The sequence below is a fragment of the Pseudorca crassidens genome, chromosome 3 (assembly GCF_039906515.1).
Source record: "Pseudorca crassidens isolate mPseCra1 chromosome 3, mPseCra1.hap1, whole genome shotgun sequence".
Lineage (NCBI taxonomy): Eukaryota > Metazoa > Chordata > Mammalia > Artiodactyla > Delphinidae > Pseudorca > Pseudorca crassidens.
The window spans coordinates 66,900,352-67,477,067 of NC_090298.1; the positions used below are offsets into that span (position 1 = coordinate 66,900,352).

At 36.0% G+C, this 576,716-nt stretch overlaps 1 protein-coding gene and 1 long non-coding RNA gene across 3 annotated transcripts; one reads left to right on the forward strand and one right to left on the reverse strand.

Annotated features, from left to right (window-relative positions):
* Nucleotides 1-29,533: 29,533 nt before the first annotated feature.
* On the reverse strand, nt 29,534-455,586 carry EDIL3 (EGF like repeats and discoidin domains 3). Of its 2 annotated transcripts, XM_067731176.1 has the most exons (11): nt 455,047-455,586; nt 331,844-331,972; nt 305,794-305,820; nt 253,524-253,652; nt 218,538-218,651; nt 185,053-185,234; nt 159,464-159,619; nt 157,893-158,037; nt 153,336-153,520; nt 74,636-74,791; nt 29,534-32,640 (listed from the first exon to the last, which is right to left on the reverse strand). In XM_067731176.1, exons 1-11 carry the CDS (start codon nt 455,111-455,113, stop codon nt 32,491-32,493), a joined length of 1,440 nt encoding a protein of 479 aa, XP_067587277.1. In that variant the 5' UTR covers nt 455,114-455,586; the 3' UTR covers nt 29,534-32,490. The 2 variants fall into 2 exon arrangements, with proteins under 2 accessions (XP_067587277.1, XP_067587278.1); XM_067731177.1 differs by lacking the exon at nt 305,794-305,820 and having other exon boundaries at nt 455,047-455,583.
* Nucleotides 264,764-281,163, forward strand: LOC137220732 (uncharacterized). The gene is made up of 3 exons (XR_010941766.1): nt 264,764-265,032; nt 265,114-265,284; nt 281,036-281,163. It is a non-coding gene; the product is annotated as an uncharacterized lncRNA (long non-coding RNA).
* Nucleotides 455,587-576,716: the final 121,130 nt, after the last annotated feature.

Genomic DNA, 576,716 nt, shown 5'->3' on the forward strand with positions numbered 1-576,716 from the left:
TGGGTTTCTATCCTATTCCATTGATTTATGTGTCTGTTTTTGTGCCAGTACCATACTGTTTTGATTACTGTACCTTTGTAATATAGTCTGAAGCCAGGGAGTGTGATTCCTCCAGCTCTGTTCTTCCTTCTCAAGATTGTTTTTGTATTCGGGGTCTTTTGTGTTTTCATACAAATTTTAAAATGTTTTGTTTTACTTCTGTGAAAAATGCCATTGGTATTTTGATAGAGATCACACTGAATCTGTAGATTGCCTTAGGTAGTATGGTCATTTTAACAATATTGATTCTTCCAATCCAAGAACGTGGTATGTCTTTCCATCTGTTTGTGTCATCTTCAGTTTCTTTCATCAATGTTTTATGACTTTCAGAGTATAGGTTTTTGTCTCCTTAGGTAGGTTTACTCCTAGGTATTTTATTCTTTTTGATGCCATGGTAAATGAGAATGTTTCTTTACTTTCTCTTTCTGATATTTCATTGTTAGTGTATAGAAATGGAACAGATTTCTGTATACTATTTTTGTATCCTGCAAATTTGCTGAATTCATTGATGAGCTCTAGTAGTTTTCTTGTGGCATTTTTAGGATTTTCTATGTATAGTATCATGTCTTCTGCAAACAGTGACAGTTTTACTTCTTCCTTTCCAATGTGGATTTCTTCTATTTCGTTTTCTTCTCTGACTGCAGTGGCAAAGTCTTGCAAAACTATATTGAATAAAAATGGCGAAAGTGGGCATCCTTTTCTTATTCCTGATCTTAGAGGAAATGCTTTCAATTTTTCACCATTGAGTATGATGTTATCTGTGGGTTTTTCATATATGGACTTTATTATGTTGAGAAATGTTCCTTCTGTGCCCACATACTGGGAAGTTTTTATCATTAATGGATGTTGAACTTTATCAAAGGCTTCTTCTGCATCTATTTAGATGATCATAGGGTTTTTATTCTTCAGTTTGTTAATGTGGTGTTCACATTGATTGATTTATGGATTTTGAAAAATCCTTGCATCCCAAGGCAGGGGTCTCTTGATCACTGCTCTGTCCACCATCCAAAATATTGCCCAGGCAGTCAATACATACTTGTTTAATTAGTGAATTGTAATTTTTCAGAGGAATAATCATTTGGTAAATGAAAATCTATGTACAAAGTTTATGACAGGATTAGTCAAACCTGCTAAATATTTAAAGTTTGGATTTGATAATGATTGACAGTCATTGATAGAGGGATGGTCATAGAGAGAGGAGTGGTAGAGACAGAGCCCAGTTTAATATTGATGTAGGACTCAGTTGAGAAATAGATATATGTGTATATCTTTCAAAGAATTTGGTAATAAAAGTTCTTTCTATCTCTCTATCTCTGTCTCTGTCTCTCTCACACACACACAAATGTCTTTTCAGTTTACAGTGCCAAGAATTTTAAGATCAGGAGAGAGGAAAAATAAAGAAAAGGAGTGATAGAGGGACAAAGAGGAATGCAGGTGAGTTTGATGTCTATATGTTTAGAACAGAGAAGGAAGGGCTGGTTTCGGCCAATAGCAGTGCTGCTTCTGAGAGTGAAAGGGAGGGAGGCTGCCGTGTGCTGGGCTCAGATGGAGCTGGGTGAGGGAGCTGTCATAACCTTGATCTTCTCTGTTCTGAGTGAGGGGCCCTTGATGGGGCTGAAGGACAGAGGAAAGTGATAATGGTTTAGATTTAGATCACTACTGTGGGGCACAGGAAAGGGAGCTGGCCAATGAGAGGCAAAGAGATTACTGTACAACACCACGTTATGAGTCCACAGGGAATTGGAGATGGAGAATTTGTCATAGCAGCAAACTGTGTAGCACTGTCACATCCCTCTGGGGTGACGTCAATCCATATACAGGCTCTGAAGAGGAAATGTTTGGGCTTGGTTGAAGGTTAGATACTTGCAGGATCAGTATGCTGGAAGCATGTGGTAAAACAGGAGGAAAGAATAATTTTTCAGTCTTATTTCTATCTACTACGTGCCAGGCACTCAATAAATATTTGTTTTGGGAGTCAAGAATGCTGGGCAGGTAAGATCTAGATTAGTGAGGATGAACCCCCTCAGTATAGGGAAGGAAGGTTTGAAAGAGAATAGACAGCAATTGTAGGAGAGTGAGGCGGTAAGAGATCCTGACAAGTGGGAGATTGTGGTGAGAGAGCAAGATTTTAAAGCTTAAAATATCTTGTTGCTGACAGGTCTTGAAAATTGAGGAGCTATCTTTAATGACGTGAAGGAAATAGACAAGAGGAATTCAAAGAACAGTGAGGTTAGAAATTATATTTGCTCCATCCTCCTGGACCTTCAATCTGCCTGACATAAAGATAAGGTGACTGCTATGGACTAAATATTTGTGTCACCTCAGAATTCATACGTTGACATCCTAACTACTAATACGATGGTATTAGGAGTTGGGGCCTGTGAGAAGTAGGTAATAAGGTCATGAGAATGGAGCCCTCATGAATGGGATGCGTGCCCTCATAAGAAGAGACCCAAGGGAATGTGTTCCCTCCGTCTCTGCTCTCGGTTGTATGAGGATACGAGAGACATCTGCAATGTCTGTTGAGGACCCTCTTCCTCACCAGACACTACAAGTGCCAGCATCTTCATCTTGGACTTTCTGGCCTCCAGAACTGTGAGAAATGTTTATTGTTTAAGGTACCCAGTGTATGGTATATTTGTTATAGCAGCCTTAGCTGACTAAGACTGTGACATTAGGGTAAGCCTTTAAGGATGAGTAGGATGCTTCCTGATTAAAAAAAAAAAAAAATTGAGGAAGGATATACTAGTCATAGGGGACAGATTCAATAGAAAATCAGAGATACGAAAGCCTTTTGAGCCAAACTAGCCCAGCTATTGCTTAAAAATAGTGGCAACAGGAACTGTTCACACAGGGATGAGAGGCATTAAGCTCTACACGAGGCAGAAGTCCTCCCTGAGTGTCAGCTTCTCAATATATTTAGTAATATTTGATGTTTGAATAAGATCAACTTCTGTTTGCGATGTCAAAATAACTTAATTGTGAATGTCAACACATTGGTTATAAAAATGCACACTAAGTGTGTGAAAAGTTATGTGAAAGTGTATAAGCCCTTTAATATAACTATGTTCTAAATTCTGATGTTCATGCACACATAGAGGGCGAAAGAAATCCTGACTTCTGGTCAAATAACATTAACAGTGAAACACGAATGAACGTGCTTAATTGAGATCTTAGGAACCATCAGATGAAGGTTGTGCTTTCCTCTCTATCCACCCAAGAACGTGAACAACGGGCTTTAGCAGTTCATAATCCACAGTGTGTTGTACCGTCAGTTTGAAAAATAACAGTTCGGCTCGAATCACTCTGTAGAGCGAAGCGCCCCGAAGGCAATGTGCATGGAAATCCTACCACTAATTACTGCCCCGGTTCAACCTGCTCATCAAGCAAGCCCGAGCCCCACATGCTGCTCTAGACTCAGGAGGGCACCGTGATACTGAGCACAGAGGACAGCCAGTGGGCTCCCGGTGACCAAAGAGAACGTCAGTTACCATGGGATCACAAAAGAGGATTTGCCTGAAGTGGCTGCTGCTCAGTGGAGCAATTCAGTAAAGCAGACAGAAGCCGTGCTTTTGGCAACACTGGCCTTGATCCTGGATATGCCAGCTGCTGAGTCTCTGATGTCTGGCCTGCATCGTTGTCTTCCTCGTCGCTGTTTCTACCGTCACTGCTTTAATTAAATTCATCAGCCCACATCTACACTGTGTGATGTTCTTCTAATGGATCTCCTCCTGCCCTCCAGACACTCAACTCACTTTTTAAAAGGATGTTTCTCAAACACAGTTTCAATCATTTCATTCTTTGTAAGGTGAGGTTGCTATTTAGCTGAAGAATCCATTTCCCTGCTTCCCTGGTGGTTAGGTCCAGCCATGTGACTAGATTCTGTCCAAGGGGACATGGATTGATGGGTGAAAGTTCCAGTTTATGGACTCAAAAAGGAAAGGATTATGTCCTCTTCTGCCCCTTTCTCCTTTCCCTGCTGGGATGCAGATGTGACCATGGGGGCTGGATCAAGCATTTTAGGATACCTGTTCAGGATGTCAGTGCAACAGGATACAAGAGGTCTGGAATTCCCAAAGCATGATGCTACTCTATCAGCACTGGGTTCCTTATGCTTGGAACTCTGTTTAAGAGAGAAATAAGCTTTCGTATTACTTAAGACACTATTATTTTGGCCTTAATTGTGGCAGTAAAACCTATATTCTCAGACACTTTGTTTAAAAGTCTTCATTGGCTCTCCATGGCTTGAAGATAAGTCCAGATCTGTAAGGAGGGCATTTAGGATTCTTTCAAATCTAGGTTCAGTCCACCTTTGCAACTTAATTCCCTGTCACTTGCCCTATGTCACACTCCTCTAGCCAAATTAGTCCTCCCTTTCTACCAAACATGCCTTCACTTGGTGATTTAACATATGCTGTTCCCTCTTCTCCCCATTTAGAAAAAAACTTCCCATTCACCCTTCAAGGTCTGAAGGTCTGGCTCTGATGTCACCACCTCTGTTCTGCTTTCCTGGACTTGCAACAATGTTCCCTGTCAGACTTAATTTCTCTTCCTCAGGTCTTCTAGAGTACTGGGTGGTATATGTGTGTTTGTGTGTGTAAGAAAAAGAGGTACACTCACATTCATTTCCTATAGTTTCTTGCATTATTTGTATTTATCTCCCTCATTAGGGATTATTCCATTACAATGTTATTGGCCAGAAGCAGACCACACTGCAGCCCTGCACCTTTAGTCTTGTCCCAGGCAAAGTAAACAGTGAGTAATCAGGATGGACACAAAACTGAGGAATCTGTCTTTCATGAGGAGTGGAACCATGAATGAAATTGACATTCTGTTTGCAAAGAGAAATGGAATGAAGGTTTGAAGGTACTTTGTTTTTTTTTTTCTACTGGTATGCCTTTGATGATGGTAAGGAGACTGGGAAATCAAACAGCATGGGTCAGATGCCTTTGATTACTGGATTCAAGCTGGAAAAACAGTCCCTGACGGGCTACGGTCATTACTGTGTATTTCTGGAACTTTGAAAGATAAGGCGGAAATCTGCAGAGTAGCCCCATAAGGGATAGGAAGGGAATTGGGCCATTGTGGTCCCTGAAAACAGGCTTGTCTTATTTCACTGGATGTGGAGATGTCTTCCTTTGCATCTGACATCAACAGCTGCCCTTTGACACTGCTGTTCTGGCATGTCTGACTATGACAGTCCCACTTGGTGTGGAGTGCAAGAAATCACAGCCAATGCATTTGGTTTAATCTGCTTTATCCCATGCTCAGCCTTAAACAAAGAACTGTTTCATCTCCTCAGTCTTCAACGTTTGTCAATGAAGAATCTGTACCTCTTGGCGTCTTTAATTTCCATGGAAAACACTCCGCTCTCAGGTGTACCCCAGGTATCTAAGCCCTGTGAGAAGGGTCTGTGGACTAGACTTTAATGAAATTTAGTTATATGAAAGCAGGAGATATTGGGGAAAATAATGCACGCATCTAAAGTTACAAACTGATTTTGAAAATAAACTTTGAAATGAAAACCAATGATATAATTTTTGTTCCTGTCTTTTTTCCCCCAACGTCTGAATAAGCTTAGTAGAGTAGAAGAAGCAGAATATTGAAAGAATGAATGGAAGATTGTCACTTAAACATAATGGTTGAGAACATGAGCTCTGAGGTCAGAGTGAATGGATGGATGGCCTGGTTTCATTCTACAATAGCAGAGGCTACTTCAACCTGCTGTACTTTAGCTTCCTCATATTTGACCTGGAGATGATGTTACTGTCACCTCACAGGCCTCCTTTAAGAAATAAATGAGTTAAATATAAGATCTTCCTTTAGTGCTGGCACATAAAAAGTACAATAAATGTTAGAGCTATCCATGCCTATTTTATGTAACATTCATTTGTCAATTAATATTCCTTTTCCTTGACCTCCTAACGGACTGTTTCAAAAATCATATCCTATTGCCGGCACTGGGGACCTTATAAAAAGAGAATGTCAAGAAATCAATATCTTCGGGACTTCCTGGTGGCACAGTGGTTAAGAATCCGCCTGCCAACGCAGGGGACACAGGTTCAAGCCTGGTCTGGGAAGATCCCACATGCCGTGGAATAACTAAGCCCGTGAGCCACAACTACTGAGCCCACGAGCCGCAACTACTGAGCCCACGTGCCTCAACTACTGAAGCCCACACGCCTGGAGCCTGTGCTCTGCAACAAGAGAAGCCACCGCAGTAAGAAGCCCGCGCACTGCAACGCAGAGTAGCCCCCGCTCGCCGCAACTAGAGAAAGCCCGTGCTCAGCAACAAAGACCCAATGTAGCCAAAAATAAATAACTTATTTAAAAAAGAATTCAATATCTTCTTTTGTAGCATGCTAACACATGAGTTGGTAGAATGTAAGCTGATGTCTCAGTAATGGCTCCAGGTTGGATTTAGAAAAAGAGAGGTTCTGTGATGTTGGTTCTTGTGAAAGTGTGGATTGGACTCCCTATGATGGAATTTTGTAGGTAGATTTTTGAAGGTGGTAGTGGATAGATGTCAAATATAGTGGAGGAGAAGGGCTCTTAAAATTAACCCACACAGCATTTTTGGCACAGGTCTTTCTGTTGGCCACCCCTGAGACAGTGCGAGGGTTTGAAGTGGATTTATGCCCAAATTCTTCACTGCATAATTTAAAAGATTTTAAGCAAAATGTGCTGCCACAAAGAACACACACTCTGTGCTTTATGAATGGCCTGTTTATTGCTGTGGTTCTGTACAACTAGAACGAACTGGTCTAAACTAGTCAAATTCATGCAGAGTCACGGGGTTGTGCTTTAAATCGATCCCTCACATTTAAATCCACTTTCAGCTACTGTAATGTATAGATATTGCAATGAAATATACTGGCTTGTGCACCTTTTGAACGACTCCGTGTCTGTCACTATTTAACGTGGCGCCTAAAGGAATTTCTGATTCCCAGGCTTCAGTGTGTTCTTCCAGCCTGTGTGGGTCTGGCTGCAGGAAATAGCAGCTCAATCTTTGAAGCAAAGACTCTTCCTCTGCGTCTCAGAGTAAATAACCCAAGAGAGTGTCCTCACTCCAAGGAAGTCGAGATAAGTGCATGATAGGAAGGGAGAAGGCTATCTTTGTGTCTGTCAGAATGGCACCCGAAGGAAGGCAGCTGGCTCTGCTGAGTGATAAGGTTAAGGTTACACAGGCAGAGATAAAAAGCCCGCTTGGTCAAAATGCATTACAAACCAAAAGATTACCAACAGGAGTTTTGAGCATTCCACCCCCCAGCCTTCCTCTGAACAAAATGACGGTCTGTTCAGATTTTTTTTCTGAGGGGATTTAAGAAGTATCCTTCACTAAGCGGAACGAATGTAGGACACCACCCCCACCTCCCCGCCCAGGCAGACGCACATGCACACGCACAGAGTACTTGTTTTACTAGCTGTAGGCGGCTGACTCCTTCCCCAGTGGAACACTTTAAGAGGAGAAATCACTGCAAAGGACTAGAATAGACAGGACAGAGGATTTTATTACTTGAAGCAGGAACTTCTACTGCAGGCGCTGGTGCTGGTGGTGCAGGTAGTAGAATTAGAAGTCAGGGAGTTCCAGGAATAAAACACCTACACGTAAGAGCTGTGGAAAACCTCACTAACTCAATACCGTAGTTGGTGTGTCTCAAACATTTTAAGCTCTCCTCGGAGTTGGATAACCATGCACTTCTCAGGGACACCCTTTCCCTCCTCATGTTGGGGTATTTCCCTCCCCTTCACAGCTCCCTCTGTGCCACCCCCAATAGTGTCTGCACAGTGAGGATTTTATGGGGGCTTATTTTCCTCAGTTTCTTACCCCCCCCAGATTAGTTTCCCCTACCTGCATAATAAGAAATTATATTGTCTTGGTGACCTGGCTCCTTTCATACTGTGTGGAGAACAGTGCCTCATACCCCACGGATGGGGTTACCACCCTTCTTCACCCACATGTATTCTCTGAACCTTTTCCTAAAAAATTTTTTAAGACTTACAAGCTTCTTGACAGAATCCCCCAAACTAAAGCACTGGAATAACTAGTGAAATGACTAACCGTGCCTAAAAGAGACTTGACAAAATATGTGTTATAATACAGGGGTCTTAAAGGGAAATACTACTTTCAATTTTTAACAAGCAGATAGACCTTCTCTCTCTTGCTGGTTTCTTTGAGATGTTATTTCAACCTCTATGTTTTTTCCATGCCTCCAAGCAACAAGCTATAGTGGAGCAAGAATTCCTGAATAAGAGCTTGTACTTTGTTTACCCACTGCAAAGTCAGATCTGTCTTACTGAGCAAGGTCGTCAGGGGGAGCTCTTTGAGTGAGCTTCTGTGAGGTCTGGGAGAAAGACAAGGTAAGACTTGTACAAGGTAGTAGAGTTGCAGGTCAAATACTTTCTGCATGCAGGGACCACAGAGACCACCTTCCCTCCAAGTTTGCCAGGTAGGAAAAGAAGTGGCCCAACAGAAGTAAGGAACGGGTCAACGTTTAAAAGGAGATGAGTATAGGGGCAATGCTTGATGGTTAGATGGGGAGATCTTTGAGTACCGAATAGTTGGCATTCCTGTTATCTCCAGGCATACTTTTTAGGAATCTAGACCTATGAACATGGATGAGAGAGCCCCAGCAAAGACAGTAGCCTCATGGGTGGAGTCAGCACCCAGTGGCAGCCTACTGATGGAGTAGGTAAGGGAGGTGATTAAGAAGCAAAGGATCTTTGTGTTGACTCCAGTACAGGGTTCGTTGGGTCAGAGTCAAAAAGCAGCTGCAATGATACTACTGTAGAAGACCAGGTTAACTGGTTTTCAGAATGATGGAGGAAGTGGCAGATGCCACAAGATGATAGAAAAGCAAAAAAAAAAAAAGCATACATGAGCCCTTCCATAGACCTCCGTAAGCCAGAAAGCAGAGATCTAAAGAGACCAGAGGCTCCAGAGATTTTGCTCACAGTGAGTGAGTCAGATTTACTGTTCTGATGCTGGATTAAAATCCGATCATCTAGGATGACTTGGGAAAGTGTATTAAATATTTTGTTTGCACACACACCCATGTAATGGTATCTATCCATCCCTTCACAAAGACATTTAGAGCTTCAAATATAACTTTCCATTTCCAAGTTGTGTCCAAATTATGATTCCCCGCCGTCCCCCAACATAAACCGTGTTTTCTTTAGTAAAACAAGAGTGAGAGAACAGGAGAAAAATACAAGGTGTAGCTTTTTTTCCCTCTCAGATTCTGGGGAGAGAATTCCACCACAAATGCCATCACATTTACCTGTCACTGCACTATAGTAACACTGTCTACAGTCTCCCATGAAAAATGGTTTCTTGAGAACCTTTCCATGAGGCTAAGGTGGTGGCCTATAAAAATGACAATCATTTGTTTTGGTGAATATAAAAAGCTTCTCACAGCTTTTGCTTGCAGAAAATAATGACTAAGAATTTTCATATATATTTTGAACTGCTTAATCTTACATATAGCTACTAAATATAGGATTCCTGCCAATTTCATTTAAAGTCTTCAAATAAAGGAAGGGGAATACATATTGTCATAATTCATTGTGCTTTAATTTAATAAAGCTTCCTGAGTGTGAGAGCTTTACCTGTCTGCAAGTTACTCAGCTTCTTCATTTTACTGATACGGAGACTGAAGTCAGAGAGGTTTAATATATTTTTGTTTATGCACGTGGCTGAGTGATATAGAAAGTATTAACTGATGTGTCCCTTCCTCAGAGGCCTTCATACCTTCAATCATTGTCTTCTCCCAATTCTTTAATTTCAAGTAAAAGCAGAAAAGTCAGAGTCCAAGTGTCACACACAAACATTTTGGGGACAGCCCCTGCTGAATGCATTACTTCCCCTACACCTGAGACTCGCCAAGCCCCTCCAAGCTTGGGAGGGAGGGAGCGGATGGAAGAATGGTCCTGCATTGGAGCAGGGCTTGCAGGATCTGTCTCCCCCTGAGGTAGTGTGATCAGGAGTAGAAGGGACCTGTGACTCCCTGTCACTCCGGAATTCTGGGAGTTGGTGGCCTCACAGATGTGCTTATGCCACACTGTCTTAGGTGCCTAGAGTAGAGGCAGCTGAGTCAGGGTGCGGGGCTGCTTTGAGGGCAGCTCCATGTCTTCCTCTCTAAAGAGAACCTCAGGAGAAGTATTATTCATTCATTCATTCAACAAATTTCTACAGAGAATAGAAGTCTGTGTAAGACTGAGATTCAGCAGCATGAAAAAGCCCTCATGGAGCCTGTATTCTAGTGAATCATCTCAGTCACCCTAAGAAGGGCCCCGTGTCAGCTCAGACAGAGAACAGTGGTTTGAGAGGTCATGGTAAAGAGCTTCTGATGGCAAGATGGAGCAGCAAGTGGACCAGTGGAGAATGGCCACCCCCATGGATGGCAACAGAGATGCCATCAACAAGATAGGATGATTCTGTATATCCCACCAGGTGCCAGATAAAAAGGAGACCTGGGTGTCTCCTGTCCCACTCATTCACATGGCCTTCTGAATACCCTGAAGCTTAGGCTTCACTTCAGGTTGAAAGACTAGCAGGAGAAAATTAGTGAATTTGTGGAGAAATTAGTAAATTCATAAAATAACTTAGAAATCACTGAAGTAACTGAGTTTTCTTGGAAATGACTAACTTACTTTTTTTTTGTTTTTTTTGGAGGGGGAGGCATTAGATGAAATGCAAAAAATAACATTTTTGTACACCTGAGTTTTGTGATGTGTGAAACGTAAGCCTGCCACAGTGACAAAAACAAAAGTCACATCAAAACCCTGAAATTTACTGAGCAACTATATGATATATATATATATTTCCAGAGGAAAAAACTTTCCAGAGGAAAAACTCCTAGAAAGCTGCCCAGAGAGGATTTGATATTTGAACTCAGGGCTGTCTGATTCCCAAACTTGAGATTTCTGTTTTTTGGTAGGGGAAAACTTAGGTTCATTAACTGACAATACTAATGATACTAATTATTTGCATACATAGGTACCTTGGGTTTATCAATCTGAAGAAGGTATAGCCACCAAATGGAAGAATCTAGCACTCGTCAACAGATGCTGCAGAATCTGTAGGATGTCTGGTGCACTCCCTAGGGATAGATTGGAAGATTTAGGTTTGTAAATAGAATTTACAATTTAAAACACCAAACTTACAGTGTGCTAATGATGTTAAAGTGTGTATATTTGTATTCTTTGAATAATGTCAATGTTTGAGCCTGTGATTAACTTTTTTTTTGGAAATGAAATAGGTAGCAGAGGTAAGAATAGAACTCTTAAGTAGATTAGTATTTTTATTAAAAGTTAACTCATAAAACTGAAACCATTCCTTTGGAATGAATCTATTCTGATAAATGTTCTCTAAAGTAAATTTCTGCTGAACCAGATTTATTATTTCAGGGCTTGATTTTGTGATAGGGGTCAATTACTTTTTTACTTAGGCAGTGTTACATAAATTCTGAAAACACCAAAGGATTTGCCAATAGAAAGGAATATGACTTGTATAGGGAAACCATTGCTTTTATTTTCCTGTTATTGTGAGGAGTAAGTTTACTTAAACCAGAAGCTAACTTACGAGACATGTGTTTTTAGTATTTTAAGAATCCCTTTAGAATATAAATCAGTGACTCTCATCCCCTATTAATTATGGAAGTTTTCTAAGGAAAGTTTTCAGGGAATCACCTAGCAATTCAAGTTTGCAAAAACACAACACTTTGCCTTTCATTCCATGTTTCTCTGTAATATGCAATGTAGACCATAAACTGTAATACAAATGTATAAATATTCAGTTTCATTTGCATTCTCAAATAAATTTTTGATTAAGATATTCCAATAAACATGCTTTGAAGGAAAAAGTAACTGAAATATTTTGTAGGTAGGATGACAAGGTAAATCTTGGAAGATTCAACATTTTACCAGCTACAAATGTATTCTCCATGAAGGGTCAGTAATAAAGGTCTCAGGCACTTAATCAAAGGTGTCAATGCAGTAAAAGAGCTTTTTCATATGGGGGGATGCAATTAACATCAGTTCTTTATTCTGCCTTTGGTGCCCCAAATTATACCATCATTATTAGCAAGCTCTCTCAGTTCAGGTAGAATGTCAACTTGGTTATATGGGTCTTCAAGTCCAAGACACACTGAGTAGACACTTAACAGTAACTTTATTGAATCAATGAAGAAGATTCTAGAATTTTTGTTTTCATTTTTCTGTCCAATATGACTCACCTGATACATCCATCCTTATTGTAACTATTCTAGCCTTTATTTTTAGTATATTTATTTTATTGAAGTGCAGTTGATTTACAATGTTGTGTTAGTTTCAGGTGTATAGAAAAGTTATTCATATACATATACAGTGGTCCTTGTTGGTTATCTGTTTTATATATAGTAGTATGTATATGTTACTCCCAAACTCCTAATTTATCCCTCCTGCTTTTTCCCTTTGGTAACCATAATTTTGTTTTCTATGTCTGTGAGTCTATTTCTGTTTTGTAAATAAGTTCATTTGTATCATTTTTTAAGATTCCACATATAAGTGATACCATATATGTGTCTTTCTCTGCCTGACTGACTTCACTTACTTAGTCGTGATAAGCTCTAGGTCCATCCATGTTGCCTCAAATGGCATTATTTCATTCTTTTTTATGGCTGAGTAATATTGCATTATATATGTGATATATATATATATCACATCTTCTTTATCCATTCATCGGTCAATGGACATTTAGGTTGCTTCCATGTCTTAGCTATTGTAAATAGCTGCTGTGAACCCTGGATTGCATGTATCTTTTTGATACATGCCCAGGATATATGCCCAGGGATTGCTGGATCATATGGTAACTATTTTTAGTTTTTTAAGGAACCTTCATACTGTTCTCCATAGTGGCTGTACCAATTTGCATTCCCACCAACAGTGTAGAGGGGTTCCCTTTTCTCCACACCCTCTCCAGCATTTATTATTTGTAGAGTTTCTGATGATGGTCATTCTAACTGGTGTGCGGTGGTGCCTCATTGTAGTTTTGATTTGCATTTCTCTAATAATTAGCGATGTGGAGCATATTTTCATGTGCCTATTAGCCATCTTTATGTCTTCTTTGGAGAAATGTCTATTTAGGTCGTCTGCCCATTTTTTTTGGAGGGGGGGTGTGATTTGTTTTTTTGATACTGAGCTGTAAGAGCTGTTTGTATATTTTGGAAATTAACCCCTTCTTGGTTGTATCATTTTCAAATATTTTCTCCCATTCCATAGGTTGTATTTTCATTTTGTTTATGGCTTCCTTTGCTGTGCAAAAGCTTTTAAGTTTAATTAGGTCTCATTTGTTTATTTTTCCATTTATTTCCATTACTCTAGGAAAGGGCTCCAAAAAACTATTGCTGTAATTTATGTCAAAGAGTGTTCTGCCCATGTTTTTCTCTAGGAATTTTATAGTATCTTATCTTACATTTAGGTCTTTAATCCATTTTGAGTTCACTTTTATAGATGGTTTTAGAGAATGTTCTAATTTTATTCATTTACATGTAGCTGCCTGCTTTCCCCAGTACCACTTATTGAAGAGACTGTCCTTTCTCCATTGTATATTATTCCCTCCTTTGTTGTAGATTAATTGGCCATAATTGACCACAAGTGTGTGGTTTATTTCTGGGCTTTCTGTCCTGCTCCATTGATCTATGTTTTTTTGTTTTGTTTTGTTTGTTTGTTTTTACCAGTATCATATTTTTTGATCACTGTAGCTTTATAGTATAGTCTGAACTCAGTGAGTCTGATTCCTCCAGCTCCGTTTTTCTTTCTCCGTGTTGCTTTAGCTATTCAGGGTCTTTTGTGTTTTCATACAAATTTTAAAATTTTATGTTCTAGCTCTGTGAAAAATGCCATCAGTAATTTCATAGGGATTGCATTGAATGTATAGATTGCCTTGGGTAGTATAGTCATTTTGACAATATTGATTCTTCCAATCCAAGAACATGATATCTTTCCATCTGTTTGTGTCTTCTTTGATTTCTTTCATCAGTGTCTATACTTTTCAGAGTACAGGTCTTTTACCTCCTTAGGTAGGTTTATTCCTAGATATTTTATTCTTTTTGATGCAATGGTAAGTGGGATTTTTTAAAATTTCTCTGTTTGCTATTTCGTTGTTAGTGTATAGAAATGCAACAGGTTTCTGTATATTAATTTTGTATCCTACAACTTTACTGAATTCATTAATGAGCTCTAGTAGTCTTCTTGTGACATCTTTAGGATTTTCTATGTATAGTATGTCATCTGCAAACATTGATACTTTTACTTCTTCCTTTCCAATTTGGATTTCTTTTATTTCTTTTTCTTCTCTGATTGCCATGGTTAGGACTTCCAAAACTATGTTGAATAAAAGTGGCAAGAGTAGGCATCAGCTTTTCACCATTGAGTATGATGTTAGCTGTGGGTTTGTCATATATGGCCTTTATTATGTTCTCTCTGTGCCCACTTTCTGGAGAGTTTTTATCATAAATGTATGGTGCATTTTATCAAAAGCTTTTTCTGCATCTATTGAGATGATCATATGGTTTTTATTCTTCAATTTGTTAGTGTGATATATCACACTGATTGATTTGTGGATATTGTAAATCCTTGCATCCCTGGGATAAATTTCACTTGATCATGGTGTATGAGCCTTTTAGTGTATTGTTAGATTCAGTTTGCTAGTACTTTGTTGAGAATTTTTACGTCTATATTTATCAGTCATATTGGCCTGTAATTTTCTTTTTTTGTGTTATGCTTCCTCTGGTTTTAGTATCAGGGTGATGGTGGCCTCATAGAATGAGTTTGGAAGTGTTCTTTTCTCTGTAATTTGTTGGAATAGTTTGAGAAGGATAGGTGTTAACTCTTCTCCAAGTGTTTGGTAGGATTCATCTGTGAAGCCATCTGGTCCTGGACTTCTGCTTCTTGGGAATTTTTTTTTTTTTTTTTGGGAGTTTTTAAATTACTGATTCAATGTCAGTACTGATAATTGGTCTTTTCATATTTTCTATTTTTTCCTGGTTCAGTCTTGGGAGACTGTACCTTTCTAATAATTTCTTCTAGGTTGTCCATTTTATTGGTGTATAGTTGTTAATAGTACTCTCTTATGATCCTTTTATTTCTGTGGTGTTGGTTGTAACTTCTCCTTTTTAAGTTCTGATTTTATTAGTTTGGGTCTTCTCCCTTTTTTTCTTGATGAGTTTGGCTAAATGTTTATCAAATTTGTTTATTTTTTCAAAGAACCAGCTTTTAGTTTTATTGATCTTTTCTAGTGTTTTTTTTTTTTTTTTTTTTTTTTTTTTTTAGGCTCTATTTCACTTATTTCTGCTCTGATCTTTATGATTCCTTTCCTTCTACTAACTTTGGGTTGTGTTTGTTCTTCTTTCTCTAGTTGCTTTAGATGTAAGTTTAGGTTGTTTGTGTTTTTCTTGTTTCATGAGGTAAGCTTGTATTGCCATAAATTTCCCTCTCAGAACTGATTTTGTTGCCTCCCATACATTTTGGATCATTGGGTTTTCGTGTTCATTTGTCTCTAGTTATTTTTTGATTTCCTCTTCAATTTCTTCAGTGATCAACTTGTTGTTTAGTAGCATATTGTTTAGCCTCCACGTGTTTGTGTTTTTTTTGCAGTTTTTTTTTTTTTTTTTTTGTGGTACGCGGGCCTCTCACTGTTGTGGCCTCTTCTGTTGTGGAGCACAGGCTCTGGACGTGCAGGCTCAGCAGCCATGGCTCACGGGCCCAGCCGCTCCGTGGCATGTGGGATCTTCCCAGACTGGGGCATGAACCCGTGTCCCCTGCATCAGCAGGCGGACTCTCAACCACTGCGCCACCAGGGAAGCCCTCTTGTAGTTGATTTCTAATCTCATAGCATTGTGGTCGGAAAAGAGGCTTGATATGATTTCACATTTCTTAAACTCACTGAGGCATGTTTTGTGGCCTAGCATGTGATTTATCCTGGAGAATGTTCCATGTGCATTTGAGAAGAATGTGTATTCTGCAGCTTTTGAATGGCATGCTCTTTAAATATCAATTAAGTCCATCTGGTCTAATGTGTCATTTAAGGCCTGTGTTTCCTTATTGATTTTCTCTCTGGATAATCTGTCCATTGATGTAAGTGGGGTGTTAAAAGTCCCCCACTGTTATTGTGTTACTATTGATTTTCCTTTTATGGCTGTTCATATTTGCCTTATATATTGAGGTGCTTCTATGTTGGGTGCATATATATTTACAATTGCCACATCTTTTTCTGGGATTGATCCCTTGATCATTATGTAGTGTCTTTTGTCTCTTGTAACCTTCTTTATTTTAAAGTCTATTTGTCTGATATAAGTATTGCTACTCCAGCTTTCTTTTGATTTCCATTTGTATGAGATACCTTTTTCTCTCTCCTCACTTTCAGTCTGTATGTGTCTCTAGATCTGAACTGAGTCTCTTGTGGGAAGTTTAGATACAGGTCTTGTTTTCATAACCAGTCAGCCTCTGTGTGTCTTTTGGTTGGAGCATTTCGTCCATTTCCATTTAGGTAATTATTGATATATATGTTCTTATTGCCATTTTGTTAATCGTTGTGGATTGGTTTTTGTAGGTCTTTTCTTCCCCCTTTCTTCTTTTGTTCTCTTCTCTTGTGATTTGATGACTATCAGTGTTATGTTTGGATTCCTTTTTCTTTTTTTTTGTGTGTATAGCTATTATAGATTTTTGGTTTGCAGTTATCATGAGGTATTTGTATAGCTCTCTATACATATACGTGATTTTTTTAAGTTGCTGATCTCTTAATTTAAATTGCATTTTAAAACACTGCATTTGTATTTTCTTTTCTCACAATTACTGTGGGGTTTTTTTTGGTTGTTTTTGTTTCTTTGTTTGTTTGTTTTGACCATGACGAGTGGCATGCAGGATCTTAGTTCCCCAACCAGGGATTGATCCCATGCCCCTTGCTTTGGGAGCGCAGTCTTAACCACTGGACCGCCAGGGAAGTCCCACGATTACTGTTTTTGATATCATAATTTACATCTGAATGTTTTGTGTACCCCTTAAGCGCTTATTTTGGTTACAGAAGATTTTACTACTTTTGTCTTTAAACCTCCCTACTGGCTTTGTCTGTGGATGATTTCTTACCTTTGATGTATGTTTGCCTTTACCAGTGAGCTTTTTCATTTTGTAATTTTCCTGTTTCTAGTTTCAGTCTTTTCTTTCTCCTAGAGAATTTCCTTTGACAATTGTAAAGCTGGTTTGGTGGTGCTGAATTCTTTTAGCTTTTGCTTGTCTGTAAAGCTTTTGATTTCTCCATCAAATCTGAATGAGAGCCTTGGTGGGTACAGCATTCTTTGTTGTAGGTTTTTCCCTTTCATCACTTTAAATATATGGTGCCACTCCCTTCTGGCCTACAGAGTTTCTGTTGGAAAATCAGCTGATAGGCTTATGGGAGTTCCCTTGTTTGTTATTTGTTGCTTTTCCTTTGCTGCTTTTAATATTCTTTCTTTAATTTTTGTCATTTTGATTACCGTGTGTCTTGGTGTGTTCCCCTTTGGGTTAATCCTGCATGGGTCTCTCTGTGCTTCCTGGACTTGGGTGACTGTTTCCTTTTCCATACTGGGGAGGTTTTCAACTATTATCTCTTTAAATATCTTCTCAGGCTCTTTCTCTCTATTGTCTCCTTCTGGGATCCCTATAATGTGAATATTATAGTGTGCTTGATGTTTTCACAGAGGTCTCTTAAATTGTTTTCATTTCATTCTTTTTTCTGTTCAGTGGCAGTGATTTCCACTACTCTGTCTTCCAGCTCACTGATGCGTTCTTCTGAATCACTTAGTCTACTATTGATTCCTCTAGTGTATTTTTCATTTCGATTATTGTATTCTTCATCTCTGGTGGTTATATTTTCTAATACTTTGTTAAAAACGTCTAACTTCTTGCTCTGTGCATCCATTCTCCAGAGTTCTTTGATCATCTTTATGATCATTACTTTGAACTCTTTCTTGGGTACACTGCCTATCTCCACGTCAGTTAATTGTTCCAGGGTTTTATCTTGTTCCGTTATCTGAAATATTTTCCTCTGCTGCCTCATTTTATCTAAGTTGCTATTTGTATTTTTATGTGGTAGTTTAGTTATATTTCTCAACTTTGGAGAAGTGGCCTTGTGTAGGAGATGTCCTATGCATCCCAGCAGTTCACTCCCCTTACTCCCCAAGCAGTATACTCTAGGGGTTCCCCCTAAGAGGGTTGCATGGGTCCTTCTGATGTGATGGGCTGACCATGTGGGTGGTCTGGTAGGTTTGGTTGGTTCCTAGTCCAGTTGGTTGCCAGGCCCTACCTTGTATGGATGCTGCTGCCTGCTGTTTAGTGTGTCCTGGTCATGAGATAGCTGGTTGCAGAACCCTACAGGGCTCTGGGGCTAGTGCTGGCTCACTGGTGGGTGGTAAGAGTTCCTAAGACTCTGGGGCTATTGCCCACCCACTGACAGATGAAGGTAGATCCTGGGGATTTTGCCAGACTCCTGGCAGGCAGAGCTGGTACCTGGAGTCTGGCTGCAGGGCCCACGGATCTCAGAGCTCATTTCAGATTGTTGGTTGAGGGGGAGGTTCTTCACACAGTTGGCTTTGGGTTCTGGGGTGTCCAGAAGGTTTTGTTGGCCTGCTGGTGGGGAGGGCCAGGGCCCAGTTGGTCCCAGGATAGGGTCTGGCAGGCTGTGGGATCATAATTTTTATGCTTCTGGTGTCTGCCCCCTGGAGGATGATGTTGGTCTATTGGCCTGTGCAGGTTTCCTGTTGGGAAGGGCTGGTGCCTGCTCATTGGAGAGTGGAGCTGGGCCTTGGCCCTGTCTGGTGGGCAGGACCGTGTCTAGGGGCATGTCGTCTTTAGGAAGCCTGTCTGCTTCCTATTTGGCCTGAGGCATCCCAGCACAGGTTGTTGGGTGGGGTCACATCTTGGTCTGATGAGCCAAGATGGCAGCTGCCAATAGCCGTGTTCATGTGTTTGAATGTTCCCCAATATGTCTGCCACCATTGTATAAGTACCTAGGGCGAGCCACAGCTGCCTCAACCCCCCAACCCCCATCTCACCAGGAGACTCTCCTAGATCAGCAGGTAGGTCTGGCCCAGGCTCCTATCAAATTGCTGCTTTTTCGCTGGGATCTGGTGCATGTGGATTTTGCATGTACCCTTTAAGAGTGAAGTCTCTCTTTTCCCCAGTCCAATGAGGCTCCTTCAGTTAAGCCCCACTAGCCTTCAAAGCTGAATGTTCTGGAGGCTTGTCTTCCCTGTGCTGGGCCCCTGGGCTGGGGATCCTGATATGGGGCTCAGAACTCTCACTCCTGTGGGAGAACCTCTGCAATATAATTATTCTCCAGTTTGTGGGTCACCCACCGGGAGGGTATGGCATTTGATTATATCACAAGTCTGTCCCTCCTACCCATCTCCTTGTAGTTCCTTCTTTATGTCTTTAGTTGTAGAAAATCTTTTCTGGTAGTTTCTAGTCTTTTTCATCAATGTTTGTTCTGCAGATAGTTGCAATTTTCATTTGCTCATGAAAGGAGGTGAATTCAGGGTCTTTCTACTCTGCCATTGTGGCCACTCCCCTATTCTAGCCATTTTTAAAGGCAGGAGTAAGGGGTGGAAAAAGAGGACCTCCATACCCATTTTAGGTGCAACTTGTAATCTGTAGTACCATCAGTGGAGGGGAGATTGAAGCAAAACCTTGAATTTTCATTTTTATGCTTAAGGTTATAGTAGGGTAGGAAATATTTAGAATATGCTAAATATATTACAAAAATGTAAAATAATAATAGTCTCCTATACTGGAAGATTGGCTTAATAAAATTGGTAGTTGGGCATTGAAACTAATCAAGCCTCTATCCCCAGAATATAAGATGCTAATTAAAATTAGCGAAAGTGCCTCTTGTGGGAATATGATACACACAAAGTCACTTTCTGTGGACAGATCTTCCTCAGGGTTTGAGCTTGCCAAATGGAAAAGAGGCTAGACTTCAGGCTTCACTCACATCCCTTGGCCTGTCTCCCTTGTGCATGGCACATCTATTTGACCGTACACAGATGCCATGGACATAAATTTCACCCTTGATATTTTCATGAGTCTTTTTGTTTTGCCTTTAGTAGACTCAAATTATTTCTTAGATGAGAGAGTGCCTGCAGCACAGGTTTCAAATCATTATTTACCGTGAAAATGTTTTTTAAAAAAGAAATAGGAATGCATATATGACAATGTGCTTAATAAGGAAAAGAATATTGGCCCAAACCAAGACCTAGAATAAGTTAATGTGCAGAAATGCATTAGAGATAAATCAGGTACTCATATTAGACTACAGACTGAACATCTTTCAAGCTTATAGGTGCTACTGTAAAATAAGCCTACTAAAAAGATAAACAAGATAAGGATCATAAATGATCTTTTCACTGTATTCAATGTGCCTTATCCAGTTTGAGGCCTTATATTTTCAGAAGATTATCTAAAATATTGAGTAGATTTAAAAAACACTAACGAGAACTGAGAGGGCAAAAACAGAGTAATCACAAAAAGACCATAACTACCAGTTTTCTGATTTTAGTGAAATATATGATTTCAGCTTTAGCAAGGATATAATTCAAATATTAGGGGTAAGATTCATTGGTCATTAGAAATACTAAAGACTTACTTAGGTTATACTACCTTTTCTTGAACACATTTAGATATTGGATGAATGCAACCTAGGGAATTAAACATTTAAACAAATGCATCCCAGAGTTGATGGTCCCTTAATTCTAGTTGTCTAAGATTCTTTCAGCTTATTCTGGTTCACTGATGAATCATTGACAGAGAATTGACTATTTAAATCAAGCTATAGAAATTTCATTTACTGATTTCATGAGGTTGCACAGGGTTATTAGTCACTGGTTAAGCTCCTAATTCTACTAATTGAAAAGTCACCAGGGGATGAAAAAGATAATGCCAACTATTTATTGTTAAGAAGTTGATTCCTTAAATTGTGTTAGTACACATGCTTGATTTCCTAAGATATTGTGCACTACTCAGCTACTCTTCTAGTCAAGAGTATGTTAACTCATAAATATGGGGTACTAGAACTCAGGAAGAGGTGGTTTTATGTTTTTGGTTTTTTTGTGTGTTACTTGGAATCCTTTTTAAAAAATTGAAGATACCTGTGGTTTCTCTTATCTATTGAATGCTATTCTCAAAATTTTCTTAAGTATAAATGTTTTGATTATTACATTAACCTTCTCATGCTGTACACATGGGGATAGGCTATTTACTGTGTCTTGGGATAGTAGATACTTTGACATTTGGGGTTTATTATTCTCCTTTTAAAAAATCGATGCTATGAAATATCTCACAGTAGTCATTAGCTGTTCATCATTTGAGGATCTTTCCTCATATATTCGTGTGATGAGCAACACCTCACCCAGTAATGAGTTATTTCAGAAACTACGTTAGGGCTTCACTGGTGGCGCAGTGGTTTTGAGTCCGCCTGCTGATGCAGGGCACACGGGTTCGTGCCCCGATCCGGGAAGATCCTACATGCCGCGGAGCGGCTAGGCCTGTGAGCCATGGCCGCTGAGCCTGCGCGTCCGGAGCCTGTGTTCCGCAACGGGAGAGGTCACAACAGTTAGAGGCCCGCGTACCACACACACAAAAAAAAAAAAAAAAAAAAAAGAAAGGTACTGGTATATTCAGTTATTTAGGATAATATGCAAAGTTGCAAAATAAACAATAACTGCTCGTTTGGAGGCAAATCATTCCTGTTAAGTACCAGTATGTAACGAAACACATTTTCAGCAGCCTTTGACTTAAAAAAAGGAAAAGGGTATTGCAGTAGGATATCATCAGATCTAGGTACAGATCAGCACCCTATATCTTGGGCAAATGTCCTAACCTCTTTTAGCTTTTCTTTCTCCTCTTCCAAAGAGGAAATGTTAATCAGTTTTTCCTAGAGTTGTCATGAATAGTAAATTGGAGGTTTCAGGGGTCACGAGTATTAATTTAGACAGTTTTGATGTCATTTCAGATGTCCCCTCCCCCAGGGTGCTTTGCCTGACCTACTTCATTTACTGGTGTGAGTCCTTGTGTTCTCTTTGCACTTTGAGCATATTTTTGTCACAGCACCCAATATGATTGTTGGCTTCCTTGTCTCCCCCCACCCCCACTCCCACCCTCCAGACTGTGAGCTCCTGAAGGTCAGAGTCTTTGCATCTTTGTATTTCCAGAACCTTGCATAGTTCTTAAATTTTCCTCAAAGAAGGATTTTTTTCCCCCATGGAACTTGCTATTACAAGATTTTATTCAAATAGATAGTTTAGAAGGATTTAGCTATGTTAAACACAATTTATATCGAAATTTCAATGTCTCCAATTCAGAACAGTTAAAACACCAAACAAGTAAATAAAACACAAATGACTTCAGCTTCCAGGGAATATATATATATATTTTAGGATGTGCAGGAAATTTCCCTTAAGTAATGTTTTATTCCTATTCTTATTGATGGGTTTTAACTATTACCTTCAAAAATAGTGCTGCTGAATAAAAGGCAGAAACAATGTATTATGAATTAATTGATTTTTTCCCCATTTTACACTATTTATTTATTTAAAAATTTTTATTGGGGTATAGTTGATTTACAATGTTGTGTTAGTTTCAGGTGTACACCAAAGTTAATCAGTTATACAGATATGTATATCCACTCTTTTTTTAGATTCTTTTCCCATATAGGCCATTACAGATTATTGAGTAGAGTTCCCTGTGCTATACAGTAGGTTCTTATTAGTTAGCTATTTTATATATAGAAGTGTGTATATTTCAATTCCAATCTCCCAATTTATCCCTGCCTCCCCTTATCCCCTGGTAACCATAAGTTTGTTTTCTACATCTGTGACTCTATTTCTGTTTTGTAACTAAGTTCATTTATACACTTTTTTTTAGATTCCACATATAAGCAATATCAGATGATATTTGTCTTTCTGTGTCTGACTTACTTCACTCAGTATGACCATCTCTAGGTCTACCCATTATTTCATTCTTTTTTATGGCTGAGTAATATTCCATTGTATATATGTACCACATCTTCTTTATCCATTCATCTGTTGATGGACATTAAGGTTGCTTCCACATTCTGGCTATTGTAAATAGTGCATTGGGGTGCATGTATCTCTTTGAATTATGGTTTTCTCCAGGTATATGTCTATGAGTGGGATTGTTGGGTCATATGGTAATTCTATTTTTAGTTTATTAAGGAACCTCCATACTGTTCTCCATAGTGGCTGTACCACTTTACATTCCCATCAACAGTGTAGGAGGGTTCCCTTTTCTCCACACCATCTCCAGCACTTATTGCTTGTAGAGTTTTTGATGATGGCCATTCTGACCGGTGTGAGGTGATGCCTCATTATAGTTTTGATTTGCATTTCTCTGATAATTAGTGATGTTGAGCATCTTTTCATGTGATTTTTAGACATCTGTATATCTTCTTTGGAAAAATGTCTATTTAGATCTTCCACCCATGGTTTGATTGGGTTGTTTATTTTTTGATATTGAGCTTTATGAGCTGTTTGTATATTTTGGAGATTAATCCCTTGTCAGTTGCATTGTTTGCAAATATTTTCTCCCATTCTGGGGGGTGTCTTATTGCTTTGTTTATGGTTTCCTTTTCTGTGCCAAAGCTTTTAAGTTTAATTAGATCCCATTTGTTTATTTTTATTTTCATTACTCTAGGAGGTGGATGAAAAAAGATCTTGCTGTGATTTATGTCCGAGTGTTCTGCCTACGTTTTTCTCTAAGAGTTTTACAGTGTCTGGCCTTACATTTAGGTCTTTAACCCATTTTGAATTTATTTTTGTGTATGACGTTAGGGAGTGTTTTAATTTCATATTTTTTTACATGTAGCTGTCCAGTATTCCCAGCACCACTTACTGAAGAGGCTCTCTTTTCTCCATTGTATATTCTTGCCTCCTTTGTAATAGATTAGGTGACCATAGTTGTGTGGGTTTATCTCTGGACTTTCTATCCTGTTCCACTGCTGTGTATTTCTGTTTTTGTGCCAGTACCATAGTGTCTTGATGACTGTAGCTTTGTAGTATAGTTTATAGTCAGGGTGCCTGATTCCTCCAGCTTCGTTTTTCTTTCTCAAGATTGATTTGGCTATTCAGGGTCTTTTGTGTTTCATACAAGTTGTAAAATTTTTTTGTTCTAATTCTGTGAAAAATGCTGTTGGTAATTTGAAAGGGATTGCACTGAATCCATAGATTGCTTTGGATAGTATAGTCATTTTGACAATATTTATTCTTCCAATCCAAGAACATGGTATATCTCTCCATCTGTCTGCATCACCATTGATTTCTTGCATCAGTGTCTTATAGTTTCCTGAGTACAGGTCTTTTGCCTCCTTATGTAGGTTTATTCCTAGGTATTTTATTCTTTTTGATGCAATGGTAAATGGGAGTGTTTCCTTAATTTCTCTTTCTGATCTTTCATTGTTGGTTTATGGGAATGCAACAGGTTTCTGTATATTAACTTTGTATCCTCCAACTTTACTAAATTCATTCATTAGCTCTAGTAGTTTTCTGGTGGCATCTTTAGGATTTTCTATGTATAGTATCATGTCATCTGCAAACAGTGGCAGTTTTACTTCTTCTTTTCCACGTTGTATTCCTTTTATTTCTTTTTCTTCTCTGATTGCCATGGTTAGGACTTCCAAAACTATGTTGAATAAAAGTGGTGAGAGTGGACATCCTTTTCTTCTTCTTGATCTTCAAGGAAATGCTTTCAGTTTTCCCCCCCGAGTATGATGTTAGCTGTGGATTTTTCATATATGACCTTTATTATATTGAGGTAGGTTCCCTCTGTGCCCACTTTCTGGAGAGTTTTTATCATAAATGCATATTCAATTTTGTCAAAAGCTTTTTCTGCATCTATTTAGATGATCATATGGTTTTTATTCTTCCGTTTGTTAATGTGGTGTATCACTTTTGTGTATATTGAAGAATCCTTGCATCCCTGGGGTAAATCCCACTTGGTCATGGTGTATAATCCTTTTAATGTGTTGTTGGATTCTGTTTGCTAGTATTTTGTTGAGGACTTTTGCATCTATGTTCATCACTGATATTTGCCTGTAATTTTCTTTTTCTGGTGATATCTTTGTCTGGTTTTGGTATCAGGGTGATGGTGGCCTCGTAGAATGGGTTTGGGAGTGGTCCTGCCTCTGTTATTTTTTGGAGGAGTTTAAGAAGGATAGGTGTTAGATCTTCTCTAAATGTTTGAATTCACCTGTGAAGCCATCTGGTCCTGGACTTTCATTTGTTGGAAGATTTTAATCAGTTTCAATTTCATTACTTGTGATTGGTCTGTTCATATTTTCTTTCTTCCTGGTTCAGTCTTGAGGGACTGTACCTTTCTGAGAATTTGTCCATTTTTTCCAGGTTGTCCATTTTATTGGCATAGAGTTGCTTGTAGTAGTCTCTTATGATTCTTTGTATTTCTATGGTGTCAGTTATAACAGCTCCTTTTTCATTTCTAATTTTATTGATTTGAGTCCTCTCCCATTTTTTCTTGATGAGTCTGGCTAAAGGTTTATCAACTTTGTTTATCTTCTCAAAGAACTAGCTAATAGTTTTATTGATGTTTTCTATTGTTTTCTTTGTCTCTATTTCATTGATTTCTGCTCTGATCTTTATGGTTTCTTTCCTTCTACTAACTTTGGGTTTCATTTATTCTTCTTTCTCTGATTGCTTTAGGTGTAGGTTAGGTTGTTTATTTGAGATTTTTCTTGTTTCTTGAGGTATGATTGTATTCAAAGAAGGATTTTTAAAAGAGGTTGGTTAATCTTAATCTTCTCTTAATATTAATTCAGTAGTTTCTACAGTGTTATTTATGAAAGAATTTAGCTTTTATATCTCCAGTGAAAGGGAAAACATTTCAATATTTTACAGGTCATGAAATACAGTCTAATGCTATCATTTGGAGTTACAGGTATTTGTGATATTAGGTTTAGGTAGGAAAACTCAAGCATGGAATTAGTAGTATGAGTTTCTGAAAGGCTTAAAAGTTTAGATTCATGGTGTGGTGGGAATCAGATTATGGACTTCTAAACTAGAAGTGACTGTAGAAAAATCCATTAAAAAAAAAGCATCAATGTCTATTCAAAAGAACAAACCAATATATAAATCTGCAGTTTATTTAATCCCCCAAGTGCCAGGTCCCCACAGGCAGCCTCTGCTCATGCTACAAACCCACCTTCGGGCTGTATTCAACACCTGGGTGCATCTTCCCTAACAATGAAATGGAAGAGGAAAAAACTTATTTTATTAGAATATTTTAAGGGGAAAAGGACAAAGGGCTTTTCCCACCACAAAGAAAAACTTCACACAATTCTCTGTATAGTATCTTTATTTGTTTTCTTAAAGTCTCTTAGACCTCCAACACCACATGCCTCCTCTGTCCCTATCCAGCCTCTAAAAGCCTCCTATTAACAGGATCCCTCCAATTCTGGCTCTAAACTCACATTAGGCCACCAGCATACCTGTCAGCCAAGAGGTACCATATGTTTAGAAAACTGTTCAGGGACCCTACTGCAGTGGCTTTCAAACTTTTAATGGCTGTTTCAGAGTAAGAACAATAATTAGCATGGTGATCAAGAATACATATATACACAGGAATATAAGTGAAATAAAAATGTTTCGTGAAAGAACCTTTACAGTGGACTTATTCCTCCCTTCCCTTCCCCTCTGCTCTTCTCCTTGCCTAATGTATTTAATTAAACAAAGAAATATTAGTCCTTACCCACCAATTTCTCTCCACTGGAAATTTGAAAAACATTTTACTATTGTTTATAGGTCCACATCCCGAGCAACTTATCAAGGTATTTATACCACTAAAAACAGATTCCTTTCTGAGATGTGTCTTAGTCTATTAGGGCTGCTATTACTAAATACTATAGGCAGGCTAACTTATAAACAACAGAAACTCATGGCTCACAGTTCTCGAAGCTGTGAAGTCGAAGTTCAAGATACCAGCATGGTTGCTTTCTGGTGAGGGTCAGCTTGCAGGTTCATAGCTAATGTTTTACTGGGTAGAAGGGGATGAGGAGCTCTAAGGGGGCTCTGTTATGAGAGCACTAATTCCATTCATGAGGGTTCCACTCTCACGAACTAATCCCCTACACCATAGTCCCAACCTACTATACCATCACATTTGGGGGTTAGGATTTCAACATATGAATTTGTGGGAGGACATAACTTTAGATCATAGCAGGATGCTTCTATTGTTAAAAAAATAAAAAATCCCTATCATTACCTAAAACTTGAGAACTGAGGAAGTTAAACTCTTGAAGTTGATTATTTAGTGCTTCCTTTGTGATATACTGTTTAATTCTTTCCCAGGTCCAGGTGGAAAATGCCATTGGCCTTGAGAAGTGCTGTACTAATTATCTCTTCCAGAGCTGCTGGCCCACTATGGTTCTCTTCCTGAAAGGCAAGTCCTTTTCATTATTTTTTTCTTTACATTTATAAAAGCGGGAATATTATAAAATATGTGTAAATCTATGTTTAATTTGTCATTTAAGTCATTTATCGCTGAAAATATTCCTTCTGTGTCATATGCATGAAGCCTACTCCCAGTAGTCTTCTGGTTAATCTTCTACAGTGTTTTGGCCTGATGCCTAGGGAAGTTCTCTCAAAGCTGTTTCCACACTGGTCGTGGGGGATGTATTGTTTGAATGCACCATCAGTCTCACTACCACTACTTCTTTCCCAGGTGGCAGCAGGTTGAGCTTATGTCACCATTCATCATCATTATTAACATATTTTTATGTGGGCATATGAATGGTACTATGGGGATTTTACATAAATATGGAAAATATGGAAGAGTGTGGTTCATGCCCTTGAGGATGTTAAAATTAAATTAGAGGCAGTCACCTATGCAATGCTTAATCATGTCATGTGATGACCATTTGTTGATGCTCCTATGCCATATTTCCACAGCATTAGTGTTTTCAAAATGGCTCAGTCAACTCCTGCCAAGATATGCAAAAACAACTAAATGAGGTTTTTTCCAAAAATTTTTTCCTATTTCTGCTACCAAATTCATCTAACAGAAATAAGTCTTTGAGTAAGTGCCATTTGCCTACTGTGGAAAATACTTTATTTGGTGGCAATGTTGAAATATCCAATAGGGATCATAGCTACTTACTGCAGTAGAATCAAGGAATCCTGTTTGTTTCCCCCTTCAAAACCAATGGAAAAGTTGCTACTTACCCTAGGTATTCTTTCTTTGTAAGGACAATGACAATGCATTCTCTTTCAGGGTAGTTCAGATATTTCTCCATCAGCAAAGTGGTTTAATCCTCCACTTTAACTGCTCAGGTGAGAGGGTCCTTTTGCATCTCAAAGAAACCTTTGTGGCAATATTTTTCACAAATAAGTAACACACTAACTCTATTGTTAATATTGTTTTAAACTAGTCTTTGGGAAGAGAGAGAGCAAGGCGCTTCTAACAGTAAAAATTAATGTTTATTTATCAAAATCTCCACTTAAAATCATGTACTCAAAGCTGAAGTGCTGTATGTTTTAAAATTTTCGGTTATAGAGAGAATATTTTCCATTCATGAAGTTACCTTTAGTAGATTTTTAAAGAAGTCCAACTTCCACAGGATCAGACTTTCCTCCTTGGAAATGTTCTTGAACCAGTAATTTTACAAGTCTCATAGTTGAAAATTTTCTGTTGAATAATTATTCTGTTATCACAATGACTTTTTATCCTATATAGATGTTGTCATAATTCTTTATTGGCCTTATTGAAAAAAGATATATATAATTGCTTGTATTTAATATAAACAAACACATTTGTGTGTGCTTGTGTGTGAAAATTAGGCAAACAATGGAACCCTGTTGAACGATTCACATTAAAATGCAGTTAAATAGGAACATGTATGAATACATAAACATATGTTAATATGAGAACTATCAGAGATTCACTGAAGCACAACTGAGTCAACATTTAATATCTCATTTTTTTCCCTAAATGTTTTGAATCTTAAGAAAATATCTTAAAAGTAGGAAGTACTCAGACTCAGTATTTTACCAGTGACTTTCAGAGAGGCTGAAACAGGGTTTATGAAGAAGCCAAGTGTTATGATTGATTGTCTTTAAGCAGCAGCTAAAGTTACATGGATAAATATACTATTAGTGTTTGTGTTATTGCTTACTATTGACTAGGTCTCTTCATTATACTCCTGAGAATCATGTACTTAAACAATAGAAATAACAGCAATAGCATCTGTTTACCAATAGGCAGATCAATCCTGGAGCACAAGACTTTAAATATGCATGAGACAAAAAAATGACTGACTGGGTTATTAGTATTCCAATAAAATGTCCACAGCTAAAAGCAGGAGAAATGCACACATTTTAATAAGTTTTGAAAGGCCAATTTGGCTGATATCAATGTATATTTGAAGGCTATTGTGAGTTCCTTTTTTTTTTTTTTTCTGTGCTTGTTTGTTTGTTTCATTTTTCTGTATAAAGAAAAAGTAAACCAGCATGTAGTTAAGAGGAGTAGTGGGTATTGACATTCAGACAATTTGTGTGTTCTTACAAATGTGTTTGATTACAACTGCTTCAAAAGTAAAGTATCCCAGATTTTCAAAAGTTTATTTTAACTTTGAAGACTAGACAAGGTCATACTGATTTTACAACATCCTACATGATTTAAGTATATATACAAAGAAAAAAACCAACATTAGAGTATTACACAGCTTGAAAGTTTGCAAAGGTTGTGTCTTTGTTATTTCTGTACTTACTGACACATCAGATGCCAGCAGTGAATATTATATTTCATAATTTGTTGACTAGTACCTTAAGTCTTCAAAATTCACATAAACCCTTATGAAGCCATTCAGAAAGAGAAAGTCAACCCTAAAATTAGAATTAGTGATTATGATAAATGCTTTTAATAAGACATAGATAAACTGGATATGTTTAAAATTGTAATTTCATAGATTATAAAATTAGCATATTATAGTTACTTAATATGGTGAAGGCTAGGTGATTCTTCTGTGCCTTGTTCTTATGAGAGTTTCCTTGTTTTACTGTGAATTTAAATAAATTTGCTTCACTTTGTCATTGATACAAATGACACAAAAGCTACATACTATTTCACAATAATTATTAACATTTCCACATGTGGGAATCCCTTTGTTGTCATTAATTTGGGGCATCATGGGATAAAGAGATATCCCACGATATGTCATGTTGGTGAAAAACATATAGAGCAGAGAGAAAATGCACAAGCAACAGAAAGCCATTTGTATGTATTTCTAAAAGGTAACAAAATTTTAACAAACTCCCTTTGAAAAATTTTTTTTAAAAAAACTACCAGTAAAATAAAATTAAAACAAACATCATAAGAATCCATGAATAATTTTGAGAAAGTAAATCATTACAAAAAATTACTCATAATTTTAAGGACTCTGAAAAGAATCAAGAATTGTGCATAACCTGCAAGAGAAAATGGCTAGAAATTTGGTGGGACAGTAAATCTTTAAAGAAATAAGGGCCATTGGCTACATAGTGAGTGTGTGTATAGCTTGGGACCTAAGCAATTATTTGTAACATGACCTTAAAATTTAGCAAATTAAAAATACTTAAATTCCTAATTTAAAGTTATCTTAAAAAGATGATATTGATGGCATGGCAATTTTGTTTTTGAAAGAAAGATGCTAAAAACTGATCACCATTTCAGATGCTTCAAATCAACAATTTTATAATAAGAGCCTGAAGTAGAAAGCATGTGGGCATAGGACAAATACGTGGCCAGCCAGTCCTAATTTTGCTCTTATTAAAAATGCCATTATGATTGATTGACTTTCTCTTTAAATTCACTATGATTGAAGACCACTCCATATATACATCATCAAGAAATGCTGTTAACACATGGACAGACAAGACAGTAACAACATTCTAGTGGCTTCTGTTATGCAGCACAAATAATGAGGAAAAAAGAACTTAGCAGTGTTGCACAGGACGTCAATGTTTTGTACACATACCATACTTTCTTTTTCAGGACACAATTTAAAACCCCAGTAATTCTGTGTCTAAGCCTTATAAAACAAATACTTGTAAAGCTTATAAATTAGATGTTGAGGACTTTCACGGAGGCAGTGTGAGCCTTAATTTGAGAGAATGGCAATGAAACCTCATTATCAATAACAAATCATTATGATAACTGCTTATTATTTTTTCAGGACCTTTGAAGCAAAATAGACAGAAATCAATTTTCACCCTGAAAATGGTTTTTGTCATTAGTAAACACTTCTCTTCTCACAAATGTCTATGCACTGTGCTTTCCTGGGAAACCACCACTAATTTCAAACCTCAATGAAATTCTAGTTTCACAGGAAGTACAGAGATGAACAAAGAAATGATGAATATGCTTGGCCAAGTTATGCAGCACTATGTCAATATTTGCTAAAAAAAAAAGTAGACAAACAATTTTTCTATTATTTTAAAGTAAAGGCTATGGAAATACCATCAAAACAAAGATTTAAATTTTGTCTTAAAGAAACATAATGTGATTTTGTTGTTAATTTTGCAAAATGGTAGTATTGAGGTCTTTATAAAGGAAATATTTGGAGATTACATAGTTATAGCTTCCTTCAAAAACAAGAGAATTGCAGATTCAATCTACTGATACTAAATATGCTCAATCTACTGATAATCATGTTTCATATATATGTGTATATATATGTGCGTGTGTATATACACACACACACACACACACACAAACATGATACTTCTTTTAGGCAAGTAATAGGACAAAAGTCAATTGGGAAAAGTATGGACTTATTCAGGCAATATATAATATATAGAATAGCACTAAGAGAAAGATCACATAATCTCTGATTAGAGAAGTAAGATGAGAATTATAATTTCAGTTAGTATTGCATGTTACAGATTCTTCTTCAAATTTTGGTTATAAACTCTGACAGTGTTTGTCAGGCACAGGGAAATAATTAGGATAATATAGATTCATTACAGAAGGGAAAAAAAACTTATTGCTAACATTGCAGTATTCTTTTTATAAGAATAAGTTGAGTATTGATTATGAAAGCTCTAACAACTCTTGCTTTTATTTGATAACTATGAGATTTTTTTACCCTTGCTATCAAGAGTGCTACTTTCTTTGCCTAATATATTTCAACCAGTATGAAGAAGTCAGAAAACAATGCGAAAAGTAATTCACAGCTAATGTGATGTTGCTTAAGAAATTTAAATGATAAAAATCAAATTAAACCTTTGAAAAGGCAGGCTTAGACCTCCTTAAGAAGACAGTTAATGGCCTACCGTAATTTCATGAAAAATTCCATTCAGTTTCCGATAGACTTTGCAGAGTTCATTCCGTGGAGATACTTTTAGGGAAATAGGGAGGAGGGTTGTGGGCTGTGGGATCTCCTCACTCCTCCTCTGTGCAGCCCAGCAGCTCAGACCGCAGCGTGATCCTCCCATACCAGGACCAAGGAAGGATCCTTATGTGCCGTGCATAGATAGGAGGGTCGATGACGTTTTTTCTGTGGGTATCATTGTCAAAATTGCCCTGGAAAACCTAGTAAAGATGAACAGACTATCAATCATATGGCCTTTTTTGGGGGAATTATTTTTATTATTTTCTTGTTTGGATCATTTTTCTCATACGTGAGATGTGATAACTAATCATGTTATATTTTTCGAGACATAATGCAGCTTCTTTTTAATGATCATTTTTAAATTGACTAGCCAATGAATGTTTAAAGACTTAAATAAGTTGAAAATGTATTTCAACTGCCTGAGGCAGGAATACATAGATTTATCATTTTTATGGGTTTTTTTTAAAAGGTCAGGTTTTTTCTTTTTTTAATGCAACAGATATTTATTTTTTGCTTCTGTCACAGGCTGCTGTTGGTTAGCTTGCTGAAGGTTGTCTCTTCTAAGGAGTGATTCAGAGATCCAGGCTGTTGCAAATTACCACCAGTATCTGAAAAACGTGGCATCCACATTCACAAGGGGCAACGAGAGAGAAAGCTGTTAGATTACACAGGATGTTTGAAAAAACAGGTATGGAAGCAGCTTCAATCATTTCTGGATACATCTCATTGACCTTAACTAATTATATGACCTCAGCCCAACTGCAAAGGAGGCTGGGAAATGGAGAGGAGCATAACGGTCTCTATCACAATGTCTTTGGCTTACTTCTCACATAGAGAACAAAATTAACCCATTATCAAGAGAGACAACCACAATCAATGCTAGTAACTACTTTTTTCTTGCCTTGTCTATTAATTCCTGGATCCATACAATACTCTTGTGACCATTGTGACCTATAATATTCTGACATGTTGGCATCCCATGACTTCTTCATACTTCTTTTGTTTCAATGCTTTTTTGAGGTGTTTATGTCCATTTTTCTCCCAAGAGGCTTTTACAGTAAACTTTGAGAAGTGCTTGCTTTAGAAAAAAATAAAACAAAATCGGCAGTTGGCTGTTGGCACAGTGTGGAGTAGTGGCGCGTGGTCTGAATGACTGAGTTTTTCATATGTGCTTACTTTTGCTGTGAGCACTTGGACTGCACCTAGACCCAGACTAAAAGGTACACCATCTCCCCTCCTTCAAAGAATCATCATCCAAGGACCTACCAGAGACCACAAGAAAACATGGGGAGAAGCTATCAGCATACATTTGACAAAAATTGAAGTTAATAAGGATGGAGAGAGACAAGATGGCAGAGTAGAAGGATGTGAGCTCACCTCTTCTTATGAAAACACCAAAATCACAGCTAACTAAACAACAACTGACAAAAAACAAACAAACAAAAAACCTGCTGGAACCTACCAAAATGGATATTCTACATCCAAAGACAAAGAAGAAGCCACAATGTGAGGAGGAGCCTGTGAGAATCTGGTTTTGAAGGCCAGCAGGATTTGACTGCAGGAGGAATTCCATAGGACTGGGAGAAACAGAAACTCCACTCTTGGAGGATGCACACGAGGTCTCGTGCACACAAGGACTCGGGAGAAAGGAGTGACCTCCAAAGAGACTGGGCCAGACCTACCTGCTAGTATTGGAGGGTCTCCTGTGGAGGCAGAGGGCAACTGTGGCTCATTGCCAGGACAAAGACACTGGCAGTGGCAGCTCTGATGAGTACTCATTGTGTGAGCCCTCCTGGAGGCTGCCATTTCCTCCTCACACCTAGCCTTACCCAACAGCCTGTAGGCTCCAGTGCTGGGTCTCCTCAGGCCAAACAACCACCAGGGTGGAAACACAGCTCCACCCATCAGCAGACAGTTTGCTTAAAGTCTTCCTGAGCACAGCCCTGCCCACCCACCAGTGGTCAGGATCCAGTCCCTCACACCAGGAAGCCTGCACAAGCCTCTTAGACAGCCTCATCCACCAGGGAGCAGAGAGCAGAAGCAAGAAGAATTACAACCTTGCAGCCTGCAGAATGGAAAATGCAATCAAAGGAAATTAGACAAAATGAGATGGCAGAGGGATATGTCCCAGATGAAGGAACAAGATAAAACCCCAGAAGAACAACTAAGTGAAATGCAGATAGGCAATCTACCCAAAAAAGAATTCAGAGAAATGATAGTAAAGATGATCCAAGATGTTGGAAAAAGAATGGAGGTACAGATAAAAAAGATGCAAGAAATGTTTAACAAAGACCTAGAAACAAACAGAGATGAATAATAGAATAACTGAAATGAAGAATATACTAGAAGGAATCAATAGCAGAATAACTGAAGCAGAAGAATGGATAAGTGAGCTGATAGGCAGAATGGTGGAAATCACTGCTGCAGAACAGAATAAAGAAAAAAGAATGAAAAGAAATGAAACAGCCTGAGAGACCTCTGGGACAACATAAACACACCAACATTCACATTATAAGGGTCCTAGAAGGAGAAGAGAGAGAGAAAGGACCTGAGAAAATATTTGAAGAGATAATAGCTGAAAAATTCCCTGACATGGGAAAGGAAATAGTCACCCAAGTCCAGGAAGCACAGAGCGTCCCAGGCAGGCTACACCTAAGGAGGAACACACCGACACATAGTAATCAAATTGACAAAAATTAAAGACAAAGAAAAAAAATAATGAAAGCAACAAGGGAAAAGCAACAGATAACACAAGAGAATTCTCGTAAGGTAATCAGCTGATCTCTCAGCAAAAACTCTACAAGCTAGAAGGGAGTGGCACTATATATATAAAGTGAGGAAAGGGAAGAACCTACAACCAAGAATACTCTAACCAGCAGGGCTCTCATTCAGGTTCAACAGAGAAGTCAAAAGCTTTACAGACAAGCAAAGCTAAGATTTTTTAGCACCACCAGACCAGCTTTGCAACAAATGCTAAAGGAACTTCTCTAGGTGGAAAAGAAAAGGCCACAACTACAAATGAGAAAATTATAAATGGAAAAGCTCAGAGGTAAAGGCAAACATACAGTAGAAGTAGGAAATCATCCACACACAAATATATCAAAGCCAGCAATCGTGAGGAGAGTACAAATGCAGGATACTGGAAATGTACTTGAAATGAAAAGACCAGCAACTTAAAACAATCTTGTTTGTTTATATACAGACTGCCTTTATCAAAACCTCATGGTCACTGCAAACTGAAAATTCACAATAGGTACACACACACAAAAGAAAAATGAATCTAAACACAACACTAAAGTCAGTCATCAGATGACAAAGGAAGAGAACAAGCGAGGAAGGGAAGAAAAAAGACCTACAAAAAGAAATCTAAAACAATTGACCAAATGGCAGTAAGAACATACATATCAATAATTACCTTAAGCATAAACAGATCAAATGCTCCAACTAAAAGACATAGACTGGCTGAATGGATATAAAAGCAAGACCCATATATATGCTGTCTAAAAGAGACCCACTTCAGATCTAGGGACACATACAGACTGACAGGAGATGGAAAAAGGTATTCCATGCAAATGGCAATCAAACGAAAGATGGAGCAGCAATACTCGTATCAGACAAAATAGACTTTAAAATAAAGACTGTTACAAGTGACAAAGAAGGACACTACATAATGATCAAGGAATCCAAGAAGAAGATATAATAATTGTAAATACATGTGCCCCAAACATAGGAGCACCTCAATATATTCAATATATAAGGCAAATGGTAAAATCTATAAAAGGAGATTTAACACCCCACTTTCATCAATGGACAGATCATCCAGATAGAAAAATCAATAAGGAAACAGAAGCCTTAAGTGACACATTAGAACAGATAGACTTAATTATAGGACATTCCATCTGAAAGCAGCAGAATACACTTTCTTCTCAAATGTACATGGAACATTCTCCAGGATAGATCACATACTGAGAAACAAATAAAGCATTGGTAGATTTAAGAAAATTGAAATCATATCAAGCATCTTTTCCAACTACAAAGCTATGAGATTAGAAATCAATTACAGGAAAAAAACACGAACACCTGGAGGTTAAATTTGGTAAAGTTACAGGATACAAAATTAATACACAGAAATCTGTTGTATTTCTGTACACTAACAATGAAAGATCAGAAACAAGAATTAAGGAAATAATACCATTTACTATTGCTTCAAAAAGAATAAAATACCTAGGAATAAACCTACCTAAGGAGGCAAGAGACCTGTATTCCAAAAACAATAAGATGCTGATGAAAGAAACAGAAGATGACAGAAACAGATGGAAAGATATACCATGTTCTAGGATTGGAAGAATCAATATTGTGAATATGACTACACTACCCAAGGCAATCTATAGATTCACTGCAGTCCCTATCAAATTCCTAATGGTATTTTTCACAGAACTAGAACAAACAATTAAAAAATATGTATGGAAACATAAAAGACCCTGAATAGGCAAAGCAATTTTGAGAAAGAAAAACAGAGCTGGAGGAATGAGGCTCCCTAACTTCAGACTATACTACGAAGGTACAGTTATCAAAGCAATATGGTACTGGCATAAAAAACAGAAATATAGTCAATGGAATAGAATAGAAAGCCCAGAAATAAACCCATGCACCTATGGTCAATTAATCTATGACAAAGTAGGCAAGAATATACAGTGCAGTGGAGAAAAGACAGTCTCTTCAATAAATGGTGCTGGGATAAATGGACAGCTACAAGTAAAAAAATGAAATTAGAACATTCTTTAACACCATGCATAAAAATAAACTCAAAATGGATTAAGGACCTAAATGTAAGACTGAATACTATAGTACTCTTAGGGGAGAACCTAGGCAGAACACACCTTGACATAAATTGCAGCAGTATCTTTTTTAATCCATCTCCTAGCATAATGAAAATAAAAACAAAAATAAACAACTGGGACCTAATTAATTTTAAAAGCTTTTGCGCAGCAAAGGAAACCATAAACAAAATGAAAATATAACCCACGGAATGGGAAAAAATATTTGCAAATGCTGTGACAGAAAAGGGATTAATCTCCAAAATTTACAAAGAGCTCATGTAGCTCAATGTCAAAAAAACAATCGGAAGATGGCGGAAGAGTAAGACGCAGAGATCACCTTCCTCCCCACGGATACATCAGAAATACATCTACATGTGGAACAACTCCTACAGAACACCTACTGAACGCTGGCAGAAGACCTCAGACCTCCCAAAAGGCAAGAAAGTCCCCACGTACCTGGGTAGGGCAAAAGAAAAAAAGAATAAACAGAGACAAAAGAATCGGGACGGAACCTGCACCAGTGGGAGGGAGCTGTGAAGGAGGAACGGTTTCCACACACAAGGAAGCCCCTTCGCGGGCAGAGACTGCATGTGGCGGAGGGGGGAAGCTTCGGAGCTGAGGAGGACAGCGCAGCAACAAGGGTGCGGAGGGCAAAGCGGAGAGATTCCCGCACAGAGGATCAGTGCCGACTGGCATTCACCAGCCCGAGAGGCTTGTCTGCTCACCCGCCAGGGCCGGCGTGGGTGGGAGTGCAGGGAGAGGCATGGCAGCATGAACACAGCCTGCAGGGGGTTAGTGCACCATGGCTAGCCGGGAAGGAGTCCAGGGAAAAGTCTAGACCTGCCGAAGAGGCAAGAGACTTTTTCTTACCTCTTTGTTTCCTGGTGCGCAAGGAGAGGGGATTAAGAGTGCTGCTTAAAGGAGCTCCAGAGATGGGCGCGAGCCGCGGCTAAAAGCGCGGACCCCAGAGACGGGCATGAGATGCTAAGGCTGCTACTGCCACCACCAAGAAGCCTATGTGCCAGCACAGGTCACTCTCCACACCTCCCTTCTGGGAAGCCTGTGCAGCCCGCCACTGCCAGGGTCCCGGAATCCAGGGACAACGTCCCAGAGAGAACGCACGGCGCGCCTCAGGCTGATGCAATGTCCCACTGGCCTCTGCCACTGCAGGCTTGCCCTGCATCGTGCCCCTCCCTACCCCAGGCCTGAGTGAGCCAGAGCCCCCGAATCAGCGGCTCCTTTAACCCCGTCCTGTCTGAGCGAAGAACAGACGCCCTCCAGTGACCTACATGGAGAGGTGGGGCCAAATCCAAAGCTGAGCCCTGGGAGCTGTGCGAACAAAGAAGAGAAAGGGAAATCTCTCCCAGCAGCCTCAGGAGCAGCGGATTAAATCTCCACAATCAACTTGATGTACCCTGCATCTGTGGAATACCTGAATAGATAACGAATCATCCCAAATTGAGGAGGTGGACTTTGAGAGCAAGATTTATTATATTTTCCCCTTTTCCTCTTTTTGTGAGTGTGTATGTGTATGCTTCTGTGTGAGATTTTGTCTGTATAGCTTTGCTTTCACCATTTGTCCCAGGGTTCTATCCGTCCTTTTTTTCCTTAATAAATAACTTTATTTTATTTTATCTTACTTTATTTTCTTTTCTTTTATCCTCTATTTCTTTCTACTTTTTCTCCCTTTTATTCTGTGCCACATGGATGAAGCTCTTGGTGCTGCAGCCAGGAGTCAGTGCTGTGCCTCTGAGGTGGGAGAGCCAACTTCAGGACACTGGTCCACAAGAGACCTCCCAGCTCCACGTAATATCAAATGGCGAAACTCTCCCAGAGATCTCCATCTCAACACCAACACCCAGCTTCACTCAACGACCAGCAAGCTACAGTGCTGGACACCCTATGCCAAACAACTAGCAAGACAGTAACACAACCCCACCCATTAGCAGAGAGGCTGCCTAAAATCATCAGTCCACAGACACCCCAAAACACACCACCAGACGTGGACCTGGCCACCAGAAAGACAAGATCCAGCCTAATCCACCAGAACACAGGCACTAGTCCCCTCCACCAGGAAGCCTACAAAACCCACTGAAACAACTTTAGCCACTAGGGACAGACACCAAAAACAACGGGAACTACGAACCCGCAGCCTGCAAAAAGACGCCAAACACAGTAATATAAGCAAAATGAGAAGACAGAAAAACACACAGCAGATGAAGGAACAAGGTAAAAACCCACCAGACCTAAGAAATGAAGAGGAAATAGGCAGTTTACCTGAAAAAGAATTCAGAATAATGATAGTAAAGGTGATCCAAAATCTTGGAAATAGAATAGACAAAATGCAAGAAACATTTAACAAGGACCTAGAAGAACTAAAGATGAAACAGGCAATAATGATCAATATGATAAATGAAATTAAAAATACTGTAGAAGGGATCAATAGCAGAAAAACTGAGGCAGAAGAACAGATAAGTGACCTGGAAGATAAACTAGTGGAAATAACTACTGCAGAGCAGAATAAAGAAAAAAGAATGAAAAGAACTGAGGACAGTCTCAGAGACCTCTGGGACAACATTAAACACACCAACATTCGAATTATAGGGGTTCCAGAAGAAGAAGAGAAAAAGAAAGGGGCTGAGAAAATATTTGAAGAGATTATAGTTGAAAACTTCCCTAATATGGGAAAGGAAATAGTTAATCAAGTCCAGGAAGCACAGAGAGTCCCATACAGGATAAATCCAAGGAGAAACACGCCAAGACACATATTAATCAAACTGTCAAAAATTTAATACAAAGAAAACATATTAAAAGCAGCAAGGAAAAAACAACAAATAACACACAAGGGAATCCCCATAAGGTTAACAGCTGATCTTTCAGCAGAAACTCTGCAAGCCAGAAGGGACTGGCAGGACATATTTAAAGTGATGAAAGGGAAAAACCTACAACCAAGATTACTCTACCAAGCAAGGATCTCATTCAGATTTGATGGAGAAATTAAAACCTTTACAGACAAGCAAAAGCTGAGAGAGTTCAGCACCGCCAAACCAGCTTTACAACAAATGCTAAAGGATCTTCTCTAGGCAAGAAACACAAGAGAAGGAAAAGACCTATAATAACAAACCAAAACAATTAAGAAAATGGGAATAGGAACATACATATTGATAATTACCTTAAATGTAAATGGATTAAATGCTCCTACTAAAAGATACAGACTGGCTGAATGGATTCAAAAACAAGACCCATATATATGCTGTCTACAAGAGACTCACCTCAGACCTAGAGACACATACAGACTGAAAGTAAGGGGATGGAAAAAGATATTCCATGCAAACGGAAACCAAAAGAAAGCTGGAGTAGCAATTCTCATATCAGACAAAATAGACATTAAAATAAAGACTGTTACAAGAGATAAGGAGGGACAGTACATAATGATGAAAGGATCAATCCATGAAGAAGATATAACAATTATCAATGTTTATGCACCCAACACCGGAGCACCTCAATACATAAGGCAAGTGCTAACAACCATGAAAGGAGAAATCGACAGTAACACATTCATAGTAGGGGACTTTAACACCCCACTTTCACCAATGGACAGATCATCCAAAATGAAAATAAATAAGAAAACACAAGCTTTAAATTATACATTAAACAAGATGGACTTAATTGATATTTAGAGGACATTCCATCCAAAAACAACAGAATACGCATTTTTCTCAAGTGCTCATGGAACATTCTCCAGGATACATCATATGTTGGGTCACAAATCAAGCCTTGGTAAACTTAAGAAAATTGAAATTGTATCAAGTATCTTTTCCACAACAATGCTATGAGACTAGATATCAATTACAGGAAAAGATCTATAAAAAAATACAAACACATGGAGGCTAAACAATTCACTACTCAGTAACGAAGTAGTCACTGAAGAAATCAAAGAGTAATCAAAAAATACCTAGAAACAAATGACAATGGAGACACGACGACCCAAAACCTATGGGATGCAGCAAAAGCAGTTCTAAGAGGGAAGTTTATAGCACTACAATCCTACCTTAAGAAACAGGAAACATCTCGAATAAACAACCTAACCTTGCACCTAAAGCAATTAGAGAAATAACAAAAACACCCCAAAGTTAGCAGACAGAAAGAAATCATAAAGATCAGATCAGAAATAAATGAAAAGTAAATGAAGGAAATGATAGCAAAGATCACTAAAACTAAAAGCTGGTTCTTTGAGACGATAAACAAAATTGATAAACCATTAGCCAGACTCATCAAGAAAAAAAGGGAGAAGACTCAAATCAATAGAATTAGAAATGAAAAAGGAGAAGTAACAACTGACACTGCAGAAATACAAAAGATCATGAGAGATTACTACAAGCAACTCTATGCCAATAAAATGGACAACCTGGAAGAAATGGGCAAATTCTTAGTAATGCACAACCTGCTAAGACTGAATCAGGAAGAAATAGAAAATATGAACAGACCAATCACAAGCACTGAAATTGAAACTGTGATTAAAAATTAAAAATCTTCCAACAAACAAAAGCCCAGGACCAGATGGCTTCACAGGCGAATTCTATCAAACATTTAGAGAAGAGCTAACACCTATCCTTCTCAAACTCTTCCAAAATATAGCAGAGGGAGGAACACTCCCAAACTCATTCTACGAGGCCACCATCACCCTGATACCAAAACCAGACTAAAATGTCACAAAGAAAGAAAACTACATGCCAATTATCACTGATGCATATAGATGCAGAAATCCTCAACAAAATACTAGCAAACAGAAAGCAACAGCACATTAAAAGGATCATACACCATGATCAAGTGGAGTTTATCCCAGGAATGCAAGGATTCTTCAATATACGCAAATCAATCAATGTGATACACCATATTAACAAAATGAAGGAGAAAAGCCATATGGTCATCTCAACAGAAGCAGAGAAAGCTTTTGACAAAATTCAACACCCATTTATGATAAAAACCCTCCAGAAAGTAGGCATAGAGGGAACTTTCCTCCACATAATAAAGGCCATATATGACAAACCCACAGCCAACATCATCCTCAATGGTGAAAACCTGAAAGCATTTCCACTAAGATCAGGAACAAGACAAGGTTGCCCACTCTCACCACTCTTATTCAACATAATTTTGGAAGTTTTAGCAACAGCAATCTGAGAAGAAAAGGAAATAAAAGGAATCCAAATCAGAAAAGAAGTAAAGCTGTCACTCTTTGCAGATGACATGATACTATACATAGAGAATCCTAAAGATTCTACCAGAAAACTACTAGAGCTAATCAATAAATTTGGTAAAGTAGCAGGATACAAAATTAATGCACAGAAATTTCTGGCATTCCTATACACTAATGATGAAAAATCTGAAAGTGAAGTGAAGAAAACACTCCCATTTACCACTGCAACAAAAAGAATAAAATATCTAGGAATAAACCTACCTAAGGAGACAAAAGACCTGTATGCAGAAAATTATAAGATACTGATAAAAGAAATTAAAGATGATACAAATAGATGGAGAGATATACCATGTTCTTGGATTGGAAGAATCAACATTGTGAAAATGACTCCACTACCCAAAGCAATCTACAGATTCAATGCAATCCCTATCAAACTACCCTTGGCATTTTTCACAGACATAGAACAAAAAATTTCACAATTTGTATGGAAACAGAAAAGATCCCGATTAGCCAAAGCAATCTTAAGAACGAAAAATGGAGCTGCAGGAATCAGGCTCTGTGACTTCAGACTATACTACAGAGCTACAGTAATCAAGACAGTATGGTACTGGCACAAAAACAGAAATATAGATCAAGGGAACAGGATAGAAAGCCCAGTGATAAACCCACACACATATGGTCACCTTATCTTTGATAAAGGAGGCAGGAATGTACAGTGGAGAAAGGACAGCCTCTTCAATAAGTGGTGCTGGGAAAACTGGACAGCTACATGAAAAAGTATGAGACTAGATCACTCCCTAAAACCATACACAAAAATAAGCTCAAAATGGATTAAAGACCTAAATGGAAGGCCAGAAACTATCAAACTCTTAGAGGAAAACATAGGCAGAACACTCTATGACATAAATCACATCAAGATCCTTTTTCCCCCACCTCCTAGAGAAATGGAAATAAAAGCAAAAATAAACAAATGGGACCTAATGAAACTTAAAAGCTTTTGCACAGCAAAGGAAACCATAAACAAGACGAAAAGACAACCCTCTGAATGGGGGAAAATATTTGCAAATGAAGCAACTGACAAAGGATTCATCTCCAAAATTTACAAGCAGCTTATGCAGCTCAATAACAAAACAACAAATAACCCAATCCAAAAATGGGCAGATGACCTAAATAGACATTTTTCTAAAGAAGATATACAGACTGCCAACAAACACATGAAAGAATGCTCAACATCATTAATCATTAGAGAAATGCAAATCAAAACTACAATGAGATATCATCTCACACCAGTCAGAATGGCCATCATCAAAAAAATCTACAAACAATAAATGTTGGAGAGGTTGTGGAGAAAAGGGAACACTCTTGCACTGCTGGTGGGAATGTGAATTGGTACAGCCACTATGGAGAACAGTATGGAGGTTCCTTAAAAAACTCCAAATACAACTACCATATAATCCCACAATCCCACTACTGGGCATATACCCTGAGAAAACCATAATTCAAAAAGGGTCATGTACCAAAATGTTCATTGCAGCTCTATTTACAATAGCCAGGTGATGGAAACAATCTAAGTGTCCATCATCAGATGAATGGATAAAGATGATGTGGCACATATATACAATGGAATATTACTCAGCCATAGAAAGAAATGGAGTTATTTGTAGTGAGGTGGATGGACCTAGAGTCTGTCATACAGAGTGAAGTAAGTCAGAAAGAGAAAGACAAATACTGTATGCTAACACACATATGTGGAATCTAAGAAAAAAAAATGTCATGAAGAACCTAGGGGTAAGACAGGAATAAAGACACAGACCTACTAGAGAATATACTTGAGGATATGGCGAGGGGGAAGAGTAAGCTGTGACAAAGTGAGAGAGTGGCATGGACCTATACACACTACCAAACGTAAAATAGATAGCTAGTCGGAAGCAGCCGCATAGCACAGGGAGATCAGCTCGGTGCTTTGTGACTACCTAGAGGGGTGGGATAGGGAGCGTGGGAGCTAGGGAAACGCAAGAGGGAAGAGATATGGGAACATATGTATATGTATAACTGATTCACTTTTTTATAAAGCAGAAAGTAACATCATTGTAAAGCAATTATACTCCAATAAATATGTAACAACAACAACAACAACAACAAACAACCTATTCAAAAAATGGGCAGAAGGCTTAAACAGACATTTCTCCAAAGAAGGCATACAGGTGACCAAGAGGCACATGAAAAGATGCTCAACATCACTAAGTATTAGAGAAATGCCAATCAAATCTACAATGAGATATCACCTCACACCAGTCAGAATGGCCATCATCAATGTCTGCAAACAATAAATGCTGGAGAGGGTGTGGAGAAAAGGGAACCCTCCTACACTGCTGGTGGGAATGTAAACTGTCACAGCCACTACAGAGAACAGTATGGAGGTTCCTTAGAAAAACTAAAAATAGAGCTACCACGTGATCCAGCAATCTCACTCCTGGGCTTATATCCAGAGAAAACCGTGGTTTGAAAGGATACGTGCACCCCAATATTCACTGCAGCACTGTTTACAATCACCACAACATGGAAGCAACCTAAATGTCCATTGACAAGGAATGGAACAAGAAGCTGTGGTACATATATACAATGGAATATTACTTAGCTATGAAAAAGAATGAAATAATGCCATTTGCAGCAACGTAGATGGACCTGGAGATTATCATAGTAAGTGAAGTAAGTCAGACAGAGAAAGACAAATATCATATGATATTACTTATATATTACTTATATATGGAATCTAAAATAAAATGTTACAAATGAACTTATTTACAACACACAGACTCACAGACTTAGAGAATGAACTTACTTATGGTTACCAGGGGGAAGGGATAAATTGGGAGTTTGGGATTGACATATACACATGGCTATATTTTAAATAGATAATCAACAAGGACCTACTGTATAGCACTGGAAACTTTGCTCATTATTCTGTAATAACCTAAATGGGAAAAGAACTTGAAGAAGAATAAATACATGTATATGTGTAACTAAATCACTTTGCTGTACACCTGAAACTAACACAACATTGTATACTCCAATATAAAATTAAAAAACTGAAGCTAGTAAATGTAAGCATATAAGGTATGGTAAAAAGGAAGAAAAAAAAAAGAAACAAAACCAGAACACTGGGATCCTGATAGGAATGGCATTAAATTTTAAATTACTTTAAGAGAAATTAATGTATTTATAATATTTAAACTTGAACATTTTACCATTTTTAGCCTATAGATTCTAAACATTTATTATTCTATTTTATATTTATATTTTTTCTTTGTTCAACTAGTATAGTGAAAATTTCTTCAAAGTTTTCTCTTTTAACTTTATGAGGCATCTTACAATTGGAAGATAATTTTTAGCTTGCTTGAGATCGAAACATGCCTACATAGTCAAAGAGAAACCTGAAAATTAAATTCCCCAAAGGGGAAAAAAGAAAAGAAACTCCATTATCTCATGACAGAATATTTAACCCATATCATTGAACATTCTGAAATTAAGGGGAATGTTTTAAAAATGGCCTTCTTCAGTTGGTTCAGTCTCATATGATCACAAAAAGTCCCCTGGAAAGACAAAAATAAAGATATTCTTCTCTAAAGTTCTAGAGAGTAAGAGAGTATGACACATTAACAGACACAACAGACAAGAATGCGGTAATCTTTCTGCTGGTTCCATGGAAAGATTATGAGCCATTGAGGGTGAATGCAAAGTGCCATCCCCATCTTGTGGGGGAATAATTTTTCAACTTGACACAAAATATATCTCAAAGGCTGTTTCTGAATAAATATTTGAAGGAGGGAATACTGAACTGTGCCAAGTCTAGAATTCATCATCCTGGCATAACTGAATCTATGTTCTTTTAATACGAATTTTACCGTCAGCAATGTTCTGGCTTGCACTGACCAAAAAGGAACTAGTTTTGGACTGAAATGTGTTAGTAAATAACAATGTCTCTGTTAGCAAAAGCTCACATGTATAGGATATACCATGCAAACACTCACCAAAAATCTTGAGAGATGTTGTCATTGCAACAGCAGAAAATGAGAGTACATTGTATGGTTTCCAGACAATCTCTCTGACGTATGGGTTCAAATGCTTCACTGAGACTGGTGTTAACAACTTAATAGAGAATCTAAAATCCAATTTCATAGCCCGGCTAGAAAACTTAATGTATATGTTTGGCATAATAGAGTTTAAATTCATTAACTTTCATTGCAAATCTGCAACAGTTCAAAATATAGTGTTTTACCACTTTTGGGGAAGGAAATACAGGAAGAAATAATTTTCTTTTAAATCACTGGTCTTCAGCACAAGTTTCAATACGGAACTATCAATCCCCAAAGCAGTAGTTGAATTATTAGTTATACCTATCTCTTTACACATAATGGAGAATACACAGAGGGAAAGAACAGCAGCTCTGAAACTACATACAGCTATGGCATTTCTGATTTAATGTGTGAAAGTTATAGATATTTGAGTGCTCATTAGAAAAATTAAATGAAGTTTCATAAAACAGGATAATTAAAAAACCAAAAATACCCATAGAAGAACAGCCTAAATCTGTATTGGAATCAACCAAACTAGGCTCTAAAAGTACTAAAACTATACTTTCATTTTTGGAGGTCTCTCAGTGATGATACAGCAGAGAACACAAGGCACACATTTGCAAATTCTAGCATGACATCTTGTGCTCGCTGTGCAAACATGTGGCACATGTGCTGTTTCTTGTCTTCAACACTAGGAAGATCCTGCTAAAGTATGCTATTTCAATGCTTTACCTGGCAAAGGAATGCAAACTCAGTATTTTTAGTTAACTTTATATAAAATCTATAAAAATTCTGGAAAAGTGCTTTCACATACACATTTTAGAGATTTAAGCACCTAGATTGAATTCAAAGTCTGAAAAGACTGATGGAGAACATTAAATCTCCATATAGAAGGGAAAACAGTGAACCTGAGAAAGAGTTGGGGAGTCTTTAGAAAGAGTATACCCCTGTTTACAATAGCAAAGACATGGAAGCAACCTAAATGTCCACTGACAGAGGAATGGATAAAGAAGATGTGGTACATGTATACAATGGAATAGTACCCAGCCATAAAAAGAATGAAATAATGCCATTTGCATCAACATGGATGGACCTGGTGATTATCATACTAAGAGAAGTAAGTCAGAGAAAGACAAATATCATATGATATCGCTTATATGCAGAATCTAAAAAAAAAGATATAAATGAACTTATTTACAAAACAGAAACAGACTCACAGACACAGGAAGCAAACTTATGGTTAGCAAAGGGGAAAGGAGGAGGGAAGAGGGATAAATTAGGCATTTTGTATTAACATATACATACTACTATATATAAAATAGATAACCAACAAGGACCTACCATATAGCAGAAGAAACTATACTCAATATCTTGTAATAATCTATAAGGGAAAAGAATCTGAAAAAAAGTTTTATATATATGTATGACTGAATCACTTTGCTGTACACCAGAAACTAACACAACATTATAACTCAACTATATTTCAATTAAAAAAAAAAGAGTATGCATAAGTTTCAGTTTTAGGAGGAGGCTTAGCTAATTAGCTGGTAACAAGTTTGCTCAGATACTCAAACATGATATGCTTAGGAGTCTCTCAGGTTTTTCCCAACACATGGGACCTGGACAAAAAGGAACTCAAGGTACTTTGGAGAGGCTTCTATAGTTACAAACCAGGAGAAAAGAGAGAATAATGAAACTGCTTCAATGTGATTGAGATCTTGGATTTGGTTTTCTTATGTCAACTCTCCTGTGATACTAGATAAAATTCAAATCAGATTGTAGTGAGGATTCAGATCTCAACACAGAGAGACTGTCAGATAAAATAAAACAACTAAACGTTGCTAGAAGCAATATTTTTTGTAAGTTGAAGCTCGTCATTCTTTGGTAGGGACAATGGTCTGTTCAGGCCAGAGTAGCCATCATCAGTAGCAAGCTCCCAAGCATCACGGAGGAAGTCAAGGTTATCCTCCATGACTCAGTCAGTCAGCGGGCTGGGGCACATCCCCCGTTCTTTTAGCAGTCATGTGCTATGACTCTGCCTTTCACAAGTACTGAGAAATCCTTCGGGGATTTCTTGCACATACTACTTATTTACTAAGTCATCAGGTTTGTAAAGATGTACTTCTTTCTAATATTTGTCTTAAACTTAACTCATTAAAATCTTTTTAAAATTTAATTTATTTATTTTTGGCTGCATTGGGTCTTCGTTGCTGCATGCGGGCTTTCTCTAGTTGTGGCGAGAAGGGGTTACTATTCATTGTGGTGCACGGGCTTCTCATTGCGGTGGTTTCTCTTGTTGCGGGGTACGGGCTCTAGGCACGTGGGCTCAGTAGTTGTGGCTTGCAGGCTCTGGAGTACAGGCTCAGTAGTTGTGGCACACAGGCTTTGTTGCTTCGTGGCATGTGGAATCTTTCTGGACCAGGGCTCGAACCCGTGTCCCCTGAATTGGCAGGCGGATTCTTAACCACCATGCCACCAGGGAAGCCCCTCATTAAAAATTTTAAAGAGATTCACATTGTTCTAACCTTTTGGATTTTATGTTCACATCATCCAAATAGCCAAGTGGTTTTAAGCATTTTTTTATAGTCTCCCTGAGCTCTTCAAGGCTAACAGGTCATTATTTTAGCAAGGTGACATCGCTTTATCCCTGTGGCCTTCTGGTTGTCCCCTTCTAGATTTCATTATTTCCCTTCTGATATGTAGAGACTAGAACCATATTTGGGATTCCAGATATTGTGGAAATAAAAGGGTTGAATCAAGCTATCTCAAGTTTCCTCTATTACTTGCATTTGCATTGTTAATGGTGTCAAACATAGCACTGGCTTTATTGAGTATACCTGTACACAGACCTGAGGTCCTTAACAGAGAAAGGACAGAGATTAAAAACCCATTTCCCTAGGGCAACATGTGTGTGTGTACTGGGAGGGGGTGCAAAAGCTAAGAATTCTTTACTTAGCATATATAATTTCAATTATTTGTCCTTTCATCCAGAGTGCATATAAAGAAGTTCGGAAAAAAAGTCTTTTCTAGCTCTCATCCGTGAAACACTTTTTATGGAATTCTGTCCATACAATGGAAGAATCTGAGACTTGGAAGAGAAGGCATAGATCTGCTAGTGCCAACTTCCCTCGCTAACATTTCTGACATGGAACTTTCAGCTTATCTGTGGCAAGCCTCAGTATAACAAAGCAGGTATGTATTTAGACACTTTGAAATTCTGCCTTCTTATTAGGCTGAAATATGCCTCTTTCTAACGTCCATCTATCAATCTAGAGCTTTATTCTCAACAAGCATAGAAGTCTAGCTATCAAAAGAAAAACACCACTGACATATTGAACAATAAGACAAACCTTTCAAACTCAAATTCAATGCTTTAGGCTAATCATTCACGGCTCCTTAAAAAAGTCCACAAGTTAGGTGATTTTCAGACTTATCTTGATTTCATTCCATTGGATACCCTCTGGTTTAACTGTGGTTCTATTAAAGTGTGGTATTTGCTTGGACATAGTACCTAGTTATTATACCAATGGCTCAAAAAATAAAGCATACCTTTGCTGTAGGTACAATGCTTCTATCAAAACAGTCTAAGATTTAAAACTATTATATTACATTTTGGGTCATGGTGGATTGATTTATGGTCAAATAAACTCTGAATTTTTTCATAACATTTTTCTAAAGCCAGAATTTCCCAAATTTCTTGCTTGTAAAATGGATTTATAGGGCATGTAGAAATTTACATTTATCCCAAATTCATGTAATTGAATTCATGGCATTTTAAAATTAGCAATTCCTAGTTAAAATTATGATCTATTTTAAAAATAGTAGAAATTTGGTAGATATTAGGATTTCATAAAGTAACCATTTATATATTATGTGAGCATGAAATCTGATTTTTGTGGGTGACATAAAGGACTTATACTTACTAGTTTATGGTTCTGCATCATAAAACTCATTTTTATATACTTCAACATTACTTGAAGTTTTTGGACTGTTAAAAATTTCAGAGTTACAACTTGAATCAATGTGCTGATTTAAAGTCTTATGAAAAATTTCACAGAATTAATATGCACAAATGACGTTAAACATATATTTATCCATATGAATAGTGTTTATAAGAGGCTTCATTTGCTTCTGATGCTATGACTAGATTACTAATATGCTTTAGGCTAAGCTGCATTTTAAGTTATATCCTGCTTTGCCTTATATTGGAGCATTCCAAAAATCAAAACTTTTCATTAAAAAAGCAAAATAAAAATTGTTTTAAAATGTATAGAAAATTGCTTTGTAAAAGTTTCAGTGAGTGGTGTAAATCTGCATCACGTTTAAAAAAATCTTATTGGAAGTTTTGCACTTTGTGAAACTTCTGTTAGTGACTGGATATAAAAAGTTTGAACAAAGTTTGATTCTTTTATCTGACATAGACTCTAGCTATTATTCAGTGAATTCAATTTTCTAGGAAAATTTACCAGTACCCTGAAACCATTTCATGATTGAATGGCTGGTATATCATTCTTGATGGTTTTCTCTGCGATCAATTCCACTAAACCAATGAAAATCTGTAACAAAATTAGCCTAAATATAAGTACATTCTTTCAGATGTAATAAGGAAACAAGAAACAAGTATCCAGGTAAATTCCAATATTCTGGGAAACGTTCCTTGGAAAATAGTGTATATTGAGAATCACTTTCTAAAAAGTACACCAAAGCGGGGGGAAAGGCTTTTGTTGGAAAGAGTAGATTGTTAACAAGAGTCTACATTGATTATCAGTCTGCAGAAGAATAAGCTGGGGGATGAGTCCTCACTATAGTACATCCCAACAGTGCGGCAGCAAAAATCCTCATTGGCAGAAAGGAATAGGAAGCTGTCAAAATGTCTTCTAACCCAAAGCATCTTGAATAAAACGATTGCCCTCCAAAAGTGCAGATGAGGTAAGGCCATAGCCAACAGAAACAGTTTGTCAGCAGGCAAATATTCTGTGTAGTTCAGGATTGTTGAATCTAGTATAGTCACAGTGTTTGCACATACGCATCATTCCAGTAAGGGTTGTACAGTTCATACAACTTTGTGTAATATAAGTGTGCAGTGAAAGATTAACTTTATCCAAGGTGGCGGGGTGGGGGGTGGGGGTTTAATCTTTGCCCTCAACTCCTGGGATGATAATCTCTATAAATCCTTGGAAAATCCTGCATGATAAGAGTGTCTTTGTGTACATGGGGGTCTTGGGTCACACAAGATAGCCCATGATAACAATGTGATGTATGGTGGGGGCTATAAGCCACCCTGACCCACTGGAGGGCTGGAGACTAAACTTAGCCTTGCAGGTGGTCAACCATGTCTATATGATTAAGCGTCAATAAAAACTCTGACCATCAAGGCTGAGGTGAGCTTCCCTGGTTGGCGATACATGATTGCTGAGAGGAGTTACCACTGTCCAAGCCTCCACCGAGAGAGCAACTGAAAGCTCATGTTTGGAATTCTCCTGGATTTTGCCCCAAATGCCTCTTCTCTTGGCTGACTTTTATCTGTATCCTTTCACTGCCATAAACTTAACTACGAATATAATAGCTTTAAGTGAATTCGGTGAGTCTGTATAGTGAATTATCACATCGGAGGTGGTCTTGGAGATCTCCCAACTCTCAACTGATGTCAGGAGCGAGGGTGGATTGGAAACTCGCAACTTTGCACTGAGTAATTGATGTTGAAATGTTGTAGGTTCCACAGGGCTTTTTGATATTTGCAACATTCGTTTGTCTGAAACAATTGTGTCCAACACTTCCTCTACATCATATGCCAGGCCTGCGACAGATACTCAGGCTTCAAAATTAATTGTGAACTTTTTTTTCTGATTCTTTGAATAAATCCTGACATAACAAGCTATTAAAATGTATTTATCGTGGTCCTGCGTACACTTTCTAAATCCTCCACTCTTAGTTTCTACTCTCTATTTTACTCACTTTTCTTAATTTCTAGATGATATTTAATTCTTATGGACATAATATTATAAATACAGCAAACAACTGCATTTCTTTAATATTGTTTCTCCAAAGGTTTATACGTTCTTTGGAGAACATTACTTTGGCCTTCTATGGGGATTAATTTGAAATCCCCTGAGAAACTACAGTCCAGTTTTCTGAAAGCTACAGAGCATGGTGACATATATAATTCTGTACCATATTTCATACTGGCTACTAATTTTTATCTCTTTCAAAATATTGTTTTGTTCCATAAGCCCTTTTAAAAATCTGGTTTGAGATTTCTTTGCTTCCTAAAGTCCTCAATGAAATTATGTGAGGCTTTCAAACTGCCTAACTAAAGAATTGACTTTAAAGGTCCAATTATAGAACACTTTTGTTTGATATGGGGGAAGTGAAAAGAAAAACGGGGGGACAAGTTCCATGTCTTTCTTCCACCAGTGCATGAATCATTTTAAACCATTAAAATGAATATATGCATTCTCTGAGAAAATTATTTCCACCCCATGGTTGCTCTCAGGAGATTTCCTGTGGCTCTGAAGCTTGCTCTCTTTTGTAATTATGTTCTAGTAGGTCTTTGGCTTCAAGGAATGCTACATTCCACTGAACCAATCCTGCTTTGCTTCATGCTCCTGGTATATGTAGCTCTCTGATTATATCCCAAGAAATTATTTACTAAACCACTTAGAATTTGATGTTCACTTAGAATGCTTGCTGCATTATTTGCCATCTATTGTTCTTTCTGTTAGGCATTTTTTTCAAAATGCACCAATGTGAGATTCTAATAATAATTGCCTCAAAATGCAAGTATGTTGTCTTTTTTCCCCCTACCCTGGCAGTAAAGGGCCTTTTATTTCTTTTCAAATTGTTATACATTCTCCTTCACTTTTCTGTAATTGATGTGAATTCTGGTTGGCTGATATTTAATTTTTGATTGGGAAAGAGAGCTGTGATATCTTTCTAAAATTCCTTGTTTCCTGCGTACTCTGGGGGTTGCAAGTGTTGGGAAAGAAGAGGAAATGGCACAACTTTGGGAGTATTTTTGAGAACATTTAACTGCTGGCCTGTCATAGATGCACTCAAATGACCCAAATTGGCATGAGATTAAGGGATGTAACACTCCACTGTACCATCAACCTCTCTATAACTGACAAGCAAGCATAGGTTATCCTGTGATTCCCTAGTCCACTATGAGAATGACAAGTTGAGCTAAAGAACTGCTTAGAAAATAAACAAATGGGACCGAACCAAATTCAAAAGCTTTTGCACAGCAAAGGAAACCATAAACAAAATGAAAAGACAACCTATGGAATGGGAGCAAATATTTGCAAGTGATGCCACCAACAAGGGATTAATTTTCAAAATATACAAACAGCTCATACAGCTCAATATCAAAAACCCCCCAAACAACCCAATAAAAAATGGGCAGAAGACCTATATTTAGGACATTTCTCCAAAGAAGACATACAGATGGCCAACAGGCACATGAAAAGATGCTCAACATTGCTACTTATTAGAGAAAACAAATCAAAACTACAATGAGGTACCACCTCACATCGGTCAGAATGGCCATCACCAAAAGTCTACAAACAATGGTTGACAGAGTATGGAGAAAAGGCAACACTCCTATGCTGTTGGTGGGAATATAAATTAGTGCAGCCACTATGGAGGACAGTATGGAGGCTCCTTAAAAAACTAAAAATACAGCTGCCATATGACCCATCAATCCCACTCCTGGGCATATACCCAGAGAAAACCCTAATTCAAAAAGATACATGCACCTCAATGTTCATAGCAGCACTATTTACAATAGCCAAGACATGGAAGCAACCTAAATGTCCATCAACAGAGGAATGGATAAAAAAGATGTGATGTATATATACAATGGAATATTAGCCATAAAAAAGAATGAAATAATGCCATTCACAGCAACATGGATGGACCTAGAGATTATCATACTAAGTGAAGTAAGTCACACAGAGAAAGGCAAATATCATATGATATCACTTATATGTGGAATCTAAAAAACTGATACAAATGAACTTAGTTACAAAACAGAAACAGACTCACAGACATAGAAAACAAATTGATGGTTACCAAAGGAGGGAGGTGGGGGAGGGATAAATTAGGAGTTTGGGTACACACTACTATATACAAAATAGATAACCAACAAGATCCTACTGTATACCACAGGGAGCCATACTCAATATCTTGTAATTAACTATAAAGGAAAAGAAAAAGGAGCTGCTAAGATTCAACCCAACCAGAGGAGAGGGGGAAGGGGACTGGGGACCGAGTTCCACCTCCATTCCTTCTGTGGTTTTCTAGCATAACCTTTGCACCAAGTAGCTGGAGACCTGGCAGCTTGAAAAGAGCCAGAAGAACTCCTCTGAGAAATTCATATGACTTTTGTTAATAGGTCTTGACCCTGGAAAAAGCCCCAGAGAAAAATCAAAGCAAAAGTTTCAAACTCTGTCGACTGGTATCTTCCTTCCCTGCAACTTGCTGGTATTTTGTATGCTCACTCTAAAAGTCAGTAGGTAGGACACACTACCATATTTAAATTCTTTTATGATGAAAGTCTCCTTCAGTAACAAGAATATCCTAGGAAATATATCACATAGGATGATTGTCTATAAAGATTTATGAAACATAAAATATGCCATTCTAAACTGTGGCTATATATTTAAACTATCTGCTTTCTAGCCACTCAGATCTTGACTGCCATAAGAAGTATTCCCACAGAATAAATAGAACTGGAAAAAAATCTCTGCTTTTCAAAGATATCTCCAGGAGGTATTACCAAGAGCAGTCAGAGAGTAAGGCCATCTAATTTTTTTTATTCTAACATCAGAAATGTGGAAATGTCTTTCCCTTTTTCTATAGAAGTACAGAACATTCTCCTTCTCTATTGAAGCTCAATGCTCATCTTTTAGAATTTCCTAAATCATACCAGGCATTTTGCATTTTATCAGAACAATATGTGGTGTGACTTTAACCCCTTTATAGTAGCCATCTAAATGACGTGGCAGTAGAGAAACTGGTATCTGATAATTTCCACCCCACATTAGGAACCTCTTCATCACTGTGTCTCTTTGAAAAACTTCACCCTATCTTGGTCAGAAATGACTTAGTACAGAGCTATATGTATGAGCACAGCAGTGATTTAAGCATTCAGCCACGTGTCTTCTAAGATAAAATGGTACTGAGGAGAAAGGAGTGTTAGGGAGTGGGAGAAGATAATCCTGGAGATGCATGATGAGGTGGCAGAGGGGAAACTCAGAGCCGAAGCAGTGTGTGTGTGTGTGTGTGTGTGTGTGTGTGTGTGTGTGTGTGTGTGTGTGTGTGTGTGTGTGTGTGTGTGTGTGTGTGTGTGTGTGTGTGTGTGTGTGTGTCTAGGCACAGAAATAAGGCATTTTCCTTTCTTCTCTTCCCTGTGCATTCTCAGGAGACCAGCTGATCCAGCTGGGAAATTGGGGAGATCTTTAATGGAGATAGGGCTGTAAGATATAAGGTATGGGATATACATATACTAAAACAATTCACTGTTCATCTGAAATTCTAATTAACAGGTGTCCTATATTTTATATGCTAAATCTGGCAACCCTATGTGAAGAGCACAGGGAATCCTGGCCCTGAGCTGAGCAGGTGCAAACTCTGCTTTGGTCTGAGCTGAATCCTGAGTCTTGTTGTCTCAATGAGCTAAGGGTATACTGATTATTAAAATACACTTGATATCAGGAGGGAAAAGTCAACTTTGCTCTTACTTATAGATATTGATGAACTACCAAAAAGAAGAAGAAGAAAAAAATACAATATTGTATGTAAGGGCTTCCCTGGTGGCGCAGTGGTTGAGAGTCCACCTGCTGATGCAGGGGACACGGGTTCGTGCCCCAGTCCGGGAAGATCCCACATGCCGCGGAGTGGCTAGGCCCATGAGCCATGGCCGCTGAGCCTGCACGTCCGGAGCCTGTGCTCAGCAACAGGAGGAGCCACAGCAGTGAGAGGCCCGCGTACCGCAAAAAAAACCCCCAAAAAAACCCTCCCAAAACCAAAAAACAATTGTATGTAAAAGTAACATTTTCACTCACTCAGGAGGAATGCCTCCCTTTATTATTAATGTTTCATTTATCTGTACAAAATTAATTTTGTTTCTAGTTTTATTGGAAAGTAGGAAATTAATTTCTATGTTCGGTCTTCTGGGGTTTGGTAATCTGTTCACAGTTGCAGAAAAACTGTGAGGAATGCCCTTTCATGCAGGTATAATTTCTGTATTCATCTTTTATTTTTTAAAGTTATCTTTTAATCAGCTTTGTGTTTCAAATTACACCAGAAGCTTTATAATGATGAGAAATGCGTTGCCTCTTTAATAAGGGCCCCTAGAGGATTTTGTACAGATGTGTGTCTCAAGAGTGCACCATACATATTAATATGTTTTTTCTCTGAGTTCTAACAAAAGGAAGTACATGAGAATCACTGCCAAATGGGTCATTTTATAGGGTGGGACAGATTCAGAAATCCTTTTATGGTTTCCAGTAAACATGGAACTGTGACAGGTATCTTTTGTTCTTTTTCAGATTTAAACTATGAAAGAGTAGATATGAATGTTAATTCTTTTTTTTAATTAAAGTGAGTCTTTATTATCTCCTTAAAGGAAAAAAACATGCATATGTGTGTATAAAATCTCAATAGAGAATATACTTAAAAAGATATCACTTTGGCTGAAGTTAATGAGGGCAAATATCTTTCCTTGTTTTAAAACTTTGGTATTTTACTCTTTCATTTTAAAAGTATTAAACTAAAGACTTAATTGCTCACGTATTGCAGCTGATAGTGTGATGGTGGATAGGAAAATTGGCACGTGTACCATGGATGATGTCCTTGAGGAGTTTTTTACCTTCAAAATATATTAAACAGTCAAAATATATTAAACAAAACATTTATTGCTTTGTAATTATTTAGAAATGAAATGGATTCATATTTTTTGCTGTATTCTAGCCAGAAGTCAGTGCATAGTTCCAACAACCAAAATAATGACATGGTTTCTGTCTTAGACTGATTAAGTACTCATTTTCATAGTAGGAATGATAACTACCAGATTCACATTAAATAATACTTTGTAATTCTTCTAGTAAAAATAATAAAAATTTTTCTCAGCTAAGTTCTCCTGCTTTAATCAGCTTCATCACTGCCTTTTAATGAATAATAACATATTTGAATTTTCAACAACTTATTAAAGTTCGATAGCCTTGACCATTCTACTGGGGGCCTATCACCATTCAATATATATATATTTTTACTTTTGTGGAAACTTTTGTAAATTCACAGCACTCAAAAGTTGGCCTTTTGCCTCTCCTCCAAACAATACTTTTTATATCTTATAAATAACAGTGAAAACACAGCCATACAAAATCTACAGGGTGCAGCAAAAGCAGTTTCTTAGAGGGCAGTTTACAGAAATACAGGCCTTCCTCAAAAAACAAGAAAAATCTCAAATAAACAACCTAATATACCACCTAAAAAAATTAGAAAAAGAACAAACAAAATCTAAAGTCAGCAGAAAGAAGGAAATAATAAAGATCAGAGAGGAAATAAACAAAATAAATATTTAAAAAACAATAGAAAAAAATCAATAAAACCAAGAGCCGGTTCCTTGAAAGGGTAAACAAAATTGACAAACCTCTGGTCAGGCTCACCAAGAAGAAACAAGAGGACCCAGATAAACAAAATAAGAAATGAAAAAGGAGAAATAACAACTGATACCACAGAAATGCAAAAAAAAAAAAAAAAAAAAAAAAAAACCAAAAGAATACAATGAACAATTTATATGCCAACAAATTCCACAACCTAGAAGAAATAGACAAGTTTCTAGAAACATACAGCCCATCAAAATTGAATCAAGAAGAAATAGATAATTTGAACAGACTGATAACTAGAAGTAAAATAGAATCTGTAATTAAACATCTTCCTACAAAAAAAAGTTCAGGACCAGATGGCTTCACAGGCAAATTCTACCAAACATACAAATAAGAACTTATACTGATCCTTCTCAAAAGTCTTCCAAAAGACCGAAGAGAAGGGAACACTCCCAAAGACATTCTATGAAGCCACCATCGCTCTGATACCAAAACCAGACAAAGACACTACCAAAAAAGAAAATTACATGCCAATACCTTTCTTTAATGAATATAGATGCAAAAATTCTCAACAAAATATTAGCAAACTGAATCCAACAACACATGAAAAGATCATACACCATGACCAAGTTGGATTGATCCCAGGTTCACAAGGATGGTTCAACATATACAAATCAATTAATGTGATATACCACATCAACAAAAGAAAAAACAAAAAACACATGATCATCCCAATAGACACAGAAAAAGCATTTGATAAAATTCAACATCCATTCATTATAAAAACTCATACCAGAGTGGGTATAGAGGGAACATATCTCATAATAAAAGCTATTTATGACAAGCCCATGGCCAATATAATACTCAACAGTGAAAAGCTGAAAGCCTTCCTGCTAAAATCTTGAACAGGACAGGGATGCTCACTCTCACCACTTCTATTCAACATAGTATTGGAAGTCCTAGCCACAGCAATCAGGCAAGAAAAAGAAATAAAGGATCTAAATTGGAAGGGAAGAGGTAAAAGTGTCACTATATGCAGATGACATGATACTACATATAGAAAACCCTAAAAACTCCACACAAAAACTACTAGAATTGATAAATGAACTCAGCAAGGGAGGAGGATACAAGATTAACATACAGCAATCAGTTGCATTTCTTTACACTAATGAGAAAGGGTATGTAGAAAAACAATCCCTTTTAAAAATCATATGCAAAAAAATAAAATCCTTAGGAATAAACCTGACCAAGGAGGCGAAAGACTTATATGCCGAGAAATATAAAACATTAATAAAGGAAACTGAAGATGATTCAAAGAAATGGAAAGATATGCTATGCTCTTGAATTGGAAGAATTAATTTTGTTAAAATGGCTGTACTATCCAAAACTATCTACAAATTTAATGTGATCCCTATAAAATTACCCATGACATTTTTCACAGAACTAGTACAAACAATCCTAAAATATATATGGAACCAATAAAAGACCCAGAATTGCCAAAGCAATCCTGAGGAAACAGAACAAAGCAGGAGGCATAAAACCCTCCCAGACTTCAGACAATACTCAATGCTACAGTAATCAAAACAGCATGGTGTTGACACAAAAACTAACATATGGGTCAATGGAACAGAATAGAGAGCCCAGAATTAAACCCACACACCCTCTTCAACAAAGGAGGCAATAATATACAGTAGAGAAAAGACATGTCTTCAGCAAGTGGTTTTGGGAAAGTTGGATAGCCGCATGTAAATCAATGAAGTTAGAACAGACCCTCACACCGTACACAAAAATAAACTCGAAGTGACTTAAAGACTTAAATATAAGACATGAAACCAGAAAACTCCTAGCAGAGAATATAGGCAAAAAATTCTCTGATGCAGATCGTACCAATGTTTTTCTTAGGTCAGTCTTCCAAGGCAATAGAGATAAAAACAAAAATAAACAAATGGGACCTAATCAAACTTAAAAGCTTTTGCACAGAAAGGAAACCATAAACAAAATGAAAAGACAACCTATGGACTGGGAGAAAATATTTACAAATGATGTGACCAACAAGGGATTAATTTCCAAAATACACAAATAACCCATATAACTCAATAACAAAAAACCAAACAACCCAATCAAAAAATGGGTAGAAGACCTAAATAGACATTTTTCTGAAGAAGACATACATATGGCCAGCAGGCACATGAAAAGATGTTCAACATCACTAATTATTAGAGAGATGCAAATCAAAACTATAATGAGGTACTACCTCACACTGGTCAGAATGGCCATCATTAAAATGTCTACAAATAACAAATGCTAGAGAGGGTGTGGAGAAAAGGGAACCCTCCTATGCTGTTGGTGGGAATGTAAGTTGGTGCAGCCACTATGGAGGACACTATGGAGATTCCTCAAAAAACTAAAAATAGAGTTGCGATATCCAACAATCCCACTCCTGGGCATATATCTGGACAAAACTATAATTCAAAATGTTACATGCACCCCTATGTTTATAAAAACACTATTCACAATAGCCAAGACATGGAAACAACCTAAGTATCCATCAACAGATGAATGGATAAAGAAGATGTGGTATATATACACACACACACACACACACACACACACACACACACACACACAATGGAATACTACTCAGCCATAAAAAAAGAAATAATGCCATTTGCAGTAACATGGATGGACCTAGAGATTATCATACTAAGTGAAGTAAGTCAGAAAGAAAAAGACAAATACCATATGATATCACATATATGTGGAATCTAAAATATGACACAAATGAACCTATGTATAAGACAGAAACAGAGTCATAGACATAGAGAACAGACTTGTGGTTGCCAAGGGGGAGGGGGCTGAAGGAGGGGTGGATTGGGAGTTTGGTATTAGCAGATGCAAACATCATATCAATATGTAGAATGGATAAACAACAAGGTCCTACTGTATAGCATAGGGAACTATATTCAATATCCTGTGATAGACCATAATGGAAAAGAATATTAAAAAGAATGTGTGTGTGTGTGTGTGTGTGTGTATATATATATATATATATATATATATACGTAAAAAATTTTTTTAAATAAGATACAAAGATATATTGTACAGCACAGGGAATACAGCCAATATTTTTAATTTCTTTAAATGGAGTATAATCTACAAAAATATCAAATCACTATGTTGTACACCTAAAGCTAAAAAATATATATATTTTTATGTTTTAATATTTTTAATTGATGCATAGGGTCATAGTTGGTTTGACCCTTGATAGTCTTCACAGTAGTAATACAAGCATGAACTAAAGAAATTCTTTTCCACTGAGGAATATTCTCATTATGCAACTGTGTCTCAAAGTATGGAAGTCAAACATAAACATTAGATATCCAGAATTTTCAGTAAGGAAATTTTTATTAATTTTTGATGAGTGATGGTGGTTTAGAAAGGTAAAAATTAGGAAACTTTAAGGTTTCTGGTATTTGAATATTGGAAAAAGGCCATAAAGCAGGCAATAATAAAAAAAATATTTTTTATTTATGAACATTTCACTTGAATAACTAATATATTCCTTGTGTTTTTCACATATATTTTTTCATTCATGCAGAAACATCTGTTAACTAGAAAGACTATATTGTTTCAAATTTTAAGGTAGTTTATCAAATTTTTTGAAAATAAAGAAGTTGAGTTTTCAAGACATATATAATTAACACAAAGAAAAAACATATATTCGTTCCTCATTACTGCACTTCTCTGTATTGTTTTCTCTTTTCTGCATAAACTTTGATCTTATTGAGAATGATGTTTCATAGCATCTGTGCTGGATGTTATCTGTCACTAAATATGAGTCATAGTGGCAGGGATGTTTTTCTTCCTCCAACCCACCCCCAAATTGGTGAGTTTTATGGATTTTGTGCCTGATGTTTGATTTTTCTTTTTACTGCCTGATGATATGTCCTTAGACAAGCACGCTGCTTTTGCTTTTTGTTTTAAATAAAGATTAAAAAATCCAAATTCCTTCTAAGAAATGTAAATGCTTCATTGGCCAGAATTAACCATATATTTTACATTGCTAGTTTTAATATTACAGAATGTGAACTGACATACAAAAGAATTTTCTTTGCAACTTCAAAATTGATCCTTGAAGAAAGGCAACTAGGTTTCTAATTCTGTCTCCAAATAAACCTAATGTCTTTTTAAAATTAATGAGCTCCTTCAGATACATTGGCTTCTGATGGTTCCTGTGGCTAGTCTGTCACTCTAGCTTGTCTTTTATTTCTAAGCATGCAGATAGTTACTTGATTCTACACTTGTAGTTCTTTAAGTTAAATACTAACCCTCTCCCTGCTCAACTCCATCCCATAAGCTCCATTTCCTGTTCCTCTTCCTTTCCTGCTCTTAAACCCTTCTTCACCCTAGGTTCAAGAACAAACATCTTTGGGTAGGAAGGCTATTTGGAGGTCATGTTAAACATGGAAATGGAAATACAGGTCTCCTTATAGTTGATCCAGCCCTGTTTGCCTCTAGATTTGCATCCAGTCTTCTGCCTTGTTCCCAACCCAAAGCCCCCACTTCACAACTGACTCTGAGTTCCCATTATGTTCTTTGTGCACCTTACCAACTGCTTTCACAGTACTCACTGGTGACAATATGCTGCTTTCCGAATTTAAATTTGTTCAATGTGCCTTCTCTTTCCTGATCCAGCAGGCAGATCTAGGTCTGCAAACAACATTTGATGAATCAATTCTTCTCTGCTGGAATATTTCTTTGGATGCAGCCTTCTTGGTCAGAGGCCTTAGCAAAATTTACAGGGATCCCATTCTATTTTTGGCAAGATCATGCATTATGAAAGCTATGTAAGGAATTACAGTATTTCCTTGAATTTTGCAGTTGGTGTATATATTGAAATAACTGAACTTATTTTCTTTTAATCCCTGAATTCCATGCAGTTTTTATTGCATTAAAAATAGAATTGTGACGTTAACTATTTACCTCTGTCTATCTACTCCTGGGCAGAGCTATTTCATACAATTTAAAATTTAAAAGGATGAGCTCACCATTGAACTTTATATTCTGCCAAAATGGAAATATTTTCAGGTGGTGTCCTAAATTCCAAAATCCAGTAACACCCACATTTATGTGAACATAGGCAATTTTGTATTCTTTACACCAACTGTATCCTAGTCAGGTCCCGTAATATTGAATTACGACAAGGAAGAAAGCAGATAAAATTGTAAATAACAGTTGATACCAGATGGCGTTTTTTAAAATAACACAGTCCTTATTTTTAGACAACGCTGAAACTATATCCTTGTTTCTTTAACTTCCAATTAAGCCACTCACCAGATCCCTAAGTAAGTACACTACTGTGACTACATTACAAATCTCTAGCAAATAGAGGCACAACTCACTTGCTATTTTTGAATTTGAGTGTTTTGTGTAAAGTCAATTAGTTCTTGGAAATTGCTTTTAGAAAAGCAGTTCCTTTTCTTTCCCTCCCTGCTTTACTGGAAAACAGCAAGAGGACTCTGACTGGATGAGACTAAGGGTCTCCATGCAAGATTGAGAGATCTGTCCTTGATCTTGCTATTCAGAAACATGTGGCTGGTCCTCCTTGAAAGACTAATTCACCCCCTTTCATTTTCCCCTCCTAGCATCCTCCTCACCAATTGCCACTGAGGATCCCATTTATTTACTTCCTAGAGCATTCTTCAGGTTCTAAATTTCTGATCCAGATCAAATTTCAAAAGAACAGCATGGGTATTGACTACTGACTGGACTGATGTCTGCTTCACTGATAAGCTGGACTTTTAAGGCTTTAAAAATTCAAATTTAATTTCAGCTACCTGATAGTGCTAGCATCAGCAGGAAGGACAGCATGCCCTGTGGCATCTGTAATTACTCTTGGATTTGAATATATCCTCCAGTACAGATTTGGAGGCTTTATTAATGAGGGTTGTTATGCTGCTGTTTCTCTTTTTCACACTGATGTTGAGAAAAAAAAGAAGAGAAGGACCAGGAATTATTTTTTTTCTATTGGAGAGTCACGAACTTTTTGAAATGGACATCTATGTGCGACTTCTTTCCTAGAGTTGTTTTATCAAATGATACATTGGGTAGATGATATTTTGATTCTTCAAAACAAGCTGACTGAATCAGTTTTTCCACCTTTCCTGAGCTCCTTATTAGACTGGGAGTTCTTTGAGCCACTATGTCATATTCAGACTCCCCACTGCCCCTGCCCCATACATCTAGCATAGAGTAGACAGCAACTGCTGGACACACATGTCACATTCTCCTAGATGCTTTCCCACATAATCTGTGTTCCTAACTACTTAAATCTATTTAAATTTAAAATTTGTTTAAAGCTAATACCTGTTTACTTTCTGATGTTCATAAGAGAATTGGCAAACATATTAAAATCTAAACTTACTTTTGCAAACACTGATTCATATATTGACTTCCACTGACAAATTAGAGGCCAACCAAAGTCCTGAAGAATTATAATATAATAAATTCCACTCACACTAGAAAAATACAAAACTACCTTTAGTTTCAAAAGCTTAATTTGAGTTTTGCTATCAATTAGAATCATCTTTCCCACACTTACTTATTATTTAAATTAGCTGGGATTTCTATAAATATTTAAATTCCCAGTTCCTCCCCAGAGAGTCTGAAGCAGGGCCCAGAAATCTATATTTCTTTCTTTCTTTTTCTTTAAATATTTATTTATTTATTTGGCTGCATTGGGTCTTAGTTGAAGCATGCAGGATCTTTCACTGCAGCACATGGGCTTAGTTGCCCTGCAGCATGTGGGATCTTAGTTCCCCAACCAGGGATCAAACCTGTGTTCCCTGCATTGGAAGGCAGATTCTCAACCACTGGACCACCAGGAAAGTCCCTGTATTTCTTAACTAGCTCCCCCATGAGTCTGTTACGATCAGACAATTTTGGTAACCACTGAATTAGAGAGTTCCAAGATGTTGCAGAATAGTTCTTGATGAATATGTGGAATTCATCTTTTTAAGAACCAATAAGAAACAGGGTTTGGGATTTTCTTTTACAGAAAACCCAGAGTAAAGTTGTAATTTTTTGACTTATGCTTTTAAAAAACCTGGGTAATTTCAGGGGGAGAGACAAAATAGACTATTACCAGCATTTTTTCTCTTTTCCCAAAGAAGAAAGCTCCCATGGTGTAAACTCAGGTTTACTTAAACACCATGACATTATGACTAATATACTGGTTAAGAAAACCTATTTTCATTTCTAATTTTTCCATATAAGTACTTTTCCTGAAATTTATTATTGTTTTACTTTGGCTTCTAACCTTAAAAAGTAAATGCAGAAAGTGTCTGTCAAATTTTGCAATTTTCCTGCTAACTACAGTGAAACAGCTTGAAGAGTATAAAATGTCACTTTCATGAGAGCAAAGGAACATTTGGCTTTTAAATAAAAGTGTACCTGAATCCATGTTGTAGAGAAATATAAAAGTTAGTTAAATGTTAGAAAATATTGTAGACTAGAAAGAGAAAAATAAGAATGCAGGGATTGTATTCAGACAGTATCATCACATGCTCAATAACAAAATAATTAATGTGGAATTTTGTCCAAAAATAGAATACTAAAGTAAATTACAATTCTTATGAAAGCTTGGAGAGAGTAATGAGAAAGTGACATCTCAATGAAGAGAACAAGGCACCTTTTTTTCTGCAAGTAACTTCTGGTGTGTATGTACACATACACACACACATATGTACATGTGCATTCATACATATGTTTAGATACTCCTATGTATGTATATAATTTTTCCCTGTCATTGCTTTCTTGACATTAACCTTGTTTCTGGATCTATTGATACATTAGACTTCCACATCCATAACCCCAAAATCAATTAAAACAATTAAAGCAGTCAATAAATACAGAAAGGCATAAAAAAGCAGTTAGAAAACTCTGTGAGAGGGCAGACAGCAGAAGCAAGAAGAACTACAATTTTGCAGCCTGTGGAACGAAAACCACATTCACAGAAAGTGAGACAAAATGAAAAGGCAGAGGACTATGTACCAGATGAAGGAACAAGATAAAACCCCAGAAAAACAACTAAATGAAGTGGAGATAGGCAACCTTCCAGAAAAAGAATTCAGAATAATGAAAATGAAGATGATCCAGGACCTCAGAAAAAGAATGGAGACAAAGATCAAGAAGATGCAAGAAATGTTTAACAAAGAGCTAGAAGAATTAAAGAACAAACACCTAGAAGAATTAAAGAACAAACAAACAGAGATGAACAATACAATAACTGAAATGAAAAATACACTAGAAGGAATCAATAGCAGAATAACAGAGGCAGAAGAACGGATAAGAGAACTAGAAGACAGAATGGTGGAATTCACTGCCGTGGAACAGAATAAAGAAAAAAGAATGAAAAGAAATGAATACAGCCAAAGAGACCTCTGGCACAACATTAAATGCAACAATATTCACATTATAGGGGTCCCAGAAGGAGAAGAGAGAGAGAAAGGACCCAAGAAAATATTTGAAGAGATTATAGTCAAAAATTTCCCTAACATGGAAAGGAAAATTGCCACCCAAGTCCAGGAAGCTCAGAGAGTCCTGGGCAGGATAAACCCAAGGAGAAACATGCCAAGACACACAGTAATCAAATTGACAAAAATTAAAGACAAAGAAAAATTATTAAAAGCAACAAGGGAAAAACGACAAATAACATATAAGGGAACTCCCATAAGGTTAACAGCTGATTTCTCAGCAGAAACTCTACAAGCCAGAAGGGAGTGGTATGATATATTTAAAGTGTTGAAGGGGAAGAACGTACAACCAAGATTACTCTACCTGGCAAGGATCTCATTCACATTTGACAGAGAAATCAAAAGCTTTACAGACAAGCAAAACCTACGAGAATTTAGCACCAGCTCTACAACAAATGCTAAATGAGCTTCTCTAGGAAACACAAGAGAAGAAAAGGACCTACAAAAACAAACCCGAAACAATTAAGAAAATGGTAATAGGAACATACATATCTATAATTACCATAAATTTGAATGGATTAAATGCTCCAACCAAAAGAAACAGGCTTGCTGAATGGCTACAAAAACAAGACCCATCTATATGCTGTCTACAAGAGACCCACTTCAGATCCAGGGAAACATACAGACTGAAAGTGAGGGGATGGAAAAAGATATTCCAGGCAAATGGAAATCAAAAGAAAGATGGAGTAACAATACTCATATCAGACAAAATAGACTTTAAGATAAAGACTGTTACAAGAGACAAGGAAGGACACAACATAGGGATCAAGGGATCAATCCAAGAAGAAGATATAACAATTATGAATATATATGTACTCAACATAGGAGCACCTCAATACGTAAGGCAAATGCTAACAGCTATAAAAGAGGAAATTGACAGTAACACAATAATAGTGAGGGACTTTAACCTCTCACTTACGCCGATGGACAGATCACCCAGACAGAAAATTAATAAGGAAACACAAGCTTTAAATGACACAATAGACCAGGTAGATTTAATTGATATTTATAAGACATTCCATTCGAAAACAACAGATTACACTTTCTTCTCAAGTGTACGTGGAACATTCTCCAGGACAGATCACATCTTGGGTCCCAAATCAAGCCTCAGAAAATTTAAGAAAATTGAAATCATATCAAGCATCTTTTCTGACCACAAAGCTATGAGATTAGAAATCAATTACAGGAAAAAAAAAAACCGTAAAAAACACAAACACATGGAAGCTAAACAATACATTACTAAATAACCAAGAGATCACTGAAGAAATCAAAGAGGAAATCAAAAACAACTTAGAGAAAAATGACAATGAAAACACGATGATCCAAAACCTATGGGATGCAGCAAAAGCAGTTCTAAGAGGGAAGTTTATAGCAGTACAACCATACCTCAAGAAACAAGAAAAATTTCAAATAACAATCTAACCTTACACCTAAAGCAATTAAAGAAGAACAAAAAACCCCCAAAGTTAGCAGAAGGAAAGAAATCATAAAGTTCAGATCAGAAATAAATGAAAAAGAAATGAAGGAAACAATAGCAATGATCAATGAAACTAAAAGCTGGTTATTTGAGAAGATAAAATTGATAAACCATTAGGCAGACTCATCAAGAAATCAACATAAATCAGAATTAGAAATGAAAAGGAGAAGTTACAATGGACACTGCAGAAATACAAAGGATCATAAGAGACTACTACAAGCAACTATATGCCAATAAAATGGACAACCTGGAAGAAACGGACAAATTCTTAGAAACGTATAACCTTACAAGACTGAACCAGGAAGAAATAGAAAATATGAACAGACCAATCACAAGTAACGAAAATGAAACTGTGATTAAAAATCTTCCAACAAACAAAAGTCCAGGACCAGATGGCTTCACAGGTGAATTCTATCAAACATATAGAGAAGAGCTAACACCTATCCTTCTCAAACTCTTCCAAAACCTGCAGAGGAAGGAACAATCCCAAGCTCATTCTATGAGGCCACCATCACCCTGATACCAGAACCAGACAGAGATACTACAAAAAAAATTACAGGCCAATAACACTGATGAATATAGATGCAAAAATCCTCAACAAAATACTAGCAAACAGAATCCAACAACACATTAAAAGGATCATACATCATGATCAAGTGGGATTTATCCCAGGGATGCAAGGATTCTTCAATACACGCAAATCAATCAATGTGATACACCATATCAACACATTGAAGAAGAAAAAATTATGATTTTCTCAATAGATGAAGAAAAAGCTTTTGACAAAATTCAACAGCCATTTATGATAAAAACTCTCCAGAAAGTGGGCATAGAGGGAACCTACCTCAACATAATAAAGGCCATATACGACAAACCCACAGCAAACATCATTCTCAATGGTGAAAAACTGAAAGCATTCCCTTGAAGATCAGGAACAAGACAAGGATGTCCACTCTCACCACTATTATTCAACATAGTTTTGGAAGTCCTAGCCATGGCAATCAGAGAAGAAAAAGAAATAAAACGAATACAAATTGGAAAAGAAGAAGTAAAACTGTCAGCGTTTGCAGATGACATGATACTATACATAGAGAATCCTAAAGATGCCACCAGAAAACTACTAGAGCTAATCAATGAATCTGGTAAAGTTGCAGGATACAAAATGAATGCACGGAAATCTCTTGCATTCCTATACACTAACAATGAAAGATTACAAAGAGAAATTAAGGAAACAATCCCATTCACCATTGCAACAAAAAGAATAAAATACCTAGGAATAAACCTACCTAAGGAGGTAAAAGACCTGTACTCAGAAAACTATAAGACACTGATGAAAGAAATCAAAGATGACACAGATGGAGGGATATATCATGTTCTTGGATTGGAAAATATTGTGAAATATTACTATACTACCCAAAGCAATCAGATTGCAGATTCAATGCAATCCCTATCAAATTACCAATGGCAGCTTTTATAGAACTAGAAGCAAAAAATTTAAAGTTTGTATGGAGACACAAAAGACCCCAAATAGCCAAAGCAATCTTGAGGGAAAAAAACAGAGCTGGAGGAATCAGACTCCCCGACTTCAGACTATACTACAAAGCTACAGTCATCAAGACAATATGGTACTGGCACATAAACAGAAATATAGATCAATGCAACAGGAAAGAAAGCCCAGAGATAAACCCACACATCTATGGTCAACTAATCTATGACAAAGGAAGCAAGGACATACAATGGAGAAAAGACAGCATCTTCAGTAAGTGGTGCTGGGAAAACTGGACAGCTACATGTAAAAGAATGAAATTAGAACACTCCCTAACACCATACACAAAAATAAACTCAAAATGGATTACAGACCTAAATGTAAGACCCGACACCATAAAACTCTTAGAGGAAAACATAGGAAGAACACTCTATGACATAAATCACAGCAAGATCTTTTTTGATCCAACTCCTAGAGTAATGGAAATAAAAACAAAAATAAACAAATGGGACCTAATGAAACTTCAAAGCTTTTGCACAGCAAAGGAGACGATAAACAAGACAAAAAGACAACCCTCAGAATGCGAGAAAATATTTGCAAACAAATCACTGGGCAAAGGATTAATCCCCAAATATATAAACAGCTCATGCAGCTCAATATTAAACAGACAAAAAACCCAATCAAAAAATGGGGAGAAGACCTAAATAGACATTTCACCAAGGAAGACATACAGATGGTCAAGAGGCACATGAAAAGCTGCTCAACATCACTAATTATTAGAGAAATGCAAATCAAAACTGCAATGACATAACACCTCACAGCAGTTAGAATGGGCATCACCAAAAAAATCTACAAACAATAAATGCTGGAGAGGGTGTGGAGAAAAGGGAACCCTCTTGCACTGTTGGTGGGAATGTAAATTGATACAGCCACTATGGAGAACAGTATGGACATTCCTTAAAAAACTAAAAATAGAATTACCATATGACCCAGCAATCCCACTACTGGGCATATACCCAGAGAAAACCATAATTCCAAATGACACATGCACACCTATGTTCACTGCAGCACTATTTACAATAGCCAGGTCGTGGAAACAACCAAAATGCCCATCGACAGACAAATGGATAAAGAAGGCGTGGTACATATATACAATGGAATATTACTCGGCCATAAAAAGGAACGAAATTGGGTCATTTGTAGAGAGGTGGATGGAGACTGTCATACAGAGTGAAGTAAGTCAGAAAGAGAAAAACAAATGTATGTTAACGCATATATGTGGAATCTAGAAGAATAATACAGATGAACCAGTTTGCAAGGCAGAAATGGAGACGCAGTTGTAGAGGACAAATATATGGGCACCAAGGGGGAAAGTGGTGGGGGGTGGGGGTTGTGGTGGGATGCACTGGACATATATACACTAATTATGTATAAATAGATAACTAATAAGAGCCTGCTGTATAAAAAATAAATAAAATAAAATTCAGAGAAAAAAAAAAATCATGAGGAAACAGATGAAACCACGCTGTGAGACCTGTGCAAGACATCTGGCCTAGACTCTTAAAAATGTCCATGCTTTGGAAGAAAAAAATGACAAGAGAATTACTCTAAAGGAGACTAAAGAGATATGATAAATACATCACGTGAATCTTAACTGGATGCTCAATCAAAAACAGAAAGCTCCAAAGGGCATTTGGAGGACATTGGGTGTTTAAAAAAAAAATGAAAGAAAAGAAAACTTTGTAAATATTTCATTTTGAAATTTGCATATATGAAACATCTCACAGGCATACATTTTGCCCTGAAACACTCAATTCATTTATTATATTTATTTCCATGAAAGCTTGTAGTTGAATTACACTTTTAAATATTGAAGACTTTTTTTCCCTTGTGGAAAGCAACCATGGAAAACAAGACACAAATGATACTAAGAATGAATAGAAGATGGCTTATTCAACTTTAGAAAAATTAATCAATGAGTTGTGTAGGACTTCTCGAAAGAAGAGCACTTCTATAAAGAATATATGAAATTATACCTAAATTCCTAGTAATAATAGTAATAACAACAAAGCACAATAATTACTTGTGCATATTTATAAACATATATTTTGATTGGGATATATATGTGTATATACGTGTGTGTGTGTGTGTGTGTGTATGTGTGCGTGTAAAATGCCTGTATTTCCAACTGCTGAAAGAACTCATGGAATCCATTTTCTCATTTATTTTATAAAATTCCCTTCTCTGTAGGAATGGAGATGTTTATGTCCTGCATTTCCTTCAAAGTATTTCTTTATTATAATAGCAACTGCAGCATTCTATGTATTGTTTATTGGTGTTAGTTGTTTCCTTTGGTAATAAATAGTAAACTTATTAAGGCTTTTCTTCAATGTACCAAACTAATTATAATATTAAAAACAGACTGGCTAAATTTAATTTTAAAACTACCAGTTATATTGACTGAGTTTAGCCAACTGTCATATTTATAATTCTAAAATGGTTTATTTTTTCAGAAATTTTACATTGGATAGATGACATGACTTACTGTCTCACATGAGGAATCTGGCTTACATCCTTTACACTGAACGTGTCAGTTTACTCTCATGACTTTCCAACTTGCCTAGTGGGAGTTTTTTTCTTTCTTTACAATAAGACTTATTTCGGGAATGGCAAAATCATGTGTTATAGTAAGTGTGGCTCTTAAGTACATGGATTTATAACTATAATCTATTTTGCTTGTGCTTATGGAGGTATGTTTCTGGGGCTCTACATTAATTTGAAGGTAGACTCGATAAGTTTAAAATGTATATTATAAAACCTAAAGCAGTGACTAAAATAACAAAAAAAAGTTATAGCAAGTAAGTCAACAAATGAAGCACAATGGAATAACTAAAAAATTCAATTAATTCAAAAGAAGGCTGAAAATAGGAAAAAATGAAAGGAAAGGTGAGACATATAGCAAATAAATAGCAAGATGATAGATTTATACCCAATTACTTCAATACTCATATAAATATAAATGGTCTAAGTGCTCCAGTTAAAAGCAGAGATAGTTGAATTGGAAAAAAGGAAACAACTATATGCTGCATAGAAAAAGTGCATTTTAAATATAAAGTAGAAATAGTTAGAAGTAAAAGGATGGAGAAAACATATACCAATGTAGTATTAATCAAAAGAAATCTAGAGTACCTCTATGAATAGCAGCAAAGTAGGTTTCAGAGCAAAACTACCACCAGGAATAAAGAAGGTCATTTTCTAATGATAAAAGAGTTTTTTGATTAAGAGGACATTACAACCCTAATCATTCATATGTCTTTCAACAGACTTTCAAAATACATGAAGCAAATACCAATAACTGCCAGGAGAAATAGAGAAATCAATGGTTAGAGTTGGAGATTTCCACATTGCTCTCTCTGGAATTTTTAGTACAAGTAACTGGAAAATCAGGGAGGATATAGAAAACCTGAACAACACTATCTAATCACTTGGCCAACTTGACACAAAGGTTTTATGTACATTTCAGACTGAGATAATGAAATAAAATGCATAAATAACAATGTCCAGTCTATCAATTAGGGAAATTTTAAAAATGATTCACAAATAATCATTAAATCATATGCTTAATATAAATGGAGACAAGAAGTATTTCACCAGCACAATGGTTTACACTTCTTCCCTAAATCAACTTATATAAGGATTTAAATATTACAAATGTGCTTTTCAGTGAATATTGTACATGGATTATAGATGAGAATACTTATCTTAAAATTAATTTCAAGAACTGTATAATTTATGAAGTTTAGAAAATTTCATCTTATGGAATATATTTGCATTCTTTACACATCAAAATGCCTACTGTAAAAGGTGAAAACAAGAACTGAAATAGTTATTTGCTATAAATCATAGCAGATACTTGTCTACAGCTAAAAAAATTTGAAGACATTGTTACAAAATACCCAATATTCATTCAATCTAAGAAGCCACTGATTATAAAACATGCCATTATTTTACATTCTTCTAGAAAATAGTAAGGGCTATTAGATTGTGACATTGAGATACACCAGTTTCTGAGATGTTAAAACGCAAAATGTGTGTGTGTTCTGAGATGTTAAGTGAATATGTCTGTCCTGAGATGCTAAATGGGCATATTCTGAGACATTAAAAGTTAAAGAGTTGTGGTTTTGTAATCTTAACCTAAAACACATCTCCCCTAAAATAAATTTTGTGTGAACTGAAATCATACTTTATAGTCTCATTGAAATAGTCACTCCAGTCTCGGTATTTCTGGGAAAATTAAATTCTCTACCTTGCATACTTGAAGAAAGAAAGATATTCCCAACCTTTCTATTGGTTAATAATACAACAACAGTAAGGAAATAAAGGCATTACATAAAATGGAAAAATCATTATTAACTCAGAAATGCTTAACATGTATGAAGGTGTATTATATTTTCCCCCAAATCACTGAAATAAGAGATTACGTTTCTACTGATGTCTTCAGAAAGGTACAGTTCTTTGCATAGAGTCTAAGCAACAAATTCAATTTCATTAATCTAAGGCCATATTTTAACATCTGATCCAATTAGTTATTGATATTACCCTTGAACACTTTCATTCTCCAGAATCCCACAGACATTCAGACCAGTAGCTACCAGTAGATACAAAGATGTTCAACATAGTAAGAACTTTTAGGAAAACAATTAGAGATCGTATGGTGTAGAAGGTTAAGTGCATCAATATATACTGATCATTATAATATTAAAACAGAGATTTTACAGGTCAAATTCATTAATCCATGAATTGAAACACAATCAAGGAAACTGAGCTAAGAAACATCCCTATTTTAATTTCAATGAACTAATATAATCACCAAATCTGTTCACTTCTATAATTATAATTCTACAATTCCTAATTATCAAAATAATCAAGGAATAAAAAATGTTAAACAATTTGATCCTCTACTTCTGTATGTCATCAAACCACCAGAATGACTTACCTTATCTTTTCTTTGCTTTTCATCCTGGTATACTCTCCAGTGTTCCCCATCATTGCTGTAAGCTAGTTTGTAGGAGCCTACAAACTGCACATGACCAAAATCTTTAGCTCCTTGTGTAATAATGCCAGTCACTTTGGTAGGGACCAGAAGATCCACCTACAAAAAGGAAAAGATATAATTCAAATGCCACGATAGAGTCCATTATAAATTTGCAATTCTTTTGAACTCAGGAGATTAAGAAATACATATGCTAAAGCCAAAAACCCACTTGATTATTTGTATTTTGAAATAGAAGACTGAGTCTATTATTGGCTTGTGATTTTGATTATGCCACTGGGCAAACCTGGCTGAAAATCTGAACAACCATTTTGAGCATTTTAAAATAAAGTGGCGGTCTTTTCAGTCTACCAATCAATTTTATATTAAACTGACTCATCTAGCATGTGGTTTTTGTGTAATTGAGATAGTACAGAACTGGCAAGGCTGATCTTCTTGAGACTGATCATCATCTCCCAGAGTCTGTGCTTATAAATTAATTTTCTGACTTTATTGGTCAATTTTATAGTAATAAAAATTATAGCTGTGTACATATCAGGAACAAAAAAATTTGATGTTTCCTAATTAAGCATTAAAAAGTCAACCCTGTTTCCATGAATTTTAATCAGTTCATTTATATATAATTGAGTAATAGTAATCATTGGCCAATGAAAATCATCTTTCAGAAAACTACAACCCTAAAACTGTTGAGGAGGAAGTCAAGTATTCTTTAAAAATGAGAGAGAATTAAAATATGCATCCATGACTTGTGGGATCTGTGCTCACAATGTGCTCATTGTTGCAATATACACATTAAAGGGCGTAAGACCCACAGTGATTTAGTAAGCATTAAATTCATCAACTGCAACACTGAAATGCAAAATATAGGAATGATTTTCATCAAAGAAGAATACATAACATTGAATAGTTTAGTATTTCCCCTCTTTGTTCTCTAACTCATGCATCTTTTCTTATATCTTATGATGCTAATTAAAAGAAAAATTATAGGAAACTTTGTTTTCCATGTGGACAGTTCTTATTAAGACCTTTACCATTTGTTGTACTAATGTTCCTTGATCTATAGCTTCCTCTCTCCTCCCACAATAGCCACCTACTTCTTCCTACTTCCTATGACTAAGTGCACTGCTACATCCTTGATCTTATCATCTTCAACTGTCATGATCTCATGTGTGACCTTAGTGGCTTTCAACCACTATGACCTTTTGTTTCTATTTCAGGTTCTCCATCCTGAGAGATGTTTGTAGCTACAAATAGACAGTCATGGGTCAGATGCAGGCCATCAATGAGAAGAGGGGTCTAGGGAGACTGCATTGAATAGACCATATTAAGTGACAAAGATGCTCATCAATAAAGATATGAAAAAGTTCCCAATGTTTCATGGCATAGGATTATATTTCTTAAAAAATTCACATGGGCTTTTTGCCCTCTTTTTGTAACATTCATCAAAGACATTAGGCTCAAGCTGGACAATGGATTAAGACAGAAAACCACCCTTAATGCTTTATTAAAACATTGTAGAAAGTTTATAAAAAATTATAAAAATATAGTGTTGTTACTACTTTCCAAACACGTATTATGTCACTTAAAATATCTTGCGTGTCCAGTGGCAATGCAGGATGGCAAAATTATGATATCCTGGGAAGGAAACTGTTGCTGCCTCACATAATGCTAAATGCTTTGTGGTATGTCTTCAGTGACTCCTCTTAATACTCTTTTCTGGTAGGATATCATCTCCACTTTAGAGGGAACAGTTGCTAGGGAGGTAACATAACATGACATGTAACACAAAGATCAATAGTCAGTAAAGGGAGGATCCCAGATTCAAATCCATGTCTTTCTGATTCAAAGTTCCGCATATAGATTCTCACTCAATGATTTCTTCCCATTCTTTGTGACTATTTCAGAAATTTCTGAAGAATCTCAAAGCTTTCTCACCACACTCATCAAATGTATAGCCACTGTAAGCTCCAAACAAAAGCAATCCAGGCTTTACAGTATTATGAGAGCCCTGTCTTTAAACATGAATTTCCTCTCTGTTCTTTAGCTGTCTGGGCTTAAAAATATGGATTGCTGTTGCTGTACTAAATCCAAGTCTAATTGTGCAGAAACGTCTAGGCCTAGCCACTGGTCTTCAAAGTGCTCTTAATGTTGCTGACACTCAATAAATGGAAAAAAAGTCTTACAGTACTCTGAGTCACTGTGTTGTCATCAAGGCTGTAAACATACAGGCACTCAAACTGACACCAAGAATACCTCCAGTGGATTCTTCAGTGCCTAAACGTCTATGAGTCCTAAGCTAAGATGATGCAGTGAGGAGCCTTGGAGCATCTCTCTTTCAGTGGCATTTCTTAAAGTCAGGGTTTCCTGCTGGGTGGAGATGTTTTCTCCTTAAGTTGTGTGTCTTGGCTCTTTCTAACAGATCTGTTTTTCTCCCACTTTAACAGCTCCCATTCTCCAGCTTTTTTTTTTGATCCAGAAATGTTTTTCTTTTTTGTTCCAGTTAAGTCAACTCCTTGATTTAAATAGTCAGCAATCTGTTTCAAGCTGGATTTGGTCCTAAAATTTGCTACATTATAAACTTAGAACACCAGGCCTAAGCAAGCCTTCTTTCAGTATAAAAATAATCAGCATCCCACACTTAACATGAGGTTGTTACAACAGGGATGTACAGATCTCACTCTGCAACACACTGGAAGGACACATCACTGTCATGTTCATCATGCAGGATGATCCCAGAAAAGCCCACTCTTCTGGACCTATGCCTACCCCTGGCCCAGGACCACTCTGTCCTCTTGCAGATTTTCTGAGTTAAAGTTATACTGCAAATATGATTCTGCTATTTTAGACCCTCACATCCCAAGGTTTGGCTCAGATAGAGCAGGTTATTTAGGGCACTAAGCTGGGACATGGGTAGACATTTGGCTTAATGCACTGCACTTCATGTCAGGATCTGTATTAAAAGTACCCAACATGTAACTGCCCTCAATAAAGGTTTTTCTGGATTAAGCTGGAGCTACTTCCGAAGTATGTTCTGCAGACAAAACCAACCCGTGGCTAAGGATGCTGCAGTGTATCACAGCAGAAAATGCTAGCTGCTTTCCTCTTGTTTTTCTACGTGGCATTACTGGTTAAGGAAACATCATCATAGTTGTACCAACAATTTTTATTGGGAAGGCAACTAGTTAAAAATCCTCTCCAATCTTCAGGAATGTGATTGTGAAAGCCAGCCTATTCTAGTAGAGCTGAATGGTCTGGGTTCACAAACTGGCTTTACCCTTACTAGCTATATGCCTTTGGGCAAGCTACTTTACCTCTCTACAGCTCAATATCCTCATTTGAAAAAATAAGAATAGTCCCTTTATTAGGATTTTAAGGATATTATGAGGATAAGATGAGTTAATATATAAGTGTGTAAAACAATATATAGGAGTATTAAAACTCTGTTAACAATAAAACAATAAATAAATCTGGGGGAAGAATCTAATATTGGTCTCAGAGTATCTTTTAGAAACATAAATATGGAAACAGGGAAATCGGGTGGCCAGATTGTCCTAGAAGCAACTTCTTGATCATAGCATATTTTGGCCACCTTCTCAGGATGTATACAAAGTCAGTCATTTCATCTTTACTGAAAGTAGAGAAAATATTGAGTAAAATTCACATTTATGCATGAAATGGTTAATTAAGAATATAATTAATTTTATGGAATGTTGTGCATCTCTATTTAAATATTAAGATTATATTACAAGAGGGAAATGGTCTCACTCTTTGCAGATGACATGATAGTATACATGGAAAATCCTAAAGATGCTATCAGAAAACTACTAGAGCCCATCAATGAACTAAGTAAAGTTGCAGGATACAAAAGTAATACACAGAAATTTGTTGCATTTCTATATACTAACAACCAAAGATCAGAAAGAGAAATTAAGGAAACAATCCCATTTACCATCACATCAAAAAGAATAAAATACTTAGGAATAAACCTACTTAAGGAGGTAAAAGACCTGTACTCTGAAAACTATAAGATGCTGATGAAAGAAATTGAAGATGACACAAACAGATGAAAAGATATACCATGTTCTTGGATTGGAAGAATCAATATTGTGAAAATGACTCTACTCCCCAATAAAATCTACATATGCAATGCAATCCCTATCAAATTACCAATGGCATCTTTCACAGACTTAGACCAAAAAATTTTGTGTGGAAACAGAAAAGAGCCCATATAGCCAAAGCAATCCTAAGAAAGAAAAATGGAGCTGGAGTAATCAGGCTCCCTGACTTCAGACTATACTACAAAGCTACAGTCATCAAAACAGTGTGGTACTGGCAGAGAAAGAGAAATATAGATCAATGGAACAGGATAGAAGGCCCAGAAATAAACCCAGGCACCTATGGTCAATTAATCTACAACAAAGGAGGCAAGAATATACAATGGAGCAGAGACAGTCTCTTCAATAAGTGGTGCTGGGGAAACTGGACAGCTACATGTAAAAGAATGAAATTAGAATATTCTCTAACACCTTACACAAAAATAAACTCAAAATGGATTAAAGACCTAAATGTAAAAGTGGATACTACAAAATTCTTAGAGGAAAACACAGGCAGAACACTCTTTGAAATAAATTGCAGCAATATCTTCTTTGATCCGTTTCCTAGAGTATGAAAATAAAAACAAAAATAAACAAATGGGACCTAATTAAACTTAAAAGCTTTTGCACACCAAAGGAAACCATAAACAAAATGAAAGGACAACCCACAGAATGGGAGAAAATATTTGCAAATGATGCGACCAAAAAGTGCTTAATCTCCAAAATATATAAACAGCTCATGCAGTTCAATATCAAAACAACAAACACCAAGTCAAAACAATGGGCAGAAGAGCTAAATAGACATTTCTCCAAAGAAGACATACAGATGGCCAAAAAGCACATGAAAAGACGCTCAACATCGCTAATTGTCAGAGAGATGTGAATCAAAAATACAATGAGGTATCACCTCACATTGGTCAGAATGCCCATCATCAAAATGTCTTCAAATAATAAATGCTGGACAGGGTTTGGAGAAAAAGGAAACATCCTACACTGTTGGTGGGAATGTAAATTGGTACAGTCACTATGGAGAACAGTATTGAGTGTTCCTTAAAAAACTGAAAATAGAGTTACCATATGATCCATCAATCCCACTCCTGGGTATATCTGGAGAAAACTCCAATTTGAAAAGATACATGCACCCCAATGTTCAGGGCAGCATTATTTAAAATAGCCAAGACATGGAAGCAACATAAATGTCCACTGATAGAGAAATGAATAAAGATGTGGTACATATATACAATGGAATATTACTCAACCATAAAAAAGAGTGAAATAATGCCATTTGCAGTAACATGGATGGACCTGGAGATTATCATACTAAATGGAGTAAGTCAGACAAAGACAAATATCTTATGATATCACTTATATGTGAAATCCAAAAGAAATGATACAAAGGAACTTATTTATGAAACAAACAGACTCACAGACTTCAAAACAAACTTATGGTTATCAAAGCAGAAAGGTGGGGGGAGGGATAAAGTAGGAGTTTGGGATTAACATATACACACTACTATATATAAAATAGATAATCAGCAAGGACCTACTATATAGCACAGGGAACTCTACTCAATATTCTGTAAAAACCTATATAGGCAACGAATCTGGGAAAGAATGGATATATGTATATTTATAACTGAATCACTTTGTGGTACACCTGAAACTAACACACCATTGTAAATCAACTATACTACAATATAAAATAAAAATTAAATTAAAAAATATTAAGAGAAAATTAGACTCCAAATTATAGTGGGTGATTTGTTTTCCTTTAATTGTAAGAGTGAAAAAAGAAGGATCTATATAGAAAGAGGCTTAAATGATATATAAGTAAAGAAAAAAGTATTACATGAGTGTTATGTAGGAATATACCTTTATTTTGTTGTAAAACATCCTACAATGTTTTAGCAAAGCATACATATTTTTAGAGTGTCTAGCTTAGAAAAACAGTGTAGAAAAACTAAGAGCATTTGTTTGAAAAAGGTCAAGATGAACTACATTTCAGATTATCTGCATAACACCCTGACAGATGGCTCCCTGGGAGGAGACAAGGCAGACCAAGGAAAGTCTGCTGATTTTCATGGAGATGTTCTTAAAAGGGTGAAATAAATGAAAAGTGAAATAAATAGGTTTTTAAAAAAAGTGAACAAAAAGACCAAAGAGATTTATCACAGAAATATGGTGCTCTGCTGCATCTACAATGCTCTAGTTTTTGCTTTTATGTTATATCAGTTATTTTGGATTATATATTTTATAACTTCAAGGAGCTTTGTAAAATTAACTCATTAAGCGGAAATAACTTTGAAGCTAATATAATTATCTATATTTAATAATTAAATTATAGGCAAAATATTTAGACTTTTTGGTTTCAATATAGAAGTTTTTACCTTAACATTACATGAAAAAAATTCTATATAATCGTAACTACATTTAAAGCACATAAAGGCATACTTTGTTTTATTGCATTTCCCAAATATTGCGTTTCTTATGTACTGAAGGTTTGTGGTAACCCTGTGTTGAGCAAGTCTATCGCACCATTTCTCCAACGGCACTTGCTCACTTTGTGTTTCTGTGTCACATTTTGGTACTTGCAATATTTCAAACTTTTCATTGTTATATTTGTTATGGTGATCTGTGATCAGTGATCTTTGATGTTACTATTATGACTCACTAAAGTCTCAGAAGATGAGTATTTTTTAGTAATATTTTTTAACTAAGGTATGTCATGTTATATTTTTAGACATAATGCCATCACACGCTTAATAGACTACAGTATATAAACATAACTTTTATATGCACTGGAAAACAGAAAAATTCACGTGACTTGCTTTATTGCACAGGTCTGGAATTGATCCCACAATATCTCCAAGGTATGCCTGTAATTAACTATACTTGACATTTGGACAACATTTATGGTTATCAGATACTGGTAACACTTTTACTCCATATTTGCAGGCTAACTAGTCAATGTGATCAACTTATGATGAAATATTATCCAGTCCTTGTATCTCATACAATTTAGTAGCTCTAAGGTTATGGTTTTAGAATCCTTAAAATACTATCGAGGCCTCATAATACACTCATTCCAGCACCCATGATTGCATTCCTCCTCTTACTAAAAACAGTTTTAGTTTCCAATAATATTTAAAAAAACATTTAATAAAGCAATTGCTTTTCCCATATTGCATTTTAAAATTATAAACACTAGTACAAAAAATATATACTATAAAATAACCTTTCAAAGAGAGAGGGAATGTTCTGTTTTATTGATGTTTTCTAGTGTGCCTTTTACATGTAAAACCAAGCATGATACATGTTTGATGCCATGAACAAACTTTTTATGCTCAGGAGCGTGTTTTGCAGCATATCAGACATATTGTAGACATTCCAAATATCCAGGAATCATCTGCCCTGGATTCAAAATTGAGATCATTCCATATTTAACAATTATCTACAATTATAACATAAACAACTGCATATGTCAATCTGAGCTGCACCCCATGATTGCTGTCAGCTCATGACTATGAACTTTTTAAAAGAGTTTGTTTAGAGTCATGCAGGTAGTTCAACTGCTTATCTTAACTAAGGATGGGATGCAGCATAATTATGAATATTTTATATTTAATATTGTTATTTTAATAATCTTTCTCAATATAAAATACATGCTAAGAATAAAAATTGAGAAATACAGAGAATATTAAAAAACAGCTCTGTCTTACCATCAGATACAATCAATGATTTTCATACCCCTTAAATGTGGATATTTTAGACAAATTTGTTATATTTGGCATTTGAACAATATTATTGGTTACCAGGTGTTGGTTGCACTTTAGTCCACATTTGCAGGTCAATTTATTCCTTTTTTTTCTTAATATTTCACTAGTAATTCTCTAAGTCAATAAACTATTTTTAAGACTTTTTTTTTATCCTAACAAGTCATTTCAAGAGTTTATCACAATCATTTATTTACTGTAAAACATTTGTTCCTCCCTGTATCCTTAAATTTTAATTAAAATTAAAACTTTCATAAAATCCTAGTCCTTTCATTTGGCCACATAATCTCATTTATTGGGTTGGGCAAAAAGTTCGTTTGGGTTTTTCCATAACATCTTATGGAAAAATCCAAATGAACTTTTTGGCTAACCCAATACATAGGATAAATTAATAGAATTTGGTCAGAGAATATGGAAAATAGGTTTATTGCCTAAACATAAAAGTAATAAACAGCTGTGATTATTTCAGATGGCATGAAGAGATATAAGAAATCCAGATAAAATAACCAAAACTCTATTATCTAGAGTTAATTCTTGTTGACCTCTTAATATTCATATTTGCAGACATTTCCTATTCCCATATATCTATCTTCATGAAAATAAGCTCACAGTATGAATGTGGTTTTATAATTTGCATGTGTATATTTTTATATCTAAATAATAATACTTTGTAATGGCTGTGTAACAGTCTCACAGATACAGGGAAGTGTGCTCAAAGGTTTTCTGGTCTTATATTTTAAAATGTTGCTTCTGCTTCTTTTAGTGTCTCCCACTAGAAGGTCAATTATCCAAAGACTAGCTCTTTACTTCTAATTTTTCCTATTTATAATATTTTCTCACTCATCATTTAAAAATATTATTCTCCTTTGTATTTTCAGAGTTTCTTCACTTTATCCTCAATATTATGGATTTAAAAAAAATAAATTTATTTATTTATTTTTGGCTGCATTGGGTCTTCATTGCTGCACATGGTTTCCTCTAGTTGCAGTGAGCGGGGGCTACTGTTTGTTGCAATGCATTGGCTTCTCATTGCTGTGGCTTCTCTTGCTGCTGAGCTCAGGCTCTAGGCACACGGGCTCAGTAGTTGTGGCTCACAGGCTCTAGAGTGCAGGCTCAGTAGTTGTGGCGCATGGGCTTAGTTGCTCCGCGACATGTGGGATCTTCCTGGACCAGGGCTTGAACCCGTGTCCCCTTCATTGGCAGGCGGATTCTTAACCACTGCACCACCGGGGAAGCCCTGCATTTTATTTTATTTTTCTTTGTGGTACACGGGCCTCTCACTGTTGCGGCCTCTCCCGTTGCAGAGCACAGGCTCCGGACGCACAGGCTCAGCGGCCATGGCTCACGGGCCCAGCCGCTCCGCAGCATGTGGGATCTTCCCGGACCGGGGCACAAACCCGTGTCCCCTGCATCGGCAGGCGGACTCTCGACCACTGCGCCACCAGGGAAGCCCTGCATTTTATTTTTGATAATGGAATTTCCACTGCTAATTTTTTTAATTTCCTTGAAATACATAATTTAAGATCCCTCCCTCATCATCTCAACTTTGGTCTCATTCTATTACTCAAGGAAAAAATATCTTTATATATATTCTACTAATAATTTGTTTCTGTAAAAAATTTTCTACTTTTACAGTTTTCATCATAGCTTTTGAGTAATTTCTATCCTTTTCTTGTTCTGCATATTAAAAAATAAGCCCGATATAATCTTGTATTATTTTCCCTTACTTGAACAGAGACAGAATAGTCCTGGTGTTTGGCAGCACACTGGTCATAAGCATTCCCCATTGTCTCTCACCATATATCAGGCTGTTTTATGAATTCTTACTGACCTTCAGATATAAACACTGCCAAAGGTCTTATTAACAAGGTCTAGCAGACATTTAGGCAGTATAGCTTAGCTGGTCTGCAGGATGAACCTCTCCTACTCTTGCTGTTTATCCTCTACATACAGGAAGGATAACCTATTTTCCTGATAATACAAAATCCAAAGCATTCTCCTATCACAAGTAAAATCACAGTGGCAGGCAACTTTGTCTCTGTTGTTCACTGTGCACCTGGCATACACAAGGTATTTCAATAAGTATATAATGAATGAATGGCTTCATATTTTAGGATTCAGTGAGCTAACATGTAGCCAACATGTACTCTATTCCACTTTTCCAGGTTTGCATTATGGGGTAAATGGGTGTGATGGGACATTGGGAAGTAGAGTGCTGACCACAGCTTGCAGTCTCTGGCTGTGGTAAAGTGACCTCAGGTCCCTCGGTCGACAGGGCAGCCTCTGGGTCTTGGCCACCCCTGTTCTGATTCAGATGTTGGAATCCTCACACTGTAGTTACAGGAAACTCTGCCCAGAGCCTGGAAAGTCACCGACTGGCTTATATTTGTATGCATACTGTATGGATGATGGTAAGGGAATCAAAGGTTGTGGCAGTCAAAATTGAGAAGTTGAATGTAATAAAATAATGTAAGTGATTTCCTCGTAAGCTCAACATAGGAACATTTAAAATCAGGTCTGCTTTTGCAGCTCTAGAGGAACCTTTCAAATGTAGTTCTCACAAAAAGGTTTGAGAAAATTCATTCAGGCTTCACTAAAACTCTCTATGTAAAAATAGTTCTAAATGAAAGTCCAACTATGATGATTTTCTCACTAAATCTCAAAGAAATTTAAAAGATAAAAACAAAGAAATTGAAGACCACACAAACAGGTTTAAAGATATACCATGTTCTTGATTGGAAGAATCAATATTGCCAAAATGACCATAGTACCCAAGGCAATCTACAAATTTAATGTAATCTCTATCAAATTACCAACTGCATTTTTCACAGAACTAGAACAAATAATTTTAAAAGTTGTATGGAAACACAAATGACCCCAAATAGCCAAAACAATCTTGAGAAGGAAGAACAGAGCTGGAGGAATTATGCACCCTGATTTCAGATTATACTACAAAGCTACAGTGATCAAAACAGTATGGTACTGGCACAAAAACAGACACATAGATCAATAGAACAGGATAGAGAGCCCAGAAATAAACCCATGCACTTATGATCAATTGTGGTCAATTAACCTATGACAAAGGAGGCAAGAATATACAATGGAGAAAGGACAGTCTCTTCAATAAGCAGTCTGGGAAAACTGGACAGCTACTTGTAAAAGAATGAAATTAGAACATTCTCTAAAATCCCATGCAAAAATCAACTCAAAATGGACTAAAGACCTACATGTAAGACTGGATACTATTAAACTCCTAGAGGAAAACATAGGAAGAACAGTCTTTGACATAAATCACAGCAACAGTTTCTTGGATCCCTCTCCTAGAGTAAAGGAAATAAAAGCAAAAATAAGCAAAAGGGACCTAATTAAACTTGAAAGCTTTTGCACAGAAAAAGAAACCACAAATAAAACAAAAAGACAACCTACGGAATGGGAGAAAAATACTTGCAAACGATGCACCCAACAAGGGATTAATTTCGAAAATATACAAACAGCTCATACAGCTCAATATCAAAAACCAAGTAACCCAATCAACAAATGGGCAGAGCAACTAAACAGACATTTTTCCAAAGAAGACATACAGATGGCCAACAGGCACATGAGAAGATGCTCAACATCGCTAATTGTTAGAGAAATATGAATCAAAACTACAATGAAGTACCACCTCATAACAGTCAGAATGGCCATCATCAAGAAGTCTACAAATAATAAATACCAGAGAGGGTATGGAGAAAAGGGAACACTCCCACACCATTGATGGGAGTGTAAGTTGGTGGTGAACAGTATGGAAGTTCCTTAAAAAACTAGAGTTACCATATGATCCAGCAATCCCACTTCTGGGCATATATCTGAAAAAGATAAAAACTCTAATTTGAAAAGATACATGCACTCCAATGTTCATAGTGGCACTATTTACAATAGTGAAGACATGGAAGCAACCTAAATGTCCACTGACAGATGAATGGATAAAGAAGATGTGGTGTATATATAGAATGGAATATTATTCAGCCATAAAAAAGAATGAAATAATGCCATTTGCAGCAACATGGATGGACCTAGAGATTATCATACTAAGTGAAGTTATTCAGAGACAAATGTCATATGATATCACTTATATGTGGAGTCTAAAAAAAATGATACAAATGAACTTATTTATAAAACAGAAACAGACTCACACACAGAAAACAAACTTATGGTTACCAAAGGGAAAAGGGAGGGGGGTGGGATAAATTGGGAATTTGGGATTAACATATACACACTACTGTATATAAATAGATAAACAACAAGGGCCTACTATATAGCACAGGGAATTATATTCAATATCTTATAATAACTTATAATGGAAAAGAATCTGAAAAAGCATATATACCTATATATGTAAATATATATATATATATAAAACTGAATCAACTTACTGTACACCTGAAACACTGTAAATCAACTATACTTAAATTAAAAAAATATAAAAACAACCAAAATTATAAACATTTAGAGTTAATAAAATACTATTATAAGGATTTAATCAAATGCCCTTATATTTACTTAAATCATGATATATAAAGAGAAATTAAAATAACTTGATTTTCTGCTTTTTAATGAGCAGATTTTTGTAATATTCTATACAAATTTTGTTTTGAAAAAATATTCTCAAACAATTATAGTTACAAGTAACTAAAACTGACATCAAATTAACAGGTAAGCTATTACCCAATTTCTCCAAAACCTATATCAGAAACACTAAAACATATGTGAAGAAAAATATGAAACTCAGAAAATTTTTAGGGAAAAGAATCATACTTTTCTCATTAGGCTACTAAAAGTGATTTTCTGCTGAGTTCATCAAAAATAAGATCACCCTGAGAAAGTAGAACTAACATATCTTCTTTATTTACCTTTCAAGCCTGATTTTGATTAGGCTGGGAACTTTGATTTATTCCACAAACAATAATTCAGGGTGGTGACTAATTGAATTAGTCTGTAATTGATAGAGTAATTATTAATAGGTTAATGGAGACTTAATACAAGTCTTTGATCAAACAGCATGATAATATCCAATAAATGTTATTTAGGTACTTTATTATAGCAGTGACAAAGCCCAAATGAAGTAGAAAACAAAGAAAATTACTGGTAAATTTATGCATATAATTTAGAAAATAATAATACAACTTTTAAGTAGGAATTGAAATAGTTTTTTATTTAGTGGTTTTGAAAGCACAGTGAGAGGAGAGCCTACGTAGAAACTGTCAGCATCTCTCTGTAAAGCTAAAGATTCATTGAACTGGCATGCACTTCAGTAGCCAGAATTTGATTGGTTGTTGACTTGAAAGAGCTGTTGACAACTACTTCACTGAATAATAAGTTTATCAAAAGCATCTGTGTTTTGTATAACCATTATATATCTTATAGACTGACATTTACAAGCACAAAACATCTATACACAAATATGTATGTCAATATGCATATTTACATAAATCTTGTTCTGTGACAAATAAATGAAAATCATGAGAACTCTCAAAAGAAAACATCCATAGCATACAGTATGCTGCAACGGCAAATCACATTGCATATCTTAAATATTCAGAGGCCCATGAAAGGTAGGAAAGTTGACAAGAACGCACAACATATTTTTATGTACCATGCTTGCTTGAAGGAGCTGTGCATTTTATGTTGATATAAAGCTTTGCAATTCCCACAATTTGTAAATCATCTGTAGAGTCCTGTACATTTTTGTTTCATCAGATCATGCAAGCCTTAATTCTAGATTTTTCAGTCTTAACTGGACCTGTGCACGTTTTATCGTGATTGATTTTTAGGCTAAAACAACAATGTAAAGAAACCTAGATGTAATTTTTCTACCCTTGTCCTTGCAAAAGAAAGTAGAAAGGGGCATGGCCTCTCAGGAATCAGGATGGTTTGGGAAAATGGACCATCAATGTCAACAGTTGAAAAACAGCCCATTAGCACATTGCTCTGAAGTGACTGGAAAGGAAAGGGTGGGACATGGCTCATGAGGAAGAGAACTGACTGCAGATTACAGGGTTAAGAGCCATTGACACAGAAAGTGGACTGCCTTAAAGGGCTACTTATTAAAAAAATCTTTTGTCCAGAGTGTACATAGTATGGATAACAAGGATACAAATTATTTTCATTCAAATACATAGTAACACTGTCAGCATTTTATTTGTATAAGAAGGACAAGCCCGACTCTGGTGGAAATGGCAGGCAGGGCTATCTAGCTCATCAAAACTCCAGTCACCACAAATTTTAACTGTCATCTTTGAGAGCCTCATTAGAAGCCACAGTTAGAGCCCCTCATTGAATATGCATAAAGCCAACATGTTTTATTTCTTTATATTTATTTATGGTAAAATGTCTTATCTATATTCCTCACCGTTATTGACATTAATTTCCATTTGTTTTGCTCCCAAGTGGAAATAAGGAACAGCTTATTTGAAATAAGCTGAACTTGAAATCCCAGTCTCATCAAGATTTTCCTTTAGGTCCCAATATTAATCTCCTATTTATTCTCCTTAACACCGTATCCAAGGTCTTTTGAGCTTATTACGTGGAAAAATATAAAACTGGGTGCTGAATGCTGATAAAATCTGAATAGTATCTGATGAACATATTTTAATTAAGCCCCACAGTACAATATGGCCTGGATATATCTTTAATGAAGGCCCCAATAGGTATATGCCTAACAGTTATAATGATATGGTTCAAGTATAGGGTATACAACTTTCAAAAAATATGTTTTTTTTGAATTTTATTTTATTCATATTTTTATACAGCAGGTTCTTATTAGTTATCCATTTTCTACATATTAGTGTATATATGTCAACCCAATCTCCCAATTCATCACACAAAAAATATGTTCTTCTTGATTGCATGTGAACAAGATGCTCACGCTCTCCTTCTTTCTAGAAGTGGCACTTTATTTAAGGGACTCTCGTACATATTCCTGTCTCAGAACAAGGGTTCATTTCTTTGTGCAGTCAGCTCCAAACAATCTCATATTTTTAAAATCACATTCTTTAACTCTAAAACTATTCATGCACTATATTTTCTATTCCTGTAAAATAGCTTATAAACCCAGTGTTAAATTAGGTATGGAATTAATAAATCACTTGAAACAAACTCATTTTATTAAACGTACTTATTTTTTTTGCATATGTGTTCAAGATTTTTAAAACTCTCCAAGTTATACCTCACTTCACTGAAGGCCCAGTTATAGATTTAAGTGAAGAATTTCATGAGACATCCCCCAATGGCTGAACATCTTTGCAATAACTATCTTTGATATCCCATCTGAGACTTCAGGTGCAAAGCTTCTGACATTTTAAACAAAATTTGAAAAAAAAAAGTGAAAAACAAAAAATTGAGGTATAACTCCCTTTTATTTGATATAAGTGCTTAAGGATCCTGAAATCCAAAGATATTTTAATGAAATTCAAACACTGATTTAAAGAAAAGAGGTATCATGTAGAAATTATTAGATAGAATAACACTAAATGTATAATTTTAGAAAGTTATTTACAGTGGAACCAGTCAGCAGGGACGTATAAAAACAAAAGTTAAAAAAAGGTTCATCCTCAACCAGCTCACAAGATTTGTCTCTTATCTTGTGGCTTGTCATACCTAAACAGCTTATTTTGACATGTTTTTCCCATCACGGAAAAATCTGGTACATTTCAAGAAATGCTGAAATACCTGTTAGTTTATAAATCAGAAAATAAGCTTTGACACATCTATATGGTAAACAGAATCACTATTCACCCAACACAAATGACTTCTCCAAGTCTCCCTTTAGGGGACACTTAGGACAGAGCCCACAAATATAATCTACTACCTTTTAAATGGTTCTAGGTACTTTTGCCATAAGTATCTTTGCTGTAGACATCTTTGCTGCAGACATTTCTACCACATAACTAATTGGCTGTAAGGCAATTTTGCCATAAAAGATAAAAATAACTAAAAAGAGGGACATTAAAAAGGACATAAAAATAAAACAATAAAAAAATAAAAAGGATATAAACTATGCATAAAAATGAGTAACAAAATTAAAAAGACTTTATTATGAAATAGAAAATATTTGAACACATTTAAAATGTGTGTAGTTTCATAGCAATACTGTGCAAGTAACAGATTTTTTTTGTGGGTTGTACCTACGCACTTATCTTCCAAGTTTTTCATTCATAGTTATCTTTTTTTTTCTTGCTTGTTGATTTGTGTCTTTATTGGGCATCACACTTGTTTCTTTTTTGCTAAAACTTCTTCCTTCATTAAGAGAAGTATCTGTTTCCAAATACTAGGATGCATATTTGTATCTGACCTTTGTATCCTATTGTGAAAGCCTCTATACTGTTGTTGGTTCTTGACATACTGTTATATGTCCATTGATAGATGTTCCAAAGTCCTGTGGGAAATGTGGTCAGTCAACTCTGTACCTTCCAGGCCCTTGGCCTAGGCCTCCTCCTACTCCAATGCAAAGTGTTTCAAAATAAGGAAACAACTCCTGGGGCAAATCATCCTCATCTGTCAGCTTGATAAAGCCACCCACAACGTCACTGCCTGGAAGAAACACTAACGCATTTCGACCAGTTGAAACCAAACTGTCAAACCCAAAACTGTCAACCAGTTATTTTATCTTTCATAGCAAATTGTCTCACGGCTAATTATTTATGCTGTGAAAATGTGGCAAAAATGCTTATAGCAAAGATGTTTAGGACAAAAAAACTAATGGCAAACATACCAGATATGCTTTTTAATACCCTGTATTCTGAAAAAGTGTGGCCTTATAATGCATTGTCTCCAACCCCTTTGTAGAGAAACACTTTCTTTAACAAGTTACAGCAAGTGACAAAAACGATCAGGTAGAGAGTATGCTTTAGGAGCAACACACATCACTATTGTTGGGGAGACTGAAAGTTAAATTGTGAAGAAGCATTCTGAAATAACATATTCTCTTGAAAACTTTCAGGTCACAACAACATCATGTATTTTCAAGATGGATTCACTTTGTTATATAGCAGAAACTAACACACCATAAAGCAGTTATACTCCAATAAAGATGTTAAACGAAACAAAACAAAACAGTATGGCTGACTTAAAAATTGCTTCAAAATTTAAAAGGCTAGATCTCATGTTAAGTGCTCTTACCATAATAAAATTTTAAAAATTTAAAGTAAAAAAAAAAGAAGTAACCCAACAATAAAAATTCAGACATTAAAAGAATGTGTCTAACATTTCTGCACTGAGAATGCTTTTTGATATTGTTTTTTAAAGAGATATTTTATTAGATTAAGGACTTTCCCATCTATTGTTTGTTTCTGAATTTAAAAATTATGAACAGGTGTTGAATATTATTAAATTATATGTCTATTCATATGGAGATGATTATACAGATTTCTCCTTTAATTAATTAATATATACTGAACAGCCGCAAACCCAAGCAACCCAAGCACTATAAACTGCCAATACCTATGTGGGTGTCTTCCACTGTCTTTCTGCTTCTCTGAACCAAGGTTATTCAGTCTTACATTTCCCATTACTTCCTTGCTTTTTCAAGCACAGTTTTATTAGATATGAAAGGACCTCTAAATAATATTTAGTTTTCAGTGTTTATAAAATTCATAAAAAATGACATATAGTAATCTTTTGGGACTTGCCTTTTTCATTCAATATTATATTACTAAGATTTATCTATATGTTTATAAAGCATATTTATTTTAACAACTGTGTAATTTTCCATGTGCACATATAAGACAATATATTTACCTATTCTACTGATATGAGTATTTGATTATTTCCAGTTTTATCTTTTAAAATCAATGTTATGAGACTCACAGATATAGAGAACAGACTAGTGGTTACCAGTGGGGAGAGAGAGGGGAGGGGAAATACAGGGGTGGGGGAGTGGCAGGTACAATCTATTGGGTGTAAAATAGGCTACAAAGGGCTTCCCTGGTGGCGCAGTGGTTGAGAGTCCGCCTGCCGATGCAGGGGACACGGGTTTGTGCCCTGGTCTGGGAAGATCCCACATGCCACGCAGCGGCTAGGCCGGTGAGCAATGGCTGCTGAGCCTGCATGTCTGGAGCCTGTGCTCCACAACGGGAGAGACCACAACAGTGAGAGGCCCACGTACCGCAAAAAAATAAAAAAGTAGGTTACAAGGATGTATTGTACAACATGGGCATTATAGCCTACATTTTGTAATAAGTGTAAATGAAGTATAAATGTTAAAAGTTGTATAAGGGCTTCCCTGGTAGCACAGTGGTTGAGAATCTGCCTGCCAATGCAGGGGACATGGGTTCGAGCCCTGGTCTGGGAAGATCCCACATGCCCCAGAGCAACTAGGCCAGTGAGCCACAACTACTGAGCCTGCGCGTCTGGAGCCTGTGCTCCACAACAAGAGAGGCCACGACAGTGAGAGGCCCCCGCACCGCGATGAAGAGTGGCCCCCACTTGCAGCAACTAGAGAAAGCCCTCGCACAGAAATGAAGACCCAACACAGCCAAAAATAAATATAAAAATAAATAAATAAAATTTTAAAAAAGATCTAAAGAAGAAATACATGGTGAATATCTTTCTTAAAAAAAAAGTTGTATAAAAATAGAAAATTAGAAAAAAATCAATGCTATGAACCTTCTTGTACTTGTCTCCTGGTATACATACACAGTACTCAGAAATTTTGTGATCATGTACCTATAAGTAGAATTTTTTGGTTGTAGAGTACATGAATGTGCAATTTTATAAATAAGCTGAACAATTTCCAAAATGATTTAATCAATTTACATTCCTACCAGCAAGATATATATATTCTTCACATTTAATTTTCTATCTTGGGGATAACATTAGTAGATTTTTTTGAGTGTTTTCTTTTTTTAAATTTGATCCTTTTATACATTCCTGGGATGAATTCTTCTTTATTAGTAAACATATTTAAACCTTGATGGATTCCATTTAGTAATGTTCTATTTAAGACTCTTCCATTTTACAAGTGAGATTCTAAATCATTTTCTTTCTTGTACTTTCATTCAGTTTTAGTAACAGGAAACCATGATGTCACAAAAGAATTTGGGAAGCTTTTTTCTCTCTTTTTTTTTTTGTGGAATATTTCATGAAACACAGAGGGTACATGTTTTTTGAAAGCTGTAAAGTCTGACTCAATGTCTTTAACAATGGTAAGTCTATTGAGGGATTCTTTTACTTTCTTCCTCACTCTCTTTTTTGTGTATGATTTTTCTTGATCATACAGGTTCCCAGTTTTCTTTGAGTAAATACATTTTGGTAATGTACCTGTCACTATAAATAGGTGTTTATTACATGTATAAACATGTAATATATATATACGAAGTAAATATAGCATGATGTTAACTTTTGTTAAATTTGGATATTATATTGTCTTCGTATTTGTTTTCACTTCTTAAGAAGTATGTGGAGGTGAGGGCTGGGTAGATTTTCTCCAGTAATATTGACACTGTGTATTCAGTTGTGCAATATGCCCTCAAAACACTTTCAATCTTCAAATGAAAAGTAACATAATTAAGCAACTTCTGAATGTTTTTAAAGAAATTCTGCTTGCCCAACAACTCTAGGCCTAACAAAAGCTAATGTATTTAAGCGTTTAAAAATCAAAGTCCTTTATTTTATTTTTTGGCATTTCACATAACTTCTGTTTATTACTGCAGCCATACCACTAACATTGAGCTATTTATTTTAAAGAAAGATTTTTTTCTGTTAGCTGAATTTATTGTATAATTAGTTTTCATGTTTCTGCATTTTTGCTACCTTTGGCACAAGACAGCTATAGCAAAATCATGTAAACATGAAATAACAATGAAATCTGAAATATTTCATAAATTATATTAAAAATCTAGGTGTTTCATAATGACAGGTAAGGAAAGTAAATATAATTATATTCCATAAATTTTATCATCTTCTTATTATAAGTTTTATGGAAAACAAAATGTAACACAGTGACCTTAGATTTTTTTAGAAACATGCATAACAGTAAAATTTAATGAAAGTAATTGAAAAATATTTATTGCCTTCATAACAGGTACAGCCACCTCTCCACCCCAACCCAGCTTTCCTTATACTGCATGATGCCTAGTACAGAACTAGATGCTCAACAAATTTTATTGTTTTTCCCATTACTGAATGGGACAGAAAATTAGTATGTCAATTAACACATCAAAATTAATACATCGACATTTGATATTCTGTGAAACACAAATGTAAAGGGCTCTAAGCCTTTTTCCAACTCTCAGTCTATGTTCTTTAGCCAATCCCTCCATCATAGTAGGTATCACACTGTGTTCATAATAATCTGTTTATGAATGTCTGTCCTCCACTAGATTTTGAGCTCCTCAAGTGCTCCAATCATGTTTTAGTCATCTTTGCATCTTCCAAGTTTATTGCAAGGTCTTTATATGTTAGGTATCCAGGAACATGCTTATTAGATAGGTGGACAGATAAGATGGAAAGAAATTGGATCAGGAACATAGGTTGGGGTTTGGTTTTAAAATGTAGCAGGGTCAATTTTTTCTTCATAGAAAAGCAGCAAGGAAAAATGATGTGTAAATATGTAAAGAAATGTTTGAGTGAAGAAAAAGATTTTACTGAGAGAGAAGTTTTAAGGCGTAGTATTAAGAATTTCATGTTTATACTCCTTGGCACTGTGAACTTGACAACACTGTGAAGTATAAACTATGGCAGGAAACAATTAGTGAGGATGACTTTAATGCTTTGTCAGTAATGCAGAATGAAGTAAAGGTCCCTAGATTCAAAGAGTGGTAATGAGAATGGAAAACCCAGTCTCTCTCTCTCCTTTTTGCACTGTTCACTCAATTTAATCAGCTTAAATCAAGGTAAAGAGTGCCAAAATGACAGCCAATGACAGCCCTCAGGAATTAGAATGAGTTAACATGTCTAGGTCAGAAATAGGTAGGTAAGGATCTGGGGACAAGTAGAAGAAACTAGTAGAATATCAAGTCCAATGTCATTTTGCCAAGTAAGTTTCAGAATCAGGAGGCTAAGGGAAGCAGTATGGGTTGGATTCTCTTGCTAGGGCTGGAAAGGTAGACTCTGCAAATATGAAATCCACATGGGCTGAAGAGGCTGGACCAGAGGAATGACAGACACAGAGGCAAGGAAAAGAGATGAAATCAGGCCAGTTGGTCCAGAGTGTCTTGGGAGACAACATGTTAAGTTTGGCTGATGGAATTTTGGGGACCCAAGAGTGACAAAAGACAAGAGAGCTGCTGCAGAAAGTTGTAGATCTCAGAGAAGTCCAGCAATAAGCACTATATAAGTAGAGTGAAAGAAGTGGTATCAAATGGGGACTGTCAGGGATTTTGCAGATGTCTGGCAGAAAACAGCAGGTAAAGTTCCAAGCACATAAACACTCTATATCCTGGAGCAAAGACATGGCCATAAAACTGTGCCCCCCCTCAGTGGCTGGATTCTGTTCTCAGGGAATACTGGTGAAGCTAAATTTGGGAAGGGATGGAATATCATGCAGGGGATCAACTGGGAGACCAAATAGGATTGCTGTCCAAAGCTGCATATGGTGACAGAAAGGAACAGCTGCATATGACCCAGAATTCATATGACAGGATTTTATATGCCCGTTGTCTTGGAACAAGATAAACTCCAAAGTGTGGGACTCTGGTGGGTGATACTGCAAGAATGCATGAGGTGCCCTCAGTTGTGGGGGTAGAAGTACACAGAAGTAAAGAGCCAGAGCGGTCATTACGCTGATGAACTCCATCCAGATCAATGAAGAGCTGAGGGTCCTGAAAAGTGCTGCACCAGATGTCATCTGTTCCTCCACCTGTTCCCTGGCATAAATGCATCGCATTCACAACCAGACAGCTTCTGCCTATGACAGACTGGATATTATGATGAACGGAGGCTTACCCACATGGGTAGCACATCATAGTACTAAGCAAAGATGTGCACGTACACACACACACACGCTGAATGAGTATGGTTTCTACAGTTTTTAAATTACATTGATTTGCTCCTCAAACATTTCCTTCTTTCTCTCTTCTTCCATCTCAGACTAAGTAAAAGGAAGAATGCAGGAGAGTTAGGAAGGCTCTTTCTGCTTGGTGTCTGTAGATTCTTTTTCATGCTAACTGAATGTTATTCCCTGGTATGCTGATTCCTCCAGAGAAAAATAATCAGAAATAAATATAATCAAAATCTCTCATAATCAATATAGGGCACTGCACTAGTTTTCTCTTCTGGCATAATGATTTCTATAGTTTACCGAGGCTTGGTATGGCATACCCACTAGTAAAAATAGAAGGTATTCTTTTGATTGGACAAAATGTTCCTTAAGAATCCTCCTTTTTTTCTTTACTCTTGGTTATAAATATGAAGTGTGGGCTTTTAGTGACAGGATTTAATTGAATTTAATTGTAACATCTGTATGTTGGTGCTGTGTCCAGAAAGCTTTGGGAAATGGATAACTTTTGTATACCAGAGTAGTAAATAATGGCCATACACTCTCTGCTCTAAAATGTCTTGCTCATTCTTGTTTCTGAAATCAAGTTTTGGTTAAAAGAGAAAAAAAACCCCAAAAAACCTTATCTTTCTGAAATGAGTAAACTGGCCTTGATTTTATGTTTGCTTGAACTCTCTTGACGATTGCTTTATGTACTTTACCTGTCTAGTGCTAGGTAAAAATTTTTTTTAATTCATTACTTTAAAATTCATTAAATTAATTCATGCAATTTGAAATCTGCTTTTCATAGCTGTGTGTATAGTTTCGTATTATTATCTTAAGTACTAAGATCTGACTTATTTTCGATCACCCTGATGTTAGAATTGATGCATTTAAAAACTTTTAGGGTCCACTGAGGTTTACAGTGAAACATAAAACTTCATATTAAAAAGTATAGGGTTGCAATGCAGAACATGAAAATAAAAACTGGAAATATTATTAATGCTTATTGAAAAAAATGGAGAGGCTCATAAGTGCCCTGGTTTAAAAATATGCATATATTATAAAATGCTCAGTACCACTTCTTTTTTTTATTTTTTTAATTTTTTTGATGTGGACTATTTTTTTTTTAAGTCTTTATTGAATTTGTTAGAATATTGTTTCTGTTCTATGTTTTGGTTTTTTGGCTGCGAGGCACATGGGATCTTAGCTCCCCGACCAGGGATCGAACCTGCACCCCCTGCATTGGAAGGCAAAGTCTCAACCACTGGACCACCAGGGAAGTCCCAGTACCACTTCTTTTGATCTAAAAAATAACAAAGATATAATCAGCAAACCACTCCAATAATTTAAAAAAAAAAAGAAAACAATTATTTGCATAAAAGATCATTCCTCAAGTGCTCACTAATACTTGCAAATATTTTTATATTTTTATGAACTGGTACAATTCCAAATAACCAAAACATAGTTTATATAACAAAGTTTTTTCATCAGATGGTTTATGATATAAAATTAAAACTAGACGACATGGATTTAAACCTTGAATCTGTTGTATACTAGCTTGGTAACCTGAAATAAATGAATTAACCTCCTTGAACACACTTTTAAAATGAGACACATAGTTTGCAGCAGTCCCCAACCTTTTTGACACCAGGGACTGGTTTCATGGAAGACAATTTTTCCACGATGCGGGTGGTGGAGGGGAGATGGTTCAGGCGGTAATGCGAGCGATGGAGAGTGATGGGGAGCCATGGGGAGCAGCAGATGAAGCTTCACTTGCTCGCCCGCCACTCACCTCCTGCTGTGCGGTCCAGTTCCTAACACACCACAGACCAGAACCAGTCCATGGCCCAGGGGTTGGGGACCCCTGGTGTAGAGGATTTTCAAGTTTCCTTTGTATTTGAAAATCTCTGACTCCCTACGCTAAATGTTAATCGATAATAACCCTATTACATTTCCTCTTCTACTCTATTTATCCAAACATTAATCCAATACTTACTGAGTGCCTACTATGTGCTAAGCCCTCAGGTGACTAAAATTCCCTGTGGAGCTCTGGTGTCAGGGGAGAAGCAGACCCCAGTCTGCACAGGTTACAGCAGTGGTATAAACCCTTGAGGCATAGACAAAGTGTCTGCAGGGTGTAGATTACAGCAGGGGAATGGACCCCTTGAGGCATAGGAACAAAGAGCCAGCAGAGCCCAGGTGAGCCTGAATGTTGAAGGATTAGTATGAGCTGGACAGTGAAAAAAAGAGGGAGGGACATTCCAGACCAGGAATGCAAATGTACAGTATCTTTAAAGAGCTTTCTGTGTTTAGAGAAGGAGAGAATTTTCTTGTGGCTGGAATATATGGCAGAAGAATCTTCGGAGAATGAGGCTGGAAAGGAAAGTTTGAACAACTTGTAAAGGGCTGTTCTTAGTCACTAGCCATAGGTAGTAAATGAAGAAATTTACGGCCTAAGGAATTTAGATTTTAACTTAAATGTGCTGTTTTTAAAGGGAAACATAGTTAGGTTTTATCATGTACTCTACTTGAACAAATCCTTTAACATCTCTAGATTTTAGGTTCTTTGTAAAATGCCTAAGCCCACCCTTCAATACTATGTTTCTGGTTTTCAATCTTCTTAGGTTTAGCTCTAAATCTGGGGAGTCCCCAGCTATCAATTTTTATATAAACCACCCCATTTGCAAATGGCTTGGTTTCTTCTTGTTTCAGTGTTCAACAGCATAAAAGTCTATTGCCAATATATAATTTGTGAGTCCAGTGTGCAATTCAGTAGCATTATATGCCTTTTTTAAAAAGTACCATGTATTCACATGGTATGATGTAAATTTAAATCTTTTGACTTAGCCAGACTACCAAATAGTATTCTATCTTTAATTTCTGGTGACATTAGTATGCTGACTTTTTAATGTTTACTATTTGTCAAAGTATATAGCCAATTTTTCATCTAGGGAGACATTTCCTTCATCACCTTTTAGGTGTGCTAGAAAAAAGGAAGCTGCTAAAAATCAATTTTCCATTTCTGAAAAGTGCAGATCCTTTGTGTATCTGCAGCTTATATCTCAAAGTGTTTCTTCTTACAGCTTAATCTTTTAAATGGTCACTGCAACTTTCCCTCATTAACCATATATATGTCCAGTATATGCAGACTCATCACTTGTGTCCAAACCTCCACATTTTTGTTATAGTCTCTAAGGAGGAAAAATTACATATTTAACAAAGAGTCTGAAAAGAATAATGTAACACGTTCTTTTTCATATTTCTTTGGAAATATATTTTCTTTGGAAATATAATATATTTCTTATATTTCTTTTGGAAATATATTATTATATATAATAATTAACTATGTATCATATATTTAGTTTATTAAGAAAAATCTCAAATAACATTTGTTATAATATAACCAATATCTATTTTGCTAGAAAGCAAAATAGAACTGGGGCTGGGGCCCCACCCTGGAACACGGTGAATATCAGCAGATCTCTCTTAGATATGGTAGTTTCTTCTGACTATACAGGACACACTTGCTTGCAACTTGCTTTTTCCCACTGAAAATGACTCTCCTTGTTTAGATATTACCATTTCAAATCTATACTAAAATTTATCATAAAGGTATCTTTGTAAGTTCTTTCTCATATTTGAGGAGAAAAGTAACGGGAGCATTAAGGCAGCCAAAATCAACACATTTGTGTGTTGACATTTCAAGTGATTTATATGATTATCAGACTGCTCAATAAAATAATGCATAATTACCAAATCTACTGACACATAAAAGAACTAATCATGTTTTCCTGACTTAGGCAATTTCTCTTTAAAAGGTAAATGAAATTCAGTCAGTTTTATGTTTATTAAATTCAAATGTATTTTCCTCTGAAATTAAAAAAAAAATGATCAATTAAAACTGTGCTCCCACAAGAGCAAGAGGAAAACAGCCCTTCTTTAATGTTTTCCTCTAGATTTGGTATCTGTCCCATTTTGCACAGAGCTCATCTGTTCTAGCCAGGAAGTACATGGAAGAGTTTTCTCTGTAGAGCTGGCAGCCCGGATTCACTGGGACCTCAGTCATTTTTGGCCTGGGTATCCCTGGGCGATCATGTATCCTTTCTGAGACTGTTTCCTATAAAGTGGATTCATATCAGCTGTCACTAACCTCTTCATATAATTGTTCTCTGGGTCAAATGAGATATGAAAATATTTCTATAAAAGTAAAATGCTATATTATACCAAGATATATTTTTTAATGATTTTCCTTTATATTTAGTTAGAAACATGTTTGTTCCTAAAGAGCAATATAAGCTGAGTTTCCTAAAAATAAAAGGACAGCAATTTAAAACCCAACATAAAGATGTAATAAAAAGCAATAGCAGCTATATTATGACCACCAAGGATGACATTTCTTAACCCTAGATCAAGAGCAAATATCACTACTTGTAGAAGTGGTCAGCTTTTTAAGTTGAGAGTCCTTTGAGAGGGAGTATTTTTAAGCCGTGGGAAGATGATTTTAAGAAAAAACTGAATCAAATATTAAGGCTTTTATTTACAAATTCATTTAGGGTTACAGAGTAAACTTCAGATTGCTTACTTTCACTTCATGAGGTTCAGGATAATTGAATCCCTAGCTGTGGAGTTACCAGTTCTTCCTTAGGTGCTTAAACACTGGGAACAGAGCTTCTGGAGAAACATAATTTCTCTCACGTTTTAACAAATGCTAAGCAGAGAGAAGCAGCAGCTCCTCTCCATCTGCTCTTCCTCTTCCAGATACAAGAACAGATTAGTCCCATTAGATAAAGATCTGGAATCTCACTAACTTCCTTTTTGCTCCTCTCCCCCACCCCATGTGCGAGGGTTGCCTCTGTTCCCACTGTCCAAATGTGAGGCTTTGCTAACAGCTCTGCAGAATGGAGCTGGCTCCCAGACAGAGGAGATATATTGCCGAGAGAAACGTTCTGATTTTTTCCCTTGCTGATGCTATCTTGAAATATGTATTACTCTTTATTTTGGGGGAAGGGGAGATGGAATGTTCCTGATGGTTATTTTGAGCCTTTATAGAGTGTGCTTTGGGATCAGTCCTTTGAGTGAAAGGGGACAAAGGACACAAGGAGATACAGGATGGCTAAAGAGATAAATGGATCTTCTAAGAGGTATCTGACTGAAGTATAGACTTTAGGTGTGGCCCGTGGGCTTTCGGGTGGCCCCATGATTTCAGCCTCCCTGCTGTCCACACTGTTGTATATTCCCCTCCACCGAGTGCAAGCAAGACCTGTGACTTGCTTCTAACCAATAGAAAATGGCAAACACAATGGGATTTCAGTTCCTGTTCACATCACATTATATAAGACTCTTAGCAGATTGAAGCTAGAGTTTCTTCTAGTGGCTTTCTAAATTCAGAGACCATGTTGAGAAATCTACGTGGCAGGAAACTGTGGGCTACCTCTAGGAGAACATGGCCTCTAGCAACTAAATGTGTCCTCTAGCGCACGACGGCAGCCTCCAGCTAACAGGCAGCAAAACAGCTGGGCACTCATACAGGGACAAGGAAATGAATTCTGACCACAATCTGAATTAGCCTGGAAGCAGATTTTTCCCCAGTCAAGCTTCCAGATGTGAATACAGCCCAATTGACACCTTGACTGCATCATTCTGAGTCCCTGAACAGAGGACCCAGTTACTAGACCCCCTGACCCACAGAAATATGACAAAATAAACATGCATTGTTTTAGCTTGTAATAATTTGTTATTCGGCAATAGAAAACTAATATACCAGATAACAGGAAGAAGTCAGAAAGATGATGAAGTGATTAGATGTCAAGTAATAGAGAAAAGGATGACAGCAACAGATTAACTGAAGGGCACAGGGGAATGGATAGCATGAGAGTGTTCTGTATTATTTACGAAGAGTAAAGACCTGTATTTGTGAATGTAATGTGAAGCATTGCTGTTCAGCATACCCTTAGAATGCAAAGTAATTTCAACTTCTCCTATATTTTTCAGATTCGGAAGCTTTTCTTCCTATTAAACATTTATGTTGCTTGCTTCATAAGTACTGTCCCTGTATTACATATTTCATTACACAGTTTTGTTCAGAATCCCTATAGCAACTGGTCTACTCCCACTTTCTTTCCTTACCTAGTTGAACTGCAAGAACTCTACTTTTCCTAATAATATAAACAGGGAGATTTGACATTGTAAAAGTCTCTTTTATTAAGGGTAAGAGCACAATGAAGTCGTTAAATCTTTTTTTAATTAGAAAAAGCTAGATGTACTTTCTGGTAACCAATCGCTCTATCTTACTGTATTTGCCTCATCGATTCACCATCTGCTTCCAAATTTCATCCAACAACATGTTTTTTCTTCTTTGATCACACTTCTTATTTTCTCACTTTTATTTAAATTCACATGAACCTTATGAAAGTTAACATGTTCAATGTTCTCAACACTGCACATATGATCAGAGTCTCTTGGCCACTCACTACCAATTAATCTTGGCCATGAGTTAAACAGCACAGGGAACATGGTATCTGGATGACTTGGTGTTGATGGCACTGGGTAAGGGGGTGAGGGGAAACAGGGTTGTATGTAATTGCACTCACAGTTACAAATAGCATCTCTTAGCCTTTGGCAAGATACTGACATATACTTTGACTATCTGCCACCCTTATCATAGGCAGAATGTGGGTTTTCCTTACTGCTATCTTTCCCCTTGATGTCTTGGCCAAAGGAGCCTATCTCCCCAGAGTTACCCATGTCAAATTGTGAGTGTACTCACATCCCCTGCTTCAGTGAATCTACTTGTCATCCACATTTGGCAAATTTGTAAATTCAGATATGCTCTGCAATCTATTAGTAGGCCTTTGGAGGTTTCACAACGCTTAGCAGGTGCAACATAAGGATTCAATGATGCAAGAATGATGGTAGATATGAAGTGCTATTGTTACAGTGCTACATTTCTAGATGGCAGTTGACAGCATGGACCTATAAAAGTACCTAAAGGTAGATTTTGTGTTAACTCCAAGCCACTTCATAGCAGCAAAGAATTGAAAGAATATGATAACCGTGTTCAGAAGTCCACTTTATGAATTCTTTAGTTAAAAAAATCCGCATTTGTTCCATAGACACAAAATCATGATGCTCAGCTGTTGAGAGAAACCAGAAAGAATACAGCCTCAGGGGGTCATCTGAAAGTGAGAGAGCCCTACTGCCATCAGTGTGGGTTTCCAGGCTGCCTTGGGCTGTGTCTGCTGCTGCAAAGTCTTTTAAAGATACTTATTACAAAGAAACAAGCAAGAAAAAAATACTGATTTGACCATTATCAGGTCAATTTAGACAATATGCTTCATAAGCGTTCATAATTAAGACTAAATACACTCTTAATCCTCAAAACTATCTTCATAATACATGGTCTTACAATGACTATTTCAATCAAAGATTCAAGACATTGCCATCTAGACACTAGTTAACAAAGTAGCAAGGAAGAGATGGAGGCAAGTTAATAAACAGAAAATTTTGCAAGCATCTAATACTGAAAATATGTTTATATTCAAGTTATTAAGTTCATAGCCAATTCCAGTTTTAAGGTACTTTATCAATGAAGACACTGTGATATATGCACATATTTCAGGTTTTGTTTTTTCACTATTCAATTATTTTAAACAAAGTGCAGTCTGGGAAAATGAAAGATGTTTTATTATACATAAATGCATTTTTAATGGTACAGAAATATTACTGTTGGCTAATATTTTATTATCACATTCTGAAAGTTATGACTATCAAACTATTTTTTAAATGATAGTGTTTGATTAATTAGTTAATGATTATTTAGTTTTCTCTTCTGGGTTAGTAATGTACAAACATAAAGCTTTAAAATTTTGGTCCAGATTAAGTGCCTACCCAAATCAACTACTGCTGAAGTATCTGTGGAATTACCAGTTGCTGTTGTAGAAGATTCAATTTACCTAAATAAGAGAATATCTTAAAATAGTCACTAATATGAAACATTAGAATGAATAATTCCAGTGAGGAAGGAATAAAAGAGCCCAAGTGGTAATAAACTTCCCTAAAAGCAAAACCTTAATTATAGTAAAGCAATATTTCTTGCCTTTCTAAAAGGCATGCTTCCCTTTGTTGAACATAAAGATTTCACAACCTTGTTAATATTATTTGAAATTTTTAAAAAATTCCATGAATAAAACAAAGTCAAAGTAATGTGACAAATGGTGTTTTATTATAAACCACACATATTCTCCGCCATTTCTCTTTAAATTAAGAAACTCTAGAGGTGCACTACTTTCTCCTATCTGCATCCTTACCCTTCCATTCTGTAAATGACATCCTTTAATCATATTAAAGGGAAGAGTGGAGAGAATCTTCAGATCATTTCTATTGAATCCCCTCAGCCACCTGCCATAGACCTTCTTAAATTCTAAACCAATGGTATTCAAGCATGCTGAATTTTAAAGTGATCCCAATAGGAAACAAATTTCTTTGAAAAACAAAATGAGGAATGATTTATTTGCATATAATTTAGGCTACACCTTATTTTTGCAAACATAATCTTCCAGGGAACCTGAGTCTGCAAACTGGACTATTCAGAGGGACTGAGGAGGGGAGCAAGGCTGCCCTAAACTCACTTCTGAGTCTTTCCTTTGCCCTGTAGTACCCACTTTGCACCCTCTAAGGCAATCTGGAGTTCTGAGGTATATAACTAGAAAACTACCAATTTAAAATAGTTCTGACATCTTCTGTTATTGCTCATATTGTACCCTTCCTCTTCTGATTCAATTCTTGGCCACTCTACTCCCTAAGGCTATCCAGAACTATGCGCAGTTCCCTTAAGGGGAATGTGGTAACAGTGTTTCATAACAATCGTTACTTTAAATTAGGACGTAATTGGAAACCTTGCAAATTATATATCGCCATCATTTTTGTATTTAAGCATTTTGTGCTTCCTTTATGGTGCAAATAGTCTTAGATCATCCCACAGAGCTAGGGGTATGAAACAATTTATAAGGTACTTTCAGATAATCAGATTCTTTTTCAATAATTATATACCTGCTATACTTATATCATCAGCAGACTACGTTAAATAGAAGAGATTTTGATTATCAAGTTACTTTTTGGAAGAGTATTTGAAACTGAACTTACAGAAATCCACCGGAGGCAATTTCACAACACTTTTTTCCCCCCATTTCATTTATTCTACCATTTCAGGCTATCCTGCAAAGGTTTTTATTTAGCAAAAAACAGTTTGTTTTAAAAGTTTCATTTTTTTCTTTATACTCAAACAAATGTAAATTGCATTAAAAGCATCCATTTAATAACTTTTTTTCCTATACTGGCTGACAGAAAGATCCGAATAAAGTCTTAAATTTGGAGTTTGGTAATTGCCAAAAAGAGAATAGATTCTCTTTTTGGCTGGCATTTTATGAGGAAAAAAACACTGTTTACCCACACCACATTGCTTAGTTCTTTCCAAATCACTTCTTGCCTGGAGAGAAAACCTGGATCTACTGGATGTATTTCCACCTAAATAACGTGCAGAGAAAAACATTTCTCATTTTGTTTTTCAAGGAAACTTGTTTCTCATTGGAATTACTTAAAATTTGGCCAGATTAGAAAATACAGTTATGTGTAAAACTCTTCCCACAATTTCTAACCCCTTCCTCCCTCCCTCCCTTTCTTCCTTCCTTCCTTCCTTCCTCCCTCCCTCTCTCCCTCCCTCCCTTTATATCTTATTTATCTGGACTGTTGGTAAGTGAAAAATACTGTCTCTTCCACTGCAGGAACAATTGGGATTAAACATACACACACACACACACACACAGAGTTTGGGTTGTCTTTTCCCTTTCTTTATAGCGGTAGTACCTGTTTATTGATAAAAGACATAATGTGAAAATAAGCATTTAAGAATCCAGTGACACTTCTTTTTTTTTTTTTTTTTAAAGGGCTTCAAATGCTTGGCTTTTTATTTTTATTTATTTATTTATTTATTTTTCTGTGTTGGGTCTTCATTTCTGTGCGAGGGCTTTCTCTAGTTGTGGCAAGCGGGGGCCTCTCACTATCGTGGCCTCTCTTGCTGCAGAGCATAGGCTTCAGACGCGCAGGCTCAGTAGTTGTGGCTCACGGGCCTAGTTGCTCTGCGGCATGTGGGATCCTCCAAGACCAGGGCTCGAACCCGTGTCCCCTGCATTAGCAGGCAGATTCTCAACCACTGCGCCACCAGGGAAGCCCCACAGTGACACTTTTAAATGCATTTTAATTTAATTCCTAACCGCAATACCTATACACATTTTTTAAAGTCCTGGTGACAACACTCAACATGTTAGGAATGCAGAGTGCCCTAGCAAACCCTCCAGCCCTGGGGCTTCCCTGGTGGCGCAGTGGTTGACAGTCCACCTGCCGATTCAGGGGACACGGGTTCGTGCCCAGGTCTGGGAAGATCCCACATGCCGCAGAGCAGCTGGGCCCGTGAGCCATGGCCACTGGGCCTGCGCGTCCGGAGCCTGTGCTCCGCAACGGGAGAGGCCACAACAGTGAGAGGCCCGCATACCACAAAAAAAAAAACCCACAAAACAAAAAACAACCCTCCAGCCCTCCTCTCTCCTCTGCTGCTCTCTAATAACAGGTTTACAGGACCCTGGCTGGGAGTCACTACCTTTGTATATATGGGAGAAGAGTGAGGAGCTAAGGGAAGGCATTTATTCCACAGATGTCATTTTCTACAGTGTCCCTGCACCAGTATCTGGCAATATAACTGATGAACAATTTGCAAAGTTATTTCTACAGCAGTCTAAAGAGTAGAATTATCTGGCAATAATAATTAAAACTGCTGAGCTGTTACATGCTAAAAATAAATGTCAAATCTAGGAAGTTGAAATTTTAATCCATTTTCATATACTCAACATTTTTAATAAAATCCAAACTCTGTAACACATCACATAATCACTTTAGGGATTAAAAATATCATAATCTTGCCTGATGAGTCATTTTAATGGTCAGTGAAATTTGTATGCTATCTGTGATCTTACTTAGTGGATATGTTTCAATTTCTGCTTTATTACATTCCATTACCATGTTTTATTCATTTGCCTATTCCTCTCCTGCTCAAAATTTCCAACTGAGAACAGAAAATGCCTTAACTTTTATGAAGGCTCATTCTCCCTCCTACCCAGTAAGCAAGGCTGTGAGTCTGATTATGTTCTTGACAGACGTATTTTTATCCATAATGAGCTAAGACAATGTGTACCTTAAATTTACCTTGGCTTCTGTAATTGATCAATTAGGAAGCATAAAGTACAGCTACTATGTTCATATTTTCCCCTGACCTGTTTATGAGTAATCTTAAGCTTCTCTCATTTCAGTAGTAAAATTTAATGATCCCGGGTAAACCTAAAGATATTTTGAGATGAATAATCTAGATGAAAAGAGGGCAAGGTAGTTCGGATTGACTTTAGTTGTTCCTACAAGCATGTCAGCCAACATATTATGTAAGTGCCATCGGACAAGTGTAAACCTTTCTAATAGTATTGGACACAGAGCGATTAAGTAGTAAAATCTCACACTACAGTATTGAACAAGAATGTTCATGATGACTATATTTCTGGATAACTATAGCTGTGCCTTCTACTTTGGTATTCAAGCAGAAGCTACTCTGACTTGAAAGGAATGCAAGTACCCCTTCTCTCACCCCAATATGTGGAAGGCTATAGAACTGGAGAGAGAACATGGCTTCCAGAGCAGCACAAAACACTGATGGTGCCAGAAAATGCGCGCACCGTAGAAAATGTGAGTGTTCTCCAAGTGAGAGCCAGCACTGCAGGCGATGAAGGAGCAAAAGCAAACAGCAGCAGTAACGGCAAAGAGCAGTATCAGTGTGGGACACACTGTAGCAGATCCAGAGTGTTCTGGGCATACTGTGGGTTAGGAAGACTGAAATGGAAGTAGTCTTGTTCAGGCTTCAGAGGCGCTATTAGGCCTCTAACTGACTCGTGACCTTGCCTGGACTACGTGCCTGCTAGTGAGCCTGCCGCCAGTGAGTACGGCGGCACCTAGGAAAAAGAAGGGAGTGGATCGTGGAATTTCTTGAGCCTCAGGGACCTGGCCAGTTCCCGGGGGTCTAGAAATTCTCATGATACACGAAATGAGATAAACAGCATTGCTGAAGAAACCTAGAACTGCATATTTGCACGCAAACTGACGATATCAATTTGCGGCCCGGTATTACAAGCGAGACTCCCCGAAACTGCAATTTGAAGTCTCACTCGCGGAGTGGACGCACTGCCTGGCACCTTTCCCAACTGGGACTCCAGATTGCTGTTTTCGGGACTTCCCAGCGCTATTTGAGGCTGGATGTAGGTGTCGGCCCAATTTGGTGATGTACATGCTTTTACTTTTCTTTCCCTTTTCATTTCTATTTCTCTCTTTTTAATGATTTTCTATTGAAGTTAAGTTGAAATTGCCTATTTGTGTGATGAGCCGTGTCTTTTTGCTAACGAATCCTTTGAACCTAAAACAAAAGTAAAACCTTCGGCAAAACGCTGTGATGTATGATGATATTGCTGGTCCATTAGACTGGGGTAACATTACAATAAACAGGCAATAACAACACAGGGTCATGAGTGCTGTGATATGTGGGAATACTCCACATGTTATAATAAAAGCAGCTTTCTAACCTAAAAGGTCAGGCAAGTCTTCCCAGAATGAGTGATATCTGAAGTGAGTTCTAGAACCTTCCTAGTCGGAGTGTCATCTATCAGACTGTTGCCATCAACCGGAAGCAATTTTCAGAAATACAGAATCTTGTGCCCAGTCTGGACCCATGGAAACAAATCTGTATTTTAACCAGACCTCCAGGTGATTTGTATGTATAGGAAAGTTTGAGAAGCACTGTTCTGGAAGACAACTTGTAAGCAGCCAAGAGAACAGACAGGAAGACAGCCTTCCAGGCAGAGGAAACAACATTGGCAAAGGGCTGGAGGGAGGACGAATCTGTCCTGTACCGGGAACTGCAGGCACATACTGGTTAGTGTGGGCAGAAGGCAGAGTTTAATGTCCCATTAAATGTCACTGGAAATGAGGCATGAGAAATGTGCAGAGGTTGGATACTGATAGATAGATAATGCTATATAAAGGAGTTGGGCCTTCTACAAGATAATGAGGAAGAGCATTGGTTTTGTATTTTAGTATGATCCCCTCAGCTGTTATATGGAGAAATGTTTGGCAGAGAGCAAGTGTTGAAGCAGGGAGACCACTTAGAAGCCTACTGTAGCAGTTAAAGGGAAAAAGGATGATTACTTAAACTAGACAGTGGCAATGAGGGTGGGAAAAAAGTACACACATATATGGGATAGTAATATGAAAAATGTGAACAGATTTAGTGACTAAGTGAATACAGAGAACCAAGAGGGTGTAGGTATGAGAGAAGGAGAAATCACAGATACTCTTAAATTTCTGGCTTGGGCATTTGGGTAGTTGGTGGACCCAATCCCTGAAAATAAGGATTGAATTTGGATAGAAAAGGTAAGCAACTGGTCGAGCATGTTGAATTTAAAATATCTGAGGACATACAAGTGATATTATGTAGTAGTATTTGGATATGTAGATCTACAGCTAGAAATTTGGGAGTCATCAAAATAGAGTGGTTAACAAAGGATTAAGAGTGGATTATGTTACCCAGGCGAAGCATGTAATTTGAATGGCAGAGAAGGCAGAAGAAGGAGTATTGGGCAACAGAAAGAATATCCCTAAAAGCATACCAGAAAGGATTAGCCAAAAGGTTAGAAGAAAGAGAACATATTATTATTTCCACAACAAGAAGGGACTTCCTACGTCAAATGTAAAATCTTGATTGCTGACATGATCTTGCTGAAAGTTTCAAAGTGATGGGGCAGAAGAGTGAGCAGGAGATGAGAGGAATGTGAAAAAATGAAGGTAATGAATAGTTGGTTGACTACTAATGGCAAGGCAGAGAGGGGATGTCTTGGAGTCTCAGGTTAAAAAGCTGCATCTGGGATTGTTAAATATACATATCTGAACTCGGTGGGCCCCCTCAGGTTGTCTGTTTTTTTGTTGTTTCATTTTAAACTTTTGGCCAAAATAGGAAAAATAAAAACAGCTATTTTCTTGATAAAAATCTGCTTAATGAGGCTTATTTCCATTTGACTTTGTTCATATTATACAAATATCATAACCGGGAAAGCATGGAAGTGATAATCAGTAACCTGATGATCATTTGATTTAGGGCCAAGAACAGAAGGAGCCAGTGGGATCTCTTTCTTTCTGAACTTGGAAGATTCAGTGCAATATGAAGAGCTGGTGTTTTCACTCCCTGGGCCTTATTAAGCCTTTGTTTTGAATAACAAATATCTTTAACACAGCGAAGTCACTATCAACCTGTGATACGATCATCTGTAGAAATAATCTGAGCATGCTAACATTATTGTCAGGTTATTAAGCAAAATTAGAGGTAGATGAATATTTCATTTAATGAGGCTAACATCTGAGTTAAGAACTTGTGAGATTAATGACATTGAGAAATGTCAAGAGTAAAAAACACTGTCATGAATAGGCTGCTGTACACACGTCGACGTGAGCCTTTATAAAAGCACACGCGCCTTTATAAAGGGGAATTAGATGGCTGGAAACTGGAAGGTCTCTAGGAACGGCCGAAAACTACAACTGGAATCAGATACCGGAAGTGATGAGAAGGGAGAACTTTTCCACTGACCAGGCAGGATGGTCATCAATGCCACATGTAGTCTTTCTTTTCACCACATTGGCCCTGACCCTGACCCTGGCGCTGGCCCTGGCCCTGGTCCTGGCCCCGGTCCTGGCCCCGATGGCAGCCCACTACCACCAATTCAGGCACAGGGTCAAGTTCTATCCTGTTATTTATTTCACGGACAACAATTCATTAGGTCAGGCGTAATTATCCCTATTCCACAAAGGTGGGAACTGAGCATAGTGAGGTAAGGCAGCTTCCGCAAGTCACACAGCAAGCAGATGGGCTACCTGGGACTCAGTCTGGCAGATGCCAAGACTCATGCTGGTTACAGCGAGGTCCCTGCCTCCCAGGAACTCACTGACTACTTATTTTCACGTGCATGGTTGAGTTGGGTTTGAAATATAAGTTTAACATCCGAACTTCCCATTTCTTCCTCTTTCTTAATACTAGGGTATGCCTTTCTATTTCTATATCAAATTAACCTTTTCCTACAATTACCTCACATGCATTTCTTTTTTTTTTAAATTGGTGTATAGTTGCTTTTACAATGTTGTGTTAGTTTCTGCTGTACAGCAAAGTGAATCAGCTATATGTATGCCTATATCCCCTCCCTCTTGGACCTCCCATCCCCCGATCCCACCCATCTAGGTCATCATAGAGCACCAAACTGAGCTCCCTGCAGAAATCTGGAGACTTCATAACAATCATTCTTTCTACTCATATAATCTCATTCTTTGTAACATTTTGCTTGTACTTTTCACTCATACTATGTCAGGCTGTTCATTTTCTCCAGCTTTGTCTTCGTTTACTGTACTATGTTGTCTGCTCCTTCAAACTTATTATTAATTTTTCCAGATTACCTTTCCAGGACAGGTTCTATTTCCTTCAAAATTTAAATGTGTGGTTGTAGTTGCTTTTACAAGTGTAAGGTACAGTTTCTTTCATATTCTTGTCTAGTTTCACAGGTATTATTTAATGTTAGTAATGCTGTATACTGTTTTGTGCTTCTCAGTTTACAAAGCATAGGCATTCTCTCGAGTAAGTATTCTTTTTCATTTACATATATAATGTCCCTCATTGTATTGCTAATTCTATCCTGTTCTTCATGCATTGACTATATCTGGGATCTGCTAGCACTGGGGGTTTTATAAATGCCTGTCTAAGAGGCAATTCACACTTACATTCAATCACATTCTCCCCTACGGGAGAGAATTTCAGCAACACTTGAAGCCTGAGGCAGCCAGGAGTGCTTCTGGGAAACAGACCTAGACTTCAGTCAAAAGTAAATCTACCCTGGTGAGAAGGTGGCACATAACAAGAGCCTCCAGAACAGGGTGGGGGTCATGTGTGCAATGGGAGTCAGCAAGCCCCCCCGAAAATGGCTTCATATCACATCTCAGTGTGGGAGGTTTCATCTATGCCCCAGGAAGAACTCTGGGGTGCTGGCAGAGCCAAGTCTCTTGACTATAGCCTGCTGTGCTACCAACTGCTTTATGTAACATTGCCTTTGCCTTTAATGATATTTCACATCATCTGTGTCCTTACACTTCTTTAGTCAGCTACATCAGCACCCACTACAGACCCACAAAATGCTAAACTTGCTCTTCTCCTAATCTTCCCTATCTTGGTAATCAGCCAAAACCTAGAAATCATGCTTGATTTCTCTTTGCTCTCAAACCCTACATTCACTCTATCAAGTCTTTATAAGTCCACCTTCAAAACTTAATCTGAGTCCCTCTACTTCTTATCTCCACTGCTGTCACCCAAGTTCAAAATCCTCTCTCATTTGAATACTGTGCTGTTCTCTTAGATGACCCTAAACGGTCTCACTGCTTTTATTCTTGCCCTTCTATAGTCAGTCCTCTTCATAGTTGCCAATATGATCTTTAGAAACCATACATGGCTCAGATTCCTTCCTCCTGGTTTAGAGTCTCCAGTGACTTCTCATCACACACAAAGCAAAGCGGGTGGCCTTGTGTGGTATGCGCCCTGCCCACCTTTCCAACCTCAACTACACGTGTGTCTGACTTGCTTACACTGCTCTGACCATGGTGTTCTTCTTCTGTTTTCTCTAGTACACCAGTTTATTCCTGCCTTAGAGCCTTAGCTTTTGCCTTTCTCCCCAAGAACTTACTTTGCAAGTCTTGCTTCCTCACTTCATTCAAGTATCTATTCTAACCTCAAGTCTTTAAAGAGGTGGCCCCTCTGACTATCCTACTAAAATAGCAACCCCACTTCTATGCATGCACACATATGCACATGCACCCTTACTCAATTTTACCAATTTTGCCCTGTTTGGCATTTACTTTATGGCATTTTTCACTACCTGGCATTATCATTAATTTAAATTCTTTGTTGATTAATTGGCATCCTCTCTGCTAGAGTATAAGTTCCATGAGAGTAGGGATTTGGTGCATCTGAGTCTTCCCTTTATTCCCAGTGCTTAGCATGATGCCCAGCACATGGAATGTACTCAGTAAATGTTGGTTGAATAAACTGTAATTATTCCTATCCATCTTTTCAGGAAGAATTGCAAAAGGAAGGCCTGACAGGGAGGATTCCCTTAAGAACCACCAGCATGATAGATGAGGGAAGAGGATGTGATTTGGAGTTAGACAGACTAGGACTTGGACTGGCTAGAATAGCAAGTCCGCCCTTAATTATCTAACTGTGTGATCTTAGGCAAGCTACTTACCTCTCCAAACCTGTGGGTTTTTTTTTTCCTTTGTTGACTTGTAAATAGTGATGATGAGACTTACTTTTCATAGTTTTTGTGGAGATCAAAGATAACTTCTATGGAAATCCTAGCATTCTGCCTACCACTGCAATTGGTTAATTCCTACAGGACTGTCACCAGACAGGGTACAGTCCAAGTATCACAACACTGACCTCATTCTGAGTTCAAGTCACAAATATCAATTCAATAAAACAAACTGTTTGGATTTAAACAAATGTTCATGCTCGCATTAGAAATACAGTCCAATGGCATTTGGAATAATGCCTGTTTAATATTGACTGTACCAAGGCTTTTTTTTTTTTTAAATTGCATTTTAAAAAATTACACAGATTTTGAGCATAGTGGACCAGCTTCCCATTGAATTGAAAACATTCCATTTGTAACTGTAAACACAGTTTCTCAATTTGCTGTTCTCCATGGTTTAAGGCATATTTTAAAATTATAATTACTCTATCCTAACCTACTGAAAGAGATGATAAAGTAATCAAAGAAATTCCAAATCCTTCCAGATATGACTTAATTTTTTTCCCAATTGAAGAAGCCAAGCTCATTACTCTACAAATAGCTTTCATTTTCCATGACTCTAACTGAATATATAAAATCTATTAGGTACATTTCCATTTATATGAAGATTTTTACTGTGTTCAGATAAAATGTGCACTTCCAATCTTACTAGAGTTTCCTCCTAATTAAAGAACACATGGCTGGCAGATTTAAAGAATTTAAAAACATTTTAAATTGCTTTACAAATATAATTTTTAAATGATAAGAAAACCTTTCCATGCTTTCAGGGAAGGATTTTTAACCTATTATGCTTATTTTATTTCTAAGAACAGAAGCTTAAAAAGTACATCTTCCATTTTAACGTAGTCTCATATACCAGTATAATATACATTAAGGGAACTTCAAAATTAAATTTCAAACCTTTACTCTAAAAACAATAAGGGGTATTGTTCATACAAAAAGGAACCATTCTATTACAAAATCGCAGCTGAAGTGCTAAGCATGGTTTGTGATTTACAGCAGGGCTGATTAAGAGCTGGAATGGCTGATAGTTTAGTTTTTTTTAAAGAGTTCTTTAATCATGAAGACTGAAACGATCTGATATTTATCAAAAGGCTTCAGGAATATTATGCTGCCAAGCCCAGAGATTCTTCTTTGTGGGTAGTGATTGTTAATATATTAAATGAAGAAATGTCGACGTATATCAGATAAACACATGATTCACGTATTCATTCTTTCTTTCATTCATTTAACACATATTTACTGAATGCTGACCACATGGTAAGCATGGTTCTGAAGGCTGGGATTCAGCAATGAAGAAAGAAGAATGTGGTGTATAGAAGGTGAAGTTTAAAGTACATGCTCAACCCAAGTCAAATGATACAAAATATACAAATATATCTTCTGGAACAAAATATTTTGTAAATCTAACCTGTTTTCTGGGGCATAACTCTTAAGTGGAATTAACAAAATGCTGAAGTACTGAATCAATTTGGTTGAAAAGTTAGCCAATCCAATGATGTTACATCATACAGGCTGAATTGTAATAAACTGAAAGCTATTTTGTTCTTTCTCTGTCTTTAATGAGACATGATGCACCTTAAAGTCAGCCACATCTACAGATATTGTTTTTGACTTTCTGAGCTTCAAAATCTGCAACCCTAATAATTGGACAGCTCTATATCTACTCTGTACAATAATATTTCATTTGGTTAAAAAAAATCTTGACTCCATTATGCTTAACAGGATTTTTCAATGTGCTACTTTCACTATTCTTCCGAGAGCACATAACTGTCATATCAGTTGTCTAGAACAGTTAAGTCACTTTAGAAAAGTCTTTGATCACATTGGTGACTAAAAATTAGACTCTCTAATGAAGTATAATGTGAAATGAAAAGCTGCTTTAACAAGAATCAAAGAGAAAAAAAAAATAAGAAAAGGAAAGAAAAACTAGGTAACTACCTAACTAGCCAAGGTAACTACTTTTCTCTGTCTGTGGGTCAGCTGGCTGTGGGTTTGCTAACTGAAGAACAGATAAGGAGCTCTGGATAACCAAATAATACCAGAAATCATTGTGTCCTGCATCTTGGCTACAATAAGATTTGCAGTTAAAAAACAGAAGGAGGCAGGGCAGAGTGCATAGTGACCTGTGTACCATAGAGCAGTTTTGTAGACCTGCTACTTCTGATGATTACAAAATGTACTGTTCTTCTTTTACAGATGACTGATCTAGGTCATTTTGATGAGCTGAAGAGTGATTTTAGTATGTGGTACACTTGGGACCCAACAGGGTAGAGCTAGTGACTGCTTCGTAAGCATGGCTTTCTGAGAAGTAGAAAACACTCTTTGTGAATGAAGCACTTCTGAAGGGAAAAAAATCTAGGTTGAAGAGAAAAGCAGGTACATCACAATAATACAATGGCATGTTAGAGCTGGATAAGTGGTACAACTCATCTACTCCAAAGGGGAAGTGAGTAAGACTACTCCCTAACAGGTGGCATAGCTCAGACTGAAATGCTAGACTCCAGTTCTTAGGCCAATATTTTAGCACAGACCCATACCTTCATTCTAGAATTTACTCCTAAGTTTCTTTTCTAGGTATAGGTCACCAATTTTTTCCCCCAAAGGTTGCAAATAAGAACTTGGAATCAATTAAATAAAAGTATTTGATTCCTAAAATGAAAATTAAAAAAAATAAGATTATTTTTATACCAAAAATGCATGTTTTCCAACAAAACTCTCAGTATGGTATGAAGAAAATCCCTTGGCTTAGATGAAGCAAATAATAATGTATATCATCAATTTATAGTGAGAAATATCACAAGAGTACATGCATAAGAAGATGGCTGGCTGGTGTTGAAATAGGGTGAGGAAAATAAGGTTTGCATCAGCACAAAAAACTCATGGAACTTCTATTAAAAAAAATGAACCGGGCTGAGAAGCCTTTAAGAAATGGAAAGATTCATATGAATAGCAGAAGTTCTCTTAAGAAGTAAATGTTAAAATTGTGGCATAGCCTTGAGAGTTTTCATTTAGAAGTACAGCTTTTCTAGAGAACTACTTTTCTTCTATACCTTTGTCATCTGTTAAATCTGTTTATTACCATGTGTGTTACAGTTCATACAGCAAATTTGCTCTAAATGGCGTGTGATGAGATTTGTAGCCAAAGGAGAATGCTTAAGCCAAAGTTGAGCATAAGTCTAGTTTATCTTCATGCACACCAAAACCCTGGTTAGCTCTAATAAAGCTTATCTCATTTATTTCCCTTCTTCCTCTAAAGCTTTTTCTGATCCCAGTGCTGTGAAATGTGTGGAAATTAATGTTCTGAATTTATATTCTGTATTGTATTTCATATTTGACAGGTGCTGTAATTCATCTAGTTCAACAGATATTAATTGAGTGTAAAGGCTTTGTGTTAAGAATATGTGAGATAACAGATGATTTAAAAGTCCTAAGATTATTAGAGCTGAAAAGGTTTCAGATTATTTGTCCAACCTTCTTATTTAAAAAAAATAAAGAAACTGAGAAACTGCCAAAGATTTCTGTACTTGTTGGTGGGGCTGAGACTAAAATGGGGGCCCCTTGAATTCTGATCTACTTTGCTTTATACTACACCTCAGCAGGCCAGAATTCCTGAACTTCTGAAGCTTATTATTTTGCAAGGATAATAAATAAACATTTTTATAGTTGGCTTAAGGAAAGGTAGAAATACAGGATGCTATAAGGGCTCAAAATATTATGTTGGAAACAAAGAAAACTTCAAACAAACAAGAGCATTGTGGAATTTATTACAGTAAAGGTGTGATACCTGTCATCTCTGCTGTCTGGACACATGTAATCCATTTGCAGTAAAGTTATTTCCTCTACTTGGATTGCTATACTTCTTGCTGAAGGCTACCCAACTGCTGCTATAGAAACAAAGTGTGAGTCAAGATGGGTGGTGGTCATAGAGAGAACTAACAACAGGAGTCTTGAAACTACCTTAAACTCTTCTCTTATATAAAAAGCCAAATTTAATCCTCTCAAGGATCCTCTGAAGGAGCTAGCAGATATCTTCTTTAAAAAATTATAAATAAAGAGATGAGGAAACATTACCTAAATGAGATTAAACTGGCTATCTGGAGTTAAAGTTTTTGTGGAAGAATGTGAATTAATACCCAGACCTTACTGTTCAAAAGTATATGCCCTTGGGGCTTCCCTGGTGGCACAGTAGATAAGAGTCCGCCTACTGATGCAGGGGACACAGGTTCATGCCGCGGTCCGGGAAGATCCCACATGCCGCAGAGCGCCTGGGCCCATGAGCCATGGCCACTGAGCCTGCGCGTCCAGATCCTGTGCTCCACAACGGGAGAGGCCACAACAGTGAGAGGCCCGCGTACCACCAAAAAAAAAAAAAAGTATATGCCCTTCTTTCATAGAACTAGAAAAAAAAATTCACAATGTGTATGGAAACACAAAAGGCCCCGAATAGCCAAAGCAATCTTCAGAAAGAAAAACGGAGCTGGAGGAATCAGGCTCCCTGACTTCAGACTACACTACAAAGCTACAGTAATCAAGACAGTATGGTACTGGCACAAAAACAGAAATATAGATCAAGGGAACAGGATAGAAAGCCCAGAGATAAACCCACGCACATATGGTCACCTTATTTTTGATAAAGGGGGCAAGAATATACAGTGGAGAAAAGACAGACTCTTCAATAAGTGGTGCTGGGAAAACTGGACAGCTACATTTAAAAGAATGAAATTAAAACACTTCCTAACACCATACACAAAAATAAACTCAAAATGGATTAAAGACCTAAATGTAAGGCCAGACACTATAAAACTCTTAGAGGGAAACATAGGAAGAACACTCTATGACATAAGTCACAGCAAGATCCTTTTTGCCCCACCTCCTAGAGAAATGGAAATAAAAACAAAAATAAACAAATGGGACCTAATGAAACTTAAAAGTTTTTGCACAGCAAAGAAAAACATAAACAAGATGAAAAGACAACCCTCAGAACGGGAGAAAATATTTGCAAATGAAGCAACAGACAAAGGATTAATCTCCAAAATATACAAGCAGCTCATGCAGCTCATTATCAAAAAAACAAACAACCCAATCCAAAAATGGGCAGAAGACCTAAATCGACATTTCTCCAAAGAAGATATACAGATTGCCAGCAAACACATGAAAGGATCCTCAACACCACTAATCATTAGAGAAATGCAAATCAAAACTACAATGAGGTATCACCTCACACTGGTCAGAATGACCATGATCAAAAAATCTACAAACAATAAATGTTGGAGAGGGTGTGAAGAAAAGGGAACCCTCTTGCACTGTTGTTGGGAATGTAAATGGATACAGCCACTATGGAGAACAGTATGGAGGCTCCTTAAAAAACTAAAAATAGAACTACCATACAACCCAGCAATCCCACTACTAGGCATATATCTGAAAAAGACAAAAACTCTACTTTGAAAAGATACATGCACCCCAATGTTCATAGTGGCACTATTTACAATAGCCAAGACATGGAAGCAACCTAAATGTCCATTGACAGATGAATGGATAGAGAAGATGTGGTGTATATATAGAATGAAATATTATTCAGCCATAAAAAAGAATTAAATAATGCCTTTTGCAGCAACATGATATGAGACTCTTACATCTGATATTTTTCTAAAACCTTTGCCTCAGTGCAGCATCTATTTTATTAGGCAACCATACAAATCCTTGTTGAGATTCATGAAGCAATGATGGCTAAGAAAACTTCCTGATATTTTTAACCCCTATTTCCCCAAGCCAACTAATTCCCTTAATAACAAGAGGGATGTCTGGTTCCTCTAATCTCTCTGAGTTTAACAAACTGGTAGGCAAGAGGGGCATGAATGAAATGCTCAGTGAATCTCTCTACTGCTGTCCTGACTCTCACATTTGTCCTTACATTCAACCTTGTTCTATTCCCAAGAATCATAATGTACCATCAGTACCTGGCTTCTCTCACTCACTCCTTATGATGTCCTCTACCTTCAGATGGAGTAACTGGGGAAGCTCATAAGTTTCCCCATTCAAAGAACTGTTCAAGTCCTCTGAGGCAAGCCTCTCTCCAGTGGTGTTAGAAAGTTATTAACTCTGGAATTACAAAATTTCAAATCTCCAAAAGGTAAAAGGAAACTCTGCCCCTGGGGCTGGTTATAATGTATATCGCAAAGACTCTCATTCCTCTCTTAAAATGCAGAAGAGGGATATAACACAGGGAGTCTAACACACCTTTCATGGGTTTTTAAGTAATTACTAGTGAAGGGTTGGATATGCAAGACCTATTTTCATCTGATTTGCTAGCAACATAAATTTGAAAAAAAGAAGCCCAAAGTAGGCTAATCATGCTGGTTCTAGCTGAATCTTTGGTTCTGTTCCTGAGTCCTTGGAACTTGTGTTCTAATTTAGTCTAGCTTTCTGGTACGACCTTGGGAGGTCCTGGGGCTACTCCACAGAGCAATGGGCTGGCAAAAGTGCTTTGCAACCAAAGGGCTCCTTGGCTAAATCAGCGTGGGGAACACTGCAATTAATGGCCCTTCCTCGATATTCATGTGTATTAGTGTATTAAACTGTAGATTTAACTTTGTGCAGAAAAAAAAAGGCTTTCCTTTTATAAGCTCATGTATTTCCTTCAGTATTAGCTTTCTAAACATAATGCTTTGTAAAATGCTGTTTTGGTACAATATACAATATACCTTTTACATATACAGAGAGGTACTTCGTAGATGCTTACAACAGATTTCACCCTCATCTGAGCCTTATACTCAGCTATTAATTCCTTTAATAATTTAGGATACTTGAATGGATTGGGAATGACTCAAATTTATATTCACCCAAAGGAAATATGGATTAAGAAGATTGCTTTCTCATGGGTCATTTCTCCAGAGATAGTTTGCTGAATTAAGGAATATAATGTCAGGTCAAACTCATTTCTTATTACAATCTAGCAATCTAAATGGCAGCCATTGAGATAAGTCCAGAGGGGGTTACATTTACAAGGGAACGGGTTTATTGACTATTTAAAATCAATCCTTCTTTGCATCTCTTTGACTTTTAGAGGAATAATTTTTACAGGGTTAAAGTGGTCATTCTCTTTTAAAGAAATCTTGACCCTCGATATGGTTAACTTTGCAATGGGATGTAACAAGTTGGTTACACACACACAAACATACACAGACACACACACACACAAACACGGACACAAACACATACCCCATGTAATGACATCTGTCCCAGTGATTCATCTATCTATATAACTAGCTGCTTCTCTCAATAAGAAAAGTAATATTTGATGGGAAAGGTCTAAATATATACATAAATCATCTTCCCCTCTAGAACAATTGTATTAGAGAAGTATCTTTCCAATTCTTTTACATTTCTTTACTAAAAGACTACATAAGTATACCAGTAAACAGTCATGGTGTACATGCTAACAGTTTCTACTTTTAGGTAGAATAAGGAAAAAAATTACTTGTATTTTTAAAAAGAGTTAAAAGTAAATCAAGGAGAAAAAAATGTTATTATGGGATTATATGAAATCATGTGTATGAAACTTTTGAAAATTGTAAAGCACTATGGAGTTTAAAGACTCATTCAATAAAAATACATTGAAATATTTTAAAAATTTTAAAAAAGGAGAAAAATGTCCAATGCAAAAGAAGTTCATTAAAACTAAAGATAAATAATAATAAAATTGGAAGAGAAAATAAGTGGATTTTAAAAATGAGCTAAAGAAATGACTAACAAATTCATTCTTTATATTCTAAGACAGTAAACTGTGGAAATTATTTATGTTCTTTATATCATACAGTAATGTGTGGAGTGGAACATTAAGTACCTTTTGTAAATATTTGAGGTTATTTTAGTCCTATATGAGTTCAAGAACAAATAGATATTGGATAGCACAAATTTAGTCCAAGTACTAGTAACATATAAAATCTTGTCCTTTGGAATAAGATAGCTATTAAGCAATATTTTGATGTGAATGTTTCTAACGATTTAACAATTTCAAGATTGCACAAGAAGTTTAAGTATAGGCTATTTGCCTGAATACTGTCTCACACACCCTGTAATAACATGTTAAATGTAAATGCAAAAAATGTATTTGACTATTTAGATTGTATTCAAATTTGAAGCTGAAGAGATGTGTTCTTTATAAGAAACAGTTGGGTGTCAAGGTTCCTATTAACCTGTCTCATTAGGCCTTTCTTCTTTATTGTATACTGTGGACCCAATTACTAGCTAACATAGGGCAAAATGACAAATCATCCCATTATAAACCAAAAAAGACAAAACCTGAAAAATTATTTCAATATTTAAATCACTTTCAAGATTACAGTTCAAATGACACAATAGCACTGCTCAATTTAAACTTACATCTTTCTGTAAAACTGAAAAGCAGATTAAATTTGAATAATTTTACAATTTTCATTTATATGAGGTGCATTAAAATTTTACTTGCTCTGAGCTGTCAATGATGGCTTATAACCCAATTTCCAGGATTTAGAGATTATTTCCACACAGATTAGTCTTGTTGTTTATACCAGGCAAACATTCTAAGAGGCAATGCAAAATCTGTAACTATACTTCACTCCTAATTGGCCTGACTCAGGCATGCTATAACTAAGACTCTTCACGGTATGCCATTCTCAAAGGTATTGTAGCTATTTTCTGGGAAATATCCTTTGTTAATTAATTTTCAATCCCTTTTAAAGTACAATATAGTCCTTTAACATTATTCCTAACAGTCTACTTTAAATCAAACATTACTTAGTATAGCCAAGAAAAATGTTTTAATAAACTCCTATAATACCTCAAATTTTCAATCACTATTCATTCATTTAATGTCTACGTGCTAGCTAAGCACCCACCATACCTAATGCCCTTAGCCAGGCACTTTTCAGAGTATAGATGTTTAAGTTCAGTACCTGGTCACTTTGTAGTTTATTGCAGCGGTGATATAATATAAGGCACTGTGGCAAAACCTGGAGGAGGAAGAAAGGGACTGAACAGGGAGTCATAATCTGTGGGTTTTGATCATGAACCTGCTACCTTATACCTATGTGATGCTCTGAGCTCTAAGTAGCTAAAAATCTTAATCCATAATGGCTTAACTATATCGTGACATTTATTATTTCACATAACATGAAGTCTTAAAATCGGGTTGCTCCAGGATTGGTTAATTGAGGGGCTCATTAGCCTCCCCAAAGACACAAGTTCTTCCTACTTTTGTCACCTACCTCTTGAGAATATTGATTTTATCCCTTCAACTGGCTTCCTTCAATATCCCAAGATGGCTGCCACAACTACATACCATATTACACGCCAACACAACATTCAACATTCAGTATTCAGCAAAACCATGTTTATTAAAGAAAAGGAGTTGTCCCTTCCTTTGTAACTATATGCAAAAGACTGGGCTTTTGCCACCATGAGTTTACTATGTGTCCTTTGTACCCTTTGCCGCTTCACTCAAACTGCGTTAATCAGATTTTCTCAAAAAAATTGGGACTGAGCAATGGCTTATTAGTTTGGTCTAGTTGCCCGAAGAAGATATAAATTCGATTCCATGAGAAATCCTAGTACCTTTCTACTCAAAGTGAGGTATCTAGTCCCCTTCTACTCAAAGTGGCATCACCTGAGAGCTGGTTAGAATGCAGAGTATCCAGCCTCTCTCCAAGATGTACTGACTCAGAATCTGCCTTTTAACAGGATGCCCAGGTGATTCATATGCACACTAAATTTTGCATCCTATCACCCTTGTAGAATATAAAATTCCTGTTTTGATCCCACACATGTTTTGAATCCAAATATTTCATCAGAATAATGCTAACATTGATGCTTTCATAAGAAAGCATTTTCTGCAATAAATTGCTTTGAGCCAGTTTAATTCTTTAATCAGTTTTCTTTTCAGAGAAAATGTTTCTCTTTTTATTTTCTTCAAATTATTTTATTGGATCAATTCTTCTTTAAATAAATTTTACAACAAATTCAATTCACTTATCTTTTATTTTTCATATCAAGTTACAGTATTTAACCTGCTGCCACTGTGTCTTTTTTTGAGGGGGGGCATTTCTACTAAATCCAATTTTCCTGGCTTAAATTTATCAGTTCTTTTTTCAGAAATATTTCTCTATTAATATTTAGACAATACAGATTTTACTATATTTGGTTTTAGCCACAGCTAATTTTATTTTTATTTGATTATTTCTAACTATAATTTTCTTTATGAATTAGAAAAAAATCATCTCCAAATACTTATCTTAAAACCAATTAAACAGCCGCAGCTATCCTGATATGTTGTCTACTAAGGACTTCAATGAATAAAAGGTCTTAATATTTAGGTTCAAAATGACTCATGTGAGAGCATCTTGCTTTAGCTCTGGTATCATTTGAACTCAAGCTAGATTATATTAGTTTATGTTTGTACAATATAAAGACATTATCATATAGAATACTATGTGTTGGTTACTATATGAGTATCCACAAATAAAGATCCTACTGGATTATAAATGCCTGAAGAGTAAGGTCTATGTCTCTCATGTTTATTCCCCTAGAAGAACCTGTCATACAAGTGTTCAAAACAATTGTTGAATTAGCGAGAAATAATAAATATACCTATCTTCAAACACATGCTTTTAGAATTCAGAGAAGGAAAACTTGCTCTTATCTGGGTTATAAGAAGTTTTTATGGAGTAGTTGGTATCCTTCCAAAAGGTAAAGCATAATGCAAACATGGAGATGGAAAATGCCCAGAGATTTTTCTGGGACACTGTCCATTTTGAGTAAGTGTAAAACATTTGTGAACTAGCATTAGAATGTAAATTTGGACAGGTGGGAAGACTTTGAAAGAGAGTCTGAACATTCTGATCACTGAGATAATTAATCTGATAGTCAAGTACATACTAGATGGAGATAGAGAGTGGAGCAGGATGAGAAGAAACTAGTAAAAAACTGGAGAAATTAATGCATAGTATATTGCAGAGGTAATACGAGCCTGTACCTAGAAAATAGGAACTGAAGTGGAATAAAAGGGATAGATCCTGAAGACACTTTGTAGCACTGGTGTCCACTGCCTTTGACCCTCTTCTCTTTTCATGCTGTACATTCTTCTTGAGGAATTTAACCCTCTGTGAAGTTATTTGCTAGGAACTTTCAAATTCTAGTTTGCTTTCCCCTAACTGTAGACAATATTTTAATCACTTTAGTCTACCTGCTGGGCATTTCTACTACCATGTTTTATATGAACTTTGGTGTCCCAAGAATAATCCTCCATGTTCTTTTTCAAATTAAGATTTGCCTTCTCAGAAACTACCTGGTGACATGTAAAAACAATCTTATATACTACTGGTCATGCAGGGCTACTAATTACACCTCTTAATTTGCTCTTCCAGTTTTCTCCCTGCCAATTCCCACTCCTACTGCCTCTACTACACTCAGGGCCTTATTATCTTCCACTTACCTTTACAGTTTTTTTTCCTAACTTGTCTTCCTGTCTTATGTCTCTCTCCTCCCAGTTCATCCTTCACACAGCTAACAGACTAATCATTCTGATATGCAAATATAACATGTCACTCTTTGACTTAAAATCTGTCAATGGTTCCTAAATCTTGTCTTTGGGAAATGTAGTGAGTTATAATGGAAAGGGCAATATGATTTAGAATCGGACATGTAAATCTGAATCTTAATTCTACTATATATTAGTCATGTGGCCTTGAGCAAGTTATTTATCTGGTCCTCAGTTTCAAAAAACTTTCCTTATAAGACTATTCCAAAAATTAAATGAAATTGTATACATAAAGTGCTTAGCACAGCACATAATGGGCATTGATTAAATACATATGTAAGAAAATTACCATTGAAAAATAGACAATAATAAATTGTAAAATATTCTGGGCAAAACCAAGATTGAATATTTTCTTAGCCTAATATGGCTAAATACCATCAATTACCTAATGAGGAAGCAATGAAGTTAATATTAGGATCAGTGTTAATTGTTTAGGAAAACACAATTCAATTTAACTGTAGAATTACCTATTTTTGGTGAATCTTGGCTTATATCGTAATAAAGTCATACATAAAGAAACCCTCTTTGTTATGTTGGTTATTGGTCTCTGAACCAAGTAAACCCAAGTACTATGTCTTGAAAAAATCCTGGTGTCCTATATAAGCACATTAGGTTGGCTCTACTGCTTTTGGATTTGTGTCCAAGTTAAGTGGCATTTCTGTCTGGGCATGCCACATGGTAACTGATGGGGAGAGAAATGGCAAGATGTGGCCACCTTTGGAAGGAAAGAGAATTAGCTGTGATGGAAGTTGAGGAAGTGAATGGGATGAAATTTATCTTTTGGTGGTGGAGGGAAAAGAAATATAGGCTTATGCTTTGAGTTATATTTTTCTAGAATTAAGAGATATCTAACCTTCTTTGTAGATAATGAATAGGAAGAAGTGAGAGAATCAACCTGTCTCTCAGGTTGCATATAACTGAAGAATCAGATGAGGTAGGGGGTGTAATCAGAGGTACTACTTGATAAAGGATCCTTGATAAAAAAGAAAGGATATTTGATAAAGGTAATCCTTGATAAAGTTAAGTCTTGATAAGAAGGAAGAGTCCTATTCTATTGAAATAGAAAGAAAGGGGTCAAAGATTCTTGGAGTCCAGATAAATTTGTGACCATGAGTGATTTCCAACCTTGTTTGCACATTAGCATGACCGAGGGAGCTTCAATAAAATGACAGTAATGGGGCACCATTCCGGGATTCTGATCTAATACATCTGGACAGAGATTGGGCATGGGAATTTGTTTAAGCCCCCAGGTGATTTTAATGTGCAGCCAGGGCTGAGGACTACAGAGTTGCTTTGAGGTAGAGGAGATAAAATGGAAGGGAAATGATATTAGGAGAGATTGTCTTGATCTCAGTAGCTATGAGGAAAGTAGTTTTTTCCAGGATGAGGGAAGTGTTTATGGGATGGGGGCAGGGAAATCGTTGAAGGTTGTGAAAAAGCTTCCATTTCTTGTCATACTCCTTCTGCCTACATCTGTATGTGATAAGTAATACTTAAAGACATCAAGAACACACCCTACAACAAAGAGGAGCTTCATGGAACCATCCATCCATCAAATTCCCAAGGTGATGTTTAGCGGAAATGGCGGTGGCTGATTTAGAAAGAAGAGATGGCACAAGGAGTGGCTTAGTGGCATATTTTTCTTACCCACATTAGAGGAAAACCCAAGAAAAAAAATTAGAGGAAAACCCAAGAGAAAAATTTACATAAAGAAATCCCAAAACAAGGGCACTGTTAACAATGTGTATGTGTGTACATTATACTTGCAGTATGTATTATGAATTTATACTTTTATTCAACAACCTATAATTCTGCCACATAAAACATCTAATATAGGAGAGCCCAATTAGGCAAACCTGATACATGAAAATATACACAAAAAAATCAATGGAGAGTTTACTGGAAATTTTAAACTTCAAAAAATATTTCCAAAGGTTTCTAATAGTCCTATATGTACATATGTAAGTATGTATATACATGTATGCATATATATAGTTATACATATATATTCACACACAGTCTTTAGATATATATAATATTGTTTATGTATAATTTTAAATTTGCATATATAATATCCATCTGTATTGAAGTTCTAAACAGAGACTTATATATTTATATTTCATGAAAAATAATAGAAATAAAAGCACAGAAATAAGCTACCTTAATGCTTTCACCAAAAGGGAATATTCAACTTTCCTAAGGCTAAGGTGATCTTTATCACAGGTATATCTTTGAGAATTGCTTTGGCAGCCTGCAGTTGGAATAGGAAACAAAATCTTAAAATTTTATGCTGGGGTATACTAACAACGTGCAATAACTTCTCTCATCTTTTTCCTGTAAGAAATGTAATATATACCAAAAGTGTGATAATACTGAAAGAACAATAAGAAAACCTTCCCTAGTGCTGGGCTGCATTAATTCAAGTCCGTGTCTACAAACTCAGAGGCAGGGACACCCTCACAGGGCACTCTGCCCATCTCACTCTGCACTGATTAGAACAGTTATGGAGCACTGTGATCATTTCTGAGGACCACATTTTCAGAGAGCTAATATCTTGTATCTTGTAATAATCTATAATGGAAGAGAATGTAAAAAAAGAATATTATATATATAGATATATATATATATACACACACACATATATATATCCGAATCACTTCGCTGTACACCTGAAACCAACACAACATTGTAAATCAACTATATTTCAATAAAAATTTTAATAAACATATAAAAATAAATAAAAGAGCTATTAAATTAAAAAAAAATTGTATGGAGAGAAAGACAAATGAGTTGGCTAGGATTACCATACTTTACTTACAATGTGAAGGTCAGAAAGTGGCTAGAAACTCAGGGAAGTTTTTTTAAAGGAAGGACAACTTATTAATTATAAAAATTCAGCAATGGATGGAGTTTCCTGTAATTGGAATTATCTAGGCACAGGCTCAATGCTTATATGTCTATAAAGTCTATGTTCAAAGGATTCTAAACATCAGGTCTGACTCATCACATCTGATTTTTGATCTGGATGACCTTAAAGTCTCTTTCTAAATCTACAATCTAATTATTAGGAAAAGAGACACATGCAGGAGACAACCAGTTAATGGCATAAAGGTGTTTGGGTTTTTCTTGTCTAAGTATTTTAAATATCTTATATGTGAAATACTTTATATACATATTTGCATATCTAAATGCAAGTAATATTCTTTAAAAAATTACATTTGTCAGAAACCATTTATCTACAATTTTGTTATTTTGTTTACTTCCAACCTTGTAACCTCTACTTCATAAGCATTAAACATGAGGTTAAATGGCTTTCCCTAAGGAGGAGATGCATCAAGAGTTCTAAAAATACCTTATCAACTAAGCAAAGCAATTTTCTACGATATAGCTGGGATATGATAAATAGCCCAAGAGCATGTATATTGGATTTTTGTTTATTCTTAGGTCTGTATTTATATATTCATAATACAGAAGGGCTTAAAGGATATTCAGTTAAACATGTATCTTGAAGCATCTGACAGATTGTTGCGATGCTGTGGACTGCCAGTTTCTGGGATTTGGTTTTATCATGAACGAGGCAGCATTTTCTGTCCTCCCTAGGTTATGTCCAGGGAGGAACACTAGGGCACCAATTCTGATTTCTAGAGTAGCAGAGTCACAGGCGCCTGAACAAGTGGAGCACAGCCAGGGCCCATGAGCTGTGGCAGCCTGCACTTCCGGACTGCGCCTTCCTTGAGTTTCTCACACAACCTCAACCATTGTTCTACTTCTCCCAGACCTCATCACTTCAAAAACTCCTGCCACAGACTGACTAGTTTCAGTAATTGTAATCGTTTGGTAGGACTGTAATAACCAAGTACCACAGACTAGTGGCATAAACAACAGAAATTTATTTTCTTACAGTCCTGGAGGCCAGAAGTCTGAGACCAAGGTGTCGGCGGATGGCTGACTTTTCCCTGTGTCTTTACATGGTTTTTCCTCTGTGTATATCTGTGTCCTAATTTCCTCTTCTTATAAAGACACCAGTTATATTTGATTAGGGCTTTCACATATGACCTCATTTCACTTTAATTACCTTTTTAGAGTCCCCACCTCCAAGTAGAGTCACATTCTAAGGTACCAGAGGTTAGGACTTCAACATACCAATTTGAGGGTGGGGTAGACACAATTCAGTACGTAACAACGATTTTAAAAAGTAGTAATACACTAAGCTGATTTTTTATATGAAATACTTGTTTGACACCCTTTTTTTTCAAGCTTTGATTAGATGTTTTTGCCTATGGAATCTTGGTAAATTTAAGAAGATAACTGCACTTTCAGGCAAAAGTCTGGATACTATTTTGAAGTTGTGACTTAGTTGATAATTCTACCTGTTCACTACTTATTACCAGAGAAGCTCTAACTAAAGATGACATAAAAACCTTTTTAATAACTTAAAATATTACAGAGGAATTTCAGATTTGCCAGACTTATTAGCACAAAACTTCTTTAAAGTTTGTTAACATGCCCCATGAACCATAAGAGAGAGAAGTGCAAAGTGGTATTTGAAAGGTGTACTTCTTCTTTACATATGGAGAAATCAGTGTTTTCTTTTTCCTATGAAAGAAATTCTCAGAAAATAATTCATGCAAGATTGCTAAGTGCCTTTCTTATTTAATTAAAAATGAAGTTTTATCTGAAGTGGATTAAACACAACTACTGTTTAATTAAACCAAAAACCTTTAAGAGGATCATTCCAATAAGATCAATTAGCATTCTGTTCCATATTGAACATAATAAGAAAGGCAATTCTTGTATTCCACTGGCATAACCTTTAAAATATGTTTGGCCTTTATGACATATCTATATGTCATTTCTTTAAAAATCCGCATAGTTAAACAGAAAAAATTATATACTAAGTTTAATGTTAGTGCTCATTTAAAATAAAAGTTATTCAAAAAATAGAACTAATAAATCTTATTTGACAACTGGTACTTCTCATTAACTTGAGAATTCTTCATGAAAAATATATTCCCATAGGTGAAAAAAAAAAGAGACTTAAACCTTAGATTAGGGAACTGAAATACTGAACAAATACAAGAAGAATTTGAGTTACATATTCCTTTTTAGATCTGAAGAGTTTTCAGTCAGGGTTTTTGAAATATTTGCTTTAAATTTCTGAGTCACACAGCTTAAATACACATAGCAAGATCTTATTAATGCCAATAGCAGTTTGAAAAAAAAGCTTATATTTTCAAGTATTTGTATGAAACAGCGAGGAAAACTTCAAGAAACAAAAAAAAATATCAAAGTGACCCCTGACCACTGCTGCTTTGTGGTACAGTGATTATTAATGGAAAATTTAAAGTATGCCCTACACTTTAAGAAATATACATGACACTTTGCTGCCAAATATATGCAGTTATATTTTTCCATTGAAAATATTTTGAAATGTGCTCTAAGACAACTAGGTGAGTGGTTGAGAAGATGTTTGAGCGTAACATTCAACAATGCTCAGGTGGGCTAAGTGACCCTTCAGAGGGATCTGGCCTCGGGCAGGCTCACCAGGGAAAGCCAAGCCACCTGACAGGGCAGAGCTTCAGAATGCTCAGGTTTGAGCAGCTCCTTAGTTCTGAAGGTCATATTTTCAGGCCTTGTAGGGCATCAGCCCCAGCAGGTGCACCCATTAAGGAGCTGCCAGGGGTTGCCCTCAGGCTCTTTTTATATAATTAGCTTCTCTGATCCACTATTCCAGTATAGGATGTTTCTCTGGAGAGATGGTGCCTAACTCCTACGTTTTCTTTACTACTTGCATATTGCACTGCTATGTCCCTTGCTATTTTGGTGATTCAAGTTGATTATTTCCTGGCCAACACCCAAATTTGCATTTGAAAACTCCAATCACTTGACCAGTAAGAATTATTAACGAATCTTCTTCATCTTTTCCATACTTTCTTAAAATTTTTTTTCTTGTCTTGTTTCAAAATTGATCTAAAGCAACCTACAAGATACAATTAATTCAAAATTATTAAAATATTAATCAGTTGGCATGTGACACCTAAAGAAATAAGATTTGGGGGAAAAAATGTGTCTAGAGCTCTAATACACTTTCCTGTGAGCCATGAGTTACCTCTAGACAGTTGTACTCTGTGGGATATACTAAGTTAGTGATCTGGACTCTGAGTTGTACTGGGACGACATTTTAACATGATAGTCAGACAAAAAAGGGTCTGTTCTCTTAAGCCCCATGGCTATTTTTCTGACGCAAGAACAAAAGTTCCCTCTCTCCCTGAACAGTCCTTTCTAGAGGTGAGGCTCTTTTGGGAGGGAAGAGGGGGCACTGGCTGGCTTGTTGCCACTCTCAACTCAGCAGAATACAGGGCAAGATTCTGAGCACACTGGAAAGAGTCCAGGCTGTCCTGTTGGATATAAAAGCTGTGTGCAGCTACTGCATGAAATTAGAAGACCAGAAATTTGATAGTTATAAAGGCTTCAGCATTTAAATTTACTCATTTTAAAAGAGTAATTTGTTATGTATTTTCTAAATAATCAATTTTACTAAAATTAGAAGAGCTGCACTTCGCAGGTGCATAATTACACTTGCCATTAAACACAAACACAGATGCTCGCAACAAAATTAGATGCGATCATTTCATTGAGAAAAGAATGGCACTTGTTTCCCATTTTTCATTTTTGATTCAAAAATATTAAACTAAGCTTTGGTTTTTCTCAAAGACCAAAGGATATGTTGTACCCAGTATTTTAAGTTTTTCCCCCACATTTTAGTGGGAATTAATGATCAGGTCATTCTAGAAGTAACAGAAAGAAACTTTATCAGACTGTAGGCTAGGGCTCCTTCACTATAGTCATGATAATCATCACCATGTCATAATCAACTCTACAAGATAGGCATCACAAAAAGCAAATGTGCCTTCAACCAATCTAGAATGGTCCTTGTTATAATTTTGTCTACTGTAACCATGTGGGGAAAAGACATTGCTTATGTGACAGGCAGTGTGGTAACAACCTTCATGGATGTCCTTTCATTTCAGCTCCACAAAAATCCCTTGAGAAGCCCTGGGGTGGTGAATTCATCTGCCCTGCTAATAAAGACAGTAAGAAGCAGAGCTAGAATTGAACCACAGAAATTAGAATCTATCCTGGCATTTCATCTCCTCACAAGTCAATAAATGTTCAGAAGACCAAGCCTTCTCTAGCCTTGGTAAGACTGGCCACACCACTGTTATCAAGTCTCAGCATATAGGTCCTGTAGGCAGAGTGAGAGACCCCTCTCTGCACTTGACCTTTTGGAAGACAAGAGTCATGGAGATTTACTTTTATTTTCCTGTGATTTTGCTTTTTATCATAGACTGTAAGACCATACTGATGTTTCTAAATTGGGCTTATGAAATTAGAATGAATTTCTCAAACCAACATGACCTTAGGAATGATTAAACTGAATCGCACGTCAGAATTCTCATCTATTCATTTAAGCATCTGTATAAATACAGCTTTTTATTTTAGACTTCATGCAACTTTAGGGGCAACAGGGAGCAAAGTTGATATAATGTCTAAATCTCAACAAAGCTATGCTGATTAATTTAGCTTTCTTATGCTAGAATCATAATCTCAATTCTCTTCTCCAGCTCTTATTATAGAAACTTTTCAGTTTTAATATTAAATGATGTGGTTTAAAATTTTCTTAGCTAGAGGATTAAGAAATAAATCAGTTACATTTTAAAAAATGATGCTCCCTTAAAATTAGATTAACTTAATTCATAATAAATATTTATTAGTTACAACTAACTCATGCTTATATTCTAGGTCTCAGCTCAAACATCACGTTCACAGAATGTCTTCCCTGATCCGCAGGCCAGATCAAATTTCTATTATATGTTCTAATAGAGTCTTCTATATTCCCAGGATACTCATTTTTCTTTTCTTTCTTGTTTATAGCTCTGTCTTTATGAGCAATAAACTTCATAAGGGCAGGAAACTTGTCTTTCTTCTTCACCTCTGCATCCCCAGAGTTTGGAGCTAGAATTCATTCAGTAAATATCTGCTGAATGAGTGAGTGATACCGAGTACTCTTGCAAAAATGTGCAAATTTTGTTTAAAAATCTTATAGGATAGCATAATAAAAAGTATTGAAATGAGAACCAATAATCACTCTTTGCGTCATTCCCTCCTGAGTAGCCTGAATTGAAGGTTCGGGATAAATAATGATAAACACCCAGGAGACCTCTATCCTGGGGACGGCAACTGGGAACACAACATGTGGCTCCTGGGGTAGGTATGTGTAGAGTCAGTGCAATCAAATCTGTGCTTTTGTGTAGGATCATTCTGGGTTTGGCCTGTATCAGATAGGGTCTTAAGGCACAACTATAGACATGATACTTTTCCTCCCTGTATAGCAGGCAGGTATCAGTAAGAAAGATAGGCATATTTCCATTTCTGGGATGATATCCCATCTACTTTAGAAATAAGGAAGCTGGACTTCAGAAGAGGCAGGTCAACTGCCAAGGGGCTACTCTACTTTTTCCTACATTGTAAGGCTAACCTTTCTAAACACCTCATTTTAAGACATTACTTTGGAGTCATACCTTATTGCCAAGGCCAACAAATCTTAGACAGGTAGGGATTTTAAGGAGACATGCATTCAACATCGATAAGGGGATGATTCTAAAAGCCACTAAAGACTTAAGGGATTACTGTACAATGCGATTGCAAAAGTATAAAATCTTAGTTCTGTGAGAGAACTTATCTCATTTAGAGCTGCTTGAGAGCTAACAGTTTCTTCACTCTTATTAAAGTACATCTTTCCCTTTCTGATGTTTAGTCTCTGCTTGTCAGGAAAAGATCAATGTCTTTCACTGAGAAGGTAAGGAGCTTGGCCAAACTTTTAAGACCTTGCTTTCCCCAGCTCCCCTAGTTGAACCCCATCTCATTCAAAACTAGACCAAGCCTGACTTGAAGTAGGAGGTATTACGCACCTTCTCTCCCTATCTGTCGGGTCACCTCAGGTTTGCAGTGTATCACTGTACAGGTTGTGTCCACACAGGGCATCCAGCTGAGGGGGCTGGGTTCTGCTCACCAAGTGCCTGGTCTCACTGGTCCACTCAGAGGAAGGGGCACTTTCACACAAACATACCTTATGGGCATGCAGTGGCCCGAGCTTACTCTTATTCTAGGGCTGTGATGTTCCCTTGTTTTCCCCCACCAGGCTCCTGTTCTGTCCTCATGTGTCAGCTCCCAGTGTCAGGCCAGCTCTACTGAACTTTGGTATCACTCTTTTTTTTTTTTTTTTTTTTTGCGGTACACGGGCCTCTCACTGTTGTGGCCTCTCCCGTTGCGGAGCACAGGCTCCGGACGCGTAGGCTCAGTGGCCATGGCTCACGGGCCCAGCCGCTTCGCGGCATGTGGGATCTTCCCGGACTGGGGCACGAACCCGCGTCCCCTGCATCGGCAGGTGGACTCTCAACCATTGCGCCACCAGGGAAGCCCCCTGGTATCACTCTTGAGACAAGAACTGGTCCTGCTCAGGACACATCTCTCCTACTGAACACTTCTCTCTTATTAACTACAAAACTGCTACAGTGGTGTTCTAGTCACTGTGCCGAATCTTTGCTGGTACCTGGGCTACTGTGTGTGTGTGTGTGTGTGTGTGTGTGTGTGTGTGTGTGTGTGTGTGTGTGTGTGTGTGTGTGTGTGTGTGTGTGTGTGTGTGTGTGTGTGTGTGTGTGTGTGTGTGTGTGTGTGTGTGTGTGTGTGTGTGTGTGTGTCATCATTCACAGTTATTTGCCTGACCTTTACATTTTGTTTACCATTCTTTGTTTTCCTCCTCACCTGACTGTGCTTAGTCATTTTCCAGAGCTGGGCAAAGCTCTTCAACAACCCCTAGTCCCAAGCCCCCAGCCTCAGCTTTTCAGCCATTCAGCACCTCTCTCTCTGCCCTCTGTTTTGAAATAGGACAGGATGACAGAAGCAAATTACAAATTAAAGAGCTTTGTTTTCTCTAAGTCATATCTCAAGACTGGAAAAAGCTGGGGGGCTATCTCTTCCTTGAGGTTCTTAATTTAAAATCAACTGAAATAAAAGCCCTTTTGGTTGTCTTGAGCAAATGAAATGTCTCCACAGGCCTGCAGAGAATGAATCAAATGACAATTTTGGATCAAAAAAGTAAAATCAAGTGGTGGATTGTGGCCGGTCCGGGAGGATCCCACATGCTGCGGAGCGGCTGGGCCCGTGAGCCATGGCCGCTGTGCCTGCGCCTCCGGAGCCTATGCTCCGCAACGGGAGAGGCCAGAGAAGTGAGAGGACGCGCGTACCGCAAAAAAAAAAAAAAAAAAAAAGGACCCAGTGCCATCTGAAAAAAATTAGGCTGAATTTGAATCCAGCCCACTGCTACTGGTCTGCAATCTATGTCTAAACATTCTTTGCAAAGCTAGCTAATTTCGTGCAATTATTATCATTGCTACCATAAAATGTTTGCTTTCTCACCTGGTTCTTATCAATTCTACTTCATTGACAAACATCTCCATCTGGGTGAGGTCCAGAGTAGCACTGCTGTGATGATCACTATCTGCATTCTCCTTATCATAAACTATTTAATGAGGGTTTACTAGGAACAAGCCATTTTGCTGAGTATTATACCTAAATTATATATTTTAATGCTTAGAACAGCCCTATAAATTAGAAAATACTATTACTCTTATTTTGTACATTCTCTCCCCTCTGGCTTCCAGACGTTTAAAGAATTTTATGGTTGACTTCGTTTTGGCTTCATGAGAAGCTGTAGCTGTCAGATGAATCTATGTGACAGTGATACCATGCTCCTGCGCCTAGTTTTATAATGTAAATCAGGATCCACTTTTTTTTCTTTTCATTTCCAAAATTTTCCACTCAGAAAAAAAGAAGCATTACTTTGCTACCATTAGTTGGCTAAGATTAAGTCACATGAAAAAGCATGAAGTTAGCGGTTGAAAAGTTTTATACTTTTTCAGAAAGGAGAACTGCAGGGAAGAGCAGCAGCAAATCTTTTGACCAACAATATAATCTTTCATGCTTTATCTCTTCAATAGGTATCGTGTCTAGATACTCATGGGCTAGATTCAGTACTTGGTAGTCTAAAATTTTTTAATTAAATTCCCATGTGAAATACAAACTCTATAACTTATCATACTGAGATACAGTTGTTTTACGGTCTTGCCGCATTACTATTATATCCTAACAGGTATGGGGCTTCTATGATTGAAACTTGAAGGTCATGGAGAGCACTGTCTCCTAATTAGCATCAACTAGCCAGCTTAATGCTATTGTTCATTTCTCCATTTTCTTTGTGATTCTGTGTGTATTTGGTTAAGCGGTAGAAAAATAGTAAGACTGATTTACTTGACTTTTACTAGGAAATAACTGCTGCTTCTAATTTATTTTGGAGATATTGAAAAGTAGGTAAACTTTTCAAAATTATAAAGGAAATACTAAGAAATAAGATAGATTTCTTTAATATGTTTTGCATTTATTTGATCCATTAAAAAACCCACCTTGGAAATGAATATATTTATGTTCTTTATAAACAGATTTTAGTATATTTTTAAAAACTCAAAGAATAAAACTTCTTAAAGAGATTCTATACTTTCTATATTTAAAACTAATTAACACTTTTGAAAATTAATTAATTTATTTTTGGCTGTGTTGAGTCTTCATTGCTGCACGTGGGCTTTCTCTAGTTGTTGCGAGCAGGGGCTACTCTCTTTTGTGGTGCACAGGCTCTAGGTGCACAGGCTTCAGTAGTTGTGGCACAGGGCCTCAGTAATTGTGGCTCTCAGGCTCTAGAGTGCAGGCTCAGTAGTTGTGGCACACGGGCTTAGTTGCTTCGCGGCATGTGGGATCTTCCAGGACCAGGGCTCGAACCCATGTCCCCTGCACTGGCAGGCGGTTTCTTAACCACTGCGCCACCAGGGAAGTCCCCTAATTAGCATTTTAATTCACGATATTATTTACAGATAAAATTTTTCAAGTGCTGTATTTTTCAGTTGCATTTTTTCCCAAGACCTAATAGGCAGAATAATGTTTTCTACTACTATGTTCCCATAGAACTTCAAAGCCAAAAAACAAACAAAAACAACCCCAAAACAATCTAGTGGATAGACTTCTCTACTTTAGGTCTTTCACCACAAATTTTTCTTAAATACTGGCCATCCTCTTGTTGGTTATTATGGCCTGGCGGATAGAAGAAAAAAAAAAAGGTGTGAATTGATATGAACAGTGAGCTCAAGAAAGAGCAAGGCATGTTGGGATTCTCTTCTCCACTAAACACTATTGGAGTGGCTCTCTGCATGTGGTAGGTTGGGAACAGTCAGTACCTATCCTGTCTCTCAATTTCACACTTGAGGGTGGAGTGGGCGCTCCAAGGAGCTGGTGGCCCCAAGGTGGCTGGGAGTTTTTAGTTTCTCCTTCAGCTCTCCATAAAGCCTCTCTAATAATCGTTTTGTCATAAATTATGGTGTGCTTGCTCTACAAGGGCAGCTTAAAGAAATGTCTCCTACTTCTGTTTTTACCTTCTCTGTGACAGCTCCAACAAGATGCTTCCCTTTTACCAGGAAGTTCTGGGCTCTCCCCTGAAGAAAGCTGTGGTGAGTGAATACATGACTCTGTCGGCAGATCCTATTACAAATACCAGGTTAGACTGGCATTGCTCCCCAAAGGGAGTAACTTTCCAGAAGGAAAGATGGGCTGATAAAAAAATGGATAACCTCACAAAGGGGTTGAGGGAGAGGAGTTTTATAGTATTTTCCAGATAGTTAAGTAGAACTGTTGTGGAAAAATTCAGAAGTCTAGGCAACTTTTGAAATATATGAAATAATCCGATTGAAAGCTAGAGACACAAAGTAGCCTATGTTTCCTCCTTACTTTGTCTTGTGATTAAATATAATGTAGCCACAGGATTTGGGGTGAAAATTGGTTCCACTACTGCTAATCTCTAAATTTTCTGCCTTAATGCTAAAGAAGAGGCAGGGAAGAGAACTCACACAGGGCACTTAGCCTGTTCCAAGAACCCTGAATTATGTTTTTTTTTTTAACATCTTTATTGAGGTATAATTGCTTTACATTGTTGTGTTAGTTGCTGGTGTATAACAGTGAATCAGCTATATGTATACATATATCCCCATATCCACTCCCTCTCGCGTCTCTCTCCCACACTCCGTATCCCACCCCTCTAGGTGGTCACAAAGCACCGAGCTGATCTCCCTGTGCTATGTGGCTGCTTCCCATTAGCTATCTATTTTACATTTGGTAGTATATATGCGTCCATGCCACTCTCTCACTTCGTCCCAGCTTACCCTTACCCCTCCCCGTGTCCTCAAGTCCATTCTCTACGTCTGCGTCTAGTATCTCATGGTCATTGTTAGCAATATCTATTATTGTGCTATACAAATCAAAGGACTAATTAACAAAAATCCATGATAATTTAAATTCCATAATTCCACTAGAGCTATATATATTTCATACTGAGAGAATTCAGTCTTCCAACAGCCCTGTGGAATGGGCATTTACTAAATTTCTCAGATGAACAAACTGATGATGGAGGTTGGGAGGGATACCATCTCCAGTGTCATTCAGGAGATCAAGGATCAGGTCCTAAGGACTGTGTGTGTCTTTTTATAACATGAACTCAACTGAGCCAAGAATCTTTGAGGATCCTAAACGCCACCTAGTGGTAATTTCTACAAACTGTAGATACAATATCCCAAATGTCATTGAGAGTCACTTAGGGGCATTCCTGGCAACTTCAACACATTCACATGATGGAAAATATTATACTGAGTCCCTTTATATTGAAAGAGACTGACTTCCAGCATAGATCTCCTTGCTCTATGTGTGGATCTCAAAGGGTTCATCTTAGCCCCATAAATCCACTAGACAGAGAAGAGTCAGAATAAAGAATAGCTTCTTTTTTTTTCCAGAACAAAATAGGGATTAATAATTTTGAAGTGGAGGACAATTTAAGCATATTTGTCTGGGAGTTAACAAACTATTAGATTTCTAATATCTATTCATCTGGAATATAGGCACAGTATAAAATAATTATAGGTGAGCAACTTATTAAAACCATTATCTATTGACTAAATCATCACTATATCACCATGATAGCTTAGTTCAGTTAGAGATTCCAGGGGAAAGAAAGCAAACTAGACAGTGTGAAAATAGGGTTGCTGGATTTAGCAAAATAAAACATAGGATGCCCAATTAAATTTGAATTTCAGATTAACAACGTGTGTGTGTGTGTGTGTGTGTGTGTGTGTGTGTGTGTGTAAGTATGTCCCTTGCAATATTTGGGACACCTTTATATTAAACAGTAATTCATTATTTATTCTTAACTAAAAACTCTAGATTTTTTATTTGGCAACTTTAAAGAAAGTGCTATATATAGTTTCACTGGTAACTGATTCGTTCTGATTAATAAAATAATAGTAACACATTTTTATAGTAATTTTTTAAGCACTTTACTATGTTAATTCATTTTGTCCTTAACACAACCCTATAAGATACTACTGTTACTATTTAGAAAATGAGACTATTGAGACACTAATGTGTAGAATCACTCTTCCATAGTCCCACAACTGGTTAGTGGCAGAGAAAGGGTCTGAACCCAGACAGTTCTGCTATAGAGTTTACCATCTTAACATTACAAAATACCTTTTCTTATCAAATATATCAATTAATTTAAAATTAACTCTATAAACTGCACATACATTGACAAGTTTTGAAAACATTATTCAACAGACTTTCAATAAACACCTACTTTAAACAAGGCCTCTTTATGAGACAAAAACAGTAAACTTAATACTCTATCTTCACTGAACATATTTTACTCTCTTCAAATGTTACTTCAGAAATTGGTAGTATCTCACGGTAATTGTTAGGAGTATCTGTTATTGCACTACACATATCAAAGGACCAATTAACAAAAGTCTGTGATAATTCCATAATAACTCCATAATTCCATAACTAGACCTTAATTCTATCTATCTATCTATCTATCTACCTACCTACCTACCCACCCACCCACCCAGCTACTTTTCATAGACAGAGGATACTAGAGATACAGAAACCAACACAGATCCTCTTTCTCGGATTTTAGATCTGGTTCTATGTGAGTATGCTCAGTACAACCTATTTCCTATAGAATTAGGAGAAACTAAAGATTTGTTGTTGGATTAATTCGTTTAATAAAAGTCAGATCAATATAAGGCTGAAATTTTTGAATTCTGCCTACTGGTACAATGACACTTCCTTAATTTGAAGTATCTGATACTCTTCTCCTAAGGTACAGTTAGATACACACTCAAATAACTTTCAATTCAACATATCTAAGCAAGTCCCATTAAAATGGTAGCCTCTAAATGAATATGTTTATCAGTCAAGCCATAAATTACCAATTCCTTTCTCTCCAATTTCACACAGTGCAAGAATCCCTCAATATATAACCAGAAATGTACATTTCTATGCCCATTCTAGACCTAAAAACATCAGTCTTTGGGAATGGCATTTGGGCATCCACATTTTCAGCCAGCTCATGCCAGCTGATTCTGAAGCGGGAGGTCTCTCAACCACACTTTGAGAAAATGACTTTGACACCAACATGCAAAAAGATACAAGCAGCTGGTGGTGTGCTTTTTCCCAGTGAGGGCGTAAAAGCTGCTTTATTTTTAGAATTTCCCCTATTTCCCATTACGGAGCTTTGAGGCGGGTGCAGAGACATACATATATATATATACTTAGTGTTACATTCTAAGTACTCTTAGATCCATTACCTTGTATATACAGCTCCTTCCACATCACCAGGCATATACCTAACAGAACAGATGGGTCCTGTGGTACTCATGAAGGACTATCAAACCCTACAGCTTTGGGATTAAAATCCATAGTGCTTCTCATGAAAGAAACAAAAGCTGAGCCTCATATAGTTGGTAGCATGTTGGGAGAAGGGAAAAAGGTGACTCAGAATTTAACTGGAATGACAGTTATTCAATTACCCTTGCTTTTATTTTATTCATTTACTTTCAGCCCTCTTAACCATATTTGGTTTTGTCAGCTCTGTTGCCTATAAAATGGTAATAATAATCATTATACAATGCCACAATGATAATACAATTTTGAATACAATCTACAAAATTTTATTTTAATTTTAAAACTATAGATATCCTATAAATAGGTACTAATTAATAATTATTATAGGTAAATATCTCTTGATTTCTCTCATATTGGATAACCTTGGATACAATGCTTTTTATCTGCTTTTAGCTTTCTCTATCAAAAGCCACTGAGCATGTAGAAGAGAAAATGTATGGGGCAACAGAAATCATATTCAAAGAGACTGCAGTCTCACTTCTTAAGTGAGGAAAACCTGCAAGGAACGTATCTGTAAAACAATGATGCGTTCACAGTTCTGAGCTTGCTTTGCTCGACAGATGGATGCTACAAAATGCCCATTGCATGTGTTTAGTGTCCTATTTTACTGTAAAACAGTAACTATCCTAATATGAATTCTATGTTAAAGTTTAATGCATGTCAGTTACAAAAGCTTCCATCGTTGGAATGAAGAGAGAGACCTTTACACCGTGAATACAGAGAAGGCAAAGCCAAAGGGTATGAACATTTTCAGGAGGGCCAACTTTACAGTTTATTGAAAGATAAGTTCCAGTGAAAATCTGTCATTTTAAATGAGAGGGAAACAGCTTTAAAGAAAATTATCAGGTGCACTTTTCAACAAATGGGAGAGAATTTTTTTTACCACTTGAGCTGACAAACATTTGTGTGCTGTTGTGAACTTCTCTAGCTAATAAGCTCATTAGCTTATAGGAACTGTTTCTTAAGAGGCAAAACTGTTCACATGTTACTTTCTGTGCTTAGAGTGGTCAATGTACAGAGCCCATTTTATTCATGACATGGGTTGACTACGCTTCAGGCACACCTGGGCTAACTTCAGCTTATGTGCAACATTCTTTCTGAAGAGGAAATGAAAATAATGCTTTGAAAGCACTTAGGCAATTTTAAATGCTTGGTTTGTACATATATGGACATAGAATTGATGAAATTGTGATATTGAGTAGGTCTATCACAAAAATAGAAGAATGAAGTGAATTGGAAAACCATATTTCCAAATACACATATTTTGCATATATTTTGCTGTACTGAAAAAAAAAAACATGAAAATCACGAACAAAATTCACACACAAAAAAGGCTACTAAGGTTAGACTTCTTCGTACATGATGTCAGATGCAAACAGCCATGAAAAATGGCACTCAAAGGAAAAGAGAGAAACCGGAATTTTGAGTCAAGTTCTGATACTTACAGGATTAAGTCATATAACCTCTATAAATTGTTTTTTCCTATTTTGGGACAGAACACTTTACATAAGTAATTATATGTCTCCAGATTATTATAAAGGATACAGATTATTATAAAAGCCTTTTGAAAACAACGACGTGCTACAGAAATGCAAATTAATTAATACAGAATATTCTAAAGTGCTTTCTGGAGATGTTAAGGTAGTTATTTTTAATTAATTAATTAATTAATTTAAATATATAGTTTTTTTTTTAAGATTTTTTGATGTGGACTTTTTAAAGTCTTTATTGAATTTGTTACAATATTGCTTCTGTTTTATGTTTTGGTTTTTTGGCTGTGAGGCATGTGGGATCTTAGCTCCCCGACCAGGGATCTAAGCTGCACCCCCAGCACTGGAAGGCGAAGTCTTTACCACTGGACCGCCAGGCAAGTCCCTTGGTAGTTATTTTTAAAAAGCACTCTGTGACCAAATAAGTTTGAAAATCACCAAATAAAACAAATCTCTTTCCTATAGGATTCTTAAGCATCCTATGTTAATATTCATCTGAATCAGTAAGAACAGAGAAGAGGATATAGACTTAACTAAATATATTTCAGCATAGAATCTTTTTTTTTTTTTTTTGTGGAGAACCTTATAGAAACTGTTTTTCAGGGTACATTTTGAAAAATGCTGATAAAAAATGACCATTGGGGGAGAAAGGGAACCTAATTCGTTTTAAAGAACACATCTTCAGGATGAAAGAGTGATATACATTATCCTAATTTCATCAGTTCATAATCAGACTGAGAAAGAAAGGACCTTTTAGAAACTCTGGGTCTGTAGTCAGGGGGACTGGATTCCACTGGTAGAACTATGTGAAGAAAAGATGCATCTGGAAAAATAAAAATTTTGAATGCCAGGACCAGGAGCTAAGAGAGCTAAGACTGAGGTCAGCTATGGCCCTGTGAGAGCCAGGGCAGGGCTGAAACTCCACAAAGACGAAAATGAGCCGATGATAAATAGGCAATGAGCCTTCAGAGGGTAGGCTGGAGCCCTGATGCAAGACCAAAGAGGAGATAAACCAAAGAACAAGGACCCAGGAAAGCTCAGATGAGAAGAGGGCACAAGGAGAGGGCAGTCAGATGTGCACCAGGTTTCGCAGGGAGTAGCGGGCAGGCCAAATGGAGGGAGCAGCATTGGATATCTAGACAGACCTGGGCAAGGAGCTTAAGTCATGAGTTAAGAAGTCAAAACTCTGGTTGGCCTTGATATTGAACCCACAATCTGTCCTGGCCAAGGAAATTGATATCTATTTTCCTCTGAAATATATACTAATTCCAGAAAGTGATTAAAATATATACTAATTCCAGAAAATGATTAATTGGTAGGCAGCTATGTCCTTAGGCACATCATAAAGGATATGAGAGAATATTCTAACCAAAGGCTAATACGGAAATGGGCAAGGGTAGATGGACCTACAATTTCCAGTAGACATACTATGCCAAAGAAATACAATAGCAGCATAAAACGGAGACACAAGAAACTTAAAAGTCATTTCACTGAGCCATGTTTTCCTCACAGAAATGCTAATTTAATAGTGAAAGAGAAAATGAATGTAATATTTGCTATAAATAAATTTATTTTATGTCAACATTAGCTGGCAAATAAATACTTCACAAATGAAAGACACCTTACTCATAAATGTAAATGAAAACTGAATGACCTATTCATCATAGCACCACTGGCTTCGAAGAAAAAGTACAAAGATCTCTAGTATAAACCAAAGTAACCAGGCCAGGTGAGCTTATCTACAACCAAGAGTGTTGGGCAAAGAAGCGCTGTCTAAAATGTGGTGTGTGCACAAAGGACACACCATCGAGTTGTAGGAAGAAAGCTAGAATTTTCATCATATTTCCTATTTGTTTTCTCTTAAACCAAAAAAATAGATATTATATTTTCTAAATATTTAACTTGTGTGTGTTCAATGTTTAACACCGTAAGGGGTATACAATATTTACAGTGTAGAAGCACAGATTTAGAGGGCAAGCTGGATCCAAAGAGGTACCAGAAGCTCTCCTTCAAGAAAGGTATGGCCAGAGATATGCTATGCACTGGACCCTGGAAGAGCTTCCTAATCCAACAAACATTCCCTGAAAAAAGGAATCCCCTCACTCACTAAATGGTTTACAAAATACTGTGGTAAAAATCATTGCGTGAGTTTCCTGGTGTATTGAGCTCCCCTTGTACTGCTGACTGGCTGTGCAATCTTTAGCAAATCTCTCAGACTCTCTGTAGCCTCCTAAAACAGAAATAACAGTCACTGAGAGGGCTGCTTTAAAGACAAAATGAGATCACTGATTAAAGTTGATTCCCATTTTATTTGAAAGCCTGCACAAATGCTCATCTTACTTGAAACAGTACTCCCAAGCTCTAAATTTTACTCATTGGCATATTTTCAGTTCATATTTTTAGAGGGAAATGATTACTATTCTTATAACTATATTTTGTTACTATAAAGATAGCTAATATGCCACAAATTAAAATTTATTTGCATACAAAGGAATCAGAAGTCATTCAGTTTTCATTATCATAAAAACACGAACGGGCCTGCTGTGCACATACAATTCTCTTAAATCCTGCTGTTCAGTTTTTCAGTGGTTTCAAATATGGCTTCTAAGTAGCAGCATCCAGCTTCCCACATTCCTGTTTATTGCTTTTGGAATGTTGAATCCATAACAATTAGGGCATCAGTAATCACACCTGCAGGTGGACACGATGCCGAATCTATCTTTCAATTCTTTGCACGTGGTATTATATTTTGTTATAAGAGGGGTTGCAAAAATATTTATTTGAATTAAAAAATTATGAAGCCATTTAAAATAACCTCCGAACCACAAAGCTTCCATCCAATTTCCATGTACCATCGGGGCTTGCCTTCCACAACTGCACCCCGCACTCAATCTGATCTACTCCTTCCTCTGCCACCAGAACTATTGCTTTGTGTATTTTTCATGATGTGCTATATGTAAATGCTAATGTATTAGTACTTCCTAATGGCTTGATAGGTCTCATTGCCTCATCTTAGGGAATTCTTTTCTTTCAAGCTGTTTAAAGAGAGATATAAAACAAAGAAATGACTCAAAATGAGAATGGGTGGAAAGGTAGGGGAAAATTTGGGGGTATTGAGTAGATATAATATGCAGAATATAAAAGTTAACTTTTTTAAAGGTTAATTTTAAGATTATACGGCTATACCATAACACTAATTAAATTATACGATGTTGTTAACTTCACCAGAAATTATCTGGTAGGTTTGGTAATTTTCTGACTACTTTGGATTTGGCCAATCATCCTTTAGATACTAGAATCTTAGTGGTGTGAGAATTTTTTTAAAAGGGAAGGTTGCCTGAGAGGTTATCTTTTTTTGTAATAGCTACATTTTAGAAAAAGAGCAAAAACTGATCCCAGAGTATTGCCTTCAAAACCAGATTTTCGGAGTTCGAATTATGCCCTCAGTACAGCTACACTGATGTTTATGGCACTTTTCTTTGCTCTCTAAGTATTTTCTGTATAAGTATCCTACTCAATTGTGTTTTGCTCATTAAAAGTTTTTTTCCTAATGGATCATGGAGATTTCCTTTGATATTATAAAATTATAAAAAAAATTAAAGATGAATTCATAATCCAAGCAAAGTATAGACCTCCTTTGATTCATTTCATACACTCCAAAATATATTACTACTTATGAAAGATGGAAGATGTTTTACAATCCTGCATAAATTGTTTCATTATTTGATCTCTTGTAGATCTGCTTTATAACTGAAACCTTTGTGCAGGCTTACTGTTTACTAGATATGAAAGACTGAAATAGTGAATTGGAAATCAGAATATTCCTTCATATTGCCAAATGTTTCCCAGTGGCTTAGAGGTCCCTTGATCCTCAAAAACCTTTCCTTTAACTCTTCTGTAAATAAATTGTCCAGAGAGCAAGGGAAGTTAATGGCTTTAATGAAGTTATAAAATTTATGGCTAGAATACTCCCTTTTAAAAATCTGAAATGGACTAAATTAAACAAGGCTTATTTAATTTGAAAACCTAAATTCAATTGCCTCCTTACACATTTCCACAAAATTAGTACTGAAATGAAGCTGTGTAGGGTTAGCTGCAATTTTGACAAAGGTCAGCATTAAAATGTGCAGTCTAACAACTCTATTAATTCTACTAATTTGGTTGAAATACTATGCAGACTACCTTAAATTAGCAAATGTCCCATGAAATAGACCAAAAGGTCATTTCCTAAGTAACACTCTGACATTTTTCATCCTATTAGTCATTTATATTATGCTATCCTTTATGAAATCTGAAAAAAATTTTCATAGATTCAATTCTGGATGATGAATTATCCATTTTATATAGTCACCACCAATAAACAGGGCAATAAGTATATACACAGTGTATTCACTATAAGAGAATTTATGGTGTCTTATTTAAAACAAGTTTTTAATCAATCCAAGTTAATTCGTAGAGTGTTCTTTGTTTAGATGCATCTACTGTAGCACAATATTTCTTCACAATTTAGAAGATTATCATCAGTAATGTCCCTACTCCTGATAGAATGTCACTAAACATCTCAACCTCATGCTGAATTTTAATCAGTTTGTATAATCTGAGCATAAATAAAAAGGAATTTACTCAATCTGTTGAAAAGGCCCTGAAAATGAACATTAAAAGCACATAGACATTCTAAGAAGAACATGATTTCATGATTGCCAAATGACATAATGTTCATTTTAAATTATTAATAATATTATTATTACTCTCAGGTAAAGAATCTGAAAAACAACTGATGCTGCCTAGGTAAAAATATTTAAAATTTTTGTTTGCCAATGCAAATTTATGTAATCTATCAACATTGCTCACAGTATGCAACTGATCTAATGATATATTACTTTATATTTCATAGTTTTATTGGTAATTTCCTTTTGGAAGAAGCAAAAATATGTATGCATATCTTCATTCTTGGTCACCATTGGTGGTGTCAGATGATGCTCTCCTGAGTTTTCAGAAGCCACCAGAAACAGAAAGAAGGGAACTACTTGTTGCTGGGTACCCACTATGTGCTTCCTCGGTTCTGTCATTTGTTTTATTTAATCCACCTTGAAACCCAACAAAATTTCTGGGTTTCTGTTTAGAAACTAACCACAGGAGATAATAATAGTTTGCTTCTAAAAGATCTCTGTAAATTAAATGTCACTAATTTTATAACAGGGTTTAAAATCTAGTCCAACCATGTGTTAGGAATGTGCAACTCTGAGTTAGGAAAGACTGCCTTATTACGTTTCAACTTAGGTGTAGGTAAGACTTTTTGAAAGGCAGGAACTACAATTTAACCTTTGTAGGCTTTTGGAAAACACATTGATAGAACTTCTTGCTCAAAGTTTAAGAGACCATCAAACATATCAAGTGATGGAACAACAGTTTTTCAGAAGTCTGAGAAATGCCTCTCGCTTAGGAATGCCTGTGGACTTAACACATTTTTGCCATCTTCATATAGGAATAGCATAACGATTCCATGATTAACAGTAGCTCAAGGAAACTAACAGTTAGGTAAGATCACTCCTAAAAAAACTCACAAGAACATTTTCTTAAGAAATTTCTGAGATTTTGACCTTAGAGAAGAGACTGGAAGAAGCATTAGAGGAAAAAGAATGCATAAAGATTCCTTAAAATATATCACAATTGGGTAAAGGATTTTTTTTTTTGGTTTCATTTGCAACAATTGTATTTCCAGATACTATATGATCGGGTTTTGGAAAAAACTATCAAACTGAAATAAAATTCTCATTATTAAAGAGTTACGTGTATAGTTGGCATATAAAAGAAATTTCTTAAAAAATAATTAGTAGGAGACCGATAAGGAAGAAAGAGGATTTAAATGGCAGCCATGCTATTTCTCAGAACTGATGCATTTTAGTTAAGATCACAGCCAAAATTTATAAGTTCAGAAGGCTTAAATAAGGATAAAAATTGATTCTATACCAAAAATTAAAAAGAAATCACCCTATACATTATCTATGAAAATATTAATCTTATTTTCAACAAAGATACTAACAAGTGTAACAATGTACAGTTGAACAGATTCTACTCTCTTGAGGAGAAAACACTAAAAACTGTCAATTCTGGAGCATTTTCTTGCATGATGTCAAAAACAAAAAAATGAAAATAAATAAAGATGTCAATCCACCTTGCCTTGGAGATTCTGAATATGTTTTGACACAACAAAAAATAGACATATACTACGAACAACTGGTCCTTGCATTGACAGAAAATCTGTCACCAACAGAATGAATCAATTTCAGCATGCAAGTGACTTTAAGAAGACAGATGAAAAGTCATCTTAAAAAAAGTGATGGGGGGGCTTCCCTGGTGGCGCAGTGGTTGAGAGTCCACCTGCCAATGCAGGGAACACAGGTTCATGCCCCGGTCCAGGAGGATCCCACATGCCACGGAGCGGCTGGGCCCGTGAGCCATGGCCAGTTAGCCTGCGCATCCGGAGCCTGTGCTCCGCAACGGGAGAGGCCACAACAGTGAGAGGCCCGTGTACCGCAAAAAGAAAAAAAAAAAAAGAAAGTGATGGAGCCTTCCCTGGTGGCACAGTGGTTGAGAGTCCACCTGCCGATGCAGGGGACACGGGTTCGAGCCCTGGTCTGGGAGGATCCCACATGCCGCAGAGCAACTAGGCCCGTGAGCCACAACTACTGAGCCTGCGCGTCTGGAGCCTGTGCTCCGCAACAAGAGAGGCCGTGATAGTGAGCGGCCCGTGCACTGCCATGAAGAGTGGCCCCCGCTCGCCACAACTAGAGAAAGCCCTCGCACAGAAATGAAGGCCCAACACAGCCAAAAAAAAAAAAAAAAAAAAAAAAAAAAGTGATGGATGAACATTACATTGAACATTACACCCTGATTCATGTAAAAATACTTGTTTTATTTTGATCTTTCTAAAGAAATTTGCCATTGGCAATACCGTTATGTGGGTATTTCTAGAGTCTACCAGCCTGTCTGAGTTACTTATGGGGTGTAAAATATTTTGTCTTATTCCACATGGCATTATGATTCACAAATAATGTTAGCCACACCCAGCTAATCTGAGATATGACTGAAATGTTTTCAATTCGAAAAATATTATACAGCAACAAAGAACAAGTTTAACTTCACCATTCAAGTCTAACAAACGGAAAGGATATTTTCCCTGGTTTCTTCTAATTAAGAACTTGAAAAGTTCATAAAGCCTATCGATTATGAAAATTTAGTTCCTTTATTAAAAAGGCCAGACCTTTAATATGAAATTTTAGATTTTTTTTTCTAATATTACTTAAAATTTTGAGGATACTAGCAGTTGATCTCTTAAATTGGGGAGGAAATTATATGCATTTTAGGCCCAAATCACTAAATTGAATAGTACTTTGATCGATTCACTCATTCTTTCATTCAACGGTACTTATTGTGGGAATGTAAATTGGTACAGCCACTATGGAAAACAGTATGGAGGTACCCTAAAAAACTAAACTTACAGTTACCATATGATCCTGCAATCCTACTCCTGGGCATATATCTGGAGAAAACTATAATTCGAAAAGATACATGCACCACAATGTTCACTGCAGCACTATTTACAATAGCCAAGATATGGGAACAACCTAAATGTCTATCGTCAGATGAATGGATAAACAAGATGTGGTACATACATACAACGGAAAATAGCCATAAAGCATGAAGTAATGCTATTTGCGGCAACATGTATGGACATAGAGGTTATCATATTAAGTGAAGTAAGCCAGACACAGAAAGACAAATATCATATGATGTCATTTATATATGGAATCTAGAACAAAGAAAAAGATACAAATGAACTTATTTACAAAACAGAAATAGACCCACAGACATAGAAAACAAACCTGTGGTTACCAAAGAGGAAAGGGATGGGGGAGGGATAAATTAGGAGGTTGGAATTAATATATACAGGCTACTATATATAAAATAGATAACCAACAAGGACCTACTATATAGCACAGGGAACTATACTCATTACTTTATAATAACCTGTAAGGGAAAATAATCTGAAAAAGAATATATATATATATGTTCACTGTGCTGTAGACATGAACCTAGCACAATATTGTAAATCAACTATACTTCAGTAAAACAAAAACAGTACTTATTGAATGCCTACCACATGTCAGGTATTGTGACAGGTATTTAGTTAGGTACTGGACAACAGACTGAGAAAGCAGAAAAAGGCAAATGTGGTTCCATCCCTCCTGGAGCAAATAATGTAGCATGAAGACACAACTTCCAATAGAGTGTGATAATGTGACAGTGAGAGAATTACAAGGGACACAGTAGTATCCAGAAGAGAACTTAAGCCAGATTTGGTGTGGGATGGAGCTGGCAGCAAAGCCTTCCCAGAGGAAAGTGCATCTAAACTATAGTTGAAGGATTTAACCAACAGAAGGTTGGGGATGCTCTGGGCAGAGGTGCTCTCTCCATTCTTTTCCTCTAGGAAGAGCACATTTATAACGGAAGGGGAAGAGAGAGGTAGTGTATGGTTTGAGAAACTGAAGCAAATTTAGAAGTGTGGTAAGAGGTGAATTGAGGTCAAATCACGCCAAGATTTTGAGGCTATCTTAAGGAAGCTGCACTTGATTCTGAGGCTGATGGGGAACAACTGAAGGGTTTAAATAAAGGAGTAAAAGAATCACATCTACATTTTAGGGGAAAAAAAAAAAATCACACAGGTTACAATTTGGGAAACAGGTTTTTAGAGAGTCAGACCAGAAACCAGAAGGCTGGTTAGGAGGCTTCTGCAAAAACCAAGGTGAAAGAGGGTGGCAGACCAGATGCTGGAAGTGGCAGTGGGGATGGTGAGAAGAGAAAGAATTTTAGAGAAGTTGAATCCTTTTTTCAGTAGTTGAAATAAACAGTACTCACTAAATTGGCTAATGTGAGTGTGTGGACTTGGTGAAAATGAGGTTGTCAGGAAGGTAACAGGCAGAGGAAGGGTGGCCTGGAGGACAGTGGGCAGCAGCGGCTAGAAGGATGAAGAAAAACGAAGTGTGGTGTCCTGCAAACCAAATAAAAGGAATGGTTTATGAAACAGGTAATGTCTTAGGAGCAAGAATAGTGTGTTGCTCACTCATGTGCCATCGCTATTTATCATGGTATGTGACGCTTCACGGGTACATCACAAACATTTGTCAATGAATGATTTAATTTAGTAGTACTGCTACATATAGGCAAGGACATGAGGCTGGGTTCTGGGATGAGAAATGTATCCTGTATTACATATATATATATATATATATATATATATATATATATATATATATATAAAGCCTACCTTCAAAAAGTTCACAGAACAGTAAAAGGAGAAAGACATAATTAAACGTTATGTATGGTAATGAAAGAACTAAATAAAGCTTCAGATCAATAAAGATCCAGGTAGAATGTTAGGGGACAGTAAAGAAAAAAAGTGAATATTTCTGTAAGAATAGGGGAAACTAGGGTCAAGAAAGAAGAGACTATTGGAAATTTCAGGTGACTTGGTAAGAACAGTTTCATATGTGGCAAATCTGGTTTGATGAGGGGTAACATTTGCTATTGTAATTGTTTTCATGATTTCCAGAAATACAATGAATTACCACAGTTTTGAAACCTCATACATGCAGCATAAAAATCAATAAGAGGAGAACACATATCTTTCAAATAAAATGACCTCACTATAGAATTAAGTTGTCTTACTTTTCTTTGCTACAGAAGACATTAACAAATTTGTGCATGCTTAAAAGTCATACTTAAAAATACTCCACAAATAAGTGCGCTTCAGGAAAGTTGTTTTAAGAAGCACTGACTATAATCTTACCTCATTTGCAAATGATAAACAGACCGAAATGTCTATGCTTTCCTTCTACAAGCAAGCTTTCTTATGAGAATGTAATCAAATTGCTCCATTGCTTAGCAACCACAGATAAAGAGCTAATAAGTCATGAGTCATGATTCTATGGGAACAATCTGCTGGTCAGTGGCATGATTTCAAGGCGGTTTGGATTCCTGCTGTGATGCTTTCAAACCAATATTGACACAAAGCATTAGAATAGAGGAGAGTTAAAATGCAAATCCTCTCATAATCAATCAAATTGACCTATATATAGTGTGATTTGGTCCACCCTGCTGCATCAGTCTGACAGTAGCATCTATAAATCAACATCAGAGTAAAAATAGAACACGAAAACGGATTCATAAGGAATTTTTGTTTTACCCATTTAGTTAAGCCACAGAGGAAGGCGCATTTAAACTAGTATGAAGATCATGACTCTGATATTTATCTAACCAACAGGAAATCTTCTAAGGAAGAGGAAAAGTGGGTAGTGAGACATTTTTAGAAAATATTACCTGTAACCATTGTGACTGGTCATTGTGGCCGGAGGTCCAGGCATTCACTTTGCCCTGCTTGTCCAGCCGAGCTTTCCTTGGTTCCCAAGTGAACATGTCCATATTGAGAGTTCTGAAGATGCTGGAAGCAGTGATCTGATAGTCCTGTATGTGTCCTGATTTCATCCCCAGAGGCTCAGAACAGCCTGGAAGAAAATGAGAAGGGCTCTATGAGAAAAATAATTTATCATGCTGGGAAGTTTTCTGCATTCATTTTGGATAGGCAAGAGAAGATTAAGCATAATGCTATTCATTCCCCCAAAGAGAGAGCATCTAAATTCAAAAAAAGGCTATAATCAGAAATAAATCGGGAACAAAATCGAAAAACAAGATAACCAATTCAAGCTATTTTGTGTGAATATATTTTGGAAAAATTGAAAACAAGACCGATAATTCAAACTACTTTTCTGTGACAGATGATTTTGCAAAATGAAAGCAATGCTGGAATGCTCTCTCCTGTCTTATTACTGATAACCTCATGACGGTTTCCCGGTTTTCAACAGTTTCATTTTGTCTTTAAAAATGGAACATTTTCTCAGAAAGGATATTTGGTTTTCTTTTATTTGTTTTCATAATACTGAAAATGAAAATTCCCTCAGTACAAAGTCATTTTCACAAACTGCTCCAATGGTATATTCTAAACTGGACAGCATTTGTTTTCCAAGAAACCTGTTAATCATTATCACTGATTCTTATAATACCAACATGGCTTCTTCTGGAAGATAGGAAACTAATATTTATTCAGCATATACCATATACCTCATATTGTGCTAGTGTAGAATTTAAACTGACAGATAACAGAAAAAAAAAAAAGCTAATTCTAGCAAAACCATTACTGGACAAGACTTTTCATACATTTTTATGTTTTAATCATATTCCATAACCTCTAGTATTGGATATTTTTTGAAGATTTTCAAATCTGCCACATATATTTTCAGGTTTGACATGATACAAAATTTGGGTTTGTCTGTCCTTGAAAAATCTTGTATGTATGTATGTACCTATATACAGTATTTCCCAATGTTGAATTGCAATTGTGACAAAATTACATTCACAAAGCTTGTAATGGAAAGTATGATTCTATTATCATATTAGCCAGAGGCTGAGTCTTCCATATGTAAAATTTTACCTTTTGGCCAAGGAACACACAGGTAAGTTTGATCATCAAGAAAGCCAAGATAAAATAGGAGACTTCTCTGATCAATGTCGTCTCCTCATACTCTGCTAATGCCCTACATACTAGCTTGTACTCGTGGCCTTGTACTCGTTATTCAACCGCTTTGTGCCTCAGTCTTCTCATCTATAAAATGGTGATAATAATCAAAATTATATTTAAAAAGTCTTCTAAGAAATTAGTTGATAAAGTATTTAGAAACAGTGTTGGCATATAGCTAGCATTCAGTAAACGTTAGCTATTTTTATTATCTCCATAAATCTTATTCCAACAGATGACAGTATTAAGTCCCCAAATCAGCATACCAGTGAGTATTAAAGAATATCCTATGATTGGCTGCAATATCTGAAACTAGACCATTTTCAGTCCAGGCTCTAAGAGAGGTGGTTTAGAACTTTTCACTGATAAATATAATTCTTAATTACAATTCCTTGCTTTCTGTCCTAGTCGATCTAGATCAAGTCTTCCTTCTTGAGGCTCCTCCATATTTGCCTTCACCTCCACCTTCTAGGAAATTCCTATCCTATGCAAACATGACAGAGACTGACATAGAAGGTTAGCCAATTGGATGTCTTAGCTCAAGTTTTGTTGAGTTGCAGGCATAGGAGACCTATACCCCAAGTTCCATGATATAAGTAGTTCTAAATCCTCAATACAAATTCTGAAAAAGAAAAATTTCATGACAAAAATCTCAAAGATTTTAGAAAGTTCTAAAGTCTTAATAGCATGCTCTTTATCTTCAAGCAGTTCTAAGGTAACGTGCATTGTCTGTATTACGGATTTCTGAGTTTTTCTTCTGTTATCACCACCAGTCCCCCACCTTGCCACTGGAATCTTCGTACAATTGCTTGGCTTGCAGAAGAGACACAAAGGAAAGAGACACAAAGTTGCTTTTCTCCTTTTTGAGATGTAACATAGTTTTTGAAGTATTGGATAGAAAAGGCATACCTTTACTTTGACCATTTCTGCTTAGTTATAGAATTCATTTCATTACCCACTTTGCTGTCTAGTACTCAGCCCAGGGAAGTGCTGAATAATTTGTTCAAAGAATGAATGAATGACTATTCTTCTACTAATTACGGTCATGATCCATTTCATTCTAAACATCTTAAATCATATTTCTTTTGAGAATTTAGGGGAATTTTCTTTGTAAGTATCTGGAAAAAGATTAACTGCTATCTTCTAGGCAGGCTGAGAGCTCTTATAACAGTTTATTGAATACAATAAGGCAGGCTTGGGCTTTACAGTGTTGCACTGGATTGTGGGAAATAGTTTGGTACATTCTACTAATGTTTATTTCCAAGTGTTATAGCTAACCTCTCTGTCAATTTGCCTCACACCACCAATTTCCCTTCTCATCCATATGATTTTATATGTATAAATTAACTCTTTTACCAACATGGAGAGCACCTGAACAAAACGAGGTATTAACAACAAAACTGATTATTTCTAAAGTGAGGTGGTGCCCTAGCTTTAAATTTTTATTAATTTTTTTGGCCACACCGCAGGGCATGTGGGATCTTAGTTCCCCGACCAGGGATCAAACCCGTGCCCCCTGCATTGGGAGCGCAGAGTCTTAACCACTGGACCGCCAGGGAAGTCCCACTGTTTTTTAAATTTTTATTTATTTTTTCATAAGCATTCATTAAGAGATATTATTCTCTGCATATACTTTCAAAATCATTTTGTGGGGTTGGGAGATGAGGTGCGGCTTCTTTTTGAAAACATAAAAATCCGTAAAGGGTCAGGTGTAACCTCTTGTCAAACTTGAAAGTAAAATATATTCACATCTTAGGGGTGTAACTGTGCCATGTCTGAGAGACTGGCCCTCATGAATCAAAGGACTGAAAAATTGGGGAAGGCGATGTTGTAGCAACTAAAAAGCATGGGACTTAACAGCAAACTTCATCATGCTGTGGCTTCCCTTGATTGCTTTATGATGAATGACTTACGGATGACACTGGCCTGTGGTGATATAGTGACATGCAATATAAACACCGTGCAGCAATAATTCTGCTGAGATTTACTGGTAGTCAATAAGCCAGTTCAAATTACCAAAATAAGGAAAACATCCCCATTACAATAATTAATGGTACTAAAACTGTATGTTGATTGCTTCATAAAAGACACCCATATATAATATGAAAATATGATTCTTAAAATATCAATAGATTCGCTCATCTGCCCAAATGTCTCTAACCCCTTTGAATGTAATGGGTTCATTTAAAGTCTGGTTGTTTTTTAATAGTAACTTCTGTTTCCCTGAAAATCATTCCCTTTCTTAACATCACAAACCCAAGAAGGGAAATAGATAAAGTGTGTGTTTTAACCTATATGCAACATTTTGAAATGAATAAAAAGCTCTCAGTTGTCTCTTTTCAGAGATGTGTCCTATTTTTAACTAAACGGCACTTCTGTAAGTATGACAAAAGTCTCTCGTACTTGGCGGTTACACTAAAAAGTGGGGCACACATGAATTTTTAGTTTTCTTAAAAACACAGTGGTTTGAACAAAATCTCAGGCCAAAGTGGCAAAGATAGTTTGTAAATGTTGATGATAGAAATATAAGAACCACCACCAAAAATATAGCACAGTGAAATGCCTAGACAGATTTTCTGTTTAGTTCAGAATCTGGCTAGATTGAAAGTGAATGACTGTGAGATCCACTCATAAAGTCTTCATCTTTGTATCTAGTCCTGATGCTCCTGGAAGACAAGGATTATTTAAATCTGAGTCCCTTGATAGATTATCTTTGTGTTTGAAAACCACTGTTGGTACAATAAGCAGGTTGTTAGATAAGAATGATCTAAGAATGAATTTATAGTAGCAATCTTGGTTGTAAAGTATTGTCTCTTGGAAGCAATGATAAATTTACATGTTTCATAAAACCTAAAAAGAAAGACAAAACTAAATTCTTATGGTAGATGTACAAAGATAAAGCTTACTTTTCTATGCCATATAGCCTAAATGTAACTGCAATTTATGAAGTCAGGCAGATTCCAGTTTTTACTGAAATTTTGTCATAAAACATAAATCATAGTTACTATTAAAATCAGGAAGGCACATTTATATTTGACAAAAGTTTCCAATGAAAATTTGTTGTACTTTCTTTGACCACTCAAAGAAATACATTGCCCCTTCTACATTAATTCTATTCTGTAGCGTGTTTTAGAACTTGTTTATCCTCCTCTCTCTCTCTTTCTCATTGAACCAAGCCCTAGACATTTTGTAGCAGAAATGAACATCTACGAGTGTTGAAAAATTGCAAGTTCGTAACACACTACATACAAATATACTTTTTTTTCCTTTAAAGAGAGTACAGAAATACATAATATGAGACTCACCTGACAGTTCACATCCAAGAAGCTCCATTCTCAAAGTGCAGTGTCTTCGACAAACTTGGGGATAGAGTCTCACATACTGAGCTTTTATGGGGGGCGTGAAAGAGTTAGCATAGGGTGTGTTGTTATCAACATTTCCACGGAACACCTATGAAAAGAGATAACATAGAGTTTAAAATTATTAATTGCAACAGCTTTTTTTAAAAAACTATTTTCATATATTGACCCTATATCCTACATACACAACGTAATCTCTCAAAGACTGGATTAAATAATCTAGGGGTCTGGAGCATTTAGAAAGCACCTTGCCAAGAGAAGTGAATATAAATATAATTTTCTGTAAATTCAATATTTAATACCTTTCTACAACCTTAGTATTTTATTTTTTTCTATTGATATAAATAAAATATAATGCTTTTTTCCCTAAAAAAAGACAACAGACCTATAGACAGAATCCTCATTAAAGCTGTAAACCACTGTGACCTATGGCTTAATCTATACCCTACTATGATGGTCGTTTCAATTTAAGGCCAGTCCTTCAGACTACCTTAATCTTTCAACTTAATCTGGGACAGGGGTCTGTCTGCTCATTTTGCTACTTAGTAATTATACTTTTTTTGTTTCATTTCGTTTTTAGGAACCAGTCTTCACTATTGCTTCCTGATCACTCAGTTTCTCTAATACTGTGATCAGATTTATGACATTTTAGGGTCTGATTCCTCAAGATTACTTCCTTATCAGTCTGTCCCAGAAAAGAGACTCCTAATTCTTCATATATATCTCCAGTGAAAAGCTAATTTCTCTCTAAAAATTAAGTGATAAAATGTGTTATTTTTAATTCCTTTAAATCTCACTCTCATTTTACCCTCTACATAACCTGGTAATCAGAAAACCTATTTAAATTCATTTAAGAAGGTAACTTAAAAAATCGTTCATAAAATATATGAGAGTCTAGTCTAATGACTCAGTTTTAAATGGAATGAGCTGCAGTGCTGATTTTTTTAAATTAAAAATTGGGAGTAAAACTAATTAAAAAATTAGAAATATCATATGAAAAGGCAAAGGAGACATAGAATATTATATCCATTTCTTCTAAAATATTTTATTCTGCTAAATAACAAAATTTTCTTCCAATATGAAGTATATAAAGATATTTATGTTTTCTATAACTTGGTGTTTTTCTTTAAAAATTATATTTTTTCTTTAAAAATAATAGTTTTGATCTGTATTTATTTGATTAAGGAGAGTGCTAATCTGTCAAAACAATAAAATGAAATATTGAAAGCTGACTGTTGTTAAAATAAAACTTAATTTCATACACAGGACTATGCTAACCTTGTGATAAAGTGTTTATAGGACCACCAGTTAAAATCTGAGAAAGATTTAAAAGGTAGCTACTGTACATTGATAATTTGGGATAACACCGTACCCTCTCCACACCACTGGTCCAATTAAAAGAATCAAATTTATTTTCAACAGCATAAGACTTCTGTTGAATATTCAGCAATCATTTGGTAATCCACGATCATTTATGGGAGTTTACTTTCAAATTAATAATGTCATGTAAGTCTTACCATATCCTCATTGGTGCCTTTCACTGTGTACATTGACCAAGTCTTTCCATCATTACTATAGGCAATTTTGTAGGATTTTGTATACTCTGGGCTTCCAATCCTCTTGGCTCCTTGAGTAATCACACCAGTAACTCTCATTTTTCTTTGTAAATTTATCTGAGGAGACAAGGCATAATCAACTATAATTTCATTGCTTTCAGGATAATGATGCTGATGATATCAAATTTGAAAATGGAACATTTTTATTTAATAGTAAAGATTTTAAATAATATAAAACAAGCATATATCAAGCTTAGCTTCAAAATGTCTTTCTCTGATGGTGTACTTTTTTTTTTAAGTAAAGCAATATGTATGAACAAGATTTGAAAAGGGCAATGTGTCCCCAAAATATAAGTACTGAAAGCATTTGGTTGATTATGATATGTAAGTATGAGTTAGCAAAGTAAAAAATGAGAATGTTGTCTTCTCAAAATAACCTCAATGACATTACTATGAAACTAATGTCAATATAACTGTTAATGTGTCTCAACTGCTTTAGCCTTCAAGAAATTTCCATTAAAATAAAACATGCAAACCTCTTCGAGAACTTTGAGTATTAGAATAAGAAAAGATAAAGACAACAATGATGGCAAAAAACAAGTACAAAAGTATCTTCAGTTTCTCAATCTTTATACTGTAGTCTCTGCTATGGGTTGTGTAAGTACACACTGGTCATGGAGGGTTTTTCACCAAATACTTCTCATTTCATTATATGGAGATGTTCTAACTGATATTTTCTCTCCATTCCAAATCACCCTACAATAGTTTGCTGCAGCATAACTGTCACCTAATAAATTTTTCAACATTTTTCTCATATTTAAATAGAAATCTCCTTTTGACACAACATAATCATTCATTAAATGCTACCATGTAAGAAAAATACTTTCTCCATATATGGGCAAACATTAAAAATTGTTCTATTCACTTTAAAATGCCTTTATGATGTCTATAAAATCTTAAGCTCAGTAGAAAGGTACTGTTTCAATGTTCTTGACAAATCGCTATAGAGCTCTCCTCTCCACCAATTACAAATCAGAATAATTTAAATCTGTTATACTATAATATTGTTAATAATTCAGAGACCATTTCCTGAGAAAACCAGAAAATCTTCAGATTCATGTAAGTGATAAGGATGTTCCACTCTCTGATGGGACTATAAGAGTTAACATTTGAAATGGCAGAAGATGTGCTGAAGAAACCAGCGCCTCTAGAATTTTCGTTTTTATATGATTAAAAACAGGTCATACATTTAAAAAGTCAAAAATTGGAACTATGAAAGCAATCATTAAAGAGTTCCCACCCCAGACAAACACTGTGACTCATTAAAAGACCTACAATGTTTTATTTCCCTGGATTTATAGATTTTAAATGTGTTAATGTGTTAAGGGCAATCCTGAATCCTGCATGTAGCCAGTGTCCTTTCAAGCTTCTGAAAGGTTGCTAACATGGCATGGTCCACCTTCCTCTCTATTCTGAGTTTCCTAAGTCTCATCTTCCCTCTCTGATGGTTCTTCCCCAACTAGTGCTCATAAAACGAGTCTCTGTCTTACTCATGTATAAAGAAAATCTGGAATTTGGATGAGTTAAAGAACTGGGGTGAATGGTCCCCAGCCTCTGACTGGCGAGCATATGCCCATGTTTCACTCTTGTAAAGCAAACCTATAAACAACATTTTTGTTTTTAAATTCTGGGCCTGTGGTTCCTTTTTTCTTCAACAGTGCGAAGTGAGTTGACTCATATATCTGATTTTGCTTTTCTCATTTTAATACTTAAACATCAAAATTACTGACATGAATACATTTGATGTCTCATTCTTGTTTGGAGGTACAAATAAAAGAATACTCCCCATGAAGGTAAATTTTACTTACTACTCTTTTATCTCAACTAGTTCTCTAAGGGTGATTTTGTAATTTTAACTGTGAGATTTGGTAAAGGTAACCTCCGAAAGAGACTTTATCTCTATGTTAGGTAAATGAGCACATTGCTATGAAAGAGCCATATTCTTCCACTATCGTAGGTATAGCATTCTTTTTTCAAATGGAGACTCTTCATAGTCTAAATCTTTCTAATATATATAACATAAACAGTGGACACTATAAATCATGTTTCCTCCATTTTGGAAGCCAAATTCCACACTTGATACTGCTGAACGTTCCTTTTTCATTATCTTTTATCTTGTAGATGGCCAAATTATCTCTGCTAGAATTTTAGCTGATGACTAATTTTCTGAAGCTTAAATTATGTAACAATCAAAAAATGAAAATCTGAGTACATGTTTCTCTCTAAGTCATATCAGAAGTGATGTTTTAAAAGATTCCTGTTTGCTCTAATATTTACAAGCTCTGAATATATATCTCAAGGAGCTGGAATTCCAGAGAGTAAAATAGCACCCAACTTGGGTGGAATCTACTTTTAGTAGGTATTTGTAATTAAATATCAGTACTGTTTTCATCAAATAAAAAATAACAACCAAAAAGTGACTCATAGAATACCGGTTCAGGGATTATTAGCAATTACTAGGTTTTAGGCTTTTGAGTTCTCCTGTATCTAGCATTATTGGAGTGTGGAATCTGAAATCTACCGGTGAACTTCTCATATTCGTTATGTTAAAATCCATTGGTTTATCTTGCACTTTGAATGGGTCTTTTACCCATGCACGGTTTTGTAAAATCGCACATTGGTCATTTGGAAAATATAGACTCACGGAACTATGTGGACTCTCTAAAAGATTACACATTATACATATAATATCAAAAAGTCACATTCATTAATATCACCACCAATTTCATTAAAAAATCTTAAAACACTGGAAGCTCTCAAGCTCACACTGGCAGTTACATTTTTTTCCAAAATTCTAATTTTCCCTTGAAATTTCAAGTTATATCTAGCAACAAATACTGTCAGTTGTTTTCCTTAATGTGGCAGGACTACTTTGTTCATTTTCAAGAAAATATCTGCCAAATATCCAGGTATGAATAGTCATGGTTTGTCAGTTGTTCTCTGAAGTAAACATAATGTTCAAATAAGGAGGGGGTAGTTCAGCCTGCGAATCACACAATCTCCCAAGTGCTTGTCCTCGAGATCATCCTCATAGTTCAGTACTCCGCAGAAGTGCTTTATGTGTGATTCCCATGTCATCACGCAGAATATTAAAGACATGGCCAACATCGGCATTTAATAAAATTAATGATCGTTACTGTTTCATCAAGGACATTCTTAAATGAGCTGGAGTTTTCTTTTTTTTTTTGGCCTCCAGCGTCTGCATAATGGGGGTGAATACAAAGACTACTAGTACAGTTTGATGCTACTGTCTTGATTTGTGCTAAGGCTCCAGCAATTTTACTCACCATTGTTCTGTGGCAACAGTACAATTGTCAACACAGTGAAGATGGCAAAGAAAATCTTATAATTATTATGGAAATAGTGTTGACCTGTGGACTTCCTGGATGGGACTATGGGGGTCCCTGCCTCCACAAGACATATGGGTACTTCAAGTTCAGTTGAGAACTACTGATGTGAAATATACAAGGGGTTATTACAAACACACACACACACACACACACACACACACTCCAAAGAGATGTAAAAAACAACAGAAAACGGAGCAAAGCATATTAAAGGGCAATTCAGAGAAAAGGAAATGCCGAGAGTTAAATTTTCACTATTAATTAAATAAATGCAAATTAAATAAAAAGAGCAATTTATAGTGAACAACGTATAGCCAGAAATGATGAGATAATATCAAGTATTGCTGAAGTATTCTTCTGCTGAGGGCGGGAGTTGTTATTAAAATTAACCTATTCCTGGGTACTCTTCCCCCCACCCTGCAAATTTCTGCATAGGTGCTCAATGAGAAATGCACACACATATTTATTGTAGAATTTTTTATGTTAGCAAAGAAGAGCAGCTTAAGTGACTATCCCTAGAGGAATAGAGATTTAAAATATAAAATATATGTGTGCACATGCATGTGTCTGTGTGTGCTTTTGCACACATACACAAAAGCATACTTTCTGAGAGTCAGAAGTGATGAACTGGATTCATACATAGCCATCTAAAAACATAAGAATGTGGAAAAAAACAGAATGAAATATACACAACACCACTTATGTAAATTGAAAAACAAACACATATACAACATAACATCATGCACTTTCCCATAATTCATGTGTCTAAATCAACCTAGGAAAGGTGAAATGAAAGATTACACATCAACTCTTCTAGGCTGAGTTTCTATAAGAGAAGAGGAATGAGACAGAAGGTGGGGAATGAGTAACAGTGCCAGGAAATAAGGAGGTTCATCCTCAAATCAGTGCTGGCAAAAGATATTCAAAGTGGGGGAAGGGATCATTGGTTCCTCTCATTTCCTCCTCTGTTCTCAAGGAAAAGGACTTAAGTATGGCCATCTGATGTAAGAGTACCATTACATACAAAAGTATTTTCTGAGACTCATTCCCCAGTATAAAATATAGTGCCATAAGCATTTCAAGCATACTTATTGTAAAACATACTTAAAAGTATTTATAGTTGTACTTTAGGCAAAAGCTAGTATTAAATAAGCAATTAGCTTTAAAAGTAGCTTTATGAATAGCTAATTGTTTTTCTCTACCTCAACCTGGAAGTTGTGATCCATCTAAGTAATGCATTCCAGTGTGGGTCTGACTGGTAGCTGGTATCACTACATAAAAACAATAGGAACATAAAATGTAAAGAAATACAGCTTGCCAAAAGGAACTACTTTCTTATTTTATTAAACTGAAAAAAAAGCTTTCAGTTTTTTAAATGTTGTAATAGTTGGGAAGTGGAAGAGGAAGAATTCCTTTTTGAAGAAAAGGAAACGTTTGCCAATTGAAGATTGGTAAAAGATAAACTGAAGCATATTAAAAATTTTAAGAGTTTATTTGATCAAAAAGTGATTGGAATGGGGTAGCACCAAACAAGAAGTGGTTAAGAGTGTTCCACAAACAGGAGCTTGGGGGAGACTTACAGAGAAGAGGGGGGAGCAAAGCAAAGAAATTATCTGATTAGCTATAGCTTAAGGAGTTGCATCATTTGGGAAAGCCTAGTTGGCTGTTTGTGATTGGTTGTCCTTAGGTTTCCAGTTCTTAACCTTGAGGAATTTACAGGCTTAGGTCTGTGCTTGCCTACGTAGGCTGCTAAGGCATTAAAGTCAACTCAGTCTAAAACATATAAACAGCGCATACAACTCAATATCAAAAACACCAAACAACCCAATCAAAAAATGGGCAGAAAACCTGAATACATAGAAGATATGCAAATGGCTAACAGGCACATGGAAAGATGCTCAACATCACTAATTATTAGAGAAATGCAAATCAAAACAACAATGAGATATCATCTCATACCTGTCAGAATGGCTATCATCAAAATGTCTATAGATAACAAATGCTGCCAAGGATTTGGATAAAAGAGAACCCTGTTGATGGGAATGTAAATTGGTGCAGCCACCATGGAAAACAGTATGGAGGTTCCTCAAAAAACTAAAAATAGAGCCAGCAATTCTACTCTTGGGTGCATTATCTGGAAAAAATGAAAACACTAGTTTGAAAAGATCCATGCGCCCCAATGTTTATAGCAGCACTTTTTATAATAGCCAAGATATGAAAGTAACCCAGTGTCCATCAACAAATAAAGAAGATGTGATATATACATATATGAATATTACTCAGCCATAAAAAGAATGAAATTCCGCCATTTGCAGTAACATGGACAGACGTAAAGAATGTTATGCTTGATGAACTAAGTCAGACAGAGAAAGACAAATACTGTATGTTTTAACTTATATGTGGAATCTAAAAAATAAAACAAATAAACATATATAGCAAAAGAGAAACAGACTCACAGATATAGAAAACAAACTAGTGGTTACCGGTGGGGAGAGAGAAGGAAGGGGGGACATGTTAGAGTTATGGGAATAAGAGATACAAACTATTATGTGTAAAATAGATAAGCTACAAGGATCTACTGTATAACACAGGGAATTATAGCCATTATTTTGTAATAACTTTTAATGGAGTATAAACTGTAAAAATACTGAATCACTATTCTGTATACCTGAAACTAATGTAATATTGTAAACCAACTATACTTCAATAAAAAAGGCAAATCAGACTAATGGTCTCCTTGTTTAATTAATTTAATAAGATCAATCAATAAGAGAAATAAATGCCTGATTCATAACTTATTATTAGAAAAATCATATTAAAATCAAACACTTAGTGGTTGTTTACTTCATGATTATTGGGGCACACAATCAGTAGTCTGTGAGTTGCTATGGAAAAAATGCAGATTTGAAGATTAGACAGCATATTACATTAAAGTACTATGTAAATAAATAGTACTTAAATAATGATACCCTATAACAATCATTATGCATACCAGTGTTTTAATAATTTGCACAAAATTTATGTAAATTGACCACTAAGTGCTGGTGAAGAGAGATTTTTTTTTTTTTTTTTTTTGTGGTACGCGGGCCTCTCTCCCATTGCGGAGCACAGGCTCCGGACAGGCAGGCTCAGCGACCATGGCTCACGGGCCCAGCCGCTCCGTGGCATGTGGGATCTTCCTGGACCGGGGCACGAACCCGTGTCCCCTGCATCGGCAGGCGGACTCTCAACCACTGCGCCACCAGGGAAGCCCCGAAGAGAGATTTTTAAATTACTAATTTTTCTTTTCCTAATGATGAGGGTTATGGATTATCATATAAATATTAAAACTATCAAGATTAAGTAATGAAAGAACCTATGAGACAGAATGATGTTGATATATGTCCATCATTAGAATTGTTAAAACATAACTTGAGGAATTTGCTGTAACTGTGTATTAGCTATGAACACAATCATGCTTAAACTAAATGAAAAGCACATTTCTTAAGGAAACAATGGCCGAACTACAACCATCTTTTATGAGTATTTCACTCGAGTATCAGAACTGTCCTTATGCTGAATTAGAAACATTATTTTTTGTGTGGTTATTATAAAGGACATGTGTAATTAGAGAGAATTAGAGCACCCTTGAAATGGTAAATCATCATTATTCATGACACTTTCATCTTAATAGAGATTTTATTTTATGTACTAACATTCTACCTCTGGTGGAGTGGAGATGCAAAAAGACATGCATTCAATTAGCTCCAGGTCTGGAAGTATGAAAAAAAAATGTATATATATACACACACACATATGTATACATGTATATGTATATTTGAAAATTCCAGATAACCATTTTATACTGATGGAATTTAAACTTTTAAATTTGTAAATGAGATTTTTTTTTTTCTCCACAATATTTTTCATAATCCACCTCATTTAAGTATGCTTTCACAGGTCACAGTAAGGACAATCCCTCCAGGAGGGCTGTCAGTTGGGAGCTGGCAATACAAATAAGCTTCAGGCAAAAAGAACAGGCAACCATCTCTTTTGAGTGATATGAGAAATAACTTGAGCCTCTGAGGCAGTTCTACATATTTGGATTGTTCAGATGTCACTTAAGGGGTTAAAAAGAAACAGGAACACTATTACCAAAAGTTTCTAGTTAAAAATTACAGGGAATTAGACTCCCCTGTAATTCACATGATCTTATTAACATAAAGTATTTTTATCGATTGCATCTTTAACATCTTCTGTGGAGACCTGGGTGGTGGGAAGCATCATGAACGCGTCTAAGGAAGAAGACCTCTGGGGTGTCAGGATGAAAGGAGTAACTCAGACCAACAGTGCATAGGTTCATGGTTTTGATATGACTGGCCTAGTTATAACAGAATTTCCCTTAAACAACCTCCGTATCACCAATGACCTGATTCACTAACACTTCATCCCCACTGTTAAACACATGCACTGCTCTGCACATCCTGGCACTTTGGCTGGTCTCTGCCAGGCCTATTCTCCTTGTTGCCAGCTGAAACGCACACTAACCGTGAGTCAGTTGTGTTGGATCCTCAATCTGTTTTTTTTCAAGTTGTGCTTGTTATTTTAATTATGTAATTTGATTAAACATAATTGCTAAATGTGACTGGGAAAGGAGAGGGTTTTTTTTTGCCTATGAAATAGCTTTGAAAAACCTCGAAAAGGCAAATTACTGAAAACAATTGATATTATTGGGGAAGTAATTAATACCTAGGGTTCTATGCTTGAATAACTTTGCCAGTATGTTTAAGCAACAAATAAAATAAAAACTGAAATCAATAACGCTTCATGGGTGTGATTCATCTAAGAAACATGAAAAAGAATTTAAATGCTTTTTTCTTTTAATCAGTTTTTATTAACTAATCAATACTTAGTTCTGAAGCTCCAGATAAGAGGGCTCCTAAATTGCCCTCCACTGTTCTGAATGCTGGTCAGCCTTTGACATGTGTTCAATTAACCCAACTGTCTTCTTTGAAAAAAAGATGGGACAAGAACACAAGCAAGTAAGCATAAAAACTATAATCTCTTTATGACTCTTTGCACCTGGGAAAATTTCCAGTCAAAGTGAAACACCTCATTCACTACATAGTATGCAACAGAAGGAATTCACACACCATCATGGGTGTAACCTGTTAGTTGTTCCACAAGTCCTGGCATAACAGCTTCCTCTGAATTTCCCCCTATTTCTGAAGAGCCTTCAGTATATTGTACTCTTCTCCCCCTTCTTGTTACTTGCTGTGGCTAGAGTTTCTTCATATCCTCCAGTATTTATATTCAGGAATGAACTGAACTGTGGCTATTTTGCTTAAAGACTTCAATCTGTATATTAAGTTTCATGTAATAGTATATATTAAGGTAGTGGTAGTCCAGAACCCTCATAAATAAAGTTTCATGGTCTGAGGTATGGATTTTAATTCTTGTGCTCTGAAATTTAGATTTTTCTTGTCTTTTTCCTGGTTACTTTATATGGCTAGGGCAAGAATTAAAGGAGTCATTGTCTGTAAAAAACCTGGTAATTTGAATAGATTCAGTAAAAAGATGGAAGGAAGGAAGGAGGGAAAGATGGAAGGAAGGAAGGAGAAAAACAGAAACCTCAAAGAAAAGATAGAAGATGGGGAAGAAACAAGAGGAATTAAAAGAGAAAATGATGACATTACATGAGTAGGAACATTAACCTCAATAAAGATACATTAGAAATAATAAAAATAAGGTCACTTTGCTAATCTATATATTTTTAAAGAAGCTTGAGGTGATACCAAAAAGGAAAAAAAAAAATTCTTGATGCACAAGCACAGGAGCAGTGGGTGCGCCATAAAGGGGAGAGGAAAGAGGGAGGCTGTGGGCCAGAGACTGGACTTGCTTAAGTTCCTACAGGTGGCCAATGTCAACAGCAATAGCTCTTAGGCAGATGTGAAGAGGGCAATCACCTGCTCTACCAAGAAAAGAGAGAGGGGGGAGGAGTGAGAGAGGGGGGATAAATTAGCATGTTGAAAAATTTTAAAAAGTTTATCAATTAAAAAAAACTTTCAAGGCAGATGTTAGGAGAGGTACATTACTTTTTTTTTTTTTAAACTTCATTATTTTATTTTTGGCTGTGTTGGGTCTTCGTTGTTGTGCACGGGCTTTCTCTAGCTGTGGTGAGTGGGGGCTACTCTTTGTTGTGGTGCGTGGGCTTCTCATTGCGGTGGCTTCTCCTGTTGTGGAGCACGGGCTCTAGGCATGTGAGCTCAGTAGTTGTGGCTCACGGACTCTAGAGCGCAGGCTCAGTAGTTGTGGCGCACGGGCTTAGTTGCTCCGCGGCATGTGGGATCTTCCTGGACCAGGGCCCGAACCTGTGTCCCCTGCATTGGCAGGAGGATTCTCCACCACTGCGCCACCAGGGAAGCCCCAGGTGCATTACTTCTAATAGCTGGCTCAGGAACGATGGGGAGGAATTTCACTTTAAGGTCCACATGAATGCTCTCCTCCACTTCAACCACCTCGCTGAGTGGCCTTCAAAGTGAATGTGACTGAGGACAGTACTGAGGGAATAGGAAAAGTAAAATAACAACTGGATCTTCAATTACTTTTAAGTATAGTCTTAGCCAAACCTGAGAATTCCCTGATGTTCATATCCCTAACCAGGACGATGAAGGGTTGGCAGGTAGAGAAGAACGCATTATCCCCTGTGTTCTCTAATTTTTCTTATTTCAGCTTGTTTTTAGCACACAAACAACAATGCCAACAGAACAGTTTCCAAGTTTTGCTATGAGAACACTCTATACCCTTCCCTTCATGAAGATATTATTGGTAGTGTCAGTAAGTGCCCTGAAATTTAAAATGCTGACATGGGATCACTTAAACATCAAGACAGAAACAAAAATCACATAATAAAAACTTAAAAGGTACTTCTGGGAAGCAGAATACTATGATACTCTTCATTTTTATGTACCGTAGGAAAAAGTCTAAGCAAACATATGCTCTAGCAAACAAAGTGGCAAATGTTCTAGGATATTATTTTCTAGCATTGAGCAATATGAATGAATTAACCAAAAAGAGAAATCAGAGGGCTAAACAGAAGGAGTGGAAACCTCTGAGACACAGATGCAGCAGCCATTACCAGGCAATAACTTAGTATTCTATAGTCTTTGTGTACTTCTGGTTTATTTTAATCTACATAAGTACACTCTTCCATCTGTGTTTCAAAAATAAAATTACATAGTTTTAGAAATTAAATTTCATTGTCACATTGGAATATATCAGCAAATATTCTGAATAACCAAACAGACAACATTTCATGGCTTTTTTTGAGAACTTAACTTCATGATTCAAAAACTCTGTTAAAAAAGACAAACCAAATAGTGCTTGGTCGTTTTTCCTTATTATTAAATTGTTACCCTAGACCTAAAGGTAGCTGCTAGGAATGCTATTACCTGAGTTAACCAGATTATCTAATTTCAGGCATGCTGAAAGTAAGTTTTTAATATGACTCCAAAATTGGACGCACACTGGCAATATTCCATAGTCTCTTAAAGTGCTGCCTGATACAAAAGGTTCTTTGCAGTCTATAATGAAGTCTCCCTGGAAGAGGCAAGTAATATCTTTTAATCCTTCTACCTGCTTATACACTTCTATGGTAAGGATTAATTTGTAATTTGCATTGTATTTCTATGGAAAGTATGGGTACTCCACTTAAATGTATAATTATCTTTAAATAAAATATGGAAGGTAAAATGCTCTAAGCTGTTGGAACATTTTGAATCCCTTTATGAGCAAGTAAATTCTGAAATTTGAAGTCAGAGGTTTTCACAACAAACCAACATCTGGGACTGGACTTGTTGAGTTTGGGACTTCTTATTAGGTGTTGGGAGAATGATGGTGCTATGGGAACACTGGAAAGATGAGAAACAAAGAGAAGCAAAAGCCTGCAGTCGGAAGTCCTGTACTGCATGTCTTTAAGATGTGCATACAGACCCCTCCTTTCTAGGTGATGATCAGTGGTAAGAACCACTAAGACCCAAAATTGCTTGCCTTCACCAAGAGGTATTAGAAGGAACAACAGAAATTCTGTTTCTTTAGGGTGGGAGAAGATCACTGTACTTAAAATGTTTGTCTTCTGAAAACCCATGCTGGAAAACTGGTTGTGCCACTGTGCTTCCTAACATGGCCTTGGGCAAGGTTCTTAGCCTTCCTGAACCAGAATTTCTTCATCTGTACAATGGTAATGAGATGCTATCTAACTCACAGGGTCTTCTGAGTATTAGAGGTGATGTTGACCCTTAGGTGCCTAGCATCTTTAGGGATTCTTTGATTGTTTGCTATCAGTACCATTCTTTCCAGGAAAGAGGAAAGTTGAATTTCTCCTTTACAAATGTAGGAAAACAACAAAAATAAGAAAATGATTCTTTAATTCACACTGATCAGGCATATTAGACTCCATTTCTTTAACTTTTACTTTTCAAAGTGCTTTTATACATATTACATTATTTCTTTGCTCTTTATATTAACCCTAAGAAATAAATTGTATAATTCTGGTCTCCCATATGGGCCAAGATGGGAAGATGATGGGGGAATTTTGGTCATCTATGCTCCCTTAGAAGTAAGGAGACGAATACACAAAGGGCAAAGGTAAGCACAGAAAAAACTCTACTCCCCACACAGCACTCTTGTCCAACCTGGACTCTTTGATAAGGTAGAAAGATAATATTTTTACATGTTTTCAAAGAAACACAGTTTCACCACTACCAAAAAAATCTGCATAGCAAAACATTAAAATATTTCAAATTTAGGAGGAAGAAAATAGAATACACCTCATTATTTTAAAATAATAATTTTGCTGAACAAATGTTGGCAATTAGACAATCTTTAAAAGATGTAATGACTGTATTGTTCGTAAACTTTTGTTCCACTTCCCCTAACTAAATACTATAAAACAATTTGATCTGACATTTTCGAAACCTTGAATTAATTATTTTTAAACGGAAAAATATCATTTTTAATTTTTGTAATTTCATTAGAGTGTGACTGGAATTTAGAAAACAAGTTATTTTTTAATGGTCAAGGACTACACATACTAACCACTGACCAGATTTATGCCTATAAAAATTACATCCATAACTCTAGCTTTACAGTTCATTTTACGACCCATTATTCTAAGATTCATATGATTTAAAAAGTGACATAAAATTTCTGATGACAAAATACTATAATCATGTTATTAGGACATTCAAAATAAGGCAAAGTACATTACACTTGACTTTTTTTTTTTTTTTGGTAGCTTTAACTGTAGATTTTCTCCAGTCTTAGATCACTTCTTCGTTTTCAAACCTTCAGTGGTTTGCCTACCCACCACCAAATTAAAACATGCACATCTTTCACTCTGGCATGCACTAATTCCTACCATGTCATTGCAACTTATATTTTCAGCTGCACTTCTGATTATTTAATGGATTTAATTTGTCCCACATGTCTATAATTTACAAACATGATGATAGAGACAGTGGGAAATGGAGACAGAAAAGATCTTTGGACATGTAATCTAAAGAGGAAAAACACACAATTAACTGTAATTCGAAGCAGAATATTACAAATGATAACGGGACAAATGGGTTGTTGTGGACATAAAGAGAAAATATCAATTAATAGTGACTGGAAACAGAAAACTAGGTCTAGAAAGGTCAAGCTGCCTCCCCAAAGTCACATGCCAGGATTGAATGGTCATCTCAGACCCAGAGGAGAGCAAGAGAGGTAGCCCAGGAGGTGGAGCCCTCACTAAGCTAATGAGGGTCTGGCGAGGCTGGACAAAAAGGTAATTCTTCTGTTGTTATGTCTGTCTATCTGGAAGGCCCCTTTCATCTACTGGAGCAGTCTGAAAGCTTATCTGCTCTTTAAGTCTCCTTTTAAATAGCTTCCTTTGCACTTACATGTAACACTTAAAAAATATTATTATGACACTAATACATTTGGCCTTGGATCTAATATTGAATATGCTATTTTCAGAATCATATTAGGTAAGATTCAGTTCAGATGTGAGTGACAAAAGCCCAAATTAACAGTGGCTTAAATAAGAAAGAATTTGGCTTCTCCCTTGTGTAAACATGTGACTAGGCAGAAGGAGCTGATATAGCAGGGCCCCGGGTGCCTTCTATCTTGTTGCCACTGTATGTAACCCTGATCTCATGGTCCAAGATGGTGGCATCTGAGTTTCTGGCAGCAGGATGAAGAAAGGGATAAGAGGGGAGAAGAGGGCATGTGGGTGTAACCTCTCAAGGAAGATTCACAGAAACCACACTGTGATGCTTTTGCTTATATGCCTTGGGCCCTTTGTGAATCACAAGGCTACACCTAGTGGAAAGGGAGGTTGGGAAATATAGCCTAAAAGACTATATTTTTATATAGAATATACAGAATAGTACACTGAATAAGATATATAATCTTATACAGAATAAGACTATATTCTGAGGTAAAACATGCTTATTAGCTAGTAATCCTCTTGCTATGGAAATAGGCGAAAAGGATGTTGGGAGACAGTTAAAAGTCTTGGCTACAACTCTCAATATATATTTGTTAAATGAGTGAGAATGTACATTTCTTAATCACTTGCTGTATGGTAATATGTGACAACATCCATTATAAAATATTCACAACAATCTTAAAAAGCCACTCTATTTTTGTTACCACTTTATATATAAAGAAGTTGTATCTTAGAGTGGTTAAGTAATTTTATCCAAAGTGACAGTGGCCAGTTGAATCCAGAACCACTGATCTTGAACACCAGATTGCTTTACCATAGAATATAACTGCTTATGCAAATGTGTTTTACTTGTGTTAGATTTACAGGTAATGTGGCTTATCTTCACACTATTTATTAATTCACTTAATAAATACTGAGCAAATAAAAATTGTTCTAGGTCTTGGGGATACCAATTATGATAGCATATTTTTTCTTATTTATTAAACGTTTAGTCACTGGGATTGGTGAGAATACAAAGTGAGCCAACAGACAGTCCCCCTACCCTCATGCAGCTTACTTAATAATCTCCTGTATAGTCTTTAATTATAAGCAATGAGCAAAAAAGAATAAGAAGTTATAAGAACATATATTATGAGAACTGTATCTAGTCTAGGGTGAAGAGCTGAGTCAGGGAAGGCTTCCTTGATAAACTTGCCTCTAGAAGAGAAATTGGCACATGGGAAATGCTCAGTGAAAATACTGAATGAATGAATGATTGAATTTATTAATTAAAAGGGAGTTGGAGGTCACTTTGGAAGATGTTTTTGCCAAGCCTGGGAAGTAGAAGGGAATACCCTTCAAGAAGTCCCATGTGGCTGGAACTCAATAAATTCTCCCCACCTCCCAGAGCACATCGTTGAGTTCAATTATTCGTTGAATTAAATCAAACAGCTTTTTTTTTTCCCTCTCAAATGTCCACACAATGAAGTAAAAATTTTTTTGCATAAGATCATCTGAAATGTTTTCTTTACTTAAATAAGCTCCACATAGGCTCAGAAAACGTGTCTATTGCCCAAATAGTTCTCTGCAAATAGGAGCTGCTAAATAAATACTGATTCATCTACAGCAGATTGGAAACTAAGGAAAACATTCTAAAAAATTTGTAGTGTACTCTTCTTTCAACATTTACATACATCTTTCCAAATCTGGGTTAATGCTCCTAAGAAAAGAAAAGCTAAGATCCATTGGCAATATCAAAATGTCCTATTTGTTGTTTTGTTTTACAAGATAATCACTTGAAAGAACTTCTTGAAAGCTACCATTATGTAAAAATACTGGCTCAGGTTGGGCTCCTGCTAGGAAAACTAAGAAAAATTTACATCTGCTTTTGAAACTCAGCACTCACTCTAATAGCAGTGCTAATGATAGTAACTAAGGAGACCTGAGTTTAACATAGCTTTCTTTTTAATCTGAAAAATGAAAATATAGCCTATTATTATAAACTCAGAGAAGAATACTTCAAACTTAAAGTAGCATTAAACACATAATACAAGCAAAAATCTGACAGCCCATTTGTGGGCAAAAAAAAAAGGAGATCTTTGTTATTTTTTCAAGAACCAAAGTAACAACAAAATAAAACAATCTACGCTAAGTACACCAATGTTAAGTTGAAACAGCTACTATTCTAATGAAATATATCAATTTTGGGGAAAACAGCAGCAGCCACAGCAATAACAACATTAAAAACAAATACATGGAGAAAATGTAACCAACATATAGCACAGAAATGAAATGTCCTGAAAAAGGTGTTAACGTGTAGAATGAATACACTTATTCCCAAGCTCAAAGTTCAGCTCTTTTCTTCCAAAGGGTCCTGTGCAATGGTGCTCCCAGGTAAGCTATGGTCTTATACACTGTTTTGATGAAAATGGAAATAGAAGAGAGAGAGACTTTCACCTCTGTGGGAGGATACTCTGTTTTAAAGTTCTCATCTGTCCCCTCAAAAATCTATTTCAACTCTATGTGGACAGGCGTGGCCTTGTGGCTCAAAGTGGCCAGTGGTAATAAGGAAGCGTGTCACTTGGCAGTGGTGTCCACTTGATCCACTTCTACTCTCTATACAGAGCAAACTCACTTTTCCAACTTTATACTGGGTATCATTTTCTCTAGGTAAATCACCAAGGTCCAAAATATATGCATCATTTTCCAAGCAGACCAACTCCTTTTCCTGATTTCTACATTTCTGTTAATGGTACCAAAATCATGCTCAGGCTCAAAACCCTGGAATTTAATTTTTCTTACTCTTTTCCTCCCTCCCCTCCCATAACACACAGTTGAATCAGTTGTCAGTGATGCACCCTCAAACCCTCTTACAGTTTGATCTTTTATTTTTATTTCAACAGCTGCCAGTCTCATTCAGGTCCTCCTCTGGGCAGTTAGCCATAAAAGCCTCTCAACTGCTGTGCCTGCTCCTAGACTCGCCTCTGCATTAAACACAGCATTTATTCAATAAAATTGTACTAAAAGCCTCGTTAGCACTAGGCTTTGTGTTGTATACACATAATACGCACCACACCACTGACATGCCACCTTCCTAAACTCTAGTTCTGACAGTATTAATAACCTGCTGAAAACTCTTCAATAACCATCAAGTGCCACCTTCATCCAGTATTGATGTATTTCACCTTCTGATGTCTCCTTACCTTTGCAGACCCTTATCCTCTTATTCCGCGCCCTCCCACCCACCCCCGCCCACCCCCACATGTACCCAAATTTTCAGTATAGTAAACCAGTCCCTGTGGTACCTTGAGTTCCCTCCATCTCCTCTGTGACTCTTCCTTCCATTTGGAATAAGCTCTTCAATGTCATCCTCAAAAATGGTGAACATACTAAATTCACCTTTAATAATTAAAATGTAAATGGCTTTTTGATGTTTTCATTATACTCTGGTTGCGTAGAGAATAAGTATTTCTTCCTTAAAGACTCCTAAGACCCAGCTGAGGTTTTAAAAATAAAACATTTAAAGCCTGGTCTTCCAGCGATGTGGCTATTTTACGACCCTTTTACTATTTAATTGTGACTTAATTATTGAAGGCCTCACGTCATAGGCAAAAATCCTTTGAAAACGATTAAGCATTACTATTTCCAGTTCATGGAGGAATGGGGATTCCACTTAAGGCAGACAACTCATACAGGCAGGTTAATAATAAAACATCACCAAAGCAGCTTAAGTCGTTAGGTCTTAGAATTGTGATGTCTTGATGCCATCCATTACTTTAAAATATCCCACACTGATGTCTCATTTGGAAGAACAATATACTATTCTCCAACATCTTTATTCAATTAAGTTGCTTCTAATAGTGAAAGGGGCACATTCAAGGAGAAGTATATCTCTCTTGCTAGACTGTGAGCTCCATCAGGGTAGTGATTACTACATTTTTTCCTAAGGATCTCCACTATCACAATCCACCTGAGGTGTCTGCTTATTATGTAGTCCCCTGGGTTCCAACTCTGACCTATGAATTCAGGAACTCTAAGGATGGGGGCCATATTTAAAAAACCCTCCAGGTAATTTTTATGTAGTTGACACTTGAGAACTACTGCCCCGGCCTAGAGGTGCACTGCTTGCTTATGGGCAGATATAAATTTTATAAAATACAATAGCTACTTTATAAAGCTTTAAGAAAATCCAAGACTCCCCCCATACCCACTACCAGTGCCCACCCCGTACCTCCAAAAATAAATAAATAAATAAATAAAAGGGCACTTCCAAGAGCTTTCAAAGTAAGGATAGTACAGAGGTTAGGAATGGCTTAGCGCTGGCCTCTCACACAAGCTGTCTTGTGTTTAAATCCCAACCATGCAATTTACTAGATTAGTCAATTTGGACAATTTATCGTTCCGTGCCTAGATGTCCCTATCTGACTAATGGGTATAAGAACAATACCAATTACATGGAATTACGGATTCAATATACACGAAGTAGTTGAAACAGCATATAGTGCTAGCTGTTAGATTATTTTCAAGCTAATACATAATAGTATGGATAATGGGACTCAGCTGGATCCAAAGTATAAGTGACTAGAGTAACTTTTTCTGCACTTAAATCTAACCATATTCAGTTAGAAACCCCCAAATTGAAATGGTTTCAAATTAATTACTGCCTCAAAAAACTAAAGCTTTCAGAATCAGGCCAAGTGGCTTGGTACTTGGTCACATTTTCAACACAAGGAGGTTTTCAGTGAGGCCTTGGGGCAGAATAAATTTGTTCAGTGTCTACAGTGGAAATAAGGGTTTCCTTCAGCTCAGTCCAAATAGTAATCCCACTAGTTCCCAGACGATAAACATAAAGAGACAATCAAACCTTTAGCTCAGACTCTCACTTTTCCCCTTGCTTCTCGGCCTTTCTACCCCCACTAAGGACTCAGGACAGGCTGCCAGCAGACCTCCTCTGCCCTTGCAGGAGGTGCTGCTGCAGCCCTTTCAGAACGAACTGTTGCATTGGAGGCAGTAGCTGATGCGGACTCATAAGCAAAATCTCCCAAGGGCAGGTCTCATAAGCACAGTTAACACCTTGGATTGAAGCTGGATCCACAGGCACGGCAGACTGACGTTCACGAGAGCGTTTGGTAACATCGGAGAAAAGTTACTAGAAATTCTGAAAGATGATAGGAACTTAGGGTTCTGTCTCCTTTAGTCCTAAGTGCCATAAATTGGGATATATAGCCCAGAGGCTGCCCAGATGGTCACGTGAAGAGATTTGAAGAGGGAACCAGAGTAAGTTTGCCATGAAGGTGATCAAGGTAGATTGGAAAACCCAGAGATATTAAACTTTGAATGTTTTGTTTTTTCCATGACAGAGAGTTATTTTCAATCAATTCAGATGATCTCCATTTCAATCTACCAGTATCATAAACTAAAAAAAAAAAAAAAAAAAAAAAAAAATCACTCTGGTAATATTCATGAGACATTGGGAACTAAACGAACCACAAGACATTTAAAATCTCAACCTTTGGGCTTCCCTGGTAGCGCAGTGGTTGAGGGTCCGCCTGCCGATGCAGGGGACACGGGTTCGTGCCCCGGTCTAGGAAGATCCCACATGCCGCGGAGCGGCTGGGCCCATGAGCCGTGGCCACTGAGCCTGCGCGTCCGGAGCCTGTGCTCCGCAACGGGAGAGGCCACAACAGTGAGAGGCCAGCGTACCGCAAAAAAAAAAAAAAATCTCAACCTTTGTAAATACAGAAGATAAGTTGGAAATGTTTTCCTCATGGCCAAAATGTATAGAAAGTACGTATAATGAAAAAGTCTTTTATATATGAGTGTTTTACTGAATTATCTACTAACAGTTTAATAGATGCTAAAAATTGTGTTAAAACAACTCCCTGTAATTCTTCATATTCTATATTTTATGAATAATACTAATACATTTTGTTGGGGTTTTTTTTGACATTTCTGTAAGGGCAAAAATGACATAGCATAAGCTTGGGAAATACTAGTACTTTAAATGTTTCTCTATGGTAAATTAATCTTAGAGAGAGACTAAGAGAGGCATTAAAATAATATGATTATTTTAACAACGGTAATGTCTAAAGTTTCAAACTCTGGTGGTATGATTACAATAACAAACTTATAAAAATTTTGCAAGAAGTTAAAATAGACGTTTTTTCTTTAACATTTCTGGAACAGAACATAACCAGGATAGGAGAAGATGAAAATTTTGGTGTTTGGCACTCCGGGTTTAATTAGCAGACTTCCTGGCAAAAACCTTATAAATATTACCCATGCTCATCTAACGTTGCATATAAAAGTGGTATGCAGTGGTTACGGAGGAAAGTATGGGCCACTGGAATTACAGAAAGCTTCATTCCTCTGCTGCCCAGATGCGTGAGGAATTCCTTATATTGTGGAGAGATGTAGCACATATGGCACCAATGGGATCATGCTTAGAGGGCACAATTCACATGTAAGTATATAACAGCTGAACACAGAGATGAGCTAAGTTGTTTGGACATTCTCAGTACCACTCAGTGCAGTATGATTACCATGTGAAAACAACCAATCTCTCTCTCCGATCTGTTTTGTTCAGCAGTCTCTTTTCTTCTATCAATTATCTGCATCTATCCAACACAGTTGTTTTTTTTTTTTAATTCAAGGTGCTATGGAAATAGACTTAAATCAGGTGTAATACTAACTCTCAAGTGATATAGGAGAAAGGTAAACAAAGACCCTTTTATGTTAAGTATATTAGCTGCTATGATTGAAATACATAGTTGGCAGAGTGGGAAAAAAGGACAGTGTAGTAGTCACTTATGGCTTTGGAGATAAAAAGCAGGAATTTCAGGAATCACTTTATCGAAAAGGCAACAAAGGAGCTGAATCTAAAGGTTGGTAGATGGTCAATAGAAAAACCATGAAGTGTATGTGCCTAACCACAACAGCAGCAAACAGCCAGGTGAAATTGAGCAACAGCAAGAAATCCAGGTCAATGAGGTCTTGGGTGCTGAAAGAGAGGAAGCAGCTTAGAGGAAAAAGAGATTCCCAATGCAGCTTCTTTTATATTAGAGGCAATTGTTATCTGGTTAGTCATCTATTCCATAGCTCAGAGAATCTGGAGTTAAGATCCAAAACACATCCATTAAAGCAAATAAGCAAGCAATATGCACTAGTATTAGTATAAATGTGGTAAATGACCAAATAATTAGAGACTAACTATATTTATTGTCAATATTATATATTGATAATATATTTATTATCAATATATTTATTTATCAATAAATATATTATATCAATATATTTCAGTAAAGATGCATCATGCCATTTTTACTTAATGCTAAGTGCCTTTTTGTTTTTAAACATTAAAAAGTAACATTTTTTAAAAGCATACACAACTGTGTAGAGGCTCACTTCTAATAAACAACTTAAAGGAAAATAGTAATTTTCCATACAAGATTACTATTTGAAACAAAGATGATTATTAATATTAATTAATATTAATTAATTAATTAAGATTAATTAAGATTAATGTCTAGATATAATTAACCTTAGAGAGATGTTTAGTATGAATGGGAGTGTATCTGAGAATGTAGCTTTTTTCAGGAAAAAAACAGGCTAAAACATATTCTACTTGAATGAAGAAATAGTAAAGACAGATTCGATTCTGTGCAATTCAGGTTCTGTAACTAGAAAACAACCTGGAAAAAAATCAACTTTTTAATTTTATGATTTTAAAAACGGTTTTTGTGTTTCAAGGAGCTCCAGGTGCCTATAAGTACCAAAAAAGTCTTCAAACATATTATATATAGGCTTTTGAAATGAAATATATGATTACTCTATTTTTTGCAGCATTTTAAATACCTTGTTCACAAAGTTTAAAAAACCCCACCACATATGAAATTTATATTCCAGAAATGTGAACTTGTAACATAACTTGTGCTCACATAAGTCTCTTTTGGGTCCATGTATTCCACACTAACTATTATTTTGTTTAAAATGCAAAAGTCAGATGGTCTTGCTTTTGGGTATTTAAACTTTTCTAACAAAGAAGAATCTAATAGCCATTTAAGAACACTAACTGTTGAAAATACTTAAAGACTTTATTATGACTAATGAATAATGACTACTTAGGAATTGCTGCTAAAGGGAGGATGCACTTCTGACTAGGATATACAACATGGTTCTGCCTCCCTCTAGTTTACAGACTTTTTGCGGGTCACATAATTCCTACTATTCTTCCTCATTTTTCTTCGCTGTCGTTTCCTCTCCTTCCACCCATGCAGTTATCACTACTTGCAGTTCCAACAACAGTGTGATCAGATCATCAAGCAAAAGTGTTTTTTGCATTTTATTTATTTATTTTTAATGTATCTCAGGCAGTACAAAACCAGGCTTTATGAGCTGATGAACCCTGTTTTTACAGTACAGTCTGAGGATGACCTGCAATAAATAGGTCTGTGGGACAATCCAGAAGTTTTTATTTTTATCCAGTGACCTATGTGATTCCTAGGTACATTAAAGTTTGAGAAATAACTACCCCCCCACCTCCCACTAAACTCTGTGGGATATAGAAAAGGAACATATTAAGTTCATGTTCACATTTTCTAAAAGGGTAATGAATTATTTAAAATAGAAAGATCAAGATCTATTTTTCTGTGATAAAATACCAGCACTGAAACATCTACTGGTAAATTAATTTTCAAAGGAAGATTATGGCTTTGCCTTAATATACCCATCAAATAGATCAGCATATAATAATATATCTATGTAATATATAGTGTAATGGGAATTTCTCTCCTTTCATATTCTATAAATATGCCAAACCAGTTTTTAGTTTAACAAAAGCTCGATTAAAAATTGACTGTTTGGATATAATAAAATATTATGGTTCAAATAGAATGGTTAGCAGATGATGTAAGACCAGGCTACACATGTTATACTATTATGTTTGCTTACTTTTCTATATTCTAGATTGAAAGCATTGTGAAGGCAAATACTATCTTTTTTCTAGTGCCCAGTAGAGAACAGACCACAGGGTAGACATTCATTTAGTAAATGTTTGTTGAACGGATGGATAAATAAATGCCTGGAAATCCAATGTATATGCATCCCAGAAAGAACATATACAAACAAAACCACCTTGGAAATTTAAAAAAAAAAAAAAAAAAAAAAAAAACAATAAATGAAAACTACATGTAGCTATAAAAAAAGAAGAGAAAAATAACAGGAATAGAAAATATTTATCTTTTAAAATAAATAATAAATAATCATCCTGGCTGATCTGATTCAGTGAGCAAAGTTCCCAGAAGGTTTAGATAAGCTTTTAATTTTTATATATTACAAGGCATATTTCCATAATTCTGCAAAGCTGTTATTTCTGACATATCAGTCAAAAACGAAATTGATATTCCAGGGTGCTAATGACCCAGTTACTGTTGAAGGTGGTGGTTATTTATTACTTGGAAAAAAATCTGGGTGAGGAAATAAAGGCCAGAAAAACTTGAAAAAAAAAAAAGAAAAAAAAAACTTTTTGTTTAACTGAATTTACTGTACTAACCCCTCAAATTCAGAACTAATTAAGAATATTGTGGTACTATCCATAATTGCATGCTGAGTGTGTAAATTTAAAAATGGCCATTTCAATTTTCATTTCATCAAGACAAGGAAGAAAATGAAATTGAACACTAATTAGGGCATGTGTCTCATACACCTGAAAGATTAGAGGAATACTGTGCTCATTATAAGTGAGTTTAAGTAAAGTACTCAAATGTTTCATTTGAAGGACTGAATATAAATAAAAGAATTAAATGACAAGGGAAATTACTAATGCTCAAACAAAGAATATTTGGTACATATTTAGACTTTCCAGAGCCTCCTAGATACGGTTTTCCTTTAAGAAAGGGATACACGTTTTCTTTTTAGAAAAATAACTTAGAAAATAAGATGTTATTAGAGAATATAATAACATAATACTCTGAACACAATCATGAAGTACGTATTGAATAACAATGGTGAGTTTTTAGTTTTCCTCCCATCATATGCAAGATTTCCTCATCTAATATAAACCCTTCTATTTTACTTTTACTTGTTTTTCTCTAAGAGTTCATTATCATCTTTACACCAAAAGAAAAATAATAATAACCAGAGCAATAATAGTAAAAGACTGCCCTTAAAAGACGTATTTAATTATTCTACTTAGGTTGATAAAGTTATATTTAATCTAAGTTCCTCTAAGAGTCTACCACTGTCCTGTTTCACTGAGGTTATTTCTACCTATAATCACTGGGATAAAGAAAACTTAAAATTCATTCACACTCTGAAAGACTTCTGCATAGTGTTAAGTAGGCAATAAACCATGACAAAATAAATGAAAAATCAGGATATAAAACAATCATAAGGTGTTTCTCAGAGAAAAAAACTGCCAAAGTGTGTTATTTATGGTTTATTGAAATAGGAAATCACTGACGCTCACAAACAATTTGTCAAATAGAAACCCTGATGCAAACTTGTGACATCATCTCTCAATTGCTCTACAATTTCTGCTATGAATCATAATTTCTAAAGTTTTATCATGACCTCAATCCTATAAATACATTTCATAAGGTCAACTTAAAGAATGGTCTCTGGAATGATTTTTAGCAAATAGAACACAAGAATTTTTTGTTGTTTTGTGTTTATTTAAAACTTAACTGGAACTTCATTAGTCTATGATCAAAACTGTAAAAAGGTGCCATTTCCACTCTCTGGAATTTTCTTTGTGCATGTGGCTGTAGATTAGAAAAATCACGTGCAACTTAAGAAGGAATTTCTGCAAATGCATGCAAATTAAATTCATAAAACAAGAATATCAGGCAACCACATGGAGCCATATAGATAAAAGAAATGTATATAGGATATGTAAAACTTCATAAGAAATCTGAGCAAAGATATATCTGAAGGAGGTTTTGGCCCTGTTTTGAAAGTACTACAGAAATCATACTACTTGGCCGTAAATCAATTTCCCTTTCTATTAACTGCCTATAAAGCAGTCTCTATCTTCTGCTATAACATCACGTCATGGATTCCTATCTTAAAAATTACCTCAGACTCAAACTATGTAGACAACAGATAAAACAGATCAGCTACCTAAACAAATCAAAATTCTCTAATAACTCCCTATTCCAATGAATAAAGCCAAAACCTTTTGGTATTCATAAATCCTACAGTGTGCTGAACTCGCAAACTAAATTTGAATGCATTCCTCTAGCAACCTAAACACAGGTCATGATTTTCTACATGGCGTTGCCCAGGTTCTCACCTAGCATCTTGGATCATGCTGTTCCCTTGATATCTGGTCTCTACTGAAAGCCATCTTCCAAGGCCTATCTTAAAAGCTATCTTCCAGTGAGGCTTTCTCATGATAATTAATTACTTCCTCCTCTGACCCCAGTGTATACTGGATTTTCCCTCTCTTCAGCACACATCAATGACTTGTTAGATGTTGTTAACATGCTCTCCACCAACAGAGGTATAATCTTTCACAGAAATCATAGTTTGATTACCTTTCCTGTCTCCAAATAGGTAGTTTCCTGTCTCACTTCAGCTAAGGGCTTGAAAAGTATTTAAGTAGATAAAATATAAGATGCAGGCATTACTACCCTCCATCACATCTTTGGGAAATCACTTAGTCTCTTGGTATGGCGTTGTTTTCTCATGTTTAAAAAAAAAATAGCTGACTGATGCTAATAAATAATAGAGTATGAATTGAAACACACTCAGCTATTGAAAGAGGGTTCTAAAGACATTTGAGGTATTATCATAATCCATTGCATATTCTATATTTGCACATATGGAACTACTTAAGACAGAGAAGGAAAAGACACAATTTTTATACTCTTGAAGTATCCAAAGTTGCTACTAAATGTTAACACAGTACTAAGGAACACATGGCATATGTAAAAACCTCCCTCTTTGATATGTACCTTAAGATTGTGATATTTATAACCCAAGAATTTTAACATTTTTAACCCTCTTAACACACTTTCCAATGGAATGTGCATGTTTCCCACAGTTTCAGAGTTTATAGTCCATTTGGACTCTAGCTAAATCATCCTTTCCTCTGTGACCATGCAGAAAAGTCACACTTTGGACCCTCACTATCTTCTTTGTGAAATGACTCTGGTCATTCCTTGCCAGTAACCTTGTTCCATCCCATCTGTTACCTGAATCCATGGCCATCTGTCATTTTCTGCAGCTGTCCAGGCATTTATAAGCCCCTTCTTATTAAGACGTGCATAGTAGGGATACCATTTCTGGAGTCCAAAAAGAGCTCGGTGGGTAGATGAAGCTGTGATTTGCTGATTTGAAATGATTCCACCTTCAATTCCCAATGGGCCCGAGCATTCTGGGAACAAACGAGGAAAAAAGTTTGAATGTATTAGAAATAATCCATATCAAAATATGGCTGTTAGATTTGATGGGAGATATTTTTAAAGTGATTTCAACGTGGACCATCATGCCATTCAAGCCCCTCGGAATTTACAGGTTTGTTACTCTGATCACTACATGAAGGAAATCTTTTTTTTTTTTTTTTCTTTTTGCGGTACGTGGGCCTCTCACTGTTGTGGCCTCTCCCGTTGCGGAGCACAGGCTCCAGGACGCGCAGGCTCAGCGGCCATGGCTCACGGGCCCAGCCGCTCCGCGGCATGTGGGATCCTCCCGGACCGGGGCACAAACCCGTGCCCCCTGCATCGGCAGGCGGACTCTCAACCACTGCGCCACCAGGGAAGCCCAGGAAATAATTCTTGCTCTCATGCCACTCTCTTCTTCCTTTGCTTTGAATGTGGCACCTGAACAGACATGTCCTTTCTGCACTGTGATTCTGCATTATGTACTGTTATCCTTTGCTGATCACGTTAACAAAAGTGTAATGTCCTTAAAAGGTCTCTCTCATATTTTATATTCCCATTAGCATGCCCCACAAATCATAATTCCTCAATAAATATCTGTTGATCCATTATTTCTTGACTAGCCTATATCTGAGGTTTGTATCAAAATCATTTTCATACTGACTTAGCATTTCCCACTTCTATAAATTTTTTAAGTTAAATTTTTATAACCACTGTCAGTCATGCTTCCACAAAAAGGGCAATGTGTAAATCTGTCAACATTTAAAATTATTATAATAATAACTTGTGATATGTTATAAGTAACAGGAAATATGTAGACAAATTATTTTTATAGAGTAAGCAAGTGAGCACTCAGACATTATATAGAGCAGTATAAATACCACTCAGTAAATCAAGATATTAAAATATTTACATTTCAAAATCCACAACTCTACCAATTGGGATCTTACACAGACATTTTAGCTTTTTTCTTTTATTTTTCTTTAAATATGCAACTTGGAAATTCAAGGTAAATTTCCTAATAAAAATTTTAAATACTAAGATTAAAGCATAATATACTCAAATAATATGTTCTCAGATACCAAAAGTGTTTAGATTTTAAGATTCGAAATGAAGGTAAATCAATCTAAAAATTATATATGTACTATATATCATATGCATTCGAATTTCTTATCTCCTAAAATTTCACCAGAAAGTACATTTATTGTGAATTCAGTTTTGAAAATTCAGAACAAGTAATATGATATAATAAAAAGTAATACCTAGTTTTCTTAATTTCATTAACATTTCATATACTACATTCAACTTATTGCAAAATTAGATTTGTAAAATACGTATGATAATTCTATTATAAAATACACTATAACATACTAGAATTCCTGAAAATATGAAAGGAGCATACTGCTGTTATTAAATGTTAGTGTATGTAAGTCAACTTGATCAGTGATTGCTACTAAGCATATTTTAGATTTTAATTACTATTGAAGTCTAATGATTGTCAGTAATTAAATGTTTACATTCAGATTGAGATTGAAAATATGAAAGGAAGAACTTTGCCACTGGAGTATAATATTTTAAAAAGTTACAAAGATGTTTCTCACTGGTAACCATTTTTTCACTAAGTGTAAACATGTTTCTTTTTTCTATTCCAAGCTCAGATAATAAGTAGTTCTAAGCACATTACTTACTAACATTTCCCCAATGAATTTAAAACCTTTAAACACTTTTTATAAAAACAAAAATGTGTGGATAAGTAATCATCTTAATCAGTTGTTATTAGTAAAGATGACATTAATACAGCAAAAATTGCATCTCTGTGATTGACAGCTGATAAATCATTCACTTGATGTTAAATTTAAGTAGTAAGATCTTTTCTAAAGAATTGTATTTAGAACTCTTTAGCACTTTATAAAGGTGCGCTATATCATTTTGAAGTCATTAAATTAAGAAGCCATTTGTTTTTAGAGTAGCAGTATTAGAAGCCAACGATAATAATCTGATTTCCATATTCCTAAAAAATTAACGTTGAAAACTCAAATGTTGAGTCTTTGGCCTCTTGCTTTGCTTTGCATTTCAAACTTCAAGATCTTTACAGATTTCATAAAATCACTAAGAAACTTTCATGATGCTCTTTGATTTTAAGCAACTGCAGGAGCCTGGCTTTTTAAGAAAATTGCCATTAAAAAGAGTTTCAAGGATGCTTGTCCTTGATTTGTACAATGTTTGGATGGAAAAATGCAGCAGGCAGGGAGGCCATTTATTGTAGGCCCGTCAGTGGCATGGCAGAGTTAGAGAGCCAGCTTTGATTAATTAAACTGCTTAGCCTTAGAAAGAACTGTGTACCATTTAGTTGTTTACTTCTAAAGACCTTATGCTGAATTGGATATCTTCACTGAATTTTTAACCATTTTAAAAAAAATTAGACCTCAAACTACACTATTCAGTATGTCTACTTTGTCAGCACTCTTAACCTACCAACCTCCCCTTATTAGCTACTATATCAACAAACACAGTGGCTGTGAACTGTTGCATTATCATATAGGCCAAACACCAATGAGCAATTTAAAAAATATATTTGCAATTTTTTACTCAGCCATAAGGCTCCCAATCTTTGTCATGCCCTCAACAGTCATTCATTCAGATAAAATATAATTTAAAAAAATATATTGACATGTTATACTTATATAGGGCTTCACAGCTTACAAAATATTTTCACATGAGCTATCTCATTGTTATGATGTCAAACTGATGAATACTTCTTTTCTCAGTCCTCAATTCCACAATTTTTTTTTTTTTAAATAAAGTTTTGTAACACTCACTTACATACTATACTTTATGTTGCTGATCACTAAAGCCCAGCAGAGGGAACATGACTCTGGGGGGTTCTTGACCAAAGCATGAGTCTGTGAGGTATCAGTTTAATTCCTTAAAAACTGAGTGGTCCTCAATTTTTCTCATTTTAAAAATTGTGGTTATGGTGACCCCTAATTCACCAGCTGTGAGGTAAGGAAAGGTAAACAGTGCTTTGCCTTTATGTGGCTATAAATTGTGAATAATGAGCTTGGTTCTACAAGGCCACTTGCATTTCTCTCTTTAGAGATGAGGTGATCCTGGCCTTTTAGCTCCTGTGGAGCAGGCACCAGATCTTACACTGTTGCATCCTTAGATGCTCACAGTGGCTTGGCTTGTACACAAGAAGAGCTCAATAAATATGTGCTGAATATTGGTGGCTTTTTCCCCCTCCTAAACAGCAAACTAATAAGCAAATCCAACTCTTACACTTTATTTCACACTGGAAAGTTGTCACACACTAGCTTTCCTTCACTCATCATTTGGACCACAATCAAATGAATGTCATCATAATAAAGGGTTCAAAATCCAATTTCCTTTTGCCTGTGCCATCCACTTCCCCAATGTCCTATTAAATGCAACAATTATAAAAACTAATGAAGGAGTTGCAATTCAGAATGCAAATGATTATACACCTAAGATTAAGTGACCTTAAGCAGCAAACAATAAGATGCTTAAAAGAAAGATAATATGGAGATAGACACTGCTATCACTATCCATAAGTGAGGGAAGGATATGAAATAATACGTGAAAAACAATATTAGCCAAGCATTCTGAAGTTTGAAAAATGCATCCATATATGTTTCCTCACATAATCAAAATAATATTTCAAGGAAAAATGATTATCACACCTATTTCATAAATGAGGAAACCTTTGAGGAGGGAAGTTAAACTCATAAAAGATGAGTCTAGAATTTAAGCCAAATGCTCTGTGCACAAACAGAAAATAATGTCAACTGATAGAGTGAAGAGTTCAGTAATTCTTTAAAAGTTGATTCTGAATTTCTTTTCCTTCTGCGTTTTTATATGGGGATGTGCGCATAAACATACTAGGATAGAAGATAGGAAAATTAACATGAAGGAAATGTGTAGAATATTACTAGTGGGACTCAGGATACGACAGAGCTTTCACAAATTGGGATACCTTAAAATAGTAGACAACAGTCTGTGGCACTGAGTCACAGAAGTAAATATTGAGGTGTTATGGTGGTCTGTGTCCCTTTACAGGTGTTAAAAAATTGACCTACTACCATTATTGGCCTCTATACTGCTTATCTAATATGGATAGGTTTATTCAGTCTTGACTAATTTATTGACCTCTTACTACATGCCCATCTATTCATCAATAGATCCATCCATCCATCCACTCTCCATTCATTAAATTCAGTTTTGGAAAATGCATATTCATTAAAGGCCTACTATATACCAAGCACTTTTCCAGGCAGTGGAGATACAGGGATGAACAAGGCAGAAAAAGTCTCAGCTCTCAGAGTTCATATTCTAGCGGAGAGACAAACTATACACAAACACTTAAATAAACAAGGAAATACCATGAAGTGATAAGTGAAAGAAAAAAAAGGGTGAACCAGGTGGGAGTATGAGATGATCAGAGATGGCCTTTCTGAGAGGTGACATAAATCTGATCTCTGAGTGAGAAGCAGAAGTCAGCTACTGCACTAGATTTACTGTACTGGTTTTCTGAAGAGAACATTTTAATATAATAGAGCAGAGGCTGTGAGGTTGGATGCACAGGATTCCCTGGGAGAATGGGAGAGGGAATTATAAGCCAGCTTGGGCTTCAGGGAAAGACTTCCTGGAATAGAGTAGGGATTAACATAGTGAAGAAGAAAGGAAGGGCAGACAGAGAGATAGGAAACAGCCTGGTATGATTAGGGAAGTAGAGGCAGATCAGTATTACTAGACCAAGACGGGTTGGTCAGAGGATAGTCAATGATGGGATGAAGAAGCAGAGATAGTCTAGATTATTTTGCTGAGAAAAATTGATTCTATTAGTGATGGGGAGCTTTTGAAGGATTCTAACTATGGTGATATTGTCATTTAATATAAATGACTGAAGAGGGGCAAAACTATGGCCAAATAGCAAGCTACAACCATGGTCCAGGTAAAAAATGATGCAGGTCTGAAAGGGAAATGGAAAGAAGAGTTCAAAGCATACTTAGAAGTTAAAATTGAGCAGAGCTAGTGTTAATGAGATGTAGAATGGAAGAGAGAAATGGAGTATCTTCGAGGGTGACAGATAGTAAATAGCAGATAGCAGCTCCCAGTTAAGGGATTGGCCACGTCTCACAAATAACACCTTTGAATCTAATTCCTTCCTTAAAATTTTATCAAAAATTATTCTTCCTGGTGGATTGCATTTGAGGGGACCTGTTTTAGTCCCACCTGCTATTACCATGCAGAACCCTATGGGCTACATTCACATCAACCAGGCTGCAGGGACAGGATTGAAAATTGAAAACCTGCCTCTAAGCTGAGGCCACACCCAGAACTTCCTTGCCCCATGGCTTATCCATGTGTGTATATCTGCTGTCCCACAAAATGGGGAGCCCCTTTGTAGACAGGGATTATATCCCACATAGTATCCAGCAGCAAGCCTCATTCTTAGCAGAAAATTAATCTTCAAATAAATATAAAAGGTAAAGAAACAGTAAAAATTACAGCTAACATTGTAACATTTTATTTGTGTAATTTCTTTTTAAATTAAAAAATTATTTCACTTAGTCTCTCAAGAGTACACAGATACTGAAGCCTTTAGAAGTTGTTTACATGCTGAGTGAAGAGGGAACGCATTTCTTCCATAAGGAAAAAAAAAACAAACACAGACTGGCAGTCAAATGGGTTACTTCTCTTTCAACTAGTTGCCACAAAGTAACCAGGTATTTCTGAAATTGTCCACCATTACCCCTAGAGTGGGACCAGCGGCAATTTGATCACTGTCAAATATGGCAGTAGGACATGGTGGTCTACATTTCCTGACCATAAGAGCTGTGTTTATGTATCTCTGGTATTGTGCTTGCTTTTGTCAGAGTCAACAATAATCCTAAATTAATGAGTCCAATCAACAACGATTACCAAAGGCTTTTAGGTGTCATTTACATAATCAGTTAAATAACTGCTTTGCCTGAATTGTCTGAGTGGCCTGGAAATGCCTTTGACCGGAGGCCCTGCTGTTCAGATGAACTGAGCAAGTGAGTGATGTCACCTGGAAGGCTGAGTAAGAGCAACTGGGCCAGCTGGGGCCAAGCCTCACGTGCTCTCCCCAGAGCGGCTTCTCTGCCTTTGCCAAGTTCACGCGCAAATAAAATAGCTTCAAAGTGAAGTCCTTCTCACTCTGCAAATTCATTTTCTGGAGCGTGGCAAAGAATGGAGTCTGCACTTTATTGATCTTTCAGCTGACAAGGAAGCAGTGCCTCAAGATGTCTCACATCTTGTTCCTGAGTGTGCTGATTAAGCCTTTCAAATAAGGGAGATGCTCGGCTGAATCTGTAACAGGAATGTACTGCTTTCATTCGCTCTATCTCAGTATCCAGACATCTTCAGAATGAAAGGATTTCAAATTAAAGCCATGTAAGAAACAAATCTTTAAACATCTTCAGTCTTCTCTTTCTCTGGGCATCTCATCTTACAGGAGTGAGACCTCTGCTGTGCTTAGCATAGCACGATAATTGTGCTGAACACGAGCGCTGGCGAAAGAATTACTGATGACCTCCAATACTGCAGAAGCGAATGCTGATTCAAGCAGAAACTTCCCTCTGTGCCACTTGGACCATGGCCTTTCTTTTATTCCTAGTGTTTGCTCTACTTTGGAGTTGTCTTGATACTAGGTTCTAAATTGGTGAGGGAGAGATCAAGGTCACTATTCCTCACACTGCGCCTCAGAGGTTAACAGGAGCCCTGAAGATTTTTTGCTTGTGAGTCTTGTCACTTAAGCTCCCCCACTGCCCCACCACACACACACACACACACACACACACACACACACACACACACACACACACACACACTTGCTGATTTCTCTCAGGCTATCACTTTGCTGGTGTTGCGGACTGGTGTCAGAGGAAAGAGGACAAGGGATAGAACGACGATAGGAAGTATAAGAAAGGCTGATCTCAGGAATAGGGTTTGGATGCACTGGTTTGGTGGTAAGAGACCAGGGAGGTGGGAAGGAGCTCCGCGCACATGGTGTGAGAATGTGAAAGTGGACATGCACAGCACAGCCTTCCCTTCACTCACAAATCCCTGAAGAGCACCCTGGGGGTCAGCCAGCTGCTCCCCATTGCACTGGAAGTGATCACCTTAAAAGGACTGAGAGTGAAAATCCCATTTGGTGATGTTTGTTTCTCTCCACACTTAGAGAATGCTGCTTTGTGTCAAGACATAGTTTTCACATATGGCCACAGTAACGTTGCTTAGGGAAACCAGTAGCTGAAAAATCATCAAAATGATTTCCAAAACTTAGTTAAGCGTATTTGAAATTTACATAAAATGAAGGTGTAACTTGGAGAAAACTCTATTTCTTTGCATCAGATGGGCTGCTTACACTTGATAAATGCTAATTTTCTTCACAATCTTGAAGATTGATTCTGTGATACGTGGCCACTAAAGAATTTTCCCCATTCTATTAAGAACTGTATTATTTTCAATATCGAGAAGCTCAGAGGTGCCCGAGATAAATGATGAGGAACAACTATTTGTGCATATTTTTTCTCTCAGATAATAAACTTCTTAAAGGTAGAAACCATGCCTTTTGCATTATTTATGTTTCCAAAGCACTTAGCACAGTGACTTACAATTGGCAGTTCTCAATATTGTGGGTTAACATAAATTAAAACAAATCATTGTTGTTTTGGAATTACCTCTCTTCCTTTCTTGAAACTGAATTAATCTTCTGAATGTAGATATTATCACTCTAAGGATTCTATATACTGGGTGGGTGTTAAAATCAGAAATTCTTTCTTGGTATGCTGGAACACTTGAAATACATAAGAAGTAGTGCTTGGAGGTAGGGGAAGCATCTGGAATGAAAACCAGCCTTTCTAAAGTTACAAATTCAATTCTCAGCCATCTAGCTATTTTCCTGTAAAATGTGGTTATGTTTTTCTTCACACTGTATTATCTCAAGTCAATTATGATGTACTATCAGTTTAAATTAATTGTTTTAAATTCCAGAAAAAATTAAACTCATGAATAAGCTAAATTTGAATAGGAAACTGTCCACTAATATTTCCCCAATCTAATTTTTGAGCATATTGATGCAGAATGATAGTGTTACTTAAATAGCAGGGCCAATGGACTCTAGTATTCAAAGGCCAAAATTTGTATTGAGATAATTCACAAAGGTCAATCAAATCTAATATTATCATCCTGTCACAGCTAACAGCATTGCCATAGGACTATCAAAGAGCACATTTTAGTTTGTTTAAGATATATTCTTTCAAAAGAGAAAAGCATACAGGCTTTTCAAGCACTGAATGTACTTCTGCAGCCAGGCAAGATTTCAGTAACTTGTACTCAGGCTTCCACTTACACTACACAATTCATCTTCTACCAACTATGAAGATAACAACATGGTTTGATGAAACATTTGTCTGTAGAGTCAAAAGCCTGCAATTCAGAAACCTGCAGATGGATACCTATTCTTGCCTTCCGACAAAACATACATCTGCACAGGAAAGAGCTAAAAAGGGGCATAATGCCGAGGTAAATGCTAAAGGTGGGATGCAGTTGCTCCAAGAAACATGAGTCGAATAACCAAATGTAAATATCCAAATACTGCTATGCAGAAGACACTTTTCCACACCTATAAGCTATTTACATCTTTTAAGTGTCTTTGGTAAATGCATATAAGTACTGCAAGGTGTTGCCTCTGATGTTTTATTATAGCAATATGATTGGCATGTCAAACAGACTTTTATTTGAGAGATGAACACTGTCCCATATCCAGTTATCAGCTATCTGGTCATTTTTTTCCTGTACAATGCAGCTTTGCTTTTCTTCATGCTGGATGTTATCTCAGGTCAAGTATGAAGTCTCAGTGTTCCAGAGGTCAAAAGAAACTAAGCAAGAAGAGGATAAACAGGAAGCCATTGCAGATGGCAGGTACAGCATAATGAGCCCTCCCTAATGCTAGCATACTTTGGAAAGTTGGTGGAACAAAGGATGGAGGGCAAAATGGAGCCTGGAAGTACACAGTAGATGATTTGATTATTTGAATTCTAGAGATGTCTACATGTATATTCACTTTTAAAAATATAAAGAAGCGTTTGTCATAGAGAAAATAAATACACAATAATCATAGAGTCAGAGAACTGTTAGTGTTGGAAAAGGGAACTAAAAGTTCTCGCAAGTAATTTTTTTAAGTCTGCTCTCAACGTCACAACCTCAGCTCCATTATTTTCCCTCCTTCCAAACTAAATAAAAAAGTAAATCATTTGTCAGCATTTCCAGTAGAGAACTGAGACAGAAGATGAATTCTTGATGATAATGCATTTACTAATCGAACATTCCTAGAGAAGAAAGTATCACAAATGCTTTGCATATAGTATTTGCAATGATTTTGGTAGTTCTGAAAGGGAAAACCCAATGTAGAATTTTAAACAAAACAAATGTAAAGCTACAAAAACAAAGGATGCTTTATGAATTTTATAGAAACAGCATTCTAGGAGAATTTAATAGAGTAACAATTTTATTACAAATCTGTAGAAGCGAAGCCAGCTTTTCATATATTAAGTCTTATCTGAGATTCATATGAGATCTATTTTATAATGTAATGAATATAGGTAAGCCTATTAAAATAAGAAATTTAACTTTTGTTTCTTTTCAAAGTAATTTTATATAATAATGGTAGACCCTGATATTTTGTTATGTTCAGGTTAAATGTTCATTTTTGTTGGACAGTATTTGTAGAAAAACAACTAAAGTGTGTATCAGAGCTACCTAATAATGCACACATATATTTCAGAGAAGTAAGGTATTAAAAACCTTAAATCTGGATTTAAATCTTCAACTGCTGAAAAGAAGATAGAATATTAGCTATGTTCAACAAAATATTCATAATGAGATACATTGCTACTTTCTGGTATGTTCAAACAGAATATATTATTATTATGTAGTCTGACCTAATGATTAAATAAATAGGTATGCTTCTTATAAACTTATGTTAAGAATAGATGACAAGGAGGGACCTTCAAGATGGTGGAGGAGTAAGATGTGGAGATCACCTTCTTCCCCACAAATACAACAAAAATATATCTTCATGTGGAACAACTCCTACAGAACACCTACTGAATGCTGGCCTCAGACTTCCCAAAAGGCAAGAAACCCCCCACGTAGCTGGGTAGGGCAAAAGAAAAAAGGAAAAACAGAGACAAAAGAATAGGGATGGGACCTACACCTCTGGGAGGGAACTGTGAAGGAGGAAAAGCTTCCACACACTAGGAATCCCCTTCACTGGGGGGGACGGGGGACAGGTGGCAGTGGGGGAGGAAGCTTCGGAGCCATGGAGGAGAGCGCAGCAATAGAGATGCAGAGGGCAAAGTAGAGAGATTCCTACACAGAGGATGGGTACCAACCAGCACTGACCAGCCTGAGAGGCTTGTCTGCAGGCTCGGGCTTCGGAGGTCAGATACCAGGGAGAGGACTGGGGTTGGCTGCGTGAACATAGCCTGAAGGGGGCTAGTGTGCCACAGATAGCCAGGAGGGAGTCTGGGAGAAAGTCTGGAACTGCCTAAGAGGCAAGAGACTGTTGTTTTGGGGTACGCGAGGAGAGGAGATGCAGAGCACTGCCTAAACAAGCTCCAGAGACGGGTGCGAGCCACGACTATCAGTGCGGACACCAGAGACAGGCATGAGATGCTAAGGCTGCTGCTGCCACCACCAAGAAGCCTGTGTGCGAGCACAGGTCACTATCCACACCTCCCCTCCCAGAAGCCTGTGCAGCCCAGGGACAACTTCCCCAGGAGAACACATGGTGCCCAGGCTGTTGCAACACCACGCTGACCTCTGCCGCTGCAGTCTCGCCTGGCATTCCGTACTCCATCCTCCCTCCGGCCTGAGTGAGCCAGAGCCCCCTAATCACCTGCTACTTGAATCCTGTCCTGTCTGAGTGAAGAACAGACGCCATCAGGCAACCTACATGATGAGGCAGGGCCAAATCCAAAACTGAACCCCAGGAAATGTGCGAACAAAGAAGAGAAAGGGAAATTTCTACCAGAAGCCTCAGGAGCAGCAGATTAAATCTCCACAATCAACTTGATGTACACTGTATCTGTGGCATAACTGAACAGACAACGAAACGAATCATCCCAAAACTGAGGTGGTGGACTTTGTTTTTTTTTTTTTTTTTTTGAGGTGGTGGACTTTGGGAGCAACTGGAGACTTGGGGTTTGCTTTCTGCATCTAATTTGTTTCTGCTTTTATGTTTATTTTAGCATAGTATTTAGAGATTATTATCATTGGTAGATTTGTTTATTGATTTGGTTGCTCTCTTTTTTTTTTTAATATATATATTTTTTTCCTTCTCCTTTTGTGAGTGTGTATGGGTATGCTTCTTTGTGTGATTTTGTCTGTACAGCTTTGCTTTTACCATTTGTCCTAGAGTTCTGTCTGCCCGTTTTTTTGTTGCTTTTTTTTTTTTAGTTGTTATCATTGGTGGATTTGTTCCTTGGTTTGGTTGCTTTCTTCTTTCTTTCTTTCCTTTTTTATTATGTTTTTATATTTTTAATTTTAATAATATTTTTTCTTTCCCTTCCTGCCTTTCTTCCTTCCTTCCTTTCTTTTTTCCTTCTGAGCCAAGTGGCTGACAGGGTCTTGTTGCTCCAGCTGGGTGTCAGGCTTGAGCCTCTGAGATGTGAGAGCCGAGTTCAGGACACTCGTTCACCAGAGACCTCCCAGCCCAATGTAACATCAAAAGGCAAAAACTCTCCCAGAGATGTCCTTCTCAAAACTAAGACCCAGCTCCACTCAACAACCAGCAAGCTACAGTGCTGGACACCCCACGGCAAACAACTAGCAAGGCAGGAACACAACACCACCCATTAGCAGACAGGCTGCCTAAAATCATAATAAGTTCACAGACACCCCAAAACAAACCACCAGAGGCGGTCCTGTCCACCAGAAGGACAAGATCCAGCTTCATCCACCAGAATACAGACACCAATCCCCTCCACCAGAAAGCCTACACAACCCATTGAACCAACCCTACCCACTGGGGGAGACACCAAAAACAACAGGAACTACAAACATGCAGCCTGTGAAAAGGAGTCCCCAAACACAGTAAGTTAAGCAAAATGAGAAGACAGAGAAATACAAGCAGATGAAGGACCAAGGTAAAAACCCACCAGACCAAACAAATGAAGAGGAAATAGGCTGTCTACCTGAAAAAGAATCCAGAGTAATGATAGTAAAGATGATCCAAAATCTTGGAACTAGAATGGAGAAAATACAAGAAGCGTTTAACAAGGACCCAGAAGAACTAAAGTGCTAAAGAACTAAACAATGATGAATAACAAAATAAATGAAACTAAAATTTTTCTACAAGGAATCAATAGCAGAATAACTGAGGCAGAAGAACGGATAAGTGACCTGGAAGATAAAATAGTGGAAATAACTGCTGCAGAGCAGAATAAACAAAAAAGAATGAAAAGAATTGAGGACAGTCTCAGAGACTTCTGGGACACCATTAAACACACCAACATTTGAATTATAGGGGTCCCAGAAGAAGAACAGAAAAAAAGGGGCTGAGAAAATATTTGAGAAGATTAGAGTTGAAAACTTCCCTAATATGGGAAAGGAAATAGTCAATCAAGTCCAGGAAGCACAGAGAGTCCCACACAGGATAAACCCAAGGAGAAACAAGCCAAGACATATTAATCAAATTATCAAAAATTAAATACAAAGAAAAAAACATTAAAAGCAGCAAGGGAAAAGAAATAACATTCAAGGGAATTCCCATAAGGTTAACAGTTGATCTTTCAGCAGAAACTCTGCAAGCCAGAAGGGAATGGCAAGACATATTTCAAGGGATGAAAGGGAAAAAGCTACAACCAAGATTACTCTACCCAGCAAGGATCTCATTCAGATTTGACAGAGAAATTAAAACCTTTACAGACAAGCAAAAGTTAAGACAATTCAGCACCCCCAAACCAGCTTTACAACAAATGCTAAAGGAACTTCTCTAGGCAGGAAACACAAGGGAAGGAAAAGACCTACAATAACAAACCCAAGACAATTAAGAAATTGGTGATAGGAACATACATATTTATAACTAACTTAAATGTAAAAGGATTAAATGCTCCAGACAAAACACATAGACTGGCTGAATGGATACAAAAACAAGACCCATATATATGCTGTCTACAAGAGAGCCACTTCAGACCTAGGGACACATACAGATTGAAAGTGAGGGGACAGAAAAAGATATTCTACGCAAATGGAAATCAAAAGAAAGCTGGAGTAACAACTCTCATATCAGGCAAAATAGACTTTAAAACAAAGACTATTACAAGAGACAAAGAAGGGCACTACATAATGATCAAGGGATCAATCCAAGAAGAAGATATAACAATTGTAAACATTTATGCACCCAACACAGGAGCACCTCAATACATAAGGCAAATGCTAACAGCCATAAAAGGGGAAATTGACAGTAAGACAATCAGAGTCGGGGACTTGAACACCCCACTTTCATCAATGGACAGATCATCCAAAATGAAAATTAATAAGGAAACACAAGCTTTAAATGACACATTAAACAGGATGGACTTACTTGATATTTATAGGACATTCCATCCAAAAACAACAGAATACACTTTATTCTCAAGTGCTCATGGAACATTCTCCAGGATAGACCATAGCTTGGGCCACAAATCAAGCACTGATAAATTTAAGAAAACTGAAATCATATCAAGTATCTTTCTGACCAGAATGCTATGAGACTAGATATCAATTACAGGAAAAAAATCTGTAAAAAATACAAACACATGGAGGCTAAACAATACACTACTACATAACCAAGAGATCACTGAGAAATCAAAGAGGAAATCAAAAAATACCTAGAAACAAATGACAATGAAAACACGATGACCCAGAACCTGTGGGATGCAGCAAAAGCAGTTCTAAGAGGGAAGTTTATAGCAATACAATCCTACCTCAAGAAACATCTCAAATAAACAACCTAACCTTATACCTAAAGCAATTAGAGAAAGAAGAACAAGAAAACCCAAAGTTAGCAGAAGGAAATAAATCATAAAGATCAGATCAGAAATAAATGAAAAAGAAATGCAGGAAACAATAGCAAAGATCAATAAAACTAAAAGCTGGTTATTTGACAAGATAAAGAGAATTCATACACCACTAGCCAGACTCATCAAGGAAAAAAGGGAGAAGACTCAAATCAATAGAATCCGAAATGAAAAAGGAGAAGTAACAACTGACAGTGCAGAAATACAAAGGATCATGAGAGACTACTACAAGCTGCTATATGCCAATAAAATGGACAACCTGGAAGAAATGGATAAATTCTAAGCAAATCACAACCTTCTGAGACTGAACCAGGAAGAAATAGAAAATATAAACAAACAGATCACAAGCACTGAAATTGAAACTGTGATTAAAAATATTCCAACAAACAAAAGCCCAGGACCAGATGAATTCACAGGCGAATTCTATCAAACATTTCGAGAAGAGTTAACACTATCCTTCTCAAACTCTTCCAAAATATAGCACAGGGAGGAACACTTCCAAACTCATTCTAAGGGGCCACCATCACGCTGATAGCAATACCAGACAGAGATGTCATATAAAAAGAAAACTATAGGCCAATATCACTGATGAGCATAGATGCAAAAATCCTCAAAAAAATACTAGCAAACAGAATCCAGCAGCACATTAAAAGGATCATACACCATGATCAAGTGGGGCTTATCCGAGGAATGCAAGGATTCTTCAGTATACCCAAATCAATCAGTGTGATACACCATATTAACAAATTGAAGGATAAAAACCATATGATCATCTCAATAGATGCAGAAAAAGTTTTAGACAAAATTCAACACCCATTTATGATAAAAACCCTGCAGAAAGTAGGCATAGAGGGAACTTACCTCGACATCATAAAGGCCATATATGACAATCCAATAGCCAACATCATTCTCAATGGTGAAAAACTGAAACCATTGCCACTAAGATCAGGAAACATACAAAGTTGCCCACTCTCACCACTATTATTCAACATAGTTGTGGAAGTTTTAGTCATAGCGATCAAGAGTAGAAAAAGAAATAAATGTAATCCAAATTGAGAAAGAATAAATAAAACTGTCACTGTTTGCACATGATATGATAGTATACACAGAGAACCTAAAGATGCTACCAGAAAACTACTAGAGCTAATCAATGAATTTGGTAAAGTAGCAGGATACAAAATTAATGCACAGAAATCTCTTGCATTCCTATACACTAATGATTAAAAATCTGAAAGAAAAATTAAGGAAACACTCCCATTTATCATTGCAACAAAAAGAATAAAATACCTAGGAATAAACCTACCTAAGGAGACAAAAGACATGTACGCAGAAAACTATAAGACACTCATGAAAGAAATTAAAAATGATTCAAACAGATGGAGAGATATACCATGTTCTTGGATTGGAAGAATCAGCATTGTGAAAATGACAATACTACCCAAAACAATCTACAGATTCAATGCAATCCCTATCAAACTACCACTGGCATTTTTCACAGAACTAGAACAAAAATTTTCATAATTTGTATGGAAACACAAAAGACCCCATATAGCCAAAGCAATCTGGAGAATGAAAAATGGAGCTGGAGGAAACAGGCTCCCTGACTTCAGACCATATTACAAAGCTACAGTAATCAAGACAGTATGGTACTGGCACAAAAACAGAAGTATAGATCAATGGAACAGGATAGGAAGCCCAGAGATAAACCCATTCACATATGGTCACCTTATCTTTGATAAAGGGGACAAGAGTATACAATGGAGAAAAGACAGCCTCTTCAATAAGTGGTGCTGGGAAACCTGACAGCTACATGTAAAAGAATGAAATTAGAACACTCCCTAACACCATACACAAAAATAAACTCAAAATGGATTAAAGACCTAAATGTAAGGCCAGACACTATAAAAATCTTAGAGGAAAACATAAGAAGAACACCCTTTGACATAAATCACAGCAAGATCCTTTTTGACCCACCTCCTAAAGTAATGGAAATAAAAACAGAAATAAACAAATGGGACATAATGAAACTTAAAACCTTTTGCACAGCAAAGGAAACCATAAACAAGATGAAAAGACTACCCTTAGAATGGGAGAAAATATTTGCAAACAAAGCAACTGACAAAGGATTAATCTCCAAAATATACAAGCAGCTCATGCAGCTCAATATCTAAAAAATAAAGAACCCAATCCAAAATGGGCAGATCTAAATAGACATCTCTCCAAAGAAGATATACAGATTGCCAACAAACACATGAAAGGATGCTCAACTTCACTAACCATTAGAGAAATGCAAATCAAAACTACAATGAGATATCACCTCACAGCGGTCAGAATGGCTATGATAAAAAAAATCTAGAAACAATAAATGCTGGAGAGGGTGTGGAGAAAAGGGAACCCTCTTGCACTGTTGGTGGGAATGTAAATGGATACAGCCACTATGGAGAACTGTACAGAGTTTTCTTAAAAAACTAAAAACAGAATTACCATATGACCCAGCAATCCCACTACTGGGCATATACCCTGAGAAAACCATAATTCAAGAAGAGTCATGTACCACAATGTTCATTGCAGCTCTATTTACAATACCCAGGATACGGAAGCAACCTAAGTGTCCATCAACAGATGAATGGATAAAGAAGATGTGGCACATATATACAATGGAATATCACTCAGCCATAAAAAGAAACGAAATTGAGTTATTTGTAGTGAGGTGGATGGACCTAGAGACCGTCATACACAGTGAAGGTAAGTCAGAAAGAGAAAAAGAAATACTGTATGCTAACACATATATATGGAATCTAAAAAAAAAAAAAAAATGGTTGTGAAGAACCTAGGGGCAGGACAGGAATAAAAATACAGATGTAGAGAATGGAGTGAGGACACGGGGATGGGGAAGGATAAGCTGGGACAAAGTGACACAGTGGTATGGACATATATACACCACCAAATATAAAATGGATAGCTAGTGGGAAGCAGCCACATGGCACAGGGAGATCAGCTCGCTGCTTTTTGCCCACCTTGTAGTGGTGGGATAGGGAGGGTGGGAGGGAGACGCAAGAGGGAGGAGATATGGGGATATATGTATATGTATAGCTGATTCACTTTGTTATACAGCAGAAACTAACACACTGTTGTAAAGCAATTATACTCCAATAAAGATGTTAAAAAAATTAGATGACAAATATAAAGTTTTAAACTACAAATAATCCTATGACTGCCCATTAGGAAGTTTTACATTTTGAAAAAAATAGTCAAAACTAGAATTTCATGCTTTTTCTTAAGCTTTTAATTAAAAGAGAACTTCATGTGTCTCATACTTTGGAGTTATGTAAAATACTAGTTTCTCCAGAAGCTTTCATCTAATTCATGTTGGACAGCTCACCAGAAATCTGATAAAGGCCAATAAATCACAAACATAAAATAAAGCCCAGTCATTAACCCAAAATGGAGATGGAAGAATTATCATGATTTCTAAAAATTCCTGTGCAAATGAGGAAAATAGTGATTTACTTTTCTTAGGAATCCTTCACTTTAGTCTCATGCTTCAAAAAATTACTAAAGCAGTTATTTTGTACCTTAATGTCATTAGGATACAGCAAGATATGAATACTATTATTAATATACAAGAATGATAAATTACACAAAAATAAATAGAACCAGGGATATAAATTTTACCTACATTACTAATACATCTGTTGAACATTTTTTTCAATTACCCAAAACCTCTTTAGCTATAGAAAAAAGAAATGACTGTGTGAACTATAAATTGCTCAGGTTGGGGTTTACGATAATATGTTCTTGGCACCTCAGTACTTTCAAAAGTTATCTGCTCAGCTAAACCAAAACTGCAAAGATAAAAAGACAACAGAAACACTCATTTTATATTAATAGAATTAAAGGTCCACAATTTCATAGGATCATACAGTTTACAAATGTAAGTAATTTATCTGGGAAATAAGGTAACAACTAAGTGTAATATACTGGTGACTTGTGATGTATGTAAAGTGACTTATCAAGTCTTAGAGAATTTTCTGTTATATCAGTTCATCAAGACTGTTTTCATTGCAATTTTGGTTAAGGGCATGAACAAAAATGCAGTTCCAGGTACCTGTATTTTTAAAAACCTGGGTGATACCAATATATAGCAAAGTATGGAAACTGTGAGTTAATCATCTTTATTACCAGGAAAATAACACCCACCTTAGGTTTGTGTCATAGGTTAGAAACAATATATGGTAAGCACATAGTAAACCATATGGCAATCAATATGCCCTTAGTGAATGGTAGCTCTTCCACTGTAATTGTTATGGTTGTTATTTTATTGTTATAAAGCAAAAGTTAGAGTTAAAAGTTATGGTGGGAGAGATTGACTTCCACTGTGACTACCTGAAGAATCCAAGATTGAAAAATATACTGCCAGTTCAGCCAGGTTTTACATGCATTTACTTCTTATTCAGGAAATAAAAGAAGAGTAGAACATCTGCTCCCATTTCCCATACAAAATATTCTTTAATAAAAATACATACATAAGCACAATTATTAGTCATGAACATTTACTGAAAATGATTCAAAATGTCATGTCACTTGGCGTTGCCCTAATATTATATTCATCATCAGATAATTCGGTCCCCAAAGCATTCAAATTGTCAGATAAATCTCTGCCTGGGGGAAATATAAACGATAGCTTCTTATAATGAATGAACACGAAATGATTCCCCACAGTATAGTGCCAGATTCACTGGAAATAAAAATAACCAATTAAATAATCTCTTTTTAAAATAGGTCTGTGACTGGCAGGCACTTTTCTTCATTGTGGTAAAAAATAAGGATCTCTCCTATGGAAAAAGTCTCGTATTAACACTTTGATAAACCAGATTACAACTCTGAAAAGCGCCTTTATAATCAAGTTTTTTTTTTTCCCAATTTAATATCCGAGTAATCCTATCTTTAGGTTAGATGGAGATAGTTTTAGCTGGTGGCAATTTTGTTGCAGTGATCTAAGAAATCTCATTTCCTCAAGTCCATAACTGAGAGTAAAGTAACAAACCTTTTCTCCCCAAATTGAATAATATACCTGGTTCCCATATCTTCAGCATAACCATTTTTGCTTCATCATGACTTATTTTTCCAATCAATGTGAGAAGAATGTTAATATTCATTGCTTCAGATTTCCAAAGACATAAAGAGGATGTATTGGAAGAAAAATCATGAAATGCCCCTTAGCACCTAGCCAACTCTTTTTTGATCTGATTTTGAGGTATATGAATACTGGTTTTTTCTGAAGTGTCAAATAAACAAAGTAAAGTGAAGAGACAGTTTCAGAAGAAACTTCTTTCCTCCAAAGGTATGGATCTTTTCTCTCACTGACATTCCTGAAGAATAAAAATGAAGCCTGAACATATTTATTGCGGAGAAAAATATGTCAGGCATTTCAGCCTCAAAATAACCCCATGAATAGCAGTTTCATTCCCAATTTTAATTAAGGCAACTGAGGCTCGGAGAGGTTAAATAACCCCTAAAGTCACAGAAGGAAGATTTGACCCCAGGTGAATCTATTACCAAAGGGTCATGATAAACACTGTGATACAATCTGTTTGCTGAGGACATTATGTTTGCTGCATTATGTCTTAAGCAGTGTGGAGAAGTGATGAGAAATGACAAGCAGGGCACTTGGCTATCATGTTTATAAAGACAAAGAGTAGTAACTTAGCTCACTTTGTGTTCTTCTTCACTGTTTCTGCCATGGCTTGTAGACTGAAGGGTCAACATTGATTGTTATTCATTAAACATTTAAAACATATTTGTTGAACCTCTTCTTTGAGCAAGGCAGAGGCATGACATTTCATACTCTAGTCTTTTAAGGTTCAAGTGATGCTAATTTAAATGCTAATGATGCTAATTTAGCATCATTTTATAGCTAGAGATCCATGAAAAAGGACTATAGTGGGGCTTCCCTGGTGGCGCAGTGGTTAGGAGTCCGCCTGCCGATGCAGGGGACACGGGTTCGTGCCCCGGTCTGGGAAGATCCCACATGCCGCGGAGCGGCTGGGCCCGTTGAGCCATGGCCGCTGAGCCTGCGCGTCCGGAGCCTGTGCTCTGCAATGGGAGAGGCCATAACAGTGAGAGGCCAGCGTACCGGGAAAAAAAAAAAAAAGGACTATAGTGAACTGCCTACCTCAAGATTTTCTACGTCTTTATTTTTCTTCTCTCTCTTGCTCTCTACTTTCTCCCTACAATATACGAACTGCTTTCAATGTTCACTTATAAGAAAGCCAATTATGATATAAGGCTTTATTCTCTGGTTAATGAAATGCCTCTGGCTAAATTTTGAAGGCAATTGTTTTCAATGTTAATATTTTCAAACAAGAAATTAGCGTCTGGGTAAGTATCACATTAGTCTAATTTAGGATACAAAGGTTTGCGTATAATTTCCAAAACCTGTATCATTACTTTATCAAGAACTTTGTGTTCTAACCCAGAATTGCTTTTGTAGTAGCTGTTAATTTTTGTTTTTCATAGCTTTACGTATTAGGTGCACAATAATCATTAGAAAAATAAACAGACACCAATTAAACATTCATGTGCACATAAACTTGGATTTCCCCAGTATATTTCTCTTTTCTCCCATATTCACTTTATTGTAAATCCAAATTTCATTACCTGTGCCAACAGATTAAAAAGTAAACATGAAGAAAATAAATCTATTGATTATATTTACTCCACATACCTTACAATCATTTTAAAATTCAGTTTTAACTCCCATTTCTCATAAGCATGGCTATTTAATAACACTAATTATTAACTGAAACATGATTTCTACAGTATTTAACTGCTATCAATACTCTCTGGTTAAAGTAGAATACTAAAAGAAAAATTCATTTCAATCAGTAATAAAAACAGCCTGTAGACCATTTACTTGGCTAGCCAGCTCCTGGAACTTCAAAAACTGTATGTACTATTATATTCTTGGGAGTAGACAGGCTGCTACTAGAATATAAAACAGTCATTCCTTTTTACTTATATACTGTTAAAAAGTGTAAGACCAAGCCCATAAAATTTTCCAATATTTTTCTTTTTTAAAATTCAGATTATATGTATCTAGTGGTCTGTTCATTGTTTAAATAAGTGATAACCTGCTTCCCATTTTTATGTTAATATAGATGAAGGCATCTCTCCTTTCTCTCTCTCTAACATTTTTTTTTCTCTCTCTCAAGAAATCTTAGTTACTCAGCTGCCTGGGTTTGTCAAATGTCTAATCTAACCATGCAGAGAATTGAGGTGTTACAGAGACTAGGAAAGGAAGTACATTGAAGAAACAATGTCTCCTCTTGAAAAACTTTAGATCTGAAATGGGATGTGACCAACTAGACATATGTTAGACACACTCTAGAAAGAATAAAGTAACAATAAATAAATGTTATAAGGGCAGTCTTTGGTAGTGTACTCTGGTGGATTTAAATGGACTCTATTTCAGAACGAAAAGAAATTAAAATGCTAATTTTGTTTTCCAAGTGTAACTTTGTATGTAACTTTGTAATCAGAAAAACAAAATGTTTAAAAAAACATTAAAGGGGTGCTCTCTTCGGTAGCACACATACTAAAAAAAATTAAAGGGTCATTCAAAACAAGTGAAATGTAAACAGTTTTTCAATTTAGACCATCAGAGATGCTATCACCTGTTGCTAAGTGCACAGAGATACTCACTAGAAACTACTTGATAGATAATTGTGTCTAGAAAAAGATAATCTATTTTCTAATTAAGGTAGAGGTGTGTGTGTGTGTGTGTGTGTGTGCGCGCGCGCGTGCGTGTGAGAGAGAAATGTTGTGTAATGATCTTATTGGTTTTCAATTATTCTGAACACATCTCCGTATTTGGGAAGGGTAATCTGTGGGCAAATACACTGGCTTCTACAGATGTGGCCTGACATAAGTAATGGTAAAGTATTCATACAATGGGAAATACAAATGGACAGCATGAAGTTATGTATCATTTTCTTTAGTATTAATCCATATTTTTATTTTATTGATTTAAAAATCATTACTTGCAGAGCTTAGCTTAGATATAAATGCTTGCTAGTAGTACATTTTTTGGAATGGTCATGCTACTTAAATTTCTGTTTTATTATTAATTTAATAGACCTTAGTGAGACAAAGATCCCATTATTGTGTACCATTTTCTTAAGTACCATTAACATATCAATGATTTTAAGATGCATCCCAAATTCAGAGATGTTAGTATAAAGGCATACATTTTAGAATTGTGGAAATGAGGAAATGTATATGATGTTTATTTTTTCTTTTAGGGTTGCATGTTTTAATTTTTTTGGACAATTCCTTTTTCCCATATTACCGGTATAAGGCAATTAGCCAATTCTGTAATTGACACAGTTAAAACAGAACTACAAAATTCTCTCTTCCAGGTCATATTAGAAACCAAAATCTGAGGGCTTATTATCAGACTGGGAAAATGAAAAATTTTTTTTCTTTTATATTGGCTTATCCATTTCATTGCACAGAATTTTATATATTACTGTGTAATATTTTCAGGCAACAGTGCCATTATCCCCAGAATATAAAAAAATTGTTTTACTTTTTATGACTAGACAAAACACCAGGACACAGTTAATACTTCTGTGGGGACTTTCGTAGTGTTCTGCATAATGAATGAACTCACTTAGGCCCCTATGATAAAATCCACCTGACTGCTCAAAAGGTTAAATGTGTATAAAAAGCTGGTATTTTGCTATGCTAGGAAGAAGAGTTAAGAGACACTAAATGAATTGTTTTTCCTTCTCAGATACAATTGTAAGCTTATTGCTTTTTTGTGTTATAAGTAACCTTTTCATGTGCAATCCATAGCACTATTTATTATTCATTAAAAGAAGCTACCCCAGGTAAAAATACTGTTGTAACTGAGGAATATTCAATAAATTGGAATTCATTATTCATGCAAAGAAGGAAAGAAAATTAAAAACAGGGAAAAGCAAAAATTCTATGAGAATCTATGTGACCTGGAAACAGGAATAAAGACATAACGAGAAAGCAAGAGAGAGGCCCAAGCAGTACATAAGCCTTCTTTACAGTTTTGGTTCACATGTAGTCTTGAAAATAGCCCTCTTAATGAAATAAATTGAGTGGGTAAATTTTTCCTATAATCAAATAAAAAAAGCCAGAAAAAGTACATCAGAGCAATATTTCAAATGTCTTAATGTCAATGACCTTGTGTTATATATTTTGATAGTTGTCTCAGCATCTAGCATCATGCTATTTTCATAGTCCTGTTGCAAAAGATCTAGGTTGTTAGATGTCCAGTCATTTCCACCTTTTTATTCCAGTCCAGCCCTCACAGATCTGTGCAAACTTATCCTCCATAAAGAAAGACGTCCAAGTAAATGATAGAATCACATGAGTCTTGGAAGCGTACACTGCTTAAAATAACTCTAGGTACCTGTAAACTATGAAATAAGAACTAAATTTGAAAATAGACTTAATTATGCATTTAGTGACAATACCCTGATGCTTTAAAACTGATGTGAACATCAACTAAAAATATAACTTAATAGATTGGCTATTTTTTTAAATTTTCTCATGTAATGAGCAATCCACATTTACTTTGTACTTGATGCTGTGATTCTGGACCACTAGCAATTTTTGGTTAATTCATATACAAGTTGCATTCTTTTAAAGCAACTGTGTATATGTCGCTGGCAACCCAAATAACTAAACTGATTATAAAATTTTACACAGATTATAACTGGTTTTGAGAAAATTAAAAAGGTCCTGGTAAAAAGCAGAATGTGCTCAACTTCAGACTGTAGCCCTTGGACGGAAGGGATATTCTTTAGTTTATCTCTTTTCTCTCGTCTTTTAAATATGGGTTAGTATCCATATCTAGCTCAGAATACATCAATTCTCTACAGGGTTACAAACTTTCTAAACCTGCATTGTTGGTGAGAAGCAGCAATGGGTTCAGTAAAAACTCAACCCTGCTATTAAAACACCTGTAAACACAGTGACAAAAATGTGGCTTAACAGTATCATCTTCTGCTATTTTGCTTATATTTTTTATACATGGAGCTAGAGAACAAAACTCAGAAGCAAGCCTAGAAATTGACATTCAATGAAAATGGATCATTAATAGCTTTTATTTCCAAAAGCTTCATCCATATTATCCAGGAGGAAAAAATATCTTTTGAAACCAATAAGCCAATAACTCAGGATTCTGAACCTTTTCTGCACTACAGATATTTCTATCAGTTTTGTAAAGCCTAGAGGCCCTTCTCAGCATGTTTTTAGTTCATAAAATGAAATAAACAGAAGTACAAAGTCATTACCAAAATATTTTAAAATGTGTGATACAATAATACGTGTGCTCATCTATTAACGCATTAAAAAACAGAGGTGGTGGCAGGACTACTATAATTTCTTACAGTGAAAATGGTAAATGGTATTTTCAGCTATGTACAACAAGTATAATGTGGTATGAAAATATCTGTGATTTCTATTAGTGACAAAGTCATTGGTATTGCTAATGCAATGATTCATTGTTACCTACATTTGTAATGGATAGAAATTCTAAGTTTCAGGGAGCCATTAGTAAAAATAAACATATGATTTTTGTTTTCTCATCAAAAAACACAGACACCCTGAATTCTACCCATCCCCGAAGATCCTGTACCCTCAGTCAAAAACTCTGCATTAAGTACTTAAGGGGGTGGGACTGAGAACATCCTTTATATTAATCTCTGTAGGAAAGTGCTCATGTTTTGTTATACTGAAAACTATTAACAGTGGTAGAATCCAGGAACAATTCTAATGGGAAAGGAAAAGACATTATTAAGTGACTGCTGAGTGGATATGAGGCAACTTTTATAAATGAAATAGTCATTTTATGGATATTCAAAAAGTTGTGTGTCTGCCTGAGTGTACCAAAAAAATATAAGGTGAATTTTATTTTGAACATACCACCACAAATATCCTCGGATTTCTTGGAGCTAAGAGGTGTGGTTTCAATTCTTCAGTGTTTTGTAGTTAGATAATAGTGCTGAGTATTTATAGGCTCCCTTATTATAACTATAGTTCTGTCCATTTTCCTTGTCAGAAGTTTATTTTCTGCCCCTGCTCCTGTTTTCCTTTGAATTTTAGTATTGAATTTACTGACTTTGCTCTGACTCTACTTCTTTTTATAGAACCATATTCCTCAAGTTCAATTTATTTTTAAGTTGGATACTTTATGTGTCCATTCCCTTTAGAGCTGTAAAAAGAATGTGTACTATTGACCAGATAAAGCTGTTAAGTTAACTATTATGAAATATATTTTTAGGTCCTTGGTCACCTTAATGGCTCTCTGAGTTTTAAGATATGCTTAAAGTCCAGCGTACTACAATCTGGGAGGAGTGGTCTGTGGCTATTATTTCTTCCTCAGCACCTGCTTGATCTGGGAGAGCTGCAATCTGGCATTCTCTTTACCACCCACCACAATTATTTAAGGACTAATAATGATTTCAGAATCCAAATTAAAAAGTCTTTTCTTAGGTATCCATTTCTTTGACCAGCTCCCTGTTTTGGAAACACTATTTTCTTTGCCCTCTCTAAGTCTTGATTCTCAGTTTCTCTAATCACTCTTTTATTTTTTGTCCCTTTGCAGATAGAACTTCTTTATCTTAAATTCTATCTTTAGTAATCTTATATTCTTTATTCTTTTTAATATCTCCATTGGCACTAACATTCAATCTCACCACTTCACCATTCTCATCTGATTCTTGAATCTGAGTCTTTGTTACCCTATGCTTCCCTGAGTTATCACCCACATTTTAATTAACTAGCTGTCCTAGCTTACCAGGATGTGCCAGTGGCACCTATAATTCAATATGCCTATGCAGGAAAGAAATCTGTTGGGCCCTTCTCCTTCACGTGAAGAAGAATGTTTTGAAGATGAAACTCAAAACATGTACGAGGCTCTTTGTGTTACATGCTGCTGGAAGCTATCACTTCCAAGTCTGCTTATGTAGCTGACAACTGCAGCCAGGGGCATGCTGGGATTGGTGTCCCGCTCAACTCAGCTCCTTGGGTGCCAGTAAAATTTTACTGCCACTATTGAAACCCTTGGGATTTCAGGAAATCCTGGAAAACTGTGCACATTTGGTAAAAGATCAGAAACCATCTATGTTCTTTTCTTTCTCCTATTTGAAAAAAGCATTATTTATCTCTGCTGTTCAGTGACTCTGATAAAAGCAGAAACCACAGTGATTTGTGCTTGTAATTTCCTCATTATGAAACCACGATTTCAGCCTCACTTTGATATTCAGACCCCAAATTTCACCTAAGTACCCCAAAATGCCATGGCAACACATGTAAAGAATAATGACTAGCCCACAAATTACATTTTAACCATGTTTCAACTTTCAAGTCCTAGGATGACTTCTTTTCTAGCAGTTTCCTTATAGAGAGATTTTTGGTATTCTATAGTGTAATATTTTATTTGAGTTCTACCTTTATTTTTTTGTCAAGGGTGAGGATGGGGTGATGGTTGAAAAGATTGATATTTACAGTCTGAGAAAAATACATTTCTCAATCATACACTGCCGTTCTAAATGTTATGAAGCTGAAATCAAGTTATACTGCTCCCAAACTCCTCTCCTAATCTCTGCATACTTTATCTTACTTGGTTTCTGAGATAGGATATATTAAAATGAGTTTTAGCCTGGAGAATAAATGCAAAACTAAATTTTAATCCCTGGACATATGCAGGTTAGTGCATAATGGGAATGTTACATAATTTGAAAAACAAGAAGGTCTTACTGAATGTTTCAGTAATTATTTGTAATCAAATACAAAATACAGTTAATAAGAATCTGATTATTTGTAATCAAATACAAAATACAGTTAATAAGAATCTGATTCAATTTATTAGATGTATTTAGTATGTCCTAGGGGCTCTATTTGAGCATTCTGCAGATATTTTTTCTGTCTTTCCTTTTAGATTATCACTTTAACGTACAGCAGGTGAACTTTCAAAGTGTGATTTGTCTGAACAAAACTGTTGGGCAACATTTGGAAAAATATACCCAGAGGCAACTGATTGAAGCTGGAACTTCCGTGTCAGACACAGAAAGTCCAATTCGGTTTGTCATTGAGTCAATTTTTTGTGTTTATTGTTGCAAAGACTTCATACTGCAGTAATGTTGGAATCACTTCTTTCCTTGAGGGCTATTGATATTCTTGCACAGTATTCTGGGGTTTTTGTACTTATTGTCATGTCTTTAAAAAGAATGTGAGAAATTAAGTTAAAATAATTATCTATACTCAAGTATTTATAGTTATGGTTATTTCCACTTATATCTCTATATATTTATGAGTAGATTTTGAAATATTGTGTATATTGGATTAACATTATACAATTAATCCTGAATATAAAACTTTCATCAACCCATAGTCGATTTCTTTCTTTCTTTTTTTTATGTTCACAAAAGGTGACAGCCTGAGGTAAGCTGTCCTTCTCTTGTCCTATTGGAGTTCTGGATTAATTCTTATCCTATGTATTCAAGGAAACTAATCTTACATTGATATTAGGCAATGCATTCAAAGACAAAAATTGTTGCAAATCACCATTTCAAAATTCTAAAACAGAGCAGCTATTTTTTATCTGGAATAAAACTAGAATTAGCATTAATGATTATTCTTCTTTGTTTTTTTGATTTCTTGTTACACTTGCAAAAGTTAAAGTCTATTTTGGTGTTTTAAAAATCCCTTGTAGATGCATAAAAAGATAGTTTATGAGATGGATTATTAATATATAAATATGCTTGCCATCAACTAGTCTTGACCCCATATTGTCAAAGCCTAAAAGGTAAGTGATCATTCTAAACACCTCATCATATGATTATCATACAGCAATCAGAGCTCATCCACTTAATATTAAGATTCTTAAGGACGAAGGGTCTGTTTATCCTTGAGCATATTGTCCTTCTTGTAAAATTTTCATAGCCTGCCGCCTGTTTGGTACCTACTATATGTGCTTCTGGCCTCAGTTCAAATGTTACTTCCTTAAACTCCCCAAAACAGAACATGTACCCCTGTCATGGCTCTCTCTTCTTTTCATTCATGGTACTTACCATGTTTTGTAATTAGACATTATGTAATTCCTGTTTTTCTCTCCCACTAATTTCTATACTCCATGAGAATAGGAACTGAATTTAACCGCCATTGTTGCCCCAGCTCTAAGGGGTGGCTAGTGTTGGATCCAATTTGGTGAATGAATTAATTCATTAATACATGTTCTGAAAATTCTGTACATAGTTAAGAAAAACTCAATAAATATTTGTGGCTAGTTTATTTACTGAACACATAATTATATACATTCACTATGTTTTAATACTGGACTTAACACAATTTTCTCATTAAATTTATGTCTTAATTCTAATCTTTACTTCCTCATAAACACCTTTTATTTTTAAAACTCTTTATTTTAATCAGAATCTCTTGTATTTTGCTTTTGGACCTATGTCATAGCTGGATATAGCAGAGTAGAAATTTAGTGTTAGATAGGATAAAACTATAATCTCTGACCATCTATATTAGATAAGAAAATACTGAAATTATTTTTCCACTGTTAGTTCCTGTTCATCATTCACTAAAGTACTTGATCAAATAACAGTGACAGTTTACAATAATTGTAAACATGAAAACATAAAGAAATGAACTTAGGTGTTTGTGGTTCAGAAGTATGTTATGATGTCATATTTTTCAAAAACTAAAGCAACTCCTATTTCCTATAATGGTTTTGGTTGAATTAACAATATTTGTTTATTAAAAATTATGTTAATGCCACTGGATTTCCTAAATTTAGGTACTTGTAAAACATGGTATGCAAGGCATTAAAGCTGACTTCTACATATTTTGTTCTCAATACACACAGTCAGTTACTAAAGATAGGCAGTTGTTTAAAAATTTAAAATTTCACAAAATTATAACAAAAGAAAAAGGGGACTAAACTAGATTTAACTTTTAAGATAACTCAAAATCCTTTTGTCTACTTATTTATTTATGCAATTATTTGCTTTTTTACAAAATGTATTTACCTAGATATTTTACTAAATGGTTGATATATAGGTTTCTCATTCCAGTTCATCATCATTGTCCTTTCAAGCTGTTTATGAAAATGGCTATCTGAACACTTGAACTTATATCATTTAAAAGTGACAAAGGAATATAAATTAGAAAAATTAGAAGAGTATCTGTAATACTGTAATAGATATTACGGAAACATCTAAACGATTTTCACGTATCAATCAAAAGTAACTTCAGGGCCTTCCCTGGTGGCGCAGTGGTTGAGAGTCTGCCTGCCGATGCAGGGGACACGGGTTCGTGCCCCGGTCCGAGAGGATTCCACATGCCGCGGAGCGGCTGGGCCTGTGAGCCATAGCCGCTGAGCCTGAGCGTCCGGAGCCTGTGCTCCGCAACGAGAGAGGCCACAACAGTGAGAGGCCCGTGTACCGCAAAAAAAAAAAAAAAAGTGACTTCAATTAAAATTAAAAATAATCAAACTTAAACCCCCTGTAATAAAAAATGAAGAATAAAACTAAAAAATAACTGAGATTTCTCAGAGTCAATGATAAGTTGTATGAACTGTATATGGAAATCTAAACTGAAATTATATAAATCAGATGTATTATTGCCTTAACTCATATGTAAATATTAATTAGGAAATAATTAGTGTGAAAATTACAGGCAGATCCTTTGCCAAGTATTAAAACATTTGTTGTTAACATCTGAAATAATTATATTATTACTGAAAATGTTTAATAGGTGATTGATATATGTAATAATTATTACCACATAGGCATTGTGTTATAATAGATAGGGTTAAAAATAAATTTATTCCTTACAAAGTAAAAGTACTTAATAGCTATATTAATTAAAGACATACATTATAAATAAAGAAGTCACATAATTAAAAAAATAATATTAAAGTAGCATCTCAGCATAAACATCTTACCTTTAATGGTTTAACTGAAAATGAATAAATATACTTAGGTTTTTAAAATGTAGAATATCATTAATATTAAAAATATTTCATTTAATTACACTGATAAAGGTGGTAATAATAAATTGATTAAAATTGAAGGTATGGTAAATATGAGAAAAATGCAGAGAAAAGGTTAAGATCTGAGAAAAACAAATCTTTTGGTGATAAGTAGACAGATATCAAGATCAGTCTGTCTACACCCTGTAAAAAGCAACGTAAAAAGCAACCTCCAAAATTACCACTTTTATATTTTCAAGGCTCATTAGTAGTAGTAGTTGGTCAGATCATAGCATTCATATGTCTGTTGATTATTTGAAATGAGTGAGAAATAAATAAGTGATCTCAGATAAACTATCAAGATGTCTGCATGGAGAAATGGCCTAAAATGAGAAACAGATCCCTGTCTACCTCTTATTTCAAATCCATTTGCATAACCCCATTGCAAAATATACTAAAACTTAATTAACCCATCAGTACAAATAAGAAAGAAGTGGTACAAGTGAGGCAAATATAAGTGCAGCAGCCCCAAATTAGACTGACAGCTTGAATGTGAACACAAGGAAAACGACACTTCGGTATGGGTGTCCTCTAACCCCCCAGCAGTTAGTCTCCATCATTCTTCTTTCCCTCTCTCACATGAAATATCTGCTGAAACAAATGGCTTCTCTCCCATTATTGCAGGTGTAAGTTAACCTAGTGGACCCCTGTGGGAGAGCATACAAAGCCCGAAGAAAGTTCATCAATCTTACTTCAGAGTAGAAGTACGCAAATTGGTTATAATCTATGTAATGTCAACTCCTAAGATCCTAAACTCAATTAGCTGGGAGCTAGCATGACCTGTAACCTGCAGGTGCTTCTATATGCCATGTAGTGAGTGAATGTTCTACGTTCTCAATGCATATCACTAAATCATCACTGTGGCAAGATGCACTTTCTTACTGTGGATTTTCTAAACGTTCTAAAAAGCCACAGAATAAAAAGCAAAACCATAGCCTCAGAAACCTAGACAATGGGAAGAATCAGAATCCTGAATTTATTACATACTCTTATAAATCAATGCAATAGAAACAAATACCCCAAGAGGAACATATTTTAGATTGTACCTTAGGTGACCTGTTCCAATATCTGTCAGGGGACAGAGGTGAACAGAGGGAACAGTAGAATGTTAGAGCATACGATAGGTTAAGGGAGGCACCTCACTATCACATGCATGTTCAGAGAGCAGTCTGGATTTACATATAAATATTTTACAAATATAAAACCAAGTCAGAGAAAAACAAAGAATTTCATTAAACGCAATAGCAAAGACACTAGATGCAAACTTATGGCCATGAAGTTTAAAGTCTATTTCAATACATCCTTCCTAACCTATCAGGTTTCTTTCTTTTCAAGGGTATTTTCAGATGTGGTGACCTCAGTAAAATCTCTGATGGAGGGATGAATAGGCTTTAGTCATTGGTTTCAATTTCTAGCTCACATCAAGGTCTCTTTCCATTTTCAATAGGTAAGAAACCAACTGGCTGTCTAGTTGCTCCTTGGTCAGTACAGGGGGCAAAGGCTGATTAGGCAGCCATATTCAGGTCCCATGAACCAAAAGAAAAAAGATGCAAGAGCTGGGCCTGGGTGGGCCAAGGACCAGTTGAAACTGAATTTAAGTCAACTTAGTGGGCGGTCAGTTAAATGCTTTATAGGAAGGTTGCTAGGTTTGTTGACTGGGTGGCTACTGGTCATCCAGTTGTATGATCAACCTGCTTACTCATACTGTCCTTTCCTTCCATTCATCCATGCCTGAAGCTTCCTTTATTAACTCATGCTCCATGTCCTTCTTCAATTATTTTTAAGCTTAGAAATATTTTCCCCGTCCAAGGTATTTCTTTGATGTTCACAATTTCGTTATTTTAAAGAAGTTTTTCAGGACTAGGGTAATGAGAATCTCCAGATCATCATTTTGTTTATATACATAACCCAAATAAATTCTTCAATAATTTTCCTTGTTTTATTTTATAAATTACCATTGTCAAGGAGGAAGAAAGAGAGGGAAAGTGAGAAATAAAATTGTTACTCTGGCTAAAGAGAGAGAGAGAGAGAGAGAGAGAGAGAGTGAGTGTGTGTGAGTGAGTGAGTGAGTGAGTGTGTGTGTGTGTGTGTGTGTGTGTGTGTGTGTGTGTGTGTGTGTGTGTGTGTGTGTGTGTGTGTGTGTGTGTGTGTAAGAGACAGAGTGGAGGTGGAGGGTGCTTTCAAGTTTATCTTGTTCAGCTCTATCCAAAGAGGTATCATTCTTGGTTTAGAGGAAAATACACTGAACTGGGAATCACAAGACCTGATTCTAGATTCCTTCCAGTCCTGGTTCTGTCACTAACTGTGAGAACCCGGCAAACCACATAGCCTATGTGTCTCAGTTTCTATGTCTGAATTCTTATCTGCATTTGCCTTTTGAATTGCATAATGTTATGATGCTCTAATAGCATTATATATATCAAAGTAGTAGCACTATGAAGTTTCTATAAGTGTCCAACAATTATTAAGCTACATGCCCAATTCCAGTCTCCTGTTACTGACTATAATCCTGTTACTACCTCTCCCTAGGTTTTTTATTTGTTTTGGAGAAGGTGGGGTGCTTTGTGCTTCTTTGTAAACATTTTAGGTAAATTATTATCCTATAATTTGATCCATCATCTCAAGACCCTACTGTCTTAGGCTTTCAAGAAGACAAATAAATAGCATGTAAAACTGTTACTGATGTGTTGGCCAATTCAACATGAACCCTTATTAATCTCTACCTTTTATCTGTGACAAAGGTTATCTGGTTAGAATGCTCTGAATTTACTGTTTGAAACAGAGTAACCACTCTGGGAGAAAATTAGGTCATATGCACAACTCAAAAGCCAAAATGTGATTCATGGAAGAGATGTACTTGGGTCTCTGAGGAACTGTTGACCTCCTTTCAGACCACAAGGCAACCACTCCTATGCCTATCATGTTCTAAGTGAGACCCATCCTGGAGAATAGATGCACATTAATAACATTAACAACAACAAATATGAAATGTGCCATTTCAATACATTATGAAATCTGGAAGCAAATTATTATTGATTTTGGCCCAGATTCCATAATAAATGGAGGCTATGCAAATAAAGGTTTATATATATATGAATACTTACTGTATTGACAATTTCTTCCCATGAATTCTCCTGGGCACTCACAGGAATAGTTAGCAACAAGGTCTGTGCATATTCCACCATTTTTGCAAGGCTCAGCTTCACATTCATTAATATCTGCGGAAAATAGAAGAGAGGAAGAGAATTATTGGTGAAAAAATGATCAGTTATTAGAAGGTTTTAGGCGTTTCAAATAAAAAAAAGTCTAAATAATGCTGTGTGTGTGTATGTCTCTAATCAATAATATAAATGGTGCCTACAATCAACAATTTATTAGCAATCAAAATAAATCCAGTTCAAATGGAATTGAGAATCCAAATCCAGCAGAACTAAACCACTCTCCCATCCTGAAAATAAATATGAATAGTTTGGGGAAATATTCAGCGTATCCTTAGAATTAAATCAAACAAATTAACCCTGATAGAGAAATGAATTGGTATCACAAGATCTAGAAACCTCCTCAGCAGTAACCACTGCCAATTAACACTGTCTCATTTCATCTTAATTCATTAAAATTCTAACTGACAGAGATGTTTTAGTTTCTAAATAGTCTGCCTTTGATGAATGCAACGAGAAGTAAATTGGAGTTAATAGGTAAATCTTGTTATATGCAAAGTATAATAAATGTAAATGATCACTTCCTAATCTCATTCAGGGGTTTCTAAAGTTAGGAGGGCTAAAGGGACTTACCTTTTATGAATCATTATTATACCTGATGCAAAATCATACGAAATAGAAAACATTCAGCAAATTATAATAACTTCCACACTAATTTTGGACAACAGGGACAACAAATGGGATTTTGAATGAAAAAAGAATTAAAGATTAATTCAGTCAAATATCAATCACTGATATTTACACATCATTTCGTCTAAGCTCAGCACCAAGCTAGGTTCTGTGGGAGCTAGTAAAGTAATTGGAGGACATGCACTCTCCCCATCACTTTCCCTTCCTATCATCTCTCTCAACTGAAATCCTGCTCTGCTCTTATTCCCACAACTCCTTCTTACATATCTAAATGGTGTTACTTAGGGACTGTCTGTTTATGTGCCTTTCACCCTTTCACCTAGTCAATCTGTAAAGTTTACAAATGCAGCACCCATCCTGCACTGTTCTTTGTACCTCCACAAATGCCACACTCTATCTGGAAAACCACTAGTGCCCAATAAATATTTCTTGATAAAATTTATAACAAAATAGTGGTGCAAACAATCTGAAAAAAATTATTTCAGATGTGTGATGTGCCTTCGGATACACTACAACGTATCAAAAGTTATTCTGAAGTCCTGGGTTTTCATAGTGCTTAAAACAATATGATCATTAAACTACCCCCTCAATATCAAACAAGGACAAAATACTAGAAAACCTCTATTTTGCCCTTTCCTTTAACTTCTTTCTTATAAACAGCATCTCCTCCTGGAAACAGATTTGGTCATCCTTTCATTCTAAGTTTATGGCAAAGTTTGGTCTAAATTTCTTTAGGCAGGTGACCACTTTCTCTGAAAAAACCATCCCTTTTGGTGTCTGGCCAAGTTCTACAGTTTGAGAGTAGAGACAATTCATGACTGTGTTCAGAAAGAATCTGAATAATTTGATCATTTTATAATATCAAACAACAGGATAAAATCAGAATCTGATCATCTCTAAAAAACAGCTGTGTACTATATAATAGACTCACAAATATCTGACACTAAAACTCTTAAGCAAGAAGGAAGGAAGGAAGGAAGGAGAGAAAGGAGAGAAAAAGGAGGGAAGGAAGAGTATGTCACATTCATTTTCTCATCTGATGAGATATTTAGCTCTTTTTGTCTTAACAAAAATTCACTTTTTATTTATATTGGACTAACATGCAAAATATTTTCATTAAACTTTGAAAACAGCACAAAAGTCACTGTGCTATTTATTTCCTTACCAGATGAATGTCAGGAAATGGCAATGACTGGCTACTTTGGAACATGCTTAATATGTCTTTCCCTGTATCATATCTACTACAATTTGTTTTAGGTGAGATATGTCAGAGCCTGACAAGAAGTTAAATCTTCATGTCTTAAAGAATGCATTGTCTTATTTTGTAAAGTTAGACATAAAAAGCTACTCTTTTATATACTTACAGGGAAGAAACTGAGTATTAATTAATGTCTGAAAAAGAGCACATAAGGGAAATAGAATTTGATCTTGGATTTGAAGGAAAGTTTTAATTAGGATTAATAAAAACAGGATGAAGAGGGTATTGTATTTCCAAGCAGGGATCCAGAATGAGTCACAACTTTGAAGAGAAGCGTTCATGGTATGACGGTGTGTTCAAGTACACAAATAGCACAGTTTGTCTGGAGGACAGAGTGGGAAGGGGGTGCTGGTAACCAAGTCTGAGGATGTAGACAGGACCAGATTACCATGAACTCTTAGTGCCAGCTGAGGGAACTGGCCATTCTCTTTTGGCAGTGAAGGCTTGGAGCCAGCTGGGAGGGTAGCCTCTATACCCTTGTACCCTAGAAAGATTTAGAAAAGCCATATGTGGGATGGACTTAAATAAATGAAAGAAGGCTGGACAGAGACCCACCCAGGATTTGATGCTAAGAGGTACAACATATGTTTTAATTCTCAGGTAAGAGAATTACCTTCCCTGAAGATTTCTCATTTTAATATTGACCTATATCATGAGTAAAATCAAACCCAGCTCTTGCTGCTTTGAAATGTTAATAGAAGGAAGTTTGCATAGTTGATGATGTGAGAACAATCAAGAGTTATTTTATGTACTATTAAGATATGCAGTTACCGTTGCTCTTTGCTTCCTCATTTCTTCTAAGTTTTTACACGATAAGTAGTACTTAACACATGAGAATGTGAATTTAATTGAGACTAATCGATCTTTGAACTTCTATCTATTTGTTCATCAGACCAGGTCTACAATCATCAACAATGGAAGTTAAAATTAAGAACATTTGTTTCTAAAAATAGTTACACCTTTACCCAGAGGTTAACATGAGGAGGAATGAACTGGAATTGCATTTGCTGAAATGAAAATGCTTTCTAGCCATACTCAGTTTGTGATTAAAAAAAAAAAAAGATCCTCTACTGTTTGTGCGTTTTTTTAAACCAAAAAACTACCTTGATCTAAATTCATAAAAATAAAAACATTATATTAAGTGAGTTACATACTTTAATATAGTAGCAAATAAGTAAAACATTTCTGCCTATGTACACATCTAGTAACATGTAGGCTCAGATAACAGATGCAAATTACACAGAAGCCTTTATATATCAGTATAATGCAAGAGTTCTTTCAGCGGTGAAGGCTATTTGCACTGTGATTAACACTGCGAGCAATCTAAATGGAAACAGACCTCAATTGGAATAAATCATGTTTAATTAAAGACTAGATATAAATGCTCACAGAATATAATGAAATGAAAGTTAAACTTCTTTGTAATAAATCACATACATATTTCTCTGTCACAGATCATGACATTATTATTTCCAGAAAAAAGTCCTCATCTATTCCAAATATACTGGGATATAATAAATTATTTTATAACTAAGAAAAATTTGACATTGCAGTTCCATACAAAATAGGAATTTCCATATTTGGTCATTTTTATAGTTCATTTATAATAATAATAGCTATCATTTTTTGAGGTTTTTAGTTCTATGACTGCTTCCTGAGAATTGTTTTTAAAAAATAACATCATTCAAAGCTAGATTTTATAATTAAGACACCCAGCTGAGTCCTGATTCCTTACTCTGAAAACATAAATCTTTGCTGTCCACCCTCTAGCTGACTGAAGCACAGTGGTAGGAGCTGAGCATGATTTCCAGATACAAACTCGTGGTGTGTGTGTGTGTGTGTGTGTGTGTGTGTGTGTGTGTGTGTGTGTGTGTGTGTGTGTGTGTGTGTGTGTGTGTGTGTGTGTGTGTGTGTGTGTGTAGCAATTAAAAAGCAAAGCAAAGCAAAGCAAAGGAGGGAAGGGAGGAGAGGAAGAGAATGAGAGAATAGATAGTTGGTCACAACAGCATGCATATCTTTGAAACAAAAGGTACTCTAAAAGGATGTCCAGACACTTTTTCTGTTGTAAATAGTTACATAGATTCATTCATATTATATGCATAATTTAGTCTCTTTATCTTTACCATTATTTTGCCCTTAGCCCACCTTATACAGATTTGGGAAGGTGTGCTGTAGTCTTCCCTCTTAGGCTTGGCTTTTTGCTAACAGAAATAATGTCAACCCATGCACCCTCTAGAGATGTCACTGTGAGAAGCCTCCTCTAGTAATTGAAAAACACATATATTCATTAAGATCATTCTGAGTACTCCTGAACTTATAAACATGTGCATCATGAGAAGTGCTCAGTTACTCCTAGTCTTTTTTTCTGGATCTTTGTCAGACCCATCACTGTGCAAATTACAGCCCCAAAGCCCATGAAACTGCCTTTGGAGTAGTAGGCTGTCAAAGAGTTTTTGAAAATCAAAATTATATTTGCTAGTTCCTTTATCAGTGCCTTCTCTGGGTATGATTTCTTGCCACAGAAATGATGTTGCTTCTTTTCAGATCATTATATTTAAATATTCAGAAATCCCATTCTTCATTATAGACTCCACTAGCTGGTCAGAGAGGAAATGGAGATTTGCGGAGTCTAATTGCTAGGGCATCCTGTGGAAACTTTAAAAATTAATCGATTAACTAAATAACTAATTAATTAATTCATTTTCAAACTGGCTCCCATTTGTAATCTGCAGAACAGGAATGACTGCACATTGCACTCTTGGGCCATCAGTGTCCCAATTCACCCTTGAGTCTCTCTAGAACTCCTGAGGTGGATGCCAATTGGCCCCAGTAGTTCAACTACATTTACTTTGCCAACTTGGCCTAGAATAATTTGAATATTGACCACCATTTAGACTAGGACATCCAATCCTTTTAAGGACAGAAATCCATGTAACCTCCTCTTGAGTGGAGGAAAAAAGACAACTTAATTCACTCGTGAAACTACCTCCTTTTGATCCCCGAGTATATCCAGGTCCCATGAGCATCAAGAAAGGAACAACTGATTCTCAGGCTGAGCACCCCTGTTTTGATAGATCAGAAGGACACCATAACTAAGCCCTTTTTTTTCTTTGCAAAGATATAATTTCTTGGCTTCCTTATTCCCTTCTCTTGGGCTGTCTTTCCTCCTGCGATATTGTTATTGACTTAAATAGCCCGCAAGTGCTTATTTTCTAGAGTCTGCTACTTTTGACCCTTTGTAACCCATCTTCCCTGGGCTCCCCATTAGCTATTAAATATTCTCCAGACTTCCTGTGAGTGATTGCCTTTTAAAATTTAACCTTTTATATTTTTTCTTACCTAAAGTTTATGGTTTTTCAATTTCTCTTTTAAGGCTGAAAAAATTATGATCAATTTCTAGGAATTCTGTCCTCCCGCTCAGGTATTGAATTTAATTATGTCATAATCAGAACTATCTACAGGATTTCCCAATCATTTTGGGGGCAAGTCAGTATATTTTCAATCTTGTGTGCTTGAACTCTGTTTTGATCTGGCCTTTTGTTATATTGCTACTAATTTATTTTAAAGTAGCAAATTAAAATGAGCATTCTTCGATGAGAACATACCACAGGCAAACCTTTTATACTAATTTACTGATAACCCTCATTTACCAAGAACAATAGTGCCAAAAAATATCCAAGAGGTATTTAACCATCACCTCTTACTAACAAAGATAATACTCTATGCTCATCTGTATCCTGGCATCCTCACATTTATTTTGAGATCTCAATTTTAATGCAAGAAACTTTGTTATTGGTATCCAGGTAGAGCCCAGTTCTCTAGGATGTCTCCGTTTAAAATTATTTCAGTAAGGCTTTAGTTGTCTTAATTAGATATTTGGCCAGCAAGATAAGACAGCTATTTCAAGATACTTATAAAGCCAAAACCAGGGAACAGCTGTTAGGGGAGGGATAGTCAAGAGGGTGGTATAACTCAAATATTTGAGGCCTTGAAGAAATTCACAAATAAAAGCTACATGAAAAAACACAGTAGAAGCCAAAATGAACCAATGCCTCTGGTAAAATTTGTACCAAAGAGCAAACAATTGCAAAGAACATTACCTTAGGGGTATGCAGCACAGTAACTTGACCTGCAATAAATATTCATTGATTGGTAAGAAAACTGAGAATATCAGAGACCTGGGGAATCATCACCTGTACTGTGACAGTGAGTTCCCTGATTTGGGCAGATGTACCAGCCTACTTCTAAAGGGGTTCTATTAAGGAGAATGGATTTAGAACAATGCTCCTTTTAAAAGTTAGAACTTTTAAAATATACCAATGCAAAGCCTCCGCACCAGAGATTCTAATTTAAATGGACTTGGGTGGAATGAAGGCATAAATATTGTTTTATAGGAGTCCAGGTAGCCAGGGTTAACAAACACTGCACAGAACCTCTGTGTATGAAGTCCATCTATCCATCCACCCATCCTTAGTTCTCTGCTAGGTTCTAAGAATGCAAAGATTAATATATCATGGACCCTTACTTTTCTCAAGACTCTTATAGTACAGCAGATAGATGAGGAAATAATCAGTTACAGTACAAAGTGACAAGTGCTCTAATGAATGAACGCAGTTTCTCAGAGACTTCAGACAGCAATAACTAAATTAGTCTAGCAGGCTAGAGAATGTTGAATTTTAGAGGTGTCTATCTGACTGTGGCAAATGCTTCTGAGCTATGTCAAGTCATAACTAATTACTCTGTCAAGTTATTTTTCTAAATTAATATGCATCTCATTATTCTACATATCCGAGAGTGATTCCTTATTGTCCCATAGTTCTGTGCTCCAAGTATAAAACTCATATATGTCCTTTTATTATGTATGTTATAATTTATATATTTTTGCATATTCATAATGCTTTATCCAAAATCAATCACTCTATTCTGTCAAATGCATGTTAAATTAGTTTGCTTGCAGTTCTCTCTAGTTTTAATGGTCAGTACTAAAGATCAACTATTTTGGATTTTTTCTATAGTGAGTTATCAGAAATCCATAACTGGCTAAAATGAGATGGGATTCACATGGGAAGCATAGCTAGGATTCACATGGTTGCTTTCACACACCCATTCACTCACTCATTCATTCATTAAAACTTTGATGAGCACCTTCCATGAATCAGGCTCTAAAATACTGAATATATGATTGGATACATCAGTGAACAGGGATAGTTGCAACTGTTCTAAGAAGTCTCACCTTCTATAATTGGAACATAAAAGGACACAATGTTTTCAGAGAGAACTGAGCACTTTTATATGTCTGGATATGCACAGGGACTATGTGGAACTACTAGGGATGGTGGTTACTAGGTAGTCTGGGACCAGATTTTTATGGCCTTACAAATCAAATTAAGGAGTTTGAACTTTAGTCCTTGGACACTGAGAAGTTAATAGAGAATTCAAGAAGTGTGGAAAGGGGGCATGGGATTGAACAGATCTGTGGTTTAGAAAGCTCATTTACTCTAGAATTTCATTACTGGTAACATTTGGAAAAATAATTCAAAGAGTTGGAAGGGCAATTTATGTTGAGTCTGTATCACTCAGACCATACATACAACATGATGACTACAGCATGTATCTTTAAACATTTGGCTTGGTTTGAAATGCATACAGACTTCCTAATATTTAGGGTTGCCAGATTCAGCAAATAGAAATACAAGATACCCATGCAATATTTGGCTCATACTCTATAAAAAAAAATTTTTATCTGCAATTCAAATTTACCTGGCCATCCCGTATTTTATCTGGGAATCCTATTTGAATAGTCAACTAGAATATGATTTCTCCATATTTTCTTTCTTTCCTTTTATATAAGCACTTTAATTTCAGCATATGGTCATGCTTTCCATTCTGTATGTTCAGCAGACCCCAAGGAAAACTAACTACAGTAGAAAATCTTTATTGACAAATGAGTCCTCCTCAGGCTTTTGCTCAAACTAAACTTCGTTGCTTGCAAAGCAGTTCATAATCTTTAGAGTTTACCTGTATATAAGCTTCAATGTATTATTTATATAGTTATACTTGTATACATATCAATACTTCAGCTATGTAAGAGCCAAGGTAATCCATTTCTAAATAGACAAGCAGTTATGGATTTTAGGAATAAAATTAGAACAGATGCCCATTAAGCCAAAATCACTTAAGATTTTGAGAAAAATTACTAAGAGGAATAAAAGAACTGGGGGAAAATTGGCACTCCTATCAGCAAATTAATTCATAATGGTTTGGAATATATAGTATGCATGAAACTTACAGTAATCACTTATTTCACTTCATATGCAAGTTGTAAGTAGAAGGACTTAACACCAGTATATCATTTTGGGATGTATTTTTTATCAAGAGAGGCTTTTAAGGGAATAAATTAAAACGTAACAATTCACCAGGTTGAATTATTTTTCTCTTCAATGACAGTAATTTAAAAAAAAAAAAACACAGAGACAGTAACTTATACTAAAAATGATGAGCCACTTAAAGCATACAAGCAATGCCACATTTAAATAACAGGCAATGATACACAGTTACGTTTCATATATGCAGAAAAATAATTTCACTTAGTTCAGAATTAATTTCTTAAAAATAACTCTATAACATATTAAGTATGGACAAACAGCTCATCAGGATGACAATTGATTGACAACAATTAGCAAATCCACCCACTTGTGCTATGAGCTAAACCTTGTTTTAAACATTTTGTATATATCATCACACCCTTTGAGCTACTATTATCATAACTGTTTTCCAGATGAGTGAATTGAGACATTGAAAATATAAATAATATGTCAGAGTCACACAGGTGCTGAAACTGAAATTAAAACCCAGATAATTTGTCTCAGGAATCTATGCTTTTCACCAGTTAACTTTACCACCACTAGAAAATATGAATTCTCCTTCACCTTTACTTCATACTTGCCTTCAAGGTACCACTCTATGTGCTGAGGAGGACAGAGAAGACAGAATACACAGCCCTTGATCTCAAAATGTTTAAAATGTTCTAGTAATATTAGTATTACTGCTCTAGGTCAAAGACTCCAGTCCTAAAATCTTAGTCTGGAACACTTTTTCCCCCTAATTCCTTTATTCCTTTTAGTAATTTTTCTCAAACTCTTAAGTAGTTTGGGCTTAATGGGCATCTGTTCTAATTTTATTCCTAAAAGCCACAACTGCTTGTCTGTTTAGAAACGGATGTCTTTGGCTCTTACATTCTTTTATACTTGACTCTTAACTTTACATTCTGATGAAAAGAATACATTTATTTTTGTTTCTTTCTTTACAGAGGACATGGATCTATTTTATACATGTCAGCTGAAATTCTTATTTTTCAAAGAGGAAAATCCACATTTTTTAAGATCATTATTTGCAAGATAGCATACACATAGAAAAGTACACAAACCAATAGAGTTAAATGAATTATTGTTAAGAGACAACCTGTTTAACAGTCACCAAGGTCAAGCACAAGAACAACGCCAGCACTTGAGAGCCTTTCCATGCCCCTTCTTTTTTTTTTTTGGTACGCGGGCCTCTCACTGTTGTGGCCTCTCCCGCTGCGGAGCACAGGCTCCGGACGCGCAGGCCCAGTGGCCATGGCTCACGGGCCCAGCCGCTCTGTGGCATGTGGGATCTTCCCGGACCCGGGCACGAACCCGTGTCCCCTGCATCGGCAGGCGGACTCTCAACCACTGCGCCACCAGGGAAGCCCAAGATTGAGTAGTTTAATAAAACATACTACCAGAAGGAGCTGTATTCATAAAAGTGACAAAAATACTAATTTTTTCACAGTAGTTCACCTCCTGCTTTGCAGGTTATTTTCATTACTCAAGAAAGGCTTTGCAGGAAGCCTTAAATGAAGACGAATGGAAAAAAAGTAACATAACTGCAAAATTTTCTATTACTCATATATTTTTGGTTTTAGATTGGATTTACTTCTGCTATGGCTGACTATCAGAATACTGAAGATTATTAAACTGTAACTGATGTTACCCATATCTACCCTAATAGTTCTTATTTCCCAGAAATTTTTCTGCAGTAAGTTCATAAAGTATATTGATATGTATGTTTCCTGCATTCTTAGGATCTATTTAAGAAGTTGTAATTTTCATATAAAAAGCATGAAATAACTCTTCTAGTTCTCTTTGCTCCTCCTATATGAGAGGTATAACTTTAACACACATGTACACATGCATATTTGACAGGATTTTTATTATTAATTTCTTTTAATATACAGTAAGATGGAAATCTCAATGCCATTAATTACTTACTATGTAATTTCACATTTTAAAAGTAAGCCTTCAAGGCAACAGTTTCCATCATCTGCAATGAACCTGATTGAAATAATTGGCTATTTCCATAACAAGCACTTTAACAAATGGTCCCATGTCAGAGAGGAGTGGGTCTGATTAGAAACTGCATTGCTGTATTATTCTATTATCAGATTAACGCAGAAAAAGAGTTTAGCTCCTTTTAATAAAATCCAATGACTTGTGAATTGAACTAAATATGTTAATAATAAGTATAAGTGTAACCCCATCTACTTAACTTAGTTGTTTAATTTGGCCCTGAGCATAATGATTTAAGCTTACACAGCAAAACTTACTTCCCTACCCTCGTTAAATCTCCTTCTGTTTCAGAGGATAAAGGAAGGCTTATGTAGTCTCAGTTAAATGTACTACAGAGTTATCTTCAGAAGTGATGTTAATATTTTCCCAAAGTAGAATCCATCCACAAAGTACCACAATATTTAAAGTATTTTGGTTAAGTCACGCAGAGGTAGAGAACAACCAAAATCTACTGACGAAATCTATTACACTGAATATACAAATATATTTTTGAAATCTGTAGATCTCTTTATAGGTACTACCACTAAAGTATACTAAATTCATATCTTAAAGAAATTTAGAGGTTATTGTAGTTATACATAGTTAAATACAATAGACACTTTATTTTTATCTACCTGCCATGTATATATTATATATACAATATATATATATTATATATACATAATTTTGCAGGTGTACAATTATTTAGTCCATGGCTTTTATGTTATTCTAGCCTATTCATTATCAATAGTAACTCATTATACAAGTGAGAAAATGATCTCCAGAAATTACCTCCTCTTATTCTCTGTGCCTTCCAAATTTTCTTAAATAATTATTTTTCTTCTTCTATTCATTATTTTTACAATCTTAACCAATATATATAAACCTGCTGTTTGTGCATAAGCTTTAGACATTAGAGCTATACATCACTTTTCACATTTCTTTCCTGCCTCTAGAGTCCCACTGTTTTTCTTACTACCAAAATGTTATTTATGTTTTTCCAACACATTCTGTTTTATGGTGGTATGTCAGTCAATGAAAGCTACAGTTAGTCTGTGTAACAATCACAAACCTCTGTGGCACATAATATGCATATATTTATTTCCCCGTGAGAGGTGGTGGTGTCAGGAGATCTCAGGTGGGCTCCACAGAGGAGCTCAGCTTTGACCTAAAGATACTGCCATGCTCAGCCCCTCACTGACATTTGTGCTCAAGTCTGCTCCCTGTGTGACCATTCTGGGATCCAAGCTGAGGGTATAGCAACTGTCTTTTGACCTCATCCATGTGACAACAGAAGTTCAGAAAAGAAAGTGAAACATCCGAGACCTCTTAAAGCCTAGGCTCATTCAGTTAGCCAAACCAAGTCACATCTCTAAACTCAAAGTCAAGGAATGAGAGAAATATATTCCTCCTTCACAGGAAGATCCAAAGTCACATATGACAAAGGGTGAGGCTATATGGAGGGATGAAGAATTGGGGCAATAATGCCGTCTGTTGTATATTAATTCTCCAATGTCTTGTGTATAATTAATTGTAAGAACTAGAAAATAAAGAGCATCTGCAATAACATGATGATATATAAATATTATTCACTATAGAACCAAGGAGAAAAATGTTACTGTATCTCATCAAAAATGTACCACACTATGGAGGCACAAATCTACTTCCTTTTGATATATTTTATGAACTGTTTAAAATCATGTCTCATTTAAATGCTTCATATTTACAGAGGTTTTTTTCTCTTTCTCTCATTTTTTCTGGAACATTTAATTGTTGCAAGAAGTATAAAGGTATTCACCATATGATCACAATCTTTCCAAATGTTGATTGAAATTTCTTCCCATGCTTCTTGAAGACGTTCTTGTGGAGCCCTCTGGTTTCTTGGTCTGAGTTGGGCTGATTGCTTTCCAGGTATGCTGCGAGCTACCTGCTGGGACTTCTTTTCCTCGCTCCCTTTCTTTCCTTTTATACTTTCTTGGAGGCTGTTTCTTTTTCATATCCACTTTTCATTTGCCAGAGAACATCTTCAGGTAATTTTCATGAAAGGAGTAAGGAAAATATTATTTTGTGCCTTTATCTTATTGTCCCGGCACCTGAATAAATTCTGGCTGGTAACAGAAGTCTAAGTTCAAATTCATGTATCCCCAGAAATGTAAAGGTACATTCATTTCTTCATTAAATTCTAATATAAACTGTCGCTGTCTGAGAAGTTTGAAGTCAGTGTAATTTTTGTGTCTTTAGAGTTAACATGTTACCCCTCTTAGGGATTTGGGGATTTTCTCCATATGCAGATTTCATTAAAATTTATCTGGATACATCTTGATTTGTGTTCACTGTGTTGGTACCTCTTAATTCAATATGAAGACTTGTTATTACCTCCAATTTCTCTATTTTCCCTGGATCTACAAAATTAGTCCTATGTTCAGTTTCTTAAATAGATTCTCCATGTTTGCTAAACATATATCTCATGTTTTTCATTTCTTTATATTTTGATCTAAGTTTTGCAAGACTTCTCCAACTTTATTCTTGTACTGCATTAATTTTTGTCCAATCATAGTTTTCATATGCATAATGTTTTTTCAATGCGACATTTTCTAGTTTTATGAATATTATATTTTCTTTATATTTCTAATTAAGACGTTTTAAAAAGGTCTCGCTGATCCATGGATCACGCTTGCTTCGTCTTGTATCAGTTATTCTATGTGCTCATTTTGGATCTTCTGTTTTGCGTAGTTGACTTCAGTGATTGACTACTTTTCCGAATGAAAAACTAGATTGATTAATAAACTTAACTGGTGTGGTTTCTTCAACCTCTTTATAAGTTTATTTTTACCAAGTCTTCCCTCCTACATGGAGCGACTGACTGGAAACTCTAAGCACGTGGGAATGTAAGGAAGCAGGCAGCAAGGCCCCCCTCCATTTACCGAATGAAAAAGGTTTTATTCAGTGATACCTACTTCCACGCTAGGAACCCAAGCTCTCCCCGAGGAAATTCTGATTAAAGTTTTTAGACAGCAATATCCCAGTTTTAGACTCGGAAATTATGCTTTGTATATGGGGTGGCGGGAAATCAAAGGGTCGCTGGGGTCGCTGCTGCAAAGATGGTTCTTAATGAACGAACCTGCCTTCTGTCCACTCATCTCTCTGTACCAGCTGACTCCAGGTGACTCCTAGCCTGCACTCTTCACCTAAAAGAAAAATAACCTTTGACACTATTTCAGACTTTTCCCCATCAAGGATGTAGGTTCTTGGCCCCCTTCTCTATTAACATTATTCGTTCCCACATTCCATCATCTAGAAATGTCTAAAATCACTGGGGTGCTAATAGTCCCATCTCACTATTTTTGTACCATTAAAATCCTATCCCTTAACAAAAATCTTCACTGTCACTTCCATGAGATTTGAGGATCTGAGAATAAAGGGTTGGTAAATATGTATGTTCAGTTTGCCATCATGAAAGGCTAAATTTACATAAGTAACTGAATAACTAAAAATTAGGTGGAAACATGGAAGCAAGAGGAAGATAATCCATTGGGGCATCCTTTTCCCAAACAAGTTCACTAAAATGTTCACTATTTATTTTAACAGTGTAATACTTTACACTATTACAAGGTTGTTAATAAAATAGCTTTTTAAGCACTTGGAAACCAGCCTCTTACTACAGTCCCTTGGACTTAAAGATGGCCCTCTGGGGAGGGTGGCAGCCCCACACACAAAATCGTTTCTTCTGACTGTTCACTAAAGTTACAGGAGAGCATATTCCCTGAGACAGCAATAAGTTCAGTACCAGAGTCTGTTTAGGAAAGCTTCAGGAAAAGTTATTCCTTTTTTCAAATCGAGCATCCACTAGATAACATCTTCATTATATTCATTTGAGACACCAGAGCACCATCAGCACATGTCAGAGACAGAAAGAGAAGTCAACACAGTTGGACGCCCTCCTTCTCCAGTGCCACCCTTACCAAAATTTTTGTTCCAGAAATTAACCATGATCCACAATTTTTCTATAAGTTTCCTTACATGAAGAAAGAATAGAGGATTCTTAATAAACCTCTGAAAATATCTTTTTTACCATTTGATTCTAATAAAAAGTTGAAGAGTATTTGACAAGAATCTCAGTATAACCCTTTGCTTCTTCCTTTAAAATGAAGTGGGGGAATTACATCATTGACTCTAAAACAGCTTTACATACAATCCACATGTGAAATAAGGTGCCCAGTAAATAACATCCAAACTACCATGAAGAATCAAGATGAAGAAAGGGGTTGGTGATCGTGGGGGGATAAGACACTCAAGCTTTTCAATTAAACACACACACACACACTCACAGAGTTACACAGTTTCTGGAATTATTTACTTAAACTCTATTTTCTTGAATATTCACATTCTGCACACTCAACTAGCTTTAAAATTACAAAGCCTGCTTCTATGTTTTCCTAAAATCAATTTCTTGGACCCCTTCCATTCTGCCCACATCATATAACTCAGTGTCGCTGACAGTGGCAGAGCTGCCAATCTGTGTGATCTCTGTAAGGAGGCCTGTGGAGAGAATGATCTAGAAGATGATGAGTATTTTTAATTCTTTTGAAGTCTTTTTGGCAAATTTGTTTTTCCCATTTAATTACTCCTCATTAAGATGTGTTATGAATTAAAAGTAGTGGCATATAGAAAAGTAAGTGCATAAGTTACTAAATACATAAATATTCAGAAGACATAATTAAAATAAAACAATACTTCAGCCTTACAATCTTGCATATTTTGGTGACAAATAAAAGTGTTGGATGTTTCTGAAACTTTCTAGACCACAATAACTAGAATATATTACTGCCAAAGAAGTGTCACTATAATGAAGTAGCATGCTGCATATAACTAAAATATTAAAATAGTACACAGACAAAACTGGTAGGCACAACAAGCTTCATTACATATGAGGAGAGAGAGAAAAGAACACCTTTGTAAAACCAGATGTCCTCATAAGTAAAAGTAAAAATAAATAAATTGAAGTCTGACTGGTTTATAAATCTACCAATTATATCGTAGAGAGTCAAGTAACTTTTGGCATTCTCATTTCTCTACTTTTATCTAGCAATTCACAAAAAGAGGTAACCTTAAGGGCTTTACCAATTTACTTCTTAACTCTCAAAGTGAACACTGCTCTGATATTTTAAAGAAGAGTAGCAGCATTGAAGAAAATTAAAGTGAATACTGGAAAAATAATTTATCCAATTCCCACTAGCAAAACACAAGAAAGTTCAACTGCATTCAGACACAGCCAAATATGTCAGCATTTTCTCAGAGACATACCTTGAATTATCCTACAAAACAGAATACCGGGAGATGAAAGAGCATTCAGAATATCAACACAGAAACACACTGATTACTAAAACATAATTTTAAAGTGCTTCCAGCATACACAGATACTTTTATATTCCATAGTTGTGTTGTGCATAGTCCTACCTTATTATAAGATAAGGTTTGCATCTATTTGCTATTTATCCCTCAATTACATGGTGAAATTGGATAGTTAAAAATAGATGACATACAGAAATGTTTGATTTTATGTCCTAAAACCTTTTATCTTAAGATGCTTAAGATGTGCAAAAAAACTATTACTTTGAAAAAAAGTATTTATGATAAATTCTCCATTTTCTGTAACAAGGTGTTTACCTTAATTTTTGAAACATTCAGGTCGAGATGCAATTGTGTCATTCCATGCTTTTGTGTTTCAGTGTCATCCTCAGTATATTGATCTAATAATCATACTCTACTACCCCAAATATCTCTAGTCATTTTATATCCCCCAAACTAATTTATTATAAAAACCCATAAAATTAACCCCTGTAGTGCCTATAACAAAGGAACAAACAGAACAATAAAAAGACACAATGTACATTTTTATTATATGTTAATGATATCCCCGTTTCCTATACATGTACAGCCAAGTGGAAATATTTTAGCCACAGGCATCTCTAGAGATTCACTTTTTGCCACTTTGCAATACAAATTAAGGGGCAGAAACTTCCATTCACAAAATAAGGTAAAAGGCAACTAGCTATCCATTATAAATAAACAGTGCATTTATGAGTTAGCTCATGTTAAATCATTGTATGAAAACTAGGGTGCAGACATTGTTTACAAGTACTGTATTTCTCTGAGGTCTGCATAAATCCCTCTGACTGAGGTTTTATATTGTTTTGATAATCCTAATGGACTACAAATTGTTAGGTAGAAAATGGTGTCTTTGAGGTTAGCTAGAAGCAGAGGAAATGGGTTAACATAAATATAATAAGACATTCATTTGTCTTATAAGTTGAAGCGTACGTACATGAGCTCAGATGTTGTATTTTTTTCTTTCAAAAAATGTAAATACTCTTTAGTCCTTTCTAATCATGACCTCAAAATTCTTGATCATATATCAAGTATTACTAAATGAATATATTTTTTACAGTATAGAATGTATGTAGGAAATATAAATTTTAAAAGAATGAGAAAGGTTGCATTACAATTTTAAAAGCATCTTCCTAATTGTGATGGCTTCATATTACCATTAATATCTCAAAACATGGTATCAACTCTGGGTGAGTTCATCAATAATAATGGTAGACGTAAAATATATATCATGTTGACAATCTCAATTTGGGGGCCAATCTCCTGTTAGCTATGACTAGTTTGACACAAATTATCTCATAATTTTTTGTGCTTAGGTCACAATAGAAGAAACCTTAGCTACCATTTTCTTCTCTTCTTGCATCATTGGTAATTTCTCCAATCTGACATTTCTGTGTAGATTTCTTTTTAGGCCAATTGTGAATTTGGTGAGGGTTAATTTAATTGAAAATAGATAACATAAGCAGCCACATTGTGCTGATAGTGTGCTGCTCTGTAGAACTCCTACCTTCCCACAGAACCTCTGCACTGGTGACCCTCTGACAGATAAACCCAGTGAGGTGCCTCTGTCAATCCACGTGGCAAATAGTAGTATGATTAGTATACGTAATTGTTAACAATAAGAAAACATAAAAGTTATCTTACTTTCTTTGCACCTATCAGGATTGTCTCTTGCACTCTTCTGGGGTATATGCACCTCAGTGTGGAAACAACTACACTGTAGGTAAAGTGTCTAGGAAGATGGATCTGGGGCTGTAACATATGTCCTATTTCTTTTTAATCATAAAACCATGCTCAACTACTTATGACTTGTAGAGAATAACTAATAGTTAAATAGAATTAGACTTTTCTTATTTCAATTCTTTCTAATCTAATGAAGTATTCCAAATTTAAGAAAAAAATTGTTCTTCAGCTAACTTCAGGGCAATTGCCTTTCTAAAAACTGGGTTTGGTATGACTAATCTTGTACTCAAGCCTATGTATCTTGGACAGGTGCTATGATCACAGGGTGACTATAAGAGAACGATCCACCCAAACAAACAAAAAAATGAACACTGGGTTCTTTATTAACCAAAGAGTTTCCTAGTATGTAAGATTTAAAACAAAATAAAAACATCCTTTATCTAATACTAGATATTTATTTCTATCTATCACTGAATCAAATCTTGAAGCAGCTTCCATAGTTTTTCTGGTTACTTTTGGGTAAAAAACTATCCTTAGCTTACTTTCAGTTAATAAACAGTCACTTATATTTTACATACTAAAATAAGTCCACTCTTGTAGCATCTAAAAATCCATAATCATACCCAATTTGGAAATTTCTTCCCCAGCTTAGTTTTACCTTAGGCTGGAAAAAGTGCAGTGGGGAAGGAGCAGGCCCTCCCTTAACATCTGCAGTGTTTCTTACATGTCTAAATATTTAAAAATCATAAATAAGGTTAATAAATTGTAATATATATATTAATTGTGTATGTGTATGTGTGTGTGTATATATATATATATATATATATATATATATATATATATATATATGCCTGCCTGGAGAGGTCCAAAGACAAGAGATTGTGACTGAAGCTGCCTCTACCTGATATGGAGCAAGGGCAAGGTATTGTTTGAGGAATGGACGGCATTTGTAGAATATGGTAGGAAAGGGATGTGTATATATAAAGGATATATATATATTCTCCTACATTTCTAACATGGTGGAAGACTAGGTTTCAATTGAGAATCCCAGATACTTCAGAGTTCCAGAAAACAAAGTGAGGATGCTGGGGGAAAGGACTTTCAACCCACCCTTCTCCATGGATACCCAAGCTCTACCTCCCACCCAGCAAACAGCTACCCAACGGCCTGTCACGGGGCTGAGGCGGGGTATGCACACTAGTGACACAGTCCATTCATGGCGGGGCAGATACAGAGAAGAGGCATGCATAGGCCCTGGAAGTATGTTGGATGCCATTTGACAGAGTATTCTGGGGTCCTGAGTACCTTGAGCATGGTCTAGAAGAGGGGAATCTGTCTCCAGGTGGGCATGCTCCTTATGCCCATTGACTCTTTGCCCCACAGAGAGGGTTGATGCCAGAGGAAGGCCAGAGCAAGGTTGCCGGTGTGAGATACAGAGCAGGGGACCCTCCTGGCAGTGTCCAAGGAGAGAACTGGGAAGGAAGTGAGGGACACACTCTCTCTCATTCCAACCCATCCTCTACTCTCTAGCTGTATTTTGGCCTCTCCAGTTTCAGAGTAGATGAGATGGAAGTCTTCCCTGATATTCAGGTTGAAATATGGCATTGGTTACCCTGGATGTGGCAGATGTGTAGTTGTGAGCTCATTCTCTTGTGGGGCAAGTTTGTAGGTTCTTTGAAAATATCTCATCACTAGGAGTTCTTTGCCTCTAGCTTGCCTTCTCGGATGGGTCACTATGCTCTGCCCCCGGTTCCCTGAGGACCACCATGTTGGCGGGTCAGAGAGCTTCCCTGGGCTTTCTACTTAGGCTCCATTCCTTTTAAGACAGCACAGTTGCTTGGTTTGGGGTCATATGTGACCCACAAGAAATCCACACACATCCTTTCCCTGCCATAGTCTACAAGTGCCATCTATTCCTCAAACAATACCTTGCCTTTGCTCCATATCAGGTAGGGGCAGCTTCAGTCACAGTCTCTTGTCTTTGGACCTCTCCAGGCAGGCATTAAATCACCAGTACGTAAGTGAATATAAGAAGTCATTGCAAAACAAACAACAAAAAAACAAGTATTGTATTGCTTTCTGATCTCCGATGGTTTCTTTTTCCTTTATTAGTGATAATGTACATAATATATGCCATGTTTTTTAAAAGGAAATATTTGGAGGAAAAAAGGTTGTCTGCTTTTAAAATCTACCAAGGCTCATGAGTTTTGCACTTGAGAAACTTTTAAAAATAAAATGGGAAAAGAAATTAGAACCTCAAAGAGTGATTCTGCTTTCAAATGGCAAAACCAAATCATGTCCAAAGTCCCTGAAAAACAGAAAATGACCAAAAGGTTCATTTTAAATATACTCTCTGAACAATTTGAGAATGGCAGGCCATAAACTACAGCAGAAAGATAGCTGGCAATAAACATTTTTCTTCAATCCAATCACTCTGAATAGGAAAGAAAAAAAATTATGTTCTCAGATAAAACGTCATTTACATTCTTACAAGACCACACTTAAAGAGAAATTGAAATAAGTCATATTGCCTGTGAGTTTAAAATATCAATTAAAAAAACCCCCAGAGACCATTGAGAGGTAAACTACCCCAAGGAAATAAGACAATTTCACATCTGTTTAGTTTTTGATATATAAGACCATCAACACAAAAATATACTAAATACCTTATATGACTTTATAAGTTAAAAAAGTAATCGACAGTACAGGAACTTATCTAAGCAGACTTAAAAGATTAACCAGTGTATCTAGAGATAACAATCTTCCATCCTGAGTCAATCCATGTATGTCACTTAGGGTAATGTTGATAGTAACGCATTAACATGGACATTATGTTATCTTTTACTGAGAGAACAATGCACGTAGCAAGTCTAACAAAAGAAAAAAAAAATTCACAGGTGTAGACTTGCAGATATACAATGAACTTCATCCTAAACAAAGACACAGAAAATGACTCTAGAAAATGCTAGCCATATTGTCACCAAAAAATACCTTATTAATGTCTAAGTGGACTCTATTGCTTGCTCTATTCAAATATGGTCAATCATTTATACACAGCTTCTTAAAAATTTGGAGTAATTGCTCTGCCTCGAAAAAGGCTGACTTGGACCTCTGGAGCTGGCCATGAGGGATTTATCTTTATTGCTATACATGCTGCGCTGTGCTGTGCTGTTCTCATTATATATGCCAAGCCAACATGGAAGCATTTGGAAGAGTTATTTATTTTTAATATATACCCTGCTTTTCTACAAAGCAGTTGAAACAGCTTGCAATAAAATCTCTACAAATTAAAATAGCTGAAAATAAAAATAGATGTCCAAAACTGATAAGTAGAGTGGGAGCAATAGGAACTTAGGATAGAATACTTACTGGATTTGAACACTAAGTTTGCCTAAGCCAGCCAAGCAAAACAGCTTTTATAGTTTTCAGTATCTGATGACATGGAGCATCTTTGTACCTCAGGAAAGAAAAACACGTGCTTCCCTGAAGTTATATAAAATATACAAGTAGTGCATTGATAATGTGTCCTCATATTTATTCACTCAACCAATATTTATTATTGTATACCTACTATGAGACAGGCACATTGCTAGATATAAAGGGTAAATTGATATATAAAACATACACGTAACTCTGCCAAGTAAGGGCAAGTAACCCCAACAGGTCTAATGTCTAAAGACAAAACAATTCCAATTATCTCTGCTGTAATTCACCATGGTTTTCTCTAGGTTTCTATCTTAGCATTCAAACAATAAGGAAGGGTTTACTGAGCTCTTCTAGTCACTCATTTATTCATTAATTCATCAACTATATTTTGAGTACCTACTACATGCAAAGCACAATTCTAGGTTGTGATCAGGAATCGAGGATGACTCAGGTGGAAAGTGTCTTTAAGCTACCTAGGGAGATGAGAAATACACAAATCAATACAAAGCAAGGTAGAAAGAAGGAAAAAAAAGTGCCATGCAAGGTGGAGAGTATGGGGGCTTTCTTGCTTAAGGATGGACTGGGAATCATGGAAGTGCTCCTGGAGGAGCCGGGGCTGGCTTTATAGACAAGTGATGAGGGGAAGGGCTCCCGGCACAGAAAGCACATCAGCAGAGGCAGCACGATGGGCATTTAAGGAATGTGAAGGAAGAATGGCAAGTGCTCACTTGGGTGACACATTTGGTGAATAAAGGGGAACACAGAAATAAAGTAGGGAAATTAGGTCAGGGCTAGATTTTAGGAAGAGAAGAGGTTCAGCTTACGGAGCTGGTACCCCTAACTGTGCCGCTTGCTATGCAAAAGCTGGCAAAGGAAACACACAGCTAGACTCTTGCCCTCAAGGACTTCATGATCTAATACGTGCATGGCCAGGCAAATGCCAGATGCTTGCATTTAATTATTCTCATTTACCTTTCTTCTACCGCATGATGCATAGAGCTCTATATAGAAAGCAACTACATACCTGCCACAGCTCTGGGAAGGGCACGGATTCAAAACCATCTGATCAGAACCAGCTCTCCCTGTGCGTACCTTTTATGTGTGACTAGGGTTCTCAGGACCCATTTCTCCCACAAGTGTAACTCTTGTGCCACGTTCCTCTCTGAGTGAGGCTGGAGTCTGCCTTACAACATTACTCTTGAAGGATTCACTGCCTAGGCTGCAAAAACATAGCTCACAAAGCTCTTGCGTTCAGTCTGAAGAGATGCAGCATTAAAGCATATACAACAGGGAAAACGCAGCATTGGACTGAGCTGGTACAAAGGTAGAGGAAGAAAAGTGACTCCAAGAAAAACAGTGTGCTGACTGTATACCACAAATAATGGCAAAGACTCTCATAGCAAAAGTGGCAAATGGCTCTCTAGATAATCTTGATGGAAAGCATCACTCATCACTCCTTCACCTCTCAGACAAAGGGGTCACCACAGGCAGGGCAACATTAACATAATCACTGTTTCTGGGAGAACCTTAAATGCTGAATCAAAGCTCGTAAAGTAGGCATGGGTGGACCTTCCTCTGTGTATTTGCATTAAAACATGAATATGTGCAGATGCAAAGGATCCCTGAAATAACTTTCCACCTCACCCCACCCTTGCTTCCTCCATATTTACCATTCATTTGGCAATAACCCCCTCACCTTCAGTGTCTCTACCTCACTTTGTTTTCATCTGTCCTCTCTCCTTTGCCTAAAGTTTCAACCCTCCATCTGAGATTTCACTGTCATTCCCACTCCCACCTCTTCCAGATTATTGAGTTAAACAATATTAACCAAGTTTTTAAAATTACCTAACAATTAGTTATCAAATAAATTGACAATCAGTGTATCGACAATCTATTGGCCTTCTCCAAAAGGAGGAAAAAATGGACAGTCCTCAAACTTATTTGGCCATAGGAGTCTTGCTAGATGACATGTTACTTTTCTCCACACTAATTTCACAAGCTACTGAAGGCAAATTCTTAGAGTTTTTTGTTCTTCCACGGAGCCCAGCATCATGGAAGACAGGGTATTAGTAGATGATACATTAATGGGTTAATTGTATAATAGACTAATGGTTTAGTTATTCCCTTATTCAAATATTTACTGAGTACCTACTATGAACTTTTTAGGCATAGAGAGCAGAGCAAAAAGTAAACAAATCAAGCCCTTGCTCTCAGGAAGCTTACTGTTTAGAGAAAAATAAATAAACAAATAATAAATATATAATATTTCAGGTGGTGAGGAGTGCTAAAAAATAAAGAAAAGTAAAAAGGTTGGAGAGTAGAGATAGCAGAGGAAGGTTTTACAAAATGACATTTTATTCAGGGTAGTTGGATAAGGGCACTCTGGAGAATTACCACTTGTGCAAAGGTCTAGTACAGAAAAGAAAGGGAGAGAGTCTTGTGGTTCTCTTGGAAAGAGAGGTCAGGTAAGTGAACACAAATGCAAAAGCCTCAGATTGGAAGCAGGCTTGGATGTTGACGGGCAGCCAGAACGGTGTGACCCCAGCTGAACCAGCACCATGGAGCATGGTTGGGAATAAGGTCAGAAATGGCTGGGAAGAGAATGCATCAGTCTCTTGTGGTCGATACAGGACTTTGGATTTTACTCCAAGTGCAGTGGGAAACCGTGGAGGGTTTTATACATAGAAGTGACCTAACATGAGCTGTGATCTAAGAGGACCACTCTGGTTGTTGTTTTGAAAATAGCCTAGGGACAAGTGTAGAGACAGCACAATCAGTAAGAGTTTGTCCTGGTGGATAATGGTGCCTCAGGGAAGAAGTGAAGGTAGTAGGGGGTGATCGGAATGTTATATAGTCTTTAAGTAATCACAGAGCATATAGAAGACATTGAGTATAGATAACTCTTCTAAGGCGCTTTAATGAAAAGCAGACAAATGGAACCAAACTACTAAGGTGTTTTGCTCTCTCTCTCATTCTCTTTCTCTCTCTCCCCCCGCACACCTCCCCTTCTCTCCCACCCTCCCTCTCACTCTTCCTCTCCCTCTATTTCTCTGTCTATCTCTATCACTGTGTCTATGCCTAGTTCTCTCTTTTCTCCTTCCTCTCTCCCTAGCTATTGAGAAGGTGTATACTCTCAATGACAAGATTTCACTTTTTTAAATTGAGGCATCTAGGCTTCCTATTCTCTCTATTGCAAAATTCGCTCAGATAAAATCAGTGTTTATTTTAGTACCAATTTCTTCTATAATGACTAAAGAAAAAGTATTTTGGAAACTAGTCAGAAATAATAATGAAAGTTTATAAATGTACTTCTAAATTGTCCGTAACACTTTCACATATATTAAATTGTCTGGGCATCATTAACTTGGACCTAAGAGAAGGCAAAGGGCCCAGTTGTTTCTATTTTACAAAGAAGGAAACCAAGGCTTAGCATAATCATTAGTTCAAATTGATATGACTTGTTAATAACATAGAAAGAATTCAAGTTTGACTCTCTTCTACATTTAACTTCTTAACCCCCTTAACAATCATACCTTTACTATTCAAATTAACTATACTCATTTTATTTAGCAAGAGTCAAAAGCAATTCCTTTACTGACCACCGAAAGAGTCTTTTTCATGTGGTTGGGAGGAAGAATACTCATTTAGAAATGTTTTAGTTTAAGATGTATCTTATAAATTGATTAAAACTTCCTGAATATCTAAGAATAATTTACTTCCAAGGAATATATTGCCTAAAATTTCTCTAAACTTATAGGCTGCAGCGTGATTGTAAAATCAATTAGGAATCGTGAGAGCAAAACTGATCAAGTTATATTCTAAAGGCTGATGTTAAATACCCACTCAATGCAATTGTGATTTCCGGATTTCCGATTAAAATGTAAACGTTGTCCTCTTTTTCAAAATCATTATTGTATTTTAGTATGTAATTGTATTTGTCTTGATTTACATATCACTTCCATTATAATGTTTTCTTTAAAATACACTGTACTATATTATTATGACTCAGCTAATGTTAAAGATAAAGTGACACAATGTATCTGGCCATCATCAAAAAGTCTAGAAACAATAAAGGCTGGAGAGGGTGTGGAGAAAAGGGAACACTCTAGCACTGCTGGTGGGAATGTGAATTGGTACAGCTACTATGGAGAACGGTATGGAGGTTCCTTAAAAAACTACAAATAGAACTGCCATATGACCCAGCAATCCCACTACTGGGCATATACCCTGAGAAAATCATAATTCACAAAGAGTCATGTACCAAAATGTTCATTGCAGCTCTATTTACAATAGCCAGGACATGGAAACAACCTAAGTGCCCATCTTCGGATGAATGGATAAAGAAGATGTGGCACATATATACAATGGAATATTACTCAGACATAAAAAGAAACGAAATTGAGCTATTTGTAGTGAGGTGGATGGACCTAGAGTCTGTCATACAGAGTGAAGTCAGAAAGAGAAAGACAAATACCATATGCTAACACATATATATGGAATTTAAGAACAAAAATGTCATGAAGAACCTTGGGGTAAGACGGGAATAAAGACACAGACCTACTAGAGAATGGACTTGAGGATGTGGAGAGGGGGAAGGGTAAGCTGTGACAAAGTGAGAGAGTGGCATGGACATATATACACTACCAAACGTAAAACAGATAGCTAATGGGAAGCAGCCGCATAGCACAGCGAGATTAGCTCGGTGCTTTGTGACCACCTAGAGGGGTGGGATAGGGAGGGTGGGAGGGAGGGAGACGCAAGAGGGAAGAGATATGGGAACATATGTATATGTATAACTGATTCACTTTGTTATAGAGCAGAAACTAACACACCATTGTAAAGCAATTATACGCCAATAAAGGTGTAAAAAAAATTAAAAGTATCTAAATATAACCAATTTTGTGTCATTTAAAAACATCAAATTTTGAAAATTCAATATCTTAAATAACATCGTACACATTTAAAGCATCGATTATATATGTATATATGTATTATGTGTATATATACCTTTTTTCTTTAAAATTCTAGATTTTAACCTAATGATGCTGTTAAAGGCTAAAAACAAATGTCAGTAACAAGGCATAATGAAAGCTATAATAATATATTATACTGCCCAAGTTCATGACAAGAAATTAAGTAAAAATAAATAATTATAATGCTATTGAAATTAATTAGAAAAAAACAAGTATTTACGACCCTAGTGTAATCCACTTGAAACGACTTTCCAAATCTGAACATTGTTCAGCTCCCCTCAAGTCCTCATTACCACCTCAGTCCAAGCCACCATCTTCTTGCCCCCAGCAGAGCCCATTCTTCACCAGTGGTCAGAGTCATTCTCCAAACAAATGAATTAATATACTCCCTTGCTCTCCGCCCTCCAAAGGTGCTCTTCCAATTTCAATAAGATTAAAAAGTCCTCTCTATGGCTTACAAGGCCCTACCTGATCCAGCCCTTGACCAGGCCTCCTTTCTGCCTCCCTTCTCATCATTCATTGTGCCCCAAGCACACACCCCTCTTGGGACCCCAGCACTCGCTACTCCTTCTGGTTTACCTGGATGACCCCTGACATCATTCACATCTCTACTCAGGTGTCAATTCCTGGGAGAAAACTTTGGCCATGCTCTAAAATATCACTCAAAAACCTCTGCTCCTTAGTCCTTATCCTTATAATATGTATTATTATTGTTGATATTACATGTTACTACTACATTATTATGCATTATACATAATATATATTGCTACATTTTAATTAAATTTTTATTAAAATAATTGTAGAGTCAAATGCATTTGTAAAAAATCAGACAAAGAAATATATACCGAGTTCTTCACAATGGTTAACATTTTGCAAAGCTGTAGTATAAAAGCACAACTAAAATACTGCTATTACTATATCAACCTTATTCAGATTTCTCCAGTTTTACTTATACTCATTTGTGTATATGTAAGTAATTCTGTACAATTTTATCACGTAAGTAGGTGTGTGTATCCATCATGCTAGTCCATATACCAAATAGTTCCAATACCACAAGGATACCTCGTGTTGTCCTTTTAAGGACTCACCTTCCTCTGTTCCCTCCTTAACACTTGGAAATCTGTCCTCCCTTTCTAAAATTCTGTCTTTTCCAAAATGTTTTACTTGGAATCATCCAGTAGGTATCCTCTTGGGATTGGCTTTTCTTTCTTTTTTTTTTTTTTTTCCACTTAGCTTCATTTCCTGGAGATTTATCTAAGTTGTATTTATCAACAGTTTCTTCATTTTCATTGCTGAGTACTAAGTATTCCATGGAATGTATGTACCAATGTTTGTTTAACCATTCACCTGTTGAAGGACATCTGGGCCAATCTGAGACTTTGTTTATTACCAATAAAGCTGCTATGAACATCCACATACAGACATTTGTGTGAATTTAAGCTTTCATCTCTCTTGGATAAATGCCCAAGAGTATAACTGCTGAGCAATATGGTAAATGAATATGTCCTATTTTTTAAATTATTTTTTTCTCCATTAGAATGGAAGTCCTATGACACCAGGGACTTGGTTATTTTGGTCTCTTTCCCTTGTTCCTGGCACAGAGCACCTAAAACCCTTGTAGTTTCCTGGGTGATAGGAGTGTCTTTTGTTTTAATGAGGCAGCTGTGGGTGGTCTCTTGGGTGAGGGATGGTCACCAGAAAGATCAAACCACGATTAGAAGCTTGAAATTTTCAGCCCCGCCCCCCCATTTTCTAGAGAAGGGAGAAGGGCTAAAAATGGAATTAATGATTGATCATGCTTACATGAGGAAGCCTCCATAAAAATCTCAATAGTATGGGATTCAGAGAGCTTCCAGGTTGGGGAACATATCCATACTGGGAAGGTGACACACCCCAATTCCACAGAGAGAACCTCCTGTGCTCGGGACCCTCACAGACCTCACCCTGTGTATCTCTTCATCTAGGCTTTCACCCGTATTCTTTATCACATCCTTTAATAAACTGGGAAATGTAAGCAAGAGTTTCCCTGAGTTTTGTGAGCTGCTCTACCAAATTAAGAGAACTTGAGGAGGGAATGTCCTATTTGTAGCCAACTCTGACAGAAGTCGTTGGTAACCTGGGGACCATCCAGAGTGGGCTGGGGGCAGTCTTGTGGTACTGAGCCCTCAACCTGTGGGATCTGACACTATCTTCAGGTATACAAGGACAATAACAGCCACCACCACCACAGATAGAGAGAAAAAATGGATGGCTGCAAGAGGCAGCGGGTGAGGGAGTGGGTGAAGGGGGTCAAAAGATACAAACTTCTAGTTACAAGACAAATAAGTGCTGGAGATGTACTGTACAGCATGGTGACTATAATTTTAAATACTGTATTGCATATTTGAAAGTTGCTAAAAGAGTAGATTTTAAAAGTTCTCATCACAAGAAAAAAAATGTATGTTGCACACCTGATATGAATATAATGTTACGTGTCAATTGTATCTCAATTTAAAAAAAAGAAGGCGCAGTTAGGTCAGGAAGTTGAGCAGTTGTGTCCGTAAAGGGATGTGTGAGGCTCTGGGAAAAGCCCTGTGACTCTCCAACCCCAGGGAACACAGTAGGACCCAATGTCCTTAAAACGGCTTAACTTGGCCTGATGGTTCCTTAGACCATGTGCAGTTTCAGATGCCTGAGTGGCCACCAGCAGAGGAAAGTGCAGCCAGCCCCTGAGCAATATTTTCAAGGTGGAACCGTCAGCAGAGCCAGGGAGCTCATACTCGTTCCTAAGCATGTGGCAGCCTGGCAAAGCAGTAAGTAAGCTCTCAAAAATTACCTGTCAAATGCATAAATAAATAAACTCCTGGCCTGAGTGAGGAAGACTTCAGGAGAGAATGAGGCCCCACAGGCGTAAATGGCACTGGAAAATGGTAGCTAAGAGCAACAGGAATTAGGAAATCAAAGTTAAATATAGCCACAAACTGAGAGGCCTTGGAAGTTTGGATTACATGCAACAAATTTCTTTTCTTAAACTGTATTTGTGGTACCGTCTCTATTCCTGGAGAGATCCTTTATGAAATCATGAGTGAATCAGTTCTAGAAGGTCAAGCCTATTAGTATAAATACACCACCTTCATGAGTCTAACCTTTCTGGCAGATTTTAACATATTTTTGTTCAGAACTTACGGTTTCCTGACAATCAGATTTCTTTTAATAAGTAACAGGAAAAAAGAAGAATGTTTAACTGTCATTTAAAGTAGCAATTTTCAAATATTTTGAGTTTGACGATATCTGAATATTTCACTGCAAAAAATCACAGACTGTGTCTATATTTGAATAGTGTTTCTGTGTAAATATCTAGTACATAGCTCTGCCAGGACAGTGCTCTTTGCGAGACTCCTGAAAAGAGTGAAAACAAGAAAATGAAAATGCCTTGGAACGCTGACTATTGCAGATAGATTAAGGGATAACATATTTTAAGAACAGTAAGCTAATATCTTCCTCTGGCCTGATTCTTTCAATCAGTTGAGGGTTCTTGCTGTAAGATGATTTCCGTTATATTAAGTAAAGCTTGAATGACAAAATTCAATAAGGTTGCCTGATTATACACTTAGTGTGGAGTTATATTTGTGTATCCTAAGCTTCATTTCTCTGTATTTCTCTGCTTGGTGTCTTTAAGACATAGTAATTCCCGGCAGTATAGTTCTAGAACACTGATTCCCAGCCTTAGCTGCACATTAGAATCATCTGGGGAGGTTTTAAAACTCCTAATGCCTAGACCATACCCCAGACCAATTAAATCAGAATCTCTGGGGTGGAAGCCAGGCATTAGTAGTTTTCATAAGTCTCCAGGTGATTCTAATGTGCAACCAAAGTGAGAACCAGTGTTCTAGAATTGTTTGTGTCAGTTTTACCAGGGTAATTGTTAATAGGCAGACCTGGGTCCAAAATTACTTCTATTGAATTAGAGTCTCTACAGATGAGCAAGATGAATCTGAATATTTATCTATACTCCCAGATGATTCATATACACACCAAGTTCCACAACCTTTGGCTTATAGAGTTAAGGGGTCTAACATTGACCTGCAAAGTCCTCAGGGAACAGAAAACTCTGAATTCTCTATCTATAGTCAGAAACCTTTTGAGGTTGGAGGCAAGTCTATTTTGGAAGTCTCCTTAGAGGTCTTCATTTAGCCACTGTGGTTAAAGAGCTTGCAGGTGTCAGTAATAACTCCAGGTTGTTTCAACACAGTTTTGAAGTGAATACTTTATTAGGACAAATTTATCCTCTAGTGGGAAAGCTAAAATAAAGAGGCCATCAAGCTAACATTAGAAAGAGTAATTTAACAAAATAATAATTACCTCTTAGAATTAAGGATGTAAGAGAGGAATTCTTATAGAAAAGCATAAAGTTCCAAATTAGGCTTTCCCCCCCCGGCCCTACAACTCATATTTTTCAAAAAAATTACAATTAAAAATTTTTTTAAGAGAAGGGAAAAATTAAAGACCAATAGGAATCCGCATTATATTTTAAAATATTCATCCATTAGGAATTTGTTACACTTTAAGATATGTAAAGTATGTTCTAAAATGTCTCATCTTACTCTAACAAATATCCTATTTAGGGAAACAGGGCAAAGGATTATTAATTCTACTTTTTATAGACATATTATTTCCAGCACATAATACAGTGTGAAGTTCTCAGTGTTTATTGAATTGAATTGAATCGTTGGATGAGAAAGCTGAATCAAAGAACCATTAAATACTAACCAAGTCTTCATCAATTGATCAAGATAGAACTGCATCAAAAATCCAAGTCTAATCCAGAATTCTTTCCCTAAAAGCAAGTTTACTCCTGTATAATTTGGAAATTAAAGGTCATTCTTTTAGCCAGTAGTCCTCAAGCTTGGTGCACCTAAGGACCATATGGATGCTTTTAACTATATCCAGGGTACCAATCAAAGACTGTGATTCAATAGGGCTGAGGTGGAACCAGATTCTAACAAGCATCATCTATCAGAAAACACATGTAACTGCAAAACATATAATTAATCCAATGAACAGTGATTGTCAAAACAGCAAATACCATTGGCTAACTCTGAGAAAAGTGAAATATGTAATTTAAAAAAGTAAAATGACTCATGTCCCCAATAGATATTTGTTGAATGTATGAATCCATTAGTCAATAGTATCAAATTAACACCAAACTGGTTTACAACATTTAGCATAATATACAAAGAGGAAAATTTTAGATTCTGTGATTTTTCTGGCCAACCTTCTCAGTTTGAACTTTTTGGCCAACCCAATAAAAGGAATTGAAGGTTGCAGAGCTGTGCACAGGTAGGGAGAATGCACAGAATGCCTTCAGTAAGATGGGCACAGAATTCTGAGAATGAAGAAACAGTCCTTCCCTAAGGCATTAGATTTGTAACTAGGCAACAAATAAAATATGATTACTTCTAGCCAGCCCAAAATGCGGCTCCCACCAGAAAAGAGCTTGCTTAAAAATGCCTTTCAAAAGTCTAACCTCTAGACAATTTTGGTGTTCAACTCATCTTATAATTTACATCTTATAATTAACACACACACGTATGTGTATATATACATATATGTAGATATACATATATACACATAATTACATATATATGTATATGATACACATTAATGTATGGCATTTTAAGAACATGTATAATTTGATAATTCTATATAAAAACCAATACTAATCATTATTAGTTATAAAGTTACAACCTCATGCTATTTTCATTACCAAACAAGCATTTGTAATGGCTAAAATCCAAAATACTGGCAATAACCAATGCTTGTGAGAATAGGAAACTCTCATTCTTTGCTGACAAGTATGCAAAATGGTACAGCCACTGTGGAAGGCAGTTTGGCAGTTTCTGACAAAACAAAATGTACTGTTACCATAAGAATTACACTCTTAGGTATTTACTCAAATGGGTTGAAAACTTATGTCCACACAAAAACCTGCACATGAATGTTTATGGCAGCTTTATTCATAATTGCCAAAAATAGAAGCAACTAAGATGTTCTTTAATAGGTGAACGAATGAACACACTGAAGTACATCCATAAAGTGGAATATTATTCAGTGGTTAAAAGCAAAAAGAGCTATCAAGTCACAAAAAGACGTGGAGGAAACTTAAATACATACTGCTAAGTGAAACAGGTTACTCTGAAAAGTCTACATAGTATATGATTCCAGCTACATACTGTAGGATTCCAACTGTATGACATTCTGGAAAAGGCAAAACCACAGAGACAGTGAAAAAAAAAAAAATCAGTGGTTGCCAGGGGTTGGGCGTAGGGAGGGAGGGATGAATAGGCAGAGCACAGATTTTTAGGTTAGTGAAACTATTTTGTATGAGGCTTTGGTGGACACATGCTATTATGCATTTTTCAAAATCCATAGAACCGTACGGTACAAATAGTAAACCCTAATATAAACTATGTACTTTACTTAATAATAATATAGTAATATCAGTTCATCAACTATAACAAATATACCCAATTAATGCAAGAAGTTAATAAGAGAGGAGACTAAGGGAGGGGGGTATACGGGAACTTTCTGTACTCTCTGCTCAATTTTTCTGTAAACCTAAAACTGTTTGCAAAACCAAAACCTAATTTTAAAAAAAAATGTAGGTAATATTAATGCTAGCACTGGAAACATTTTTTCTAATTTGTAACATACTGACAAAATAGTTGTTAAACTAAACCTATTAACTATGTATTTGTCACTCCTATATCATGAAACTTAAAATTCTTTAACTATTTAGCATATTCCAAAAGATATTTAATTCACATTCTGTCATATAGAACTAAATTAGTAAGCCCTGCTATAACTGGATGTCTGAAGAATTTTTTTCAATTCTTTTCCCAAATGAAATGTTCATATTATATTGGTCCATCTCTGATTTTCACTATAGTTTTTATTAGCAAAAAGATAATAAATATTTTGCCTACAATGCATTGTTATGTAACTGAATGCAGAAGTTGCTACCTTAACCTATGAGATGACTAGTTATAGCTACTGAAAGCCTTGTGCTGTTTTTCTCAAACTTCGATATGTGTGGGAGTCAACTGGAGATCATTTTTAAAAACAGATTCTGATTTAATTGGTTTGAGGTGGCACCTGGTAATCTGCATTTCCAACAAGCTTCCAGGAAATGCTGATGCAGGACTACACTTTGAATAGCAAGGTTCTAGAGTATATCTAGGCTATAAGATAATTACCGCTGTGAAACGCAAACCCAAATCCCTAGCAGTTCTTGCAAGGGACTAAACAGCTGCTTTTTTTGGTTCTCCCACCTGGAAAAGCTCTCAGGGCTTCCAGCACTTCTAAATTTTCTTTCCCAATATATAATCCTTTTCAATTTTATCTGTAAAGAGGAAGACCTGATAACCTTTGTACAGTAAGCAAGCTACCCATTTAGTCATAATACTCTCCTAGCTCGTATGAGCCAGAGATCATTTATTTCTAGTTCAATTCCTCTATTTATATGTCTTCAAGCACAGAAAGGTCAAGTGACTGGCTCAGGGTCACTTATCCAATAACTTAGAGGTCAGGTCTCAAATCCAGGTCTCTGATTCCAAATCCAATCCCTTTCCCTTATTCTCTGCTGCTTCTAATAGTGATGCACTTCAGAGAAGAGGGACCAGTTTGTTTAGACCACAAAATCCCAGTTCTAAATTGAATCCCTCAGCCTCCAGCTTCCCATAAACCTTAAACATAGGTTTAAGGTCTTAATAGAACCTGAGTCTTGAAGGAGGAATAGGATATTGATCAGAGGGAGGGGAAGAGGGGAATGGCGAATGTCCTAGCGTGAGTAGTGAATATATAAGCCACGAATACTAGAGTGATGATTAAGACCATGATGTTAAGAATGAGTAAGGCAAAATTGGATATGTCAGACAGAGCCAGATTTCCAATCATCAGCAAAAAATGCAGAGTGCATCCTGGCTCTGAGACTTTGAGAATATTGCGTACTTTTCTGGAGACCTTCAATGGTCAGGAATTTGTGGAATTTCTGTAGAAGCCTGTTATAATACACATAATACAGTCTACTGTAATACCTACACTGCTTGTAACTGTCTCTAAGGGCTCAGATCACCAACAAGGGACTGAGAAGCTCCTGATTTTTGTCAGGCTGAGTCCAAAGTCCCCACAGCTGATTCTTCCTTATTGTAGCATCACTGCTCAGCCTTCACACATGAATATCTCAAAACATCTCTGGAAAGACAGAGATGGGAGCCCAGAATCTTGGCTGCCTTGACACTTACCTAATCACCTGAAGAGAATATTACTAACTTATTGGCAAAGCTTTGTGACATAGTGTCAGAGCAGCATCCGGAGGAAGACAGTCTGGCAACCCCACTTGAGCCCCCCCAATCAAGGGCTGCTTGCATAGAGCACACACACTTACAGAGGAATCCCCTCTTGAAATGAGAATAGAATTTTCATAATGGGATGTTGTCCAGTGTTTAGTGGCAAGGACTGTAGCCAAGGTCATATCATCCTAACTTTTTTTTTTTCCTGTGCTGCAGGGCTCTAGGGTGGAGAGTGTAAGAGTATACAAAGGCAGACTTTTACTGTTAGAAATCCTTAGAAGGACAGTAATGTTGAGCCATACTTCTAAGAAAAAATCATCACAAGTGGACATATTTTGTTTAACTTCAGGTTAAATAAGAACAAGCATAAAAGAGAGATATGCAGATAGCACACTTGTTGAACTTACAAAGATTTTCACACTAAAACTGCTGACATGTGAGAAGGAGGAAGCTGGCTTATAGATAGGGCAGAGTGGGCAGTTTTCTTTTCTGGGTATCATCTCTGAACTGAATCAACAGAATAATGTCTAGGAAGCTTGAAGAATGCAGCGTTAGGACAAATGTGAAAGAAAGAGACACATATCAGTTCAATATAAAAGCAGCATTTTGCAAGTATGGCTGAACAACGATGAAAAGGGCCAACACGCCTGGGAGGATAGAAACAGTCTAGGAGTCAGTGGGGAATGTGGTGTATTCAGTGGGAGAGAAGTAGCATTAGCCAATGGCCAGGGTTCTTTGCTGCTCAAAGATTCTATCATTCTATTACAAACAAGAATAATGACTTGTATATTTTGCAATCAGTGATAGTAAAAGCACAATGACTGTGGATGACTTACTGTGCTGACAGTGAATCCCATTAAATCCTCGGGGACATTTACAGACATAGCCTATGAATGTATCCCCTCGGTATGCTTCACTTATTTCACAGGTTCCTCCATTATGGCACGGATTAGGAGTGCAGGGACCTGAAAGATAGAAAAAGAATATTGCTGCATGATGCATATGCTTTAAAGTAGACATTGGGTCAACATTTTGCAATTAATAATTTTATAGAGGAAAGTGTTCTGGATATTAGTGCCATAGGAAATGTAGTAGTTGGGGGAGTTCTAGAGATCAATGGCATGGGTTTGAATCCTGGTTTCATCACTTTCTAGCCATGTGGTCTTGGACGATTTATTTAACCTCTCCGTACCTCAGTCTCATCTTCTGTTGAATGCAATACTAATACAATCTACCACAAAGGGGGATGATAGAGATGAAAACAATTCATACAGGGCTTCCCTGGTGGCGCAGTGGTTGAGAGTCCGCCTGCCGTTGCAGGGGACACGGGTTCGAGCCCTGCTCTGGGAAGATCCCACATGCCGCGGAGCAACTGGGCCCGTGAGCCACAACGACTGAGCCTGCGTGTCTGGAGCCCGTGCTCCACAAGAGAGGCCGAGATAGTGAGAGGCCCGCGCACCGCCATGAAGAGTGGCCCCCGCTCACCGCAACTAGAGAAAGCCTTCACACAGAAACGAAGACCCAGCACAGCCAAAAATAAATAAATAAGGGGGACGAGGGGAAGATGGCGGAAGACTAAGACGCGGAGATCACCTTCCTCCCCACAGATACACCAGAAATACATCTACATGTGGAACAACTCCTACAGAACAACTACTGAACGCTGGCAGAAGACCTCAGACCTTCCAAAAGGCAAGAAACTCCCCCACGTACCTGGGTAGGGCAAAAGAAAAAAAGAAAAAAACAGAGACAAAAGAATAGGGACGGGACCTGCACCAGTGGGAGGGAGCTGTGAAGGAGGAAATGTTTCCACACACTAGGAAGCCCCTTGGCGGGTGGAGACTGCGGGAGGGGGGGAACTTCGCATCCGCGGAGGAGAGCGCAGCAACAGGGGTGCGAAGGGCAAAGCGGAAAGATTCCCGCACAGAGGAACGGTGCCGACTGGCACTCACCAGCCCGAGAGGCTTGTCTGCTCCCCCGCCGGGGCGGGCGGGGCTGGGAACTGAGGCTCGGGCTTTGGTCGCAGCACAGGGAGAGGACTGGGGTTGGCAGCGTGAACACAGCCTGAAGGGGATAGAGCACCACGGCTAGCCGGGAGGGAGTCCGGGAAAAGTCTGGACCTGCCGAAGAGGCAAGAGACTTTTTCTTCCCTCTTTGTTTCCTGGTGCGCGAGGAGAGGGGATTAAGAGCGCTGCTTAAAGGAGCTCCAGAGACGGGCGCGAGTCGCCGCTAAAAGCGCGGACCCCAGAGACGGGCAGGAGACGCTAAGGCTGCTGCTGCCGCTGCCAAGAAGCCTGTGTGCGAGCACAGGTCACTATCCATACCTCCTTTCCGGGAAGCCTGTGCAGCCCGACACTGCCGGGTTCCCGGGACCCAGGGACAACTTACCCGGGAGAACGCACGGCGTGCCTCAGGCTGGTGCAACGTCACGCCAGCCTCTGCCGCCGCAGGCCCGCCCCTCACTCCGTGCCCCTCCCCCCTCCCAGGCCTGAGTAATCCAGAGTCCCTGAATCAGCTGCTCCTTTAACCCCGTCCTGTCTGAGCAAAACACAGACGCCCTCCAGCGACCTACACGCAGAGGCGGGGCCAAATCCAAAGCTGAGCACCTGGGAGCTGTGAGAACAAAGAAGAGAAAGGGAAATCTCTCCCAGCAGCCTCAGAAGCAGCGGATTAAAGCTCCACAATCAACTTGATGTACCCTGCATCTGTGGAATACATGAATAGACAATGAATCATCCCAAATTAAGGAAGTCGACTTTGGGAGCAAGATTTACGATTTTTTCCCCTTTTCCTCTTTTTGTGAGTCTGTATGTGTATGCCTCTGTGTGAGATTTTGTCTGTATAGCTTTGCTTCCACCATTTGTCCTAGGGTTCTATCCGTCCTTTTTTTTTTTTAATTTTTTTTCTTTCTTAATAATATTAATTTTAATAACTATTTTATTTTACTTTATCTTCTTTCTTTCTTTCTTTTTCCTTCCTTCCTTCCTTTAGACAATGAATCATCCCAAATTGAGGAGGTGGACTTTGAGAGCAAGATTTATGATTTTTTCCCCTTTTCCTCTTTTTATGAGTGTGTATGTGTATGCTTCTGTGTGAGATTTTGTCTGTATAGCTTTGCTTCCACCATTTGTCCTAAGGTTCTATCCGTCCATTTTTTTAAATTTCTTTTCTTAATAATTATTTTTTATTTTAATAACTTTATTATATTTTACTCTTTTATTTTACTTTATCTTCCTTCTTTCTTTCTTTTTTCCTTCCTTCCCTCCTTTCTTCCTTCCTTCCTTCCTCCCACCGTCCCTCCCTCCCTCCTTCCTTTCTTTCCCTCTTTCCTTCTTTTCTTCTTTTTTTCTTCCTTCCTTCCTTCCTTTCTTTCTTTCTTCCTACTTCTACTAATTCTTTCTCTCTACTTTTTCTCCCTTTTATTCTGAGCCGTGTGGAGGAAAGGCTCTTGGGGCTGCAGCCAGGAGTCAGTGCTGCGCCTCTGAGGTGGGAGAGCCAACTTAAGGACACTGGTCAACAAAAGACCTCCCAGCTCCACATAATATCAAATGGCGAAAATCTCCCAGAGATCTCCATCTCAACACCAGCACCCAACTTCACTCAACGACCAGCAAGCTACAGTGCTGGACACCCTATGCCAAACAACTAGCAAAACAGGAACACAACCCCACCCATTAGCAGAGAGCCTGCCTAAAATCCTAATAAGTCCACAGACACCCCAAAACACACCACCAGACGTGGACCTGCCCACCAAAAAGACAAGATGCAGCCTCATCCACCAGAACACAGGCACTAGTCCCCTCCACCAGGAAGCCTACACAACCCACTGAACCAACCTTAGCCACTGGGGACAGACACCAAAAACAACGGGAACTACGAACCTGCAGCCTGCAAAAAGGAGACCCCAAACACTGTAAGATAAGCAAAATGAGAAGACAGAAAAACACACCGCAGATGAAGGAGCAAGATGAAAACCCACCAGACCTAACAAATGAAGAGGAAATAGGGAGTCTACCTGAAAAAGAATTCAGAATAATGATAGTAAAGATGATCCAAAATCTTGGAAAGAGAAGAGAGAAAATGCAAGAAACATTTAACAAGGACCTAGAAGAACTAAAGATGAAACAAACCACGATGAACAACACAATAAATGAAACGAAAAATACTCTAGGGGGATCAATAGCAGAATAACTAAGGCAGAAGAATGCATAAGTGACCTGGAAGATAAAATAGTGGAAATAACTACTGCAGAGCAGAATAAAGAAAAAAGAATGAAAAGAACTGAGGACAGTCTCAGAGACCTCTGGGACAACATTAAATGCACCAACATTCGAAGTATAGGGTTTCCAGAAGAAGAAGAGAAAAAGAAAGGGACTGAGAAAATATTTGAAGAGATTATAGTTGAAAACTTCCCTAATATGGGAAAGGAAATAGTTAATCAAGTCCAGGAAGCACAGAGAGTCCCATACAGGATAAATCCAAGGAGAAATACACCAAGACACATATTAATCAAACTGTCAAAAATTAAATACAAAAAAGCACATTAAAAGCAGCAAGGGAAAAACAACAAATAACACACAAGGGAATCCCCATAAGGTTAACAGCTGATCTTTCAGCAGAAACTCTGCAAGCCAGAAGGGAGTGGTAGGACATGTTTAAAGTGATGAAGGAGAAAAACCTGCAACCAAGATTACTCTAGCCAGCAAGGAGCTCATTCAAATTTGATGGAGAAATTAAAACCTTTACAGACAAGCAAAAGTTGGGAGAGTTCAGCACCACCAAAGCAGCTTTACAACAATGGCTAAAGGAACTTGTCTAGGCAGGAAACACAAGAGAAGGAAAAGACCTACAAAAACAAACCCAAAACAATTAAGAAAATGGTAATAGGAACATACATATCGATAATTACCTTAAATGTAAAGGGATTAAATGCTCCCACCAAAAGACACAGATTGGCTGAATGGATACAAAAACAAGACCCATATATATGCTGTCTACAAGAGACCCACTTCAGACCTAGAGACACATACAGACTGAAAGTAAGGGGATGGAAAAAGAAATTCCATACAAACGGAAACCAAAAGAAAGCTGGAGTAGCAATTCTCATATCAGACAAAAAAGACTTTAAAATAAAGACTATTACAAGAGACAAAGAAGGACACTACATAATGATCAAGGGATCGATCCAAGAAGAAGATATAACAATTGTAAATATTTATGCACCCAACATAGGAGCACCTCAATACATAAGGCAAATACAAACAGCCATAAAAGGGGAAATCGACAGTAACACATTCATAGTAGGGGACTTCAACACCCCACTTTCACCAATGGACAGATCATCCAAAATGAAAATAAATAAGGAAACACAAGCTTTAAATGATACATTAAACAAGATTGACTTATTAATTGATATTTATAGGACATTCCATCCAAAAACAACAGAATACGCATTTTTCTCAAGTGCTCATGGAACATTCTCCAGGATACATCATATCTTGGGTCACAAATCAACTCTTACTAAATTTAAGAAAATTGAAATTGTATCAAGTATCTTTTCTGACCACAGCGCTATGAGACTAGATATCAATTACAGTAAAATATCTGTAAAAAATAAAAACACACGGAGGCTAAACAATACACTACTTAATAACGAAGTGATCACTGAAGAAATCAAAGAGGAAATCAAAAAATACCTAGAAACAAATGACAATGGAGACACGACGACCCAAAACCTATGGGATGCATCAAAAGCAGTTCTAAGAGGGAAGTTTATAGCAATACAAGCCCACCTTAAGAAACAGGAAACATCTCAAATAAACAACCTAACCTTGCACCTCAAGCAATTAGAGAAAGAAGAACAAAAAAAACTCAAAGTTAGCAGAAGGAAAGAAATCATAAAAATCAGATCAGAAATAAATGAAAAAGAAATGAAGCCAACGATAGCAAAGATCAATAAAACTAAAAGCTGGTTCTTTGAGAAGATAAACAAAATAGATAAACCATTAGCCAGACTCATCAAAAAAAAGAGGGAGAAAACTCAAATCAATAGAGTTAGAAAAAAAGGAGAAGTAACAACTGACACTGTAGAAATACAAAAGATCATGAGAGATTACTATGAGCAACTCTATGCCAATAAAATGGACAATCTGGAAGAAATGGACAAATTCTTAGAAATGCACAACTGCCAAGACTGAATCAGGAAGTAATAGAAAATATGAACAGACCAATCACAAGCACAGAAATTGAAACTGTGATTAAAAATCTTCCAACAAACAAAAGCCCAGGACCAGATGGCTTCACAGGCAAATTCTATCAAACATTTAGAGAAGAGCTAACACCTATCCTTCTCAAACTCTTCCAAAATATAACAGAGGGAGGAACACTCCCAAATTCATTCCACAAGGCCACCATCACCTTGATACCAAAACCAGACAAGGATGTCACAAAGAAAGAAAACTACAGGCCAATAACACTGATGAACATAGATGCAAAAATCCTCAACAAAATACTAGCAAACAGAATCCAACAGCACATTAAAAGGATCATACACCATGATCAAGTGGGGTTTATCCCAGGAATGCAAGGATTCCTTAATATACGCAAATCAATCAATGTGATAAACCATATTAACAAATTGAAGGAGAAAAACCATATGATCATCTCAATAGATGCGGAGAAAGCTTTTGACAAAATTCAACATTCATTTATGATAAAAATCCTGCAGAAAGTAGGCATAGAGGGATCTTTCCTCAACATAATAAAGGCCATATATGACAAACCCACAGCCAACATCGTCCTCAATGGTGAAAAACTGAAAGCATTTCCACTAAGATCAGGAACAAGACAAGGTTGCCCACCCTCACTGCTCTTATTCAACATAGTTTTGGAAGTTTTAGTCACAGCAATCAGAGAAGAAAGAGAAATGAAAGGAATCCAAATCGGAAAAGAAGAAGTAAAGCTGTCACTGTGCAGATGCCATGATACTATACATTGAGAATCCTAAAGATGCTACCAGAAAACTACTAGAGCTAATCAATGGATTTGGTAAAGTTGCAGGATACAAAATTAATGCACAGAAATCTCTGGCATTCCTATACACTAATGATGAAAAATCTGAAAGTGAAATCAAGAAAACACTCCCATTTACCATTGCAACAAAAAGAATAAAATATTTAGGAATAAACCTACCTAAGGAGACAGAAGATCTGTATGCAGAAAATTATAAGACACTGATGAAAGAAATTAAAGATGATACAAATAGATGGAGAGATATACAATGTTCTTGGATTGGAAGAAGCAATATTGTGAAAATGACTCAACTACCCAAAGCAATCTACAGATTCAATGCAATCCCTATCAAACTACCACTGGAATTTTTCACAGAACTAAAACAAAAAAATTCACAATTTGTATGGAAACACAAAGACCCCGAATAGCCAAAGCAATCTTGAGAACGAAAAACGGAGCTGGAGAAATCAGGCTCCCTGACTTCAGACCATACTACAAAGCTACAGTAATCAAGACAGTATGGTACTGGCACAAAAACAGAAAGATAGATCAATGGAACAGGATAGAAAGCCCAGAGATAAACCCACACACATATGGTCACCTTATCTTTGATAAAGGAGGCAGGAATATAGAGTGGAGAAATGACAGCCTCTTCAATAAGTGGTGCTGGGGAAACTGGACAGGTACATGTAAAAGTATGAGATTAGATCACTCCCTAACACCATACACAAAAATAAGCTCAAAATGGATTAAAGACCTAAATGTAAGGCCAGAAACTATCAAACTCTTAGAGGAAAACATAGGCAGAACAATCTATGACATAAATCACAGCAAGATCCTTTTTGACCCACCTCCTAGAGAAATGGAAATAAAAACAAAAATAAACAAATGGGACCGAATGAAAATTCAAAGCTTTTGCACAGCAAAGGAAACCATAAACAAGACCAAAAGACAACCCTCAGAATGGGAGAAAATATTTGCAAACGAAGCAACTGACAAAGAATTAATTTCCAAAATTTTCAAGCAGCTTATGCAGCTCAATAACAAAAAAACAAACAACCCAATCCAAAAATGGGCAGAAGACCTAAATAGACATTTTCCAAAGAAGATATACAGACTGCCAACAAACACATGAAAGAATGCTCAACGTCATTGATCATTAGAGAAATGCAAATCAAAACTACAATGAGATATCATCTCACACCAGTCAGAATGGCCATCATCAAAATATCTAGAAATAATAAATGCTGGAGAGGGTGTGGAAAAAAGGGAACACTCCTGCACTGCTGGTGGGAATGTGAATTGATACAGCCACTATGGAGAACAGTATGGAGGTTCCTTAAAAAGCTACAAATAGAACTACCATATGACCCAGCAATCCCACTACTGGGCATATACCCTGAGAAAACCATAATTCAAAAAGAGTCATGTACCAAAATATTCATTGCAGCTCTATTTACAATAGCCCGGAGATGGAAACAACCTAAGTGCCCATCATCGGATGAATGGATAAAGAAGATGTGGTACATATATACAATGGAATATTACTCAGCCATAAAAAGAAACGAAATTGAGCTATTTGTAATGAGGTGGATGGACCTAGAGTCTGTCATACAGAGTGAAGTAAGTCAGAAAGAGAAAGACAAATACCATATGCTAACACATATATATGGAATTTAAGAAAAAAAAATGTCATGAAGAACCTAGGGGTAAGACAGGAATAAAGACACAGACCTACTAGAGAATGGACTTGAGTATATGGGGAGGGGGACGGGTGAGCTGTGAGAAAGCGAGAGAGAGGCATGGACATATATACACTACAAAACGTAAGGTAGATAGCTAGTGGGAAGCAGCCGCATAGCACAGGGAGATCAGCTCGGTGCTTTGTAACCACCTGGAGGGGTGGGATAGGGAGGGTGGGAGGGAGTGAGACGCAAGAGGGAAGAGATATGGGAACATATATATATGTATAACTGATTCACTTTGTTATAAAGCAGAAACTAACACACCATTTTAAAGCAATTATACCCCAATAAAGATGTTAAAAAAAATTTTAAAAAAAATCATACATATAAAATACCCAGAACAGACACATATGAAACACTCAGAAAGTATTAGCACTAAGTAAAATATTGTTATTAAGGTCTCTGAATTATAGCATCTCTTCTGCATGTTTAAAAAGTAATAGTGAATGGCAATTTCTAGAGTCACAAACACAGAAGAGCTTTTGTATCCTGCTGGTGAAAGTAGCATAAGCTTGTAAGTGACTATAACCTCATGGGTCAAGGAGAGTGTATAGCTGGTTGCAATAATTTTTTCGACTATCTGTGAGCTTGTGGTGGGGCATACTTCGGGAGAACTACAATTTTTGCCAATGTGTAGGAAGTAGCTCATTGAAAGTTGCAAATATAGAGAAGAGTTATTTTATTTTAATTTTTATTTTTATTTTTTGCGGTACGCGGGTCTCTCACTGCTGTGGCCTCTCCCGTTGTGGAGCACAGGCTCCGGACGCGCAGGCTCAGCGGCCATGGCTCATGGGCCCAGCCACTACGCGGCATGTGAGATCTTCCCGGACCGGGGCATGAACCCACGTCCCGTGCATCGGCAGGCGGACTCTCAACCACTGCGCCACGAGGGAAGCCCGAGAGTTATTTTTAAGCTTTGAGAAAGTAACTTCACCAGAGTGACTGGTACTGGGAGAGTCAATAGGATTGTGGTGCTTCACCTCCCTTGGAGAGAACCAGCTGCCGGGGTGGAGGTGTAGAGCTGGGCCAGTCCTGCCTGACCCTGGCACTCCTCTACTGCACATTCTTTACTCTGGGGTGCCCCTTTGGTATGGCTGAGATTTTTTCAACTGGCATAGCATCCAAGGCTTTTTCTTTGCAATATTCCTTCATTCCTTTTCTCTCTTCAGAGTTGACAGGCTTGTGTCACAGTCTCTGAAGGCTCATCCTACCTACTCTTGCTCTCTCTCCCGTTTGTCCATCACAGTTATCCCCCCCTCCAATAAACCTTTTGCACGTCTAATTCTGTCTTATATTGCTAGTTGGCCTCTTGGAAGATGCTAATTGACTCAGGGCAGAATCCAGATTGGAGTTTGTGAAGAAAAGTTGAAGGAAGAAAAAGTTCTCCCTGGGAGATGAAGAAAGGCTAAGCAAAATATATAGTATTCTCTAATTTTGTCCTTTTTTTTTTAATTGGAGAGACTAGAACACACTTATGTGAAACAAAAATCACTGAAGAGAAAGTTAAGATGTACATACTAGAAAAGGCAAGCGAGAGTAATTAAACCAAGTGTCTGACTCTATATGTAGAGATAAATTCCAGAGTCTGGAGGAAGATTAGTGAAGAAAAGTGAGTGGTTTCAGCAGAGACTAGAGAGTAGGTGAAAGTGTTGGCACAAGAATGGTGATAACCAGAGTCAGCTGGGTGGGGGCAAGGCTATTAAGTAAGGGGTCCCCAACCCCTGGGCCATGGACCGGTACCGGTCCGTGGCCTGTTAGGAACCGGGCCGCATAACAGAAGATGAGCGGCGGGCAAGTGAGCGAAGCTTCATCTGCCGCTCCCCATGGCTCCCCATCTCTCCCCATCGATCACATTACTACCTGAACCATCCACCCTCCCCACCCCTGTCCGTGGAAAAATTGTCTTCCACGAAGCAGGTCCCTGGTGCCAAAAAGGTTTTGGGACTGCTGTATTAAAAGGTCGCAATAGTGAATGGCTACCCAAGTGTGGGTCAAAGCCATTTAACAACTTGATGAGAGAAAAGGAAATTCACCATCATCACAAAGTTGACAACAGAAAGCACTCAGAGTTTGGGCAACGCTATCCTGCAAGACTTCATAATTCTATCACCTCCTCCAGTAGCTGTTTGACAGTTTCTTCCAGTTTAAAATCTCATGAAATTCAATGGTTGTAGAATCTAATAAAGATATACGTGAAATAGGCAACAATGTGGCAACTCTGGTGTCTAGATCCTCAATTCTTGGTAGGGCTGACTTTCAAAGAGTGAAAAGAAATCAATGTAGCTGTGATTTTTCTCCAGATATCTGCATACCAATTAAAAATAATACATTTATTCAAGTAGGTAGTTTAGTGCTATGCAGTACTTGTCAATTAGACCAACTAACACCTGTCCTTGAGGTGGTATGTTGTAGATGTTTGAGACAGGAAGAAGGTGTTAACACCAGTGGTCATTTTTCTCCATCACGAAGAGATGCAAACCATGCTACAGAATCCCTCCCTTATTCTCTTCTTTCTCACTTTCTCTTTCCTCCCTCCTCTCAAATTAATTAACATTAACGATGCCTGACAACTTACAAATTCCTTTCACATAAATAATCTCATTTATTCCTCCTAGCGACTAGATGATGTAGTTGTCCTTACCATTCTCTTTTACCTTTTTCAAAAACTTAAAGACAGAAAGATTAGGTAATATTTCCCAAATGAACATCTACAAGTGATGCATTTAGGTCTCAAGCTAAGAATCTGTGATCCTAAAACCTACATTCTTTACAGAATCAACCAACTGGGGAGGAGTGAAAGAAATAAACGTGACATTAGAGGGTTGACTCATCAGTTCACTCAAAATAAGAAAATACATGACCTAGATTTTTTTATTAACTGATAACTGATAGCCATGCATATAACTGCCAAAAATGTATTAATAATTATAGCCTAAGAATTATATAATTTTAAACAAATAAGGAGCGTTGGAGATCACCTAATCCAATCTTTCAATTTTACAGATGAGGAAACAAGCCTAATAAGAATTCAGTGATTTCTCAAAAATAAAAACCAAAAACCTCAATTAATATGAGGAATGTTGAGTTTAAGGAATTCTCTCTAGTAGGAAAAAAGTTATTAAAACCAAAAATGATTAAGCTATTTCTGACCCCTCAAGAGAGTGATATTATTTATATCAGAAAGAAAATAAATATTTTGCATGTTCCCTTCTACTTACAGAGCTGGGTGAGGGAGGGATAAAAAGCAAACAACTGAAATAGTAAGGCCTCTGCCAGTCCTTGGGAGCAGTTAAAGCCGTGATCACAAGGAAAGTGGTCAATGGAAGTCACTTGGAAGAACAAGGAGCAAATATGAGAGCCTAGAATAGATGACTCTGTTTACTCATGCTTCCTGCATCTCTGGAAAAGTAGAACTTGGCTAGAAGCTGAGGATGAGTTAGTGGCTCTGCCATATAGAGGGAAGAACTTAGGAATGAATGGGGACAACCCAGGAGGGGAGACCCCACAAGCAGAGATGGAAGTAAATTTCAGGGAGCGAGGGGGGTCAAGCAGTATGCTGTGAGGCTGTAATAGGGATGAAAAGCAGCTGGTAAGAAATTGTGATGTCTAAAATTCAGGTTTAAGTTGTTGGCACTGCTGCAATGTGACCTGTCTCTGTTGGACTATTCAGATCTACAGTCAGACCTGTGTGTGGTATTGGGGGAAATCAAGGGGAAAGAGCTATGCTATTCATCTGGCTCATCCTGGCAGAAGGGAAGAAGTGTTGCAGGACACGACGCCTGAGGGACTCAAGAATCCAGTGGATACAGGAACCTGAAGACCGAGCTGACAGAGATATCTAGTCCTAGACACTTTAGATATTTCCTGAGGGCACAGGCAAAGTCTGCCCAGCAATCTTGGTGAAGCCTCTGAGATTCCCCAAAGATACGAGCTAGAGAGTTGGAGCTCATTTTATTTATACCCCCAAAGACATCATGACCTCAGCTGACATCTGGGTTTCAGAAAAAGATTATCTGTTACAAAGGTTGTAGCTGCTGTTATTTTTCCTACTCTAAGAAATTCAATGATTTTCATTTACAGGGCGAGGATGAGATAAGGCAAATGGGGCAAGGATTTAACCTTTCTAGAGTGCTTTATACATTAAGCAACATGAAATACATAGTATTCTTTATGATGCTCTGTAAGAACATATCTTTGTTCTACAGGCAAGAAAACAGGTTTGCACAGAGAGGTTAAGTAACATGTGTAACTGCAAAAGCCAAGATTTTCTTTAACAGATTCTGCCCGACTACAAACCTAAGCCCTTTCCATTAAGCCACACTTCCTGCCCCGTTGAAGATCTGTAGATTAATATGTTAATCTTGACAGATGCCTACAGAATCAGCATGCACTCACTAAGCACATTCCTATAAATAATACAGGACTCCAAAGGCTTCCTACATGGAAATATTTCAGAGTATTTTCAGCAAATGGGTCAACGTGTTAGATATTATGAATATAGAAAGGCTCTGCTATGCTAACAGTACTCCACTTCAGCTATGTTTGAAATCAACTGTCAAATGCATTTCCGCCTATTATTTTGCAATAATATATTTGGTATGTGTATACCGTTGCTTATACTGTGAAGATGAGAAGTTGACCCTGCCCAACATACAGATTTTTTTCTTTTTCATCCCTAATAATTATACCATGAAACTGATGTTATATGCCTTGTATACATTCTTTTGGAGAACTCCCGGTAGAGTGTTGAAATGACTGGTTACATGATACTTTTCTCCATTAGACCCTTAATTCTCTGTGGTAAGAGTCATGGTCAGCACACAGAAGGTTTCTGATAAATTTTTAATAAACAACGATATGGGACTAATGAGTGATAACCATTTATATCTTCTGCGGAGACCCCATTAAATCTTACAAGGTTTATAAGCTATAAATATCTTTTGGCATTTCAATTGGTAATTAATTAGGATACTTTCTGTAACTTTTCTACACCTTTTAAGGTTCAAGTCCTTTAAATTCATAATTAGTTTCCAATATTTTTTGTCTCTAATGCAGTTTAAGCTTCTAGAGTATTACATTTGTAATATTATTATAACTGTAAATAACAGATCATTGGAATGTAAACTTTTGCCTAATGATTATACCTGTATCCTAATTCTTTGGCAAATATATAATTAAGAAAAATTTAACATCATATAATCTGATTAATAGTGTTTTAGTCTCCTAATTTAATAATTCCTGTATAAAGACATTCACTTAAAACATTAGCAAAAAGAAATAATGAGAATATAACTTAGTGCATAAAGATAAGATAACAAATGTAGCCCAAGTTCTCAACTCACAAAATTTTCTTGGTAGCCAAAAAATTTTATGTTTGATGCTAAATAATGACAATTAAAATATGTATCAAGAGTTTCCAGGTTTCTTTCCCCAGATGATAAGTGAGCTGGTCATCTGAGAATTAGACATCCTAGGAAACTCTTGTCTGTTTTTAAGTTTTCCCCCATCAAATAATCTTCTCTATTTTGCTACTGAAAGTAAGTAGGTATTATTTTAATGTCTTGGCACACTGAAAAATAATAACCATCACCTATGGCATATACCATTGCTTGTACTGTGAGAATAAGAAAGAAACTGACCCTGACCTTCCTCAACATAGAGGTGTTGTTAACTTGTTTTTTCCAGTTAAGCTTAAATAACATCTATTCATTAGGCATCTATTATGTGCTGAGTTCTGCTAGTAATTTGTGATAAATGTTTTGAATGGAATTGTCAGCAGCTGGATGAGGAAGCTAACAACAAAAGAAAATACTTAGTGATCCAGTTTATGTATCTCATTTTTTAAACATAATTTTAATGGTTATCTTTCACTGCAAATATACTATGCTCAGTATTAACATTTTTTTTATTTATGTAATGGTTTCTGAAAATTTAATTCTAGAATTTCCTTAGTGATAATCATATTAACAAATGTTTGTAATATGGCCACATTCTTAACGTTTGCTGCCAACTTCGGAATATTTAGGACACCTCATATATTTTTTGTAACACGTCAGTGCTAATCTATAACTTATACATCACTTTGAAAACAATTTAACAGCAGAGCAAAATTTGAAATCAAAGTAGTGTTACTGAACCACTCAGAGCTTGTAAAAACGAGGGCCATCTCAATTCATTTCCATTTCAAAAGTCTGCTCCTTTTTGTATAACAGGTGTACAGAAGAAGTATACACAATGGTGGTTACGAGCTTCAGTTCTGAATAGTAGTCATAAAGGTCGAAATTATCTGATTAGACAATATTTGGTAATGTCATTCTTAATGAAATTATAAGCGGACTTGCAAGATACCAGAGGCTTCAGGGAGTTTTAAAATCGAAAATGCTGTAATACTTTTGTAGGTAATCTTTAAGTAGCACCTAACACAATGGGGACAGCATATGATCAATATTAATGAACAACTGAAGTCAACAGCATGTTTTTCAGGCATTTTAATGCAAGTTCATATAAATATGTCAACAAGATTAATTGCTCACAAAAGCAATAGATCTGTATATGGTTTGCTGCTTTTCTGCATCTACCTTCTCACAATTCCAACAGTAGAGAGTTGAAGTGATTTCTATATGTGTAACATGGTTAGCTTTTCACACATTTAGAGACTATGCCCCAGATCATGAATTCCTCATGGTGTGTAAGCAGATTATTAGAAAGTGAACAGGTTAACACTCTCCTGTGACAATGTGTACACAGACCTGGTCAATTTTACAAATTACACTCTCAAAACATTGGCACTTAGATATTAAAAATAAATGTACATTTTAGATTATGTAATAAGGAAATGCCAGTAAGACCATTGCAAGAGCTTAGTTTCACTAGTTATTTTAGCAATGCAAGCAAATAGGAATAGTTATGACCCAAAAGTTCACTCCAAACTCTCGTCTTAAAAACATGTTAGGGCTTCCCTGGTGGCGCAGTGGTTGAGAGTCCGCCTGCCGAGGCAGGGGACACGGGTTCGTGCCCCGGTCTGGGAAGATCCCACATGCCGCAGAGCGGCTGGGCCCGTGAGCCATGGCCGCTGAGCCTGCGCGTCTGGAGCCTGTGCTCCAAAACGGGAGAGGCCACAACAGTGAGAGGCCCGCGTACCGCAAAACAAAACAAAACAAAAAAACATGTTAAAATTCTATCATAGTGCTGCTTTTATATTTAATAAGGTTTGAACATTTTGGCAGTTGCCATTTTGAGCCATTGCCACTCTATTTTAAACTAGTTGAAAAAGAAGGAGTTAGTCTGGGAATGTTCACATGATTGAAGCTTTCAAACCATTTTTAACACTAGTTGCTCCTCTTCCTCTTTTCTACTCCTTTTTAAACGTAAATTCAGCCATTTGAGGAAAAAACTGTCAATATTTTCTGGGTATTTTGTATATGTATAGAGAGATAAACTATAAATAAACCTAAAACACTCCATTTAAGGGGAGAATCAGCAAATTTAACAAATTGTTCCTTAAATATAAAATATTTGAATACATTATGAAAACTGAAATCTGAGGCTAAAGAGATTTTTTTTTTTAATACCTATTGAAAAACTTTCTCCTCGAGAATTAATACTGGACTCTCTTCATATATAACTGTCTAGAGGAAGGCACTGAGATGACTAGTGGCTACAAAGGTGTTTAGGGTTCCTGTGTTAGTTTCCCAGGGCTGCTTTAACAAAATGCCACAAACCTGGTGGCTTCAAACAATAGAAATTTATTTGCTCACAGTTCTGTAGGCTAGAAGTCTGAAATCAAGGTGTGTCGGCAGGGCCATACTCCCTCTGAAGATGCTAGGGCTAAACCCTTCCTTATCCTTTCCAGCTTCTGGTGGCTCTTGGCGCTCCTTGGATTGTATCAGCATAACTCCAATCCCTGCCTCCACCCTCACATGACTTCTTTCCTGTGTTTCTCTGTGTTTTCTCCTCTTCTTATAAGTATACCAGTCATTGGATTCAGGGCCCACCCTAGTCCAGAATAATTTCATCTCAAGATCCTTAATTACTTACATCTGCAAAGCCCTTGTGATGGACTGAATTGTGTCCCCCCCAAGATTCATATGTTGAAGCCCTAACCTCCAGTATCTCAAAATGTGACTATATTTGGAGATACAAACTTTAAAGAGGCAATTAAGGTGACAGAAGGCCATAATATGGTCCCTAACCCAATCCAATCTCCCTTACAAGAAGAGGAAATTTGGACACACGAAAGAGATATCAGCAATGTTCCAATACCAGAGGAAAGGCCATGTGAGGACAAAGTAAGAGGGTAGCTATCGACAACCCAAGGAGAAAGGCCTCAGGAGAAACCAAACCTGCTGTCACCTTGATCTTGCACTATGACAACTGTGAGGAAAGGCATTCTATTGTTTAAGCTACCCAGGCTGTGGTATTTTGTTTTGGCAGTCCCAGCAAACTAATACAGACCCTATTTCCAAATAAGGTCACATTCTGAGATTCCTGGTAGACAGGAATTTTGGACAGGTACTCTTCAATCCACTGTAGTCCCTAAGTAGTTGTTTCTTGTAGCAACGAAGCTGACTAAGGAAACCAGAGCCCTCGTCTATTGTTAGAGTGGGCTGACAAAGCACTCATATTTATCAACAATTAACACCTTAGCTAAAACTAATTTCACTTGGCACTCATCACACAGAGTGGTAAAAAATTTGATGATTTTGGAGAGCAGGAGAGCAGTTAAGTTTGGAGTAGTGCCTAGGAAGAGTGCAGAAGTGGCTATTTAGGTGCCATCAAGGAGGACCTGTCACTGCAAAACTGAAGAAAATACTCAAGAAAGAATTAAGATTTCTTGGGGTTGATCTTTAGCCATTTACTCTAGTTTAGAGTTGGGCTTGCCAATGGTAGTACGTTTTTTACATAGTCAGACAACGCTCTGAGGAAAGCCATTATACACGTTATTTCTATAAACACATGTAATCATTTGAGTGACAATAGTTGATATGTCCTCTTTTCCCAATAAATACATATCTTATTAAATATTATGACTTTTAAAAATTATTAACAAAATATAGCAAGAGGATCTATCATTTACAAAGTGATAACTATTACTATAGCTCCATCTTACATTTCTTCCTCTGTCCATTCATCCTGCACTGATGGCAAAATAAGCTTCCTAAACCACCAGGTCAGCTCAGAATGTTTTATTACTCAAACAGAAATCTGTCTCGTCTGTAGTCACAATGCATATACATTTTTTTTAGTCCTTCAAAACATGCTGTCTGTTTTGGGACATCTTTTACCTAACCAATAATATTTGATTCGTGATTGATTATGTGATATACTCATTAACAGAACAATATGTACTGAACACAAGACAAAAGATAATGTTGCCCTTTGATTTCCTTTCTATAATAAAGGACACTAATTCTATAGAAGCCTTTTATAAACTACTGAATGCTGTATAAAATTAATTATTACTGTTGAAGTTAGTAACAGAAGACCCAAGTGCACCTTGAAATCTTGGGTCAATAGGATCAACATTTCTAAAATCTACAGGAAACATGGATATCTAAAGTATGGACCATCATGATAATCAATGTCATGTTTTCCTTTTTTTCAGATAGAGTAAGAGGAGGGATTTCCTTGTGAAAATTCCTATGAAACTTTAGAAACCATAAATGCAATCCAATCTAATTGAAAAAAAAGGGCATTCAATAATTTTTGATTAATCTAGGGGGAAAAAATCTCTTCTGCTTCTAGTGATTGTAATAAGCCAGCTCTGGTTATTGCCAATAAATCATAAGAATTTCTCTCTAATTCCTTAAAAAGCCCTTAAAATCAGGGAGCTGTTTCCAAACAGAACTCAGCAAATCACCTGTTTGAAAAGTGCATCTGTTAGAACTCACATTCCATGCATTGCAAAATACAATTCGAGCTCCAGAATACACATCAGCAGGTGGTGCAAAGTGGTAAGATATCATTTAAGTTTGCCATTAGCTACCTTGGTTTGTTTCCTCTTCTACATGTCAGTAGGATGGGGCATGGAGTAAAGACAGAGAAGAGACCAATGTGTTTCTGTTATAAGCAAATATCTGAGCCCAGGTTTCAGGAGCATCAAGCAATCTCACTGTTTCACATGGTGTCTCTAAGCAGCTACAAAATTTCCATATTCATCAATCTTCCTCTGACAGCTCTTCACCTTTTTCAGGCTTCTACTGAACTTGCCGACTGTACTGCATGATTAGCATCTCACTGTATACTGCTTCCTTCTCTAATTATTTTATGGTTTTTTTTTGTCTCCCTGATGAGATTATAAACACTCGTGCACAGGAACCCCTACTCCTTGTATTTTGTTTTATCCCCATATATGCTGATAAAGTACTAGATACTCTGATGTTGCTTCATAAATATATGATGATTGACTGAAAAGTAGTATTAATTTTGTTAATTAGAATAACAGCATATAATCTAAACTACATTTCATAGTCTATAACAAAAACCTGAAGTTTATAGGTTGGTTGCATTTTCATTTGTAGCCCTTTCTCATCCACAGCTAACAGGTTGCAACAATCCAATTTTAAGCCTGGAGCCAAGCTCAATTTTGTTTGCTGAAGGCTGTGGCAATTTGTAAAATATCAGATTGTAGATAATCTTTTAATTATAAATAGGTATTAAAAGTAGATGCACTCTTTCCCCAAAACTACAGCTCTTTCTTTTGAAATTTAGCAAAGTGGTTTTGATTTTGAAGGCAATGACAGGAGGAGGGGGAAGGATTTCTATTTCTACTTTTGGAATCTGCCCTCTGTGACTGCCATCTTAACCATGAGGGAGTGAGATCCCTGTAGCTCAGGGATCCAGCTACACTCAGATGGGAAGAGTACCTATCCAGACTGCACAGCTGAGAATATTGAAGCACAGCTGGACAGGCAAGTTACTGTTTGGACAGCCTCTTTAGGTCTCGCATGTGGCTTCTTTGTAGCAGACTTGAGAAGGCATGAAACAAAGCAGGCATGGATTCCGGCCAGCTGGCCATCTGTTCTTTCACCCACTGTGATAATTTGGTCTTGTAGAATTTTGTTAAGTGAGCATTAAGTAATGACCATGTCAAACAGAGTGTGTAATGAATGCTTCTTAATCACTGGATAAAAGCTTAGCGGATGCTTGCCCAAACACAGAAAAGGTCACCAACACAAATGAAGAATTAAAAACAAGAGAGCAATGAAATAGATGCAGAACAGCAATAATTAACTTATTTTCCATTTTCACTTTTAATCATATTGAATCCATGTCAAATGGAAGATAGGGGTCTCATAGGGAAGCTAGGTAATAGCATCATAGTTCCTACTATCCCACTATGCATGTATCAAACTCAGGAAGAATTTTAAAATGAAGAAAACACACGAGGGAGTTTATCATCCTGACCTGAGTTGAAAGCACTGTGGTTGTAGTCATTAACACCAAACTTTTCCGAATAATTCTCCAGAATAAGACCAAGTAGTCACTGATTGGAAAAATACTTTCTGTATTGTTTTTTTTAAAGATCAATTGAAATATCCTATTCTGAGAAAGCAGCTTTTTTGCAAAGTCATAAACCTTTTTAATTCTCCTAATGGAATGATGTACTAGATAAACTGTATTATTGGGACGGTCTCCTACTGCCTGGAATTCTGAAATCCATAAGTTTAGACTAATCTTGGATAGTCAATGTTAACTCCACTGTTTATAAAAATGAACCAGAATTCTTTACCTGATTAAGTTACCATCTTATCACCTAAAGAAGATAATATCTATTCCAAATATTCTGCTTATATGGTTCCCCAGCTCAGAATGCCTTTCTTCACCTTACTGTCTCTTCCAAATCTCTCCTCCCTTCCAAGACCTCCCCAAGTTTCATAACCTCCATTAATTTTTCCCTATCATTTATTCTTATTCTCTTCAACAAATTTTATCTGTTACTCTCTATTATAGCCATTGTTTCATTCATTCCTTCATTCATCCTTTCATTCACAGAATTATTCAGTTCATATTTAGAGCTCATACTGTGTTCCAGACACAGTGCTAGGTACTAGGGTTATAATGGTGAGCAAAACAGATACTCTTTCTGCTGTCATATAACTTCAATCAAGTGGAAGAACTGACACCAACCAAAAAAATCACATTAGAAATGGAATTTTTTAATGAGTCATGAAGGAAAGGTATACAGTATCCTGAGAACCTATTAATAGGAGGTTTCCCGAGGAAGTTACACATAAGCTAGGAACTAAAATCCAAGTAAGAGCTAAAGTAAAGAAGGAGATGAGTTTTCCATTCATAGGTCTTTGGAAGGGTCTTCAAGGAGTCCAGTATAGCTGGAGTGGACAGAGCAAAGACAGAGATAGATAGGGACCAGATCAGGCAGGCTGTCAAATATCATGTTTAAAAAAAAAAAAAGGAAAGAGAAAGGGCTTTATGGGGATACATTGACATGTTTAAGCAATAGGATAATATGATTGGAATTTCAATTTTAAAGATAATCTGTGTGCTATATGGACAATACTTAGGAAAGTATCAGCATAGATGAAGGCAGACCAGTTAGGAGTCTTCACTCTAGTCCTGGTGAAGCATGATGGGAAGCCTGGATTAGAGTGGTGGGCTGGGGGATATGGAAAGAAAAAGACAGATTTGAGAAAGGAGGGTCAGGGATGACTTTTGTGTTTCTAGATTTCACATCTCAATGGTGTGTGCCATCCCCTAAGACAGAAGTACTGGAAGAGTGTCTAGATTGGAAGGGAAGATCATGAGTCAACTTTTGGATCTGTTATTCAACAGGAGGTATCAAAAAGGCAGAAAAGAGTATGGCCTAGAGATATAAATGTTAGTGCCCCCAGTATAGGTGGAAATTAATGGGTATGGATATAGCCACCTATGGAAAGACTAGACATAATATGGAGAATCGAGGACCAAGCCCCAAGATATGCCATGACTTAATGGCTGGATAGAAAATGCAATGTTCAGAGAAAGCAACTGGAGAGGTAGGAAAAATATTAGCAGGAAATCAAGTGAAATGATTATGGCACTTAACATATTGCTTTACATTTAATAAACTATTTAACATGTATACATTTTAAAATTCTGAGTAGATTTTAAGGTTCCAAAAACATGAGATTTCTGTTTTACACTTCTTTTATAACCCACTCGGTGTTTTATATACCATTTAGCACACAACAAATACTTGGTGGGTGGATGAAAAATGTTCACAACTCTATGGACTGAATATACGGGCAAAGTATGTTAGGGATTTAAGTGACATTATTCTATACCAAGAGGACATTCTGGTCGATCCTTTTGCTTATCTAGGGAGTCATTTTCATATAACTACAGGAAAAGTCAAGTTGGATAAACTGCCAATACTTTTTGTTGTTTCCAAAATAAGGCTTATTTGGTCTATAGGAGTAAAAAAAAATTTAGCAATCTCAATTCCTTTTAGAATCCACAAGAGGAAAAGAAAAAACATGAACTAAAAGAGTCATATGAAAATGAGGGAAGGCAGGAAAAATACATGCTAGAAAATATAAATGTTTTCCGATTTACCTAAAGGCCTTTGGCTGTTTTTGATTTTCCATGATCTCTCTGCTGCTACTCTCAGTGTTGTACTGTCATTTCGCTAACCTTAGAAATCCACTTCTAAAACTGGTTCCCATAAGATCATTCTGACAAGAGAACCCAGTTAATACTGCTATGGTATTAGGTTGAGAAAAACCTCTATAAAGATTTGCCCATAGGCATACAGAGTGAAGTAAGTCAGAAAGAGAAAAACAAATACCGTATGCTAACACATACATATGGAATTAAAAAAAAAAAAAAGGTTCTGATGAACCTAGGGGCAGGGCAGGAATAAAGACACAGATGTAGAGAATGGACTTGAGGACACGGGGAGGGGGAAGGGTAAGCTGGGACAAAGTGAGAGAGTGGCAGGGACATATATACACTACCAAATGTAAAATAGATAGCTAGTGGGAAGCAGTCGCATAGCACAGGGAGATCAGCTCGGTGCTTTGTGACCACCTAGAGGGGTGGGATAGGGAGGGTGGGAGGGAGATGCAAGAGGGTGGGGATATGGGGATATATGTATACATACAGCTGATTCACTTTGTTATACATCAGCAACTAATACAACACTGTAAAGCAATTATACTCCAATAAAGATATTAAATTAAAAAAAAAAGATTTGCCCATAGGGATAAGCACTGTGTGGGTAAAAAAAAAACAGAAGCCATTTAAAAATAATAACATCACACTTTTATGTAAAGTTCTTGTCTGTTTGCTTCCTAGTAGACATGAAAATGTAGCAGGCAGTTAATATTTGAGAAATATTAACTCTGGAAATCCACTTAAAAATGTGCATAACAATTTATTATCATTGCAAACCCAATTAAATATGTTGAGCTATTAAACACAATTCACTTTCTAACCCATGAGCAAGAGTATTAAATGTATGCAGTACAGATCTGCATTATTATAAAAATCTTTATTTCCACTTTTCCATCATTATGCATTTAAATTTGTAAATTCCATGTTACATTAATCACATGAACATAGATGGGCAATTTTTAGATAGAGAGCTATGGCAATCACTGTATTCCCTATAAAAGAAATCATTCCTGCTGACAATTTTGTGGTGAATTTTGTTAAAATCTGACTATAGTTCATAAAATGGTAAGGTTTCCTTCACAAAAGTTATTAGATGTTTAAGCCCTTCTCAGCTTTATCAAAATAATAAAAAATTAAAAACTACACTTTAATAGCACTGTCTTTGGACTCTGACATTGTACTCAATACTACATAGCATATGGCCATATAACCATTAAAAGAAGTGGCAATAACCCATGTTTGACTGCACTGTGATTTAATATTTATAGTGTTTTCATGATCCAAATAAAGTATGCTGATTAAAATGATCAGGATGTCACCATCTGGATAGAAAAAGCTGAGGTTCACATCTTCAGTATAAAATGCCTCAGGTTATTTCTGCCTGTTGCACTTTCTTATTTCCAACACAATTTCTGTTAGATGAAATATCATAGTACAGAGAAATTATATGCAGTAAATGAATTAGTCAATGAATGAATACCTTAAATAATTAATTCAAGAAGTTATTACCAACATGCTATTTAAATATAGTAGGTCTGAAATTTAAATACAGTAGGTCATTCTTTAAGGTCAGCATATCAAATATAAAAGATTTTCAGAGCAACCAACAATTTACTAGAAGTGACAAGAATGTGTAGCTGCTACTTGGTCAATGTGGTATGGCTTTTAGCGTAATTTTTCCTGCAAAAAGCCTTTTAAAATAATTTAGGAGTCTGATTGAAGTAGGTAACAAACAATGAAGAGATTTATGATTGTTTATCTAGTGCTTCAAAAAAATCAGTTGTAAATGTACAGACATGGTAATTTCCAAAGAAGCAGCTAAACAATGTCTTCACATCATTGTACAAGATACTATGGAACTTTGATAGGAAACGCATGTTGAATTCTAATGAAGATTGGCAAGCAGCAAAAATGTCTCTAATTTGAGTATTCAAGGATAACCATATTGTTCAAGATTAAATACGTTTTAGATGTGGACTCAGGCTCACCCTCATAACTGTAGTAGGAATGTTATTATACTGTTTTAATATTTTTTCTGAATAAAATAATTTTGACCATGCTTTATGTCACTGAATTTGAGACGGGGGTTCCAAATTTTCCTTGATCTATGTGCTATGAAATCTTGAGACTATCAGCTCTTTACACAGAAGCTACCCTAGTGCACCTCTGGGCTAAAAAGTGCAGTCTTTGATTCAGACACTTGTGCTCATCAGGCCTCTCAACTTCCTTAAGAGGAGGTCCTTCCGAACTGTGCCTATGTTGCCCCTTGGAGCATAAAAGGTGTATATGCCTTTACCCTGCATCCATCTCATTAGGAAATGCTATTGGTTCTATCTTCAAGATATTACTGAGTGGCTATAAAGCCAGGGAACACAGATAAATACTCATAACAAACGATATATTGATATTACAGTACAAAACAATGAAACAATTTGTGTCTATACGGCCCCTGTTGCTGTATTGAACACGCCAGTCAGGCTTCCACTTTAGGAACTTTGCACCGGCTGTTCCCTCAACCTAAGAAATTCTACTGCTAACTCCTTCACCTCTATCAAACCTTTGCTCAAAATGATGTTACCTGTTTTCTACTCAAAATTGCAAACAGTACCTTTACCCCCAATATTCCTATTTCTCCCTTACTGTGATCTAGTTTTCTCAAAAGCATTTACCACCTTCTAATATAACCTATTTATTTTTATCTATCTATCTCCCTATCTATCTATCTACCTATCTATCATCTATCTTTTTGGTTTTTGCTTATTGTCAGAAAGCCCCCTTGCTAAAATATAATCTCCATGAAGACAGAACTTTGTTTTCTTCACTTATATAACCCAAGTGTCTGTCAATGATGTACTCAGAATATTTTTGCTGACTGAATATTGCATTTAAGTGGCTAAGTTTTCCAAGTTTTCATCAGGAAACAATATTAAACTTATTAAATACTGATCAAAGCTGGATTTAGCCCTGCATTATGCCAAAAAGGCCATTATCCATGTACATAGGATCATTCTGACAAACAAAAAAGTGCTTTTATAGGATTATTTTTGCTGTAATCCCACTGACCTACATAAAAACAAAACAAAATGAACAAACGAAAAAAACTTTTGAAAAAAAAAAAAAACAACCCACCCTGCTTTAGTTACTGTGAGGATTCATGTTATCCAGGATCCCAGGAGCATCTCTGAACTTGAGACCAAGAATAGTTTTGGTTTTCATGAGTGACAAATCTAGTTTATTCTTATGAACAATTTAAATTTATAACATCATTCAGTTATCAGAAACTTATTAGGCAGCTGCCCTGTGCCAGACACTGGGTATAGTGAACAATATCAAAAACAGCCAATGGCCACAAGAATCCTGTATGCCAAAGAAGATTACAGAGGCGTAACTAGAAAACTTCAATATGATGACTTAGGTGCTAATGTATGGCAAGTACAGAAAGCGCTGGGAGAATGTAGGAGGAATACCTAATTCAATATCGGAAACTCAGGTATGATATCTTAGAATAATGAACATTTAAAGCTGAGATCCACAGGATGAATAGGAATAGGCTGATAAGGAAGGTAGGTTATAGCCCTCCAGGCAGAGGAGGGCTTTATCATGTATGAATACTCAAAGTAAAAAAAAAAAAAAAAAAATGACTAATTTGTAGAACTGAAACAAATACAGTGTCATTAGAGCTTGAAGTGCAAGAGGGAAACTGGTAGGAGAAAAAGTCAGATGGATTAGCAGAGCCTAATTATGACAAACCTCACAAGTCAAATAAGGGATTTATACTTTATCCTGAAGATAATGGGAAGTTAAGAGTTTTAAGCAAAGAATGACTAATCAGATGCACACAAACTGAATGTGTAGGATTAGCTACTTGATGGAGTTACCAAGGGATGATTTCTATTTCCTCTACAATAGTAGAAAAGATACAACCTGCAGCCACTATGGAAAACAGTATGGAGGTTCCTCAAAAAACTAAAACTAGAGTTGCTATATGATCCAGCAATTACACTCCTGGGCATATACCCAGACAAAACTATAAATTCAAAAAGATACATGCACCTCTAACTTCATAGCAGCACTAGTCACAATCGCCAAGACATGGAAACAACCTAAACGTCCATTAACAGATGAATGGATAAAGTGGATGCGAGATATATATATATATATATATATATATATATATATATATATATATATACACACACACACACACACACACACATATATATACACATACACACTATAGAATATTACTCAGCCATTAAAAAGAATGAAATAATGCCATTTGCAGCAACATGAATGCACCTAGAGATTATCATACTAAGCAAAGTAAGTCAGAAAAAGAAAGGCAAATACCATATGTTAACACTTATATGCAGAATCTAAAATATAATACAAATGAACATATCTATGAAAGAGAAACAGACTCACAGACATAGAGAACAGACTTGTGGTTGACAATGGGGATGGGGGTGGCTGAGGGAAGTATTGAGAGTTTCAGATTAGCAGATGCAAACTATTATATATAGGATGGATAAACAACAAGGTCCTACTGCATAGCACAGGGAATTATATTCAATATCCTGGGAAAAACCATAATAAAAAAGAATAGGGTAACTGAGTCACTGTACAGCAGAAATTAACACAAGTTGATTGTAAATCAACTATCCTTCAAAAAATTTAGAAAAAAGATAGTGGGAGGTAGTGTGATAGGAAAAATAGCAGAAGAATTTTAAATAGCAACTTGTGGGGCTTAGGAGGTATCTGAGGAGGCAATCAGAGGATCTGTAGGTAGTACTGTTGTTCAGTTGATGCCGAAGACTAGGAAACTGTAATGGCACCATTCTCTGCATGACATGACATTTCTTCTGCTGTGCTTAGAAGAGGATGATGATGATACCCTTAATCCAAAGTTAGGAGCTTTCTAGTTGTATGCGGCTCAGGAATGGCAAGGCAAAGGAAATGAAAATGCGTGCAAGGGATTGGTTTTGATGATGGAACTTGTGGTCTTTACTAGTAAAAGGAGGGTGATCAGGCTCTAAGGAGGTGAAAGAGAAGGCTGGAGTAACACAGGGATTGGAGGTCGGAGATCAAAGAAAAGGTGTAGCTCAAAGAAAAGGTGTAGTTTAAGAACTAAATCAGTTCTGGATCTGAAAAAAACAGGTAGTACTGAGTTAAGTCACATCATAAAGGCATACGCACATTTTGAATATACATTTACAAAATGTTAGAGACCTGTTAAAGATTACCAACATACTGAGTCATTCTTGACTTGATCAGAACAAGTAAAAGAGAATTAGCATGAAAGTAACATTCTATGTAACACTGTGTCATTCAGGGTTATTAATGTCTTGTTTGCCCACCAAGCTCATCCAATGACAACCAGCAGTAAGTACCATACTTTTGGAAACATTGTGTTAAGACAAAGGACATTTCTGGGAAGATGCCCAGCATGTCATGGAATTTGTGTGCCGTGGAATGGGGCTCTTCAATTTCCAGAACAAGGTGAGCAGCAGAAATTTGGATGTGACCAGAGTAAGCAGAGCTGTATGAGAACATGGACTAGTGAAGATCACTAACCAGAAGGCTTCCAGTTTTAGGAGTTACCAAGACATTACGGTTTCTGAGATGGAATGAGATTGCCTGGTTGTAAGATTTCCAGACTGATTAATTCCCAATAGGATCCCTACTTGATGGAGAGACTCAGACCTCTGTGTAAAGAGCAAATTGCAACTTGAATTGATTTTGCTTCTGAAGAAGTCTCTGTTCAGTGGGTAGTGATGAGATAGTCCAGTGTGTTAGGATCTTTTATCTGTTGAAAACATATAAAGTTAAGGAAGACGTTCAGAGCCAAATTCATAGCTCACCTCTATCCTACACGTCTATGCCAAGAGTGTGCAACCCCTTTAGGCACAGACCTCACCCCAACTTCATCTTAATTTGACTGCTTTAATTTTTTTTCCTTTGTCACATGTAGCCAGAAGAACAATCATCCTCACTCTTTCTAACCACTTTTGGAAGAGATGGAAAATCCTTATACTACATATATTGAAAGTTCAAACATCACAAAAAAGGAAGACAATAGGCCCCAAAATGTGATCCAGCCCCAAATGAACACCTCTTAGGTAAGTAGGGTGTTTTGCCTGGCAATACTTTCTAATGAACTTGTTCTCTTATACTTAAATAGGTCTTTGCCATCACCTGGAAGCATGAGATTTGCAATGGGAGAATTGAACAAGGCGACAGATTTCAGAGCAAGAGGGAGGTTATTTTCTTTTTCTCTTTTTTTGGTTGCTGCTGTTGTGCCCTTTTTATTTCTTCCAGGGAGCCTCAAATCTCCAGTAAATTTTTTGCAACGGGAAGATTTTCTGTCAGTGGGATTGAAGAGGCTTTAGTGGTGCACAGTAAAAGGAAATGCTAGCTTCCTCCTATCATGCCTCAGCTCAACTGAGGGCTCCATTAGCAGCAGCATATGGAGGAGCCCTGGAAACTTATCCTGTGACCAACTACGAAGTGAGCAAGGGCTGATAGCCAAGCTGAGAGCAACTAAAGCAAATAGTATCTAATGACTGAGGAAAACAAGCCTTTCCCAAGTCTATAGATTTGGGATTTCTAATAGTATATTGGTACAATTCCCCAAGAAGCTTGAAAACATAGGGGAACTGGGGTGATTACAATCAGGATTACATCCAGGGATTAGTTTTCTTGAATGAGTTTATTTAGAATATGAATTATAAATGTTGTATAATTTATATCGGAATTTAAAGATGCCTCTGTAAAATCATTCTGAAAAAATGGCAGAATATTAATTAATCAACCTATCTAATGAGTTCAAAACTTCTCAGGGATTAAGCATGACTCTATGTAAAGATCTTCAGCACACATAAACAATGAAGCATGTTCATTTTCAATAAAACAAACCAGACATAAAAATTAATTAGTATCTGAGTAACTGAAGAAAATATAGCAAACTTTCTTCCCAGCTCTAAAAACAAAAAATCACAAGTTTCAAAATCAGAGTCATAATATACATAAAGAAGAATAGGTATATCATCTTAAATTATTACATATTTTAATTGATGAGATTTCAAATTTAGAAGTAGGAGTATATTTTCATATGACATATCCAAATAATTAAAGTTATTACATAGTTTTGTGAAATATTATACTTGTCTTAATAAAACTGAAGTGATTAATCATATAATTACTCTAATGAAACTGAAACTCATTTTAAAAAAACAAAAATAAAATTTTTAAGTCCATATCAGGCCAATGTTAGCAGCAGACAGGCATTACTGATTATGTAGATTTTGATAGTAAGAAAAAATCTTCCTTGGAAAGTACTGGCATAATGGGAAAGAAACTGGAAAAATTGTCTTATATGGGTAAAAACTGAGTGACAAATCTTCCAGTTGATATGATTTCCACTAAAATTCATCTTCACAGGAAAGCCTAAGATAATTATTTATCAAACATAAGGCACTTAGGCATGGAGCACAGTAAAGCTGGGTGTTTTGTAACATTTTAATAGAATAGATTTGTTTGGGTAATGAAAAAAATTAATTTATTGTGTATTATATCTCAAAGAAATAATCTGTGATATGAATGCTAATTCCCAAATATATACCACTTGTGTCTTGTGGCGAGAGAAGCTAAATAATTAGCTTATAATCCATTTTTCTCCTTCTATCAGGGGTATGATCCAAGGGAAAGAAAGGCAGATGTTTCCGTTCTTTGTAAACATATATACAACTAAACCTGCTAGAAAATGTTTGCTAGGAGGAGACATCTTATCTATGAATGTTTTTAGTGGTATATCTCTAGTTTAGGATTATTTCTGGTAAACAAATCTTCAATCCAGAATTTATAAGGCATAGTTCCATGGCAAATGTCATATAAGCTAACAGCTACATGAAGATAGACTATTATCTAAACACCCCCTGTAGACGTTGTAATCCATGTCCAAACTTAGAGACCTCATCTGCTTTTCTGGGTCAGACAGCATGTGTCCAGTGAAGGAAAGAAAGACCTGGGGAGCTGTCCTCAATGTCCTAAAGCTCTCTGTTTCACTCGTGCCTCTTGACTGCTTGTATCCTTGAAATCATTAGTAAGCTTTGATATTGGCTAAGATCTCTGATTTGTGTAAGGCTGATTTGACAATCTAATATTTTGAATTAACTCTACTTACTCAACCTTTTTAGAAAAGTTTTATAGTAAAAGCGCAACACTTAAAAATGTACAAATGCCCACAAGTTGAGGAATAGTTAAGCAACTTCAATATAACATAACTATGAAGTATTAATAGAATAGAAAATTGCCAATTAAAGATATGAAAACAACTTAGCTATATAATAAAATCTACATAAAATTCTATTAAAAGCAGAAAGAGCACAGTTTATGCTACAAGAAAGTAAAATGTGGTAAAAGTAAAATAACAGGCACTGATAGAATAGATTTTTTTTAAATCTATGGATTTTGGATGGAGAATTTTGTTGAAAAGGGTTTGAAGAAGGGGAAGGTCAATGTAGGCAGGAAACCAGTGTGCAGCCCTTGTAATTATCAGATTAAAATCATCAAGACTTCACAAATATTACAGGTCTCCTAATAGACACATGGTAGTGTTGTACTTCCTCACCCCTTTCCAAGTTAGTTGTGGTCATGTGAATTTCTCTGACCAATAATGTGAGAAGTAATGTGTGTCATTTCTAACAGATATTTTCAGAACTAATTAGTGGTTAATCATGCCTGCTTCACACTGTGTTAGTGATTATAGAAGCAACTGTTGAGATGTAGCCTTTGCTGGCCCGGGGCCCTGAGTACAATGAGCAGAGATCCCTTACTGACCCACACTGGACCTGTGTGACAAGCCACTGAGATCTGGATGTGGCTTATTCTTGAGGCATAATGAAGTTCATCCTGACTGATTCAGTAAAACACAAAAAAACAAAAAACAAAAACTGTAATGGGAGTCTAATTCCTTCACTGTTTAACATTTTGTAAACCACAAAGAGCTAAGCAAAATTTGTGCAAACATAGATTTTTTAGTCCTATAGGATACCAGTTGGGAGTATTTAGTAGGGGGATAGACTTAACAGTATTGCAGAGTAAGAACGAGATGATCTTAACAGGTCATGTTCAAGAAGGGAGTGAAATACAAGGTGACTTGGATGTTTTATGCCTGACAAAGAAATTGGTAATGCTATTGAGAGAGGTAACATATGAAAGCGGGGGGGGGGGAAGTTTAGAATATTCATTTTTGTACGTAGACCATTAGATGTGTCTGGCTGATGTCTGAAAATGGAAATATGAAATTCAGGAGAGAGGCCAGGGCTATAGAGAAGAGGGAGAAGAGAAAGCAGCCTCCCATATTTTATGAGCTGAGTATTCCCCTAGGTATTTTACATATAATATCTCCAATAATAATTACAATTTCACCATTGCACTGAAAAAACTGAGTCACTAAGAGGTTTAGCTACCCAGATTTGGGAATACTCTATCCATATAGGAATTAAGAGAAGCCTGGGGGAGAAAAAGGGGCAAGGAGATAGTAAAAGCTATATTCAAAAGACAGGCAAAAGAAAGAGGACACTAAGTAAAAACAGACAATTTTAAAGCCAAACAAAAATACAGAGCCACTGAGGTCAAGGGGGAAATGTCAGGAGGTAAAAGATTGTTGTTCACGTTGCATACTGCAGAGAAAACTAACTAGATTCATTATCTTCAAACTACTGAATTTTGATTCAAAATGGTTAACTTATGAAAGGCAAAAGCTGAAACGTATCCAGCTTTTAATATAATAATATTCTGCAAAACATTAAGCTGAATGAATCTCAGAGATGGGTTGTTTTATGAGCATTACACCTCATGTTTGCCTAAATTAAAATCTAGGGAATTAAGTAAACACTACCACTAGGAATATTTTTTATTTCTTTACATAAAAAAATCTCTAGCAAAGATGACCCAACGAATGAATGAACCCCTTGACAGGCCTAAATCATATAGGTAAATTAATTCCACAAATTGCTCTCAAAGGAATTTGAATCTCAGTGCTGATTTTGGTATGCCTGTTGCACATATTCCTGGTGGGTCATAATGCTTCATGGGATGCATGGGAACCTCTGAATCAGATGAATATTCAAAGTGATCTTCAGGGAAATCCTAAATTAGAATGCACTCCAGTGATTTAATTGAAAGGTCACACAGGTGAGTGACTATTATGAAATCTATAACATAATGGAAGCATGGTACTCTCACAAGTGGCAGTTAAGAACTTTAGGTCAAGGGCTCATCGAATTTCTAGATTTATAAGAAGACAATATTCTTTACTTATAAAAAGTGTTCACATTTCTCTAAGGAAAAGAAAGCTCCTTTTTTAATATAACTTAAGACAAAATACTTGTATTTCTAATATTAACTATCTCAGAAAAGAGGCAAGTTTTAAGTAAAGCAAGTGCACGTCTGTAGATACATTCTTTTTTTAACATTTGAATTGTTACAGGCTTTTGCCAATTCCTTAGACATGATCGACAATTCTTGCAGATACTGGATTTTTCCATTAGAAAACAGCTTGGACTTACCTATTTGTTCCACTTTTGTTGCTTTGTACTTTTATTACTTTTATTTTAAAATAGGTGTGAAAGCAAAACATCAAACACAATTTTACCTTACTGAAGAATGTTTACAGCATTTTTGGGACAAATAAACCCAATAATCATTATTATAAAATTTATTTAAAATACTTCATTAGAAAGTTATTAGTTGTCCAAGGACAAATTACACATTTATATAGTCCTATTAGTCAAATTCATTTTCATATATATATATACTTCAGGGAGTAAAGTCTACTGTATATCCCCTGAAAGTAACAATATAGAATACAACAGATTTTAACATTAAAATATTTTGAACACTATTTATCCTAATTATATTTGGTACAGAATTTACTTCCTTTATTTTCATCAGAATGTAGGTAAAAATATAACTGAATTTTCACAATCAAATATATATATACTATATATATTTCTTTTTAAGATACTATATTTTTATAACCAACTTCTATACTTTTGATGTTCAGCCCATTCTTTAATTAAAAAATTATTTCTTTTTCTTCAATTCTATCATAAAATTTGCATGCATCTCCATTAAGAGCCTAGTTTTAGTTATTATCCAATTATTTTCTGTCTCTAGGTCTACATGCAACCTGTTCTTCCCTTATTGGCTTGAGTTCCAATTAACTTGGAAATTCAGCAGGCCCCTTATGACTGTGATATCAGTATCCTTCAGAGACTTCTGCTCTTCTTTGAAATAACATATTAGTGATCTCAAAGTAGCTCTTAAAATTCTCTCTTTTCTATTGTGACCATTTATAAGCATAAGTTAATTGGTCCAAGGCCAACTATCAAAAAATGGCTATATGACTTAAAAGGGAAATGTTACTTTTGTATCATTTTTAAATGCAATGTGTCTTATAAGAAGCCTTAATAATTAAAATAGTAAATTTCTACATAGTCATGTCTATATGTTTGTACCTATCTGTGTCCCATTTTTCTTCCAGGAAGGATTTTAGACAGCCCCAAAATAATGTAAAATAAGCTAGAAACATTCAAATAATAAACAAAAATAAAGATGAGCAGTAATGTAAGAAAGGAGCAAGAAAAACAATGAAGGCAGTTGTGTCATTGCAAAAGACTACATCTCTTTCACAGAGGCAATAGTAAATGTGTAAGTCATATTTAAAATCTTGTAAAGAAGCTGTGTCCACTTGAAGAACTTGACTCTTTAATGACAGATGGTGAACAGTAAGGTTATTCTTAACTTCTATCAATCATAGGGTAGAGAAGTTGGCAGTGCCATAAACACTCAGCAACAGAAACACACGCATTTATTGGGTATCCTGTTCACTGATAAATAAAGTGGAAGAAATTCCGTTAAAATGTTTTCCTGACACATTTTTCACAGCAATCTACTGGTATTTTCTGCTCTATCCCTCAAGTTATTCAACATGATGATTTCCCAAGGGTCATTTCCACATCACACTGAGACACTTGGCTTTTGTTACCTGAATCTAGAAAGAGCTTAGACTCATGCCCAAGCACATTCTAATTCACCCTTTATTGCCACCACCTTCAAAGAACATTTTCTAGGTATAAAAAATACCTTGACTTAACAAGAAGATTTACTATATGTTAAAATTATCATGAAAGTGAAAGCTTAATACTAACAGTTTAAAAGTTCTGTATTCATTATAGTAAGGTTCAGCTTTGGCTCCCAAATTGCTAAAATGAATTTGAACAAAAGACTCTTCATATTTGCCACAGTAAATATTTGTTTTCTACTTAAAATAGATTACCCATATTGAACTGATGTTTTTCTGCCAATTAATAATAAAACTAAAATAAAAATAAAGTAAGGTTTAATTTTATGTTTTCTCATTATGTGTTATTTTAACTAACCTGACTGGATAATATAAATGTATTTTAGGCTTCTAAAATCTGGGGCTCTGCTTTTCTTTTTTCCTTGCTTTTACAAATGAATGAATCCAGCATTAAAGTTGGAGAAATTATAGAACATCAAGTAATTATAAAATTCTGTCAAAATAATTAAGAAGAAATTTGTGAATAACAATTTTCTTCTTTAAAATGGAAAGGAGCTACTTTACAATGTGGTTAAGATGTTGCATATCTCTGTTTTTTTCCCTGCAGATGTTACTAAACATGCCTGTTTAAATATATTTATTACAGTTACTATCTAATTTTATATACTTAGAACCCATTTCTTAGAACATACAGTTTCCACTGATACCGAGGTTAGTTCCACTTCACTGAATTATATTAGGCTTGACAATGCCTATAGGCTTTATGAATGCTCTCTGTGCTGCTTTGAGTAAACTATGATTTCATCATTATATTTTTATGACCAGTTTTTAAACAAGGAAATAAAAAATATTCAAGGTTCAAGAGTAGTCTACCATTCTTGCAGATCTTTCATTATAATTAATATGTTCATTTACTTAAAATTTTCAGGTCCCAGAAAAGGACAACCTAATTCATTGTACATTTATTTACCACATTTACTTTAGCTGTTGAAGTATGTTGAATGGTGTCCCCCAGAAAGATATGTCCATGACCAAATCCCCAAACCTCTGAATGATACCTTATTGAAAAAAAGGGTCTTTGCAGATGTAAGGGGGGAGGACTTTCAAGATAGCAGAGGAGTAAGGCATGGAGATCACCTTCCTCCCCATAAATACATCAAAAATACATCTACATGTGAAACGACTCATACAGAAAACCTATAGAATGCGGGCAGAAGACCTCAGACTTCCCAAAAGGCAAGACTCCCCACGTACATGGCCATGTGGCTAACAGGGTCTTGGTGCTCCGGCCGGGTGTCAGGCCTGAGCCTATGAGGTGAGAGAGCCGAGTTCAGGACACCAGACCACCAGAGGCTTCCCGGCCCCATGTAATATCAATCAGCGAGAGGTCTCCCAGAGATCTCCATCTCAATGTTAAGACCCAGCTCCACTCAACGAACAGCAAGCTCCAGTGCTGGACACCCCATGCCAAACAACTAGCAAGACAGGAACACAACGCCACCCATTAGCACAGAGGCTGCCTAAAATCATAGTAAGTTCACAGACACCCCAAAACAAACCACCAGATATGGTCCTGCCCACCAGAAAGACAAGATCCAGCCTCATCCACCAGAGCACAAGCAGCAGTCCCCTCCACCAGGAAGCCTACACAACCCACTGAACCAACCCCACCCACTGGGGGCAGACACCAAAGACAATGGGAACTATGAACATGGAGCCTGTGAAAAGGAGACCCCAAACACAGTAAGATAAGCAAAATGAGAAGACAGAGAAACACACAACAGATGAAGGAGCAAGGTAAAAACTCATCAGACCAAACAAATGAAGAGGAAATAAGCAGTCTACCTGAAAAAGAATTCTGAGTAATGATAGTAAAGATGACCCAAAACCTTGGAAATAGAATGGAGAAAATACAAGAAACGTTCAACAGGGACCTAGAAGAACTAAAGAGCAAACAAACAATGATGAACAACACAATAAATGAAATTAAAAATTCTCTAGAAAGAATCAATAGCAGAATAACTGAGGTAGAAGAATGGATAAGTGAACTGGAAGATAAAATAGTGTAGAGCAGAATAAAGAAAAAAGAATGAAAAGAATTGAGGAGAGTCTCAGAGATCTCTGGGACAACACCAACATTCGAAGGCACCAACATTCGAATTATAGGGGTCCCAGAAGAAGAGAAAAAAAAAAAGGGACTGAGAAAATATGTGAAGAGATTATAGTTGGAAACTTCCACAATAAGGGAAAGAAAATAGTCAAGTCCTGGAAGTGCAGAGAGTCCCATACAGGATAAATCCAAGGAGAAAAACGTCAAGACACATATTAATCAAACTATCAAAAATTAAATACAAAGAAAATATATTAAAAGCAGCAAGGGAAAAGCAACAAATAACATACAAGGGAATTTCCATAAGGTTAATAGCTGATTGTTCAGCAGAAACTCTGCAAGCCAGAAGGGAGCAACAGGACATACTGAAATTGATGAAAGGGAAAACCTGCAATCAAGATTACTCTAACCAGCAAGGATCTCCTTCAGATTCGATGGAGAAATTAAAACCTTTACAGACAAGAAAAAGCTAAGAGAATTCAGCACCACAAAACCAGCTTTACAACAAATGGTAAAGGAACTTCTCTAGGCAGGAAACACAAGAGAAGGAAAAGACCTCCAAAAACAGACCCAAAACAGTTAAGAAAATGATAATAGGAGTATACATATTGTTAATTACCTTAAATGTAAGTGGATTAAATGCTCCAACCAAAAGACATAGACTGGCTGAATGGATACAAAAACAAGACCCATATATATGCTGTCTACAAGAGACCCACTTCAGACCTAGGAACACATACAGACTGAAAGTGAGGGGACGGAAAAAGATATTCCATGCAAATGGAAATCAAAAGAAAGCTGGAGTAGTAATTCTCATATCAGACAAAATAGACTTTAAAATAAAGACTATTAGAAGAGACAAAGAAGGACACTACATAATGACCAAGGGATCAATCCATGAAGAAGATATAACTATTGTAAATATTTATGCACCCAACATAGGAGCACCTCAATACATAAAGCAAATGTTATCAGCCATAAAATGGGAGTTCGATACTAACAAAATAACAGTAGGGGACTTTAACACTGCACTTTCACCAGTGGACAGATCAACCAAAATGAAAATAAATAAGGAAACACAAGCTTTAAATGACACGTTAAACAAGATGGACTTAAATGATATTTATAGGACATTCCATCCAAAAACAACAGAATACAATTTCTTCTCAAGTGGTCATGGAACATTCTCCAGGATAGATTATATCTTGGGTCACAAATCAAGCCTTGGTAAATTTAAGAAAATTGAAATCGTATCAAGCATCTTTTCCGACCACAATGCTATGAGACTAGATATCAATTACAGGAAAAACTCTGTAAAAAATACAAACACATGGAGGCTAAACAATATGCTACTAAATAACCAAGAGATCACTGAAGAAATCAAAGAGGAAATCAAAAAATACCTAGAAACAAATGACAATGAAAACCCAACAACCAAAAACCTATGGGATGAAGCAAAAGCAGTTCTAAGAGGGAATTTTATAGCAATACAATCCTACCTCAAGAAACAAGAAAAATCTCAAATAAACAACCTAACCTTACACTAAAAACAATTAGAAAAAGAAGAACAAAAAAACCCCAAAGTTAGAGGAAGGAAAGGAATCATCAAGATCAGATCAGAAATAAATGAAAATGAAATGAAGGAAACAATAACAAAGATCAGTAAAACTAAAAGCTGGTTCTTTGAGAAGATAAACAAAATTGACAAACCACTAGCCAGACTCATCAAGAAATAAAGGGAAAAGACTCAAATCAATAGAATTAGAAATGAAAAAGGAGAAGTAACAACTGACCCTGCAGAAATACAAAGGATCATGAGGGATTACTACAAGCCACTATATGCCAATAAAATGGACAACCTAAAAGAAATGGACAACCTAGAAGAAATGGACAAATTCTTAGAAAAGGACAACCTCCTGAGACTGAACCAGGAAGAAATAGAAAATAGGAACAGACCAATCACAAGCAACGAAATTGAAACTGTGATTAAAAATATTCCAACAAACAAAAGCCCACGACCAGATGGCACCACAGGCGAATTCTATCAAACATTTAGAGAAGAGTTAACACCTATCATTCTCAAACTCTACCAAAATAGAGCAGAGGGAGGAACACTCCCCAACTCATTCTACAAGGCCACCATCACCCTGATACCAAAACCAGACAAAGATGTCACAAAAAAGGAAAACTACAGGCCAATATCACTGGTGAACACAGATGCAAAAATCCTCAGCAAAATACTAGCAAACAGAATCCAATAGCACATTAAACGGATCATACACCATGGTCAAGTGGGGTTTATCCCAGGAATGCAAGGATTCTTCAATATACGCAAATCTATCAATGTGATAAACCATATTAACAAATTGAAGGAGAAAAACCATATGATCATCTCAATAGATGCAGAGAAAGCTTTTGACAAAATTCAACACCCATTTATGATAAAAACCCTGAAGAAAGCAGGCATACAGGGAACTTTCCTCAACATAATAAAGGCCATATATGACAAACCCACAGCCAACATAGTCCTCAATGGTGAAAAACTGAAAGCATTTCCACTAAGATCAGGAACAAGACAAGGTTGCCCACTCTCACCACTCTTATTCAACATAGTTTTGGAAGTTTTAGCCACAGCAATCAGAGAAAAAAAGGAAATAAAAGGAATCCAAATCGGAAAAGAAGAAGTAAAGCTGTCACTGTTTGCAGATGACATGATACTATACATAGAAAATCCTAAAGATGCTACCAGAAAACTACTAGAGCTATTCAATGAATTTGGTAACATAGCAGGATAAAAAATTAATGCACAGAAATCTCTGGCATTCCTATACACTAATGATGAAAAATCTGAAAGTGAAATCAAGAAAACACTCCCATTTACCATTGCAGCAAAAGGAATGAAATACCTAGGAATAAACCTACCTAAGGAGACAAAAGACCTGTATTCAGAATACTATAAGATGCTGATGAAAGAAATTAGAGATTATACAAATAGATGGAGAGATATACCATGTTCTTGGATTGGAAGAATCAACATTGTGAAAATGACTATACTACCTAAAGCAATCTACAGATTCAATGCAATCCCTATCAAACTACCAATGGCATTTTTCACAGAACTAGAACAAAAAATTGCACAATTTGTATGGAAACAAAAAGACCCCGAATAGCCAAAGCAATCTTGAGAATGAAAAATGAAGCTGGAGGAATCAGGCTCCCTGACTTTAAACTATACTACAAAGCTCTAGTAATCAAGACAGTATGGTACTGGCACAAAAACAGAAATATAGATCAATGGAACAGGAGAGAAAGCCCAGAGATAAACCCATGCACGTATGGTCACCTTAACTTTGATGAAGGAGGCAAGAGTATACAATGGAGAAAAGACAGCCTCTTCAATAAGTGGTGCTGGGGAAACTGGACAGCTATATGTAAAAGAATGAAATTAGATCACTCCCTAACACTATATACAAAAATAAACTCAAAATGGGCCTAAATGTAAGGCCAGACACCACCAAACTCTTAGAGGAAAACCTAGGCAGAACACTCTATGACATAAATCACAGCAAGATCCTTTTTGACCCACCTCCTAGAGAAATGGAAATGAAAACAAAAATAAACAAATGGGACCTAACGAAACTTAAAAGCTATTGCACAACAAAGGAAACCGTAAACAAGAGGAAAAGACAACCCTCAGAATGGGAGAAAATGTTTGCAAATGAAGCAACAGACAAAGGATTAATCTCCAAAATATACAAGCAGCTCGTGAACCTTAATATCAAAAAAAGAAACACCCCAGTCCAAAAGTGGACAGAAGACCTAAATAGACATTTCTCCAAAGAAGATATACAGATTGCCAACAAACACATGAAAGAATGCTCAACATCACTAATCATTAGAGAAATGCAAATCAAAACTGCAATGAGATATCACCTCACATTGGTCAGAATGGCCATAATCAAAAAATCTACAAGCAATAAATGCTTGTAGAGGGTGTAGAGAAAAGGGAACCCTCTTGCACTGTTGGTGGGAATGTAAATTGGTACAGCTACTATGGAGAACAGTACAGAGGTTCCTTCAAAAACTAAAAATAGAACTACCATATGACCCAGTAATCCCACTACTGGGCATATACCCTGAGAAAAACATAATTCAAAAAGAGACACGTACTACAATGTTCACTGCAGCACTATCTACAATAGCCAGGACATGGAAGCAACCTAAGTGTCCACCAACAGCTGAATGGATAAAGAAGATGTGGCACATATACACAATGGAATATTACTCAGCCATAAAAAGAAATGAAATTGAATTATTTGTAGTGAGGTGGATGGACCTAGAGTCTGTCATACAGAGTGAAGTAGGTCAGAAAGAGAAAAATACCATAGGCTAACAGATATATATGGAATCTAAAAGAAAAAAAAAGATTCTGAAGAACCTAGGGGCAGGACAGGAATAAATATTGCAGATGTAGAGAACGGACTTGAGGACAGAAGGAGGGGGAAGGGTAAGTTGGGACAACGTAAGAGAGTGGTATTGACATATATACACTACCAAACGTAAAATAGATAGCTAGTGGGAAACAGCCACATAGCACAAGGAGATCAGCTCGGTGCTTTGTGTCCACCTAGAGGGGTGGGATAGGGAGGGTGGGAGGGAGGGAGACACAAGAGGGTGGTGATATGGGGATATATGTATACGTATAGATGATTCACTTTGTTATACAGCAGAAACTAACAGAACAATGTAAAGCAATTGTACTGCAAGAAAGATGCTAAAAAAAAAGAAAAAAAAAAAGAAAGTTAAGGATCTTCAGATGAGGGTCTAAAATCCAATGACAAGCGTCCTTATAAGAGACAGAAGAGGAGAAGCCACAGACAGAAGAGTAAAAGATGATGTCAATATGGAGGAAGTGATTGAAGTGATGTGGCCACAACCATAGAAGCCAAGGAATGCTAACGGCCACTATGAACTAGATTAGGCAAGGGAGGATTATCCGCTAGAGCACGGCCTTCATGACACTTTGGTTTCAGACCTTCCTCTGAGCTCCAGAACCGCAAGAGAATAACTATGTGTTGTTTTAAGCCAACGAGTTTATGGTAATTTGTTACGGGAACTTTGGAAATCTAATACAGCTATAGTCAAAGTGATTAAGGAATGATATAAATCAAGAAATGTGACTGACATAACTGTAATTTACACAAATCCAAGAGGATATAGTAGTTGCATATGGGTACTATCACACAGCTTACATATTTTTTATATTTGAAAAGCACTGTGTTCATTTAATTTCTTTTTTTTTTCTTTTTTTCTTATGATCCTAAGGAGTGATGATAATTTTAATGATATGTATCTATTAGGCAAAATACAGATATTGATCCCTGACTCCGTCTTCAGCATTGCTGGGAATACTATAGAAGGATGAATCGCAGTCAGGAGTGAGTCCCCAGTCCAGGTGGAGAAGCAATTCCAGTGCACTTCCAGTACATAATAAAGGAACTCAAATCCCTTTAACGATAGAAACTATTGTCTCCCCAACCTCTATTCTATTACTTCTTTCATACTCACAGAAACATGGTTTATTTAAAAGGTAGTAGTGAAGATCCTGTGATCTCAGAGAATGGACTCCTTCCCCAGTCATGCTAATCTCAGTTACCTGCCACAAAGAACATTCCTAACAGATACACAAGTTGAGATTTGGGAAAAGAGACATCAGTGTGGGTTACAGCAGATGGAAGATGTAGGACATGCGATGACTGAAAAGATGGATAGGTTTTGGAGATATAAAAGGGAAAAAAAGTATGCCCTAGACAGACAAACATGAATTAAAGCTTTGAAGTGAGAATGAGCACAGCACGTATGACTTGGAATAACAGAAACTGTTTGTCTCCTAGGGAGAAGAAACACAGGTGTGGTGGGTCATAAAAGCCAGGCACAGGTTTCATGGAGTGAAATGAAAGAATATCTTTAAGAGGTCAGCTTTCATTGGTTTCCTCATTTTCAGAATAAGAATAAAATTAGTGGGAAGCAATAGTTTTGTCTCTCTATCTCCCACCACCCCCCAAACTGTCAAGGAGCACAGAAATTGAATGATATAAACACAGGATACTGAAAAAAAAAACCACAGTCTGAAAACTCAAGCTACTTAAAAATATGCTAATCTCCCTCTTCTGTAGCTCTATGATTCTTAAAAGTTAGACAGCTTGCTTGAGCATTCTGCCTAAAAGTATCAGATTAAGGAATGGCATATCATAAGAAACTCAACATGCATCAGAATTCTCAGTGGTTTCTTCATGATATTATAAATAAAACTTACTGCAAAACAATGTGATTAGATAGGTAAAGATGATGAAGGTTAAAATTCTGGGGGATAAATTCCCTATTTATTCACTTCCTGATCATTCTTATTTTATCTTTGTTTATATTCATGGCTTAGTACCTGCACAATTCTTCCCACACATTTTTAAACACATTTTTAAACATTATGGAATGAAATAGATTTCAGGGGGCCTCAGTCTCAGACAGGTATCACAATGTCTTTCAAACAACATCTAAAGCCTTGGCACAAACTATTAGCTGATGTGAACAGTGGTTTTTATTTCTTGTTTTTATTTTTGAGAATGGATTGTTCACTCTTTTTCAAGAGCCTCTAGTAAGTTTTCAAAAACAATCAACAATCTTGTAACATATTATTTAAATTAGGTAATAAATACTGGATATTTTCTCATTGATATTTATGTTTAGAAAAGCAGAAAATTAGATGCAAAATATGGAACGTATCTCTAAATCTTGGTGAATTCTAGCAGTTGAAGATCTGTATTGGATAAATAATTAGAAACAAAAAGGTGTATCCCAAGAATACTATACCCAGGTACATTTTATTTTATTTTATTTTTAAATGTATTATTCAAAGACTTAAAAAGTCTACCACCCACACAACGTTGAAAATAAAATTACCTGAAAATGTCTGTGAGCTTATTAATGAGACATTCATTGATAACAGTGCAATAAGGAGGAAGTTATTGTACCAAAAAATTGCAGGCCCTTTTTTATTCTACTTGGAGTCCAAACCCAGGAAGCCAGTGGCCTTGCCCACATCCTTTCTGCTGCCTCCTTGACCTAAGCCCACCCACTCTTCCACCCGTGCTCAGCACTAGATAGTGGTTGTTGCCAGGTTTGAAGCTTTTAAAGTCACTGCTGCAGGTTCCATTCAGCAATTCCTAACAATGGCTAAATTACTGACATTGTTAGGACACCACGCTCAAAGAAGCACTAAACAAAATGTATTTTATCCTACTGCAACCAAAACAGAAAAACAAAGATCAATGTAATGGCTTTTCGCTGCCAAGGGATTTAAGTAATTTTAAAGCATCTTTAAGATTCTTATCAAATTATTAGTGTTATCCTTTTATTTATTTCTTAAATTGGGAAATATATCTATCACCCCCTCTCTCTTTATATCATCATACAGGGAAGAACTATGTATGTTCTTGGGTTAACAGTGCTTTAAAATCAGCATTAAATCAGTATGGCTGAATTTATTCATTAATTCAACCATACAACAAATGTTTATTAAGCATCTACCATGTACCGAACAATTGTTCTAGCAGCTAGGGATTCAGTATTGAATAAAATAGACCAAAAAACCCCCATCCCTGGGGGAATTTATATTCACACTGGACAGAAAATAAGCTACATAAACTGGGCAGATTGTGCTAACATTAAAAAATAAAGCAGAGCAGGGGACCATGACAAGGTGGAGAAGGTGTGACCTTTTTAGAGACAAAAAGAAGGCCTTTCTGAGAAGGCATCTTTAGGTCAAGACATGAAGGATGTGTTGGAGGAGTCATGCAGATACTTGCAGGAGAAGCTGTCAGACAATGGACCTATGAGTGCAAAACTCTGCCCAAGACTGGGATGGGCTCAGGGTTTGTGTTTGTTGTATGAAAAGGAAGGACAGGGTGGCTGTAGAGGAAATGCAGCCAGGGAGGTAATGAAGGGTGCAAATTATATCCAGTTTCAATCCTAAATCTACTGCAGGGTTGATTGAGAGGTACTAAATTAGCCTTAAGGCTGAAGAGTGATGGGATCTCATGGTCTTGTAGGAGAATTATCCTGGCCTCTCTGTTGAGAAGGACCTGCAGAGGGGTCAAGGGTACCAAGAAGAAGATCACTCAGAAGGTTACTGAATGATAAGCCAAGTGTGAGAAGATGGTGACTTCGACAAGGGTGATGGTATATGCGATGGCAAGAAGTGATTAGATTTTGGGTATATTTTGTAAGAAGAGGCTAAAAGGGTCTGGTGAGAATGGGATGTAGTGAGTGTTATTAAAGTTGACCCTGAAGATCTGGACTGAGCCACTGAGATGGAGAAGACTGTAAGAGCAACTAGATTGAGGCAGAATGTCTTCTGAAAATGCAAATATTCAATATGGATGAAGGTAGTCAGAAGGATTTCCATTTCCTATTTTATTATTTTAAAATTGTCTACAAGGTCCATAAAATTACTATAGTAATCAGATTATCATTTAAAATAATAGGTAAAATTTTGCATGTTATTAGGTACAGCTTTATAATATATGCATGACAAAAATCTTGAATAACTGTGCATTACTTTTACAAATGAAAGAAATATGTTATTTAAAACTATTTATAAGTGAATAAAAGGCAGTTTGCTTCATTAGAATAAGTACAAGTTTCACCAGAGAAACTTGAAATTGAATCCTCCTTTTGCCACTTGCTTATTATGTAACCTTGGGCATAATTCTTTATGCTGTAAAATTCAGTGTTCTCCTCTTTAAGTAGGAATATATATATATAATTAGCTTCATTGCTTTATTGTGAAAATTAAATAAAAAAACTGCACCTAAAATGCTTAGCACATTGCCTGACAAATAATCATAATCAAAATAACAATAACAATAATATGGGAAACAACACTGATGATAATAGAAGTAAAAGAACAGCTTAGATTCCTTGTACTTATTATAGGATGGGCATGATGTGATAAACGCTTTAATGTATCATCATGCTTGATCCTTCCATCAAGCATTTAAGGTGGGCACTATTCTTAATCCATTTTACAGATGATGAAAATGAAATCTGTAAAAGGAAAATACTGTACAGGTAGGAGACAGCTATTTATCTGAAGATAAAAACACCTAAAGGCATAGGTTCAGGCCTTCGGGTACATGGGGTTTTATCCTACCCATCATGAACGGGAATGCTTAATGCCTTCCTTGAGCCAAGAAATCCCTGGAATATTAAATTAATACTTCTCAGTGCTCTATTTGTAATAAACTTGAGGTGAAACTTGGGACAGCAAAAAAATTGACCCAGACAATTTGAGATGGCCTTAAAGATGAATCCATCCAATGCAAGGAGTACTAGAAATTAAATAAGGTTTGAAGTCTAAGTGTACACAGATAGTGGGGCAACATGCATTGTTATTAAACATTGCAAATTATGCTTGGTCTATTTTCCTGAAATAGGTTTGTTGAAAATTAAAATATTTTGTGTTTATATAATTTTTACTCACTTTCTGTGATTGTTAAATTTTATGTGTCAACTTGGCTAGACTGTGGTACCCAGTTGCTCGGTCAAATACTAGCCTAGATATTGCTGTGAAGGTATTTTGTCAGTGTGATTAACATCTACAATCAGTTGACTTTAAGTAAAGCAGATTACCCTCCATAATAATATGGGTGGGCTTCATGCAATCAGTTGAAGGCCTTAAAAGCAAAACGTGAGGTTTCCCTGAGAAGAAAAAACTTTGCCTCAAGGCTGTAAACCAGAACTCCTGCCTGAGTTCAGCCAGCCTGCCCTATAGAATTCAGACTTGCCAGCCCCACAATCACATGAGCCAATTCCTTAATATAAATCTCTTTATTTTATATACATGTATAGCCTTTTGATTCTGCTCCTCCAGAGAACACTGACAGATATACTCTTCCTTTCCATGTATATACCTTTACTACTATTTTTAAGTTTATCTTAAATATGAATATTTCTTAAATATGAAATAAGAAAAATACTATCTACATATAACAGAAATTTAAAAACCAACTATTTTTCTCACAATTCAATGTCACTATCAAATAATCTATCAATAAGGAAGTTTTATTTTATTAAAAAAGAAGTAAGCAGTATTTGTTCTTTAACGAATGTCTTAGTGAACTGACCAAAGATAAATCTTTAGAGGCAATGATTTCTTCCCTATTCCACTGAGAATCTACAAATAATGACTTCTTTCTATTTTTTAGAGATTATAGCAATAAACTTTTTAGTTTTATATATTGGGTTTTAATATTTAAGCCTGCTTAGCATATACTTATGAACAAGAATATACTTGACAATATAATTAGAAACGTTGCTCCAGGCACTAAAGGGAAAATAGGCATGTCTATATAAAAAAGGGGAAAATTTGCAACAAATGTAAGGTGAACAAAAACGAGAATGTGAAGCTTTACTTTAGACCACCAAGGAAATAAAGTTCTAAGATCAAAATGCACAAGTGTTATGCTCATTAGAGAATAATATGGTTAGATATCATTCCTTTTCAAAAGCATGAGTTGTAGAATAATTGAGCATAGTCTGCCATGCAGAATTAAATTCTATAAGAAAACAGGAAAGAGATCTAAAAGAGTCTGTAGCATAATTAAGAAAATCACAAAATCCACCATAAACAGAAGTAATGTTTTTGTAGGACTAAGACTGAGTATTTCAAAAACAAGAGAGGGCTTCCCTGGTGGTGCAGTGGTTGAGAGTCTGCCTGCCAATTCAGGGGACACAGGTTCGTGCCCCGGTCCAGGAAGATCCCACATGCCGTGGAGCGACTGGGCCCGTGAGCCATGGCCGCTGAGCCTGCACGTCCAGAGCCTGTGCTCTGCAATGGGAGAGGCCACAAGAGTGAGAGGCCCGGGTACTGCAACAACAACAACAACAACAAAAACCAAGAGGAAAATATCTAATCACTGCATCCTGTGTTTAGCTGCACAGATGTATAACATATTTGTTTTAAACTATATATATAGTTTGTTTATAAAACTATGAATATATATATGTAATATAGCCTTAAATCTTTATTACTGCTAGTCAATGTTCTATTATATGTATAGATTATTATATATATAATATGTTCTATTATATGTATAGATTATTAGTTCTTAGGTGTAGTTCCTCAGTGGCCAAACTGATCATTTAAAAGATTAAACATACTAAAAGATTTAGAAGGAGCTAGTAAAAATGATGAAGTTCTGTTGTGCTGAATCAACACTGTCTCCACCTCTGATGGGCATCACAGAGGTCACAAGAGCCTACTATAAACTATTATATCTAGGCAGTAACCTGTATCATCACTACCAATTGGGATCTGATATTAATAGGCCAGAAATGCACTTTTACATTTAAGTAAATTATGAAATTTTAACTTTATAAACATGTGAAGAACAGTATGGCTTTTGCACTTTAGTGTTTTAACATAGCTGATTGCTAAAAAGATTTTCCTTTTACATTCATTTGAAAATTCCATGTTTTCTAATCATATTTTTTGTTATTATATGAGCTAACAGTATTAATAACTACTTTTATACAAATTCAAACTCAGTCTCTTTCTTTGATATTAAAAAATGACAAATGACAATTAGAGCAATTAAAAATCTCCCTTTAAGCAAGAGAAGAAAAAAAATCAAGATTTGCTTCTGAGGTGGTATAAACAAAAAATAGTATGTTGTGGTTTTATTAATTTTAGCCACTGATCTATTGTACAGCTACAGTATCTCAACTGTGTCATTTTCAGACTGATTGATCCCATTCAGTAACATTTTCCATTTCTAGTCCTCTTTTAATTCTTATAATGATTTCATTAATTTGATGAATAAATGGTATTTATAGAGAGGTAAAATAATAGCTAATAAGACAAAAAAATAAAGAGGAATGAAGAAATTTATATGACAATAAGCCTAATTTGATAGACCTTATAGTTAATAAATTAAATTTTATATGGATTAGTTCATTTGTAGCAGTCAATTTTCTAATGTAAATGTCTTAATTTCTTAAAGAACACAGACAAAGGCATTGGTGTAATCAGTTTATCAAATCTCTCCTTATTATGAAATTTAAATAGAAGATAAATAGAAATTGGATTTGTGCAACATGGGAGAAGCAGCCACTGACTTAACTCTATTAAAGAGTGTTATTAAAGTTATAAATGGATCTGTGTCTTACACCTACAGACACACACACACACACACACATGCACTCTCTTAATATTTGCAAATCTTTGTTTTTGAAGGCCTAATTTTTAGACCAGTGTCTGATGAATATAGTAGCACAGTTCTGAAACTATAAAAGAAATTTCAAAAGAGAGTTACCAAAATTATTTGAGCGACAGCAACATAATTGGGTTACATCTATCACCTCTAAACATGACTCATTTGGAGGTATGGTATCTTTTATGGTTTCTTTAACAGAATGAATCTCATTAGTTTATAATTAGATCTTAGGATATAACCTAGTTTGAAGGAATTTCTTGTACAGTTCATAGATGTGTTTTTGTACTCAATGATAAGATGTTTAAATACCTGAACATAAGATTCAACTAAGATAAATAAGAAGAAGCTTCTGGTAGTTACAGAAACAGGTGTTGGGTGAAACTGCCCTAGTAACCCAGATACTACAAACATGTTGCTCTGGGCTAATGCATCCCATCAGAACTTTTGAAGATGAAAATAATTAACAAATGGATGCTCCATATTCAATAAGGGGATACATCTCCATGAGTAGAAACACAGATGTGACATATTATGCATCCCCTCTATAAATCAACACCATAAAAGCAGTTACTAAGCACTTGCTTTTTGCATGGCAATTTAGAGGTTCAAATAAGGGAGATAACGTATATTTGAAAAAATGACTAAGGACAGAGTGAAGCATAAAAATATTGTAAACAGAAACATATGGTAACAGAGTAGAGGAATCACTTGTCTGTTTTAATGATGGCAGTTATAAAAATTCTAAATATAAGTCAAATCAAATATACTCTATTGTAAAGAGAAAAGCACAATCACTTTGCAGCATTATAACACAAGTAAAACACTATCTAATATCTCAATAATTTTCTCAGAGTTATATTGTCTCTTTCTAATTTTTTTTATACTATATGCTAGTCCAGACAGAAACCTATTATTTTCTCTAAAAAATATTCTGGACAATGAGAATTTTTCATGATTATTGAATTATAATTAATCCAATTCTGTGTACCTCTGGGGTAAAAATAACTTAGATTTGCTATATATTATCCATACATTGCAAATATTTAATAAATAGTATCATTCAGTAGTATCCACTAGGCACCTGCACATTTAGATAAACCATGTATATATTTGTTTTTTAAAATATTAATTTTTAACTTATAATATTCATAACTTATAATGTTCATATATTAACAACTGGTGATCATGAGCCTGTGACTATCTGGCAGCAAGAAACACCCCCATTTACTTTATTCCTTCTACTGTTGAACTTTGAGGAGTAGCAGATCTATTAGAAATATCTGAATTATTTAAGTTAAAGAAACTGAAGTATTATTAGAAGAAGTTACAGTCCAATTATGCCATGAAGCTGAAGGAAGAATGTGAAACTGATAAAGATATCACGTGGGGACATATGAAAGTTTAATTCAGGTACAATTTCTGTGGCAAACAGATGATTGCATTTCACTGATAATTTAAACAGAATGGAGAAATAACAGAAAGAAAGATAAATTAAAGAAGGATCAAAAAGATAAATTAAAGGAGTCTGAGTTTGGGAAAGATCATTCTAGCTAAACTGTTGATGGAAGGAGATGAAAGTAAAAACAGAGACTATCAACAATATATTAAATATACTTTGGGTAATAGTTTAAAATAAAAGATATATTTTGATAAATATTACTGAAAAAGACACATAAACAGAATAATAAATATTTAATTGAGAAAAATAGTTGCTGAAAAAACTGGGGGCAAGAAGTACCAAAAAAACGCTAAAACAAAATCACAATCCACTTTCCACAATTATTCATATTCCTTATGAAATCAAGCCTTTATAAATCTCATAATACCTTGTCAAAAGTTTTAATACAACTACACAATAATACTTTTTTATTATACACTTTGATAAAATTAACGGAAGAACATTTGGCTCCCATTGGCAGTTTTATATAAAAAGAATGTCTGCTTTACTAAATGCAAATTTTCTTAATGTTAATGTAATCTGTATGTGAAACTATTTAGTTAAAATATTACTTAATACATTTGCTCTATTCTAATAATCTATGCTAAAATCACAACAAAAACATCTGGTCATATATGAAAACAAAACTATTTTAGAAACATAATTTAAACTCTATGATGTTCAGATCACTCTAGAGTCAAATAAATATTGGGGGAAAAATGTTCAGTTGCATTTACAAAAGAGTTTCTTAATAAGCAGAGAAATTTTTAAAATAAGAAAATTACACCAAGAAATAGTTATATGTATTACTTACATTAAATTAAAATTAATCTTCATCATGCAAAAATAATAATTCTTTTGCAAAGTCACCAAAACTGCTTGGCAGGCAACATAGCTAGGAATGAGGTGTAAGAATATTAGAGGAATGAAACTGCTCTAGAAAAGCATAGGCTCACAAGGCCTGGTACTCACACCAAGAGAAAATTCAACTAAGGCTGAGAAAGACAGAGTCTTTGAGCAACGCTGTCAACACTAAAGCCTTAAGTCAGGGCAAAAAGAAGTCAGAAACTAGGCAGAGGAAACTCATAACAACACATAAGTCTGCTACTGAGTCATGTGATTAGGTTGTTCCTAAAAATAGGCTACATAATACTGACTAGAGTAGGAGAAAATTATAGGGAGTTCTTATCATCCAAATCAGGTTATAAACTATCTAACAATATTATGAAAATGAAACATTAACTGAGAGTTTATCTTCTGTGATTCCATTTCAAGGCAGTGATAATGAATATAATGCAATATGGCATCCTTGGAGTTTACCAAAGATATTTGTTAAGATGTCTATTTCATTTTCTTCCATTGAATTTTTGATGTTTTGAACCACTTTTACAGGTAAAAATCCCTGCCCAGTTCTAGAAGAACGTAGAAATCAAGAAGTCTCCTACCAATTGAAAAAAGTTAGGCCTATGAATTGAAAAGACCCTATTCTGTACCTGAGTTCCAATAACTGGGCTACATTCCCCATTTTCTATACAATCAAGCCCCATTTTTGTTCATTAGCTTCAGTAACCTGAGATGGAGGGCTTTATCCCTTTTTGTTGATGTTGCTAGTCTGCTAGCCTGGGTCTTTTATTATTTGCTAACCAGATTGGCTGTGGTGCCTGCTTTCTCCTTATAAATGTGCCTGGTCTTTGACCCATCCCACTGTCCTAGAACCAAGTTGAAAATACCATGCCTTCTCTACCATTTGCATTCCTCACAGTATTTAGTTCAGACCTGAGCCTGTTCTTTTTTTTTTTTGCGGTACGCGGGCCTCTCACTGCTGTGGACCCTCCCGTTGCGGAGCACAGGCTCCGGACGGGCAGGCTCAGCGGCCATGGCTCACGGGCCCAGCCGCTCCACGGCATGTGGGATCTTCCCAGACCGGGGCATGAACCCGTGTCCCCTGCATTGGCAGGCGGACTCTCAACCACTGCGCCACCAGGGAAGCCCCTGAGCCTGTTCTTGATCAATGCTGATTAGATGGATGAGAAGCATAGTCATGATGCCAAGTTTCAGTATCATTAAGTTATAACTGCAAAAATTATTTTCTTAACGAAAGTGAATATTTGAGGCAACAACATGATTTTTATCCTTAAACTTAAATGAATATCATATTCAATGTCAGTCGTATTTGATAATGCAGTATTCTACCATAGTACGTCATATTTCTGAAAGTATGTTTTATCATTTTCCTCTTTTTTTTTTTGTGGTACGCGGGCCTCTCACTGTTGTGGCCTCTCCCGTTGCGGAGCACAGGCTCTGGACGCACAGGCTCAGCGGCCATGGCTCACGGGCCCAGCTGCTCCACGGCATGTGGGATCTTCCCGGACTGGGGCGCGAACCTGTGTCCCCTGCATTGGCAGGTGGACTCCCAACCACTGCGCCACCAGGGAAGCCTATCATTTTCCTCTTTTTAATTTCAGTCTCCTCATTTTATTATTTTTCTGCATTTTATCATTTTAGTTTTTTTCTCCCCATTTATTACTTATTGGCATTTTTCTCAATGTTTTAATTTTCCAAATTTCCTTATTCTGTAATAGTGATGTGATTTTTTGTGTTATGATTTCCTCTGTGACAGTTCATTTTCAATTATTTTCTCTTTTTATTTAAAACTCATAACGAACTTCATTTAGTCTGGGACTGCATAATGGGTTCAAGAAATAAAGTAAATAAATAAAACTGTGCCAGTTTTGTGGTCGAAACCTGAACAAATACATTTCAAATGGTCTATATTATTAAGGGCATTAAAATAAATAGGAATAATCTTTACAGCATAGGAACTTTACCTGCTGAAGCTGGCTCCTCATCTGATGCTATGATAGAGGAAAAGAGATGAGGTGGGAACAAAGAGAGGGAGTGAGTGAGATGAGAGGGAAGGAGTGAGTTGAGAGGGAGAGAGAGATGGGGCAGAGAGAGAGAAAGAGAAATTGAGATTGAACATAAATATATTTCACATTTCTAAATAATGACTAAAAGTCTCTGACTTGAAATTTTGTATATACATTAGATATTTTTCATTAGATAATTAGATAATGACAGATAAATGGATAGTACTTACATTAAATTAACATTTAAAAACTCTAATACTTTAAAATAAGCAAGCATTAGAAAAGACCTTTTGGTTGTCTGAATTTGAATTTTCTGTCCTTTTGCAAACAAGGTTGAACTTTTTTAGCTTGAGTGGAAATTATTATAATTATTATAAATAATATTGTTTAAAATATAAATTGTATATAACATAAATACCCCAACCATCCACTTTGTGGGAATTTTCTATTAGCAAAGAGGAATTAAAAGGTATTGTTGACAGTCAAAAATTCTGTTCCATGAGTTAGAAATTATAAAAAGGTAGGAATTATTAAACCTTAGAGTGACTCAGAATCACTATGAGTGTTGGTTAAACACAAAGATTCTCTCTCTCTCTCTCTCTCCCCGTCACATACACACACAAACACACTCAACTCATGTGTACCACAAACTTCAAGATTCAGTAGTGGTGATTCTGTGTTGAAGCCACAGGAACCTGCATTTTAAAGGTTGACCCCAAGCACACATGGATAAGCATGGATATTACAAAAGGAGAGGTCACATTACAAGAACATAACTTTATGCTAAAGCAGTGGTTCATAACCCCGCATCTATACAAGAATTGCCAAACTCTGGGCCCACCTCAAACCAACTGAGTCAGAGTCTCTCTCAATGGTACTAACTTGTAGCCAGGATTGAGACACGACTAAATAATCAATATAATGTAACATGAACTATAACTCAAAGTGTGAATCATTTTGATTCCTTCTTTAAAAGGGGACATTTTTGAGAGCAGCACAACTCCAAGGGTAATAATCTGCTGCGTGTATGTGGAGGATGGAGCATGGTGTTGCAAAAGTGAAATAGCGTCACAATTTTGCCTAGAATGCATGTCTTCATCTTTATACTAACAGACATGCTCTGTGAGAAGATATTTCTGCTCTGTGCACAATTGCAGCTTTATCAGAATATTACTGTTGAATTATATTACTCTAGCCAGTACTACTTCATTTGATTCATGAAGTTTTAAAATAAAAATTTACTCAGCTGAATTGCTTATAAAGGAGTTTTGTTTCTAGGTGATTTGTTCCTCAAGGTATCACTGTGTAACTAGGGAGCAGTCTCCACTATTTTCCATTAGGGTTACATCTGCACAGAGTACACATTAGACAAGCTTACTTTGTGTCCCGACAGTATTTTCCTCTCACACTGTTTGGCTTGTCTCCTTGGCACCAAAAAAAAAAAAAAAAAAGAAAAAAATAGAGCAAACACACTTGGCATGCATGGTGTGGAGAACATAAATATTTAAAAGCTGTTTGCTGCTTTATCATGTCCAAAGTACTTCACAACATGTTCAAAGAAGAAAACTGTTGGTAGCTTCCAGGAACTCCCTTTTAGGAAAATACCACAGAGGCTTGTAGAAGTGCTGACTTAGATGGGTCATTGCTGGTAAAAGTCTGGAGATTCAAAAGGAACAAGAATAAAAAAGCTTACACGTATAGCTGGTCACTTTGTGTATGTGAACTGAATTTATAAAGCAACTGATGAGATGAAATGTACTCTTATTTGATAGATGAAGATACAGAGATTCAGAGTGACTGAACAATTTGTCTAAGGTCAGTTTGAATTCAAGCCCACGTGACTTTAAAACCAAACTCTTTCCACTGTGCCTTACTGTCTCACAAAGTGCTAATTCAGTATCCACTAAAAGAGAAAAGGAAATGGGAGAAAGGATCATGGAATAAGGACTGGCTAGATTTCAGATAATGTTTCTTGGACTTAGCCTAAGAGAAAAAACAGAAACAAAAACTGGATGTAAGGGTCACAGGAGAAATCCCTTTAAGAAATGAAGTGGTCCCTTGGAAACATCTTCAAGTCCCTTACAATCCAGGAATAGACATAGGCAGGAGAGGGACTGACTAGGAGGTTAAACAAAACATACCAAGCCTGTGATGCCTAAGAAAGAAATATCACAAGGGCTAAGATTTTATTCCTCCATTATATATGGATAAGCAAGAAATTTTAGGAAAGGACTAGCAAGCACAGAAGTAAAGACAATTCTAAACTTATAGGAGTCATAGCAATTAGTCTTAAAGCCAAAGCTCCTGAGGTGTACTACCCTCCACTTGAGCCTATAATACCTGAAAGCACGTTTGTAACAAATTAACAATATTAGAGGGACTTCCCTGGTGGTCCAGTGGTAAAGAATCTGCCTTCCAATGCAGGGGATGAAGTTTCAATCCCCGGTCAGAGAACTAAGATCCCACATGCCAGGGGGGGCAACTAAGCCCGTGCGCCACTACTGAGCCTACATGCCTCAACTAGAGAGCACGCATGCTGCAAACTACAGAGCCCACGTGCTCTGGAGCCTGTGTACCACAACTAGAGAGAGAAAAACCTGCACGCCACAACTAAGAGCCCTTGCGCCGCAACAGAAAGATCTTGCATGCTGCAATAAAGACCTGATGCAGCCAAAAATAAATAAATAAAATAAATAAATATTTAAAACAAACAAAAAAACAATATTAGAATCAGCAGGTACACAAGTCTGCACAGACCTGTATTTCTTTGAAACATCTCTATAGTGGTGGTTCCTCATAACTTGCAGATGTAACTATATTCATACTACTAAACATATTCATACTATTAACCAATATACATACTATTAAAATACACACACATATTCACAAAGGCACGTTCATGGTTAGGATTGGTATTAATTCACCATTTCAGTTATCGCTGGCAAAGATGGCTTTGTAAGCTAACTGCATTACCAAACAAAGCATCATGAACTATGAACAGGTGGCAGCAAGAGCCCCAGAAGTACAAATAAACTTCAAAGTGGACATTAGTGGTCTATTTTGTGACATTTAAGTGAAATTAAGGATCATAGAAGTAATTTCATGATACCTAAATGATTCCTTACTCTTCCTATTTGCTTCTTGGAATTCATGAATCAGCAAATAAACAAACACACACACACACACACACACACACACACACACACACACAGGTCTGCGTCACGTGCAAGTTCCTCTAATCCTGGAAATTAAAAAGACATGCACCAAAAGAAATAAAAGCAAACTAACAACTCTGTATTGTTCTGCCTGGTGACAATGTAGACGAATGTACTGAAATTACGGTGATGGTAGGAAAAGAGAGAGTGAAAGTATATATCTAATATACAGAATTTAACTCAGTGTGGTCCTCTTATTGCCCATAACAGAATCACCTGGGATTTTGTTAAAATGCCACAGATCTAATGAATTTGAATTCTGGGTGTTAGCCTAGGTTTTTGCATTTTTTAAAAGCTCAGCAGGTAACTGTTATGAACACTAAGTATTGAGAATTATGGCTCTATCCATAAAAAGTTTATTGCAGAGCCATGGGTCCAATTGTTGGAACTGCAGCAGTAAATTAGCAGGCTTGTAGAAAACATTTGCAATGTACTCTGTGGTTGTTTCATTGACTTTCAATGCTCTTTCTCTTTAACATCTTCAGGTTTGGGTATCTACATTGATGCCTTGGGGGAAGATGACTCTTGCTTTGGATTTAGAGAGAGAGTCTGTATCTCAGAACTAAGTAAATCTTTTCCCTTTTCCTGGCCACAGTTATTGGTCTAGGTAGGTATATGATCCAACTGGAGACAATAATGTGTAAGGACAGGTTTGTAGGTGTTTGGGTGAGGAGAGCTCTTGGAAAGACACTTTCTTCTGCGGAAGTATCTGCAAATAACCATCTCTCTCACTTCTTTAGGTAAGGACCAGGAAGTCTGTGGCCCTAGAAGCAAATTGGTAGACATCTTGCAACCATGATGGGAGCGAGCTTTAGAAAGAAGCCAATTCTCAAAGACTGAGTAGATAAACAAAACGAAATTAGATTACTGATGATATTATTGAGCCACTGAATCATATCGTGACCTTACTCTAGACTTCTAGCTCTGAGGAAAAATACTTGCAGTTTATTATTTATCTAGTTTTAGTTGAGCTTTCTCTTATTTGCAACTAATGGCATTCAACTGCAATGGTAACCAGTTTTGTTGTTCCCATTTAAAATATATTAGAACGCCTGAGAAATTAATCATCTCTAAGGCAGGTGAGACCGGAAATACATACAGTCTAGGGCTGTGCTTTGAGGGCAGCTGCACTTTCAGCAAATTTTTATTTTAATTTTTCCACAGAGTTTACCACCACATTTTGATACAATAAACCTATTCCTCTGATTCTGAAGTTGGCCACAATTTTTTCAGGACAGTCTGTCAGTGTACATGTTCATGAACTGGGTTGGTGCTTAACCGAAGGAGAAGAAGGCATCCTACAGATTTTCCTTCCCTTCCCTCTTTTCCTCCCTCCCTCACCTTTCTCCTTTGTTCACAGGATCAACTGTCAAGTACAATAACTACACAAACCCAGTGAGTTTTGTATTACCCTGATATACATGTGCTAGCAAAACACACACATACTTCTTCATTGAACAGGCTCTAGTCTCTTCATGTGGTCTCAACAATTTTGTTATCTCCTGGGTTTTTTTTGTTTCTTTTTGTCTTATCCTTGGGTGTTTTAAGGAAACTTTCACACCTTGGAAATTCTATCCATTTAAAGCAATTCTATACCCAGCCCAGCATCGCTCACCATCAAATAGGAAAAGCTCATTATGAAATACATAAAATACATTTCTTAGCACATGATAATCTATTTTACATAGAGATGTTAGTTCATATTGACTTATGGATCATTTTGTTTGCTATACTATAAATCTAGTTAATTATGTACAAATATGCTTTGCAAATATACAATTATCTATGTAATTTATTATTTCCATGAGCAAAGCAACAAGAAGTATGTATTCTTGTACTCTCACAACGTTTTAGAATGTTTTTATTCAACTGCAGTGATGCAAAAATAACGATGATATGTATGCATGATTATTCATGCCTGCCTAGAGGTTAAATGCTATAAATGTGTGTGTGTGTGTGTGTGTGTGTGTGTGTGTGTGTGTGTACGTGTGTGTGTGTTAGTACTAAAACAAAGGAGAGAAAATTAACATTTAAAATTTGTGAATTCAGTCATTTAAGTAAGTTGTGGAGCTGTCTCTGGAAGTATACAGAGAAGTATTTAGAAAGAGGTTTTATTAGTTTACATGATCTTTGTTTTATTGTTTGTTGATTTGTTTGTTCTTGGCCAATGGCCCAATGAGGACAAGCCTCAGGACTTAAAAGTTGCTATTACCAACTCCTTTTTTGTGAAAGTATGAAGAGAAGTGTTCGTCTCTCCTGGCCAAAGACTTCAGACAGCATACTATGTGGTCCGTTCTCCACTCTCAGAACTGCAGAATAATTGGGTCACCGTGAGGAGCAGCAATCAATGGATTTGCAGAGAAAATGTTCAGAGAATTACAAAGCCTTCTCTGTTCTATCATTCTTCCACATGCAGTTTGATTCTTGTGCTAGATTTGGAGGACAGCATTTATTTGAATACAGTTAATACTGTGTAGTACATAAAATATAATTATGTATACATGTAGTTAGCCTGTAAGTATGTATTTGTATGTTTACTAGTCTCTTCCGTTAGACTAGGAGTTTCATGAGGGCAGGAGTGTGCCTCTTTTGCTCACCCTTATAACTACAGTTTTTATAATAATACCTATAACACTGCAGGGCTCAATAAATATTGGTCAAAAGAAAGAAAGAAAATATGTATAAATATCTAATACAGTCCTCTGTGTTACTCAACAAAATTTAGTTGCTTCATTATGCTACATTACTAGACTTGCCAAAGAGAAAGCCTTAAATGTCATCTATATTTTAGTTATATAAATTTATATATAATCATATATAATAACTTATATAACTATATAATCATATTTTCTTTCTTGGGGCAGGAGAGAAAAGGAATAATATTTGAAAAGACAATGATTGCTCTAATGACCATTAGAGCATGAAAAAATAAATCTCATGAAAAAATAAATCTGTGATTTTAAAGTAACTCAAAAAGCATCAAACTATAGTTTATTAATTAAATACATTCATTAAAATAGGACCACAAAAATGCACTTTCTAAAGTTTAGTAGTAATATAGCTCACATGAGTTTTACAAGCTACTTATACAGTTAATCATGTTAACAGCAATTAATGCATTTGTGATTTTCTCATTTTGAAAGAGGTACAAATGGGGAAAATAATAAAGAATAAATGAAAGCTTTGGTTTCATTTTTTTCTACTAAGTAAAAAACATATGTAATTTACAAAGTATTCCCAGAGTATTGGGTAGCTGGGAAGTAATATGCCTTAAGTAATAGGCCTATATTCATGCCCCACCTAGTATTAAAGAGACTTTGGGGACGTAATTAGGACACATTTTGCTACTTAAAGGAAGCACTAAAGATCTTTAGGCTAGGTGATTTAACATTACAAAAGCCTATAATTCAACATTTCATGTATTTATACAACTGTCCTGAAAAATCCTTTGTTTATTCAATGTGCCCTCCCTCCCTATCCAAATTCACCTCATCATTGTAGACTGAATGCAAGTCTCACCACCCTCATTTCTTTAGTATTTATTTTAGTTTCCTGATTTAGTTGCCTCCAAACATCCCCCACTAGCTTTTTAACTATAACCTAAAGCCAGTTCTAAACAAAATGGCAATAATATTTTCCAACCTTGTTCCCAAGCTGGACATTATCCTGCTCCTTCTTTCAAAGGCAGTGGTTATGTTTCAGTTTTGTATAGTGCACATAATTAGTACTGAGTAAATATTTTTTGGAAAGCTATCCAGTTTTAGACATGAGAAAATGAAGTCCAGTAAGTGAATTTAATGGCTGTTTTACATTACTGGGAGCCATCTAAAAAGAGAATTGGGAATTAAACCTAAGGTAGCCAAAGAAAATTCATGGCCAAATAGAAGAAATTTGTGAAGGATAAAGCAGGTCAGAAGTTAATATAAATGGCTGCTCACATTTATCAATTTCCAATAAAATTAATTCATAATTTTTTTGAAAACTTAATACAGGAGAGGAGGGAATAGTTCTGGAAGAAGAATGCTGTTTAATGTGACAGAAAAGCCATGCAGCTGAGGTTACTTGCTTATCATATGTGAATTTCAGATGGTTAAACACCTATATTGTTCTGTTTCACAGCAACTGACAGAAGCAAGCTAATACCACCAGGCTCATATTCTATGGATTTCTGCTTTATTTACGTGTGGGCAACTGCTCACTTCACCCTCAATTCATTCCCATAAGTCTGGACAAATGAGCTAATCTAAAAAGTAAATCTGTTAAAACCAAAAGAACCAAAAACGAAAAAATAATGGATAAGTCAGCAATACTGGCGCAAATCCCAGAGATAGCATCCATTTCAGGAAACCACGGAATCACTGCACATAAAATGTTAATGTCAGAAGAGATTTTGTGATTAAGGTGTTGGCAAAAAACCCATTGTTATAATGGGTTAAGATTTGCATTAGAAAATAGAAATATATTTATTAAATCAACTAAATTATCAACTAAAAACTCAAAACAAACTGAATTTTGAAGTAAAAATACTTAAGCATCTGAATACATATATAAAAATATATGTAATTATAATCAAATATTTATACTATAAATAAAACTAGGATTATATAATATATGATGTTCTTTAACTTGCTTTCATTAATATATTGCACATATTTTCTATCTCAATATTATCAGTGAATATGGACAATAATAATATTTTATTTTATGGATAAACCATGATTTATTTAACTAAGTCTCTACTGAATGATATTTGGATGGATTCAGGGTTTTTCTCTTAGAAATACTATTTCAATGAATAATCAGACTCCATTTGAACAGCGGTAGAAACACGAAACAAAAATAAATGACCAAATAATTTCATTAAATAAATAAGAGCTCATAATCTTAAACACAATATAAAATATTCATTTTTTATAAATAAGGCTTTTAAAGGATCCTCTTTTATGCTGTCAGCCTATCTTTAGTAACATGCTTCTTAAATATATTGGACAATATTATATTTGTGACTTCTTCCTATGAAAGTTACCTCCCTTGAAATAGAGTTACTATTAATGGAGATCAAGTAAAAGTTCCAGTGACCGATGCCCAAGCACAAGACACAAGAGACAAAGAAATGGCTGAGCTGTGGGCTTGAGGAGATGCAGCCTTAGACTAATAGATTTCCCTGCCCATCACCCTCACCCCACTAGGGGGTATGTAGGGCTGTATACTGAATATAATATTCTTATATTAAATAATATAAAACTTCAACGTTTAAGAAAATTAATGGTGACTACTTGAAGACAGAAAATTACCTTATTATAAAATATTGGCATATAATGTGTGTGTGTGTGTGTATGCGCACAAGCAAGTATTTAATGATAGTTATTTCAAACATGACATTTATACCATTTATGATATCTGAGAAGCCTTTTAGTAAAATATCATTCCTTTTTCACTTCTCATATTCCAAAGAGGAATTCAGAAATTTTATGATGGCTTTGAAATGATGGGTTCCCAAAATACAGATCCACACATCTGGCTTAATTAAAATATCTTTTGAAACTCAAAAGATGAAGGGAAAAAACAGTGGAAGGTGTACCTTGAATAGAGCTGAGATATCTCTGGTGGACCTATCTGCTTCTCTTTGGTCAAGGGGAATTATTTTTTTCATGTAGCTTGAACTCATCCCAAGGACACTAACTATAAGCGATAAAGCACAGTCTCTGCTTGCCTATACAGAGCTCAATTAATCTAATGTGCCACTGACTTATTCAGCAGTGAGTTAATGACTGCTATAGAGGATTTTTTTCCTGCCTGTTCAAATAGAAGCTAAAATTAAATGCTTTCTTTTCAGAATCATTAGGACCTTCTTTAAAAGAAAATAGTCAGTGTATCTACATTCAGGTGTTAATCAAATGACATTGACAATGTAATTTCCCTATCTTCAGAACTTGTCTCCCTAGGATAAATTTTTCCTTAATTGGAACATCTTTAAGGAACTCAACTGATAAAAAAAAAGTGGACAGGTCTAACTTTAAGGCAATGAAATTGAATAAAAGTACAAGGCTATTCAGAGGGGGCCCAAGCCCCATTCTTCTTATCTTGAGGCTATTTTCAAGTTGTGAATGCACACTATTAACTTCTACTTTTCCAAACTGTCAAGAAACAGTTTAGGAAACAGCCTGTTCAGAAAACAGGGTGTAAGCGACTTTGCATAAATAAAAGTTTAAAATCAAACTGAAATTAAAGGTCACTTAGTCCAACCTGCCAATCAAAAATCTAAACATTGCTTCAAAACTTCTAGTGGCAGGGAACTCATAATCTCACAAAGAAACACATCATATCACTCTCCTAAAGACAGCGTCTGGAAAACAATGGAATAATGTGGCTTTCTTTGACATAACAGCCATTCACATATTTGAAGACAACTAACATATTCCCTATAATTCTCTTCTTAACTGAGACAAACATCTCCACTTAATTTCATAATCACGACGTACAACCTGGTCATCATTTTTGTTAACCTCCTCTTGATAAATTCAAATTTGTCAGGGTCTTTTAAAACATAGCAATACAAATGAAATCTTACAGCAACAAGAATTAGATGTCCAGAGGAGATCTAACTAGCAGAGAATACAATGGCGTTATTACCTGCCTTCTTCATGCTGCTGAAAGAATTAATTTCCTTTCTCCCCTTCCTCCAGCCTCATCTTATAGACCAATTCCTAGAACACTGGGTGCTACTAATCTTATCTCCTTTCTATCTGAGGGCAAGATTGGACAGGAAACAAAGAGGGGAAGGGAGACATGAGGTGAAGGTCAAGAGAGAACAGACTGGCTTGCAAGCCAGTATCTAAAAGTACCTTAGCAATAGGAAAAATTGCAAAAGTTTGAAACCAAGCAAAGCCCTAAAGGTATTTTTCCAATCTTTCATTTTCTCTCTAGCAAAGAATCTAGTTTGCATATATTTCATATGTAGTTGATTACGTTCACAGACAGGAAAACCAAACATTTGTCTTCATTGAAACAGTTTCCTTAGTGTCCAGGACTAGGTGTCCATCCAGATGGATATAAATATTTTGTGGTTTCTCATGGGATTTTCCACATGTCAATTGACATTTCTGTTCATAGGAGGGTCTCCTGAAAACTATTTTTGAAACTTTGCAGTTGCTTCTTTCAGCAATTAATTTTTGGTTATAAATTCTAGGTTAGAAATTAACACTAATTTCAGTCAATAAGCCACACTGAGCCTTTTCCAAATCAACTACCTATTAGACCAAGTCTTATTGAAAACAATCACAATAATTAATGAGTTGAAAAACAGGTTTATCTTGGAGGCAGAAAAAAACATAATGGGGAAAAAAAAACCCAACAGTACAATTTAATCCTCAAAAGAAAAGCCTGAGGTACTACTTAAAAATTATCACAAATTTTGTTAATAAGAGTTCTGTGTTGTTTTGTTTTTATAATGTTGGTATGCTTCAATTATACATTATAAAAAGAGATTACAGAATCATGTTCCTGGGATGATACTGTTAATAACATTGAAAACTATATTATGGAAATAGTTCAAGAGGATGACTAAAGGCCATATACAGTGTAGACCCAAACCACCTTCCTGTCTGGCTCCTCAGCATCTCTGCAAACACCAAATAATCTAGGTAACCACTAATGCTAATTCTTCCAGAAGGTTCCCATGTTTCTCATCTTTGTGCCTTTTATCATCCTGTATTTTGCTTAAAATGTTCCCACCAAATAATTTTACTGGTGAAGTACACTTCCAACCCAGCCCATCTCAAAAGCTATCTCACCCATGGAATCTGATTCCTAGGAATGGAAGTAACCTTTCCTCCTCTTGATACCTACAGCACTTTGTTCTCCTCTCAGGATGATTATTTTCTGCATTGTGTAATGACAATTGATGTGTGTGTTTTAGAGTCTTTCCCAAATTTATCTCAAGGTCAAGCTCTTTATCTTGGGGGCATAGATAAAGGGGAGGTTAGGCCCTGGGGGTCTGGAACAGCTCCAGAGATGCTCAATAACATTCATTAAATGGAAGATTCTACTGTTCTTTTCTGCTCTGTGATTCCATCTTTATGCAAAGCCACAAAGAGCTTATTGTTGATGTATCACATCTGAGAATCTGATATTAATATGTTGTCATAAATTCCAACTTTGTATTTATTATGCCTTTACAGGATTCCCATTTTGCAATCTTATAAAGAAAAATCAATTCATAAGTTATTTGCTGTAAGCATAAGAAAAGCTCTATTCCTGAAAGGCCAATTCCTAATTATGCAAACATTACTTACATTACTCATAATTTTCAAATAATAAAACATAGAGTTCTCTTTTTTCCCATAACAAATGAGGTGATTTGTCAAATTATACACTGAAGAAAAGAAAATTTTGAAAAATTAAAAGCTGACAGCTAAACTGCCCCAGTTTGCATATTCAAGCACAAGCAGAAAAAGTCCTGACATAAAAATAATAGGTCAGGATTTATTGGACACTTCAATAACGTTATTAATGACTGAAATGATGGAAGAATATTCAGGGACTTAGAAACTTGATTTCTGCATGTAACTTTTGAATTGTCTATAAGGTCTATCTATTTTTATTTACTTATTTTATAACTGCTACATAGCTCTTTTATAAGTCAGGAACTATTCTAAGAACCTTACATATACCAATTCAGTTAAATTGAACAAAACGTCTTTGAAGTTGGTACTATTATTACCTGGATTTTACAGGTAAGGAACGAAGGCATCAAGAGGTTAAGCAACTTGGCCAAAGTAACAGAGATAGTAAATAGAACAGTCAGAATTTGAATTCAGTATGGCTGAGTTCTTGATCACAACATCATGATGCAATTCTTTAGAGAATGTGTTCCTACAGAATGCCAAGAGCATGCTCAGCATGACAACACTGGACTAGAGGTTTTAATACTATTATTATTGTTATTATATCTCCAGGTTCTCTCACTGCTTCAAAGTATCCCTCCCCATATGTGTAACAGGTACACTTTAATTTGGACACAAACACTGGACTGTAGAAAAAGCATGGGACAAAATTTCAGGTTTAATGCCTGTTCTGCCCACCTTTGAGCAGGAATTCATGACCTTGGTATAATCATCGTGTTTATCACAGAATCCTTTTCCCATTTAACACTGAGATTGGTATTAGCTCAACTGGTTATTTCAAGATTATTGCAAGAATAATGCATACATTAGCCTTTTAATGGATAGAGTACTCTAAAAACACTATTAAAGGGGAAAGGTGAAAGAAAAAATGTCATTGGCATTATGGTGATTGGTAAATTTCATAAATGCCCCACTTCAATGTTCACTACATGATGACCTGATAACCAGAATGTCTTGTTGTGAGGTGAGACTTACCACGGAAGTTTTGGGTCAGGAAATCATTGTGGAGATAATATAGCTCAACCTCCGTAGTTGAATAATTAATGGAAGCTGACCTCAGAGCCCAGAGCATGTTGTGTGATGCACCCTGATTTATGCCATTTATGCCATTCAATCAATGACATTGATTGAAATAGAGCTGAGTTGACACAAACAACATGCGTCTTGTTATTGAAAATATTTAGTAGCTACTGTGTCGATGTGTAGCAGTAATGAGTTCTATACTCAATTGCTCTCTATGATTTGGATGAAGCACTTGGGGGTCTGATTTCTCAATTATAATTTTACCACGTAGAGACACTGTGGGGATTTATCAACATACTATGCAAAGAAGGTGCTAATTCTTGAAATTTGCTATATTTTCCCAGGATTAGTACTTAAGAAAACACCCTTATCTGTGGTTCTATCTTTTACTGAGGAACTGAAATTGTGTCCTCCTACTTTATTTTCCATGCTTTGATTAAAATAAAATAAACAGAAAATATTGATTATTGTCCATTTTAAATCATAGTTCAGTGAATTTTATTCTTTCAGAGGGAAAAATTAAATTCTGAAAAGGATTCTGCCCCAATTCTCTCTCATTATATGACTTATTTAAAAATTATGTGTTGCCACTGTACTTTAAGTAATATGGATTACAGAATTTGCCTTCACATAAATACTTTGATATATGTTGAAAAATAAATTGTCCTAGAGTACAAAGTTACCTTAAGGTGTCACCCAGTTTTCCTATGACTTCAGGCAGGGACTGTGGCCAAATAAGCCTTCACACACAATGACATCTACTTGAAACTCCTTGAGAAAAGTTTCATGCCTTCTATTTCATTGTAGTAACCCTTATGCTTTATTCTAGTAATTCCTTGTAACAAACAGTATGAGCCTAGCACATAGTAGGTGCCAATAAGATTTGTTGATCAATCTAATTTGCTAATATTAAAAACTACAGGGGGTTCTAATAGTTTTAAGAAATAAATATCAACCTATCAAAATACAAATTTCAATGAATTCTTAATGCTTTGTCTCTTTCTCTTCATTCATGTAACTAATGCTAAGTGGAAAGAAGAGAGCAAATGTTCCCTCATTCGTCCAAGAGCCTTTCACTTTCCATTAGAGTCATATTAATCTTTCCTTCACTTCCTACATTTATCTAACCTTCTTAGGCTCTCCTTACCCAGGCATTCTAAGTCTGTTCCATACTCTAGATGCTCTAGAGACATTTTTAAGTTTTCTTTGATAAAATGCCTGCTCCCTCTCTCATTGGTCTTACTTTTATAGAATAGCCTTTTCCTCACAGTTTTTACCCAACTGGACTTTCTATATGCCTATCTATAGTTTGTCATTTTTAAATGATTTATGGCATTATATAATAACTGTTTAAGTGAAAATAAAAGGGGATGCAGTCTTATTTAAAAAACATATTTGATAGGACAACAATCTCTTCTTTTGCTCTCCAAGTATATTTTTCTTCTCTTATTATACAAATCAAATAACTCCAAATGTACATTACTGTGATTAAGTAGATCTAAGCCCATTAAGATTTCTTTTCATTAAAACAACCATCATGATAAACTGTTTACCTTTCCTATACAATACTTATGATAGTAAAAGTTCTCAAATAACTCTTATCCCAACCATTTACTTTTAAGAATTTAGTCTAAGGAGACAATGGTGAATGTACACAAAATTTAGTTAGAAGAGTACGTACCAAAATGTTTATAATAGAGGAAATTTGCAAGTAACTTATATGTCCAAAAATAGGGACTGATATAGATTCCCAACAAACATATGAAAGGATGCTCAACATCACTAATCATTAGAAAAATGCAAATCAAAACTACAACGAGATATCACCTCACACCAGTCAGAATGGCCATCATCAGAAAATCTACAAACAATAAATGCTGGAGAGGGTGTGGAGAAAAGGGAACCCTCTTGCACTGTTGGTGGGGATGTAAATTGATACAGCCACTATGGAGAACAGTATGGAGGTTCCTTAAAAAACTACAAATAGAACTACCATATGACCCAGCAATCCCACTACTGGGCATATACCCTGAGAAAACCATAATTCAAAAACAGTCATGTACCAAAATGTTAATTGCAGCTCTATTTACAGTAGCCAGGACATAGAAGCAACCTAAGTGTCCATCATTGGATGAATGGATAAAGAAGATGTGGCACATATATACAATGGAATATTACTCAGCCATAAAAAGAAACGAAATTGAGTTATTTGTAGTGAGGTGGATGGACCTAGAGTCTGTCATACAGAGTGAAGTAAGTCAGAAAGAGAAAAACAAATACATATGGAATCTAAAAAAAAAAAAAATGGTTTTGAAGAACCTAGGGGCAGGACAGGAATGAAGACGCAGATGCAGAGAATGGACTTGAGGACATGGGGAGGGGGAAGGGTAAGCTGGGATGAAGTGAGAGAGTGGCATGGACATATATACACTACCAAATGTAAAACAGATAGCTAGCGAGAAGCAGCTGCATGGCACAGGGAGATCAGCTCGGGGCTTTGTGTCCACCTAGAGGGGTGGGATAGGGAGGGTGGGAGGGAGATACAAAAGGGAGGAGAAATGGGTATATATGTATATGTATAGCTGATTCATTTTGTTATAAAGCAGAAACTAACACACCATTGTAAAGCAATTATACTCCAATAAAGATGTTAAAAAAAAAATAGGGGCTGGCTGAATAAAATGAAGGTAAGTGATGGAATGTTAGCCTGATATTTTAAATAATGTCAGGAAAGAAGTTTTAATGAATTGGAAAGATTTTAATTTCATATCCTAAGTGAAAAAGAGTGATCAAAGAATATGCTATGTATAGTATGTTTTATGCACACATATGTATACACATAAACACAAGTAGACAATTTTATATAAACTGTCTACAATAGCAATTTAATTGTATATAATAGCAATTTAAATTGCTATCACTCTTTATATGACTGTATATGGCTATAGATACAGACATAGATAGAACTTTAGATGTAGGTAAATGATATAAAAGATAATGAAAGTATATATAACCTAGGATTATGATACTTTTTATTTACTTCTTTTATTTTATATTTCCTAAGTTTTCTTCTTTATTACTCTTGTAATGAAGAAAATCAATAATTCTATGTAAAATATAAATTCTTAAATATAGCTGGCTATGTCAAGATAAAAACAATGCACACACTGTTCACTTTTCTTCCTGTTAATGGTATTTAGCAACTCAACCTAAATTATGTTTTCATTTTCTTGTTTCTATTGTAATCATAGGAAGAAGATTTTGTTCATTCTCCAGCAACATATCAATTTCCCTGAAATGATTAGATTTTAACACCTTGTCACAATTGGTTAAAAACAATGTTATTTTTAAATGACTTGCTCTGTTTAGGATACCGTGGGTTGATGGGTACTTAATTCAACTGAAAGGAAACAAATAATAGCTATAATTGTTAAAATCAAGCAATAGATTAATGGTGAAAAATCAATGAAGAAGATAAAACCAAGTAACAGTAGAGAAGGTTTTAAAGATTGTTGGGCATGTTTTCTCTATTTTATAAGTCATTTGCAAGTCTCCTGTAGACCTCTTTTCCACTAAATTGGAAGAGAAAAATTTCCCAGAGTTTAATGCTAAATATGTCATTTAGCCTATCACTTTAAAATAGTACTTTTCATAAATATGCAGAATTGTACATTTTGGTAGTGCCACAACCAATTTCATGCCACTCCATTTGGAATCTGAATAAAAGGAAAAATTAATGTCACTTTGCATTTTCACTTTTCTAATTTCTTCAATGTATTTCCCTAAAATAAACAGAAAATAATCAAGCTTTTCCTTTTAAAAGAGTTTTTACTTTTTCCTCCCTTATAAAAAATAGAGGATTTTTTTGATAAAAATCAGTGTTACTAAAATTTTTGTATTCATAACTAGTAACATAAATATCCACAAACATATCTATATGTTTACCAACTTTTTGCACTGCCAATAAAAACTGTTAAAAAATCGAATAAAAAGAAAAGCAACTAACATTCTATGGTAAATTATAAAACTGGCTATAAATTCTTCCCTTCTTGCATCCTCGCCTTTGCAACATGAAGTGGCAAATCTTCCCATCAAAACTGTAGTTAGCTAATGTGACACAGGCTGAGGTTTGATAAGTGCTTGTAATTGTGATTTGATCTTTCTCACTGCTCTTGGGACCTTCCCACCACCACTATGTAAGGAAGCTTGATCTATCAGAGACAAGCCATACTAGCCAAGCCATCTTCAACTATCCAGTACCAGTGAACCAGAATACCACTTAAGTGACTTACAAAATTTTGAGATGAATTGTTGTTTAAAGCCTCTAAATTTGTGATTTGTTAAGCAGAACAAGCTTAATGATACACATCTACTATCGCTTCATTCACGAAGTATTTATTCTGGTTTAAATGGTATACAACAAAAAAGAATTAATTTGTTACATTAATTTGTTGTCTTTTCCTGAAAATAAAAGCCTTACCACAAATTGGCACTCATCTTTTGACTGGGCAAGAGAGGATTTCTGTTCTTGATATTTTCTGAAGTCCTTTGATGTTATACATGTGTTTTCTGAGGTTAGTATATAAATGTTAGGGCTTGGAATTGCAAGCTAACAAACTCTGATTATTATTATTAACAGTAAATTAGAACCACTTTAAAATTAATAAGCTGGTTTATAAGCTATGTTATAGAAATTTAAATATATATAAAACAAAATTATTTTTCTATAATATATGCAAAATAAATGGCAAAACATTTCTCTTAAATTATTAATTCTGTCATTTAAATGTACAATTCTATTTGTAAGAACACATTTAATCATTTTTATTAACAAAAAAGTAAGTAAACATAACTCTGAAAATAAATGCCTTTGACTCTTATTGACTGAGAAATTTCTAAGCTATCATCCATGGCTAGCAGCTTTTGAGAAACTATTTTAGTGTATGCAGAATAGCTCTCATTATAATTTCTAGAAATATGGATTCAATCATGAGCTATCTTTCCTTAGTCCAAGAAGTAATCTTAAGGGGAAAAAAAACCCTGACAATTACTCATAATTTCATCTAATATATGAATAATTTAACTGATATTTACCAAATCTCTCATTTGGTAACCAAAGTTCAGAAATCTAAAAGTAGCCTCACTCTACCCAAGAGATCTACTTAAAGCTTATCAATATTCTGATATTTCACGCTCACTAACAAGAAGTCTTTTAGACAGACTCAGCCTCTACTATAATACTTGAAATTCTGACACTGGTCATCTTCTAAAAGATAAACGTGAATATGGTTATTCATGGTGCAAGACGTACAGTGGAAATTGGTGTGTATTTTTTATTTTTTTTAGTTTTTATGAGATACTTCGTGTTTCTGGGGCAAATGTAACCAATTTCTCATAATGAAATGGAAGCAGAAGGATATTTAGAGAAAACCTGATTAGAAGCCAATGAAATGACAGACAGGATAAAGAGGAAGAACTAGAAATGAAATTATATGCTTTGTTTCCCTGTACTGAACTACTCTCAGAAACACAGGTACTTTGAAATCTTTCTAAAAGTGATGATGGATTTTAAATTACTACAAAATTCCAATGTTTATGTCCTCTGTTGCCAGAATGATAGTTTTAATAGGTTAAGCGTGTGCTAAATATCATTAAAATATCTATATGAGTCATCTGATTTAGTTTATTCTTAGTAAAACACAAGCTTAGGTTTTATATCATATTTCTGAATCATAATGCCATTATAGTTCTATTTTAAAGGAAAACCCCCCTTGGCCCAAATCCCTCTTTAGTTACTGTCCTCATCTGCCATCTGTATGCAGTGAAAGTGTCTTAGCTCTTTCTGTTAGAACATCAACCTTTCGGTCTTTCCTAATAGTCCTATCCAAAAATAACCTCCTTTTATTCTACCTCACACTTGTCTTTATTTTTTTTTATTTATTTATTTTGCGGTACGCGGACCTCTCTCTGTTGTGGCCTCTCCTGTTGCGGAGCACAGGCTCCGGACGCGCAGGCTCAGCGGCCATGGCTCACGGGCCCAGCCGCTCCGTGGCACGTGGGATCTTCCCGGACCGGGGCACGAAGCCGTGTCCCCTGCAGCGGCAGGCAGACTCTCAACCACTGCGCCACCAGGGAAGCCCTTGTCTTTCTTTTTAATAGAGCTTACCATGATAAGTGTAGTAGTTTACTGTCTAGTTCCCCTTTTGACTAGAAGATTTGTGAAGGCAAAGCCTCTTTTTTAATGGTCATATCCTCACTGCCAGGAAGAGTGTCTAACACATAGTATGTGCTCGCTAAATATTTGATGGATGGGCAAATAAATGAATAAATTGATGAATGTTTGTTATAGTCATTTTTAAAAATTAAAGACTACTTTTTTACAGCAGTTTTAGATTCACAGCAAAATAGAGGAAGGTAAAGAGATTTCCCATATGGTCTCTGACGCCGCACAAGCACCTCTCCCATCATCACCACTCCCCACCAAAATGGTACATTTGCTACAACTGATGAACGTACATTTACCCATTATAATCATCCAAAGTTTATAGGTTGCATTAGGGCTTACTCTTGGTGTTGTACATTGCATGGGTTTGGACAAGTGCATAATAACATGTATCCAATGTTACAGTATCATACAGAGTATTTTCATTGCCCTAAAATCTTTGGTCTATTGCTATTCATCCCTACCACCCTGCCCCAGCATCCACTGATCTTTTTACCGTCCCCAGTTCTGCCTTTCCCAGAAGGTCATCTATGATTCATACAGTATGTAGTCTTTTCAAACTGGCTGTTTCACTTAGTCATATGCATTTAAGCTTCCTCCATGTCTGCTCATGATTTGATAGTTCATTTTTTAAAGAGCTGAATAATACTCCATTGTCTGGATGTACCACAATTTATGTATTCACATACTGAAGGACATCTTGGTGGCTTCCAAGTTTTGTCAGTTACAGATAAAACTGCTATAAGCATCCGTGTGCACGTTTTTGCGTGGACATAAGTTTCCAACTTCTTTTGGTAAATACCAAGGAGCATGATAGCTGGATCACATGGTAAGAGTATGTTTTGCTTTGTAAGAAACTGCCAAACTATTTTCAAAAATGGCTGCACCACTTTTGCATTCTCACCAGCAATGAATGAGAGTTTCTACTGCTCTAGATGCTTTCCAGCATTTGGCATTGTCAGTGTTCTAGATTTTGGTCATTCTGATAGGTGTGTAGTGGTATCTCATTGTTTTAATTTGCATTTCCCTGACGACACGTGGTGTGGAACATCTTTTCATATGCTTATCTGCCATCTGTATGTCTTCTTTGGCGAGGTGTTTTTAAGGCTTTTGGTTCATTTTTTAAATCAAGCTGCTTGCTTTCTTATTGTTGAGTTTTAAGAGTTCTTTGTATATTTTCGAGAACAGCCAAGATTTTTTTTGGAGAACAGCTATGTTTTTTCCAAATATGCTCTCCCAGTTTGTGGCTTACCTTCTTATTCTCTTGACACTGTCTTTCACAGAGCAGAAGTTTGATAAAGCCCAGCTTATCAATTCTTTCTTTCATGGATTATGTCTTTGGTGTTGTATTAGAAAAGTTATCTTCATACTCAAAGTCTTCTAGATTCTCTCTCATGTTATTTCCTAGGGGTTTTATAGTTTTGCACTTTACATTTAGGTCTATGATCCATTTTTTTAAATTGAAGTATAGTTGATTTATAATGCTGAGTTAATTTCTGCTGTACAGCAAAGTGATTCAGTTATACATATTACACACACACACACACACATATATATATACACACACACACATTTGGTCCATTTTGAATTAACTTTCTGTGAAGGACATCTATGTCTATATTCATTTTTTTGCATGTGAATGTCCAGTTGTTCCAGCACCATTTGTAGAGAAGACTCCCTTTGCTCCTTGTATTTCCTTTGTTCCTTTGTCAATGACCAGTTGACTATATTAATATATATCTATTTCTGAACTCTTCATTCTGTTCCATTGATCTATTTGTCTATTTTTTCTTGATACCACACCGTCTTGAGTACTATAGCCTTACAGTAAGTCTTGAAGTCAGGTATTATATCATTCCTCCAACTTTGCTCTTCTCCTCTAATATTCTGCTGGCTATTCTGTATCTCTTGCCTCTCCATATAAGCTCTTGAATCAGTTTGTTGATACGTACAAAATAACTTCTTGAGATGTTGATTGGGATTGCTTGAATCTATAGATCAATTTGGGAAAAACTGACATCTTGACAATACTAAGTCTCCCTATCCATGAACACAAATACCTCTCCATTTATTTAGTTCTTCTTTGATTTCATTCATCAGAGTTTTAAATATCTAATTATTTAATTTCTGTGGGTGCTAGCTTAAATAGTACTATGTTTTTTAATTTCAAATTCCACTTGTTCATTGCTGTTATATAGGAAGATGATTTACTTTTGTATATTAACCTTGCATCCTGCAACTTTGCTATAAATCCTCATTAGTTCCAGGAGGATTTTTTTTTTGTTGACTCTAGGATTTTCTAAATGATTATGTCATCTGTGAACAAAGACAGCTTTATTTCTTTCTTTCCAATCTGTATACTTTTATTTCCTTTACTTGCCTTATTGCATTACATAGCACTTCCAGTACAATATTAAAACGGAGTGGTGAGAGGGGCCATCCTTGCCTTGTTTCTGATCTTAGTGGGAAAGCTTTGAATTTCTCATCATTAAGTATGATGGTAGCTGTAGGTTTTTTATAGATATTCTTTATCAAGTTGAGGAAGTTCCCCTGTATTCCTAGCTACTTTTAAAAAAATTTCCTCTAAATCTTCCATGTGCCACAACCTAGCTCTTTCCTCACAACTCCAGCAAAATTGATCTTGGCAAGATCATCCATAAGTCACATGTAATCAATGTGTTTACCTTGGTCAACTTCTCCACAGTATTTGACATTGTTGACCACTCTTTCCTGTCTACCCTTAACTTTTGGGGCACAATGCTTTCCTGGTTTCTCTTCTATCTCCCTAACTACTCCTTCTCAGTCTTCTTTATAGCTTTTACTTTCTCTACCTATTGCTTAATTATTGATGAACCTCTCATCAGTTTCCATTTCTTGGTCCTCTCTTCTTTTCACAAGTTATTCTGCTTCTGGACGGATTCATACAGTCCCTGAGCTTAAATCACTGTCTATATAATTATGACTTCCAAATCTATGCCGGACTTCTTTACGAATGTCTAGCAGATTCCTCAAATTCAGTATGTGAAATACTCAGCTCATTCCAATCCAGTGTATCCTCAATTTTCACTGTCTCAGTAAATGGCCCCAAGTTGCTCAGGCCAGAAATTTGAGATGTTTCTTCTTTACTCCTCCCTTTATGCAAACCCCTTTTATCCAGTAACCCCATAAGTCATGAAAATTTATCTGTTGTATCCTTTAAATACTTATTGACTCCTCTCCATTCTCTTTGTTACTACACTGACCCAGGCTAAGATCGTCAAGTCTGACCTGGTCTCTGCAGTAGACTACAAATTGTCCCCTGCCATACTCTGCTCTATTTTTTTCCCCATATTGCAGTGACAGTGATCTTCTAAAAGTGCAAATCCTCTCCATCACTCTTAGAACGAAGTCCAAATTCCACAAAACATCATGCAACCCTGCAGAATCTGCCACCATCACCAACTCCAGACTCATTAATGGCCATCATGTCTCTCCACTTTTAAGCCACAGTAAATTTCTTTCAGTTCATGGAATTATGACTTTTCTTATATCCTGGTTTTCCTAAAAATTATTTCCTCTGTCTGGAATACTTTTAGCCTTCTGCCTGGTAGATTAAAATTATTTTTTAGAATTATGTCAAAATATTTTTTTTTCAGGTAGGCATGCATTCTCTGACACCTAGCTTAAAAGAGGACACCTGCTTTATATTCTAATGGCTCTATCTACTTCTCCTATTACAATACCCATCATATTTACCTACTTATTTATCTGCTTTCCTAGATAAACAGTAATTCCTGTAAATTTGTTTACCAATGCATCTCTACCATTAGGTAACTACTACTTAGTCATGTGCTAAATAAATATTTAAGAATAAATGAAAACTAAGATTTTATTTTTTTTAAGTCAATCACTTACTATGTCCTCTTTGGTTGCATTAATATACTATGCAATTGAGTTTTAAAATATATATTTGTTATTAGTTTACAGAAATACTCTGATAGCATACAGAGGAGAATTATACCATGGAACTTGGACAATTTAATAATTCCCAAGGTTTCCATATATGAATGCTAGAATGTTCACTAGTAATAGAAATTTTTCTATGAAATAAATGTGTCAACATTTGGCTCCAAACTACACAGTGCCATTCAAGAACGTGAGCAAGTAACTGGGGAGTAATTAGGGTCTTAACCACATGGTGCTTATCTACCAGTCCCCTGGAGAAGGTTGCACTGTCCGCTGCACGTCTATGTAAACACTGGTAAATCTGGCTGATGTCTTCAAATCAGAAGATGCTAACTAGGCTCTTTTCCTTCCCTTTGCTCATAGAAATGCTTTCCTATTGCCTTTTGTGGATGTCAGAAGTGAGTTTTCATAACTCTAAGAGGCTGAGAACATCACGGTCTGTAGGTATGTCTGTATAAGGGGGATGTGTGTGTGTGCTGGGTGGGCAGACAAAGAGACAGGGAGTGATAGAGAGAGATAAAGTATGGATATTGGAGTACACAGCCAGATCAAGAATTAAGTACAAAAAAGAGCAATGCTGCCTAGTGAATGAAGTTCACAAATCTGAGCAAGTTAATTTCTCCAAACTTCCACAGGTAGCATAGGAATGTAAGTGATGTGAGGACTGGTCACAAAGGGAGTAAAGTGTTTTGTGCTTACCTGACACTAGATGCTTTGAGAGGGAAGAGTAAAAGTCCAAAAATGGATGAGGCTCTCTTTGAAATAAGTAGCATCAAGAACTTATAATAAGTCTACTGCAAATTAATGAAGTTTGAGGTGAAATCAAGAATCAACTTTTATCTCTGAGAGTAGCATATGTTTGAAATTTCCCTCTCCAAATGCACTACAATAGAGTATATTTTTGATTGTAGTATAGAATAATAATAATTTTTAAAGTTAGGTCAAAATGCAAGTTTTAATAAGGTGATTTAGAACTTCATATAATCACAAAATATATATGATTCAAAAGGCTAGCAGCATATCTCCATCTTTGCAAGGATTAATGTTAAAGTAAAAATACAGCAATGGTGACAGTTCAACTCTTTTGTCTTTTATGATATCATATCAAAATACCTATAGCTTTTGAGGTTTTTCTGGTATAAAATTCTAGCATTACACTCTGCTCTTCTGCACTGGTGCTACCCAACAGCAGGGAAACAACAACAGCAATGTCCCAGAAATGTTCCAGAAAAGTGGTAGATTTTTTAAATTAAAAAGGCAGGATTGTCTTTAATGATCTAATGTTCATATACTTTGTACCAATAATTAGTTTTAAAGACACGAAAAAAATAAGGTAGGCTAGATATTAAAGCATTGCTATTATTTTTATTCAATAAATACTTAGTATTCCCTGATTATATGCAAGAGTTAACAAAGAGGTAGAAGAAATGTGAGGTGTTTTAATAACAGAATAATGAATCTAAGTAAAACTTAATTCTATAAGCATTTGATTTCTCAAAGTCTCATTGAACTAAGAGGAATATGGCAGTACGTTTAGTTTTTAAAGTGTTGCAGCCTATAGTATCATTCTTCTGATAAAATGACAAATGTTGAATTAATGTTTAAAAATATGGCCTGAAGTATTCAAGTATTTACTTCAAAAATCTATAAAGATAATGGTTTCTTAATTATTTAAACACATTTGCCTCTTCATTTCCAGATTTGGCTCTTACAAAGTAGCAACAGAAACATTATATACTGCAAATCTAAGGCACTGCCGATTTGGGGTCAGTGGGCTTAAAATATAACTCTTTTTTATGCTATTCATATATTCCTGTTGGGAATATTTATCATTCTAATTTTCTTCAGAGATATAGACTTTTGTGAGGATAGAATTCTCATATTAAATTCTGAAACTCACTGTACATATTTGGAGACTTGGTCAAAGTGGTTACAACAGTTTTATTTCTATGGCACTGAATCAAATCCCCGAAAATAACAGCAAGTTAATAAAAGCCTTAAAAGAGAATTGTCTTTGAAATGAATCAAATGAACATAGTACTTTTCAGCAATAATATAATTAACTTTTTCGAGTGTAATACATTCATACCAATGTAACATAAAAATACAAGGAAAACACATTTAAAAAATAAAGCACACTAAAATGCAATTAATAGTGGCCAAAAATGGCTGGTTAGTGGTTTTATTTAATTATTCTTTCATTCATTCAACCAAGTTATTGGGTATTGGGCTCCTACTACACATAAAGGAACTAGTTAGGTGCATTAGATACAATGGTGAGTAACTCACACTGATCCCTTCCTGTAGACAGAACTACTTTTCTTCTTCAAAACTATTTTTGAAAAGCTATGGACATCTCTGACTTTTCCAAGGTTTATGCTGGCTGACTGAACTTTAATCCAATACATGTTTGGTTTCCCTATATCGAACAGATATAGTTCACTTTCTTCTTCTTTTACTGACATGAAAAAGATTTTCTTCCAACTTAACCATGGTATTACTTTTAATCAGAGAAAAAACCTCTATACAAATTTATGTAGTGCTAAATTATTTAAAGTACCGATATCTTCTTAATGGAGAACTATTTGGAAATTATGGAAGCCACCCTGAATCCACAACTATACATGCCAATGAAGTACTTCACAGATGAAAAACATTTTGAAATGTGATCACTGACTAATATTTGCCAAGCGTGTTTTTGAGACTTTGAAGAACAATGCAGCTAGAATATTTTTTCTTTCATCATGTATTTATAGTCTTAGAAAAGTAATGATTAGAACAGCTACAAAATACTGATGAATATTTTCAATCACTAAAATAAGTTCTATTTTATTCAGAGTGACTATCTAACTTGAATAAATTGACTTGGGAATTGCTTTCCAGTGAAAATAAAATTTAAATATATATTAATATTAGAAAAATAAATTTACTATATTCAAGTAGTACGTGTAGTGCCTTTAAAGTATAATGTTAATCACTAAAATATATTTTTAAATTTTTTGAGAGCACTATGAATAAAAATATACTTTAAATATAAAATAAAAATGTTAAAATTAAGAGGCCCACAGAGAAGTAAACTAATTAGCAACACGTAAGAATCTTATACAGAGTACCCATAATGCACAGACAACCAAATTTGTCAGTCACTCATGAAAACAAAGAGGATAACTATTGAAATGCTTAAATCTTACACTTACCAACCTCCACAACACTAGAGCAATTGGGATCTGTGAAGCCATCTGGGCACTCGCAGGAAAAGGAATCATCAGACAATCCTGACACACAGATACCTCCATTTTCACACGGATTGTGATCACAAATATCACCTGAGGAACAAAGAAACAGATATTGACTTTTCTTGCCTTAGGGAGTGAACTGTACTATTTCACATACCCCACTCATCTTCCTTTGGTAAAGTCACCATACTATTTATATTTATAGGCAAGACCCATTTGAAACCATGTGCTTCTAAGAGAGATGGTATGTAACATGGTAAAAATTAAATTTTACGATTCAAACACTGCATGTTGAATTGCATACTAAAAGCGATTAACTCAGGTTGGGTCCCTTCATTACATGTAAATGAAATATTGTCTAATTTGTTAAAGAAGATTAACTGAAATATCTGTGGTTGACTGGTTTATTAATTATTCCAATAAATAACCTATCTATATCCACACGCTTTGCTCTGTAACTTTGCAATTTCTCTCGATAAAGGGCTGGGGTTTATTTCTTGATCCCTAGAGTCTGGGCTTGTCCATGTGACTTGCTTTGGCCAATAGGATGTTAGGAGATCTGAAGTCAGCTGAGGTTTGAAAAACCACTTGAATATTTCTGCTTCCTCTCTTAGAACCCTGCAACCGCCCTGAGAATAAAATCTCTCTCTTGCTTGAGAGAGTTGAGAGAAACATGGGAGGAAAGAGAAATAAGCTGTGCGGTAACAAAAACCTAAAATATGTGGCCTTGGTTTTGATACTGGTGGCAGATGGAATCCGGAAAGGCACTGAAAGAATGGCTACAGGAGGCTAGAAAAGGAGCTCTCCCTGCTATATAGAGAGAAGCAGTTGGTAAAACTATCACCTGAGGATACTTGGGTGATAGAAAATGTACCTAATAAACTTCTGTATATGAGTAATAAGATTTGTAGTCAGAATGTTAAAGTGTCACTTGACTCTTAATAGCTGTATCTGATAAGGCACTACAAGAAAGAGACATGCTAAATAAAGAACTGATGATTTTGAAAGTAAAGAAAAGGAATAGAGAGGCACCAGGACTTGTGATAGAAAATAATTTCTCAACTTCAGCCTCTCAAACCAGTGAAAGATCAAATCCAGAGCTTTGTCAGAAAGATGGCCTCAACATAAATATAAAATGAAGGATGTAGCTACAAAACCTTTGTGAAAACATTTCATATAATTCAGGTGTAGCCTGAAAGAATCTCTCAGCTAAATAAAAAAGGAATTCTAGAAATCTTAAGGGTGTTATCCCTGAGTAACTTAAAATACACAAAGTAGCACAAAGTAGATTAAGTCTGGAGGGAAAAACAGGGATCAGAGAGTCACGGGCATGCCTTTATTTATTTATTTTTTAACAACTTTACTGGAGTATAATTGCTTTACAATGTTGTGTTAGTTTCTGCTGTATAACAAAGTGAATCAGCTATACGTATACATATATCCCCATTTCCCCTCCCTCTTGCACCTCCCTACCACCCTCACTCGCCAACCCTCTAGGTGGTCACAAAGCACCAAGCTGATCTCCCTGTGCTATGCAGCTGCTTCCCACTACCTATCTATTTTACATTTGGTAGTGTATATATGTCAATGCCACTCTCTCATTTTGTCCCAGCTTCCCCTTCCCCTTCCCATGTCCTCAAGTCCATTCTCTATGTCTGCGTCTTTATAAATGTCCTGTCTCTAGGCTCACCAGAACTTTTTTTTTTGATTCCATATATATGTGTTAGCATACAGTATTTTTCTCTTTCTGACTTACTTCACCCTGTATGACAGACTCTAGGTCCAACCACCTCACTACAAATAACTCAATTTCGTTTCTTTTTATGGCTGAGTAATATTCCATTGTATATATGTGCCACATCTTCTTTACCCATTCATCTGTTTTGGTTTTTTTTGTTTGTTTGTTTTTTTGCTACGCGGGCCTCTCCCGTTGTGGAGCACAGGCTCTGGATGCGCAGGCTCAGCGGCCAGGGCTCATGGGCCCAGCTGCTCCATGGCATGTGGGATCCTCTCAGACCAGGGCATGTCCCCTGCATCAACAGGCGAACTCTCAACCACTGTGCCACCAGGGAAGCCCTGATTTCATCCTTTTACATGTAGGTGTCAGTTTTTCCAGCACCACTTATTGAAAAGGCTGTCTTTTCTCCATTGTATAGTCTTGCCTCCTTTATCAAAGATAAGGTGGCCATATATGCATGAGTTTATCTCTGGGCTTTCTCCCCTGTTCCATTGATCTATATTTCTGTTTTTGTGCCAGTAACATACTGTCTTGATAACTGTAGCTTTGTAGTATAGTCTGAAGTCAGGGAGCCTGATTCCTCCAGCTCCATTTTTCATTCTCAAGATTGCTTTGGCTATTCCGGGTCTTTTGTGTTTCCATACAAATTGTGAATTTTTTTGTTCTAGTTCTGTGAAAAATGCCAGTGGTAGTTTGATAGGGATTGCATTGAATCAGTAGATTGCTTTGGGTAGTAGAGTCATTTTCACAATGTTGATTCTTCCAATCCAAGAACATGGTATATCTCTCCATCTATTTGTATCATCTTTAATTTCTTTCATCAGTGTCTTATAAATTTCTGCATACAGATCTTTTGTCTCCTTAGGTAGGTTTATTCCTAGGAAAGTATATTATCACATTTGTGTTCTGGAATGATGACTCAGGCAGCATTGTGTTGAATCAAATGGAGTAGTCTAGGCTGATGGCAGAAGGACTAAGCATTAATCTTTTGAAGTCCCAGCAAAAAATAATGAGGATTTTCTTAATCCTCTTTAGAGATAGCTGTGGAGAGGGGAAGCAATGCAGGCACCATTTAAACCCAATCCAGTTAATAAATACTAGGTAATAAAATAGGAAATGAAAGTCCTCCCAGATCACTACCCCCCATTAGAAACAAGGCATTATTGTTGAGATTTTCTAGAAAGAGCCAATTACCAGTTTAAAAGTGTGATCCTGCCTCTCTGCCTTTGGTGTGAGCAAAGCAGCACAGCTTTGTACAGTCAAACTAACAACACTGCCATCTTCTAACTCTGTTCATTGTATGAAGATCAGTACTAACACTCAAACTTTATTTGATAAGATGTCAGTCATATTTCTGGCATTGTGCATACTACAAAAAGAGGAGTTCTACATTCCCCAGACCAGGATCTGTTGTTGTAGTAATTGCAACAGATCAAGTAACATTGTAGATGTTTATACTGATTTATTCACACTGACAGAAGCAATCTCTACAGGAGAAAGGCAAGGGATGAACAGTATCTTAGAGGTTCTGGAGAATACAGACTATATATATTTATCCAAAATCAAGATCTCTCATTCTGATCCCTCTCACTCCTACTGCCAGGTTCCTGCAAAGTTTATTAACTGATGTGAGCTTACCCAAGGTCACATGAGGCCACAATGTCTGGTCCCTTTGGTTATCCCATCATCACGGGGAGTTTTGGTGTCCTAAGAAAACTTTCTTGGTACTTGTGCTACCCTTTCTGGTATTAATACTTAATCGGTTTTCTACCATGTATGTGTGGCAGTCATATGATGCTTCTGTGGTCAAAATGAGACAGGACAATCTGTTCACCTCTCATTATATCTCGTAGATGCCAGCTGCTGTTCAGCTGACCTGTTTTCTCTCTTGTACTTGTACATCTTTTTTCCTTCTTTTTGCTTACTACTTATTTCTAAGAAATTAATACTTGTGAAAACTCATATTTTATCCCCAGTATTAATATTTACTGTCTTTTTGAAACATAGAAAAGAGGTAATAGGTATGACCAAAATGTACCAGGTAGAATCAAGATGACACTGTGACCAAATTGATGTGGGGTTGAGGGAGAGCAAAAAATCTGGGTTGATTTCTAGAGCTCCTGTCTGTATGACTACGAGGCCATCTTTCATAAGTAAATATAATGGGGTTAGTGTCAAAGGAATTATTGTGTTTGAGAAGTCTGTTGAATATTCAAAATGAAAATGTCTCATAAAGCTATTGAATAAGCAGTCGGAGAGCTTTTGCTAAAACAGGGATTGTTAAGTACGGACATGAATACTGTATTCCAGTGACAGTCATTAAAGGGAGGGCAGAGGAGGGGAGTGGAGCAGAGAGGAAAGGAGAGGGGAGGAGAGGTCCTTGGGCACACTAACAAATAAGTGAGAAAAAAGAAGAAAGATTCTTCAAGAGAGCAAAAGGAGGAAAAGAGTGATAGGTCCTATCCACTACCATATGAATATCCAGTTTATTCACTTAGGGTCTATTATGTCAAGGTCTGCCTGAGATTAAGGTCTCCCACATGTACCTGTGATAGATGGACAATGTCAGCAAAAAACAAAGTTTTGATGGGCACAACAGAGCCCATCAAATATAATTAGGGTTATTAGAGGCTGTGCTATATATCTGTTTCCCCACACCTAATTATCAATAGCACCCCTTTGTCAGTTGGGTTCTCCACAAAGACAAAGAGTACATCAAGTTTATTGAGAAGTAATGCCTAGGAAAGATAAAATGGAGAGGAAGCAGAAAAGGGCAGGAAAAGCCTTCATCTTGTGATGCAGATCTGACATCTGTGAAAAGGGTGGAGGGCGGTTATTGAACGAGGATTGAGCAGGGGAGCCTCAGTCCATAGTGCAGACTTGACAAAGTCTTAGCCAATCTACCAGGGAGCTCCAGAGCAAAGATTACACTTTAGAGGAATCCCCCAAGGGCAGAAATGACCAGGCACTAGTGCCCTTCCTGTGTTCAATCATTGGCTGGAGGAGGCTCAAGGCTTAATCATAAGGCTCAAGTGGGATCATGAAAGTGCTAGAGAAGAAGGTCACTGGAAGCTAATTACATTCTTTGCAGCCAAACAGCTTGTTCTTTCTTGAAAGGATATTGGAGCCATGCACCTCCACTGGTACCATAGTCCCCTTTCACTCTCAAAACTGTCCTGGTTTGGATAAGTTACATAGTTACTTTTGTCAAAACCATCATATCTTAGCCTGCTTTTTTTCTCTCTACACCCACTACCTCAGTGGGTGGTACACATGTAGGCGGATACCTTAAGTAGCAACAAACCCTCTCTGGCTAAAATTTCAAGTCTAATTAAAATGCACTGTAGGGACTTCTGATTCCCTGTCATTTCAATTAATCTGAGAAAGCATCAGTTTAGGTAAGAATCCTGATTAAAATGCAATAGACTTCTGGATTTCAAGTTTTGTTGTCTGTTTGTTTGTTTCCCAGTGGATGTATTGGTTGAGTCTTAAAACTAAGATGGCAACCAGTACAAGAAGGCAGGCTCAGGAAAGGAAAAGAGGACAATGCACGCTTTCATGGTTCTTTATTTCACTGTCAGCAGGCTCCTAACATATACCTCCGCATATTGTAATCTGTGTGCAGTGTTATACCTTGATGCATCTTGGCTGGCTGGCCTCACCTGCTTTAGATTAGGACAGATGTGTTTAATTTGAATCTAACTATGTTTTATGATTCCATCTGCAGTTTATGGCAGACTCAGGCAAATTAAGCTGATGCCGATTTGCCTTTTGGCAATAGAACAAAGCAACTGTTTTTCCCAGGGGCAAGAAATCACTGCAGGCTAAATTTAACTTCCCATTTGCCTCCTCTTCCCCACCCCCTTCCCCCGCTCTCCAGGGTTCTGCTTGGACTGGAACCATCCTGTCTGTGGTCAGTGTCCGTTTCATTCTTCTCACTGACCCACCACCTGTTGCCAGTCACCTCCTGTTCAAGGTGATTCAGGGACTGTCTTATTTCACTTTATTATCAATTTGCCCGAGCTTTTAGCCTGGATTGCAAAGTGTGTATGAATCTATAAAATATCATATAGCACTGCCCAAGACAATGCAAATAAAAAACCCCAAAACACTAAAAGTTGTACCATTATGATCGTGGTTGTGTTTTTTCTGTGAGCTCAGTATACAATCGTGCAACTTGTAATGCTAAGTAAAGGAGAAAATTCTATGTTGGCACTACTCTGGGAATCAGGTGGATAGAACAGCTCATTTCTCTCATTGATATATAAACTCTTGGATGGTGTATGCACTCAGTTTTCTTTATATATTACTGCCTATCTCCAGTTCACAGATTAGAGGGTCACTGATCCAGTTATCATTATTGATATTCCAGCAACCACATTAGACATTGGGAATGCAGCTTAGATGAAGACATATGGCTCCTGCATTCCTGGAATTTATAGTCTAGTGGAGCGGATGCATAATGAAAAACTTAACAAATAAATAAGCAAGGTATTAACCACTGTAATAAAAGCCATGTTAGGGGTGGGGTGGGTCAGCGAGTAGAGAGAACAAACTGGATGAAAAAGGCTGTAAATAGAACTGGTTCCTTAAGATAGCCAGTCAAAAAAGGCTTCTCTGAAGAGGTGCCACTTGAGCTGAAGGATGAACATTGGCTAGTCATGTTAAAACCTAAGGAAGAGTCTTGTAGGCAGAAGGAACGGCAAGTGTGTAGCCCGACTAATAGGCAAGACAGTGATGAATTCAAGAAATGTGAAGGAGGCCGAGTATCTGGAACACAGTAACTAAGTGCCACTAAACTTATTTTGTCAGCAACACAGTTTTAGTAAGAACCAAGTTATAATTTAGAGCCCTACATTTAATTCTCTGTCCTCATGATAATCAAGGACATTTCTGCTAAGCCTATTCTTCCTATGTTATCAAACATCTACTGAAAATATATTATCGTATTTACATATTAATGTACTTGTGTATTTATATATTGATATCTTTTTTAGATATTAATATATTTACACAGTATTGCTAATGTACTCCCGTATTTACATAGTATTGTAAATATATTAATAATTTATTTGGATGAATGCATGCATCTCCATTTTCTCTGTTCCTTTAGCAATGCTAGAAGCCACCTAGAATATGTCTGTACCTTCATCCCTGCCCTCTGTTAATTTCTGGAAAAAAAATTGGTATACAGATGTAAAATTAAAAACAAAAAAGTAGTAACATATCTCTCAAGCATGTAACTACACTAACACAAGATACTGTTTAATTTCTTCAACATTTCTGCAAATTAAATGTGAAGAATATTACAATACATATTTATATGTGGTAAAGTAAAAGAGACTATATTTTTGTTTGTTTTACTTTTTGATATTTTTTAATGGAACTATAATTGACATCCAATATTGTATTAGTTTCAGGTGAACAACAAACACAGTGATTCAATATTTTTATACATTACAAAATGATCACCGCAATAAGTCTAGTTACCATATGTCACCACAGTTATTACAATGTTATTGACTATATTCCCTATACTGTACAGTTATATCCCTGTGACTAATTTATATTATAGCTGGAAGTTTGTACCTCTTAATCCCCTTCATCTATTTCACCCATCCTGCCACCCTGTTCTCCTCTGGCAACCACCAGTTGCTTCTCTGTATCTATGAGTCTGTTTCTGTTTTGTTTCATTTGTTCATTTGTTTTGCTTTTTAGATCCACAGTTAAGTGAAATCATATTGTATATGTCTTTCTCTACCTGACTTATTTCACTTAGCGTAACACCTGCTAGGTCCAAACTTACACGGTCAATTAATCTATGACAAAGGAGGCAAGAATATTCAATGGGGGAAAGACAGCCTCTTCAATAAAGGGTTTTGGGAAAACCGGACAGCTACATACAAAAGAGTGAAACTGGACTACTTTACCACACCATATACAAAAATAAACTCAAAGTGGATTAAAGATTTAAATGCAAGACCTGAAACCATAAAACTCCTAGAAGAAAACATAGGCTGTAAGCTCTTTGACATCATTCTTAGCAATATTTGGGGGCGGGGGTGAGATGTCTGCTCAGGCAAGGGCAACAAAAGCAAAAATAAACAAATGGGACAACATCTAACTAAAATCTTCTGCACAGCCAAGGAAACCATCAACAAAATGAAAAGACAACCTGCTGAATAGGAGAAGATATTTACAAATGATATATCTGATAAGGGGTTGATATCCAGAATACATAAAGAACTCATGCAACTTAATATCAAAAAAAAAAAAAAAAAAAACCTGATTAAAAAATGGGCAGGGGACCTGAGTAGACATTTTTCCAAAAAAAAAAGACATACAGATGGCCAACAGGCACATGAAAAGATGCTCAACATCACTAATCACCAGAGAAATGCAAATCAAAACCACAGTCAAAGCCACAATGAGATACAAGAGACCATTTAAATTCATGCTCCACTACCAGGACAATGCAGGTCTGTGTACTACAACCTCATCTTCAGTTTATTGCTCTCCTACTGAACTTGGCAGCTATACTATCATTTCATTTAAAAACGGAAAGAAAATAAAAGTTTTGTCTTCAATCGCACAAGCTAGATTTTGAACCAACCTGTAAACAGAGTACTTGGCAAAATGAGCCAATTCTAGTACACAAGTGAGCAATAACTAGTTAAAATGAGAATTTGCATACTCAACCTGGTAAAAATCACAGAAAATGTTAGCACCCTTATGACTTACTGCCAGTGAAACTGCACAGAACAAAATAAATGTCACTTTGAATCAACAACAGGCCTCTCAATTTACTTTGGTGCCTCTTGAGGCAACTTTTATGCTGAATATTGAAATTTTATTTGTTGTATGCTCTAATGAGTCTGATGAATAGATTTTGATTTTAAAGCCTTCTTTCACAAGCTAAAGCTTGATAATGTGTCCAGTTATAAATTTCAAAAAAAAAATACAATTCAAAAGGTATGATGTGATTGTTAGCTTCATTTGTGCTTTAAAACTAAATTTTAGTTGATATTTCAGACCATCCTGCAATTTGGAAGAGTAGAGAAGGAAATAAGATAAAAAAAAGCCAATAAGAATAAGTTTATTCACGTTGAGAGGATCTGTCATTTTACCAGAAAATCACGAGACATACTTGTAATAAAAGACCATCCAATTCTACACAGCGCCCCCAAATGACCACGGTGCAGCCATAGAAGACGCAAATCTAATGAATGAACAAAGAAACTTTGTAGATTCACTGAGCCATACTAAAGCTAGTTTAAAGCAGGATGTTTCTTAGCTGTTAGCCTGTGGTTTATCCCACTAGTTTTAAAGACATTTTTTCTTTTCAGATAACTTTTTACTGCTAAGGAAATACAGTACTGAATAGAATTAGAAGAAAATCAGCAATAATTTTGAGTGTTGACTATTTGAATTATACATCCTTTAACACACAGCTTTAATCAAGGCTAACTGCTTGAAAAGACAAAGATATTTTGGGCTCTACATTTTGAAAACAAGTCTGTTGGCATATTTTGTATTTTAAAACACTCCGGAGAGTCCCTTAAAATAACAAAATCTAGAGTTTTTAGAATTGAAAGGAACATTAGAGATGATCTAATCTGGTGGTTCTCAAACTTTGCTGAATATTAGAATCACAGGGGAGCTTTTAAAATTCCTGATGCCCAGTCCAATTAAGTCAGAATCACTGGGGTTGGAACCCAGCCCTCCACATTTTTTAAAGCTCATCCAAAGATTTCAATTATTAAAGAAGAAGGAAAACGAATAAGAGAAAGTGAGGAAAGAAAGAAAGAAAAGGAGGAGGAAGGAGAGATGGATGGAAGGAAGGAAGGAAGTTTGTATTTTCCTACTTCAGTTGAGAGGAAGGCAAAAGAGGAAAGAAATTTATTAGACTAGCTTTCTCTGTTGGTTCACTATGAGTTGTGAAAAAAATATTTGCAGGAAACTAGAATCAGCAAATTGAAAATAAAGGTGCACAGCATGTTAGGGAGAATAGAACAGATAATACTACTAACGTATATTGAATTTCCATAGAATACTTAGCTGGATTTCATAAATCACCAGAAAATTCAACCATATAATGGAATTCCCAAGTGTTTTTTGACTATATTATTTCTACCTATGAAGAATACCTGTCTAGTTAATATAAACTGAAGTCCATTTACATGACATTAAGTGATAATTGCTGCACATATTATGGGGCCCCTGACAGACAATTACCTGTTCTTTAGAGTCTAACAAAAGGCACAAATAAGTTGACAAGTAGTTACCACTACATGTTAAGTCTATGAAAAAGGAAATGCCTGATGCCAAAGGAGCACAAGAGGGGACACCAAACTCAGCACTGTGAATTAGGAAGCCTTCCCAAGGCAAGTGATCTCCAATTTAATACAAGAGGATTAGCGGAAACCAGCCAGACAAAGGGGTGGGACCAGAAAGACCATGCAGAGGGGAAAGCATGTGCAGACATAGGGAGAAGAGCCAGAGCACGTGCTTAAGAAACAGGATGAAACTGCCTTTAGCTAGAGAGAGGAGAGAAAACAGAAATGGCAAGAGATAAGACTGAAGAATAGGCATTGCCCAGGGTATGCAGTGTCTTTAAGACACTCCTAAGGAGTCTGGGCATTCCTGAGCATAAAGGACAGCCATTTAGGGGTCTAATCAGGAGGGTGACGTGATTTGAACTTCAAATAATTCACCCTGGATGCAATGCAGAGAATGGATTACAAGGAGGCAAAGTCTAAGGGTGACAGACCAGTGAGGAAGAGGCAAAGTTTATTCTGGCACAAGGGATGGCCAGCTTGCATCAGAGTACTAAAAACTAAATGGAGAGAAGTGAATTCCAAAAGACATATTGAGAGACAAAATTTATAGATCCAATGTGATGGTTGAAAAGAAAGAGAAGAACGAAGGAGGAAACTCATACATCAAAATTTAACAAAAAGCTCTGCCTTTCATTTTGATGGAAAATATGGTCTAAGGAGCAAGTTTGGGGATGGTGGTGAAGGGGGATGATGAATTCTCTTTTGGAAATGCTTGGACTGAAATGTCTATAGACATCCATGTGGAGATATTTAGTGAGAAGTTGATATTATGAATTTGAACCTGTGGAGAAAGATTCAGTTTAGAGATAGAGAAATTAGCATAAATTTGATCTTTTAAATCATGGGAGTCTAAACAAAAATTCTGAGAGGTGTTTTTGGAAACATGGTCTAGAAGCAGACACATGTTTCTACCTTGTACACTCTCTTAGGTTTGGAATCAACTTATTCACCAAATTCTCCCTGTGCCAAAGATCAGTGCCTGGCATATAGTCAGTGTTATTCAAATAAAATGTTATCCAGATGAAAATGGGGTGGGAGACAGGGGCTGGAAGTGTATTTAAGATGGCAGAAACCTGACAGTGTTTGGTGCTGATGGGAAGCAGCTACCAGAAGAGAAGAAGTTAAAGATGCCATAGAGAAGGAATACTCAGAAGAGTAGGGAGTGAGAAAACACTATGAAGGGTGGGCTTCAGAGTACATGTGGAAGGAATTACCTCTGGCGTGTGGAGGGAGATGACAGAATATGAAGTTTCACCTGGATGCCCGTATGCTTGTAGATGCTGTTAGACAAACTGAGGGAGCTCCTACCTGGTGTTTTCTCTGTGTAGTAGGGCTGGTGAAAATGTGATGGGATCAGAGGGTTGAGAAGAGTAGAAAGTAAGTAATATGTACCTGCAGTAAATAGAAGGCTGCTGCCTGGAAAAGCATAGAAAAAAAGATTGAGGGAAAGCACTGAGGGCCCAGCTGGGCTTGGAGTCAAAAACTGATAGTTGCAACATGTACCCAACCATGTGTCTGGTTAGAGGACAACAGCTAGTGCTCGTACAGGAAGGAGATACCCTGATCCAGCTTTGTTGTTTTACCAGATAGGTGTGATGAAGGTCAACAAAACGAAGGAGTGACACCTGACTGCTTTGGATTTGTTTTTTAAAGACGCATAAATAAGATAGCTTATTGAATTTTATGCTCTAAGATTATATATTTTTATAATTATGCAAAAATTATAAGCCCAGTTAATTGTTCTTTCAGACTATCGTAGTTCTTCAGTTGACAGCAAAGGACAAACTAAAAGATAGAATTTGATTGCTTTATATAAATAATGCAGTACATCATGATGATAACACTTAGTCCATCAATCTTTGTCAAGCACACAAACTCACACTGACTTTACAAAAACAATCAGGTGACACAAAGAAGATGAAATCCAGTGCCATGTCCAACGGTGGAAATTTCACATTGCCTTATTATTTAGATCTTAGAATGTGAATTCTTCCTTTTCTAAATGTAGAGCCTCATGGCCACAATAGAAACATAACCTCCAAGGAAAATGAGTAGGAAAACAAATTGGCTACACTGATCACCTGTTAAGCATAGTGACCCAAAGAAACAATGAGACATTTTATTAATCACTAAATAACCCATTTAATCTTTTTTTTTTTTCAGGTAGAAAGGATATGCCATGTTAAAATTACAGAAAAAATTTGCAAAGTCTACTTTTGTATTTTATTTAGAATCTTCGTTTAAAAAGTCATAATTTAAGACAGCTGTAAAATGATAGTTTCAAACTACAGCATGTAAAAGCTGAAGCAATATATTTCACTGTTTTAAGGGCAGCCCCAACTAGTCACTGCTAGAATGTTTAAAGTAGTCAATCATCTCATTACATAACATGCTTATAAACTGTGCCACTGACCCTGACTATATATGTTCATCCATTTGGTGGGTGGAGAAAAGAAATCACAGAAATTAAAGCTAGTCCTCCTTCAACTAAAAATAAGTGAGCGACACACCTATCTAATTTACAGAATGTAAGTCATATTTTAAAAGTCTGATTTAGATCTTGATTAAATTTTGTAAAAAGGGAATGATTTCATATTCACCTTTTACAGCAATATTATCACATGAAAACAACACTTTATAGAATAGTTGCTGAATGCTCTAATTCCAGATAATCTCTCACATTTCAGAATTTATACCTTTTATCCACAGACAAAACAGTCTTAGCCTATCACTTTTGATAGGCCACTCTCTGTAGACAGCTTCCTGATAAACATGACAACAAATGAGCTCTTTAATTCTTTTAACAAACATGGAATCTGCTATTCAGATTTAATGGCTATATGGCCAATGTGTTTTCTTAAGGCAGGGGAGTTCCTGACAATTAACTCAGTGGAAGTCAGAAATTGTGGGTGCTCTTGCTATCTTCCCAGTTTTCATCGGGTATCAGGTTATTGCCGTTAGCACACCAATTTGCATCTTTCTAGGGAACAGCTTGATTGTAAGGAGGAAAGTAAAGTGCCCTTTCTTCAGGAGTTCTAGATGCCTTAATGGAACTCCATTTAGAATATTAGTGCTTTTATACTAAAAAGGACCAGGGAAATAGTTCGGAAGTAAGACAGTGTTATCCCTCTGGCCTACCAAATAGAGATGTGACTTGCTAAAAGAAGCCACTAAGCACAGAAATGGACAACTCTTTGAGAAACTGAATGCATTAAAAAACCCACTGTCTCTATTTTATCAATAGCCTGGATTCTGCTTTGGATCACACAGTGTGAGGTCTTACCTGGTATTCAATCTCTGTACCCCTCCTGTCCTCATTGTTGTGATCATTTGATACCTACCAGCACCTTCCCAGTCCCTGAACCAGCCCTGATCTGAAATGGGAGGGTTTTATGCAGCTCTGGCCAAGGGCTCAGAATCCAGCATCAGTTTATCTCTGCTATTAGTGAAGCTTTGACTTTGTCTCCCTTTTCTCGTTGGCTGAGTTACTGTCTCTGCAATTTTGTCAGTGACTCTCATATAAGAATGGTATAAATGCAGTTTAGAATAATCTGGGGTATGGGGCTTCAAACTACATAAACCTTTGGGAAACTCCTTGTCCCAAGCCTCATAGAGCTCCCTTTTGACATAACTGTCTTGGTGACATAATTATCCTTAGTCCTAAAATCGCGCAACCTGTTCCTGAATTTTTTTTTTTTCGGATACAAATTACCTGCTTCCTTAAATTTCCATATTTCATATATCCTTTGATATTTTTCATTCCACTACTCAGCCGATCTGTTAGAACATTTCATTATTTTACAGTAATATTAGTTAATATTTTTGTGCCTTATGTGCCAAACATTATACTAAGTACTTTATGTGTATTATATCACTTAATCCTCATAATATCCCTATGATAAACTTTGCTGATATTGTTAATAAGCCTCATTTTATATATGAAAAATTAAAATTTACTAAAGTTCCAGAATTTACCTAAAGGCATAGAATAACAATGGCAAAATAAATTCACATGTAGTCAGCATGGCTTCAGAAATAAGAAACTACGCGTGTTGGGATGGTTTTCCTTGCCCTTGTTTTCCTTCACCTTTCTGTTCACCACTTCAAGTTCTTTATCTTTTTCAAGTTCTTTTCATTCTCTGACTAGAGGCCAATTATTTAGTATTATTGTGTGTTGCCTACCTTCTCATCTTTGGATAATTTCAGCCTCTTGGAAAATTATGTGGATGAATAACATATGAATGATTGTTTGAGTCAATGATAGCAAGTACTAGAATAATATCTGGTTTATAGTAGGTTATATATATATATATATATATATATATATGGGGAAAGAATCTCATATATTTACATTTGAATGAACTTATGTATAAGCTCTCGTATCACAAGAAATACAATGATGACAAACAATTACCTGAAAATAACAAAACACTTGCAATAGAAATAAAGCTTTTAGAAGCTTGAAGTAGCATATATCAGCAGTAATTTGCCTAGAAAGAGGTCATTGTCCCTCCTATTTAATGACAGATGTAGATTAATAATCACTAAAATAGAGCTAATAACAGGAGTAATGAATGACTTCTGGTCTGTGTGGCTTATGATTGTTTTTCTTCAAGTGCTGAAGGATATTTTAAGGAATAGAATCTCTTGTGCTTTTTCTCCATGTAAACATAAGTCCCCTCTGAATCCCTGTTATAGCTAAACCTACATATGAAAGTAAAATCGTTCATCATTGAAAACTTAAGTATAAGAGCATACAGATTTTTTAAAATGCAGTTAACATTTCAGACACTGATATCACTCTCATTCTATTGATGCAGTCTGTATTGTATACAAACATGCTCTGAACATAAAGTTTTTCCCTTAGGTTTTAAGATAACAATAATGATAACCCCTCCATTTTATTGATCACCTACTGTGACCTAAGCACTTTCATTTTTAGAAAAAAATTAAAACAATTGCCTATATATTCAGAGCATTTGAACCCTGGCAATATAATTCAGGACCCTGAACTACTAATCACCACTTTTTAACATTCTATGGTAAAATTCAACATTTATTTTCCTAATTCTAAAAACAGTATATGTTCTAGGAAAACTTGGATAGCCACATGAAAAACAGTGAAACTGGGCCCCTTCCCTGCGTTTCATTCTTAAACCCTAGAAGTAGCCACTGTTAGCTCATTCTTTTGTGTCCTTTCTGAAATTTACAAATCAGTACTCTCTTTTATGTTTGTTGTACACAAATTGACAGAAATGGCACTTATACTGGGACTACAACCATAGAAGTAGGTGTTTGCTTCAAAAATTTTATTGATATTGCTTAGTAGCCTTTCAAAAATATTATCCCAATCTAGAATATCACAAATAGTATACAGCTCTTCTTTATGGTTCATGTCATTGGGCTGGGACAGTTTGCAAATTAACCTACATGATTGTAAGCAATAATATACACATATGGTTTCCATTCCTCCTTAATAGGAGCAGTTTACAACTTAGTTCCAACCAGATAAACGCTGAGTTTTTGTCACCTGGAAAGAAAAAATAAAGGAAGATCTGCTTAACTGCTTAACTAATCCAAAAGACATACAAATATGGAGGCTCTTAAAGCTTTAATTCTATTCTGAATGTGGGCCACATAGTTAGTGAGATTATTGATGGCCATTTTCCCAGACCCAGGGTTAGGAAACTCAACAGGCATGTCAGTACACACTAAAGTGTCTCCAGAGGACCTACCTGCCATACTTCTCCCTTTCTCCCCAACCTTGACATTAGAATAACTTTACAGGAGATCATTAGAATTTGTAAGCAAAGTGTCAATACACAAATGCTGTTGGATCTTGTCAAAAGCCTGTGTTAAATGAAAAAGAAGGAACTGTTCTACGAGCTCTTTCTAAAGTTGGAGAGAGGAAAAGAAAGATCTGGAAAGGTATACGCAAAAAGATCAAGAGCAGCCATCTCTAGATAGGGAGGTCTTCAGAGTATTTAAATATTCTTCATTGTGTTTATTTTAATTTTGTAATGTTTTGGACAATTATGTGTACTGCTTCTTTGTAATAAGAAAATACTTAATTAAAAAACTCATAACATTTAAAAATGCAATTAGCATCTAGGTAGAAAGAGAAAGGATAACTACCAAGGTTGAATTGAAAGAAATAGAGGTTAGTGAGCATTTATGATGGGCCATGAGTGTTTCATGTTTACTTAACGCAGGGAATACTAAAAATGTGCTGTTTAGGAGCTCAGCCTATTCTCATCATAGACACATTACAGGTGTGAACTCTCAAGGTTTATTATAGCTGTTAAACGCATAAGTGTGACGATATACAGATATTTGTCAGTAAATATGCTGATAGTTTGCTTACTTTATGCAGTGTTCTTTGTCAACTTACAACATCTCTCTGATAAAACTAATGCATAATTCAAATCTAATTCATTTTTTTACTTTGACTGATATGTATTCTGGGAGGTTAAAGTTTTTATTTGTTTAATTTTATTTAATTTTGAAAACACCAATACCAACAACTATAAAAGCTAACTGTTAAGTACTAATTATATACCAAGCATTGTTCTGCGCTCTTTATAGATATTATCTCAGTACTTCACAATAACCATATGACATGGATACTACTATTATCACTATTTTGGTGATTAAAAACAAATAGTGAACTAACACACTATTGTAAAGCAATTATACTCCTACAAAGATGTTTAAAAACAAAACAACAACAAAAAAACAAATAGTGAATAAAAAGTAAGGTTAAATAACTCACTCAAGATTCCACATCTAATAAGTAATATCACCTATATTCAACCCCATTCAATTTGATTTCTTATTCTCTGATCTAGAACCTGACAAGGAATGAAGTAATATCCATGGAGTAGGCAGACATGAAAATATTATAAGAAATATAACTAGTGGTCTAGATCACTTATACAGCCCAGTCCTGAAAAGAAGTCTTAGTCCTTTATCCATCCCTTGAGTCATTCAAAAATAATTCATCATGTCCCTACTAGATTCAAGGCAGACGGTTAATTAGTGTGAATTAAATTACAAACTTATGACACAGTCTGGGTCTTACCGAATATATTCTTCAAATTTTATCTAGACAACTTAAAATTCACTTTTTCTGGGTCTTCCTAAAAGAAGAGAAATAGACAAAATTGACTCTATTTGAAAGCATTACATTATTAGTATGAAACTTAATGTGAAACTAGAATGCCCCTTTAAGTGTCACTTAAAATAAAAAAAGGGACATAGTTTATTACAGAAGGAAAACTAATGCTGATGTTCAGAGGATCCCTCATGAATGATTTATATGCCTTTGATTTTCCCCATGAAGCCACTAGATACTGATGTATGTATTGTAAGCTTGTAAGCCACTGAGATTTAGTTTACCTCTGGAAAGAGACACTATTTTATTTTCATTTCAAATCCCTTAACAGGTTTCTCACTTTGATTAATATAATTATGTCTCATGCTTTTTAAAGTAATTACATAATTACTATATAAGCTACATTCTAATACTATTGGGAGTAGAGGTCAATTTTAGTAACTTTATTGACATGATAAAATCTAGAAGCATTTTCAGGGTCAATATAGAAACTCTTCAGGCAGAATGACATAATTCATAGCAGTCAAAGGAATTACATACTGCATCCTCAGTTGGGGAATTATTCAGATATGGATACTCCACTACCACTATTTTCTTGGAGCTTTTCTTCTTGATTAAAATTTTTTTAATTTAGTTTTGTTCTTTAACAATAAAAGGAAGGGAGGCAGGAAAGGAGGGAGGGAGGGAGAGAGAGGGAAAAGAGAAAAAGGGAGGAAGGAAGAGAGAAAACCTGGAACTACTTACAATTTCTACAGTTCCTATTGTTCAAGGGCATGGAGTTAAAAGCTCAAGAAGCACCCAAGCCTGTGGCAAGCATCCAAGCCACTTCACACGGTGGCTTCTGAGTAGACAGTGACTCTACCTATGTTCTCTGCAGTTCTCTTGGGTTTGTTTGTCCCTAGTCCCTTGTAAGGTATCAGAAGGGCTCCTCATACAGTGCCAAAAAGACCAAAGCAGTAATAGGACTTGAAACCTCACACTATGATATCCAGAAGAAGAGAATCTCTTATAAACACTCTTTACTAAGAGCAAGGTGATTTCTTTCCCAGAAGACATGGGAATTTTCCCCACTACTTATCGGTCCTAAATGTGTATATACAGTACATATTTCTGATTTGACTCCTATCTTTACAGGAAGTCTTTGTGCTAATGTCCTTAATCAGAATTCCTGAATCAATCACTCAGCCAAAGAGAAGGGTCTTTTATTAGATCAATCAGGCCCAGTTGTGGGACAGGCAGAACATGAATCTGCTAATGATGAACCCAGCCAGAATCCTGGGGTCAAATTTAGCTTTCCTGCATACTTGGGCAAGTCCCTAACCTCTCTATGCTTCTGTTTCTGCATGTAAAAAGTGGGGTTAATAATAGTGAATACTTGACAATGTTGTTGTGAGAACTAAATTAGTTGATATTTATAAAATGCTAAACAAAAAAGCTCATACTTAACAGGTAGTACTTTATTTAATCGACCCATAAAATCGATTTGAATAGTGAGAGACACAACATTGTCACAGTGCCCTGACAGTTCTCAACCACACATTGTTTCAGTTAACTGTTAATGCAAACTCCAAGCCTGGCATTTCTTTAATTTCTAGTTTTATTTCACCAAGGTTTCTACTATAATCTTCACATATAGTGCGTTTTCATGGTAGCAGTCCTATGGCACTGCTTTCTTTCATGCCTCGAAATGGTTCTACACACCTATCGTCTTGTATTTCCAGGTTTTTATAATATGGAAAGAGGTTAGGCCACCTTGCTTCATTCCTGTACAATTATTCCTTGATTATAATCTTAATACTAGTTCACATTCTTCCCAGTGTGAGCAAGTATGTTTTATAATCAAAATAAGGCCAAGAGCTTGACAACAGGTGGAGATGAACTGACCTATTTTTCTATTGTCTTTGTGCCATGCTTTTTGTTTTTGGTGCATATCTGCTTTTCCTCAGAATGCTGTATTTCTGATTTAAAATGTGTTGTTTGAATTTGAACATCCTAAAATATTTTAGTTTTTTTTTTACTTTTTTTTTTTTTTTCATAAGTATAAAAAATATTTTTACTTTTCATAAGTAAATGCAGATGTGCTAACTCCTCTCCTGGGGGGAGTAGAGATTCCCCATCCTCCTAGAGTTCTTCACATCTCTGACAGGGAGTCACCAGTAATTGTCCCTACCCAGGTTCCCTGCTCCTCTTGAGAGCACACAAAGGACAGTATTTCATAATACAATGGCTGTAGGCTCTAAGAGCCAGATCCACCTCTTTCACATCCCAGCTCTACTACTTTTAGCCTTGTCACCTTGGAAAAACCTTCTCTGCCTCAGTTTCTTTTTCATTCTTAAATTAGGAGGCTTAACTGGGATAACAGAATAATGCGTGTAAAGCAAAGAGCACCATGCTTAGTGCATAATAGGCATTCAATGGCTATAAATTCCCTTCTTCCCTTCTTTTGATGAAAGAAAACTTATTCAAATCCTGCACTAGAATAGAGGTTAAGTCCAACTCCCTCCAGTGAGAAGGAATAATTTAATAAATGTGGAGTGATCACATCAAAACACTCTCTTAACTATTAGTAAACACAATAAAAGAAAACCAATGCTTTCCTTTGAGAAGTTCCCTCAGCATCCCACTGACACGCTAAAAATTGTTTTCTTATATTTTCCTTAGGAATCCAGCCATACAGATTAGCATAAACACTGTAAACTGCATTCTACATATACATTCTTTATCTGTATGCAGTGGTATTTACAGAGATTACTAACACTGTGCGCTCCTAAACCTACAATGGCAGCTGCTTTATGAACAGATTATACTGTACTATACCTATCTTAAAACCGTTCCTTTTTGTATTTGTAGTCAAAGCTAGTATTTGCTAAGCCCTTTGCTGTTTGTAACACTGTCTCTCCTGTTCTACTTTTGGATGGATACTTTGGTCTGCAAGGATCTCTGCCCTTCACCACTGCTCTATCTTGTTCTCCTTGTTACTCATGACTTGCTGCCCATGGTGAAATCACAGGGCTGAATCTTCTTTCAGATATTTCTCCTGCCCTTTCTGCTGACACCTTCTCTTTTCCAGCTCCCATTCCAAAACTGTTTGAATACTCCACTGCTGCACGTTCTCCCCAGACACCCAGGAACTTTGTACTAAAATAAGCATTCCTTTATTGCCAGTGGACTGATAACACACCAGTACTTAATCCCCAGGGTCTCTTTCCTGCTATTTAATATACCACTGCTCAAGATTTGAAGCTGTCCAGTTTTCACAGACGACTGAAAGCTGCACATTCTCGTTGCTTTATGGGCTTGACTCTTTGGTCACATTGCTTTTCATTCTTCCAACATGACTGGTATCACTGAAGGACAATGGCTAAGTGAGGGGAAACAAAAATGTAATGTTCTTGTCTCTTCACTCTCAACATGCCTAGCAAAGAATTGCTTCCCTGTGGCATCCAGGATTCAAGTCCCGTTTTTGCTCTTCCCTTTCTTTCACCTTTACTGGGTAGCAAAGGGTGTGTCATTTACAAATGTCATGAGGGATAACAATAGCATCTCCCAAGAATCCTACCAGACACAATGAGAACATGAAGCCCAAATAGAATGTGCTATGGTACAGAGACCTGGATCTCTGGTCCAGAGACCTATGTTCAAATGCCAGCTCCACCAAGTATGAGATGTACAACCTTGTACCAATTCATTAATTTCTCTAGGGTTCAGTTTCATCTCCTTGAAATTAATATCATTAAATAAGATAATGATCATCCAGCAGGCCTCTATTCGATGGTGGCTGCTGTTTTACCAGTACATTGGAAAAGCCCCTCTTTACAGTGTTTTCTCTTCACTGTCATGCTATTTGTCTGTATAAATTTTTCTTGGTAGACTGTATTCTCACAACTATTAAATAATGTTGTTGTCTTTTCTTCACTTGTGAACTACTGTCTGCAAATGTATTTTTTCTATCACTTTTCACATCACTACTGTTGGCATTACACTGTGGTTAAGAATGTGAGCCCTGGAATTCTGTCCTCGTAACAAACTAGTTTTGTAAATTTGGGAAAATTGCTTACAATTTGTGCTTCAGTGATCTTTTCTGTAAAGGAAAAAAAAATCTAAGGACTTAACTCACAAGGGTCATTGTGAGAGATAAATGAGTTCATGTTTGCAAAGCCCTTAGAACTGTGGCTGGCACATAGTAAGTGTTCAATAAATGACCGCCATCATCAACTGCTAACTTTCCATGATCTAGTTAATAGATTTGGTATGCTTCCTGAAGTGTAATATGTTACTTTTTTCTTAACACTTTATTCTCATTCAATTCTAATTCTTACCTTTACTGTGATCATTAGAAATCAAATCTGACTTTTATGAGTTCTGATGTTTTATGCATAGGCTACCATTTAAATCAGTTTAAAGTGGAAAGCAAAGTTGACTCCAAATAGAGGAGGATGGGGTCTATCTTATATGATACCACTTCATCCCCAAACATATTATTCATTTGACTTTTAATGCCTTTCATAACCCACATTCCCTGTCAGTAATGGGTGGTCCACTCTAAAGCACTTTAGGTCTCAAATGACTTTTGTTTTCATCTCACTCTAATGCCATAATCCACATAAAACATTCAGCAAAATATCTAATCAGTGGTTTAAAATGGTAGCTGTTAGTATGACTTGTGGGCGACATGTGTGATCACAGTGTGGAAATGGCTTGGTCTTCTCCTGCATGGGCGGTTGTGTGTACAGACCTGACTCCCACTTATTCTCTTCTGATGATGACAACCAGATGCTCTCCAGTCCTGCCTCTGCTTATAATAACCTGTGACCTCAGGCAGTTCAAGTTCTTTTCTCAAATTATGAAATATTTCAAGAAAACAGGTAAGTGTGACTAATATAATCAATACCCATGTATTTATCTGCCACCTAATTTTGCCAAATTTTAACATTTTTGACTGTTTCACTTTTTTTTTAAGAAGCAAAGCATTAAAGACATGGTGCTAAGTTCATATTCACCCCTCCTTGATTCCATTTCTTTCCCTTGCTCATTCTAAAGAGGAAACCACTAATATAATTTTTATATTTATAATTTTAATACATGATTTATACTTCTATATAAGTATGGATCCACACAAACCTAGAGTTTTATATTACTCTCTAAACTTTATACATAATATTATAATAAACATACCCTTCTGCATTCTTCGCTTTGTCTTAAAAGTGTATTTTTGAAATATATCCATGTTTACCCACAAAACTCCAATTAATACATTTTAATTGCTTTATTGTATTCTACTGTATACATACACTGGAATGCATTTACCTTTTCTCCTGTTGATGGATATTTAGGATTTAGGTTTTTCCAGTTTTGTTTTGTTTTTGCTAATACATTTAAGTATGTTTCTCCTTAAACACTGTGCAAAAAATGTCTTTTGGATATATATCTAGAGGCAGAGTTGCTGGGTCAAATGATATGCATGTACTAAACTATTTTCAAGTTGCTCTGCAAAGCAGTGGCACCTACTAATATTCCCACTATCAGTGTGTGAGTCTCCGTTATTCCACATTCTTGCCAACACTTGGTGCTGTTGGGCTGTTTATTCTCTGCAAACTGATACGTATAGTACCGTCTCTCTTTATTGCTTTAGTTTGCATTTTCCTGATTACTGTTCAGTTTTCTTCTATTTAAGTTGAGGAAACTGACATCTGTAGTTAAGTATCCAATATTGATATTCACTAACTGACTCTCCATTATGTATTTTTCAGTGTGTTTCTTACACTTTTTTGAAAAACTACTACATATTGATTATATTTTAATAATGAATTTGTTCTTGGGATTACCTAGTCAAATATCATGTAAGAGAGATAAAATGGTACAAATTAACTTCAAATAAACTGTGTCTGTTTCTTTCTGTTCCTTTTTTTTTAAACCTACATGTCACTGTGAAAGAAGATAAGCTGGTGAAATTCCATATTGGGTTGCTATGTTCAGTATTCACTTATAAGAGCAAACATAGAATATAAGAAACATATTAAAGAATTGACTATAAATACCCACTAAGCAGGGCTACAGTTTCTTCCCAATTATTCCATCTCATGGGTTTATTTAATAAATAGCTGCTGATGCTACAATAATCATAACATTATGATTGTAATCATTATAATAATTATAAGATCAGTTAACTATTCAGGTTTATGTTCTAAGAGTTAGAAACTGCTGTGATTATAGTTGACTGCTCTTTTCAAATAAACAATTTTCTTCACCCTATCTCTATTTTTCTTTCATGAGAACAAACTGAGATAACTCCGCTTTGCCAAGGTATCTTTACTTTAAGGACTCCTATTTTTACAGCTAAGTATAACCCCAGGTTTTCCTTTAAAGACCATTTTAAAGTAAACCAGGCTATAGCTTAATATCCTTCAGAGGTGCACCATTCACTTTAAAAGAAAAATCTCAATTATTTAGAAATAGACACAAATTCTTGTCCATTTCTGGCCATATTGAACTACTACTACTTGCAATTCACAAATCTTTCTCAATCTCTCATCCTTTAGCAACACAAGCATTATCTCTTCAGGAAACACCTTTTACATATATTCCTAGTTTTCTAACATATATTCCTAGATTTCTTCCTACTTCTCTGGCCATTGTTTGTCTTTTTTTGTCAATTGATTATCTCAATTCATATATCGCTATGGCACTAATTGAATTATTATATTCAAAATTGAACATATGTTCCTTCTAACTACCCCAGAGCCTTCAGGGAAGAGCACAACCATTCATCCAGCTACACAAGACAGGACTGTGTACAGGAGCTCTCTCCTCCCTCATCCCCAGCATTCAGTCTATGACCGCCAAGTTCTCTTCATCTTCTACCTTGTAAATCACCTTGAAATCCGCTCCCTTCCCTTCACCTCCACTCCCAACACCAGCAACACACCTCCGCACTTTCCACACACACTTGCCAAGAATCCTCCCCCCCACACTTCTGAGTCTTCACCGCTTAACTATGGACTGACCTTCCCAAGCTGGAGCCCCTTTCCCTGCCCTCCCTCCACACCCATTTCTGGTGAAAGAACTCCTCCCAGAAACCCCATGGCAAGTCTCCCATGGCACTGCTACCATACACATGCACCTGTTCTGTGTACTGGTCCTTCCCCACGGCCACAGCATCTCTGTGGACAAAGGCCTATCCTTCATCACTTTATCACCAGCACCTAGAATGGTACACAGTGCCATCATCATGTTAAAAACCATTTGCTTGAAGAATTGATTATAATAAATCTAACGAGATGGACATTATTAAGGAAAATAGTCTTAGGGTTACTTAGTTGCTTTTCCCCTTTTGTTGCTTTTGACGAAAAGATGTTTCTGCCTCATATAACAATAATTCTAACTTCTAAAAGTCTTTAAATAGTTTTGTCCTAACATCATAATTAAGAGGACTTCAATAAAAACAAAAGTCTTGAGGAATTCAGACCAAAGAGCATAACTGGAGACAGATGCCACAGCTTATTGCTGTAATGCTACTTTTGTTTCCAGTACAACAAAGAAAACGCCGTCCCATTCCTTCTTGAAAGATATACGTTTTGATTAGTTGCTAAGCATCAGTTATCATCCAGAAGACAATGGGAAAAATCTATAAAAACTATTATTTTCAGTGACATTCTGTGTACCAGTGAAAGCTCTGTGATGGGTTGAAATTTAGTTTAACAAACAAACCAAACATCTGTCACAAGAAGTCGATATCTACAAGAATGTTTCCAAAGGCACCTGTAAGTGAATCTATACTTAACAGCACTATGATGAGAGTATAGTTAAACTATGTACATAATCTGTGTAACAGTGAAGTTGAATATTTCTGAATAAGTAGGCTCCTTTTAAATGTCAAAACATGGTGAACTCTCATATAATCTGAATTGCATTTTCAAGGTTCATTGATTAAGAGAAAGCTAAATGACAAAACGCTATTAAGTAAACTAAATTTAAATGTTCTAATCCCAACAGTATCCACATATCTTTCAACAATAATAGTGTGTGTGTATGTGTGTATGAACTTAGCCTTCAAATGCTACTTTGCCTACATAGAGACTTGCTAATCTGAAACCAGTTGAGAGCTACTGATACCTCACATACAAGCTTTACCAGTTAGAAAGCAGGGACCATGTCTAGGAGGCTTAGCATGCTTTGTGCCTAGCACAGTGACTGCCATACAGTAGGTATGCAATAAATGGCCATTTGAATGAAACAAAACACTTTGCCTTTACCATATTAAAAAATTAATATGGTCTTTTTACCTGAGACAAAATACATTCATAAAAGGAAACCATAATGAAAAGCTAATCTTATGTTAGACTGAGGCTTCCAGGTTGTTGAAACTAAATTCCACATGTAGCTACTAAGATGTTTGGATCCACTTGGTATGCATTACTGCACACTCAGTGATAGCTGCTGCTTTCACCATGGATTTAATGAAGGGAAGTGATGGACTGTGGAAGGCCTCAGGTAGAAAGGCTTAACAGGAAAAGTGTCAGGGTGATTGTTCTGTCAGTGGTATGAGCGATCCAGTGGCACTGATTAATTTCAGTACTTTATATGGGAATGGGGAGACACGCAGAGCACTAAATTGGAACTATGTTATATATGGAGTTCTTTTTATCTGTTTGACCATAATTGCTGGCAGCCAGAATTTCAACCTATATGATTCCATGGGAATTTTTTTCCATGGATTTTCCTAAGATGAAACTCTTGTCCTGTATCTTTAAATTCTTGTTTTAGCTTTAGGCTCTATAGTCAGACTGCATAAATATTCTTGAGCCTTGCTTTGAGAAGCCAAGCTCTCCAGACAATAGCATAGGCAGTAGACTGCAGTTTAGGATATTAAAAATGGTTTTAATTCTGTGATACCTGTATTTTCACAAAAACTGATGTGTGTTTTAGCTTGCTACACTCTTTCCATTCTATACTTTTAAAGGGAAAGGATCATAACGAGTAACAGTCTGTCTCTGATTTAAAAGAGAAAGACATAGCTATCCATTCACATGAAGGAACAGAAGATTTATTAATGGAAAACAGAATAAATAAAATACTCTTTAAAGTATAAAAAAGGCGATTTAGCAATAAATCTTGCGGTACAGGCCGATAGGCTGTGCTTAAGGTCTTATCAAGCCTGTATTGAATTCAGCAGACAGCCACACTCTGGATCAAGACAATATATTTAGCATCTATTCTTCGAGTGCTTGCTTGTTTTATTTTGATAAATGTAAGCTAGAGATCCACAACACTAGCTATATATATATATATATATATATATATATATATATATATATATAAATTTTTTTTTTTTTTTTTTGCGGTACGCAGGCCTCTCACTGTTGTGGCCCCTCCCGCTGCGGAGCACAGGCTCCGGACGCGCTGGCTCAGCGGCCATGGCTCACGGGCCCAGCCGCTCCGCGGCATGTGAGATCTTCCCAGACCGGGGCCCGAACCCGTGTCCCCTGCATCGGCAGGCAGACTCTCAACCACTGCGCCACCAGGGAAGCCCACACAACGCTATATATTTAGTTGGATTCTTTATACAAAAACCCTTTATTGCCCTTTTTGTATATTTTATACCTTATTAGGTTAAATAGGGCAGCAGAATACCGAGAATAATGTAGAATCTATGTATTCTCTCTAAAGATTTCAGATGCAATGCTTTCTCTATTCATGTTGTTTCTCTTGCCCTCATAAAACAAGGTCCCGCACTTCAGGTTAGAATCAATTAGGCCAAGCCTCAGCTGTTCATAGGTCAGAGCTCCCAGTGGGGCAGCCCATACGCGGTACCTACTCTCCCCATTGGGGCTTTAGGCTGAACTCTCGGAATTCTGCCCACCTTTTACAACCTGTACAATGTCCCAGCCAGGCTAGTGCGTGTAAGGCTAGAGAACACTGTAAGAATCCTGCTTCCTGGTGATGGTAACAATTTATTGGTATGCTGGGCAGGGGGAAATTTCCCCCTCTACCCATCTCGAGTTCTTGTGCCTGGACTAATAATAAAAATGACACAAGGCAGATTAATAGAAGAAAAGAAAAGTTTTAGTTCATGCACAGAAATAAGATCTAAGAAGTGGCCAAAGCAGGCAGCTTTTATACATTTTAGACAAAGAAACAATAAATTTATGAGGAACTGACAGGACAAAGAAACAGGTTTTAGGTGCCCAATTAGCGAGGAATCTAAACAGAGTTTGGGCTTGGGGTAGTATAATAAATTAAAGAAGTAGCAAGGTTTTATATATAGGCTTCTTGGCTCAAATTCCCTATCTTTGGCAATAAGGGTGTCCTTCTAAATCCAGAGGCAGGGAGCACACCTCTGACACGAGAGACTTATTTCCTGCTTTCAGGGAGACAGAAGAGGGTCAGAGTATCCCTCTTGTGTTGACCATTTCTTAAATAACTTTAATTCAAAATAATCAATATGTCATCGAGGCACATTTTGGGGTAGGCTACTCTGGGCCCCAACAAGTACTCTTCTGAAAACAACCCCCTACCTAAGATGTCTATAACTGAAGACTATCCCCGGAAATGCGAGAGAAAGGGAGCCACATAACAGCAGACACAGAGTTTTTTGGTTGGTGATGATTCACATAATATTGTTGAAAGATGTAATATATACATATGCTTTATAAACTGTAGAGTTCTACTGATTTTAAACCTGTGTTTGTCAAATCGCCTTATTTCTATAAGGTATACGTAGTAATTTACTTTCCGAAGAAAAATGTGCTATTTTGATCCTTTATACAAGCTTAGTTCTGGATGTAATATGATGTGTGACATTATTTTAAGTGGAAAACTTATTAAGAATATAAGAGATTGATGTCTGACTTCCAAAGGTGTTGGTCTTATCCATGGCATATCTTTACATCATCATTAAAAGAACTGAGTTGAACAAAAATGAAGAAAGTAATAATACTGCTTTTCAGAGTCTGACTATTTAGGATATTATATCTTGAGGTGAGATCACCATGTAAATATTTGTCAAAACGATTTCCAACGTTGTTTGGAATTCTGGTTGAATTTTTAAATTAATCAACAAAATTACACAGGTTTAATAACTGGGGATTGGAATGCAAGAAGGTCTGCATCCTAGAAGGCCTGATTTCTACATGGTCATATGGGAAAATGAAATGAACCCTTTAAAGTTGAAAACACTACTTCATGCAACTGTCAGTTCTTAGTCTTCATCTTACTTGACTAGTCAGGAGTCTTTGACATAGTTAAGCACTGCCTCCTCTATAGACTATTTTCTTCACTTAGTTTTCAATACACTTCTTTGCCCTGGTTTTCCTCCTACTTCTCTGGCCATTTCTTCTTTGCAGGCTCTTTCTCTTCCTCCCTAACTCTTAATTTCAGAGCACTGCGGGGCTCAGTCCTTGGACTTCTTGTCTCTTTTATCTATACTCACTCCCTTTGTGATTTCATCTTGTCTCCTGGCTTTAAATACCACCTATAGACTGATGACTTAACATTTTTACCTCCAGCCTGGTACATCCCATTAAATTCCAGACATGTAATTACAAACTCCCTTGGATGACTAATGGGCATCTTAAATTTAATACGTCCAAGCTCCTGATCATCTCTGTCAAACCTACTTTTCCTGCTGTCTTTCTCATCTCAGTTAATGTCAATTCATTCTTCTAGTTGCTCAGGCCAAAAGCCTTAGAGGCATTCATGACTCATTACTTTCTCTCATACCCACCAGCCTCTCCGTCAGCAGTTTCTGTTGCCTCAATCTTCAAATTACATCCAGAATTTGACCACAATTTGACCACTGGTTACACTCAAGTTCAATCCATAATCATCTTTTGCCTGGATTATTGCAATAACCTCCTAACTGGTTTCTTTACTTTCACCCTTGTCCCTTTCAGTATTTTCTCATATGTCAGCAAGAGTGATTTTGTAAAAACATGTCAGATCATGTTACCCCTCTGCTCAAACTTCTCAATGTAAGGATATATTCGAAAACTTTAACAGGGAATATAACATGGCTCTGACAGACTGAAATAGATGCCAGCATCTGTCTAAGACTGGATCAGTACCTACTAAAATAAGCCTCACATCCAGTCCCAATGTGGGTGTGTGAGGGGGGTCCCCATACCAACAAGCAATTCTCAGACACCAGCTGGGTGTCCTAAAACTCAACTTAATTCTGGCAATATCTACTCAGAGATAACATCAGATCCCACAGGTTAAGGGTTCAGTCCTACCAGACTGCCCCCTCTCAACACACTTCAGATGCCAGCCACAAGCACATGTTGTCCCTGTGCTTCAAACTGACTGGCTATTATAGATCGAAGATTCCAATGACACCCTCCTTGGGTTCCATTAATTTGCTAGAGCGGCTCACACAGCTCACAGAAACACTTTACTTACTACAAAAGGATATAACTCAGAAACAGCCAGATGAAAGAAATGCATAAGACAAGGTATGCGGAAAGGGATGGAGCTTCCATGATCTCATGGCGTATACCACTGTCCCACAAACATCCACATGTTCACCACTCCAGAACCTCTCCTAACTTTTGGTTTTTTATAAGGGCTTCATTGCACACGCATGGTTGATTAAATCATTGGTCATTGGCAACTGATTCAACTTCTAGCGCCTCTCTCCCCACTTGGAAGTGGATGACCTGAAAGATCTAACCCTCTAATCATGTGGTTGGTTCCCACGGCAACCAGCTTCCACCTTTAGGTTGCCTAAGGGTTTTCCAAAAGTCGCCTCATTAACATAACAAAAGACACCTTAATTGCTCTTATCACAGGAAATTCCAAGGTCTGTGTCATAACAAATATATATTTCTTATTATAAACCACAAGATTGCACTTACCAACTAAATATCAACCATACTCCAATGGCTTCCCAGATTCTTATCTCTCTGCCCTCATCTCCCAATCTTCTTTCTCTCCATCTCTCAGTTTGCTCCAGCCCACAGACCTCTTGCAAAGATCTCAGGATCTTTGCATCTAAAAAACTTCCCTCTGTTAAGAATACTCATGATCCATGCATGAGAAGACCTTGTATCCTTGCCTTATTTAGTCCTTTACTCAGATATTACCTTCCCAAAGGCCTCTGCTGACTACTCAACTTAAATTGTTAAGTTCCTTGCCCCCAAATCCAGGGATTTCCTTTATAATACTTATCACCAACTATCATACTACTAATTTTACTAAAACATTTTGTATATTGTTTCTCTTTTCCACTAGAATGATCACTCGCAAAGGTAGGATTTTGTTTTTTATTGCTATACCCATTACTTAGAACCAGCCTACATATAGTAGGTGCTTTAGAACATTACTTAATTTTAAAATTAAAGCTGAATGATTGAATGAATCAATAAATTTGAAATATGCAGTACAGAGCTAAGAAATGCAGATCAAGGCTTGGGGACTGTGACTAAAACATCCCTGCCCTACCCTGGAATGCTGCATTTTAACAATATTTCTGGTTTTTCCAGGCAAACTGCTAAATTCAGTAGTTCACATCCTTTAGATTTCTAAATGGAGCTGGGCATATAAAAACAATCAAACAAATAAAGAGAATAAGTTCTACAATGTAAGTTTGGCTTTTTGGTTTTAATGTTATATACTTAACATTCTGTTCCTTTATCTAAATAAATTTACTTAAACTTAGCCATTAACAATAGAGTGTTTTGTTAAATATTTCTTCCTTTAAATTAATAAAAGAGCTTAATTAGGTAGACAGATTGCTGTTTGAGTTTTCTATACCATGTCGTCTTTCCAGAACGTATCCTTTTCCACCTCGTCATTGGTGAGAGATGCTAGCCCCTAGGTCTCTGTTCTTTGAATTTTCTCTTCATAAGCTCTTTCTGGTCAGCACTGACACATGATCAAATTGTCAAGTACACTTTCTCTCCTATGAATCATTCAATCACTTCTTCACTCCTTGCAAGCTGTTAATCGGTCTCCAGTTCCTCACCTTAAAAGGAACCAAGGACCACTTGGTTGTGAATCTAGTGGGTATTCCTCGTCCATATCTTTCTGACTTCCTGTCAGCAACTAACACAGTTGACCACTCTCTGATTCTTAGGACACTTTTCTCTTGATAGCATTCACTCCCGTTTATCCTTCCATCCCTCTCATCTCTCTAGGTTATTCTTTCTGATGTTACTTCCTTGTCAGAAACAAATAGGTTTACTGAAGTTATTAATAATCATTTCAGACACCTCCACCTTTCAAGTTAAGGAATTACTTAAGCACTAAAATATACTGAGGAAGTGAAAACCTTAATATATGAATTGTACACTCTTCCAGAGAAACATCCTGACTGTCCAACATAAGTAATGTCATTGTAATATCCCAGTGCTTAATGAAAAGAATTAAACACAAACTTTTCTCGTCTTCTAAGTAGTATGTTGTAAAAGATATATTGGTGGGCTTCTTGGATCCACTGTCAGGAACAAAGCATTCATTTTTCCCCAGTTGGGAGTATTAGCTCCTACAAGCTCAAAAGTTAGTTCCTTCTCAGTAACTGCCTGGACAAGGGAGCTGCCCCTCCCTGGGGACAGCAAACATCCAGGGACTGGTTGATGCTGGAGTACAGAAGCACAGACCCTGGCTTCAATGCCAGACAACTTTCAAGGGCCATCTCTGCTTCAGAGCTGCCCATGATACCACCTGAGACTTCATTTACAACCTCATCATGGTCAACCTCTCCTTCTGCCCATTCCTGCTTCCCTTACTCCCTGCAAGTATTCTTCCTGCATGCAAACTTCCATTTTAGAGTCTTGTGTCTGGGGAGTCCCATCTGGATATACAGCATCTCTAATACTAAGATACTGAATATCTATGCTATTTCAAGTAGCTCAGTTTCGATCCTTGCACAGACTGCTCACTGAACACTTGCTATTTTGGCTTTCCTCTGACTGCAACATTTAAGCTAAAATATTCTCCACAAGGGAACATTATAACCAGGATAGCTTGCTCATATTATAATCTGCCTGATAACCCAATTTAAAATTCAATATATGGTACCAACAAAATGCAAGGTAATGCCTGTCCAACAGCGAGGCTACGTGACATTTAGAATCATACAAGTTACTTGGTAGCTGTTTGTAGAACTGAACACAACTAAAGAGAGAAAAGCGCTCATAACTTTATATTCAGCTAAATCAATTAAGAGCTACTGTTTCTCCTTACTAAATTGATTTTCATTATCTGCACCAGAATGTTAGACAAATGATAAGAGACATTTAATTATATCTTAACTCTATTTACACACACACACATACACACACATAAGCACACAGAACTGGTTTGCTCAAATACAGTTAAAGAATACTAGAACAAAGGAATCAGTTCACTTTTTAAGACAGAGGTTATCAGACTGAATTCTCGGAAATCCATTTCTAAATATACCTTTTGAAAAGGGCAGAAAGCAAAACAACTCTGAAAGACAGAAAATAATATGATACTCTGTGTATATATACATATACATAGATATATCTCTACATAACTTATAGAAAAACTATATAAATATTAAAAAATGAAACTTTCGACAAAATTCTACACAAGGATTATAAAAGAAGTGACAATCCATCAGGAAGAACGTTCATTATCACATACACACATAAACACATAGCCCATGTATACAGAAGATCATAACTGAAAAAATGTATAGCACAAGATATAGAAAAAATTTAATTATGCTTTATAGTCCTCCCTCCACACATAAAAAATATACATTGGTTTTTTCAGACACAGTTTAAAAAAAAACTCTGAAGATGAACTAGAACTTTACTTCCAATATGGTAGCACTGGCTACAGTGGCTATGTGAATTTAATTAAAGTTAAAAATAAAATTACAAATGCAAACTCAGTTCTTCAGTCACACTAACCTCATTTTAAATGCTCAATTAGCCATGGGACTATTGAGTAGCTATCTCACTATATTCATCAGACACAGAACATTTCTGTCATCACAGAAAGTTCTATTGGGCAGTGCTCTTCTAAAGTACAGATCAAACTTTTAACAGAGAAGAAACAGGGATTGGGGGGAGTCACTGAAGACAAAGTTAAAATTACTTTTAAAAATGAATGACAACTCCTCACAGAACTGATGACTTCAGTGAATGATTCTATGCATGATAATGTCTTGGATATTTACATTTATGTAAATTTTGACGTACATCATGATATGTCACAGCTGGAAGAAAACTTATACAGACCAGACCAGTTCAGTGTCTAACTAGACTCTTATTGTTATAGCAAAACAGAATCAGAAACTTTGCATCCTTGATACACAAGTACTTGTGTATCAAATCCATAAGTCCTAACCCTCAGAACCTCAGCATGTGACTGTATTTGGAGATATGGTCTCTAAAGAGGAAAATAAGCTAAAATGAGGTCATTAGATGAGCCCTAGTCGAGTATAACTGGTGTCCTTATAGGAAGAGAAAATGTAGGCACAGAAATAAATGTACAGAGGGAAGACCACCTGAAGATACGGGGAGAAGACAGCCATCCACCAGCGAAGGAACAGGCCTCAGAAGAAGCCACATTTGATGACACCTTGATCTCAGATTTCTAGCCTCCAGAACTGTGAGAAAATAAATTTCTGCTGTTTAAGTCATGTAATCTGTGGTACTTTGTTATGGCAACCCTAACAAACTCATACATCAAGCTTGACATCTTTCTGCTACACCATGCTCAGACCTGTTCACCAACAGTGACTGTGAATATCAATGTGGTGACCATATTATTTAGGAAAAAACCTTCAAAATTATAATTTTCAAAATTTAGACCTTGTTTTCAGAATAAAACATTAAAAGGCCCTTACAGTATCAGAATCTATCTCACGCTGAATAGAATATAGTGTTCTGGAGCCAGGAAAGCATTCGCTCTCTATTAAAGCTTTTTTGTTCAGTTCTCTCAGCTGTGTGCAGAAGAGGACAAGAGCATGGCACAGATTTACACAGCAGATTGTCAAGCCAACAACAATGATACAAACTTCATGGCAGAAGAGCAGCTATCTGTGTTTATCATTAATGGCTGAAGATAGAAAGAAGTATGCTACAATTGCATCCTCACTATTTTAAAATATTTTTGAGAATACCCTACCATTAAAATATTTGGCTCTCAGACTATATACTCTTAGTGGTTTCACAGACTGATGAATATATCAGATATTGGAAATTCATGAGTATATTGAGTAAACCAAGGGTTATTGCTAACAACACAATTATAACAGTTGTTATATTTACTTAGTAAACACAAAGCACTTTACCAAGTCAATTAACTTTATTTTTCTAACAATCCTATGAGCTAACACTATCATTGTAACCAAGCAGGATGCTATAGGGCCTTCCTGGGACAGACCCCTCCCATCATGTCCTCTGCTTGCCTCTTGTTTCTAGAAAAGCTGGAGTCTCCCAGGCTTCCCCTGGTTCAAGAATCAATGATTAAAAGGATGTGAACATGTAGTGACAAAAGTAGCAGGTGGGCCACGAGAACCGGTAAGAATGTAAACAGTAAATCAGCCATATGGCAGTCACAGAATCTTTAGTTCCTCTCTGAAGTACCTAGATAACAGTATCTGATGCACATTTCCTGAGTTGTTTTACAGATACTAAAACCCCCACCAAATGGAAGAAGTTAACTACTTGTTGAACGTGAGCCCATAGCCCTCAGACCGACTGGCGCCTGAGGATTGATAATGTTAGCCCCTATGACACCGCCCCGTTACCTCACCATCAACCTATCACAGAACTGTGCATGAGCTGTCACACACCCTGTGACTCCCTTCCCTCACCTTGCCTTTAAAACTGCTTCCCTGAAACCCATCAGGAAGTTCGGGATTTTTGAGCAATAGCTGCTCCAGACTCCTTGTCTGGTGCCTTACAATAAATGCTGCACTTTCCTTCACCACAACCTGACATCAGTAGATTGGCTTTACTGTGTGTGGGCAAGCAGACCCAAGTTTGGTTCAGTATCGTCATTACTGAGTTATACAGTTTGAGGAACCTGAGGTACAGAGGTGTTGAAAAACGTTCTCAAGGTTACTGAAGCAGAGCCAGCATTTGAACCCAGGTTCCTCAGCTCTATAGAGTCTGTGCTCTTAACCACTGAGGCTCTGCTAATACTTGTTTTCAAGTAAAGACTTACCCATGTGTGGGGAAAATGAACCATCTCCAGTTCAATCCATATGTGTCCCAGTAAAATTCTTACATAAAGATAAAATTTTAAACTAGCAAATCTATAGCCTTTAGGGATACATTTTCAGGTTGTAATGTGGTAAAGAAATCAAGAAAAGTGATAACCATACAAATGAAGATACCTTTTCCTTTGCCAGTTGGGAAGAACAAGGGGGGGGGTGCTGTGGTTAGTAAGGGGCACCAGAGATAGCATATCAGGGCTAGAGATTTTTAGACTAGGTGATGGTTACACGAATTTTCTCTTTTAAGTAATTCAGTCATCCCAATGTATACTTGTTTTTATTCACTTTTCTGTTTCTATATAATTTTTCACAACAAAATTTTAATATATAGACATACAAATACATCTTTTGCATTTGTTGGAAACAGAAGAATGTATATCCCATCTGCAAGTATTTATATGAAATACATGAAGTATGGCAGCATGTAAAAGATAGGTCAAAATTACATACTGCAAAGTAATAGATTGCTTTTAAAAACAGCACAGGGAGCTCTATTTAATGCGCTCTGGTGACCTAAATGGGAAGGAAATCCAAAAAAGAGGGGGTATATGTATATGTATAGCTGATTTATTTTGCTGTAAAGTAGAAATGCACACAACATCGTAAAGAAAGTATAAATAAAAAATAATTTAAAAAGAAAAATAACATCAAGCAGGACACCTTAAATATAAACAATTTTATTGTCAATTTTACCTCAACAAACCTGAAAAAAAAACTAAAAAAACCCCAAAAAACTGCATGTACCATAATGACCATAAAGTGACCCATCATCAGATAGAAATGCTGTGAGAAATTCCAACTAGCCATGTATACTATACAAATATTCCTAAGAAATAAAATGTTTTGAAACTAAGTTATCATCAGAGTGTAGTCTTTTAGCAGATGTATAATACATACATACATATATTCATGTGTATATCTCACTTGAGTACTATACCAAGTCAAGGGATTCCTATTTAGAAAAACACTGCAAAACAGTCACACTATCTGAAAGCATTTTAAAAAGCCAAGTGGATCTTCCAGTTAGGAAATATGTTAGCTAACATTTACTGGTTAATCTTTATTGAGTACTTACTATATGTCAGATGGTGTGGTAACACATTATGTGTACTACCTCCCTAAACCTCAGCAATGAATTAGGCACCATTACCATCCTCATCCTACAGAACTTAGAGGTTAATAACCTGAAAAGGTTACACTGCCAGTACATGCTGATTATAGGATCTAGAGCAAGGAAGACTTTCGAGGCATCACGTTACTTCACAGAAGCGATGGCAAAATTGAAGTGTGCAAGTAAGTTGAACACAGTGTACATTACAATGTAATGCATGTTCGTATTTATACATTTCAATAAAGTGTAAGTTTATCTGGAGCTCTTATCTGGTTCCCATAGATGTTGAGCAGGGAATTCAATACAACAATGGTAGCCAGAAAAGAAAAAGGCAGAAGACACAACAGTCATGAGAAAATAGAAAATTTTAGTATTTTTCTCTCTTCCTATGCCACACATCATAACAAAGAGGAAATTAAAGGAAAATGTCATTGTCTATATAAATTTTAAAAATAACAACTCTGTAAATGTGAACATGTAGGCGTGTCTGTTTTAATCCATATATTTAACTAGTATGTCACTTGAAGAAAAGATGTTACCCCACCCTAAAATAATATTAAATTGCATTTATGTTCTAAGAATACGAAACACCAGAGGAAATCACCTAAAGTAATTCAGACAATGGTACTCATGCATAATGACAAATTTAGCAATTATTACCGAAGCAACAGGAAAGTCTATCATTATAACAATGGGATATTAAAGCATACCTAACATAAAGATTAACTAAATTAAATTGTTAAGAGTTTAGGTATTCTTTTGAATATTCAAGAAAGATTTCATGTGTAAAGTGGGAAGAAGGCAGACCTACTAACTTTTCCTAAATTTAACGACTAATTTTTGAAAGCTACAGAGTTCATTCCTTCATTTTAAAAATAGCAGTAAGAGGGCTTCCCTGGTGGCGCAGGGGTTGGGAGTCCGCCTGCCAATGCAGGGGACACGGGTTCGTGCCCTGGTCCGGGAGAATCCCACATGCCGCAGAGCGGCTGGGCCCGTGAGCCATGGCCGCTGAGCCTGCGCGTCCGGAGCCTGTGCTCCGCAACGGGAGAGGCCACAGCAGTGAGAGGTCCACGTACCGCAAAAAAAAAAAAAAAAAAATAGCAGTAAGAGTAATAATTAAGGATATGGCTCTTTAATTTAAATATATCACTCTTAAAAGACAACTACAAATTTTCCGAAATTGTTTATAATACAATAAGGCAAACTGATATTCACTGCCACTGTCTATTATACAAAAACATAGGGTGAATCATTCCTCTATGTTTCCTAACTGCTACACAAGCGCCATTTACTATATTGTAATAGAAACATTTTGAATGCCCAAAGACTTTGTCTCCCTGTGAACACTGACTTAGGATGTCAGCAGTCATATAGGGAAGGAAGACATTTGTAAAATGAGGATAATCAGTTACTACCTCGATTTGTTAAAAGGATACATTTATACTACACAGAAAGCAACAAACTCTGTATGTGACACATAGTAGGCAATTTATACCTGTCAGTTACTTTCCTTCCTCCAACTCTAGCAAGGATTAGATAGTCACAGAAAAGATATTAAACTCCTTCCCTCCTTCCTTGCCCTAGGGCATTCATCTTCCTTTCTACATCTTTGGAGCTCCAGGCAGTAAAGTTCAGACTAGCTAAGTAGGTACCTTATTACTGTGTATCAATGTTTACTTAGGTATTTTAGTGATGTTTATGGATAACATTTATATTCTAGAATAAGTTTGCTCTATTCTGTATTTCCCACAGGATCTAGGAGAGTGACACATACTCAATGAACATTAAACAGGTATTTTGAAATGAAAATGGAACTATATTTGTACCTAAAGAGCACAAGGTATTTATTTCTTATTTTGAGAAACTTAATGTGCCTTTAAACTGATAAAACTAATCATATAAGTTAATTTTTATGCCATCTAAATTTCAAACAAAATGATGTTTTACAGCAAGGGACCTAAGGTAAACTTGTCACCACCATGTGATGCATGCCCTCTCTAATTCACTCCAGTGGAGCGACTGGCTCCAGGACTCTGAAGAACCTGCTCTTGCCAAGGTCACGCATAACCTCCGAGTTGTGAAAGCAATGGTCACATCCTCATCTTCCACTCAAATTGAATGTAACTGACCTATCCATCCTTCTTGAAATCACTCTCCTCTCATGCCTGCCACCATCCACTTGTTCCTCTCTTGTCTCGTTGAATACTGATTCTTAGTCATTCTGGTTGGAGCCCCATTGGGTTCAGCCCTATGGTTGCTATTTCAAGGACGACCTTATTCTCTTTAGAAACCTCATAGAGCCTCATTTGCAAGCTGCCTACTGGTCACTATAACATCTAAATCTGCCGTGAAGAGGGGACCCATAACCAGCAGATGAAATGTTTAACAAATGTCTAGAAAACCTATGAGCTTGTGCTGAGAAATTAAATACTGAGAGGGACAACTTAGTTCAGAATACTCTGTTAACAAGTTGCAGTGGAGATAAGGAGGATCTGCCTCTGTAATCCACTAACCGGTAATGGATAGAAAGACAGGTACAATCCTCATTACATGTGGTAGGACTCTAGTGTCCAAAATTGTTGAACTAACAGGTGGTGGTAGACATACATTTTTAAAGGCATGTAGCTAACATGGAAAGGAGGAGCTAAAGCAGGTGAAAGTGGTGATGCCTAGAGCAGCAGGATAGGGCTGGGTGGCAGGGGATTACTATTTCCTCTATGAGGACATTTGATATATTTTTAAAACCATATAAATTATTAATTAAATATATTTTCCATTATATGTATATATAGTTGCCTTGAGATCCCCATTCCCTATATATACCTACACAAATGTATATTATCATTAAAACAGACCCAATAATTCTACCTCCTTGAGTTGATTTTCTTTTTCTACAGCAGAAAATATTTTATCTACCTTTTGAATCTATCCTCCATTCTCCCAATATAAATTTAACTATATTTATATGGAATTGTTTCATTTTTATGACTATAATTATTGTTCTCTGCTGTTCTAAGTAGTCTCAATTTAGTATATTTATTTTCATTTACAAAGTTCAGGGTTTTTTTAGAGTTAGCAACAGCCTTTTTTTATTTTCGTGTGTTTAGCGATCTTTGTATGTAATGCCTCTATTTCAATTACATCTCAGAATGTATAGGGGGTAAACACAAATGATAAGTTAATCACCAGAATCCCACAGCACCTATATTTTTGTCTACAGAGCAATCATTATTAACCAATACATTTGGAACATTCTGTATATCATAACATATTGGAAATTTATATTACCACATGGTATGTCTCTATTTTTCTGAAATTTATATTACCACATGGTATGTCTCTATTTTTCCTATCTCTCTCTATCTCTCTTTCTATCTATCCATCCATCCATCTATCTTTTAAAAATCTACCCTTTTGGTCTGAATTTACCATTTCCCAGTGCAATAATTTTCTACCGTTGTCGTAAAAAATTACCACAAATTTAGTGGCTCAAAACAACACAGATTTATTATCTTAGAGTTCTGTAGAAGCGTGACATAGTTCTCACTGGATTAAAATCAAGGGGTCAGCAGGGTTGCATTGCCTTCTGGAGGCTCAAGGGAAGAATCTGTCTGATGCCTTTTCCAGTGTCTACAAGCTGCCTGCATATTTTGGCTCTTGGCCCCCTTCCTCTATCTGTAAAGTCAGCAACACTGCACCTCTCTGACTACTCTGTAGTCACATCTTCCTCTCTTCTGAGCTCAGCTAGGAAAGCGTCTTTGATTTTAAGGCTCATGTGATTAGGCAGAGTCCACCTGGATATTCCAGGATAGTCTCCTCATCACAAGGTCCTTAACCTTAATCATACCTGTGAAGTGTCAAGGAAAGCAGCATATTCATAGGCACCTCGGATTAGGAAGGATGTAGACATCTTTTGGAGGCCATTATTCTGTCTCCCACACCAGTACATATTACCAATGCAATCTTATCAATAAAAGCTCTTAACCATGGGTAGGCTGTATGGTCTAAGGGAATCATTTTATTTCCTGAGTTAAATGTCTATAATTTTAAATTATTTTAGTTTTTCAAATTTTTATTGGAGTATAGTTGATTTACAATGTTGTGTTAGTTTCTGCTGTACAGCAAAGTGAGTCAGTTATACATATACATACATCCACTCTTTTTTAGATTCTATCCCCATATAGGCCATCACAGAGCACTGAGTAGAGTTCCCTGTGCTATACAGGAGGTCCTTACTAGTTATCTATTTTATATATAGTAGTATATATATGTCAATCCCAATTTCCCAATTTATCCCTCTCCCCCTTCCCCCCCCTCCTTTTAAAAAAATATTTATTGGAGTATAGTTGCATTACAATATTGTGTTAGTTTATACTGTACAGCAAAGTGAATCAGCTATACGTATACCTATACCCCTCTTTTTTGGATTTCCTTCTCATTTAGGTCACCACAGAGCATTGAGTAGAGTTCCTTGTGCTATACAGTAGGTTCTCATTAGTCATCTATTTTATACATAGTATCAAGAGTGTATATATGTCAATCCCAATCTCCCAATTCATCCCATCACCACCTTTCCCCCTTGGTATCCACACGTTTGTTCTCTATGTCTGTGTCTCTATTTCTGCTTTGTAAATAAGATCGTCTATACCAATTTTTTTCAGATTTCACATATATGCATTAATTATATAGAAAATAAAGTGTATATCCTTATGAAAAACATAAATCCATCCTTAAGAAATATTTGTTAATTAAGAATGAAAGTACATGGGGAATACAGTCAATATAGTCAATAATAATGTAGTAGTTTTGTATGTTGACAGACGGTAACCAGACTAATCATGGTGATCATTTTGTAATGTACAGAAATATTGAATCCCTTATGTCATGCACCAGGAACTAACACAGTGCTGTAGGTCAATTATACTTCAAAAACAAACAAACTCATAGAAGAAGAGATCAGATTTGTGGTTACCAGAGGTGGTAGATGGGTGGAGGGGGAATTGAATGAAGGTGGTCAAAAGGTATAAACTTTCGATCATAAGATAAATAAATAAGTACTAGGGATGTAATGTACAACACAATTAGTATAATTGATGCTGCTGTATGTTATATATGAAAGTTGTTAAGAGAGTAAACCTGAAGAGTTCTCAGCACAAGAAAAAAAAAACTGGGGTAAAAACTAGACTAGAACTAGGATCCAGGTATGATGAGTCCAAGCCAATCACACATGCTCACAGGCACACATATACATACACATATACGGCTTATAAAATATTTTAGAAATTTTACAGAATCATATGGAATCAGAATGTCAAATGCAAACTCATGAAGTAAAATGAATCCAACAGCATAAACTACAAAAGATAGCTATGACAGGACAAATTTTAGACTTGCCAGTTTCAAAATAATCCTTTAAATCAAGTCATATGTAATACAGCATACTCTTATTCTTGCAAGTCTTAGAATCTGCTTGCTGTAGTGGGCCAAGTACAGAAATAGAAAGGTCAGATCCATCACTGCTAAAATGTCAGCCTCCATCTTGTCATATAAATCACAGTTATCATCACTTTAACAAAAGCCTGTCATACTTGTAGTAAAGAATGAAACTACAACAGTAAATCATCAAGTTGCAGGCCACTGTGACTTACGACTTGGTAAATAAATCATTAATCCAATAAATTCTACATTTTAAAAAGTCATCAAGACCAAACTCTCCTTTGTGATGATCTTTGCTGATCCTTTCATGGAGTATCTCTAATTCTTTGGCACTGATTGGTCCAAAGCAGATAAAGAGAATTTGAGGAAGAAGATGAAAAAGTAACAGGAATTCTGTTTCTTCACCTGGTATCCAGATGTGTGTGTTTTGTGTGGGATAATTTTTTTCCTGACTAGAGAGGCCATAGTTTTCATCATATTATCAAAGTACTGTGAGACACAGAAGTTAAGACCCATACTAAGATGAATTTAAATACCTGCAGAAGCCAACAATAAACTAGTTTTTTTTTGTAATATTTTCTCTATCAAGAGTATTAACTATGTAGAGTGTATATTTGTAAAATATCTGTCTTAAAAATCAGTCTTTTAATGCAATTAAAAACCGGATTGGTAACTTCCTGAGAGATTTAATATTAATCATAGTCTTCCTTTTAGTTTTTTTATCAGTTCGATTTTAATGTTTTACTCCTTTTTTTCTGCAGCTTACATTACCACATTAACAGTTGTACATGATATTTTTTTAACTTGAAATATCAAGTACTTTAATTTTAAAAGAAACCTTTGTATTCTGTAGATGGTTCAGTATGGATTTATCCTCTTCATTTCCCAAAAATGTCCATGAAATATCACTTCCCAAAGTCTTTCCTGTGTTATCTATCTCTATTATACATCTTCTATTCTAGGCGATCTCATTGTCTTATCTACTGGTGACTTTGAGCCCACAGGGACAATAGTAAAAACTAGTTCAATCAACGTTAGGTGGCCAATCCTCAAAATTTGTGGAGAAGATAGATTATCTAGAAGAAACCCAACGAACATCATTTATTTTTTACTCAGGATAAAAATATTTCATTTAACGCTTCCAACGAACTTTGAACTGTGCTATCATGATGCTTACAATATATGAAGCTCCTAATTGAGCCGTCTCAGAGGCAGAGATGAATGCTTTCTATAGAGAATTTCTCTACCTGCACTCTGGGTTTCATCTCTTGTCATACCTGCCAGACTTTTATTTCTGCAGTCATTGCCCCCAACTTTTAATTATTCTCTTATCATGAAAATTTTCTTTTGAGCTCTTATTTGTGCCCAGGTCTTTCTTAACCTTAAAAATGAGGGACTGGGGCTTCCCTGGTGGCGCAGTGGTTGAGAGTCCGCCTGCCGATGTGGGGAACACGGGTTCGTGCCCCAGTCCGGGAAGATCCCACATGCCGCGGAGCAGCTGGGCCCGTGAGCCATGGCCGCTGAGCCTGTGCGTCCGGAGCCTGTGCTCCGCAACAGGAGAGGCCACAACAGTGAGAGGCCCACGTACTGCAAAAAAAAAAAAAAAAAAAAGAGGGACTGTACTTAAGCCTCAAAATTCATCTAGTTTCTCTGTTAATATCTTCAAATCAGTGATCTCTATAGTCTCCACTTCACTGCCCCATTTCAGGCCCTTTGAGTGGTACAAAATCATTTAATCATACATTAATTTACTGTATTCAATGAATAGGCTAGACATCGTGCTTACTAGAGCTATCTCCATCATAATTTGCGGTATGAGCCACAGTCTCTAAAAGCAAATGAAAAATACTGATACTTTTCCTTGAAGCAATTTTCTGATCAAATCATGAAGATCTCTTTCAGGACAGTGTGGACCACTGAACAGGTAGTGCACTGCACAGCTCCAGAGTTGCCTTATATAAGGATGTGAATGGTGGCAGCTGCACTTGTATAATGTAGGGGCCTTGGTCTCTTTAATCTTGTGCCTCTATTACGTAAATTCTCCCTCCATCTTTCATGGGTCCTGCTTGGACTGGTCTGTCATTATCCACACAATCCTGTTCCCTTATAAATAGCTGAATAACAAAACACGTCACCTAGCTCCCATCTTTGAGTCATTGCCTGTATAACCTTTGTGCAACATCAAGGTGAACTTGTGCACTTATGCTCTAAAGAGCCATTTTCCATTTTCTTTCTGGTATCCACTCTCTGCTCTCTTTCTTAGCTGTTTGGCCAGAATCCTCCCACCCCTATTTCTTTTCATTACGTATAATATCTAAAGACTGGCTTCAGTGTGTTTGGAAATGCTTTCTGCTACTTCTGTCCTGATTTCACTGTCCTCACATCCCATTAAGAGAACTAGAGAACCAAGAACCACCTTCAAGCTAAACACACTACTCATCCTAGCCTTGCTCTCCTAACCTGCCTTATAGACGTCCACAATTAATTTAGTGATTAACATCCATGTGGGCACATAATAAATAGTTTATATTTTAATTATTTTTATATTTTATTATTATTAAAATATATTGTTAATATATTTTATTATTTATTTTATTATTCCTAAAGTTAATCATTAAATAGTTACATTTTTATTAGGTATAAACTAATTTTCATAGTTACAACTTAATTTTTACAGTACAGAAAAGCATAATATGACAATTTAAAATTCTTTCTATTCTTCCCTCTCTCAAAGTTGACTTTCCTAATGCAACCACTTGAACGGGTGTGTTTTTGTGTGTATATGTGCGTGTATATTTGTGTCTGTGTGTGTCTGTTTGAGATAAAGTGGATCATGCCATATAAACTGTTTTGCAATTAGCTTTTCCACTCAACAATATATCTTAGGCCGCTTTTCATGGCACCCTATATAATCTATCACTTTATTTTTAATGGTTGCAGAATAATGTCTTCATTGGTGTGTACAAGCCATAATTTATGTAAAAATCTGACTCTAAATGCTTTTGGAAAAATCTGCTCTAGCAGTAAATATATGAAGATATGCAGAAGTAGCTGGTCCAGTAAACAATACAGCTCATGTTTAATATTTTCACCATTGAGTAACAGGGATGTTTTCTAGGTAAAAACTGAATTGGTAACAGAATATCTGGTTTTAACATTAGGCAACAAGCCTGACTACATTTTTTGTTATGTGTCAATGGACTGACAAGAATGTTGAATTTAGGATTTTCAACTCAAAGTCACCTAGGGTTCACCAAAATTGTGTTAGTTAGAATACAGAGCTTTCTCAATGTGTTACAGAACATCTGGGGCATTTCTGTCACTTAATTGACATGCATGACAGACCACAAAATACTGAATGCCAGCTCGCATTTTGTAGTTTTGAACAGGCAGCCTCTATTCCACTCTTCTTGCTTTAGTGAAGCTGACACAAAAATACCAGGGAAAAAGTTCTTATTTTATGTATCCTAAATGAAAATTTGAAACCAAATCTCAGAACAAATTGTTATAAAGATCAATTAAGTGTGCAAGGTGAAATTATGTTTTGAATATCATATTGAGGATCTGATGAATGGTACATATTGTCTTGGGATAAGTCTCATTGAAATCCATTAATTAGTTTTATATCTTTATGACTAAATCTTCAAAAAGTTACTTCAATATAAACAAACCTAAGCAGCCAAAAAATACTACCAATATGGATACAAGGCAAGGAATCCAGGGATGATGAAAACTATCATGTTTTAAAATCAAAAAAAGAAAGAAAGAAAGCCCTCACTTTGTATGTGGTAACGTGGTTTAGAAATGTGTCAGAAACAAGGATCTCAGTCATTGAAAATAACAAAGAAAAATAGTCTTCATGAATATAATCCCAGATATGGGAAAATATTTTTTAATATAACTTTAATGTAACTAAAAATAAATCTAAAGCTCTTAGGAGGGCAAAACACTGCATTAGTTAGTGGCTTGGAATATTTTGGATAAACTAACAAAACAACTCATAGTATTTAAGACGGTGAATAAAATTAAGCAGTCAGAAAATAAATCTAGAACTAACACATTCAGGGCTTAAGCAGTAATTAAATAATCCTGACTTCATCATTCTTTAAAAAGAAAAGATACATTTAAATGCTATTAACATTTTTTTAATGCCAGTGATTTCTCCATGGGTACATATGTGAACAATTATATTAAACATCTCCTCCCTCTCATATGGTAAAACTGTTTCTTTGGACCACCTTGCAACTATTTTCTGTGCCTATGTTGTACACAATTTGTTCTACGAAATTTAGCTCTTAGTTTTTGTGGAATCACTCCCAAAGGCACAGATTAGCTTAGTTGCCCTAGGTCCCAGGAGCCTTTTTAGACATAGGCTGTAATCCACTAGCTAAATGAAGGAAGGTCTCTCAGAGGCTCTCAACAGAGTTTCATTTGGTGCTACACTGTACAATTCCAAGCTGTGAGTTCTGTTACCAGTTACTTAAAAATAACTTCAAGATACACTGTCTATATGTTTTCTTTACTTTTGTCACATGTCCTTCAAATTCTCTGATCTGTGAATTTGAGCACATTCCTCTTCAGATTTATTAAAGCAATAGAGTTTCCTTTTCTGTGATGAGAATTGTTGTTTTCTAACTTTCTGCTTTTTTAGACAAAAGCAAAAAAGCAAGCTCGGGACATTACCCTAGGAACAGTCATCAGGCACAAGTGAGCCCTTTTCTTTTTTTTTTTAAATAAATTTATTTATTTATTTTTTTCTGTGTTGGGTCTTCATTGCTGTGTGCGGGCTTTCTCTAGTTGCGGTGAGCGGGGGCTACTCTTTGTTGCGGTGTGCGGGCTTCTCATTGCGGTGGCTTCTCTTGTTGTGGAGCATGGGCTCTAGGCATGCGGGCCCAGTAGTTGTGGCTCGTGGGCTCTAGAGCTCAGGCTCAGTAGTTGTGGCTCGTGGGCTCTAGAGCTTAGGCTCAGTAGTTGTGGCTCATGGGCTCTAGAGTGCTGGCTCAGTAGTTGTGGTACCCAGGCTTAGTTGCTCCGCGGCACATGGGATCTTCCCGGACCAGGGCTCGAACCCGTGTTCCCTGCATTGGCAGGTGGATTCTTAACCACTGTGCCACCAGGGAAGTCCCAACCCTTTTCTTTTTACATTTCTTTCACTGTTGGCAGAAAAGTATTAGAATCAGCTACTATGTAAAAAGGTCACTGGCTTGGGTTGAGCATGGCTAGAAACATAGGATGAAGACCAATCACAAGAGCAACCAAACTGATGATGCATTTGGGATTGTATTCCTTAAAGTCAAAGTTTGATTAATATTGGAAACAGTAATATATGAACTAACTGAAGTCTAATGCTCATAATATACTTCCAAAATTAGGGCACACTTGATTGAAAACACCACACTGGCAAATATTACTATTATAAATAACAATACTTTTACTCTCATTTCCCACCTTCTATAAACTAAATAGAATCTTCCTTGAGATCTGGGATTATGGAAAATGGGTAAAGTATATTCTACAGTCAAATTGTCCACAACTCTCTCTTGAGCAATACAGCTTAGATGGTATCGGAAAAAATTTAGAGCTTAGTGAGTAAGTTAGTCCTAAATCATGAGTCAAGTGCTAAACACAAATCCATTTCTAGTGAAAGCAATTCTTCCCAGTGCTTCTGCTTTATTATTTTGTGGTGGCAAAACTTTCAGGGTTGTAAGGCATGCTCCCTGAACAAGTAATTTCCTGAGAAGATTTAACCAGCAGCACCATGGTCTGTAGCCCTTTTAGGTCATATTTCCAAACTGAGTTAGTGATTACGTACAAGGCTCCAAACCCCAGCTTCACTACTCACCTGCCATATGACCTTACACAAACTGTTTTACCTCCTTGTGCCTTAGTTTCCCTATCTGCAACGGAAGAGTAATAATAGTACCACTTCAGAGGAGGTTTATGAAAAATATATGAGATGATTCATGTAAAATACTTTATATAATACTTGACGCCTAGTGAATACTCAGTAAGACTTAATTATTAGTCATATACTCTTCCAGTAAGCATCAACTAGGTATCCATCTCTTGTGTATTAAGTACTAGAAATTTAAAAAAAAGACAATGACCTGATCATAACATGAGAATAAGAAAAAATGACATGATCATAACAGATAAATAATCTAGTTAGGGAGGTCCAATTAAAGAACAGAAAGAAATACAATAACACACTTTAAAAGCAGAAGATAAATCCAAAGTGAGTGACAGGAGAGAAGTAGGGTTAGTCAAAGGTTTCACAGAATAAGTGGATCCCACCTGTGTCTTGTGTTAAATACCTGCAGATTAATGGAAAATTGGGAAGGATGTTCGACGCATAGAGACCAAAAGAAGTCACAGAAAAGAAAATAAACAACATGATATGGGTAAGATCAGTGCTGAGGTAATGTGGATAAGAAAAAATAGAGAGCCTACACAAAAATAGAGGGGGTGTTTGATAAGAGGCCCCACAAAACAGAGAAGTCATTTGCAGAAAAGGCATATAAGCTACAGTTATTCATATATACACATGAGCAATTAAAAAAAATCACTATAGGTTCTTGAAGAGGAAAATAACTGGTCCAAAATTATGTTTTAGAAAGGTTATGTCAGCAGCTGTAGGCTTCATGCTCTGGGTTGAGGAAACACGGGAAGCACAGAGGTGGCAGTTGAAGCTTTGAGAACAAATGAACTCTCTCTGAGGGAGTTATTAAAGGGAAAAAAAAAAGCAGAGGGCAAGGCCAAACTTGACGAAGGTCCACAATTAGCTAGAGCCTGTACAGGAAAGAGAGATATAAAAAATACAGGAGGAGAGATGAGAAGGTGCCGTATATAAAAACATTTGGTCTCTAGTGCACAAAGCAGTGAAGAGGTAGAGGATAATATGAATTAGGAGGGGAAAAAAGACAAATTTGGGTTTGAAAAGAGTGGCTTAGTGTAGAAAACAGAAAGGTAGTTTGAGGCCAGAACTTTGTAGGATTCTTGCATTATCCTCTCACCCACTAAAAGATTTCAAATAATCATGATTAGATCTATATTTCACAACAATAACTCTGGACAACAGTGTAAAGGAAATATGGAGGGCAGAGGAGGTCAAAGGCAGGGAGGCAATTTCGGGGTCACCTGGGATACTCAATGTGAGAGAAGTGGATACAGGAATAAAGTGGAGAGGAATTTAAGAGACAACTGTGATGTTGTATCAGTCTGACCTCGTGGCCTCCTAGCTTTCTGGCCTTTATTACTAATAAATGATCCAGCCTGGGCAGACAGAGGAGAGATTACAAAGTGTGTTTTGGAAATGCTGAGTGTTAAGGGCCTGCAGGATATCCGGTAGGCAGGTACAAACACGTACCTGGAATGTAGAAGAGAGAGCAGAAGCTGTTTGTGTACAGGACTGTAAAGCTCAGGGTGATTTGTGCACATGAATAGTCCTAATGTCTCTGGCGCTCACTTCCCAAGTGAAATCTCCTAACCATCTGCAGAACAGTCTAAACTAGTGACACCTTTATTGCAATTGGTTTTTATATGAGAGATACATGCCCTCTACTGTATTTTAAGTTAATTCCATTGAGAATTATTTCTTTGGCCAGGTATAAAGATAAATTTAAGACTTGTTTTTGGCTACTGATTATTTAGAAATATTGAAAATTATAAAAAGTAAATTATTTAGTATTCAGATTTTATAAAATAGAAATATTTGGTATTCTGTCAAGACAAGATTCATAATATTGGATGCAAGCCTAAAAAATTATCTTTTAAAAATAATATCATTTGTATAAAGAGATCTATATATTTGATAGTGATTTTTAAAAATTAAGTTGATACTTCTTTCTCTAGCAACATATTTTTCAAATAAAGATTCCTCAGGAGATGCGACATAACCTTTAGATCATGCAAGTGGGAAAAATTCTATCATCAGTCACTAAGTTAATTCATTTTAAACCCAGGAAAACAGTTCATAATTGTTTATGTAGACTAAGTGATTTTTTTTTTTTTTTTGCGGGCTGTGGCCTCTCCTGCTGCGGAGCACAGGCTCCGGATGCACAGTCTCAGCGGCCATGGCTCACGGGCCCAGCCGCTCCGCGGCACGTGGGATCTTCCCGAACCGGGACACGAACTCGTGTCCCCTGCATCGGCAGGCGGACTCTCAACCACTGCGCCACCAGGGAAGCCCTAGACTAAGTGATTTTTATCGGACATACAAAAGGAGATATTATGTTCATATTTTGTCAAATAAATTTCTTTTCAGAGTTTATATAAAGATATAGGATTTAATATGACATGTTTATATTTCCTTCTATGAGCTATGTACTGGTGATACATATGGAGACCACAATTTTTACCTGAGCTCAAACTTACATGATTATGATTATGTTGAAGATTTTCCCATTTACCTTCACCTGTCCCTTTATACGAAATCTTTACTTTTAAAAAATTGTTGCTAGGAATTCCCTGGTGGTCCAGTGGTTAGGATTTGGCACTTTCACTGCTGTGGCCCGGGTTCAATCCCTGGTCGGAGGACTAAGATCCAGTAAGCCTCATGGCAAGGCCCCAAAAAACTTTTTTTAATAAAAATAAAAATTAAATTAAAAAATAAATAAAATTTGTTGCTGGTTTGTTTGTTTATCAAGCCAACGCGTCTGTACTTATTTGGTAGTAATCCATATTCTTCCTTAGACTCTTATGTCCACACTGGCACTCCATGCTATCATTGCTTCCCCTCAGTTCCAGAAATGTCTTACAAATGTGATATAGAAAATACTCATTAAGAGAGAAAGATTTTCATAGAAAACAAATAACTGAATTCTGACACTGAGACCACACAATTTAAAATAGTTCTCTAAGATCATTCTCTTGACAAAGAAATAACTGAACCTTGATATCTAAACAATTTTCATAAAACACTTTTTAGCTCAGAGTAGGACTAAAACAATAGTTATTGTTGTGCAGGATGCTAATGATGATGATCAGGTCATATTAGAAATCTCTGTAATGGTGGGGAATAATTTACCCAAAGTAACTGAGAGAAAACAAATGTATTTTTTAATATGGGGGAGAGCACATTAAGGGCAATGTAAAGTTTTAGGCCCTGCTGTCATTATGTAAAAACCATGTATTGTAAGAACGGTATGCTCAATTTCCTTTATGTTTAGACTGCAATTTAAAATTATTTGAAGAATTTACAGAAAAAAATTAATTCTATTGCACCCCAAAAGAAGGCAAATGTTGGAAAATAGATCAGTTATCTAAGCACTAAAGTGAGTGACACAGCCATCTAGGGTGCTAATTCTAAAGCTTCTGAGGTCACAATTAAGTTTTCTTTATGCTTATACAAGTATTTGCTGTGTCCTAGGGTCTTGCTCACTCAGGTGTCTGCCCTTTTAGACCAAAACTTAAAAAAATAGATGCACACATGCAGGCGCACACATGCATACATATACCCAATGTACTCTGATGGAGTTACAACTTGTATAAAGTGCAGAAATCATGCGTGCAACTCTATGTTTACACAGGCATGCTCCCTTAACACCTCCCAGATAAAAATATAAGGCATTTTCCACACTCCAGCCTGCTCCCTTGTGCTCTTACCCAGTCAACAATCATCTCCCAAAGGTAACCACTCCTGTGACCACCGTCATCATAGATTATTTCTGCCTGCCCCTGGATTTCATATAAACAGAATGCATTCTTTTGAGTCTGGTTTCTTTCACGCAACATTATGCCTATGAGATTCATCCATATTGTTGCATGAAGTAGTTTTTCTTCATTGCTGTAGAGTATTCCTGGGATGAATATACCAATTTATTATCCTTTCCATTGTTGGTGGACTTTTCTCTAACTTTTTAAATTCATAAATGATGCCACCTTAAACATTCTTTTACAAGCCACATATTATGAATTGCTTGGTCTTAGGTTATGCTTAGTTAGTTAATTAACATGCATTAGCATCAGTAGATATTGACAAAAAGCTTCCAAGAGATTACCTACTGCCCTCTCACCATTCAATGCACTTTCTATTGAACGTTTTTACATTTTTGGTAGGATGTTTCTTTTTGTTATTAGGTTACACTTCTTGTCAGCTGTACAAAATAAACAAGCAAAGTGCTCTTCTTTTAAGTTAAGGTGACTCTTTCCTCAACAAATGAATGATTTAAATATAAACAGTAATTTTAGCAGATAGAATGAGGAAGAGGAAATCCATAATTTAAAGTAGTTATCAAATAGAATATTGGGTTATCTTGAATAAATATATTTCGAAAGAAAAATGTAATTTTAACAAGCCTCAGTAATGTTTTGAGTGGCATTCCACTCCTGCCATAAAATTATATGAATTAAATGATAGTAAAGGTCTGGTTTTTATGACAGGGCCCACAATACTGAAAACACACACATATATTTAAATGCATATATAAAATTAAATAGGAGAAGATTAGAATTCCTTGTCACTAAATGAAATATAGCAAATATCAAAGAGCTACCTTGGCATTGCCGGTCAGGTTAAAAGACATAATGTACCAGTTTAAATTCAAATGGACCACTGCAGCTCCATAATGAAAGGGGAAAAATAAATCATTCTACCATTATAGATGAAGAGAGTTAGTTTTATATATAAGTAAATATTCTTTCTTTAACTTTTTTATGAAGACTACTAATATTGCAATACAATAAGAAAAGAAACCTTGGCTTTGCTAAGAATCTGGGTCACACAACATAGAATTAGGCCTACTCCCTCCATAAGGGGAAGGAGCCAGGCTGCCATCATGGAAAACTTGGATAGAATCCTGTGGCTACCATGTACTAGTGAAATTAACCTTAGGCAAGTGAAGAGTAGAAGAATATGCTATTGCAAATTACAACTGTAGAAGCTCAGGACAGACTACTCCAAAATATGCCACTTTAGTATATTGATTATTTTGAGCTATAGGCACTTGAAAAACAGCAGATGCTGGGAGAGGCTTCTCTGAACTCCCTTTATCTGCCTAAAAACATATCCTCCAAAGGGGACTCAACTGCCATAAATCCCCTCCCGGGGAGTTTCATCAACCAGGGAGGACTGACTTTTATCACAGGAGACTAAAGGTTAACACCACACTCAGACAAACTGTCATAAATTATCACACCTTCCATTTATTCTTTTAAGGGCCCATTTATCTCTCCTAAAAGTCATTTACTTTCCCCTAAGAGGCCTACATTCCCCTCCCCCGCAAACTTTCTCTATTAAGATGATATTTAAGCCTGAATTCTAAAGCCACCTCTTTGAGTTACCCTTTTCTCCCAAGTATCTCGCATGTATGCATGAGGTACACAAGTTAGTAAATTTCTGTTTTTCTCTGTTAATCTGTGTTTCATTAGAGGGGTCTCAGCTAAGAAGTCTGAAGGGTAAAGTGAAAATTATTTTCTGCCCCTACACCAGTTATTTAACCTTTCTGATATTCCATTTCCTTTTTTCTACAATGTACATAATATCTACCTAGAAGGGTATTTTGACATTAAGTAGAAGGTGATCCCAGAGAGACAGGTAGACTTCCCAGTACATTTCAGTGGTTCTCAAATTACACATTAGTCACATGGAAAGCTTTTTAAAATCCCAAAGCCCAGACTACATCTCAGATCAATTAAATCAGAATCACTGGGGGTAGGACCTAGACACCAGTATTTTTTTAAGCTCCCCAGTGAGTCCAATTTTGTAACCAAATTGTAGATATTTACACAAGATCCATATACTGAAGGTACAGAGAATATAGGGCAGATACCATTTAGTGGGGTCTGGGAGTTGAGAAAGGAAAGGAAAGGAAGACCACAGTGGGCACCAGAAGGGAGTCCACATTAGGACAAAGTAATCTGAGATGCACAGATCATGGGGAAGGGTGTAAGGCAGTGACTCCAATGACAAATCTCTGCCATCATAACTGACTTGCTCTGCTAGGCCTTTACAGTATCAGAAATATCTGCTTTATCTTCATGCCCAATCTGCTTTACCTTTTTCCTTCTTAATTTAGTGTCTGGCTTTCATATAATAAATGCATGCAAAGGAAAAGTCTATTTTAGGTTATAGAGATTCTTTTATTAGTACAGATGTACAGAAATATAAGTTAAAAGGTTTCTTAGATTTCACCATGCTAAAATTATGAGGCCAATTTACCTTTGCAGGAAAGAACATCAATCCTTCTCCAAAAACACTTTGAAGATAAAAGGGCATCATTTAATCTTTTCCGCTATCTCTCTCCTGATCTATAATGTGAAATATTTAAAATTTATAAAATATAACTTTTCTATGCTGTCCCAAAGAAGACATTATAGAGTGTAACCTTTGAAAAGTCTTCAAGACAACAAGCTTTAAAATCTACTCCTAATTTAATGAATATGTATGCTTATTCAATTTTCTAAATGAATAAGCCTCAAGAACCAGAGAAGGATTAAAGCAGAAAAACATAACTGGCAAAACAAAATGTTTTTGCTGTTGTCGAAGTAGAATTATTTAAGGTATGGAAAGTGAAAAAGTTGTCAAAAGGATAATTTTTGAGAACACCTACTGAATGCTGGCAGAAGACCTCAGACTTCCCGAAAGGAACAAAAGCCTGAGGGCAGCCTACACACTGAGGTGGGGCCAAAACCAAAGCTGACCCCCAGGAGCTGTGCGAATAAAGAAGAGAAAGGGAAATTTCTCCCAGCAGCCTCAGGAGCAGCAGATTAAATCTCCACACTCAACTTGATGCACCCTGCATCTGTGGGATACCTGAAGAGAAAACAAATCAACCCAAAATTGAGGCAGTGGACTTTGGGAGCAACTGTAGACTTGGGGTAGGCTGTCTGCAACTGACTTGTTTCTGATGTTTATGTTTATCTTAGCATAGTTTTTAGCACTTGTTATCATTGGTGGATTTGCTTATTGGTTTGGTTGCTCTCTTCCTTTTTTTTCCTTAACTTTTTAATTTTCATATTTTAAAAAATTAACTTTAATTACTTTATTTATTTATTAATTATTATCATTATTATTTTGTCCACCCTTTTCTTCTCAGCTGTGTAGCTGTCAGGGTCTTGGTGCTCTGGCCTGGTGTCAGCCCTGAGCCTCTGAGGTGGGAGAGCCGAGTTCAGGATATTGGACCACCAGAGACCTTCTTGCCCCACGTAATAACAATAAGCGAGAGCTTTCCCAGAGATCTCCATCTCAACACTAAACCCAGCTCCACTTAACGGCCGGCAAGCTCCAGTGATGGACGCCCCATGCCAAACAACTACCAAAACAGTGACACAACCCCAATCACTAGCAGAAAGGCCGCCTAAAATCATAATAAGTTCACAGACACCCCAAAACACACAACTGCATGCAGGACTGCCCAGAAGAAAGACAATATCCACCCCACCCACCAGAACACAGACACCAGTCCCCTCCATCAGGAAGCCTACACAAACCACTGAACCAAATTTACCCACTGGGGTCAGACACCAAAAACAATAGGAACTACGAACCTGCAGCCTGCAAAAAGAGACCCCAAACACAGTAAGTTACACAAAATGGGAAGACAGAGAAATATGCAGTAGATGAAGGAGCAAGGTAAAAACCCACCAGACCAAACAAATGAAGAGGAAATAGGCAGTCTACCTGAAAAAGAATGCAGAGTAATGATAGTAAAGATGATCCAAAATCTTGGAAATAGAATGAAGAAAATACAAGAAACGTTTAACAAGAACCTAGAAGAACTAAAGAGCAAACAACAATGATAAACAACACAATAAAGGAAATTTAAAATTCTCTAGAAGGAATCAATAGCAGAATAACTGAGGCAGAAGAACAGATAAGTGAGCTGGAATATAAAATGGTGGACATAACTGCCAGAAAAAGAGCAGAAAAAAAGAATGAAAAGAATTGAGCACAGTCTCAGACCCCTCTGAGAACATTAAATGCACCAACATTCAAATTATAGGGGTCCCAGAATAAGAAGAGAAAAAGAGTCTGAGAAAAATTTTGAAGAGATTATACTTGAGTTGAAAACTTCCCTAATATGGGAAAGGAAATAGTCAAATCCAGGAAGCACAGAGAGTCCCATACAGGATAAATCCAAGAAGAAACACGACAAGACACATACCAATCAAACTATCAAATATTAAATATAAAGAAAAAATATTAAAAGCAACAAGGGAAAAGCAACAAATAGCATACAAGGGAATCCCCAAAAGGTTACCAGCTGAGCTTTCAGCAGAAACTCTGCATGTCAGAAGGGAGTGGAAGGACATATTTAAAGTGATGAAAGGGAAAAACCTACAACCAAAATTACTATACCCAGCAAGGATCTCATTCACATTCGACAGAGAAATTAAAACCTTTACAGACAAGCAAAAGCAAAGAGAATTCAGCACCACCAAACCCGCTTTACAACAAATGCTAAAGGAACTTCTCTAGGCAGGAAACACAAGAGAAGGAAATGACCTACAAAAACAAACCCAAAACAGTTAAGAAAATGATAATAGGCGCATACATATCGATAATTACCTCAAACGTAAATGGATTAAATGCTCCAACCAAAAGACATAGACTGGCTGAATGGATACAAAAAGAAAATCCATATATATGCTGTCTACAAGAGACCCACTTCAGACCTTGGGACACATACAGAAGGAAAGTGAGGGGATGGAAAAAGATATTCCATGCAAATGGAAATCAAAAGAAAGCTGGAGTAGTAATTCTCATATCAGACAAAATGGACTTTAAAATAAAGATTACTACAGGAGACAAAGAAGGACACAACATAATGATCAAGGGAGCAATCCAAGAAGATATTACAATTGTAAATATTTATGCACCAACATAGGAGCACCTCAATACATAAGGCAAATACTAACAGCCATAAAAGGGAAAATCGACATTAACACAGCAATAGTAAGGGACTTTAACACCCCACTTTCACCAATGGACAGATCATCCAAAATGAAAATAAATAAGGAAACACAAGCTTTAAATGACACATTAAACAAGATGGACTTAACTGATATTTATAGGACACTCTATCCAAAAACAATAGAATACATTTTCTTCTCAAGTGCTCACGGAACATACTCCAGGATAGATCATATCTTGGGTCACAAATCAAGACTTGGTAAATTTAAGAAAATTGAAATCACATCAAGTATCTTTTCCGACCACAATGCTGTAAGACTAGATATCAATTACAGGACACAAACTGTAAAAAATACAAACACATGGAGGCTAAACAATACGCTACTAAATAACCAAGAGATCACTGAAGAAATCAAAGAGGAAATCCCAAAAAACCCAGAAACAAATGACCATGAAAACACGACAACCCAAAACCTATGGGATGCAGCAAAAGCAGTTCTAAGAGGGAAATTTATAACAATACAGTCCTACCTCATGAAAGAAGAAACATCTCAAATAAACAAACTAAACTTACACCTAAAGCAATTAGAGAAAGAAGAAAAAAAACCCACCAAAGTTAGCAGAAGGAAAGAAATTATAATGTTCAAATCAGAAATAAATGAAAAAGAAATGAAGCAAACAATAGCAAAGATCAATAAACTAAAAGCTGGTTCTTTGATAAGATAAACAAAATTGAAAAACCACTAGCCAGAGTCATCAAGAAAACAAGGAGAAGACACAAATCAACAGAATTAGAAATGAAAAAGGAGAAGTAACAACTGACTCTGCAAAAATACAAATGATCATGAGGGATTACTACAAGTAATTATATGTCAATAAAATGGACAACCTGGAAGAAATGCACAAATTCTTCGAAAAGCACAAACTTCTGAGACTGAACCAGGAAGAAATAGAAAATATAAACAGAACAATCACAAGCAATGAAATTGAAACTGTGATAAAAAATCTTCCAACAAAACCCAGGACCAGATAGCTTCACAGGCGAATTCTATCAAATATTCAGTGAAGAGCTAACATCTATCCTTCTCAAACTCTTCCAAAATACAACAGAGGGAGGAACACTCACAAACTCATTCTGTGAGGCGACCATTACCAAATACCAAAACCAGACAAACATCACAAAAAAAGAAAACTACAGGCCAATATCAATGATGAACATAGATGCAAAAGTCCTCAACAAAATACTAGCAAACAGAATCCGATAGCACATTAAAAGGATGATACACCATGATCAAGTGGGGTTTATCCCAGGATTGCAAGGATTCTTTAATATATGCAAACCAATCAATGTGATACATCATATTAACAAACTGAAGGACAAAAACCATATGATCATCTCAACAGATGTGGAAAAACCTTCTGACAAAATTCAACACCTATTTATGATAAAAACTCTCCAGAAAGTAGGCATAGAGGGAAATTACCTCAACATAATAATGGCCATATATGACAAACCTACAGCCAACATTGTTCTCAATGGTGAAAAACTGAAACTGCTTCTTCTAAAATCATGAACAAGACAAGGATGCCCACTCTCACCACTATCATTCAACATAGTTTTGCAAGTTTTAGCCACAACAATCAGAGGAGAAAAAGAAATAAAAGGAATCCAAATCGGAAAAGAAGAATTAAAGATGTCACTGTTTGCAGATGACATGAGAGTATACATAGAGAATCCTAAAGATGCTACCAGAAAACTACTAGAGCTAATCAATGAATTTGGTAAAGTAGCAGGATACAAAATTAATGCACAGAAATCTCTTGCATTCCTATACACGAATGATGACAAATCTGAAAGAGAAATTAAGGAAACACTCCCATTTACCATTGAAACAAAAAGAATAAAATACCTAGGAATAAACCTACCTAAGGAGACAAAAGACCTGTATGCAGAAACTATAAGACACTGACGAAAGAAATTAAAGATGATACAAATAGATGGAGAGATATACCATGTTCTTCGATTGGAAGAATCAACATCGTGAAAATGACTATACTACCTAAAGCAATCTACAGATTCAATGCAATCCCTATCAAACTACCAATGGCATTTTTCACAGAACTAGAACAAAAAAATTCACAATTTGTATGGAAACACAAAAGACCCTGAATAGCCAAAGCACTCTTGAGAAAGAAAAACAGAGCTGGAGGAATCAGGCTCCCTGACTTCAGACTATACTACAAAACTACAGTAATCGAGACAGTATGGTACTGGCACAAAAACAGAAATACAGATCAATGGAACAGGATAGAAAGCCCAGAGACAAACCCACACACATATGGTTATCTTATCTTTGATAAAGGAGGCAAGAATATACAATGGAGAAAAGACAGCCTCTTCAATAAGTGGTGCTGGGAAAACTGGACAGCTACATGTAAAAGAATGAGATTAGAGCACTTCCTAACACCATATACAAAAATAAATTCAAAATGGATTAAAGACCTAAATGAGGCCAGACACTATAAAACTCTTAGAGTAAAACATAGGCAGAACACTCTATGACATAAATCACAGCAAGATCCTTTTTTACCCACCTCCTAGAGAAATGGAAATAAAAACAAAAATAAACAAATGGGACCAAATGAAACTTCAAAACTTTTGCACAGCAAAGGAGGCCATAAACAAAATGAAAAGACAACCCTCATAATAGGATAAAATATTTGCCAAGGAAGCAACTGACAAAGGATTAATCTCCAAAATATACAAGGAGCTCATGCAGCTCAATATCAAAAAAACAAACAATGCAATCCAAAATGGGCAGAAGACCTAAATAGACATTTCTCCATAGAAGATGTACAGATTGCCAACAAACACATGAAAGGACACTCAATATCACTAATCATTAGAGAAATGCAAATCAAAACTACAATAAGGTATCACCTCACACTGGTAAGAATGGCCATGATCAAAAAATCTACAAACAATAAATGCTGGAGAGGGTGCGGAGAAAAGGGAACCCTCTTGCACTGTTGGTGGGAATGTAAATGGATACAGCCACTATGGAGAACAGTATGGAGGTTCCTTAAAAAGCTAAAACTCAAACTACCATATGAACCAGCCATCCCACTACTGGGCATATACCCTGAGAAAACCATAATTCAAAAATAGTCATGTACCACAGTGTTCACTGCAGCTCTATTTACAATAGCCAGGACATGGAAGCAACCTAGGTATCCATTGATAGATGAATGGATAAAGAAGATGTGGCACATATATACAATGGAATATTACTTAGCCATTAAAAGAAATGAAATTGAGTTATTTGTATTGAGGTTCATGGACCTAGAGTCTGTCATACAGAGTGAAGTAAGTCAGAAAGAGAAAAACAAATACTGTATTGTAACACATATATATGGAATCTAAAAAAAAAAAAAAGGTTCTGAAGAACCTAGGGACAGGACAGGAATAAAGACGCAGACATAGAGAATGGACTTGAGGACACGGGGAGGGGGGAGGGTAAGCGGGGCGAAGTGAGAGTGGCACTGACATGTGTACACTACCAAATATAAAATAGATTGCTAGTTGGAAGCAGCTACATAGCACAGGGGATCACCTCGGTGCTTTGTGACCACCTAGAGAGGTGGGATAGGGAGGGTGGGAGGGAGATGCAAGAGGGAGGGGATATGGGGATATATGTATACATATAGCTGATTCATTTTGATATACCTCAGAAACTAATACAACATTGTAAAGCAATTATACTCTAATAAAGATGTTAAAAAAAATAAAAGTATATGTGGAAAAAAAAAGAATCAGAAAAGTCTCAAGAAAAATATATTCTAACCTCATTATTTCAAATAGTTCAAATAACTTAAGTTAAAACATAAATATGTTATGAATTTTGTGCTTTTTATGGTATTTGTAGAAACTGGATAATGAGAAATGTGAGGTGAGTTTACTATATGTTCACAATACCTGAAGGTTTTTCTATTGCAATTTTTCCTTTTATTTATCTCTTATTTAACAGAATATATGGCAATGATTAGAAAGATAAAAGGTGAACTGATCTATTTCCAGTGAATTTGATCATCTTATACCAATAACCCAACTGAAAATACTCATTATGTTTCTCAATGATTGAGATAATAGCCTGGATTCCACTCTGCACTTTGCTGTTTACCTTATGCATAAATGATCTGAAATCTCATGTGTGAGCTACGTCAAAACTACTGTAATGATGAAAGTTCTATAATCATGGAAGTTTAGAGTTACAGCAATCCAGAGAAATCATGCAGTTCATTCAACTCCTAGTTCTTCAGATTAAGAAACCAAGATTTTGATAATTTAAATCATAACCAATTAGTTATAGACCTGAGAATAGCACCTTGGTCTCATGATTACCAAATCCAGAGTTTCTCACTTGTTTATTTTCTGTTACACCATGATATCTCCTCCCATGCTAGAATGTTTTTTGAAGATAAAATACTTCACTGATATCAGTGTATCTGTGATATGAGCTATTTCAAGTAGCTAATGAAAGAAATTTAATGTAACTAATACTTTTGAAAAAGTTGCCTGTAATTGAATTTCTTTTTAAGTTAAGTAAATAAAGTATACTGATTGAAAGAATTACTCTAAGAACGCTTTAAAAAATTACTTTGGGGGCTTCCCTGGTGGCGCAGTGGTTGAGAGGCCGCCTGCTGGTGCAGGAAGCACGGGTTCGTGCCACGGTCCGGGAGGATCCCACATGCCGTGGAGCGGCTGGGCCCGTGATCCATGGCCTCTGAGCCTGCGCGTCCCGAGCCTGTACTCCGCAACGGGAGGGGCCACAGCAGTGACAGGCCCGCGTACCGCAAAACAAAACAAAACAAAACAATAAAAATAAAAATGACTTTGCTATCTGAAATGCATTACTTAAAAACATGGAGTAGCTAGCACTGGCATCACTTGTTAGAAAGGCAGAAACTCTGGCCCCGTGCCAAAACCAATTAATCAGTATCTGCATTCTAACAAGAGGCCTAGGAACTTAGATATCCACTGAAGTTTGAAAAGTATGGCAGGCAGCTCGGGCTGTACCCAAGGAAAGTGACTGTAAATACAATCTAGTCAGCAGCAGGAATTTTGAAGAACCAGAAATAGCAGTTGAGACTTGCAGACTTTATGAAAATCTCTCAACTGAGGCTGAATTAGAATCAAGCCATTCTAAGTCTCTTACTACCACACCATACAGTAAGTCCTGTGCACTACTGACTGCCTCTAGGTAGATCCAGCCCTCCATATGGACTGTAGAAGCAGGGAAAGCAACCTGAACCTCAGAATACTACAGTGATTCCAAGCCATCTCACACCAGATACAGAAGGAAAAAAACCAGAACTTCCACCGAGATTTCTTCCACACAAGGATACCAACAGGAAGAAGAGCTAACACAATAGTATATACAGTCTTCCCTCAGTATCCACAGATTAGTTCCAGGACGCTTGCCGATACCAAAATCCACAGATGCTCAAATCCCTTACATACAATGGCGTAGGGCAGTTGACAGGCCCACTGTACATACAATTACACCATTTCTTGTGGGTCTGAGGTTTGCTGAAGTTATTGGTGTAGAATCCATATCAAGAAAGGAATGCTATTCTACTTTGCTGAGAATGTTTGTCACAAATGATTACTGAATGTTACTAAATTGTTTTCTGCAACTATAGATACGTTAATATGGGGAACAAATTTTAAAAGTTTGAGCCAGACTATATGCATGGGATAAATTCACTTTGATTATAATGTACAATATCATCTTTTTCCCTACATTGCTTTAATTTTTGCTAAAATTTTGTTTAGGATTTTTGCATTTATTTTTATGACAGACCACTCTGTAACAGTTTCTTCTCCAGCTGTTCTTGTCAGGTTTGGGGATCAAAATTGTAAAAGCCTCACAGCATAAGATGAAGCATTTTATATTTCTCTTTTAGGATGACTGCTCCTAAAAGCTATGCATTTCCTTTTTAACAGTTTGAGTATTCAGATTTTCTATTTCTCTTTCACTGAATTTTGGCAAATTGTATTTTTCTAGGAATTTGTTCATTTTATTTTTCTAATTATCTTCTTATTCTCTGTAGTACCTGCAATTATAACCATATCTTCCCTCCAAATGTTGTTTATTAGGGCCTTGCCTCGTAGAATCTTTAACACCTTATCTTAGGAATTTCAAAGAACCAACTATCGATCTTATGATCCTATTAGGTATATTGTTTTATTAATTTGTGCTCTTAATTTTATCTCCTTAATTCTAATTTGCTTGCATTATTTTTTAAAACTAACTTCTCAATTATAATGCTTACACAGTGTTCACCTTTTTCTTATTTCCTAATATCTCTATTTTATTCTTCATAATAACTCTAATGGCTACATATTTCCCTCTAATTATTTATCTAATGCATCCCAAGTGGACATGCAATACTTTTATCATTCACAAAGCATTTTATAATTCCCACTATTACTTCTTTGACTCATGAGTTTTTTAAATGTGTTTTTAAAAATTTCCAAACATATGGAGTTTTGTAGCTATTTCACGTTATTGATTTTTAGCTAAAGTTATGCTCTGAGAATACAACCTCATAATATTTATTCTCTGAAATATGTTGATACTTGCTTTATAACACAGAAGGCTAAAAATTTTGTATAATGTTTTATGTATTCTTAAAAATTATATGTATTCTCTATTTGTTGGTGGCAGTACTCTATATGTGTCCTTAGATCAAGTATATGTTGTACATATTTGCTATATACTTACTTTTTAAAAATCTGCTTGTTCTATCAAGTATTAGGATATGAGGTTTAAAATCTGTCTTGACAGCTGATTTGTCAATTTATCCTTTTCAATTTTGGCTTTCATATTTTAAACTATTATTGGTTGATATACTATCAGAACTGATATATGACACTGGAGATTTAACATTTTATCAATATGTAATAACCCTCAATCTCTAATAATGCTTTTCCTTTAAGTCTATTTTGTCTAATTAAAAAATTGCTTCATTTTGGTATTTGCCTACTATATATTTTTTCATTATTTTACTTTCAACATTTTGTATCTTTATATTTTGACTGTATGCCCTGTAAATATTTTGCTTTATTATTTCTTGGCAGTCTTTTCTTTGAATTGAAGAGTCCATTCATTTTGACTGAGAGCACCGATATGTTTGGACTCATTCTACCATCTTACCTTATGCTTTTAATTTGTCCTGCATTTTTTTCCTCTCATTTGTACTCATCAAGATTCTCCCTACCCTCACCCTGATTCTATTCACTGCCCTGTTTGGGATGTACATTTCTATTTCTTTCCTTTTAGTTATTATTCTTCAGTTGTTGCTTTAGTTTAGTTGACTAGAAATTTGAAAATCTGTCTTTTGTTCAATATGTTAGGTTAGTCAATATTTTTTCCCTCTTTCAGACTAATACAATGATCTTTAAATCTTTACCTGTGATCATCCACCTCTAGACTTAAGTACAATTGCTTTCCAGGGCTTTGCTTGTAACTTGACTTTTCTAACCTGAAAGAGATTTTATATTTTTGTTATGATTTTATACAGTCAACATTTGATTACATTTTCCTCCATGTTTACCTTTTTTATTTGCTCCCTATTCCTCTGCACAGACTTTCCTAACATGATTATGCTCCTTCTTCTGGAAGTGTGAAATTTAGCATTTCCTCTAGATTCTGTTGGTACTGAATTTTCCCAATTTCTGTTTTTCTGAAAATACCTTTATTTTGCCCTCATTTTTGAATGTTAAGTTTATAGGATATAATTTCAGACTGCAAGTACTCTTAGCTTTTATAAAACATGATTCACTATCTTCAGTCTTCAACTATTGCCATTATAAAGTTCAAAGTGAATCAAATCTTTTGGTCATCTGTATTTTCTCTGGCTACTCATAAGAATTCTTCGCTTCTAGCATTTTATAGTTTCAGTATGCTGTATTTAAACGTGGATTCTTAATATTTTTACTTTCATGTCCTGTGCATCTAAAATCCTTCAGAATTTCTAGAAAGTAGTTCAGCTACTTTTATCTTCAATGTTGTTTCTTCATCATTTTCTAAATTTTCTCCCTCAGAAAGTTCAATTAGACATATGTTGGAATTTATTTGTCCTTCATTCTTAACTTCTAATTTTTCCCTCTCGATTTCTCTTTGTTCTGCAATCAAGATAATTTCTTTCGATATATTGTCCTATACCGTAAATGTTTTTTCATTGTGTCTACTCTTCAGTATTTCAGTTTAATGAATCCATTTATTAAAAAGAATTTCAATTATTGTTTTTCCTTTCCATAAGTTAAATTTAGTTCTGTTTCAAATATAACTGACCAATTTTTATAGTCATTTCTGGCTTTGTCACACTTTCAACTCCATCTTTTTTGGTTGGTTTGTTTGTTTAAAGAGATTAAAGATATTTATTTTATATTCTGCATATAATAATAATAATATTACATGCATAATTACATACATAATAAAATTTACAGTCTGTGCAAACTTGATTCCACATTTTTAAAACTTTTTTATATTAGATTATTTCTCTATATATTTAGTGTTATTTTTTAATTCATGTTCTTTGGAGCTTTTTCTGTGAGAACACTTAGAGTTAGGTAGTACATATTTTTTCCCTGTAGAGCAGTTTTGTTTTTACTTCAGTTACACACTTTGGACACCAACTTCCCAAGACCACTTTGTATTAAATTTTAGCGTTGCAGTTTTCAGAGCCATGCAGTTAGTGTGAATGGCAGTCCCAATGCCCAATAAAGGAATTAGGAATTTTCAGGGAGACACTTTATTTTTATTATTTTACCTTTTTCCACTGACTGGAAAGATTAAGAAAGCAGGGTTTCTTTCCACTTCACCCATTGAGGGTGTAACCCTAATTCATCTTAGTTTTATATGAGGATAGTGCGTGGAGGTCTTGCCAGTGCACGGGGGCACTCCAAGAATGCTGGGAGGTAGTGTGTATTTCTCCATTAGATGAATAAATGTATGCTGTCCAAAGAGAATTTATATCTAATATTAAATTTACCACTTTGATAACATTTATTAATGCTCTTTAGAAATACTATTTCCTTTTTCTTCATCACAGTAAAAAAGGAGCCAACAATGAATAATATTTTTTTAAAAGGACAGGTAACATAGAAAATTTTCTGAAACATAAGTGTAGAAGTGTGTCGTGGGCAATTAAACATTTCAGCCTTTCTCAGTAATCCTCTTCTACAGAACTAGATGTTCTATATATAGGACGTGTTTCTTAAAGCTGTGTCTTAAGATGCAATCAATCCAAGCATATTAGATTTTGTGAACAGTTATACCATGGTGAAATTAGCTATACAGAAAATCCTTCCCACCTCCCCTCCATCTCTATGCTCTGACTCTTTAGATGTGGCTACTGCCGTAAGAGAAGGAGCTTTAATAACCTCAAGGGAATAAACCTTTGCATATTTCCTTTGAGTGGTGCAATTCACCTAACAACAAGTGCTTCAGGTGACTTTTGATTTCTGAAACCTGAAAAAATATTTCTGAAATGGATACATGATTCCTGTATGCCTAGGGTCTCTTCATGTATATTATTGGCTCTACAGAAATACAAAGGTCACCCCACTATCTCCTCACCATGCCTCTGCTTCAGTGCAGAAAATAGCAAATTTCTTCAGCTCAAAGAACACCAGGAGGACACTCAGCTGAGATAAAATGCCTCATATCATTCCATCAGTAAAAGAAGTGCAGTACCCCGAATGAAGTAAAATTCAAGTAACTGTCGGTGGTTCGTATTATCTCTCACTGCATCTGTAAGGTTATTTCAATTGGGAAAAGGAGAAGAGGCAGATACTTGTAAAGTTTCTTACAAACACTTGAAATTTTCCTCAGGGAACTTTCAACTTCGCTGTGTTTGACTCTTCAGAGCATGAGTATCCTCTAAAAGAACTACAGTTCTTTGCCACAGTCATACCTGTGCTGGGAAGCAGGCAGCACTGAACCTCTCTCACTACTTATGAAATTTACTATCTGCATATTAAATGACTTTATGCTAAGTACCCCTATTCTGCCTATATTGGTCTATCTGTATGCTTGGATTGATTTCTTCCTTATAATATATGCAAAAGTATATCTTCTTTGAGAACAGGAAAACTGCTATTCGGTTTCTTCTTCTTCTTTTTCATGTTTTTCCCCCAATAACAAGAGAGAGAAAGGCATGAAAAGGAAAATGACCATTGTTTTTTCTCTTCCACGGCAACCCCTTTGTTGAACAACCTAAATGCCCTATCTACCAGCTGAATGTTACCAACATCCCATACTACAAAGAAGACAGGAAAAATGAAGTAAAAGTTGGGCAATTTTCATTAAATGTGTACTGATGTTTTTCTATAATATTAAGATTTATCTTTAATATTCAAGATAAATACTTCAGCTCTGTTTCTGAATTTTGTAAATGCACAAAATACACTCTTTAGATGCCTTACTATGAATACATCTGTGCCTATTACACAGTGCTTATCACGAAAGGCTCCCAGAATTGTATAGCTCCTCTGACTGCATTCCACTACACTCTACCAGGTATTAATTTAGGTAATTTTCTTGGAAGTTAGCATATTGATTATACTTCCTATTGTCTATACTGCTTGTCTCTATTTCTGCATTCGATAGTCTGTTGCTACCTCAAAATTAATAAGTTATTACTGGTATTATTTTGCTTCTTCATTCTACTGTATAAACTTATCACCATTTTTATAATAATGCTAAAGACAGTTTTAAATATAATAATAAATACAATAATCGCACTTGTCAAAGCATTTTCACATATACTATTCACAACAATATTGACAGAAAAGAGAGATTATCTCCTTTGCACAAAAGGAAAGAGACTTAGAATTATCAGGTGACCTGTCCAAAATTATACAATTTGTATTTTTCTACATATTACTTATAGATTTTCAGAAGAAATTCCATTTCAGAGACTGCAAAATTATCATGTTTGATTTCCAAATATCAGATTAAAATATCTAAATACCTAGATTTCTAATTACTTACAGCTGTCAATAGAAAGTGAGAACATAATTTTCCAGAGACATAATTTTCCAATGCCAAAATAATTTTCCAGAGAAAATTATTTTACATAATTTTCCATCTATATATTATAGATGATTATTCAGTTCTAATATTAACCTGCAAATAACTAATTCATTCCAAATAAATGTAAAATACAAGTAAGTATGATAAGCTGAGAGACTAAAACTCCCAGAAAAACTACCATTTTCTCCTGGAGTAACAAGTTGCTTTTTCTTTTCCGTGCAAAGAGAAAAGATTTAGTTCTAAAACTAGCCTTGTAATTCTGGGAACTCAGAATGTAGCAGAGTACATCTTGCTTTCATTCAGATGACAATAAACAAGCATAAGACAGGTAGACCAATATAGGCAGGCTACAGTGCACATTACACTGAGTTGCCAAAAATACTTCCTGAGAGGTACAGCTTGTCACATTAATGTTTAAGTACTCAAGTAATTTATACAACAAAGTCTCAGGATGGTTAATTTCAATGTTTAAACTAGTACAATCCATACTTTCTATGTATGTACATTTTCTTTTCCTTAAATGTCAGAAAACTCATTTTATGAAAATAAAGATGGAATTAACTTAGTATATGTAGCTGTTAGGATAGAATTAGTGTAAGTACAGCTAGCTCTCAGATTCATATTTGATATCTTATTTTTTTAAATACACGAAGGAGGGACTTCCCTGGTGGCGCAGTGATTAAGGATCTGCCTGCCAATGCAGGAGACACAGGTTCGATCCCTGACCCAGGAAGATCCCACCTGCCGCAGAGCAACAAAGCCCACGCACAACAACTACTGAGCCTGCACTCTAGAGCCCACGTGCCTAGAACCCGTGCTCCTCAACAAGAGAAGCCACTGCAATGAGAAGGCCGCGCACCGCGACGAAGAGTAGCCCCTGCTCGCCACAACTAGAGAAAGCCCGCGCAGCAACGAAGACCCAACACGACCAAAAATAAATATATAAAATTAAAAAATACATTAAGGATATGCATTTTATATGTAGTCATGTCTATTCCCATCAGAAGAAACTGAAAAGAACACAATTTTAAAAATATTTTTCTTATTAATAGGATGATTCCTCACATTCAGCTATCTTCCTTTATCTGTCTTTATAATGAACAGAGTCAGTAAAATACCTAGATGAAGACACAGACATTAAAAATGTGGTCAACATTTACAACAGAGATCAATTATCAATAAAATTCTCTAGTTCTTTTATTTATAATCCAACTTCTCAGTTCTGCTTACCTTTTAAAGTAGACAGGGCCACTAAGGAGGCTCCTACAGGGCTGCATGCAAGCCTGTGGTCAAGCTCATCCTTCCTGAGTAGCAGAGCTGCCTTCAGTTAACAGCAATAATGAGCATGGTTGATTCCATGAAAAATGGATCAGGAAGGGGTTGGCATTCCAGCTCTTACAGCAACTTCTCTGTTATTTTATTTCATTTTGTTTCCTCACTGATATTTATCTTCAAAAGATTTTTTATAGAACAGTTATATAAATGTCCCTCTGTATACTATTTTTTTCTTTAACAGTAGGACCCACTTGGGTACAGGGACTATTCATTTTTTTAATGCATACACATACTCAGAACTGAGTATGGATCCTCAGTCAATACTTGAAGAAAACAGAAGTAAAATTATTAAATGAGCTCCCCCAAATTACTGAATTATTCACCTATAGAGTTAGGGGCAAACTGGAAAATATGTATGAGGCTGATTACATCTGCTCACTAGGAAACTCACTGAAAGCCTCTCCAGACAATCCAGTGGCGGAGTATTCTCTGACTGATAGAAGAGAGAATCTAATATCAGATTCTTCTAGGAAAATAAACTGTACAGAGTACTAAAAAGGTCGATTGCCTAAATCAGGTTAAAGCTGAAAGCCATTACAAAGCTCTCAAGATAAAGTTCTGGTTATAGAATTTTAACTTTCAGTGCAAGATTTCATGAGCTGAAGTGGCTGCTTTCCTGATTACACTTAACAGGACACCTCTCCCTGCAGGCACACAGGATACATGCCAGACTCTCAACTGGCAGAGACATAAGGTCCTGAGAAAGGAGGACCCAGGGCAGTATTGCTGTATTACTATTACTGGTGTTTGTCACTGATTCAATCAAAATTGTAATGGCAGGAGTACAGCTTCAATAAGTAACTCCACAGTTCCTCAAAAGGCTATGATGAAAACAAAGAGCTTCTTATGATAAAGATCACCTTGAAAATCCCATCAGCCTATTGCAGAATCAGGGTAAAACTTGACAGTCTACATCCTTCTTATTGCACTGAGGACAAGGATAGTCAGGCTATGTTAAATATGTGTCTACACATTCATAGACAGATGACGTAGGTAGGTAGGTAGGTAGGAGTGAGGGAGGAGACAGAGAGAGAAAGAGAGAGAGGTGTGAATGAAAATGAGAAGAGTTGAGAAGTATAAAGGGATAGAGGGAAAGGAGTGTGGCCAGTAAGAAAAGGGGAAACATGATAATATTAAAAAATAATAATATTTGCAAAAGGAGGGTACAGAATTATACTAAAGCTCAAGGATAACCTCCTGTTGACTTATGATTATGTAATTTGGTACTTCTCCTTACCTTAGGCTGTGAATTAGTACATTTTAAATAATTTCTTATATTTAAGTTGCAAACAATATGGCTGATCACCAAGAGCTGAAGCTATAATAAGAATTTAGCAACTAAAGCTATGCACTTACACCCACTCTCACCTCTTCTATTCAACATAGTATAGGAAGATCTAGCAACAGCAATCAGACAAGAAAAAGAAAGAAAAGGTATCCAAATTGGAAGGGAAGAGGTAAAACTGTCATTATATCTGCATATAATTATCATTATATACAGATGATATGATACTATATATAGAAAACCCTAAAGACTTGACACAAAAACTACTAGAACTGATAAACAAATTCAGCAAGGTAGGATACAAGATTAACATACAGAAATCAGTTCTATTTCTTTATAACAACAATGAAATATCAGAAAGGCAATTTTTTTAAAAAAAAAACTTTTAAAATTGGAACCCCCAAAATAAAATACTTAGGAATAAACCTCACCAAGGAAGTGAAAGACTTAAACATTGAGAGCTATAAAACATTAATAAAGGAAATTGAAGATGATTCAAATAAATGGAAAGATATCAAATTACCCATAACATTTTTCACAGAACTAGAACAAATAATCCTAAAACTCATATGAAACCATAAAAGAGCCAAAATTTGCCAAAGCAATCCTAAAGAAAAAGAACAAAGCAGGAGGCATAACCCTCCCAGACTTCAGACAATACCTCAGAGCTACAGTAATTAAAACAGCATGGTATTGGCACAAAACAGATATATGGATCAACAGAACAGAATAGAGAGCCCAGAAATAAAACCACACACCTACAGTCAATCAATATTCAACAAAGGAGGCAAGAATATACAATGGAAAAAAGACAATCTCTTCAGCAAGTGGTGTTGGGAAAGTTGGACAACCACATGTAAATCAATGAAGTTAGAACACACTCTCTCACCATACACAAAAGTAAACTTAAAATGGATTAAAGACTTAAACATAAGACATGACACCATAAAACTCCTAGAAAGGAACATAGGCAAAACAGTCTCCGACATAAACCGTACCAATGTTTCCTTAGGTCAGTCTCTCAAGGCAATAGAAATAAAACCAAAAATAAACAAATGAGACCTAATCAAACTTACAAGCTTTTGCACAGCAAAGGAAACCATAAACAAAGTGAAAAGACAATCAACAGAATGAGAGAAAATATCTGCAAACAATGCAACAAACAAGGGCTTACTCTCCAAAATATACAAACAGCTCATACAACTCAACAACAACAACAATGAAAAACCCAACTGAAAATTGGGCAGAAGACCTAAATAGACATTTTTCCATAGAAATACAGATGGCCAGTAGGCACAAGAAAAGATGCTCAGCATCACTATTAGAGAAATGCAAATCAAAACTACCGTGAGGTACCACTTCACATCAGTCAGAAGGACCATAATTAAAAAGTCTGCAAATAACAAATGCTGGAGACGGTGTGGAGAAAAGGGAACCCTCCTACACTATTGGTGGGAATGTAAATTGTGCAGCCACTGTGGAAAACAGTAAGGAGGTTCCTCAGAAAACTGAAAACAGAATTACCATATGATCCAGCAATCCTACTTCTGGGCATATATCAAGACAAAACTATAATTCAGAAAGATACATGCACCCCTATGTTCATAGCACTATGCACAAAAGTCAAGGCATGGAAACAACCTAAATGTCCATCAACAGATGAGTGGATAAAGAAGATGTGGTACATATGTACAGTGGAATACTACTCAGCCATAAAAAATAACAAAATAATGCCATTTGCAACAACATGGATGCAACTAGAGATTATCATACTAAGTAAGCCAGAAAGAGAAAGACAAATACTATATGATATCACTTATATGTGGAATCTAAAATATGAACCTATCTATGAAACAGAAACAGACTCACGGACATAGAGGACAGACTGGTGGTTGCCAAAGGGGAGGGGGGAGGGGGAAGGATGGAGTGGGAGGTTGGGGTTAGCAGATGTAAGCTTTTACATATGGAATGGATAAACAACAAAGTCCTACTGTATAGCAGAGAACTATATTCAATATCCTATGATAAACGATAATAGAAAAGAATATTTACAAAAAAGACTGTACATATATGTATAATTGAATCACTTTGCTGTACAGCAGAAATTAACACAACATTGTAAATCAACTATACTTCAATTAAAAAAAAGCTATGTATTTCACTTGCTTAAACACTGTGATTTATCTCCATTTGAAAATTAACATAATTTGCCTTTTGAAATTGGGGTTGAAAGGAATTCAGTTTTTGACAGAGGAGAAAATTAAGAATAAAAACTGATTTGAGTAAAAAATTAATCAAGATTTCAAATAATAAATACATGCATTAACACATATTCTATTTAATTTCAAAGGAACAAGCTATTAATGAACTAGGTAGACAGAATAAAAGAAAATCTGCATAATACTCTTAAGTCCTCATCCTTTTAGAAAGGAATGAGATAAATATATTTTTATAAATAGAAATAAATACTATTTCTATAGGGACTTCTGAAGATAAATTCTTTACATTCAGAAACCATTAAAATCCAATAGTGAAATAATTATAAACATTAGAATATCACTAAATAATACATTACTTATATATGCAAATTGAAATTTATATATAATAAATAAGATAATAAAAAGAAAATGCACAGCTTTCTAGGGAGGAACAAAAGGAAATATTTTCTCCCATTTTATACCATGGGTATAAAATTAACATTTCACTGAGAAATATTTTAGAAAAATAGTCCTGAGAAATGGAGATATGCATGATACAGCGATTAGTTATGATTTCCTTAACAACAAACTAACACAAAGATCAAAAGTACAAACTTAATGAAAGAGTTACTGCACACCGAAAGATATTTCTGTGTCAGAAAATAAATAAACTGAAACTAAGTGTTTTTAGGACATTCTCTCATGATAAAATTTTGCTTTTCATTGTTTGTTTTTTAATCTTTGAAGCTTATACTCTTCATTCATCAATAGGGCCACAAATACTAAAATCTATATCAATATATTCTATTTCCTATAATAACATACTCGATAGGAAAAAGATATTGACACAAAATTCCCCCCCAAACATTAAGAAAAATCAGTAACTTATTAGATTTGAAGTTCTTATTTGGAAGAATTTCTGAAGGCTGCCTGATGGAAGGTAAAGAAACCAAAGATACCTAGGATGTAACCTTTAGGTACTCAGGGAAATGGAGCAACCGCCATGACTTAAAAAGTGCAATAATTATACAATATGTTTCTTCCTGACCAGAAGAACAGAAGCAGGTATCAGTAGACACTGAGTTTCTTTCATCCAGCATCTTTTCATGTAAGAATGATGCCCTTTTACAGGGGCCATATGGGATGAATGAAATATTTTATTCTTCAAATAGTGCAACTAAAAAGAGGGAAGACTTTTTTCCTACAGAACAAGTAACCAAGTTCTACTACTTTCTTCATTTTAAATTTAATCCAAACATCCCATTCAGAATTTGTTGCCAGTTTGCCCTAATTCATTCTGCCTTTTCAGTCTTTGGCATTCAATTTCCTCCCTGCCCTTTCAGAGGGATATACTTATTCATTAATTTGGCAAATATTTATTGAATGTATTAAATGTGCTGGGCAAAAATGGTGAAAAAACTGGTTCCTGCATCCACTGAGCTGAAAGTCTCATTATAATGAAACCTCAATCTTCTTTAATGAGACTTTTACCGGTTTTTAAAACTTATTTAGATTTATTTATCTTTTACCTCAAGAATCATCTTCTATAAGTCCTCCTAAAATGATCTCCTTTACTTATTTTATTGAGGTAACACTGGTTTATAACATTATGTAAGTTTCGCATATACATTATAATTTGACTTCTGTATTATACACTACAGTGTGCTCATCACCAAAAGTCTAGTTTCCACCCATCACCATACAATCGATCCCCTTTATCCATTTCCTCTCCCCATTTCACCTTGCACATTCCCCTCCAGTAATCACCAATCTATTCTTATATATGTGTTCGTTTTGTTTGTTCTTTTTTTTTATTCCCCATATGAGTGAAAACATACAATATTTGTCTTTCTCTGTCTGACATTTCACTAAGCATAATATGCTCAAAGTCCATCCACATTGTCACAAGTGACAAGATTTAATCATTTTTATGGCTGGATAGTATTGCATTGTGTGTGTGTGTGAGTGTGTGTGTGTGTGTGTGTGTGTGTATGCATGCATATATACATACACCACATCTTTATCCATCTGTCGTTGGGCACTTAGGTTATTTTCATACTTGACTATTATAAATAGTACTGCTATGAATAGTGGTGGGGGGTAATATATCTTTTTGAATTAGCGTTTTCATATTCTTTGGATAAATACGCATAAGCGGAAAAGCTGGATCATATGGTAGTTCTATTCTTAATTTTTTGAGGAATCTCCATACTTTTTTTCCACAGTGGCTGCACCAATTTACATTCCCACCAACATTCTCTCTAACACTTGATAACAGCCGTTCTGACAGGTGTGAGGTGATAGCTCATTGTGGTTTTGATTTGCATTTCCCTGATGATTAATGATGTTGAACATCTTTTCATGTCCTGTTAGCCATCTGTATGTCTTCTTTGGAAAAGATTCTATTTAGAACCTCTGCCCATTTTTTTTAATAGGGTTGTTTTTTGTTATTGTTGAGTTGTATGAATTCTTTACAATTTCAGATATTAACTTAATAAAATTTGAAAATATCCCATTCTTTTGTTGTCTCTTGTTTTGTTGATGGTTTCCTTTGCTGTGCGAGAGCTTTTATGTTTGACCTAATCCCATTTGTCTATTTTTATTTTTGTTTCCCTTGCCTGAGGAGACATACCCCAAAAGATACTGCTAAAACCAATGTCGAAGTGTGCGCTTTCTTTTCTTCTAGGAGTTTTATGGTTTTAGGTCTTATAATCACATCTTTAATCCATTTTGAGTTAATTTTTGTGTATGGTATAAAATAGTGGTCTAGTTTCATTCTTTTGCATGTATGTGGCTGTCTAGTATTCCCAACACCATTTATTGAAGAGACATTCCTTTCTCCACTTTATTTTTTTGGCTCCTTTGTTGTAAATTAGTTGCCTATATATGCATAGATTTATTTCTGGGCTCTCAACTCTGTTCCATAACCTGTGTGTCTGTTTTTCTGCCAATCCAATCATCTCTTCTTTTAAATTCTCCCTCAGTAGATACTGGTTGGTTGTTTCTTAACATTCTAACTAACCACTGATTAATATCTGACCCACATGCCTTTTTTGTGCAATAAAATTTTAAACTAAGTCTGAGTGAGAGGACTCTTAAATCCTCTCCCGCTCTATTCTCCAGGTCAGAGAACATAAGATAACTGGGAGATAAAGTAAATATAAATTTTATATAAAGTAATTCTTGTTACTTTTCATTGTAGTAATTATTTTTGATCCTCTCAGTTACACCAAAATTAAAGAGAGGTCTTCTAATTTCCCAGTACTTCACAAATGGAACTTTGTAACTTCAAATACCAGCAGTATATCAGCCCTATGAATTCATTCACTGAGGTACTGTTGTCCAGTAGAGCATGTTGGTTAACAGCTGGGCTCACTATGAAGATTTGAATCTTCTTCCTCCTCGCACTAAATGGTTGGGAACAAAATGGTTTTGTCTTCTCTAAACTTCAGCTTCTTCTTCAGACAAATGAGAATAATAATGCTACCTACCTTGGAGAGAGAGTTTGAGGATTAATGAGATGAATGTAAAATGCAGCTTCTAACTCATAAGTAAGCCCCTGGTAACCGTCAGCCCTTACCATTGTAATGTGACACATTTCCAGTGATTTTATCAGGAGCTGACTGTGCGGGGACATTTTTCCTCCAGAATCTGTTAAACTGGACATTTTCAGATATATTTACACTACAAATAGTAACTACTTTACATTATAAAACTATCTAGCATGTACAAAATGACTTCACTGTAAAAAACAATAACAGTGACTAGCACTTAGATGTTGAACCTCCAGCCAGTTATAACTGGCTGATCCCCAATAAGGCTTAATACTTAAACCACACTAGTAAATGATGCGACATTTAATGACCAACATAGATCAATTTAAAAAATAAATTACCTTGGTTATTAAAAAATTGAACCCAGGAGTGGGAGAAAATAGAATAGGGGTGAGGGTGGGAAATCGAGTTATGTTATGCCAAAAATCATAACAGAGCAATGTGGAGAAATAACCCTGATCTTACCTGCCTCGCAGGCCTGAAGCTACTTCTAAGTGAACCATCCAGTCAGCCCAGCCATCGGGGCAATGGGGCTCCTCTTCCTTTTTTTTTTTTTTCTGCGTAGAATATTTATTGATTTAAAGAGAGAAAATAGGAAGTTCGCAGTAACGAAACCTCACAGACACCACCTTAACTAACATGTTAACATCACCAGTAATGGGACAAATCAACATTCTGTGCCTTTTGACACTATTCACAGAGAACATACATCACTTATGTAGTATTATTGCCAAAAATGTATAACTGAATGTAAGCATTAGGAATTATAACACACACACACAGAAGATACTTTTCAAAAATGTTAAAGGTCACGAAAGACAAAGATTGAGAAATTGTTCAGATTAAAGGGCACTGCAGAGATGTGACAAGATACAAGAAATACAATACATGATACAAGATACAATACATGACCCACCTCCTAGAGAAATGGAAATAAAAACAAAAATAAACAAATGGGACCTAATGAAACTTCAAAGCTTTTGTACAGCAAAGGAAACCATAAACAAGACCAAAAGACAACCCTCAGAATGGGAGAAAATATTTGCAAATGAAGCAACTGACAAAGGATTAATCTCCAAAATTTACAAGCAGCTCATGCAGCTCAGTAACAAAAAAACAAACAACCCAATCCAAAAATGGGCAGAAGACCTAAAAGACATTTCTCCAAAGAAGATATACAGATGGCCAACAAACATGAAAGAATGCTCAACATCATTAATCATTAGAGAAATGAAAATCAAAACTACAATGAGATATCATCTCACACCAGTCAGAATGGCCATCATCAAAAAATCTACAAACAATAAATGCTGGAGAGGGTGTGGAGAAAAGGGAACACTCCTCCTTCTTTAATCCAGCTGAGTCCTGTGATGAAGTTTAGCCCTGGACTCAGGGATGCTGTTACTCTCACAGAGGCTGACTAGCTCATGTCTTCCCTCCTCTGAAGTACCAGCTAAAGCCCAGCATCTTTTAAGTGATGCTATAGTGAAGGACAACCTAATGGTGACAGTTCCTTGCACCAGTTTACCTTATACATATTCTCTTTCTTATTATCTTCTTTCATGTTATCATTCATACATAAGAGGCTTGAGCTTGAAATTTTGTCCTCCTTTCTGACAGGACAAGAATAGTGTATTTTAGAGCAAACCAAGAGTACAATTTACAGTTTCTTATTCCATTTTGTTAGTAATAATGTAATTCTAACGGAAACTAGATATTTTTAAAAAGGAATCCCATTTTCTTTATAATTCCAAATTTAATAACAGTATTTCACTAAACCCTTCACAGTAATTTTTTTATTCTTGCTCTTAGTTTACACAGTGACCATTTCTATTTCTCCCCATCACTTCTTCACTTTTAATTGTATGCTCTTGGTTTGTGATCTTGTCTATACCTCCTTTTGGCATAGCCACCATATATTCAAAATGTTTAGTCTGAATTTACTTGTCCATTCTACACAGTGCATTCTAGACAATCTCTCGTCTACATCAAAAATTTTTTCAAATGTTACAAGTGTTCACCTTTGCTTTCTCTGGTAAGGGCATTGCAGTTTAATTTGTCCCTGCTTTCCAAATCTGCTCCTTATTCCTCTTTCTGACCTCCTGTCACTAGGATCTCCTTTCTTCTTTTCATTCTCTTTTTATTAGCATTATTATTATTATTATTATTATTATTATTATTATTATTATTATTATTATTTTGCGGTACGTGGGCCTCTCACTGCTGTGGCCTCTCCCGTTGCGGAGCACAGGCTCCGGACGTGCAGGCTCAGAGGCCATGGCTCACGGGCCCAGCCGCTCCGCGGCATGTGGGATCCTCCCGGACAGGGGCACGAACCCGCGTCCCCTGCATTGGCAGGCGGACTCTCAACCACTGCGCCACCAGGGAAGCCCTACTAGCTTTATTATATCCTCCAATTTACCCCAGGTTATTTCTCCTTTTATCGTATGATATCTGTACTGGAAGGGAAGTGCTAACCCAGACATTGAATGTATTAAGTAGTGCCATTCATTGGAAAACATGTGCAGAACAGCTATTTTGACTCATTCCTTAAATAAGAATCTAAAGATATTTAAAAAAATAGAAAACAAATAAACAAAAAACTAAGGCCTTGGCTTCTAACTCAAAGCATATACAATCAAATGAAGACCACAACTTGTAAATAAATAATTACCATACCAGTGGCATTAATTTTTACAAACAAGGAAGGGGTGCATGCCTTGGGAAGGAAGTGGAGGAAACGGGGAGGGGTTAGGGAATATTTGAACTGACTTTGATATTCAAACAGAAAATGAATGGGTATGAAATCACAGGAACTGGGAGTGCAGCATTTGAGATAATGGGACCAGTATGTTCAAAAGCAAAGAAGTGTAAAAAAGTCTTCATGTGTTTAGGTCTACATGTAGTTGAAGAACATGAAGATAGAAGATGAGACTGGAAAAGTCAATGGGGATCAAATCATGAAAAGCTTCATACGTGATTCTTACAACTGAGATTTATTCCTGTGCACTACGGTCTGTCATTGAAGGATTTCAGGCAGAAGGGTATCTGCACTGTGAAGGGACACTATGAAGAATGGATTAATGGGATTGAAACATGATTCAGAATTGATGGGGAGTAATTATAATAATGCAAGAAAGACATAATGAGAGCCTGAACCAAGGCAGTGAGAGTGATGATAGAAAAAGGGCGAAATACAAATTATTTTTAAAGAAAGGGTATTAATAAAGCTCAGTTACTATGACTGGGAGAGGAGAGAGGGTGAGAAAGGTGGTTTATAAAGAATCCTTGGACCCAGGCTTGGTTCACAAAGTGGATGATGGTGTCTTTAATTTAGATATATTTAATGCATAATTAAGTTGACATTATGCTAAATATCACAATAAAAATAACAACATTCTGCAGCTTTATTACTCTTATATGAGACATAGATGAAGAGAACAAATATATGGACACCAAGGAGGGAAAGTGGCAGGGGGCAGGTGGTGGGATGAACTGGGAGATTGGGATTGACATACATACACTAATATGTATAAAACAGACAACTAATAAGAACCTGCTGTATAAAAAATAAGTAAAATTAAAAATAAAATAAAATAAATTAAAAAAAAACATACAGTTCCAAAACAAGACGTAAGGACACGTCTCCCCTGTTCTCCCTTGAAGTGAGATCATATCTCAAAACTCTAAGATAAATTTCTAAAAAATATCTTCGAAGTTTAAGGGACTTGCTCAATATCACAACCAAATTCTTGTCTAGGCTGGGATAGGTCTTTTAATCATAGGGACTCCATACAGTTGCACAGGTTGTTCATGGCACAAGTGTGCCAGGACAAGCAACCAAATAAGGGCTGAGTTCCAGCCTGAGTTCCATTGGCTTAGTCCTGCACACGGACCCAAGCCTGCATACAAAACTTTGAAGAGGTGCTTTTTCCTAATTCGTAGAAAAGATACCAAGCTGTGTACCCTAAGAACTCTGTCTTCTTGGAGGGGTGAATTCTTCCAACTTGCACAAAGGTACCAAAGCCACCTATGGTCTTGTGGTGGCTCTTTATCCACTGTATTTTAAGAACTATCTAGGTACACATTGATCTGCTTTGGCAAACAGTATAGGGAAACTATCCCAAAGCTAGAAACAAGAAGGGAGGGCACAGGATTCACTCTGAATTTATACGTAAGAGACTATGGGGTTGGAAGTTTCCTACATTTGGTTCCAAATGGTAGCTACATCTTTAAATTAGAGAACAAAGGCAACTAATAATAAAACCGTTGCTTTTCTAGTGTGAATAAAATTAATTTTATATATATATATATCTATATATATATACACATACATATATATATATATATATATTGCCTCTTTCTGTTCTGAAACTAGTGAGAAAAATATTCCACACTGAGGGCCTGGCTCTAGAGCACATACACACAGAATATGATTCAGATATAACAAAGAATAAAACCCCCTTTTCTGGCACTATGTAGGTTTTATTTTAGATTACCTACAAATTTATGACTCAGTGACTATATTCAGATTGACCTTCAATATTTTACATAACTATTTTTGGTCATGGCAAATGATGAACCATAATCAGAAGAGGGATGTCTTCTATAACGATGCAAATATTTCATTTTTACTATAGAACTGTAATATTCAATTCCATACTGAATAAGAAATCATAATGATATGCAACACTATGCAAAAGCTATGAGGTTGTTCTTTTTTGTACCATAATAAAATATGAGGTTATTAGTCATCAACTTTAAAAGAACATGCATTTTTCTTTCTGTTTGCGTCAAGCATCTATGCTTCTCTGAAGTTTCATAACTATTAAAATACTAATCTACATACTTAGATACATATAACGGTCAAATAACTGGATACAGAAACATATTTAGAAAGCTAACTCTAGATTTATGTTAATCAAATTCTTTTCTTTTTTTCCCCAATAATACTATCCAGGCTAGAATCTCCATAACAAACTACCACTTGAAGTTATACACTAACTCTTGGGAGGATGAGGATTAAGGAGACCATCCCTTAAGAAGCTCATTTCTGACTAAATATAGCTGGCTCTGTAACTTGCTTTGGCTAGCAGAATGCAAGCAGGTGTGATAAAAACAGAAACATTAAAATGTGCTTCTGCAGTTTGGTTAGCTTCTTGCACTCCTGTCATTTGTCATGAGAAGACCGTTCCATGAAAGATATGAACATAAGAAGTAAACATGAATTCAAGTTGTAGCCTGTGGTCAAGCCCAGACAACCTAAGGCAGGAAGAGGAACTACGACTCTGGGCCTAGTCTAGATCTGAGCACCAGTTGATCTGCAGACACGTAAGCAAAAGACAAATGTTTTTTGTACATGTGAGCAAAAAATTAATGTTTCGTGTTTTAAAATGCTGAGTTTGTCAGTGTTCGTTATGCAGCAGGAATTTGGCAGTAGCCAACTAATATAGCAGCCATGTGACCTTGAACAAGATATTTAGTTTCTCTGGATCTCACTTTCCTCATTTATAAAAAGAAAAATGGTTGGCACATAATGATAATACCTAAGGTCAATGGTGGTTGTAAAATAAAATGAGATAAAGTATGTAAAATCCCTAGTATAGTCCCTTAACTATCTTATTTCACATAAGCAGTTGGCAAATTGGCCCTGGCTCTGTTCTATGTTGATACTATTGAAGCATTAATTTTATCCCTTTGCCTAGATAAATCTTGTGACAAAACCCAACATCAGTGGGTTGAGGAAGTAAAAACTCCTCTCACTTTCATGCATTGTAAGTTCACACGATGAAGAATTGAGAATAATAATCCAATCCACCAAAACCTTTCCCTAGAAAAAGAGATTACTGCATCTCTTTTCCAAGGTTAAGGCAGCTCCCCAGGTCTGGCTATATGGGCATGCGACCTATGAAGTCATACAGGACCCTACACTCTGAAGTGTCCCTCACTTGGTTTAATGATCTATTGCTGCTTTGTCTTGATCATTTTTGAACAAGGACTCCCATATTTTCATTTTGTACTAGGCTCTGAAAATTATGTAGCTGGACCGGAAACTCAATATTTCTGCCATCCTATCCCTTTTCTTCCTTACTTTTCTTTGTGCTGGGGCTGTGGTAGGTGGCAGGGAGACAGTAAAAATGAATGACTAGGACCTACTTTACCTTCCTGGACTGTACAAGAAGCCATTTATCAATTCATCATCATGGTTAAAAGCAAAGACTCTTAAGTCATGCTGTGTGGGATCAAATTTCATTCTGCCGCTCTTCACCTGTGTAACACTAGGAAATTTACTTAACTTCTCTGTGTTCCAGATCACTGTTTGGATAATAGGGATAATGTAATAACAGCCTCTACTTCATAGGGTTGTTGTAAGAGCTAAGTAGCAATAGTTGCTGGGACAGAGCTTGGCATGCAGTAAGCATTATGTAAATTATACTGGTATTATCTGCATCATTATAATTATTTTATGTTTTAAGAAAATACACTAACTTTTATCTCCTTTAACTTCTTCTCAGGAACTCTATCAGTCACCCTGTAGTTTTTATATTTAATCTTCATCTTAACTGGGTGCCTTCCCTCTGCCTATAGATTGGCTCAAATCCCAAGAAGTTTGTATATTTTCCTGTCTACTTGTATGGTTGACTTATTCCCTTAAATATACTGTGCTTTAAAATACTGGAATAACTTTTTGAATTTTTGTAACATTTTATTTGTTGCTTTTAACAATTACCTTTATAAAAATCCTGCATGTTAATGTGTGATACGCATGTTATTTGATCATAACTCCATCATGGACCAAGAATGCACAATAAAGTACACCTGATATATACCTGCAGTTGGAGTAACTTCTAACTCTGATGCTAAAAGAAAAAAAAATAAGAATTTAGGAAAGATGAGGAATGAGGAGCAGGATATCCTGGAGGGTTTTTTCTTTAAGTTTTAATCTGTGAAAATATACTTAATGATTGAATTTCACTTTTGTTCTAATCTCTAAAAAATAATTATTTTAATTTCTGTAACTATAGAAGAAAAATTAAAAATACATTAAAAAGAAAGACATTTTAGTATAGAAGAATAAACATATCTTTAATAATAGTTGATTTTCTGAAGTATATAAATACTATATTTCATAACATTCTAGGTTACTGAAGGATTTTTTGTTGTCGTTGCTTTGCTTTTATTGATACTTCCTTTTATTCACTGTTCAGATATCACATTACAGGTACCGTTACTGCTATGAAGAAAACTTACTCCTGATTCCCAAGTAGACTATGAACAATACATTTTACTAAACTTATAATTTCATGGTCTTCATAAATGTAAATAAAACTTTTACATTAACAACAATAAAAAAATAAAAAACAATTTTAAAAAGTCAGTGGTTTAGAGCACAGACTCTAGAATTAGGCAGCTCTGCTACTTATAAGTTCTATACTCTTGGAAAGTATCTCTGTTTCCTTATCTCTAAAATGGGGATAATAATAGTCCCCTTCTTATTTGAATAATGTAAGATAAATGAGTTGATGTTTGTAAGTTAATTAGAACATAGCCAAACAATGTGAATTAGTGTTATTACTCATGGAATTTCACAAAGGGAAAATTATTATTTATATTTTTCTATAACAGAACTATTATTCCAAGTAAAATGCATGTCTCTGGCCTTCAGATTCATCTGGAATTAGAATCCTTACAGTATTTCAATTGTAATGGCATGCCCATTGTAAATCTAACACTGGGTGGACTTATGCTTGGTCCCTCACACCTGCACATGCCTTCCAATTGTTACATAAATACAAAAATGCACTCTCACTGTTATTTTATTCAACATAGTATTGGAAAGCCTAGTCACAGCAATCAGACAAGAAAAAGATGTAAAAGGAATCCAAACTGGAAAAGAAGAAGCAAAACTGTCACTGTTTGCAGATGACATGATACTAAATATAGATAATCCTAAAGATGACACCAAAAAACCTTAGAACTCATCAATTAATTTCATAAAGTTTCAGGATACAAAATTAATATGCAGAAATCTGTTGCATTTCTATACACTAAAAACCAACTACTAGAAAGAGAAATTGAGAAAACAATCTCATTCACAATCACATCAAAAAGGATAAAACACCTAGGAATAAATCTAACTATGGAGGTAAAATATCTGTACTCAGAAAACTATAAGACGCAGATGAAAAAAAAACTGATGAGGACACAAACAAATGGAAACATAGACCATGCTTATGGATTGGAATTATTATTGTTAAAATGCTCATACTACCCAAGGCAATCTACAGATTCAGTGCAATTCCTGTAAAAATACCAGTGACATTTTTCACAGAACTAGAATAATTCTAAAATTTGTATGGAAACACAGAAGACCCCAAATAGCCAAAACAATCTTGAGAAAGAAGAATGGAGCTAGAGGAATCAAGCTCCCTGACTTCAACTATACTACAAAGCTACGGTAATCAAAATAGTATGGTATTGGCAAAAACGGACACATAGATCAATGGAACAGAATAAAGAGCCCAGAACAGAACCCACACTTACATGAACAATTAATCTATGACAAAGGAGGAAGAATATACAATGGGGAAAAGACAGCCTCTTCAACAAATGGTGTTAGGAAAACTAGACAGCTACATGAAAAAGAATCAAACTGGACTACTTTCTCATATCATCTATAAAAATAAACTCAAAATGGATTAAAGACTTGTAAGGCCTGAAACCATAAAATTTCTAGAAGAAAACATAGGAAGTACACTCTTCAATGCTGGTCTTAGTAATTTTTTTGGATACGTCTCCTCAGGCAAGGGAAACAAAAGCCAAAATAAACAAAAGGGACTATATGAAACTAAAAAGTTGTCAACAAAACAAAAAGGCCACCTACTGAATGGGAGAAGATATTTGCAAATGATATATCCAATAAGGGGTTAATATACAAAATATACAAAGAACTCATACAACTCAACAACAAACAATGTGATTAAAAAATTGGCAGAGGACCTGAAAAAACATTTTTCCAAAAGACATACAGATGACCAAGAGGACATGAAAAGATGTTCAACATCACCCGCCATCAGGGAAATGAAAATCAAAACCACAGTGACATACCACCTCATACCTGTCAGAATGGTTATTACCAAAAAGACAATAAATAACAAGTTTTGGTGAGGATGTGGAAAAAAAGGAATCCCCATGCACTGTCGATGGGAATGAAAATTGGTGCAGTCACTATGGAAAACAGTATGGAGTTTCCTCAAAAAATTAAAAATAGAACTACCATATGATCCAGCAATCCCACTCCTAGGTGTTCATCTGAAGAAAAGTAAAACACTACTTTGAAAAGATAACATGCACTCTTATGTTCACTGAAGCATATTTACAATAGCCAAGATATGGAAGCAAATTAAGTGCCCATCAACAGATGAATGGATAAAGAAGATGTGGTGTATTTATACACAATGGCATATTATTCAGTCATATAAAAGAATAAAATCTTGCCATTTGTGACGTGGATGGACCTCGAGGGTATCATGCTAAATGTAATTTGTCTTTTTCAGAGGAGGACAGATACTGCACAATTTCACATATATGTGGAATCTAAAAAACAAATGAACAAAAATAACAAAAGAGAAACAGATTCATGGATACAGAGAACAAACAGGTGGTTCCCAGAGGGGTGGAGGGTTGGAGGATGAATGAAATAGGTGAGAGAGATTAAGAGGTACAAATTTCCAGTTATAAAATAAATGAAAAAATAAAAAATTCTAGTCTTTCATCGCCAGTAAGATAGAGATCAAACAACCTAGAGGGGATGATGTGGCCGTGAGCTATACTCTATCAACTTTCAAAGCTCTACTTACTATTTAAGTCTGTTCCCAATCTCACAAATTTTCTTTTAGTTTCTCAAAGGCACCATATTTCCTTCTGTCATAGGGCTTTGCCTGATGTGCTCCTCAATGCCCCATCCAAAACCCTCCCCGCCAACGCTGCACCACTTCAGTTATGTCAACTCCTCCACTCTTCATGGCTCAGCTCAAAAGTCAACTCAGGGAAGATTTATGCGAAAGTGGTCCTCAGCCCTGTCCCCACCGAGGATTGTGCTCTCAAAGCACTGAAGGGAAACATAATTCGCAACCCCAAAATAAGCCTTTTTGACATGAAAAGTATAATTGGCTGATTATTTTTGAAAAGCTGCAGACACAGGGGAAGCTCTGAAAAGCAAGTATAAGTTACCCTTTTATGAGAGACGTTTACATTTATAAGGAAAATCTCCATTTTTAATAGTGTGTCCCTTTCTCTTCTCCTGGGAAGAGAAGGAGGAATAAACCTCTAGAATTCTTTAAGCATGGTGAAGGCAGTGAATCTGCATCACAACCATACCCTTGTTTACTGAGCTCTTCCTGCTAACCTCCCAGCACCTGGCCTTCCCCTCCCCAAATCTTCTGTCTTTAGCTGAACACGGAATATAAGGTGGTGACTTGGGCCATTTTGCAGAGTTACTCAGTTTTCCTGGGTTTCTCCCATGTATACAGGAGGTAAACCTGTTCATCTGTCTTTTATTATAGGGGAAGTCTCCACCAAGAGCCTGTAAGAATACAGGGAAAATGATTTTTCCTCCCCTACGGCACCCATTGCATTTCTTTTTCAGTTTACACTCATTGCCTGATTAATGTTTATCTTCCCTGACAGATCCATCAGGCTTGGTACCAGAACACATCTTCCTGCTAAAATAGGTTCTCAAAAATATTTAGGAACTCATACACATTTATCTTTCATTTTTCACATAGTGCAATATCTTACACATAGCATGCACTCAACATGTTTCAGCAAACGTTGAATGAGCTCCTGCTATGTGCAATATTCTAGACTGGAGGTAGAGCAGTCAACAAAAGACACAAAAATCTTTGCATCGATAGGCTTTATATTCTAGTTGAACGAACAGCTGTTTGACAACTGTGCCTGACTATAAAAAAAGAATTCACAATAATCAAAACAGAGCTGAGCCTCATAGAAACCAAGGGAAAGTCAAAACATGTTTCAGGTTAACAGAAAAGACAAGTGTTTCAAACATTTCTATAAGGTTTGTTAAATATTTCCGTATTTTTTTTCAAGGTAAGTTTGAACAGCTTCTATTGTCAGTTATTGTATGGGTCAGAAGTCTCACACAATCACCTCAAATCCTTCTAAGAACAGACCCTAAAAAAAAAAAATGATGATCAGAGAAAACTAATATAATCTGAAATGGGGTCAGCCAGAAAATCCCATTTCAACTAATTATTTTTTAAAACATTTTTAACTTTCTGGTGGATGAAGAAGTTTTGAAAAAGGTCCTTCTTTTTGCCACTGGCACACAGGCATATTTCATATGAAAAACCCAACGGAGCACTTAAATATAATATCCCTTCTATGTATCCAAATGCCCCTGTCATAACAAGGAACTTAATACAAATATTATAGCTTATTTTAAGACAGCTTCTTTCTCCCTAGAAGCTCAGTATGCAGTAACCGCATTATCAATGCATGCTTTTTCCTTATACCATTCTTACGTATTTAATAAAAATAGCAGCCTTTCTCCCTTTTTTAAATGAGGAAGATTTACAATCACTTTGTGCTCTCTTTTGGCCCTGAGGGGTGAATTGATTTCTTTCCTTTGAAAGCAATTTTATCAATAAAATTTATGAACCACCATTACTCAGTTTCCTAGAACTAAATAAGCCTTTCTTTCATCTATTCTTTGAACACAGAATAGCAAGTTAATCTTTGTATGATGAATTATCTATCCTTCATGACTGTTCAGTATTACATTTCAGTTTTAAGTTTAAATACTGACTTAGAATCAAGCTGTCTGGCAGAATATTATTCCTCATTTTTCATTGTTTCCTCCTCATTTTAGAAACTTTCAAACTTCTAGAGCTGAAAGCAAACTTAGAAATCATCTATCCATACATTTGTAATCAAGTTTCCTTTCAAATTTAGATAGTACTTTTTATAGCAAAAGAGTATTTTCACTGAACTTCTCAGCTGTTAAGTAGCCATGAATTCTATTTATACACTCCCTATTCAAAGAGCCTTAATTTCCTTAACCAAGGTGTTGAAAGTAAAGTTAGGACTGTAATCCTTCACTTATTCGCTGTCCAAATTCCTTTCCACTTTCTCATGAGTTACTTAAAATCTTCATGATCCCAAACTATAATTTTCTACATTTTCAAAACTCAGACTCATGGTAAATATGTATGTTGAATTTTTTAATGGCTAAAACACAAGGAACAAACCCAAGTATTTGCCTGTTCTTCATCTTCTTTAGAGATAAATTTAAAGAGGTGTTTAGAAGTCATTTAAATTTGGCTCATTTAAAATTTGAGATGTGCACTGTCTTTGCCTACAAATATATATTCTTTTCAGTTGGAAACTTTCATCTGATAAAATTCAGCACTTGAAATAACTTGTTTTTCTTTTAACTCTAGCTGAGTTCTTATTACATTTAAAATTAAAAAAAAAAAAATAGTGCTTGGCATAACTTCTATTCTTGGCTGCGTTCCTGAACTGCTGTAACAATGGGTCAGGTCTTTGAGTCCTTTTAACCTGAAGTAAAAATGGTTTTTTTGACATTCATGTCATGTTGTTAATGAATTGCTTTTTTTTCTTTTTGGAAGAGAAATAAAATTGTCTAGTTTTATCTGTTTTAAGATGGGCCAGCTCATCTGTACTGGGGCAGGAAGTACACTTGGATTTACTTTCATTTTTTGGAAAATTGTGAGAATTAACAAGTGATATAATATTTCCATAGAAACTTCTTCCTACCTTAGGACTTCAGAAAGGCAACCCAAACCAAACAACTATTAAGGTATATTCCATACATATCACACGAGTAGCTGTAAATTTATTTAAACTTCTTTGTCCGCAGGAGGTGAAGAATTGAGATTGATCTCTATGGATTCTGGTTTGCTTCTAACTCATAATATCTAGCAGGACCCTTTGGCTTGGAACAGAACCTGGTAAAGAAATAGGGGTGTCTTCTCTCCTATGGGAAAGCTCTAAAGTTGATCCTAAAGGTCTGGGGCCTCTGGCCTCCATCACCTAAGAGTCACTCTGCAGCCAAGTCTCAGGAAGAGTTTCAGACTGAGGTCCCACCAGAAGTGTGACATGAAACTCTTCAGTATTTGGAAAAATAGAACAATATACTTTAGATGAATGTTCCTCAATAAAACAATTGTATTAAAATAATCGTAGCCCATCTATCTTTGAAAGCTTGGTAGCAGAGGCTCTTTAGCTGTGGAAGAGAAGCCACTATTTGAGGGGGGAAAAAAAAAGAAACATCCAAAATGCCTACAGAACACATGCCAGTCAATTTTTCGTGTGAAAATTCATTTTAATATATTTTGTTACAACCGGCATATTGTAGATATTCCTATTCATATGTTTTGTTATTATAAGGAAATATATAACAAGTATTTGAAAATTTTTACCTATATGACTGAGTAACGTCCTACACCTGCACTGCCCAATGGTGTCCACTAGCTACACGTGGCTATTGAGCACATGAAATGTGGCTAGTGTGACTAAAGAACTAAATTTTTACCTTTTTGCTAAATTTATGAATTTTAATTTAAATATAAATCTAATAATGTAGCTATTAGAAAAATTTTTAACATTAGCAACAATGTGGATATGTGATTCTCCTCTTTCAAATATAATTTTATGAACTCTAAATACAGATAAAGTATTTTTGATGAAAACTTAGCATCTAGATTGAGATGTACTGTTATTGTAAAATACACTCCAGATTACAAATACTTAGAATAAAGCATAGAACGTAATATATATCATTCATAATTTTATATTGTTGTTTTTAAATGAGAATATTTTTGATATACTGGGTTAAAAAATAAAACTATTTTCTAAGCTTTATTGAGGTACAATTCACAAAACTGTAAAATATTTAAAGTGCACAATGTGGTGATTTGATATATATACATTTGAAATGATTCCTGATGCCCCACATGTCCCTCGATTGAGTTAATCAACACGTCTATCACCACACATATTTACTTTTTATTTTGTTCTGATCAGAACATTTCAGTTCTACTGTCTTAGGAAATTTCAATTATACAATACAGTGTCATCAACTATAGTTGCCATTAAACTATATTATTAAAATTCATTTAACCTACACCTTTTTGTGTTTTTTAATATAGCTGCTAGAAAAATTTAAATTACACACATGCGGTTTGCATGACATTTCTATTAGATAGAGCTTCCTTAGACTACCATAAATCATTTGCTGTGTCAAATGCTAGGGCTCTTGATTTAAACATTTTATGTTGCTTCAAAATTATAATATCATTTTCAACCAATCAGTCATATCACTTACACTTAAAGTAAACTGGTGGCGCCATTCTAAAAACTCTTGGATTGCTTATGAAGCATTTTAAGAGGATTATGTATTTTCACAGAAGTATTTGAATGACCAAGTTGTTATTCTCTCATCTTTTCCTGTGGCTCATTTTCTTGGCCTACACAGATAATATTCTACAGGCTCTACAGTATAAATCTATTCTGTAACGTTTCCCATTTCACCTCAGAGGAAATACCTAACCACCGAAACCTTTCTGTAATTACGTTATTGGGTAACAATCCACTAATTCTCTTGCCATAGAAAGATAGAACCCTACTAAATAGAGACGTCTGAAACACATATTCTGCCAAGGAAATGTCATTTGAGTTCACCAACTTGCCAAAAGAAAGAAGAGTTACTCAAATATCCCTTTCAAAGTATCTATTACTCTTGGGGTAGTTTTTAATGAGAAAAATAAACAGCGATAATAAAAAATAGGATACCAAAAAAGCCAGATACTCTCCAAATCTAAAAGCTATTGCTTCTATGTGGAATCTAAAAAAATGGTACAAATAAACATATTTACAAAACAGAAATAGAGTCACAGATGTAGAAAACAAACTTATGGTTACCAAGGGGGAAAGGGGGTCAGGGATAAACTGGGACATTGGAATTGACATATACACACTACTATATATAAAATAGATAACTAATAAGAACCTACTGTATAACACAGGGGACTCTACTCAATACTCTATAATGACCTATATGGGAATAGAATCTAAAAAAGAGTGGATATAGGTATGGCTGCTTCAGTTTGCTGTGCAGCAGAAACTAACACAACATTGTAAATCAACTATAGTCCAATAAAAATTAATTTTAAAAAATTAAAATTAAAAAAAAAAGAGGAGAGACACAAAAGACATGATCTCTGTCTCTCTCTCTCTCTGCCATGCAAGGATACAGCAATAAAGTGGCAGTCTCCAAACCAGGAAGGAGACCCTCACCAGGAGCCATATTGGTCAGCACCTTGATCTTGGCCTTCCCAGCCTCCAGAACTGTGAGAAATACATTTCTGTTGTTTAAGCCAAAAAAAAAAAAAAAAAAATTAAAGTGGAGATATGGCTCTCCAATTACAGTGTTGCCAAAAGCTGACTGAGTTATCATGTAACAAAATATCTACAATCTGAGACTCTCCCACAGATGGTCTACTTTAAAAAAAATATACCACAACATTATTAATTGCTCCCTAATTAGTTGGGACTCAGGATGTTACAGAAAGAGATAATGTGTTTAAATTTCATTTTTAATTTATATGGATTAAAAAAATCATTAGGTATTGTGAATACACATACACACACACACACATAATTAAAGAGGCATTTTGCAAAGTTTTCCAAAAATGAAATGTAGTCAGATGCAAGTACAAAAAGAAAAAAAAAAAAAATTCCAAGCTAGTAAGCCTGGTTCAAAACCTCTAAAAATAGGTACAGATTGAAGAATCTCACTCAGCAGATCCCTATGCAAGCAAAGCAATGTTTCATGAACTACTGAAGCAGATGATTTCAGAAACTTCTCTACTGGAAAAGGTTCAAAAAGCAAAATGTCTGTTTTAAAAACTGATGCTTGTACAAATTTTATTTACTCTATTAAGTGCACCAACTTAATTCTATTATTTTTCTCTTAAATCCTTATTTCAAGGTCATCAAACTTTTTCCCAAAAAAAGGCAGATAATGAGTATTTTAGGCTTAAGGGTCATACTGCCTCTATTGATATTACTCAGCTCTGCTGCTTTAGTGCAAAAAACAGCCAGAGATAATACATAAACCATTGGGCATGGCTGTGTTCCTATAAAACTTTATTTACAGAAACAGGCTGCGGGGGCTGATTTAGTCTAAGGGCTATAGTTGACTGATCCCTGCTCTATATCTCTGAACTAGTGATCTTGCCAATTTAATTTTGCTTCTCTTGGTATTTTCATGAGTACTCTCCTTAAGAACGTGAGTACAGTGGACATGTTTGGTTTTGCCTGCTGGACTTCTATTCCTTGTCTTCTGTAAATAGCCCCTGATGTTCCTTGGAAACTCCCCTCTCCACTAGTCTCCATGTTTTAAGTGGCTGTGAGGTTAACTCAGGGATGATGAGGTGAAGCAACATGGACATCAGAGCCAGTGATACTTACTGCAGAACTTCTGTGAAACTCTTCTGAGACACAAGAGCTCAACCCTTTTCTACTAGTGTTGAAACTAATAACCTGTATGCTTACAGCCACTGATAACCATCTTGCTTCTGTATGGGGAGAGCCTGTCTGAGAATGAAACCAACACAGAACCAAGGGATGAAGTGAGACTGAGCCCTGACAGCATTATTTAAACCCCTGGATCCAGCTGTGTGTGAAGCTGGAACATTTCAGTTCCACGAGACAATGAACTCTTTTTTTTGCTTGAGCTGGTTTAAGTTCGTTTTCTATCTTTTGCATGCAACAAATACTAACAAAAATACATTGATAAATTATAATATCTTAAGGCTTCTAAGCCTAGCTCTGGGACTTAAGCTGCACAGGTGACCCTTGGCTTCTTTTATGACCTGTAGGCGCTCCCAGATTGTAAAATGGTGTCCCTTTGTTCACAGTTCTATTCTAGGCAGCATTAAATATATATGGGAAGGAAAATAGTAAATATGTGAATGTATTCAGATCCCATCAGATACAAAACTCTATTTTTATCTGTTCTCTTTATCAGAAAACTCATCTCATATTGCTCTAAATTTACAGATCTTGTATCATGAAGCAGAGGACAAAAACTGAATATGTATAAGAGGAAAGAAATATTATGATCCATTTGGGAATAGCTAATTGACATTTCCAGGAATATTTGCCTTTAATTTTATTATAATGCATTGTGCTAGCATCATTAATTATAGTAACTAAAACTAAGTGATCTTCTTTACCTAAATATACATAACCATATTTTGGCTTTTTTTCCTATCATCTTAGATATAATCTCTTAGCTTCTAAAGACAGGGTTGGATTAAGATTAATTTGGGAGAAAAATTTCAGTAAACATTAAGATCTAATATGCATTCAATAATAGGAATAATTAATTTGAATTCACATATTGCACTTGTCTGTCTTATTATAATCGTCTTTATATTCACTGTCTCTCCCAATAACTGCAATTTCCTGGAAGGTAGATATGTGTCTCACTAGTTTTAGCCCCTGCAGGGCTACTGGAGTTTCTTCCATGTTGAAAGGACTCAATATCTACTTAATTGAATTACTTTTCTCTATAAGATACATTTAAAATGTTTGCTCACATGTATATTTTAAAGACCTGGAATGTTAACTTTACTATTTTGCATGAATAAGATAAAGACCTTTCCTACTCCCGCCCCTATACTGTTACCTCATTCAGGTTCCCCAGAGATAAACCCTGACACTAGGTTCAAGCCCAGGAAGCAGTGGTGAGGGACTGGAGAAATGATTCATAGAAGGAAAGCAGCCAGGAAAGAGTGCTTACAAAGGAAGCTGCTGCAGAGGGTGACTTGGGCTAAATTCTATGGGGGGAAACTCTGGAAAAGGTGGAAAATGCACTTCAGAGATTTACACCATTTGGAGAAGAGAGCCAGGCTATTTACATACCAACTCCCTGAAATTATTGCTTGAAGACTAATTCATAGGGGGTGTTCATTGCCTGTCATCTCCGTTCTACCTGTTCTAGAAAAAGCCTTTAGGCATGGAAATAGTATGGCAGCTGGACATCATCCTGAGCACCCCAAAATGCAGGGCCTGAAGGATTTAGGTGGGTCACTGACAGCATCTGCTACATCCATCTTTTCTTTCTCCTTTCCACTTTTCCTGTGTAATATTCTAAAAAAATATACCTATTTTATCAAACTTCCTTATTCAAAAACTTTCAGTGATTCCCTCTCTTTGGATTTACCAAAATCTAAAATCTCTCACCTGATTTTCCTGTTTTGTTTTTTTGTGTTCCTCTATGGCAAAACCAAACCGAAGCAAACATAACAAAAACTATCCACAAAAAATTGTCAATTGGGGATGCTGCATGGCTAGGTGGTGGATTAAAGATGCATAAGTTGAAACATATTAATGATTTCCAAATATGCTAAGTTCATCTCTCTGACCCTGTTACCCAGAAAAGTCACCAACACATAGAAGGTCATCAATGTCTACTGAAGATATAAGTATCCTAATGTTTTCAGAATATTTAAAGTACCACTTCAACTCCTACAAAATTCAATTTCTAGTTAGCATTTGTTAGCAATGTTACATTTGATACATCTTTCATGTTTCATTAAATAAAAATCACATTTCATTATATCAAACTATGGAAACTCAATCATCATTTTAACAAATAATACAATTCCTACTTATGATATGTCACAGCCCCAGTCCATAATCTTAATAACCCTTGTATATTATAGCTCAAAATTTCATCTAAAATATGATGAATCTCTTCTCTTTACTAAGTAATATAACAGCCTTTTTAAGAGATAAATAATATTCTTGTTAACTTCTATTGCCAAATTTAGAAACATGTTCTACTACTGTTATTTATAAAAAAATAACAGCTTCTTTCCCACGCATGGGTCTTGAGCCAACAGTGCACCAGACATCTCTGAAGCCTGCGTTGTGGAAAAATCATGGTCCAGAGGAGTCTAATTAGTGACAGCCCTTCCTCCTGGGTTCCCTGGCCCTGCTCGACCTTGAGCAGCTTGTTTCTTCTTCCTATAACTATACATTAGGGTGAATTGTAACGAAGTGTTCTAGTTGTAGATAAAAAAACTAACCCTCTTATCCTAAAAGGTAACGAAGAGTAGTAATGCACTTACCCACTTGCTGACTCAAAAAGTACATAATTCATTATTGACGAAAAGAACTAAGGATTTGTGACTTACATTTTTAAATAAACTTAAATTTAAATATTTTAAGTTTTAAATATTTTAAATATAATTTGAATTTAAATAAAAAATTCAGGATTGTTTTCAAAAATAAAAACAAGTCCATTTTATAAAGCAAAATTCCATTTTCAAAAGAAACATGTTCACATGTTTCCAGTCATTTTTCTATGAATAGACACAAAATAGTATAATACTACATATTATGTTGTTAAATGAACAGCACCAACACTCTTCCATGTCAATAAATACAGCTCATAACATTTTAATGACTGCATATTATTTTATAGCATGGATATACCATTCATTTAAATTCTCACTTTCAATTTTTGTATTATATGTAATATCACAGATTTTTATATGTACATATATCTTAGCAAATACTTTTTAATGAACTTAAAAATACATATGTAATTTACTGTGTAGCAGGCACTGTTCCAAAAACCTTAGCAATATTAACTTATTTAATCTTCACAACAGCTCTATGAGGTAGCTATTACTCTTGCTTCAATTATACAGATGAAGAAACTGAGGCACAGTGGAAGTGGAAGATTCCGGTGTCTAACTGAGGCAAACTAGCTCTAGGATTTGTGCTCTTACCCACTGTAGTAAGTTATCTTAGTGTATTTATCTCTCAATATTACGTGACTAGTGATTAGCGGTTATTTCTCTCTCAATATTATGCCTCAACTTTAGTTACTATATTAAATTCCTTAAACTCTTATGTCTATTGTCAATTTTCCCACCAGAAAATTTAAACCAATTTGCATTCTCTCCAGGAATCCATTACCAGAATAACATTAGATATTAACAAACTTTTAATTTTTGTTTTACTGACAGGAGCAAAGGCTATATTATACCATTTTAATTTGTACTTATTCGTTTAGCTGAGTATTCTTTGACACATCTATTAGTCATTTTAGATGGATGCCGTATTGATATAAATAAGTACTTAAAAGAGTTTGGTTTTGCAACCACTTAAAAGATTTAGGACAATCTTATGTATATTTAAACTTCTCAAATTTGCATGTACTGAAACCATAGGCCAACCATTTATCTGACAATTCACAAGAGATTAATAAGACTTAGTCTTGAAATAACAAAAAATAATATTACTAAAGTAATAGTATGCTATTATCTACCTTTTTAAATAACAGTGAGCCAGAATTATCTTTAAAGGGCTGCCATACTATGTATCATTTAAATTTACAAACAAAAGTACTCCATGAGCAGAGGTCCTGCTTCTGATTTGAATATTCACCCTTATCTCTTATTCTAGTCCAGCAATGTTCAAGAGAAATATAAAGCAAGCTACACATGCAATTTAAAATTTTCTGGTAGCCACTTTAAAAAGAGGAAAGACACAAGAAAAATTATTATTATTTTTTTTTGCGTTATGCGGGCCTCTCACTGTTGTGGCCTCTCCTGTTGCGGAGCACACGGACGAGCAGGCTCAGTGGCCATGGCTCACGGGCCTAGCCGCTCCGCAGCATGTGGGATCTTCCCAGACCGGGGCACGAACCCGTGTCCCCAGCATCGGCAGGCGGACTCTCAACCACTGCACCACCAAGGGAAGCCCAGAAAAATTAATTTTAATAAAACTATTTATCATTTGAACATGTAATCAATATAAAATTTAAATGAGATATTTTACTCTTTTGTGTGTGTTAAGCCTTTGAAATCCAGTGTGTGTTTTACACTCACTGCACATATCAATTCAGACTAGTCACATTTCCTATGATCAACAGCCATGTGTGATCAAACTACCGTATTAGATAGCACAGCAATAGCCTTTTTCAGCTAGGGCACCCCCCTCCCCTTTTAAACCTTTAAACTAGCTCTTTGGGATATTAAAAAGATGTTCATAGGTCAGCAAGGTTAGGTTCTGGGAAACTGTATGATCTTATTAGTGCTATTTGTATATTTTTTATCTATTTTGACTCCACTCAGGATTGTTGAGACAATAAATTTGCAGCATCATTCTTATTTTGCAGTATTATCGGATTCAGAATCTATCTACAATCTTTGGCATTACTTTAAGACCTCCTGTTGACAAACACTGTGTTCTGGTCCTAGTTATGTTCCTAATCAGGTGTGCGGACTTGAGCAACCCAAGCTGCCTGTTCTTCATCTCTATAGGAAACAGATACTGCAGGCAACCAATGAACTAGGCTTTCAGCCCTACAATTCTGTCAGGGCTCATGTCCTGTCTCGCTGATGATGAGCTGGGTGATGGTGGGAAAGTCAATGAAGCTTTCATTTCCCCTGTTTGTCAAATGGAGGTAATACTCACCTACTAGAGCTGTTGTTAGGGGTAAATTACATACTGTTTACTCCGTATTGAACTTCAGTTACATTTAACAATTATTAAATGTAAACTCCCTTATCTACAAAATGAGGATTGGATTTGAACCAGAATGCTCGCCAAGATTCCTTCCAATTAAAATACTCAATAATTCAGTGAAATGTATTAAACCTTGGCCTGTGGATAACAGAAGTAAATCTAAAGAGAACTCACCCCCTTCAACTGCCACCACAGGGGAGGGTAGGTTAGTTTTGTTTCCCTAATGGCTGTACAAAGACAGCCTGGGTAGAGGGCAGGACCAGGAGTCCCTGAAGCAGGCCTAACTGGGAAGAGTACTTCTTAGAGGCAGTAGAGTCAGGGGTGACAGGCAACATATGTAATAACGGGTAAACCATGAACACCAACCAATCACAACAGTTGTTGCAACTAATCAAAAGGAAGGGCAGTTTACATGGAACTGCCACACTGGTATCTCCCAGTGAGTATGGACACTGGCAACGAGGCAGGTTGTAGGGAAAAGTTTGAGCTCTGACGACTTACTTAATGTGTAATCTTGGGTAAATAACTTAAAATTACAATTCTGGGCGTGTGCATAATAAATACTTGTATAATAAGGACCTTGTACATGAATCGGTTGTGACTCTAGTGAAAGCCAAATGAAGTAACGTCAACTAAAACACAGTAGGTACATAATAAAAGCCAAAGCCTAGTCTAGTCTTCCATTTGACCTCAGTGGGCATGAAGGGCAGATGCCAATCTTGGAACAGGATTCTGGGAAGCAAGCCATGTTGGGGCCTCTTCCCTTGCGCTTTTTATGTTGACAATGCTTGGAAACCAAGAAAGGAAGGAAATACGTTTCTAACTGCCAGCGACTCCACCAAAAATAATTTTTAAATGTTCAGCTAATCAATGCTAGTTAAATAAATATCATATAAAAAGGCATTTAAAAATAATTAATTTTATATTTTCTTAGGCTTACATGTATCACAATTCCCCAAATATGTATAATTAAAATATATTCAAGACATAATTTGGTGTAGAATCCCATCTTATATCTTATATAATTTTTGTATCTTAACAATTTTCTTCATTTTCTTATGAGAATTTTTATATCATTGTACTACCTCTAGGTTCATGTTTGCCTCATATTTTTTAAGTACTTAATTAAAAATCACCTATCAAATTCTGTTAAAATGATACTCTGGATATATAGATCTCTGTGTGAAAGGAAAAATGCTTCCAATTCTCAGCAGATGGTCCATTTATCTCAGGCAATATTAAATATAACAATATTTTAGTACTGAAATTATATAGACAACTTTTAGGATAATTTTTAACAAAGTTACAGGAGTATTAGTATAATTTCACATCAAAATTAAGAAAAAGGAACACACTCTTGGGAGAAAATTGTAATCCAGTTCATTACCACTACTAAGTTTCTTAAATGAATTGATAGACATATTTTTAAACATACTCTCCTCTAAATTAGTTTCTAATTCAGATAATTCACTCTATGAATATTTTAAAAATCTTAACCAATCACATAAAAATCATGTGAAAATATATCATTCCCAGGATTCAGGATGCCAAAGCAAGAATGGTGACAAGGAGGGAATGGCCAGGATTATGTAAGTGGGAGAGATGCTCTTGCATCACTATATTAGTTTCCTGTCGCTGCTGTGACAAATTACCACAAAGTTAATAACTTAAGACAAAATACATTTATTATCTTACTTACCATCTGAAAGAAAGAAATATAAATGGGCTTCACTAGACTAAAATTAAGGTGTTAGCATGACTACATTCCTTTCTGGAGGCTCTAGAAGAATCTGTTATCTTGCCTTTTCCAGCTGCTAGAAGCTACCCACATTCCTTGATTTGTGAGGTCCCCCTGCATCTTCAAAGCCAGCAATAGCCAGTTGAGTCTTTTTCACAATCCTCACTTCGACTCTGCCTCAATCATCACATCTCCTTCTCTGAATCTCCTGGCTCCCTCTTTCATTTTAAGAGCCCCTTGGGCCCAACAGATCACCCAGGATAATCTCCCCATCTCAAGATCCTTAATTTACTCATACCTGCAAAGTTTCTTTCTCACAGATTCAAGGGATTAGGACCTGGGAATCTTTGGGGGACCATTATTCTGCTACCACATCAGATACAGTGTTATTACTTCTTCGTCTGTATTATCTTAGACCTAACTGGTCATACTTATTTTCTTCCAAGTAGTCATTATATCAATGATTCAGGAATTGAGTCTTCAAATATCATTTATTTGGCTTTTCGGACCTTGAGAGAACAATCTTTCTGATGTCAGTTCCCACTTTTAGTGGCAGCTCCACTCCCACCCCCAACCCCTGCCCCAGGACTCCCATCAGGTTCTTATCTTTCTGTGAGTAAAATGGGAAGGACAGGATCACTAGGAGCACGGGCAGAGTGTTCACCCATTTCTTTCTCTCCAGGGCTGCTGAATCAGTCATGGCAGCCACAAGGAAGCAGAATTCACATAGAAAACCCAGACTAACCACAAGAATACTCCATGAAGCCAAGGAACATTCTGCACAGGCAATAACTAGCTCTGGTATACCCTGGAACCTCATAATTTTGAGGTTTAGAGGCCGATTCCAGTGAATGCATTACAGATGGAGATTGTGTTCTGGAAATACACCTGGCCTTCTCTAACTATTTAATGCATCTTCTCTTCTCCTTAGACCCTAAGTGGGGCACTTTTCTCTAATCATGTGTAAGCCATAAGGCCACAGAAAAGTGTTCTTCATAATCACAAATATCTACAATAATGTCACGTGAGCAGGTGACACAGAAGTTGCTCTGAAGCAGCACAAGGCTCCCTTTTGAAATTGCTTTCACATATTGTGCTATAATATACTGAAGAACCTAAACAGTGGTAGTTTTTGGTCATTTGAGGTTTTACACAATTTTTAGAAGAAGTAAAACATCTCTCAGTATCAAGCCCAGTAAACTAGTTAAAAATAAAGCTGAGTTTTGGGACAGAATCTAACTGTGGCATGAAAAAGATGGTATTCATTTTATCCTGTGGCTTTAAAAACAGTTCCAAAAGGAGTTTAAGATACCATTTGAACAACTGTGGTATCATTTGGAAAAAAGGAATAAACATCCCTGGGTGATTACTTTGAAGGACAGCACTCACATAGGCATGGGAATTTGGGTTTATTAAGAACTGCCATTTTAATGTTTCTGCTGCTCTGCTCCATATGAATTAATTTTTATGGTTTTTAGCTTGTGGTTTCAGTCTAAGATGACAAATATGATGAATAAAATTTTTATCAACCATTTGACTAAGACATTACCAGGCATGTCTGACTTTATAGCATTTCATAAAATGTGCAAGGCAGCTATACTCAACACAGCAAGAATTCGGATAAATGTCCTCTCTAGTTCCCAACTTTTGCCCGGAATTTGATCACATAAGAATTTAATTAGATAAATGATATAACACGTTGCTAATCATTTAATGTAAAAGCACAAAGGGCATTTCTAGAATATGCAATTTTCTTTCTGAAATAAATAACAAACCCGAGATTTTAAATTCCAACATTATGGCCCTCTAGTTATATGGCTCATGTATACTGAGGCTGCAATTTTAAACAGGTTGGGAGTCCCCTGAGAACTTGGAAAACTAAAAGATAAAATTGCCAGCTGCTGGTTAAATTATAAAATCCCAACAGAAAAGATTGGCTTTTCAGGATAGCAACAGTTGACATGGAACTAACAGAATGTATAATTGTATCCAAACAAAGAATGTCAGAATGCTTTGGTGGATCAACAGGATTGGGGAAAAGAGGTTATTCATCAGTTAAAACACCCAAACCTGAGAGGCAGAGGCTAACCTTGGCATTGCCCATCCAAGCACTGACCAGGAGAATGGGGGCTGCAGCACAGACTGTGGGACAGGTTTATCTCTGCTGTGGTCAGATCATCTCAGCCTCAGACCATTAAACATTCAAGTTGTTCAACTAACTCCTTTTATCTAAATCCATAATAAATAAGGAGTGAATGATCAGAAGTCTCCAGTATCTTTTTGTATCCTCAGTGATTATAATTAGCATTATGGAATTAAAAATTCATTCTGATATAACAGTTTTAAATATTATACGTACACCTGCGAGATGAATCTGTTCTCAATGCACCTACTGGATGTGTTTCTAGGACTGAAACACTGAACTATTACTACCATCTACGGCTGAACAAATACCAAGTGAAAGCAGCTCAAGGCCTGGGGGAGTTGGAGATTCACAGGGGAGCAGCTCACATGGGGCAAAATGATATAAGCTGAATTGAAAAGTAAGGGAAGGCAAGAGGAGGGTTAGTAGAGGGAAAAGGAGAGATTTTATGAGGTCAAAGAACAGGTGTTACAGGTGTAACTGTAACTTTCCAACAGTTGGGACCCTACAGAAATGTGTGAGAAAACATAGGAACAACTATTTGTACAGCCTTCTCCGAATTCAATTAATTCAGTAGGAACCCAGCTAATTTACCTAAAGACTGAAGTTTGACAAATTAAAGGCCAAGGTGTTTGAAGCCTGGGAATAGATTCACTGCCCTCAAAAACATCTCTTAATGTGAAGTGAGTAGATCAATCGAATGCCCTTTATCAGTCATTTCCTATTAAATTAGTAAAGAAGGAATAAGTAATGCCATCACCTGTGTAGGTTATAACCTCCAGAATGGTAATTATCTAAATAAGAACCTCAGTAAACACTGAAAGGAAAAAAGACCTCAGCAAATTTCAAAGTAGTGCTTGGTATACATCTGAGAAATCTTATCACAGATCCACATGACAAAAAGTAGTCTTTTAGAAGATTTTTACTTCATTTCACTGTGATCATATGTGGTATATCTAAATCATGGGAGGAGACTGGATATAATAATGGCCTCTCAAGCAGGAAGAATGCAATCCCTTTTCCAATAACTCAATCTACCGTTTAATTATCATATAAAGCAACAAAAATAATTTACTTGGGGAGTGGCTTACAGTTATATAGCAAGATTCTTCTAGAAATATTTTTTTCCTAAAATGTTCTAGGTTCCATATTAACGTATTAAATATTTTCGAATGTGCTGGAAAGGTACCAGCAATGAGTGGCTCAAAAGCATATGTCTTGCCTTTCAGTATAGCTTTGGTCCACTTTCCTAAGTCAATTCTGCAAACAAGTGGTAATAGAAAAAATAGACGATGGGTTTTGCTCAACCTGTTTCAAAGAAAATCACATTCATTTGGACTTGGTTCAAGAGATTCAGTGAAAGCAAAAGCTTTCTGGTGATAACACTCTTCTGGAATAAGATCATCAACACATACACACACGATCTTTAAGCTTCTAAAGCAGGATGAAGCCTCTGACGATTAGGAGGCTGACTACTCTGTAAAAAGCTAGAAATAACTAAAACTACCATTATCTTTATAAATAGAAGACGCACTTACCTATCTAAGCTGGCTAAAGTGCAATCTTTATTCCTAGGAGAATAAAATGCTCACAGGTACTCTAAATTTCTCTGATTCCATTAACTACTTCCCAGTGTTTTAAAGGTTTTGTCATTTCAGCTTTTAATAGGTCTAATGCTATGAATCTCAGTTTATTTTTCTGGAAACTTGCATATTTATATACTTCAGTTTAAAAAATTTCATTATTAGAAATGCTATTTTTTTTCCAACAGCATTGTCATGTTATAACAGTATTAATAAAATGGTTTTCTGGGAATTCAATTTGTCTATCAAGTATATCCTATGTGCAAAGTGCTTCTGTAAGCACTGTGAAGCACACTGTGGTGCTGAATGATCTCCACTTTTCATACTTAATTCCTGTTTTAAAACAAGATAAAGTATGAGTAATCAATGTAAAATGCTTTATATTTTATAAAACTCTACAAAAATGAAAGGAATTAGTCCTTTTGTTAAATATGGGTCCATACAGATATATAAATGAACAATATCTTAATTGATTGGAAGAGATAAGATTGTTAATATGGCCATCGCTCTCAAGGTGATCTATGAATTCAACGCAATTTAAATCAAAATCCCAGCAGGCTTTTTTGAAGAAACTGACAAGTTAATTCTAAAATTTATATAAAAGTACAAAAGATATAGAATAAAATATATTTAGAAGAAATTACATAAATTCAACCCTTACTATATAGCTAAAGTAATCAAGGCACCCTGGTATTGGTGTAAAGATAAAGAGATTAAAGACACAATAGACACAACCAAGGCACCAAGTCAATTCAATGGAAAAATCAGTCTTTCCAACAAATGGTGCTGAAATAACTGAATCTCCCGATGGAAAAAGTAAATCTCAACCTGCACCTTGTGATACATACCAGAATTAATTTAAGAAGGATCATAAACCTAAATGTAAAAAAACAGAAATATGAGATTTTTAGAGGAAAAAAAGAAGACAATATATTTGTGACATTGGGCCAGGCAAAGACCTTTCAGGACATTAGAAACACTGACTCTAAAAGAAAAATATCGATAAAATGCACTTCATCAAAATCAGTAAGTTCTACATCAAAAGACACCATTAAGAAATGAGTATCAAGCCACAGACTAGGAAAAATATTTGCAATATGTATCTGGCAAAGTACTCATATTCAGGATATACACAGAACCAGTACAAATCAGCTTTAAAATACCCAAACAACAGTAACAAAAAGTAATATTTGCAAAAGATTGGACACTTCACAAAAGATACATGAATGTCAAGAAACTCATCTGTCCTCAAATCCTTAGTCATTAAGAAACACAAATTAAAAATACAGTGAGATAGCATTTCATATCAACTAGAATAGCTACAATCAAAAGACTCATACAGTTGACCATTGAACAACAGGGGTTTAAACTGTGGGTCAGTTTTATGTGGAGGGTTAGTGACCCTAACCCCTTCATTGTTCATCAATTGTAGAACAAATTTTGGTGGTGATATGGGAACAATTGGACCCCTCATAAATAGCTGCTGGGAGAGGAAAATGAAAAAATCACTCTGGAGATCTGTTGAATAGATTTTCATCAAGTTAACATATATGTATCTATGATTCAGCAATTACATTCTTAGGTATTCATCCAAGAGAAATGAAATCATATGTCTATGGAAAAAAAACCTTCCATAAGATTTTTCAGATTACTCTTATGCATAATAGCTAAAAACAGGAAACAACCCAAAACAACCTAAATTGGAAGTCACAAATACTCTGGTTACACAAGAGTTTTCTGTATGTTGTTCCATAGCAGCAGTTTGAGTAACACCCTACAATAACAAGCTTATATAACAAAATGAACTTAACTTAGGATATATATAAGCCAACTTCCCAAATGAGCAGTAATGTCAAAAGAAGCAATTTTTAACTATAAACATGTATTAGTAGGTTTCCTGGAGTGGTTTCCACTTAATTTCTGGACTATCAGTTTTAAAAGCACATATCAGTAATATCTTTTTGCCTTACTACACACCTTGATTAATACTCCAACAAAAGAAACAACAGTGTTTAAGTTCCTGGAGTGCAACCAAAGTATTCATCAATTCATTTTACTTTAATTTCCTTTTGTAGGAGTCAGGGAACCAGCAAACCATCTGAATAAGCTCTAAATTGTTAAACTGTATCTTCCTCATAGTCAGTGTTTTCCTACAATTTCTAGAATCAAAAAAAAAAAAAAAAAAGGTTGATCCAAGCTACACTGTTCTGGAGTGATGGTTTACATTCCCCATATTGCCAAATGACCTAAATATTAAGTTTTCTATAATGCAGTTACTTTTTAAAATGCATACTTTCAGACTGATATACTGACATAAAAGAGCCCAAGAAGTCACTGTTAAACTTTGCATGCTTCAGCGGGCTCTGATTCTAGACTTTGCTCCTAATAATTGCTTTCACACACAATTGATCCTGGAAGAGTTCTTTATGCCTCTTATTATCCCAAAGTCAATTGACTTATTAGTTTATAACAGATTCCCAATTAAAGTTAAACCAGCAACCTGAAACCAACAATGCTAGATTGGTTTACTGTGCAGCTGCTATCAGTAATAACATTTTAAATATTTCAGGGTACTCGAATTATGGGGAACACAAAACTAAAAAAATAATCTCTTTAAAATAATCAAGAAATGTTAACTCAAATTGATCTATACCTCTTCCCAAAGAACATACAGAAATTATTTTTAGCAGTAATTTTGCTTATATTTTTATTTTCCTATTTGTAAAGTTGACTTCTGAATACATTTTATTTTTAAAGCAATCACCAGGTGAACTTTATTACTAAAGAGGTCATTTATTAAGGTATTAAGGTATTTATTCTTCTAATTTAATATTTCCTTTACAATAAAGTATTAACTTTTTACATATATATAGTATACATTTATATTTACTGGGGGGAAATCTCAACAATGTGATTGCACTTTGGTAACAGAATCTAAGCTAATTCTTGTATTGAAAAGTATCAAGAAATTGCTAATTCAAAAATAAGTTATGGTTTATGATCCATATATAATTTTGAAATTGAGCTTTTTAGAAACAAAATAAAGCATGTTTTTCTAGAAACAATTCTATAACACTAGCTAAAATATTTTAAATGGTGTCACTGCTACTATTTTTAAGGAAATTTGTATTAAGCTATTTTTGTGGACTGGCATTGGGGCAAGAAGAAGTTGAAGGTTTGGGTAGCAGGAACACAGCAAGAATGTAGCAGGAACATAGCAGGAGAGAAGATGACCCTGATTCCTTTGGAGGTGGCAATTTTGTCAGGAGGGTGAGAGGATGATTTAATGTTTTAATTCTCTGTATTTGCACGAACAAAACAATTTTCTAAGCCAGCCACTCTAGATTTCAACCTAGGGTTGAAAAAGGCAGGTGAAATCAGGGACATTTGGGGATACCAGCTATAAATATGCCCATTTTCACATGTAGGAGCTGTCTGATCACCACCAGTTAAGTTCTCATAATGCAGTGAATACCTACATATCAGATTTGTCATCATTTCTAGTGTGTTTATGTTCCTTTTCCAAACAACTGTAATCAAAAGTTTTCATGGCATCTGGATATGTTCAGTTAAACATACAAGAACAAATGAAGGGAGTATCATATAAAATATCAGGAATCATCACGACTTCTAATACTAGCTTACTCTATAAAGGAATAGAAAACAAAGCAAGAATTTGAAGCTACCACCAAACCAAACAATTTATAGGACAGTTTTCAGGTTCCAAAATCATTCCCAGTATATTGCTTCATTTTCATTTTGATCACTATAATAAGCCTAAAAGACAAATAGTGTAGAGGCTATTATCTCTATTTTTGCCAAATAAAGAAACCAAGAGATTAGAGTTTGCTCAAAGTCACAAGGCAAGTACTTGGTAGAGCCACAAGTAAGTTTTTTGAGACCTAAACTAGTCCACACTGCTACAGCAGATGAAGTTATACAAACCTGTATCTACATGAGATTATGTATAAAAACAATAGTAGGATTCTGGTCCCATGATTTTCACTCCTTGATGTTATACACATTAAATATGTTATGTTACATGGCAAAAAGGACTTTGTAAATGCAATTAAGATTACTAATTAGCTGACCTCAAAACAGGTAAATAATCCTGAATCTGTGTATTACCACTGCCCCTTCATGGAGACTCTCTTATAATACTCAAAATAATGTTTTTAACTGTGACTTGACTTGGAAATAGTCCATGTATAATATATTTTCTTGATAAATCTCAACGATTTTAACCATGTAAATCTCATGTGGAATCCTGCTTGCTTTGGCCACGAGCTGATTTTAGTCATAAATGTTACTTTGAAAATAAGTACAAACTGACCTAGTAGTCTTATACCCTAAAATCATTAATGTCTATTTCTTAATTCATCTGAACAAACTGAGTCATTCTGTAGGAAACCATATAGTTCTACATTAATTCTTAAAACATGTTTGTATATCTATGTCTTGTATTTAATTTAAAAGTATTCCCTGAATGGAAAGTTTTTGTTGTTGTTGTTGTTTTTCTGGCATTTTTTTCCCCCAAAGAGGGGACAGTATAAAAGTCAATTAAAATGCAAACAGAATTATTTTATTTTAAAATCTTTAGCCCAACATGAACTTAATTTTTACCCATTTAGATACATAAGAAATAACAGTTTTCTGAATACTAAGTACTGACCACAGAGATCACCAGTCATGAATAAGCAGATTAAAAAATCATGCTGTAAACTTCCCTATATACCATATTCACAGTTGAGGTCTCTAAAGCAAAATGTGAAATGAAAATAACCTAAAGTATTTTAGAAGTTTCTATTATAGCTTATAAATCAGGACACAACTCACAGTCAATATTCAGAGTAGAGAGTAAGTGCACCTAAGTGGAAAGAATATAAAGGAAGCAAAGACCTCCTGTTGAGTTAGGAGACATTGAAGGCTATTATACTGCAGATGATACTACAGATTGTTTATGTCCCCTCAGAATCCACATGTTGAAACCTCATCCCCAATATGATGGTATTTGGAAGTAGGGTCTTTGGGTGGTGATTAGGTCATGAGGGTGGAGGCCCCATGAGTACTGTTAGTGCCCTTACAAAAAAAGCCTCAGAGAGCTCCCTTGCCATGTTGATCACATAAGGTCACAGTGAAAACTGGCCACCTATGACTCAGGAAGTAGGCTCTTACCAGACGCAGAATCTGCTGGCACATTTATCTTGGACTTTCTAGCCTCTAGTACTGTAGAAACAAATTTCTGTCTTTTATAATCCACCCAGTCTATGGTATTTTTATTATAGCAGCCCTAATGGATAAGACAGTTAAATACCCCCCGAAATACAAATAAAGCCAGAAACATAACCAAGATTCATTTAGCATAAATTCAAGAATTGCTAGACTTTGTTGATCAGCCAATTTGTCAGATCCATCCAGGTTCCCATCCCCTCCTTATACCATTCTCCTCGGGAATGTGTCCCAAGGTAACTGCCCCCTTTACAGTAATAGCCACAACCACAATTAAGAAAATAATAATAGATAATGTTTATTGAGGTTTATATTGTGCCAAGATCTATAAGCACATTACATGGATTATATCTTTTAATCATTACAACAGCCCTATTAGATTCCTACTGCTTTATCCATAGTCTACAAGCTAGACAAACTGCAGAAGGCTTCAGAGCTACTGACTGTTTGATCCAGGATCCAACTCCCAGTCTATCTGATTCCATTCTCTTAACAACACATTATATTAATATACCTGTAAGTTATATCTCAGTTAAAAGACTGAAGTCTTCTTGATAAATATTGCACCAAAAAGTAAAATAATAATTAAATGAGAAAAAAAATTGATTGGATAAAAATGAATTTTATCCAATCAAAAAAATGAATGGATAAACTCCATTCTTTTACCAGTTAATTTTTTATCATAATGTGTGCCAAGCATTATGCTATGGCACTGGAAAGACTAGAGTGTCATCATCATCATCATCATCATATCCATCACAGGACAAAAATATTGTTCTAAGCATTTAACCTGTATTAAATCCTCACAATAATCCTAGGAGTCAGGCTATATTATTGCTATCCCCATATATTATTTAATTTATTTTTGAAAACTAAGGTTAGTCATCTATTGAAACTGAAAACTCTTGACTCCTGAGCCTGGGAGCTTTATCTTGTTTTATGTTTCCTTTTCCACTTTGTGGTTATCACACTGTATATAGATTACTGTAATATGTTTCATTTTGCATAAACATGTAACTCTTCACAAACATTTTAATGCTACATATAATGTGAATAAATTAGAAAATATTCTAATGTATTATATGATACATACTTTATTTTCTAACAGTTTTTTTTAAGTAGTGTTGGAACATACCCAACCATTTATTTGGTTGGAGAAACAAAGGGCGATTCTTGTGAACTTAATTATGATACCAAAAGCAGAATTCATAAAGGAAAATATGGATTATTTTACAAAATAAATTTGTTTTACCTTTTGCATATTAAACATAATAAATATAAAGATAAATGAAACTTGAGACAACATACTTGCAACATGTAAGTCACTTCCTTAATGTTTTTAAACAGTTAGGCTTGACATAAGCACCCTACATAAAAATGAAATCCACTCCTGAAATCCCTACCCTCTCCTTTTAACCTACAAGACAATTTCCTTAGTTTATTCTCTGTTCCACTTCATTAGAATGTAAGCTCTATGTGAGCAAGAATTTCTGTCTGTTTTGTTCACCGTCTGTAATTGCAACACCCAGAACAGTTCTTGGCATCCATCTCTACTTAATAAAATGTTGTTGAATAAATTATAAAACTAGGTGGTATGATCTACTTTATGGTTAAAAACATTACTTTGAGATATTTATTTATTGAAACAAGTCTCTAAATATAGACACCAAAGTGTTACCATTACAACTTTTCTTCAATGAGTATATACTTCAGGTTAAAAAATAATTAAAACTAAAACAAGGATGAGGAAGTAACTGTCCCTCAAAAAAAAAAAAAAAACCAAGGTTTCTTTCTTGTCACATAAGATAGAGCAAAGCATTAGACTTTATCGTTTTTATTCTACATAATCCTTTGCCGTTGTATTCCTTTTTTAGAAAGACATGTCATCTTCAGAGCTTTTAGACTAGAAGTTGAAATCACACAATTACTGGGGTCACAAGCATACAAATTGTTTTAGAACCACCTAGGCATTTAAGAAAGGTAGAAGTCTAGTTGCCCAAAGGGAAATAAAAAGCAGTCTGCAGTGACATAAAGACGGTCATTACACAAACAACTCTAAACAGAGCTGTTTCGGAGGCTCTTGGCTCCTGGGCAGACACAGTGCCCAGGTGCTGTCTTTTCCCCTCTGCCAAGTACATCTGGGTTCAGCAGGTGTGACTGCGTGGTGGGAGGAGGGAAAGAAGTCATGGTTGGAGGAAAGTTATCACTGGTGGTGCTCATGGGAGTGATCACCAAGGCACTGGGACAATTAGCAGATCAAAGGGCTACCTGTAGCTCCTCCACCTGACAATGAAAAACCACCAAGTGCTTTCATTTTGTTGCATATACATTTCTTGTCAACTCCTGATAATAAAATGATAGTCTGAAGCTTACTGTCTATCTTGCATATACAATTACAACTATTTTATTGTAATTTGATAATTTAAGGTAAAACCCGAATCTTGATTTTAAAGTGTTTATACATTAGACAGAGATGAAAACAAGTTGGTAATTTATTTAGTCAGCTCTTAGAGTTTGCCTCTACTTAAGTATTTATTGCTTTCTAAAAGTGTATCACTTGTGCCATAAATCACACGTCAATGCATCAGTGCAAGTAGATAAGAATTTATTAAATTAGTTAATGGGTCTATTAAAGGAACATATTTTTTGTTTTAACCAGAGGAAGATTTATACACCAGCAGAGTTGTTTTCATTCATGTTTTCCACTCCTTCATGCATGCAAAAACTCAGCCAACAAATATTGAATGCCTACTGTGTACAAGGCATCATGTTTGGAGCTGGATATATCCATTAGGGAATAAAACAGATGTTCTTCCAGCCCCCGTGGAGCTTGCAAGAATACATTACAAACAAGAGAGAAAATAAGATAATAAGCAAGTGATTATATAAATGTGATTTTAGAAAAATGCGTAATTTCAAAAAAGAACAGTAATAGAAGCTAGTGACAGGGGTATATTGTTTGTATCTATGTGTATGTTGATGCCTCAGTACTTGGAGAAGGTGATCACAAAGATTCTCTGAGGTTTTGCAGTTTAAGCTGAGGAATGATCTGGGAGCAGAAAATGGCAACATATAGAAGGAGATAGCTATAAATAAATAAAGAAATAGGAAAAATACAGAAATAGAGACAGATGATGGTTTCAAGAAGATAGTGAATACTTCAAAGGCCCCAAAAGAAATAAATATGCAAAAAAGGTAAGGATAAGAATTTGTACATCGTATTGTTATTTCGCTGATATGTACATGATATTAAAATAGCAATAAGTAGCAGAATAACAATTTACAGTGAAGAAATCAGGTTATTCTGAGATTCTGTGGGCAGAGAATACATCATACAGCAGTAATGGTCATCATTCTGAATGCAGAATAAAGAAAAATATAAAGTAAAACTCCAGTGAAGGCTAATGTAAAACAAAATCATGAAATAAAAATGACATAGATAAGTATTACTTGGAAAAAGGTGGTCTGATAGAAAAAATTAACCAGCAAATCAATAGATTAAAAATTAAGATTGTATTTGCAAAATTAAAAAGTACAGACTAATGTGTGTGGTGTTATTTTAGGGAAGCACATCCATGGAATTCCCTGTTGAGGTTTTGGCAAGCCTGTTGCATAAATATGTAGGCTACTTGGACAGATTCCAAATGACACAACTAAAATGATGAAAGGAATGGCTTACAAGGACAGATTAAAGGAAAAATATGTAAAAATTTAGCATCTCAGAAACTAAAGAAGAAACATTATGGTTTACAAATATTTGAAACATGTAAATTGAGGAAAAAGAATTCTTTGTGTACAAGGTTGCATAATTACGAGCATATTAAAAAGGAAAAAAAACCCACAAAACTTTCCCTAGTGATAATGTTGTTTTCCAGTAAGAACCATTTGGACAAATAATCCAAGATGGGCAAGGATTAAGGCCACCAAGCAGATATAGACATTCCCAGTAACCTAAACTCTGCAGACCTCAAAATACATAGAGGCCTATCTGAACAGGACAAAGTAGGACATCTTCCCATTACCCAGCTATGCTTTAAATTTAGAAGGGATCTTTCCTCGGATTTAAGGCTTTTCTCTGCAATTGTGCTAAAGTGAAAAGAGTCCTGGACTTGGGTCTACAAAACCTAGTTTTGAGTGTTTATCACTGGGAATAGAATTATTCTGTCTATAGCTTCATCTGTCAATGGGGATAATAATAATCCACTAGGTTTTTGTGAGGTTTAAAAGAGCTGTTGCATAGGAAAACATATTTTATGTGCTTGAAAGCATCGCTCTTAGTGAATATATCAATTATCATAATGAGCTCAATGTGTCAAAAGGTGTAGGATGAAGACTGCCAAAGTGCATGATGCCTGGGACTAGGCTATTACATCTGTCTTCCTGCTCTAGAGAAAATCAGCTCTCCTCTGATTACTGTCTACCCTGCAGCTCTCTTAATTGGTTACCGTTTTCTCTCCCATAGCTTATAGAGATGTGGCAGGAGTCCCTCTTGTTCCTCAGTGCAACTTCCTGAATATTCTCTCCTTCCGCTCAAAAAAAAAAAAACAACAGCAAAAAAACCCTACCCAGTTTTAATTTCATGCCATAGATCTCTATTCCCCAATACTACCCCGCTATTATAGTTATTTCTTCATCTCTGTACCTCTCTCACTCCTTAAAGATTTCTGTTCCTGGTTCACTATCATTCGCTCCAACATTTCTCTTGGTATAATTTTTTGGGGAATTTCAATACCCACATAAATATTTTTTCCATGTGTTTTGACTCACCTCTTCCAATGATCTTGTCTTCTACCCTCCTTCAACCATAACTTACTCCCAAATTTATAATTATCAGTATCTGTAATTATAGTCTAATTACCGCAATGCCCCCATCACCTTACTCCTCATACCATCACTTTCTTTCTTGCTCATTCCCTTTTGGACCCACAACTCAACCTTTCAAATTCACCAGGGTTTCCAGTGGATCCTATTACTTCTTGACAGAACTCCAGTTTTCTCATGGCCAATGAGGGGAAAGGGACGGTGGAAATTACCTTAGTTTGAGATTTAAAGAAGCAAAAATAATGAAAGCACGTGGGCTGAAAAATTCAAAAATGGTTGAATACATCTTGAAATGGATAACCACAAAGACCAGGTTGGTAAAGAAGAGAGATAAGAAGAACTGAAAATTAGAGCAATGACAAGAGTGGGTTTACTGGGAATGAAGGGCAAGGAGAGGTAGAAAGACAGAAAATTCTGGCAAGAAATGGGAAGTCTGAGAAATTTAAAGTACTAGTAAATGAGCAAATCATGCGATGAGAAAGTCTAATGAACAGCATTGCCAGTAGGTACCTAAGAATGGAGCTGGGAATCATTTGTGTTGGGAACTTCCAGGAAGTTTAACACCAGAATATTAAAAGGGTCACAAGTTTTTAAGGGAACAAATAATAGAGAAGAAACAAGGTTCTGAAGCCTTTGAGGAAGTTCAGGATGTTGTGATGGTTAGTAATTGGCTCCAGAGAGGAAAGGAGATGTTATAGGCTGATGGCAGGAAAGTGTGAATGTTGTACTAAGAGGCAGTTAGAATAGTTTCCGAAAAAGCAAGTGGTACACCAACTCCTTCTTCTCATCTTGTGGGTCCAAGAACTGAGAAAAAAGCACCAACTATAACTACCTAAAGCAAAGTGGTATAGCAGAAAAGAGTAAAAGATAAGCTGGAATCACAGTCAAGTTCAAACTCTGTCACTGGTTGCTTGAATTATAGGACATGTTGAATTATAATTGATGTGACTTTTTCAAACCTCAGGTTCCTTATCTGTTAAATGAGATTAAGAATGCCTTTTCTGCTTATGCTTCCTAGAAGAGACATGGGAAATGCTGAAGAAATTTTAACTATTGTTTTTATTATTATTATTTTAGGGGAATAAATATAATAAAGCATGTAGAGGTCCATTTCAACTATAAAATACCATACAGATGTACAGAAGAAGATATTAACAAGGTGATCTCATATGATGGAATTTTCATTATTTTGTAAAATACTTAATGTTAATCCAATTCTAGTTTTAAAAAATAAATATCTTGGTTAAATAACTCTTAAAAGAAACCAGAAGATATAATTTTCTAGCTGATACGGTTTGAGACCATCTGGTGCTTTTGTTTGGCTCAAATTTCTTAATGGGGTTACACAGAAATAAAATTAAATGAGGATGGAATGTAAAGCAAATAAAATACCTTCATCAAACTAGCAGAAATAAAAACCTAGTTAACCTTTAAAATCACTATGTCCTACATTATGTATCTGTTAACCTTTAAAATCACTTTTTCCTACATAACGTATCTGAAAATTATGAAGTATGCTCTTACATATCATACTGAATAACAGTGAAGCAATGGAATCCTAGAAAACCAAAATAAATTATAAAAATCATGTTGAAATAAAATTGAATGGCAACGTTTTGAATCCCTTCCCGAGTACTCCTCTTCTTTTTCCTGTCTTCACTATTCATACTAGTGATGCATTTTTCTGAAAGACACATTAACTCTTTCTGACCAAACAGAGCATACTCCACTCTTTATTTCTGAATGTGAAAAGAAAAGATGTATTGACACTTTACCAAATTAAATTTGAAAATTTTAAAAATTTTGTCCCAAGAAAATAAATATAATTTACCCCTTCCAAAATATCTACTTGTTAAATAGAAATTGGATATGATGTGTGTGTTTTACAAATAAGAAAATCATTTAACTAAATATGTCCATGACATACAGGATGTGTCACTCACTGAAATACAGCATAGTTCAGTAGTTAAGAGAGCAGGCTCTAGATTTAAACTGGATCCTATTTCTAACTAGCTACTTAGTAGATTATTTATTTGGGAGAGTACTTAACCTCTCTGTATCTCTTTTCTCATTCATATGTAAATAATAATAGTACCTGCCTCATAGAATCAGAGTGAGAATCAAAGATGGTACTTAGAACAGGGGAACACATAACATGCACTAAATAAATACTATACTTACTAACTATACTTAAGAAAGACATCCTAATGAATGCTCCTTGTTAAGTTATCTAGCAAGATGCTTAAATAGACATGGTGGCACTCCCCAAATAAAGAGAAGAAAGGAAAAAACAAACTGATGTCTGAAAAATTATTGTTTCTAGATCAAAATTAAAGTTAGCTGGAAATGTTAGAACCTTGTATCTAACAAAGAAATTGATCACTCAGAGGTAGTTTTTCTTTTAACTGAAGATGCACAGCAAACACAGCACTTCTTGTCATGCCTGCATGTTAATATTATGTGTTTAGCAATGCTCTTGCAGGAGTATTGAGAAATATTTTCAAAGTAGTTCACTCTATAACATATATTGTAAAAAAAAAAAAAAAAAGTTAATATAACAAGGCGAGAAACAAAGCTTTTAAATTTCCTGGGACTACTTTGGACTTATCTTTTATAACATACTGCTGTTTAAAATATGTGGGTATCTCTCACAGAACACTGACGGGGGTGGGGGCGGGGAGTGGATAGCTCCATTCATTTGGATATATATTGAGTGTTTCGGTTTTGTTGTTGCTGTTGCATAGTTGTGTTGTTTGTTTTGCCTTGCACTGCTCTAAGCCCTGGCTCTGTAGGAAGTACAACATATGACACAAGAATTTATAAATAAATATGAAAGCATTTTGAATGGTAATTTGCATTTTGTTTGCCTATAGACAATTTCAAAATGGTGTTGACAATACAAAAGTTAAACTATAGAAAGAAAAAAGATGAATAAACAAACAGGAAAAAGTGTGTGGATAAAATTAGAGTTCAATTAGCATTTGGAGCCAAACGTGAGGGGAGAAGGGTATCGGAGATGTAAGCAAAGATAAGACTGATGCCTATAATTGGGAGACTGCTCTATGCTACTGGGAGGGATTCACCAATTTATTTCAAATAAGAATATTCTCCAATGTTCCCACTTGACTGTCCCAGTCTTTTCTGCCCAAGGGTCATGAGCCCGTTTGACCTGGGCTGTCTTCATATGATCTCCAGTAGCAGTAAAAAGTAAATGGTCATCCTGACCTCAGTACAAGAAGAGACTTAAGAGGAATATTGTGCATTCCCAAAATAAATGTCTTCATCAAATACCAAGCATAAAAAAGAATGCATGGTGTCCTAACCCATTCAGAGACCGCTTTCAATCATGCACAAAATCATTTAACAAAAAGAGATTAAAACCTTGGCCTTTCCGTCTGTGGGCTGTTATTACTATATTAAATTAGTTTTAAAGAGACTGATCAGTTTGATACAGACCTGTTTTAGAAAACAGAAAAAAGTAAAGCTTAGATCTAGAGTCAATTTTCTTTCTCCATAGTAACAATCACATTCAAAAGTGCTTTAGTACTCAAAAAGCCTTCACTTAAATTCTTGAACTTAAATCCTCCATTCTACTTCATGCACTATTAAATCTTCTGTTGAACAAATCCTACCCAGCTTCTATCAGCATAATAATGCATATTTTAAAACAAAATAGTAGTACATTTTCTTCTAAAATATTACCAAATAATTGCAGGGCATCTTATCTGCATTCTGAGATCTATTCCTTTTCTACAAAATTGAGTCCTCTGTTTTGTAATTTGTACCTTCATTTATTACTTTAGGAGGAAAATCAATAAAAAATGTATAACAACATATTATCTGAAATGATGGGAAAATAAAGTTTCAAACAAGCACATTCTTCAGATATGTCTCTTTCACCTTTAAACAGGTTTTTCAAGCTTAAACATTTTGGACAAAATCTCTTCAATAATGCACATATTTCACTGCCTTTGTATCCCCCAAATGTTGAACATATTGCAGTGAGTCTCTGTCTAGGATGCAAGATCAATACTGGTATCAAATACAAGCATAATCTCTCACAGGGCAATGCCTTTTGGCCTTTAAACATAGCCCCTCTCCCACCCCAAATAAATGTTTTTTTCTAGTTTTTTACACTGTAAGGTAGCTCTGCTTTTACATATACTTTTTCAATCTCCTCTTTGTCTAACAGCTGCCAGGCTTTATTGCTCTGATTAAGTCTGACCTATTACCTCATATGTCTTTAATTTTTTGAATTCAGTTTATAGAGAGCCCAGGAACTTAAAAACCAAGAGAAATAGACTTTTCTATATGATTTAAGGCTGAAATGCATTATCTATTTTAGGTGGTCAGGAGTTTTTGATGTTTTCTCCTAGGTTCTCAGCTCTGTGCTACAGGCAAAGCAAGATACTTCTCTACAAGTGGGGTGGATATAAGTTATTGCCCAGTTGATAGTTTTAGGCAGGATACTGTGATCATATCAAGGTGTAAAATCCTGAGTTGCTCCATAATTCAGATCCTAATTTATTTCTGTTTATGTTTTAAACCTCAGGATTTAGTAGTAGAGGCTTTAGATTGTCATTTGTTTTTCCTCACAAGAAAGCAAATTGCAAATGCCACAGTGTTTTGGAGATTTGCAACCTTTTAATAATGATGACAGAATTTTAAGTGGATGCTGTGCCCTAGTTGCTATCCAGCAAGGAAATGTTGGGAGGGGGGTTATTTAAGGAGGACTGTGACACAGAAAGGATACCACTGGAGACAGACTGCTTGACACGATATCAGCAACTTTATAAAAAACAGAGAGAACGTGTAGAAATGGTGTAACGGTGAATCTGTAACACTGTTTTAAGGGCTATATCAGCAGATGCTAGAACTAACTTTTGAGGAATGGTTCTCAGTTAAGGATCAATTAGAAACAAATAATGTCAAGTCACTGAAAGCTATTGAAACACAATAGGCACGTATATAAGGAATAATAACTGGCTTAAATGGGTAATGACAAAACTTTATCATGTCATTTAGTCTCTTTTGGCCAGTGACTTAAGTTAGAAACTTAAAAGTTTTAGGAACCATACACTTTATCACTGTGACAGAAAAGGATAAGCTGTAATCTCTTCCAGTACTTTAGATCTATACACGTAAATAGTTGAATATACATCCATGTAAATCAATATAACAAGTACTTACTTCTATGTATAAAATTTACAGCTGGTATGGAGAGTAAGCTTAAAAGTATGCCAAACATTTCAGTAATAACTGTTTTACTACAAGCTCCTCATAGCTCTATGTGCATTTCCTTGGAAGTTACTCAGGAACCCCCTGAGAAATAATGGCTCAACCTAGGCATATAGTTATTTGTGTGTGGCAGTTAGAGCAACTCTGCTTCCAAGTTAAAATCCTGTGGTACAAGCAGCACGTCCTTACAACTCACCCTCCCTCTCTTTCTCAGGGGAGCACTGAAAACTTTAATAATATCAGTTTCACAGAGAGTAGAAAGTCACTTTATGTGGATTTGCAGATTAACATTTACTACTTTACTTCCCCCGCCCACCACCCAACATCTTTCCTTTAAAAGATCTCCATTGATTATCCTGACACCTGCTGGCAAGGGCATAGTCGATGATCCTAGTCCACTTTTCCCTTCAACAATTCCCCCAAAGCAAAGACTGTTTAGAGGTATTTTCAGTAACAATTAAGTGGTAATTCATTCAGTGTAAGTATTTATAGTACTTAATTTTTAGCATTATCACACAACCATGAGAAAATTTTCAATAATCCATTTCACGTAGCCAACAACTTAAGTCTTTATATATAACTACATGTTTGCTTTGATTAACCAAAAGATATTGTAATCATTATATGGGCTGTGATTTAAAAAACAAAAACATGCTAGACATCTTCCTTAAAAGACAGGTAAGAATTAAGTAATAGGAATGGCTTGGCTTTGGTTTTCTACTATTTTTTTTTCATCATAATAACATCAGTTTGCAAACTACTTAGGAAATAAACTCAAACTCATATAAACTCATAGGAGTAAACTGATTAGCCTGAGAGAAGCCATACCATTACTTACATATTTGCAAAATTTGCTGTTTGTTTCTCAGTACCCAAGTGTTCTGATTTACTCTGATTTGAACTGAGTTCTGAAACCCACACTGTTTTTCGTGGGTTTATTTGGCAAGGAATATAATGAACCTACTACATCATAAATGATACTCAAATCTATTGGCGCCTGCAAGTATGTTCAGTAAACAACAAATACAGGCCATCCCATTATTCAAAACCCTTCAAAAGATGAAAAGTTTTAAAAATAAATTACCTAATTAAAATTTTTATCTTAATATCAGTGAAATTAAGAGTGTGGACTACTAATTTAGAGTCTAAAAACTGTCAAACTTATACTTTGTAATGGTTTTGAGCAACCAAGCTTTTTTAGTCTAGTCATGTATATGGTATCCTCATTTTGTGAGAAGGAAAAATCGTATGTATCTAACAAGAAAGGAAAATTTTATGAAAATATTTATTAAAAATACCCTACATCCTGAATACATGTTTTATATAAACACTGATCTTAAGATATTTGAGAAAAATACAAGAGAGTTTTAATTTAGAGAAGAGTTCAGAAGTAAAATACATTTGCCTGGTTTTGAAGATCTTTGTAAATTCAAGACTGCAGAGGGGAGAACAGACCATTTCAATTTTTGTAACCCTTAATTTGTATTATTATAAATGTTTTCCCCAAACAATATAAATTTAAAACAAAAATACATTTCAATTCTAAGAAAATATTTCAAAAATAATTAGAAAAAACTTTTTTAGGACCAGAAGGGAAAAAATGTGTTTTGTATCATAACAGTGGTCAGGGCTTTCTTTGCATTAGTGTCAAACTGTACCAGCAGGATATTTTATCTTCAATTACTTATTATTTTTAATTCAGTATTTCCAAATTATTTTTTTAATGTTTCACCTGGAATCTGCAGCTGGCATTGATTTTTAAAGTATAAAATTAATGATCATGTAAATCAAGTAATGAAGACACAAATGTGTAATAATTTTTTTAAAGTACAGTAGCCTGTCATTTCAGCATCAATATTGCTATACTAATCATAGAAGCATGGGTGTTTTTACCTTGAGTGAGACTGTTCAGGTACTAACTGATCCCCATGTAGAATTAACTAAAAATCACCATTGATTAAAAAAGGAAATGTGAATGCCAATGATTCATAGTATTTAGGACATGTCTAGACATTTTTAAACAGTGCCATTTGCTTAAAGACTTCAGACACAAACTGCAAGCACAGGGACAGATTGCATAAGATGTCACGTGCTTGCTGCAACTGTATGCATGTAATTGGATTTTTTAGAGCAACCCATAACAATGAATAATTTAAGAGTTAATGAAATATTCAATCTGACTGATCCACTGGTTTAATTTTAAAATAAAAACGACTAAGAAAAGGAATTACATGTCCTTATCAAATCCCAGTCATTAATATGCGTAAATTGCAACCCACACGGGGAAACACCAATTTATAAAACGTATACATTAGACAAATGATATCTGGGGAGGTGGGGTGGGAGAGGTGCAAGGTAAATTCTCATCGTTAACACTGGCCTCAGTAAGTTTGCTCAAAGTTTAATTGTTTGGAGATGTCACGCAAGCTGTACTCTGCCTTTCTGCAGAGCTGAGGGAGAATAAATTAGAAAGGTGCAAGTTTAACAAAAAGAGCTCGTGGAAAATGGTCCATTTCTTTCCTATCCCTCTCCTCACAGGCCGTCTGGACAAAAAGAGAAATCTACGGAAGAATGTGGAGTACACACTGCCCAGCATTGTCTAGGAGACGGAAAGAGAGCCCAGGCAACACACCAAGAGTAAGCTGTGTCCTGGGCGTGTGTATCTTTGGACAGCAGAGCTTCCGGCTGCAGCGAGACGGGACTCACCGCGCCCGAGGGCTCCAGCAACCAGACCTAGGGAGGCTAGCGCGGCACACAGGTTAGATATACTTTCTCCTCCTCCACCTGCGCCGCCCTCCGCCTGGGTGCCAGGAGTGATGATGGAGGCGATGGTGTCAAGGAGTAGGTGCCTGTGAGTGGGTGAGTGTGTGTTTTCGGTTTGGGGTGGGAACGGAGGCGGAGAAAGGAGGAGGGGAGGGGAATGCCTGCCGTTCTCCCTCTCCTTTCCTGCTGAGGGATCAAAGTGCAGAAGGAATCCAGACGGGGAATGAAAGAAAGGAGAAATATCGGTAGTGGAAGCACTGTCTTTTTCGTATAGCTGGGGCAGTCCGCAGTGCAACTACAGAGCCATTACCATTCCTTAACCTTCAGTGGAGTGGCTGGCTGCCTGTCTGATAACTGGAAGGGCACATAGTAAACGCGGGCGAGGCACACACCTACTCGCAGGGGGAAATAGCCACATTCTGGGGGAGGGAGGGAGGCCGAGGAAAGGTGAGGCCTGGATAGCTACTGATAGGGCACCGAGGGCATCTGGCCAGGAACACCCGGCTTCTTAGGCAAATAGTAGCCCAAGAGTTCACAATTTTCCTGTGAAACAAATAGACGGATGGGTGCGTGGATGAATGGTGTAGAATATTCATTCAGCGTCTAATCTCAAATGGATTTGAGTCAATGCATTTTTTAATCCAGCCACATTTTTTAAGAGGCATAGCATTTTAAACCCTGTAGTGCACTCAGCTCTCCACTTGAAGCAGCCTGCGGAGGGTTTCATTACCCACTGAACGCATAGAAGGAGCCGCCTGTATATGTGGGCGCAGAAGGGACTCGGGTCCGCCTCGAGCAACCTACCCAGAGTCCCGGCAGCTTCCCCTGCCCTTTCCAGGCGCCAACTTCAACGCCAACGCGAGCTTAGATGCAACCAAGACCAAGGCTTGTATTGACAGGCCATCCTTCCCAGGGACCTGGAAGCCAACTACGCAACTCAGCAGGAGACTCTTCAAAGTCCTGTGTTTTTGGGTTTTTTTTTTTTTTTTTTTTTAACAGACTGGTTTATTTCATGCAATTCATGAAAACCACCGCCAGACCACCTCTTACAACTTTTCCGCTCTTGGGCGGGGGCGCCAGGGTTGTCTCGCAACGCAAGATTCCCTATTACCAAGAGTTAGGCTCCTACCAGGAGGGTATGCTGAGCAAAGCTTGAGGCCCTTTGGGCTACAGGAAGGGCGGGTTCCTGGGTTTTTTCTGCTATTGGTGCTGCGCCTCCAGGATGGGGAGATGGGAGAAAGCCAAACTGACTTATCAGACCCGTCTCCACCGCACCCATCGCCCAAACTCCCAGCACCGGGTTCGGATTTGCAAACTGCTTGGCGTGGGCCGGGCACCAGAGCACAGCACCCTGGAGGCGGACGGCCCTAAGGCACTCTTCCCCTTTCCACTCCTCCACTCCCGGGGCACGCTCGCTTCCCTCGCTCCCCAGCGAAAGCCCCGTCTGGAGCCGGCATCACCCACACTGCCCAGGGAGGGTTCGCGTGGCTACCCGGGGGCCAAGTAAGCCGTGGAAGATCTGTTTTCCCTCCCGCCTCCCCTGCATCCCCGTCCTTCCTCGATCTCATCTGGGTACCCCACACCCTCTTCCCGGCTCAGCCCCGCATACTCCTCTCTGACTTTGCGAGCACTTTTCCTGGGCACGCAGGGCAGGGCGCAGCCTCCTCTGTGCCGCCCACGGCGCTCGCCACCCCGGGAGCGCCCGGGGTACCTCCTCCAGCCCCCTGCGCAGCGTTTCCCAGGGGACTCTCTGCCTGTCCCGCAACCGGCGCCCGGGGCCGTCGCCTCACCTTTGCAGAACTGAGGGACACCAAGGCTGAGCCCAACCAGGAGCCAAGCAGCCACCGAGCGCTTCATGATCCGTCTCTCGGACGTGACCCCGCTGGTCAGGGGTCCTAGTGGAGGGTAGTGTCGCCGAGGCTGCACCGCAGGGCAGCGGCAGACCCCGCCCCGACAGAGGATTCAAGAAGATGTCTTTTTCCTGCAGCGTCTCCTTAAACAAATTCTTGGAGAGAGCAAGAAAGAGTGGCGACCAAAGAGAGGAATCTTTCTTCCCCTTTTGCCTGCGCTCCGGGGCGCTGGGAGATGGGCGAGCTCCGGGGAGTCGCCAGCGGGCTCAGCCTCCTCTGCGGGTGGGTCCCAGGCGAGGCGCGGCGGGCGGGGCCGGGCGCCGGCGGCGGCTCGGGGTCACCCACGCTGGCGGACCCGCAGACCGTGTGCTCTGCTCGCGCCGCCGCGGCCGGCTGCGGGGCTTCTGACTTAAGAGAACAATGAAGCGTGAGCAGGCGGGGAGCGAGGGAGCGAGCCGAGAGCGCACTGTGTACAAACAGAGGCGGCGTGCGTGTGAGCTTGAGCCTCGCAGGCGCCCGCCCGCCCCGCGCGCCCCTCCTTCCTATTCCCTCCAGCAGCCTCCCCCTCTTTCTCCCCCCCACCACTACCCCCCAGAGGTGGCTCCTTCTGCTGGAAGAGAAAAGGGAGACAACTGCAGCCACACCCTGGCACCTGCCACCACCTCTGAAGTTCCTACAGTGCCTGTACCTTCTGCACACACGCCAGAGACTCTGGGGTTAAGGGAAGCAACCCTTGGTGTCTGAGATTCTCTTGGTTTCCAGCACTGACTTTATAATTAACCACGTCAAGGAATCCCCTGAAGTCCCGTTCTCTGCATAGCCAGAAAAAGAAGTTAAGAGATTTTGAAAAGTGGCTCTTGGGGCACAAAGCTGCCCGAGAGACAGAACGCTGCAAAGTGAATTGTCCCGGATTTCAGGAAATGCAACCTGGTCAGCAGCCGGCCTCTAATCAGCTAAGACAGGGCTGCTCTGCTGCTGTTCTGGCTGCACTTTGGTTGGCTCTAGGGTTCGGGAGAGAGCCCTGTGGGCTCCTCTGTCCACCAGGGCAAAAAGGTGAAGGCACAGGGCAAGCCAGTGGGAGGCATACATCTCCTCAAGGAGGACATCTGTTTCAGATGAGAAATAGCGGGGCGAGTTTGGGGACCGTGCAAGAAAATAAAAGGCAAAGACAGATTCTTGAAGCATCACCATGGTAGATCAAATTTCGCTGCTACCCACCAAAAGCAATATAAATTGACTGGCTTTTGCAGTCAAAGTGGCTGAACCAAACTACAGGCCATGGCTTACAATAGTGTTTTCTCCTCTGTTTTCCATTTAAAATATTTGCTTAGGGTACGTGGATTCAGCTCTGGCAGTTGCAGGTACCAAAATAAAAACAGCCTTTTTTTTTTTTTTTCTTCCTTCTAGAGAGGGAGGTAGGGAGAGAGACAGAAACACCAACAAAGAAACATTGAAGGAAACATTCTTGAAGGCAAAGATTTGAAAAGAGAATGTACTAAGAAAAGGATAGCAGAGGACAATTGGTCATGCAATTCATCTGCTTTTGCCTCCTGACTCCTTTAAACTTCAATTTCTACCTTCCTTTGGAATTTGAAGTGAGAGCAAGGATGTAAGGCTGATGGAAAAATAACTGCATACTGCCACCGAGAAGTTAAGGTACCGCTGGCAAACAAACAAAAAAACAAGAGCAACAACAAAAATTATTTGAAAACAAGGTTTGTTCAGATCTCATGTTTGGTGGGGGTACAAGAACATTTTTTAAAAAATGATTTTGCTAAGGGAAAGAGGAAGAATCATTTATTTATATTCTGTTTTCTTGCTTAAAGCCACAGATGTTAGTGTAACGTACCACTGTCCAGAGCTGCAGCAAAGCAGTTTTAAACAAGCAAATTCCAACTTTCTGTCACATCACTGTTACTTAATTTTAAAAGTATGCTTTTTATCAGTCATGTGGTGGCATGTCCATCATAAAGTATCTCTTTAACTTTTTGAAGTGTGATGTTTAATATTAGTTTTAAGGTATTATTTCTAAAACATAGTACTAAATCTCAAAAACGAACAGACAGACACTACTATATATATGATAGGTAACCAACAAGGACCTATTGTATAGCTCAGGGAGGTCTCCTCAATATTCTATGATAACCTATATGAGAAAAAGTCTAAAAAAGAATGAATATATGTATTTGTATAACTGTATCACTTTGCTGTACACCTGAAACTAACAAGACATTGTAAATCAACTATACTCCGAGAAAATTTAAATAAATAATAAAATAAAATCAGAAAACAATGACTGTGATGAGACATTAAAGAAAAAAATTGTGCCAAGAGTTTTGTTTATTTTCCTATTTACTCCCTGTTTATTTCCACTTTTCTGGTAATATATGACCTCAGTAGTCATGTTAGAAAGTTAAATAATTTTTTTGGCAACAATGTATGTTACTAAAATTTTCTTTCTTTTAGTTTAAGTTCTTAAAAAAAAAAAAACTCCAGGAGAGCATAAAACTGCACTAAAATTCATATTCTATGAATTGTGACTATAAAAGCCATTCTGTATTACCTGGTAGTCGACTTGTAAAATATGTTGCCAGTTTAATACCTCTACTTTAAGTCCCATTTCCAATCTAAATTTAACACATAATCTTAGATTCATACCTCCCTGTACATAGTTACCCCTTTTTCCCCACTTATTGATAATCATCATGTACTAATAAGCCTTTCATTTTGAAAATTCCAGGCACTTTACCTAATTTACAGTTATAGGACTCATTTCACTCTTACTAAACTCATATACAGCCTGTCCAGAAGTGGAATATAAGAAATGTTAAAGGACCACAAGAAATAGACATTTTATAAAAGGAAAAGAAAAAGGGCGAAATTCTGTTCAGAATTTTTACCTCACACAAAGTGCAAAAGGACCTTTACTAATCACATATGATCCAACCTACAGTTTTATAGCTTCTCCAAATATATGCCTAGAGCATCAAAAATGAATCTATACATCACTTGAAGACAGCAGGTCCCAAAATATTTTCTGCAGGCTTACTTTCCCCAAGATGTTAATGGGGAAAAAAAAAGTTTCATAGTCAAATAATTTTGGGAAACATCGCCAATCAAAGCAGCCTCTAAAAGATTCATGGTGAATGTTAGCATATTAAAAACTTTGAAAGGTCCTGTGATTAAGAAACTTTTTCAAAAGTGTTAATCCAGCATTTTACAAACTTTGTGGGGTTTTTTGTTTTTTTTTTTTTACTAAGGTAAGCTTTTTTCTCTGCACACCTGTTAACATATTGTATTTAGCGCTATAAGGAAAATAATTTGGGAAATATTGTCTGAAAATAAAGCAGAATAAAGTATCAGCAAAACAAACAAAAAAGAGACTGTGGAAAGTTTACCGATTTTCAAGAACTATTCTTATTGACTCCTTGTTTAGATTCTGGAACAGAACATGTCTGAATTGGAATACTGTCTCAACTCTTTTAACATAGGCAATTCAGTTAATCGCCAAGTCTCAATATTCTTATCTGTAAAATGGAGTTAGTAATAGTATCAAACTCATAGTGGTAAATTATTGTGGTTACAAAAGGACCTAGGCCAGTAGTGGGCACGTGGTGGTGGTGATGGTGATGGTGATGATGATGATGATGATGATGATGATGATGACAGAGACAATAATCACATACAGAATTCCAAAAGAATTTTCCTCAATAGCTGATTGTCTCAATTTCCCATCCCCCACCCCCATTAAATTACCTGGAAAAAAATTTTTTAACTCATCTTTTAATTTGTCAATCAGCAAATAAAAGTAGCATTTTGTATTCCTGTAATTATTGAAAGATATTTATAAATAAACTAGATATAGGAAGCGTCTTAGATTATTTGATCAAATTACACTCAGTAGTACTATTAATTTTAAAAATCATTTTGTGCTTAAAAACTTTATTTTGCATTTAGAAAACTCTATTTTCTTTAATATCCCAAATGCGTCTGAATTAAAATCTCAGCACTGTGGGATCCAAAGCAGAAAACCCAATCAAGCCCACCTAGACTTCTGACTTACAGAACTGTGGGCTAATAAATTGGTGCTTTAAACTGCTAAATTTGTGATAACTTGTTAAGCAGCAAGAGAAAAGTAGTACAGTAAGTCACTATCATCATCCCTTTTTTAGAGAGAAGGAATGTGGCACAGGTTGGTTAGGTAAATTGCCTATGGTCTCAAGTTAGTGTCAGTCTGAATCCAGAAACCACTTTACTCTACTGGTAAAAATCATGGAGGGTCAGCTCTATGCTAAGCACTAATGCATCTTTAAATATATTGCTTCACTAAGTCATCCCAACAACATTTATGAATTAAATATTATTATTATTTCTATTTAACAGTTGAGGAAACCAAGGATCAAAACATGTAAGTAATTTGCCCAAGATTAAGGCAGCAATGAGGGATGGAGCCAGGAGCCATGATCTGAGCCCTGGTTTGATTCCAGGAGCAATTTTCATAACGATTATGCTGTAGCATCTATTTAGTCAGGGGTCTAACTTATCTCATTCATTTATATTTTCAATTTAAGTGGCTATAACTGTAACTGCCATTTTTTTTAGTACAGTCTGCATTCTCTTTGACCTTGATTTATCATTTTAGAGTATACTTTGCTTGAGTGTAGAGTTCCAAGTACATTTTAAAATTCTCTAGAATATTTGCATAACTCATAACACTTTTTTTCATTGCTCTCCATAAACACCAAGCTAATTCTTTCCTCCAGTCCTCTGTTCATGCTGTTGCCCCAATCTGAAAGGACTTCTTACAAATTCTACTAGTTGAATTCCTGTCTGTCAGACCTCCCAAATTATTCCAGCACCACAGAACCACGATTTCTTAGAATTAGTACTTCTTATTTTTTTCTAGTTGTTTCATTGGTGCTAGCCTTATCTTTACAAATAATTACAAATGGATCTTGCCATGAAGATAACTGCATTCCTTGGATATAGCTGAATGTTATGTTCTAAACTTCTTAAGTCTTTCCACTATGAACACTAAGGAAAATTCATTTTTAAAAGTACACATTTTATACCAAATTCAGAGTTCCCAGTATTTCCCTGCTTGATTCCCTGATGGATGCTGTTTCCAGAACATATGCAGGGCCATTACACAGGGGTGAGCCTTTGCCTTCAGGGTCTGACCCTAGTAAGAGAAATTTCTGGTGCCTCTAATTACTTCCCTCCAGTTTCTTGCTCAACCCATTGAGCGACTTAGTTTTCAGCTCCCTAAAATATTTTTTCAATAACTAATACATGCACATCATGAAAGCTCAAAGGTACAAGTGGTTGTACAGAGAAATAAAGGTTTCCTTCTTGATGACATTCCCTCCTTACACAGGGATGCTTCCCCAGGGCCAACAGATGGTAGCTAGTAGCTATTGCTGTGTATCCTTCAAAAGATATGTGTATATATACATACACACATACAAACACACACCTGTGCACAGATGTGTAGAGTATAGTACATGTGCTTTTGAAAAAAATTGCTAAATTATACAAACATTATGTATCTTACAATTTTTCACCAAAAAATTATATATTTCTGAAGTAGCATCAAAGACTGGCATCGTATTTGCATAACATAAATCCTTTTTGATAGACATTTCTTTCCAATCTTTTGTGATTGCAAGCAATGTTGCAGTGAATGCACATCTTACACACATGTGCAAGATAAACTCATTAGAATAGACTGCTTGAAGTGGCATTGTTGGGTGAAAATTGTGGGACTTCCCTGGTGGCACAGTGGTTAAGAATCCGCCTGCCAATGCAGGGGACACAGGTTGGAGCCCTGGTCCGGGAAGATCCCACATTCTGCGGAGCAACTAAGCCCATGCACCACAACTACTGAAGCCCATGTGCCACAACTATTGAAGCCCACACACCTAGAGCCCGTGCTCCGCAGCAAGAGAAGCCACCACAATGAGAAGCCCATGCACTGCAACAAAGAGTAGCCCCCACTCGCGGCAGCTAGAGAAACGCACAGCAACGAAGACCCAACGCAACCAAAAATAAATAAATAAATAAAATAAATTTATAAAAAAATGATTGTTTAAAAAATAAATAAATAATAAAATAAAATTGTGGTAGATATTGCCATACTGCCATTCATAAAAGATGTATGAATTCACCCTTCCACCTATAATACATCAGAGAACTTGTCTTCCTTACATCTCGGATGATACAATGTGTTTGCAATTTGCGGTCTTCTCAATCTTGCAGATGAAAAGTGGTATCTCATGGTTTTGAATATTTTTTGAGTGGTTTTAGGAACTTTTCACATATTTAAAAATAATTTACATTTTCTTTATGTTACCTACATTTCATGTGTTTTGCTCTTTTTTCTACTGGGTTGCTGACCCTTTTCTTGATTGGTAATCTGCATATAATAAAGAAGTTAGCCCATTGTGTGTCATATTTATGACAAACAATTTATCCAGCTAGTTTACAGCTGCTTTGTTTGATTTTGCTGTGCTAAAATGTTTTATATTTGGAGTGATGAAATTTAACGACCTTTGCTTTATGATTTCTAGGTTTTATTTTTTTGCTAAGATAGACCCTCACCATTCTGAGTTTATAAACATATTCTCATATATTTTCTCATAGTATTTTTATGGATATTATGTTTTCATGTGTGCATTTACAATTCTTACCCAAGTGAAATTTATTTTTTAATTAATTAATAATTTAATTATTTATTTTTGGTTGTGTTGGGTCTTTGTTGCTGCGCTCGGGCTTTCTCTAGTTGTGTCGAACAGGGGCTACTCTTCGTTACGGTGCATGGGCTTCTCATTGCGGTGGCTTCTCTTGTTGCGGAGCACGGGTTCTAGGTATGTGGGCTTGAGCAGTTGTGGCACGTGGGCTCAGTAGTTGTGGCTTGCAGCCCCTAGAGCACAGGCTCAGTAGTTGTGGTGCACGGGCTTAGTTGCTCTGCGGCATGTGGGATCTTCTTGGACCAGGGCTCGAACCCATGTCCCCTGTATTTGCAGGCAGATTCTTAACCACTGGGCCACCAGGGAAGCCCCATAGGTATTTAATATTTTTATGTACTTATTAAATGTTTTCTTTCAGTTATATTTTGTAACTGGCTGTTTATAAGAAGGCCATTTGTGTGTGTGTGTGTGTGTGTGTGTGTGTGTGTGTATACTTATGTTATAGTCAGTCACTTTATCAAAGACTTTTACTGTTTATATCAGTTTTTTTAGTTTATTCTTTTGGATTTTTCACATATATAATTATATCATCTGAAAATAATATTAGTTTTAGCCCCTTTTAACAGATTTTCATACTTATTTCTTTTCCCCATGAAACTGTTGTAACGGCTGCCAAATAAATGCTAAATAAATGGACACACTTGTACTGTTCCTGACTCTGATGTGACCATTCTAATGACCTTTTATGGCACAGCACATGGCCTCTGGTCTCCTGGGTCCAGGTGAGGTGGTACAGTCATTTTCTATATACCAACATTTGCTCGAAAAATAACTTTAAGGGGTGAAGACTTTACTGTCAGTGTAGAAAGGAAATAAATGTTCATGAATGTACAGGATATGATAAAAAGAAAAATGATGTTTTCGTTAGCAAGAGAGGCTTGTGAAGATTCGGCAGGATTGGATGTCGTAAAATTTGAGGTTGCATTTGACAGAAATCTGGAATGCAATGTATGTCTTCTGATTTAAAACAAAATGATAAAAAATTCTTTTTTGCCCACCATATCCATAGCTATTTAAATATATGGTTTACTGGGGGGAAATGATAGTATAACAGTCCAAAGGACAATTTTAGACTATTTCCTCTTTTATCTAGCTTTCATTGGCATTTCCCTCTCTTTTTCCCTGCAGATATTTATTTATTTAAAATATACAGGACTTCTGGCTTGATACATCAAGCATAGTAGTTGGACCAAAACTAAATGAAACTTAGAGAAAAAATGTTTCCGTCTCCATAAACAAATGAACACATAAGATTTTCTTTGATTTTCCTGGTTCCAAAAGACTACAACTTAATGAGAAAACTCTGTCAGTAAAAATTTTTCACAATCACTGATTCATCAAAAAAAAAAAAAAAAAAAGTTCAAATGGAATATATTTTAATAGATGGTATTTTGGCAAATGCAATTTGAAATACGGTATGTTTCCTCAGCCATGGGGAGAATAACATTTGATTTCATGTGTTTAAAATTGACATTGATTCTGTTACGTTTATCTGAACACAAAATACTCCTAGCACATTCCCTAACATACATAGTAATTTTAAATACTTCACTAAAATAAAGTATCATGCATCTCTCATATTAAAGTTGTAATTTGTCTTAAATTATTATTGTATTAACATAATATGAAATACTAGATTAAATATTTTTAACCCATACTTTTCCCATATAAACCTATACAAACCATAATGCCTATATTAAAATTGGAGGATTCAGGAAATATCATGGTTCTCACTGTGAAGAAAATTATAACATCTTGACCTTATGCCTTTGAGGGTGAGCAAAATAAAACAGTAATTTAAACCAAAAGATTTTTAATAAGGTTTTGAAAACACAATGGTAGCATGCTTTTTTGTTTTATTGGATGATCTTGGGAACTTTAATTCATAGGGAAGCTTTTATTTTCAAGAACAAAATCATAAAGCATATATAAAAACTATGAAGCAAAATTTCACCATTGTCTCACTAAATCCTTAGAGAACTGAGAGATTTAAAGTTTGATTCTAATCATTATATTTTTCTTGAGGAATGATATATAGGAATGCAACTTGATTTGTAATGCAATTTATGATCTGAAATATAATGAAATGGATAGTTCAAATTGAAAAGTTGCAGCTGCTATAGTAAAAACCCATTGTAATATGGGCCTTCAGTTATCTAATCATCAATAAAATAATTTAAAAATTAATTTTCCACTTAGCTGAATTATTATTTACCATTTTATTGTAAGGAATACATTCCTGAATGTTTTCTATAAAATAATGTAATGAAAAAAATTAACATGAATTTGAAAGTAGAGATTATAAAGCAACCTAAAAGTCAGGGTTTTTTTTTTTTAATGATGAGTTTAGAGGATACCTGAAACTGTCAAACTGGAGATGAATAAATTAAAAGTGTATTCAGATGGAAGGAAGGTAGGTACTCTTCCCAAAAAGTTTTAAAATTGCATTTGTCTAATTTTAAAGATAAAATTAACAGGAATATTGATACGTAAACTATTTTCTAGTCTTCCTATATGAGTAGCATACATCATAATAGTGTGCAGCGTGAGGGGTGGAAATGTTTCTAGTATTGCCTATGATGATCTGACTCAGCATCAGCTGAAAACACCCTCGTATTATTTTAACATTTTCCGTTCCTGTATTAAATAATGTGTCACTCTGGGCTATGGCTAAAGCTGGTGACTCAGTTCCGTCCCTGACTCTGCCTGGGAACCTTGAGCAATGACTGAAAAGGCCCAGAAATTTTCCCCTTGGAAGAGCCTTGGTTTTGATAACTTAAGTACATTATCTATTGATCTACAACTTTCAGCCAGTTTACTTAAAATAAAAGGAATTGCTAGTCCCTTTACCTTTAATATGTTTTAACCATAGCAAAATCTTTTATTGTTTTATCTGCTTTCTTTTCTACTTTACTTATATTTGTATTATTATAATATTTCTTTTAGCTTTTTTAATTTTTCTTTTTCAAATGCAGAAGAATAATCTTATGAATTCTCTGAATAGCTTACATCCCTAACAAGGGAGGTGGCCAGTCCTTTTGCTTCTAATTAGTTCTGTAAAATCCTTTTTTAATGCTATAAAACAGCTCTCCTATTTTAATCCCAGATGGCACCTTTGCCTTAAAAGGCAGTCTTGCGGAGGAAGTGAGTAGTACGGAGCTTAAATCCGGGCTCCTGGCAGTGGCTGGCACTGTTGGCTGAGGATTCCTTCCCACGGGAGCAATAAGCACCGACTCATAGACATCCCAGGGTAACAACCAGAGTATTGTTGCTTTCTAATTTCTAAGATCATTCAGTCCTTAATAAACAAATCTATGAATAAAACATAACTTCCTGACAGTGACCAAGCCTTACATTCAGCCCACAGTATGGGGTGAAAAGGAAATTGGAAATCTCCATAATTCCTTTTATTTTATTTACTTTGTCTGGCACTTCCAAGCAAGTCTAAATAACTCTCAATGCTATGAACTTCCAGTGGCATTCTAGCCTGACTGCAGCACCAGAGGTGTGCAAACGTGAGCAACTGAGTAACGGATAGAAGCAAATGATAAACTGGCTAGTCTCTGCCCCCTGCAGGAATCTCCCAAATACCTGAAGCTGAGAAGGAAGATATATCTTTGTATAAATCTTTAAAAAGAGTAGTGATTCTGTCCCTAAGTCCACTTAAACAATTCTGTGGTTAAGAGGTCTAACAAAGGAAGTTAATTTCTAGGTTGATTTTTGTCTCTTCTTTGAAGACAGACAAAGTAGAAAAGGAGGGTGGAGGAAGCGGGGAGGGAATGCAACGTCCTCCTGGAAAGACAGGTTAAGGATATCCTCATGGATACCTTCTGATATCTGGATAACTGGAGCTCAGAGTACACATTGGAATGTGAGAGGTTGGTGATGGGGCGGGGTAGGAATGGGTGGATGGAGGATAGTCCTAGAAAGGCCCGAAGCAGAACACTCAGCAGAAGTTAGGAAGCGAAACACCTGGATAGCACATTACAGGAAGCAGAGGCCTCAGCAACCATGAGAGAAGAAATTGAAAAAAATTCAGAAGTGGGCATTAGCCTGCTTTTCACTTGCATCCTAAAAATAAAAAGATTTTAATTATTTTCTGCTTATTAAATTTAATTCTTCAGAATAAGCCTCTATTAAGAATTCTTGCAAGCAGGAGTGTTGGTTGTCTAGTATAATTTGTCTTCCTAAACTTTACTTCATCATCGATATGTCAAGAGAAGTTTGATTCTCTCAGAAAAAAATGTCCAGATTTACTATGCATATATGTCTTCAGATAAACAGGGAGCTATTTTTGCATTGACCAGCTACCTCACAGAATTAGACCAACATAAGGGGTCTAAACATTATACCCTATTTTCTTAGTTTGAAACATCATCTAATAACGTTTTTATCCATTAAATTTTCTGATCAGTCTGTTTCTTTGATCAATCTGCAGAGTTAAACTCATGACGAGCATTACCAGCTCCTCTGTCACTTGGTACTATTTTCCTCCTCACTTTGAGCTCTAAGTTTTTTCATCAGTTTAGGTTGTCTCTCACTCAGTTAATTTCTCTTGTATCAGCAATGAAATCTACTTGTGGGATGTTCAATCACTCATCTATTATACATTCTTAAAAGTATTAATTTAAGGCATTTTACTACACAGTTCTGTTTAAATCACTAAATCACTAAATTTAAGATATTCTTTTGTTGACTAATGTTACTGTGCAGCCCAAATATTCCACTAACCAATAGGTCTTGACTAAAGTCACCAGAATACACCCCCGTACTCCACTTATACACCCCTAACACTGGTCAGCCAAGACTACACAGTCACTTGAACCCAACAGACATTGGAACCTATTCTGCTCCAGACACCAGCAACAGCACAGTCTTATTAAGGAAAACAGAGCCCAGATTAATCCTGATGTCTTTTCTGTGAACATCTACCTCATCTATTATTTAAAATAAAAATTCACACTAAATGCCTACTATGCCAAAGCCGGCACATACAGGAATGAAAATAGACCCAACAGAACACAATAAGGAGTGGTGGCAAATTGGAAAATGCATGCAATCTAAAGGGGGTAGCAGCTACCCAACTACAGTTGGTTGCTGCCTTGGGGATTAGGGGCCAGAATCCAGTTTCTCAAAACCTGATGTGTAATGTGAAATTTCCCAATTTTTAATATGCAGGTGTAACTCAACATTTCTGCAAATCAAATAAACATACTTCTAATAATTGAAATTTTTTTTAAATAAAAACTGATTTTCAATCTAATTAGCTTTCTTATCAAACCACATATAATAGAAAACCTTTAGGTCAATATTTTAATCTATAATTTTTGAATAAGTAAAAAACAGTTAATGAAAATATGAAAGAAGTTAGTGACCAATCTCCTTGTCTACATAAAAATGAAGATAAAAACTTCTGCACATCAAAAAAATCATAAAAATAATTAAAAGGTAAATATCAAAGCATGAAGAATAACTTACTGTGATAACTGATTGTCATATACCACTAGTGGGAATGTCAATTCCTTCTATCTTCTAAGAAGCAATTTGATACTATAGATGAGGGATTTAAAATATAAGTTTTGGCCCAGTAAAACAATTTCTAAGAATTTATCCTAAGGAGTTAATTTAATATAGTTTTATATATGATTATAATTCAAAGTGTAGCTATTATTAAATTATTAGATCGAGTATAGTATATCACATTATTTATTATATCAAATATCTGAAACAAGTTAAATGTCCAGCATTAGGTAAAGTTTAAGTAATCTTAACCAATTCAATAAATATAGTTTTATACTTTTCATAACACAATCGTTTTGATTAATTTTTAAGACATTAAAGTAACTGCTTATGTTTAATCTAGATTTTTTTAAATGCTAGAAAAAATTCACCTATAAATTCACCTCTGCTTCTTAATGACTGCTAACATTTTAGAATATACCTTTCCAGAATGTATCCTAAATGTTTACAGAGTATATGAATATGTATACATTACATCTCTCTCCGTTTCTTTTTTTTTTTTTTTTTTTTTTTGCTGCACCCTGTGGCACGTGGGATCTTAGTCCCCCGACCAGGGATGGAACCTGTACCTCCTGCATTGGGAACGCAGAGTCTTAACCACTGGACCGCAAGGGAAGTCCCTCTCCTTTTCTATCTTCGTTTTTTCCTCTCTCTCATTAGGCCTTAAACAATGTATCATAAATATATATATTGTTCATTATGTATTTAAAATGTAATTTTAAATGGTTATATAAGTGTATTTTCATTTAGAGTGACCAAGATTATTTTTAAATTTTAAAAAGCTGAGACCTATCTCAAAGATCACAAAATAAAACATTTTATTAACATAGCCTGACACATGTTTTATACTCTGTCAGTTCTTTTGGATGTATACTTTTTGATCACCTTTTTATTTAAGAACAATTTTAAAATATGAGTACCTATAGAGAGAATGGGAAAAAGTTGTTTTTTTCTCTAGCATGATTAATCAAAAATAATTAAATAAATAATTAGGTAATTTTCTTTATATGTCACAACCCCTACTCAGTAATGTCAAAACTTTTAGAACTGGTATTCTAAAACTCTCTCAACTTTTTTTTATAAACAAGGTGTAACATTTCAAGGAACATTCCGCAGACTGGATCTCTGGATCTATATTTGCCAAACTGTGTTTCTCTTCCACTATCCACATACAGTTGGTGCTAGTTACTTCTATAGGGTTTAGTCCTGTATCTTGTTGTCACAGTCTGGGTTAGTCAGGCTAGGAAGTGGTGGTAATATTCATGGAGTTATTGCTATACAACAGTGAGGGTTACTTACTACAAGTAAAAGTGACTGCAAGCCATATAAGTACATGGCATTAAACTCAAAATAAATGAATTCTAAACTCAACTTTCTCATAAAAATATCCCCCAAATTCCCATGGCTCCTCCAATGCCACCCCCCAAAAAAGGAAGGTGCTGACAAAGGGAGAGTTGGACTAGAAATAGAAATGGTTATAAACCTTCCTTTTCAAAATTTTCAAAAGCATATGACCATATGAACACACTGCCAGGTCCCTGCCAGGGCCCTGGAAGGAGGTGGTACAAATGAAAGTCCCTGAAACTTAAGCCTTACTAGCGTCAAGGTAAATATGCCTCTAGCGAGAACTGTGAGCAACCTGTAAAATTGCTCTGTCCTTCCCCAGAATAAATTAGTTGCTCAGTGATTTGTGGAGTAACTTGCATCTTCTGTTACCAATTTGGAAAGGAAAGGTAGAATAAGTGACAAACTGATGGCTAGAAATTCTGGTTCATGGTAGGCATCATATAAACCAAACCAAACTGCTTACGAGAGGTAAGCACATTTTATTCAAGAGAGAGGGAAACTTTATCCTTTTATTCATCAGAGCTTTGTTTCTAAAAGTTAATGTTAATGCTAACAGGCTAATTAAATGTAAATATTTGATTAATTAAATAATGGTACTCCCAGCAATAGGATACAGTAACTCTTAATATTGTATCATAGAAAAATATTCACTAATACAGAAAAATAATCATAATTCAGTGATCAAAAAATGCAGTTTTCAAAACTGTATATAATGACATAATTTTTATAAAAATATGTTTGTAGTTACATAGGAAACATTTTGGAAAGTTTTAAGTATTAGCAAAGGTTATCTCTAAGCCTGTAGTTATATTTTAAAATTTAATTAAAAATTTTTAGTTTAAAAATTTTAAATGTTACATACATTGCCTTTTGAAATAGACTGTAAAGTGATAAAAAACATCTTTATTTAAAAAGTAATAAAATATATGATGCTTAGTATATAAGCCACACAATAATGTGAAGGTTTCAAATAATAGAAAACCATTTTGGTTCACATAAACCTCCTTTTATTTAGGGCTTATTTTTATACCAGTTATTTGACTCCAGCATCAGTCATATGGCATTTCTGTACTTCTTAACAAGCCCATGGGTTTTCTACTTTTTTCAAGTGAAATCTTGATGAAGCAGTTGATAATCTGAGGCTTGCCTGCTATATTGTGAAATCCCTCTGTGTTTTTAATAAAGGCGTCCTCTCTGCTCTACCTAAAGTATGTGTCAAGAGTGGATAAGTAACACTTTTTAAATATAGAACAACATATTTATTATTTGAATTACTAATTATTTATTTAACTATATCTTTACGATAACATATTAACTATTTCTATGAATCGCTTATTTTAATGTCAAGAATACACCCAGGATTCCAGTAAAATTTGTTTTCTCTATTTTCAAAGATAAGGAAAAGCAATAAACTTTGAAATTAAAAGGCAAGTGAATAATAGAAATAAAATAGAATTGAACTAGTATAATTATCTGATTATATATTTTACAGTCTATGTCGTGTGTGATTGTTTAGGAACACAATGTTACTAATCTTTGAGATATTGTAGACAGTGTGGCCTGCAGAGTTTAGCACTTCAATTTATCTTATCTTTAATATGAATCTGTGGCCTCTTAGGGCTATCAGCTATCCTATGAAAAGGCCCTCCTTTGCTACTTCTATTTGTCATTAAACTTTTGTTTTCAATCCATCAGCACACTTTTTACTGAGTTCTTGTTTTGTTAGAGCAAGGCTCTGAGGAGAAGGGAAAGAAATGTAAGAATCACAACCTGCCATTCAAAAGCTCATAGTCTGTATGCAGCTGGAGGAGCTGTGATATTTGAAGATAATCAGGAGAATTTACAAATACTAGTTCAAGAAAAAATATTGAGGGTTTTTTTTTGTTGTTGTTGTTACCGTCGTCATTCTGCTGCTTATGTGTTTTTGCCAAGTGTAAAATATAATGTTTAAGTGTCCAGAGATGAGAGAGGAGATAGGGCAGTGAGTAGCATACCATGTGTGTCTATAATGTGGCTGGAGGTGTAGACTGAACATAGAAAGAAACAAGAAGGGAACACCAAGTTCTGGAAGACTTGGAAATGAATCTATTACTGAAACTTTCATTTGAACATGTATCAGTTAGCATTATTGTTTTTAACTCGCAGGTAACAAAAACTAAACCCACACCGGAATTACTTGTTCATGTGATTACCATTTAGGTATCTTTCACAACCCAGGAATGGCTGGATTCAGGGATCAAAGATTGTTACAAACACTGCCTTTTTCCCATCTCTTGGTTCTGCCCACTACTGTGTTGACTCCAGTCTAAACATGTTCCATGAGGTGGAGAAATGGCTACAGCAGTAGCCATCACATCATCCCAGGGTGTAGTACATGCAAACATCTCTTCTTCCATAAATTTGAGCAAAATTCCATGGTGAATGCTCTAAATAAAGGAGCATGCCCATCTCTGAACCAATCTCTCTTGAATAGAAAATGAAACGTACTGTATGGCTGTGGCCTGGGTCACATACATACCCCTGAAATAGGGGATGGAACCAGCTCCACCGAGGCACATGGACTGAAAGTGGGGGCAGGTCCTCCCCAAAAGGAAGTTCAAAGAAAGTGAAATGGTTTTTAGATTTTCAAAAAACAGTAGGTGTACATTTCATGGGGTAAGATAAATATCAGCTGGGGCATTGTGGGGCTTCCTCTGTAATACTTTTATAATTCATATAGTTGAATGTTTTGTACCAACATATGGAAAAACGTAAATGAGGTGGCCAAATAACATTTAAATGCTATTTAAGAAGAGGACTTCAGTATTTGGAAGGGTGTTAGGAGGTAACTACAAATGTAAAATGATTTTTTAAAATTGTATAGGGAAATTTAACAGTAAACATCAGAACTTTTAAAACTACTTCACCATTTCACCTAAAAATTTCATATCTTGAAATTCGTTTTAAGGGAAAAAATAGTCAAGTACAGATAGATATACACATGTTTATTGCACATTGCCAATATCAAAAATGGGAAAATCATTAAGTAATAATAAAAATTATTCATTATAAATTATTTTTAGTTTATAAAAAATTAATAAATTTTCTTATACCCATGTAGTCAAATACTTTGGATGCATTGACTACTATAATTTGTATTTGTTTATGTAAAATATTACATAAAATAAATCAGATTAGAAAAAGAGTATATGTAGTATGATTGTATTTATACACACAAATGCTTAAAGAAAGTTTGGAAGTATATTTACCAAGAGATTTAAAAAAATAGTTATATCTATATTATGGAGTTGAAGGCAATTTTTCCTTTGGTTTAACTATTTTTTCTTTCGTAAAATAAAAAAAAAATTGTAATTTAAAATAAATAATGGTAAGAAGAAGGACTGGAAAATTTCCTTTTTATTTACAAAGTAAAACACAACTTTAATGACAAAAATTTGTTTTATTTCTTTAAAATATATGAGAAATATGGTATTTCAGTCTCAAAAAGAAAAATGACTTGGCTTATGTGTGAATGCTTTTATATGTATGTGTATACAAATATCACATATGTATAACCCTCCATCTTAAAAAAAAAAAAAACTTTCATATTTTATGTTATATTGTTAGTTTTATCCAAACACCAGCTTATTCTTCCCATGACCAAATCACTGAATTACATAAAAAGTATAAAATGGAACACTGCCATTGTGCTTTATAAATTTAACTGCATGCATGAGCCAAAAGACTTTGTAATTTCCAAGTCAGAAGACAATTACTAGCATTAAAAGACTTCCAGTCACACATTTCTTATTTTGAAATCCGGCACTTGATATTAGCATAAGACAACTTTGAAAGGTTTATCACAGGATAGTGCCAATATCTTACAGAGTAAAACACATCACATTTCCAAATATTTATAATAGCTGACATGAAAAATACATACAACTATCTAAATCCAGATAACTCTTGTTTAAAAAGGAAAATATAATTCAAAGAGGTGTGTGAGAGAATCACAGAATTTCAAATCTGGAGCAAGTAAGTCTTGGAGAACATCCAGTTTTGGCTTTGTATTTTATAAATATAAGAAACTAGATACCATGATGCAAGGTGACACACCTAAAGTTCTATAGGTCAGTGGAGGGAAAATCCAAGACCAGGTCATCTGACTCATAGTCCCTTGCTCTTGCAGCTATGCTACACTCCTAAAGCAACCAGAAATAAGCCCAGTACTTGTTGGATTTTCCGCAATGCAGGTGTGGAAAAACAATGACTCGCCTTGTGGCGTCAAGGAAAGGGTGAGACTGAGTCAAACAAGTTGATCTTTCTCACAATTTATTAATTATGTAAACTTGAGCATGTTAGTTAAGCTCTCTGAGCCTTGCTTTCTTCATCTCTTAAATGGGATGAATAATATTTACATAAAAGTGTGTGTGAGGCTTGTAAGTTTGGGAGGTAATATGTATGAAGAGCCTAGTATCTACTGGGTTTTGATCAGACTGTCCTATTGATTCTCTTTTAATCTTGTTATGCTATCTTGCTCAGAATTAAAACTGATCAATCTGCCATGGTTTTAGGAATACTGATAAGGTGGTTGCCTTCAGTACTCTACTTGAGATGACCTTTATCAAATTGTTTTTGCGGGACACAAGATGCTGATTCTTAATTCTCTATTTACTGTATTTAGTCACCTCCTTTATTTTATGCAAGAGAATCTGATTTTTTTATTACAATGGAAAGGGAAGTTTTGTTGGTCAATATAAGAAATGGGATGACAAAGGAATTCTGTCATGTTTTTGTTTTTGTTGCATTTTTGTTGCATTTTGTTGCATTCTGCATTTTCAGAATGTATATCTGACTGTTTTCAGGTGTGCTTATCTGAGTATTTCTTTCATTAGGTTTCATAATTATTTAAAGAAGCTTAATTTTTTATTTTTAATTAATTCAGACAGTTTACCTAAGTTGTATGTTTCACTGTCATTTAAAAAATAACCTTTTATCTTCAAAGGGCATTTCTAAAAATTAATATATCAGATTACCTACTGATAAACTATTCCTCAAGAAAAAGCTATTTTAAGTTATCCCCTTGAGTGGTAAAGGTTCGTGTGTAACTGTGATAATCTCAAGCTCTAACCATCACCTCAGGGGGTGTATATATCCCATTAGAATCAAGGAAATAAGCCAAAACCTCAAAGAGACCTAACAAGTATGATACCCAAAGTGAAGGGCATCTCCAGCAGTCGGGGGAATGGTAAGAAGCTTCCATGATTATCAGGGTTTGCAAAAACCATTAGAATAACCACTGGCACCAAGACATCCTTTCTACATGAAGAGGAAGTAGTACTTGATAGGATGGAGAGAGCTGTGGGTTCCACTATGCAGAGATCACTCTAGAAGGGGCTTAGGTAAGAAATACTAAAATGAAGTTACCAGGAAACAGATTTTAGCCATGTAAAAGGAAGAAGATTTTAATATTCAGAGCTGAGCAAAGCTGCCAAGGAGATGGTGAGTTCTTTGTCACCCAGTTCTTCATGAAAGGACTGATATATTTAAACACGCTCCATTGCTTCCCTAAAATATGAAAACCCCTTATTCATATAATTGCAAGGCAAACATGATGAAGTCTAGTTTTTGAAAATGATACTTAGATAAGTTTAAAATCTTTATTATGAGATAAAGATTAATTTCCAACATTAAAATATAATGCTGTTTAACTTGCCTTTCAAAAATCAACTATTGATTCAGGATTTAAAAGTAAATAGCTTTATGTTTACCTGTGCAATGATCTTTAAAATTATGATCCTTACAAATGTTTCTCCTTACACTGTTTAAAATTAAAATAACATTATACACTACTATTAAATCAACTAAAACAATTATAAGATTTTAATTAATTTCTTAGATCATTCTTCTACAGTAACATCACCAATATTAAATCACATGCATGTTGTTATGTATATGTATCTGGGTTGAACGCTCACATGCATTCATACACATGTGCTCTACAGTTGAGTTATTGAATAAATATGAGAAATTCTCCATATACAATTGAATTTAGGGAAGGGATATATGTTGAATTAGAATTGCAGTTCATGCTTATTAAATCAATCATATTATTTCTAGGGAAAGTCTATCAAAAAGTAATAGTTTAAAATAGTGATAGTAATACATTGACAAGTAATTTGATAATTCTTATATGCCCTTTATTAAAATCTTTACATATGTTGCTTACAGGAGATATCTTTTGTTTCTTTTATTACATAAAAGAGGTAAGGAATCAAGAGTGGATTGTGGAGGAAATTATTATCCCTATAAAGGATACATATTAAAAGATTAGATCAAACTGTTGCTGTAGTTGAAATGTTTAAATCTGGATAATTCTTTTAATTTCTCTGGGCTTTAGTACCCTCATTTATAAACTAAGTTAGTTCAACATTCATGTGCAAATACAAGCATGCAAACAACAAACATAAAAATAAACCAAGGAAAATAATAAAAAAATCTCACAATAAATAAAAAAGTTTACTATATTTATTATACCTACTCAATACATACTATGTATCACAACAAACCACCAAAAACGCCTACTTTGTTTATTGCACCAATTCAATCCATGCTATGTGAAAGGCTGCTTGGTACTGAAGATATAAGGTTTAAAAAACAAAACAAAATGAACAACAACAAAACAGCCAGCTTCCTGGCCTCATGGAGCTTTCTTTTATTGGGTTCTATGACTTTAGTTTTTCTCAGCTTTACTGAGATATAACTGATAAATAATATTGTGTAAGTTTAAGGTGTACAATATGGTAATTTGATACATATATTTATTGTAAAGTGAACATCACAATGGTTAGTTAACACTTCTATCACCTCACATTATTACCACTTTTTGTGTGTGTGATGAGAATATAAGATCTACTCTCTCAGTGACTTTAAAGTATATAATAGAGCATTATTAAATTTAGTCACCATACAGTACATTAGATCCCCAGGACTTATTCGTCTCATAGCTGAAGTCTGTACCATTTGACCAACATCTCTTTATTTCACCTCTCCCATAGTGCCTGGTAATCACCATTATACCCTCTGTTTCTATGACCTTGTCTTTTTAGATTCTACAAATAAGTGAGACCATACAGTATTTCTCTTTGTCTGTCTGACTTACTTCCCTTAGCATAACACCCACAAGGTCCATTTATATTGTCTTAAACGGCAAGATTTCCTTCTCCCCACCCCCACACACAACTTTTTTCTTTAATAAAAAGTCTTACAAATAACAAATGCTGGAGAGGTTACGCAGAAAAGAGAACCCTCCTACACTGTTGGTGGAAATGTAAATTGGTACAGCCACTATGGAGAAGAGTATGGAGGTTCCTTTAAAAACTAAAAAAATAGAGCTACCATATGATCCTGCAATCCTACTCCTGGGCATATATCCAGAGAAAGCCATAATTCAAAAAGGTACATGCACCTCAATGTTCATTGCAGCACTATTTACAATAGTCAGGACATGGTAACAACCTAAATGTCCATTAACAGATGAATGGATAAAGAAAATGTGATATCTACACACAATGGAATGCTACTCAGCCATAGAAAAAAGAATGAAATTATGCCATTTCAACAACATGGATGGACCTAGAGATTATCATACTAAGTGAAGTAAATCAGACAGAGAAAAACAAATATCATATGATCTTGCTTATATGTGGAATCTAAAAAAAAGATACAAATGAACTTATTTACAAAACAGATATAGATGCAAACACATAAAAAACAAAGTTATGGTTACCAAAGGGGAAAGTGGGGGAGGGATAAATTAGGAGTTTGAGATTAACATATACACACTACTACATATAAAATAGATAACCGACAAGGACCTACTGTGTAGCATCGGGAACTATACTCAGCATTTTGTAATAACCTATAAGGGAGAAGAATCTGAAAAAGAATAGATATGTATGTATGTATAACTGAACCCTTTGCTGTACACCTGAAACTAACACAACACTGTAAATCAACTGTACTTCAATAAAAATAAAGCAGATATTTCAAAACTTCCTCAGTTAAGGAAACAGAAGAGGCAAGAATGAGTCAAGATTTCAGTCATCACATATTGCATTAATTCTCTGACTCTTTGACAACTGAGATATGATGGCTTACGTTAAGGCAGAGAAGTCTATTTTGACAGAATCTATAACCTTCCTTTTTGAAGATTCTAGGTCCTTTATGATTTAATCCAGCAAACGTTGATTCCTACTTACACTTGTTTTCAGTGTATCATAGAAACCTATTAATATTTAATTAATGTTTACTGGGTACACTGACTCACAATTTACTTCTTTCTAAAGTGAATGTTCTGGGCTTCCCTGGTGGCGCAGTGATTAAGAATCTGCCTGCTAATGTAGGGGACACGGGTTCGAGCCCTGGTTCAGGAAGATCTCACATGCCGCGGAGCAACTAAGCCCGTGCGCCACAATTACTGAGCCTGTGCTCTAGAGCCCACGTGTCACGACTACTGAAGCCCATGTGCCTAGAGCCCGTGCTCCAAGAGGAGCCACTGCAATGAGAAGCCTGCACACCGCAATGAAGAGTAGCTCCCGCTAGCCGCAACTAGACAAAGCCCGCACAGAGCCACGAAGACCCAATGCAGCCAAAAATAAAATAGATATAAAATAAATAAATAAATAAAATAAAGTGAAGGTTCTCTTCTCATGGATATTAAGAGAACATGATAGAATGAATTTCACTTTCAATTTTCCAAACATTTTGAAGGCTGCTCCATGGAGGCACCACCGAGACTCTGAATATCTCTGAGGCCTAGGTGCAATCTCATTTATCATTGTGTTCCTGAGGCTAACATTTTACAGTTCTGTGGCAGAAGGAGATTATTCATTAGATGTTGGCCTGCTCAATGAATGATCAGAGGATAATGGTTAATTCTAAATATTTATAATCCACATTTCTGGTAGCTGTATGATTCTGAGCTGAAAGATCTGCCCTCTCCTTATGTCTTCCCAAAACTTAACATGAAAAATACTGACATGCTGTGTTTGCCCAGGCAAAATGAAATATATTATACGATTGCCTTTGAATAAAAACCAGTGAGGCAAAAATTATTTTTAAAACATATGTACTGATTTTGTTTATCAAAATTGTGACATACAAATATGTTATTGGAGGAGAATCAGAGTGGAAAATGGGAGGAAAGCACCTCTAAATTATAACACTTACACCAGAGTGTAAAACTCTCTGCAAAAAGTCTGGAATGGATTAAAGGAAAATCAAATATTATTCCAGCACTGTAGCAGTTTCCATGGCCATGCTTTCTGTCTGAGGATTACTGGGCTGTTATCCCTCCACTGCATGGGCCATATACCTAACTGCTTTGTCTCCAGGAGGAGAGAACACAGGGGCATCCTAAATGGAAAGAAAGAGGAACTTTCTAGTGGCCATTATCTTCCACTGTCCTTTGACTTTGAAAATGATTCCCCCACTGGATAGGTTAAAAAATTTTTTTTTCAGAACATATTGATTTGAAAAAGCACTTTGTGGTTTACTTGTAGAAAGTGCACTTAGTACTAATAGCATGCTTGTTCCTTGCCCCTGATGTTGCAGAAACAGGTCATTTTTCCAGAAATAAAGACAGAAATAGTTTTATTTTGGAATAGACTGTATTTTCCCCCCATGTATTTATATTTGGCTTGAGGCCTAACATCTTTAAATTAGCCTTCAAAATTAAAAACTAAAAATAAACAGACAAAAGGAACAATAGTAATTCGAAAGAACATGACTTAGTATAATTCACAATTGTAACAAAATGTATGAAAATTATCTTCAGATGCTGGAGCATAAGCTAACTGAAATATACATTCAAAATGTCTTCAATGGTATATAAACTTTACCAATTTAGACTACTGCCAAATATAATAATATAAAAATATATAGCAGTCAAACATTAGATATGAATTATGCTGTTACATGATTAATTTTGCTGTTTGTGAGATTTTTATAGAAGAGATCTCTGAGTTGGGTATTCAAATTCATAAAACAAAGCAAAGGTATTCTGAATTGCCATTTTCTGGAATAATATTTTCCAAGGTTCCTCAGTGTTATATTATAACTGACCACACAATATGTACTCTTTTTTTTTTTTTTTTTGCGGTACGCGGGCGTCTCACCGTTGTGGCCTCTCCCGTTGCGGAAACCAGGCTCTGGACGCACAGGCTCAGCGGCCATGGTTCACGGGCCCAGCCGCTCCGCGGCATGTGGGATCCTCCCGGACCGGGGCACGAACCCGTGTCCCCTGCATCGGCAGGCGGACTCTCAACCACTGCGGCACCAGGGAAGCCCACAATATGTACTCTTTAACCAAAATGACTGAGGAAGAAGTCCAGAAGCATAATTACAGCTGTTCCTTTCCCTTCCTTCCTTGGATTATTCCATTCTAAAGGAATTAGGTGAACAAAGTAAAGATGGCTTTCATATAGAAAGGAAGGCTGGCATCAGGAGTCAGAGCCCAGCCCAGGTAAAGAGGTTGAACTGCTGGGGGCAGCATGCTGGCACAGAAATATTCCAGAAAGAGGAAAAGTTTTTTGTATTGTACTTGCAACTCTTCTGTAAGTTTTTTTTTTTTTTTTATGATGCAAAGAAATATAATTACAGAAGTTTGTGCTTGCTTAACAGAGATAAAATAAAAATCAATAATTATCTAAAGTGTAGATTGGATATGTCCAATAAAACTTCTCACCAAATTAGTTTCTTTTTTTTCCCAAAGAAGCCTGTGTTTTTAAATACTTTTTTAGATTCTGTGATGATGGTAGAAATCATTATTTATCCTGGGTTTTTATGTATCACTGAGCAATAGGTAAGTAACTCAATGAATACTGACTGACTGAAAATTATAAACTATTAACTTTCAATATGCAATGAAATCAAGTAACACTACTTGGAAACGTAGTTATGGCACAATCTTTTCGAAAAAATCTAATCAAAACCTTAAACTTAGAAATCTATCCCTTTTAGACATTCTTATTTTCTTTGTCACTTTGTATTTCATATGTAGAAATAAAACTGTTATAATGATTAAGAACTTAAGAAATGGGTTAAACTAGATCATTGTATGAATTGATGGTCTTCAATGAACTACAGAAATAAGCATTTAGTGTGAATAATCTTGTCTTGACTTTGAAGTATTACAGAGACACAGCATCATACCTTTCTCTCAGCATTTACTTGAGTAAACACAAGTAAACACAGCTCTAAAATCTTTCTAAAAATAAAGCAATTTATCAGGAGTCTGACTACTAACCTGACCTATGTTACTAACCTATTTATGGATCTTATAGTTTTCAGAGAGTTTTTTCTATGTGGTGACTGGTAAGAAGCTTCATTTAAAAAAGTGATTTAGCTTTACCATTTGTTTAAATATTTTTAACCTTAGAGTAAAAACAAATGAATTAAACTTTGTATTAGAGCATGTAGTAAGACACTGTGGACTTGAATAGCATATATGTGGACTACAGTGAATGGGAAGTATGGTATATTAGATTTTTTTTTTTTTTTTTTTTTTTTTTAGCAAATATCCAATGCCTCTTCCTCACACTGCCATGGGAGAGAATATTTTTCTACCCCAAAGACACTGGGTTGGTTATATGACTTTCTTTGGCCTGTGGGGTGTTAGTGGATGTGATGCAAGTGAAGGTGTGAAAAATGTTTTGAGGTTGGGCTTGCTTTCTTGGCTTCTGCCTTCTGCAGTGAAAACATGCTTCAGATAGTTGCTGACCCAAGAAAGTTGAGAGTCTTGTAAAGCAGATAGGAATACACATATCCTTTCTTTAGAGGTAGCGATAACATTAAAATAAAGTTCTTTATCAAGCAAGTACAATAGTGTATAAGTATCATAGGGAGAAAGAGAAAAATCTACAATGGCAAAGAGAGCAAAGGCACATTAAGAGTAAAGATCATAGAAAAATATCAATTTGTGTTTGGGCATATTTATCTATAAATCAGTAAACTATATTACTATATGTCAAGTCTTTCTGTGGGATAGTAAGGATTTAATGAGATTTTGATTAAGGTAATCACTGAGTCAAATGAAGACTTGTTGTGCCTGAATAGGCCCATAAGTGTTGTTGAAAAAGCAGGAAATGTGCAGAAAAACAATATACAGTACTCCTTAATTTAACAAGCTGCTAACAATAGACTTTAATATTTTATACAGTTTATACATTATAAAAATGAAAATCTCATTAAAATTTTATTTAAGCTTTCATACTCTGTGAAAGTTGTAGCTATTTCTAAGAACTCAACAGGCAAATAATTGAGCTTTTGTCTGTGTACAGATGTCAAGTTATTGCTGAGGAGGGGATATGTGTGAGTGATATCTCATCCAGCCACCTTGCTGACATCACTATACTAAATGCTATTTACAACTTGATATTATGGCCTCAGAAAAGTTCATACTGATGTATCAGAATAGATATTATAATGTCATCTAATAAGCAGTTTTATGCCGAGCAGTTGCAGAAAAATGTTACTATATAATCCAATATGACATTATATAGTCTAATATAACAAAGTATAAAAAATGATATTGAAACTTATATCCTTTCATTCCTTTACACATCTAACAATACTAACAATGTTGATGCTGATTTAGTTGTTTACATAATCCATCTAATTATTCTAACTCTCCACTTCAATTTTCTCTTAGAAATCTAATTAAACTGCAAATGGAAAAGGATGCATATTGACACTAAACAGTAAAAGTCTGCTTTGAAACCTATGTTTTGATGTCATCCAAAAAACTAAAATAATTATGTATGATATTAAAATTTAACATAAATGTTGTATTATTCCATTATTAAATTACCACTTAACTGAGTCGGATTGAATTTATTAATTTGATGTACAAGGTTTCTTTGCAACCTTTTTATTTTCAACAATTATTGAGGAACGATATATTTCAATAAATATCTTTATAATGTAGCACAAGTTCTCAATTTTTCATGTCTTCACTCTGTTTACAGGCTTTTCTCCAACTTTTAAAGATTTTTCTGTTTATCATTCATTTTGCTTTTTTGGTGAAATTTTAAATATCAATTTTCTTACTGTAGAACACTGACAAAGATTAAGAAATAAAAATTATTAATTAAATGAAATTCACAAATACACATTCAATTTTAATTTTTCACTGATTTTGTGATGGCTTTAAATTAAATTTATTCATTCATTCACCTAGTAGTTACTGACTGCCTTTTATGCACTAGACATTGTATTAGGCAGTAGAACAAAATGGTGAGCAAACATATGTGATATCTTACTCTCATGGAACTTAAAATCAACGTAAGGACAGATAATTAACCTAAAAATTACAAGAATGAAAAATTTTGCATTGTGATGAGTACCACAAAAGAAAAACACAGGGTAAAATGAGAACTCTTTGACTTAATTAGGGAAGTCAGAGAAATCATTCATGAAATGATTAGTCAGCTAAAGTTTAAAGAAAAAGTAGGTTTCAACAAGTCACAAGAGGAGAGGATGTAACATAAGCATAGGAAATCATAAGTGAGGTGGTCCTAGGCAGAAGAAATTGTTGGGATACGTGTTGTGGAAGGGATGAGTAGCTACTACTTTCATGTGTATTTAATGAGAATATTTTCAACCATAAATCCAATAAAAAAGACAATCAGTTTGGTGATAATTTCAGGTTATAATTTGTTGTTATGCTAGAGTTGTAGTCTATAGCTGGTGTCTTCTACAAAGTCAGAATTACACAGCATGGGAATGACCTCAATCAGAAGACTGCTAGGCTCATTTCTCTGAGGCATTTCTCTGATTCTCGCTGTGTATGGCAGAGAAAATCTTTGAAGTATCTAATGGTATACCAGTTGTTTATTGCTAAAGCAATGCTGCATAGAAAACTGCCCCCAACATTCTGTGACTTAGAATAGCTACAAAATAAGTGTAGCTCACAAATATGCAGGTAGGCTAGGGGCTTCTTCTGGCCTCAACTGGGCTTACTCAACTGCGTCCTTTCTTAGCATTCCATCTGCAAGAAGGCTCGTATGGTCTTGACTGGGCTTATTTACATGTCTGTCGGCTGGTAGAGTGGCCTCAGATGGGACAACTGAGGAGATTCAGGTCTACACCAGTCGACTTATGTTCTAGCAGGCTTGGCAGAAGAACAAGAGAGGAACTGAGAATGCACGGTTGCTTTCCCAAGCCTCCACTTTTTGCAAATTCGCTACTTTACCATTGGCCAAAGCAAGTTATATGGCCAGGAACAGTCAGTATGGAAGGCCATTAACCAAAGGCATGAGTGAAAAGAGGGGTAAAAAATTGGGGGTATTAATTCAAGCAATCAACCACCAGTGGCATCTGGAACAGCAACTGTGACATCAGGAAAATAGGAGCACTCTGCTTTTGGAGAGTTTTCTCACAGGCTTCAGAGCCTGACAAAGAAACTCAAAGGTCAGTGTGCCCAGAGGGCAGAAGGCCAAAGCCAGCAAGGTGGGAGCTGGAGCTAGAGAGGTTAGCCCTATGGAGGGCCTTATTTCTGAAATCAGTTATTATTATTATATTTTTTTTTTCTGAATGAGTGAATGAACAATAAGCTTTTCCATTAGGAATAATTAAGTGACAAATTTACAGAGAAACCAAAATTAGTTTCTTTGGTATGTAATTTTCTAAGAGTAACACTGAAATTTAAGTAATAATTTTAATAAAACAAAAATTATAAAAAGCTCATTGTAATACTTAAGAACCTTATAATTCTACAACAACATATATTTAAATATACTTTTCTTTCTAATTCTTTGATGCTTTTAAATGGAAAATGATTTCCCTACTTACTTCAGTGCAGAAGTTGATTTGTGTTTTAAAGAGAATTTAATTCTGTCTGTTTTTCATTTTTGTGTTTAAGATAAAATATGACTTTTACATGGCTTACTCCTCTTTTAGTTTTCCTAAAGTGTACTATTCCAATTTAATATTTCTTTTGATTCTTAACCTTTACAGTGTTTACTTTTAGCTGAGTTTGGTAAATTTTTGAAGTGCGATACACAGCAGAAAAGCACACAAAACGTATGTGGACAGTTGACTTCTCAAACTGAACATAACTGTGTAAGGAACACCGATATCAAGGAACCGAATGTTATTAGTACCTCAGACACTCCTCACCCATTCTTTCCCAAGTATTACCTCTTCCTCCCAAAAGACCACCTCTGTTCTGATTTCTATGACCATGAACTAGTTTTTCTTTTTTGAACTCTATATAAATAGAATTATATAGTCTGATTTATCTTGATCAACTTTGTGATTGTGACCCTAACTCATGCTGCATGTAGCAGTATTCTATTGATTTGAATTGCTAGATAGAATCCTATACATGATACACTACAATTTATATATTCCATTAGTGCCGATGTTTGGTTATTTCTAGTTTTGTGGCTATGACAAAATGGTGCTTTATTGGTACATGCCTTGTACATGCCTTTTAGTACATATATGTGCACATTTTAAATAGTTATATACCTATGAGTTTATACTTACGAGTATTGTGTTCATGCCTACAAACACATGACTAAGCGAATTGGGGGATATACCTAGGATGTATACCTAAATGTATTGGGAAAATAGAAGAATATTATGTTCACCTTAGTAGATAATGCCAGATAGTTTTTCAGAGGGATCGTACTGATTTTCACTTCCCCCACCAATGTATGAAATTTTTATTGCTCCAAATACTCTCAAATACTGGCACTGTCTTTATATTAGCCATTAACTAATTTTATTCATTCTGATACATAGGTAGTTGAATATAATTGTGGTGTGCTTTATAATTCCCTGTCAGGTAAACAGGCTAAACACCTTTAATTTGTTTTCTGGCTATTTGGATACCCTCTTTTTTGAAGCATATCTTTAAGTCATATTTTGCTTTCAGACTAGAAAAGTGACTATTTTTCTTTTGTATTGTTTTTCTTTTTATTATTGATTTATAGGAGTTTTAAAAAATATATTAGGTATATGAATCTTTTATTGCGTATTTGCATTATGAGTATCTTTTTCCCCGCGTGTGGTTGCATTTTTCATTCTTTCATTGGAGTCTTTTTATGAACAGAAGTTCTTAATTTTAATGAAGTCCAATTCCTCAGTCTTTTATGTTTACTACTTATTGTGTCCTCTGTAAAATACTACTATTTATTAAGTGTATTGAAGATACTCAATATTTTTCTTTTAGAAGTTTAATATTTCATCATTCACATTTAGATTTAAAGTCTATCTGGAATATACTGGATTTTCTGCATACACAATCAGATCTTCAACAAATAAAGATAAATTTATTCATTCCTTTCAACTAATGATTTTTTTCATGTTTAATTGTACTGGCTAGGGTCACTGGTAAAATATTAAATAAAAGTAGGAATAATAGTAATCCTTTTTCATTCCTAGTCTCAAGGAAGAAGCTTTCAGTTTCAAACCTATTCCTAATTTGTTTAAACATAAAATCATAAATGATTTAATTTTTAAAATGCTTTTTCTACATTTATTGAGATTAGCATATGATTTTCTTTTTGTTTTATTAATTACATTGTGAATTATAATTAAAATTTTCATAGTTTAATTTTTGAATTTTAAAAAAATTTTGCTTTTCTGAAGTAAATTGACCCTCTAAAATATATTACTAGATCTGTATTATGGTTTCCAAAGAGAACAACACACACACACACAAACACACACACATTAAGAGAGAGAGAGAGAACTACTGATTATTAATAACATTTTGCAATTGTTTTCCTTAAAAATCAACTTGCCTATGACATTCCTCATAAATCTCATGAAGTTTACTAACAAAATTTTTCCAGACTTCAGTATCTGAACTTCAGTGATACTCACCTACTCTTAGCACCAAGGAAATTAATCCATGAACCTAAGATTTCAAAGTGTTTTCAAAATCTCTTTACCCTTTACCACCATGACATCACTACAACTAAGGTGACCAGATGTTAAGGATACTTTTAACATGACCTATTCACATTTCCACAGACCTTCTAATCTCGGTACTCTTCTCAGGAACAACAGTCTATAGCAATCACAGAACATTTGTTTCTTCGTCCTGATATTCTGAGCTGGCTCCACATTCCCTAACGAAACCATTCAATTATTTTCCAAGATGTATCTTCCTTTTCATTCAGACAGACATTCTGTACATCCTCTGTTTCTTATTATCTTTATTTTTTTCCCAACATTATTCCAGCCTATCACTTATTGAAGCAAAAGAAAAACAAACAAAAACCTACTTATTTTTTAAGCAACTGATTTGTTTTTCTTTAAAATTTTACCCAAACTCACTCCAAATGTTACCCAATTTTCCTTGGATTCATAATTGAAAAAAATAGGTATTTTCTGAAATAATTTTTTCAGTAAAATAGAAGTTATAGGCCTTTTGCTTAAATTATAATAAATGAAAACGTTTATTAATTCAAGGCCATTTCATAGTGAATCTGCATAATTTAGTTCATTAAAAATATGTACTGATCACAACTATTTTCTAAGCACTTGAGAGAATAAAAGGTGAATAATACATGATTGCTGCCCAAGCTTGTTATCTAGATGATGATACAGGTATGAACAACTAATATAAAAACATATTAACAGCTGTAAACTATTCAAAGTAGAAGGATAGAGGGATATAATGAAATCAGAAAATTAATATTAATTCTGATAATTTTGGTAGCCAGTATTTTTACATCAATTATACAGAATTGCTGCTAAAATTGTCAGTCCTTCCATATTAGCCAAATAGATGACCTCAGTCTTTATTTCCTTCTCTTTGGCTCTCATGAGGACTGTATAGTCATAATCCTTTTTTCAGCTTTCAGGAGGGAATTAGCACGTCCATTAAAACTCTAATCCATGAGCTTGTTTTCCAAATTTCTAAAAATATCAAACATTTAGCTCATGTTTTTATAGAAATTAGAAATTATCTTTGAGCAGCTGCATTTTTCCCCTACATCTTTCAAATTTGTTTTAAATACTTTAAAATTAACAGACACTTTTATTTCTCAGCATCTCAGTGAAGGAAAGGAGAATAAATGGAAGTTTTGTAGTAGCCATTTCTTTGCCTGTAGCTAGTGTAAGACCATGGTTTCATACAGAAGGGACTACATATAACCATCTTAATTTCAGAATTTGTTATATTCTTTATTCTTATATATTGACTTCTTTTTAGTTTTAAGAGGATGAATAAAATCTTATTTCTACAGAAAATAAGAGTGTCATTAAAGACAGGGCTGCAGTCGGTTCTTTCCTTTAGATGTAGGTGGAAAAAAAGCAGAGGAATCTACATAAGCAGGAGAGGACTGACGGGGAAATAATAATCTAGAATCTTCCAGGGAATTAAGGCAGACACATTAATTCATTTAATATACACTGTAATTCTTTCAAACAGGTATTATAATGCCTAATTTTTAGCCCACACTCCCATCCTGACCCAGAAGGCAGTCTTTTATCCACATAAGAACCTGTTATAGCTTTGTCAGACGTGGGGAGATTTCCGTTTTATTTCATTACAAAGGTCTTCATCTTCTGGGTTATTGAAGATGAATTGTTCTTATGCTGTTTCTTAGTAGTTCCAGCCCTTGTGATGACTAAAATGTAGGCCTAATTCTTTTCTTATTACCATAATAGTTGCCTTAGACTGTACTTTGTAGTGATATCAATGCCAATACCAATACAACACCATAAAGAGCAGGAACACCACTATAAACACAAATATCAATGCCAACACCAGTATCAATACAGTCATAATACCAATGCATCTAATGCATCTAATTTATTTCATGTCAAGGACAATGCTAGTGCATTCTATCTGCATTAAATTCTCACAATAAGTATATACTGCAATTATTAGTAGTATTCTTATTTTAAGGTGAGGAAACTGAGCCTCGGAGAGGTTGAGTAACTCACTCAATGTCTTAGAGTTAGCGAAGTGGCAGAGTCAGAACTGGTTCTCAAGTCTGTCATTGCAACAAATATTATACACTAAGCCTTCTTCATGCTAGCTCTGAATCTTTCAAATTAACCATGTATTCTCCATTTCCCACCACCCATGTAGGTTTTCTTCTTAAAATTATACAGCTGCAAGCCTCCTTTCAGATTTCAGAAAGAAATAAGCATATTCATTAGTTTAATTTTAATTTTCCAATCAAACTGCAGAAATATTCATTGCTGATTGTTCTTTTAACAATATGTGAAATTGCTCATCTAGTCCCTTAACCTCGTTAAGGTTTCATTGGGCCTCAGTTTTTCAGCCATAGTTGAAGAATTTATTAAAATATTTTTGAAGAAACACTTTTATACTTAGATTGTTAGCATTGGGACTTAGGGTCATAAGTGCATTTTGGCAATCCGCCGACACATCCCTCCCATTTGTTGTGATTCCCAATCACCACAGTGATGCAAGCATCATCACCCTAGGCAAACTTTTGTTCATTGTTCAGCACAGTCAATGGATTTGGTTTTGCCTCCTAATTCATTTTCTACCCACTGGCCTTTTAAATGTTCAAAATCCCCACTTTAAAAAAAGAAATATTCAGGTGTCCCTGTAGCTCCCCATTACCTTTAACAAGTTCTATAAAAGCAACAGAGAAAATTAATGGTGTACAGACTCATTTCCTTTATTTATCTTATATTAACCTTTCATAACATAACAAAGGAGAAAAAATGTAGGATTTCCCATGTGGCCAAATACACATTGATAAGATCAAATCGAGGTGGGAACCTCACACTTTGCTTATCTCAAAGCAATCTCAATAGCCATTTACTCTAGTGTGGTCAGCTCACATTATGGTCTCTGCTCCCATTGTCCAACTAATCATCATGTTGTCCTGTCCCTAATTCCATTTGGCAATTGGAAGTAGTCCATATTTTCAGTTATATCCCAACTTAACTAAGTAACAACTAATATATTCTTTTAGGGTTTGCTCTCCTTTCTGATTAGCGTCCCATTTATCTTTGCTTTTGCAGGCCAGCTCCTTAAAAGAATTGTTTATTCTATCTCCACTTTTTAAATAACTCCCAATTCAGTGCTCAAACTTCTCAACCAGGATATAACTTCACATTCCCTATACCCTACTTTTACTTTACTCTGTTTTTCCACATGGTACTACTTCTCATTTGTAATTTACTAGATAATCTACTCATTTTAACACTTATTGGTAAATATTTCTCTCTCCTCATTAGTTATAAGTTTTGTACAGATAGGGATCTTCTTCCCCTCTGACGGATATTTTGATGCAAATATCTAAAATAGTGACTGGTACAAATTGGCATTCAATTAATACTTGATAAGTGTGAATGAACGAATGACCCAGGATCTCATCCATTTCATTCTATTCATGAAAATTTTAAAAATCATACTTAATACGTTACTATTTAATCTATAAAATATTAATAATAATCAATAACATATTAAGTTCTTTGGTGGTAATTACAAGTACAACATTGAGCCCAAGATGGAAGAGTTTGTGTAGAGTGTGATAGTTAATAATGGTTGTCACACAGTGGTAGAAACTATGATTGGAAAGATTATGATTTGATAAATGGGTTCTATAGATGGAAAGCATTTCAGGTGTCAGAAATAGCATGAGTAAATACAGAGCAGTGGAAATGGATGTGGCATTCATGAAGGCAGTAAGAAGACAGGACTGGAGGGCTAATGTTAGAGTAGAGATAATGTTAAATAGCTGGGAGGAGCAGAATGTGGAGAGCTGTGGGGTCTGACCAAATACTTTGATTTTAGAACAAAAAATAAATGAGCAAATAAGCTGTTGATTATGGAAGTGGAATGCCAAAAGACATGTTTTAGAAAGATTAAGCACTGACATCACTTGCTATTTGTAACTGGAGGTGTGTGGGATACTAATGGAAAGTGCAATTAATACATAATTTTTAGTAACTACTTCATGCCAGGCTCTGTACTGTGTGCTTTAAATAGTTTATTTAACAAAAAGTATAATGCAATAGGATGATGTTATTTTGTAAAGTACATTGACTTCTTCCTCTTACAAGCAAAATTAGCTCACATTTCATAATACACTACATTTGCAGATATGGTCTCTTGATTTCTCAGATATATTTCAGTGTTTTATGAAATTGCTCTGAATATACTGATAACTGTACTGAATCACACCTGTCTCTTCTTTATGTCAATGAGAATAGCTGCTAAAGTGCCCTGTATCTGAAGCATTTAATGTGTCATGTATAAATAATTTAGTTTGCATTATGCATGTATATATCTATATGTATGTATATACATGTACATATATAAACATAATGAAGAAATATATCTATTTCAGAATATTACATTTTTAAAAGGTGTCGACAGTATAAAGTTACAAGGTTGAGTTGGTAAAGATCAGCCAAATTACTTTTTATTGGAGTATAGCTGCTTTACAATGTTGTGTTAGTTTCTGCTGTACAGCAAAATACCACACATATACCTATAGCCCCTCTTCCTTGGATTTCCTTCCCATTTAGGTCACCACAGAGCACTGAATAGAGTTCCCTGTGCTACACAGTCTGGCCTCATTAGTTACCTATTTTATACATAGTACTGTATATATGTCAATCCCAATCTCCCACTCCATCCCACCCCCTCTCCTCCTTCCCTTGGTATCCATATGTTTGTTCTCTGTGTCTGTGTCTCTATTTCTGCTCTGCAAATAAGTTTATCTATACCATTTTTCTAGGTTCCACATATATGCATTAATATACAATATCTATTTTTCTCTTTCTGACTTACTTCATCTGTATGACAGTCTCTAGGTCCATCCACGTCTCTACAAATGACCCAATTTCACTTCTTTTCATGGCCGAGTAATATTCCATTGTATACATGTACCACATCTTCTTTACCCATTCCTCTGCTGATGGACATTTAGGTTGCTTCCATGTCCTGGCTATTGTAAATAGTGCTGCAATGAACACTGGGGTGCATGTATCATTTTGAATTACGGTTTTCTCAGGGTATATGCCCAGGAGTGGGATTGTTGGTTCATATAGTAGCTCTATTTTTAGTTTTTTAAGGAACCTCCATACTGTTCTCCATAGTGAGATCAGTCAAATTTTTATGTAACATTCCACATATCCATTTTAGACAGTTCACAGGTGCTTAATTGGATTATGTTACTATGTAACAGTACTTTTGCATAAGAACTCAATAACTGCACTGGTTGTGCAGTGGTTAAGAATCCACACTCCTAATGCAGCGGGCCCAGGTTCGATCCCTGGTCAGGGACCTAGATCCCACATGCATGCTGCAAACAAGAGTTTGCATGCCACAACTAAGGAGCCCATGTGCCAAAACTAAGGATCCCATGTGCCACAACTAATGAGCCTGTGAGCTGCAACTCGACCCAGTGCAACCAAAATTTAAAAAAAAAGAACTCAATAATGACAATGATGGAAGAGAGTAGAGTGACACTGTATCAATTGATCATTAAGGTCTCCCTTCTTCCAATCATTTTCTATGTACTTTTAAAATATTTGGGAGAAATGATTTTCTTAGTCACATCACTATAATTTTTGGCTGTTTTTCTAAGAAATATAACATTTGTCCTTGTTAGGATTTTTATTCAGGAAATAGGTACATATTTTTCTCGATGTCCTCTAAAAACAGTGCAGGAGACGTGAGCTAGACAATAAAGAAAACATTCCTGACAGAGTGAGCTGTTAAACTTTAGAATAAATTATAACTTTTGGAAGGTTAGAGGACTTTAAAAATGAGATGAATCATCATCTTAATATCATAGCATAAAAACATATAAGAAATGTCATTCAAGATCAGACCAGTGTCTACCTAGCTGCTGCCACATAAATACGTGGAATGTAGTAGTTTCCATCCAAAATATTCACCTTAAAGGAATATAACTCAAGTATTGTTAGTTTTACTGCATGTATTTCTTGAGGTGTGAATTTAATCCACCTTATTCATCTTTTTATCTAGCACAACCTCTTTTAAGATATCAGAAGAATTTTCCTTATTCTTTTTCCTAACTATGCCATTCAGGCTTTGTGGAAAGTTTCACCATTAACTAATTTTAATGCATTAGTTAATTCATCTGATAAATATAATTTGAAAGATCATTAATCAGAGTTTATAACATAGAAGGAACTGAGTTATGCATTCTATGAACTCAATATAAATGGCACCTTTTCAATCTGATCTCTATATTTATCAGTTAATAACTGCATTCAGTTGTGAGAACAGAGACCCATAAAACAGTAACCAACCAAGACGGGGAATTCTTTTTTAAAAGAATATACAAAAATACACTGAAGTCTGGGAATGGCACAAGTCCATTGTATCATCAGGACTCTGGATTCTTCCATTCTTCCACTTAGCCTTCTGTAGGATATACTTATTGTGTCATGGTCATAAGAGAGCAGCTAAAGCACCACCCTTCACATTTGCATTCCAGGAACGAGGAAGAAAAAAGGCAAAGGGCAAAAACAACCCACAGAATGGGAGAAAATATTTGCAAATGATGAGATAGACAAGGGATTAATCTCCAAAATTTACAAACAGCTCATGTGGCTCAATATCAAAAAAAAAAAAAAAACCACAAAAAACCCAAACAAAAAGTGGGCAGAAGACCTAAATAGACATTTCTGCAAAGAAGACATACAGATGTCCAAGAGGCACATGAAAAGATGCTCAACATCACTAATTATTAGAGAAATGCAAGTCAAAACTATAATGAGGTATCACCTCACACTGGTCATAATGGCCATCATCAAAAAGTCTAGAAACAATAAATACTAGAGAGAGTGTGGGGAAAAGGGAACCCTCATACACTGTTAGTGGGAATGTAAATTGTACAGCCACTATGGAAGGTTCCTTAAAAAACTAAAAATAGAGCTACCATATGATCCAGCAATCCCACTCCTGGGCATATATCCAGAGAAAAACATGGTCAGAAAGGATACATGCACCCCAATGTTCACTGCAGTGCTGTTTATGATAGCCAAGACATGGAAGCAATCTAAATGTCCATCAACAGATGAATGGATAAAGAATATGTGATACATAAATACAATGGAATATAACTCAGCCATTAAAAAGAATGAAATAATGCCATTTGCAGCAACATGGGATGGACTTGGAGATTATCATACTAAGTGAAGTAAGTCAGACAAAGACAAAAATCATGTGATATCACTTATATGCAGAATCTAAAAAATAATTATACAAATGAACTTATTTACAAAATAGAAACAGACTCACAGACTTAGAGAACGAATTTATGGTTACCAAGTGGGGAAGGGTAAGGGTGAGGGATAGATTGGGAGTTTGTAATTCACATATACACACTGCTATATTTAAAATAGATAACCAATAAGGACCTACTGTACAGCACAGGGAACTCTGTTTAATTCTCTGTAATATACTAAATGGGAAAAGAATTTGAAAAGAATAGATACATACATATATATATATATATATATATATATATATATATATATATAACTGCTTCACTTTGCTGTACAACTGAAACTAACACAACATTGTTAATCAACTATACTCCAGTATAAAATTAAAAAAAACTCCTGCCTGCCAGACATCAGCCTCCTTTGAAAGAATCTTTGCCTATAGTGTACCCAACAAATTTGACCAGAACTTAATCACATGGACACCTGTACTACTGCAAGGTGGCTGGGGAATATCATTACTAATTTGGGAATATTTCTTCCTCAAATAAATCAGAGTCCTGTTGAGAAGGAAGCAAATTAAGCAAATTAATGGATATTAGATAAGAAATGAAAGGTTTATGCCACATTCCTTACATATGCAGGCTATGTTCATTGAATTGAACTTTCTCACCATTCCCAAACTAAATATCTATTTTCATATTTCCTTCCTTTTGCTTGTTCTTTGCTACTTATTCCCTCTAACTAAAACGTGCTTACCCTGTTCACTAAGTTGAAATCTTAACTGTTTTCAAAAGCACATTTCAGATAGCACCTTTATGAAACCTTTTTCACCTTCTTTCTCAAAATTCATTATTCTCTCTTCTACATAGTCTCCTAAAGGTTTTCTTCTTCTCATACTGTGCTTACACAGATTAATTTGAATTATAACAGTTTGACATTTTGTATTCCCTTTGGATATATTTTTTCTGGCTGCTTTTTAAAAATCGAATTAAAATACACATAAAAATTTACCATCTTAAATATTTTTAAGTGTACAGACCAGTGGTATTAAATACATTCATACTGTTGTGCAGCCGTCACCATCCCAGTAACTCTTGTAAATCTGAAATTCTGTACCTATTCAACACTAACTCCCCCTTTTCCCCTCCCCCCGGGCCCTGGGAATCACCATTCTATCTTCTGTCTCTATGATTTTTGACTAATCTAAGTACTTCATATAAGTAGAATCATACAGTATTTGTCTTTTTTTGACTGGTTTATTTCACTTAGCAGAATGTCCTGAAGGTTCACCGAAGTTGTAGCGTGAGTCAGAATTTCCTTCCTTTCAGATATTTTTAACTCTTAGAGATCAAGGACCCATTCTATTTATTCTTGTGTTACATATCGGTGCCTTAACTATAGTAGTTATTCAATGTATTTGCTAAATTAAACATATAGATCTCAGTTTAAATAGTTTAGTCAGGGAGACAACCTGTTTTCATAAATAACATAATAAAAGCAAGAAACTGGGAATGGTCTGACAGAGGGATTATTACATTTGTATAAAGGGCAGTGTAAGTTATCTCTGTGTTAAAGGTTTACACTACATGTATATATTCCCTATTGCCTTGATCATTTTGGACTTAACGTTTGTCATTGATGTTGCAGTTCCTGACTTCAGATTTTTGTTTCCTCAGCTATTCTCTTTATCCACATTTTCTTCAATCTGCCTCAATTTATGACATATCGTTTGTTCATAAATATGTACTATTCTCTCATAGTGGAACAAGAAACCATTTTTTTTTCTTGATCTTAATTTGCTCTTTACCTGCATGGATTTTAAATCTTATGTTTACTAACTCCTCTGATTATTTTCTGTTTGCCTTCCAGATCTAGTCTTCTATCTTTCTCCACTATGAATGCATTACATCAATGGATTCCTGAGGCTTCAGGTGTCCCTTAGGTCTGGCAAAGAGGAAATTAAAGGGAAAAGGGAGAATAAAAGTGGAGTATTCATTCTTCCAACTCCCTCCCTGGGAGGTTAGTTTAGTCCCTTGACTAAAAGTCGCTACTCCTTTCAAGACATCTGGGTTTCTGTAACTATTCTATCCTCCTATCCTTAGGGCTTAAGTGTGGTGACAGCTTAGCCATGGTTCCCCCCAAATCTGCTCCCACCACTATAATCATTCCCTTTATAGACAAACTCTTTTAAATTTTGATGGGAACCAACTCCACCCATTTCTTCATCATAAATTCCTTCCCTAAAGCTTTGCAGTCTGGATTACCTTCTTTTCTCTCCTTTTTAGGAAAATCACTTATTGCTACTTGACAACAAGGACAGATAGAACTCTGAAGATTTATTCCAAGACAAGAACCCTTCCCTTTAGAGGAACAGTGCTCATTAGAACATCTGTGAGAGAGGAGGTGGATGAAAGCCTTGGATAAGGTCATAAGTATATGACATAAGATCAGTGTAAGATTAACCCTATTTATTATTTATTAGAGGAAAGCAAGGCAACATGGTCAAGTTATTTGAAATAATTTAAAGCTTTTACACTAATATATTTGAATTGGATGAAAGCATTTTCATACATTCTATGAGAGCATGCTCTTTAAAAACTAGCGCTTGGCTATACCATTTATTATCTAGATCAATCAATGGAGAAATTAGTGAATTTATTAAAATATGTATCATTCAATCTCATTAACTACAAAGTAATATTTACCCTAGAGCCCTGACAAGATTTTAAATTGTAGGTAAATTATCATAGTACCTAAAATATGTAAGAGTTAAATATCTTAGATAATAACACATAAATGTTTCATTAGTTTTAATTCTAATGCATTTTTAAATTCTGTTGAATTTTCTTATTTAAGTAATGTAACAAACTAATCACCAAAATGAAAACTATAAAATATTAAATTGTGATTAATTTTATGACATATTATTTGATGGTATTAGATATTATAACTAAATTAACTGGATAACTTAAATTTAGCCAAATTATTCTATATCTCTAATTGGGTTTTTTGAATGATAGTGAGAATAATATAAAAGTAAATTAGAATCTTGATCTGACTCTGTTTTTACTGCATAGATATGGTCAATAGAAAACACTGGTAGGAGATAAAATAAAGACTAACTAAATTTTTAAAATCCTCTTTTCATGTGTATCACTAATATAATAGTTTCAGACTAATTAACAGCAATTTGCCTTTAACTATTTTGACCTGGTCCCTCATTTCTCTTATTTTCTCCTTTGAGAACTACCTGAGGAATGTACCTGGGGAACAATACCTAAAAGATACACATGGAATGCTAATTGTAGTTACCCTTGGGTGGTAGGTTTTCAGATGGTTTTATTATTGTCCTTTTTGTTCATTTGTACTTCTAATTTTATCTACAAAGAATATATGTTCCTTGGAAAATTAAAATAGAAATAATCCAAACCCCCAAATGCTAAGTTTATTAATATCTTATCACAATATTATATATACATATGCAAACCAGTCAGAACTAGACCTGAGCTGTTTCTTCCTATTAAAGTCAATGTTTCAGTTTCACTGATTTTAGAATACACTTGAGCTTAACTTGATTCAATTTACAACACACTGCTGAGTACCTATTATGTGCCCTACATTCCCTGCAAAGCCCTGAACAAGGATGAGGAGATGCAGTCTCTACCTTAAAGGCAGTCACAAAGATATCACGAATTGTGGTACAAAGTCAGAGAAGAATGAAGTCTACTCTAGGATTGTACCAATTAAAGCACAGAAGAGGCTATTATTACTTTTCTACTTTTCGGAGGTGAAGGATTTTAACAAGGTAGCAATATTTTTCGGAATCTTTAAGGATGAGTAAAATCTTAGCATATAAAAAGGATAGAACAGCATAGAAAGGATGTGAGGATTTTTTTTTTTTTTTTTTTTAGTGGTACGTGGGCCACTCACTGTTGTGGCCTCTCCCGTTGTGGAGCGCAGGCTCAGCGGCCATGGCTCACGGGCCCAGCCGCTCCGCGGCCTGTGGGATCCTCCCAGACCGGGGCACGAACCTGTGTCCCCTGCATCGGCAGGCGGACTCTCAACCACTGCACCACCAGAGAAGCCCAATGTGAGGATTTTTAATTTGGAGCAAAGAATATTCAGGTGACAGTACATTTTGGTGCCCTTCAAATATGAGAATGACTATTATACGGAAGAGACTACAGATGCATTCTATGTTGCTTTAGCCGGCAGGCCTAGGACATATTTTTGTTTTTATTGGCCATTGTTGGTTACCTCTGTGATTTATGTCAATGCCTTGAGAAAATACAAAACTTACAAACACAGTATTGTTAATGAAGAAAATATGTGCCAATTTATGAATAGCACTTTTTGACGTGGTTTCCAGGAATTCATTTTGTTCTCAGTATAGAAGTTGCCTTTATATATACATGTAAATTAAATCAACCTGCCTTGGTTTAATATGTTTATTAAGAGTGTGCATCTTTGCTCTTAGTTTTATTTGCAAAGTGACATGATGTCAATTGTCTGTAACATTATGGATGTAAATGGATACAAGAAAATTGGAAATTATTATTGAGTAAAATCTACTGGACAATTTATGTCAATAAATGTAAAGACAGTCTGGCAGATCTTTCTCTTTCTGCTATTTTCATCAATGAACTTAATAGAGAGTGAAATCAGAGTCAGAAACTGTCAAAGGGAGAGATGAGAAAGTTTACTACAGTGAGAAATCAACTATGAAAGTTAAATCCTGTGTTATGAAGTTCACAAACAGATGAAATTTTAAAGACAATAAAATACCCAGGGTTATGGACCTAAGCTTGAATGTGGGAATCTGGGTAAGTTTTGTGATTTGTGAGCTTCCATTTGTGCCTCTTAAAGCTGAAAAAAAAAAAAAAAAATAGAGTCTACTTGGAACTAAGAAAGAAGAACCCTACAAAGAGTAAGCTGACCCCATGGGAACAAAGTGTTTGATTTGAATGGAATGTATTCAGTATGTTTTTGTTTTTATTTGTCTCTTGACGGAAAGATTTCACAGTCTACAGTTTAGGAGACATAAAATGAAATAACATAGCTCTTGGAGAAGGGAGTACTTCCTTCAAAATCAATTACAGATAAGCATAATTATTGAACTTGGATATGTTAGAATTCTGACAGAATGCAGTGCTATGAATTTTTTATTGAAGATCAACTTTTATGTTTTGCAAATCTCTTAAACTATGATTAGAAAATATCCTACAAAGATGGACAGAGCATAATGAAATTTGCTGTTAGCTAATGTTATTGCCGTAACTGGGACTAAATATTCTGAATATTCAAACATTTATATTTTATAAATTTTGACAAAGAAATACCAAATGTTGGTACTGTTCTAGGTACTAAAAATATGAGACAAAGAATAAAATAGTAGATATTGAAGGGCAGTACCATAGTTGTAGAGGGCATCAGAGATTAGACCGAATTCATTCAACAATTACTTATGGGCTGCTATATCCCCATCATCATTCTGGGTTCTGGGGACAGAGTAAGAAACATGAACAAAAGAAACAAAACAAATGATCATAAAACTTATTGCTAAGGGAAGAGTCAGAGGGCATTACATGTAAAGAACTTAATTTGATGGCAAGAGGATTAAAAAAAATAGTCTCAGAAATCTAACCACTTCCATTTGCTCAGTGAAACGGGAATGAAGATAATCAGTAGAGAGTATGGGAGAAGACTGTGGATAGTGTGCGGACAGAAAGGAAGGTGTGAAGCACCCATCTAAGAAAGGGTAGTAGGATTGGTTGGAAGCACCGAAGACCTATTTAAGGTTTGTGATCATAAATTGACTTAGAGCATACTTGTATGTATTTCTTCAAGCAGATGTAGAATACAAAGTTAGGTTAAACCAGAGTTGGGATTTTTCTCAGAAAGTATAATGGAGGGAGATAAAGATGTGGAGGGTCTGTGCACAGGAGTAATAATAATGATTGGTGTAGAATCTAAGTCAGATAAGGAGGGGGTTGAGGAATAATAGGGTTGAGGAGGAATAAAAAGATGGTAAGATCAAAGAATTGGAGGTTTTGATGGAGTCAAAGAATTGTTGTAATTAGGACACTAGAGAGAGTGAGCTGAAAGATAAAATGTTATAAATGGAAAGTTGGATGCTTAAGATTGAGAGTATGGAGTTGTGGGCAATTATTAGTAAAAATTTCTAGAGCCTGATTGTGGGAATGAACTGACTGAGGAAAGGAGAAGAACAGTATAATTTTTAATGAGAAAGTCAAGGTTGCCAAAAACCAGGATTTTGCCAAGATCAGCCACAGAGAGGTTGAAATAATCAGAAAGTATTTGCACTGATCCTAGGTCATACTTTGAGAGAACTAATATAATGTAAACCTGTAATGTTCACATAACTTTACTCACTATTCCTTTTTCTTAAAATCAAAGCACATAAAACTATTCTAACACACTAGGCATTCAAATCTATTAATACATACACATATGCATGTATCTCAAATATCGTAATATGAGGTGCTCTTTTTCTTGAGCCAAGTCTAACATTGGCATGGGAACACAAAGGGAAAATCATTCTGACTCTGGAAAGCTTGCAGTTTATAGTAACTCTTTATTCTAGATTTTCTTGAATATTATGTAGAAGTAAGTACAGCATACATCCCTCATCAAAACTTCTTAAAACTTCTATTCATTAATTTTTTGTCCATTCAGTTTTTCCTAACTTATTTTCCCATCTGTGCTAGTACACCTCTTTTTTAATGGTCTCATACTCTTCACTGTGTGGTCACCCTGATGAAGCTGTAAGGCAACCTGGAGCTCTTAGTACTTCTGCCATTTGTATCTTCCCCTCTTTATGCAGTGCAGGTCATACATTTTATTTAAAAGCCATGAGAGGAAAAAAGTTATAAGTAAGCACTTATACTTTCATTTATTTAGTCTCTGTCAAATATCTTTATGTATACCTCATATGCATAAATATTTATTTGTATGTGTCAGAGGCTGAGAGCTTATTTAAAGACATGAGATACAATGATTTACCTCAATTGTTGAGAATCAGAACTGTGGGGGAGGAAAGCTTCATTAAACGATAGATCTTCATGGGTTGCATATTCAGGTAAGTGTGGGAACATGACTGTAAATAAATGAATGAGGAATCGAGTTTGACATTTGCATGATGAAATATGAAGCACATTTTCAATAATTTCAGTGATCCCCTAAATATCATTCAGAAATGTTAGCTGACCTAAATTTGCATTTGGCTAATGACTTTCTCTGCAAAGCATATGACAAGCTGTCACTGCCATAACTCTAGTAATACATCAATAAATTCTACCTGAGTTTTTATATATTTATACCTAAAGCAATGGAAAAAATCCCTGGGTAGAATAGAAATTGACACAATCTCTTACAGACTCAAGAGAGAATATTAATCTTTGAAACATTCATGTGTAATATTTGAATAGAATGCAAAATGTAGGGCTGTATATATCTGTTTAATAAAGAACATTTAGCTGTATCCTATGGTAAAAATCCTCATTTATTATTTTTGGGTATAAACAAAATAACCTTCAGAAGTCTATAACAAAGCTTTTCTGTAAAAATACTTGCAAAGCAAAAGGATTTCAATAGGCAAGCATTCTTTTTTTTCCCCCCCAAACACAGTTAAACCCTTAGTAAACAACACTAATGTGTTTCTCCCATATCTGCTTTGGTTTTTCAATGGCAAATGATTAACAGGAAATAGACACGAGAAAAAAATCTTGAAATACATATTTCAATTTTTAACTCCAATGCTGTGAATTGAAATTCTTATTAATTTATGTACTTGAATAGCTATTAGCTTATAATTAGGTGTTCTGATCATTGAATGACATGAGATCATTTTAAACTGATCTTTCATAAATGGTTTGGCATTTGCATGGAAAATCAGCACTGAATAGGTGAGGGTCTAACGCTGTAGGCAGAGATTATTTGATTTCAAGAAAATGAAGCAACACAAGGGAGCTCAAACAAAAAAGGAGAAATACTTGGTAGGTGCATACCATATCCTCCAGAGGCATAAAAAGAAGCCGGGTCTTCCCAGGGCCTAGAGTTAGGCAGTTGCCATACATTCATATCTTCTCTTTCTCTCATGTACACCTCTGTGGCCCTATTGCAGGCTACACAGTCTCTCATCTCTGCTAAACTTTACACATCTACTTCTTTTACTCTCTCTTTCTAGACCAACTCCTTTAGCTTACTCACAAATGGCCTACATATGGCTGTCCTAGTGGAGGCTTTCACACAGCCTCTAGTTCAAGGGCTCAACAGAGTCAAACTAGATTCTATGAGTTGCAAATTCAGCAGCCTCATCAGGTGAGTACCCCAGAACCAATGAACTGTGACATGGAGAGGGGTACACAAAGGGTGATGGAGGGAGGTCACATTGGGAGCACACTCTCTCAGAATGGCCCAAGGCCAGTGGCACAGAAGATTAAAAATCCCATCTATTTGCTAGTTTGCAAAGGTCAAGAAAGTCTCTTGGCCCATATACCCTTCCACAGTTTTCTGCAGAACTCCCCAGAATTCCTATTCAGAAATCAATTCCTTTTTTGGGAAAGCATATTCTCTCAGAAATTCAAAAATCTTAGGAGAAGGTTACATGTGATAAAACAGAACTGAAAAATACATGTTCATTTGAAGGAACTCAGTCATCTGCTTATAATAGTTATAACTGCAAGGAACTTGAGAGATCATCTAATCTCACTCCTTGTTTTATAGGCGAGGGAAGTAAGGTGCAGAAGTTTAAGGGCTTGCCCAAGTCCACGTGGTTGGTTGTTTTTAAAGGTCAAGGCTATAGTCCAGCTTTATTAACTCCAAGTCCAATACTACTTCTATTGTACCAAAGTCTTTCCTTTTTAACAATGCAGTTTGACCAGTGTACCAAGGAAATTGAAATTTTGTTGTATTGGAAGTTCCTATATTAGTTTTCTATTGCTACTATAACAAATTACAATTGTGTGGCTTAAAACACAAATTTACTATCTTGCAGTTCTGGAGATCAGAAGTCTGATGTGGGTCTCACTGGGCTAAAATCAAGGTGTCAGCAGGGCTGGCTCCTTTATGGAGGTTCCAGGGGAGAATCCATTTCCTTGCCTTTTCTAGCTTTTAAAGGCTGCCCACACGCTGTCGGAAGGCCCCTTCCATCTTCAAAGCCAACAATGTCAGGTTGAATTCTTTCACATCTAAACACTCCAGTCTCTGCATGCATCCTCACATCTCCTTCTCATCCTCTTCCAATTTTAAAGGCTGTTGTGATTATATTGAGCCCACCCAGATAATACAGGAAAATCTTTCCATTTTAAGGTCAGCTGATTAGTAACCTTAATTCCATCTGCAACACTAATTCCCCTTTGCTATACGATCAAATATATTCACAGATTTGGGGGAATTAGGACATGGAAATGTTTGGCGGGGGTGGGGTGGAGGTGTGGGAGACCTATTATTCTGCATCAAAGGAGATGATCCTTAAAATGGGTCATAGAGATGGAGAGATGCTTATCAGGGAAGAGGTGGGTGGTCTGGAAGACATTTTCCTTGGTTTCTGCCACAGCTGCCATCTGGGTCCTCTTCCAGCCTTCTGAAGTTTCTCTATCACTTTAGTTAGCCCCACATCCTTCTACTGTACCTCCTAAATACAGGCCTTTCTCAAGATTCAATTTCAGGCCGTATATTAAGTTACATCTGCCAGAAAATTTACCTAAGTTCAGAAGGTCCTCCTACACCCTTATCCAGCCAGTCATCAAATCCTCCTTATATTACTTCTCATTACTAACCATTTCTTATTCCAGCCCAGTGACTCTGATTCTCTCCAGTTATTTGTGGGAAAAATTAGTATCTCTATTTGTTTATGTGGAAAAACAAAGAGATAATTGCTTTGGTGACTTCACATAACCTAGAGCAATAAGACAGTGACACAGCTGAGAACAGAGTTCAGTTCTTCAACTTTCAATTCATGTTTCCTACAAAGCATAACTCAACAACCAGAAAAAAAAAAAGTCCCATATGAATTAAACATCCTTCTTTGAATTGAAATAGTTTTTCTTTCCAACATCAACACCTTCACCACAGGATATTCTGTGAACTGAAAAGAAAGACCCTGTGCTAATGCTGTGTCACGTTAACACTACAGCAGGCATATTAACTTCTCGTTGGAGAGCTATTTAACTTGAATAGAATCTGAGCAGTTACAATGGTAGGAAGATTTTATGTAACCCTCATTTTTCTATTAATGAAAGCTCTACTGCCTTTTAGATCTGAAAAGGCAAGACCTCTGCCATTAAAAGAAAAAAATCAGTTATCTGGAAGACATATTCACAAGTAGTTAGCAAATACTGCATTGGCTTTTACATGATACTAGGCCACAGAAGAGGTGCAGTGACGGGAACAGGGGATTGACAGACTGTATAAGTTGAAAATAATACTGACTTTTAAATGATATGATTAAACTTGAAATATATAAATATTTTTCTCTTACATGTTAAAGCTTATCTTGGAAAGAGTTTAAATTTCAATAAAGAATAGAAGATTTAAAGGAAATGGCCAAAATTTTAGCTAAAATTCAATGAATATAATTTTCTTGCTCATAAGATTGATTAAAGTAGCAGCACTTTTTAAAACAAGAAATTCATATATAATCTGCTATCGAGTTTGAAAGGACCCTATCGTCATCTGTCTACTGAGAAGAGGTGAGGGTCTTTGCTTTCACCCTGAAAGGACACACAGTAGTTTTTAAGGGTTGCATTTTTATGCACAGAATAGCTTGCTCCTCTGTGTAAGTAGATATACTTGCAACACATTCTTGGAGCACATTTTCTTCACCCATTATAGGGTGACCACATTTTAAATTGCTTTAAATGAGTTATGATAATTCGTGTGCCGCAACTTTGGCATTTCAACAGGTGGCTAAGCTCTGGTTGAATTATGAAGATTAAGTTGAGTTATTTACATTTTCTGTTAACATGGATAAACAGAGTGAAATTGATATACTAATTTGAACTCCACCATTCATTCACAACAATGCACTGAGTGTGTTTATTCTGTTTACCTGCCATGTTCCAGACAGCTGAAGATGGATAAGATGCCTTGGGGTAGAAAGCATACATATGGATAATTATTCAGTAATGGAAAACTTAGGGCTAGACATATATAACCTGAATCTTTAAAAAAAAAATACCTTGTAGGAATTATTCTACAAGGTGAAGAGTGGGGTAAGAGCATTCTCATCATAAGAAACTTCATTTGAAGACCCATGAAGACAGAAAACAATGTCATGTAGGTGGAGAACTGTAAGCAGCTCAAGGTAGCTGGATCATAAATTTCAAGCAGACAAGAGGGAAGATATGTCTGGAGAGACAGAAACAGTCCGGGTCAAGATTAGTTAGTTGTGGCATACAAGGTGGTCTGGACTTTATTCTATAGAAACTAAAGAGCCATTGAAGAGTTTTAAGAGATAGTTTCTGTCTTAAATAGGGCACCCTGGCAATGGGAGAGAACAGAGTTGACAGCCCAAGATTAGAAGCAGGGAAAGCAGGTAGTTAAGAGAATGCTGAAGAGGTGCAGGAGAAGGATGTTTTGAACCTCAGCAAGGACAGTGATATTAACGATGAAGAGGTAGGAAAAGTTTAAAGACATATTTAGGAAACCAAACTGCCAAGCCAATGGGCAATTAATGTAACAGGCTGTGGGGCAGAGAGAGAGACAGGAATCAAGAGTAATTATTCTTGGGTTTTCCACTTGAGTGACTGCTAGGTGGTGTGGCATCAACTTCATTAGATAATAAAAAAGATGACATGCAAGAGGAGGAAGAGGATGAGAGATGAGAGGGAGAGAGGAGGGAATTTTTACAGATCATTGCACTTGCAGGCAAACTGGCGCCTTTTCCATTAGTGGATGCTGAATGATAATGTAGTGTCATCAGAAAGTGTTCATTATATTTGAAGAATTTTAATACAGGATATGTATTCTCAGCTACATTAGCGTATTTATTATTTTGATTTTCACTTTGGAATACTACATCATTTTATTAGAATTTCTTCTATTTTTTCAAAGTTTTCTTTGTATATGAATATACTATAAGCTTGTACATTTGTAGAGAAAAACAATAGTCAATTAGACTGATTTTTGAGGCATTCCTTCATTCTGTCCCAGGGTTAACCTTTAAGATGTAATTTTAAAAGTTTAAGGATATTCATAAGCATCCTTAAATTTATTAATGAGTTAAGGATTTGTTGGACTTAATTCATTTAATCCATGGAATTATGGCTGAAATAATAGCTCAACCTACCTATCTGATTCATGTTCACTCTGAGATTAATGTTTATGCTTCTTAGACTTGGTCATTACCTCATCAGTAAGATGCAGTGGTAAAACCCAACCCAAACAAAACCAAACAAAAAAATCATCTAACCAAAAATGCTACCTCGTAATGTAATAACCTCCATTTCATTTCCAAGTAGCAATAACTTAATGGTGTGTTAGACTGTGAAAAGGATTTCAAAGCCTGCCTAAATGGAAATAAGAAAGACCTGTGTTCTATTAACTGATACTGGAATGATATACACTTTTATGTGTTCTTCCTTCATAAAAATCAATTCTAAAAGGCTATAAATATTATACCACATAATGTAGAAAGACCTGATGACACAAAATTTCCAACAACACTAAAATAAAATACCTCTAGATCTGTCACATTTCTGTGACTCCAAACACTAAAAATTTCTTCATATACATTTATATTTATAACACTATACCCTATAGAATTATACTTGCAGTACAAATGTTAGGAAGTAGTTTATACCATGATTTGTTATGTATATGATGGCAATGATTTATCTGTTATGATATAGTTTATTTTCACTAAAAGGAATTTTCTATAGGGCTGGCACAAAGGTGGTCCATAGGAAAAAAGGCCTTTTAAACTTCCAGGTTATGGCTTTTAATTCTTCGTAAATTACTATGACTACAACATACTAGATGATACCCAAGTGACCTAAAAGACATGCTTCCCTAAGCACTTAAAGAGTACTATACTTTGGCAGTGGAAAAATATGACATTTTATGTTTAATCAATTACAACTAAGGGTGCTTTTTATATTTCCTCCTGATTTTGCTACATATTCTTAGAATACTACTTAAATCTCAAAGGAATGAATGCCATCCACCGGAAATCATTAAACTACTTAAGCTAAAAGGGTTTAACACTATTGAGTAATTAGAAACATGGTCTATATATACAACTACACCTTGTCAAGGCAGTTTAGGGGAAGACTGGTTTAACTTCTTAGTAAGTTTCAGGTTTAACTTCTTAGTAAGTTTCAGGTTAGATACTGGGGGTCATGAATATCAGAGTGATGTTTGAAATTTGGTCTAGACACAGATGTGATTTCTAGTTTTCTTTGTAAACCAGATCATAATTATTTTTTTCAGACTTTGTTTTGTAACAATTGTCTTTGTAATAATTTTGCTCAACATTTTTTTTTTTTCTGAACTGGTTTTAACATGTTTCTCCATAACTGTTTGAAAGCAACTGAACTAAGATTTTCCCCAGGAATGGGAAATAATTTTAATGCTACCATGAGAAGAAATAGTGATTCCAGGACAACCAGTAAGGCCAGCATCCCTATAATCCTACTACAAGAGTGAAATTCATTTAAATGAGTGTCTTCTGGGAAAATTTGGCAGAATCATTCTAAAATACTTTTAACATGAGAAATAACATATACTTGTTAATTTCCTAGTTAACAAAGGGCCAGATTAAAAAGATTTGTTGCAGCCGAGGGATTTTTCAAGGTTATGATATCGCCCATCAAACACCAAACGTGAGATGCACAAGACTCTGAAAAAATTCAGTAACTTTCATTTTTACATTCAGTAGTGAGTCCCTGGGAAATAAGTAGATGCCCTTGACACTGTACTATGGTTAGTTTCTGCTGCTCTAGGCATTTTGCTGAACACTGTTTTAACCTTTATGGGCATGCAGTCATCAACAGTGTCAGGGAATGGTGAAGTAAGTACGTGAACTTATTTGGTCTTGTTTACAGTAAGAATTCAGGACTCAAGGAAACATGGACTCTTATGATTAGAATGAATGCTTATTGTTGTTATGTGTTTAAATAATTGAATGTGGTTGTTTTAAAAATTAGAGTAGAATAACTTTGGAGCAAAAACATATTTTGGCTTATGAGTAATGCTTGATTTTACTTGAAATTAAATGATTAGATTTGAAACAGTGGGTTGTGGAATTCCAGTTTATTATTTCTTCATAGAAGTATATTTCCACTTTAATATCAATGCAATTGAGTCATGGAATTTAAACATTGTTAAAGCCAAAAATGTATTATGGTTCATCATCTCGGGTTTCACATATGAATCTACAATAATTATAAACAATATACAAATACTCAGTAAAAGGACAAGTTCCTTATGATGGAAAGATGCTTTGTTATGAGTCGTTATTGGGAGACAGCATAAAATGTAAAACATACCTCATCAATTGAATTTTTAATGTATATATACTATAAGAAAAAGTTAGTTATTTTTTGCCACATGCATTCCATAGCCATAAGTCTGATTTTAATAGAGACACAAAATGGTCTCACATGGGGTCCCAAAGTTCATGCTTAAAATAATGCTTACAAAAACCTTTATTTCACTATTCAAATTTTTCCTGAGCCTGTTATCCATAAATTGAAGTGAATATTTTATATTAAATAGGAATGTTAATGCCTCAAAGGACTATGTCATTCGACTATACTCTGTATCCCTTGTCTGTCACATAGTAGGGTCTCTATAAACACTCACCAAATGAATAGATGATTTCACATACAAGCATCCTGAAGTATTTACAATTCATAACCCTACATTATCTCATTAGCTGTGTTAAATTGCTTTGGCACATTATGCATTTGATACAAAATCAGAATTGTGAAAGTTCTTTTACATAATAAATTTGGTCATTTTTTTGATCTATAATTTAGATAACATATAATTTTACAAAACATAATGACGTATCCCTTCCATGTACAGCTAGCCAGAGGTTTTGTTAATGATTCATTTTCCCAAAGATGGGCATCATTTCCTATCAACCAAAATAATTTCTAAATAGGCTAGGTTCTTACTAGGTAACACAGTAATAGAAAATATAATCCTAAGTGGGTTTAGGATTTTTAAGACTCATATCCCTAGCAATGAGAACTCCTCAATACAAATACAGAGTGAAATTTATTTAAAATCATAAAAATCATACATGAAATAAACTGAAGTATTATCTCGCTTGATTTGTAAATATTTATCAGCATTTTAGTAAAAGAGTATATTACCTTTACTATTTTGACCATTTCACCACTATTACATTCCTTATCACAATGAAATGTAGCCACTAAGGTGAGGACAAAAGATTACATAATTCTTTAACATAACTGTAAATAACAGTATCGTGAAATTTAGAAAGAAAGCTAACAAAGTGTCAACCTCAAACTCCATGTCAACAAGAGAGTAAATTAACCTCCTTAACCTCAATTCCATTAGGAAAGACACTTCTAATATCTATTTATACTCTAAACATCCCTCGCGTATAATGCATTTATTACAATTACCGTTATCACTATTTCCATCATCATTTTTTTTTTTTACTAAAAGCTATAAGAATTTAAAGCCTCCAAGACTTATTCTAGCAGAAGGCATAAGTTCATAGCTCCTCCTCTGGCCTTATGGATATCTCATCTTCTAGGAAGTAATCCAGAGACTATGGATGGTGATTTTTTTTTATATTATGATCATTTTTTTTTTTTTCCTCACTGAGTCATGGCACAGCAAAAAAAAAAAAAAAAAAAAAAAAGAGTACAGTGAGTGAAAAGTATATGAGAAAGTATTTCCCACAACACAATATTTTCACTACATAGTAGACTTACTCTTCACAAATTGAAAAATGCATTATTTACATTTTAACCTGACACCTCCACAAATATGATTTAACTTATAAATTACATTGCAAAAATTTGAAAACTATGACAAAATGTAAATGATTTATTCCAGATTGCATAAGAATGCAGTTGCTAAGCCTTGAGTAGTATAACTGAGATGGACGAATGCCTACTGAGAATATGTTTTTTCATTTATTTGATCAATCATTAATCATTTTCCTAAAATATTTTCAGCAAATTAAATTTTAAGTGTTTTCCATTAATACTAAATCTAGGAAATATCACCCTTCACAGAAATTCAAGGTTTAAGTTAAGAATAAAATGTCTTAATAGACTCACAGACATAGAAAACAAACTTATGGTTACCAAAGGGAAAAGGGTGGAGATAAACTAGGAATTTGGGATTAACAGATACTTACTACTATATATAAAATAGATAAACACCAAGGACCTACTGTATAGCACAGCGAACTATATTCAATATCCTGTAATAATAACCTATGATGGAAAAGAATCTGAAAAAGCATATATATAACTGAATCACTTTGTTGTACACCTGAAACTAACAAAACATTGTAAATCAACTATACTTCAATTTAAAAAAAGAATAAAATGTCTTTCCATATGCAGTAACTTTGTCTGTTAATCTAGCATTTTATTACACTAGCATACAATCAGTATCACTATTTTTTCCTTATCAGCACTTTAGGTTGCTCTAAAGAATTGTTGTTTCAAGGTATTTCAGTAAAGGAAAGCTTGAGGCATCTGTGCTTTGAAATTTTATTTTGGGACATTTCATTTTGACATATTCATGTCTTTATAACATAACTATCAAACTTTAATTTTCTGTGGTGGTGTCAGGGAATGAATATATATATATTATATATATATATATATAATATATATATATACTTACTCTGCTATAACTTGGTATCTGCTAGTATGTTCTACATGTTAAAATGTTCCATGCTACAAAACCAAAAAAGTTAGAACCTAATAGGTGGGTAAATAATGACTTCCAATTTTTTTCTTAAACTTCTGTACTTTAAAAAAAATTTTCGTACCCTTGAAGTAACGTAGAGTGAATATTGTATTACAAGTTCTATAATGAGTGATCCAATGGTTCTCAAACATTTTAGCAGCATACTTCTTTTCTAAAAAATTAAATAAAACCTATGAAGTAAGGTGGAAGATAATTTTAATAGCACTGTCTTCTATGCTGTGCATGTGTGTGTGTTATAGTAAAGGCCTGCCAGTTTCTAACTGAAAGACTGGATAATTCAGTTCCCAAGACTCAGATTCTTCATTTGTAAAATGATGTAAATAATAGTTTACTCATTGAGTAGCTGTGAAGATTAAATGAGACAATGCTTGTGCAGCTTCTACCACTCAAAGCAATAATTACAAATGAAATAGGTGAGTCCCTCTGATGAAGCATAAATTGGAGTATCTAAAGTCCTGCTCTCTTAGCTTTATTCTTTTTCCCTTTCGGGCATGATTAATGGTTCAGAAGATGAATTTTAAATGCTTTCTCCTCCTCATTCCCACATTAAATAGAGGTTTTACCTACAAATCAGAAAACAGTGGTTCAGATAAATGTTAAGTATTTTCCCTATTACATGCTAGATTCTTCCCTACTGTCTCATTAAGACATAGAATCAAGATCGTTTCTTTGATTACAAGAGCCCACACATTAGAGCAGCTTTACCATTACAGTACAATTAGGAGCTAACACGCAAAATGACTCCTGCCTCATGGATAATGGCAGATAATGGTGGGTGGTATTTTAACTCTAACTCCTAATAAGTACTAAGGGAGGGGTAACATTTGCTATTGACAGGACTCCATGGAGCATCAAAGAGTCCAGGATTGTCTGCTCCCATTTTCCAATCTTAGGAGGTAACTCATGTGTCCTGAGGGCCAAAAAGAAACCCTGGTTTGGGATAGATGACAAGTTCCTGTTCTTTGTTCCCTGAAAACATTCCTTCTCATTATCTAGAAGACTAACAACCAGAATGATTTCCAGAGTTAAGGTGCCCACATATTACTATCAGGGAAGGTTTTATGTGACAACATGGGCATTACACTAGGCAATTGCAAAATATTGTGTCTAGCATAGTGGATGCAGTTGTAGGTCAACCACTATGCTAGACATAGAGGCTGGGAAGTTCTTCTGGATACAGCTTGACTCCCTCATGCATCTGTGGTCTACAGGTGAGCAAGGAGACTCTTTTTCTAGGATGACAGAAGCAACTGAGTCATATGTTTCTCATCTTCCAAAAAGGCTATTCTGGACCTAATCACATCGTTTCCAAAAGCAATACATGCTACTGCCATCCCAGGATCCCTAAAAATCTCAACCAACCAATTATGGCTCCAGGCTCAAAACCTGGAATTTGCAATCTGCATCAGTTTCAGATGCAGCTATTTGGATATACCTCCTTTCGCTCCAGACACCTGTGAAAGATGAGCTGTCTTTCTCCTAGACCCCAATAGGTAATTGAGAAACAGGAACAGACAAACTACATAAGGACTCCCACTTGGGGAGGGAGGTGGACAAAAGAATAGTGCAGTCACTGGTCCATGACAATTCAGAAATCCAGGGAGACAGGTGTTACCAGGCCTACCCATTCTAAGAACAGGGACCATTTTTTGATAAGGGCCTGGTTCTGATCCTTAGAAATCACTTCTCCAGCCCTTTGTTCTGAATGGATTTCAGCTCTAACTTTTGATATCCTCTCACTTCTACTATATCTTTAAGGATTTTTCCTAGTCTAGTTCTTGCTAAAAGAAACATAGGGACCCAAAGGTGTTTTCTCCTTTAACTGCCTCAGTCCCCTTACTTCTAAGCAGGCAGTGCTTTTGCTAGTATAATTCTCTTAAAAACTTGTGGCTTCCAGTGAATTTTGTTGTACGAATTCTGTTCACCAAAAGCTATACTCTCAAATTTTCTCTACTTTGATGAGGCATGTCAGGCTGCTGGAAAGGTCCCTTAAAGACTCTTAGAAACACTTTTTTCTTTTTTCTAGTTGAGAGGGTCTAATAGACACTACCTGAATCCTTTCAGGTGTCTTTAAAAAGGGGTCTTATAGTCTATACCCTAGATTTAGTCATTGCCCCAGATCTTGTTTACTGAGAATATTTTATCAGTTGAAGAAATTAGATATGAAAAAAACCCCAGTTTTTATTTTCCAACCCAGTTTCAGGCAGGTTGGGCATCTCTATTTCTGGGGTTTGTCTAGCTGTTGACTGCAGTAAGGGAGGGCAACTGGGCAAGAGTATCACATGCTCCAGCAGGCCATCTCTGGTCTTGTTCACATGGCAGTTCAATTCCCACAGTTCTACGTGGGAATAGAAAGAATAAGGCCTCAGAACTGGTACATGGTCACTTCTTCCACATTCTAATGGCCACCTCAGATTCAAGGGGAGAGAGACTCTGCCTCCTCATGGAAGGAGTGAAGAGTAGTGGTCATTTTTGCAATCTGCCGTAGGAATGATAACTAAACTGTTGGTTGGATTTCATGCAACAACAGGCAACCTGGAATTGACTGCTACCATTTAGTGTTCTTTGTGAGCATCCCAAACACCATGAGAACCAGAAATAAACAGTGGTTGGCCAAAGCAAAGTTTCTGTTCCTACTGTCTGTTAAGAATTCCCTCCATTGTCTCATTTAGTCTAAAACCCAGGATCATTTCCTTCTGGCAAGTAACAAAGGGCAGATCTTACACACTCTCTTGGGCATTAGAAATGGCAAATGCAAAATATCATGCACAGCAGAACAGTTAAAAATAGACCCTCCCAAGACACTAATAATTGTGACTTTAGATTACTGGAGTCAAAAGTTTTCAGAGAGGAAAAATAAAAAGATCTCCAAAGAAAGATTATAATCAGAATGGCTCAGATTTTCATATCTGCAGCAGATCTTGATATGGAATGGGCTTCAGGAAACATTTTCAAGAGATAAGAGCAAGGTGTAGAACATTATGTATAGTTAGCCACCATTTTGTTCAGAAAAATAAACGTTCACATACACATCTGCATATATGCATGAAGACAAATATGTATTCATATATATGCACACACACATATATGCACATTATACCCACATGCACATATGTTTGTTTCTTATTCCTATAAGATATTCAAAATAATGTATTTTTTTTTTCTTCCCTTTTTTTTTTTTTTTTTTGCGGTACGTGGGCCCCTCACCACCGCGGCCCCTCCCGCCGTGGAGCACAGGTTCCAGATGCGCAGGCCCAGCGGCCATGGCCCACGGGCCCAGCCGCTCCGCGGCACTCGGGATCCTCCCGCACCGGGGCACAAACCCACGTCCCCTAAACCGGCAGGCGTACCCTCAACCACTGCGCCACCAGGGAAGCCCCAAAATAATGTTTTAAATATTGGTAAAACTGGTAACCTCTGAGGAAAAATATGGGTGCATGTGGACTGAAGATGGAAGAAGCATACTTTTAAATATAAACCTTTTTATACTTGTTGATTTTGTATCAGGTCTAATTATTAACTCAAAAATTAATATAATATAAAAATAAATAACTTCCATCAAAATGATAAAGTCATATAAAATTGTGACACTCCTGGAGAACTGAGGTTATCTGATGAGTCCTTGCTCAGCTCTGCAGTTTGTCCTACAGCTTAACTTCAGTTAAATGACACAAGCACTTTATGAGCCTCAGTTTTCTCATCCGAGGTCCAATAATATTTTACCTAATAACATTTACAATTCATGTTTCTTATAATTTATATTAAAACATGACAACCTTGGGTAATTTTCTGTTCTATCTAACACAAATTTATGTTTTGTTTTGCAATTGAGTAAACCAGATAGCACCTAGAACAGTGCCTGGACACTAAACAGAGGTGTGTAGAGTGAATGACTGAATGGAAATCGTCTCAATTGTTATTAGAAAAATCTGCTAAGAGTCTGACATCTTAGGCAGAGTTTGAAGCTGGTTAAGCTGTTAATATGCAACTGTGCTCTCATTAGAAGTGCACGTTATGAAAGTGCTCACCCTGTTTGAACAGTCCGGAAAGTAATGTTCTCACTCAGAGAGAAGCTGTTATTTGTATGTCTCGTCTCCTCTCCCTCAGTGGTTGCAGCAATACATATTTAGTCCTGAACTTATTTGTGATTAGATCCCAGACATCATTATTCCAACTAGCATCCATATCTCCAGAGAATAAGGGACAAGCTGCCTCATACTGCTACAACCTGAAAATTTCAGATTCTGAAGAGAAAACCTATACCAATTTGTCAAAAAAAAAATCTGACTTGTTTGTTAGAGCTGGAAATCATTTTCTTATACATTTATAATAGATGTCTATTTTGGATTCAATCTGAAAAAATATACCCCACCAGAATTTGTATGGAGGTTTAAGTAACATTAACTATTTTTAACTGATTAATGAATAAAAAATATATTGCAAGAACTATATCTAAAAACTAATTAAATGTTCATCTGCTCTGTAACTGCTTTTCTGTGGGTGACATTTGTGATAATTAATTTTTCATTTCATAGAACACATAATTTTGTGAAAAGTTCTGAAAGCTATGTTCAAAAGTTATGGTTTGAGGGGAAAATAACCTTAAAATTGAAAATTGTCATTAATTCTAAAGTTGAAAAAGTTTTGTGTATTTGATCTTAAACCATCTCAAGTTTTCTATATATTTCAGTAGAGGAGAAATCCATATTGTAAAATTTCCCAAGCTGACATTAAAATAGGAGAACTAAAAATGTCCATGCACATTCATTCATTTATTCAACAGCTACTTACAGTTAAGTATAGGCACTATATTCAGTGTTTGGGATTTTAAAATACATATGGCACATTAATTTTTCTTGAGTCTTGAAAGCTTCATATATATGAAACAAAACGAATAAAAGCAAGAATTTAAGCATTTTCTTTTTAAATCATGCAAATCTCAACTTCATATCCAAGACAATTCAAGCAAACTTTGCTCAGGAGTAAAACTACTGAACACACACTACTGCAATATTCCTAACTAGACTGATAAAATTCAAATCCATCCCATAGTCTACCTATTTTCCAGCAAGTCATTCATTAAACCCTTCATTCCAGAACTGTTTTAGGCCTTGGAGATACAGCAGTGAGTGAAACAGACACAAGTTGTCACCTTCATCCACTCTAATCTCCTAAAAGCCACAAATCTCCTAAGAGCCACAAAGCACAGAATTGATAAAGGAATTAAATTGAAAGCATAGGGCTTCCCTGGCTGGGTGAACTTGCACATTGCCCAGCACTAAGGGGAGGATGAATAAATGGTCAATGTGCTTTGCCAGTAACTTACTGGGCTATGAGTAAACTGGAGGTTACGATTAAGCCATTGCTATGATTATCAGACAAAACTCCTCCCACTTCACACGTTTGCCCCATCGCTCATTCTCAACTCTCCAAATCACTTTATCACTTTATCTAAAGTAGTACTGTTCATCCCTACCACTCCTCCCCTGCTTTGCCCCACCCAGGTTCACTTTTAATCACAAGCCCATGTTTACATCCTTCATAAGATATAAATTTTCACAATCTATATTTATCTTGAATTCCTAGTTAATCTCCATCTCCCCCAGGAGAAGGCAAACTCTGTGAGGGCAAGGAACTTATCTGTCTTGTTCACTGTTGCCAAGGACAGTCCCTGACATATAAAAGAATCTCAGTAAACAATGAATAAAGCAACCTATGAAACATTTTAGAGATACACAGAATAGAGAGTGAAGAGGCCTGGAGGTCATGAGCGGAGAACTCAGCTGACATACAGAGAATATATAAATCAGGTTAATGCTAATGCAATGGAAAGGGAGATTATAATCTCTTGCTCTTAACACAGAAAAATATGTTGAACCCATAATAGTTTCTGCATATGACCCAACCTGATTATATATCCTACACTTAACTTCTGTGAGATTCTGCCTCTTTTCTTGCTCCATATAGATCTTGACATTAAACTGCTTATCTTTAGCTAATCTGGATGAGTCTCTCTCTGGGTCAAACAATGAAACCAATCTACTGGCAATACCTTATTTGATTCATGAGTTATTCCCTGAGAGACCTGTCACAATATCTGGGATACAAGTTAACTTTAAAAAATCCTCTGCTCAGAGAACTGACATTTACACCAGTAAGAAATGAAATTATTCCAGTTATATGAAAAGGTTTACCCTAGTTTAGTAATTCAAAATCAATTCAGGCGATGTTGATTATTTTGTGTGTGATCCGGAGTCATCAGAATATTTCCTGATAGTGATTTATATCACAATCATAAAACCACTATATCCAAGTTGGGTCCCAGTCATCAGCAAGAGAAAGCAATTTAATGAAATATAAAAAGCTTTTTGGCTACTCTGAGCTCAACTGAGTTATTCTCATCTGACAGCCAGGTCCAGTTATGAGACTTAAACTCTATGAGGAATTTGAAGGTTTATTATTTTAGAGATTACCTAACCTCTCGGGTGGCCACAAAGTGGCTGAAGATTACTCCATTTAGAGATAACAGGCTCTAATTTTTATATTTAGGTACTAGAAATGGAGTATTTTACCAAGTGCTCTACATTCTATTGGAACTTCTTAGCATCGAGTGTACTGAGGGCTAAACATTCCACTCATAAAACACTGAAGCTATTTTTGGATTTACATAAACTTCAGGAAAATTTGCCATAAGTTTATTTCTTAAGGACAATTGGAGGATTTGTGAGACCTGTGACTTGCATATAATTTCAGAGATTATTATTATTTTTTATTTTTGTGGTATGCAGGCCTCTCACTGTTGTGGCCTCTCCTGTTGCGGAGCACAGGCTCCGGACGCGCAGGCCCAGCGGCCATGGCTCGCGGGCCCAGTCACTCCGCGGCATGTGGGATCTTCCCGGACCAGGGCACGAACCCGTGTCCCCTGCATCGGCAGGCGGACTCTCAACCACTGTGCCATCAGGGAAGCCCCAGAGATTAATTTTTATAAGTAATGTAGGTAAAGAAAATTGGGTTAGTATTTTCATTTCTAAAACTTCCGGACCTTTCATAAATAATTGAAAAGAATGCTTTCGATTGAACAGTCTTATTTCTGGAGACCTGGTGTAATGAAATAAATGGTGAGCAAGTTGTTGGACATGTTGATTCTAGCTAGGGGCAGATGTGGCAGCTGTAACTGGGTGAAATGAGACTTCTTTCTCAAATATGGGCTTGGCAAGGAGATCTTCTCCTTCTGGCAGGCAAAGAAGCAATGTCCTCATCACCTCCCACACAAGTACACCAAACTACTTGCACTGGTCTTTTCTGATGTCACTACAGATGCCTCTTCCCTATCTCAGGCCAATTTTTTCACTTGGGTTCTGGATCCAGTCCACTCTTGCCTTCTTAGAAACAATGAGTTTGTAATAATATTCTCCTCTATGAATTTTTCCTCTCAAAAACCCTATCCTCAAACAATTAACTTATATTTTGTCTTAACAGAATTAAGCCAATAACACTTTGAATTATTTTAGAAATGTAAAAAGATTTATCCTACAAGTATCAGCATATAAATAACTAGCAGTATCTTCCATCCTAAAAACAAACAAAACCTCTCTTGGCCCAGTGGTGTGCATATAGTATATGCTAGCAAATGTTGAATAACCAGTTTTCTAGGGGGTGTAGGAGAAGAAGCCTGGCTTAGAGCATTTTCCAAAGTCTAAGACAGAGACACTCTCACCCTGGATGATTTCAAGTTATAAGTATGATGTCACCAAACATGGAACTGGGAAGAAATGCAGAGTAGCACACTGTTACAGTCTTTCCACCATACAAACATAGTAGATATAAATAACCTGAATGGCATATATTATGGAGGAATGGTTGTGTTCCCCCAAATTCATATATTGAAGTCCTAATCCCAGATGTGATGGTATTAGGAGCTGGGGCCTTTGTTGGGTAATTAGGTTTAGATGAGCTAATGAGGGTGGGGGCCCCCATGATTGGATTAGTGTCCTTTATGAAGAAGAAGAAAGATCAGAGCTCTCTTTCTCTGCCATGTAAGGACATAGTAAGAAGACTAGGAATAGAAGTAGGGCTCTCACCAGGAACCAAATCTGCCAGCACCTTGATGTTGGACTTTCCAACCTCTAGAACTGTGAAAAGTAAATACCTATTTTTGTTTGTTTCACCTCATTATTACTGAAAAAAGATACTCTGTATGATTTCAAACTTTTTAAATTTATTAAGACATTTTATGGACTAACACATGGTTTATTCTGGAGAATGTTCCACGTGCACTTGAGAAACATGTGTATTCTGCTTTTGTCATCTATTTTTTAAATTGAGATATAATTCACATATAGCATTATATTAGTTTCAGGTGTACAACATTATGATTTTATATATATATATATAAATGATCACCACAATAAGTCCAATAAACATGCATCATCACAAATAGTCATAATTATTTTTCTTGTGATGAAAGATTTTAAGATTTACTCTCTTAGCAACTTTCAAATATACAGCACAGTATTGCTAAATATCTTCTGTTTAAGCCTCCTAGTCTATGGTATTTTGTTATAACAGCCCAAACTGATTAAGAGAGAATAGCTAACAGTAAACTATTGTAAACATTAGGAATTGATGTGGTTTCTTACTTTGTTTTTTTCTTCCTTTTTAATAACAGCTCCTTGAGATATCTACACATTCTCCATCAGTGATCTTACCCAGACCCACAGTTTAAAGACCATCTGCAGATTTATCATTCTCAAATCTCTATTTCTAGCCTTAATTTCCAAACCCAATTTTCCCCACACTCCACAATGATGTGCTGCCTTCCTGATTTGTATATTTAACAGGCATCTGAAATTTAATATATTTAAAACAGAACTCTTATTTTTCTACAAAAAAAAAAATCTGCTCCTTTAAGGACACTATGTCCTTTAATTTTAAACTTATATTACTACATTGTTCTGAGTTATTTAAACTGAAAATCTAGGCATCGTCCTTCATTTCTCTTTTCCTCACCTCCCAGATCCATGTAGAATAGATTCTATTTTCAAAACATTCATTCAATTCCTCTCATATTACCATCTTCATCCAATCTCTTGCTTGGAGCTTATGTATCCCTCTTTTCTCCCTGCCTCACCTCTTCTCCTTCTAAAATCTATTTTCCAAACCTTAAAAAAATGAAACAATATATAATGTTTAAGTACTTATTGAGTGCCAGATATTGTTCCAAAGTACTTTAAAGTTTAAACTTACTGAATCTCACAGTGAACCTATGAGTTACTGTATTATTGTTATATCCACTAAACTAGGAAACGAAATGCCTAGATGTTTAAAATTCATTGACCTATATCATATAGCTGAGAGAAAGTTAATGCATAGCTCATAGAGACCAGAATTCAACCCAAAGATGTTGAGCACCTGAGCATGAGCTGATAATCAGTATTTATCTGCCTTTGCGAAAAATCAGACCATCTCTGTCCTCTAACAGACCCTCATTCTCCATCCCCCCCCAAGTCCTCATTTTTTTCTTTTAATTAAATTCTAAACATTTTGTACTTGCTGTCAATGTTCTTAATTATCTACCAATGCTTACCTCTCTGTATTAATTTCCCATGACCAATTACACCAAACTGGGTATCTTAAAACAATAGAAATTTATTCTCTAGCAATTATGGAGGCCAGAAGTCCAGAATCAAGATGCTGGCAGGTCCACAACCCCTCCGAAGGCTCTAGGGGAAAATCCTTTGTTTCTTTCAGCTGGTAGCTTTCAGCATTCTTAGATTTCCTTGACTTGTAGTCACATCCCCTCAGTCTCTGTCTCTGTCTTTGTACTGCCTTCTCATCTTTCTCTTATGAAGATAATTATCATTGGTTTTAGAGTCTACCTGATAGAGTCTATCAGGATGATCTCATTCTAAGATTCATCCTTTGTATCTGCAAAGATCCTTTTTCCAAATAAGGTAACTTTCACAGGCTATAGGACTTTGGACTTGGACATATCTTCTTGGGGGCCACCATTCAACTCACTATACTCATTGGACTCATACTGTGCACTTAACCTTCTCCACCATTAGGCTCCAGGCACACTGGCTTTATTTCCAGTCTTAAGAAATAATAAGCTCACTCTCTACTTGGACTAGCCCTACTCTCTTCTTAGAATGATTTTTCACAGGAACTTAAAGTCAGTCTGCTTTTCATCATTTAGATCCCAGATAAAATGTCGCTCCCTCAGAAAGGCTCTCTTCCCATGCAACTGGGAGTAACTATTCTGTCACACCCTCACGTTACTTTGTTTAAATTCTCTACAAATCATTCACCCTCATCTGATATATTTGTTTGCTAATTTTTTACTTGCTTATTCATTAATTTATTTAAAAAAAAAAAAACTCGTCCCTCACCCTCAAAAACAAACGTTTAATAAAAATGGTAACCTTGCTTGTCTTGCTTACTTGGTGATTGCAGGGTATTCAAATGGTAATATGTGAAAAAAATTAGTAAAGAAATTACTAAGTTATGTGTTTTATGTGGAAGGGCAGAATTGTGTGCTCTTCCCATCAGAAGTAGAATAACAGCATAATATCTAGATAGTTTGTTAACATGGGATGGAAATCTGGTGAGGTTGCTTTCTGCATCTATGAGAAGTTGTTTGCAAAAAGGTTTTCCTTTGTGACAGTGCCAGTTACTGATAAAATGATTACCTCTCTGCAACAGACTATGTTCTAGTGGAGAAATGAATGAAAAGCAGAATTTTAAAGATTTTTTTCCTCCTCTATTGTTCATATTGCAGATGCACAAGGGAGAATCAAAGGTAGTGAAATGGGGTTTAATCATGAGATCAGAGAAGAAATGTTCAAGATCTAGTTAAGTCATGTATGTATTCATATTACGTATGGATTAAATGTCTTTTTTTTTTTTTAAAGTGGAAGGTTTGAGAACTTCATTGATCCCAGACCCCCCACTCCCAAACCCCACTCTTCCATTCACTATAGCAAACCTGGGGCAGCTGCATGGAACTAGTAAGTCAAGCAAGAGTATATCCCTTTTTCACAGTGCCTAGTACAGTGCCCTGCACAGAGTAAATGATTCCCAAAACAAAGTGTCTCCAAAGAGCTTACAAGGGAAATAATGCATAAGTATGTGTATTAACCTAAAAAATAATCAGTTTTCTGAGAATTAGCATCCTTATTCATCCTAAAGAGGTCATAAACCAGGGATTAACCAGGGTTAGGGTTAGGGATGGGGTAGAGAGGGTTGCAGAAGCTGATAAGTATAACCATTAAAAATATTTTTTAAAGCCTGTAAGTTTATATTTGATAAAATATGGTTGATCATTTTGCCAAACAGATAGGAAAAAAACTATTAATTGAAGCTTTCACATCTGTGGATTCATACATATGTTTCTTCAAGATTTTTATGGAAACACTAAGAAGTGAAGAGGAATTAATAAGAGGAATATGATATGAAAGGCTTAGCAACCAAACTATGTTCTTGCGAAATAAAAGGAAGTCTCAAAAGAAAAAAAAAAACAAAAAACACAGCAGGATGGAAGGACCACTGCAGAATTCTGAAAAGTATCAGTGACTGTGTCAAGAAATCATTAACCTATAATGATTACCTAAACGTTGTTGACTCAGTTTGGAACTGTTCAGGCATTCAGAAAATTAAAAAAAAAGAAAGAAAAAAAAGGTTTGACCATTCTAAGAAAAGCTATTAAGGAAAATAAAGAATCAAACTGAAAATTTCAGATGTTTGGTAGAATATCAGTAAATAAGGTAATAAAACATAATGATTACTATTCAAAGGAAAGTATTAAGTAGCAGATAGGTACGCAGAATCACACTGGAGATGAAACAGTGATGGAACAGGCACTTCTACAGAGAATACAGACATAGCATGGACTCCCCGTGAGCATGTGGTATTCAGTGCTGGCTGTGGAGGCACTCGGGGACTGTAGGTAGACATTTTTTTAAACAGATAAGATACTATGGGCAGCAATTAGAGTGATAAAAAGGGTTTGACTTACTTACAGAAAAAAAAAAGAGCCCTGATTTGTAGCATTTGCCAATTTCTGTGGTGTAACTACTCCCACTACAGCTGATTTCAGGCTACCAAGGTGATCTCTCTCAGCACAGAGATGCACACTAGCACTCCATTATATAGAATTTCTTTCATACAGATACAATAGATATAAGTAACTTCGAAAGCATAGATGACAATAAAAGGTAAAATAATTAGGGGGAAAAAAAGGTTTTGACAAGGGAGCAGCCTACTGCATATGACGTGTTGACATCCTCTGTCTCAGAAATGAATCAACATTGAGAAATTGCTGTCTTAGAGAACTTGGCAATGAGAAGGAGCCAGAAGGAGGTCAATCCAAGACTGAGTTGTGAACAAGTCTTGTAACATATGGTGAGAAAAGCCAGTGTAAGGTAAATATCGATAATCTTTATTTTCTAGACAGACTTTATTAAAATATTATGAATATGGCAGATTTTGCTATTATAGTTTAAGTAAACTTGTCTCAAATCATGGTTTAGGTCATCATGATTTGTTATAACAATCATGTTATAACAATTCTTTAAAAGTTATACCATTTTTTGGACAACAAATAATTTTTTTAGTACAGCTGACCCTTGAACAACACAAGGATTAGGGACGCCAACTCTCCAGCAGTGTAAAATCCACATATAACTACAAGTTGGCCCTCCCTATACATGGTTCCCCTGGATCGGCAGTTCCACATGTACAGATTCAACCAACCACAGATCATGTATTAATAGTACTGTAGTATTTACTACTGGAAAAAACACATGTACAAGTGGACCCATGGAGTTCAAACCCCTGTTGTTCAAGGGTCAACTATATAATGTTTCTTTCCCTTCAAAACACATCAAATAAATATGTTGTAAAATTAATAATTCAACATTACGCTTTTAGGCAAAAACAATATGTACCAATTAACTTTATACTACTTTACTAAGTAGAAAAGTTCATAGGAACAAAAATTAAGTTGTGTTGCATATTTGAATGAACCCAAATGTCTTGCTATGTACACTTATACTAAGCAAGAGTAATTAAGAGCTAGCAACTTATATAACTTCCACATGTTTGAAGTGCTCTTTTATTTTGGTTTTATTTTGACATAAAGTTTTTCTTTTTCTGTGTTACAACTCTGTTTTAAATGTAGTTCGAAAGTACAGTAACCAAGAGCCCCAACTGGTTTTAAAAAACGCTGAGAACAGAGACCTTCAGATGGCGGAGGAGTAAGACGCGGAGATCACCTTCCTCCCCAGAAGTACATCTATATGGGGACAACCCCTACAGATCACCTACTGAACACTGGCAAAAGACCTCAGACTTCCCAAAAGGCAAGAAACTCCCCACGTACCTGGGTAGGGCAAAAGAAAAAAGAAAAAAACAGAGACAAAAGAATAGGGATGGGACCTGCACCTCTGGGAGGGAGCTGTGAAGGAGGAAAAGTCTCCACACACTAGGAAGCCCCTTCACTGGCAGGGACGGGGGGTGTGTGGGGTGAAGCTTCAGAGCCACGGAGGAGAGCGCAGCCACAGGGTTGCAGAGGGCAAAGTAGAGAGATTCCCGCACAGAGGATCAGTGCTGACTAGCACTCACCAGCCTGAGAGGCTTGTCTGCTCACCCGCCACAACAGGTGAGGGCTGGGAGCTGAGGCTAGGGCTTCGGAAGTCAGATCCCAGGGAGAGGACTGGGGTTGGCTGCATGAATACAGCCTGAAGGGGGCTAGTGCACCACAGCTAACCAGGAGGGAGTCCAGGAAAAAGTCTGGAACTGCCTAAGAGGCAAGAGACCATTGTTTTGGGGTGCACGAGGAGAGGAGATTCAGAGCACCGCCTAAACAAGCTCCAGAGATGGATGTGAGCCACGGCTATCAGCGCAGACACCAGAGATGGGCATGAAATGCTAAGGCTGCTGCTGCAGCTACCAAGAAGCCTGTGTGCAAGCGCAGGTCACTATCCACACCTCCCCTTCTGGGAGCCTGTGCAGCCTGCCACTGCCAGGGTCCAGTGATCCAGGGACAACTTCCCCGGGAGAATGCATGGCGTGCCTCAGGCTGTTGCAACATCACGCCAGCCTCTGCCACCGCAGGCTTGCCCCACATTCCGTACCCCTCCTCCCCCCAGCCTGAGTGACCCAGAGCCCCCTAATCAGCTTCTCCTTTAACCCGGTCCTGTCTGAGCAAAGAACAGATACCCTCAGGTGACCTACATGCAGAGGCGGGGCTAAATCCAAAGCTGAACCCCGGGAGCTGTGCGAACAAAGAAGAGAAAGGGAAATCTCTCCCAGCAGCCTCAGGAGCAGCGGATTAAATCTCCACAATCAACTTGATGTACCCTGCATCTGTGGAATACCTGAATAGACAACGAATCATCCCAAAATTGAGGTGGTGGACTTTGGGAGCAACTGTAGACTTGGGGTTTGCTTTCTGCATCTAATTTGTTTCTGGTTTTATGTTTATCTTAGTTTAGTATTTAGAGTTTATTACCATTGGTAGATTTGTTTATTGATTTGGTTGCTTTCTTCCTTTATTTTTCTTAATATATAGATATACAAATATATTTTTTCCTTTTTCTCTTTTTGTGAGTGTGTATGTGTATGCTTATTTGGGTGATTTTGTCTGTACAGCTTTCTTTTACCATTTGTCTTAGGGTTCTGTCTGTCCTTTTTTTTTTTTAGTATAGTTTTTAGTGCTTGTTATCATTGGTGGATTTGTTTTTTTGGTTTGGTTGCTCTCTTCTTTCTTTCCTTTTTTTCCATTTTTTTATTACGCTAATTTTTTTTTTATTTGTAATAATTAAAATTTTTTTTTTATTTTAGCAAGTTTATTTTATTTTTTCTTTCTTTCTTTCTTTTTTTCTCCCTTTTCTTCAGAGCCATGTGGCTGACAGAGTCTTCATGCTCCGGCCAGTGTCAGGCCTGTGCTTCTGAGGTGAGAGAACTGAGCTCAGGACATTGGTCCACCAGAGACCTCCTGGCTCAAACAGTGAAAGCTCTCCCACAGATCTCCTTCTTAACGCTAAGACCCAGCTCTACTCAACGACCAGCAAGCTACAGTGCTGGACACCCCATTCCAAACAACTACCAAGACAGAAACACAACTCCATCCATTAGCAGAGAGGCTGCCTAAAATCATAATAAGTTCACAGAAACACCACCAGTTGTGGTCCTGCTCACCAGAAAGACAAGATCCAGCCTCATCCACCAGAATACAGGCACTAGTCCCCTCCAACAGGAAGCCTACACAACACTGACCAACCTTACCCACTGGGAGCAGACACCAAAAACAATGGGAACTACAAACCTGCAGCCTACAAAACGGAGACCCCAAACACTGTAAGTTAAGCAAAATGAGAAGACAGAGAAATACACAGCAGATGAAGGAGCAAGGTAAAAACCCACCAGACCAAACAAATGAAGAGGACGTAGGAAGTCTACCTGAAAAAGAATCCAGAGTAATGACAGTAAAGATGATCCAAAATCTTGGAAACAGAATGGAGAAAATACAAGAAATGTTTAACAAGAACCTAGAAACAATGATGAACAACACAATAAGTGAAATTAAAAATTCTCTAGAAGGAATCAATAGCAGAATAACTGAGGCAGAAGAACAGATAAGTGAAAGATGCAGTCCTCTTGCTCAGCTTTTTAAAAAAAAATTTTAACATCGTTATTGCAGTATAATTGCTTTACAATGGTGTGTTAGTTTCTGCTTTATAACAAAGTGAATCAGCTATACATATACATATATCCCCATATCTCCTCCCTCTTGCATCTCCCTCCCACCCTCCCTATCCTATCCCTCTAGGTGGTCACAAAGCACTGAGCTGATCTTCCTGTGCTATGTGGCTGCTTCCCACTAGCTATCTATTTTACATTTGGTAGTATATAAAAGTCCATGCCACTCTCTCACTTAGTCCCAGCTTACCCTTCCCCCTCCCCATGTCCTTAAGTCCATTCTGTACATCTGTGTCTTTATTACTGTTCTGCCCCTAGGTTCTTCAGAACCATTTTTTTTTTTCTTTTTTTAGATTCCATATATGTGTGTTAGCATATGGTATTTGTTTTTCTCTTTCAGACTTGCTTCACTCTGTATGACAGACTCTAGGTCCATCCACCTCACTACAAATAACTCAATTTTGTTTCTTTTTATGGTTGAGTAATATTCCATTGTATATATGTGCCACATCTTGTTTATCCATTCATCTGTTGATGGACACTTAGGTTGCTTCCATTGTCCTGGCTATTGTAAATAGAGCTGCAATGAACATTGTGGTACATGACTCTCTTTAAATTATGGTTTTCTCAGGGTATATGCCCAGTAGTGGGAATGTTGGGTCATATGGTAGCTCGATTTTTAGTTTTTTGAGGAACCTCCATACTGTTCTCCATAGTGGCTGTACCAATTTACATTCCCACCAACAGTGCAAGAGGGTTCCCTTTTCTCCACACCCTCTCCAGCATTTATTGTTTGTAGATTTTTTGATGATGGCCATTCTGAGTTGTATGAGGTGATACCTCATTGTAGTTTTGATTTGTATTTCTCTAATGTTTAGTGATGTTCAGCATTCTTTCATGTGTTTGTTGGCAATCTGTATATGTTCTTTGGAGAAATGTCTATTTAGGTCTTCTGCCCGTTTTTGGGTTGGGTTTTTTTTTTTATATTGAGTTGCATGAGCTGCTTGTAAATTTTGGAGATTAATCTTTGTCTGTGGATTCACTTGCAAATATTTTCTCCCATTCTGAGGGTTGTCTTTTCCTCTTGTTTATGGTTTCCTTTGCTGTGCAAAAGCTTTTAAGTTTCATTAGGGCCCCTTTGTTTATTTTCGTTTTTATTTCCATTTCTCTAGGAGGTGGGTCAAAAAGGATCGTGCTGTGATTTATGCCATAGAGTGTTCTGCCTATGTTGTTTATATTAAAATCAAGACTTTTTTTTAAAAAACACTAATTGTACTTTTCAGAAAGCATAATTATTTTATATCTATTTTTTTCTTCTGAAAATGCACATAAATATCAATGAAGAAATACTACTTGACTTACAAAATCCAGCTTTTACAAAAGGCACCTTTTTAGAAATATACCGTGTTGCATAATTCAAAAATACCTTAAAGTTGGCTTGGAACATCAAAATCATCATACATAAAATAATCCTCTTTATGTTGCTGAGTGAGTCATAGATATAATTACAATTGGAAAAAGTGAAGGACAAGTGATTTTTCTCAGTATAGCAAGTCATATTTTCATCATATACTTAGCCCATTATCTCAATGTAATCAATCCCATGGGGCATTTGAATTGGTTGGTCCAGTTGATATAGAATTGTTTGAAATGAATACATTTGAAGATATTATATTTCATAGTTTGAGGAATTTTGAAATGAAAGAGAAAACTCAAGTTCAGTGTTGTAGGAGAAAATCAGGATGTGACTTGAACTTACTGGACAGAGAACTAAGGTATATAATTGGCTTCCTTTCACTGCCATTTAAAAGAATATTTAATTTTTCTGTTTTTTGCTTTGGGGCTTAATTGTGTGTTAAAATTTCAATTATTTAATTTTGCTGTTTGAACTGGGAAGAGTAAGCAGTGTTGAAGGTGAAAAGAGTAGCTATTTAATGACAATACAGGGAGTATGAAAATTCATCTGCAATTATTTTCTCCCTACACTAATGCAAAGAGCACAGAAATGAATTTTTATAATTTAGTACCAGAGAAAATAGTTGTGGATAAGTCTTATTAGTTTTGTATTGCTGTGTAACAAATGACCACAAACTTAGTGGTTATAATCAACACAAATTTATCATTTCAGTTTCCTTGGGTTTGGAGTCTGAGCACAGGCTCTCTTGGTCCACTGCTCAGAGTCTCACCAGGTTGAAATCAATATGTCAACCAGGGCTGTGCTCTCATCTAAAGCTTTAGGTTCTCTTCTAAGCTCACTGGCTGTTGGCAGAATTCAGTTCCTTGAAGCTATAGGACTGGGGCCCTCAGCTCCTAGAATTGTGACTGTTCCCTGTCTTGTGGCCCCCTCCACAACTTGGCAGTTTACTTCTTCAACACCAAGGGGAAATGGACTCTGTTATTTTGAATCTCTTCTGTCACTTACCTCTAGAGTTTTTTTTAGTGGACTCTCTGATTAGGTGAGGACCACCAGGATAATCTCTCTTTTGATTAGCTTATGGTCAATTGTTTAAGGACATTCATTATTTCTGCAAAATCCTTTCACTTTCTCCATGTAACCTTTGCATGGGAGTAACATTCCATCATATTCACACTGGGCCTACCTACACTTAAAAGAAGTAGATTATGCAGGGCATGTACACCAGGGGGCCAGAATCTAGAAGGCCAGTAGAGCACTGTGCCTACCACAAGAGCCTTCCCCAGGATGACTGCAATCTGTATCATTTTCAGCTTATGACATGTAGAAGGGATACTGCCAGGTGAAATTCGATACTATTTCAAGTTAATTACACAACAAACAGTATGTCTCTAAAAAATTAATACAAACAAGAAAATTCTTAGTAAACTTTATAATTACAGAAATATAAATTAACCACATTTTATTTAATCTAAAAATTTCAAAATGCACTGAAACATTACATACTTTATATTCTTAGTATAAAAATATACATACTATTTTTATGAGAAGGTACTTCTGTGTTGTATCATATGCCTATTTTGAATTAGCCACATTAGTGAATTGCATTTTTGAGTTAGGTTCAGCAGTAAGACTGTTCCTATGTTTTGCCTTCATAGTGGCATATTAAGAAAAATGTTTCATACTGGTAAACTTTCAGAATAGGGAGGAAGACAGAAAAATGACATTTACAATGCCCTCGAATTAGCCTGTTCCCAAAGTCATTTATCATTTCATCTTAGGCAGCTTACCTCCCATTTGTTGGAAATCAGTGGATGCAATTTTGCATCCTTTATTTGAAATATTCTGACTTCCATACTTTTGATTTGAACACAGTTTTAGAACCATAACTTTACATTTAAAATATCTTACTGCCTTGGATCTCAATGTAGAATATATTTTTATAAAATGAGAAGTAAATACATAATAAACAATAAAAATCGCACAAATTTTGAAATTATACAAAATGAAACTAACAATAATAATTAAGCCAATGATATATATAATCTTGAGAATTAGACATGTTCCCTGGCATCCATACACAAATAGAGCATTAGGGCTTCCTGTTCATGTGTTATATTATACAGAACATATAACTTCTTAGCTGCTCACTCCTTAAAGACTTAAAAACAAAGTATTGAAAAAAAGTTCAGTCTTTCCTTAAGAATATATAATAGTAATTTTAGAAAAAAGCTATTCCTAGCATCTATTCTATTTATTTCCTTTTACATTAATTTACGTAGTTTTAGGGACCCCTAACATCCCTATCAAGTCTAATGCAGACTTGTGCTATACCAGATCATGTCCTCTTTTGGGGGGTCTTCCACAGGCCCATGACCCCTTTGTGATAGTATTTATTGAAATTCATATGAATTTATTGTAGGCTTTGATACTGTCTCAGCCCAGGCATTAGAATCAGACAGAACTTAAAGGTGATCATTGTGGCTCAGACACTGTCCAGCCAGTGGTCTTGGCCTGTGATTTAATCTCTCTGAAGGCAATTTCTTCAGCTCTAAAGTCAGATACTGCAGAAATGATCCATGAAAAATGATTAGCATAATGTCTGCGACAAATTATGATCTGAGGAAGTAGTAGTTAATACTGTCATTATTAGAATATGGGCATCTTATACTTTCTGATAATCAAAAGTGAATTTCTGGCTCCAATTTTGGCTCTTGCTTTATGAAGCACTGGAAGAGAATATAACAATGGTTTAAGCAAAACAGTACAAGAACTCATGCTCTTGCATAATGAGTTACTGGTTAAACAAATGAAAGGACTGTGTTTGTTTGACTGTCTGCATGTCAGTCCCATACTGACCATATTCTACCTTGTTTCTGAGATTTGGGAAAATGGGCATCATTTCAACGCTTTATGTTAAGAGCTAGAAGAAAAATTACATTATGTCAACATGACTCACTCCCAATTTGGGACCATTTTATTTTGGTAGTATCTGTGGTTTCCTTTTAAACTTGAGGAAAAACAAACAAACAAAAACTCCCCAAAACAAAAAAATACATGTAATTGAGGATTTGAGGCAATTTAGAAATCATCACTTCCAATTAAAAAAAAAAAATCCCTCTATCCAAGACAGAGATTATTTAAATTTTGCCAGATTTTAACTCCAGGGAATGTTGTTGACATTCTCAGCCTGCCATGGTTCATCAGAACATGGTGTGTCTTTAGCAAAGACAGATGTCAGCCCGAACTTCTGCACTAAGTGCTTTGCATGTCTCCTGCCAAGCACTTGATGTTCTACACAGACATCAATGATCACTGTCATTTCTGTGCCAAAATTTCCTTTATGCAATAACACTTACAAATAGAGCTTCTTAAATCAATATACTATGTTCTGGTCACCACCTTGGCTAGCTATTCTATATTTACTCAGTGAAACAATTTTTTAAAAAATACTGCTCCTTCATGATGTGAGACTGCTCATGTCCAACCAAAAGAAATAAATATATTATTGAGATAATGCTAGGAGAGTGGGCTGATTGAACCATTGACTCAGTCACTATGTTTTCGTTAGAGCCTACTCTGTTTACAGATGGTTTGAAGGAAACTGGAAAACAAATGGTTCTTGTCTTTTGTTTTGTTTTTTGCGGTACGCGGGCCTCTCACTGTTGTGGCCTGTCCCGTTGCGGAGCCCAGGCTCCGGATGCGCAGGCTCAGCGGCCATGGATCACGGGCCCAGCCGCTCTGTGGCATGTGGGATCTTCCCGGACCGGGGCACGAACCCGTGTCCCCTGCATTGGCAGGCGGACTCTCAACCACTGCGCCACCAGGGAAGCCCGGTTCTTGTCTTTGAGAAACTAAAAATTCTGTTCAGAAATTTATAATCTAGTGTCTATAGAAAACACTATTTTAAAAATCAATGCCCGGGACTTCCCTGGTGGCACAGTGGTTAAGAATCTGCCTGCCAATGCAGGGGACATGGGTTCGAGCCCTAGTCCGGGAAGATCCCACATGCCATGGAGCAACTAAACCCGTGTGCCATAACTACTGAGCCTGTGCTCTAGAGCCTGGGAGCCACAGCTACTGAGCCCACGTGCCACAACTACTGAAGCCTGCATGCCTAGGGCCCATGCTCTGCAACAAGAGAAGCCACCACAACGAGAGGCCCGCACACCACAACGAAGAGTAGCCCCTGCTCACCACAACTAGAGAAAGCCCGTGAGCAGCAACAAAGACCCAACACAGCCAAAAAAAAATAATAAATAAATTTATTAAAAAAAAATCAATGCCCACCATCCAAATTATCCTATTTTTGTTTAAATTGCATTCTTGTTCCTTCACTCCTCAGGCTGTATTCTTAACTCTTTCCAGTTATATGACCTTAGTCAGTTCGTTAACCCATTTAAATTTCAGTTTCCTTGTTTGTAAAACAAATATTAATGTAGAGAACTCAAGAATTTTTCTAGGGAAAAATATGATGACTGTAAAACATCACTATCTAGTAGAGACAAAGAGCTAAATAAGCACTAGGAATCAGAATAATAATTATGGTTTTCTGAGTAATAATCACAACAATAAAAAATTACAATGATAGTTTTTTGTTAGTTGTTCATGATTGAATTTCACTGTAATGCTGACATTTTAAAACAAACATTACATATAATCATAGTCACAGAATAACAGAATCTTGGTGTTTGAACATGGGAGATCAAATACTACAATACTAGTAGTTTCACAGATGAAGATACTGAAGTCTGGAAAGGCCATGCAACTTGCTTGTTAGGGGTGGGGAGCCTAGCTCTTCTTCTACATCATTCTGCATTACAATTACTGAACACTTACTAGGTTTAAGTAACGCACTAAAGGTACCAACATTATTTCATTTAATTTTCACAGCAATCTTAACGATGCCTGCCTGTAATGGCTACTATCTCTATTTCTATCCATGTGGAAACTGCGGTTTCTCTGCTCTGATTGGCAGATCCTGGATGTGAACATACATAACCTAACTCTAGTACCCAAATATATAACCACTTTGTCATGTGGATGAGTTTGTACATATGTCTGTCTCTCGGTGTGTGTATTTAATTACACAAATGGAACATATGAGTTAAAAATACGTATGTAGTGATTTTTATAGATTTTCATTGTTTTTTTACCCCTCTTTCTTAGGCTTTAAAGAGTATATATTTTAACTTATTAAAATCTTTTACAATGTCCATTTGCAATAATGGTTCAGAATATGAGAAATTAGATGGCTTAGGGGCAAGAATTCAGAAATATTCACTGTTCAGATGACCTTCAAGTTAATATCTTTAAAACAAGAAGCAAAAGGAAATTGACATAAATAAATAAATCTGGGATAGTATGCAGTAGGACGAAGTTCATATTCTTTAAGAATAAGAGGAAGAAAAAATACAACAAAAAGAAAAAATACAACAAAAACCAAGAAATGATACAGACATGCAATGGGAAAAGAGTGGTTTCCTCTACACAGCAGGTTAAATATATTGTAAAAATAGTATTTTAACAAAAGTTGAATACGGTGTAGTAACATTTTGACAAGGATGTAACAGATGAGTTCAATGTTAAACACTCTACATTTTTAGTCTACATGAGTCAATCACTGATGGCAAAGATTGGAAGAGAATCCTCTATGGAGCTTATGAGTTTCTGAACATCTTGCAAATAGAAGCACTGAGTGCAATTTTTCCAGAATATCTTTTCAAGGCGATATTTTGTAGCAAAAAGCATTGGAAGATAGAGGTAGATTATACCTCTACCTCCCTCTGGTGTAAAAGATTCAGGTTCCTTAAACTCAGATTTCCTCTCCTGTAACACAATCCACCATATATGCAGGTGTCACCTACCCTTTTTCCATCACTCTGGGAATTTGGACTTGCAGAATGGACACCAACTATGCTCATGCTCAATGCTGCTTGCTGTGTTGAGAGAAATAAATGCTTCTGCCCCTGCATCCAAGCATCTCATGTCTTCTACCAACATTCAAGAAGTTGAGACTTTTTAGCTCGCAAGCAGTGTAAGATGTCAGACTTTTTCACCATTCTTGACACTGAGGTTCTCAAATTATGTTAACTGACTGATGTGTGGGCACCTTTGGGCCTAACTATATTAGGCATTTATTTTCTCCACAAAACAAGTTTTGTAGTGGGAGACAGGTTTCTCAGTTATCCTTAATATTCTTCACATTTTCTCCTTTACAGGGACATTTATTTGAATATATTTTTAAAGGCCTCTGCTTTCATTCTCCTTCCATTATGTAATTTCACTTTTGTTCCCTCTTCTGAGTTTTGCCTTTATTATAGAATAATATTCAGATACTTATTATGCTACATAGGAGAAACTATCAGTTTGGGTATGGATTCCTTTACACTGTTTTCATATATAAGCATTCTTAAAAGTCTCACATCTGCATTATAATAATTTTCACTTTTTGTGACACTAAACATTTTTTAGTTCCTACACATAGACAAAAAACCTACCTAAGGAGACAAAAGACCCGTATGCAGAAAATTATGACACTGATGAAAGAAATTAAAGATGATACAAATAGATGGAGAGATATACCATGTTCTTGGATTGGAAGAATCAACATTGTGAAAATGACTCTACTACCCAAAGCAATCTACAGATTCAATGCAATCCCTATCAAACTACCACTGGCATTTTTCACAGAACTAGAACAAAAAATTTCACAATTTGTATGGAAACACAAAAGACCCGGAATAGCCAAAGCAATCTTGAGAATGAAAGATGGAGCTGGAGGAATCAGGCTTCCTGACTTCAGACTATACTACAAAGCTACAGTAATCAAGACAGTATGGTACTGGCACAAAAACAGAAATATAGATCAATGGAACAGGATAGAAAGCCCAGAGATAAACCCACGCACATATGGTCACCTTATCTTTGACAAAAGAGGCAGAAATGTACAGTGGAGAAAGGACAGCCTATTCAATAAGTGGTGCTGGGAAAACTGGACAGCTACATGTAAAAGTATGAGATTAGATCACTCCCTAACACCATACACAAAAATAAGCTCAAAATGGATTAAAGACCTAAATGTAAGGCCAGAAACTATCAAACTCTTAGAGGAAAACATATGCAGAACACTCTATGACATAAATCACAGCAAGGTCCTTTTTGACCCACCTCCTAGAGAAATGGAAATAAAAACAAAAGTAAACAAATGGGACCTAATGAAACTTAAAAGCTTTTGCGCAGCAAAGGAAACCATAAAGAAGACCAAAAGACAACCCTCAGAATGGGAGAAAATATTTGCAAATGAAGCAACTGACAAAGGATTAATCTCCAAAATTTATAAGCAGCTCATGCAGCTTAATAACAAAAAACTTAAAATGATTTCTTCATACTCATTCAGAAAAGTTGAAAGAAAATTAACCTTTGTCAAAATCCTAGCTATATACCAGTCTAGGTCAGTAGCTGCTAGATGTGGAAGGTATATCTGGAGGGCATGAAAGTCAGGAAAGGAAGAAACTGCTGAAATTTTGCCTAGTCTCCTCATTGCATTTGAGTATCTATTTGTTTTTCATGATCATGAACATAATGAACTATTTTCTCTCGAAGTTGAAGAAAATTTATATGGTACTGATGTTAAAACTTTCTTAGCCAATAAAATTTCATCTGGTGAAACTGTAAGTTATTAAATGAGTGGCTAAAATTGCATGTTTTTCTATATGATTGGCTAAATGTCATCAGTAAACATTTATCGAACATCATTTTTAACATGCTTTATGCTAGGCATTAGATAATAAGTTAAAAAGAAAAATAATTAAGCCAGCATGTTTCTCAGTCAACTACAAGAGAAAAACAAGGGTTAGCCAAACCAATCATAGAATGTTTAACATGAAAAATGTTAAGCCTGGAGTGACTTTTAGGACATTCCATTCTAGGAGTATCTCTGCTCACAAAATGAAATGAAATATATACATCTCTATCTTTGAGTATCCAAGATACATCTGTATCTTCTGAGTATTCAAATTACTTAATACTTCTGTATTCTAAAAAAATATGCTTTTAGCATATGTAGTACTGACTCAAATAAGTCATCACAACAATATTTCATAATTTAAGAAGCCACATTTAGACTCCATGTACCTTATTGTTCATGATCATTTTACAAAGGTTGCTGTTGTCCAATCTATTAAGTGATGTTTCTAGGCAACCTGGTAAAATAAGTGGCAAAGGGGATGGCAGCTGTCTGTTTTAGAAACTATATATTCAAAATTTATTTTGAGAGCCATTTAGCAGCATATATGTATAAAATAATTAATACACTTAATTTTACCTATATACAGGTTGTAAATACAATTTCAGAAAACCCTACACATCTAAATATAGTAGTTAATGATAGTAAATCTCAATAGTCTCAAAATATATCATTATATCTATTATACCTTCACATATGTATTTGATTATTCTAATGTATCATTAATACTGATTGACCAACACCTTGATTATTACGAATTAGAGACACTTTTGGCTGTATCCAATTACTACAGTTTTCACCTATTGTTTAATCCTGAAATGGACACGAGATGGACACAAATATACACAAGAACTAAATGTGGAAACAGGGCTTTTTCTAATATTTTTATAGAACAGAGTAGCCATTTAGAATTAATGAAGGTGGATACAAATATATCTGCCATCTTATGAATACGTCAATGATTCAAATGTAATTAACCCAAAAGTATACAAGAAAGAACTAGATAAGTACTTTATAAGCCCAGAATATAGAAAACTGTTCTAACAATGATACCACATGAAGAACCAAAGTTGATCATTTTACCAAGCGATGAATAAATTTGACTAAAATACAGACACATACACCAAACAAACAAATGTCAAAGATCATACGTAAGCAAAGGCAAAAACCAAAAACAAACTGGTAAAAATTTGCTATTCATATTATATAAAAAGGCCTAATTTCTCTAATATATATTTAGGCAAGTTTGGATTTCTCAATCAAAGATCATACAATAAGCTAAATCAAAAAACAAAATCAAACTGGTAAACATGTACATTTCATGTTATATATGAAGGGCTATTTTTCCTAATATATTTAGGTAAATTTGCATTTCTCAATATAAATTTATAAACAAGAAAGGGACATACCATGCAATAAACTGAGCAAAAGATGTAAACAGAGAATTCACTGCCAAAGAAACAGCAATAGCTCTAAAGCACATTATACATGCTCTACTTTACCCAAGAGGAAAGCACATGCAAATTTCACTTAGGACTCATTTTCTCATCCACCAAACTTGCAAATATTTTGCTATTTCTTTTCATTCCCTGAAAGTCTGAATTTCCTAGGACATATACATGTTGGGGCCATCAGTGGGGGAGTTGTAGTGTGGAGGTATGGAAATACATGATGCTAATTCCAATCTCCTTTTTAGGATTAGTCACTAGAGAGCAAAGTTTCTACTGTGGTCATTTTTGAACCACTGTAATGTTAGTACATTGTTTGCAACATATGAGGCACTTAAAAAACATATGTTGAATAACCACAGTGGTGGCAATTTTTATGAGAACATACAATAAAGGGCCATGATGCCCACAGAGGTGCCTTGTCGAGGGGTCCAAGATGTCATTAAATCTGCTCTGTTTTCTCGCTAGGAATTATGGAGAGTGGGTTGCATGTAGAGGTAGGACTTAGCAGGAGCAAACAGATTACAGATGCACAAGTTCAAATGTCAGTATCATTTGAGAGATTCTAATCAACTGGAAGGGACCTTGAGTTCAATGATTCAAACTGCAGGAGTGAGTAGCATGTTGGATGATATCTGAAATGCAATTGACATGAAACAATTGCAGGAGAAAAATAAAACAAAATAATGAAAGAAAATTAGAACCCTCTGAAAATGTGATGACATACCTTCAACCATTTAAAAAAGTCATAATGGAAGCTGCTATTCTTACCTGAGAGATCATGTGTTCCCTAATGACTTAAAAGTGTGAAGATTTGAGTTCCTGCCAATATATGAAAAATTTCCTTAAAGGAGAGTTCACTCTTTATAAATAAAGTCTATTTCCCACTTCTGAGTTAAAAACAAGTGTTTTTCTCATATGCTTTTAAAACGTTGCAAAGTAGATTTTATTTTCTCTTTTTTTTTTTTTTGTATTTGCTGGTTACCTTGCATACTCTGGGGTTCTGTATCCTTCAAAGACTGTAAACTACTTTCCCTGCTCTGTTAAATAAAGTCTTTAGGATTTGGTTAATTGTTGCCTTTTAGGTCCATAATTCTTCTTCAGGTCACAGAAGTTCTTCTGTAAAGAATATTTATGACTGAGTAGATTTCAAACTTAGGACTTGGAAATCTAAATTTACCAGACAGAAATCATCTTTCAGAAGCTTATAGAACCATGAATCCTTTAAAATATTTTCGTGAAATTTGGGGTAAGCTCTCTATGCCACATTGCCTTTCTTTTTTTAAAAAAAATATTTATTTATTTATTTTCTTTTTATCTTTTTGGCTGTGTTGGGTCTTAGCTGCAGCACACGGGATCTTTGTTGAGGTCTGTGGGATTTTTCGTTGCAGCACGGGGTCTTCGTTGTGGGGCACGGGCTTCTCGCTGGTTGTGGCGTGTGGGTTTTCTCTCTCTAGTTGTGGCACGCAGGCACCAGGAGGCGTGGGCTCTGTAGTCTGCAGTACGCAGCCTCTCTGGTTGAGACGCGCAAGCTCAGCAATTGTGGCACGCAGGCTTAGTTGCCCCACAGCATGTGGGATCTCAGTTCCCTGACCAGGGATCGAACCTGTGTCCCCTGCATTGGAAGGCGGATTCTTCACCACTGGACCACCAGGGAAGTCCTGCCACGTTGCTTTTGAGTAGTCTGGTTTTCTGTGGCTCAAGAGGGGAAAATAGCTGTAAATATAGGTATAGAAAGGTAGAGAGAAGCAGAGGTCACCTCCTTCCCAATATGTGTGTACAGAATGGATTGAAAGACGAGTCCAGGAATCACTGATGCCTGCCAATCTGTAGCCAATTTTTGAGCAAAGGTGTTCTAAACCCCACGCACCATCCATCACACCTTCCTCTCCTGCCATTTTTCTGTAAACTGCTCTTGTGGTATTCCCTTTAAAGAAGGCACAGCTCTCTTCTTCCCTAGTCCAGGGAAAGTGGGCTAGAGAGTGCTTCATTCGCTGAAGGAGACTTGAATTCTTTCTAACCAAAATGCTCATTTAGGATAAAATCAAAGCACTCAAAATATTATTTGTAGAAGTAACTCATCTAAGGTTTCTTTCTTGAGGACTGCAAAATTTTCAGTTGCTTTAATTAAGCCCATTTTGTTCAACAGTTAGGAGAAACGGGGTTTCTTTTCTGAGGCTGATGAGGTCATGTTTCTGTGTTGATGATAAGCTTCATAGCTGGAAATCATTTCCATGTTTTTCTTGCTTGGGATCTTAGCAAATTGTCCCTCTGGATTGATAGGAGGTTGTTATATGTTGTTGAAGGATAGTTTGTATGAGGTATGAGTTAGAACTTCACCAAACTTAAACTATTGTATTCAGAATTCATCCTTGCCATATGGAGCAGTGTTATAAAATATATTGACCTATATCACTGGATGTACATCATTTCAGAAACTGATCTCCCCCTTCTGTTTGTGTTTAAAATATTGGGAGGAACATTCCTCATCTCCTTCTATATTACCATCCACACTTTTAGATTTTATTCTTACCTGTCTCTTAATATATACATTTTACACACATGCTTCCTTAACATGTACATACACATATATGTGAGTATATATAATAAGAAAAATATCCAGAAAATATGTAAAAAATAAATACAATGCATGCATTTACTGATTTAGAACATATATTAAATGTAAAACACATCTATATCCAAACTTCAGAACAAGTCAAGATACTAAAAAACTGAAAAAACGTAGTATTTCTCTTCTTTTTTTAACCCCCAAAGAATTAAGGAACAACTGCTGTGTTCAGAGTACTTTTCCTTCTTTATAAAAAGCTTTATGAAAGGCCAAGACACAAAGATGAAAACTGTTTGATTCTATGTAAATGATTGTCCTGTGGGGAGCAAAGTCTTCTCCAAACCCAAAGCCCTAGATATCTGTCCGCATTAGAAAACTCCTACAGGTTGGCTCTAGAGAAGCAAAGCTTCTGAAGGCTGCAAGAGTCTCCTTGAAGTGGAGGAAATGCTTCTCTTCTGAATCATCTTCTTAGAATTTTTTGTTCTCATTTTTTTCCTTCAACTTCCCTAATTTTGGCACTTTTAGCCACTTTAAGAACATGTTTGCTTGTGTGCAAACTGCCTGCCCAAGCCCTAATAAGAATGCAAGGATTAACACATTAGGGACATTAAAATCTTTCTCTTTAGTAGGGCTTAGAAACTGTATCTATTTAAATTGTTGTCATTTCAACTGCTCTGAGAAACATACATCTTGATATAACTACCAGAACTCTATTCTAGAACGGTTAGATTAAAAATAAAGCAACTCTGTGGGGGAAAAAAAAAATTGCAAGAAGAGATTAATGAATTATGACTCAGAAAAGAAAAAAAAAAAGAAAAGCAGAACTGAAAAATTATGAGCTGGTTCTTTTAGGAAAACTAAAAAAATGGTGAAATCACTGGAAAATATATTTAAGAAACCAAAAATTACAATGTAAAATTAGAAATATCAAAGGTAATATAGCAAGAGATGTAAAGTTTTTTCTAAAAGAGATTATTATATATTTAGATTTAACTTCTGGGACTGATAAGCCTTGTTAGTTTGTTTTACATTTATCCTAGATCAAACACAGCAAGTCTGAAATGAAAGAGAGGAAGGAGAATCAGAGTTGTTACAGGAGAGTCACCAGAGAGGTAGGTACAGACCAACACATAGGCAATGTCCCTGCCAAGGGAAGATGATGACAACCTAGTGCTCTGCTTGATAAGATGCGACAGCTAGGAAAGGAAGCTACTCTCTTGGGTATACATTTTGGTAGGTGGGGGCTAGACAATTAGCAGGAAATTCCAATGCAGTGGGATAAGCATTACATTGGTGGTGGGTGGAGAGGAGGAGAGGGAGCTGGGAACACGGAGCAATTAAAACAGATCTGCTCACAGTTGCCTGTGATGGCACAGGAGCCAGGGAAGGATGAGAGATGAGACTTGAAGAAGTAAGCAGAGCCTAAAGATTGGGATTGACATGTATACACTGATATGTATAAAACTGATGACTAATAAGAACCTGCTGTATAAAAAAATAAATAAAATTTAAAAATTAAAAGAAATGGAATGTAGGAATAGTCTTACTGAGGACTGTTGAGAGGATTAAATAGATGGTAAATTTAAATGGCCTAATCTAGTGCCTACCATATAGTAACACTCAATAAAGATTAGCTAGTATTACCTAATACTTATACATCATGAGCCATGAGTAATTAGTGATGTATAATTGATACCAATCTTTTCCTGTCAAAATAAAAAAGAAAACTCCCTTCCTTGTTCACAATTTTTGTTTTCCTCCATGGGCACTTACCCTATACTGTTTTGGATTTTCCTGTTTATTTCACTTCAGCTTAATAAACATTTATTTGAACAGCATTGGGAATACTCAGTTATAGAGTTTATGACACTGAGTAGAGCAGATGGAAAACTGTGCACACTCCCTTAAATCAATTTTTAATAACTGTGCTTAAAAAGTCAAAGCAAGTGTAGACATAGACATAGAGAATGGACTTGAGGACACGGGGCCAGGGAAGGGTAAGCTGGGACGAAGTGAGAGAGTGGCATGGACATATATACACTACCAAATGTAAAATAGATAGCTAGTGGGAAGCAGCCCCATAGTGCAGGGAGATCAGCTCGGTACTTTGTGACCACCTAGAGGGGTGAGATAGGGAGGGTGAGAGGGAGATGCAAGAGAGAGGGTATATGGGGATATATGTGTACATATAGCTGATTCACTTTGTTATACAGCAGCAACTAACACACCATTATAAAGCAATTATACTCCAATAAAGATGTTAAAAAAAGAAAGTCAAAGCAAAACAAAATATTCATTCACCCTTGAAAAGTGCAAGAATCAAGTACACCTTGAACTGTGCATACATATTTAATAACTGATTTGAAATCAGAATGTCCTTATGCCTCCCCAGCCTACAGGTCCAATCAGGTCACACTAATATAAATTCCCAAATGTTGCTGGCTTGTTTTTCGCATAATTTGAGGAAATCAATGTCTACTTCAAAACTCTCCCAGTTGTTTCTCGAAGTCTCTAGAATTTGTCTAAGGGGAATCAGAAAGAAATCCGCTCTGGTTCTGTGTTCTTTTGCAGAACTGCACGCCAGTGATTGGTGATGGTCACTGCTATTCCTTCAGTGTCAATACCTCTCTTCCCGTGGCAGATACTCTGAATGCTGAGCTGCCAAAGCTGTTCAGATACCTGGGGCAGAGAGTGTGACCATTTTCAAATTGTACATGTTGGACATGGTATGCTAAAGCTGGTCCAGCCAAAGGACAAAACGAGAACAAGGCCAGCAAGGAAAAAGTTCATTATACTCACAGGTCCCAGAGAAGGGAGTAAATGTATGTGACTCAGGGCCACAGGGGATGACACCAGCATAGGTCAAGAGGCAGAAGGGAAGGAGCAGGGGGAACTTAGGCCATGGCCTTTACTGGGAGTTCTGTAGGAAGATTAAGGCAAGGCAGGGTCAACAGTTTAGGACTGGCTAATATGAATAATTCCAGTTGGCTTGGGCTACATGGTCTCTAGTTGCCTGGTAACTGGCCCTGGGATGATGAAGGCAGAGGAATATCACCTCCTGCGGTGCATAGGCCAGGGAGAGAAGATATGGCTCTAGACTGGTTAATTTGCATATCAAAGGCATGTTCCCCACTGGGCCCTTCGCTATATCTAAGAACTGCTTAACCGGGAGGGACAGTCTCTTCCCAGTAAGAAAGCTTGGTTTTTTTTGTTTGTTTTAATTTTTGTTTGTGCTTTATGATGTTAAAACATCATAATATACAGAAAATTAAAAACTACATACCATATAGGCAGAGAAGGACCACTTCTCAACTCTGGATTATATATGTCAGCATATGGGGTCTGAATCAACACTGTTTGTGTCAAAACTTCAAAATGTCTGTTCTGAAAACAGTTGTTTTGGCTTCTGCCCTTAACCCTTCCCCCTGTGTTAGTCCAAGCTTAGATATGTTAAACTCTCAGAATACAAAGGGTTTAATTTACGTCTCTTTCTTCTCAAACTTTCTAAGGAAGGCTCGCTTTACTGATTCCAAGATAGTTGTCTGGCAATTCTTTCACTAGAAAAGAGGAAAAAAATACAACTTTACTCTCTGGCAGGGCAGCCTTTGTTCGAGTACTTGTTATACTAGCACACCCTGAATACCAGTTGAGCCTCAGTCTCAACTCTGACTAAATATTTATCACTGTTATCAACATAGCTTTAGAGTTCGACCAACAGAGCCGGAAGAAGTCACAAGATGCGTGTGAAATCCAATAGGAGGTGATCTTAATCAGTGTAAAAGTTGTGGACTTGCAACATAGGAAAACATGTGTGGAAAGTAATATAGCGTTCTTGCTAGCTACATGAGGCAAAAGAATTCAAAATTATATGAAAGAATATATAAGGGTGTGAATTGTACAAGGGAAAGGAGTCTTTAGATGGTGAGAAAGCATTAACATATTCTCAAAGCCAACTAAGTTAAAAAAAAAGAGGTCTAAATAATTAACAAAAAATGACACCTATAATCTGGGAATGAGCTTGAAGATTCAAATGAAAATACGGTAATATGTAAATCAACTCTGAGGGACAGAAGCTGAAAGATCAACCCTTTGGTATCACATAGAATCCTCCTTATTGTAAAAATAAATAGCAGTCAGCCTGGGGTCGGGTGGAGGTGGGGAGGCAACAGCTACTAATTTCCTGCTAAGCACCTCTTGCTGTATATAACCCATGACAGCTGTGACTGAGAGTCCAGTTTATGTGGGATGGTGTTACTGTTCTTTAACGAGTCTTTTAAACGTAAAAGGTTTAGAATTAGGCTCAGAAATAACTAATGGAGTACATTTGTGATGATGAAGACAGTTTGGCACGTTTAAGTATTCCAAAGCTTACTCTTTTGATCCAAATGTAAAATATGTAAATAAGTAATTATTACAGATTTGTAATTTTATTTGAAAAATTAAAGATGATTTTGTTGTTAACAGTACAAAAATATTTAAGAATCATAAAGAGGTAATATTTATAAGTATAATTTATTTGATACCTAAACATTTCTGGAAGACTTGAGAAGATTGTTTTTTATTTAGAATAAAGAAAAATTTGAATAGATTTTATTCAGAAATACAGATAAAATATTAATGAAATAAAATTAACCAAGCTATATTTAAGGCTACCTTAAAGATGATAAAGTTTATTAGAATTATATATTAAAATACACTAGATTTAAAATTAAAGTTGACTAGATTCATAAACTAGATTTACAAATTTCCAATGATAATAATTCTAATATGGCTTTTAAAAACTAAATTCAAGTGGTCTTTTTACTGTACCTGAACACTGAAACAACTTACTGTGAAAAATATATACCTAGTAAAATATTCTAATAAAAAAGAGGTAAGTAAGATTAATCTCATATAGTTTGGCAAGTTGATGAAAAGACACCTGTTTTTAGAAGTCTACTTTGTGAGAATTTTCTCTCTCGATCATCAAGAACTTAGTAATATACATTATTTAAGAGACTTGTTTTTACAATTAACAGGTAACAAATTTTTAATGTACGTAAAATACTTTCAAATAACAGCTTGGGAGATTTTCTTTTTTAAAGTATGCTTGTTTAAGTGAACTCTAAGGACTTCCTAAAGATTTATTTTCTGAGGTTGGAGGAAATGTTGATTATATTTTTCCTCATTGCATCTCATAGTATTTTATCCCTTTTTAAAAATGTTTTATCTACTTGCAGACTTGACTAACATTAGAGAACAAAGGATTATTAAATGGTAGTGCCTTTGTAATAACACTATTGACTTGGGAATAATTTCTGCCATGACACTGATTTGTGCTCTCAGACTCAATTATATCTCTGACCCCTTGGGCTACAACCCCTCTCAGCAAAGGATCTGTGTTGACCTTTACTCTATTATGTCCATTATGGATACAAAAAGAAAATTGCCCAAAGCACAAAATCAGAATTGTTTGGTAAGAATATAGGAAGAATAGCCAACATTTCAAGGTAAATTTATGCATGCTTTAAAATTAAATATACATTTAAAGCATAAAATAGCAGTTATTGGATCACTACAGTAATGAGGAGGTATTTAAAAATTATTACCATAATGTAAAATAAGTCACTCCAGTATTTACTGAACTTTTATTTTCATACTGAACAAATAGATGAAGTTACCTTAAACTCTTAATAGCTGCCTAAGATAAAGACAGAAACTCTGATACCACCAGCCGGCAATGGGCTCATGGAACAGAGTTTATCATGTCATTTGAGACCATTCTAAGCTAGCTAGCCCCCAGTCAAGGAGCTAGGTGACCACTTACAGATCAGCCAAACCTGGCCTGTATCAGAATTGCCTAATCAACTCATAGGCTTTGGAGAAGTAATAATGATTTAAAGCCACTAAGTTTGGGGAAATTTGTCATACTGATAACTAATTAATATAAAACCCACAGCTAAGTATTTAAAGTCATGAAGTTAAGCTAGCTGTTAAAGAAAATGTTTTATCTTCTTACCATTATATTAATTTGGAGGGCCAGGCTTAAGTTTAGAATTCTCAAACTTTTTGATGTTCAAGGGTATAACTTAGAGGCAAGGGGAGAGCCTGCCTCCTGGCTCTATCCCCAGCCAGGGCTCTGTCCCCACCTTCTCTTACTACTCTCAGCTCCCGTTTTCTTCATCAACAACCTAATGTGCACATAAGTGGATACTTCATTCCTATCTATACCAGGGCATCTATTCTACAAAAGTGTGCACATGCAGATGTGGCAGATGTGGTCAATCATTGAAAGGGGAGACCCAGGAAAGAGGTCTTACAGGCTTTACAAGGAGATTTGGGGCTACTGGGCAGAGATTTTCAGGGGACAAAGTACCCTAAGCATGATCTAGACAGTGGAGGAGGGCACAAGCTCCAGAAGAGCTTATCACTTTGCCCTTGCAGATCCTTTACCTCATAAGAAGAAAATTCAAAATTATGGAGTCCAGGACAAGCCCTTCCCTGGACCAGATCTAAGGAGGCTACTGACTATAAGATCAAGAGAACCTGACTGAAAACAACAATTGTGGTCCAGTAAAAAAAAAATAGAACTTTTCTCTCCCACTTCTTCCTGTTAATTATAACAGAAAGTTTTGAAAATTAGATAGGACATAAACTCTACAATTAAGTTACACTGAAGAAAGATTCAAATAGTGCTTGAACTAATTTAAACCAGGGTTAAAGTCTTTGTGAAGACAAGTATATAATCCAGTTTTTTCTATTCCTATATCTTATTCCTCCTGAGAAGTTTCAGCTTTTGTTTGCAATGATATATTCCTATGTTCCCTTACTTCTAGGATATAGACCTTCAAGTTTTCTGACTAAAAGTCTGGAGTATTTTCCAAAGCCCTTCCTCCTTGCCAGGTCCTTAACTCTAATTTTTGTCTCCTAGCCCCATTCAACTAACAGAAATTGCGCTCAACATCTCAATCTCATTAACGGATGTGTCAAATTGGCAAATGTTTCAAGGGGGCTATGGGAGAGTAAGAGACAAATGCTTGGAATCTTGGATTTGTATCACAGTACTTTTCTTTTGGATCTTCATTTCTCAAATCTGGTTGCCATTATCTAATGTTTTTAATAGATATCTCATATACTTTTTATAGCTTCTTGACTTGTTTTCTGCAGAAGGATTTAAGCTAATTCACCATAGCTAAATGTGAGGAAAGTCATATTTTCATCAAATTTCATTCATGACCTCAACTTCCTTTAACAAATTATCTCATTGAACTTCAGGATTTATATCTAATAAATTGTCATTCACTGTTCAATCATTTTAATTATGTATTTATTCTGCTTTTAAATTATTTATTCCAATGCCACCGCTCCATACATCCTTGAAAGCTGTATGTGAGAACACAATTTCTGTGTCTTTTTATGGATAAATGTAAACTGATTTGCTTCCTGGCACAAAGTCTGCATCTGTTTTCTGAATATTAATGTATTCCCAAATATAAAAAAGACAAGAGGACCACACTAAAAGACTATATTTTTGTGGGTCATTTAGGAAAGCTCAACAGACAAAAGATATTTGTTTAGTTTTGAAAATACAGGCTCAAAGCTCAAAACTCACAGAAGTTACCTTGGAAAATAATCAAGATTAACAAAGTATGGGTGAAACATAGTTATATCATATAACAAAGGAATGGAAAAGTTACTGAATGTTCAGTGTGACTGAAAATGGAATGGATGATTTGCAGGAAGATACAGGTTAGAAAAAAATAGGTTTTGTGATAATACTGAGCATTAGAATAAGAAAAGCTATAGAAGTGAGATTATTCCTAATAGAATTTCCCAGGATAATTTACATGTATCCATTTTAGGATCACAATTATTATATTTCCTTCAATTTTTAAAATGTGTAACACTTTTCAATGTTACAGAAAAAGTAGCTAAACAGTAAATATTCTTGATCATGTCGTGTTATTTCTTAATTGGTCATATGATACAGAATATTTTTTCAGATATTTTTCAGGTTTTTTTCAGATAGTTTTGCCAATTTTAAAAAGATGAATTTTAAACATGTGATGAAATCCATTCTACAGCAAATTGAGTTATAGCTTTAAGACACTTAAAAAGACTAGATTAACAATTTTTTGATTTAATGTATTTATTTCTTAGGTAGTGGGGTAGTTATAAAAGTCAACTAAAACAACAGTATGTAGTATATTCTTCAGTGAGTTAAAAATGCTGACAAATGGGGCAACACCAGAAAACTTATTGAGTTATAAACAAACATGTATTTGAAGCATCAAATATATGCTTGAGATGATACAGAAATAATTTAATCATTTGTATATAAATCTTCCTTTGAATCCTTACTTGGTTCACAATTTGCCATTAGCAAATTATATTAATAAATTCAATTCATTCAGATTTGTCTAAACTCTTATTGATTCTGTTTCCTAAGTATATCATTTTAAGCATTTCTGACATTGAACAAAGTGAAATTCAATGTTTAATGACACTGCAATTTCTTTCAAAAATATTTTTCTAACAAAAATATGACAGTGATATGCAAATTAATTAGCCATCTAAATATTTTAATTTTATAGTAAAAAGTCTATACCTATTGTCATCATTTTAATAATTAGAAAGTGAGGGCATGCTAATAATAAACTATTTTTTATGAACCACAATGTAAATCTTTGAATATTTTAACATACTAATGTTGAATCTATGACTCATTTATTGTGCATATTGTACCTTAGACTGTATTTTAATTTTTAAATTGTTTTAAATTGAAATTCAGATCAACACCATTATATTAAACTCCTCAAAGTAACGTCTCATTTTATTCCTTTAAGTAATGCAATCTGTAAAATTCCACTTATGTTAAAGTAAATGAAATATTGAGTGTGGCTAAGCACATTGTGTTTAGTTCTGGGAACCATATATCAAAAGGATTTCAGGTAATCTAAAATACCTTAAATAAGGAAAAATTTTGGAAGGGTGAAAGTTTAGAACCTATGTTACACTAAGAATCATAAGCAGGGCTGCTTAGTGTGGAAAAGAAATGTTCAGGGCTGTCATATGGAATAGGAATTATATCTCTTCTAGATGGCCCCATTAACTAAAATATAAACTAAACCCATGCATACCACTGAGAAACAGCATTAATTCCACATAAGAAAATGTATTCCTTGTCTAATTCATTTAAAGATGAAATGAATCTCTTTGAGAATTCAAGTACAAGATTTGTGAGGGAGATGAGAGTAAATTTAGGAAAAAAGTGTAAAGCCCATGAACGTCCATTCCAAAACTTATAATCTGCTATAACGATGATCAGAAAAATCTATGAACAATTATACAGTTTTAATCACCACTGAAGCTATGCAGTGATTTAAATCATCTTATACTCTTAATAGTGGAGAGTCACGTTGTTACCATGTTTTTAATACTGAGAAATTTACAGCTTATCTAAGGATTTTTATGTAGTTAGAGTGACAGAGTACAGCTCATGTCCATAGACAATGGCATGCTAGTAGAGTGATTAAGATCACTGGTACCGGTATGAAAGAAGACTCACTATACCACATTAAATTTTGAGATCTTTAAAAAGTTATGTAATTTTTCTAAACCTTTGTTTCCGCTTATGTAAATTTGGGATTGGAGAGAAGAAGGTTCTTATGAAGCTTCCTATGAATATATGAAGGAGAGATAAATAATAAGAAATATGATATAGTAGAGGAAATTGTTAAAAGGATTATTCATTTTCAGTTAACTGCATTACCTTTTGGTGCTTTATGAAATGTCTGTATGTTAATATTTTTGCTTCTCTAATATTTCCTTTACATTGGTATGAATTAAAATATTAGTGCTCAAAGCATAGCTTTATTTCCCTATTATTTGTACAACTTCATTGAATTTTTATTGTCTTTAGGCTGGCTGAGATCTTAGAAATTGTTTCTTGATTAACATTTAATATAATTTACTAATTTTATTTACTAACTTTAATACTAATTTGTTTTTAGAATTCTTCTGTAAGCTTCAGGAAATTTTTTTCTTGTTTTTTGTTTTGTATTTCAATTATTTCTAATAATAAATATATGCAAGGTTTGAACATTGTGTGTACCATAAATGCCAAAAGATAATAAAATAAAAATACATTTTAGAGACTTCTAATCATACCAAAAGTGATTTTCAATAAAGCGGTATGCTTGGAAATATACTATTTATGATTTCTCTAAAAACTCAGGAAAGGCTATAAATTAATGGAAAAAAGTTGATATTGAACTAACTAAAATTGTATTTCAGATATATTTTGGCATTCTAGACTAATTCTATGTGACTTAGCAAAGCTAAGGCATGAATTTTGGACCATCTGTGAATAATAATTCTTTTTAAAATATTTAATGATTCAAACATGTCTGAATACCAATGCAGTACATGATTTAGTCTAATATTACATCAATATTTTTGACTTCTCATAGAATCATTAACCTTTCAAAGCAGAGGTATTTCTAATAGCTCTTCCCGGAAGAATAAAGTTCCTCCATGATTTGAATTTTTTATGAAGTGGTTATATGCTGGTGCTTGGACAAGTTATGATATTTCATGCCTATAGAAGAAACAAGCATCAGGCTTCCCTAATGCAATCAGGTTCATTGTAACTCCTGAAGTACTCCTGACAATATTCTGTGTTCTATTCTTTTTATTAGAAATATTTATTCCTCTCAGAACTTTATCCATTATGCCTTTTTTAACAGAGCAAAGAAAAATATTATTGAACTCTCCAAAGTTATTTATAACCTTGAAAAGGATATTTCCCTTGTCACTAAAAAGAGCCTTTGAATGTTATTTAATATTGTCAGTGTGCCAACATCAGGAACTTGATATTTCTTTAATTCATTTGATTTGCCTTTACTTTTGCTAATGAAATAAGTAGCTCTGTGAAAATGAAAGTCATTTTAAGAGCTACTTTCAGAAAAGGAATGCTTATATTTTCAGTTACTTTAAAGAAGTTTACTCACATACACAGTGATTTAAAGTAGCAAAATAGCTACTGATTTAGCAGCGCAGCTTCTAAAGATTTAATAGCATTGTTTTTACATCTTTATTGGAGTATAATTGCTTTACAATGGTGTGCTAGTTTCTGCTTTATAACAAAGTGAATCAGTTATACATATACATATTTTCCCATATCTCTTCCCTCTTGCATCTCCCTCCCTCTCACCCTCCCTATGCCACCCCTCTAGGTGGTCACAAAGCACGGAGCTGATCTCCCTGTGCTATGTGGCTGCTTCCCACTAGCTATCTACTTTACTTAATAGCATTTTTAATCAAGGAATACACAAATATCTATCCTTATTTTCTACACTAGAGAAAGACATATACCTTACTGACAATCAAAATACATGAAGCTGTCCTGGATGAAAATGACTATACCCAAAACAAAATAATAAGCACCTCAGTTACATAGTTATTCCTCAACCCAACGTGAAGTAAAATTTCAAAGGATCTTTTTCATTTTTTTAGTTTTTTTTTAGGAGCCTCCATACTGTTTTCCATAGTGGCAGCACCAATTTGTATTCCCACCAACAGTGTACATTCTTAGCAATACTATTTTGGGTATGTCTCCTCAGGCAAGGGCAACAGAAGCAAAAAAATACATACACACACACACACACACACACACACACAATGGAATATTACTCAGCCATAGAAAGAATGAAATTCTGCTGTTTGCAGCAATGTGGATGGACCTAGAGGAATATTATGCTTGGTGAAATAAGTCAGAGAAAGACAAATACTATATCACTTATATGTAGAATCTAAAAAATAATACAAATGTATGTATTTGAAAAACACAGACTCACAGATATAGAAAACAAACTAGTGGTTACCAAAGGGGAGAAGGAAGAGATGGAAGGGCAAATTAGGGGTATGGGATTAAGAGATACAGATTACTATATATAAAATAGATAAGCAACAAGTATATATTGCATAGCATAGTTATTATAATAATTTTTAATGCGTTATAATCTGAAAAAATACTGAATCACTATGTTGTACACCTGAAACTTTTAGGGATGCAAATACTAATCAGTGGATTCAGATACTGACAGCCTTATTTATTGATTATTAAATTTCCCATCAACCTTTTACTTATTGGGCTGAATTTTTACTAATAATCATTGCATAGACTATTTCAGTAAGGGTTAAATATGGTGATTTTTCTATCATTCTTTTTATCTTTAATACCTGGAGTTCTTCTATAGTATTACTATACTTTCCTTCATCAACTAATTTATCACCTTGAAATAAAGTACTTCTAGGAGGTAGAATAAATGATTGATTCTTTACCTAAAATACCAAATGCGTAAAGAGATAATGTATAGATGGCCTCATTTGGTTACTAATTTGATTGATATACACTGAGAAATGGGATATTTCCTGCCATATCAGTAAACAAAGGATGTCACAGTCATCAGCAATTGCAGCCCTCCAACGTGAGCCCTGAGGGAACTCAGGAAGGAAACAATACCTGCCATCTAGCAGCCATCAGACTGCAGCCACTCCCTAAGGTGAGCCCTGAGGAAACTCAGGATGTGAAAATACAGGATACTGGTCCCCGAGAGGTGAGGTGCATATCGAAGGAATGATTTCAGTGAACCCAGACTCTTGCAACTTCCCATACATAGAGAAGCACTAAATTCCTTAAGCTGACATATCTGGTTCTTTAATTAACAGCAATCTTTTGATGTTCCGACTACCTGCCCTTTGTTGCAAAACTCCTATATATCCTAGCTCCCTCCTTTCCTCCTTGGAGCAGTTTCTCAGAGCTATCTGAAATTCTGTTTCCTGGGCTGCAGTTCTCATTTTGCCCCAAATAAAACTTAACTCGCCACTCTCATGTTGTGCATTTTTTTAAGTCTACAGTTAGCACCGTAGGAAAGAATTATATATATATATATATATTTATATTTATATTTATATTTGTATTTAAATATGTATATACACACACACTTGTTTTCAACTGAAAGACTGGTTTTCAAAATATGCTCTGTGAATCATCCTTAGGAATCCATGAGGACTTAAATGCCAAGATTTTACATTATGAAGGAGACCACTAGTCTTGTCATATTGCTCTCCTAGTTCGAGGAAACAGGCGAAACCTGTCTCCTTTTATGCATTTTTTGTAGATTCTGCTCCAGCTATTAATTGTGCATCTCTTTCTGCACCTCAAGTTCAACTGCCCCAAACATGAGTGTCTATGTACATTAGTCACCATTCTCGTAGCTTTTATGCTGAATCATTCATCCAGGGTGATCAGTCTAAGGAAATCAGTCTAAGATTAGGTATCCCAATGGGAGAATTTTAGAAGCCCAAAAGTAATACAAGAACATTTGCTTCACCTAACCAATTTATTTATTGAAAAAAATTAATTTTATTTAAAAAAATAAAACATTCCAAATGCTTTTTATATTGTAAGCAAGTCCAACATTAAAATATTTACCTACATTATATATTATATGCTAGTTCATGAAAAAGAAGAGAAGGGTGAAGCACAGAAACCGTAAAAAGAGACATGAGACAGAGGGAATACAGATGGCTGGTAAAAGGTGTACTTGGAAAGAGAAATATGGAGAAACAGGAAAAAAATATATAGTCTTGTATGAAAGGCTAAACAGGAAACCTTAGCAGCTTTGGTTCATGCCACACATATTGTTCATCTTGTCAAAAAGTGATAATTCCTGAACTATCAGTGAGCTTTCTAGCAGTTTAAACTAGTCCTTTCTGTAATAAGATTCTCTTAATTTACTTTCAATTACTTATTTTTATTTACTTTTAGCACAATTCTAAAAGTTTCACGTGTATATGAAGGATTTCTGAAATATATCTAAAAGGGAAATATTTTAGAGTTAAACAAATATACTCTATGTTATCAAGTGATACATACAGGCCAATGTGTCAGCTTACAAGAACCCAAAGTCATTATCTGGCTGTGTTATAAGGCAAAGGTTGACTCATTCACTAACTTTTTTTTTTTTTTATTATAAGAAAATTGATCCCTTATCTAAACAATTTACAGAATTTTTTTTTATAATTTTGAAAATCTACTTCTATTTAAATTTAAGATCTACTGTTCTTAAAGTTGGTAATACTAGGGGACATTACCAACTAATGGTAAATAACGTTCTACAAACACTAGTGCTGAAACAGGAATTTACAAAATGATTCTGTGATTGAAGATTGTTTCTAGGACTAGATACAACTTCTTGTAAGGGAACTGATTATGTAGAGATCTAAAGTTATTTTCATTTATGTAATTCTTAGACTCAAACCATTGCATGAAGCAGCAGAAAACTCAGGGGTAACACTGGCATGATGAAAGGATTAAATTCAGAATAGAAGTAAAAAAAATAATAATATTTAGTGTGTGCAAAAATTTGGATATAGATATGATCAGCCACACACACAAAAAATCACTTACAAATCATGATGGCCAAAGATGACAGAGGGCCAAACAAGATGGCAGGTCAGATCTTAAATGGTTTGCAGATATGGAGAAGCAACAAGGAAATCATGAATTGAAACTATTCAATATAGAACAGAAAACCTCGTATGAGGTTTCAATTTTGTTTGGATTTGGCACAGACTCTGAAGATAGCAGTTCATGAGTCATTAGATATAATAGATATGGGGAGAGTTTGGCCATAGAATTTGGCATATTCTATACAGCAGACATAGAAGTCTAATAGTATGGAGGTGAACAGAATGTAAAGTTAGGAGAGTCCTTAAGACAAATTAATGATCTTTAGTGTGGTCTTATTTCAACAATGTACCATTTTTTATATGGTATTTCCACAATGTTGTTGAACAGTGAATATTTACTGATAACTTTTAAAAAGATTTCTACAGTAATTATCTATAATTCTTCTCTCATGTTTCAGATGAGGACTCTGGAGCTTAGCGGGTGTACCTGGACTAAAATCACATAACTAATTAGTAGCAGATTCAGGTTTTAAACTTTTTGTTAGGGATTTGTGTTAATACCAGCAACCACGTCCCTATCTTTTGGCAGTAGGAGACACGTAATGAAGAAACCCTAGATGCGGTAACACCTCTGGCCATCATGCAATATATATTGATTCCAAAATGGTAGTATAATTGAGGCGCCTGTATGGTAGGGGTATGGGGCAGAATTTTATTGCTAGAATCCTGTTAATTCCTCTGTCTTTTATGGTTTCTTGCAGGGTCACTATATGTACAGGATATGAGGGCCAGTTAGAAATACCCAACCTTAATTCCAGCGTGTACTGCTAGAGAAAAAGGCTAATGTCATATTTATTATGTTTAGCAATATTCCTTTTTTATTTCTCTAAAATTATAACCAAATTGTGGAACCAATACATTTCTGGGCAAGATTAATGCAGAAGCCAAGACAACTTGCCTTCAATTTTCAACAGAGGAAAACACCAGAGCGTCTTGTGATATACCGGACACTTGCTCAATATTCCACTATATCCAAAGGTAAGTTGTTCTTACAAACCTTTATGATGTAAGATATTTAAAAAGAGCATAACTGTAACTAGTGGCAGTGAATTCTAACAAGTAATTATATGGCTCTCTGTCCTTTCCTTTAGTTCATCCTGACAATCATTCTTCCTAGAAATAATTTATAGTATTCATCTAAAGTTTCCTGCACTTGATGTCATCTTGAGAATTGAAACGATTTTATTCTTACAGAAGGTTGTACTGAAATGTATTCCATTTTAGCTTATATTCAATTTTGCCATTATTTGACCTGGACCTGAGTGTACTTAATGAACACTGAGTAGACAAATTCTTATATATGACTATCTTGATTAACTTGACCTTTCAGCAAAATATTGCACAAATTGAAACCACACTCCAATATGTAATATACTTGAAGTCTGAGTCAGTTATTCTATTACCATTTACTAGGAAAAAAATAGGTTATTCTATGCTAAAATGTTACTTAAAGCTTAAAACATAGTCTCATTTAGTTTCACTTTTGTCAAATGCCTATCTAAATCTTAGGACATAGCTTGTGTCCCTGCTCTTATACTACTCATTTCCTTTTTTCTTAGCTTAGAAATGCTTCATACTACATATATCTTCTAAATTTTCCCCCAATTTTACTTGAGATCACTAACATCCTCATTGTGTGTGTGTGTGTGCACATGTGCTAGTGAGGGAAGCCCATTTGAGAATGAGAACTGTGTTAGATACAGCAAGAGGGGCTGCAAGAGTTGACTTCAGGGACTGGCATCAGCCTTCACCATTTCTTCATTATATAAATACAGTAACACACTAAGTGGCTGTTCATCTGTTTTACCCTTAGGACCAACTTGGCCCATTGCTGTAGATGCTTGTGGGTCAATGCACCCTGTCACTTTAATCTTCCTGTCCATCAATGGAATTGCATCTACCTTGTAGCTTATAGCTATGAGTTCACAACTAGCCTCTCCCATCCTGCTTTACCATTAGATTCTGATATTTGATAGGAGCATCATCACTGCCATCACTGCCAGCCTCTAGAGGTCAGCTTCTACTGAGCATCTCAGTGATGCTGGGACCACCATCACTAGTACCTTTCTCATTTCCTTAGTGAAGGCAGCGTCCTCCGGCAACTCCTAAGGCAAAGAGTGAAGTGATGGGTTATCAGGCCACATATAATTCCATTCTAACATTCCCACACCCCAAAGCCCCCTGATGAGGAAGGAAAAAAAAATGTAAGAAAGGAAAGAGAAAAATGTTGAGTAATAAGAACTATAAAGTGAATTAAAATATGTAGCAGATAGGTATAACTGAATTGCTACTTCAGATTGGATGATCAGTTAAGGTCTCTCTGATGAAATGATATTTAATCTGAGAATTGAATGAAATAAAGGAGCCAGTCATTTTAAATTAATACAAGGAAGTTTTAAGAAAAAAATTCTTAATCTATAGATTCAGCTCATGTATCTTTCCTTATCTTAAAATTTTGTATTTTCAGTTCCTTCTGGATTTCTTCACAGTGACCTCAAATATAACCAATGAAAATCTGAATCATTAACACCTCCTCCCCCTACCAATAATATTGCTTGCTGTATTACTTTCCTAGTTCTGCCTAATGACCTAATGAACACAAAGTAAGTGGCTTAAAACAACAGAAATTTATTGTATCACAATTCTGGAGGTTAGAAATCCAAAATCGAATTGTTGTCAGGGTTGGTTCCTGCTGGAAGGTCTGAGAGATAATTCATTCCATGCCTCTTTCCTTGTTTTGGCAGTTGCCACCAGTACTTGGTGTTCCTTGGTTATTAGTTGCATCACCCCAATCTATATACCCATCTTCACAGGGCCTGTTTTCCTGTGTGTCCTATTGTCTTCTTTAAGGATACCAGTCATTGGATTTAGGGGTCACTCTAATGCAGTATGGCCTCAACTTGATATCTACAAAGACTCTATTTCCAAATAATATCACATTTACAGATTTCAGAGGTCAGGACTTGAATATATCTTTTTGGGTAACACAATTCAACGCACCACACTTGCCATCCTATATTCCCAGTATTAGTGATGGAATACCTGTCTTAGCCCATTGCTCTCCACATTTAGTCACCAAGTATTCTCGAGTTTTTTAGTATTTCTTGAATGTATCTTATTCTAACCATAGCTTGTAATATTACTTTAATTTAGATTCTCATTATTTTTAAAGCCTTCAGAAAAAAAGCCTTCCAAAACATCTCTCTGCCACCAATATTGTCTTCTCTCACCCATCCATTCTTTCTAAATCCATTCTACAGCCAGACTATTTTAGAATCCAAAAAAATCAAATTTACTTGAATCATGTCAATCTCCTACTAAAAAACATTAAAGGTTTCCCTTTGCCATCAGTAAAAAATGTGTGTGTGTGTGTGTGTGTGTGTGTGTGTGTGTGTATATAAACAAGCAAAAGCAAATAAAACAAAAAACAGATCATAAAAAATTTAAATATGTTTTAGGGTAATAATTAAATTCTGCCTTTGAAATTAGAAAGGCCTTCATTCAACACCACTTCTTATGCACACTGTAGTGTGGGTGGCTACTGACTAACTGAATCTCATTTTCCTCACTTGTTAAATAGGGCTAAAATAATTGGCTAAGCAGAATTGTAAGACTGTTTTGAACAACAAGGGCTCACTCCAATTCCTGGCACACCATGAAAGCCTAACATATAGAACTCCCATCTACTACCTCTCCAGGTCCTTCTCCAAACCTAGTATACAGTGGGGTTAATATCTGAGGTCTCAGATGACTTCTGTGCCTTTGTAATAGAGGGTAAAATAAACTCTCTCAGAGTAAGAGTATCATGAACTGTGATACTAATTATGAGGGTTTTATGTTCTTTTATTGGAGTGCTCTGCAATTTTGATTTTTAAATGGGGTTTGGCACCCTTGGAACATTTAAATAGAGTTACTTATGAACAAAACAAAACAAAACAAAACAAAACTCATGCCAATCTCTTCTTTCTCTTTGCCTGGTGTGCTCATTCAGTGGAAAGTCTTCCATTTCCTACCCTGTATAATCTACTCCCTTGCTTCTTGACCTTTCACTTGACTTGCAAAGCTGTTTAACTCCCCACCTTTAGTGGGTTAATTTCTTCACACGCCTTTAATCCTGTTGGACACAGGTATCAGCTCTACCAGGGAGCTGAGTTTGACTTCTTAGTCTTAATTAGAGTTTCTCCTTGTGCACACTCCTGTGCCAGCATTTATCAATGTCAACTGCAGTTGTCCTCCTCCGTTTCTGTCTGCTTTGATATGCTATCACTCTTTGAGAGCAGGGATCACACCTCATGCTTGTGTCTATCCACCAGCACCTAGCCCAGTGCTCTCTGTTCTTGGAATAGGTGAAAAGATGAAAGAATGTTTCTTGAGAGTAGTGATTTATCTATCTCTGGAATGAGGATATATTTATTTTACTAGAATTAAGCCCCATGGGAGCACTGACATCATATACTGAGTTTATTTCTGTATCTCTCAGTTTAAAATAGAGGTGGACATACAGTGAATGTTCAATAAATACTTGTTGATTGTTTAATGGGTAAGAGAACCGCTTCATTTAAATTAGCAAAAATGGAAAGGTATTTATCAGAAACTTTCACTCTTACTCTAAACAGTAAACAAATTTATCCAAATACAGGAAGAAAAATGCAAAGCTATGTTGGGGAATAAATGTCTATTACTGGGGCTTCCCTGGTGGTGCAGTGGTTAAGAATCCACCTGCCAATACAGGGGACAAGGGTTCTAGCCCTGGTCCAGGAAGATCCCACATGCCGCGGAGCAACTAAACCCATGTGCCACAACTACTGAGCCTGTGCTCTAGAGCCTGCAAGCCACAACTACTGAAGCCCATGCTCCTAGAGCCCATGCTCTGCAACAAGAGAAGCCACCGCAATGAGAAGCCCGCACACCGCAATGAAGAGTAGCCCCTGTGTGCAGCAACGATGACCCGACGCAGCCAAAAATTTAAAAAAAAAAAAAAAGTCTATTACTTGGCATAATGTAAAAACACTCACTTGGCATCCAGGAGACCTGGCTCCTGTCTCTCAGAGTGCTGATATATCTATGCACTTCGGACCAATTCTTTCATTTTCTTTAGGTCTCAGTTTCCTCCTTTGAGAAGTGAAGGTCCTGGATTATTATCTCTAAGGTCTCTTCTATGCTTAAATCCTTTCATTTTTAAATAACCAAGTCTTATCTAGATAATCTATGATTCCATAGCATTTTTCATGAAGGTATAAGTGAGGAGAATTGACCTATATAGTCCTTGTGTTAAAAGTAAATCCCACCCTCACAATTTGCAATATAAATACTCTGTATCCTAATTAGAGAAGAATTTTTCATCTGAAATGATGGAGTTCTGCACATTTCCCTGTTGTCTGTTAAAAAATGTACAGTAGTTTTGCAGTTAAGTATTAAAACCAAATATGCCCATAAAAATAATAAAGATATTATTATTATTATAAAGTATTAATGTTTCAGCACTGGGAAAGATGTGAAGGTAATTAGCTAAATCCTTACCCTTTGCAGACAGAAGGATGGAGACACAGAGGCTGTACATGGCTGTCCCAAGTAACTATGGGATCATTTCAGGGCAGCAAAGTATGAGAATACAGTCCTCCTAATTTTTTAAGGGGTGCTCTTTCTGCTACACTAGGTTTTTCTATCTTCAAAGTGCTAATTGATAATATAATTTCACCAAGAAAATAAAAGCAATCAGAAACAAACATCCACAAGTACCTACCACATCCACCTAGCTAACAGCATCTGTTCCTGGATAATCAGTGCTCTACCTTCACTCCTATCACTGTGGAGGGACTCTCCTTGCTCTACTAAGATTAATTCCTCCACTTGTGTATAAGACCCCTTTCCCTCTAGCTTACTCAAGGATGTCATTCGAAAGCATCAATTTTTCACATTGTCAAGGATGATTCCCCTTAGCATACAAATATGCTCTTATTTTTCTCACGTTAAAACAATTTGTTTTAACCGTGCTTCCTCTGCTCTCTGATACCTCTCTCTCTGATTCCCTTTACAGCAAAACTTCTTAAAGGAGTTGTCTCCACATCTGCTTTATCTTCAATTTCTCTTCTCCCTTGCTCTTTAAAATTTACTCCATCCCAGCTGAAGCTGTTGCTACGGTAAACGCTGTTCTGCACATGGCCAAATCCAATGGTCAGTTCTCAGTTCTCATCATATTTGATCTATTACCAGCATTTGACAGACTATAAAACCTTCTCTTCTTTGAAATGCCTGTTTCACTTGCACCAATGACACCATATTCTCATGGTTTTCTTCCTACCTCTCTGGCCACTACTCAGAATCCTTTGCAGTCTTCTGCTTGTATTCCTAACTCTGATTATTCGTGTCCCAAGGTCTGGAGATGGAGGGGGGAAATGTGACAAGAAATGAGAGCAGTCTTCAGGAGCTGAGAATCACCCTTGACTGATAGCCATCAAGGAAATGGGGACTTCAAACCTACAGCAGCAAGAAACTGAATTCTGCCAATGATCATATTAGACTTGCAAGCAGATTCTTCCTCAGAGCTGCCAGAGGAGAACTCAGCCAAGTTGATAACTTGTGAAGGTTAACGTTGTGCGTCAACTTGCCTGGACTTAGGAATGCCCAGGTAGCTGGTAAAACATTTCTGGGTGTGCCTGTGAGGGTGTTTCTGGAAGAGATCAGCATTTGAACTGATGAACTGAGTAAAGCAGACTGTTCTCCCCTACATGGGTGGGCACCATCCAACCCACTGAGGGCCCCAATAGAACAAAAGGAAGAGGAAGGGCCAATTCCCTTTCTGTTTGAGCTAGACATCCATCTTCTCTTGCCCTCAGACATCAGTGCTCCTTGTTCTTTGGCCTTCCAATTATTATCAGACTTACACCATCAGCTCCCTGGGTTCTCAGGCCTTTGGAGTTGAACTGGGTTATATCATAGACTTTCCTGGTTCTCTGGTTCCAGGGAGCAGATTGTGGGATTTCTTAGCCTCTGTGATCATGTGAGCCAATTCCCGAAATAAATCTTTTCATTTATATGTGTGAGTGTGTGTAATCATACACACCTTATTTTAACCTTTGAAACCCAAAGCAGAACACTCAGGCACACCATACCTGGACTTCTCACCTAGAGAACTGTGAGCTAATAAATGGTTATTTTAAGCCACTATGTTTGTGGTAATTTGTTAAATAGCAATAGTAAACTAATATAGCACTTAATAAACATGTGTTGAATTGATAACATTACATTTTATCACTACAAGCCTTTCAAATAATTGGTATTTTTATTGTGCCATGAATGCTGATTTTATATTATATAAACAATCAATTTTTCTATTCCCTGAAACATCTGTTTTGTTTCTGATCAAATTTATTTTTCCATTTCACAGCATTAAAAAATAGCTATTTGATAATATTAGAGATCCACTCAGTACTAAGTATCTTGGATTTTTTGGATTAAATAATGTTTATATTTTCATTAAAGTTTCTGTTAGTCAGTGATGTGTTTCAATTTTGAAACTTATAAAGATAGGCTTAGATTTTAGCCTTCTTACAGTTCTGAGGTCAAATGTTTTTTTTTTTTCTTGCACACCACTGGATACTAATGACAGCTGTTCCATTTTTACTTTGGTTGATCACAATTTGAAAATGATTGAGCGTGGCAAATTAGAGAACATATGAATAATAGGTTTTCACCTAGCACTTTTCAAATTCCCATCTATTCTGCAAAGTCTCACTAACAGGCAAGTGTTACATTTTAATCACACTTTCTGACACAGCTTTTCCCTTTCCTATTGACAAATAAATTAGGTCTTCTTCCCATCTGCATACCCTATCATAAAAACTAAGTGGTATCTTACTGTTTGATGTTAATTTGATATGAAAACCATCATTCTTTGATAATGTTGTCAATTTTCACAACATCTACAAGAAATGTTTGGCTTATTACAGTTTTAGAACTGTTTCACATTAACAGGTAAATATGAAGATCAATTAGAGAATAGACTTAAATGTTCATATCATATCAAAAAGCCAAGATAAAATGTGATAGTAGGTAGCTGAATTTTTTTCATCATTTTCTAGAGAGTGAAAAATATATTGTCATTTGTTTAATTGTTCTTCTAGTTGTCATCTGTAGACAAAAACATAATGATACTAGTAATTTAAAAATAAAAAGGTTCATGCTGGAAATGCCATGCTGAGGCAGAGGCAGTGTGGATTTTATGTCTTAAATAAATTGATAGTACTCTTTTATTCCATTAACATTTCTGAGAAATTGGTGTTCAGAGTTCTCTTGACTGCCTACGAAAATAATGTAAATGGTTTCCTCTGGATAACTATTACTACTCAGTAGGAAAATTTCTCCTTTTTCATATTAAAAATGTAGTAAACCTGCAACTAAAAGGAGTTAGCAATTTTTTCCTGAGCGTTGATTAAAAATGAAAGTAGCAGAAAGCTAATTCAAAGAACATTGTTTGGTCAATTGTACTAAAACCTGATGTGATTTTACCTGTGAGTAAATGTTACAAAAAGTGGAAAAATGGAAGGTCAGAGGTCTTGCTCTCAACTGCAGCAATGAGTCATGTTAAGACATGCATTATGGGGACTTGCTCTATGCTGGACTTCACTGTATTTGTCCCTCCTTCATTTTCCCTAGAAGAGTGCTTTCCTCTCTTCTGACATATTCTTTCTCCATGTCTTTTAGCAAACTAATTCAAATCCTTTGATTAGAATGGGTGAAAGGAAGCACCATCTTTTCTCTTGCTGGGCAAGCAATAAAAACTAATAAGGAGACATCTCAATTATCAGGCTAGACATATTACAAATTTTTAACATTTTGCTTATGTATTTTTTTTTCTCTACGGGTGGCTGCTAAGCTATCCATCTGTAAGATAAGATTTAAAGTACTCAGTAATTTATTATAAAAAGGAGAACTTTCTACTTGTTCTTTAAAATCGGGTGTTTGGGGGTACTTTTATATGTTTTTGCTTTTGTTTTTGGCCAGTAACTGAAAAACCTTAAAAAATGTCAGGGGGAAATACTACCAACTATTTTTTTTAATTTGGATTCAAAAAATTAAATGCATTCAGAGAAAGTGTGAAAATCATGCTGTAACCAGTTACCAAGTTTAAAAAGGGAAAGAAGTCAAATTTTGGGGTAGAGAAACTCTGAGTCTCACTTTTTCTTTCCTCAACAGAAAAAGGTTGGAAAAATGTTATTGCGTTTTATGACGTTCTGAAATCCCATGACTCTGCTAATCAGTTTAGTCTTCTGACAATTTAATATGCTGTAAAAGTGAACTTCCTTAAACTCATCTTTTACAGCTTGAAGAAATTCTTCAATGTATCTTTATTATTGTGTCCCTATAACAATAAAAATGGAATAAAAATAAATAAAAAATGAAGGTAAAAGGCATCATTCTACAAAAGAATAAAATTTGAGATGCATTTGTAGCTATGCTAAAGACTGTTTTGAATGTACTTAGAGCCAATAAAGGAGAAGAAAACTCTCAGAAGTTCAAGGCTCCAAAATCACGCCTACAAACTCAGACAGTCTGGCTGAATTTATATGAAGCAGAAACGGCATAGAGTTATGAGAACCATTGTAGGGGAAATTCTATTAGTCTTTTAGCTGAAACAAGCCAAGAGACAAAAATATAATGTGATCCAGGGATGGATCGAGGTTGAGTGAATGAAGGTATGTTCTTAGTGGAGAGTGGTGTAGGGGTATACAAGAAGCTAAGAAAGGCTGAATAGATATGGGACAGGTCATAATGCTTCTTTCTTGGGAAGGTTAAAAACAGCTTATAGGTTCCTTCTAGGCAAATCCTAAGGTCAGAAGTTTCTTGTGTGTTCTCCCGCAGGCTTTTGTGTGCCTCTTATTTCAGAAGTTCAATTTATGGTGGATAAATAATGCCGTATTTTAAGGGTTTTGATTAACAAAAAGAAATTTTCATATTTGAGGAAAACAGTAACTTTTCCTTGGAAAGTAATACAAGCATTATATCATCTCATTAAAAAGTAAAACAAAACAACAACAACAAAAAACAGCTTTCGAAGTGTTTCCCAGAATGCCAAGCTGCGGTGCAGGGAGGGAATAGAAGACAGGACTTTGAAGAGTCACTTTTGAGGATACCACCAAACAATGAAGGATTCTTGGACAAAACATATTTTATCTGGTTAATTTACTCAAACTTTCTGCTAAAACACTCTTTCTTCGCAAGAATATTTCCCAACTAATGCTCTTTCCTCAACCACAACCCCTGGCAGAAACTTTCATCCTCTAAATTTGATCTTACTCACATCCTCTTTTAGCACTTATTTCTCAGAAGTGTAATTATTTTTCACATGGTGGTATCTTTTATAAGATTGTGTACTTAATTGACAGGAAGTGGCTGTGTCTGATTTATATCTGTTTTCATTGCCTGAGCCTTATGCTAGTCACACTATAGCTATTTAGTAGTCAAGGAGTAAGTAATTATCAGTACAGAAAAGCATTTGTCATCCCAACTATGAGTAAGACTTGCACAGTTTATATGTAAAAGCTTAGTCTCATAAGACATTCTAATTTATTTTTTAACTAAAAATGTATGTGGTTTGAGATAAAATTTTAATAACTTACAGAAACCCTGGATGCTTATCAAAACTCCATGAAATCTTTAGAGATTCACTTATCGCTTAATTGATAAATCTAAAATCTTCCCCAATCTGTTCTTCATTGTTTAACATGCATAGAGATAGCTGTGTAAATTTTAAAAGCTGAATTTATTATGGACTTCTGAAATGCCTATTTCCAAGTATATGCTTTAATTTTGCCCTGTGGTTTACTTAAAGAATTAACAAGCGTATTTTCTGAATGGCTAGAAAAGGCCCATTGCACTTAAATTGTCTTAATATTAATTAAAATGAACTCTAAATTTTAGATAATATAATTTTAGGGTCTATCAGCTGATTAAAATTTAATTCTCTTTCCTAAAATGACTGGCATACATTCAGGTGCGAAAGAATATTAATGTTTATCAAACTAAAAGCCTAAGAATTTAAAACTAGGCTGTTACTCTATGTAAATTTATAGCCAGGGTTACATGAAAAGTCAACCATGCATTCATGTGCCTTGACGCTTACTCCTGGGAGCTGTGTGATTCTTTACCCCTGAAGAAATTGTATTTATCATGAAAGTAAACAAACAAACAGACAAAAGATTCTTCAGAAAATCAGAATAGCCACTGTATTGTAATTGATGATGGCACTCCTGCACATTGGGATCAGGCAGCCATATTTGTAGATCCTGGTTTTGCCACATAGTAAGGTTATTTAACTCTCTGTGACTCAGTATCTTGATCTGCAAAGTTAAAGATGCAGTATGTGCAGAACTGTTGTGAATATTAAAGGATCAGAACATAAATAAAGCTCAACAAATGTTGGATGTTATTATTACTTTACTACCTAGCTTTCTTTTTTTTTTGTCCCCTCTCCTCCCTTCTACTTTGCCAATTCTGCCAATTCTTCTTACTTTTTCATGTTTTCTTCCTACTTCCTTGAGTTTGACAATGATCCTGTTATGTACTGTCACTCCCCTCCAAAAAAGAATTTGGAGTTAAATGTTTACTTCAAATAAGATACAAAATTGAAAGAAAAAAAAAAAAAAAAAAAGACCGGATTTTCTATTTCTTTGTTCATCTCCCTAATCACAAGATCTGTCTCTTTCTCTCCTCCTTCCCCTTTTAAAACCCCCTTTAATTAGGAAACAAGGTGGATATATGAAGTAACAAATTTAAAATTAAGGAAGATACTAAAGAATATAAAACAAATATTGGAAAATGGATAAAGGGTTCAAAGATTTAACAAAATCTCTGAACAAAAAATTTAAGGAAATTGAGAACTATCTTCAAACTTTAACATGTTTATACTGAAGGAAAAATGGCCCAACCAATGCCAAGGAAAGAGGCGGGCTCAATATAAAAAATGGATTAATAGACCGAAGAGTCCAACAATGAAGAAAGCTTTTATTTGGGAAAAGTGGTATCACCAATCAGAATTTTAGCCTTGTCATTTTAGCCCTTGTCATGCTAGTCTTGAAGTACTTCCAGGGTGTTTCATTTCCTCCTTATCCAAATATTGCCATGTCCAGTGCAGAGAGCAATTTATTCTCTGTCATTCCCTATTTGTGCTTCTGGTCCATGGTTAGATCCAGAATTAGAGAGGCCATATCTAACAGTAAGAAACAAACAAATTGTGTATTCAAAATTACATGAAAGAAGAATGCTTAGAAATTGCAGCTTTCTTCTTTCTTCTATATTACAGAAGTTATGTTGGCATATCTTTCCAGCTAGATTAAAGCCACAGGAAGTCAATCAAACTCTACTGGGTGAAGTTATGGAAAAGTTCCAGGACCACTGTGTCAACTGAATTTTACTAGACTTTTGGGAAGGCTATTCTCAGGAAACTCCAGTGAGATTAGAACACTATTACTCATTTTTACTAACCACAATTACATCTTGGAAAAGTGCTTTACTGATCTTCATTATCTGAAGCCATACTATAAAACTTTCCACTGACATAGGACATTAACTTCTCCTATATTTACTATAACTTAGTTGGCTGATGACAGTCTACTTATCTTTATACTTTTTGGAAAAAAAATTTTATTGTCTATCTCATTACCAGCATCATGAGGAAAAGAGTAAAACATACAGTATAATAACTCAAATATTACTAAATGATACACTTGTGTAAATTTCTGTTTAAGAGAATTAAATGTGGTGGGTACGACAATGAGTGCTTTAAAGAGAGGACAGTTAGCCTTTCAACTAAATATAGTGCTTCATACATTGACTTTGTGAGAGTCAGCACATCAGAGCAGTATCAGACACTTTAACCTGTCCTGTTATTTTTACCACTTTTAGACCTTTACAATTGTTCACCTAGCCAAAAATAAAAAGTGGAAAAATAATGGACCATTGACCTTCCAAATCTTTAACTATAAATTTGAGGTATAAGCAAAGGTCAGTAGCAGTTTCTTTAGGCTTACAGATAATTCTTGAAAAGTTCAAAAGATGTCAGGGTGGAAAATATGTGAGAGTTCCTATTTCATTGATTTCCTGTGGTTCAGTAAAACTTATATTTCTGGGGGTTCCTGAAAGAAAGCTGGAGTCTCCCTCATATAAAGTTATAGGGATTAAAATTTGGACCTTTGTGGAGGACTCTGTCATAATGTAAAACTGTATACTTATGGGAGAAAAAAAGATGCAAAAGTTGAGTACTATATATTTCTGTTCCTGTTTTATACTGACATTTCTGTGAGATATTACCCCCATTTTCAGATGAGATACTTGTGAAAAGAGAAATGAGGGAGGTAATTTGTCCAAGATAACAGAGCTAAGAAAACATGGGAAAGAGTCTGAAATCAAGATGGGAAGGAGGATAGGAGGCTGTGAAAAAGAAGCTCATCAAGCTCATTCAAAGCCATGAGTGTTTTCAGCAGATAAACACAAAAGTTCCACCAAAGAAATATTTTCATGAAAAAGGCAATGGAAAATTTCAGTTCTTTGAGATAGACCATTTTGTCTAAGTATGTTTTGAAATTTGTCACCAAAACTTTTGAAAGTAAAAATTGGATATTTTTCTTTGGGAGGGACAAAAGCAGTGAGACACCAATGCATGTATTATGTCCTGCAGATGTGAGGCACACGGGAGACCAATGCCTTCCAGGTATTGGCACCATAGCCCCTGCCCTACTGTACCAGGTCATCCAACGTAGTTGTCACCAAGGAGAATCCCCTGCTTCTAGGGTAAGCACCCCACTCCTAACTGCTCTCCCCAAGGCCCATGCGAGGGCTGGTCTCCAGACCTAGGAGAACCTGACTCCAGCCCTTGATAGCTCAGCAGAGGTGGCTATGACATGAGCACTGCTTTGGGGACAGCAACAAGGACCTCCAGACACTGCTAAGACTTGAAGCACCGAAATTACAAGCCTCAGCTGCTGCTTCAGTGTCTGTAGGCAGCACTTCTAGTGAAACAACAATAGGGCCCCCAGATCCCAGAGCAGTTGAAGTAGATTTAAGTATCATTCTTACATTCAGCAGACAGCAATTCTTCACCCCCTGCAGCTGTTCTACAATTTTTAGCAAATATTGTTGTCAGTAACCTTTCTTCCCCATGTCCAACCAGATTTTATTTTATGAAAATTTAAAACAAAATCCTTCTTATCTATCCTTCATAAAAATTGGGAGTATTTGTTCTGAATTTTTCTAATCCTTTCATATATGATGATGCATACTGAAGAAAATTCAGTTTTTTCTTAGTTATTATGCATCTGTATTTAGTCTTAAGATTCTGCAGCTTTTAATTTTAGTCAATGAAGCTTTTCAAACGTCTAGCAGTTCACATTATTTCCCTCTTTCCAATAATATATATTGATTTAGCTTTCAAAATAGTAATATCCTATCATTATCATTTAATATATAATGTGTAACTCCCAATACTTTAGTCTCATTTTGCTAAAAACTTATGAGTAATTCCACTTTTTAGAATTTATCTTCTCTAACCTCAAAATAGTACTATCATTTATTTTACTTTGCAGAAAACTCAACCTGTTCTGGAAAAAAACATTCACAAAATTCTGCCGTACTGCTGTAGCAAGGCTCCATATACTATACATTTTATAATTCTATAGAATCACAAAAGACCCCAACTAGTCAGAGTGATCTTGAAAAAAGAAGAACAAAGTGGGAGGAATCACACATCTTGATTTCACACTGTATTACAAAGCTATAGTAATCAGTCAGTATGGTATTGTCATAAAAACAGACACAGAAGTCAATAGAACAGAAATACAGAGCCCGGAAATAAGCACATGAGTAATCAATTAAATTATGACAAAGGAGCCATAGATAGATATACAACTGGAAAGGGACAGTCTCTTTAATAAATGATACTGGGAAAAATGGATGCCACATGCAAAAGAATGAAACTGGATCACTATCTTACATCACATACAACAATCAACTCAAAATCCATTTAAGGACTAAAATGTAAGACCTAAAACCATAAAACTCCCGGAAGAAAACATAGGCGGTGAGATCTTTGATGCTGGTCTTGGTGATAATTTTTTACATTTGACACCAAAAGCAAAAGCAAAAAAACAAAAGTATACATGTGGGACTATATCAAACTAAAAAGCTTCTGCATAGCTGAGGAAATAATCAACAAAATGAAAAAGCAACCTACAGAATGGGAGAAAATATTTGCAAATCATATACGTGAAAAGGGTTTAGTTTCTAAAAAGAACTCATACAACTCAATATAAAAAAAATGTGATTAAGAAATGAGTAGAGGAATAGAATAGATATTTTTCCAAAGAAGAAATACAAATGACCAAAGCGTACACAAAAAAGTGCTCAACATCACTATCAGGGAAATGCAAGTCAAAACCACAATGACACATTACCTCCCACCTGTTTAAATAGCTATTATCAAAAAGACAAAAGATAACACATGTTGATGATGATGCGTTGGTAGGAATGTAAATTGGTACAGCTACTATGGAAAACAGTATGGAGGTTCCTCAAAAAGTTAAAAATAGATATGATCCAGAAATGATCCATATGATCCAGAAATTTTACTTCTGAGTCTATAATCAAAGGAAATGAAAACAGAACATTAAAGAGGTATCTGCACTCCCATGTTCATTGCAGCATTACTTATAATAGCCAAGATATGAAAACTACCTAAGTGACCATCATGGATGGATGAATGGATAATGATGATGTGACACACACACACACACACACACAAACACACACACACACACACACACACACACACAGGAATACTATTCAGCTATGAGAAAGAAGGAAGGAAGTCCTGCCATCTGAGCCAATATAGATGGACTTTGAGAGCATTATGCTAAATGATATAGCCAGACAGAGGAAGACAAATGTTGCTTGGTGTCACTTATATGTGGAATCTAATAAAAAGTCAAACTCATTGAAACAAAGAGTAGAAAGGTGGTTGCAAGAGCTGGGGGCTGGGGGAAGTAGGATGAGGTTAGCAAAAGGGTATAGACTTTCAGCTATAAGATGAATAAAGTCTGAGGATCTAATTTAAAACATAGTGATTATAGTTAATAGCACTGTATTGTCATGATACTGTATTATAAAATAGAAAATTGCTGAGACAGTAGAACTTAAATGTCCTCACCAAAAATGAAAAAGAAAAAACATTTTTTTTAAATGTTGTAGTTCTGTTCAATTTGGTGACATTGGGTTTATCAATTTTCTATTGCCACTTAGCAAATTGCTACACAGTTAGGGGCTTTAAAATGTACACATTTACTATCTCACAGTTTCTGTGGGTTGAGTCAGGCATGGGTTAGCTGAGTCCTCTGCTCTCAGAAGGCTGCAATCAAGATTTTGACCAGATTGTGTTCTCATCTAAAGGCTCAAGTAGGGAAGAATCTGGTTTTTGGCTCATTCAGGTTGTGGGCAGAATTAATTTCCTGGCAGCTATATGACTGAGAGCTCTGGCTTCTTGCTGGCCCTCTCAGGTCCTAGAGGCTGCCCACAGTTCCCTGCCACGGGGTCTTTTTCCTGGGCATTTTCCAGCATGGCCCCTTGTTTCTTCAAGGCCAAGAGGGGAATCTCTGGCTCCAGTCTGCTAAAACAGTATGTTATGTAAAAAGAAATATTTTTGCCATATTCTATAGTCTAGAAGCATGTCACAGGTCCTGCTGCATGCTAGATGAAGGGATCATACAAGGGTATAACTCATTTGGGGGGTCACCTTGGGAGTGTCTGTCATATCCTTCCAATCTCATGATTAAATGACCTAGTGTGATCCCTTGACAACTGAGCATATATTATTTAATGTACCTCGTGAGATTTTTTTTGTCTTAAAGTATGTATCCCCAAATGGTTTGAGACATACTAAAGGACTTTCATTCTCAGAAGTATTTTTTAGCCATTTGAATACAAGTCTTACTAACTCATTTATTGCATTTTGTAAGAATAACATTCCAGTTAGCTTACAATTCTACTTTTTCTTTTCTTTTTTTTTTTACTATTATGGGCACAGTAAATTAAGTTATAATGTTCTCCGTTTTGCATTTATTCACATCCTGAGGTCTTCTCTTTTTGTAACAAAATGCATTTTTGATCTTCAGTAATGGTTTCATCTACAATCCTTCTATCTGTGTTTCCTTACAAAAAGGGAGAGTGAGAGGGAGTGAGCCTTAGTGCTAGCAAACGCGGCATTCAGAATAGCAAAGATAGGCATTGAAAGGCTGGGCTGGATTGACATCAGTAGCAAAAACAAAGCATTATTTATGAAGCCTGCCTGGCTGTAATTTTCCAGTGGTAATTTTTATTCCCTGACTCATTCCTCTTTTAGCATACACATTTAATAAAAACATTATGGAATAAAAACCAAAAGCAATCTAATGTCAAAGCATACTTAAGTATTGCTTAACATGATGAAAAATGTTGTAAGAACAAATTGTTGGAACTGGGATATTAATGGGGCAAGCCATGACTTCAAAGTGACTGCAGGTGTGTAGAATTTGGTACACCAGGTTAACAAAGCAGCAGCTTTTGCCTTTGTATAACACAGAAAGCCACACCTTTATCTAATCTCCAGGCTAAATCTTCCCCCTTTTCAGTAAAACTGTAGTGTTGGTATTTGGAGGCAGTTTTCCTGTGGAAATTACCACAATGGACCAGACAGCTGAGGTAATGACGTAACCAGGGTTACTGAATATTTTACTGCTTGCATTAGCAAGAAGATTATATAGTTAATCAATCCACATATACTTCCTGAGTTCTTATTAAATGCAAGACACACAGGGGCAAACCTGCCTATAATCAAATGAAATAATGCAAATGATAGCATGCTGTAAACTACATCTCCATTAAAATGTGTGATGATTATTTAAAATAATATAAATTATTATTATATTATTTTGCAGCCTGGCCCCCAAGTGGCAAGATAGTGCTTTTAATCTATTCTGTTGGGAGTGACCCAGAATTATCTGGACTGAAGTACACTTTGCTTAAAACCAAGCATACTGGGCTTCCCTGGTGGCACAGTGGTTAAGAATCCGCCTGCCAATGCAGAGGACACGGGTTCGAGCCCTGGTCCGGGAAGATCCCCCATGCCTGAGAGTAACTAAGCCCGTGCCCACAACTACTGAGCCTGCACTCTAGAGCCTGTGTGCCACAACTACTGAAGCCCACGCACCTAGAGCCTGTGCTCTGCAGCAAGAGAAGCCACGACAATGAGAAGCCCGAGCACCGCAACGAAGAGTAGCCCCCGCTCACCGCAACTAGAGAAAGCCCGCGCACAGGAATGAAGACCCAACACAGCCAAAAATAAAAATAAATTTAAAAAAAATAAGCATACTGGGAACGGGGTCCAAAGATTAATGGTGATGGATGCTCACTAAATGTATTGCAATAATAATTTCACAATATATGTAAGTCAAACCATTATGTTGTACATCTTGCACTTGTACACTGATGTATGTGAGTTATATCTCAATAAAACTAGAAAAAAATGGTTAACAGAAAGCAAGTCAGATTCTTAGGAAGTTGGCCCCAATATTCCATTATTTTCACTATATATAATAGCAAGATAAAGAGTCTTTGCTCCCCACTGAATAAATGGACCGACTTGGATAGAGAACAGTGCATTTGTGAATACTCAAGATTCCAGACAAATCTAGTTTATTAATCAGTGCTCTAAATTAGAGATGTTTTTCTGCTATGCAAAGTGCAGTAAGCCTCAAAACCATCATGATATCACGACACTTACCTTTGATTATAAATTCATAGCTTGGCATAACATTGGTACATTTTATAGAGAGAGACATTGAAAAATAGCTTTTATACATTTCATTGGTTATGAAAGGAAAGTTTGATTTAGCCTTAAGCCAACTTCCCTGCCTTGGGCTCTAGGCGTTTTTGTTTTTGTTTTTTGTTTTTCTTATTTTCTATTTCATTATCATTTACGGAGAAGCTTCTTTTATTCTTCATTTCTCTTCCACAAATAGAGCCCTGAATTCAAGCCAGCATTTTTAAGAGACAGCACTAATCCCAGTTACTTATTAAGTGGGTTTTGAATACCTATAATTCAATGGTATCTTTTGACTTGTCAAGTTTGATGTTGCCTTCAGCCGGAGGGCATACACAAGGTTGTTTTTGTTTGTTTGTTTTGCCTTTCTGCTTTGCAATCAGCAGCAGTAATATCAGAACTTAGACAACCAATAGCTCTCAACACAGGGGGCTTCTAGTGCTGCCTCCATGTTCTTAAGTGAAGGAGAGTAAGACTTGCAAACCATTATAATAACCTTTCAATCTGCATGTTGCCATTTTGATGCTAATGCAGTTTTCCTAGAGAATATTCCCCAGACTACAAGTTGCACAACAAATGCATTCTCCTGACATTCCTCTTCAATTCATAGGGCATCTCAAATATAAAGGCACATAAAATAGTCTTCTTACAGTGAAGTCACTTGCTTCTATACTTGCCAGTTAGAATTTCATGTATATAAGGAAAATTTAATGTGTCTTTAAATTTAATTTTCACCTTCTTTATAATGCCTCCAAGCTAAAAACTCAAGATATCATTTTTTAGCATTTTTATTATTATTTTTTAATGTAGAAAAGCCTGGAGCCTAATTAATACCCCATAAATTCTAAATGAACCTACCATACACTAGCCAAAAGCAGATGGGGACTGAGATTCAACCCTTCAAAACAGTTTCATAGGACCCAACAATCCTCCTGTCCAGAGATTACTTGGCCAACTTTTTTACAACAAATGTTTAAAATCCAAAGCAGTTTTGGCTTCAGGGAGAGCATCCTACAACAGAGCGATTCTATGGTTATCTGGTACTTTTCTCAGAGTACCCTACTTTTTGGAAAGTTATTGACCAAAAACTGTTGTAGATGTTAGACACCACAGGAAGAGAGCCACCAAGGCCAGACAAGAGCAGGTATCACCAACCTCAATAAGTAGACAAAAGAATTAAAACTTAGAAATGAACTTGCCCAGAGGCATTCTATTTAAAAATAAAAATGTAGTTTGGTGAAACATTTTGTAGAGTTCTTCCACAGTATAGTGAAGGAATATATAGGGTCGTTGGGCTGTACCTCGCAGGGCTACAAGCCCTAAACTTGCCCAGCTTCAAGACTGAAGAAAGAGCCTGGAGTCAGCCACAGAGACATCAGTGGTTGAATGGAGAGGGGCAACTTTTATTCCCTGACTCTTTCCTCTTTTATCATACACATTTAATAAAAATGTTATGGAACAAAACCCAAAATGAAAGTTAATCATTTTCATTTTCCTATGTACCAGCAATAAACAAGTGGAATCTGAAATTAAAAACACAATGCCATTTACATTAGCAGCCCTGAAAATGAAATACTTAGGTTTAAAATTAACAAAATATGTGCAAAATCTATATGAGGAAAACTATAAAACCGTGAAGAAGAAATTTTTTTTTAAATCTAAATAAATGGCGAAATATTCTATGTTCATGGATAGGAAGGCTCAACATCGTCAAGATGTCAGTTATTCCCAAATGGATCTATACATTCAACGCAATCCCAATAAAAACTCCAGCAAGTTATTTTACGATATTGACAAACTGATTCTAAAGTTTATACGAAGAGGCAAAAGACCCTGAATAGCCAATACAATTAAAAGAGAACAAAGTTAGAAGACTGACACCACTTGGCTTCAAGACTCACTCTTAAGCTACAATAATTAGGACAGTGTGGTACCAGTGAGACAACAGACAAAGGGATCAATGGAACAGAATACAGAGCTCAGCAACAGACTCCCAAAAATATAGTCAACTGATCTTTGACAAAGAGGCAAATACAATATAATGGAGCAAAGATTGTGTTTTCCACAAGTGGAAAGCTAAAACAGCTAGACATTCCAATGCAAAGAAAATGAATCTAGACACAGAGCTTACACCTTTCACAAAAGGTGGATTGCAGACCTAAATGTAAAATGCAGAACTATAAAACCCCTAGAAAATAATATAGGAGAAATCCTAGATGACCTTGGGTATGGGCATGACTTTTAGAATACAACATCAAAGGCACAACCTGTGAAATAAATAATTCATAATCTGGACTTCATTAAAATTAACAGTTCCGGTTTGCAAAAAAACAATTTCAAGAGAATGAGAAGACAAGCCATGAAAAAATATTGGCAAAAGACACATCTGATAAAGAATATTATGCAAAATACACAAGTAACTTATAAAACTCAATAATAAAAACATAAACAACTTGGCTTAAAATGGGCAAAAGACCTGAACAGACACCTCACCAAAAACGATGTATGAATGGCAAATAAGCATTATGAAAAGGCACTGCACATCATATGTCATTAAGGAATTGCTAATTTTAAAAAAAAAGATACCACTACATACCTATTAGAATAGCCAAATTCTGGAACACTGATGTCACTAAATGCTGGTGAGGATATGGAGCAACAGGAACTTTCATTCATCGCTGGTGGGAATGCAAAATGGTACAGCCACTTGGAGGACAGTTTTGTGGTTTCCTACAAAAGTAAATATACCCTTTACCATACAAGCCATTAATTTCGCTCCTTGGTATTTACCTAAAAAAGTTGAAACATTTATCTTCTCAAAAACCTGCACATGGATGTTTATAGAAGTGCTGTTCATAACTGCCAAAACTTGGAAGCAACCAAGATGTCCTTCAGTAGGTGAGTAGATAAATAAAGTCTGGTATATCCAGACAATTGAATATTTGTTAGCACTGAAAAGATGAGCTATTGGGCTTCCCTGGTGGCGCAGTGGTTGAGAGTCCACCTGCCGATGCAGGGGACATGGGTTCGTGCCCCGGTCTGGGAAGTTCCCACATGCCGCAGAGCGGCTGGGCCCATGAGCCATGGCCACTGAGCCTGCGCGTCCGGAGCCTGTGCTCCAGAACGGGAGAGGCCACAACAGTGAGAGGTCCGCGTACCGCAAAAAAAAGAGAAAAAAAAAAGATGAGCTATTAAGCCATGAAAAGACATAGAGGAAACTTAAATGCATATTAGTAATTGAAAGAAGCTAACCTGAAAGGCTACATACTGTATGATTACAGCTATATGACATTCTGGAAAAGGCAAAACTCTAGAGGCAGTAAAAAGGTCAGTGGCCGCTACTAGTTGTGGGTCAGGGGAGGAAATGAATACAGCACAAAGGATTTTAAGGCTGTGATAATACTCTGTATGATATTATAATGATGGATACATATCATTATCATCTTCCTAAACTGATAGAATGCACAATACCATGAGTTAATGCTGATATAAACTATGAACTTTGGGTGATTATGATATGTCAATGTAGGTACTTTAATTGGAATTAATGTACCACTCTGGGGGATATTGATAATTGGGGAGGCTATGCATGTGTACACAGCACACAATACAGGGAGTATATAGGAAATCTCAGTACCTTTCTTTCAATTTTGTTGTAAACATTAAACTACTCAAAAAAAAGTCTTAATAAAGAAAAATTACTTTCAAGGCAAATATAATACATGGTATGCATCCTTACAAAATTTGTGATCTAATTATAGAAATACATTGTGAGCCATGAGAAGTTAAATAACAAATGTAAGATATGATATAGAATATTTCATGGTTAATGAGTCCAGAAAGAGCTGTGAGTTCAGAACAAGGAAATCTCTTTGCCCAGGAAGATTCAATGGAGAAGATGAGACTGAAGTTGATTCTTAAAGGATAGTTTGGTTAAAGGGAAGGGAGAATGATGAGCCTGGGTTAGAGATTAGCTTATAAAAAAAATTCATACCAATATTTAAAAGCAGTGCCCCTTCCCTTCATGTTCTGAGATTAGTGTGTGAGTTTGCTCTCTTGAAATGATGTTAATGCTGCTTTCTCAAAGGATTGGTGCAAAATTTTTCACTTAGTGTGGACAATCTTTATAATATTATAGTATTGTGTTTAAAAATAAATTTGATGAACAATTTATTGATTTCATGAGAAAATACCACTGAAAAGGAAGTTCTATATTAAAGCTTGCCTACTCCATTTTAGTTCAACATGAAAAGGCAGGTCATTGATTCAATGTAAATATCACAATATTATATTCTTGAAATTTAAAAACATCATATGAATAAAGGAAACAAAAAAATTTAAGCAAAAAATCTGTAATACATTGTGAATTTCTTGAAAGTAACTGGTTTTATTTATTAATGCTTACAGGAAACCTAGCACATAGAAAACACTCAAAAATGTTTTTCTATTTTGAATTTAAAATAATTCTAAGTTAAGTCTAATCTCACATTAAAGTCTTTTTTTTTTTTACATTTCTGACGATGATCCTTAAATAACCAAATCACAACTCTTATACTATTTAAATTTCATTTACAGCACAGTACATAAATGCATGTTCATGCATATTTA

Bases quoted from the DNA above. Each gene is read 5' to 3' on its own strand.
- EDIL3 (XM_067731176.1), bottom strand. From the start codon at position 455,113: ATGAAGCGCTCGGTGGCTGCTTGGCTCCTGGTTGGGCTCAGCCTTGGT. The intron at 331,973-455,046 runs GTGAGGCGACGG...TTTGTTCCTCAG, and splicing joins TGTCCCTCAGTTCTGCAAAG to GTGATATTTGTGATCACAAT. The intron at 305,821-331,843 runs GTAAGTGTAAGA...CCTCTATCATAG, and splicing joins CTCTAGTGTTGTGGAGGTTG to CATCAGATGAGGAGCCAGCT.